The sequence below is a fragment of the Tachypleus tridentatus genome, chromosome 10, assembly GCF_004210375.1.
Source record: "Tachypleus tridentatus isolate NWPU-2018 chromosome 10, ASM421037v1, whole genome shotgun sequence".
Lineage (NCBI taxonomy): Eukaryota > Metazoa > Arthropoda > Merostomata > Xiphosura > Limulidae > Tachypleus > Tachypleus tridentatus.
Window position 1 is genome coordinate 116,419,700 of NC_134834.1, and position 545,624 is coordinate 116,965,323.

At 32.7% G+C, this 545,624-nt stretch overlaps 9 protein-coding genes and 1 long non-coding RNA gene across 13 annotated transcripts; 8 read left to right on the plus strand and 2 right to left on the minus strand.

Annotated features, from left to right (window-relative positions):
* The first annotated feature begins 7,544 nt into the window (after positions 1 to 7,544).
* On the plus strand, positions 7,545 to 20,238 carry LOC143230142 (high affinity copper uptake protein 1-like). Of its 2 annotated transcripts, none has more exons than XM_076463218.1 (5): positions 7,545 to 7,617; positions 11,156 to 11,220; positions 15,522 to 15,588; positions 17,569 to 17,692; positions 19,682 to 20,238. In XM_076463218.1, exons 2-5 carry the CDS (start codon positions 11,200 to 11,202, stop codon positions 19,881 to 19,883), a joined length of 414 nt encoding a protein of 137 aa, XP_076319333.1. In that variant the 5' UTR covers positions 7,545 to 7,617; positions 11,156 to 11,199; the 3' UTR covers positions 19,884 to 20,238. The 2 variants fall into 2 exon arrangements, with proteins under 2 accessions (XP_076319333.1, XP_076319332.1); XM_076463217.1 differs by lacking the exon at positions 7,545 to 7,617 and adding an exon at positions 10,450 to 10,669.
* Positions 20,239 to 29,291: 9,053 nt separating this feature from the next.
* LOC143230143 (uncharacterized) lies at positions 29,292 to 52,067 on the plus strand. Its single transcript, XM_076463219.1, has 5 exons — positions 29,292 to 29,512; positions 39,781 to 39,975; positions 40,545 to 40,734; positions 42,029 to 42,254; positions 51,546 to 52,067. Exons 3-5 carry the CDS (start codon positions 40,596 to 40,598, stop codon positions 51,820 to 51,822), a joined length of 642 nt encoding a protein of 213 aa, XP_076319334.1. The 5' UTR covers positions 29,292 to 29,512; positions 39,781 to 39,975; positions 40,545 to 40,595; the 3' UTR covers positions 51,823 to 52,067.
* A 12,284-nt stretch (positions 52,068 to 64,351) lies between these two features.
* LOC143228190 (protein obstructor-E-like) lies at positions 64,352 to 71,522 on the plus strand. The gene is made up of 5 exons (XM_076459496.1): positions 64,352 to 64,539; positions 66,141 to 66,338; positions 69,496 to 69,701; positions 70,530 to 70,585; positions 71,394 to 71,522. The coding sequence occupies exons 1-4, from the start codon at positions 64,491 to 64,493 to the stop codon at positions 70,554 to 70,556; spliced, it is 480 nt and encodes a 159-aa protein (XP_076315611.1). The 5' UTR covers positions 64,352 to 64,490; the 3' UTR covers positions 70,557 to 70,585; positions 71,394 to 71,522.
* A 7,907-nt stretch (positions 71,523 to 79,429) lies between these two features.
* Positions 79,430 to 100,579, plus strand: LOC143230144 (protein obstructor-E-like). Its single transcript, XM_076463220.1, has 5 exons — positions 79,430 to 79,586; positions 87,996 to 88,214; positions 92,454 to 92,642; positions 98,340 to 98,502; positions 99,724 to 100,579. Exons 1-5 carry the CDS (start codon positions 79,541 to 79,543, stop codon positions 99,866 to 99,868), a joined length of 762 nt encoding a protein of 253 aa, XP_076319335.1. The 5' UTR covers positions 79,430 to 79,540; the 3' UTR covers positions 99,869 to 100,579.
* An 8,000-nt stretch (positions 100,580 to 108,579) lies between these two features.
* On the plus strand, positions 108,580 to 115,130 carry LOC143230146 (xaa-Pro aminopeptidase 3-like). Its single transcript, XM_076463221.1, has 5 exons — positions 108,580 to 108,688; positions 109,793 to 110,761; positions 111,309 to 111,550; positions 114,322 to 114,442; positions 114,926 to 115,130. Exons 1-5 carry the CDS (start codon positions 108,616 to 108,618, stop codon positions 115,093 to 115,095), a joined length of 1,575 nt encoding a protein of 524 aa, XP_076319336.1. The 5' UTR covers positions 108,580 to 108,615; the 3' UTR covers positions 115,096 to 115,130.
* A 240-nt stretch (positions 115,131 to 115,370) lies between these two features.
* On the minus strand, positions 115,371 to 406,547 carry LOC143230147 (cytoplasmic dynein 2 heavy chain 1-like). The gene is given in 81 exon segments (XM_076463222.1): positions 115,371 to 116,658; positions 119,043 to 119,241; positions 124,164 to 124,363; positions 134,037 to 134,252; positions 135,826 to 136,047; positions 139,025 to 139,113; positions 139,116 to 139,163; positions 139,166 to 139,222; positions 140,576 to 140,657; positions 141,946 to 142,101; positions 142,532 to 142,642; positions 152,108 to 152,233; positions 159,051 to 159,214; positions 161,508 to 161,712; positions 162,644 to 162,754; positions 164,048 to 164,206; positions 165,926 to 166,069; positions 168,291 to 168,545; positions 171,866 to 172,029; positions 172,435 to 172,558; positions 176,356 to 176,454; positions 181,302 to 181,322; positions 182,585 to 182,836; positions 183,119 to 183,332; positions 183,585 to 183,706; positions 185,003 to 185,126; positions 189,266 to 189,410; positions 191,063 to 191,192; positions 193,854 to 193,991; positions 194,649 to 194,888; positions 204,001 to 204,143; positions 208,516 to 208,738; positions 215,129 to 215,361; positions 229,074 to 229,208; positions 230,541 to 230,771; positions 230,774 to 230,816; positions 235,190 to 235,334; positions 236,277 to 236,428; positions 239,272 to 239,518; positions 240,810 to 240,967; positions 241,976 to 242,074; positions 273,130 to 273,285; positions 274,183 to 274,309; positions 277,508 to 277,715; positions 277,824 to 277,911; positions 278,304 to 278,480; positions 292,572 to 292,786; positions 293,828 to 293,946; positions 297,017 to 297,240; positions 305,814 to 305,996; positions 310,068 to 310,186; positions 311,653 to 311,792; positions 312,340 to 312,608; positions 314,710 to 314,832; positions 315,535 to 315,765; positions 319,265 to 319,397; positions 324,649 to 324,872; positions 326,185 to 326,343; positions 336,018 to 336,185; positions 340,450 to 340,573; positions 341,719 to 341,874; positions 343,707 to 343,909; positions 348,571 to 348,720; positions 349,330 to 349,576; positions 351,665 to 351,792; positions 354,922 to 355,150; positions 363,129 to 363,268; positions 365,040 to 365,138; positions 366,401 to 366,530; positions 366,532 to 366,626; positions 370,081 to 370,273; positions 371,426 to 371,595; positions 375,117 to 375,264; positions 376,200 to 376,273; positions 376,942 to 377,190; positions 377,476 to 377,708; positions 393,388 to 393,654; positions 400,419 to 400,728; positions 403,409 to 403,717; positions 405,252 to 405,327; positions 406,321 to 406,547. Coding segments are annotated over 79 exon segments (12,894 nt in total). The 5' UTR covers positions 403,610 to 403,717; positions 405,252 to 405,327; positions 406,321 to 406,547; the 3' UTR covers positions 115,371 to 116,499.
* LOC143230148 (uncharacterized) lies at positions 124,173 to 135,985 on the plus strand. Of its 2 annotated transcripts, none has more exons than XR_013016268.1 (3): positions 124,173 to 124,305; positions 134,681 to 134,826; positions 135,847 to 135,985. It is a non-coding gene; the product is annotated as an uncharacterized LOC143230148 (long non-coding RNA). The 2 variants fall into 2 exon arrangements; XR_013016267.1 differs by having other exon boundaries at positions 134,722 to 134,826.
* A 5,098-nt stretch (positions 406,548 to 411,645) lies between the features above and the next one.
* Positions 411,646 to 427,697, plus strand: LOC143230149 (uncharacterized). 2 transcript variants are annotated; one of them, XM_076463225.1, is made up of 4 exons: positions 411,646 to 411,960; positions 413,761 to 413,842; positions 426,139 to 426,318; positions 427,413 to 427,697. In XM_076463225.1, the coding sequence occupies exons 2-4, from the start codon at positions 413,774 to 413,776 to the stop codon at positions 427,695 to 427,697; spliced, it is 534 nt and encodes a 177-aa protein (XP_076319340.1). In that variant the 5' UTR covers positions 411,646 to 411,960; positions 413,761 to 413,773. The 2 variants fall into 2 exon arrangements, with proteins under 2 accessions (XP_076319340.1, XP_076319339.1); XM_076463224.1 differs by having other exon boundaries at positions 411,650 to 411,960; positions 427,410 to 427,697.
* A 6,629-nt stretch (positions 427,698 to 434,326) lies between these two features.
* Positions 434,327 to 467,654, plus strand: LOC143230150 (glutamyl-tRNA(Gln) amidotransferase subunit B, mitochondrial-like). The gene is given in 13 exon segments (XM_076463226.1): positions 434,327 to 435,201; positions 435,956 to 436,115; positions 449,248 to 449,361; positions 452,074 to 452,146; positions 452,149 to 452,271; positions 455,279 to 455,401; positions 458,537 to 458,650; positions 459,851 to 459,935; positions 461,419 to 461,641; positions 462,635 to 462,768; positions 463,765 to 463,888; positions 467,283 to 467,372; positions 467,472 to 467,654. Coding segments are annotated over 13 exon segments (1,521 nt in total). The 5' UTR covers positions 434,327 to 435,178; the 3' UTR covers positions 467,607 to 467,654.
* Positions 467,655 to 470,354: 2,700 nt separating this feature from the next.
* Btk (tyrosine-protein kinase Btk29A) lies at positions 470,355 to 543,253 on the minus strand (the record flags this gene model as incomplete). Its single annotated transcript, XM_076463227.1, is given in 15 exon segments — positions 470,355 to 474,249; positions 478,834 to 478,991; positions 481,014 to 481,132; positions 481,895 to 482,093; positions 482,335 to 482,423; positions 483,993 to 484,099; positions 486,620 to 486,684; positions 489,240 to 489,439; positions 489,959 to 490,087; positions 492,127 to 492,192; positions 494,946 to 495,010; positions 495,280 to 495,366; positions 495,835 to 495,878; positions 540,999 to 541,178; positions 543,172 to 543,253. Coding segments are annotated over 15 exon segments (1,662 nt in total), but the record flags the coding sequence as incomplete, so codon positions are not given.
* Between the last annotated feature and the right edge of the window lie 2,371 nt (positions 543,254 to 545,624).

Below are 545,624 nucleotides of genomic sequence, written 5' to 3' on the forward strand. Positions count from 1 at the left end.
TATCCTATCGGTAACATACAGATATTAAAAATTGTGAGAAATTATGTAAATTAGTTAGTCACATAATATGTAATCTCGTGGTATAACCATAAATAAAAATATCCGATCTTAAACGAGTTAGTTTACGAGGTAAAGTTAAAAGAAATGATCGCTGATTTTCGCTCAATTTTGTTACTGATCTTGAAGTAGTTTAATTTGTTGTTATTTTTGCCCTCTTTAAATTCTTTTATTTATTGAAATTAATAACTTAGATATTTATGTTGTAATGTTTATTAATGTTTGTATCAAGTCGTGTCGGCATAGATTTACAAACAGTTTTTGTTCTTGTTTATAAATGTAAAAACGGCTGGTATGAATAAAGGAAGCTCTATGAGGAGCGAACAACGTTTCGAAGAATGTTCTCGTCATCACGGATTTTGTTCTTGTTGTTTATTTTGTAAATGATAACATTTGTTTTTCAAATTTTTTGAAACTTTTATTTTGGATTGTTGTGGTTATTGTTTAATATATTTGTTTTTTGTTTCACTCTTGTTGCAACGGGGTCTTCTCTTAAAACATAGTGATTATTTTCAAGAATTGTAAACTTTTATTTCTAAATTAATTTAACAAACTGAATTTTTTATCCTTATATATAATATAGGAAAATAAAATATAACCATAGATTTTGAGTTGACTTATTTCCAAAAGCCTAATTTCTTTATTTTATAACATTCGAAGTTTTCTAATAAACAGTGTCTTGAAAACCTATTTACCGCTATTAGTAAGGTCACATTATGATGAAATACAAATAACATTAATATTTTTTAAAGAATATGCTTTTATTCAAATCTCTAGTGATGAAACTTAACAATATTCTGTGCGAAAGAGAATGAACATCAGCTAAACCTTCAAAAAATATTTAATCAAAATTTACTGATTGCATAAGTATCAATCCCCATAAGTCAGTACCTCGTAAAAGCACATGGTAGAAAGTAATGCTATGAGACTTTTTGCATAGGTCTCTGCCAGTTTTGCGCAAAGGGATGATGTAATTCTTGTCCATTCTTTCTGATAAAATTGCTTTGATTCTGACAATTTTGTTGACTATTATTGATGGACTGCAATCTTAAAGTCTCGCCAAAATTTTTCTATTGAATTCAAGTCAGAACTATGACTCGATCACTCCTGGACATTCACTTTTTCTTTTAAAACTACTACATTATGGCTTTGACTTTGTGGTTTGGGTCAATGTCTTGCTGAAATGCGAATATTCGACCCAATTTCAGATTCTTGGCTGTTTCAAGCAGGATCTACTTTATGACTCGCCTGTATTTTGTACCATCCATTTCCCCTACATCCTGTCAAGCTTCTTAACCCCTGCTGTTGAGAATTATCCCAATAACATGATGCTGCTACCACCATACTTGATAGCTGGGATGGTGTTGATTGGGTAGCGTCTTATATTTGGCTTTGGCCCGACATAAGAGTTTGAATTTCGAAAAAAAAAAAATTTTGTCTTGTCAAGCCACAAAGCCTTCTATTATATATTTGTGGTATTATTTAGATGTTTCACAAATCCCATAGAAGTTTTCAGATGATTATTTTTTCAGTAATGGCTTTTTTCTTACACTCGCCTATAAAGTCCATCTTTATGTAGATACCAGGATATTGTCGATATATGGACATTGACTTCTATCTCAGACAAAGAACTTTACAAATCTTTTAAAGTCACTGTGGCTTTTACAGTGGGATCCTTAACCAGTTTCTTTCTTACCCAGCTGCTTAGTTTGAAAGAGCAACATGATCTTCTAGAAACTGGTTGGTATGAAACGCATTCCACTTCTTAATGATGGACTTCATCATATTCAAAACACAATCAACAACTTTGAAATTTTCTTGCAACTTTCACCTGATCTATGCTTCTCTATCAAGTTTATCCCTGACTTGTTTGGAGAGCTTCAGGGTTGATTCATCGTTTCAGTATGTGAGTTGTGCCTGGAATAAATATATCACTCTGAAGACGAGTTAAACCTCTTTCATTACACACAGAAAGATACTATTACAATAATTTTGGGATTTTCCAAACAAAGCTTTTGCATCTGAATTAATTCAAGGCTTCTACAGCAAAATAGTTAAATACGTATGTAGTTGAAAATATTCTAATTTTCTCTGTAAGTTAGATTTAAAGTAGACCGTGTAGATTTTATTATTGCAAACTCAGATGGTAGCAAAATTTCTTATCTTTGCATGGGAAGTGAATACTTCTGCAAGGAACTGTAGGTGATTTGTTTCCTTCCACTAAGTAATATAAATGAATAAATATTGTTACGAAATTTTTTGTTAGTGTTCATGTTTATGTCAAAACAATACAAGTGTGCAGTCATGTCGAGAAAACCCACTTGTAGAGAAATATATATGTAAAAACGGCTCGTTTGGGTTGAAAAAATATTTTACATAGAAGAGCGAACAACGTTTCGACCTTCTTTGGTCATCGTCAGGTTCACAAAGAAAGAGGTAACTGACCGGAAGCTGACCACATGTTTGAAAGGGGTTGTGTAACTGAGTGTCGGAATGTAGAGGGCGGTGTTAGATGTTTGAGTATATAATTTATTTATTTTATTATATTAATATAGGTATAAAGGCGTTCCTTTATATTGGTTTAATTTGGGTTTAAGATGTTGTATAAGTAAGGCTTCGTTAATTTTGCGTTTGTTTATGTTTGTTTCTTTGTTTAGTATTTGAGTCTTTTCTATGGTTATGTTGTGTTTATTTGACTTGCAGTGTTCGAAAACGTGTGAAGGTGACTTTTTATGTTCTTTGAATCTGGTTTCCATTTTTCTACTTGTTTCTCCAATATAGAAGTCGTGGCAGTTATCAGATTGTATTTTATAAATAATGTTGGTGTTGTGTTTGTCAGTGTAGTTTTTACATAGTATAGACCTCAGTTTTGTGTCTGGTTTTTGAATAAATTTGGTATTAACTGGAATGTCATATTTTGTTACTAGTTTTTGCCAAATGTTGGTTACTTGTCTGCTGATGTCAGGAATATATGGCATGCAGCAGTATATGGTTTCGTGATTTTTTGATTCTTGAGATATATTTACTTTTGTTGGTTGATTTTGCTTTCTGTCTAGGTGTGTGCGTATAATATTTTCTACGGTTTGTGGAGGAAACTTATTGATGTTGATGAAGTATTGTTTTATTTTGTCTAATTCATCGTTAATTTTATCTGGTGAGCATAGTTTTATGGCTGTGTTTATTTGGTTTCTTAGTATGTTGAGTTTTTGTTTTGTTTCATGTGCTGAGTCCGAAGGAATGTATAGTCCAGTATGGGTGATTTTTCGGTGGATTTCTGTTTTGAATTGTGTGTCAGTTCTTGTAATTTTGAGGTTAAGAAATGATATTTGATTGCTTTCTTCCTGTTCACATGTGAAGTTAATGTTGGGATGTATAGAGTTAATGTGATTGAAAAATTAAGTATGTGTTCTGTAGATTTGAATCCCGCAACCGTGTCATCTACATATCTGTACCAGTATAGTGGTGGATGTAATGCTGTGTTAATTGCTTGTGTTTCAACTTGTGTCATAAAAATATTGGCTAGAACTGGTGATACTGGGTTGCCCATGCTTAGGCCATTTGTTTGTATATAGTTGTGGTTGTTGAACATGAAGTTTGTCTTTATCGTGGTGAATTCTATGAGGGTTGCTAATTGGTTGCTTGGAATGTCTATAGTTGTGTTAGGGTCTCGGATATAGAGTTCTAAGGCTATCTTGCAGGCTTCAGTGGTTGGAACTTCTGTAAAGAGGGATATAACATCGAAACTGGCCATTAAGGCTTTATGATTAAGTTGATTTAGATTAGACTTGAAATTAAAAGAGTCTTTGATGAATGAGCTGGCTGATGTTACATATTTGGAGAATGCCCATGCTATGTATTTACCAAGATTGTAATTAAACGATTCATATGTGGACATTATTGGTCGTAATGGACAATCTGGTTTATGAGGTTTGGGGATGCCGTATATTTGTGGTGTGCGTGAGTCAGTTTTACGTAGGTAGGAATAAAGTGTTTGTGAAATTGTGTTGGCTTTTTTCATTTTTTAGTAGTATTTTGTTCAGTTGCGTCTCGTGTGTCTTTGTTGGATTTGTGTGTATTGGTTTAAATTTGTTCGTGTCTGATAGGATGTTCTTCATTTTTTTGATGTATTCATTCGTGTTCATTATGACTATAGCGTTACCTTTATCTGCTTTTAGAATTTTTATGTTTTTGTCTTGTTTTAGGTTTTTAATGGAATTAATGTCTCTTTTTGTAAGATTGTTTTTTAGTTTTCTGTTTTGTGAAATTATGTTAATGGTTTTGTGAGAAAATTCTTTGAAAAAATCGTTTAAGATGTTGTTTTTAGGTGTTTCTGGAAAATATAAATTTTTAATTTTACCTGGGAAGTTTGGCTGTTGGATGTCAATAAAATTATATAAGTTGTCTTTTTTCTGTTGGTTGTTTTTGGTTCTTTCCTTGTTTTTGTTCTCTGTAGAAAGTATCATAAGTCTCCTGGCTAGGTCTTCTAAACATGTTTTGATTTCTATGGTTGGAATGTACCTAGGTGCTATTGTGAAGTTGAGTCCTTTGTTAAGTAGTTGTTTCTCGTCTGTGTTTAATTGTTGGTCGGATCTGTTAATTATGAGGTTAGTCAACGGTTTGTCGTTTTGGTGTCGTTTCTGTTGTTTGCATCTTAGTTTTTCTAGTTTTTTGTTGTGGCAGATCTTTTTGTCTCTGTCGTTCTTAGTATTGATTTGGTTTATGTTTCGTTGTATAAGTCCGTAAATCTCTGTTTAATGCAGCATGCCAGTTGATGGTCTAGTTCTTCAAAGAACTGCATGACTTACAAAAACAAAAAATGAACCTAGACAAATAAGCAGACAAATAACCAACATTTGGCAAAAACTAGTAACAAAATATGACATTCCAGTTAATACCAAATTTATTCAAAAAACCAGACACAAAACTGAGGTCTATACTATGTAAAAACTACACTGACAAACACAACACCAACATTATTTATAAAATACAATCTGATAACTGCCACGACTTCTATATTGGAGAAACAAGTAGAAAAATGGAAACCAGATTCAAAGAACATAAAAAGTCACCTTCACACGTTTTCGAACACTGCAAGTCAAATAAACACAACATAACCATAGAAAAGACTCAAATACTAAACAAAGAAACAAACATAAACAAACGCAAAATTAAAGAAGCCTTACTTATACAACAACTTAAACCCAAAATAAACCAATATAAAGGAACGCCTTTATACCTATATTAATATAATAAAATAAATAAATTATATACTCAAACATCTAACACCGCCCTCTACATTCCGACACTCAGTTACACAACCCCTTCCAAACATGTGGTCAGCTTCCGGTCAGTTACCTCTTTCTTTGTGAACCTGACGATGACCAAAGAAGGTCGATACGTTGTTCGCTCTTCTATGTAAAATATTTTCTCAACCCAAACGTTTTTGCATATATAATACAAGTATGCGTGGATGTCAATAAGCGACATTCTTCTGCTTTTTTGTTAAGAAGAATTGGAGAGGATATGATTGAGAAGTTTAAAATTGTAAAGGGAATTGATAATATTGGTTTATAGCCTTTTTTTCGTATTTAATAATGAAAATGGTAAAACTAGAGATAAAATTAAATTTTGGCAGAAGGAACTTTCTTCAGTTAATGTAGCTTTATCTTTCTGCCATGATGGGGTGGTTCTCAGAACAAGCGCTTTATCTTTCTGCCATGATGGGGTGGTTCTCAGAACAAGTTATCTTCATACATGATAGATGCCGCTGATTTAAGAAAGTTTAGCAGGAAACGTGATAAATATTTGAATAATAAGAACTGGCTTTTAGCTGTTTTTATGTTTAGTTATGTTAATGCATGTTATTGGCCTTTAACGTTATATTTAAGATAAACCACGATAATATGGTTGCTTGTGACTGATTGTCATTTGCTTGTTGTTTTTGAGATTTAGATTTAAACCAAGATATTTTTGTATTTGTCAATGATAGCTGTGTGTTTTTACTAATATTCATATTTTAACGAAGACAATGTAATTTTTTGTTAATAAATGTACATATTTGCTGTTTTTGATATTCGTATTTAAACCAAGACCTTGGGGTTAGTGTCAATACGCTTCATTTGCCTTTTTTTTTTTTAGTTTGCATTTTTGAATTATTAAAGAATTGTGTTTGAAAACGAGCGTTATCTATTCGCGTTTTCGTTAATATTGAAATTCAAACCACATATTTTCGAGACAGCCGATATGAGTATTAGCGCTTTAATTAAAATAAAGTACAGAACAGAAAAAAAACAACAACCTAAAGATGACCTAACAACATTGTTTTGTACTTTATTTAAAGTACGGATACTTATACATCTTGAGAATACATTTTCACTTCAAGTGGGTTACTCATTATTACGTATATTCAAACCAGTGAGACTTTGTCATGATCGCCATCTATCTGCAATTTTTAGCTTGCTGAAGGAAAGACAATTAACGTCTGTTTTGTAAAATTCATGAATGGTAGGCAAAAGTTCATAGCGGTAGATTTGTTCAAAATGTTACCAAACATAGAAGCTTCTAGATCGGAATGTTTTTCTTTATTTTCACTTTCTTACAATTACGAGATGGAAAAAGTATGTGTGGAACAACAAAGTGTTCCTTTATTTATATGTCCAGAATTCACGTCAGACTATAGCCTGTAAGTTAAATCGAAGTACTACATGCCCTTTATTGTTGTTTTTCTTTTATTCACACAAGACAAAAACTTGGTGGGTGCTTTTTCTCTTTTCAGTGGTGCGAAACTGAGAATTGGATGTGAGTGCTGAAACAGCGAATATTATTTTTGTTTTATAGTCACAAAAGATTAATGTGGGTTCTTGAGTGTTAAAATAATGAGAGTTTTTGTTTTACAGTCAGACAAGTATATATCTTTTACTCGTTGAAAGTAGTCTATTGGCGAAGTTTTGATGTATAATGACCAGATGTTTAGAAAACATTTTGATGCCTCTTGAACTACTGACTAAGCCAGTTTTGGATGTCTGTCATTATGGAACACCTAAAGGAAATCAGGTGGATTTGAAATGACCTAGAAACTCTAGCACTTTGGAATGCTAGAGTGTGCTTCTTCAGGATTCGAAGGAGTGAATGTTTGAACAATGTATTGATGATACTAGCGTAATGATTATACGAAGTATCACAAACAATCAAAATTATGACGACTAAGTGGGTTCTGTTAATAATAATGCATGTCACAATCAGTCTTCAATGAATAAGTTAATTTGCAGAGGAATGGTAAATGACGTTATGATCATTAACGAATATTTCAGGAACAGATCTTGGCAACTGACTACTGTGCAGTAGTAGCTGTCTATTCAAGTCATATAACCTTGAACGGCGTGAACTGTTAACAATAAAGGGAATGAATGTTGTAATGTTGATCATTCAGTTTCTCACGTGCTAGGCAGATATACGGCAGTTTTCGTTATGATAACAAAGTTCACTTTTTCAGCACACAAGATATGACAAAACGACAAAAATTAACCATAAGAGAAAACATTGCTAAACGTTGCATGCAAGGTAATTTTGACTGCGATTTCTCATTTTTGGACGCAGTATACTTTCACGAGGTCTAAAACTTTGTTAGTAGTGTAAGATAATAATTTATTTGTATTTGTAAAATATCGGTTTTTCAATCATAATCAAATTGTTACTGACAAAATGAAAGGTTTTAGCTTGAAACGATTTCGGAAATAGATGTTCATTAGCGCAATGTATCTAATGATTACTGACCAGATGGCGTGCTTTAGGGGATACCAAGGAAGATAAAATGAATTAATTTCAAGTGATGTCATCCGAATTAAAAGAGGTGTGAGGCAACTATGTGTCTTTGAACTTCGTTTGTACAATTGTACAATGAGAAAATCCTGACAGAGATCGAGGATTTACAAGGACTAATCGTTAGCGGACAGGGTTTGAACAACTTACGTTTTACTGACAACACAGTTTTAATAGCTGATTCAGAAGAGCAACTGTATGAAAATTAGATAAAGTTGTTTGTGAAACGAGAAGAAAATAAGTATTAATTGTAGGAAAACAGAATACAAAGTAATTTATAAAAAGGAAGTCATTCCTGTATACAGTAACATAGATAAGACAGGTGAATACTTTGGAAGACTGGATAACATCAGATGGTAAATGTAGTCATAAAATAAACGGATAATGAAGATGGTAAAATACGTAATTCTGTAAATAAAAAATACAGAAAAATGGTAAAAATTTATATAGGAGCAAAGCTAAGTATTTTGGGCTCTTAAGTTGCACCAGTTCTCATGAATGTATCATAATCTTGGACAATATCGTCAATTATGGAAAAATGAATTGAAGAAATTATATTATGGTTCTTAAATCAGATCTTGAAGATATGTTAAATAAGTTACAACGTAAGTTAAGTTCTTTTGTTAAGAGTAAAACAGAAGATATGTTAGATAAGTTACACCGGAAGTTGAGTTGTTTTGTTAAAAGCATAAAAACAAAATATATTGGATAAGTTACACTGTAAGATAAGTTCTTTTGTTAAGAGCAAAACGAAGCAACAGACAATTATCATAAAACAATAGTTGGAGTTTCTAGAACATGTTATGAGGAAAGAAAAAATGAAAGTGTGGACACGACTGGAAAGACTGAAGAGAGGAGAGACCATGGAAGACATAGGTTGTCTTATGTGAAGAGTCTATCCAAATTAATGAATATATCGATATTATAAACTATACGATTATACTAATTATTACTGACCAACCAAATTTTTTAGCTCGTTGGTTTTACTTTAGAAAGGATGGTCTTTTACAATATAGTCACTAATTATTACTGACCAAACAAAATGTGTTAGCTCAGTGGTTTTATTTTAGGAAGGATGGTCTTTTAGAATATAGTCACTAATTATTACTGACCAAACAAAGTGTGTTAGCTCAGTGGTTTTATTTTAGGAAAGATGGTCTTTTACAATATAGACACTAATTATTACTGACCAAGCAAAATGTGTTAGCTCAGTGGTTTTATTTTAGGAAGGATGGTCTTTCAGAATATAGTCACTAATTATTACTGACCAACCAAATTTTTTAGCTCGTTGGTTTTACTTTAGAAAGGATGGTCTTTTACAATATAGTCACTAATTATTACTGACCAAACAAAATGTGTTAGCTCAGTGGTTTTATTTTAGGAAGGATGGTCTTTTTTAATATAATCACTAATTATTGCTGACCAAGCAAAATGTGTTAGCTCAGTGGTTTAATTTTAGGAAGGATGGTCTTTTACAATATAGTAACTAATTATTACTGACCAAACAAAATGTGTTAGCTCAGTGGTTTTATTTTAGGAAGGATGGTCTTTTTTAATATAATCACTAATTATTGCTGACCAAGCAAAATGTGTTAGCTCAGTGGTTTTATTTTAGGAAGGATGGTCTTTTTGAATATAGTCACTAATTATTACTGACAAAATAAAGTGTGTTAGCTTGATGGTTTTATTTTAGGAAGGATGGTCTATCAGTATATGGTGAATAATTATCACTGACCAAGCAAAATGTGTTCGCTCAGTGGTTTTATTTTAGGAAGGATGGTCTTTTAGAATATAGTCACTAATTACTACTGACCAAACGAAGCTTGGCGATTTTATTTTAGGAAGGATGGTCTTTTAGAATATGGTCACTAATTATTACCGACCATGTGAAATGTTTTAGCTTGAGATGATTTTATGGGAAATGTAGTTCCCTAATAGAGATCCACTAACTTTATCCATCATTTTTCAATGTACAATGAAAATTTAATAGCACTAGATAATTAACATCCAAATATCAAATCATTCTTGAACATGACTATAATTATAAGTTCCAGTTTAAGTATGTTAGTAGCTCCTAATCAGTAATGCAGCTTTTTTTTTTTTACAGCCATTTCTCACCTCTTAAGTTGTGTTAAATTAAGCAGTGAGGTTCTTAACGGCTGGTTCTCTTACAGCCATCTCTCGCTTTCAAAGTTCTGTTAGGCTTCATAATTCCTATCGTTCTATACAGTGGGATACTAAACGTTATCTACTTAGATACTGTTATCTTTATTACAAAGTAAGAGGAGCTGTTATACCTAATAGAACCTTCTTTTCAAACACTTTGTTGCTTGTGATAAGATAAGAGTATGCATTGTTTAAGTAGTTATAACAAAAGATGAACGTTCGCATTGTTTTGTTATAACAAAATTTTCGAACTTAATCTAAATTCCTAAACTGCTTCGTAAAACGACCTCTCGTTATCAATAAAGCAAACGACATTGAACCAATCAGAGTTTAATTGACAATGTTAAAGACAGTTAAGTATGTGTTCCAATTGTACCTTGTTACTATTAGTGCAAAATTCTTGAACTCGACCCCGGTACCAAAGTACCAACACAATGCTTTTAATCTATTTATAATTTTATGGTGGTAGTTGTTATTATGTTGATGAACTTAAACTGAATTTTATGTTAATTTTGATGCTATTGAGATGATATCATACAAAATTTTACATTAACGATACTACAAATATCGGCTGCTGTGACAAGTTACCTGCTACAAAGTTCTGTTACAACAGTAGAGTTTCGTAACGGTTAGTTATTTTTTAGTCTCATCTAACCTTTTACAAACTTCTGTTACAACATTGTAGATTCGTATTTGGCAGTTACTTCTCTATTGGAAGTCTTTGAACACAACACACCTGTTAAGTTCTTTTACAACAGTGAAGTTCGTAATGGATGGTTTTTTTAAAGCCATGCCTCATCCTCTCAGTCCTGTTACAACAGTGAACTTTGTATCTGCTTTTCTTTTTACAGCCATTTCTCACCTCTTAAGTTGTGTTAAATTAAACAGGGAGGTTCTTAACGGCTGGTTTTCTTACAGCCATCTCTCGCTTTCAAAGTTCTGTTAGGCTTCAGAATTCCTATCGTTCTATACAGTGGGATACTAAACGTTATCCCATAGTCTTACCAGTAAAAGGTTTCCACATTCTTTCACAGTCTTATATCTTTTAACTCAGCATTTTAGAGAAAAGAAAGTATTAAAAGTTCACATTCAATATTTTAAATTTCTATTCTAGATTGGGATTCCTACTGGAAGGAAACAGAAGTCTGAACAGCAGACATGAATATAATGATCATGCAAGTATGTATGTTTTATCACAATTCTTTACTAAAACTAAATACAACATTGGGAAGTAAACACACAATAATTTAAGTTTACCTAACTTATTATTGAGTCTCCCGCTGGGACAGCGGTAAGTCTACGAATTTACAACGCTAAAATCAATGGTTCGATTTCCTTCGGTTGACGCAGCAGATATCCCGATGTGGTTTTGTTATCCTAGTGTTTATATGGTGAACACGTTACAAAAAGAAGTGGTTTACTGAATTTAGTTTTCGAAATCTTTCTCAGTTAACCTAATTTGTTTAGCTGTTAGCAAGAACCAAGAAAATCACATCCAAATGTACAAACGTCTTGGGTCGTCTGACCAATTTTCAATATTTATTGTTGTTACTTATTACAGTATTATTTGTTTAGAATGAGCCAGTAACTTGTATACTTTCTAATAGAAATGTTTTCATGAATCCATCATTGAAAGCAGATCTCTAGCTTTATTAGACGTTGCATTATAATACTAAAAAATGGAATAAGTGATGTCTTAAAGGTCAAATTAAATATTATTACATGAGTGTGTGCTTTCTTATAGCAAAGCCACATAGGGCTATCTGCTGAGCCCAACGAGGGGGATCGAACCCCTGATTTTAGCGTCTTAAATCCGTGGATTTACCGCTGTACTAGCGGGAGACATTATTACATGAGAAACTCCAGGTAATTCTGCTCTAATAATTTGCATTCTGTTGTTCATATACACTGCTGGCCAAAATCTTAAGGCCAATGAACATAAAGAAAAAATATGCATTTTGCGATGTTAGACTCAACCACTTATTTGAGTAGAGCTTCGAAAGATAAAAATAATAAAAAGGAAAATAAAAATAAACTTTTTTAGCATTTAATAGGGGAAAGTGTGAACACTATGAAATTAGCCTAATTACTAGCTGGTCAAAAGTTTAAGACCATACCAAAAAAAGTTCTAAACAGAGTAAGAAATACCCAACAAAAGGTCTCAGTAGTGAGTTGCACGGTCGTCATTGCGAATAATTTCAGAGATTTACTTTGGCATGGTCGATATAAGCGTTTGCAGAAGGCTGAATGGAATGTTATTCCAAGTGGTGAAGATGGCTTCATGAAGATCATGCACTGTTTGGTATTGACGTCCATTTCTATAGACTTCCCTTGCCATCCACTCCCAAACATTTTAAATGGGGTTCAGTTCGGACGAACATGCTGGATGGTCCAAAAGAATCACGTTATTTGCCATAAAAAAGTTCTGTGGGCATTGTGGATTGCAGCATTGTCCTGCTGAAAGATCCAGTCATTTCCACACAATCAAGGGCCTTCAGTCAATAAGGATTCTCTCTCCAATATGCCAATGTAACCAGCTGCTGTTTGACACCCCTGTATAACCTAAAGCTCCATTGTTCCATGAAAGGAGAAAGCACCCCAGATCATGATGGAACCTCCTCCACTGTGTCGTGTAGAAAATTTCTCCGGTGGGATATTCTTATCGTGCCAGTAAAGTTGGAAGCCATCTAGACCATCCAGGTTAAATTTTTTCTCATCAGAGAACAAAACCTTCGTCCACTTTTCTACGTCCCATTTTTGGTGCTTCTCAGCAAAGTTTAACCGAGTTGTTTCGTGGTGTGGAAGGAAGCGTGGCCTTTGAAGACATTTACAGTTTTTAAAGTCTTTCTCTCGTAGATGCTGTCTTATTGTTCTTAAGCTGCATTCTGCGTCCATAAGGTCCTTAATCTGGTTCGACCATCGTCTGGTGTCTTGCCGGACAACCCGGCGAAATTTCCTTGGGCTGACCACTTGAAATTCTAGTTCCGTATCCCTCAGGGTCTTTTAAGAAATTTACATCAGCAGTTTTACTTCACCCAATCTCACCAGCGATGACACGTTGAAAGAGATCTTGCTTTTGCAGCTCGACAACACTGCCACGTTCAAACTTTGTCAACTTTTTAACCTTTGCCATGTTTTTACCCAATGTAACACAGGAGATGTCAGTGGGAGATGTTGACAACGCTAATGCTTGAACACAAATAACTAAATTTCGTTACGTGTTTACCTATTAACGCTTCGTTTCAGTATGGTCTTAAACTTTTGACCAGCTAGTATATAGGCTAATTTCATAGGTTCACATTTTCCCTATTAAATGCTAAAAAAGCTTTTTATTTTTATCTTCCCTTTTCTTATTTTCATATTTCGAAGCTCTACTCAAATAAGTGGTTGAGTCTAACAACGTAAAATGCATATTTTTTCTTTATCTTTATTGGCCTTAAGATTTTGACCAGCAGTGTATATAAACTCTATTGTGCACAGTCGAATGCTTTACGATATCTTTCTTTCGCTTTTTGTTTTGATATCATGACGGATCGTGTATTGTTCCTAAGGGCTTTGTGGGAATAACTTATTTCTCAAAACCATAACAAGTTCTGTGAAATGTTTAGTGTTTATCAAACGATCTCTTCTGTTTACACGATTTTTTGAAGTTTTCCACCCACATGTTCTTTACTGGTTATAAAACAGGCAACAGTATTGGCCACTTCATTCCCGACACATGATTACCTGGTTTAAATCAGGCGACAGTTCTCCATTCCCGATAAATGATTACCTGGTTAAATCAGGCGACAGTTCTGGCCACTCCATTCCCGATACATAAATACCTGGTTTAAATCAGGCGACAGTACTGACCACTTCATTCCCGATACATACTTACCTGGTTTCAATCAGGTGACAGTACTGGCCACTCCATTCCCGATACATAATTACCTGGTTTAAATCAGGCGACAGTACTGGCCACTCCATTCCCGATAAATAATTACCTGGTTTAAATCAGGCGACAGTACTGGCCACTCCATTTCCGATACATGATTACCTGGTTTAAATCAGGCGACAGTACTGGCCACTTCATTTCCGATATATGATTACCTGGTTTAAATCAGGCGACAGTTCTCCATTCCCGATAAATGATTACCTGGTTTAAATCAGGCGACAGTACTGGCCACTCCATTCCCGATACATGATTACCTGGTTTAAATCAGGCGACAGTACTGGCCACTCCATTCCCGATACATGATTACCTGGTTTAAATCAGGCGACAGTACTGGCCACTCCATTCCCGATACATGATTACCCGGTTTAAATCAGGCGACAGTTCTGGCCACTCCATTCCCGATACATGATTACCCTGTTGAAATCAGGCGACAGTACTGGCCACTCCATTCCCGATACATGGTTACCCGGTTTAAATCAGGCGACAGTACTGGCCACTCCATTCCCGATACATCATTACCTGGTTTAAATCAGGCGACAGTACTGGCCACTCCATTCCCGATACATGATTATCCGGTTTAAATCAGGCGACAGTACTGGCCACTCCATTCCCGATACATAATTACCCGGTTTAAATCAGGCGACAATTCTGGCCACTCCATTCCCGATACATGATTACCCGGTTTAAATCAGGCGACAGTACTGGCCACTCCATTCCCGATACATAATTACCCGGTTTAAAACAGGCGACAGTACTGGCCACTCCATTCCCGATACATGATTACCTGGTTTAACTCAGGTGAATAAAAAGAACACTCTATTTTCAATACATGATTTTCTGTGTTTGACTGTTGTGGCCTGATGGAATGGAATATTATTCACCGTTGTGAACGAGTTCTCTGTGTACTATTAATTAAATATTTTTCTCCTTTGGGATTGAATATTATTTATCTGGAATAAAGCATCTTGTGACGGTTTTAATAAAAGTTCTTCCTGACCAGAATAACTTAACATTCATTGAATCGTTTACAATAATGGAAAGGTCAAATTCTTTCACAGACCCGGAACTTCATGTCATAATAGACATTGGTTTCTTCATGGTGCCTAACGCAGATGCTCTCCTGTATGGTTAGACACACAAAGCATCTTCAATCGACATGTGTTCCACGGTAATCTTGTTATACACTGCATCTCTTTGTGAAACTAGGTTTATGTTGTGGTACTTATGACAATCCATTACACACATACATCTTTATGACAACGTAACAAGTAATATGTTAAAGGTCAATTCATGATTTATATTTCAACGAGTCTGTATCCATCTTGATTTGCAAATGACAACGTTTAATCATGAAATACGCTGGGAAAAATACTTACTTCCAAAACAAAACTCAAAAATTTAATATTCTACGTAGGATTGATTATCGTATGTAATAGATGAATTAAAAATGTCACAAACTGTTGCTGAAGTAACACAGTATTTAAAGTTATTTACATGTTTTGTTAACAGCAATTTTCTAAAACTTCGTTGTTTACTTTTAATACAGATGTTCTTTACGACTGATGTCGAAGTGACGATACTCTTCGAAGGGTGGAGAGTAAAGAATGCAGGAGGTGAATAAAAAGTGAAGAGTAGAATGTAGGTAGTCAGTAAATAATTGTAAGTTACAGGACATGTGAAGAGAAGAATGTAGGTAGTCAGTAAATAATTGTAAGTTACAGGACATGTGAAGAGTAGAATGTAGGTAGTCAGTAAATAATTGTAAGTTACAGGACATGTGAAGAGAAAAATGTAGGTAGTCAGTAAATAATTGTAAGTTACAGGACATGTGAAGAGAAGAATGTAGGTGGTGAGTAAATAATTGTAAGTTACAGGACACGTGAAGAGAAGAATGTAGGTGGTGAGTAAATAATTGTAAGTTACAGGATACGTGAAGAGAAGAATGTAGGTGGTGAGTAAATAATTGTAAGTTACAGGACACATGAAGAGAAGAATGTAGGTAGTCAGTAAATAATTGTAAGTTACAGGACACGTGAAGAGAAGAATGTAGGTGGTGAGTAAATAATTGCAAGTTACAGGACACATGAAGAGAAGAATGTAGGTAGTCAGTAAATAATTGTAAGTTACAGGACACGTGAAGAGAAGAATGTAGGTGGTCAGTAAATAATTGTAAGTTACAGGACATGTGAAGAGAAGAATGTAGGTGGTGAGTAAATAATTGTAAGTTACAGGACACATGAAGAGAAGAATGTAGGTGGTGAGTAAATAATTGTAAGTTACAGGACACGTGAAGAGAAGAATGTAGGTGGTGAGTAAATAATTGTAAGTTACAGGACATGTGAAGAGAAGAATGTAGGTGGTGAGTAAATAATTGTAAGTTACAGGACACATGAAGAGAAGAATGTAGGTAGTCAGTAAATAATTGTAAGTTACAGGACATGCGAAGAGAAGAATGTAGGTGGTGAGTAAATAATTGTAAGTTACAGGACACGTGAAGAGTAGAATATAGGTGGTGATTAAATAATTGTAAGTTACAGGACACGTGAAGGGTAGAATGTGGGTAGTTAGTAAATAATTTTAAGTTACATGACACGTGAAGAGTAGATTATAGTTGTGAGTAAATAATTGTAAGTTACAGGACACTTGAGGAGCACCATGTAGCTGGTAAATAAAATATTCTTGGTGGCAGGGCACTTGTAGAGTAAAATATAGGCAGTCAGTGAATAATTATAAGTTACAGGACATTGAAGAGTAGAATGTGGGTGGTGAGTAATTTTTTCCGATATCAACTCTTACGGTCCCCCATGATCAGGTGATTAAGGTACTCAGTTCGTAATATGAGGGTCGCGGGTGTGAATATCCGTCATACGAAATATGCTCGCCCTCTCAGCCCTGGGGATGTTATAATGTTATTGTAAATCCCACTGTTCCTTGGTAAAAGAGTAGCCCATGAATTGGCTGTGGGTGGTTATGTCTAACTGCCTTTCCTTTAGTCTTATAGTGATGAATTAGGGACGGCTAGCGCAGATAGTCCTCGTGTAGCTTTGTGAGAAATTAAAACCAAACACACAAACTATCTGCTCTTAAACTTTAGAGCGGTGTGTTTTAAACATTTTCTCTCTGGTGTAACTCAAACAAACCTTATGATTTAAAATGCTAGAACCGTCGGTTTTTGATTTCCGTGGGTGGTAACAACAGATAGCCCAATGTGGCTGTATTATAAAACATACTCACGTATTTAAAATGCTTGTCTACTTGAAAAGATGATCTGAAGATGAATACATTACAATAATCCAATCAGATATTTTAAAAGAAAATTACCAAATAAATGATAAAGTAAATATTGATAAAACAATGTACGCCTGGCTATCAAATACTCTGCATGTTCAGTGTAATCTGCTACTCCTTATTGTAGTTTTTTTTCCAAATACTCTGCATGTTCAGTGTAATCTGCTACTCCTTATTATAGTTTTTTTTCCCAAGTGTTTAGAAAATAAATTTATGTATTTTTGAAATATTTAACTAAATTTGATTCAGATTATGATGTTAGTTGAACCATCTACACAACCAGTAACATGTCACCTTTATTCCAGAACTAATTGGGTCAGCGATATTTGTTTTTCTTCTGGCTGCATTTTACGAATGGTTAAAGTACTTCCGAGAATACTTGTTCCGTAAAGACAATCCTGATGATCTGAATGAACAAAGACCTCTCATGTGAGTTGTACGGAATTTACATTGAAATATATACAAAATATATATTGCTTTGAGAACAGTATTAGCGATACAAAAAAAGCATGGTAAAATCTCCCAAGAAATTTATAGTAAACAAAACAAGTGAGTCAGACCTAAAAACATAACAAAGAAAGTCAAATCGAAGTAGTAAATATTACAACAGCACAATAAACAAGGAGCACGAGATAAAATTCGCATCAAAAATTGAATAATAAGTGGAGTTGTTTATAACCTGACAACGAATAATACATTTAGCAAAAGAATGAAAACATATTCAACAAAAGTCGGATGAAAGTATATTAACAACAAAATAGTTGTTGTACATTCTGTTGTTTGTGTCCTGTATTAACTGTGCAACAACCATAACCACCTTTACAATCTTCTCTCCTTGCCTTACGTAACTGTGGGCCCGGCATGGCCAAGCGCGTAAGGCGTGCGACTCATAATCTGAGGGTCGCGGGTTCGCATTCCCGTCGCGCCAAACATGCTCGCCCTCCCAGCCGTGGGGGCGTTATAATGTGACGGTCAATCCCACTATTCGTTGGTAAAAGAGTAGCCCAAGAGTTGGCGGTGGGTGGTGATGACTAGCTGCCTTCCCTCTAGTCTTACACTGCTAAATTAGGGACGGCTAGCACAGATAGCCCTCAAGTAGCTTTGTGCGAAATCCAAAAAAAACAAACAAAAACAAATACGTAACTGTGCAACAACCATAACAACCTTTACAATCTTCTCTCCTTGCCTTACGTAACTGTGCAACAACCAGCACATAATAACCACCTTTACAATCTTCTCTCCTTGCCTCACGTAACTGTGTCACAACCAGGACATAATAACAACCTTTACAATCTTCTCTCCTTGCCTCACGTAACTGTGTCACAACAAGGACATGATAACCATCTTTACAATCTTCTCTCCTTGCCTTACGTAACTGTGCCACAACCAGGACATAATAACCACATTTACAATCTTCTCTCCTGCCTTACGTAACTGTGTCACAACCAGCACATAATAACCACATTTACAATCTTCTCTCCTTGCCTTACGTAACTGTGTCACAACCAGCACATAATAACCACCTTTACAATCTTCTCTCCTTGCCTCACGTAACTGTGTCACAACAAGGACATGATAACCATCTTTACAATCTTCTCTCCTTGCCTTACGTAACTGTGCCACAACCAGGACATAATAACCACATTTACAATCTTCTCTCCCTGCCTTACGTAACTGTGTCACAACCAGCACATAATAACCACATTTACAATCTTCTCTCCTTGCCTTACGTAACTGTGTCACAACCAGCACATCCACCTTTACAATCTTCTCTCCTTGCCTCACGTAACTGTGTCACAACCAGGACATGATAACCATCTTTACAATCTTCTCTCCTTGCCTTACGTAACTGTGCCACAACCAGCACATAATAACCACCTTTAAAATCTCCTGTTTTAATTTTATAAAATTATCTAACAAGGTCATAATTTTTCTTCCCTTATTTTTTGTATTAACTCTGTTATAACCAGGATGTAATATTTGTACTTAAACAGTGTTGCATGAAACAACTATTATTTTTATTTCTAACCTTTATATTATTTCATCATTTTTCCAATACACTTGTAATCCTAACTCTTCTGGTAACTCACAGTTTCAAAATCAGATATTATCTTTCCTAATTTTGTTTGACAAATATTTGAATAACGAAAGATAGTTTTATTTAGTAATTTTGTTTTTGTGCTGATAAAACTTGTTAGGAGAAATCTTTAAAGTCACTAACGTTTATAATACTGTTATGTTTAACAGCAGTTACATTGCATAGCATAGTTACTTCCAGATATACTATGGAAGGTATAGCTAGTTGCCTTCTTGATTCCTAATTAGATATTTCTTTACGGTTTACTACTATCAGCTTATTTCAATGAACCTTCTTATTGTGCTGATTTAAACTGTTTTATCCGCGTTTCCTACTAACAGAAGCCAATTGACCAACGTGCGCCACGCAATCCAGACTGGGCTCCACATTGTCCAGGTCGTTATTAGCTATTTCCTGATGCTTATTTTCATGACGTACAATGTGTGGCTTTGTATCGCTGTTGCACTGGGAGCCGGTGTTGGTTTCTTCTTGTTTGGAGGGAAGAGAGCTGTTGCTGTACATTTCACAGAACACTGCCACTGATGAACTGCATTTCAAATCCTGACTAAGATTTGAAATGATATCAAAATAAAAGAAGACACAAAACGATTTCTAAACTGTGAAATGATCAGATCTAACAAAAATGATAAGGATGAGTCAACGTATAAAACCTGTAAAAAGTTCAAAATTAAGAATGTTTTTAAATTAAGGTTTTTCAAATATTACTCAGTAAAATAAACATCTAGAACAGTTTGAAAACCAAGGTTGTGCATGATATATAGTTATTGAACATTATATTGATTGATAAATTAAAAAACTTAAGATATTTTAAAAAATAAAACTGTCTAAATCAACTTACCAAAGATTGCTTAATAAACACCAGTTCTTAAAACTACAATTCTGTTAGTGGTTTTATAATTACCTTATATATTCTTCCTCTATACCTAGTCTGAACTACTTCGATTTGGCATACCTTCATGGTTTCTGTTGAATTTTGAAGGGGGTAACATGTTCGCCTGTCATTCCAGCAATACATTATATGACTTTTTTTTTTAATATGATAAGGTCCAGTTGTCCCTGCTACACGTCCTTCAAATGTAAGAATCAAATAGCAATGTGTACTAGTCCCAGTTTCTTACACTATATTAATCAAAGATATGCTATACAATTTTTATTCAATACAGTATTATCACCAATAGGATAGGATAACTTCATCCTCAATGATTTTAAGAGTAGGATATAAAATTTTGTTTATTGTGTGCTCTCTTGTAGCCCTTCAATGACAGCCTATTGGCCAAACTAGCTGGTGCCAACCATCACTAGTCACAAATAATAGCCTATTGGCCAAGGAGGTTGGTGATAAATCCCATACTGATTAAGCATGCTGATGCAAACAATCACCACCCACAACTGATAGCCTATCGGCAATGCATCTATACAGTAGAAGTTTAACTTGAATTAAGATTAGTTTAACACTGAGACCCACTGGTATGTTACCAAAAAGTAGTACCAATTGATCAAGGTCTGCCATTCGTGGTACAACAAGACATCTTATATTCTCAAGACGACTGGTATGGGTATTGAAACTTTAATTAAAATAGAGAAGAATGTTTCAACCAACAGTCTTGAGAGTACATTTTTGAATGTTTCAACCAACAGTCTTGAGAGTACATTTTTGAATGTTTCAACCTTCGTACCAACAGTCTTGAGAGTACATTTTTTAGTTCAAGTGGGTTTCTCGTCATCACGAATAGCACACCTTGTTTCTTGCCATGTGAGCGGGTACTTTGTTGTCTGCTACACTCGCCCAATGTCCACTCAGCATTCTCAGATACCAAAGCCATACGGTGACTTTGGAGTTTCACGTTAAAAGGTGAATGTATAGTTGGTTCTCTAATATATAATCCAGCACCTTCTTCAAACATTAACATGTTAAAGCTGTTCCAGATGACGTAAGATAGTGAAAAAACTTTTAAAACCTAGAAAGAATTGCCAGATGTTGGATTTGAGCTCTAAAATGACCATCACTCAGGGTCTTTCGGAAACACCAATTGCACCCTGATTGTTGTTATGAAATTTTTACTCTGTCTACAACAGCAAAGTAAAGTGCTGAAGGTAGCTAGAAAGTGTTCTAATCTCAGATATTGTCGCTACCAAAGTGTTCAAACTACGTTATTACCAACGTTAAAATTTTGTGATACATGAACCCAACCTGACTAACGACAACATTAATAACTCGACGCAATAGCTAGTTTCCCAATAAACATTTATTTAACGAGAGTAAACATGTTTTCTTTAAAAGTTAGAGGATTTATTATACTATAGAACAATCTATGTCACGTCCACAGTGCTAAGTTCAGTAAGCATCAATATATTATAAATGATATAATTACTTATTTAATGTCACAGGTAAGTTAACTATTCAACACATCCTTATATTTAAACACTTATAATTTCGTATGAAATTAGTTTATGATAAGAAAGTGAAATTCTTAAAATAATCATACACATATTTATGTTGCACATTAGCGTCATATGCTAATAGCCAGTGCCTTTCAAGATGTACAATATAATATATTAACTTTTTAATTTGTGTATTTCAGTAAAGTTATAATTGTTAAAGAATGATAACATTACGCATATTTTTCTTTTGGTGATGTCTCTGATATGCAATTCTGCAATAACTTGAGAAACTTATAAAATTTTAATTTAGGGTTCAATCCCCGCAACGAACACGGTACATATCTTATTGTAAAGTTTTGTTTGAAAAAAAATTAAACAAAATTTAGGTAAAAATATGACGAATATCACGTGCAGACAATAAACTTCTTAACAATATAAATCTGGTCAGTGTAAGTAAAAAGACAAGAACTAAAACGTAATTTCTGGGCAGTATAAATAAGACCAGAGTCAGATCTTAATATCTGGTTGGTATAGATCTGATCAAAACACTTCAGGTGCAAAATAAAAAGATGCAGAAAAACACCACTGAGTGTACGAATAAAGATAGGTAATCAAAACTGGAGGGCAAACTGGTGGCTACACTTATAGCATTAGTAAGAATTATACAAAAAATACTCACTCATTAGTTATATAGCCCTGCGGTTACGAGCTGAGTGGAATTACCCAGCTCGTGACCATAAAAGTATTCATGAGAGTAACTGTTATAATTTTTAATGACTTACACGAAATTTTACAACCTTTTACAGATTATTTATAAATATTACAAGAATTTTATGAGCAAAATCTTTTTAAATTAAGCATAAGAATCTCGTTATTAAATACTTTATCGCGATTATTTTCTCTTTCAGAATGTTGACCACCTAACATGCTAATTAATTTTGATTTTAATATTAAATATAATTTTCTTTATCTGAAATTTGTGAAGTTTCATATGCGTAATCTATATTCTTTCAGTTAATCACCAAACGTTTTTTGGACAAAACTTTATATCTAATCTGTTATTTCTATCAACTTAAGTCTGTATGGTATTGGTCAATTTGACCAACTTTGTAACCATCATAAAAATAAGGAAATAAATCTAAATTTTTCCACTTCTAGAAGAACTGCAAAATGCAACAGGAAATCATAAATGCTTATTCTAAATAGCTTAAATATTGTAACACTATATTTATTAATTTTTGTATTATTAACCTTTCACTAAAAGCATGCTGACACAAGTTCAAAATTACACAAACACGTGCAGCTCACGATACCAAAGTGAACAGTGTAACGCACAAGCTGTTCGCATGTATATCCCATGAAGAATTATAATGAAAGAAAAATAATCTTACCTAATAACTTTCTATTTTTATAACTTTTACTTATATAAAAATAAATAGTAAAATTAAAGAAGAATTAAAACACTCGTAACTAAATATTAAACATATTTATTTTAAATAAAGTTTGTATATATTTTTCTTTGCTGTAACATTATACTTTATTCTCCAGGTTATAAGTCAGTAATCAAAGTATAACGAAAATAAAGGTTGTAAGTGTAAAATAAAATATACATTTTTCATTTTTGATGACGAGAAACTCACTTGTAAAAGTGTATCTCAGAACGACTGGTATGGATGTTAACACCTTTACTGATAAGCAGAGAACAATGTTCAGACTTTCCTAGGTCATCTTCAGGTTAACAACTTATCAATAAGTATTAATACCCATGCCAGTCGTTCAGAGATATATACATCTTGATTAGTACTTATCAAAGTTCAAAGTACTTATGGTCAGAGTTTACATTTCAACTTTTAACACCTATTTTATTGCTAGCAGATTATTTAAAAACTAGAAGAAACAAAGTTCCAAATAAATCTCCGAGAGTTTCTTCTTATCCTTTTAAACCTATTACCTACGTTTATTCTACTGTTATCGAATGAAATAGAAACCTGCCGAATATAAAGTAATGAATCACCATTCCTGCTTAGGTTTTACCTTACTTAAACACCATCAATATGAAATAAGCTGTACAATTCCCAGTACTTCCCTGCTGTGAAAATACAGTGTGGTAGGATTTAACAACTTGTTAATAGTATGACAGTTGTCTAATGTGTTACAAAATATTTATGTAGAAAGTTCAAACCTATCCAAAAAGTGGAATTATCCTATAGAAACTAATCGGCTACGAGAACACGTTAGGGTAGAATTTGTTGGCTCCTTTACATTACAGTAGTTAGATGAAGAATTGTCTAAGGTACTGTATAAAAATAAAAGAAATTATTTATATGTACAAAGCTGTATCCGATCAAAAAAACCTGGAATTTAGTGGTAATATAGGTATTCTGTATTCTACTTTTTATTTTACAATACATGCACAGTAACCAATAAATGCATAATTTCAAACCTTTTGCAAGATATATATATATAATATTTTCAATTTCTAATTCTGCTGGATCAATAATGCTAATAACATTATTTATTTCAGAATAATTTAAACTAATTAACACTTTTTATATATTTTAAAATAGGTTGATTATTTTTATTATCCAAAAAGTATGTTTTTTATTATTAACACTTAAATATATTATTTTATTAAGTAAAATATTAAGTAATTTATTTAATAACATAGCAGATTGTTCGATGATTGTTCTTTTAGATAGGAAATAAATCTAAATTTAATTGAAGATTTATGTAGTTTGGGAATAGCATAAAGAAACAACAAATTGACATTAGAATTTGGTATCTTGGGATTGGTTAACAAGTTTAAAAAATTGTGTACTATTGATTTCTTTTATTACAATTAATTCATAAAACTTTTCACAAATGTTGTCAATATTACAGTCAGCCTTGTCAATGAGAAATATAACATATTTCTCTTGCAATTCTTGAATCTAAATTTCAACTGATGAAACGATAAATCTGAATGGTAATTCTTTACTTTTATATGGGATAATTTTATTTGTATTTTTTTAATATATACAAATTCCATTCCAGAAAACATCTAAACAGATAAGATGTAATATAGTTAAATTTTAAAATATATTAATCAATATTGTTTTCAATAGATTTTAGAATATTATTGTTAATACATTTTCCATTCCAGAAAATATCTAAACAGATAAGATGTAATATAGTTAAATTTTAAAATATATCAATCAATATTGTTTTCAATAGATTTTAGAATATTATTGTTCATACATATTCTTACTATTCTGTAGTTAGATCCTTGTACCTTGTCTTCTTTCTCTGAACGTTAAATAATAGTACTAGTGAGATGTATCAGGTGATTTGTACCTTGTCTTCTTTCTCTGAACGTTAAATAATAGTACTAGTAAGATGTATCAGGTGATTTGTACCTTGTCTTCTTTCTCTGAACGTTAAATAATAGTACTAGTAAGATGTATCAGGTGATTTGTACCTTGTCTTCTTTCTCTGAACGTTAAATAATAGTACTAGTAAGATGTATCAGGTGATTTGTACCTTGTCTTCTTTCTCTGAACGTTAAATAATAGTACTAGTAAGATGTATCAGGTGATTTGTACCTTGTCTTCTTTCTCTGAACGTTAAATAATAGTACTAGTGAGATGTATCAGGTGATTTGTACCTTGTCTTCTTTCTCTGAACGTTAAATAATAGTACTAGTAAGATGTATCAGGTGATTTGTACCTTGTCTTCTTTCTCTGAACGTTAAATAATAGTACTAGTAAGATGTATCAGGTGATTTGTACCTTGTCTTCTTTCTCTGAACGTTAAATAATAGTACTAGTAAGATGTATCAGGTGATTTGTAAAACTGGGTATGTTACATGTAAAACTGGGTATGTTATAAATAAAACTGTGTATGCTATATGTAAAACTTTGTATGTTATATATAAAACTGTGTATGTTATATGTAAAACTGTGTATGTTATATGTAAAACTGGATATGTTATATATAAAACTGTGTATGCTATATGTAAAACTTTGTATGTTATATATAAAACTGTGTATGTTATATGTAAAACTGTGTATGTTATATGTAAAACTGGATATGTTATATATAAAACTGTGTATGCTATATGTAAAACTTTGTATGTTGTATATAAAACTGTGTATGTTATATGTAAAACTGTGTATGTTATATGTAAATATGGGTATGTTATATATAAAACTGGGTATGTTATATATAAAATTGGGTATGTTATATATAGAACTGTGTATGTTTTATGTAAAACTGTGTACGTTATATGTAAAACTGGGTATGTTATATATAAAACTGGGTATGTTATATATAAAACTGGGTATGTTATATATAAAACTGGGTATGTTATATGTAAAACTGTGTATGTTATATGTAAAACTGGATATGTTATATATAAAACTGTGTATGCTATATGTAAAACTTTGTATGTTATATATAAAACTGTGTATGTTATATGTAAAACTGTGTATGTTATATGTAAAACTGGATATGTTATATATAAAACTGTGTATGCTATATGTAAAACTTTGTATGTTGTATATAAAACTGTGTATGTTATATGTAAAACTGTGTATGTTATATGTAAATATGGGTATGTTATATATAAAACTGGGTATGTTATATATAAAACTGGGTATGTTATATATAAAACTGGGTATGTTATATGTAAAACTGGGTACGTTATATCTTAAACTTGTTCTGTTATATGTAAAACTGTGTATGTTATATGTAAAACTAGGTATGTTATATATAAAACTGGTTATGTTATATGTAAGACTGGATATGTTATATATAAAACTGTGTATGTTATATGCAAAATTGTGTATGTTATATGTAAAACTGGATATGTTATATTTCAGGCATTTCTAATGGATTCCCCGTTGGGCAAATCTTCGGATTTACAAAGCTAAAATCAGGAGCTCGATTACCCTCGGTATACACAGCAGATAGCCTAGTTTGGTTTTGCTACCTCGGTAGACACAGCAGATAGATCAGTTTGGTATTGCTACCTCGGTAGACACAGCAGATAACCAAGTTTGGTGTTGCTACCTCGGTAGACACAGCAGATAGCCCAGTTTGGTGTTGCTACCTCGGTAGACACAGCAGATAACCGAGTTTGGTGTTGCTACCTCGGTAGACACAGCAGATAGTCCAGTTTGGTGTTGCTACCTCGGTAGACACAGCAGATAACCCAGTTTGGTGTTGCTACCTCGGTAGACACAGCAGATAACCCAGTTTGGTGTTGCTACCTCGGTAGACACAGCAGATAGTCCAGTTTGGTGTTCCTACCTCGGTAGACACAGCAGATAGTCCAGTTTGGTGTTGCTACCTCGGTAGACACAGCACATAGCCCAGTTTGGTGGTGCTATCTCGGTAGACACAGCAGATAACCCAGTTTGGTGTTGCTACCTCGGTAGACACAGCAGATAACCTAGTTTGGTGTTGCTACCTCGGTAGACACAGCAGATAACCCAGTTTGGTGTTGCTACCTCGGTAGACACAGCAGATAGCCCAGTTTGGTGTTGCTATCTCGGTAGACACAGCAGATAACCCAGTTTGGTGTTGCTATCTCGGTAGACACAGCAGATAGCCCAGTTTGGTGTTGCTATCTCGGTAGACACAGCAGATAACCCAGTTTGGTGTTCCTACCTCGGTAGACACAGCAGATAGTCCAGTTTGGTGTTGCTACCTCGGAAGACACAGCAGATAGCCCAGTTTGGTGTTGCTACCTCGGTAGACACAGCAGATAACCTAGTTTGGTGTTGCTACCTCGGTAGACACAGCAGATAACCCAGTTTGGTGTTGCTACCTCGGTAGACACAGCAGATAACCTAGTTTGGTGTTGCTACCTCGGTAGACACAGCAGATAACCCAGTTTGGTGTTGCTACCTCGGTAGACACAGCAGATAGCCCAGTTTGGTGTTCCTACCTCGGTAGACACAGCAGATAGTCCAGTTTGGTGTTGCTACCTCGGAAGACACAGCAGATAGCCCAGTTTGGTGTTGCTACCTCGGTAGACACAGCAGATAGTCCAGTTTGGTGTTGCTACCTCGGAAGACACATCAGATAGCCCAGTTTGGTGTTGCTACCTCGGTAGACACAGCAGATAACCCAGTTTGGTGTTGCTACCTCGGTAGACACAGCAGATAGTCCAGTTTGGTGTTGCTACCTCGGAAGACACAGCAGATAGCCCAGTTTGGTGTTGCTACCTCGGTAGACACAGCAGATAACCCAGTTTGGTGTTGCTACCTCGGTAGACACAGCAGATAACCCAGTTTGGTGTTGCTACCTCGGTAGACACAGCAGATAACCCAGTTTGGTGTTCCTACCTCGGTAGACACAGCAGATAGCCCAGTTTGGTGTTCCTACCTCGGTAGACACAGCAGATAGTCCAGTTTGGTGTTGCTACCTCGGAAGACACAGCAGATAGCCCAGTTTGGTGTTGCTACCTCGGTAGACACAGCAGATAACCCAGTTTGGTGTTGCTACCTCGGTAGACACAGCAGATAACCCAGTTTGGTGTTGCTACCTCGGTAGACACAGCAAATAACCCAGTTTGGTGTTGCTACCTCGGTAGACACAGCAGATAACCCAGTTTGATGTTGCTACCTCGGAAGACACAGCAGATAGCCCAGTTTGGTGTTGCTACCTCGGTAGACACAGCAGATAACCCAGTTTGGTGTTGCTACCTCGGTAGACACAGCAGATAACCCAGTTTGGTGTTGCTACCTCGGTAGACACAGCAGATAGCCAAGTTTGGTGTTGCTACCTCGGTAGACACAGAAGATAGCCCAGTTTGGTGTTGCTATCTCGGTAGACACAGCAGATAACCCAGTTTGGTGTTGCTATCTCGGTAGACACAGCAGATAACCCAGTTTGGTGTTGCTATTTCGGTAGACACAGCAGATAACCCAGTTTGGTGTTGCTATCTCGGTAGACCCAGCAGATAACCCAGTTTGGTGTTGTTATACTGAACACAAACACACACATTTCTTAATGAATTGCTTTGCAGTTTCACATTTGAAGTGAGAGTCCGTTAGAATAGATCCACTTGAGATACGTGTTAGTTTGAATTATCATGTGCCAAGCTACAGAAGGTGGAAAATCGATAAACTATCATTTCTGTTAATAACACATCACTTTTAATGCATCACTTTTACTAGAATCTTTAACGTTTGACAATTTTGTGTTGTTATGTTATTGTGGTTGTTCCTTCAGTCCATAGAACTTTTTACGCCGAAAATACAATATCACTAAAACAACTGATATAGGACTCCGAAAATACAATATCACTAAAATAACTGATATAGGACATATGGCTTATTACAAACCACTTTAGGCTTGAATTAAAACAAACGTCAATAAAATGTTTTAAAACAAAAGTTTCTTCAAACCTGAAAAAAATCAAACAGATAAAATGAATTGCTGTACTTACACTTTCTATTGAAATCAAGAAAGATAATTTACCTGTGTTGAACAGTTCCCAGCCTACTTTAAAACAAGTTACACAAACAGTAGTTGGCCCGTTTAGGCCAGTATGCCCTGCAGTCGGTGATCAAGTTGAAATACGGTCATGTGCGAGTTCAACCAATCACAAATTATATTGAACTTTCTAACGATGATCTATATTTTTTACGTGATCTGCTCGTGCTCTCAATAGTTTTCTAGTAGCTGCTTTCACCTTTTACAATATTTATTTCGGATAACAAAACTTCATACAATGAGACGTTTGTTTGCATTTATCCTCTTAGCTGTAGCTTTAAAAACAGGTAAGCAAATTTTGTTTTAAAAATATTTCAAATTATCATATTAGAAATAGTTGATAATATGATATAAAATACTTCATAATATCATATAAAAATATTCCGTAACATCACTTTATAAATATCTCAGTACATCAACTACAAATGTGATTCATGAAGATTAATCAAAGTTTTGTAGCAAAAATATTCTTAACATAACAAGTTAATCAGCGTTGTTGGATACCAGTATGTATTTGTCTAGGTCTCTTAACATAACAAGTTAATCAGCGTTGTTGGATACCAGTATGTATGTGTCTAGATATCTAAACATAACAAGTTAATAAACGTTGTTGGATACCAGTATGTATTTGTCTAGGTCTCTTAACATAACAAGTTAATCAACGTTGTTGGATACCAGTATGTATTTGTCTAGGTCTCTTAACATAACAAGTTAATAAACGTTGTTGGATACCAGTATGTATTTGTCTAGGTCTCTTAACATAACAAGTTAATAAACGTTGTTGGATACCAGTATGTATTTGTCTAGGTCTCTTAACATAACAAGTTAATCAACGTTGTTGGATGCCAGTATGTATTTGTCTAGGTCTCTTAACATAACAAGTTAATCAGCGTTGTTGGATACCAGTATGTATTTGTCTAGGTCTCTGAACATAACAAGTTAATCAACGTTGTTGGATATCAGTATGTATTTGTCTAGATCTCCTAACATAACAAGTTAATCAACGTTGTTGGATACCAGTATGTATTTGTCTAAGTCTCTTAACATAACAAGTTAATAAACGTTGTTGGATACCAGTATGTATTTGTCTAGGTCTCTTAACATAACAAGTTAATAAACGTTGTTGGATACCAGTACGTATATGTCTAGGTCTCTTAACATAAAAAGTTAATAAACGTTGTTGGATACCAGTATGTATTTGTCTAGGTCTCTTAACATAACAAGTTAATAAACGTTGTTGGATACCAGTATGCATTTGTCTAGGTCTCTTAACATAACAAGTTAATAAACGTTGTTGGATACCAGTATGTATTTGTCTAGGTCTCTTAACATAACAAGTTAATCAGCGTTGTTGGATACCAGTATGTATTTGTCTAGGTCTCTTAACATAACAAGTTAATCAACGTTGTTGGATATCAGTATGTATTTGTCTAGATCTCCTAACATAACAAGTTAATCAACGTTGTTGGATACCAGTATGTATTTGTCTAGGTCTCTTAACATAACAAGTTAATAAACGTTGTTGGATACCAGTATGTATTTGTCTAGGTCTCTTAACATAAAAAGTTAATAAACGTTGTTGGATACCAGTATGTATTTGTCTAGGTCTCTTAACATAACCAGTTAATAAACGTTGTTGGATACCAGTATGTATTTGTCTAGGTCTCTTAACATAACAAGTTAATAAACGTTGTTGGATACCAGTATGCATTTGTCTAGGTCTCTTAACATAACAAGTTAATAAACGTTGTTGGATACCAGTATGTATTTGTCTAGGTCTCTTAACATAACAAGTTAATAAACGTTGTTGGATACCAGTATGTATTTGTCTAGGTCTCTTAACATAACAAGTTAATAAACGTTGTTGGATACCAGTATGTATTTGTCTAGGTCTCTTAACATAACAAGTTAATAAACGTTGTTGGATACCAGTATGTATTTGTCTAGGTCTCTTAACATAACAAGTTAATCAACGTTGTTGAATACCAGTATGTATTTGTCTAGGTCTCTTAACATAACAAGTTAATAAACGTTGTTGGATACCAGTATGTATTTGACTATAAACATTTACATTACCACGATAAATATAAATATCTTCTACAACTCACTATGAAATAAGTGTTCCGGTGCACAGGACAAGGAATAAAGTAAACAGGAAAACAAGGAGTAAAATTCCCACCATTATTTGATTTCTATAGTTCATATTGGTGTATATTAATACAAACGACCTTATAAACACCAAAAATACTGTTTTTATGAAATTAGAAACTAAATATTTCATTTACATATTCGTCAAGAACGTTCAATAAAAATTGTAAAGTCAAGCCTTGAGTGTGATTAAGCAAAAACAACATTTTTCGTGTTATAAAGTCGTTTATTTCTAATATTATAATTTCCAAGTGTTTCCTACAAAATAATGGGAATTTTAACACAAGTTAGTGTTGGAAAATTACCAATCAATCAAACAAATAACTGCATTATTATTCCTCAGAAATGTGGAAGTCTAAAGACGCTAAAGGAAAGGTTGCTCCAAAATATTTGTCAACATTGTTAACGATGAAAAGTTTAGAAAAACGATCTTTATATAACACTTTTTAACTAACGTTGTGTATATTAACCATGATGAAGCTACAAGGCGAAACGTTGTTTTTTTTATTATACTTATCCGGAGTTTAAAGGTCGTTTTTTCTAAACTTTTTATCAAAATGTGCAAATCCTTCCAGTATGCAAAGTTTGAAAGACAACAAAACATCATTAACGGTTGTGTGTTTTTCTAATAGCTAAGACACAGCGGGCAATCTGCTCAGCCCACCGAGGGGAATCGAACCCCTAATTCTAACGTTGTAAATCCGAAGACATACTGCCGTACTAGCGGGGTGCTAACGGTTGTGTGAAAAAGCAATTCTTACAAAATGATATCCTGGTAAATGCTGGTAATGATGTTGGTAAATGTTGATCTTCCAAGGTTATGTAATGTCACCAGTTTAGTTGTTAAAACTTTACTGCCACATGTTATAACATTTAAACTTTCTCTAATAAGTAGGTTAAATATATTTCGTTAGGGATCAATAACCTCTAAGTGTGCAACTCGGCTGTTTTATAAAGGGTGTGGTTGTATAAAATCAGGAGACCGACATTACAAGCACGTATGTCTTGTATATTGGTCATGAATTAGGTCGGTGAAACTAAATCGACTAAATTATTTTTATATATAATAACAGTTATTGTTTAATCCGATACACTGTATAAAATTTGAGTTTAGAGTTCTATGTAAAGAATAATGAAACGTTTAATTATGTTCGTTTTGCTGGTAAAGTGCAACACACATTTGTGACTATAGAGGTAATCGTTATTACTACCGTAAGCCCAAACCATTAAATCATATGACTATACATATAACTGTTATTACTACCAAAAGCTGAGTGTTAAATCAAGTGACTATCATACCACAATGGAACTCTTGCTCATATGATACTAAAAACACTTTTTTATTTCGTAATGTGCAACCCCCAACTTCGCGAAATTTTTATCAGGTGCACATATAGATTTGCAATAGGGGTCACGATTTTCATTTTCTCTTCCGTTTCCCGTCATGGAGAACTTTATTTTTCTACATCCTCAGGGTGCAGATATGACGCCATTAATATGTTACACACGGATAGAATGCACTAGCGTCATCTATAGAAATATAATAGCACTTTCTGTTGTATGTCCATCTTAGTACTTCGCGGGATGTACATGGTTTGTTTTGTTTTGAATTTCATGCAAAGCTACATGAGGACTATCTGCGCTAGACATCCGTAATTTAGCAGTGTAAGACTAGAGGGAAAAAAGCTAGTCATCGCCACCCACCACCAACTCTTGGTCTACTCTTTTACCAATGAATAGATGGGATTGATCTAACATTATAATAGCCCTACGGCTAAAAGGGCGAACATGTTTTGTGGGACGGGGATTCGAAACCTCGACGCTCAGGTTATGAGTCGAGTGCCTTAATCACCTGGCCATGCCGGGCCATGAATGTTCATGGATATTCGCCAAAACTGATACGCAGGTTCATGGGAAAATACACAAACATTTTCAATTGCATATTTAGCGGATACCCCAACTAGTACATATAATTATTATTTCTGCCAAAGCCTTCAAATAACACGATAAACATTGTTATGTTACTAACAGATTTTATTAGGTTACGTGACTTCGCAATTGTTACTATTTCTACAGAATATAGTGACTAAATTATTTAACTATTAGAAATTATGGTTATGTTTTTATACGTAGTTACAGTTAGTCACTTAGAACCAGTCCTAAGTAAGATAAACTAGCTTTTCTTTATTTAAGCAACTAAAAGACTTTATTTATTTTCAGTAATTTTTCCCTTCTTATCGAACAAAGTAGAGTTTTATCTGTGATGACGAGAAACCCACTTGTTGAGAAATATATATGCAAAAACGGCTCGTTTGGGCTGAGAAAACACTTTACATAGAAGAGCGAACAACGTTTCGACCTTCTTCGGTCATCGTCAGGTTCACAAAGATGACCGAAGAAGGTCGAAACGTTGTTCGCTCTTCTATGTAAAGTGTTTTCTCAGCCCAAACGAGCCGTTTTTGCATATAGAGTTTTATCTGATTGTGTCAACAACATTGAAATCGGTTTTAGTTCCTGTCGACAGAGATATGCCACGTGAACTAGACTCTATTAAAGTTTGTTACTTCTACTTAGTTAAATTAACAATTATTAAATAAGCTGACAAGTACTTCTGTTTCGTTAACAACTGACCCTACTTGAATTACTGTTTTATGGATGAATAAGTTTGGTATTATATTGTACAATATCATTCAAATATTAGTATTACACATTAGTTAACTACTTAATTTGAAAGTGAATATTAAGAAAATATATTTTAGTCAAAATTACACATTTGTGATTTCGTAATACAAAGTCTATAATTTCTTACTAATTAAAAACTCAAATTACTGATATTGACAAGTTAGAATATAAAATAAAAACCTCTTATCATTTATATTTTCTGATATATTATTCTAAACCAACCTAGGTGACTCCACCCACCTCATTTCGCTCTTTGTCTTATGTATAACCAGTGGAAAGCTCAGAATATGTCCCACATTTCTCAGTCTCTGGAAAGTGTTTACGCGAAAAAACTTTATTTTTCATGGTAGAATCGAAGCTGAAAATTAAGAAGTTTTGGATTTCAATAAATCGCATATGTTTAGATTCAAATATAGCTTACTTATTAAGCGTGATGAATTATAGTGGATTTCAATGGTATTTTGATATAGTAGTTTATGACTTTTTGCTGTTTCAAAATGCATATATAAAACCTACGAAACCATTTTGTTTTACTTGCTAAATTTGACAAGGCTTACCAAGTTACAGCAAGCGGCAAACGAGTAGACTTTGTAAGTACGGGAGATCATTGTCCTCTATACTTGTCTATTTATTGTTCCATGTTCAAAGAAAAATAATTGAGATTTAAGAATTTATTTGTAAATAGTAATAATATATATGTGAAGTATTATACCCGACGTGTATCTGCATTATACATAATACTGGTTCACTATAACAAACCTGTGACAGATCACTTTCGACAGACCAGTTTTATGCTATTGGATATGGTAACACGAGAGACCGTACGCCGCGTCATCGCAACTTTTGCAGTGTTAGTTAAACAGAGCCAATTGGCCAAACAAATAAAAATAATCAATATATATAGATGTATAATGTCATGAGATTTATGCAATTTGAATTAAACATTTGTGATTTCGCGTTATAATCTGTAGTTATTTCAGAACGAAGAAGAACTTAATTTATATTTATTTTCTCATAATTTATGGTGATAACGAAGTCAGTTAAACAGAGCAAATCCACACATAAATAGAATAGTGAAAATAACAGTTAATATTTGTAGGTTTTTCTTTTGATAATTATCTAAAGGTTATAAAGATTCCTATGCGAAATTTTACAAGTTTTTGATGCAAAAACGTATTTTAATCTAAAACTGAAAATTAATTTGTGTCTTTGAAAAGGCACATGTACGAGGTAACCATTACTTAAAACTATTTAAACCTGATAAAAACTTGTATGAAAGTCTTGTAATGTTTGCTGATAACCAGCAAATATTCTTAAAGATATACCTACTGTATTAAAAGTTATAACATGAAAACTATAACAAGCACAGAATGGTTATGATGTCTGTCCCTGGGACTCAGCTAGTACTGAGATTTCATAGCCACGTCTCAACAGTAATATGTATTATATATGCAAAAACAGCTCGTTTGGGTTGAGAAAATATATTACGTAGAAGAGTGAACAAGATCGAACGTAGAAAAACGCACACACCTAGACAGAAAGCAAAATCAACCAACAAAAGTAAATATACCCCACGATTTAAAAAATCACGAAACCATATCCTGCTGCATACCATATATTCCCGACATCAGCAGCAAAATAACCAACATTTGGCAAAAAACTAGTAACAAAATATGACATTCCAGTTAATACCAAATTTATTCAAAAAACCAGGCACAAAACTGAGGTCTATACTATGTGAAAACTACACTGACAAACACAACACCAACATTATTTATAAAATACAATGTGATAACTGCCACGACTTCTATATTGGAGAAACAAGTAGAAAAATGGAAACCAGATTCAAAGAACATAAAAAGTCACATTCACACGTTTTCGAACACTGCAAGTCAAATAAACACAACATAACCATAGAAAACACTCAAATACTAAATAAAGAAACAAACATAAAAAACGCAAAATTAAAGAAGCCTTACTTATACAACAACTCAAACCCAAAATAAACCAATTTATAAGGAACACCTTTATACCTATATTAAAAATAATATAATAAATAATAACATTTGTTTGTTTTGGAATTTCGCACAAAGCTACTCGAGGGCTATCTCTGCTAGCCGTCCCTAATTTAGCAGTGTAAGACTAGAGGGAAGGCAGCTAGTCATCACCACCCACCACCAACTCTTGGGCTACTCTTGTACCAACGAATAGTTGCCAGGCCCAAATAATAATAAAAATATAAATGATATAAAATTATGTATTCAAACATCTAAGAACGCTCTCTACATTCCGTCACTTAGTAACACAACCTCTTTCAAACATGTGGTCAGCTTCCGGTCAGTTATCTCTTCCTTTCTTTGTGAACCTGAGGATGACCGTTGTTCGTTCCTCTACGTAAAAAATTTTCTCAACCCAAACCGTTCTAACATATATATTTTTCTCTACAAGTGGGCTTTCTCGACATCACTGATAACGTTAGTTATTGTTCTGTTGTTTCCTGTTAACACTGAAAGATAAATACTTTACTCACTTCTAATGCAACATTTCACTGACTTGTACTGATGTACTTATATTTACATATTAATAGAAATTACTAAGTTATTGATGTTATCATCATTCTAAACTTTCTAGGATTTATTTATTTAATTGAACTTAATGTCGTCCGCCATCTGGCTAACATCTAAATTAAAACATTGAAAATATAGTTTAGAACAGGGGTCACCGAACTACGGCCCTCGAGGTCATTTTGTCCGGCCCGCCAGCAGCTAGCCGCTTGGAAATAAAAAGTGACATTTCATCAAATGTCCGACTGTCACAACAAAATAAATCACACCGATAGTCGCTTTAAGCTGGCAAACAAAAGACGTTATGATAGAAAGAAACAAGGCTCTCACATGCATTTTTAACCAATAGGAAAATTCTTCTTTCACCCTTGCTGCCCGTTTATCCATATCGAGGCATGTATCTATGAAAGCATTAGGATTTTGAAAACAAGCACAGACTTAACCATCGTCCTATCGACTCATCTTGTAAATTCAGTGGCCTAGGGTTACCGCTTCAGCAAGCTTATATCTCTTAGTAGTTCGTAACTCGTTCTTAGGTAAGTGTCGTGGCAAACGTACGTTTCAATATATTTTGCTTGTGCATTCTTGGACCAGTACAATACTCTTCTCACAGCGTTCTGTGTTTTTCATTTTCAGATCCTGTTTTTCTTCACCCATCGTTATGACTGCTTTTAAAAGAAGAAAAGTGGACTCTGAGTTTCGTGCTTTCAATGAAGAATCGGGAGAAAAGTACTTCTTTGTGGAAACCAGAAAGATACTTGTGTGATATGCACCGAAAGTGTTGCCGTTTTGAAAGAATACAATCATCGGCGTCACTCTGAAACAAAACATCTATCAACATATTTGAAATTTTCAGAAAAGTTCCGTTCTGAGAAATTTGAATCCATAAAACGTGTTTTTGAATCTCAAAAGAATCTCTTCACAAGAAAGTTTGCTGAAAATGAATCTGTCACTCGTACAAGTTACAAAATAGTGCATAGGATGGCAGAGCGAGGAAAACCTTTTACTGACGACAACTTCATCAAAGAGTGTATGATGGAAGCAGCAAATGAGCTGTGTCCTGAAAAAGAAAATTTCTTTGAAAGTATCAGTCTTTCAGCAACTTTAGTTGTACGGAGAGCAGAAGAACTTGAAGAGAACATCGCATTACAGATACGCCAAAAAGCTAGAACCTTCCTATGGTATTCTCTAGCACTGGATGATTCTACTGATCTCTCGAGTACGTCACAACTTCTCGTGTTCATTCGTGGAGTTAATTTGGACTTTCGGATCACGGAAAAGTTAGCATCAGTTTGCAGTATGCACAGAAGAACAGCTGGAGAAGACATTTTCATGGAAGTGCATAACACTTTGCAAGACTATAACCTTCAGTGGAATCAGCTTAGAGGTGTAACAGTTGATGGAGGAAAAACATAACTGGAGTAAAAAAGGGTCTGGTGGGGCTGATCAGGAAACAGTTGGAAGATCTTCAACTCCCAAGCGCTCTGTTCATACACTGCATCATACATCAGCAAGCACTCTGTGGAAAAGACTTAGATATTTCTTGTGTACTAAAACCAGTCATTTCTGCAGTGAACTTCATTCGGGATCGTGCACTTAATCATCACCAGTTCAAGGCGTTTCTTGAAGAAATTGATTCGAATTTCTGTGACTTGTCTTATCACACGGCGGTAAGGTGGCTCAGCTGCGGTAAAGTCTTGTCTCGTTTTTATAAGCTGAGAAGAGAAATAGATATATTTCTTATCGACAAATAAGAGCCAATCCACTTCTGTCGGATCCAACCTGGTTGTCAAAGTTGTCATTTTTAGTTGACATCACATCCCACAGAAATGAATTGAACTTGAAACTTCAGGGGAAGAATAAGCGTGTCTGTGATCTCTATAGAATTATTAAAAGATTTCGGAGAAAGCTGTCATTGTTTGAAGCACATTTGGAAGGAGGAAACCTCTCTCATTTTAAGTGTTTCAGTGAGTTTAATGCTGGAATCACAGAAGATATCAACCTGGAGTTTCAGAGAAAGATTATTGGTAATTTAAATAAGTATTTTAAGAGAGATTTTCGGATCTCAACAGAATCGAAAGTGACATTGTCCTTTTTCAGAATCCTTTTAATTGTGTCATTGATGACGTGCCAGTGGAACTTCAGCTGGAGGTCATCGATTTGCAAGGAAATGACTTGTTGAAATCAAAACACAGAGAGGGGCAACTTATTGAATTTTACAGCTGCACACCTGAAGATGATTTTCCAAAGCTTAAGCAGTTCACATCTGGAATGGCATCAGTGTTCGGAACAACTTATGTCTGTGAAGAAGCATTTTCAAAAATGAAGTATGTGAAGTCGGTACATCGATCAAGGTTGACTGATGAACATTTGAAAGCAATTCTAATGATTGGATGCAGTAATTCAAAACCGAACATTGAAGATATTTTGAAAGCCAAATACCAGTTTCATAAATCTCACTAACTTTTTTGCGGCTTAGTGAAATTCATATATGTACTCATTATGTGCGATGTGACAATTGCATTTGCTAATGTCACCTTCTTTGATAACCTTTTGTTAAATAAAAATGTTGGTTGTATTTCTGTTTGTTTTTTATTATATGTATGTATTGCATGCTACTCCCACATGGCTAATGTGGCATCCTAAACTTAGTGTTAAGTCTTTTACAGAGAGCTTTCGTTCTAGCTTATGAGTATTGAACATAATGATCATGTGTCCCCGCTTCTCATTCCCCAAGTAATCTGGCCCCCCGTGAAAAAAGTTTGGTGACTCCTGGTTTAGAACAATACTATGGTGCAAGATTAGTTACGTTTAGTGTTTCAGATATTGCACTAGTCTCTAAACGAAATACGTTTATCTATAAATACAAATATTCTGTGCAAACAAATCTCACGGTAATTTGGTAATGGCGTGCTAGTGTTCAATCAGTATCTTTACTATTGTAATATCGTATTACATTGTATAGTTGTATTTTACCGTTATTTGTATATACGTTGAACTAGTGTCTTTTCCGTTTTTGTTTCTTTTTCTATAGTGTACATTTACGTATTACCAGGTGACGTGCTATGATTTATTGTCTTTCTAGTCGGGTATTACGCTGTTCAAGATTATTTACTTAAAATAAAATGTATAAAGTTTGAACATATTTTTTGCTTCCACAGCTAATGGTCAATGTCACGAAGCCAATGGTTTTTTTCCCCACCAACAGCAGTGTGACAGCTACTTTATCTGTAGGAACGGTACTCTGACAGAAGGACTATGTCCAGACGGCTTGGCCTTCAATGCTCGTGATTCGTACCTTTCTCCACGTTGTGACTCCATACGAGACGTAGACTGCAGCGACAGGCCGCAACTTCGTAAGTGTAGATTTTACAAAAAAAATATATAACAGATAATAAACTCAATGTAATATATTATATATTAACAAAGACAAGATGTACAAAAATTATTACTTGTTTACAATCAAGTATATACAAAACTTTTTATAACTTAATTTTGTAATTAGTTTTAAATGGAATATATAGAAATATCTTTTTTTTTTCTCAAATAAAAAGTAGAATATACAAAAACATTTACAGCCTTCCTATATTTAGTTCAATGCTAGAAATATTAAACTTTTGTTTATTCTATTTTTTTGATTAGTTAAATAAAATGATAATATAGACTTTTCCTCAAGTTTTATATAAACCATCGCAAGGAGATCGTTATCTGTGAACTATCTCACGTTGTTCTTCATCATCTGTAAACTACCTCTACGAGTTACTGTGAACTATTTCTAGGAAGTATTCGTTATCTGTAACCTATCTCAATGAGTTCTCTTTTCTTTAAGTAGATGAATTTATTAAGTTTGGTTTGATCTTTAAAGTCGATGTTGTTTTATTCGGATTATCAACCACAGCACTAATAAAACAAATACCTTCTCTAGAACAACCCCAACCCACAGATCGGTGTCCACGTCGCTGGGGCGAGTATCCTCATGAGAGTGACTGCACGCGCTTTTTTGAAGTGTGTGGATGGAAAAGCCTTTGAGTTCCCTTGTCCAGAAGGTCTAGCCTACAGTTACGAGAAAGGATATTGTGATTGGCCTGACCAGGTTCATGGTTGTGATAGTGAAGGTAACATAAGAAACCCACCTTCAATGCCAAGACTTATCACAATTTAGACTGGCACATTCTTATATTCCACATTGAACATTATTCGCATGGGTGTTAAAATTATAATGTGTAATATAATCTGAATTTTATTTTGAACATTAAACTGAATATTTTTAGTATGCATATAGGGAAAGACAGATGGCGTGATACTTTAAAGGTTAAATGATACGACATGAAGTTAAAATGGAACAAATAAAATGAATGAAAATGGTCGTGATGATTGGTGCCGGTAACCACAGTTTAATAAAGAGTTAAAGTGTGTTTAAGGGAAGAAAATACGTAAGAGAAAAATTAATTTAAAAAAGGGAAAATAAAGAGAAACTTCAATTATAGTAAAATAAATAATACATGATGAACAGGATCAAGAGATCCAACAACATAGATATTGTTAAATAATACACCATTTGTAAACACGAAACTTAGTATTGAATTTACCATTCATAAAGTATAAATATTTAAAGAATTGCACGAATTTGATAGTTTATTGTTCTTATGTTTCGTTTTTAATTTTTTAAATACAGTTTGATTGTTGATGACCCACCAGAGGTCTATAGTTTCATATGATTTGTATTTGACGGTTAAGTGAGTGTTTGTCGTTTGTTTTTACTACGTACGTTCAATCTCCATTTAATATTTAGAATTGATAATGAAACTTATTCAAGAATGTTAAGTTTCCTATGTATAAAATATAGAACTGACAATGTAGGCTAACCGAACTTATGAAGAAGCTTAATATGATTAATTACATTTTCGAAACAGTCTAAAGATGATCAAATTTGTACAATACTTTTCTCGATGTATATTAAAAGCTTTATAAATTAAAAGAAATGCACTCTTACGTTTAAGGTATCTTAACTCTTTTGTTATATTATAGTGAATTTTCTGATCATAAAATCTTAATATGATTCTTGAACTTCAGACATTTTCCTTTAGTTAAGGAAGTTTACAGTAAGAGCAAAATGCACGTTTATATATAAAACAACGAATTTTAAGTCGTTTTTCGAACATTTGGTGACCAAAGTCGGCTTGTTTATAGCCTTCCTTTTTGTTGTTTTTGAGTATATTAATTTCGATGGTAAATTCTTGTGTTTTAAAGCCATAAAATAAGTACACTAGGCTAAAGTTATTAACTTTGTAATTATAATTAATCACATTTGTTTCCAATTCACTAAGAATATAAAGATATTGCTAAAAAACTCTAAAATATAAAAAGCTACTGCTAAATTTCTCGCTCTTTTGTTTTGTGTGACTTCAGCCATTGTTGGCTTCACTTGCCCTGTCTCCACTTATGATGAAATCCAAAACTATGGAAACCCAAAATATCCTGACCCACACGACTGCAGAAGATACTTTGTCTGTGTTTCGACCTACGATGACCCTACGAGAGCAAAGATATTACCTCGTTTGCAAACATGTGAATATGGTCAAGTGTTTAATGAAGTGACCTTGAAGTGTGACTACTCTGTCAATGTTCCCGGCTGGTGAGTTTTGTGTTTTGTTGTTGAAAATAACATTAGCTTGTCCCCTTTACAAAGTTATTGATATTGTGAAATAGTTAGCAGAGATTAATCTATAGTTATCTGTGCATGTGAACATCAGAGGAAGACTAGAGTTAATGAACATGATAAATAACAAACAACATTAAAATGAGCACACAATTAAAACGTTTTTCATTAAGGACAATCAGTGGCCTCCAAAAAGTCGACCTTCGTTTAAAATGTTTTTAATTGTGTATCCATATTAATATTGAATGTTATATGAATCATGTACAATTGCCACTAAACAATGTTTAATTAATTATATGATCTTTTCATATTCTTTACAAACCAAACTCCAAACTGAAGGCTGGATTAACTTTATGATTGTTTCAGAGCGTTATCTTTGGACACTGCAATCCTTATTTCTCAATCTTTAATGATGGTTTTACACTGTTAAAAAATATACCATAAAATTTACTGTAAAATATTTACAGCCATTTCCTTTATATGTAAAACTCATAGATAATTTATTTTTCCATTACACATTTTACTTTGAATAGTATATTATCTTAAGACACACAGTAATGTGTCACACAGCTAAAACAACCTGATACAGGATGCTGTGTGCTGTTAAGAGGAGTGATAATTTAACAGTTCCTACCTTCTGTAGAATGAACTGTGGTAACCCAAACATTCTTCATGGATGTCTTCAACTAGACTCTTACTTCACGTATCAAATTTCAAGACAATTCATTAAAACATACCTGAGATATACCCAATTTTGCTTGAGTTTTTTCCCTTTTCTAAAAATTTGAACCAAAACTACAGAAACTTTTTCATAGAAAAGCATACTTAACTCTTATGGATTTTTATCAATCTTGGTACACTGATAGAGTAAACCTACAGTCATGAATCTCATTTGGTGTTAATATAAGCCACATGTGCAAAGTTATTCAAAGAAATCCTCTACAATTTGGCTAAAGTTTTGAGAATGCTTATGAAAAAAAATCATGTTAGCTATCTGGCTAATATTTTTACTACAGCTTTAGGTAGACTATCTATTTTGTTCATGTTAGCTATCTGGCTAATATTTTTACTACAGCTTTAGATAGGCCATGTATTTTGTTCATGTTAGCTATCTGGCTAATATTTTTACTACAGCTTTAGGTAGGCCATGTATTTTGTTCATGTTAGCTATCTGGCTAATATTTTTACTACAGCTTTAGGTAGACCATGTATTTTGTTCATGTTAGCTATCTGGCTAATATTTTTACTACAGCTTTAGGTAGACCATGTATTTTGTTCATGTTAGCTATCTGGCTAATATTTTACTACAGCTTTAGGTAGGCCATGTATTTTGTTCAAGTTAGCTATCTGGCTAATATTTTTACTACAGCTTTAGGTAGACCATGTATTTTGTTCATGTTAGCTATCTGGCTAATATTTTTACTACAGCTTTAGGTAGGCCATGTATTTTGTTCATGTTAGCTATCTGGCTAATATTTTACTACAGCTTTAGGTAGGCCATGTATTTTGTTCAAGTTAGCTATCTGGCTAATATTTTACTACAGCTTTAGGTAGACCATGTATTTTGTTCATGTTAGCTATCTGGCTAATATTTTTACTACAGCTTTAGGTAGACTATCTATTTTGGTCAAGTTAGCTATCTGGCTAATATTTTTACTACAGCTTTAGGTAGGCCATGTATTTTGTTCAAGTTAGCTATCTGACTAATATTTTTACTACAGCTTTAGGTAGGCCATGTATTTTCTTCATGTTAGCTATCTGGCTAATATTTTTACTACAGCTTTAGGTAGGCCATGTATTTTGTTCATGTTAGCTATCTGGCTAATATTTTTACTACAGCTTTAGGTAGGCCATGTATTTTGTTCATGTTAGCTATCTGGCTAATATTTTACTACAGCTTTAGGTATGCCATGTATTTTGTTCATCTTAGCTATCTGGCTAATATTTTTACTACAGCTTTAGGTAGGCCATGTATTTTGTTCAAGTTAGCTATCTGGCTAATATTTTTACTACAGCTTTAGGTAGGCCATGTATTTTGTTCATGTTAGCTATTTGGCTAATATTTTTACTACAGCTTTAGGTAGGCCATGTATTTTGTTCATGTTAGCTATCTGACTAATATTTTTACTACAGCTTTAGGTAGGCCATGTATTTTGTTCATGTTAGCTATCTGACTAAAATCGTTACTACAGCTTTAGGTAGGCTATGTATTTTGTTCAAGTTAGTTATCTGACTAATATTTTTACTACAGCTTTAGGTAGGCCATGTTTTTGTTCATGTTAGCTATCTGAATAATATTTTTACTGCAGCTTTAGGTAGGCCATGTATTTTGTTCATGTTAGTTATCTGACTAATATTTTTACTACAGCTTTAGGTAGGCCATGTATTTTGTTCATGTTAGCTATCTGGCTAATATTTTTACCACAGCTTTAGGTAGGCCATGTATTTTGTTCATGTTAGCTATCTGAATAATATTTTTACTACAGCTTTAGGTATGCCATGTATTTTGTCCATGTTAGCCATCTGACTAATATTTTTACTACAGCTTTAGGTAGGCCATGTATTTTGTTCATGTTAGCTATCTGACTAATATTTTTACTACAGCTTTAGGTAGGCCATGTATTTTGTTCATGTTAGCTATCTGAATAATATTTTTACTACAGCTTTAGGTAGGCCATGTATTTTGTCCATGTTAGCCATCTGACTAATGTTTTTACTACAGCTTTAGGTAGGCCATGTAGTTTGTTCAAGTTAGTTATTTGACTAATATTTTTACTACAGCTTTAGGTAGGCCATGTATTTTGTTCATGTTAGCTATCTGACTAATATTTTTACTACAGCTTTAGGTAGGCGATGTATTTTGTTCAAGTTAGCTATCTGGCTAATATTTTTACTACAGCTTTAGGTAGGCCATGTATTTTGTTCATGTTAGCTATCTGGCTAATATATTTACTACAGCTTTAGGTAGGCCATGTATTTTGTTCATGTTAGCTATCTGGCTAATATTTTTACTACAGCTTTAGGTAGACTATCTATTTTGGTCAAGTTAGCTATCTGGCTAATATTTTTACTACAGCTTTAGGTAGGCCATGTATTTTGTTCAAGTTAGCTATCTGACTAATATTTTTACTACAGCTTTAGGTAGGCCATGTATTTTCTTCATGTTAGCTATCTGGCTAATATTTTTACTACAGCTTTAGGTAGGCCATGTATTTTGTTCATGTTAGCTATCTGGCTAATATTTTTACTACAGCTTTAGGTAGGCCATGTATTTTGTTCATGTTAGCTATCTGGCTAATATTTTACTACAGCTTTAGGTATGCCATGTATTTTGTTCATCTTAGCTATCTGGCTAATATTTTTACTACAGCTTTAGGTAGGCCATGTATTTTGTTCATGTTAGCTATCTGGCTAATATTTTACTACAGCTTTAGGTATGCCATGTATTTTGTTCATCTTAGCTATCTGGCTAATATTTTTACTACAGCTTTAGGTAGGCCATGTATTTTGTTCAAGTTAGCTATCTGGCTAATATTTTTACTACAGCTTTAGGTAGGCCATGTATTTTGTTCATGTTAGCTATCTGGCTAATATTTTTACTACAGCTTTAGGTAGGCCATGTATTTTGTTCATGTTAGCTATCTGAATAATATTTTTACTACAGCTTTAGGTAGGCCATGTATTTTGTCCATGTTAGCCATCTGACTAATATTTTTACTACGGCTTTAGGTAGGCCATGTATTTTGTTCATGTTAGCTATCTGGCTAATATTTTTACTACAGCTTTAGGTATGCCATGTATTTTGTTCATCTTAGCTATCTGGCTAATATTTTTACTACAGCTTTAGGTAGGCCATGTATTTTGTTCAAGTTAGCTATCTGGCTAATATTTTTACTACAGCTTTAGGTAGGCCATGTATTTTGTTCATGTTAGCTATTTGGCTAATATTTTTACTACAGCTTTAGGTAGGCCATGTATTTTGTTCATGTTAGCTATCTGACTAATATTTTTACTACAGCTTTAGGTAGGCCATGTATTTTGTTCATGTTAGCTATCTGACTAATATCGTTACTACAGCTTTAGGTAGGCTATGTATTTTGTTCAAGTTAGTTATCTGACTAATATTTTTACTACAGCTTTAGGTAGGCCATGTATTTTGTTCATGTTAGCTATCTGAATAATATTTTTACTGCAGCTTTAGGTAGGCCATGTATTTTGTTCATGTTAGTTATCTGACTAATATTTTTACTACAGCTTTAGGTAGGCCATGTATTTTGTTCATGTTAGCTATCTGGCTAATATTTTTACTACAGCTTTAGGTAGGCCATGTATTTTGTTCATGTTAGCTATCTGAATAATATTTTTACTACAGCTTTAGGTAGGCCATGTATTTTGTCCATGTTAGCCATCTGACTAATATTTTTACTACAGCTTTAGGTAGGCCATGTATTTTGTTCATGTTAGCTATCTGACTAATATTTTTACTACAGCTTTAGGTAGGCCATGTATTTTGTTCATGTTAGCTATCTGAATAATATTTTTACTACAGCTTTAGGTAGGCCATGTATTTTGTCCATGTTAGCCATCTGACTAATATTTTTTACTACAGCTTTAGGTAGGCCATGTATTTTGTTCATGTTAGCTATCTGACTAATATTTTTACTACAGCTTTAGGTAGGCCATGTATTTTGTTCATGTTAGCTATCTGAATAATATTTTTACTACAGCTTTAGGTAGGCCATGTATTTTGTCCATGTTAGCCATCTGACTAATATTTTTACTACAGCTTTAGGTAGGCCATGTAGTTTGTTCAAGTTAGTTATTTGACTAATATTTTTACTACAGCTTTAGGTAGGCCATGTATTTTGTTCATGTTAGCTATCTGACTAATATTTTTACTACAGCTTTAGGTAGGCCATGTATTTTGTTCATGTTAGCTATCTGGCTAATATATTTACTACAGCTTTAGGTAGACTATCTATTTTGGTCAAGTTAGCTATTTGGCTAATATTTTTACTACAGCTTTAGGTAGGCGATGTATTTTGTTTAAGTTAGCTATCTGGCTAATATTTTTACTACAGCTTTAGGTAGGCCATGTATTTTGTTCAAGTTAGCTATCTGACTAATATTTTTACTACAGCTTTAGGTAGGCCATGTATTTTGTTCATGTTAGCTATCTGACTAATATTTTTACTACACTTTTAGGTAGGCCATCTATTTTGTTCAAGTTAGTTATCTAGCTAATATTTTTACTACAGCTTTAGGTAGGCCATGTATTTTGTTCATGTTAGCCATCTGGCTAATATTTTTACTACAGCTCTAGGTATGCCATGTATTTTGTTCATCATAGCTATCTGGCTAATATTTTTACTACAGCTTTAGGTAGGCCATGTATTTTGTTCAAGTTAGCTATCTGGCTAATATTTTTACTACAGCTTTAGGTAGGCCATGTATTTTGGTCAAGTTAGCTATCTGGCTAATATTTTTACTACAGCTTTAGGTAGGCCATGTGTTTTGTTCAAGTTAGCTATCTGGCTAATATTTTTACTACAGCTTTAGGTAGGCGATGTATTTAGTTTAAGTTAGCTATCTGGCTAATATTTTTACTACAACTTTAGGTAGGCCATGTATTTTGTTCAAGTTAGCTATCTGACTAATATTTTTACTACAGCTTTAGGTAGGCCATGTATTTTGTTCATGTTAGCTATCTGACTAATATTTTTACTACACTTTTAGGTAGGCCATATATTTTGTTCAAGTTAGCTATCTGGCTAATATTTTTACTACAGCTTTAGGTAGGCCATGTATTTTGTTCATGTTAGTTATCTGACTAATATTTTTACTACAGCTTTAGGTAGGCCATGTATTTTGTTCATGTTAGCTATCTGGCTAATATTTTTACTACAGCTTTAGGTAGGCCATGTATTTTGTTCATGTTAGCTATCTGACTAATATTTTTACTACAGCTTTAGGTAGGCCATGTATTTTGTTCATGTTAGCTATCTGACTAATATCGTTACTACAGCTTTAGGTAGGCCATGTATTTTGGTCAAGTTAGCTATCTGGCTAATATTTTTACTGCAGCTTTAGGTAGGCCATGTATTTTGTTCAAGTTAGCTATCTGGCTAATATTTTTACTACAGCTTTAGGTAGGCCATGTATTTTGTTCATGTTAGCTATCTGGCTAATATTTTTACTACAGCTTTAGGTAGACTATCTATTTTGGTCAAGTTAGCTATCTGGCTAATATTTTTACTACAGCTTTAGGTAGGCCATGTATTTTGTTCAAGTTAGTTATCTGGCTAATATTTTACTACAGCTTTAGGTAGACTATCTATTTTGGTCAAGTTAGCTATCTGGCTAATATTTTTACTACAGCTTTAGGTAGGCCATGTATTTTGTTCAAGTTAGTTATCTGGCTAATATTTTACTACAGCTTTAGGTAGGCCATGTATTTTGATTAATCATCATCACGCCCATGTTAAAAAGCCCAGTCCTTTTTTTGGACACCCCTTTTGTAACACCTAATGTGCTTTTGATTAGATTATTTTCAATATAACATTTATAGATAATTCACCAGGAGGCCATGTAGGTAGCTGTATCATTTTTATCAGTACATTTATGATAGACACCTTTTTAAATACTACACAGTAAGTGTTCTAAGAAAGTTTTGTGAATTCTGTTCATTATATAGTAGGGTTTGTGGGAAAGTAACATTACTGGGTGTTTAATGACTAGTGTGAATTCAGTGTCATTTGAAAATGTTTGTGGGAGGTAGCAGAATTTAAATTGGTTACAATAAACAATCCACCTTATCAGTCATATCAGTTTAAAACTTAAAACGTATTATTTGGAGTTACTTGTTGAATTAAATGTCCTCACACAATATAAATATTAAATGAATTGAGTTAAAACATATTTTAAATTTAATTAATATTCATTCATGTTCTAATATTACAACAACAATTAATGAAGAACATAATAAGAAGATATCTCAAAATAAGATATATAAAGGTAGAAAACATCTCTGTTACTGAATCTGCAGAACGTTGGAAGGATTGATGGCCAGTCTTATGTCATTGTGTGTTTTGCTAATCCTAATGAGGGATGGTTGTTTCTTGTTTGATAGAACCCTTGCTTTATACCAGAATGTTGTGGGTAGAAGTAAGCACACGACAAGTGATTTTTACTTTAAAGTCAGGCTTGATCCACTATGCAAACACTGAAGAGGTCTAGCAACTCCTGAGACAGACCAGGTGTTCCAGTCTGAATACCACCTTTCCAGCTTCATGATGTATTTTATGGTAGTTATTACAACTATGACACTGATTTCTATTTTACAGAATGGATGGACTTTATTATAAGCATTTTTCAAACTTAAATCAATAATGTGTTCTCACCAGCTTTAAAACCTTCCATCCTGCAGCATTGATCAATGTTTCTGTTCTCTCTGTAATAACAATAAAACCTTCCATCCTGCAGCATTGATCAATGTTTCTGTATTCTCTGTAATAACAATAAAACCTTCCATCCTGCAGCATTGATCAATGCTCCTGTTCTCTGTAATAACAATAAAACCTTCCATCCTGCAGCATTGATCAATGTTTCTGTATTCTCTGAGATAACAATAAAACCTTCCATCCTGCAGCATTGATCAATGTTTCTGTTCTCTCTGTGATAACAATAAAACCTTCCATCCTGCAACATTGATCAATGTTTCTGTTCTCTCTGTGATAACAGTTGTCAGAGTAGCAGTTGTTCAATCTGATATACAGTTCTAGCTATAGCTTCAGCTTGTCAATGATGTTTGGTAGGACAATGATTTAATAGCCTTTAATGTAAGAAAGGTCCTTCTTGGTGTTGGGTGAGGATTTGATAAAAACATCATTACAAATATCAGAGATGCAACTTGTTTCCCAGTTACATTGTTTACTCACCAGTAACTTCAACATGTTGATTTATATAAGCCCTTAAAGATGGAGATTTTTACCATCTGAACTCAGAGCTTCATCTTTAGATGTATTTATGGTCACATATTCCTCAGTAATGTTAAATTGTATTGTGAGTCTCTAGCATATGACTATCATCACTGGTTACTGTACAATGTATTGATCGTCTCTGTATTGAGTGGGACAGTCATCATGGCAAATAAATTATATTTCTAAGTTCTTGGTTTCCATCCCAGAAAAATTGCCTGGAATGCATGGGACTGCTTATATAATTGTGTGTTTTCTTATAACCTTACCTCATAAAGTAAGAGATATTAACCTTAGAACTAGAGTAAATGTTTTCCAGTGAAACATAATCTGTTTCTTTACTTATAATATTAGTGTGTGTATTTCATATTCTTACAAAACTGTTAGTAATATGTTTAAAGTTATATTAATTCTTCATTTCCACAGAGAATATTTTATGTAAATTTGTGTTGTTATTAATTACATTTCTTTTACTCTGCTGTCATCTATTCACCTGAGATTAATCTGTGCTAGTTTTATTTTACAGTATAATGTGGTATTAGTGTTCAAAATAGCTTTATACTATTGTTAATTGTTTCTCTTTACAATATTATAATCCATTTTATTTTAAATTATTCCCACAGTGACAGTTACCGTTGTTTAACCAAAATAACATGTTATCAAAATATAGCTACATATTGTATGAACTGTTACTTTTAATTCAATAGTGGCAGTAGCTGTAGTCCAGCTTTAATAACATGTTATCACAATGTAGCTACATATTGTATGAAGTGTTACTTTTAATTCAATAGTGGCAGTTACTATGGTCTAGTTGTAATAATATGTTATCACAATGTAGCTACATATTGTATGAAGTGTTACTTTTAATTCAATAGTGACAGCTATGGTACAGCTGTAATAACATGTTTTTGCAATGTAACTACATATTGTATCAAATATTAATTTTATTTTAATTGTGATAGTTACTATGGTACAGCTGTAATAACATGCTATCAAGATATAGCTACATATTGTATCAATTGTTACATTTACTCCCATAGTCACAGTTACTATGGTATAGCTGTAATATTATGTTATCCAAATATAGCTACATATTGTATGAAGTATTACTTTTATATCCATTGTGACAGCTACTGTGGTCCCATTGTAATAACATATTATCAAAATATAGCTACATATTGTATGAACTATTATTTTATTTCCATAGTAATAGTTACTGTGGTACAGGTTTAATAATATGTTATTACACCATAACTACATATTGTATGAACTATTACTTTTATTTCCATAGTGAGAGCTACTATGGTCCAGCTGCAAAATATGCTGTTCCAGTGAAATCACCACTAGTTGACCAATATGCTGTTCCAAAGACCCCTGTTCCTGGAGAGCATGGTGCTTTTGTAAAGACTCTAATACCTGGACAGTATGATGCCAATGTTGAGAACTCTGTAGCTGGTGAGTATGCTGCCCTTGTGAAGACCCCCATAGCCAGACAGTATGATGCATCTGTGAAGACTCCTGAAGCTGGCCAATATGATGCCTTTGTGAAGCCACTATTCTACAAATAATCTATAGCAGAAATAAATAATTTTATTCAGGGTTTTCATTGAAGACCTTCAAAGTAAGAATATTCCATGGCCTCTAACTTGGAAAATTACTATGGGATAAGTTATTGTTCTGGTATCTTTTTGTAATGTAATATTTGAATATTATCTGGACTTCCAAGCAGTGGTTTAATTCACGATGACATGAATTGTGATGTTGATTATAAATATGTATTTACAAAAGAAATTAAATTAGCATTAAAGCCTTACAGAGTGTCAGTCATAGTTCTTACTTTTACATGTTTCACAATATCCATCTCTCTGTTAGTGGAGCATCACTTCACTTATTTTTACATGTTTCACAATATCCATCTCTCTGTTAGTGGAGCACCACTTCACTTATTTTTACATGTTTCACAATATCCATCTCTCTGTTAGTGGAGCACCACTTCACTTATTTTTACATGTTTCACAATATCCATCTCTCTGTTAGTGGAGCATCACTTCACTTATTTTTACATGTTTCACAATATCCATCTCTCTGTTAGTGGAGCACCACTTCACTTATTTTTACATGTTTCACAATATCCATCTCTCTGTTAGTGGAGCACCACTTCACTTATTTTTACATGTTTCACAATATCCATCTCTCTGTTAGTGGAGCACCACTTCACTTATTTTTACATGTTTCACAATATCCACCTCTCTGTTAGTGGAGCATCACTTCACTTATTTTTACATGTTTCACAATATCCATCTCTCTGTTAGTGGAGCATCACTTCACTTATTTTTACATGTTTCACAATATCCATCTCTCTGTTAGTGGAGCATCACTTCACTTATTTTTACATGTTTCACAATATCCATCTCTCTGTTAGTGGAGCATCACTTCACTTATTTTTTACATGTTTCACAATATCCATCTCTCTGTTAGTGGAGCACCACTTCACTTATTTTTACATGTTTCACAATATCCATCTCTCTGTTAGTGGAGCATCACTTCACTTATTTTACATGTTTCACAATATCCATCTCTCTGTTAGTGGAGCACCACTTCACTTATTTTACATGTTTCACAATATCCATCTCTCTGTTAGTGGAGCATCACTTCACTTATTTTTTACATGTTTCACAATATCCATCTCTCTGTTGGTGGAGCACCACTTCACTTATTTTTACATGTTTCACAATATCCATCTCTCTGTTAGTGGAGCACCACTTCACTTATTTTTACATGTTTCACAATATCCATCTCTCTGTTAGTGGAGCACCACTTCACTTATTTTTACATGTTTCACAATATCCATCTCTCTGTTAGTGGAGCACCACTTCACTTATTTTTACATGTTTCACAATATCCATCTCTCTGTTAGTGGAGCATCACTTCACTTATTTTTACATGTTTCACAATATCCATCTCTCTGTTAGTGGAGCATCACTTCACTTATTTTTACATGTTTCACAATATCCATCTCTCTGTTAGTGGAGCACCACTTCACTTATTTTTACATGTTTCACAATATCCATCTCTCTGTTAGTGGAGCACCACTTCACTTATTTTTACATGTTTCACAATATCCATCTCTCTGTTAGTGGAGCATCACTTCACTTATTTTTACATGTTTCACAATATCCATCTCTCTGTTAGTGGAGCATCACTTCACTTATTTTTACATGTTTCACAATATCCATCTCTCTGTTAGTGGAGCACCACTTCACTTATTTTTACATGTTTCACAATATCCATCTCTCTGTTAGTGGAGCACCACTTCACTTATTTTTACATGTTTCACAATATCCATCTCTCTGTTAGTGGAGCACCACTTCACTTATTTTTACATGTTTCACAATATCCATCTCTCTGTTAGTGGAGCATCACTTCACTTATTTTTACATGTTTCACAATATCCATCTCTTTGTTAGTGGAGCACTTTTTCATAGTTTTAAAATATTTCGTAATGACAGAGATTGGTGCTCTACTGTATGATGTTGGATTAACCATTAGACTTTATAAAGTCGTGAACGTGAACGTATGTGTACACAAATTTTCTTTGCTAAAAATTTATTTTGGTTACATTTACAGTTTAAAATATTAATTAGAATTAGATTTAGTGTTAAGTTTTATGAGCAGTAATAGATGAACACAGATGTAATACACATGTTCAACATTACGAAAAAATCTTTTGCTTAAATATAGTAGATTAATACATTAGTAACAGATATGTTCAACATTACAGAGGGGAATTTTTTACTTAAATATTGTACATGAATACAGTAGAAACACACATGTTCAACATTACAGAGGGGAATGGTTTATTTGCACATATTCTTACAGTAGTTTCATTTTGAAAAGCATGGGTTACGTCCATTTTTCTACTTCAATACTATGAAAATATTTTTTTTTTTTATAATTCAAAGAAAAATACATGTTTTTGATTAAAAAGTAATTTTGTGTGAAATTTACCGAAACTTTTATTGTTTATAAAAACATGTAGTTTTAAGAGTTTTATTAAATATATATATATATATCTTCGAAAGCAAGAAAAAGGAAAAAGAACACACAATAAAAAGGCAGATAACTATAAAAATAGTAGTTTGTGTAAAAAGCCCTGATAATCTGTGTAAAAGGCCCAGACAGTATGTGTAAAAAGCCCTGATAATCTGCTAGATTTACGAATTTCGAATGAAAATTCTTCGTTTTTTTAGCCCGTTTATTAACTTTTTTCATTGACGTAAAATGGAAAACAGGAATTTTCACGACTAACGAAAGCTTAAAGATCGTGAATTTTGGTGGTTTAATTTTGAAACGCGTACGTAAAATATATCGTTCTACACCTTTAATATGAAACCAAAATTGTAATAAAATTTATGAAGAATATCAAATGTATAGCCTTGATATTTGTTATGAGAAAATAATTTTAAAAACACGCCAAATAGTTCGCAATTTAAAACAGTATTCATTGTCAAATGTCTAATATTCATTGTTTCTTAGAAAAATTCAAAATGGAACATCATATCTTTAATAAAGTATCGCTTTGGAAGAAAAACAAATTTAATTATCCAGAATAAAAGCAGGGTTAAAGATGGACTAAGTTTTTGGGGAAAAAAAACTGTAATAGCCTTCTAGATTTAAGACTTTGAAAATTTCTCGTTTTAAGTCACTTGTAGCTCCCCGCTATACAGCGGCAAGTCTACGGATCTACAACGCTAAAATCAGGGGTTCGATTCTCCTCGGTGGGCTCAGCAGATAGCCTGATGTGGCTTTGCTATAAGAAAAACACACACACAGTCACTTGTTGGAACAGCGGTAAGTCTTCGATGCTGAAGTCAGGATTGTATTCACTTCGGTGAACACTACAAAAACTCGATGTGGCTTTGTTATAAAAAAAAATCATGCTTTAATTTTCAAGCCCTTCCATTAACTTTCCTTTAATGAGGAATTCAAATTTCAAATTAAAAAGTAACCGTAATGTTCAGAACAAATATTGGGATTTTTGATAAAAGAAGTTGGATATGGAAAAAACACGTACATTAAATGATGGCCAGGAGGTTAAGGCACTCGTCTCGTAATTCGAGGGTCGTGAGATCGAATCCCTGTTACACCAAACATGCCCGCCCTTTCAGCCGTATGGGACGTTATAACGTGAATAGAAATCCCACTATTCGTTGGTAAAAGAGTAGCCCAAGAGTTGGCGGTGGATGCTGATGACTAGCTGCCTTTCCTCCTGTCTTACAATTCTAAATTAGGGACGGCTAGTACAGATAGCACTCAAGTATCTTTGCGCGAAATTTAAAACACAAATCCTACAATAATATAAAAATAAAATATTCGAAAAACATCAATAAAATATAAATAACCTAAGTACTGTTGAAAATAAAGTGATTTTTGAAACACGACTAAAAATTAAATTTTCGACAATCTTTCTTTCGCAAAAAAACTAGAATGAAGTCTTACGTCTTTAATGAAAAATATTGTATCACTTCGAAGCATAAAAATATTTATATTTTGTTTATTTATAATAAAGCAAAGTTATAAATGGACCAAACCTGGGAAGAAACCGCAATAATATTCTTGATTTATGAATAAAAATTTCTTATTTGAAGCCCTTGTATTAACTTTCTTTTATTGAAGAGTGTGGTAGATTACAAAATAACTGGAATTTTCCCAAGAAATCAAGGCTTAAATTTTGGTGAAAAAAATTCCATTTTGAAAAGCATATATCAAATGCATCTTTTCACTCAAATAATGTGTTTGGTGAAAAAATAATTATTTCAACAAACGTCTAAAAGTACACGATTTCAGGAATGAGGCCTTTTGAAAATCCCGATACAGCTTTTGTAAAACATTAAAATCTATTATACAAACCTTTATTCAAATAACCAAAGACCTTGTGTATTTTTACAGACAAAAATTTTGTTTAATGTCGAGATACACTACATGGTCCCGACATTATATGGACACCCGACCATCATACCCATACGTGCTTGTTGAACATCTCGTACCAAAACCATGAGCATTAACATGGAGTTGGTCCCTCCTGCGCTGCTATAACAGCCTCCAATTCCTCTGGGAAGGTTTTTCAATAAATTTTGGAGCATGGCTACAGAAATTCATTCCTATTCAGCCACAAGACCATCAGTGAGGTCGGGCACTGATATCGGGCGAGAAGGCCTGCCTCGCAGTCAGCGTTCCAATTCATCCCAAAGGTGTTCGATGGGATTAAGGTCAGGGCTCTGTGCAGGCCAGTCAAGTTCTTCCACACCAACCTCGGCAAACCATATCTTTATGGACCTCGCTTTGTGTACAGGTGCATTGTCATGCTGAAGCAAAATAGAACCTTCCCCAAACTGTTGCCACAAAGTTGGAAGCACACAATTCTCTAAAATATCATTGTATGCTGTAGCATTAAAATTTCCTTCTATTGCAACTAAAAATCCTTGCCAAAACCATTAGAAACAGCCCCAGACCATTATTCCTCCTCCACAAAACTTGGCACTGCATTCAGGCAGTTAGTGTTCTCTTGGCATTTGCCAAACCCAGATTTGTCCATCAGACTGCCAGATAGTGAAGTATGATTCATCACTCCAGAGAACGCGTTTCCACTACTCCATAGTCCAATGGCAGTATGCTTTACATCACTCCAGCCAACACTTGGCATTGTGCATGGTGATCTTAGGCTTGTGTGCGGCTGCTTGGCCATGGATACCCACTTCATGCAGCTCCTGATGAACAGTTCTTGTATTTACGTTGCTTTCAGAGGCAGTTTGGAACTCGGTAGTGAGTATTGCAGTTGTGAACAGACGATTTTTATGTGCTACGCGCTTCAGCACTTGGTGGCCCCATTCTGTGAGCTTGCGTGGCCTACCGCTTCGTGGCTGAGCTGTTGTTGCTCCTAGACGTTTTCACTTCACAATAACAGCAATAACACTTCACAATACAGTTGATCGGGGCAGCTCTAGCAGGGCATAAATTTGACGAACTGACTTGTTGGAAAGGTAGCATTTTATGACAGCGCCACGTTGAAAACCACTGAGCTCTTTAGGACAACCCAATTTACTGCCAATGTTTGTCTTTGGGAGTCATTGCATAGCTGTATGCTTAAGTTAATGCACCTGTTAGCAATTTGTGTGGTTGAAAAAGCGGCCCAGGGGGTCGCGAAGCCTTGGCAGGGGAGTCGCGAAGCCTTGTTAGAAGTAGCTTGGGATAACATTAATTTTATTTCATCAATTACATTTTCATGCTCTTACATTTTTTTGTTTCGGTGCAAAGCAAAACATGTGCTACGTTAGTTCAATGTCATTAGGTGCTATTATGGGTGTATGTATGCGTGCCTGTGAGTGAATGTGTATGTGTCTGCAACTGTATGTATGTGTCTACTAGTGAGTAGCGAGTATGTGAGTGCACGCGCATGTACGTATGCTTGTGTGTCTGTTTAGCTGTGATTAAGTGTGTGTGTGCTCGCTGTCGACACGTAAGTCACATGACCGTTGCTGATTGGTGGATGACGAATCGCGCGACTGGCCACTCTCCCTTCCCTCCCAATACTTACCCCATCATTACTCTACCTGCACCCCCCCACAAGTAGTCAGTGTAAGATCTACAGTTGCCAAAGCGTTCAATATTCAACATTTTTATTTTATTTTAACAAGGAGATAAGTAAGCAGTAGAGGTGAGTTGTGTCCATGGCTAAACGGCACAGATACTCAGAATGCTACCTCAACATTGGCTTCACCATTGTGCTCGCCAACAAAGGCATCAAGAAACCACAGTGTGTTTTGAAACATCCAGAACACGCAAAGAAGGGTTTGGATTTCTTCAAACGGCATGAACGGTGTCTTAAAAGCCAAAGAATCGATAGAAGTGGGTCGTTTCAGCAGCCGTAGTGGAAGCTTCATATGAGATTGCATTCGAAATTGCTAAACAAAAAAAGCCTCACACAATTGGAGAAACACTTCTTAAACCCTGCATGATGAAAGTAGTAAATCTTATTCTGGGAGAAGCCAGTGCAAAGAAGATGCAGCAAGTATCCCTGTCAAATAATACTATACAGAGGTGCATTTCTAAAATGTCTATGGATGTGAAGGAACAGGTTTTTGACTGAAATCAAGGGTTCCCCTTTGTTCTTCTTTTAGCTCGACGAGTCAACAGATGTAAGTTCATGTTCTCAGTTGCTTGTCTTCGTGAGATACATTAATTCAGGTGACATCGAAGATGAATTCTTATTCTGCAGTGCACTTGAAACCACAACAAAAGCTGATGATGTCATGGAAAAAGTTTCAACTTTTTTTCAAGACGAAGATCTTCAATGGGAAAACGTGTGTGGGGTTTGTACGGATGGGGCACCGGCTATGCTGGGATCGAAATTAGGATTCCAGTCGAGAGTGAAGAAGCTAGCACCTCAAGCAAAGGGCATCCACTGCATGATTCACCGATATGCTCTCGCCAGTAAGACTCTCCCTGCCTCTCTGCAGGAAGTGCTTGAATCTGTAATCAAAATTGTAAATTATGTAAAGACTCAAGCACTCAACACTCGCCTATTCAAAGAACTATGCAAAGACATGAATGCTGACCACGAAGTCCTTCTCTTCTACACAGCAGTACGTTGGTTGTCGAAAGGAAACGTTATTAATCGTGTCTTTGAAATGAAAGATGAAATAAAGCTATTCCTGGAGACTCAAGAAAGGAAAGATCTTGTAGCTCACTTCAAAGATGAAGCATGAAATAAAAGGGTTGCGTACCTAGCCGACATTTTTGACCAGCTGAACAAGCTCAATTTGAAGCTTCAAGGAAGGGAAACACATGTTCTCCTTTTTCAAGATAGTCTTCGGGCCTTTGTTTCCAAACTGCAGAACTGGCGTCGGAAAACCAATCTTGGAAACATCGCTATGTTTGAAAAACTTTGTGGAGTGACGGATGAGTCTCAGATCCAACTGGATCAGTTCCTCAAGGATGAGATTACCGAACATCTTCAGTCTCTAGAAAAGGAAGTCGAGCGTTACTTCCCTGAGCTATCACAGGAACAGGAGGCCCTGGTAAGGAACCCATTTTGTACTGAACTTGATGTATCCAGCATCCCAGATGATATCCAAGATGAATTTCTGGATCTAAGGAACGACTCTTCAGCTCACGATCTCTTCAAGGTGAAATCCGTGACTCAGTTCTGGTGCGCTATGTATCAGTCATACTCCAAAGTCAGCATGATAGCTTTACGTGTCCTTGTTCCATTTGCTTCTACCTACTTGTGTGAGGCAGGATTTTCCACTCTTGTCAATATAAAAACAAAGAATAGGAACAGATTGGATGTTGGAGATGACATGAGACTGGCTCTAACAAACGCTCGACCACAAATTTCAAAGCTTGCTGCTGAAATGCAACATCAGGCATCTCACTAGCTGGGTTGGATAGCTGTTCAAACCTATGTTAATATTATTTTAAGAAATATATGTTCTTTTTGTGAATTCAGGTTGAACCAATGTGATTTAATTTGCTAATAAATAATTACAGAATTTTTAAATATTTTTTTAGATGTTTCTCTCCCTCTCCTTCACAGAAAATAAAATAAAAATTAAGCTGCTGATAGTAAGCCCTGAGTAGGGGGTCACATGGGTTTCAAACTTTTAGGTAAGGGGTCGTGAGTGCCAAAAGGTTGGGAACCCCCTGAAATAGCCGAACCCACTAATTAGAAGGGGTGTTCGCATGTAGTGTAAGTCTGTGCTTTAGTGATGTTTAATTTCATAAGGCCAAAATGTTCCAGAAAAATAAAATTTTGAGCCCTGAGGTATAATGAAAACAATATTACCACATGGAGTGCATCTTTCTTTAAAACATAGAATACGCAAAATATGATAATAGTATAAGAAATAAACACAAAACTTTAATACCTATCAAATTGGGTAAGACACCATATTGCAATTTTCTAAAACTGTTTATCTCCTCACGAAATCAAAGGTGGGCAGATTTTTCATCAAATCAAAAAAGTATAAAAAAAGAAAAACATTAACAATTAATCGTTTTCCTAAAAGCCCATCTTGAATGCATAATTTCAGCCGAAGAAATCGAAAAACATGTGATACAATTATGTATTTCAAAAGACAAAGACCTTACATATATTCATAAAAAGAAACGAGTTTAAACACGAACTTTTATGTTATTTTTATAAAAAATAATTAAACGTGACGAGTTTTGAAGAAAAATTATACTTTTGAAAAGCCGATTTTGAATTCAAGTTTTCCGTAGAACATCAACAACAGCGATATAAACAATCTACAAAAAATTAAACATATTTTCTCCTAAACCCGAAGTCGAGTGCATCTTTCTGGAAAAAAAAATTGATCCAAGTAAAAGAAGATAACTTGTAAAAATAAACACAAAACTGTAATATAGGAGTATCATGTTAATTAAAAATATATTGTTCCTAAAAAATAAAGTTCCTAACAGTGTTTATCTTCTCTGGGAGAGCAAAACACTAGTGAAGATGAACACAGTTTTCATAAAATTATTCAGGCTAAAAACACTCATGATAACATTCTGCACTTATTGCAAAGTCAATATTAATTTATCTTAATGAAAACAAAAAACTATGATACAGAAATGTTTCTCCAAAATACAAAGGCATTATGTTATTCTGCAGAAGACGAAGTTTATTTGTTTTTAATGCAGACGTTAGTGGATGTACATAAATAATTAACCGTAGCGACTCTTGAGGAGTTTCTTTATTTTCTAAAATCTGTTTGTTTATTTGAAGTTAAACACAAAGCTATACAAAGCTGAACTCTATTCACAGTGGGTATCGAAGCCCGATTTCTAGCATTGTAAATATGTAAACATACCATTGTGTTACTAGTGGACCGAAAAATTCACTTCGAAGACATATTTTCCATAGAAGAGTATAAAAATAATTTTATTTTAGGACTTTAAATAGTTATCTAACTACATAATTCATAATAATAAATTAGTACAATTAAAGCTACATATTCTGGAATTTCCAAAATAAATATAGGATTATTATATGAGTAAAAGACATTTTAAAACACCATACGAGTAAACTTCTGTTTAAACTTTTTAGTGTGTTAGCTCTACAGCAGTAAATTTCTGAGTATTTGGTATCATTCGTGTTGGTTTTTTTTTTTTATGGTATTATATTGGTTGCTGATTCATAGACCAGCAAACGCGCTGTTCACCCAACGCCGCCTGTAATAATCGATGAGTTACCCATTGACGCTGCCAGCTTCATTCAACGATACAAGCTATAAGCGCATGCTTTTCCGGAACGCTCTCGACAAGGTACGCTTACTTCTTTTCACCTGTGATTCCCCGTAAAGCAACACTCATCTGTTTACAGTCTTTCTTAGAAACGTACACCAATCATTTACCATTGAAAATATTCTTCAATACCAGAAATAGAACAGCAGGAGCGGTCTACTGAAACGACCACAGCAAGATGAAAGAAAGACACACAAACACGACTGTTATACCAATTCACATCCGTAGATGCCTTACAACAAACCAGTCACCAGCAGGAACGTACTACCTTCCCGTCCGCTAAAGTAAAAATTTCCGGTTTATTCTGGTCAGACCCTACTACTGGTCACGTCGTATCCTTCGAACCTGTCTTCTCTTCATGTCCAAAACCTCTATTCCGCGACCTTTTCACCTGTACAGATTTAAAAACAACAACGCATAAATCTTAACGTAGGATCCACAAATTCCCTGCCGTCTTTAGTCCCACATTAGCTGATGATTTTGTGCTCTTGTGGTAAAAATCTGTCCTTGGATTTTTCGCCTTCGTTTGGTCGCACTAGTGAACCTTTATCTTATCCCCGGTGTTCAAAATTCACTCTCTCTTTATTATCATGATAATTTTTAACATTAATTCTACCAAGGTGCTTAAATCGCGTCTATGTCGAAAAGAAAGAAAATTTCTGATCGCCCCCAGTTATATCTACTCATGAACTTCGTCTTGGGGTCAAATAATGTTAAACCAGAATACGTACCACGTTTTCTGCTCTGCTCAAGTAAATTTCTGTTTAAGCCCTAAAGTTCTTTGACAGCTTATTTTACAAAGTTTTCTGTGAACTCAGACTTATTATCTGTATCGGTGTGAACGTATCCTGTAACAAACGTTACTGAAGAAAGTTAGGCCTTATGGTTATTTTATATGATAGTTTAAAAGAACCCGCCAAATGATAGAACAGGATATATTATTATGTATCGACAGCGATAAGATAACGAAGTATTAACACAATCGTATATTATTTAAACACATCATGTATCCACAACGTTCAGACAAAGAAATAACGACATAACTGTACTTATACAGTGCTGAGACTGTGAAGTAAGTAGTGGTAAAATGTGGTAAAAACACACACACACTAATCTTACTGATAAAACTAGGGTGTGTGTGATTTATTTTACTATAACTAAATATTAACAGATTTAATTTGTTTGTACTAAAGCACAAAGCTGCACAATGCGCTGTGTCAACCACGGGTATTGAAGCCCGATTTCTAACGGTATTACTCTGCAGATATATCGCTGTTTTAGAGGTAAAGAGAGAGGGCTCTAATTTATACTAATAATTTAGAAAACAAGTCGTAAAATATAATTAAAACATTTCTACTGCGTAAATAGTTTGTTAAAATAAAGAGCTAAAAAAACAATGTGGTCGTTCACTTATAAAAAAATTTAAGTTCTCTCGTCAAATTTACGATAAAACAACCTGTACTTAGCCACATAACTAGGTGGCGTCACTGTTGTTCTCAAACGGATCTAACTTGTGGTCTCCAACACATGAAAAGTTTCAAGGACGGTGACATACAGCATATAATTATTTTTATTGCAATTTCACTTGACTTAAAGCAAGGCCACATTCACAAGCTGATGTTTTAAAAATCATTTCTAATTGTGCAAATAATTTTTGTACTAGATGCTTTACTACAGTTTTTAAACTTCATCAGAGTTTACAGCTAACAAAATCAAAAAAATGCTAAATGAATTTAAACGATTGCATTTTCGGTTTTATTCACGACTTATTTACTAATTTTGAACATCAAAAAGTTCAACATCAAATAAAACGTGTTTCCTCGCCTTCCTCTATTTTTGTTGTATCGGGATAGCATTTCTTGTAAAGTGAAAGAAAAACAGATATTCCAAAAAACACTGGCTTTTAATACACTCAAACAATTTATCTTAAAGTCGAAAAAGTGTTTGTTTTTTCATTTGGTACTTATTAGTATCATATATGTGTTCTGAAGGGTAAGTAAAGTGTCCACTAATTATATAATTTGGTACTTATTAGTATCATATATGTGTTCTGAAGGGTAAGTAAAGTGTCCACTAATTATATAATTTGGTACTTATTAGTATCACGCACCTGTTTTGAAGTACAAAAGGCTTTTTAAATAGTAATTTTCACATTTTAGGCTTATATAATATGCTAGAATAATTTATTCTATCAGTAACCTAATTTAGGTTTTTTTTTTAACTCTCTAAGTGTATTTTTACACGGATGGTTGTCTTGCATTCATAGCCTGGTTTGCAAGTTTTTGGATACACGGGCTGTGAAGAAGTTATGAAAATAATATTAAACTTTGACCACCACAACAGGGCACTTCCTGGGTGCATAGAAGATGTCGTAGCTATGAAAATAGTTTGGAATTTCTGTTCTCTTACATTACAAATCCCGTGTTAAAGGGTAAAGTACTTTTCTAATTTATCTTATCTGAAAAGAATGATCATAGTTTCTTTAGTTCTTACATATTTGAGAAAAAGGAAAGTACGTAAACCTGGTGTTTATTCTTGTCACAACAAATATTGTACACTTTAATAAAGGCTTTACAGTTGAGTTTATTTTGTTTCTATAACTTTAATCTTAATAATACAGTAAAGTTATTGTAGTCTAACATGTTGTTCTTAGAGATTAAACAAAAGTGGGACAGACACGAAGTTTATTTTCATACCAGGATGTCTAAACTCGGTCAAAGTTCTAAGACTAGTTCTTCATGTCAGATAATTTCAGTATAACAGGTTTTTCTCCAATTTTCTGTCTTCACTATGAGAAACGGAAGATAAGTTTATTCGCCTGCGCACTGACCGAGTTTCCACAGGCACGTGCACATGAAAACGTATTCGATATTTCAAATCAGCTTCTGATCCAGACAACGGTGAAACATCTTAAAATTTCATACTAAATATGAGAATTGTCTCTGTCGGAGTTGTGGTCCTGCACTTGGCTATATTAAGTAAGTGTTGTTTGTGGGTAATAGAAGTACCACAGTGTGTTAGTTATTTTCGAGGTAGTCCGTATTTCTATTTGAATGTTACAGTATATATCCTCCTAGTTAAAGTCCAGTTCGAATTGCAATCTTTTATAAATGTATTAGGGTAATGACAACAATGCAGTACTTTTATAATTAGTGTATAATAATAACTCTTTAGTAACGCATCACCTGTGCAGACAATAATACGTTTTTGTAAGCATAGTAAATTACTACAGAGATGATTCATCACAGTTGCGTGTTAGCATCCATCAAAACTGAATGATACGATTACGGTAAGTTTTGTAAGGAAAATGCAAGCATGAACCATTTGGTTTTAGGATTTTTGTCCGAGAAATAGGACAAAAGATAGGTCACAGCTCTAGTTGTTTTCAGAGTTTTGGTTTTGAAAACACAAGTAGTTAATTAGTTCAGTTATTATCTTCCATACATCAGGGTATGCAATTAGCATCTAATGGGATAATTGGGGATTCAATAACCAGAGAAGGGAAACGTTATCTAACATCGTGTTTACACGGTTTTGCTTCCTTGGCGGGTTCCTTCAGCTAGTTTGTCAACCGTTGTACATAATGTACGTTCATTTCATTAAAAGCTGTGTATTGATCAGTTATCTGGTTGATTTTGATGATTAATAAAATATACTTACTCTGGTGACTTAATGGTGGTGTTTGTCTTGTCTGGTGACGTCGTGATGGTGTTCGTCTTGTCTGGTGACTTCGTGGTGGTATTCGTCCTATCTGATGACTTAATGTGCTGTATGTCTTGTCTGGTAACTTAGTGATGGGGTTCATCATCTCAGGTGAATTAATGTGGTGTTTGTCTTGTCTGGTGACTTAGTGGTGGTGTTTGTCATGTCTGGTAACTAAATGGTGGTGTTTGTCTTGTCTGGGGTCATAGTGGTGGTGTTCATCTTGTTTGGTGACTTAGTAGTGGTGTTTGTCTTGTGTGGTAACTTAGTGATGGGGTTCATCTTCTCAGGTGACTTAATGTGGTGTTTGTCTTGTCTGGTGACTTAGTGGTGGTGTTTGTCTTGTCTGGTAACTAAATGGTGGTGTTTGTCTTGTCTGGGGTCATAGTGGTGGTGTTCATCTTGTCTGGTGACTTAGTAGTGGTGTTTGTCTTGTGTGGTGTCTTAGTGGTGGTGTTTGTCTTGTCTGGTGACGTAGTGATGGTGTCATAAGCTCCAGACTTGCCACTGGGAGACAAATCACTAACACTGAAATTAGAAGTTTGTCTGCATTGCAAGACTGCTTTTGCTTTTGGACTTCATTTTCACCAAGCATAGTTTCGCAACAAAGAGAAACTAGTAACACATAGCATAATAATATGAGCTAAAAATACAGCGTTAGTAGGTATACCCTAACTGGAATATTGTTATTTTTTTCTAATTAACTGATAAACATCGAAAATAGATGTTAAATTTACTGCAAATTTTGTCTTTATTCCACATTTTTATAAAGTATGGATATAAAACAGTATATCTGCAACTATCTGTTTAAAACCATATTTTCTTTTAGGTTAATTATCATATCTGATAATCTTTGTACAATAATACCTCTCTTTAGCTGCAAGCCAGTTTCGGTGTCCCTACGGAAATGGATTTTTCCCTGATCTTTATCAATGTGATAAATATTACGAATGTCGGAATGGGAAACCAATCGAACACCTGTGTGATGATGGTTATGTGTTTCCAGTGAAGAACCCGCTTTATTCGAGGTGCGACTACCCGTTCAACGTGGAGTGTGGGGAACGGCTCGAACTACGTGAGTAATCTCTTAAACTGGCATAATTTATGTTACAATTCACACCCACCTTAAACTGTCATAGTCTATTTTAAAACTACCACCAAACGTAAACTGTCCTAATATATTTTAAAACTACCACCAAACTTAAACTGTCATAGTCTATTTTAAAACTACCACCAAACTTCAACTGTCCTAATATATTTTAATACGATCTCCAGCGGAAGACGTCATAGCAACTGAATATTGTTGGAACACTTTATCAAAATGAGCTTCTAACAATATTTCACCTTAACTATCTACGTAAAATATACATAATTAATAAAACCTAAAAACATTTCCTATGTAATTAATAAAATCTAACAATATTTCACTGTGGCTGTCTTCGTAAATTTATGTAACTGATAAAATTATGTGTTAATAACTATATTTTTCTTAATTTTCTACAAAATATAGCTAAGTAAATCACACGGCAGGAACTAGTTTTTTCAAATCTCTGAAAGTTTGTTTGTTTGATATAAAGAACGAAGAGGTACAATATGTGATGGATATTCAACCCACCTCGTGGTTCATAAGGCTAGTGACTTACCGGTAGGCCACCAGGGTCCCAGAAATAAAATACTCGTATTATATACTAATAATATAATCAGAAGATAATTTATTGTTTCGTACAAAATATTTGTTTACCTTGTACCACGCGCGTTTCATGAGATTTATTTATTTATTAAAGTTCTAACATGCTCCAGCTGTACTGCTTTTATTTAATTTACCCTAAAAATACAACTGTTTGATTCCTTTCCCTAAATATTCTTTAATCACGTATTGGAATATTACAATAACACATCGAAAGGAAACTTTGTTTAACCACATTGCGACTTCTTTTATTTTATGTCTGTGTTTGTATTATTTCCATATATTCTGTTTGTCCAGAAATTAGTCTCCAGATAATCATTCCATTTCAAAGTTTTTGTAATGAATTACATGACAATTAACACTCAGTCATTATGGTCTCAGACGTTAACATCAATAAAATCATTATTTATGGAAACGTATCTTAGGGTCTGATAACAGTTTATAACAAAAGTATATCAGAGTCCGATAACAGTTTAAACAAAAGTATAATAGAGTCTGAGGAAAGATTACAACAAAAGTATATCAAAGTCTGATAAAAGTTTACAACAAAAGTATATCAGAGTCTGATAACAGTTTACAACAAAAGTATATCAGAGTTTGATAACAGTTTACAACAAAAGTATATCAGAGTCTGATAACAGTTTACAACAAAAGTATATCAGAGTTTGATAACAGTTTACAACAAAAGTATATCAGAGTCCGATAACAGTTTAAACAAAAGTATATCAGAGTCTGAGGGAAGATTACAACAAAATTATATCAGAGTCTGATAACAGTTTACAACAAAAATTTATAATGGTTTGAGAACAGTTTACAACAAAAGTTTATTATGGTTTGAGAACAATTTACAAATTTTAATAATTAAAATATTTTTGTTTTGTTAAATTTTGTCGTTAGTTAATTTCGAAGTTATAACAACTTGACGTAACAATCAGAACATTACGTAACAATCAGAACATTCAAGGAACAGACGTTTCTAGTCAGGTGGTTCTATGACACATGGAATCCGAAAACGGATATTGATAGTGGACAGCTGGAATCCTATACTTTACAGTTAGTATCCTATGAATTTATAGCTGGAATCTTATAATTTACAGTTAAAATCCTGTGAGTTTACAGCTGGAATCTTATAATTTACAGTTAGAATCATATGACTTTACAGCGCGAATTTTATAATTTACAGTTAGAATCAAATGACTTTACAGCGCGAATTTTATAATTTACAGTTAGAATTCTATGAGTTTGCTGCTGGAATCTTATAATTAAAAATAAGAATCTTATTAGTTTCCAGCTAGAATCTTATAATTTACAGTTACAATTTTTTGAGTTTACAGCGGGAATCTTGTAATTTACAGTTAGAATCCCATGAGTTTACAGCAGAAATCTTATAATTTACAGTTAGAATCATATGACTTTACAGCGCGAATTTTATAATTTACAGTTAGAATCAAATGACTTTACAGCGAATTTTATAATTTACAGTTAGAATTTATGAGTTTGCTGCTGGAATCTTATAATTAAAAATAAGAATCTTATTAGTTTCCAGCTAGAATCTTATAATTTACAGTTACAATTTTTTGAGTTTACAGCGGGAATCTTGTAATTTACAGTTAGAATCCCATGAGTTTACAGCAGAAATCTTATAATTTACAGTTAGAATCCTATGAGTTTACAGCGGAAATCTTATAATTTACAGTTAGAATCCCATGAGTTTACAGCAGAAATCTTATAATTTGCAGTTAGAATCCTCTGAGTTTACAGCGGGAATCTTATAATTTGCAGTTAGAATCCCATGAGTTTACAGTTGGAATCTTATTATTTAGTTAGAATCCTATGAGTTTACAGTGGGAGTCTTATAATTTGCAGTTAGAATTTTATGAGTTTACAGCAGGAATCTTATAATTTGTAGTTAGAATCCTATGAGTTTACAGTGGAAATCTTATAATTTACAGTTAGAATCCCATGCGTTTACAGCAGAAATCTTATAATTTACAGTTAGAATCCTATGAGTTTACATTTGGAGTCTTATAATTTGCAGTTAGAATCCTATGAGTTTACAGCAGGAATCTTATAATTTGTAGTTAGAATCCTATGAGTTTACAGCGAAAATTTTATAATTTACAGTTAGAATCCCATGAGTTTACAGCAGAAATCTTATAATTTGCAGTTAGAATCCTATGAGTTTACAGCGGGAATCTTATAATTTGCAGCTAGAATCCTATGAGTTTACAGCGGGAATCTTGTAATTTACAGTTAGAATCCCATGAGTTTACAGTTGGAATCTTATAATTTAGTTAGAATCCTATGAGCTTACAGTGGGAATCTTATAATTTACAGTTAGAATCCCATGAGCTTGCAGCACGAATCTTTTAATTTACAATACAAAAGTTTGCCCACTGATATGGACTAAACATTTGTATTAATTTTATTAAATTTGTAATGTATTTCCACTAAGTTTCAGCACAGTGTTCGTCAGAGGCTAAACGTTTATACTATATCATTAGAGGATTTAGTGAATAAACGTATTATTATTATTTCTTATTAGAGCCAGCTGTGCCTTCAAAAAATTGTCCCAGGAAATTTGGAATATTCCCTCACGATACAAAATGTGATCATTTCTGGCAGTGTGTTGATGGAAAGGCCATTCTACAACGATGCAGCTCCTCTCTAGTGTTTGATCCAAACAGTGGAGAATGTTCGTGGCCGCAGAACGTTGCTGGTTGTGAATACTACCATATAAACAAGCTTACGGTAAGTTTACACATTAAATATTGTAGTAAGGAGCAGTTGTTACCACTATAAATAAACTGGTTGATTATGCTACCATATAAACAAGCTTACGGTAAGTTTACACATTAAATATTGTAGTAAGGAGCAGTTGTTACCACTATAAATAAACTGGTTGATTATACTACCATATAAACAAGCTTACGGTAAGTTTATTCATCAAATATTGTAGTAAGTAACAGTTGTAAACACTATAAATGAATTCTTTTATAATTCTACGATATAAATAGTGATGTGTTTATTTTGATGTTAACAAACTGAATAATAATACCATTGTATAAACTAACTGGTTGGTAAGAGTATTATATAAACTAACTACTTGATAATACGACAGTTTAAACTACTTTGTTGATAATAGAACTGCATAAATAAGTTTACTGTAATATTTTGTTTTGACAGCTATATTAAGATACAATTTTCCAAACGTTAAGCATCGACATGTTCATGGTTGTGGTCAGAATAACATTAAGTACTCAGGAGACGAATCTCGTCTTTTGTGTATTCTGTAATGAATTAAACTTATCAGATGGAAATATCTGTGTAATGGTGACCAAACTAACAGATGTGAATTATCTGTGTAATGGTGACCAAACTAACAGATGTAATCCAATGAATGTATAGTTAGTTTCTATTTTCAGTACCTACAAACACTAATTATGTGAACATTATCTTTATCTTAAAATATCAAAGTGGTGTCCTCTGACAACATATCCAATAAATATTGGAAAAACTTCTCTTCGGTATAATTACTTTGTGTTAAATAAAAGCTAATAATTATTCTTCTTATTCTAGGACCAGGATGGTGAAAATAGAACTTAATACACATGAAAACTACCATTGTGAAACAGGTAATAAAATAATTTATTTTACCACATATACACTAACTGAGAACTGTTCCAAATTTTAATATATAGTTACTGTGTGCTTTATTAGCAAATCAAATGAGTCTACCTTGTATAAACATGGTGCTCAGCTGTTATTTTACCTCATTATCAATTAATTATTTAAATATGATTGTCACCTGTTAATTTATCTTTCAACTGATTGTGTAATAAGATAATTAGTTGTTACTTCACATAATGCTTGGTTAATTATTTAAATATGGTAGTCAGCTGTTATTTTACCTCACTATCAGTTAATTATTTAAATATGGTAGTCAGCTGTTATTTTACCTCACTATCAGTTAATTATTTAAATATGGTAGTCAGCTGTTATTTTACCTCACTATCAGTTAATTATTTAAATATGGTACTTAGCTGTTATATTACCTCACTATCAGTTAATTATTTAAATATGGTACTAAGCTGTTATTTTACCTCACTATCAGTTAATTATTTAAATATGGTACTTAGCTGTTATTTTACCTCACTATCAGTTAATTATTTAAATATAATTGTTAGCTATTACATTACCTTATTATCAACTGGTTATGTGATATGATTGCTAATCTGAGAACTGGGTTTCAATACTCCTCGTGTGCAGAGCACAAACAAAAAGGCCCAAATCTAATTATAAACTTACGTTTGTGAACAAAGTGATTTTATTGCGTCTTAAGCTATACACGTGTAACAGATTTTAAAATTAGTAAACGTAGAATGTTTGAAACAAACACAAATCATTGAGAAATAATGAGTCTTACTGCTTTTTGTTTTTCAGAAACGAAGTTGTTCATGATGACATCGATGGGGAAAGAAAGAAAAACTCATAGGTTCATGTTTCTCAGTAAATATTACTTTTGTATTAGGTTTCGTATTTTAACTTTTCAATAAAACCATTTTATGACTAGATTGTCGATAAAAGTATTGTTTCTTAATATTATTTCATGCTCGACTAAGGATACAAAGGACAACGAAATAATAATAGTTAGACATTAATTTTAACAAACCACGTAACGTCCCGGATTTATATATTTAGCTGTCGGTAAGGTTAGTGGCAAATTATTTAAAAGCATATGAGTGTTACATTAATAGGAAACGATTAAATCATATCTAATATACAAATATTAATTCGGGACGCGGTAAATCCGTTTAAAATCACATGTGAATTCATACCAATGAGCTACATTATATGGCAGGTTAAGGCGGTTGTCTGATTTTACAGTTTCGAAGTTCCAGTAGGGTAACATTATGTCTTATTGGACGTCTTAGTTATCACGTGTGTATCTTTTAGTTAACCAACTGTTTAGAAGTAACTTATTCAAAGTAAATTGGTTCGACCAATGGAGTATTTTTCACTGGATGAGAAACAAAAAGTCCGTAGTTTTTCAAAATTAAGTGCAACATGAAATCGAAAACTGGGTTAATTTATTATTATTATTATTATTATTATGCTACCCAGGATAGAGAGTATTCCGAACCTTGTTGCTTGTTCGCAAACTGCAGATCTTCCACTTAGGTAAATACGAGTGACGTCTTATATCCTGGTACACAGTGAACCCAAATACCAAATAGTAGTTATCTAACTGTTGGGTAAATACGAGTGGCGTATTGCATCCTGGTACACAGTGAAACCAAATACCAAAGAGTACAGTTATCCAACTATTGGGTAAATACGAGTGGCGTCTTATATCCTGGTACACAGTGAACCCAAATACCAAATAGTAGTTATCTAACTGTTGGGTAAATACGAGTGGCGTATTGCATCCTGGTACACAGTGAAACCAAATACCAAAGAGTACAGTTATCCAACTGTTGGGTAAATACGATCGAGCTCTTAAACAGCTTCTTGAAAAGTAAAAAGGTCCAGATAATTGTGTTCATCCTCAAACATAATAATAAATGTGTTATATAACACGATTAAAAAAACTACCGTTAAAATCAAAATAGTTTTTCTCGATTATTGTAGACGCAATGCAATATTTTTCAAAAAAACTGATCAGTTGAGTTCGATATGTTACCATATATATCAACTGTATTACAGTTAATCCCTGACTGCTTGTGGGTGTATGTCACTCGTATTATTAATATTAGAGACAGTAATAGAGTTAATCCCTGGCTGCTTGTGTGTGTATGTCACTCGTATTATGAATATTAAAGACAGTAATACAGTTAATCCCTGACTGCTTGTGTGTGTATGTCACTCGTATTATGAATATTAGAGACAGTAATACAGTTAATCCCTGGCTGCTTGTGTGTGTATGTCACTCGTATTATGAATATTAAAGACAGTAATACAGTTAATCCCTGGCTGCTTGTGTGTGTATGTCACTCGTATTATGAATATTAAAGACAGTAATACACTTAATCCCTGGCTGCCTGTGTGTGTATGTCACTCGTATTATGAATATTAGAGACAGTAATACAGTTAATCCCTGGCTGCTTGTGTGTGTATGTCACTCGTATTATGAATATTAAAGACAGTAATACAGTTAATCCCTGGCTGCTTGTGTGTGTATGTCACTCGTATTATTAATATTAGAAACAGTAATACAGTTAATCCCTGACTGCTTGTGTGTGTATGTCACTCGTATTATAAATATTAAAGACAGTAATACAGTTAATCCCTGACTGCTTGTGTGTGTATGTCACTCGTATTATTAATATTAGAGACAGTAATACAGTTAATCCCTGGCTGCTTGTGTGTGTATGTCACTCGTATTATGAATATTAAAGACAGTAATACAGTTAATCCCTGACTGCTTGTGTGTGTATGTCACTCGTATTAGGAATATTAGAGACAGTAATACAGTTAATCCCTGGCTGCTTGTGTGTGTATGTCACTCGTATTATGAATATTAGAAACAGTAATACAGTTAATCCCTGACTGCTTGTGTGTGTATGTCACTCGTATTATGAATATTAGAGACAGTATTACAGTTAATCCCTGACTCGTGTTATATGTATGTTACTCATGTTGCGACTATTAAGAGCAGTATTACAATTAACCTCTGACTTCTGGTGTGTGTATGTCATTCATATAGTGAATATTGAAGATAGTATTACAGTTAGCCTCTGACTTCTGGTGTGTGTATGTCATTCATATAGTGAACATTGAAGATAGTATTACAGTTAACCTCTGACTTCTGGTGTGTGTATGTCATTCATATAGTGAACATTGAAGATAGTATTACAGTTAACCTCTGACTTCTGGTGTGTGTATGTCATTCATATAGTGAATATTGAAGATAGTATTACAGTTAACCTCTGACTTCTGGTGTGTGTATGTCATTCATATAGTGAATATTGAAGATAATATTACAGTTAACCTCTGACTTCTGGTGTGTGTATGTCATTCATATAGTGAATATTGAAGATAGTATTACAGTTAACCTCTGACTTCTGGTGTGTGTATGTCATTCATATAGTGAATATTGAAGATAATATTACAGTTAACCTCTAACTTCTGGTGTGTGTATGTCATTCATATAGTGAATATTGAAGATAGTATTACAGTTAACCTCTGACTTCTGGTGTGTGTATGTCATTCATATAGTGAATATTGAAGATAATATTACAGTTAACCTCTGACTTCTGGTGTTTGTATGTCATTCATATAGTGAATATTGAAGATAGTATTACAGTTAACTTCTAACAAGTGCTGTGTTTAAATCAGTCTCACTGTTAATATTACACATTTCAGGTAGAAATACTCAACAAAATATATTTTAATGGCTTATATAAAAACAAATGTCTCTGTTATTGTTTGTCTCTCCATAATTCAGAAAAACGTATGTAGTTTACAAACTTACATATTTTTTCTTTCCTAGAAATGTAGATTTGTCTTTATTATAAATACATCACAGAAAACGGCTGGGTTTATATATTTCAATAGAAATATTACTAAGTGCATAACTTGAAGAATATGTTGAAAGGAACTTCTGATGAACAACACGGATGACGTGATCACTTGATGCAGTCAGAGATAGAACGTGATCACGACCCACACGTATGACTTCAGCTTTCTGTGGTTTCAAACCTCGTCATAATGACAAGTTACATGATAATGTTTTTTTGTTACTGATTTGTTGAAGCTATAGTGGTATTTCACTTTTCCCTAAGATAATTCGTTATTACTAACTTGAGGGGTTTCCCTTATGTAAGAACATTCTTTTTGTCCTTCGTTAGATAATAAAACAGTACGACATAACATTTATTTAGAAGAACTGTATAAAAAATATACTTTAAGAATCTTTCTAATATTCCATTTCGAAGAATTTACTATCCAAAATCACGAGACACCACCGACTTAACGTGAGAGGTTCAAACAATAAAAAACAAATCTATAATATCCATCTACAATGAGGATGAAACTCATACATAAGTAAAGGTATCCTTCAATACTTTGAACTTATGTAACAGCTGTTCTTTCATACGAATACTGATTTTTATCAAATATAAATACATATCAGAAGAAACAGTTGGAGTAGGATCCGTTTACATTTCAATGCAAAGATTATTAAATACATAATTTTAAGAACACTGACCCATATTATGCAGCGAAATTACTAATGTACTGTCTCATATAGTAAAAATATTTCAATAATATACTGTGTCACCTTATGCAGTGAAATTAGTAATTTATTGTATCGTATAACAAACATATATCTCTAATTATCTGTATTACCTTATGTAGCAAAATTAGCATATATATAAAAGGTGACACAGTATATAAGTGAAACATTTTTTAAACGAGACAGTGAATTTCTAATCTCTCTACTTAAGGTGACACAATACATTAATGAAGTATTTTTATCTTACGAGACAGTAAATTACTAATCTCTATACATAAAGTGACACAGTATTTTAGTGAAATATTTTTAATGTACCAGACAGTGATTCACTAATTTCGTTACATAAGGTTAGACAGTATATTAGCGAAATATTTTTATTATACGAAACAGCAAATTACTAACTTTGCAACATAAGATTACACAGTATATTAAATAAATAATTTTATTATGCGAGACAGCAAATTACAAATCTCTCTACACAAGGTGACACGGTAGATTAGTGAAAATATTTTTATTATACGCGACAATAGCTTACTGATTTTGCTATATTAGGTGACACAGTATATTAGTAAAATATTTTTATTGTACGAAGAAGCAAATTACTAATGTCTCTACATAAAGTGACTCAGTATATTAATGAAATCTTTTTTATTATTCGAGACAGTAACTTACTAATCTCTCTACCTAAGGTGACACAGTATATTAGTTAAATATTTTAATTATACGAGACAGTGAATTACTAAACTCTCAACAAAAAGTGGCCTGGCATGGCCAAGCGTGATAAGGCGTGCGACTCGTAATCTGAGGGTCGCGGGTTCGCATCCCGGTCGCGCCAAACATCCTCGCCCTTTCAGCCGTGGGGGCGTTATAATGTGACGGTCAATCCCACTATTCGTTGATAAAAGAGTAGCCCAAGAGTTGGCTGTGGGTGATAATGACTAGCTGCCTTTCCTCTAGTCTTACACTGCTAAATTAGGGACGGCTAGTACAGATAGCCCTCGAGTAGCTTTGTGCGAAAATCCAAAACAAACAAACAAACTCAACAAAAAGTAACACAGGATATTAGAGAAATATTTTTATTATACGATACAATAAATTACAAATATCGCTACATAAGGTGACACAGTATATTATTTAAATATTTATTTTAAAGACAGTAATTTACTAATTTTTCGACATGAGGTGAAACAGTATATTAATTAAATATTTTCATCATACGAGACAGTAAATTACCAATCTGTCTACGTCTGGTGACACGGTATACTAATAAAATACTTTTATTTTACGACACAGTAACTTACTAATCTCTCTACCTGAGGTTACAGAGCATATTAGAGAGATATTTTTATTATACGATACAATAAATTACTAATTTCGCTACATAAGGTGACAGAGAATATTAGTGAAATATCTTCATTATACGAACACTGAATTACTAATCTGTTTAGTTAAGGTGACACACTATATTAGTGAAATATTTAAATCATACGAGACAATGAATTACTAATTTCGCTATATAGGGTAATACAGTATATTAATGAAATATTTTTATCGTACGAGAGAGTAAATTACTAATCTCTCTACATAAGGTGACACAGTGTATTAGAAAAATATTTTTATCATATGAGACAATAAATTACTAATTTTGCTACGTAAGATATATATAGATTAGTAATTTACTGATTCATAAGTTAAAATATTTCATTCATATACTGTTTCACTCTGTGTAGCAATTTTTTAATTTACTGTCTCGTATAATTAAAATATTTCACTAATATACTGTGTCACCTTATGTAGAGAGATTAGTAAATTACTCTGTCCTATGATGAAATATATTTCTCTAATACACTGTATCACCCCATATAGCGATATTAGTAAATTATTGTCTCATATAATAAAAAATATTTCTCCAATATACTCTCTGTTATCAACTACAGTGCGGTTTTAATTGTGTCCTATATCATTTTAATAGTGTGCCATATATCATATAAAGCATATCATTAGTCTATTGTGTTTAGTATATACAGTATATTAGTGAAATATTTTTATTATATGAGACAGTAAATTACTTATTTCTTTACATAAGATGACACAACATATAAAGCATATTACTGGTGGATATAAAGATATTACAATATTTTATAATGTAAATCATTTTAGAATTCTATTGTTTTAAAGTATTTAAAGTAATTTACTGTGTCATGTTATGTAAATAAATTACAAAGTCTTAATTTTGTAGGATTTCTAAATTAACATAGATTTATTTAATTTAACATGGAATATGACGAAAACGGAATCACTGATTTATAGAGATCGATAATACCAAACATTCCTTTAATATTTTCAGAAAACTAACGAGTGACACTGTCATACCTGTTTTCAAAACAATCAATGTTATATTACACAAATTATCTCTGTGTGATTGTTGCCTAAAGATTATGAAAATTAATAAAAAAAACAGTAAAAGAAACATTTTAATAATGATTATACAATTAATTTAAGTAACGTATTGTTATTAAAAAATTAAATTCAGTTGGCCTATACATCGTTGTTTAAAAAATTAAAACTAGGTTAACTAACTTATTGTTGTTTAAAAAATTAAAACTAGGTTAACTAACTTATCGTTGTTTAAAAAATTAAAACTAAGTTAACTAACTTATCGTTGTTAAAAAAAATTAAAACTAGGTTAACTAGCTTATCGTTGTTTAAAAATTAAAACTAAGTTAACTAGGCTATCGTTGTTTAAAAATTGAAACTAAGTTAACTAACCAATTGTTGTTTAAAAATGAAACGTCATTAACTTAATTATTAATATTCTGAGATACTTTATCAAGTGTTTTTTTATTTTTGAGTTTCGCGGAAAGCTACATGAGGGCTATGTGTGCTCGCCGTCCCTAATTTAGTAGTGTAAGACTAGAGGGAAGGAAGCTAGTCATTTCCACCGACCGCCTTCTCTTGGGCTATTCTTTTACCAACGAACAGTGGAATTGAGCGTCACCTTATAATGCCCCCACAGCTGAAAGGGCGAGCATGTTTTGTAGAATGGAGATTCGAACCCGCCACCCTCATATTATGAGTCTAATGCCTTAAACACCTTGCCATGCCGTGGGTAAGCTACAATGGGAAACATATTCATAAAATACATTAAACTAAGTTATATACTGTACAAACAATCTGTAAAAAATGTTATGTGACGATATTGACAGAATCGAGAAACCACTCACAGCAGTGTTAGCTCTCTACATACTAAAATAGTGTATATGTAGGCCAGACATGACGTTCATATAGACTCATAACAGTATTAACCATGTTTATATGTTGGTCAGACATGACGTTTATATAGACTCACATTGGTGTTAACCATGTGTATATGCTAGTTAAACATGACGTTCATATAGACTCATAATAGTATATCCATGTGTATTTCACGTATTTATATCAATGTTATTAAGTTTTAAGTCAATGTCAATATATGTTGCACAGTTTTATATCAGTGTCAGGAAGTATTACATCGTGTTATTAAGTGTTATATATTTTTAAGTAGGTGTGAATAAGTTATATAAATAGTCCATGATGTTGATATGTTTGTGGCTTTATGTTTATAGGTCTGGCTATTTCTTACAGTCACAATAATGAGTTTTTAGACAAAGCTGCACAAGGAGTTATCATCACATGTCCACTGCGGGGAACGAAGTCCTTGAGTTTTCCATTGCGCAACCATTTGGCGCCGAATATGAAGAAAGTTTGAGCAGTGCCAACTCCCCACGAATACGTCGTACTCGTAAAAAGAGTATACATAAGTTACAGACTGACAGTTTCTGAACCCCCCTTTTGTTTCTACTGTATCAATTCAGCGTCAACAGAACATTATTGGATCTCCAATAATTTTTCCCACAAACAATGTATCATGAAATGTTGTTTGATTATTCATACCTAAACTTTGTGTTACAGCTTCCACTAGGGTTTGAATTAGGTAATATGAATTTTTCCTTGTAATTCTTCCGAGAAGTGAAAACAAAGGCTTTGCTTACTGGAAGTGTTCCAATTCTATCTAATCAGAAAATGTCCGATGGAAGAACTAAAACTTACTAGGGTGGTCAGAAGACAGTTTCATATGGCAACCAATACTAAGTTTAAAACATTTAAAGTGAAGCCCTTCTGTGGCTCAGGAGGAGGCACAGGTAGCCCATTATGTATCTATATGCTTAAAAACACATAGTGGTGTTGCGTAACTATGAGGAAGAACCAATGAGAGGACGAGCCTCGTGAGTCAGCACCTGCAGTTAGCGGAAGACTCTTAAAAGATTGCTTCAAGGCTGGGAATCCAAAACTGATGAAGTAACGTTTGGACAGCATGGAGATAATACAGGCAGGACTTCTCCTCGTGCTAAGCGGACCGTGTAAGTTTTACCAGTCATATCTATCTAACTTGGAGAGCACACAACAAAATTAGGTATTCGTTCGCCATAGAAAGAGACACTTTCTGTAGGTCATTTTGATGTTTGTCATGGAGTACATTATTTTTATTATATTTCAGATGAAGTAACGTATTATAATATTTGTTTGTTTACTTCGAATGTCGCGCACAACTATACGAGGGCTATCTGCGCTGGCCGTCCCTAATTTATCAGTGAAAAACTAGAGGGAAGGCAGATAGTCATCACCACTCACGGCCAACTCTTGAGCTAATCTTTTACCAATGAATAGTGGGATTGATCGTACATTATAACGACCCCAAGGCTGAAAGGGCGAACATCTTTGGTAGTACTATTGTAGATACAACGTATTATTACGTATAATGTATTGTTACATATAAAGAGCATTGTTATATATAATGTATTACTACATATAATGTATTATTAGCATAATATATTGTTACATGTAACGTATTATTATATATAATATATTGTTACATGTAACGTATTATTATATATAATGTATTATTACATATAACTTATCTGTATATATAATGTATTATTACATATAAGCTATTATTATATATAATGTATTATTTCGTATAAGGTATTATTATATATAATGTATTATTAGATGTAAGGTGTTATTATATATAATGTATTATTACATGTAAGGTGTTATTATATATAATGTATTATTACATGTAAGGTATTATTATATATAATGTATTATTACATGTAAGGTGTTATTATATATAATGTATTATCACATGTAAGGTGATATTATATATAATGTATTATCACATGTAAGGTGTTATTATATATAATGTATTATCACATGTAAGGTATTATTATATATAATGTATTATCACATGTAAGGTATTATTATGTATAATGTATTATCACATGTAAGGTGTTATTATATATAATGTATTATCACATGTAAGGTGTTATTATATATAATGTATTATTACATGTAAGGTAATATTATATATAATGTATTATCACACGTAAGGTGTTATTATATATAATGTATTATCACACGTAAGGTGTTATTATATATAACGTATTATCACATGTAAGGCGTTATTATATATAACGTATTATCACACGTAAGGTGTTATTATATATAATGTATTATTACATGTAAAGGCATTATTATATATAATGTATTATCACATGTAAGGTGTTATTATATATAATGTATTATCACACGTAAGGTGTTATTACATATAACGTATTATTACATTATAAAGGTATTATTATTATATATAATGTATTATTACGTATAAGGTATTATTATATATAATGTATTATTTCGTCTAAGGTATTATTACATATAATGTATTATTTCGTCTAAGGTATTATTATATATAATGTATTATTACGTAGAAGCTATTATTATATATAATGTATTATTACATGTAAGGTATTATTATATATAATGTATTATCGCATGTAAGGTGTTATTATATATAATGTATTATTACATGTAAGGCATTATTATATATAATGTATTATTCTCGTATAAGGTATTATTATATATAATGTATTATCACGCATAAGGTAATATTATATATAATGTATTATCACACGTAAGGTGTTATTACATATAATGTATTATTACATTACACGGTATTATTATATATAACGTATTATTACGCATAAGCTATTATTATATATAATGTATTATCACGCATAAGCTATTATTATATATAATGTATTATTACGCATAAGCTATTATTATATATAATGTATTATCACACGTAAGGTGTTATTATATTATAATGTATTATTCTCGTATACAGGTATTATTATATATAACGTATTATCATACATGTAAGGTGTTATTATATATATAATGTATTATCACACGTAAGGCATTATTTTATATAACGTATTATTACACGTAAGGTATTATTATATATAATGCATTATCACGCATAAGGTATTATTATATATAACGCATCATCATACGTAAGGTGTTATTACATATAACGTATTATTACATATACACGGTATTATTATATATAATGTATTATTACGCATAAGCTCATTATTATATATAATGTATTATCACGCATAAGCTATTATTATATATAATGTATTATATTACGCATAAGCTATTATTATATATATAATGTATTATTACGCATATAAGCATTATTATATATATAATGTATTATCACACGTAAGGTGTTATTATATATAATGTATTATTTCGTATAAGGCATTATTATATATAATGTATTATTCATTATAAGGTATTATTATATATAATGTATTATTCTCGTATAAGACATTATTATATATAATGTATTATTATTATGTAAGGTGTTATTATATATAATGTATTATCACACGTAAGGTGTTATTATATATAATGTATTATTCCCTCGTATAAGCATTATTATATATAATGTATTATCACACGTAAGGCATTATTATATATAATGTATTATCACATGTAAGGTGTTATTATATATAATGTATTATTACGTATAAGCTATTATTATATATAATGTATTATCACATGTAAGGTGTTATTATATATAATGTATTATCACATGTAAGGTGTTATTATATATAATGTATTATCACATGTAAGGTGTTATTATATATAATCTATTATCACATGTAAGGTGTTATTATATATAATGTATTATTTCGTATAAGGTATTATTATATATAATGTATTATCACATGTAAGGTATTATTATATATAATGTATTATTACATGTAAGGTGTTATTATATATAATGTATTATTTCGTATAAGGTATTATTATATATAATGTATTATTACGTATAAGGTATTATTATATATAATGTATTATTACGTATAAGGTATTATTATATATAATGTATTATTACGTATAAGCTATTATTATATATAATGTATTATTACGTATAAGCTATTATTATATATAATGTATTATTACGTATAAGCTATTATTATATATAATGTATTATTACGTATAAGGTATTATTATATATAATATATAAACCAAACTAAGTATCAAAATATAAGAAAGCTTTCCTTGTTACAATGAAACTGCGTTTGTTGAAATATAAGTTAAGTGATCAGCGAGAAAAAAAGCAGAGATATGGCACGTGGAATGCGAGAGATGTTTTCTTTTGTTCTACTGACACTAAAACCAACATCGAATTTTGTTGTTCGAGGCCACGATGTTTGTTAAAACCCAATCTAAAACCGGTTCTAGAATTTAAGTCTTTGGAAGATATGCAGAAGGTCAGGGGTTAGCGTTTGGCATCTTAGTTTTCTCGACGAAAATTCAGTAATTATTTTTGTCCCACTTGGCGATTAGAGTACGTGCCTCAGAACTCCTGGTTGAACATTGAGGTAAGTAACGCCCCTTAGAACAGCGTGAAACTTGAGTGTGGAATAATATACTTAAGTACAAGTTCATTCAGCCAAACCGTATGAGAGTTAATTGGGGATGTTTCAGAGGTCCGGTGACCGCTCGAACCTTGAAGGTCTTGAATTTCTCTGAAGTAAAAATGATGTATAATGTGAAAGTGGGCTGTTATACTCTTAGGTTCTACTTAACCAACAACGATTAAACATTAATTAACGACCGAATAAAACAAACCACATCACAATCCAAACATAAGATAGAGAAAAACTCAATAATCTAAAATTAGTTATGGCAATCAGAAGCAGTGTTACTAAAAACTAGTACTGGAATTAACACCACAAAAATAATAAACTTTAATGAAATTAGAGAGAGCATCCAACAGTGAATAATTTATCTGGTGATAATAATGATTAATCAATGTCGAGAAAGTTAAATCACATTAGAGCTATTTTTGTATATACATTTTGAAATAAACGGTACTTCAGGTGTTTTTGATTTTAAAATAAAACTACCACAGGTAAGGTCATTTACCTCATACATATGTGACACACATTTATAGCTTCAGTTCAAAGGTGACTTTATTCTAATGACCCAAGATATGTCAGACCACCTAACTAGTTTTATTGCTGTCTTTCAAGTCATTGCATAGAACACTGACTTAAGAAAACACCAGGTGACTAGGTTAAAACATCAATACCAGATAAGTGAATTCAAACCCTTATACCAAATAACTGTATTTAAACCTCAAAACCAGATAACTGGATTCAAATTTCAATGCCAAATAATAGCATTCAGACCTTAATATCAGAAAACTAGATTCAAGACCCAAAACTAGATAACTGGATTCAAATCTCAGTTTAAAAAAAAAAAGGTAAAAAATGTTTATTTTCACTCATGATTTACAATAAGAGTAACATTTCGATTCAAAAATTAACAAATCTGGAGCCTGTAGTTTTGTTTTATCTTCCAATAACAAAGACGTTTGTTTGTTTTGTTTGTTTTTTTGGAATTTCGCACAAAGCTACTCGAGGGCTATCTGTGCTAGCCGTCCCTAATTTAGCAGTGTAAGACTAGAGGGAAGGCAGCTAGTCATCACCACCCACCGCCATATAACAAAGACATTTCTCATTTTTGAGTGTATTACTATTATACTCCAGAAACTAACACTGCTATATTTTGGGATATTTCCTCTAACTAGATTTAAATGTTTCTTTCTCAAGATGTAGGAACAAGTTTCAAACGAAAGAGGGAAAATAATGAAAAGGTTATCTTTGTATATTTATTTATAATCTTTAGGTTAACAGCATTCAGTAAAAAGTTGTATTTCAAGTAAGTAAACCATGTCAGTCTTTCTGAATAACATTCACTAGGTTATCTATAATGTCGTATAACTTGATATATCAGTAGAACGTGCTGAAAATATATAAGGAGTTGACTTTCATTACGTGATGTGAAGAATTTTAATCCAAACATGAATAACTCTATAAAAAACTTTCTTTATAACCTTGTCACTAGGATGCATTAATAACTTTGTCTGTTGTCCTCACTAGGATGTAATAATAACTTCACAACACTACCTTTGTTTGTTCTTCTCACTAGTATGTATTAATAACTTTATAACAGTAACTTTGTCTGTTTTTCTCACTAGGATGTATTAATAACTTTACAAAATTAACTTTGTCTGTTCTTCTCACTAGGATGTATTAATAACTTTATAACAGTAACTTTGTCTGTTCTTCTCACTAGGATGTATTAATAACTTTATAACAGTAACTTTGTCTGTTCTTCTCACCAGGATGTATTAATAACTTTATAACAGTAACTTTGTCTGTTCTTCTCAATAGGATGTATTAATAACTTTACAAAATTAATTTTGTCTGTTCTTCTCACTAGGATGTATTAATAACTATATAACAGTAACTTTGTCTGTTCTTCTCACTAGGATGTATTAATAACTATATAACAGTAACTTTGTCTGTTCTTCTCACTAGGATGTATTAATAACTTTATAACAGTAACTTTGTTTGTTCTTCTCACTAGGATGTATTAATAACTTTATAATAGTAACTTTGTCTGTTCTTCTCACTGGGATGTATTAATAACTTTATAACAGTAACTTTGACTGTTCTTCTCACTAGGATGTATTAATAACTTTATAACAGTAACTTTGTTCTTCTCACTAGGATGTATTAATAACTTTATAAGAGTAACTTTGTCTGTTCTTCTCACTAGGATGTATTAATAACTTTATAACAGTACCTTTGTTTGTTCTTCTCAATAGGATGTATTAATAACTTTACAAAATTAATTTTGTCTGTTCTTCTCACTAGGATGTATTAATAACTATATAACAGTAACTTTGTCTGTTCTTCTCACTAGGATGTATTGATAACTTTATAACAGTAACTTTGTCTGTTCTTCTCACTAGGATGTATTAATAATTTTACAAAATTAACTTTGTCTGTTCTTCTCACTAGGATGTATTAATAACTTTATAACAGTAACTTTGTCTGTTCTTCTCACTAGGATGTATTAATAACTTTATAACAGTAACTTTGTTCTTCTCACTAGGATGTATTAATAACTTTATAAGAGTAACTTTGTCTGTTCTTCTCACTAGGATGTATTAATAACTTTATAACAGTACCTTTGTTTGTTCTTCTCAATAGGATGTATTAATAACTTTACAAAATTAATTTTGTCTGTTCTTCTCACTAGGATGTATTAATAACTATATAACAGTAACTTTGTCTGTTCTTCTCACTAGGATGTATTGATAACTTTATAACAGTAACTTTGTCTGTTCTTCTCACTAGGATGTATTAATAATTTTACAAAATTAACTTTGTCTGTTCTTCTCACTAGGATGTATTAATAACTTTATAACAGTAACTTTGTCTGTTCTTCTCACTAGGATGTATTAATAACTTTATAACAGTAACTTTGTCTGTTCTTCTCACTAGGATGTATTAATAACATTATAACAGTAACTTTGTCTGTTCTTCTCACATGGATGTATTAATAACTTTATAACAGTAACTTTGTCTGTTCTTCTCACTAGGATGTATTAATAACTTTATAATAGTAACTTTGTCCGTTTTTCTCACTAGGATGTATTAATAACTTTATAACAGTAACTTTGTCTGTTCTTCTCACTAGGATGTATTAATAACTTTATAACAGTAACTTTGTCTGTTCTTCTCACTAGGATGTATTAATAACTTTATAACAGTAACTTTGTCTGTTCTTCTCACTAGGATGTATTAATAACTTTATAACAATAACTTTGTCTGTTCTTCTCACTAGGATGTATTAATAATTTTACAAAATTAACTTTGTCTGTTCTTCTCACAAGGATGTATTAATAACTTTATAACAGTAACTTTGTCTGTTCTTCTCACAAGGATGTATTAATAACTTTATAACAGTAACTTTGTCTGTTCTTCTCACAAGGATGTATTAATAACTTTATAACAGTAACTTTGTCTGTTCTTCTCACTAGGATGTATTAATAACTTTATAACAGTAACTTTGTCTGTTCTTCTCACTAGGATGTATTAATAACTTTATAACAGTAACTTTGTCTGTTCTTCTCACAAGGATGTATTAATAATTTTATAACAGTAACTTTGTCTGTTCTTCTCACTAGGATGTATTAATAACTTTATAACAGTAACTTTGTCTGTTCTTCTCACTAGGATGTATTAATAACTTTATAACAGTAACTTTGTCTGTTCTTCTCACAAGGATGTATTAGTAACTTTATAACAGTAACTTTGTCTGTTCTTCTCACTAGGATGTATTAATAACATTATAACAGTAACTTTGTCTGTTCTTCTCACTAGGATGTATTAATAACTTTATAACAGTAACTTTGTCTGTTCTTCTCACTAGGATGTATTAATAACTTTATAACAGTAACTTTGTCTGTTCTTCTCACTAGGATGTATTAATAACTTTATAACAGTAACTTCGTCTGTTCTTCTCACTAGGATGTATTAATAACTTTATAACAGTAACTTTGTCTGTTCTTCTCACTAGGATGTATTAATAATTTTACAACAGTAACTTTGTCTGTTCTTCTCACTAGGATGTATTAATAACTTTATAACAGTAACTTTGTCTGTTCTTCTCACTGGGATGTATTAATAACTTTATAACAGTAACTTTGTCTGTTCTTCTCACTAGAATGTATTAATAACTTTATAACAGTAACTTTGTCTGTTCTTCTCACTAGGATGTATTAGTAACTTTATAACAGTAACTTTGTCTGTTCTTCTCACTAGGATGTATTAATAACTTTATAACAGTAACTTTGTCTGTTCTTCTCACTAGGATGTATTAATAACTTTATAACAGTAACTTTGTCTGTTCTTCTCACTAGGATGTATTAATAACTTTATAACAGTGATTTCATTTAATCTTGTCCCTTGGATGTGTTAATAATTTTATGGTATTCACACCTCCTACTATGTTGTTAGTGGGATATAGTAATATCTTTATCACAGTCACTCCTCCTGTAATGTTGTCACTATTGTGTATGAATAACTCTATAGCAGTCATGTCCCATTATATTTTTACCAGTGTTTACTATTAACCTTATTAGGGTCTCTTTCTTTAATTCTGTCTTTGTGATGTAGTTATCACTTAACATTTGTTACCTTTTCATAAACACAGCGTGAAATATCCGATAAAAATGAAACGTGAGACAATAACTTCATTGAAAACAAGCTTTATGGTGTTTGTTGCGTATGGTCTATTTTAACTTAAATTATGTGAGAAAAATAGAGTTGGCAAGTGAAAACAATGAGTCCGACCAAAATAAAGTTACTTTTAATTTAACATAAAAGTTATATGTTTTTTAGTCACAAATAGTTTTGTAATATTTAACATGTGAGTAAGACAAGATATTTATTGAACCTGTGTCAAGTATCAAAACATGCAGCATTACTTTCTTTTTATATTATTATAATAATTCCATGCCCTAGTACTAAGAGCTGGACTTTTGTTTTTAGGTCTCGGACAGTTATCGAGAGATTTCTCTTGCCCTCAAGATTATGGACTTTTTCCTCATGGAGAGTACTGTGATTACTATTACGAGTGCATAGATGGCGTGGCGACCACAAGGCTCTGTCCTAACGGCTTGGTTTTCAGCGGTAGACGCCGAGGTGTTCTTAAGAACTGTGATTATCCAATAAATGTCGGTTGTCCAGACGGAAATCGCGTAATGGGGCGTAAGTGTTTTTTATACAAGAAAGTGTGGAAAAGAAACGCAGCGAGCTGTAACATCCGGGGAAAAACAATTATTGGATACATATTTAAAATGTTCTTTAAGTTGATTTAGCAATAAACCATTAAATACATTTATTTAATTCATATCAGTATTTTGTATCTCAGAATGGCTGGTATGGGTATTAACACTTACTGATAAGGAGAGAACAACGTTTCGACCTGCCTGGGTCATTTTTAGGTTAAGAAAGAGAGAGTTTACAAGTGACCGTTGCCAGACACTTTTCTTAAGGACAAGAGTATAAACGGGTACGGGATTGTAGGGGGTGTTGCAGGTGGATGCTATGTTATTAATTAGTATAGGTATAAAGGTATTCCTTATATAGGTTTAACTTTGGGTTAGTTGCAGTGAAAGTACGAGGGCTGTTCAAAAAATACGCGGATTGACGTCATAAAACAAAGTGTACTTTATTTAGAAGTTACAGGTCTGGGACCCCTTCAAAGTACTCTCCTCTCCAACGCACACACTTATCCCAACGGTGTTTCCACTTGTTGAAACAGTCCTGGTACGCTTCTTTTGTAATGTCCTCCAGCTCCTTCGTCACATTTGCCTTAATCTCGGGAATCATCTCAAATCTTCTTCCATTTAAGGGTCTTTTGATTTTGGGGAACAAGAAAAAATTGCAAGGAGCAAGGTCAGGTGAGTGGGGGGTGGGGGGGAAGAACAGTGATTGAGTGTTTGGCCAAAAACTCACGAGTTCTGAGGCACAAATTTCGCAGCAACGCGGTGCATCTTCAATTTTTCGGTCAAAATTTCGTAACAAGATCCAACTGATATCCCACACTCTTCAGCAAGCTCCCTGACAGTCAGACGTCGATTTGCCCGCACCAGAGTGTTGATGTTGTCGACGTGTGGGTCGTCAGTTGACGTGGAAGGACGTCCAGGACGCTCATCATCTTCAATGGACTGTCGACCATCCTTAAAACGTTCATGCCACTTGAAACATGCCGTACGATTCATAGCAACATCACCGTAAGCCGTGTTAAGCATAGCAAAGTTTCAGTCGCAGATTTTCCAAGTTTAACACAAAATTTCACAGCAAGTCGTTGCTCCTTCAGGTCATTCATTCTGAAATCCGCCAAACGAAAAAATCGCACTTGACTTAAAACCGCGTAGCTAATACACAAATGAAGATATCTGCAATCGGGAAATGGCGTCGTAATCAGCTGATCTGTGCAAACCTAGCGACACCAAGCGGATTCCGCTGGAACCAACTGGAGCCGCGCAATTCAAACAGTCCGCGTATTTTTTTTAACAGACCTCGTATGGCTTTGATTTTGCGTTTGTTTATATTTGTTTCCCTACTCAGTATCATAAAGTTTTTTATGGTTATGTTGTCTTTATTTGATTTGCAGTGTTCAAAAACGTGTGGTGTTTTGTGTTCTTTGAACCTAGTTTCCTTTTTTTTTTTGCTTGTTTCTCGAATATAGTATTTTGTCATATTAGGATTTACTGAGTAAACCAAACATTTGTTTTGTTCTGCTGAAAATGTATTCCAAAATCACTCTGTTGTCTGCTAAATGTCATGATCACATGATAAAAAATATATACAGTAAAACCTGTCTAAGGTGGAATCGCACGGGACCGAGTAAAATTTCCGGATTAGACATAGTGAACGTGCATTTCCTTAATTATATATAATTTTTGAACGGAACATTATACTTGCTTGACTCAAGGGAAGTAAGACGTTTTTGAATAAAGTTAGTATACTGTTTATGCTATATTTATTAGAATAAGAACAAAACACACATTCAAAATATACATAAGTGCACAAAATCTTAATCGAATTTATTCGAAGAAGTGTCCAGTTTCAACTGTTTCGTTTTTTTAATGGGATTTCTCACGTGGTTAAAAGAGAACACCAATTCTACAGTCTTTTCATGAAGTTCATTTTCCACTTCATTTTTCCATACAGTTTGATAGAGTTAATATAACTTAACACTTGCAATGAAGTAGGAATTTCTATTTCCTCACTATCTATTCCATTTTGTTCATCTTCTGAATCTCTCACACTGTTACCATCTTGAGATTCTATTATAGATTTTAAATCAATTTCATCAGTTTCTGTTAAAACATTCTTGTCAACGTTCACAAAAACTTTCTGCATTCACAGAATCATCAGCATCAATCTCTTCAATCAGAGTTTGGATTTCACTAGAATCGTCATAACAAACAACTTCTGCACAATCTCTTCCATTATCAAGAATAAATCCACAGTTTCGAAAGCACTTTATTACGCATTCATCTTTTGCGCATTTGATTGAATGACTTAAAAATGCAATTGCACCTAACACGTCAGTTTTTATGGTCATTTCATATGTTCTCTTACAGTCGTCCATGTTTGCAATAATATGCTAAAACGCCAGTTTTCTGTATTTTAATTTTATACACTGTATAATTCCATTATTTAGTGACTGTAGAACTGATGTTGTACATGGAAGTAGAAAGATTACACGAACATTTGAATGTTGAACTTTTGAGTGACAAGTTGCATTATCTAGGAAAATTCCTATTTAATTGTTCCATTCTTTTGTCTAATTTTTCCAAAAATTCCTCAAATAAAGCACTTGTCATCCATGCTTTATTATTCGTTTTCCATTCCACAGGAAGTTGATTCTTCCTTAACTTCTTGAAACAGGACGAATTTCACTTTTACCTTTTACCCATGGTTTCTTTAGTTTACCGGACCAGCATGGCCAGGTGGTTAAGGCACTCGACTCGTAATCCCAGGGTCGCGGGTTTGAATCCCCGTCGCACCAAACGTGCTCGCCCTTTCAAGTCTAGGGGTGTTATAATGTGCATATCAATCCCACTATTCGTTGGTAAAATGCAAAATTATGGACGGCTAGCGCAAATAGCCCTCGTGTAGCTTTGCGCGAAATTCAAAACAAACCTTTAGTTTTCCATAAGCAAATGCGACTCAAAGTACAGTCAATCGTTCTTTCGAACAGCGACCTCCGGAATAATGACGGCAGAAAAAATAACAGAATATATTTAAACAATACTTACTGTAACAAGATGTTCGATAATTTATTATTATTTAAATAAATTAATAATGAAATAAAAATTTATTGATATTTAATCAAAAACATTTTTCCGCCTTCCTCAGGTTCTAATCGTACTTGTTGATAGAGGTAGTAGGTGGAAGACAGTTTTCCTTCCGCGTTACGCAGGGATTGATTGTACAGTACTTATGCAGTTTCCTTCTTAGACAGGTTTTGCTCTATATATAAGAGTGTGTTCAGTGGAATACCTTTTGTAACGTAAATGCTTTAGTGTGTGAAATAGTAGTGTTTTAATCACTATTATGGGCTTTATTTGTGAGTTCGTTTAGTTTTTTTCCATCAAATTATGACGAAAAGATTACGCAGTGGCCTAAGATATTCTTTGATTAACTACTTCCGTTATAGCAGACCAGTGTCATTGATTTCATAGCGTATCGGCGTTGCTTGGAAGAATGAAACAAATAAACAAAGTAGGCCTAACATAGTACCAGTAGATTGTTTGGTTTAAACGCAAAATTCTTAACTCGTCAGTAATAGCTTAACATACTTCAGGTATTTCAATAACATGTAACTGAACCAACACAATTATTTTAAGTGTTTCGATAAATGTGACTATACCGTCACAATTAATTATTTATTAGTGATGTGTACAGAACTCTTCATATAAACCAATAGAGTGGCTTTTGTATCCCTGTTGCCCTAATGAGCTCTGGTATTTAACAAAATGCTTCGTTGGCACTGAATATAACTGACATAGTGTAGTTGAAATATTAACGCATTCTTCTTTTATTTTAGTTCATAAGACCACGATCGTTTCGAATGAAACCAATTTAAATTTGTATTTATTTAGACTAACCAATAGACAAAGACTCAGTGTGTATAAAAATACAGTAATTATGATTTTATTTTTCTGCTGCTTATTAACAAATAGAAAGAAACATAAAATAAATTACCATAATGAAAGTCCGTAAAAATTTCAATGATTAGGCTTCATCTTTTTTATATAATGAGAGGTTTGAATATTAGATTAATAATTTAGTTTTGGTATTAAGTAATTCTTCCACAAAGTAATATTTTGTACTTTAATAACGACACATAAAAATTTTTTTTTATTCTGCTTAATTAAAATATTGTTTCTTTACGTTTATAACAAGGAAATAACTCTCAATGTATTCCAGAATCTCCTATTTCAAGAGGACACTGTAAGTGGTTATGGGGTCGATTTTCTCACAATACTAGCTGCACGCGCTTCTGGGAGTGCTGGAACGGAACAGCGACATCTCACAGGTGTCCTTTCTCACTGTTGTACAACAATGAACTTGAAGCATGTGATTGGCCTTCTAATGTAGAAGGTTGCCAAAAGCATCGTGAGTATCAAAATAACTGTAAAAAACTAAAAACCTTTAGCCTTACATTCCAGAAAGATGAAATTTGGCTCATCACCAAATCCACAGCTTGTTGAACAACTTCTGCCTTCACACGAACTAAGTTCCCACCCCTCCATGATTGTACTACTAATTTCATAGTTGGTTATCAATATATATATATAAACCCGTGGAATGCCACAGTTATTTATAAGTGCTTACTGGCATATCGTAAACTTCATTATTTGATTGACATGTAGAATGAAAGTAATGCTAAATAATAACATGCAGATATTCTGTCGTTATAATATTTTATCATCTGACCTAGAACAACCTTAAACTTCGTTTATATATATATATATATATTATATATATATATAAATATTTGATAATGATACCTACTCTGGATGGGCAGAGAAATTAAATGCACGTGCTGTCGCTGTTTGATCTGGGAAGGAGCAAATTCCATAATTTATGGCACGTAATTGTCTGAATATATGGAAAGTGTTTGTTTATTCTATTAAAGTCATGATTAGCCATTAGTTTTCCATTTAAAAGCTTACCTTCTCGCATGCTTCAAGATGTAAAACGTGTACTTTACAGTTAGATTAAATATTTATTTATTATAATCGACATAGAACGAAAAATCATTCAATCTCAAACTACATTCTTGGTCATCGCTTCATCAGGCATCTCTCGCCATGGTCCAGTTTGTTAAGTAAGGTTTGTCTAAATAACTGTCTTGGGTTTCGGGTAACACCCAATACTATCAAGTCAGGGGCATCAGAGATAAGGAATCAACGGGTTTTTAAATAGTAGAACCTGTTTTTTCATATACTACACAGAATCAAATAGATAATGAAATAATTTTTCTTGGTTGTTTGTTCACTTGTGATGCGACCCACCAGTCATCACGTGGTCTCCTCCAAGATTAGGCTGTAGACTCGCCACTGCGTGCTGTCAGGACTGTTCAACATTGAAACCTAGAAACTTTCCATGAGGAAAGGGTAGATGGTATTGATTTATCTAGATCCTTGGTGGAAAACGTTTTCATACAACTTATCACCACAAAGGCTTGAAAGATCGGTTTTCACAAATAAGTATCAACCTCTGCCCAGTACATATTTCAGAACAAAAGTTAAAGTGATTTTCAGAGCTTGAACAATTATGAGTGTCTTTTCAACACAGGAATGGCTGCACATAGTTGTATATTAATATTCATTATAAGTTTTTTTTCCAGGCGTATGGTTTTGTACTTCTCATATCAACATATTTTCACTATCAACATTCAATACTATTACTTTTATGAAGTCAAACATGAATGATGTTATCAGAGCAATATTATTCAATATAACTGTTCTGGGGACAGTTTAGTTTTTGTATATGCTTGACAGGATATTAAATCTAATTCTGAAACCTTTCAAATTTGGACATGCTGTATGAAACCTGCTAGTAAAGTACTGCCGGTATTCTGATGAAGTCTCATACAAGGTAACAAAAAGCTCAAGGGCTGAGCAGAAAGAAAGGTTATATAAAATTCTCATGATCTCCTCATCTGTTATGCAGACTGAAGAATGGTACTTGTCCATCAACCTCATGACATTACAAAGATTGATCAATGGTACTTGTCCATCAACCTCATGACATTACAAAGATTGATCAATGGTATTTGTCCATCAACCTCATGACATTACAAAGATTGATTAATGGTACTTGTCCTCTTAACGTACAATGTTATACAGACTGAAGAATGATACAGGGCCATCAGTCAACCTCACAACATTACATATACAGATGAATGGCACTACTCCATTATCCTTGCAATATTACACAAACTGAGAAATGGTACTCTTCCATCAGAAGTACCTTTCAGGAAAATGGCTGTACTGAGGACTGTTTCTTCATTTTGAAAGTACAACTCGTTCAAATAAATTCATTCAGTCAGGCCTATCTTAGTAAAAGTTATTTGCTTAAAAGATCATTTTTATCATCCTATTTTACACAATGTTTAATAGGTCGACACAAAACTTCATTTTACAGTTTCCTCCTCAGGTTAAGAACTAGTAGTCTTCTATTAACATTTCCCTCATTAAATTTTACAGTTTCCTCCTCAGGTTAAGAACTAGTAGTCTTCTATTAACATTTCCCTCATTAAATTTTACAGTTTCCTCCTCAGGTTAAGAAATAGTAATCTTCTATTAACATTTTCCTCATTAAATTTTAGTTTCCTCCTCAGGTTAAGAACTAGTAATCTTCTATTGACATTTCCCTCATTAAATTTTACAGTTTCCTCGTCAGGTTAAGAACTAGTCGTGTTCTATTAACATTTTCCTCATTAAATTTTAGTTTCCTCCTCAGGTTAAGAACTAGTAGTCTTCTATTAACATTTTCCTCATTTAATTTTACAGTTTCCTCCTCAGGTTAAGAACTAGTAATCTTCTATTAACATTTCCCTCATTAAATTTTGCAGTTTCCTCCTCAGGTTAAGAACTAGTAATCTTCTATTAACATTTCCCTCATTAAATTTTACAGTTTCCTCGTCAGGTTAAGAACTAGTAGTCTTCTATTAACATTTTCCTCATTTAATTTTGCAGTTTCCTCCTCAGGTTAAGAACTAGTAATCTTCTATTAACATTTCCCTCATTAAATTTTACAGTTTCCTTGTCAGGTTAAGAACTAGTCGTGTTCTATTAACATTTTCCTCATTAAATTTTACAGTTTCCTCCTCAGGTTAAGAACTAGTAATCTTCTATTAACATTTTCCTCATTTAATTTTACAGTTTCCTCCTCAGGTTAAGAACTAGTAGTCTTCTATTAACATTTCCCTCATTAAATTTTACAGTTTCCTCCTCAGGTTAAGAACTAGTCATGTTCTATTAACATTTTCCTCATTAAATTTTACAGTTTCCTCCTCAGGTTAAGAACTAGTAGTCTTCTATTAACATTTCCCTCATTAAATTTTACAGTTTCCTCCTCAGGTTAAGAAATAGTAGTCTTCTATTAACATTTCCCTCATTAAATGTTAGTTTCCTCTCAGGTTAAGAACTAGTAGTCTTCTATTAACATTTTCCTCATTTAATTTTACAGTTTCCTCCTCAGGTTAAGAACTAGTCATGTTCTATTAACATTTTCCTCATTAAATTTTACAGTTTCCTCCTCAGGTTAAGAACTAGTAGTCTTCTATTAACATTTCCCTCATTAAATGTTAGTTTCCTCCTCAGGTTAAGAACTAGTAGTCTTCTATTAACATTTCCCTCATTAAATTTTACAGTTTCCTCCTCAGGTTAAGAACTAGTAGTCTTCTATTAACATTTTCCTCATTAAATTTTACAGTTTCCTCCTCAGGTTAAGAACTAGTAATCTTCTATTAACATTTCCCTCATTAAATTTTGCAGTTTCCTCCTCAGGTTAAGAACTAGTAATCTTCTATTAACATTTCCCTCATTAAATTTTACAGTTTCCTCGTCAGGTTAAGAACTAGTAGTCTTCTATTAACATTTTCCTCATTTAATTTTGCAGTTTCCTCCTCAGGTTAAGAACTAGTAATCTTCTATTAACATTTCCCTCATTAAATTTTACAGTTTCCTTGTCAGGTTAAGAACTAGTCGTGTTCTATTAACATTTTCCTCATTAAATTTTACAGTTTCCTCCTCAGGTTAAGAACTAGTAATCTTCTATTAACATTTTCCTCATTTAATTTTACAGTTTCCTCCTCAGGTTAAGAACTAGTAGTCTTCTATTAACATTTCCCTCATTAAATTTTACAGTTTCCTCCTCAGGTTAAGAACTAGTCATGTTCTATTAACATTTTCCTCATTAAATTTTACAGTTTCCTCCTCAGGTTAAGAACTAGTAGTCTTCTATTAACATTTCCCTCATTAAATTTTACAGTTTCCTCCTCAGGTTAAGAAATAGTAGTCTTCTATTAACATTTCCCTCATTAAATGTTAGTTTCCTCGTCAGGTTAAGAACTAGTAGTCTTCTATTAACATTTTCCTCATTTAATTTTACAGTTTCCTCCTCAGGTTAAGAACTAGTCATGTTCTATTAACATTTTCCTCATTAAATTTTACAGTTTCCTCCTCAGGTTAAGAACTAGTAGTCTTCTATTAACATTTCCCTCATTAAATGTTAGTTTCCTCCTCAGGTTAAGAACTAGTAGTCTTCTATTAACATTTCCCTCATTAAATTTTACAGTTTCCTCCTCAGGTTAAGAACTAGTAGTCTTCTATTAACATTTTCCTCATTAAATTTTACAGTTTCCTCCTCAGGTTAAGAACTAGTAATCTTCTATTAACATTTCCCTCATTAAATTTTGCAGTTTCCTCCTCAGGTTAAGAACTAGTAATCTTCTATTAACATTTCCCTCATTAAATTTTACAGTTTCCTCGTCAGGTTAAGAACTAGTAGTCTTCTATTAACATTTTCCTCATTTAATTTTGCAGTTTCCTCCTCAGGTTAAGAACTAGTAATCTTCTATTAACATTTCCCTCATTAAATTTTACAGTTTCCTTGTCAGGTTAAGAACTAGTCGTGTTCTATTAACATTTTCCTCATTAAATTTTACAGTTTCCTCCTCAGGTTAAGAACTAGTAATCTTCTATTAACATTTTCCTCATTTAATTTTACAGTTTCCTCCCTCAGGTTAAGAACTAGTAGTCTTCTATTAACATTTCCCTCATTAAATTTTACAGTTTCCTCCTCAGGTTAAGAACTAGTCATGTTCTATTAACATTTTCCTCATTAAATTTTACAGTTTCCTCCTCAGGTTAAGAACTAGTAGTCTTCTATTAACATTTCCCTCATTAAATTTTACAGTTTCCTCCTCAGGTTAAGAAATAGTAGTCTTCTATTAACATTTCCCTCATTAAATGTTAGTTTCCTCACAGGTTAAGAACTAGTAGTCTTCTATTAACATTTTCCTCATTTAATTTTACAGTTTCCTCCTCAGGTTAAGAACTAGTCATGTTCTATTAACATTTTCCTCATTAAATTTTACAGTTTCCTCCTCAGGTTAAGAACTAGTAGTCTTCTATTAACATTTCCCTCATTAAATGTTAGTTTCCTCCTCAGGTTAAGAACTAGTAGTCTTCTATTAACATTTCCCCATTAAATTTTACAGTTTCCTCCCTCAGGTTAAGAACTAGTAGTCTTCTATTAACATTTTCCTCATTAAATTTTACAGTTTCCTCCTCAGGTTAAGAACTAGTAATCTTCTATTAACATTTCCCTCATTAAATTTTACAGTTTCCTCCTCAGGTTAAGATCTAGTAGTCTTCTATTAACATTTCCCTCATTAAAATTTACAGTTTCCTCCTCAGGTTAAGAACTAGTAGTCTTCTATTAATATTTCACTCATTAAACTAATAATTAGTTATTTCCCTATTATGTTATTGGAAAGTGATAATCTTATGGTTTCCTTCCTTCAAGTAAGGATTAATCATTTCCTTGTTATGTTATTGGAAAGTGATAATCTTATGGTTTCCTTCCTTCAAGTAAGGATTAATCATTTCCTTGTTATGTTGTTTCAAAAAACATCTTTTACCTCGTTCTGGTAAATTTTGAATTCTGATTAATGTATGTTCAAATAAAACCTGTGTAAAACAAATCAGTCAACAATATATACAATATAAAGTACTAAGCAGGAGGAAGAAACCTTAGATTATAATATAAATAAAATGTAATTCTGTATGCTTCCAGCTATATGTAGGAAAGTACCTGATGGACGGATACCGATATCTTCTAGCTGTTTCATCTACTGGTACTGTAATAAAGGCTATCCACAACTACAACGTTGTCCCGCTGGCCTTGCTTTCTACAGTGAAACTCTGTCTTGTGAACTTGCTCAGAATGTTCCTGGTTGGTAAGTAGGTCTCACAGACAGTTTATTTATAAAACATTAACTGTTATCAGTGTGTTCCCAGCTGGTAAGTAGGTCCTGTAGACAGTTTAATTATAAAATATTAACTACAACCAGTATGTTCCTGGTTGGTAAGTAGGTCCTGTAGACAGTTTAATTATAAAATATTAACTACAACCAGTATGTTCCCAGCTGGTAAGCACGTCCTGTAGACAGTTTAATTATAAAATATTAACTACAGCCAGTATGTTCCTGGTTGGTAAGTAGGTCCTGTAGACAGTTTAATTATAAAATATTAACTACAACCAGTATGTTCCCAGCTGGTAAGCACGTCCTGTAGACAGTTTAATTATAAAATATTAACTACAGCCAGTATGTTCCTGGTTGGTAAGTAGGTCCTGTAGACAGTTTAATTATAAAATATTAACTACAACCAGTATGTTCCTGGTTGGTAAGTAGGTCCTGTAGACAGTTTAATTATAAAATATTAACTACAACCAGTATGTTCCCAGCTGGTAAGCACGTCCTGTAGACAGTTTAATTATAAAATATTAACTACAGCCAGTATGTTCCTGGTTGGTAAGTAGGTCCTGTAGACAGTTTAATTATAAAATATTAACTACAACCAGTATGTTCCCAGCTGGTAAGCACGCCCTGTAGACAGTTTAATTATAAAATATTAACTACAGCCAGTATGTTCCTGGTTGGTAAGTAGGTCCTGTAGACAGTTTAATTATAAAATATTAACTACAACCAGTATGTTCCCAGCTGGTAAGCACGTCCTGTAAACAGTTTAATTATAAAATATTAACTACAACCAGTATGTTCCCAGCTGGTAAGCAGGTCCTGTAGACAGTTTAATTATAAAATATTAACTACAACCAGTATGTTCCCAGCTGGTAAGCAGGTCCTGTAGACAGTTTAGTTATAAAACATTAACTGTAACCTCTATTCTCCCAGCTGTTAAGTTACGTAGGTACTGTACAGAGTTTAGTTATAATACATTAACTGTAACCACTATGTTCCAAGCTGTTAAGTTAAGGTATTTAGAATACATAGAATTCAGTTATGTCAGTCTAGCAAACAGTGTTTCTTTTACTATGATCTTTTTTTTATCATAATAAAATAACCACGAAACCTAAATAGTTATAAGGGGTGAAATAATATTTATTCTAAACTTCAGCACACGCTCATCAGCTTTCTTGAAATGTAACTATTTTATAGTGAACCAAGTACAACAACTCCAGCTCCTCAGGAAGATGAGAACATTAGAGGGCTGAACTACATTCAGCCCGACCCACAACCCCAGTCGTATCATCAACCAGGTCTTGTATCCATTGATGAGCAACCAAACACTGAAGATTTCTGAAGGAAGTCTAAGCCCAAACTTGGCTTTTACTTGACATATCTTTCTTTGGATGTTATATTGCTGTTTAGGTTATCACTCATACCTGTTTATTTTCTTATGTAGTTTATCCCTCATGCCTGTTTGTTTTCATATGTAGTTTATCACTCATACCTGTTTATTTTATGTAGTTTATCCCTCGTGCCTGTTTATTTTATGTAGTTTATCCCTCGTGCCTGTTTATTTTATGTAGTTTATCCCTCGTGCCTGTTTATTTTCTTATGTAGTTTATCCCTCGTGCCTGTTTATTTTCTTATGTAGTTTATCCCTCGTGCCTGTTTATTTTCTTATGTAGTTTATCCCTTATACCTGTTTGTTTTCTTACGTAGTTTATCCCTTATACCTGTTTATTTTCTTATGTAGTTTATCCCACGTGCCTGTTTATTTTATGTAGTTTACCCCTTATACCTGTTTATTTTATGTAGTTTACCCCTTATACCTGTTTATTTTCTTATGTAGTTTATCCCTCATACCTGTTTATTTTCTTATGTAGTTTATCCCTCATACCTGTTTATTTTCTTATGTAGTTTATCCCTCATACCTGTTTATGTACTTATCAGTGATAGCTGTAAACAAAGAAATATGTTACAGTGTTAATTTGTTATAATTTTCTTTAGTAGGGCTGTTTGGTTTCTTTGTTCATTATACATTTATAAAGGAAATTATAATGAAGTATTACCGTGTGTGTTACATATCAAATGGTGATTAGCTGTTATCAACTTTAAAGTTCGTAAAATATTAATTGTACATTTTTAATATATTATTTTTGAAATAAGAAAATCAAAAAATTATACGACACTGGGAAAAACTGTAAATCTTAATTTCACTACAGAATATTTTTATACATGAACATCAAATCATTCTTTTTGTGTAGCCATTTTGGTTCCCGAAATAACTTTACATACTTACAATGCTAAACTATGGGGCTTCATTCCCTGCAGGGAACATAGCATCTATACAAACATGGAGTTATTTCTAGTGGAATAAGTGTTTAATGTGTAACACCAAAACTTGCTTATCAATAAACTTATGAGAAAAATCCCTTAGTAAAAGCTAAGTCTTTCCATCAACTCATAAGGATACTTCATGAGTAAAATCTAAATCATTCCATCAACTCACAAGAAGAATCAATAAGTGAAAGCTGAGTCTTTCCATCAACTTGTAAGGATACTTCATAAGTAAAACCTAAATCATTCCATCAACTCACAAGGATAATCCATAAGTAAAACCTAAATCATTCCATCAACTCACAAGGATAATCCATAAGTAAAACCTAAATCATTCCATCAACTCACAAGGATAATCCATAAGTAAAAGCTGAGTCTTTCCATCAACTCACAAGAAGAATCCATAAGTAACAGCTTAGTTTTCATCAACTCATCAGGAGAATTCATAAGTAACAGCTTAGTTTTCATCAACTCATCAGGAGAATTCATAAGTCACAGCTAAGTCTTTCCATCAACTCATCAGGAGAATCCATAAGTAAAAGCTAAGTCTTTCCATCAACTCACAAAGAGAATCCATTAGGAAAAGCTAAATCTTTCCATCAACTCACAAAGAGAATCCATTAGGAAAAGCTAAATCTTTCCATCAACTCACAAAGAGAATCCATTAGGAAAAGCTAAATCTTTCCATCAACTCATCAGGAGAATCCATAAGTAAAAGCTAAGTCTTTCCATCAACTCACAAAGAGAATCCATAAGTAAAAGCTATATCTTTCCATCAACTCACAAGAGGATCTATAAGTTTAAGGTACATCTTTTCATCAACTCTCAAGGAGAATCCATAAGTACAATCTTAGTCTTTCTATCAACTCATAAGGAGAATCCATAAGTAATAGTTAAATCTTTCCATCAAGACATAAGAAGATTCATACATAAAAGCTAAATCTTTCCATCAACTCCTAAGGAGAATCCATTAGTAAAATATAAAATCTTTCCATCAGTGCATAGGGAGAATCCGTAAGTAAAAGCTAAGTCTTTCTATCAACTTATAAGTAGAAAACCTAAGCAAACTCAGAACGTCCCGATCAACTAAACAACTGACATTTGTAATCACATTTCTCTGTTGCGAGTCGTCTTTTAATGTCAGTATTAATAATGTAATATCAGCGAGTCGTGTTATTTTCATAAATATTAAAAACTATTATAAGTGAATGTAATTAGAAAATATTTCTGATTACAAATTTGAGTTCATATACTTGAAGATATGCCAATAGGAACAAAAATATAGTTTTTATAGAAGTGAAATCTCTCAGACTTCGATTAGTACAAAATAAAATTTGATTCACTAAATAATATATTTTTTCACCTTAACTGTGTTCAAAAGTTTTTCGAGAAGTCTTCCCTATATTTATACAGAAAGAATACAAGCAAATAAAATTAATTCTCTACTGCATTTTCTTTTCTTTGTTATTGTAGTTAAGAAAATACCGAATATAAAATTAAAGATACCGAGTCTCGTGGGCTTCGCTGGACTACAATAAAATATCATTAACGAAGGTAACTAATAAATATGTGGGTAATTTCACTGTGTAGTGTTTAGACGATAAAGTTAAAAGATTATTTTGTACAGTTGAAACACTGATTAAATGAGTACCAAGAAACCTTTTACAAATACATAAAGCAGATTATATATATATATATATACAAGATAGAAACAAAAGGTTAACAGTTGTTAATAGTTTTGCTGACTTCCTACACCCCTTTGGTAAATAATTCTGTTGAGATTGTTAGGCCTAACATAGTTGTTTAAATCAATGTGTCACGAACCAATACCAAAAGAGGTTATCCTTTTCGCCTCACTCTCATGTAATTTGTGGAAAATGTGTCGTGAATTTTATGTGTACAACAATACGTGCGATAACTCTGAGATTTCCAAACGTATCTTCTCGAAACCTGATAAGATTTAGTTAAGTATCACAACAACAAATAATGCATCATGTACGTGAACAATGTGGCTCTGAATGATCCAAATCATGGATACTCCTCGCAGTTCGCTGACGATGTGGCAATCTGGAAAAGTGCACCAACACCAACAATAACAGCCACAAATATACAACCACAATTAAATAGAATAAACGAATATTGTAAAAAATATAGAATCAAAATAACCACAACTAGTAGTGTTCACACAGTTAACTAATTACAAAAAAGCACAACCAGAGATCTGTACGAATGGAGCACTCCTTCAGACTGCTACATCTGGAAAATTCTTAGGACTAACATTCGACTCTAAATTAACATGGATAAACCACCTAACTAATATTAAAACAAAAATGTGGCGAAGAACAAACTATGCTAGGAATCTAACTGGTAAAAATAGTGGAGCAACAACAGACAATATTTTAAAAATATATAAAACATACGCTAGACCCGTAATTGACTATGCAGCCCATGCATGGATAAATGTAAGTTAAAAGACTAATACAAGCAAAACTACAAATACAATATACACTACTTACAACAACTTATAAAGTACCCAGAACTACGTCATCAGAATTCATGCTTGAATACGCACACAAAGCAACAACAGCAGATAGTCTCCTACATAGTACAATAAATTATTTTGACAAAAATTGGAGAGAAAATGAACTAGACAAAAACTTCATACATGATAAGGATAGTCCTAAATACCTTTCCCCAGTAAATATATATATTCAAATAAAACAAAAAGGCAACCTATAAACTAAACTCCACATTAGTTTAGGGATTAACGTTTGTTTTGGAATTTCGCACAAAGCTACTCGAGGGCTATCTGTGCTAGCCGTCCCTAATTTTGCAGTGTAAGACTAGAGGGAAGGCAGCTAGTCATCACCACCCACCGCCAACTCTTGGGCTACTCTTTTACCAACGAATAGTGGTATTGACATAACGACATTGATAATTATTTGTGTGAATGTTTTATGGTTATTACCTATCTAATGATAGTGCAAATAATTATGGAACTATAAAGAGAAATGATTCATTTGCACCAAGTGTACATGTAGACAGTGCATGGACATTGCCCTGATAAGAGGCCTGAGTAAGTGCGGATTACTCTGGCCCTCCTGTACAACGTATGAATACGAGGTCTGTTAAAAAAATACGCGGACTGACGTCATAAAACAAAATGTACTTTATTTAGAAGTTACAGGTCTGGGACCCCTTCAAAGTACTCTTCTCCCCAACGCACACACATATCCCAACGGTGTTTCCACTTGTTGAAACAGTCTTGGTACGCTTCTTTTGTAATGTCCTCCAGCTCCTTCGTCGCATTTGCCTTAATCTCGGGAATCGTCTCAAATCTTCTTCCTTTCAAGGGTCTTTTGATTTTGGGGAACAAGAAAAAATTGCAAGGAGTAAGGTCAGGTGAGTGGGGGTGGTGGGGGTGGGGAAGAACAGTGATCGAGTGTTTGGCCAAAAACGCACGAGTTCTGAGGCACAAATTTCGCAGCAACGCGGTGCATCTTCAATTTTTCTGTCAAAATCTCGTAACAGGATCCAACTGATATCCCACACTCTTCAGCAAGCTCCCTGACAGTCAGACGTCGATATGCCCGCACCAGGGTGTTGATTTTGTCGACGTGTGGGTCGTCAGTTGACGTGGAAGGACGTCCAGGACGCTCATCATCTTCAATGGACTGTCGACCATCCTTAAAACGTTCATGCCACTTGAAACATGCCGTACACTTCATAGCAACATCACCGTAAGCCGTGTTAAGCATAGCAAAAGTTTCAGTCGCAGATTTTCCAAGTTTAACACAAAATTTCACAGCAAGTCGTTGCTCCTTCAGGTCATTCATTCTGAAATCCGCCAAACGAAAAAATCGCACTTCACTTAAAACCGCGTAGCTAATACACAAATAAAGATATCTGCAATCGGGAAATGGCGTCGTAATCAGCTGATCTGTGCAAACCTAGCGACACCAAGCGGATTCCCCTGGAACCAACTGGAGCCGCGCAATGCAAACAGTCCGCGTATTTTTTGAACAGCCCTCGTACACTTGCCAGTTGCTAAAACAAAGGAAGGAAAAAGAGATCGACGACAGGAATGTAACCGTTAATACCCAAGTAACCATATGAGAGAGAGGAAGAAGAAGACACTTGACCCTCCCGTTCTAGAAAGACCAAATTATCGATAATGAAAAGTTCTTGTTGACGTATCGCCATAGGATTACTAACACTAATAACATACAGGATAATTTCATTACATTATACGAAAACATGCTGCAGTTACTTAGTCCTTGATAAGACAGGTCTTGGTTCTTGAAAACACGTACTTACGAAATTTTGTAGTATGGCAAACTTCTTACATTACTGATAAAATTAATAATGTCACCACCACAAAATAAAATAAAACTAACTTAATATTTGGGTAGCATCAATGCATAGGTTAATATCTGGATATGTTAGAAACTGCTGCCAAGTGTTAAAACTTACAATAAGGAACAGTAACACAAGTAGTTCATGTATAAATATTTTTGAAGATTGTCGGGTTTTTAAATAAACCAGTAACATTATATAAGAAGTCTTCAATTATTAATAAAAAATGAAAATTTCTTTGTTGTATTCATATCAGAAGATTATCCTTCAGATAAATCATCATTTCTATAAGAGTAAGGTTACTTATATTAGAATATTACAAATGATTAAAACAAACCAAATGTTAACATTTTCTTTATACTGTTTTTTCTTTCTCAATGAAGTAGTAATGAACTGAGTATGACCATAAAGTCTGGTACATTTATACCATATGACACTTATGTCCATATTTCTAGAGCTACCATACAAAATAAAACTTACCAAGTATTCTGCACAAAAACTAGCTTCCAGTTATTCATATTACTTGTTTGATTTTAAACTTCGCACAAAGCTACACGAGAATTAACTGCGCAAGCCGGCTCTAAGTTAACAATGCAAAACTAGAGGGAAGGCAGCTAGTCATCACCATCCACCGCCAACACTTGGGCTACTCTTTTGCCAACGAATAGTGGAATTGATCGTAACATTATAATACCCTCACGGCTAAAAGAGGCGAGAATGTTTGATGTGACGGGAAATTGAACCCACGGATTAAAAATCCTAGACACAACTTGCCGTCCCTAAATTTTAAGAGTGATCATATAAGATCACACGTTTTCTCAAGACACTTAAAAATAAAAATAATTAATTCTGAAACGACTTTTCATCAAACTGTCCCACAACCCCCGGATTATGTATTGCCCACTCAAGGTGCACAAAAGTATTATCCCCTTCGCCCTATTCTCTCTCAGCTGTAGGTATGAAACTCCAATTACTTCCTCTTAACATGGCCAGGTGGTTAAGGTACTCGACTTGTAATCCGCGGGTTCGAATCTCCGTCACACCAAACATGCTCTCTCTTTCAGCCTTGGAGGGCGTTATAAAGTGAGGGTCAATCCCACTATTCGTTGGTAAAAGAACACCGCCCAACAGTTGGCAGTGTGTGGTGATGATTAACTGCCTTCCCTCTAGCGTTATACTGCTAAATTAGGGACGGCTAGCGCAGATAGTTCTGAAGTAGCTTTGGCGAAATTCAAACCAAATCAAACCCTCTTTGAATAAATTTACCGTTACTGATTATTTTACCTTTGTATCTAAAATATTTGAAATTATCTTTGTTGATAAGTAGGTTGTGGCTAGCTTTGATACTGAAGCTAACATTATTATGGCTAGCTTTGATACTGAAGCTAATATTATTATGGCTAGCTTTGATACTGAAGCTAACATTATTATGGCTAGCTTTGATACTGAAGCTAATATTATTATGGCTAGCTTTGATACTGAAGCTAACATTATTAGGGCTAGCTTTGATACTGAAGCTAACATTATTATGGCTAGCTTTGATACTGAAGCTAACATTATTATGGCTAGCTTTGATACTGAAGCTAACATTATTATAGCTAACTTTGATACTGAAGCTAACATTATTAGGGCTAGCTTTGATATTAAATATTTGTATACTAACATTATAATGGATGAAACTTTAGATTTAATATTGAGCTTTCTCTTTTTCTTCTGGCACTATCTTGGTTTAACTCGAAACTTCTCACCCTTTCCCTGAAGTTAAACCATTTTCTCTTTAGTAACGTAACTTATGACTAGATATATGGAATCGTCCTGAGAATCCTGGCTTGGTCCAATGACAGCAAATAGCTTTCCACACTGTTACGAATGAACGTGGCTAGAAAACTGCCCGCGTGAATTAAAATTTATCCTTTACAAAAGTTTTAATGATGAAACTTTCTTGCTCTATCGACTATCAAACCATTTCTCTAAATTTGTTTTTAACTTTAGAAACTAACATTCAAATATTAAGTTTATCTACGAACTCGAATAAAACGAATCTTTACCATTTATACATTAAAATTATCAAAGAAGGCAAATACTTTTGTGTATCTGTTTATCGCAAAAGTACCGCCCAGGTGAGTTAAGGCGTTCGACTTGTAATCCGAGGGTCACGGGTTCGAATCCCCGTCGCATCAAGCATGCTCACCCTTTCAACCGTGGAGACGTTATAATGTTACGGTCAATCCAACTACTCATTGGTAAAAGAGTAGCTCAAGAGCTGGCGGTGGGCGATGGTGACTAGCTGCTTTTCCTGTAGTCTTACACTGCTAAATTAGGGAGTAGCTTTGCATGAAAATAATAAAAAAAGCAAAAGCACTTTTACAGGCATTTATATTAATTTTAAGAGTTTTATCCCCAATTTTTTCAAACGAAATCTAACCATACCGCTGTTAAATATAATTTTTATCCTATGCTCGAATAGCTTTATTTTATACTGAGAAATTACATTAGTGCACAAATACCTATTAAATAAAAGCTATCCGACTGCTTTCGCCCCCCGCTAGTAAAGCGGTATGTCTCCGGATTTACAATGCTAAAATCAGGGGTTCGATTCCCCTCGGTGGGCTCAGCAGATAGCCCAATGTGACTTTGCTAGAAGAAAATACAAACACTTACTGTGCACACTGTTCCCAAATTTCCTCACATTATTCGTTTTTCTCTTGTGAACTCACAGTATTTACAAATTCAAAACAGTTATTCTATTTCATAAAAATCTTCTACTATGAAATTCACTTCAGACTAATATACAGTTCAAGCCTCAGCATTGAAATCTTATTTTAATATAAAGCCCCAATATCCAAACATTTATGTTCATGGTTCTTGTATACGGGTGAAATAAAACACAACTTGAATACTAGAATCTGTACACATTTAGGAGTATTAAACCAGCCGTCCATTATTTAAACCCAGCTACTCACTCATTCGGGTACATGTAGAAACCACAGACACAACTTTTCATACAACGATTACAATAGGATCATTAGACCTAAAACCCTACATTAAGGAAAGTCTACTGATAACTAATAACCGCACTACTCTTAGTGATTATCAAACCTTTCTAGACGTAAAGTTATTCTAAATGTAAACCGTTAAATTCAGTAATTTCAAAATATTTTCTATAATGTAGTTTTCTTCTGTTTTTCACCCCGTTTACCATTTTACTCAATATATAAGTAAACTAATGATTCTATAGTGTTAGTTAATACGTATCCTTGTAACACAATGTTCAAGTTTTGCCGAAGATGGCATAAGTATATTCCTAAACGTTCTAAGTGAATAAAATGTTTTGTCAACTGTTTTGATCTTTGTTATAGCCTTCATTTACCGTCAAACGTAGAGGGCTCTTTAGGGGTAATATTCAACATGGCGCAAACCAGCATCATGAAATTTAGGTTCTTGAATTCTCACTTTATATTAAATTTTTCTCTTCGATATGGTAAGTTGTGTCGCTGGTTTTGGACTATATGATAAAAATAATGTCAAAGCCAGTCTATGTAACGGTGAATTACTTCTTTAGTAATATTTGCCACAGACTACAATGATTTCAGGGCTAACATACTTATAAACTCACTCGTGGACTCATTCGGCTTAGCGATTGATACAAACGCTTATTAACGCTGTTAATCAAACTCGTTAATTAATCATGGACTCACTGATTCGGATATCAATATTCTTGTGTTCTAACTGCACAAAATTTCATTACATCCTCGTGAAGACCTAAAGATGTACTTTTCCTAGCAAATCAACATCTGTATTTGCCAATATTATCTTTCTTCAAACTGTAGTGGCCAATCAACCTATGGAACAAAAGAAATTACTATATTGTAATGAGTAGCAATACATACTGTAGTACTAGTAAGAATGTGGTCAGTGAACGAGACTGTAAATCTGAGACTCACTGTTACAAAATGCAAAGTTAGGCTCTTCATGTTGGTGCTGTGTTGTAAGAGTGATGATCAAATCCCAAGTTACTACTTAGAGGAGAGTTGGTGACGAGTGCCTTCTGATTAGTCTGCCATTTCAAAACTAGGGATAGCTAGTGCAAATAGCCCTCGAGTAGACACAAAATTCAACAGAAAAGAACAATAGTAATGCTAGTATTTCATATATAGTTTTTATGTTATAGTAATAAAACCTATTAATTGTTTTACCGACAGTATAGTTATTGAACTTTGGGTACTAGTTTTGTATCCTTACATATGTGGAATATTTCAATATTTTTCAGTGAATGTGATTGTTTTAAAGCTACTATTCTGATATAGCAGACTTTGTGTTTGTTAAAGTAAGTCGTTATACATGTCACTAATTGATAAGACCCACTAGTCTTGACTTTGTAGTTTATCAGAATTAGATGTGAACAGTGATTTACTGAAATAACTGTTTGTGACATAAGCTAGACCTAACCTGTCACTTTAATTAAAATATGGATACATAAGTTTTGTTTTTATATATTCTGTAGCGTAACTGGTTAAATTGTATATATATGTACATATTTATCCTGTTTTAAACATAATAACATTTACCTGTATTTCTCCTTTAGGATGGAAGGACTGTTCTCGAGATATGTTTAAGAAAACCTTTTCACTTTGCCAGTTTTGTTCCACAGCAACATTGTCTCAAGAAAAACAAACTTTGTCACGCACCTATGGGCAGATAACATCAAAGACACATCCTGATATCATACAAGAAGGCCAAGTTACACCAGGTCTCACAAAAGTTGAGTTTCAAGACCGTCGTTTCAGACTTATGGAACTTATAATACAACACTTTCACAGACTGAAGAAAAATACTAAAAATCACCTCATTGTTATCCCTTCTGCTTCAAAGGTATTTATGTCTGATAAAATTCCATATCCGTTTCGACAGAATACAGAGTTTCTGTATCTCACAGGCTTTCAAGAACCTGATAGTGTTCTGTTGTTACAGAACACACCAGGTAAAGATCTGCCCGAACATATTTCGACTCTGTTTGTTCCAAGAAAAAACAACCACGTTGAAATGTGGGAAGGACCTCGTACGGGTACTGAAGGTGCAGTCGAGCTTCTGGGTGTGGACTGCGCTTACACTATGGATGAACTTGAACACTTTCTTCAAGTGTATGCTCAAAGCCACCATAATTTTGTTCTTTGGTACGATTTCCTTAATCCACCATTACCAAATGTTCATGAACTTGTACAAGGTTTTCTATCCAGTTTACATCATACAGAATTGGAATCTCCAGTTTCTTTTATTCAACAGCTTAGGTTAATGAAGTCCGAATCAGAAATCAAACTTATGCAACATTCAGCAGAAATAGCATGTGAATCATTGACAGAAGTTATGAGGTCGTCACATCCCGGAGTGAGTGAAGCTCAGTTATTTGCCAAAATGGACTTTGAGTGTAGAATACGGGGAGCAGAACGGCTAGCTTATCCACCTGTTGTGGCCGGAGGATCTCGAGCTAATGTCATCCACTATATTGCAAACAACCAAAGGATATTACCAGGAGAAATGGTACTGATGGATGCAGGTTAGAAGTTTGGTTTTGAACATTGAGTGAAGGTTTGAAGCTCGCATGGCTGTGTAATGTGTTTTGTAATAAGGTTTGAAGCTCGCATGGCTGTGTAATGTGTTTTGTAATAAGGTTTGAAGCTTGCATGGCTGTGTAATGTGTTTTGTAATAAGGTTTCACACACTGTATTTAAGATAATTAGATAAGGTCTAAATGTATAAAACATTTTGTTTGTTGTATAGTCATGATTTTAATATCATTTTCCTTGGCTTTTAAGAAAGGTTTGATTTAAATATTTATCATTGAATTCTTCATGAATATTTATAAATATACATTATCCTGGTTACAAAACCAAGCACTGAAGTAATCAAAATATGTAATACATTTATAAATAACTAAATAGCAGAATGATAATTTGAAAATAGCTGCTAAAGTCTTTTAAAACAACAGTCTGCCTACTGGAAATAAAAAATGGTACAACTGAATAGTTTTCTTTGCAATATTTTAAGTCCATTCTACATGTTAGATCTCCAGTTCTGATGTTCTGTCTTATCTGTTTCTAAAGGTTGCGAATACCACGGTTACGCTAGCGACCTGACTCGGACGTGGCCAATTAGTGGGAAGTTTACCTGTCCTCAGCGAGATCTGTACGAAGCAGTTTTGATAATTCAGAAAGAGCTAATTGAGTTATGTTGTGAAATGTCTAACCTTGATCAGTTGTTTCACACCATGTGCCAACTGATGGGAACAAAACTTCAAGAACTGGGTCTTGTTTCAGGAAAACTGGGGAAAATTGAACTTGCAAAGGTGAGGAGAATATTTGTGTAGATTAAAATAAAACAATTGTGTTATTACAAAATAGTAAATAGACATCAGGGTGATGTTAAGTAGAGGTAAGGAAGGTAATAAATGTATAAAGGTGGAATGTGATAGTAAAACAAAATGTATAAAGTAAGAGATATAGCCTGGCTAATTATATTTGCTGAGGATAATATATTCTACATCATATAGCTTGAAATATCTTTCTGTGGTATCGCTGGTTAATGGTAGTGTGACCGTTAAGCACCAACAGTTTAAGTAGTGTGATAGGTGCAAGGAGTGGGTTTTATTTGTGAAATCAAGGCTGACATGCATATTTAAAGAAAGAAGAGAAGGATAACTGTGAGAGGTAGCAGCAGAAAGTTATTCTTACGTGTTTGAAGGGTACGAGAGTAAGTCACTGGAATGTTTGAAGTCAGTCACTGGAATGTTTGAAGGGTAGTCAGTCACTGGAATGTTTGAAGGGTAAGTCAGTCACTGGAATGTTTGAAGGGTCAGTCACTGGAATGTTTGAAGGGTACAGTCAGTCACTGGAATGTTTGAAGGGTTCAGTCACTGGAATGTTTGAAGGGTTGAGTCAGTCACTGGAATGTTTGAAGGGTTCGAGAGTCAGTCACTGGAATGTTTGAAGGGTTCGAGAGTCAGTCACTGGAATGTTTGAAGGGTACGAGAGTCAGTCACTGGAATGTTTGAAGGGTTCGAGAGTCAGTCACTGGAAGCAGTAATAACAGAGCTGGTTGTGGCATGTTTAATTATAAAACCAGGCTCTGGTATAAAGAACAGATTTCAGCCATACAGGGACATAAATAATTAATATTAAAAGATGAAAGGTGTGGCTTCTGTTGAAGTTATCAATATTAAAACTAATAGCAGAGTGATGTCGAGAAAACCCACTTGTAGAAAAATATATATGCAAAAACGGCTCGTTTGGGTTGAGAAAATATTTTACATAGAAGAGCAAACAACGTTTTGACCTTCTTCGGTCATCGTCAGGTTCACAAAGAAAGAGGTAACTGACCGGAAGCTGACCACATGTTTGGAAGGTTTTGTGTAACTGAGTGTCGGAATGTAGAGGGCGGTGTTAGATGTTTGAATATATAATTTTATTTATTTTATTATATTAATATAGGTATAAAGGCATTCCTTTATATTGGGTTTAAGTTGTATAAGTAAGGCTTCTTTAATTTTGCATTTGTTTATGTTTGTTTCTTTATTTAGTATTTGAGTGTTTGCTAAGGTAATGTTGTGTTTATTTGATTTTCAGTGTTCGAAAACGTGTGAAGGTGACTTTTTGTGTTCTTTGAATCTGGTTTCCATTTTCTACTTGTTTCTCAGTATAGAAGTCGTGACAGTTATCATATTTTATGTAATATTGGTGTGGTGTTTGTCAGTGTAGTTTTACATAGTATAGACTTTAGTTTTGTGCTCTGGTTTTTGAATAAATTTGGTATTAACTGGAATGTCATATTTTGTTACTAGTTTTTTGCCAAATGTTGGTTATTTGTCTGCTAATGTCAGAATATATGGTATATATATGCAGCAGTATATGGTTTCATGATTTTTTGATTCGTGAGATATTTTTGCTTTCTGTCTAGGTGCGTGAGTATATTGTTTTATGTTGTCTAATTCATCGTTAATTTTATCTGGTGAGCATAGTTTTGTGGCTGTGTTTATTAATAGCAATAAAGTTGAATCCATCTGGGTTTCTATTAGTGGATATAAAATGGGAATTTATTACAGGTCACCAGATGGTGATGATGAAATTCAGATTTCAGGTGATTTTAAACATGTTGATTGAGAAGTGCTGGAGTCAAACCATGAGAATGAAAGGTTTTTGGAAACTGTTTAAGATGACTTTCTTCAGATGACCTTCTTCACCAACTGGTCAAGGACCAGAAAGATTACTAGTTTATATTTGTTATTAAATTATAACATATAGAAGGTTGATGGAAAATATGAAACTAGAATTATTTGGAGATACTGGTCAAATATGGATTTGTTTTTATTCAAGATAAACACGCTCCTTACAAAGGGTAGCTGCAAGTGAAAAAAACAGGTTTGATCACACAGGATTAAAGAAAACAGTCATTAATTTGAGAAGTTAAATTAATTTAATGATAGATCAAGAAGTTGGTAAAATTGAAAATAATTACTTGAAGAAACAATTAGCTAAAAGATGTCATCAAATATATTAAGGGTAAGCAGAAACTATGAACTTTGACACTGGAATGCTAATATCTGATGATTATGGGATGAATAGTTTGTTAAATTTAAGTCTGTATTTTTTACTGATGAAGATTTAGACAATATTCCACAACCTGAACAGCTGTCTTAACTCATTAAGAACAAATTGGGTAGTTTAAAACATGATGAAGCACTTCAGCCAGATAATATTTACCCAAGGGTTTTGAAAGAGGTTAATGATTAGATATGCAATATTATTTCTTGAATGGTGAGTAGGTGTCAGTTTGCAACTGTAACTTATCTTTTCAGTGGAGGTCATAAAAATTATCCATATATATCCATTACTCTCACATCAGTTGTGGGAAAAGTTGATAAAAGATGCTTTGCAAAGTTTGAAATGTTGTTGGATAGTCAACATAGTTTTACTAATAGAAAATCTAACAAATATTTTGAGATTCTTTGAAGTAGATCATGTTAGTCACTACCTAATAGTTGGTATCTGTGTAGTCATGTCTGTTAACTTGTTATGTTCATCACCATCTCAGAATATACATACACGTATTTAAATGTTTCAGGCAGCCTACAGTTTCTGTCCGCATCATGTTAGCCATTACCTTGGAATGGATGTACACGACACTAGAATTATTTCAAGAACAATGAAACTCAAACCTGGTATGGTTATCACTGTTGAACCAGGTAAGTAAATGGAGTGCTATAACCACATTTTCTTAGAGAATACTAGAAATAATTCATAACTGAATCATTTTTACCTAGTGTAGGTATCTTTTTCCATAGGTACGTTTCCTCTGTAGTATAAAACAATGAAGGTTCACTGGTATATTATTTCCAAAATCATAAACAGACTTCTTTGGAACATTGTTAATAACTAGTTTTTATTTGTGTATATTTTCTTTGGTTAGTTGAGACTCACATAAACTAGGTCTAACACACAGTTTTTATCATGCACACAGTCATTTAACTAAGCCTAACTTATCTTGTTGCTTAGGTACACTTCCTATCATACATTTTACTTAAGTTGTAGTATAAAACAAGCTTTGTAATAATAAACTAGTTAACTACTAATGAAAGGTCCTAATTCATATCAAATATCACTTGTTGTAATTGTTAAATAACTTTATTAGTACTTTGTAAGTTACTTTTTTCTTTCTTACTTATTAGGAATTTATATAACACCAGAGAATCGTCAAGTGCCAGCTCAGTATCGAGGAATGGGTATCAGGATTGAAGATGACGTTTTGATTACTGATGTAGGACCTGAAGTACTGACGTCACGTTGTCCCAAGACTGTTACTGACATCGAGAGGATTTTTGGAGTTAAAAAACTCTAATGTTTATATATTGTTTATCTGAGGTTTTAGAAGAGGTTTGTAAATTTATTAATACTCAGCTTTACGTACAAAAATAAATGTCTGTACAGTGTGAAGATTTCATAGTTGTTCATTTGTAACATGTTAAAATAATATTTCAAACACTAATAAAGAATTTATTTTACAGTTTGAACACATTGAAATGTTTTAGGGGAAAGCTGAATACTGTAGTGTTTATACTGCAAGTAAATTAGTGTGTTGCTTTGGTTGAAAAATATTTTCACACAGTCTTATTATCATAAGTAACTGATTTATTTGTAGATTCCCAGCAAGTAGCTGTTCTAACTCCTGCTGTTATTATTGAGTATGTTAGTGTCAATAAACATGTATTACATTCAGTATAACTGTATTACAGCTGCAGTGAGGTATTGGTACTACTAATAATTAGAAACATGTACATATAAAAATGAATTTATCTGGGAGAGTTGGCTAAGAAACATTTATATGTGGTAAAATGTTCAACTAATTTAGCACATTTTTCCCATGGTAAAACTTTAGGAGAAATAGTGTTTTACTTTGTTCTCAGAAGGCTTTGTTTACGGTGTTCCTGGGAAATGTTTCAGATTTTCTTTGAATAGTAAAAGTTTTTATAAATGAGAAAAATCACGGGACATTAATAGTTTATTCAACTACATAATTACATTTACTGTGATTTGAAAAACCTTAAATAAACTTGGCTGATGGTAAGTGATTGACTAGTCTGAACAACACACTCCAGTGAAGTGATATGTGTATATTACCTATCTAGTAATATACAACAAACAGATCAAATGTTTGTTATTATGACACCCACACTCAGAATTTCAAATCATCAATAGTTCCTAAAAACAACAATCACCTCAAATATAAGTTTATAAGAATTAATTTGTTTGTAATATTCATTAAATTAAAAACATTTATCAATTAGTTGAGTGTAGGTGTTATATCTAGTTGGATAAATATGAGAAGATAATGAATGGCTTAGGTATGTGAAACAATATTTATCTTGTGTAATAAGTAGTAATTGTTAGGTTTATTAACACTCCTTTAACTAAATATATCATGATTCATATGTCTCAAGCTATATTATACTTTCATATGACAAAAGTTGTGTAATACTCTTTACTGTTGAATTCATGTAATGAGAAACGTGTGTTTTAACACTCAACCTTTATATCTATGTTTAATATCTAAAATCATTGTGCCTCAAATCATGAAAGAATAAGTTAATCAAATATAATATTTTAGTGCCACTAACTGCTCAGACAAAAACAAACAAACTAGAGACCAGAACGTAATACTAGCTTGAATTATCACAGTTAAATATTTCACAAAACACAAGCTAGAGGCCCAAATGTAATACTAGCTTGAATTATCACAGTGAAATTAACTATTTTTCAGAAAAAATGCAGCTCCACACTGCAGCCAATGGTCAGTATTTCCACCACTAGGAATGTCCAGGGATGTGACAATACGATCTCTTTCTGACGTGAAGTACAGTGGAAGGGAAATAACTTCTGATTCTTTGTATGGAGGTTTTAGATCCTGTCACAAAAAAAGTTGGCTGAGTTCCTTTCAAATATTATAATAAAATTATGTGTATCATAAAGTCCATCATAAAAGTGACCAAATAAATATCCTTGAAATGTGTCAAAAGAGTAAAAAAAGAATCATTTATATTTCTTTAAAATATCATATTTAAAGAATTTAAAATTTATTTGGTTTCATTAAAAAATATGTATTCCATTTTATATGTTTAACATTAATTTCTGATTATTAATTATATTCCAAAAACATCATATATAACACTATGAGAATACATTGCCTTAACCTTTGGAATCCAAGCCATTGGACAAAGGAAAACTTAATTCCATAAGAGTGAACATTCTAACCTGTAGACTCCAGGCCCATATACAAAGAAAAATTTAATACCATGAAAATCAACTTTCTTAATTATAATCCAGACCAGAGTCATGAAGAAATTTAATACTACACGAATGAACTGTCCTAACCTTTGGAATCCAGGCCAGGGTACATGGAGAAATTTAATACTACACGAATGAACTGTCCTAACCTTTGGAATCCAGGCCAGGGTACATGGAGAAATTTAATACTACACGAATGAACTGTCCTAACCTTTGGAATCCAGGCCAGGGTACATGGAGAAATTTAATACAATATGAATGAACTGTCCTAACCTTTGGAATCCAGGCCAGGGTACATGGAGAAATTTAATACTATACGAATGAACTGTCCTAACCTTTGGAATCCAGGCCAGGGTACATGGAGAAATTTAATACTATATGAATGAACTGTCCTAACCTTTGGAATCCAGGCCAGGGTACATGGAGAAATTTAATACTATACGAATGAACTGTCCTAACCTTTGGAATCCAGGCCAGGGTACATGGAGAAATTTAATACTATATGAATGAACTGTCCTAACCTTTGGAATCCAGGCCAGGGTACATGGAGAAATTTAATACTATCTGAATGAACTGTCCTAACCTTTGGAATCCAGGCCAGGGTACATGGAGAAATTTAATACTATATGAATGAACTGTCCTAACCTTTGGAATCCAGGCCAGGGTACATGGAGAAATTTAATACTACACGAATGAACTGTCCTAACCTTTGGAATCCAGGCCAGGGTACATGGAGAAATTTAATACTATATGAATGAACTGTCCTAACCTTTGGAATCCAGGCCAGGGTACATGGAGAAATTTAATACTACACTGAATGAACTGTCCTAACCTTTGGAATCCAGGCCAGGGTACATGGAGAAATTTAATACTACACGAATGAACTGTCCTAACCTTTGGAATCCAGGCCAGGGTACATGGAGAAATTTAATACTATATGAATGAACTGTCCTAACCTTTGGAATCCAGGCCAGGGTACATGGAGAAATTTAATACTATATGAATGAACTGTCCTAACCTTTGGATCCAGGCCAGGGTACATGGAGAAATTTAATACTATATGAATGAACTGTCCTAACCTTTGGAATCCAGGCCAGGGTACATGGAGAAATTTAATACTATATGAATGAACTGTCCTAACCTTTGGAATCCAGGCCAGGGTACATGGAGAAATTTAATACTATATGAATGAACTGTCCTAACCTTTGGATCCAGGCCAGGGTACATGGAGAAATTTAATACTATACGAATGAACTGTCCTAACCTTTGGAATCCAGACCAGAGTCATGAAGAAATTTAATACTACACGAATGAACTGTCCTAACCTTTGGATCCAGGCCAGGGTACATGGAGAAATTTAATACTATACGAATGAACTGTCCTAACCTTTGGATCCAGGCCAGGGTACATGGAGAAATTTAATACTACACGAATGAACTGTCCTAACCTTTGGAATCCAGGCCAGGGTACATGGAGAAATTTAATACTATATGAATGAACTGTCCTAACCTTTGGAATCCAGGCCAGGGTACATGGAGAAATTTAATACTATATGAATGAACTGTCCTAACCTTTGGAATCCAGGCCAGGGTACATGGAGAAATTTAATACTACACGAATGAACTGTCCTAACCTTTGGAATCCAGGCCAGGGTACATGGAGAAATTTAATACTATATGAATGAACTGTCCTAACCTTTGGATCCAGGCCAGGGTACATGGAGAAATTTAATACTATACGAATGAACTGTCCTAACCTTTGGAATCCAGGCCAGGGTACATGGAGAAATTTAATACTATACGAATGAACTGTCCTAACCTTTGGAATCCAGGCCAGGGTACATGGAGAAATTTAATACTATACGAATGTACTGTCCTAACCTTTGGAATCCAGGCCAGAGTACATGGAGAAATTTAATACTATATGAATGAACTGTCCTAACCTTTGGAATCCAGGCCAGAGTACATGGAGAAATTTAATACTATACGAATGAACTCTCCTAACCTTTGGAATCCAGGCCAGGGTACATGGAGAAACTGAATATGTACTTGGGGAATCATGAACACAATCAATAAGATGGTCTCCATCAAAGATGCAGCCCTCCAGCTGTAGTCCACTGATTTTCACCACAAGTTTGGCTCCTGATATTCCACTTTTCCATGTGGTTACAAGTTTCAAGTTGTCCATTGGCTGTTGTAGTATTCTAAAAATGTTATGAAGATTTAGTATTCTAAAGATGGTATTATGATGAAGATTTAGTATTCTAAAGATGGTATCACAAAGATTAGTATTCTAAAGACAGTATCAAGAAGCTTTAGTATTCTAAAGATGGTATCAAGAAGAAGATTTAGTATTCTAAAGATGTTATCAAAAAGATTTAGTATTCTAAAGATGTTATCAAGAAGATTTAGTATTCTAAAGACGGTATCACAAAGATTAGTATTGTAAAGACGGTATCAAGAAGATTTAGTATTCTAAAGACGGTATCAAGAAGATTTAGTATTCTAAAGATGGTATCAAGAAGATTTAGTATTTTAAAGATGGTATCAAGAAGAATATTCAGTATTCTAAAGATGTTATCACAAAGATTAGTATTCTAAAGACGGTATCAAGAAGATTTAGTATTCTAAAGATGGTATCAAGAAGATTTAGTATTCTAAAGATGTTATCAAGAAGATTTAGTATTTTAAAGATGGTATCAAGAAGAAGATTTAGTATTCTAAAGATGTTATCACAAAGATTAGTATTCTAAAGACGGTATCAAGAAGATTTAGTATTCTAAAGATGGTATCAAGAAGATTTAGTATTCTAAAGATGGTATCAAGAAGATTTAGTATTCTAAAGATGGTATCAAGAACATTTAGTATTCTAAAGATGGTATCAAGAAGATTTAGTATTTTAAAGATGGTATCATGAAGATTTAGTATTCTAAAGATGGTATCAAGAACATTTAGTATTCTAAAGATGGTATCAAGAAGATTTAGTATTTTAAAGATGGTATCATGAAGAAGATTTAGTATTCTAAAGATGTTATCAAGAAGAATATTTAGTATTCTAAAGATGTTATCACAAAGATTAGTATTCTAAAGACGGTATCAAGAAGATTTAGTATTCTAAAGATGTTATCACAAAGATTAGTATTCTAAAGACGGTATCAAGAAGATTTAGTATTCTAAAGATGGTATCAAGAAGATTTAGTATTCTAAAGATGTTATCAAGAAGATTTAGTATTTTAAAGATGGTATCAAGAAGAAGATTTAGTATTCTAAAGATGTTATCACAAAGATTAGTATTCTAAAGACGGTATCAAGAAGATTTAGTATTCTAAAGATGGTATCAAGAAGATTTAGTATTCTAAAGATGGTATCAAGAAGATTTAGTATTCTAAAGATGGTATCAAGAACATTTAGTATTCTAAAGATGTTATCAAGAAGATTTAGTATTCTAAAGACGGTATCACAAAGATTAGTATTGTAAAGACGGTATCAAGAAGATTTAGTATTCTAAAGACGGTATCAAGAAGATTTAGTATTCTAAAGATGGTATCAAGAAGATTTAGTATTTTAAAGATGGTATCAAGAAGAATATTTAGTATTCTAAAGATGTTATCACAAAGATTAGTATTCTAAAGACGGTATCAAGAAGATTTAGTATTCTAAAGATGTTATCACAAAGATTAGTATTCTAAAGACGGTATCAAGAAGATTTAGTATTCTAAAGATGGTATCAAGAAGATTTAGTATTCTAAAGATGGTATCAAGAAGATTTAGTATTCTAAAGATGGTATCAAGAACATTTAGTATTCTAAAGATGGTATCAAGAAGATTTAGTATTCTAAAGATGGTATCAAGAAGATTTAGTATTCTAAAGATGGTATCAAGAACATTTAGTATTCTAAAGATGGTATCAAGAAGATTTAGTATTTTAAAGATGGTATCATGAAGAAGATTTAGTATTCTAAAGATGTTATCATGAAGAATGAAGAAGATTTAGTATTTAGTCATGTCTTGACTATATATTATGACTAAAGTTTATAATTCACAGACTAATCATACATATAAACTGGTCTCGAATATACTTTTACAGTTAATACTGAAGTGTCAGATACACACACAATAGAGAAGTTTTATTGTTGTCACACACTCTCTGTACTGAACATATAATCATAGTATTATATAATATACATAATGTATGACCATAACATAATATACATAATGTACAATCATAACATAATGTATATATATAACAATCATAACATAATGTATATATATAACAATCATAACATAATGTATATATATAACAATCATAACATAATATATATATATACAATCATAACATAATATATATATATATATAACAATCATAACATAATATATATATATATATAACAATCATAACATCATATATATATATATAACAATCATAACAACATATATATATATATATATAACATTATAATCATAACATCATAACATTATATATATATATATAACAATCATAACATAATATATATATATATAACAATCATAACATAATATATATATATAACAATCATAACATTATATATATATATATAACAATCATAACATAATATATATATATATATAACAATCATATATATATATACATATAACATGGCATATAACATAAATATATATAACAATCATATAACATATATATATATATAACAATCATAACATTATATATATATATAACAATCATAAATATTATATATATATATATAACAATCATAACATTATATATATATATATAACAATCATAACATTATATATATATATATATATAACAATCATAACATTATATATATATATATATATAACAATCATAACATTATATATATATATATATAACAATCATAACATTATATATATATATATAACAATCATAACATTATATATATATATAACAATCATAACATTATATATATATATATAACAATCATAACATTATATATATATATATAACAATCATAACATTATATATATATATATAATAATAACATCATAACATATATATATATATAACAATCATAACATTATATATATATATATATAAATACTTCTTATTAAGACCACATTACAATAAAATTATTTACTTTTTACTATTCCTAAAACTTTGTCTTGATGTCACTACTAATACATCAATCTTTGTACATACTGAATGGTTAATCACAGAGAAAACACATTAGTACAAACAGGACTTACTCTAGTGTAACAGTGATGTGTCTCTAGAATTACAACTCTAATATCTGGGATTCATTTTTCATAGTAGACAAACAAAGCCCAATGTGACTTTAATATTATAGTAAAACCATTGACAGAAATATTTCAAAGATAGGAGCAAGAACAGAAGAAAACTGTACAATGTTCAGAACATTGTTGTTGTTTAATTTATATATATTTTTGATGTCAATATTATATATTCATATATGATTTTATTTGTTGAATAAACTCACTAGAACTGAATATCTCCCCTTTAATATTTCTTAGTGTAATAAAGACAGAGGGCACTCGGTGGTAAACATCCCTGCAGCTACTGAGTAAACTGGAACATCCTTTTGAGCTGCATGAACTAACTGCATTGAAACTCAATTTTCCTAACAGTGCATTGTAGTGGGTCTGTCTCCTTTGCTTAAAAACAAATATCATGCCATTTGCTTTGTTGAAATAACACATGGTATAAGAAAATACCATTGTAGACAGCCGTCATCTTACATACAAGCTATAATAAAAGGCAGTGGCTTCACTGCACTTTTTTTTATCTATTTAGGAAATTTATTGTTGAAATGTATCAAGGGGCAACTACTACAGGGTGTTCTGAAAGTCACTGTGCACTTATATATTTATTAACAGACATGTTTCAATATAGAATACAGGAGTTAAATATGAATGACAATTATAAACAGTGTTGAAAGAGACCCCCGTTTACATCAATACAGGCCTGGATCCTTCTTATTTTGTTCCTAAACACTGCTATCAGTTGCTGGCTTGAAATAGACTGAATAAAATATGATTACAAAATTGCACAGTGACTTTCTGAACATCCTGTAATATATGATAAGACAAAATATTAGACTGAACAACTGTATGAAGCAGGAAGTACCTTTCATACGTCTGATCTGGTTTCATGTAATTGGTTGTCCATCCAACAGGGACACTTCAGGTCCAGTTTTATATACTGGTTATTATATATACTAGCAAATGCCCATTGAATTATTTCAATGGATATACAATGGTATTGTTCAGTGGGCCATTAACAACTGTATCATTCAATGTTATTTCAATAAGAAAAAAATCCATTGTATTTGTTGTTATAAGCAAAAGAGACTGACTGGAATACACTGTTGACAAATCTGTTTGGATTCATCCAGAACAATTAAAAATTCAATTCCTTAACTAGCTATAAGAATATTTTCTGTTGGATGTTACTGTTTCTTGTCAATTTACTGGGTACAAGAAAAGACCACTAATAAAGTAGTGCTTCCTGACAGTTCTTATTTCTACAAGAAGTGTTAAAAAGGAGTTCTTTTATTAAATCAATTTATTTGACTTGGTATAATAAAATGTAATACATGTATATAATAACAACATGAAAAATGTATAAACTGAATAACAACAAATATATGTTCCAGTTTTAATGGACTTGTTTACCTACTTTCTTGTATTTAAAAAATATTTCTTTACGTCAGAAGTTGGAATAAATCCCATTTTCCCCTGAAATTCCCTCAGAAAAAAACAAGGTTTTTAATAAGTTTTTCTCAGCTAAACTGTTCAGCCAAAAACAAAGATTGATGAACAAAGAAGTCTCAATAAATTTTAGGATGAATAATATTCCTGTAATGCATTCTTAAAAGTAAGCACTTTTATATAAAATTTTGTTTTCTATGAATAACTGTTCAGCAGACAGCGTGTGACAGATGAACATATATATAAATTTTCATACAGTTTGTTTTACACTGATCTTTAACTTTATGACACATTTACTACAGTTTGTTTGATTTTGATAAATTTTCCTGCATGCTCTACAGAATCTGTTGTATTAAGTTTGATATAAATCCTGCACTGTGGTGACAGTCCTGTAGAAAAGGTTTATGTTTGTAAGTACCGTGCAGATTGCTGACGAAGGGCATTTAAGAACGTGTCTGGGTGGAAAAGTTCTGACAGATCTAGAGTGTCTTGCAGAAGTGAGTCCGACTCAGTTTTCTGAAGCCACTTTTGGATGGCCAGTGCTCGACTCATGACACTACGTAAGTATTGTAGAGGATCATCCGATCCTTCCCACTTTTTCTGCCACTGAGTTGGAGTCTGTAAAAAAAAAAATTAACAAAGCAGAATTTTTGTTAAATTCTAAATAACTAATTATTTATTTTAAAACAGAATGTTAAATATGTCCAATGTAATAGAACATTAAAAACTTATCAGATATGTAGAAAATATTTGGTTTCTTATACTAATATGTGGATATACTTAATAATATTTCTATAGTTTAGTAACATTACACTATTATAAAAATTAAAGAAGTACAGTTATCTGTTTTAATAAAAAGTGACCAGTTATACATTTATTAGCTTATTTCAACTCACAAATACTTAATAAACTATTGTAAGATAACTAAAACTTTGTTTAACGAACATAAATATTTACTTTCTGTTACAGTAGAGATTAGCAATTTATTCTATCGTTTATATGCTATTATAATGGCTTTAATGGTCTTGTTTTGAAAATAATGACTTTATTGTTTGTCTTGGAATAGTCAAAGTGAAAAGCACTGATCATAATGAAACTATTTATAACTACAAAGTTGAAATACAAACTTAATATCACCTTACTTCTCCTAAACAATCACTTACTTCATAATTGTATCTACACGTCCTGTTTTTATAAACTTACTGAAACACAAACTCAGTTCTACAAAGTTGAACTACAAACTTAATATCACCTTACTTCTCCTAAACAATCACTTACTTCATAATTGTATCTATACGTCCTGTTTTTATAAACTTACTGAAACACAAACTCAGTTCTACAAAGTTCACCTACAAACTTAATATCACCTTACTTCTCCTAAACAATCACTTACTTCATAATTGTATCTATACGTCCTGTTTTTATAAACTTACTGAAACACAAACTCAGTTCTACAAAGTTCACCTACAAACTTAATATCACCTTACTTCTCCTAAACAATCACTTACTTCATAATTGTATCTACACGTCCTGTTTTTATAAACTTACTGAAACACAAACTCAGTTCTACAAAGTTGAAATACAAACTTAATATCACCTTACTTCTCCTAAACAATCACTTACTTCATAATTGTATCTATACGTCCTGTTTTTATAAACTTACTGAAACACAAACTCAGTTCTACAAAGTTCACCTACAAACTTAATATCACCTTACTTCTCCTAAACAATCACTTACTTCATAATTGTATCTATACGTCCTGTTTTTATAAACTTACTGAAACACAAACTCAGTTCTACAAAGTTGAAATACAAACTTAATATCACCTTCCGTCTCCTAAACAATCACTTACTTCATAATTGTATCGACACGTCCTGTTTTTATAAACTTACTGAAACACAAACTCAGTTCTACAAAGTTCACCTACAAACTTAATATCACCTTACTTCTCCTAAACAATCACTTACCTCATAATTGTATCTACACGTCCTGTTTTTATAAACTTACTGAAACACAAACTCAGTTCTACAAAGTTGAAATACAAACTTAATATCACCTTACTTCTCCTAAACAAACACTTACTTCATAATTGTATCTATACGTCCTGTTTTTATAAACTTACTGAAACACAAACTCAGTTCTACAAAGTTCACCTACAAACTTAATATCACCTTACTTCTCCTAAACAATCACTTACTTCATAATTGTATCTATACGTCCTGTTTTTATAAACTTACTGAAACACAAACTCAGTTCTACAAAGTTGAAATACAAACTTAATATCACCTTCCGTCTCCTAAACAATCACTTACTTCATAATTGTATCGACCGTCCTGTTTTATAAAACTTACTGAAACACAAACTCAGTTCTACAAAGTTCACCTACAAACTTAATATTACCTTACTTCTCCTAAACAATCACTTACTTCATAATTGTATCTACACGACCTGTTTTTATAAACTTACTGAAACACAAACTCAGTTCTACAAAGTTCACCTACAAACTTAATATTACCTTACTTCTCCTAAACAATCACTTACTTCATAATTGTATCTACACGTCCTGTTTTTATAAACTTACTGAAACACAAACTCAGTTCTACAAAGTTCACCTACAAACTTAATATGACCTTACTTCTCCTAAACAATCACTTACTTCATAATTGTATATACACGTCCTGTTTTTATAAACTTACTGACACACAAACTCAGTTCTACAAAGTTCACCTACAAACTTAATAATACCTTACTTCTCCTAAACAATCACTTACTTCATAATTGTATCTATACGTCCTGTTTTTATAAACTTACTGAAACACAAACTCAGTTCTACAAAGTTGAAATACAAACTTAATATCACCTTCCGTCTCCTAAACAATCACTTACTTCATAATTGTATCTACATCGTCCTGTTTTATAAACTTACTGAAACACAAACTCAGTTCTACAAAGTTCACCTACAAACTTAATATTACCTTACTTCTCCTAAACAATCACTTACTTCATAATTGTATCTACACGGCCTGTTTTTATAAACTTACTGAAACACAAACTCAGTTCTACAAAGTTCACCTACAAACTTAATATCACCTTACTTCTCCTAAACAATCACTTACCTCATAATTGTATATAAACTTACTGAAACACAAACTCAGTTCTACAAAGTTCACCTACAAACTTAATATCACCTTACTTCTCCTAAACAATCACTTACTTCATAATTGTATCTACGGCCTGTTTTATAAACTTACTGAAACACAAACTCAGTTCTACAAAGTTCACCTACAAACTTAATATTACCTTACTTCTCCTAAACAATCACTTACTTCATAATTGTATCTACACGGCCTGTTTTTATAAACTTACTGAAACACAAACTCAGTTCTACAAAGTTCACCTACAAACTTAATATCACCTTACTTCTCCTAAACAATCACTTACTTCATAATTGTATCTACACATCCTGTTTTTATAAACTTACTGAAACACAAACTCAGTTCTATAAAGTTCACCTACAAACTTAATATCACCTTACTTCTCCTAAACAATCACTTACTTCATAATTGTATCTACACATCCTGTTTTTTTAAACTTACTGAAACACAAACTCAGTTCTATAAAGTTCACCTACAAACTTAATATCACCTTACTTCTCCTAAACAATCACTTACTTCATAATTGTATCTACACATCCTGTTTTTATAAACTTACTGAAACACAAACTCAGTTCTACAAAGTTCACCTACAAACTTAATATCACCTTACTTCTCCTAAACAATCACTTACCTCATAATTGTATCTATACGTCCTGTTTTTATAAACTTACTGACACACAAACTCAGTTCTACAAAGTTCACCTACAAACTTAATATCACCTTACTTCTCCTAAACAATCACTTACCACATAATTGTATCTACACGTCCTGTTTTTATAAACTTACTGAAACACAAACTCAGTTCTATAAAGTTCACCTACAAACTTAATATCACCTTACTTCTCCTAAACAATCACTTACCACATAATTGTATCTACACGTCCTGTTTTTATAAACTTACTGAAACACAAACTCAGTTCTACAAAGTTGAAATACAAACTTAATATCACCTTACTTCTCCTAAACAATCACTTACTTCATAATTGTATCTATACGTCCTGTTTTATAAACTTACTGAAACACAAACTCAGTTCTACAAAGTTCACCTACAAACTTAATATCACCTTACTTCTCCTAAACAATCACTTACTTCATAATTGTATCTACACGTCCTGTTTTATAAACTTACTGAAACACAAACTCAGTTCTACAAAGTTCACCTACAAACTTAATATCACCTTACTTCTCCTAAACAATCACTTACTTCATAATTGTATCTACACGTCCTGTTTTTATAAACTTACTGAAACACAAACTCAGTTCTACAAAGTTCACCTACAAACTTAATATCACCTTACTTCTCCTAAACAATCACTTACTTCATAATTGTATCTACACGTCCTGTTTTATAAACTTACTGAAACACAAACTCAGTTCTACAAAGTTCACCTACAAACTTAATATCACCTTACTTCTCCTAAACAATCACTTACTTCATAATTGTATCTACACGCCTGTTTTATAAACTTACTGAAACACAAACTCAGTTCTACAAAGTTCACCTACAAACTTAATATCACCTTACTTCTCCTAAACAATCACTTACCTCATAATTGTATATAAACTTACTGAAACACAAACTCAGTTCTACAAAGTTCACCTACAAACTTAATATCACCTTACTTCTCCTAAACAATCACTTACCTCATAATTGTATCTACACGGCCTGTTTTTATAAACTTACTGAAACACAAACTCAGTTCTACAAAGTTCACCTACAAACTTAATATCACCTTACTTCTCCTAAACAATCACTTACTTCATAATTGTATCTACACGGCCTGTTTTTATAAACTTATTGAAACACAAACTCAGTTCTACAAAGTTCACCTACAAACTTAATATCACCTTACTTCTCCTAAACAATCACTTACTTCATAATTGTATCTACACATCCTGTTTTTATAAACTTACTGAAACACAAACTCAGTTCTATAAAGTTCACCTACAAACTTAATATCACCTTACTTCTCCTAAACAATCACTTACTTCATAATTGTATCTATACGTCCTGTTTTTATAAACTTACTGAAACACAAACTCAGTTCTATAAAGTTCACCTACAAACTTAATATCACCTTACTTCTCCTAAACAATCACTTACCTCATAATTGTATCTATACGTCCTGTTTTTATAAACTTACTGAAACACAAACTCAGTTCTATAAAGTTCACCTACAAACTTAATATCACCTTACTTCTCCTAAACAATCACTTACCTCATAATTGTATCTACACATCCTGTTTTTATAAACTTACTGAAACACAAACTCAGTTCTACAAAGTTCACCTACAAACTTAATATCACCTTACTTCTCCTAAACAATCACTTACCTCATAATTGTATCTATACGTCCTGTTTTTATAAACTTACTGACACACAAACTCAGTTCTACAAAGTTCACCTACAAACTTAATATCACCTTACTTCTCCTAAACAATCACTTACCACATAATTGTATCTACACGTCCTGTTTTTATAAACTTACTGAAACACAAACTCAGTTCTATAAAGTTCACCTACAAACTTAATATCACCTTACTTCTCCTAAACAATCACTTACCACATAATTGTATCTACACGTCCTGTTTTTATAAACTTACTGAAACACAAACTCAGTTCTACAAAGTTGAAATACAAACTTAATATCACCTTACTTCTCCTAAACAATCACTTACTTCATAATTGTATCTATACGTCCTGTTTTTATAAACTTACTGAAACACAAACTCAGTTCTACAAAGTTCACCTACAAACTTAATATCACCTTACTTCTCCTAAACAATCACTTACTTCATAATTGTATCTACACGTCCTGTTTTATAAACTTACTGAAACACAAACTCAGTTCTACAAAGTTCACCTACAAACTTAATATCACCTTACTTCTCCTAAACAATCACTTACTTCATAATTGTATCTACACGTCCTGTTTTATAAACTTACTGAAACACAAACTCAGTTCTACAAAGTTCACCTACAAACTTAATATCACCTTACTTCTCCTAAACAATCACTTACTTCATAATTGTATCTACACGTCCTGTTTTATAAACTTACTGAAACACAAACTCAGTTCTACAAAGTTCACCTACAAACTTAATATCACCTTACTTCTCCTAAACAATCACTTACTTCATAATTGTATCTACACGCCTGTTTTATAAACTTACTGAAACACAAACTCAGTTCTACAAAGTTCACCTACAAACTTAATATCACCTTACTTCTCCTAAACAATCACTTACCTCATAATTGTATATAAACTTACTGAAACACAAACTCAGTTCTACAAAGTTCACCTACAAACTTAATATCACCTTACTTCTCCTAAACAATCACTTACTTCATAATTGTATCTACACGGCCTGTTTTATAAACTTACTGAAACACAAACTCAGTTCTACAAAGTTCACCTACAAACTTAATATTACCTTACTTCTCCTAAACAATCACTTACTTCATAATTGTATCTACACGGCCTGTTTTTATAAACTTATTGAAACACAAACTCAGTTCTACAAAGTTCACCTACAAACTTAATATCACCTTACTTCTCCTAAACAATCACTTACTTCATAATTGTATCTACACATCCTGTTTTATAAACTTACTGAAACACAAACTCAGTTCTATAAAGTTCACCTACAAACTTAATATCACCTTACTTCTCCTAAACAATCACTTACTTCATAATTGTATCTACACATCCTGTTTTTTTAAACTTACTGAAACACAAACTCAGTTCTATAAAGTTCACCTACAAACTTAATATCACCTTACTTCTCCTAAACAATCACTTACTTCATAATTGTATCTACACATCCTGTTTTATAAACTTACTGAAACACAAACTCAGTTCTACAAAGTTCACCTACAAACTTAATATCACCTTACTTCTCCTAAACAATCACTTACCTCATAATTGTATCTATACGTCCTGTTTTATAAACTTACTGACACACAAACTCAGTTCTACAAAGTTCACCTACAAACTTAATATCACCTTACTTCTCCTAAACAATCACTTACCACATAATTGTATCTACATCGTCCTGTTTTATAAACTTACTGAAACACAAACTCAGTTCTATAAAGTTCACCTACAAACTTAATATCACCTTACTTCTCCTAAACAATCACTTACCACATAATTGTATCTACACGTCCTGTTTTATAAACTTACTGAAACACAAACTCAGTTCTACAAAGTTGAAATACAAACTTAATATCACCTTACTTCTCCTAAACAATCACTTACTTCATAATTGTATCTATACGTCCTGTTTTTATAAACTTACTGAAACACAAACTCAGTTCTACAAAGTTCACCTACAAACTTAATATCACCTTACTTCTCCTAAACAATCACTTACTTCATAATTGTATCTACACGTCCTGTTTTTATAAACTTACTGAAACACAAACTCAGTTCTACAAAGTTCACCTACAAACTTAATATCACCTTACTTCTCCTAAACAATCACTTACTTCATAATTGTATCTACACGTCCTGTTTTTATAAACTTACTGAAACACAAACTCAGTTCTACAAAGTTCACCTACAAACTTAATATCACCTTACTTCTCCTAAACAATCACTTACTTCATAATTGTATCTACACGTCCTGTTTTATAAACTTACTGAAACACAAACTCAGTTCTACAAAGTTCACCTACAAACTTAATATCACCTTACTTCTCCTAAACAATCACTTACTTCATAATTGTATCTACACGGCCTGTTTTTATAAACTTACTGAAACACAAACTCAGTTCTACAAAGTTCACCTACAAACTTAATATCACCTTACTTCTCCTAAACAATCACTTACCTCATAATTGTATATAAACTTACTGAAACACAAACTCAGTTCTACAAAGTTCACCTACAAACTTAATATCACCTTACTTCTCCTAAACAATCACTTACTTCATAATTGTATCTACACGGCCTGTTTTTATAAACTTACTGAAACACAAACTCAGTTCTACAAAGTTCACCTACAAACTTAATATCACCTTACTTCTCCTAAACAATCACTTACTTCATAATTGTATCTACACGGCCTGTTTTTATAAACTTATTGAAACACAAACTCAGTTCTACAAAGTTCACCTACAAACTTAATATCACCTTACTTCTCCTAAACAATCACTTACTTCATAATTGTATCTACACGTCCTGTTTTATAAACTTACTGAAACACAAACTCAGTTCTATAAAGTTCACCTACAAACTTAATATCACCTTACTTCTCCTAAACAATCACTTACTTCATAATTGTATCTATACATCCTGTTTTATAAACTTACTGAAACACAAACTCAGTTCTATAAAGTTCACCTACAAACTTAATATCACCTTACTTCTCCTAAACAATCACTTACCTCATAATTGTATCTACACATCCTGTTTTTATAAACTTACTGAAACACAAACTCAGTTCTATAAAGTTCACCTACAAACTTAATATCACCTTACTTCTCCTAAACAATCACTTACCTCATAATTGTATCTACACATCCTGTTTTTATAAACTTACTGAAACACAAACTCAGTTCTACAAAGTTCACCTACAAACTTAATATCACCTTACTTCTCCTAAACAATCACTTACCTCATAATTGTATCTATACGTCCTGTTTTTATAAACTTACTGACACACAAACTCAGTTCTATAAAGTTCACCTACAAACTTAATATCACCTTACTTCTCCTAAACAATCACTTACCACATAATTGTATCTACACGTCCTGTTTTTATAAACTTACTGAAACACAAACTCAGTTCTATAAAGTTCACCTACAAACTTAATATCACCTTACTTCTCCTAAACAATCACTTACCACATAATTGTATCTACACGTCCTGTTTTTATAAACTTACTGAAACACAAACTCAGTTCTACAAAGTTCACCTACAAACTTAATATCACCTTACTTCTCCTAAACAATCACTTACTTCATAATTGTATCTACACGTCCTGTTTTTATAAACTTACTGAAACACAAACTCAGTTCTACAAAGTTCACCTACAAACTTAATATCACCTTACTTCTCCTAAACAATCACTTACTTCATAATTGTATCTACACGTCCTGTTTTTATAAACTTACTGAAACACAAACTCAGTTCTACAAAGTTCACCTACAAACTTAATATCACCTTACTTCTCCTAAACAATCACTTACTTCATAATTGTATCTACACGCCCTGTTTTTTATAAACTTACTGAAACACAAACTCAGTTCTACAAAGTTCACCTACAAACTTAATATCACCTTACTTCTCCTAAACAATCACTTACTTCATAATTGTATCTACACGGCCTGTTTTTATAAACTTACTGAAACACAAACTCAGTTCTACAAAGTTCACCTACAAACTTAATATCACCTTACTTCTCCTAAACAATCACTTACTTCATAATTGTATATAAACTTACTGAAACACAAACTCAGTTCTACAAAGTTCACCTACAAACTTAATATCACCTTACTTCTCCTAAACAATCACTTACTTCATAATTGTATCTACACGGCCTGTTTTATAAACTTACTGAAACACAAACTCAGTTCTACAAAGTTCACCTACAAACTTAATATCACCTTACTTCTCCTAAACAATCACTTACTTCATAATTGTATATAAACTTACTGAAACACAAACTCAGTACTAACACAAAAGCAAACTGAAATAAATAACAGCCTGACACAAACACTTTGTTCTAAGGTGTAAAAAAACGTTTAGTAATTTCCCCAAAACTGAAAATGTGTCGTTTTTTTCTTTCAAAGGAAAATAACCTGCGTATTATTTTAGAAACTGAATACAACTTTAAGATACATATGGAGAAGTGAATTATATTCAAAAACTTACCAGAAATGGTAATAACTTTATCTAATACTTACATTCATTAATTATTTCTGATGCCAATGTATATAAAGCATTTAAGTACATGCTTCTTATAAAATATGTACAAGTTACAACAACTGATCATATACAGAGACATAGAAGTATATCATATATTGTTAGAAGGAATGAGTTTATATGACAGTTTCTTTATTCTCACAGTTTTATAGATTACATCTTAATTGATTAAACACACATAAATAGAGAAAGACTAGTTTACCTCATGTTGTAACAAGGAAGAAGCCAGTGTCCGAGTATCTTTATTTAGAAGGATAGTTCCACGGATTACTTTACTCACTGCAGCAAGAGATGCATGAATACTTTGTACGAGACGAATTCCATTGTAATGTTCCAAACGAACAAATGTCACCACTGGCAGCTCTGATCCTGCATTTTCTACAGGTGGAGCCACTTTCATTTGAATCAGCTGAGATCCCTATAGAGATTCATTATATAGCATGTCTTACACCATTTCTATCTACTAACAAAGTATCCTGGCTTTCTTTCACTGTTTATGAAAAATATTTTCACAGAAAATATTTCTGTTTTCTTTTATATCAAATTAAATCTAAATCTCAGAGGAAACAAAAACTCACAGAAAAAGACATCATTTTACATAATACAAAGAAAATATTCAGAGCAATTGTGGATTAATAATTCAAAAATGCATCAGGAACATCACAAAATAACTCTTTATAACATATATCTCATATTACATACAGTAAAACAGTCATAATATATGTATTATGTAAATAGTCTTGTAATTATACTAGTTTATATAGGGTGGTAAAAATGGATATTGGCTGTACACTGATTTATATATGGTTGTAAAGAAAGACTTTGGGTGTATACTGGTTTATATAGGATTGTAAGGAAGGATCCTGACTGCATACTGGTTTATATAGGGATGTGAAGAAGGATCCTGGCTGCATATTGGTTAAAACAATGTTGTAAAGAAGGATCCTGGCTGCATACTGAATCAAATAGGGTCATAAAGAAGGATCTTGGCTGTATGTTGATTTATGTAAATTACATATTGTGGATAATGCTCTTACCTTCATGGTTCTGTGTGTGTGTGAAGAATCTTCTTAACTATAAGGATCTGTGTATCTGTAAAGAATGTTATGGACAAAATGGTTCTGTGTGTGTAAAGAATGTTAAGGACTAATGGTTCTGTGTATCTGTAAAGAATGTTATGGACTAAATGGTTCTGTGTGTGTAAAGAATGTTATGGACTAAATGGTTCTGTGTGTGTAAAGAATGTTATGGACTAAATGGTTCTGTGTGTGTGTAAAAATGTTATGGACTAATGGTTCTCTGTGTGTAAAGAATGTTATGGACTAATGGTTCTCTGTGTGTAAAGAATGTTATGGACTAAATGGTTCTCTGTGTGTAAAGAATGTTATGGACTAATGGTTCTCTGTGTGTAAAGAATGTTACAGACTAAATGGTTCTGTGTGTGTAAAGAATGTTATGGACTAATGGTTCTATGTGTGTAAAGAATGTTATGGACTAATGGTTGTGTGTGTGTAAAGAATGTTATGGACTAAATGGTTCTGTGTGTGTAAAGAATGTTATGGACTAAATGGTTGTGTGTGTGTAAAGAATGTTATGGACTAAATGGTTCTGTGTGTGTAAAGAATGTTATGGACTAAATGGTTCTGTGTGTGTAAAGAATGTTATGGACTAAATGGTTCTGTGCATGTAAAGAATGTTATGGACTAATGGTTCTGTATGTGTAAAGAATGTTATGGACTAAATGGTTGTGTGTGTGTAAAGAATGTTATGGACTAAATGGTTCTGTGTGTGTAAAGAATGTTACAGACTAATGTTTCTGTGTGTGTAAAGAATGTTATGGACTAATGGTTCTGTATGTGTAAAGAATGTTATGGACTAAATGGTTCTGTGTGCATGAATTTTCTTGACAGTACTTCTAATACTTTATAAACATATCTACTTAGATATAAAGAACCCATGTATCTTATGATTATAAAAGGTATTTCACATACCTGATTCAATTTCTTCCACAGATTTAGAATTGGGGACAGTTCAGTACTCCAGCGATGGATATCAAATTTTGCAACTGCTTCAACAGAACGCATCAACAGCTTCAACTGGGATATCACCTGGCTGCTGATGATACGTTGTGCTGACCTCTCAATGTTGGCTGGTAGACCAAAATATGCAGGGTTATCCACATCTGGTAACTTGCGAATAATGTGAAGGTATTCCTGTAGCAAATAGATAACGGAATCAAATACACATCTAACTTAGTTCTTGATGAAGAGAAACCCACTTGAAATAAAAATGTATCTCAGAACAGCTAGTATAAGTATTAACACTTTTACTGATAAGGAGAGAACAATGTTTCATCTTCAGGTTAAGAAAGAGAGAGTGTTTGAATGTGACCATTGATGGACATGTCTTAGGGATGAGAGTATAAATGGGTACAGGATTGTAGGGGGCGTTGAATGTTAATACTAGGTTATTAATTAGTATAGGTATAAAGGTGTTCCTTTATATTGGTTTAATTTTAGTTTTAGTTGTTGTATAAGTAAGGCTTCTTTGAATTTGTGTTTGTTTCTATTTATTTCTGTACTTAGTATCTGGGTGTTATCCATGGTTATGTTGTAATTATTTTATTTGCAGTGTTCAAAAACATGTCAAGGTGACTTTTTGTGTTCTTTGAATCTGGTTTCCACTTTTCTGCTCGTTTCTCCATTATAGAAGTCGTGGCAGTTGTTGCATTGTATTTTGCAAATTATATTACTGTTGTGTTTGTCAGTGTAGTTTTTACATAGCATGGGCTTTAGTTTTGTAGAAAGTTTTTGAATAAATTTGGTATTTACTGGAATGTTGTGTTTTAAGTTTTTTTTCCAAATATTGGTTATTTTTTCACTGATGTCTGAAACATAGTATGCAGCAGTATAAGGTTTTGTAGTTTGTTGTGTCTTGTGATTTATTGTTGTTGGTCTAGGTGTGTACATAAAATGTTTTCCACGGTTTTTTGAGTAAATCTGTTGATGTTGATGAAGTGTTGTTTTATTTTGTTGATTTTGTGGTTAATTTTATGGGTGAGCACAGTGTTGTGGCTGTGTTTATTTGGTTTCTTGCTATGTTGAGTTTTTGTTTTGCTTCATGTGCTGAGTCCCAGGTAATGTATAATCCAGTATAGCTCCAACACTCCCTACAATTCTGTATTAGTTTATACTCTTGTCCCTAAGATGTGTGTCCAGCAACGGTCAATTGCAAACTCTGTTAATTAACCTGAAGATGACCTAGGAAGGTTGAAACATTCTTCTGTATTTTACTGGAATAAAAGTCTTAGTGCCCTTACCAGCTGTTCTGAGATACACTTCTAACTTACATCATATGGAGAGATATTTTGTGGCAAATAGTTTACAAAGTTGAATACAGTTCTAAATTACAAATATTTCTGTGGCAAATAACGAATAAAAACCCTATAACCTATTTTACCCATTTCTATTAAGATTTATTGAACCTACATGTTTTTCTAACATCCTGTCTGTAGCACACAATATAAGGAAAGATGTTCCTGTTGCAAATAGTTTACTGAGAAGAACACAATTCTAAATCATAAACTGTTTATTTAGGAGTTTCCATACTATATCTTCCCATACATTATCTTCACAAAAATTCTGCAAGCTTTCAGCAGTTATTAAGAGTCATTTATAGACAAAAAATCAGGAGTTTTAATAAAATATTTTCATGAAAAATTCTCTGTTGAATATATGCAGTTAAAGCATTGACTGCTCTGAGTGCTGAGTGATTTTTCACATGAAAACACACTTTTCTTTTAAACATCTCAAGTTTCATGTGCATAACCTCCTAAATAAACTTAAAACATTTTCTCAGTAAACCTTTATACCTTATCTCTTACTTTATCTACCCAAAATGAGTGTGGTAAATTTGATCACACATGTAACCATATAAGGAAATACAAAATAAACCTAAAGTACCCTTTCTGTTCAGTCAAGATCAATTTATATCTCAGAAATTTAGTTTTTTTTAATAAATCCTTATTTAAGTTAAAAGAAAATATTCACTTTGTCAGTGTTTGCTTAGACCAACTACCATTAAATCATAGAAGGCTGAGAACAAACTATCATAATAAAAAATTCAAACAGTGAAGGAAAGTAACTGATAATTATAATCATAAGAAATGTTATTTTTGTTTAGTAAACATACACTTATCTTTAGAGAAAAGCAGAACAATCACAGAAAAACTAAATTGTAATGATCACAAGTGAGACTTCACAGAATGACACAGAAATGAAGGTTTGAACTTTTCTTTTTCATTGTTCTTTCAAAATCAGATAAGTTTTACATTTGGGAAACTAGTTCCAACACAGGTGATGATGTGAAACTAAAGAGGAAACAAATATGCCAAAAATAGTTGATTAAATATCCACATTTCTGATAGATTTTCCTACTTACTGTAGTTTTTCATGAACACTACTACATATGGTGTTGTGTTTTCTTATGACAATGACAAAATATTAAAATATTTTTAAGTTAAAAGTGTTAAAAGATAATAATGATTATTATACTTAAATTTTGAAACTTTATACTTGAAAGTTCAAAGATTCTCATCTGTCTGGATAGGGTTAAAACTCTTAACAAAGAAAACTAAACAAGATCACATTATTACTGTAATGTTCAGTTTAAATTACAAAATGTTTAGCTTTCAACTAGAGCTAACAAAGTAATTCAAGGATAAAACTCGACTATTAATACATACAATCAAATAATATTTCTCTAAAAGGTTATAAGTACTATTCTTTGAATGTATTAAAAGTATATTATTTATTATAAATAACAAATCTCACCTTCTGTTTCGTGATAAAGTTTGGCAATATGTATTTTTACCTGGAGATAAGTTAATCACACTTTTAATTGTATTTGGGCACTAAGTCTCTGTAGTACAACACCTTTATTACTAAGAGCATCGAATTCATACATACATTAAGACCAATAAATATAAACCAAAAATAACTATTTAATACTTGAATACCTTTAAATTTTGGTGAATATTGATATAAACTAAAACTATTAAATAATTCATACCAATATATCTCACAGAAAGGTGATACTGTCAGGAAATAGTTAAAAACCAAAACCATTAAAGAAAACAGTTTCTCAAGATACAAGTTGGATTCTAACTAAGAACCGTTACAGAAGTTTTACTTTTATATCAGCGGACGTTGGTAGAATCACGTCCTTGGCCAAAGCTTGTTGACTGCGAGTTGTGCCAGAGATGACAGATGAGTCAAAAACTGCGGGTGTAATGAGTCAAGAACAGAAATATCAAAAGGATTATCCACTCGCCACCATAAATTGCATTGAGAAAGAGTCCATGAACAAAGTCCCATTGAATATCACGAGCTGTGGAAGTGAAACAAAGGTGTCTACATAAAACAAGCCAAGGAGCAAAGTTTTAATGAATTTCGTATTTGGTGAAGGAATATAATATTTATGTGAAACAACAGTCTTTCAACAAACTTCCACTAAATGCGTGAAATGAGGTAAAAAATTTATAATTTACATGAAATAAAAAAACAACAAAAAGTTTCACTGTCTCTCACATTCTATAAATTAAATATACATACATGAAACACAGTCTATTTAAAACATTTTAATACTCTGTAGTTCCCTCTAAACCAGCAATAACTTTATTACACTAAACTGTAGCTGTACGAAAACTAACACATGTTGGAACTCTAATTCTGTGTATATATCAAAATACTGTAAGATTCAAAGAATAATGAAAAGGTCTACTGAGAAACTATAGCTGTAGGTAAAATTACAATATGCTGGACCTTTAATTCAAGGTATAAGCTAAAAATACTGTAAGATTCTGGGAATAATGGAGAACTCTATTGATAAACTGTAACAGTAGGTAAAACTACTATATCCTTGAAATCTAATTGAATGTATAAAACAAACTACTGTAATATTCTAGTAATAATGAAGAGGTTTACTGAGAAACTGTAGCTGTAGGTAAAACTATGATATGCACAAACTCAATGTATAAAACAAACTACTGTAATATTCTAGGAATAATGGAGAGGTCTACTGAGAAACTGTAGCTATAGGTAAAACTATAATATGCACAAACTCAATGTATAAATTAAAATACTGTAATATTCTAGGAATAATGGAGAGTTAATATAAAAAACATCAAATCTATCATCTTTTATATAACAGGTTATACACGTAAATGTAATGAATTGGACATTGTAAAAAATGTAGAATTTAAGAAAGAATTATTTATTTTCATTAACATTATAAACAAAGGCAGTCATCTAAACTGTTTTGAGGTATTAAAGATACGGTGAGGAAAACTGGGAAAAACAGCAAATTGAAGAATACATTTATTTGTTTATTATATGAGACATCTTATTTTCAAATCTTTATATGAAAAGAAATCAAAGTATAGCTTATAAGGTTATAAGTACAGTGTAAGTTCACCTTTAGAAATGAAAACATTATAGTTTATGATAAATGTCATGAACGATTTTACTGGAGGTAAATAATTAAGTCAACAATCAATATTATACATCAGCATAATGAAATAAAGCTAGCCATATACAAACAAACCAGTGAGATCCATTACACTTATGTTTGACTCAACAATAACTCTGAGGGCTTATCATGTTAAAAAATGGGTTTTGATATTTGCAGTAGACACAAATAGCTATGTGCTTAATAACAAATGAATAATTTTAAAATACTTACTTGATGAACTGGTAACACGATCAATTACTTCTGTACTTGCTCGAAGGTCAGCAATATTGAATTCATAAAATTTAGTCCAGCCCTGAATCATATAACCAATGTGTTATTCATTATTAGATCCAAAGGAAGAAAACAAAAACAAAAGTTATGTTTAAACATAATAAAATCAAACAAGAGTAACTACTTATGGTCAATGATGAGAAGACATAAAAATATGGCTATTTATAAGAGAAATAACCTATTCACACCCACAATTCTCTGGAAATGTTAAAACAAATAATGAAAAATATGAAAACTTATGACATTTCTTTTATGATTACAGAAGTGAAGTTAGACAAATATATGTAGACAAAAAATTCTTGACATAAAAATATAGATATTGTATATTTAATGAAATGCTTAGCAAGAAAAGTGTTACTACTTAAAGAGTATAATATTCTTCTCTCACACCAGGTGGCCTACAACATTATTACAGTCAGACTTCAAAAGGAATCCTTCTAAAATCCAGAATGATCAGAAATCTAGATCACTTTCTATAGTGTAATGATCAACCTTAGTGTGCACATGAAAGCTGGTACAAAACTGATACCATTTTACAGAGTTACTAATCTAAAACCACAAAAATGTCCTGTTTACTCAGTATAAATAATGTCCTGTACTGGCTCCTTATCATGAGAAAAATTTTCATGTATGTTGGTCTATAAGTTTGAGACATGCAGGTGAAAACACAAAAAAACACACATACAAATGGACATAACTGAAAATCTCAAACATCCAGTACTAACTTTTAATTATTACTCTAAAATATCTTGATGTAAAACTTACTTCATAACACAGTCATTTCTATTGTACAATTTTTAATTTGTCTAATTAAAATTAAGTTAAAAGTTCTGGAGAGGAGTCACATAGAGAAAGATGTTATCATAAGTATCATGCTTATGTGTAATATATATAGACAGTGTATCCCCACTGCAATGTCAGTCCTACTTCTTCAGTCACCTCCAAAACCTAGGATACATTTTATAATTCCATGTTGTAGCTTCTACCCTAGGATCCTTTTTTGTTAAAAATGTGCACCATATTTAAAATAAAATTTCACATTAATGTGTTTAGGTGTATGGCTTGAAAATTTTATGGTTATAAAACACACACACGAATCACATATTAAAACGTTAAACATGGGGCAGTACTGATGTGACAAAAAATAGCTGTTTTTGTTGCAGCTGTCCATTAAGTTCTACTTTACTATACCAATAGAAATTAAGTGACCAGTTGAACTTGATACAATCATAATTGTTGTAAAACAAATGTCTTAATTTCATAAAAGTATGGTTTGTACAGTATAAATTGAAAAACAAATCAAAAGAAACCTGTGGAATATATGACCGACGTTCTTGAACAACTGCATGATACCAGGCCAAAGCAAAAAGAGCTTGAGAACGAACTATGTTTCCTCCTCTAGAGATAAAATCTGGTGTCCATGTCTCATAAGTTCTCAGAAGATTTTTTTTGATGCCTGGAGGAGACTAGAAAAAATAAGTCACAAATTTTATGTAAAAATTTTTACTTTTTATTTTATAAAAACTTTTGTTTTATAAACAAAACAGTAATGTACAAATATCTAATTACTAACAAAACAGTAATGTACAAATATCTAATTACTAACAAAACAGTAATGTACAAATATCTAATTACTAACAAAACAGTAATGTACAAATATCTAATTACTAACAAAACAGTAATGTATGAATATCTAAGTACTAACAAATCATGAAAGAAAATATTTTTAGTTTGGAAAGCTCTTTGTAAATTTGACTAATTATAAGTTAATTAGAAAGGAATCTGCTCAGTGTTAAAGGTTTTGAACATTTATGAAATAGCATGTGACATTAATACAAGAGTTAAAGTATTTGATATTTTATAACATGTTAGAATTCCAAGGACCGAGTAACTTACTTCATATGTGACTTTCAAGCACATCTGAAGAAGGATATGAGAAAATTCAGTACGGGCTTCTGAAGTGAGCCATAACCTAAATTTAGGGTGAGGTTGAAGAGAACTGATCTCCTGCAAATATCACAAGTGTATATATAGTCTTGAAACTTACAACCTTACAGAAACAATGCAAACCCTAGAAACACCTATTTTATCAATGCTTTCCTTTAAGAGATATAGAAGCTGTCTTCATTGAGTTAAAATAACATAATTCATTAGGAAACTAGAGTTGACTACTATTGTATCATTAAACAAAATGTTTAGTCACTGCCCAAGTTAACTAATCATAGAGGTGCCAATTAAACAATAAAAGTGACAATTAACAACAATGTATACTACACTACTAAACTAAACATGAAAGTAACAATTAACAACAATGTATACCACACTACTAAACTTAACATGAAAGTAACAATTAACAACAATGTATACCACACTACTAAACTTAACATGAAAGTAACAATTAACAACAATGTATACCACACTACTAAACTAAACATGAAAGTAACAATTAACAACAATGTATACCACACTACTAAACTTAACATGAAAGTAACAATTAACAACAATGTATACCACACTACTAAACTTAACATGAAAGTAACAATTAACAACAATGTATACCACACTACTAAACTTAACATGAAAGTAACAATTAACAACAATGTATGCCACACTACTAAACTTAACATGAAAGTAACAATTAACAACAATGTATACCACACTACTAAACTTAACATGAAAGTAACAATTAACAACAATGTATACCACACTACTAAACTTAACATGAAAGTAACAATTAACAACAATGTATGCCACACTACTAAACTTAACATGAAAGTAACAATTAACAACAATGTATACCACACTACTAAACTTAACATGAAAGTAACAATTAACAACAATGTATACCACACTACTAAACTTAACATGAAAGTAACAATTAACAACAATGTATACCACACTACTAAACTTAACATGAAAGTAACAATTAACAACAATGTATACCACACTACTAAACTTAACATGAAAGTAACAATTAACAACAATGTATACCACACTACTAAACTAAACATGAAAGTAACAATTAACAACAATGTATACCACACTACTAAACAACATGAAAGTAACAATTAACAACAATGTATACCACACTACTAAACTAAACATGAAAGTAACAATTAACAACAATGTATACCACACTACTAAACTTAACATGAAAGTAACAATTAACAACAATGTATACCACACTACTAAACTAAACATGAAAGTAACAATTAACAACAATGTATACCACACTACTAAACTTAACATGAAAGTAACAATTAACAACAATGTATACCACACTACTAAACTTAACATGAAAGTAACAATTAACAACAATGCATACCACACTACTAAACTTAACATGAAAGTAACAATTAACAACAATGTATACCACACTACTAAACTTAACATGAAAGTAACAATTAACAACAATGTATACCACACTACTAAACTTAACATGAAAGTAACAATTAACAACAATGTATACCACACTACTAAACTTAACATGAAAGTGAACAATTAACAACAATGTATATGCCACACTACTAAACTTAACATGAAAGTAACAATTAACAACAATGTATACCACACTACTAAACTTAACATGAAAGTAACAATTAACAACAATGTATACCACACTACTAAACTTAACATGAAAGTAACAATTAACAACAATGTATACCACACTACTAAACTTAACATGAAAGTAACAATTAACAACAATGTATACTACACTACTAAACTTAACATGAAAGTAACAATTAACAACAATGTATACCACACTACTAAACTTAACATGAAAGTAACAATTAACAACAATGTATACCACACTACTAAACTTAACATGAAAGTAACAATTAACAACAATGTTACTACACTACTAAACTTAACATGAAAGTAACAATTAACAACAATGTATACTACACTACTAAACTAAACATGAAAGTAACAATTAACAACAATGTATACTACACTACTAAACTTAACATGAAAGTAACAATTAACAACAATGTATACCACACTACTAAACTTAACATGAAAGTAACAATTAACAACAATGTATACCACACTACTAAACTTAACATGAAAGTAACAATTAACAACAATGTATACTACACTACTAAACTTAACATGAAAGTAACAATTAACAACAATGTATACCACACTACTAAACTTACATTGAAAGTAACAATTAACAACAATGTATACCACACTACTAAACTTAACATGAAAGTAACAATTAACAACAATGTATACCACACTACTAAACTTAACATGAAAGTAACAATTAACAACAATGTATACTACACTACTAAACGTAACATGAAAGTAACAATTAACAACAATGTATACCACACTATTAAACTAAACATGAAAGTAACAATTAACAACAATGTATACTACACTACTAAACTTAACATGAAAGTAACAATTAACAACAATGTATACTACACTACTAAACTTAACATGAAAGTAACAATTAACAACAATGTATACCACACTATTAAACTAAACATGAAAGTAACAATTAACAACAATGTATACTACACTACTAAACTTAACATGAAAGTAACAATTAACAACAATGTATACCACACTACTAAACTTAACATGAAAGTAACAATGAACAACAATGTATACTACACTACTAAACTAAACATGGAAGTAACAATTAACAACGTGTAATACACTACTGAAATGAACAGAAAAATAACAACTAATAAAAACACTATACACGTTTATTAAAGCTAACAAGAAAATCCCAATTAAGAAATGCTTACATTGTCCCCTTACTGAAAGTTTTAATTTTCCTGTACTGAAAATATATATCTGGTTAGGTACTTCACTGGAGAAACAAGATTAGTTAATACACATACATCGAACATTTACAGAAAAAACTACTGAAAGCCATGTTGAACATGAAATACAAAGAACTACATGCCTTACAGAAACAAAAAATGAACCTAGACTATTAAACCAGAGATTTATGGACTTATAAAAAGAAACATAAACCAAATCAACACAAGGAATGATAAGGACAAAAAGATCTGCTACAATAAAAAACAAGAAAAACTATGATACAAACAACAGAAAAGACACCAACCAAAAAACACCATTGACTAACCTCATAATTAACAGATCCGACTGACAATTAAACACAGACGAGATACATCTATTAACAAAGAACAATTGCACCTAGGTACCTCCTAAACTTGAAAATTAAAACATGTTTAGAAGACCTAGCCAGGAGACTTGTGATACTTTCCACAGAAAACAAAAACAACAAAAAACAACCAACAGAAAGAAAACAACTTTGACAATTCTATTGACATCCAACAGCCAAACTTCCCAGGTAAAATTAAAAATTAATATTTTCCAGAAACACCTAGAAACAACATCTTAAACGATTTTTTCAAAGAATTTTCTTAGAAAACCATCAACATAATTTCACAAAACAGAAAACTAAAAAATAACCTTACAAAAAGAGACATTAATTCCATTAAAAACATAAAACAAGACAAAAACATAAAAATTCTAAAAGCGGATAAAGGTAACGCGATAGTCATAACGAACACGAATGAATATATCCAAAAAATGAAGAACGTCCTATCAGACACTAACAAATTTAAAGCAATATACACAAAACACAAATGAACAAAATACTACTAAAAATGAAAAAACCAACACAATTTTAAAAACACTTTATTCCTACCTACACAACACCGACTCACACACTCCACAAATATACGACATCCCCAAACCTCATAAACCAGATTGTCCACTACAATCAATAATGTCCACATCCCTCTTTACAGAAGTCCCAACAACTGAAGCCTGCAAGATAGCCTTAAAACTCTATATCAGAGACCCTAACCCATCAATAGACCTTCCCAGCAACCCTCATAGAATTCATCACGATAAAGACAAACTTCATGTTCAACAACCAAAACTATATACAAACAAATGGTCTAAGCATGGGCAACCCAGTATCACCAGTTCTAGCCAATATTTTTATGACACAAGTTGAAACACAAGCAATTAATACAGCATTACATCCACCACTATACTGGTACAGATATATATACAGCATGATTGCGGAATTCACATCTACAGAAGACAGAATTATTTTTTTAATCACATTAACTCTATACATCCCAACATTAACTTCACATACTAAGAAAGCAAATAAACACAGCCATAAAACTATGCTCACCAGGTACAATTAACAACGAATTAGATAAAATAAAACAATACTTAAACCCTAAAACCATAGAAAATGTTATATGCACACACCTAGACAAAAAGCAAAATCAATTAACAAAAGAAAATATATCTCACGATTTAAAAAATCCCACAAAACCATATATTACCGACATCTGCATAGAACTAACCAAATTTGGCAAAAACTAGTAACAAAATATAACATTCCAGTTAATACTAAATTTATTCAAAAACCAGGCATAAAACTAAGGTCTATACTATGTAAAAACTACACTGACAAACACCACACCAACATTATTTATAAAATACAATGTGATAACTGCCACGACTTCTATATTGGAGAAACAAGTAGAAAAATGGAAACCAGATTCAAAGAACATAAAAAGTCACCTTCACACGTTTTCGAACACTGCAAATCAAATAAACAAAACATAACCATAGAAAACACCCAAATACTAAATAAAGAAACAAACATAAACAAATGCAAAATTAAAGAAGCCTTACTTATACAACAACTCAAGCCCAAAATAAAACAATATAAAGGAACATCTTTATACCTATATTAATAAATATATCCAACATCTAAGCATGCCCTCTACATTTCTAAACTCAATTACACAATGACCTTCAAACATGTGGTCAGTTACCTCTTTCTGTCTTTGTGAACTTGACGATGACCTAAGAAGGTTGAAATGTTGTTTGCTCCTCTATTAGTGCTTTCTCTACCCATACCATTCGTGTTTAAATATGTAAGCTTAGTTATTCTCATTCATCGCTGTCCCATATTTCTCATACTGTTTTATTACATATGCCACACCTTCCCTATTGAAATCAAGTGATCCCAGCATGTCTCTCATGTGACTTCCTCTATATACCTCTATTAACAATCAGTTTGAAGAATGGCAAACAATGGAAACACCAGAAGGAAGTGGAGGGAAAGACTGGGAACTGTTAGTGGAGGGAAGTACCTTTCGGAAATATATTTTCAGTACAGCAAGTTTATAACTTCTGATATGGTACTTCCCTTCTCTCACAAGATTAGCTAGAATCCCACGTTAATTAGGAGGAAAGACCAGTGCAAGGGACGAACATACAGATGAGAAAGTCAGTTACAAAGAGGGAAAACACACCACTTCTGATCCAGGTATACCTTCTGGCCAGGTGTGGAATGTTTAAAAATCAGGACTGAAGAGGAAAGAAGCACAAGAGGGAAAACACACCACTTCTGATCCAGGTATACATTCTGGCCAGGTGTGGAATGTTTAAAAATCAGGGCTGAAGAGGAAAGAAGCACAAGAGGGAAAACACACCACTTCTGATCCAGGTATACCTTCTGGCCAGGTGTGGAATGTTTAAAAATCAGGGCTGAAGAGGAAAGAAGCACAAGAGGGTAAACACACCATTTCTGATCCAGGTATACCTTCTGGCCAGGTGTGGAATGTCTAAAAATCAGGGCTGAAGAGGAAAGAAGCACAAGAGGGAAAACACACCACTTCTGATCCAGGTATACCTTCTGGCCAGGTGTGGAATGTTTAAAAATCAGGGCTGAAGAGGAAAGAAGCACATCCAAGTGGTAGAGAAAAATATTGTAACACAATCCCACAATAAGAATCATAACATGGATATGTGTGACACTGTAGAGTGTAGTGGACCATGCTCAGTAAGTGAACTGTATACAAAATCTCCTCAGGTTGGGGTGGATAACCAAAATATGCTCAAAGGTAAGATAAGAATCACACTGCCTCCACCTAAAACCCAAAAACTAAGAAATTGAGAACCATTCCAATTCCTGAATTATACACAGGAGTAGCTCTGACCTATTTGATCTAGGAATTTGATATGTGCTATGGAAAGGAAGTCTCTCAATCAAAGGAGTGAACTGTGTTTCAACTTCTCACTCTGTTGTATGGTTAATCAAAAATTGGAGGGTTACACCATCTATAAAAACAGAACATCACAATCCTACTCTGAACTTAATGGTTATAGCAATCTTATGTTAAACCCCTCCTGCAGTGTGCTTCCATAACTGACCACACCAGCAGCTTATCAGAACTGATAAGTGGCATGACTCCCATACTCCACTAGAAGATTAGGGAGAGTGTTATTGAGTTAGAGAAACTGAAGGAATGTCGACATCTTAGACAGTGAATTAAGTGATCATGGAACCCAATTTTGAAAAGCAGACCACACCTACTTATTCAAATGAGATATGACAGGGATGGGCAGCTATTCCATTCTGCTCTACCAATAAAGCACAAGGGCAGTATGATCAAGGATGGACCAATTTATAAAGCAAATATCACAAAGTTATTCATCTACATGTGATCCTGTAAAATACCCCATCTCAAAGATGTCATGCACAGCCAGGAAACTGAAAGCACTAGTCAATATGGTGTACAAAGAACAACTCATCACACAGTGAGACATATTTAATGATATAAAAAGTATTAATAAAGACTTACTCAGTGTCAGATTCACACTGACGTCTGAAGCACAGCCACAGGTGGAAGATGATATAAATAATGGGTGATGAATATGTTATGGTTGGCCCATGTACCCAACTGTAGGATTCTCTCCAAAGGCACATGAAGCAAGAGAAATGATGAGGTGTTGGATTTGATAAAAGGTAATACAGAACAAAGTACAGTGGGAAAGGGGTACTAGGGCAGGTGGACCAAATGACAAACTCAAGTGGTGGGGGTAAGAGGGGAGAGATCTCTGAATGAAGAGGAATGCCATGGGATAAAGAGAGAGAAACAGAAACCACAGAAGGAATTCGTGCTGGCAATATAACAATGAAGGGCATGCACAGGACACAGAAGTCTATCTATTGTGACAAAGGAAGGTATGAGAAATAAAGGGAAGAGAAACAGATGAATAGGAAAAATTGTTTTCATGAGCTGCTAAGATTTTGGGAAGGAAAGAATGATCTGAATATAGGATGTAGGTATGACAGTAAAGTGTGTGTGTGGCACTGATGTTGAACAAGTCAGATTGCATATGTCCACGGGTCAAAAGAAGAAAATATGCATTAAATGACAGGTGAAACAAAGAACATGAGGAAACAGGTTGAAATGGAAGTAATGTAAAGGAATGGACGACTACATTAATATCCCACTCCGAAAGAGCAGGTTACCAAGGAAGTCGATGAATCTGGAAAGAGCAGATTAACATGGTAAGGACAGGTGACAGAAAAACCCTGCAGTAATGGGAAAGATAAATGGTATGAGGTAAAGCTGCTTAATGACCCAAAATCAAGGAAACCATAAACTCCTAGTCAAAAAGCCATGTGAGAAATATGGAGACACCAACAACAGTATAACGTGCAGCAGAAAATCCATGTGTGAAAGACCTTCCACTTTACTAATACATTCTGTGGATGAAAAATAGAGGAACTAAGCCAAGTGATAATCTACATGACTGGAAAAACCAGATCTTCTTAACAACCAGACTATACAAAAGCCAGTGAAGAAGGAGGAAGATGTGAAATGTGGGATGCAGAGCTGGTGACTGGGGTTGAAGAAGGAAGTCAGGTAATAAGGGAATTAGTACAGGAGGGAATAACTGTAGTTAGGATAAATGAGAAAACCACAATTGAGCTGGTCAGTAAAGAGAAAACTGAAGGACCCAGCACAGAGTGGCATAGACAAGGGAAACTACCCGATGAAGCAATCGGATAGGAGGATAAACATATAGGAATTTGTGTGATTAATCCTGGCTGAAGGTATCCATAGACAAAGCCTGAGAAATAAAGTCCAACAAAACAAAGGTCAAATATAGTCTTCAGGTAAAGTGTGGGAAGGCACAGCAAATTCAGGAGGTGTAAACAGGTGATCAAAATCGTTTACAGTCTGTCCAGGTTCCACATTTTCATGAATAAAAGTGAAGCAATGTCAGGAGGTAAAGATTGACCCACATAACATTCAATAGGCAAATGTCCTAATGGATCATCAACACCTGAAACCCACGGTAAAACACCTGTCAAGCGTGAGACACCTGAAGTGGCGAATTAGCTTCAGAATTTGTGTTGTATCAGTCAAAAAAGCATTTGAAATAAGAAGAAAATATGACAATAGTGAGGCAAAGTGGACTTGAATTCTTTACAAAACAAACAAAATTAAAAAGAGAAGCAACAGTTTAATAAAGATGTATAGAGAGAGTCACATGTGAGTGTAAAGTGATATGATTATTTGTTGTATAGAGAGAGTCACATGTGAGTGTAAAGTGATATGATTATTTGTTGTATAGAGAGAGTCACATGTGAGTGTAAGAGAGAGTACATGTGAGTGTAAAAGTGATATGATTATTTGTTGTATAGAGAGAGTCACATGTGATGTAAAGTGATATGATTATTTGTTGTATAGAGAGAGTCACATGTGAGTGTAAAGTGATATGATTATTTGTTGTATAGAGAGTCACATGTGAGTGTAAAGTGATATGATTATTTGTTGTATAGAGAGAGTCACATGTGAGTGTAAAGTGATATGATTATTTGTTGTATAGAGAGAGTCACACGTGAGTTATTTGTTGTATAGAGAGAGTCACATGTGAGTGTAAAGTGATATGATTATTTGTTGTATAGAGAGAGTCACATGTGAGTGTAAAGTGATATGATTATTTGTTGTATAGAGAGAGTCACATGTGAGTGTAAAGTGATATGATTATTTGTTGTATAGAGAGAGTCACATGAGTGTAAAGTGTATGATTATTTGTTGTATAGAGAGAGTCACATGTGATGTAGAGAGTGTGAGTGTAAGTGATATGATGATTATTTGTTGTTGTATAGAGAGAGTCACATGTGAGTGTATGATATGATTATTTGTTGTATTTGTAAAGTGATATGATTATTTGTATAGAGAGAGTCACATGTGAGTGTAAAGTGATATGATTATTTGTTGTATAGAGAGAGTCACATGTGAGTGTAAAGTGATATGATTATTTGTTGTATAGAGAGAGTCACATGTGAGTGTAAAGTGATATGATTATTTGTTGTATAGAGAGAGTCACATGTGAGTGTATGATAAAGTGATATGATTATTTGTTGAGACAAACATTGGAATCAACAAGGGGGTGCAGAAAGCTTGTAGCATGCAGAAGGCAGCAATGAATACATATACTTAAACTTGTGTGATAAACATTTCAGAATTATTATGTAATTAACACAATTCCAGACTGCAGTAACCAAAAACATCCCAAATGACAAAATCTCCAATAATACTCTACTAGAGATAACATGAATGTAACAATTAACAAAATCTAAGATTGCACCTTTACTAAAGTTGCCAACCATGGAGTTACAAGATGGAGATTTTTTAAACACAACCAGTAACCATTTTGACTACAATCCTTCAGATACTGGATGGCTAAGTCCATCTGACCTTGGCCCATTGACACCTGGAACACAGATGTATATATAAAATGTTGTAAAAATAATAATATTACAAATGTTACACATTTTTACCCTTTCCTTAACAGATGTATATATAAAATGTTGTAAAAATAATAATATTACAAACGTTACACATTTTTACCCTTTCCTTAACAGATGTATATATAAAATGTTGTAAAAATAATAATATTACAAATGTTACACATTTTTACCCTTTCCTTAACACCGATAATTGGATGTTCAATAGATGTTCAATCAGACTACTTGCACAGTTTATTTTTTATATTACACAAAACAATGACAGAATCTTTCAGTAATATAAATTAAGATTAATGAAAAATTAACCACAACTATCTCATTAAAGTTCACCTGTTATATGTCTTCACTAAAGATACAACTTGGCAGAATAAGACATTCAGCAAACAGTAACTTTAATAAAACACAAACTACATTGATAAACATTTCACACCCATAATTAAAATGTGAATTGTAGTTATAGTTTGGAAAAACTATATGAACTCCTTCATAACCAAGAATCAATGTGTTTGAAATTGGTATATTGATTCTGATTTCACATTTAATATAATGTTAAGTTGATATCAGATAGGACTAAACAAATGTTTAGTTCATATTCTGTAGGACTTAACTAATGTGTTATTCATGTTCTGTAGGACTTAACTAATGTGTTATTCATATTCTGTAGGACTTAACTAATGTGTTATTCATGTTCCACAGACTTAAACAATGTGTTGTTGATGCCTAGTAGAACTTACAAAATATTTTGTCAATGTCTTCTATGACATAACCAATGTGTTATTCATGTTCCATAGAGTTAAACAACATGCTGTTAATATCAAGTAGGACTTAACCAATGTTTTGTCGATGTTCTATAGGACTTAACCAATGTTTTGTCGATGTTCTATAGGACTTAACTATTGTGTAGTTCAGGGTTCAGGGTCTTTAGGACAAAACAAATGTTTATGTTCTGTTAGGTGTAAGATAAAACATAGCTTCTATTAGCTTTACTTACAACAGTAGCTGAGTCTATAGATCTAAATAATATGGAAAGTTAGATTTTATGAAATCAAAAATATTACACTTGATTTATCTGTTCCAGTCAAAATACAGCCAGCTGTAAGGATTGTTCTTTATCTGTTCCAGTCAAAATACAACCAGCTGTAAGGATTGTTTCTTACAGTATCTTGACCCTTCCTATAAGTTTTGAGAAGTCTATCATCTGTTCTAAAGATTACTCTTGATATTGATGCACATGGTACATTGAAACTAGTCAGGTAATTACATTTACATTTGTTCTTCCTCATTTAATTTGTGCTAATAACATTGTTAATGTTTACAATGTTTGTAGGTAACATAAAGTGATACATAATTTGATTATAATTCTATCATTACTTATGGATTTTGTAGTACCCTGACACTTATTATTAATCACCTTACTTAATCCTCTAGTTTGGGTAACTCGGATTTTGTAGTACCCTGATACTTATTATTAATCACCTTACTTAATACTCTAGTTTTGGTAACTCGGATTTTGTAGTACCCTGACACTTATTATTAATCACCTTACTTAATACTCTAGTTTGGGTAACTCGGATTTTGTAGTACCCTGACACTTATTATTAATCACCTTACTTAATCCTCTAGTTTGGGTAACTCGGATTTTGTAGTACCCTGATACTTATTATTAATCACCTTACTTAATCCTCTAGTTTTGGTAACTCGGATTTTGTAGTACCCTGACACTTATTATTAATCACCTTACTTAATCCTCTAGTTTTGGTAACTCGGATTTTGTAGTACCCTGATACTTATTATTAATCACCTTACTTAATACTCTAGTTTGGGTAACTCGGATTTTGTAGTACCCTGATACTTATTATTAATCACCTAACTTAATACTCTAGTTTTGGTAACTCGGATTTTGTAGTATCCTGATACTTATTATTAATCACCTTACTTAATCCTCTAGTTTTGGTAACTCGGATTTTGTAGTACCCTGACACTTATTATTAATCACCTTACTTAATACTCTAGTTTGGGTAACTCGGATTTTGTAGTACCCTGACACTTATTATTAATCACCTTACTTAATCCTCTAGTTTTGGTAACTCGGATTTTGTAGTACCCCGATACTTATTATTAATGACCTTACTTAATACTCTAGTTTGGGTAACTCGGATTTTGTAGTACCCTGACACTTATTATTAATCACCTTACTTAATCCTCTAGTTTTGGTAACTCGGATTTTGTAGTACCCTGATACTTATTATTAATCACCTTACTTAATCCTCTAGTTTTGGTAACTCGGATTTTGTAGTACCCTGACACTTATTATTAATCACCTTACTTAATCCTCTAGTTTGGGTAACTCGGATTTTGTAGTACCCTGACACTTATTATTAATCACCTTACTTAATACTCTAGTTTGGGTAACTCAGATTTTGTAGTACCCTGATACTTATTATTAATCACCTTACTTAATCCTCTAGTTTTGGTAACTCGGATTTTGTAGTACCCTGATACTTATTATTAATCACCTTACTTAATCCTCTAGTTTTGGTAACTCGGATTTTGTAGTACCCTGATACTTATTATTAATCACCTTACTTAATCCTCTAGTTTTGGTAACTCGGATTTTGTAGTACCCTGACACTTATTATTAATCACCTTACTTAATCCTCTAGTTTTGGTAACTCGGATTTTGTAGTACCCTGACACTTATTATTAATCATCTTACTTAATCCTCTAGTTTTGGTAACTCAGATTTTGTAGTACCCTGACACTTATTATTAATCACCTTACTTAATCCTCTAGTTTTGGTAACTCGGATTTTGTAGTACCCTGACACTTATTATTAATCACCTTACTTAATCCTCTAGTTTTGGTAACTCGGATTTTGTAGTACCCTGATACTTATTATTAATCACCTTACTTAATCCTCTAGTTTGGGTAAATCGGATTTTGTAGTACCCTGACACTTATTATTAATCACCTTACTTAATCCTCTAGTTTTGGTAACTCGGATTTTGTAGTACCCTGACACTTATTATTAATCATCTTACTTAATCCTCTAGTTTTGGTAACTCCGATTTTGTAGTACCCTGACACTTATTATTAATCACCTTACTTAATCCTCTAGTTTTGGTAACTCGGATTTTGTAGTACCCTGACACTTATTATTAATCATCTTACTTAATCCTCTAGTTTGGGTAACTCGGATTTTGTAGTACCCTGATACTTATTATTAATCACCTTACTTAATCCTCTAGTTTTGGTAACTCGGATTTTGTAGTACCCTGACACTTATTATTAATCACCTTACTTAATCCCCTAGTTTGGGTAACTCGGATTTTGTAGTACCCTGACACTTATTATTAATCACCTTACTTAATACTCTAGTTTGGGTAACTCGGATTTTGTAGTACCCTGACACTTATTATTAATCACCTTACTTAATCCTCTAGTTTGGGTAACTCGGATTTTGTAGTACCCTGACACTTATTATTAATCACCTTACTTAATCCTCTAGTTTGGGTAACTCGGATTTTGTAGTACCCTGATACTTATTATTAATCACCTTACTTATTACTCTAGTTTGGGTAACTCGGATTTTGTAGTACCCTGACACTTATTATTAATCACCTTACTTAATCCTCTAGTTTGGGTAACTCGGATTTTGTAGTACCCTGACACTTATTATTAATCACCTTACTTAATCCTCTAGTTTGGGTAACTCGGATTTTGTAGTACCCTGACACTTATTATTAATCACCTTACTTAATCCTCTAGTTTGGGTAACTCGGATTTTGTAGTACCCTGATACTTATTATTAATCACCTTACTTAATACTCTAGTTTTGGTAACTCGGATTTTGTAGTACCCTGATACTTATTATTAATCACCTTACTTAATCCTCTAGTTTTGGTAACTCGGATTTTGTAGTACCCTGACACTTATTATTAATCACCTTACTTAATCCTCTAGTTTTGGTAACTCGGATTTTGTAGTACCCTGACACTTATTATTAATCACCTTACTTAATACTCTAGTTTTGGTAACTCAGATTTTGTAGTACCCTGATACTTATTATTAATCACCTTACTTAATACTCTAGTTTTGGTAACTCGGATTTTGTAGTACCCTGATACTTATTATTAATCACCTTACTTAATCCTCTAGTTTTGGTAACTCGGATTTTGTAGTACCCTGATACTTATTATTAATCACCTTACTTAATCCTCTAGTTTGGGTAACTCGGATTTTGTAGTACCCTGACACTTATTATTAATCACCTTACTTAATACTCTAGTTTGGGTAACTCGGATTTTGTAGTACCCTGACACTTATTATTAATCACCTTACTTAATCCTCTAGTTTGGGTAACTCGGATTTTGTAGTACCCTGACACTTATTATTAATCACCTTACATAATCCTCTAGTTTGGGTAACTCGGATTTTGTAGTACCCTGATACTTATTATTAATCACCTTACTTAATACTCTAGTTTGGGTAACTCGGATTTTGTAGTACCCTGACACTTATTATTAATCACCTTACTTAATCCTCTAGTTTTGGTAACTCGGATTTTGTAGTACCCTGACACTTATTATTAATCACCTTACTTAATCCTCTAGTTTGGGTAACTCGGATTTTGTAGTACCCTGACACTTATTATTAATCACCTTACTTAATCCTCTAGTTTGGGTAACTCGGATTTTGTAGTACCCTGATACTTATTATTAATCACCTTACTTAATCCTCTAGTTTGGGTAACTCGGATTTTGTAGTACCCTGACACTTATTATTAATCACCTTACTTAATCCTCTAGTTTGGGTAACTCGGATTTTGTAGTACCCTGATACTTATTATTAATCACCTTACTTAATACTCTAGTTTGGGTAACTCGAATTTTGTAGTACCCTGACACTTATTATTAATCACCTTACTTAATCCTCTAGTTTGGGTAACTCGGTTTTGTAGTACCCTGACACTTATTATTAATCACCTTACTTAATCCTCTAGTTTGGGTAACTCGGATTTTGTAGTACCCTGATACTTATTATTAATCACCTTACTTAATACTCTAGTTTGGGTAACTCGGATTTTGTAGTACCCTGACACTTATTATTAATCACCTTACTTAATCCTCTAGTTTGGGTAACTCGGATTTTGTAGTACCCTGACACTTATTATTAATCACCTTACTTAATCCTCTAGTTTTGGTAACTCGGATTTTGTAGTACCCCGATACTTATTATTAATCACCTTACTTAATACTCTAGTTTGGGTAACTCGGATTTTGTAGTACCCTGACACTTATTATTAATCACCTTACTTAATCCTCTAGTTTTGGTAACTCGGATTTTGTAGTACCCCGATACTTATTATTAATCACCTTACTTAATACTCTAGTTTGGGTAACTCGGATTTTGTAGTACCCTGACACTTATTATTAATCACCTTACTTAATCCTCTAGTTTTGGTAACTCGGATTTTGTAGTACCCCGATACTTATTATTAATCACCTTACTTAATACTCTAGTTTGGGTAACTCGGATTTTGTAGTACCCTGACACTTATTATTAATCACCTTACTTAATCCTCTAGTTTGGGTAACTCGGATTTTGTAGTACCCTGACACTTATTATTAATCACCTTACTTAATCCTCTAGTTTTGGTAACTCGGATTTTGTAGTACCCTGACACTTATTATTAATCATCTTACTTAATCCTCTAGTTTGGGTAACTCGGATTTTGTAGTACCCTGACACTTATTATTAATCACCTTACTTAATCCTCTAGTTTTGGTAACTCGGATTTTGTAGTACCCTGACACTTATTATTAATCACCTTACTTAATCCTCTAGTTTGGGTAACTCGGTTTTGTAGTACCCTGATACTTATTATTAATCACCTTACTTAATACTCTAGTTTGGGTAACTCGGATTTTGTAGTACCCTGACACTTATTATTAATCACCTTACTTAATACTCTAGTTTGGGTAACTCGGATTTTGTAGTACCCTGACACTTATTATTAATCACCTTACTTAATCCTCTAGTTTGGGTAACTCGGATTTTGTAGTACCCTGACACTTATTATTAATCACCTTACTTAATCCTCTAGTTTGGGTAACTCGGATTTTGTAGTACCCTGATACTTATTATTAATCACCTTACTTAATACTCTAGTTTTGGTAACTCGGATTTTGTAGTACCCTGATACTTATTATTAATCACCTTACTTAATACTCTAGTTTTGGTAACTCGGATTTTGTAGTACCCTGATACTTATTATTAATCACCTTACTTAATACTCTAGTTTGGGTAACTCGGATTTTGTAGTACCCTGACACTTATTATTAATCACCTTACTTAATCCTCTAGTTTGGGTAACTCGGATTTTGTAGTACCCTGATACTTATTATTAATCACCTTACTTAATCCTCTAGTTTGGGTAACTTGGATTTTGTAGTACCCTGACACTTATTATTAATCACCTTACTTAATCCTCTAGTTTTGGTAACTCGGATTTTGTAGTACCCTGACACTTATTATTAATCACCTTACTTAATACTCTAGTTTGGGTAACTCGGATTTTGTAGTACCCTGACACTTATTATTAATCACCTTACTTAATCCTCTAGTTTGGGTAACTCGGATTTTGTAGTACCCTGACACTTATTATTAATCATCTACAGCTATATAGCACTGGTTTAATCTAAAGATAACTCCATACACGTTAATTTATAAAGACCAATTTTCCCTAAGTTCTAAGTGATGAACAGTAAGTACGTTATGTACCTGAAAGTAATTTTCTGTTCCAACAACTTGGCTACTAACTTCTTGTAGCTCTTGGGAAGGATCTGCTCCTGGAGAAATAATGATGAGGACTGGTTCTGTTTCTTCAGTTTCGTTTTCATAAATCCTTCTCAAGTTAACTGCTAAAGGCGAGAGCTCTTTCAGGCCTAGATAAAGCAAAAATATTCACTTGTAACCAAATCTTTAAGAAGTGAAGAATGTAGGTCTACATCAGTCAAAACATGTATCTGTATCACGTATGAGAACTGAGATACTCATGTAATTAATAACCCTTTTCTACTTCAAACTCACTCAAAATACATTTGTATCATATAATAGCCACTAAACAATTACAATATCAAGGTTCTTATTTTAAAAGTTATATCTCATTTTGAAATGAGAATGATAGTTTTACCGATTTCTAACAGTGTAGTGTAGATATACTGATTGGGAAACAACATTTAACAGCAATATAATTTGTGTCTATCCTCAGGCCATTCCAAAAGTGAATGTTGACCTTTGCTTGCAAGTTCAGATTTTCAAATACTCTGCAGAAAGTGGTGGCTTTAAATGTGAGACAGACATCACCATTTACAGTATACACGAGAACTGAGCTACTTCTGGAAACATATGACCAACCTTATTCTAAACCTACATCAGTCAAAATATATCTATATCATATATATAAGAACTGAAATACTCATGGAATGAATACCCACTATTCTAAGTATACTTTAGAAAAGATCAGTAAATAGGTACACTTTTGGTAATACAAGTAAACCATATCCGTGTATAAATAATACCTGGCAGAGAAATAGAGATAAAGACCAGACAATAAGTACACTTTTGGTAATACAAGTAAACCATACCCACGTATAAATAATACCTGACAGAGAAATAGAGATAAAGACCAGACAATAAGTACACTTTTGGTAATACAAGTAAACCATACCCACGTATAAATAATACCTGACAGAGAAATAGAGATAAAGACCAGACAATAAGTACACTTTTGAAAATACAAGTAAACCATACCCACGTATAAATAATACTTGACACAGAGTAAAGACCAGAGGATAAGTACACGTTTGGTAATACAAGTAAACCATATCCATGTATAAATAATACTTGACACAGAGTAAAGACCAGAGGATAAGTACACGTTTGGTAATACAAGTAAACCATATCCATGTATAAATAATACCTGGCAGAGAAATAGAGATAAAGACCAGAGGATAAGTACACTTTTGGTAATACAAGTAAACCATATCCATGTATAAATAATACTTTACACAGAGTAAAGACCAGAGGATAAGTACACGTTTGGTAATACAAGTAAACCATATCCATGTATAAATAATACCTGGCAGAGAAATAGAGATAAAGACCAGAGGATAAGTACACTTTTGGTAATACAAGTAAACCATATCCATGTATAAATAATACTTTACACAGAGTAAAGACCAGAGGATAAGTACACGTTTGGTAATACAAGCAAACCATATCCACGTATAAATAATACCTGACAGAGAAATAGAGGTAAAGATCAGAGGATAAGCACATGTTTGAGAATATATGGTGTGGTAGTTACGTATAACTGATCATGTTGTGGTAATTAAGTACAACCAATCAGGGTGTGCTAGTTGTATTTAGTTCATTGTGAGTTTGACACTGATCTAAGCAAGTGGTTTATGACGTTTCAGACATACAGTGTTGTCAGAATATAAAATACATCTATTTTTATCTTCAGTTACTTCTGAGTTCATATTTAATATTCTAGTATAATGATACGTATGTTGTGATACCAGTATGTTGCCATGAAATCATTTTTCTGTTCCTTCCTCAACATATGACTTTACACTTGTAACCTTCACAAATACTTGTTACATACTCTGTAGAGCTTTTCAAAATTTGTTTTTTAAATAGTGACAGAAAGACCATTTAAATATTCCACAATCAGAAAAATATCACAGGAAGTTAGATGATTCATTGATAATTAGATACATGAAAAAATCCACAATCAGGAAAATATTACTGGAAGTTAGATGATTCATTGATAATTAGATACATGAAACAATCCACAATCAGGAAAATATTACTGGAAGTTAGATGATTCATTGATAATTAGATACATGAAACAATCCACAATCAGGAAAATATTACTGGAAGTTAGATAATTCATTGATGAATAGATACATGAAACAATCCACAATCAGGAAAATATTACAGGAAGTTAGATAATTCATTGATGAATAGATACATGAAACAATCCACAATCAGGAAAATATTACTGGAAGTTAGATAATTCATTGATGAATAGAGTAATAAGTTGTATTTTTAAAGTTCTAAAGTCACCACTTACACACAAAGATGGATATTTAATATATTGCAAATATACTATACACATCTTTAACAATGAATTTTGTTTTATATTCTGGTTAGTAAGTTGTAGCTTTTTACCTAGTACACGAGTTACAAACAATGTTAAAGCACTCTGAAGTCTATCTGGTCTTAAAGCTTGAATTAACAGAACTTGTTGAAAAGAAGAGAGCTGGCGAACTACAGTTGGAGGAATGTCCTGCTCACACTGACTGCTTGTAGAAAACTCTCGCCACATGGCAGCATCATCCAACTGAAGAGCTGATACCAAGTGGGGAAAGGTGATCTGTAGACAATGATCTGGTTACTATTAAAACTTACTAGTTGAAATTAAATAGCTTTATAAATTATATTACCTTAAATTTATCACATTATGTACATACCAAAATAAGGAAAACTAATAATAACAATGAGAGTTTCTTGTAATACATTAGGTTATTCCATAGACTACATCTGCCTTACAAGTTTAGGACAATGTCTCATTAGGTGAAACTGACTAAGTAGTGAAATATTGTTCAAACAGAGGTGTAAGTAACAGGTGTAAAAAAAGGATTTGAAGGAAGAAATGAAACACCAAAGAATGTAGCTGGAACAAAGTAACAGAAGTGACATCATCAGAAATTACACAGAGTTTTAGGATGGACTTGTTCATTGTATAGAAGAGTCCATATTGGACTGAAATCCATTCCTTAATTAGAGTTTGTGAAAGGCTGGTGGATTTTGATCGAGAAAGATTTTTTAAGTTTCCCAAGTTTTGGGTATTGTACAAGAACAATATAATTTTCTCTAACTAAATTTTCTTTTAACAAATACATTACAGGATTTCCTACCTGAACTCTCTCTTGACAAATACATGATAGTATTCTCTATTTAAATACCTTAAACAGGATGATGGTATTAGTAGGTACATGTCAATATTAAAACAATTTATTACAAATTGCACCTTTAACAGTAAGGTTTAACACTACTTCATCAAAACTTTGTAACTGTTCTAAAAATACCCCTTCTTACTGTAACATAATAATACTTGTAATCCATAACTTCTACCACTCTGATACTATTAAGACAATTTGCAGAAAGTAACTATGTTATCACACCATGAGGATGGATGTAGTAATTTATACCATTTTTAATGATGCTTAGTCCTAACGAGTTAGTACACTGTATGATTAGATCACCCGCTGTTCCCATCATAAGTTATCAGAAATGTTCCTTACTTTCAATAATGTTATTGCTAGAGCTCTTTCATCTGGAACCCACTTTGGTCGTGCAGCTTGCATTTCAAGTTTAATATCTGTTACCAGCAAGCCCACAAAAGCTTCCCATTCCTGTAAGTGAAATAACTCATTCTAAAACGTTACTACATGGTGATACTAACAGTAAAGTAACATACTGTAACATGTTACTATATAGTGACTCTGGAAGTAAAATAATAAACTTTTAGATGTCATTCAATGATGATCCTAGAAGTAACATAACACTGTAAGATGTTACTACATGGTGAACGTGGAAGTAAGATAACACACTGTAACATGTTATTGCATGGTGATCATGGAAGTAAATTAACACTAAGATGTTACTACATGGTGATCATGGAAATAAAATAACACTGCAAGATGTTACTACATGGTGATCATGGAAATAAAATAACACTGTAAGATGTTACTACATGGTGATCATGGGAATAAAATAACACTTTAAGATGTTGCTACATGGTGATTATGGAAGTAAAATAACACTGTAACATTACTACATGGTGATTATGGAAGTAAAATAACACTAAAATTATTACATGGTGATTATGGAAGTAAAATAACACTTTAAGATGTTACAACATGGTGATTATGGAAGTAAAATAACATTTTAAGATGTCTCTACATGGTGATTGTAGGAGTAAAATAACACTGTAAAATGTTACTACATGGTGATCATGGAAGTAAAATAACACTGCAAAATGTTACTACATAGTGATCATGGATGTAAAATAACACTTTAAGATGTTACAACATGGTGATTATGGAAGTAAAATAACATTTTAAGATGTCTCTACATGGTGATTGTAGGAGTAAAATAACACTAAGATGCTACAACATGGTGATTGTGGGAGTAAAATAACACTGTAAGATATTACAACATGGTGATTATGGAAGTAAAATAACACTGGAAAATGTTACTACATGGTGATCATGGAAGTAATATAACACAATGTAAGTTGTTACTATATGGTGATCCAAGAAGTGAAATAACACTGTAACATTGCTACATGGTGATCATGGAAGTAAAATAACACTGTATGATGTTGCTACATGGTGATCATGGAAGTTAAACAACACTGTATGATGTTGCTACATGGTGATCATGGAAGTTAAACAACACTGTATGATGTTGCTACATGGTGATCATGGAAGTTAAACAACACACTGTTAGATGTTACAACACAAAGATTTTGAAAGTAAAATAACACACTGTTTCTGACACTGAATAAAATAAACTGTTATGCTATAATTGAAATGAAACACATTCATCTAAGATATGGTTTGCCTTCAATTATAATAAGTTAAACACAAATCATTCATAATGTGTATTTTCTGTTTCATAAAATCTTAAAATATTCCACTTACATTATCTTGAAACATATGTGGATACATTCCATGAACTATGTGCATGGCAAATGTTAAGCGGTCAGCTTTAAATAAGGAGCGAGAAACATATTCATATAACAACAGCTGCAGTGCTTTAGTGAGCTCTTTTATCCTGTCATCAGTGTGGCCATCTTTCCCCTGTACCAGAATGACAAAGAACTTCAATGTACTTCATTCCAATACCAAACATCTTCTAAATACTTACTAGTGTAATATTAAAAGTACTTTAATCTCAGTTGCAAAGAAAATTAAATAACAATAAACAGTGAATTTGAAGGGTCATAATATGATTAATATTACAGTTGTTGTACACCTTTTACCTGTGTTAGAATATGTTAGTAAAAGGCATGCAGAAAACCCTAACAAGACACATGATTTACACTATGTAACAAAGTGTTTACTTTTTCTTGTTCCTGGGCATAAAGTGTTATTTCCCAATTGCTTATGTCTAAAGTAAATGGAAAAGACCAATTCTTCTCTTCAAACTTTGCTTTTAAAACCTGGGTAATGAAATTTTCAAATTTATCCATTTTCCAGAACATTCGAGGTAGATTCAGTGCTGAGTAGATGATTGAGAATTTCCTCAAACTTACAAGAATTTTCAAGAACTTTCTAGAATGTTGTAGAAATTAGGAGAATTTTCAAGAACGTTTTAGAATTTTCTAGAAATTTTCATGGAAATATATATACAGGGGCTCACCACTCACCACTTCAGTTTAGTGCTAGCTGCCTAAGTAAACACATAGACCTATCTGATTTTATCAGAAATGGCATAAAGAAGCTGAAAATTTTAGACCTTTTAAAATTTAAATATCTTTCACTTTAGTTTTTTTAAATTTCCAGCAGTATAGAAAAAATATCACATATAAAATATTTAGCATGAACCTCTTACACATTGGTTGTGGATGAAATACATTTATTCTTCATAATAACAATTTTATTTTGCTCTTTTGCAGGATGGTACAGAGGGGAAAAGAGAGCCATGAAGTTCCCTATTCCAAAAATTTGGCATGAACTCACTGACCACTCAAGCAACTGCTACTTCTGCATGGTAGACCCTTCCAAACACTGGGCTGGAAAGAATGCACCTGCTATCATGTATCCAAACCTTCCTTCACCCATCACTCCAGTGCCACACTGCCCTGAGCTCTCTGTACCCACTCAACCAGAGAGAAAGCAGCCATCCTCAGAAGAGAGCAACAAATCAGAAGAGGAGGTAGACGTTGAAGATCCAAATTACAATTTCAGAGATGCAGCTGGTGAGAGAAACCCATACTAACTCAACCAAGGACACCTCAATGACTTGATCAGAGATCTTGGTCTAACAAAGTCAAATGTCGAGACTATATCTGGGGGCTGATACGTGAAAGTGATTTACATTACAGTCGCAAATCTCGAAAAACTACTCACTTCTTAACATTTTCGTATAACTTTAGCATAAATACATGTAAATCTTGATTCATATGTTGTTTTATTCAGACCTTATTACACAGAAACCTTATTACCCTTTTAACCTTTAACCTTTAATAATAACCTTATTATTCAGACCTTATGTTAATGAAAATGTGCACATTTTCCCCCTTTTTTACACAGAAAATAGGTTAATTTCTAAATTTCATTATCCAGGTCACAAAAGTAAAGTTTGAAGGGAATAATGGCCATTTTCTGTGCTTTTACAACATAAGCAATTAAGAAATAACACATACTATCCAGGAACAAAATCTGTGTTACATAGTGCTATATTAGAAAATGTTGGCTATACTAAACAGAAAGCTCTTTAAAAAACTGTACACCTTTTATCTGTATTAAAATATGTTAGTAACAAAGTTTAAACTGTTCACATACAAAATTACTTACAGCCTTAGTCTGCAGAGCTCGATTAAACAAACTGAGGAATGACGATAAACTGAAGCGATACATGGTGTTTAGTTTAGTAAGTTCCACAATCAGAAAGTACAGATTGCTCCCAAACTGGGCAAGAGGCAGATACACTTTTCGTTCCTACAATACACAATACTGTTTGTTATTATAAAAGTATTATAAAAATTATTTAATTTTATAAGGACAAGTAGAAATTAATATATATGTAACCTAGTTACCTATAGTAATACAAAAAAGTTACAATGCTAGAAATCACATTGAAACAAGAAAGTCAAATCTAAATTATACCTATTTAAGGTCAGATTAATATGACTGCAGAGATCTGCCAAAGTAAGGATAAAATTTATTAAATTATAAATTTTTGTAGTTTTGACTTGCCTCAATACATTTTGTAGCATTAAAATTGTTTTATTACTATAGCTAACTAGGTTACATATTAATTACAAATTAATATTATTTATTAAATGTTTGTATTATAAAATTTAGTTATTATTCTCTGGTTGTATAATAAAGTTAACTGTTAAATGTCTGTATTATAGAACTTAGATAATATTCCCTAACTTATTATAAAGCAAATAGTTAAATATCTGTCTTACAGAATGTAGTTAATATTAGCTGGTTGTAATATAAAGCAAATAGTTAAATATCTGTCTTACAAAATTTAGTTAATATTAGCTGGTTGTATTATAAAGCTAATGGTTAAATATCTTTCTTACAGAATTTAGCTAATATTAGCTGGTTGTATAAGAAAGCTAATGGTTAAATATCTGTCTTACAGAATTTAGTTAATATTATCTGGTTGTATTAGAAAGTTAATGGTTAAATATCTGTCTTACAGAATTTAGTTAATATTATCTGGTTGTATTATAAAGCTAATGGTTAAATATCTGTCTTACAGAATTTAGTTAATATTATCTGGTTGTATTATAAAGCTAATGGTTAAATATCTGTCTTACAGAATTTAGTTAATATTATCTGGTTGTATTAAAAAGCTAATGGTTAAATATCTGCCTCACAGAATTTAGTTAATATTATCTGGTTATATTATAAAGCTAATAGTTAAATATCTGTCTTACAAAATTTAGTTAATATTAGCTGGTTGTATTATAAAGTTAATGGTTAAATATCTGTATTACAGAATTTAGTTAGTATTATCTGGTTGTATTATAAAGCTAATAGTTAAATATCTGTCTTACAAAATTTAGTTAATATTAGCTGGTTGTATTATAAAGTTAATGGTTAAATATCTGTCTTACAGAATTTAGTTAATATTATCTGGTTGTATTAGAAAGCTAATGGTTAAATTACTGTCTTACAGAATTTAGTTAATATTAGCTGGTTGTATTAGAAAGTTAATGGTTCAATGTCTGTGTTGAAGAATTTACTGAATACTTTCTTGCTGTATAATAAAGTTTCTTGTACATTAACTATATTATTAAATTTATTAACATTGTCCATGATACAAAATAAACACTTTTAGTGAAATATCCAGAATGCAGGATAATATCTATGAAATCTGAATTACTTTTCTCTGAGAATAGTGTTTAATTTTACTTTTTTATATCTTATTTGAATGCAGGATAATATCTATGAAATCTGAATTACTTTTCTCTGAGAATAGTGTTTAATTTTACTTTTTTATATCTTATTTGAATGCAGGATAATATCTATGAAATCTGAATTACTTTTCTCTAATAATAGTGTTTATTTTTACCTTTTTATAGCTTATTTTGTGTTCAATGTTAGATTTAAATGTTGTTTTTACAAATTTATTGTCTTTATGTTTTACGAGCAAATATCTAAATATTACAAGTGTGATAAGTTGTGTTGTGTGAGATTTCAACATCTTTTAACATAATACTGTAATAGAACTGTACACATTGGTATGTAATACAGATAATATTACAACTAACTGTTTAGAGAGCTCTTTTTAAAGGAAAGTTTAGAAAGACAGTGTAAAAATATCACTTAAACAGTCCTTTGGGTAGACTACAGCCTGTGACAAAAATTATCATAAACAGTTAGCATGATACACAATGTATTACACTGAGCTGTAGTTCCTCTGATTTATTATTTCAATAATCGTAATATGACCTCTACTTTGAAGTTCATTATACTAACCTTAATACCTTTATTCCTTCTAATAAATCTATGATACTTTTGGGTTTAATATAATTAATTTTATATCTAAAACTACAAATATTTATGACAATGAAAAACTAACAACATGCATGCATTAAATATATTTCTATGCTAAAATAAAAATTTATGATAGAAATTATACAGTTTCTGAATATAGCAACACTAATTTCCACACTTTCTGTTCTCTTCTAAATCTGACCTCATCTAAGGAAGCTTGTAGCTGATGTGACTCTTTCAAAGCAGCTGTAATGCTGGAACTGCTGGATTTCGTTTCGTTCAATGAAGCTATTAATTCTTTGTTTTCTAGGATGTTTCCTTGAGCCGAGGCAAGTTGCTCTAGAAGCGACTCCTCTAATTGGGTGAGCTGAAGTTTTTGTTCTTCCTCTTGTTTCAATACTTCACTTCTTCTTTCTTCTAGTTGAGGTTTCTCATGTTGTAGAACAGCTGCCAACAGCTGAAAGAGAAGACATCTTTCAGTACACCCAATCAATAAAATAATCAAACCATAACGTTAGAATATTTCAAAACTTATCAGTAGGTAGAAAATATCTAAGTACACCCAATCAATAAAATAATCAAACCATAATGTTAGAATATTTCAAAACTTATCAGTAGGTAGAAAATATCTAAGGATATCATGAAACTGGAGAAATTATAATACAACGTTAATAATCTTTATATATGCAAAAATGACTCGTTTGGGTTGAGAAAATATTTTACGTAGAAGAGCAAACAATGTTTTGACCTTCTTTGGTCATCGTCAGGTTATTAATCTTTGATACTATGCCACTAGTGAACATGTGCATATCATGTGACTACTTTCCATCAATAATAGTGCATGACCTATGTTGCTGAAACTAGCTCCCACTGATATTGTCACTCGATCCTGATTTTTTGACAATTGGCAGACTGAGAGAAGAACAACAGCAGTGTGGAGGCAGGGTAGGAAGTGTGAGAGAGGAGGTAAGCACATATTTCACTTCTCACAAAAAGTTAGAACAAACATCGCAAAAGTTGGGCATGTGTAGGCAATACACATTGAAACTGAGTGGAGAGCAGCCACTGAGAATGAAGGATAAAACTGAAACATAAATGTGGTACACTGCACTACATTTGGAACAAGGTATGCTCTTTGCCATTGAAACAGGAAATCGATCTGTAAGAAGTGTAAAAAAAATGTGTACAGTTGCAATTCAGTTGGATAGGTGCAAGCTATGATAAAACCAAAATTTGTCCAACTGGGAAATGGAAGGAGGAAAGCCAGCTTTGTCCCCTTGTCACTGAGTGGAAAATCATGAGTAGATATGGTAAATTAAAATTGACAACTCACACAGAAGGAAGCCTCCTTGGTCCATCACCCCAGTAAAGGAGAACTGGTAAGGACTCCCTTCTCCTACTGGAAGGTAAAAGGAGAGAAGTCCTGAGGAACAACTGTCTGCAAGTTCATATTCTGAAAAGCAGACCAACCCCAATTTATTCGACCAAAAGGTAGGTGTGGATGGACAGAAATCCCCTTTTGTTTTATTTTTTAAGTGATGGTTCACCATTGAATGAAACTTATTGACATAGAGTATTATGTGTATTTACCACTGTGTATGCCTACAGGAATCATTATAGCACAATCTGTAAACAGTGTGTGTTTGAGACAAAGTATACATGCCCATGCTAAACCTGCCACAGAATGTCTTCTCACTATCAGTGTTAGAGAAAAAGAAAAGATGGTCAAGGAAAACATAAATGAAAACAAGTGATAACAGATGAAGAGATGAGTGTAGAACTGTCAGAGGAAGGTGATGGTATCCACCTGAGGAAGATACAGCGAGCTCATGCAGATTATGAGCAATAAATGTATTGGGAGCAGTCCACATTCTTACCTGAATGATCTTGTTCAATAGTTGACTAATGTGAGCAGCCAAAACATGGTTAGACGATGAGCCTGATGAGAACAAAGGTTAAGGAAAGGGTAACCTTATACGGATAGGTTCAAACAAGGCTTAACTAGTTGACAAATCTAACCAGTGTGTGTTACACCAGAGAAAGCATGGGAAACAGATGAGTTCTCAGGAATTAAAACTCAATAATGTGGACTCTAAAAGAATATAAGAATCACATAACATCATAAGGAACAAATGGACAAAGAAGCCAATCAGGACTGGAATGGGAATATAGGTTGAAGATGAAGAGGTAAGAAAATGGATACTAAAGACAGTATGGGTCTTAGGAAGGAAGGACTAGTTGAGATATAGGATAATGGAAGAGGATTCAAATAACATTATTGATATAAATATCTAATCAATAACATACACAGCGAGGAGAAGAGGGAAATAGGTCTTGAGGAAGAGATGGTACACAGAATATGTAGACAAAGGTTCAAAAAGGACCATAATGATATCACAATCAGGCACAGCAAAGGAAGGTAAATGATGCATGGCTCATAAAGTAGAGAAAGGGAAGGAAATGACAGGAGAGGACAAAAACTTTCTGAAACTAGAAGAAATGAAAGTTGTTCAGTAAAGTGGCCTGATAGCTAGACATGGTCAAAGTGGACAAGCCTTTGTCAAACAACCAGGTGAAGTGGGAAAAATGAGGAATGGAAAGGCAGAAACCATGTAAAAAAAACCAAAGGCAGAAGAAGGACTATCACCTTTGCTTAATGGACACAGATGAAGGATTTTTTGTTGGAATAAGAAAGAAAGGATGCAATACGTAGAGTCAGATAATGGTGGAAGTTGATGGACCTGACAAAAACCATCCATAAAGATATAATATGGTGATATGTGGATGAATACTGTCTAATCTAGGCTGATAGAGTAATAGAGCCCAAGACAGAGGTAAGGATAGATAAGATTGTACAAGTAAAAGTTAGACCAGTGGGAACCAGGGTTGTGCTGACCAATGTGGAGCCACCAGTAGAACTAGACACAGAGTAGTTTGGATTAGAGACAGAAATATGAAGAGTATTTAAATAGGTAGGTAATCACAGACTTGAAGAACCTTCCAAACTGGAATAAATGCATCCATCTCCAGATTTAGTGGGTCTGGAACAAGAGACCAAAAGGATGGAAGACTGGTGTTCCAGTGAGTGATGAAGGCATATATGAGGTGTCCTCAGTTGGGAACACACCCACCAAATAACCCATAGGTTGAGGGACCACTTCATAGGGAAAATTGTTTTGGGGGAAAATACTCAATCTATAACCAGATTCAGGGCTTCAGGAATATGATAGGCTAAAAGAACACAATATGGTGACTGTGATCTTCAAGAAAGGAGATCCACAACCTGAAAGCACAGAGACCTGGAACAACTATGCTTGGTATTACATGAAACTATTGTTGAGTGTTCAAAGTTAACGATAACCACCCTCCCCTGCAGGAAAAGAAGAAAATGGAACAAAACTCAACATCTGCTATTAACTCGAGAATAATGATATGGAGAGAAAACTCCTTCATTGACCATAAACTAGAAACCTCTCTTGAATAAAGAAAAGCACCACAATTTTCTAAAGATGAGTCTGTAAATAGATGTAAACTTGGACAAGATGGAGGAAGCAACACCCCCTCCATGGTTTTGGCTTTGTCTAACCACCATGTTAGGTTGGCTATGATTAACAAACAAGAATAAATATATGGTCAAATGGATCTCACCTGTTCAGTCAAGCAAAACATAGTAGTAGTTATGTTGAGTTGTTAGAACTGTGTTGAATATATTATTCAAACTGTAAAGTTATATAAGGCTAATTGTTTTAAGGCCAAATGACCTAACATATATCTCACCTGTCCAGTCAACCCAGCCCTTGTAGTGGTGAAGTTAACAGTAGTTAAAATTGATGAGGCATGAGGAGGAAGTTCAACCAATGAGTTCTGAGTCGTCAAGAAAAGCCGAAAATTTTCATTATAGTCAATTAACTTTTCCCCAATCTGAATGACATAACGTGGTCCTGAATGTACAGTAAACAAGAATTGTTAAATAGATAAATCTGTAATTGTAATTTGATGAAAAAAATTAATTTAAAAGGAAAAATGCATTTATTAAAATTATTTTAATATGAAAAAACGTTTTAAAACACTATAATCATGAATTATTATAACAGTTTTACTTTGTATTAAACTGTCAATTCTATTAAAGAACTGAAAGATGAAATCTCTAATCAATTATTCTACATTACATAGAAATTTACAATTTTGAAATTGTTTTAATTCTATACAGAAGGCTAGCCCTTTAATTAAAAATAACTCAATAAATAATTATAGAGAAACTGATAAAATGATTAAACTACAAATTTACTTTTATCTATTAATGAATATAACTGAAACATATTTCAACTTTACATAACAGAAAGTACCTTGACTTGTAAGATCTCCCCTCAACACTGGGAACAGTATAGGTTCAACTGTATCTACATCTCGAACAAGTAAAGTTTTTCCAAATCTCACAGAAAGTTCTAGACTGGTCACAAAGTTGTGATCCTAGAGAACAATTTCACTAATTTATAACAGTAAATTGTTAACATAAAGACATATCAACAACCTAACATAAAAACATGTATCAACAACCTTAACATAAAAACATGTATCAACAACCTTAACACAAAAACATGTATCAACAACCTTAACACAAAAACATGTATCAACAAACCTAACACAAAAACATGTATCAACAACCTTAACACAAAAACATGTATCAACAACCTTAACACAAAAAAAATGTATCAACAACCTTAACATAAAAAACAAACAACCTTAACATAAAAACATGTATCAACAACCTTAACATAAAAACATGTATCAACAACCTTAACATAAAAAAACATGTATCAACAACCTTAAAGACATGTATCAAACCTTAACATAAAGACATGTATCAACAACCTTAACATAAAGACATGTATCAACAACCTTAACATAAAGACATGTATCAACAACCTTAACATAAAGACATATATCAACAACCTTAACATAAAGACATATATCAACAACCTTAACATAAAGACATATATCAACAACCTTAACATAAAGACATATATCAACAACCTTAACATAAAAACATATATCAACAACTTTAACATAAAAACATATATCAACAACCTTAACATAAAGACATATATCACCAACCTTAACATAAAGACATATATCAACAACCTTAACATAAAAACATATATCAACAACCTTAACATAAAAACATATATCAACAACTTTAACATAAAGACACATATCAACAACCTTAACATAAAGACACATATCAACAACTTTAACATAAAAACATATATCAACAACTTTAACATAAAAGCATATATCAACAACTTTAACATAAAAACATATATCAACAACTTTAACATAAAAACATGTATCAACAACCTTAACATAAAAACATCTATCAACAACTTTAACATAAAGACATATATCACCAACCTTAACATAAAAACATGTATCAACAACCCTAACATAAACACATGTATCAACAACCCTAACATAAACACATGTATCAACAACCCTAACATAAAAACATGTATCAACAACCTTAACATAAAAACATATATCAACAACTTTAACATAAAAGCATATATCAACAACTTTAACATAAAAGCATATATCAACAACTTTAACATAAAAACATATATCAACAACTTTAACATAAAAACATGTATCAACAACCTTAACATAAAAACATGTATCAACAACTTTAACATAAAAACATATATCAACAACCTTAACATAAAGACATGTATCAACAACCTTAACATAAAGACATGTATCAACAACCTTAACATAAAGACATGTATCAACAACCTTAACATAAAGACATGTATCAACAACCTTAACATAAAAACATGTATCAACAACCTTAACATAAAAACATGTATCAACAACCTTAACATAAAAACATGTATCAACAACCTTAACATAAAGACATGTATCAACAACCTTAACATAAAGACATATATCAACAACCTTAACATAAAGACATATATCAACAACCTTAACATAAAGACATATATCAACAACCTTAACATAAAAACATGTATCAACAACCTTAACATAAAAACATGTATCAACAACCTTAACATAAAGACATGTATCAACAACCCTAACATAAAGACATATATCAACAAACCTAACATAAAAACATGTATCAACAACCTTAACATAAAAACATGTATCAACAACCTTAACACAAAAACATGTATCAACAACCTTAACACAAAAACATGTATCAACAACCTTAACACAAAAACATGTATCAACAACCTTAACATAAAAACATGTATCAACAACCTTAACATAAAAACATGTATCAACAACCTTAACATAAAAACATGTATCAACAACCTTAACATAAAAACATGTATCAACAACCTTAACATAAAGACATGTATCAACAACCTTAACATAAAGACATATATCAACAACCTTAACATAAAGACATATATCAACAACCTTAACATAAAGACATATATCAACAACCTTAACATAAAGACATGTATCAACAACCTTAACATAAAGACATGTATCAACAACCCTAACATAAAGACATATATCAACAAACCTAACATAAAAACATGTATCAACAACCTTAACATAAAAACATGTATCAACAACCTTAACACAAAAACATGTATCAACAACCTTAACACAAAAACATGTATCAACAACCTTAACACAAAAACATGTATCAACAACCTTAACATAAAGACATGTATCAACAACCTTAACATAAAGACATGTATCAACAACCTTAACATAAAGACATGTATCAACAACCTTAACATAAAAACATGTATCAACAACCTTAACATAAAGACATGTATCAACAACCTTAACATAAAAACATGTATCAACAACCTTAACATAAAAACATGTATCAACAACCTTAACATAAAAACATGTATCAACAACCTTAACATAAAAACATGTATCAACAACCTTAACATAAAAACATATATCAACAACCTTAACATAAAGACATATATCAACAACCTTAACATAAAGACATGTATCAACAACCTTAACATAAAGACATGTATCAACAACCTTAACATAAAAACATATATCAACAACCTTAACATAAAGACATATATCAACAACCTTAACATAAAGACATGTATCAACAACCTTAACATAAAAACATGTATCAACAACCTTAACATAAAAACATGTATCAACAACCTTAACATAAAAACATAGTTTACAATTAATTTATACAAGTGTTAATTTCTTAATTTCAGGAGAAAATACTTAAATCAGTTCTCAATCTTCACTTATCTGAATCATAAGTTAACAATAAATTAAACACAATACATACCTTTCTAAGTAGATGTTGTTCTAAATGTTGATAATTCTTTTAGACAATTGTTAATGGATTATTTGTAACCATCAGGCAGAAAAGGTTTTGATTTTGTGAAATTAATACTTTGGAATAAACAGTTTGAACATTTTGTAATGTTTTACACTGATTGAAACAGTGCTCTATAAAACTTGTGCATTGCTTAACCAATCTCTAAACAAGTTCTTGTATATGCTCACAATTTAATTCTTTGTTTACTCAAAGTTGTTTCCAAAATAAATTATATGTATAGCTTGAAAGAGTGTAAAATAAACTATATGAAACATCTACTTGTTAATAATAATTGGTGCTTACTTGTTTACTGTAACATTATTTTTATATAGTGTTTGCAAGATGACATCCACTGGAGCTAGGCATGCTTGTCAGTAAGGTAATATCTACTGGAGTTAGGTATGTGTTTCAGTAAAATGATATCTACTGGAGCTAGGCATGCTTGTCAGTAAGGTAATATCTACTGGAGTTAGGTATGTGTTTCAGTAAAATGATATCCACTGGAGCTAGGCATGCTTGTCAGTAAGGTAATATCTACTGGAGTTAGGTATGTGTTTCAGTAAAATGATATCTACTGGAGCTAGGCATGCTTGTCAGTAAGGTAATATCTACTGGAGTTAGGTATGTGTTTCAGTAAAATGATATCTTCTGGAGCTAGGCATGCTTGTCAGTAAGGTAATATCTACTGGAGTTAGGTATGGTTGTAGGCAATAACATGCTATGTTATGAAGCTTGGCATCCTTCTATATAAAGATAATTATCATGTGTAGTTCTGTACTCAAAATCGTTATGTTCTTGCTTAAAATTATTTAATTAGAAATCACTACAAAACCTCTTCTAGTGTTCTGTTGCTATGACATCAACTGGAGCTAAACACTATAGTAAAACACTACAGTAAAATAAATTAGCTGAAAAAGCAAACTTCTCTCACCTGCTGGTTAACCTCTTCAAATTGAGAGTCTTTCAAGTGACACTTTAGCCAATCAACAGCTCGCAGAGATGGATCAATAAGAAAAGGACACAATGTGGTCTGTGAAGTGAAACAAATATTAGAATCAAGTGGTATTCACATGTAGTTACTAAACAGAGATGGATCAATAAGAAAAGAACACAGTGTGGTCTGTGAGATGAAACAAATGTTAGAATCAAGCGGTATTCAAAAGTAGTTACTAAACAGAGATGGATCAATAGGAAAAGGACACAGTGTGGTCTGTGAAATGAAACAAATGTTAGAATCAAGTTGTATTCACATGTAGTTACTAAACAGAGATGGATCAATAAGAAAAGGACACAGTGTGGTCTGTAAAATGAAACAAATGTTAGAATCGTGTGGTATTCACAAGTAGTTACTAAACAGAGATGGATCAATAAGAAAAGAACACAGTGTGGTATGTGAAATGAAACAAATGTTAGAATCAAGTAGTATTCACAAGTAGTTACTAAACAGAGATGGATCAATAAGAAATGGACACAGTGTGGTCTGTGAAATGAAACAAATGTCAGAATCAAGTGGTATTCACATGTAGTTACTAAACAGAGATGGATCAATAAGAAATGGACACAGTGTGGTCTGTGAAATGAAACAAATGTCAGAATCAAGTGGTATTCACATGTAGTTACTAAACAGAGATGGATCAATACGAAAAGAACAGTGTGGTCTGTGAAATGAAAGAAATGTTAGAATCAAGTGGTATTCACATGTAGTTACTAAACAGAGATGGATCAATAAGAAATGGACACAGTGTGGTCTGTGAAATGAAACAAATGTTAGAATCAAGTGGTATTCACAAGTAGTTACTAAACAGAGATGGATCAATAAGAAATGGACACAGTGTGGTCTGTGAAATGAAACAAATGTTAGAATCAAGTGGTATTCACATGTAAACAGAGATGGATCAATAAGAAAAGAACAGTGTGGTCTGTGAAATGAAACAAATGTTAGAATCAAGTGGTATTCATATGTAGTTACTAAACAGAGATGGATCAATAAGAAATGGACACAGTGTGGTCTGTGAAATGAAACAAATGTTAGAATCAAGTGGTATTCACAAGTAGTTACTAAACAGAGATGGATCAATAAGAAATGGACACAGTGTGGTCTGTGAAATGAAACAAATGTTAGAATCAAGTGGTATTCACAAGTAGTTACTAAACAGAGATGGATCAATAAGAAATGGACACAGTGTGGTCTGTGAAATGAAACAAATGTTAGAATCAAGTGGTATTCATATGTAGTTACTAAACAGAGATGGATCAATAAGAAAAGAACACAGTGTGGTCTGTGAAATGAAACAAATGTTAGAATCAAGTGGTATTCACATGTAGTTACTAAACAGAGATGGATCAATAAGAAATGGACACAGTGTGGTCTGTGAAATGAAACAAATGTTAGAATCAAGTGGTATTCACAAGTAGTTACTAAATAGAGATGGATCAATAAGAAAAGAACACAGTGTGGTCTGTAAAATGAAACAAATGTTAGAATCAAGCGGTATTCACATGTAGTTACTAAACAGAGATGGATCAATAATAAAAGAACAGTGTGGTATGTGAAATGAAACAAATGTTAGAATCAAGTAGTATTCACATGTAGTTATTAAACAGAGATGGATCAATAAAAAAAGAACACAGTGTGGTCTGTAAAATGAAACAAATGTTAGAATCAAGTGGTATTCATATGTAGTTACTAAAGTAAGTTTTGACTGTAAAATAACACATCCAAACTTGTGTGGTTAAAGTCATAGTGTGATGCTTAAAAACAAAGAAAGACATAAAAATGTATGATAACAAGTTTTCTTTTGGATAAAATGAATCCTCAAATGTATCCCGTAAATGATTCTAACTGGTTCTCAGTTAGCATGGTAGTCTTCAAACAAACATAATGTTTATTACAGAGATTAAAATATTGAAACCAGCTTCTAAAAGATGTTTGGTTCATTCATATGTTTATTGAAGGAGCACTACAACCAACTGGAAAGCTTCAGTGGAAAGCAATATTAGTGGGAAATAAAATATTTAATAAGTGATTAAAGCACCATCTATCAGTTTTAATATAAATATAGTTAAAAGAACTTATATCTTTGTTGAGGCTTCAAAACAAGAAGAAACATTATACTGATGCTTCCAGATGTGTCAGAATAATGGTCCACTTATACTATATGATCTCACTGTAGCACCATCTGTCAATTTTCATTTGAATTATAGTCACAGGAAGCTCTGTCATTGTTTAAACTTCAATATAACAAAAAACATCATCCAGATGTGTCACAAGAATGGTCCACTTATATTATAAAGCTGATTGTAGCACAATATATCAGTTTTAATATGAACTATAATTACATGAAGCTGCACCAATGTTTAATTCTCCAAAATGTTTCAGATGTAAACAAAACAAACATCTAATGATGTTACATACTAATCAAAGATGAGGAGAAAACCCACTTGTTGAGAAAATATACATGTAAAAATGGCTGGTTTGGGTTGAGTAAATTTTTCATGTAGAGGAGCGAACAATGCTTCAACCTTCTTTGGTTATTGTCAGGTTTACAAAGAAAGAAAGAGGTCACTGACCAGTAGCTGACCACATGTTTGAAGAGGATTGTGTAACTGAATGTAGGAATGCAGAAAGCGTGCTAAGATGTTTGATAATACTTATTAATATAGGTATAAAGGTGCTCCTTTGTATTGGTTTATTTTGGGCTTGAGTTGTTGTATAAGTAAGGCTTCTTTAATTTTGCATTTGTTTACATTTGTTTCTCTATTTAGTATTTGGGTGTTTTTTATGGTTATGTTGTGTTTATTTGACTTGCAGTGTTCGAAAACGTGTGAAGGTGACTTTTTGTGTTCTTTGAATCTGGTTTCCATTTTTCTATTTGTTTCTCCAATATAGAAGTTGGGGAGCTTATCACATTGTATTTTATAAATAATGTTGGTGTTGTGTTTGTCAGTGTAATTTTTACATAGTATAGACCTCAGTTTTGTGCTCTGGTTTTTGAATAAATTTGGTATTAACTGGAATGTCATATTTTGTTGCTAGTTTTTGCCAAATGTTGGTTATTTTGCTGCTGATGTCGGGAATATATGGTATGCAGCAATATATGGTTTCATGATTTTTTTAAATCGTGTGGTATATTTACTTTTGTTAGTTGATTTTGCTTTTTGTCTAGGTGTGTGTGTATAATGTTTTCTACAGTTTGTGAAGGAAACTTATTGATGTTGATGAAGTATTGTTTTATTTTGTCTAATTCATCATTAATTTTATCTGGTGAGCATAGTTTTATGGCTGTGTTTATTTGGTTTCTTAGTATGTTGAGATTTTGTTTTGTTTCATGTGCCGAGTCCCAAGGAATGTATAATCCAGTATGGGTTATTTTTCGGTGGATTTCTGTTTTGAATTGTGTATCAGTTCTTGTAATTTTGAGGTTAAGAAATGATATTTGATTGCTTTCTTCCTGTTCACATGTGAAGTTAATGTTGGGATGTATAGCGTTAATGTGATTGAAAAAATTAAGTTTGTGTTCTGTAGATGTGAATTCAGCAATTGTGTCGTCTACATACCTGTACCAGTATAGTGGTGGATGTAATGCTGTGCTAATTGCTTGTGTTTCAACTTGTGTCATAGAAATATTGGCTAGAACTGGTGATACTGGGTTGCCCATGCTTTGACCATTTGTTTGTGTATAGTTGTGGTTGTTGAACATGAAGTTTGTCTTCATCATGGTGAATTCTATTGACGGTTGCTAATTGGTTGCTGGGAATGTCTATTGATGGGTTAAGGTCTAGGATATAGAGTTTTAAGGCTATCTTGCAGGCTTCAACAGTAGGGAGATCTGTAAAGAGAGATATAACATCGAAACTGGCCATTAAGGCTTTATGGTTAAGTTGATTAAGATTAGACTTGAAATTAAAAGAGTCTTTGATGAATGAGCTGGCTGATGTTACGTATTTGGAGAATGCCCATGCTATGTATTTACCAAGATTGTAATTAAACGATTCATATGTGGACATTATTGGTCGTAATGAACAATCTGGTTTATGAGGTTTGGGGATGCCGTATATTTGTGGTTTGCATGAGTCGGTCTTGCGTAAGTAGGAATAAAGTGTTTGTGAAATTGTGTTAGCTTTTTTCATTTTTAGTAGTTGCGTTTTGTGTGTCTTTGTTGGATTTGTGTGTATTGGTTTAAATTTGTTAGTGTCTGATAGGATGCTCTTCATTTTTTGGATGTATTCATTCGTGTTCATTATGACTATAGCGTTACCTTTATCTGCTTTTAGAATTTTTATGTTTTTACATATAATGTTTCATTCTCCAATAATGTTTTAGATGTAAACAAAACAAACATCTAACAATGTTTCATTTTTCAGTAATGTTTCAGATATAAACAAAACAAAATCTAACAATGTTTCATTTTTCAGTAATGTTTCAGACATAAACAAAACAAAATCTAACAATGTTTAATTCTCCATAATGTTTCAGATGTAAATGAAACAAACATCTAACAAATGTTTAATTCTTCATAATGTTTCAGATGTAAACAAAACAAACATCTAACAAATGTTTAATTCTCCATAATGTTTCAGATATAAACAAAACAAACATCTAACAATGTTTCATTCTTCAGTAATATTTCAGATATAAACAAAACAAACATCTAATGATGTTTCATTCTTCAGTAATATTTCAGATATAAACAAAACAAACATCTAATGATGTTTCATTCTTCAATAATATTTCAGATATAAACAAAACAAACATCTAATGATGTTTCATTCTTCAGTAATATTTCAGATATAAACAAAACAAACATCTAATAATGTTTCATTCTTCAATAATGATTCAGATATAAAAAAGAAAGAAAGATTAAAGAATAATCTTACCCCAGCTTTCAATCCAGTGAGCTTATGACAAAAAATAAATAATGATGAGATAACATTGGAAGATTTTAAAATAAAACATTTCATCAATAAACCCATATAGAGCTTTTGATTATTAAAATATTTCTAACTGACTGCATTCTCCAGCACGAACCTTTTTAACATCTTATTTTTACACAATAGTTTATCAATACATAGTTTCAATATGAGTTTCACTAGAAATGTATCATATTGTACAAATATAATGAAATTACCCACACTCCAAGAATATATTACCTTTTGAAATGAACAGAAACTAAATCTTAAATTCTAATAAGGTTTCTAGCTTGATGTTTTTTGAACTTACAGGTTTTGCATTTCACCATGTACAAGTTCTAAAAATGTTATTACAGTTAACTTTCATCATATTCACTCAAAACAATCAGTGTTGGTACTCAGGTTAAACATTCCTACAACTTCAAGTGAATATAGACCATTATTTCTTCTCTATCTGTGTTAGTGATACATTGTACTTTAGTAATAAAAATCTCATTGTTACATAAGAGTTTGCTAGTTTCAACTGAAACATTTGTTTTTACAACAATTACGTGATTTAATATTGAAGAGGTAAGTATGTCACATTAATCTAATTTAAGAGCTTCATCACACTGTTTACAGTCCATGCTACCATGTCACATTCTGACAACTCTGCAGTATCTACTGTACTAGGATAACTGTTTCACAATAGTGTAACTCTGCAAAAAAAACTACTGGTATTGCATGTGGCAACTTAACCTGTATGTTTTCATAGACAATGATACAAATACCAATTTTATTCTCCAGCTACTTGAGAAATACAACAAATAACTTGTGTTGCTTACCATTACCTTACTTTAGATCTCTTATTGAATAGTCCTGGCACTCCAAGTTGATCCAGGTACTATTGTTTTCTGGTGACATTAAGTTCAAGAGATAACCCTCTCCTGTAAATTCTAAATTCCTACTTTGAAAACGTTTTTATGATCTGTGTGTAAACAAATGTTGCTTTGGAAAGGGCTGTTAAACATCTTTTCCAAAAGCAATCAATTTTTGGTGGCATCACACTCCATACAAAGAACTAAAAAATGTCGATGTTACAAGCTCCTCCACACCACAACTTTATATCAGCTGTGGTTATCATATGACTGGTTTTACTATGACACACTCAAAATTCTAAAGAACAAAGTGTTTAAGTTAGGTCTTTTGACATTTCTTTGGGATAAATGCTTGTAAAAGTTGCATACTTAGAATACAAACAACATTATTACCTGCATAATGATAATAGCATTTTCAACTGATAAAGGGTCAGAGGGTAATCCTTCACTCTTCCAAGTCAACTGCTCTTGTTCACTGCTCAGGAAGCGACAGAGATCAAAATTTACTAAGCCTAAAACCTCACACCACTGACTTAAGGTAGCTGTCCGAATGTCTTCTGGAGCCTCTGACAAATATGTGATAAAGGCAGCAGCTAACAATGATCGCAGAGGCAATTCTTCCAATTCTTGATCAATCTGACCTAACTATCAGGAAATAAGGAAACAATAATATGTTTTTAACATTATGTAAAATAAGCAAGGTTTTATTGATTAACAAAGAAGCAATATTACCAAGAAGAAAAAAGTCAGCTTCTACAAGAAATGACATTTACCTTGTCAAACAATATCATTCACCTGTTTTAAAGTGCAAGAAAGATACTCTAACATTGTATGGTTGTCATACAAGAGGATTGGCTGCTTTGTTTGATTTTATGTATATAACATAGGTCACATACCTACATTAAAGTTTTTACAAGTCTTACATACCTGTTCAGTCCACCTCTTGTATTCTCCTTCCAGCTGTTGTACAAGAGATTCAGCGGCCTCAATTGTTTCATTTGCTTTACGCAAGTTAATTTCAATTTCTGCAGCTTCTTTTGTAAATTTGTTGAGTCGATCTCTCAGATGAGAAACTTCCTGTTCCACATCCACTAAAGCAGTACTCAGCCTTGTGATTCGATGCTCAGCAGTTGCCAGGTTTCTACAAATGTTAAAATGCTACTTAAACCAATAGAAAAAACACAATGAAACCATCTCTTTAAAAGGTATAAAATCTTGGAATGATACTGTTTAAATGTTGATCAGATGAACTTTAACCAGATTAAAACTTACTAAGTGCATACATATTAGTCTCAAAGTATGAATATCCCAGTTCAATTTTACTTACTTAGACCATGTTTAATTAACAAGAACCAACAGCTAAGATTAAGATAACAAAACGCCCATTGCTTACTCTTGTAGTTTTGCCTGTTCCTTTTCAAGAGGTTTGATTTTTTCTAAGACCTTAGAATACTTGACGTTGGCTTTGACCCAGGCTGCAAGAGGGGCAGCTGCAGCAGAAGCACGTTTGGCATTCTATAAGTATTCAACAAAGAATGATTGGCATTCTACAAGTATTCAACAAAGAATGATTGGCATTCTATAAGTATTCAACAAAGAATGATTGGCATTCTTCAAGTATTCAACAAAGAATGATTGGCATTCTTCAAGTATTCAACAAAGAATGATTGGCATTCTTCAAGTATTCAACAAAGAATGATTGGCATTCTATAAGTATTCAACAAAGAATGATTGTATTTTAATAATGTTTATAAAAATAATGAGAATGAACCAAAACCTGTTTCATGATGTTGTGAAATATGTTTACTCCAAGGTTCAATTTCTGTGCTACTTATGTTTTAAATGAGCCATATAAAGATCTTACTAAATCCTCTGAAAATTCTAATATAAATTAAATCGTTTATATATTACAGAGCCAGTATATGATTGAAAGCCTAGAAAAAAGCAGCTAATTTTTGAAAAATGAACACAGCACCATGGTGGAAAGAACCAAGTATAGCAGGCAGGTCAATGATATGAATAACAAAGTACCTACAACAAGCAAAAGGGTCAAACAGTGATAAGTGTCCTTCTTTAATAAACAACAACAAAGGATATCCATGCAGGAAGACATTAAAGACTGACACAACTCAGCCATGATGAGTGTAGCTGTAACTGAGCTAAGAAATCTTATCTATAACAACATTTAGACAGTATCCTTTAACTAATCCAATAAACAACTTACCAATGATAAGTTGAAAGTAACTTAAACAGTTTAGCCATGATGAATGTAGTTAGTATCTGTAACTAAATTAAGTCTTCTTTCATTTAAAAGTCTAAGTTCAATCTACATTTTTGATAAATTATTAAGTTATACTTGTTTCATAAAATTCCACTTCTCATTAGTAGCCCTGACCACAAGTTAAGGAAACAGGGATAAACTGGACTTATATCATGGGAAAAAGTATCAAACATACTGTTGGTGTGAATGTGCTTTGTGGTCACTACAAGAAAAACCTATACACTGGACATGTGAAATAAAGGAAAAGTGTCACTGGCCACTATTCAGTTCTTCACATTATACAGTCACACAACAGCAGATATAATAAATAAACTTAGTCTTGTGAAAACTGTTTAATCTCACAGTCTAAGTTCAAGAGAGGTCTACTTCAATCTGTATTTTGAAGTGGAGTGGGATTCTACACAACTCAACAACACCCACTGATCAACATGTAAATTACAAAGTAGCTGGACAATATTAAATTGTCCAACTTAAATGAATATGTCATTTAATATGAAGTTCAAAGTAGTTTGCAGGAATCAGAGAAATACCTTTGGGTCAAATGACTCTCCATTTTTCTTCAACAAGCTTTCAACTCCATCTCTCATTTCTGGATTAATTCGTCGAGCATCAAATGCCAAAATTTCTTCTTTCACTCCTCGTTTTGATAGAAAACTGCAGAAAAGAAAATATTTAATATTACATTTTTTCCCCTCCATTTATGTTATGTTGAACATGCATTAGTTGATTATAATGTCATAATTTCACATGTTCAACATGCAATAGCTATTTATGATGTTGTGATGTCTTAGATCCAACATGTACGAGATTGTGATGCGATGGACTTGTCACATGTTCATAACTAAAAGTCTGACAGAATGACAACTGTAAAAAATAATCAAACATTTCTGATTAAAAACACAAATGCATCTTTGAATAATCGTCAAATCCCTAAAAAAACATTTAGCACTGTGTTAGTGAAAATATTTGCTCATTAGTGGGTGTTAAATCGTGTATTATCTGACATCACAATCCATATTAAAATACAAGTATAAACAAAATACACACATTGGTTTTGCTCACAATTAAAGAAATACAAATATGATATGAATACAACTATTATTTATTTGTCTAGCTGATCAAATATGTAGTTGATTATTTGTTCTGCAATACAAGTAAATATGTATTATACTTCTAGGATTGTAATTGTACCTGTGACAAAAGGACTATAGACAAATTAAATTGGAATTTCTTAATTGTTTTACTTACTAATAGCTACTAACCCTAAATTAAGAACTGCATCATCCTACTACAATTCACAAAACCAATACAATTAGTGCAACTCCTTTCTCTAAAATACAGATGTAGAAACAGAATACTTAATACAGCTATTTTAACTTTCAACATGCATTATACTTCTAGGATTGTAATTGTACCTGTGACAAAAGGACTATAGACAAATTAAATTGGAATTTCTTAATTGTTTTACTTACTAATAGCTACTAACCCTAAATTAAGAACTGCATCATCCTACTACAATTCACAAAACCAATACAATTAGTGCAACTCCTTTCTCTAAAATACAGGTGTAGAAACAGAATACTTAATACAGCTATTTTAACTTTCAACATGGCCAAAACTTAAATATTTCATTCACTTTCTACTAAAATAAATCTTGACACTTTATATTTATTTCATCCAGGCATTTCACACAAAGCTTTCCATGTCATTATTTTACATTCACACTTTTAACATATGAACACTGAACTTTATTACCAAACCCAGAATGATTTTGTTGGAAGTTACAAAAAAGAGAAAGTACAACTACATCACTACCACTTATCTCTTTATATTAACACAAGATATAAGAAAGTACAACTACATCACTACCACTTACCTCTTTATATTAACACAAGGTATAAGTACAACTACATCACTACCACTTACCTCTTTATATTAACACAAGATATAAGAAAGTACAACTACATCACTACCACTTACCTCTTTATATTAACACAAGGTATATGAAAGTACAACTACATCACTACCACTTACCTGTTTATATTAACACAAGATATAAGTAAGTACAACTACATCACTACCACTTACCTCTTTATATTAACACAAGATATAAGAAAGTACAACTACATCACTACCTCTTTATATTAACACAAGATATAAGTAAGTACAACTTATCACTACCACTTACCTTTTATATTAACACAAGATATAAGTAAGTACAACACATCAGTATAAGTAAGTACAACTACATCACTACCACTTACCTCTTTATATTAACACAAGATATAAGTAAGTACAACTACATCACTACCACTTACCTCTTTATATTAACACAAGATATAAGTAAGTACAACTACATCACTACCACTTACCTCTTTATATTAACACAAGATATAAGAAAGTACAACTACATCACTACCACTTACCTCTTTATATTAACACAAGATATAAGAAAGTACAACTACATCACTACCACTTACCTCTTTATATTAACACAAGGTATAAGAAAGTACAACTACATCACTACCACTTACCTCTTTATATTAACACAAGATATAAGAAAGTACAACTACATCACTACCACTTACCTCTTTATATTAACACAAGATATAAGAAAGTACAACTACATCACTACCACTTACCTCTTTATATTAACACAAGATATAAGAAAGTACAACTACATCACTACCACTTACCTCTTTATATTAACACAAGATATAAGAAAGTACAACTACATCACTACCACTTACCTCTTTATATTAACACAAGATATAAGAAAGTACAACTACATCACTACCACTTACCTCTTTATATTAACACAAGGTATAAGAAAGTACAACTACATCACTACCACTTACCTCTTTATATTAACACAAGATATAAGAAAGTACAACTACATCACTACCACTTACCTCTTTATATTAACACAAGATATAAGAAAGTACAACTACATCACTACCACTTACCTCTTTATATTAACACAAGATATAAGAAAGTACAACTACATCACTACCACTTACCTCTTTATATTAACACAAGATATAAGAAAGTACAACTACATCACTACCACTTACCTCTTTATATTAACACAAGGTATAAGAAAGTACAACTACATCACTACCACTTACCTCTTTATATTAACACAAGATATAAGAAAGTACAACTACATCACTACCACTTACCTCTTTATATTAACACAAGATATAAGTACAACTACATCACTACCACTTACCTCTTTATATTAACACAAGATATAAGAAAGTACAACTACATCACTACCACTTACCTCTTTATATTAACACAAGGTATAAGAAAGTACAACTACATCACTACCACTTACCTCTTTATATTAACACAAGGTATAAGAAAGTACAACTACATCACTACCACTTACCTCTTTATATTAACACAAGATATAAGAAAGTACAACTACATCACTACCACTTACCTCTTTATATTAACACAAGATATAAGAAAGTACAACTACATCACTACCACTTACCTCTTTATATTAACACAAGATATAAGTAAGTACAACTACATCACTACCACTTACCTCTTTATATTAACACAAGGTAAAAGAAAGTACAACTACATCACTACCACTTACCTCTTTATATTAACACAAGATATAAGAAAGTACAACTACATCACTACCACTTACCTCTTTATATTAACACAAGATATAAGAAAGTACAACTACATCACTACCACTTACCTTTTATATTAACACAAGATATAAGAAAGTACAACTACATCACTACCACTTACCTCTTTATATTAACACAAGATATAAGAAAGTACAACTACATCACTACCACTTACCTCTTTATATTAACACAAGGTATAAGAAAGTACAACTACATCACTACCACTTACCTCTTTATATTAACACAAGATATAAGAAAGTACAACTACATCACTACCACTTACCTCTTTATATTAACACAAGATATAAGAAAGTACAACTACATCACTACCACTTACCTCTTTATATTAACACAAGGTATAAGAACAACTACATCACTACCACTTACCTCTTTATATTAACACAAGGTATAAGAAAGTACAACTACATCACTACCACTTACCTCTTTATATTAACACAAGATATAAGAAAGTACAACTACATCACTACCACTTACCTCTTTATATTAACACAAGGTATAAGAAAGTACAACTACATCACTACCACTTACCTCTTTATATTAACACAAGATATAAGAAAGTACAACTACATCACTACCACTTACCTCTTTATATTAACACAAGATATAAGAAAGTACAACTACATCACTACCACTTACCTCTTTATATTAACACAAGATATAAGAAAGTACAACTACATCACTACCACTTACCTCTTTATATTAACACAAGATATAAGTAAGTACAACTACATCACTACCACTTACCTCTTTATATTAACACAAGATATAAGAAAGTACAACTACATCACTACCACTTACCTCTTTATATTAACACAAGATATAAGAAAGTACAACTACATCACTACCACTTACCTCTTTATATTAACACAAGATATAAGAAAGTACAACTACATCACTACCACTTACCTCTTTATATTAACACAAGATATAAGAAAGTACAACTACATCACTACCACTTACCTCTTTATATTAACACAAGATATAAGAAAGTACAACTACATCACTACCACTTACCTCTTCATACTAACCCAAGATACAAGAAAGTACAACTACATCACTACCACTTACCTCTTCATAAGAATTCAGGATATAAGAAAGTACTACTACATCACTACCACTTACCTCTTCATACTAACCCAAGATGTGTCAAGGATTCCCATAAGTCTCAGTACACCTTCCAGAATATCTCTTATGACATCTGGTGGAGCTCTTAGTGAACGTATTTCAGATAATGACTCGGGTTTAATGTTACCAACAGCTGCCTTGGCTACATGGGGTTAAAATTGTGAAGGTGTTTTCACACTTTATTTTAGTTCATCGTAACCAATAGTACTTTAAGACATATGAACAACAAAATTTTGTGAAAAATGTATATCAGCTTAAATGAAAAATAACAAAAATATTAAAAACGTTCATATAAAAATAAATACATGTATGTTTATTCCTAAATACCAGGAAATAAGAAAATGTTTAAATTTGTAATAGACTTTATTATTAACTTTGCATAAAAAATAGTTTAGGTGAGAGTGACACAAGTGCTGCAAAAGATGCGTATTAAAAATCTAGAATCATAAAATTATTATATGTGACTTTTACAAACTCATGTTACAAATCCATTTTCCTTCAGGATATACAAAAATTATAACAGTGTGTAAGAAAATAATTTCAACAACACTATAATTGTTATATGTTGCCCAGGACACATTTCACTTAATACAGAGGTTTTCAAATAAGGTGGAACACTATTTATGCAGGCAATTTGGTAGAACAGTAACTGTTATGGTTGAATGTCTTTAGAAGCTGGCAAGCCACAATATGAATAATCATATCTGTCATATGATATTACGTTAAGCTTATTAGGAACAAGATCTATACAAATAACTGTTGTGTGTACATCTGTTCCTTATACGTTTCCACATTTCTTAATCAATCAGCACCAAAAACTGACACGGTAATACGAGATGATACAAGTAAGGTCATGGATGATGGTGTTTGACAAAATAACTGTTGTGTGTACATCTGTTCCTTATACGTTTCCACATTTCTTAATCAATCAGCACCAAAAACTGACACGGTAATACGAGATGATACAAGTAAGGTCATGGATGATGGTGTTCGACAACCCTAAAATAGTTTCATACCCGAGATCTGCAGTAAACCTATGTTAGTACACTAAATATATTTTCCTCATTTATTGACCAATCAGCATCAAACTTGATACAATAATACAGAATAAGACAGATTTATAAAATAATTATTTACTTGGTCAACAATCTTGTGTAACACTCAGGTTAAGAATGAATTATGTAAACACAATTGTTAGAAATCTTCAACACAATGAATCTCTTATTTCATTATTAGTACATTTATTTATTTTATTACACTCTGATCTTCAATGTGTTTAGTGAAAATAGACACACAATTTACTACTTCTTGTTACAAATGAGCTTTTATTTCACCTGTCAAAAAGACAGGAACTCCAGCTAGTTAAGAAATAATAAACAGCTTGAAACAGCAAACTATACTTACAATATGTGTATCTATAAACATTAAGCAAACACTGACAATGTGTGTAGGGAGAAACACTGAACAAACACTGACAAAGTACACTTACAATGTGTGTAGGGAGAAACACTAAACAAACACTGACAAAGTACACTTACAATGTGTGTATATATAAACACTGAACAAACACTGACAAAGTACACTTACAATGTGTGTATGAAGAAACACTGAACAAATACTGACAAAGTACACTTACAATGTGTGTATGAAAAAACACTGACAAAGTACACTTACAACATGTGTATGTACAAACATTAAATAAACACTGATAAATTACAGTTACAATGTGTATATGGAGAAACACTGACAAAGTACACTTACAATATGTGTATGTATAAACATTAAATATTTTACCTTCTTTAATAAGAGGTTCAATTTCTTCCAATTCTTTATCTATGTCAATTTTACGTCTTGCAATTTTTTTATTTTCTTCTTCCATTCGAGCTTTTAATCCTTCCATTTCTGTTTTTTGGTCAGTTGTATTCTAAAATTAAAGTATGCTTTAAAAACTTTTGTAATAATAAAAACGTTTTAGTTTGTTTGTTGAAAAAAGAACTGTTATAATAGATTAGATATTATAAACTACAAAACTAATACAATGTTTACTTTTAAACAAATGACATACAAGATTAAAAATCCATTACACAAAAAAGTATTAACTAAGATAAGTAGGCTAAGGTGTACACAATATGAAAATAAAGCTAAGATGTACTTGGTAAGACAAGTAGGCTAAGGTGTACATAGAACGAAAATAAAGCTAAGATGTACTTGGCTAATCAAGCTTAACATGATGCCCTTGGTAACCCAAACAGCTCGAGAGCATTGTGTGCTATTCAGGTATGTCAAGGGTATTGATTGTTACCCATGCAAGTCAATAGAATTGTTTGTTACCTAAGTATGTTTAGAGAATTCTTTACCACCCAAGTGTGTCAAGTGAATTGTTTCTTACCCGAGTACATCAACAGTATTGTTTCTTACCTGAATATGTCAACAGTATTGTTCAATACCCACGTATGTCAATAGAACTGTTTGTTACCAAAGTAGGTCAAGAGTATTGTTTGTTACACAAGTATATCAAAAGTACTGTGTTTTAGCCATGTGAAGAGCATTGTTTGTTAAAAAAGTATGTCAAGAGAACTGTTTGTTACCAAAGTATGTCAAGAGTATTGTTTGTTACCAAAGTATGTGAAGAGTATTGTTTGTTACCAAAGTATGCCAAGAGAATTGTTTGTTACCAAAGTATGCCAAGAGAATTGTTTGCAACCAAAATATGTCAAGAGTATTGTTTGCTACCAAAGTATGTGAAGAGTACTGTTTGCTCCCAAAGTATGTCAAGAGTACTGTTTGTTACCAAAATATGTGAAGAGTACTGTTTGCTCCCAAAGTATGTCAAGAGTATTGTTTGTTACCAAAATATGTGAAAAGTAGTGTTTGCTCCCAAAGTATGTGAAGAGTAGTGTTTGCTCCCAAAGTATGTGAAGAGTACTGTTTGCTCCCAAAGTATGTCAAGAGTACTGTTTGTTACCAAAATATGTGAAGAGTACTGTTTGCTCCCAAAGTATGTCAAGAGTATTGTTTGTTACCAAAATATGTGAAAAGTAGTGTTTGCTCCCAAAGTATGTGAAGAGTAGTGTTTGCTCCCAAAGTATGTGAAGAGTACTGTTTGCTCCCAAAGTATGTGAAAAGTACTGTTTGCTACAAAAATATGTGAAGAGTATTGTTTACTACCAAAATATGCCAAGAGTACTGTTTGCTACAAAAATATGTGAAGAGTATTGTTTGCTACCAAAGTATGCCAAGAGTATTGTTTGTTACAAAAATATGTGAAGAGTACTGTTTACTACCAAAGTATGCCAAGAGTATTGTTTGTTACAAAAATATGTGAAGAGTACTGTTTACTACCAAAGTATGTCAAGAGTATTGTTTGTTACCAAAGTATGTGAAGAGTATTGTTTGTTACAAAAATATGTGAAGAGTACTGTTTACTACCAAAGTATGTCAAGAGTATTGTTTGTTACCAAAGTATGTGAAGAGTATTGTTTGTTACCAAAGTATGTGAAGAGTATTGTTTGTCACCAAAGTATGTGAAGAGTATTGTTTGTTACCAAAGTTTGTGAAAAGAATTGTTTTTTACTAAAGTATGCCAAGAGTATTGTTTGTTAAGAAAAAATGTGAAGAGTACTGTTTACTACCAAAGTATGCCAAGAGTATTGTTTGTTACAAAAAAATGTGAAGAGTACTGTTTACTACCAAAGTATGCCAAGAGTATTGTTTGTTACAAAAATATGTGAAGAGTACTGTTTGCTACCAAAATATGCCAAGAGTATTGTTTGTTACCAAAGTATGTGAAGAGTATTGTTTGCTACCAAAGTTTGTCAAGAGTACTGTTTGTTACCAAAGTATGTCAAGAGTATTGTTTGTTACCAAAGTATGTCAAGAGTATTGTTTGTTACCAAAGTATGTCAAGAGTATTGTTTGTTACCAAAGTATGTGAAGAGTATTGTTTGTTACCCAACTATGACAATAGAATTGTTTGTTACCTGAGTGGGTTAAGATTTGTTATATAGGGAAGGAAAGTGTTATTTACCACTCAAGAAAGTCAAATGATACAAAAAGTGCCCATCCTGCTGAAATACACTCATTTAATGGCATCTCTTATCATAGTCAAAGATATCACATGATCATTTGAAAGATATTTGTTATCTATTGGTAATACAATTACTTTCTAGTTAAAGAAGTACAGAACTTTGTGTCATACAGCATCCATCATGATGACTAAAGTGTCAAGTTACCTAACCCTGAGGAAAATTACATTTGAAAATAATGAGATAAAAAATATACTTGACAAAATAGTTGTTTTAGTACATGTTTTTAAATTAATAACTTTATTTAACAAAAACAGATTGAAAGTAAGCCATTATAAATCAATAATTATAAAAACAGACTATTAACTAGTTTACTTGATAAAGAAAAGTAAAATATAGTCATAACATAATAAATACGTGTTTAAAGTATTTCTTATAATATTACATGTTGTGCTCACAGTGTAAAATTATTTTTCTGAAACACAAAGAATTTATCATTAGAGGCAGGTAGTAATACAATTAAACTTGTCATATAACAACGAGCAGAATTCATTACATACAGTCATACTGGTCGTGATCTGTTGCAGAGCGTGGTCAGCTTCAGCCTGTTTCTCAGCTAGTAGCTTACTTTGTTCTCCAGCTTCTGATTTCAACTTGTCCACTAACGCTTTAGCTTCATTCAACTTGGATACACCGGCCTGAGAAGATAATCCAGATTTCAGATAGTACATTTTATTTAGGTATTAAATTATGTGTCACATTGTACCAAATCACACAACAATAATTTAATGAAATTAGTTAGGACATAACTCTGTGATATTTAATAACATTTATCAGCAAAATTTAAACTTGCAGATAATATTACCTAAATTTAAATAGCAGAGCTTTGTACAAAATAAAACCTCAGACTTTAATAACACAATTAAAAATTAGAGACTGTACGATGGATACACGTGAACAGTGACACAACTGTTTCAAGAACACATAAGAGAAGTACAGGTTACACTTACTGGTTTAGTTTACACATAAAGGACAGTCTCACACTGTGATATTTTAAAATAAACAAATTACAAGGATGAAGGGAACATAAATATTTCAGTTTCTGTTGGATGTTTAGGAAAAGTACCATACAACCAACAACATAAAAATATCATTATCTGGAACAGTTTCTGCTACATTTGTAAGTAACATACTCTCACTAAGCCATGTAACAACTTACAACACCTACACTGTAAACAGACAGAATTTACAACTTCATTCATTATCTGATGACTTTAAGAAAAGTTTTTGCAACTTGCAACTGACCTTGTTGTAAATACAATGAAAATAATTTCTGTGTGAAAATTTATATGTACCTGCAAATGTTGCTTTCTTTTCTCAATTCCAGTTTTCTTCCTAGTATAGACAGCTTGGTAATTGTGAACAAATGAAACATAGCAACGTGGAATGGACAGGTTACTCCTACAGTTCTCATGGATTCGAAGAAATCCATTTAACAAAGCATCTCCTCCTGCTATTGGCTGATCAGCACTTTTATTTCGACCAACAGAACTTCCTTCACCTTGAACAGCTTTCTTCAACAACATTGATGGTATCTAAAAATATTTTATTAAAATATATCTATAGCTGTCATGCTGCACATTATAAGCCACGAAACCAAATGCAGGGATTACTTTAATAAAACTACATCAGAGTTAATTCACACTTTGAAAGTTTTGCATTTAAGTACAGGATAATGTTTCTTTTAGTCTACACAACAAGTAAAAACAAGGTTTGAACGAAGGGTGTTTATCACAGAGATACAAATGTGTTTAATTTAGTGATGTGTTTCTTATACCTATAATCCACATTTGTACACATGTAACTTCAATAGCATCTTCAACCTGAAAGATTTTGTTCTACATTTAACTGCAAGATCAGAGATCCAGGTATGACCATCAATAAACTAGAAGATCAGAGATCCAGGTATGACCATCAATAAACTAGAAGATCAGAGATCTAGGTATGACCATCAATAAACTAGAAGATCAGAGATCCAGGTATGACCATCAATAAACTAGAAGATCAGAGATCCAGGTATGACCATCAATAAACTAGAAGATCAGAGATCCAGGTATGACCATCAATAATTTAGATGAGCTAATGATAAAGTCAGGAACAATTCATGCTGACATGACTACTGTTAATTAAACTGTGACATTAACACCACTACCAGCCTAAAGTGTCTCAATATCATCTACATATAATGGTTACAATGGACAAAACTACTGTTATTTTTAAAAGTGAAGAAATGTTAGAGGCTCATATTAAACACATTATGTCTTTGGCACATAGTACAAACACACACATATATAACCAAAATCAAGTTCAAACAAAGATAAAAAATACAAATTGCTGCACCAAATGAAAGGATCACAGGATACAGGCTATACTGTGGGTTACAGATTGTATCCTAGGTTTTGGAGGTTGGTTGGTTGATTGATTTGGTGTTTTCTAGCACAAAGCAGCCAGGCTATCTGTGTCAAACATCTGGTAAAAAGTTAAAATTAAAGTAAATTTAGTAAAATACATAAAAGAAAATTAAGGTAAAACAAAACAAAGTTTAAAAAAACATAAATAGTATAAAACCAATGTTTACATCTAGTTTACAATGTGAAGAGAAAAACTACAGTAATACAAGTTGCAAAGGACTTTCTGTAGTATAGCTGTAATAATTATAACTCACCAGGAACACTAACAGGTAAGTACAAAAACCACTGTCAGTCACCTGAAGTTGGACTTTCCAGTCCTGGTATTGAGTTATTTAATGTTATGGCCAATTTCTAATTTCAAATCGAACTAGATGAACTGTGATTTTTAAAAGGGAGCCACATTAAAAAGATGTAATGTATAAATTAAAAAACTTAAATAGCATTAAAAAGATTAATGGCCTTCAAAAAACTAAAAACATTACCAAGGTGGACAGTGTCACAACCACCAATAACACTGTCTAATGTTATGAACAAACCTTGGAACAAAACATGCTTAAAATGGTGCCGTCGTTGTGAATCGTAATGATGACAAGAAAGTAAAATGTGGCTTATTGTGATCTGACTGTTACACAAACTACACACTGGTGCATCAGTTCCAGATAAAAGAAAACGATGAGTTAAAAAACTGTGACCAATGTGTAGTCTAGTTAGAACAATTTCCTCTTACCAATCTTAAGGAAGAAAGACAGCCAAAGTCCAATATAGGGTTTTATTTGGAAAAACTTGTTTTCACATTGCTCACTTCAAGTCGACTGTCAGCTGGCACGGAGTCAAGCCTTGAATACAGGACCATAGTCCATGTATGGGACAGGTAAAGCGGTGACAGTGCCAGAGCAGATAGACTTTGGTAAAGTGTTGACGAGCTCCTTCCTGGGAATACCAACATGGCCTGGTGTCCAGACAAACTGGATAGAAGTAGATGTTAAAGAGAAATGGGCCAGTCAGTTTTGAATATCGGTGAGAACAGGGTGTGAACCAATGTGATGCAATTCTAGTGCCAGTAGAGAACTAAGCGAGTCAGTATAAATCGTGCAGTTTAAGTACTACTTAGCTTCTATGTGATACAGGGCAAGAAATATGGCATACAGTTCAGCAGTGAACACAGAAGCTGTAGAGGAGATTCTGCGCACAACCACCGAACCATAATAAACCATGGAAGAGCCCACACAGTCACCTAATTTCGAACCATCTGCATAAAGGGGAATAGAAGGATGGTTCGAAAGATGTTCAGCAAATAGCAGACAGTATTTCCAATCTACTTTTCTCAGATGACTTAAAGATAAGTCACAACTGGAGACTGTAAGAAGCCATGGTCGGATAGGCTAACCAGTGGATACAGCAATGTTATCCAAGGGCAGGCCCAATTTATCCAAATGCACCTGGATACAAGGGCCAAAAAAGCAATGGCAGACCATCTGGTCTGAAAAAGAATGGCTCATCAAAGGAAGGAAAACACAACCCCAGGTGGGATGCTTTGGTAAGGAATGAAATTTCAAAGCATAAAGTAAAGACAGTTGTAAACAGCAGAGGTGGAAAGAAGGTTCATGAGACTCTATGTATAAGCTCTGAACTGGGAGGTGCAGAAAGCACCAGTACAGAGCCAAAGTCCTTGATGATGAATAGGGTCCAGTATCTTTAAGGCCAAGGGTCTGGCAGAGCTATAGACCAGTGATCCATAGTCGAGTTTCGATTGAATAAGAGCATGATATATCTTTAGCACAGAACATCGATTCTCTCCCCAAGTGGTGGAAGCAAGGACATGGAGGATGTTCAGTACTCTTGTACACTTGACTCGTAGCTGCTTGATGTGTGGTATAAAGGTCAGCTTACAGTCAAAGATAAGCCACAAGAACTTATTCTCAGAGACCACAGGCAGCACAGCTTCACAGATACAGAGTTCAGGATCAAAGTGAATACCCCACTGGCTGTGAAAGTGCATGTAAACGGTTTTAAAATGAGAGAATGTAAAACCGTTTGCTGTGGTCCACATCAATAAACAATTGAGGGCAGTCTGTAGCTGCCGCTCAATATATCTCATGTTCAACGACTGACATGAGATGTGAAAGTCGTCGACATAGAGCCTATTTGCAACAGTAAGAGGGAGTTGTTCAGTGATAGCATTAATCTTTATACTGAAGAGTGTGACACTTAAAACACAGCCCTGAGGGACTCCAAGTTTCTGTAGAAAGGAATGGGAAAGTGTCGAAACCCACATGAACTCGGAATCTCCTGTCAATTAAAATTTTTAATAAAAATGGCCACGTAACCCATATATGCGGAGGTCTCGCAAAATGCCATACCTTCATGTTGTATCATAAGCCTTCTCAATGTCAAAGAATATTGATACAAGATGTTGTTTGAGAAAGGTTTCTCTGATTGACGTTTGAAGTCAAATCAGGTGGTTCCTGAAGGAGCGCTGTCATCGGAACCAAACCAAACGAGCATTAACCATCCTCTCTAAGGTCTTACAGAGACAGCTCCTGAAAGCAATTGGGCGGTAGTTTGAAGGAATCTTGGGATCTTTCCCAGGCTTGGAGAAAGGTATGACAATAGCCTGGCATCAGGCATCAGGAAAAACATTCTCCTGCCAAATCCAGTTAAAAAACAATCAGGAGGATAGGAAGATATATGGCACAGCATTTCATACTGTATATCATCAGGTTCAACCTATGTACTGCCAGAATGATGAAGGGCCAGTCTGAGTTTCACCAGTGTGTGGGATGATTATAGTCATAGAGACAATCAGCTCAAAAGGAAAGAGGTGATTGCTCTGCCTGAGTGTTGATGGCTAAGAAGGTGGAAAAAGAAGCAGAAGTGCTAGATACCCAGCAAAAACTTTCACCAAGAGTATCAGCAATGCTCAAGGTATCAGCTACTTTCTGGCCATTAGAGAGCAAGATTGAGAGGGGGACAGAGTTATATTGTCCACTGACCTTTCATATCTTGTCCCATATGACTTTGTAACTAGTGGTATAAGAAATGCTGGTTGTGAACTTAATCAATGATTCCTTTTGGCTTTGACATCTTACCCACCAAGCATGTGCATGGGCCCGCTGGAAAGCGATGTGGTTTGAGAGTGTGGGATAATTACGGAAAGTATCCCAGGCCTGTTTTTTGAGCCTTCCATGACATGTGGCAGGTAGGATTCCACCATGGACGTGGATATCGTGGGAAACATGTCAAGGTTTTAGGAATACACTGAGCAGCTGCTTGTATAATACAGTCAGTTACTGCTGCCACACAGTCGTCTATTGATGGCTTACAGACAATGGCAGAATCAAGTTCTGTGAGAGCAGTGAAAGAGGGCCAGTTTGCCTGATCCAGCTTCAATCAGTGCACATGGGTGGGGTGGTATCAACCATGGCCAGTCTCTCTAAAGATTATAGGAAATTGAGCACTGCCTCGTGGAGTATTGTGAACCCTCCATGAAAAATGGGAAAATAATGAAGAGGAACAAACTGAGAGATCAACAGCAGTAAAGGATTGACTAGGTGCATGGAAATAAGTAGAAGAACCAGTGTTGAAAAGAAAAAGGTTATGGTCAGAGTGACCCCTCCTATCAATATCAGCACTTATGATGTCCATTAAAGTCCCCCAGGATGAAAAAAGGAGACGATAACTGTTAAATGAGAGCATCAATGCCTGATTGATCATATGTCTCTCTAGGTGACAGGTAGAGAGAAAAAAAAGTAATGGTATGACCCAAAAAAACACGGATGGATATGGCCTCCAAGGATGTGTCGAGTGGCAAAGACAGAGTGGGCACATGCTGATAAATCAACAGTGCCACCCCTCCATGCACTTGTCCATCACACAGCCTGTTATTTCTGTATAAAGAAAACTGCTGAAAGGTGACTGTATTGGCAAGTTTCAGAAATGTTTCCTGTAAGGAAAGACAAACAGGATGGTTGGAAGCAATCAGTGTTTTGATGTCATCCAGATTAGAACGTAAACCTCGACAGTTCCATTGTATCAGGGTGGCCATTTTTATTTATGTGTAGGTGAATTGGGCAAAAACCCCCTTCTGTTTACGACTACATCTTTTTACTTTACTGTCTTTATTCGAGAGAGGTCTATCGACCTCCATGGATTATGCCCTGGGTCAACTGGGCAGGTCTTTGCTGTTGGAAGAGGATTCCAGCAAATGAGGACATGAACATATGATCGTTTTGCATCTTCAGGTGGGAGAAGAAGATGTATCCGAGGAAACGACTGTACACATACATGAAGGAAGTGAATCTTGAGGTTTGGTGGAATGTATATAAGGGACAGGTGTTGAAGTTGATTTATCAACTTCTTTAACCTTGGAGGTCAAAAGACTTTTCATTTGTTTGGAGAATGATTCTTTAGGAGGCACAGAGAGATCTGTCTGCACTCCCATAGTAGTTATAGAATGAAGTGCAGCAGCATAGGTCCAAGATGAGGTGAACAGTAACTTTCAAACCTCAAGATAAGTAATGTTATGAATCGTTTTCAAACGCTGCACCTCTTTTCCTTCCAACCATTTAGGGCAAGAACAAAAGTAGAACAAGTGAGAGCCATAGCAACTGATGCAATGAGGGTCCATTTCACACTTGTAGGCATCATGGTCCTTGCCACCACAACGAGCACATGCCAAGGACCCAGGACATGACGTCTTTGAGTGACCGAACTGTTGACACTGGAAACATCAGAGAGGGTTTAGAATGTATGGCCGTACTCTGCAATTAAGATAACCTGCCTTGATGGTGGCAAACAGATGTGGTGATGTAAATGTGAGAATGAGGACCCAAGGGGGACTACCCCAAGGCCTCCCGCCTGCAGGAATTGAAGGCCAAAGTGGTGTGTTAGGGTTAGACCCCTCAACCATCAGGAACCTCTCCTCCCATTCATGAGTTGACACGCATGGCAAGCACGTGGGTGGATGTTTAGATCCTGGAGGAGGTAACCTGAAAGAACAGAACCTTCCCTGGGAGGTGGGGCTACACCATCTATCAATCTTAACCTCTGTTTACCAGTCTCACATAAAGAAATAAAATAAAGGAATAGCAATAGAAATCAGGAGAATGAGATGTGGGTACTCAAGCCCACAACATCCCACATCTCTATCATCCTTCACTGCCTGCTGACAGTTGTGGGAAGGTGACTGATCTCCAAAGTAAAGAATATAAAATAATGAATAAATACAAATACGGTTCTAAGTAAGTTAAATAAACTTACCTGCTGAAGTTAGCATTCCAGCCCCCATTATGGTTGAAAAGAACTAAATTCTTAGCACAGTTAACAAATTATACTAGTATAGAGAGTTCCAACCAGCTATCTAAACTAACTAGTTTAACTCCAAACTGCTGCCAATTAAGCCTGCTGAAACTATCAACTTAACTCTAAAAACATAAAAGATATATTAATTTTCTGCATTTATAATAATTATATGTTTTTCAACAACCAGATTTAATAAGAGTTCCAATGGGAATTCACTATTCTACTTGGATAGTAAATTTATATCTTTATTATTAAGTAAACAGATCAACAGAAAACTAAATAAACCCAGATATTTTTGCTTTAACATACAGATATATAAATGATTTACTCAGTATAAATAATCCTGAAATAAATAATGTTATTAACACTATCTATCCAGTAGATTTAGAAATTAAAATAATTGATAAAGATATCAATATAAATATTTTTGATAAAAGAAGATATTTCACCTTTCCAATATATGGTTTACCTTTTTTTTAATAGCAATGGACCTTACTCCTCTGTTATAACTTCACAATTATTCAAAATTTGTAATAAATTACAATATTCTATCATTAATGTTAAAATATTGATACAAAAATTAATATTTAATGAATTTACTGCAGAAACTTGAAATAAAATTATTCAAATATTCTGTAATAAACACAAGAAGGCATTAAATAAATATAAAAATATAAATGTTAAAGAAATTTTACTGAAAAATCCCTGATAATTGTATTTATTTGTTAACAAGGCCATTTAACAATTTGCCACTATTTTATATGGATGAACACCTTACTGCATGTGAAGACTTGTCCAGAGTATGAATGTTAGTCACAAAAGACTTAATGAGTGGTAATTGAGAGTTATATTAGTTACTTTTCATAGTAGTACTATTCATTTACTTGGCTACTAATTTAGTGCCTTTCTACCATAATGGAGGCTGGAATGCTAACTTCAAGAGGTAAGTTTATTTAACTTACCCTCAAATGGTGGTACCTTATTCTTACTTTTATTTTTTCATTATTTTATCTTTTTCTTTACTTTGGAGAGCAATCACTTTTCCACAACTATCCACAGAGAGTGAAGTATGATAGATATTTCTATTATTTTTATTCATTTATTTCTTCACATGAGACTGAAAAATAGAAGTTAAGACTGATAGAAGGTGTATCTCCATCACAATGCGAGTCCTACTTTTTCAGTCAACTCTAAAACTTAGGGTACATTCTTTAACCCACAGTATAGCCTCTACCCTAGCTGTTGATATTGTAGGAATACTGATACAAAAATTAATAGTTAATAGATTTAATAAAGAAAATTTAAATAAAATTATTAAACTAATCTGTAACAAATATAAGAATGTATTAAATAAAATTATTAAACTATTCTGTAATAAATATTTGAATGTATTAAATAAAATTATTAAACTATTCTGTAACAAATATAAGAATGTTCTAAATAAAATTATTAAACTATTCTGTAACAGCTATAAGAATGTATTAAATAAAATTATTCAACTATTCTGTAATAAATATTTGAATGTATTAAATAAAATTATTAAACTTTTCTGTAATAAATATAAGAATGTATTAAATAAAATTATCAAACTATTCTGTAACAAATATAAGAATGTATTAAATAAAATTATCAAACTATTCTGTAACAAATATAATAATCTATTAAATAAAATTACCAAACTATTCTGTAACAAATATAATAATGTATTAAATAAAATTATCAAACAATTGTGTAACAAATATAACAATGCATTAAATAAAATCATTAAATTATTCTGTTATAAAATAAGAATGTATTAAATAAAATTAGCAAACAATTGTGTAACAAATATAAGAATGTATTAAATAAAATTACCAAACTATTCTGTAATAAATATAACAATGTATTAAATAAAATTATACTGTTATGTAATAAAAATGAAGAAAATAAGATTACTAATAATTATTTTTATTAAAAATAAGATCATTTAAGAACTTGGCACTACTTTATATGTATCTACACCTTGAGCTGTATATAAAAGCACTACACTCATAGTAAATTTAGTTCACTGATATGGTTCAATGTTGTGTTAATTAGTATTAGTCCCTTTACCATACTGATGGCAGGAATGCTAACATCAGAAAGTAAGTTCCATCTCACTTATCCCCAAATGGTAGTACCTTATTTTCTTATTTTTATTTTTTACCATTAACTTTTTCTTATTCTAACTTTGGAGAGCAGTCACCTTCCCACAATTGCCTACAGGCAGTAGAGGGTAAAACAGATACGAGACATTGTGGGCTTAAGCACCCACATCTTGCGCCCCTAATTGTTAGTCTAATTTAGTCTATTTATTATACAAGACAAGTGAACTGGAGGTTAAGACTGAAAGAAGTGTATCTCCACCACAATGTGGGTCCAACTTCTACAGTCACCTCCAAAACCTAGATATATTTTATAATCCCACATTGTAGCTTGTACCCCAGGATCTTTTTTAAAATGCAGTATATTTTGTTTAATTGTTTAAATTTTAATGTGTGTTTTTTTGGCTTTTAAAAATTATGGTTATTATATATATACACACACACACACATAATATCTATATAAAAGTTACTTCTACTTTGTTGAGTACATTGTTTGGATCTTCAAACACACATCTTCATATATTTAAAGTAACTTGGGAAATTGTGGGCTTCTTTGGAAGAATGTAACAACTTCATTTATATCTGTAATGAAATCATGTGTAAACTTTATACCATATTCAACTTTATAATACCAGAGATGTAAAAAGTATCCCAGTTTACTTACAGGTTTAAGCCATAAAAATCATTTGTACCATGTTTAAAAAAAAACTACCAAAACATTGACAGAAGTTTGAGATTTAAATGGTTCTTCTAAATTTAAAACAAATCTGCACACAAATTTCTCTTTCAGTATAATTTTTTTTTCACAACACCTGTCTCATACTGTCTCTACTCCACCCTGTCCACCACTGAACACTGCAACACTTGTAGAATGCTGGATTACTTTCACAATTAACAGTAAATGTTGGATCAGTAAAATTCATCACAAGAACAATATGGAGGTTTTGCTGTACCCCTGTAAGAAATAAAAATCATGGAGCTATAAGTCTGAGAATTCATCTTTAATTTGTACAATTTACAAAATGTTCCAATTTCTTTATTTTTACTGAAACTTTAAAACAGGGAAGGTAGACACTTACTTTACTAATACAGACTTCCTTAGTTTCACTTCAACACAATATTTTTAACTAATTTAAACTAAATAAAACATTGGTAAAGGCATTCAAGTATTATTAATAATAACACAGAGAAAATAAAAAAATGTAGAAAATGTTTAAGCTGAAAAAATATAACACACATTATTTAACTGTCTTGTAACTTTGGGCAAAACAAACTGGTTGAATTAAGATATGGTTATTTTAGTAATGTTTTATCATCTTATTATAAGTTTTAAAAATATAACATTTCATAAAATATTTGTTATTCCTTTGTTCAACCACCACACAAATGAATAAAATACAACATATAATATTAAAAGGGTTTCTGTGGTGTTCATGATAAACCAAAGTATTAGACAGAAGAAGGACAGAGAGTTACTATAAACCAAAATAATAGATACAAGCAGAACAGATAATAATTATAAACCAAAGTATTAGAACGAAGCAGGACAGAAAGTTGTTATAAACCAAATTATTAGATAGAAGCAGGATAGAGAGTTAATATAAACCAAAGTATTAGACAGAAGAAGGACAGAGAGTTACTATAAACCAAAATAATAGATACAAGCAGAACAGATAATAATTATAAACCAAAGTATTAGAACGAAGCAGGACAGAAAGTTGTTATAAACCAAAGTATTAGATAGAAGCAGGATAGAGAGTTAATATAAACCAAAGTATTAGACAGAAGAAGGACAGAGAGTTACTATAAACCAAAATAATAGATACAAGCAGAACAGATAATAATTATAAACCAAAGTATTAGAACGAAGCAGGACAGAAAGTTGTTATAAACCAAAGTATTAGATAGAAGCAGGATAGAGAGTTAATATAAACCAAAGTATTAGACAGAAGAAGGACAGAGAGTTACTATAAACCAAAATAATAGATACAAGCAGAACAGATAATAATTATAAACCAAAGTATTAGAACGAAGCAGGACAGAAAGTTGTTATAAACCAAAGTATTAGATAGAAGCAGGATAGAGAGTTAATATAAACCAAAGTATTAGACAGAAGAAGGACAGAGAGTTACTATAAACCAAAATAATAGATACAAGCAGAACAGATAATAATTATAAACCAAAGTATTAGAACAAAGCAGGACAGAAAGTTGTTATAAACCAAAGTATTAGATAGAAGCAGGATAGAGAGTTAATATAAACCAAAGTATTAGACAGAAGAAGGACAGAGAGTTACTATAAACCAAAATAATAGATACAAGCAGAACAGATAATAATTATAAACCAAAGTATTAGAACGAAGCAGGACAGAAAGTTGTTATAAACCAAAGTATTAGATAGAAGCAGGATAGAGAGTTAATATAAACCAAAGTATTAGACAGAAGAAGGACAGAGAGTTACTATAAACCAAAATAATAGATACAAGCAGAACAGATAATAATTATAAACCAAAGTATTAGAACGAAGCAGGACAGAAAGTTGTTATAAACCAAAGTATTAGATAGAAGCAGGATAGAGTTAATATAAACCAAAGTATTAGACAGAAGAAGGACAGAGAGTTACTATAAACCAAAATAATAGATACAAGCAGAACAGATAATAATTATAAACCAAAGTATTAGAACGAAGCAGGACAGAAAGTTGTTATAAACCAAAGTATTAGATAGAAGCAGGATAGAGAGTTAATATAAACCAAAGTATTAGACAGAAGAAGGACAGAGAGTTACTATAAACCAAAATAATAGATACAAGCAGAACAGATAATAATTATAAACCAAAGTATTAGAACGAAGCAGGACAGAAAGTTGTTATAAACCAAAGTATTAGATAGAAGCAGGATAGAGAGTTAATATAAACCAAAGTATTAGATAGAAGCAGGATAGAGAGTTAATATAAACCAAAGTATTAGAAAGAAGCAGGACAGAGAGTTATTATAAACTAGAGTATTAGACGAAAGCAGGACAGAGAATAATTATAAACCAAAGTAGAACAGAGAGAATTCTAAACTAAAGTACTATAAAGAGGCAAAATAGAGCATAATTATAAACCAAAGTACAAGAAAGATCAGGACAGAGAGTATTATAAACCAAAGTATGAGACAGAAGCAGAACAAATAATAATTATTAACAAAAATATTAGACAAAAGCAGGACAGATAAAGATTATAAACCAAATTATTAGACATAAGTCAGTGGCATCAGTGGTATAACATAAAATAAAGGATGTCATCTATTCAAAAGCTGCGACTCTACTGTTAGTGATATCATATAACATAAAGGATGTAAACTATTCATCAGCTGGGATTCTACTGTTAGTGATATCATATAACATAAAGGATGTAAACTATTCATCAGCTGGGACTATTCATCAATCTACTTTAGTATTTATGATATGAGTATTTATATGATATCACTAAAGATGTAAACTATTCATCAGCTGAAACCACTATGTTAGCTGGTGATAGTCATATAAAATAAAGGATGTGATATTCACTAACTGTAGACTCTACTGCTAGTGATATCACATATAAAATAACAGGATGTAAACTATTTTATAGCTGGGACTCTAACAGTAGAGTGATAGCATATAAATATAAAGGATGTGAACTAGTCATCAGCTAAGACTCTACTGTTAGTGATAGCTGGTGAATATTCAGTCCTTTATTTTATATGAATTCACTAACAGTAGAGTCCCAGCTGATGAATAGTTCACATCCTTTATTTTATATGATATCACTAACAGTAGAGTCTCAGCTGGTGAATAGTTTACATCCTTTATTTTATATGATATCACTAACAGTAGAGTCTCAGCTGGTGAATAGTCCATATCCTTTATTTTATATGATATCACTAACAGTAGAGTCCCAGCTGGTGAATAGTTCACATCCTTTATTTTATATGAAATCACTAACAGTAGAGTCCCAGCTGGTGAATAGTCCACATCCTTTATTTTATATGATATCACTAACAGTAGAGTCCCAGCTGGTGAATAGTTCACATCCTTTATTTTATATGATATCACTAACAGTAGAGTCCCAGCTGATGAATAGTTCACATCCTTTATTTTATATGAATTCACTAACAGTAGAGTCCCAGCTGGTGAATAGTTCACATCCTTTATTTTATATGAATTCACTAACAGTAGAGTCCCAGCTGATGAATAGTTCACATCCTTTATTTTATATGATATCACTAACAGAAGAGTCCCAGCTGGTGAATAGTTCACATCCTTTATTTTATATGATATCACTAACAGTAGAGTCCCAGCTGGTGAATAGTTCACATCCTTTATTTTATATGATATCACTAACAGTAGAGTCCCAGCTTTTGAATAGTTCACATCCTTTATTTTATATGATATCACTAACAGTAGAGTCCCAGCTGGTGAATAGTTCACATCCTTTATTTTATATGAATTCACTAACAGTAGAGTCCCAGCTGATGAATAGTTCACATCCTTTATTTTATACGATATCACTAACAGTAGAGTCCCAGCTGATGAATAGTTCACATCCTTTATTTTATATGAATCACTAACAGTAGAGTCCCAGCTGGTGAATAGTTTACATCCTTTATTTTATATGATATCACTAACAGTAGAGTCCCAGCTGGTGAATAGTTCACATCCTTTATTTTATATGAAATCACTAACAGTAGAGTCCCAGCTGGTGAATAGTCCACATCCTTTATTTTATATGAATTCACTAACAGTAGAGTCCCAGCTGATGAATAGTCCACATCCTTTATCCTCTACTGTTAGCGATATCATATAAAATAAAGAATGACAAAATTTCAGATTATGGATTTCTCGCTTCTTAATATATGCACTTTCTGTACTCAAGAATAGGATCATTTATTGGGAATCCAACATTTTGACTTAGATAATGTGAAAATAATCTACAAAGAGTTAACAGAAAGTATCTTGTTGTCCTGTACATTATTCTATCATATAGTCTTGAGAATATTTAGGTCTTTTAAGATGTTTCTAAACTGGTGAGAAGTTGATGGCTATTTGTTACAAGGTCTAAGCAAGCCACACAAAAAAGTGAAATACAGATATTGTAAATAATTTATTTAATCCGCTAATTACTGTGGAATTGTCTAATGTGTTGCACATAATGTGAATGATTTCATCCAATTAATTTGATTAGTGAACATTCTAGAAGTCATGATTTTAGGTTTAAGATGCAGATTTATATGAATTTTCTAGTGGTATAAAGAATTGTTATCTACCCATTATTTATAACTATGGAATGCCTTTAAATCTCACGTTTTGCAAAATAACTGTATATGGATCCACGGAATCCTTCTTGTGAAGATTTGTCTCTTAGAGGACCAAGGAGAGGTTCCATTTCTTCAGGAGCATAGAGTCCAGGGATTTCTCCAGCTGCCAAGATACTGTTCACCATCTCAAGAAACTGGGAGTCTATCAAATGGTGGTCTTCCAAGATCATCACAACTTCATGACCATCAATACCAGCCACCTGAAACAGCTGTTCAATTACAAAAGGTTAGTGTTTTAAAAAAACCTTCCATATATTTTTGAAATATTTGTTCTCCAGGTAAATCAGAATGATATGATAAACCTCAGTAAAATAGAGAAACAAATGTCAATAACATGGGTTTTTACACTTGTTGTCTAAGTAAATTAATATTACTTGATAAATCAAGCAAGAAACAAAATTATAATTTTCATACACTGAAAACGTACATCTGCTTCATCTGAAACAATACTTCAGGCTGGCAGTACTGATGGCCCAATAAGGGATTTACTAGCCTTAATGTTCAGGAGATTGAGTGTTCTATGGATATCCTTTGTTTTCCCAGTTTATCTTCTTCTCCTGTGCCTTTTGATCTTGGCCTTATTGACAAGGCTTCACTCCACAATAATTCCCAGAATCAACACTAGAATTGATATGCTATAGCAATCCAGACCTGGCCATCTGGCATCAAGTAAATGGATTCAACTTGTGGAAGGACTTATGTGGATTGGTTCACCCTAATCCAAAACTCCTTCATAAATAACCAACATCCCATGAGGATAGGGCGAGGACACCCAAATGAAGGGGTGAGCTCCATGTAACAGTTCCATTCAAGGAATTAAGAAAAGTGTAACAGTACCTGCAGGTTGACTGGTGCACTCTAATCCAAAACCTCCTCTATGGGGAACTGACATCCTGCAATAGTAGTAGAAGGATACCCAATATGTTTATGCAACACCAGTAGAAGTGCCATTTCTACATCAAGCAGAATACCACAAGCCCTACTCTTGACTGAAATGTTAACAGACTCGTTTAGTAGAACTCATTCAGGAGAAAACCTCCATGGCTCACAAGCTCAGCAGCTTGAAAGTGGAAAGTGGCAAGGACTCCTGTACTCCATGCAAGAAGGGGGTGGGAATAATGCATTGTGGAGTCCAAAGGACCATTTCTCACCGAAGACATTGTAATTGGTGACAATGAAGTTCTAGTCTGAAAAGCAGACCATACTGAGTTCTTCACTCAAGAATGATAGGGTTGGGCAGCTGTCTCCATCTACTTTACCCATTTTGTCCATAGTAGCATGATCCAGAATGGACATATTTATGAAGCAAATGTTGCAAAACACTGAGCATTTGAGTGATCTTGTCAAACACTCCATCTCTGCTGTAACTGTGCTGAGCCACTCAACATGGCATACAGTGCAGATTTTTTGTTAAAAAATACCACTTGCCACAGAGAAGGATCCAAGAAACATACAAAGCAAGAGCCCCTGTAAAAAAAGAAAGCATCAATAAACCCAATGTCATTGTTGCACCAAAGAGTGAAGTATAGCCACAGGTAGTAAGTGATACCTGAAGCATAAGGAAACTTTGATATTATGGAGATAATGAAAAATGAAGATTGGCATGATGGTCAACATGTCTGATCACATAATCTCCTTCAAAGGCTAACCTATAAAAGAACAAGAGAAAAGGTGAAGGGGATGATGAGAATTGATGTAAAATGGAAGATTGAAAAGTGACAAGAAGAAAAAAAACCCATGGAATGAAATGATGACCCTATTAAGAGGGGTAAAGGGAGAAAGAGTGTTGCCCATGAATATATAGCCAAGAACAGAAACTATTGAAAGGAATAGTGTGAGAAATAAAACAACCAGGGGCACATTCTGGTCATAAAATGAACACATTGTAACACTGAAAGATGGATGTACATGAGTACATACGTGTGTATACATTGTTATCTATTGTTCATTGTTTTACAATGCAAAATCACCAAATTGTGTTCAAAAAATCTTTCATTTCTCTCCCGCTGAGTTTACAGTAAGTTTAAGGACTTGCAATGCTCAAATTCAAGGCTTGACTTTCCATGGCTTACAGAGTGCAGGCAATCCATTGTGTACCTTTTCATTACAACAATGATATTTATTTTAAGGCAAAAGCACAAATAATAACATACTGTACCATAATACATGTATGTGAATGATGGTCACAGCAAATATAGAAGACACCATCAACAGGTCAAGAGGGGAAAGAATACACTTTAGGAGAAAGACGAAACAAAAGGGTACAAATGGAGGTAAAGTAATGGAATAGAGTACAACATGAATGTCCAATCTGGAGCATGAAACATAGAGGCAATCAATGTATTCAGAAAGAGCACAATAAAGGATAATAATAGGAAAAGACACTGTGGTAACTAAGATCAAATGGGATGAAAGAAACGAAACTGGATCCAATATGAAAACTGGACCACTCCACCAGGGACATGATAGTAGTCAGGTGTGAAGATGAAGGTAGGAAAATGTGGATGGAGAATCAGTGATTGTATTATAAGATGTGAAAAAAGAGAGGAGAATTAGCCAAAAATTGGAACAAGAGAATAAACTTCAGATAGGTGGGTCAGTGAATAGAAATCAGAAGCACTAATCACAAAGTGGTACAGAGGAGTAAGAAAATCAGACATAATCACAGGGAAACATGAAACAACATGAAAGGTTTGACCAAATTTGAATAAAGGCAGCCATAGCCAAATCCAAGGATAGGGAACAGGAGACCAAAGAAGGTAACTGGTGAAAGGAAGAGAAGGTAAATGTACCAATATGAAGAGCATATCACTGGATTCCAACTCACTGAAAAAAAAAAGGAATAATGGGATCACTCTTTTGGGTAAACCCATTTCAGTTGAGAAAAATGACCCACCTGAAGTCTGAAGACACACTGTATGCAACACATTATCAAATTAATTTGGTTATCATGAACCAAAAAGATCCAGGTGGAAAAAAAAAACACAAAGATCCTGACTGGATGCATGCTTGGAAAGAGATGTGAGCCACAGTTGTTAATTTGTCAGAGTGGATCATGACCTCTGGAGACAGAAAAAAAGGATCCAAAGCCCAGCTGACAGCAAGAAATTCTAGGACAGTGACAGAAATTTAACATAATACCTCAGACAAACAGACTGTGATTGACACATGCACCACAGCCCTGGAGGGATGCACCCACAAACAGATGGAAATTTAGCTGAAGAGAAAGAAGCATGACATCTGCAGAAGTATGAATCAGGTCTAACCATCAAAAGAGATTATTAATATGGTAGGAAAGAAGGGAATGGGAGAATCCAAATGATCCTGACCGCAGTTTCATTGGCCCTGGAGTATCCGTGAAATGGATTTCAGATGAGTTCAATCAAGGGTCCGGAGAGGAGTCAGCAATGACCATGCCCTCAAAGTAAGAGAATCTCATGACTAGAAAGTAAGGAAGTAGACAGGGTGTATTGAATGACCCATACTACAGAACAAAGTGTTAGAGGAGAAGGTTGGGCCTGACTTGGAACGGTGATAGAGAAAACATTCAAAGAACAATGTACAGGGTAGGATGTATGAAGGACTTCACCTAGCTGAAAAAACAACCTGCTTGAGCAGTGTCTAGAAAAAGTCAGTTGTCTAGGATGTACGAAGGACTTCACCTAGCTGAAAAATCAGCCTGTTTGAGCAGTGTCTAGAAGTAGTCAGTTGTCTAGGATGTAAGAAGGACTTCACCTAGCTGAATAAACAGCCTGCTTGAGCAGTGTCTAGAAGTAGTCAGTTGTCTAGAATGTAACAAGGACTTCACCTAGCTGAATAAACAGCCTGCTTGAGCAGTGTCTAGAAGTAGTCAGTTGTCTAGGATGTAACAAGGACTTCACCTAGCTGAATAAACAGCCTGCTTGAGCAGTGTCTAGAAGTAGTCAGTTGTCTAGGATGTGACAAGGACTTCACCTAGCTGAATAACCAGCCTGCTTGAGCAGTGTCTAGAAGTAGTCAGTTGTCTAGGATGTAACAAGGACTTCACCTAGCTGAATAAACAGCCTGCTTGAGCAGCGTCTAGAAGTAGTCAGTTGTCTAGGATGTGACAAGGACTTCACCTAGCTGAAAAAAACAGCCTGCTTGAGCAGTGTCTAGAAGTAGTCAGTTGTCTAGGATGTAGGAAGGACTTTACCTAGCTGAAACAACAGCCTGCTTGAGTAATGTCTAGAAGTAGTCAGTTGTCTAGGATGTAAGAAGGACTTCACCTAGCTGAATAAACAGCCTGCTTGAGCAGTGTCTAGAAGTAGTCAGTTGTCTTAGGGAAAGGGAAAGTGTAACCTCAGGTCATGAGGATTTAGAGTGAAGGCCCACACCAACCAACAAAGATAAAAGGTGCCAAAGTCAGACCAAAAGGTAAGATGCAAAATCAGTACACCAATCCACAATGAGGAAACCAAAAATAAGGACAAGAATGTTCTCAGATGGAAACGTATGTAGATATACACTGGAGAGGACCTTTTCATTCATCCAAAGACCTGAAGAAAAAAGCCTTCTGAAGGGAAGGCAGGAGATCTTGGTGAACTGTGTGGTGTGAATTAATGTAGTAAGATAGGATAGGTTGATGACCAGCCCCCTAATACCCAGTCTATTTGAAAACCCTAAGTAGGTGAGAGTAAACCCCCAAACTGTTTAGGGAGATCTAACAGCCTGTTGTGTGAAGAAGGATCAGCTGACTCATAAAGATGCTCACATGAACAGGGATCCTAAGGAGGAGGAAGGAAACAGACATGCTGAACCAAGGAGAAGTAAGAAGGGGATAAAAGAACCTACTAATGAGATATCATGACCCTTAGGCTTCACCACTGAACAAAGGTCAACAGAAGAGCTCCTACTGGACCCACCAGGTAGTCTTCAGAACCATTGTTGGTATGCCTTGCATTGTTAGGAAGAAAACAAACTACGGCTTAGGGGGAAGAAGGAAAAAAAAACAAGGATAGAGAAGGGTAGGTCTGAGGGACAGATAATGATAGCATACATGACATTGACAATGACAAATGTGTCACTGAAAAAGAAAGGGTGTAAAGTCAGTGAACTGAAGTAAACTTAGACTCCAAGGGCTCTGGAATCATGATAAACATGTAACATACCCAAATACTAGATACTTTTAAGTTTTATCAATTAGTATAGTATAAAATCTTACCTTATAATCCACATTTTATTTATATACAACTTCTTGACTTAACAAAGCAATATAAAAAAAATCCTGAATTTTCCATAGTGTGACCCATGTGACACTTTCTCTTGACCTCCTGTTTTCTCTACTTTACCCACCATCATCCCTTCAGAAAGTTTGAAATTAAATGTAAACTGCTCACCTAAACTCATAATTGCTGAGACAAACCATAATTTTTATAGCCTTCACTTTCATTCAGTTACAGAACTATCAAATAGTAAATCAGATTCTGACTGTCACACTTGCCACTCACAGCTTCTCTTTCAAACTTGTTGACAGCTCTCTCTCACTTTTAATTATACATTATATATAGCCAACAGAAAGTAAATCTATTAAATGACATATTGTAAAATGTTATATTCTGAACAGATTGTATTAATATCACTTAGAAATACAACTTTGGTTCCCACAAGAGCTAGCTTGGATGAATTTGTAATGGCTCTTGTTAGAAACCCAGACAAATTGCAATAGCTAAGGGAAATTGGCTGTTTTTTACATGTTATTATTTTACATTCTTTAGTGCATTATTTCATTAAATAAAAATTATTTAGTGCATTACTGCCATTAGTATAAAATAAGTCATCATGAGCAAAAAAAAAGTAGGCCCAGGTGAGTATTATATTTTTCTATTTATTATTATAAAAGTTACTAAAGTGTAAAAATAGGGATCTCTTTAAGTTAGTTAAGGTTATTTCAGGTAAAATAAATAATATAATGCAAATGTTTCACGAGGCACACGAGCGAACAGCTCACGGATAAGGTACGTAGAGTAACGTGAGGCGCATATTCCCCAAGAGATTTACAACCTATAATGGTGTGAAGAGTAGTTAGACAACAGAACAATAACATTTAATGATAAATAGATGTACACTGTTAGCTGCTTAAACTGGATAAACCAGTTTAGTTTCTTGTTACAATCTGAAGTCATTCTAGAAAAAGTGTAATTTAGATTTATTTCAATTATTTTTATGGTGGTGGTGGGTCCAAAGTCAGTCAAATTAACTGATCCTGCTTTGAGATAGGGTAGAGAAAATAACAGATAAAATATAAAGTTTTACTGAAAAAAACAATAAAAACATTTGAAATGTATTTAGGAGGCATCAAGTTTCTAATTAAATTGTACTCTATGTTTAATATGTTATCTATCTGTTCCTCATAATATATTCTAATTTCTTTGCTCCAACATGAAAATGAATTTTCTAAAATATGATGGTTGAGTAGGCATAATTAAAAAGATTATGTTTTGGATTTAATTTTTATACATTTTAAAAAATAAAACACTCACTTTCTGCAAAAATTGAGTGATAACTTTATAATGTGAAATGCTGATGCAGCTTTACAAATCATAATAAACTGAGCACTGTACTTTGTGTCACCTACTTACTGTCTTTAAGTCATTCTTGAACTGTTTAACACCATAATTACGACTAATTTTTGGAGAAAATAAAGTTGCTTGATGCATGTGAGCAACAACCGAAGCAGCAAGTCTTCGGCCAACACCACTGACACCTGCTAGTAGAAGTGACCCTCCTGGAGACGTAAGTACTCGGTCAACCTTAGCAATCTGGTCAAGCACTTCTCGAAACACTATGATATTTATATCTTGAACTTCATGGCCTGAAACAAATACAAGATGAAATTATATAGAAAGTATTTTCAAACAAGCCAAACCATAATCATTCCAAAAGGACCTTAAGTCACTTGTAAATAATGAAAAAAAACAACAACTCCATCTTGTATAACTTCACCTCAAAATTATCATACTGACACTTATTTTTACACTTTTCAATATTTCTGTACATATATTCACTTCATGGTTAGAAGATAAAAGAAATAATAAATTCTGTATTCAACTTTTCTACTACAAACATATGACTTCAAGTAACATTTCATAATAACTAGTGTGAGACTTCTTACCTTACATATATAAACACAATGGAGAAAAATTAATGCTCTAACTCAGCTGTAGATCCCAGTTTTATTTTTCAACTAAACTCTATATAAACAGTAACAAACATTACATTGTAACTCATATTCAAATACCTATGTTATGAGAGTATACTTAGCAATAAATATTTTATTTTTAACAAGTTATGATAAATCAAGCAATGTTTTTCTCCATTTATTTTCCCTAAAGTTAATCTAAAGAGCCTTCTATGTTTGTTTGTTTTTCTCCAGCTGATACTGACCCTGTAACATGAGTAAGCTGTTTAAAAATCATATATTTTTAGCTAGCTACTTTACCTAACCAGTCAATAATTAATTGAATGCACAGAAGAAAAAACATGATAGCATATATTTACAGTTTATTTACAAGTACTAAAACAAATTACTGTGATAAAAAAATTATAAAAAATAAATTAAAAAAACTGGAGTAGAAAAATAAACCTTATTTAAGTAAAACAAAAGTACATTTTAAATAAACTAACAAACTGATCTGAAACTCTGGATATTAATTGAAAATATGCTCCATTATCAGAACAAATGTTTTATCATTCAAGATAAAAACAAATGTCCATAAATATACTGCACCTGCTCTCATTATCCACATCCTCTCTGTAACCGACCAATCACAATAATGGATAACCAATATCCATAAATACCACTCTCTACTGTGACAGTCACACACATAAATATTACATTATAACTATCCCAACAAACAATATATAGCCTCAGTTACATGTACACATACGAAGACATGATACAACTATCACATGGAATAGTATGTAGTCTCAGCCACACAAACACACAAGATCACATTAAAACAAACCCATGGAATAGTAGATACCTTCAGTCACATGCATACATACAAGAATATCATACAACTATCCCATGGAATAGTAGATACCTTCAGTCACATGCATACATACAAGAATATCATACAACTATCCCATGGAATAGTAGATACCTTCAGTCACATGCATACATACAAGAATATCATACAACTATCCCATGGAATAGTAGAGAGCTTCAGTCACATGCATACATACAAGAATATCATACAACAATCCCATGGAATAGTAGATACCTTCAGTCACATGCATACACACAAGAATATTATACAACTATCCCATGGAATAATATATAGCCTCAGTCATACACACAAGGACACAATACAACTACACAATGAAATAGTAGATAGCTTCAGTCACACAAGTACATTAGGTCACAAAACAACTATCCAATAGAATAGTATATAGCTTCAGTCACATGTACAAGGATATAATACAACTATCCCATGGAATAGTACAGGGGTGGCCAAACTTGCTTAACGAAAGAGCCACATACAATAAACTTCAGATGTTTGAGAGCCACAAACATGAACAAATATTACTCATGTTTTTTTTTGTTATGTGCAAATTTTGTTACATAAATTTTATATAAATATTAAAAAATACATTATGTGATAATATTTATTCATGAATGTAGTTTGTAAACTGTTAATTTGTATTAGTTTCAATAATCACAAAGTACACACATATATATACCAAATGTTTTCAAAATCCTGGCTGATTATTGTTTTAACTATATTGATCGTATTTAATATGGCAATAAACTAGGAAAATATCTAAGAAAAATATACAAATTTGCATTTCATTAACATAAAATTAGACTGCAAAAAACAGAAATAAAAAGGGGTAATATTTTTAGTGATATTTAATTGTTTTAGTAAATATCTGGTCAAAACAAGGAGGAAAATATGTAAAACAATAAAATTAGAGTAATTTTAATCAAATACCACCTTACAAAATTTTAGTTCTATCATAATATTTTTCTGATACAATTATCAGGTTATTTGCTACTAGTAGAAGTCTTATGAGTTGTGAGTCATTGAAATTCCAGCTGATATGTTGTCTAGGTTGTATGAATTAACTCCATCAGGTGTTGATCTGTAAGGATTGCATGATGTGTTGACTTCACAAACTTCATTTCAGAGTACAGTAATTCACAGCAGTATGTTGTGCTGAAAATTGAAATAAGTTGCACACTGGTTTTCTTCAGTTCAGGATATTTTATTTCTGGAACTTGCTTCCAAAGCTCAATTGCAGAATAGGATTCATGGATCATCTTTAGACCCAAGTCCTCCCATAGTTCTATTAGTTCCATTTCCACAGCAGATGATTCTATAACCAGAGCTTTGAAAATTGGAGAACCATCACTTTTCACATCAACCATGAATGGATTTACAAGAAAGGTGAAGCAGGGCTTCAGCTTCTGCAAGTCCTCAAGCCTGTGTAGGAAATTATCAAGTAGTTCTTGTAATTTATCTCTGTATTATTCCAGTTTATGGTCTTTTATTTCAATATCAGGGAATTTATTTACTCTCCTTTTGAGATTGAGAAGTAACTGAAGCTTCTTGACAATATGTCTCTTTGAAAAGTCTTATTTTATTATGAAGGCTGACAAATGTCTGAGTAAGATCAGAAACAACCTTATCCTTACCCTGGAGTGCCAAGTTGAGAGTTTGTAGATGATTCATTATATCAGTAAGGAACATTAGATCTTGCATCAATTCATTATTTCCCAGTTGAAGATAGAATCTTTTATTTTCTTCAAAAAAGTAATAATAGGTTCCAACAGATCAACAAATCTATTTAAGACATTGCTGGTTGACAGCCACCTCACGATGCAGTAGAAAGAGACATCACTGGGTTTAACTTCAAGCTCCAGTTCTTCAATAAAATTTTTGAACTGTCAGTGGGTCTTCCCATTTGAACATATGAAATTGACAATTTCAAGAACAAAATTTGTAAAATCTTCATACTGGCTGTCAGGTGTTCATGATGAATAATGCATTGAACAGGGAGAAACTCTGGAAAGCTGGGATCACTTTTCATAAGTACAATTAATCCTGCATTTTTCCCCACTATTGCAGGTGCTCCTTCTGTTGCAACACTGACAAGTTCATCCAGTGTAACATCAGCATTTGTTAAGGCTCTGTCAAGCGAATTTTTAATGTCAACACCAAGAGTTGTTTCTTTTACTGCCAAAATCTCTTCTTTTACAGTTACATCACAGGAAACATAACGAACAAATACTGCCAGTTGTAGGTTATCTTGTATGTCTGTAGATTTGTCAAGGGCTAAGTTGAATGCAAGGGAATTCTTTAAATCATTTTGCATTTTGCCTGCAACATCAGCAATGATCTGGGAGATACATCTCTCTGTAGTGTGGCGTGAAGCTGGTATTTGTGCTATTAGTCACTGATGTTTTGTGTTATTTGGTTCTAGCACTGCAACAACTTCACCATCAGAATATGGCCATTTAGCACAAGCAGTTTTCCATGATATAACAAAACTAGCTTCAGTCATTGTATCAGCTTCCTTACTGAACATTGTCAACAGTCTCTACTGGTTATTTAGTGATGATTTTAACACAGTAAACTTGTTTTTCTGTAATTCTGATTTAGGTGGATAATCAGTCAAAAAAATTTTGTAATTTGTTTCATAGTGAAGTTTGCAGTTACTGGCTTTGTAATGACTGAGTAACACATTGCACATAAGACACAAAGGTTTACCTTCTTGTAATGACTGAGTAACACATTGCACATAAGACACAAAGGTTTACCTTCTTGTAATGACTGAGTAACACATTGCACATAAGACACAAAGGTTTACCTCCTTGTAATGACAGAGTAACACATTGCACATAAGACACAAAGGTTTACCTTCTTGTAATGACTAAGTAACACATTGCACATAAGACACAAAGGTTTACCTTCTTGTAATGACTGAGTAACACACTGCACGTAAGACACAAAGGTTTACCTTCTTGTAATGACTGAGTAACACATTGCACATAAGACACAAAGGTTTACCTTCTTGTAATGACTGAGTAACACATTGCACATAAGACACAAAGGTTTACCTTCTTGTAATGACTGAGTAACACATTGCACATAAGACACAAAGGTTTACCTTCTTGTAATGACTGAGTAACACATTGCACATAAGACACAAAGGTTTACCTTCTTGTAATGACTGAGTAACACATTGCACATAAGACACAAAGGTTTACCTCCTTGTAATGACAGAGTAACACATTGCACATAAGACACAAAGGTTTACCTTCTTGTAATGACTAAGTAACACATTGCACATAAGACACAAAGGTTTACCTTTCTGTAATGACTGAGTAACACATTGCACATAAGACACAAAGGTTTACCTCCTTTAACAGTGAATGCAAAATCTTCCTCCCACTCTGGTTTAAAATTTTTGTTTTCATCTTCATACTTTTCCTCCTTACAATTTGATGACGCCATCTTCCTTCACAAAATTTTCACAGACACTTTTAAAAAATTAAAGTGAAAAGAAACAATAAGCTCCAATATGTGCAATGCAACCAAACTATACAGTGCCCAGTATCATAGTAACATTCTACTAGTTTCATCGCCCACAACACATGCCACAATCATGTGATCTCAAGTCACACCCACTAAAACAAGCATTGTCAGCACCGGATTGTACGATTACTGATCCAACACAGTTCCTCTGTAATCCTTCTTTGTAGGATTACTGATCAAATACAGTTTCTCTGTAATCCTTGCTTGTAGGATTACTGATCGAACACAGTTCCTCTGTAATCCTTCTTTGTAGGATTACTGATCCAACACAGTTTCTCTGTAATCCTTGCTTGTAGGATTACTGATCGAACACAGTTCCTCTGTAATCCTTCTTTGTAGGATTACTGATCCAACACAGTTTCTCTGTAATCCTTGCTTGTAGGATTACTGATCCAACACAGTTCCTCTGTAATCCTTGCTTGTAGGATTACTGATCGAATACATTTCCTCTGTAATCCTTGCTTGCAGGATTACTGATCGAATACATTTCCTCTGTAATCCTTGCTTGTAGGATTACTGATCGAACACATTTCCTCTGTAATCCTTGCTTGTAGGATTACTGATCCAACACAGTTCCTCTGTAATCCTTGCTTGTAGGATTACTGATCCAACACAGTTCCTCTGTAATCCTTGCTTGTACGATTACTGATCCAACACAATTCCTCTGTAATCCTTGTTGATCTGAAATTTCAGTAACACATGAGAAAATACTCATGTTGTGTCATAAGCCTTCTCAATGTCAAAGAATATTGATACAAGATGTTGTCGTTTGAGAAAGGCTTCTCTGATTGATGTTTCAAGTCGAATTAGGTGGTCCGTGGTAGAGTGCTGTCATCGGAACCCACACTGGGTGGGCGAGAGGAGGTTGTTTGATTCGAGGAACCAAATAAGATGAGCATTGACCATCCTCTCTAAGGTCTTACAGAGACAGCTCATCAAGCAATTGGACGCTAGTTTGAAGGAATCTTGAGATCTTTCTCAGGCTAAGAGAAAGGTAAGATAATAGCCTGGCACCAGGCATTAGGAAAAACATTCTCCTGCCAGATTCAGTTAAAAACAATTAGAAGAATATCAAGAGATGCAGGAGAGAGATAGCGCAGCATGTCATAGTGTACATCATCAGGTCCAACAGATGTACTGCCAGACCAATGAAGGGCCATTTTCAGTTCCACCAGTGTAAAGGGACGATTATAGTCAAAGAGACAGTCAGTTTGAAAGGGAAGAGGTAAACGCTCTGCTCGAGTCTTGATGGCCATGAAGGTGGAGGAACAAGCAGAAGTGCTAGATACCCAACAAAAGCTTTCACCGAGAGTATCAGCGATGCTCCAGACATCAGCTACCTCTTGGCCATCATAGAGTAAGATTGAGAGGGGGGACAGAATTGTAGTGCCCACTGACCTTTTGAATCCTGTCCCATGTGACCTTGGTACTGGTGGTAGAAGATATGCTAGTTGTAAACTTAATCCAAGATTCCTTCTGGCTTTGACATCTTACCCAGCTAGCATGTGCATGGGCCCGCTGGAAAGCGATGCGGGTTGAAAGTGTGGGATATCTACAGAAGGCATATCAGGCCCACTTTTTGAGCCTTCTGTGCCATGTGGTAGGTAGGATTCCACCATGGATGAGAATATAGTGGAAAACGTGTTAAGGTTATAGGAATACACTGAGAGGCTGCTGGTATAATACAGTCAGTTACTGCTGCCATACAGTTGTCTATTGATGGCTGACAGACGATGGCAGGATCAAGTTCTGCGAGAGCAGTAAAAGTGGACCAGTCTGCCAGATCCAGCTTTCACCGAGGCATGCGGGTAGGGTGGCATCGACCACGGCCAGTATCTCTCAAAAAGTATAGGAAAATGATCACTGCCTCATGGATTATTGTCAACCCTCCATGAAAAATGGGAGAATAATGAAGGGGAGCAAACTGAGAGATCAATAGCAGTAAAGGACTGACTAGGTGCATGAAAGTAAGTAGAAGAACGAGTATTGAAAAGAAATAGATTGTGATCAGAGAGCATACATTCCACAGAGCAACCCCTCATATCAATATAAGCACTTCCCCAGAGGGGATGATGTCCATTAAAGTCCCCCAGGATTAGAAAGGGAGATGGCAACTGTTCAACAAAAGCATCCAGGCCTGATTGATCATATGTCTCTCCAGGTGACAGGCAGAGAGAACAAACAGTGGTGGTATGACCCAAGCAAACACAGATGGCTATGGCCTCCAAGGGTGTGTTGAGTGAAAAAGACAGGGTAGACACATACTGATCAACCCACAGTGCCACCCCTCCATGTACTCGGCTATCACACAGCCTGTCATTTCTATACAGAGAAAACTGCCAAAAGGTGACTGTATCGGCAGGTTTCAGAAATGTTTCTTGCAAGGAAAGACATACAGAATGGTAAAAAGCAATCAGTGTTTTGATGTCATCCAGATTAGAACATAAACCTTGACAGTTCCATTGCATCAAGGTGGCCATTTTTAATGATGGGCAGGTGAAGTGGTTGGAGAACCCTTCTGTTTATGACCACGTCTTTTTTCCTTACTGTCCTTATTCGAAGAAGGTCTATCGACCTCCATGGATTCTGCCCTGGGACGATTGGGCAAGTCTTTGTTGTTGGAAGGGGATTCCAGTGACTGAGGACGAAAACAAATGATTGTTTTGCATCTTGGGATGGGAGAAAAAGATGTATCTGAAGAAATGCCTGCATATGAAACCAAAGGATGTGGATTTTGGGGTTTGTTGGAATGTATGGAAGGAACAGAGATGGGTGTAGAAGTTGATTCATCAACCTTTTTAACCATAGAGGTCAAAAGGCTTTTCATTTGTTTTGAAAACGATTCTCTTGGAGGCACAGAGAGATCTGTCTGCACTCCCACTGTAGTTGTGGAATGAAGTGCAGCAGCATATGTCCGAGATGGAGTTGTGGACAGCAATTTCCGAGCCTCAGGATAACTAATGTTATGTTTTCAAACGCTGCACCTCTTTTTCCTCCAACCATTTTGAGCAAGAATGAAAGTAGGAAGGGTGAGAACCATTGCAGTTGACACAATGTGGGTCTGTGTCACACTCGTAGGCATTGTGGTCCTTGCCACCACAAGGAGCACATGTCAGGGAACCACGACATGACGTCTTTGAGTGGCCGAACCTCTGACATTGGAAACATCGGAGAGGGTTTGGAATGTACGGGCGTACCCTGCAATTTAGATAACCTGCCTTGATGGTAGCAGGTGCACGTGGTGATGTATATGCCAAAACGAGGACATTTGTCAGCAGTGTAAGTCCATCTTTGCGAGTGGAGATGCACCTCACTGCAGAAACTCCTTGAGTGGAGAAACCAGTGAGAATCTCCGACTCAGGAACATTCTTCAAATCCCTCTCAACAATAACTCCTCTTGATGAATTCAAGGTAGCAAGAGGGGTAACCTCAATAGGTACATCCCCAATTGCCTTTGAATTCAAGAGAAGTTCACTGTGTTGAGATGTGGATGTTTCAACCAATATGTCTCCAGATCAAAGCTTCTTTACTGAATTTGGAGAGCCAGCAAGTCTCTCTAGTCCCTTCTCAATAAAAACGGAGATATTTGCCCTAAAGGTTTTTCTGAAAGAGAATGTAATGTAAGAAAATGGGATACAGGTGTTACAGATGTTGAAGATTGCTGCTCAGAGTCATCAAGACGTGGTCGTTTACCTATTGACTGTTTTTTCACTATTTTATTTAAATTTTTCATAGGAGGATCCATAGGAAAAAAGGAAAATTTCGGTACGAACTGACCCCACCTACCATAGAGCCCTATAAGGGGATGCACTACAATGTCATGCAAGGACATTGCAGCAATGCCAGGGTTTCGTGAGCACTATATCCAAACACCAGCATCAGATACAATGTCCACAACACCCGTTGCGAACTTCCAACACTGGTACTTCGTTGATTCTAACCCGAGTGGACCAGCTGATTGACCCAAGGAAGGCCACCCAAAGGCCGCCCATCTACAGGAATTCAAGGCCAAAGTGGTGTGTTAGGGTTGGCCCCTCAATCACCAGGATCCTCTCATCCCCTCCATGGATCGCCATGCACAGCAAACATGTGAGTGGATGTTTAGATCCCAGAGGAGGTAAACTGAAAGAACAGAACCTTCCTTGGGAGGTCTCCTCACTACGTACAGGAATCCACACCAAGGGGTGCAAAAAGGAGCTCAACCAACATATTTTCGTGACCCACACATTATATGTCAAAGAGCTGCATGTGGCTTGCGAGCCACGGTTTGGCCACCTCTGGAATAGTACGTAGCCTCAGTCACACACACACACAAGGATATAATACAATTACACCATGGAATAGAACATAGCTTCAGTCACACAAACACACTAGGTCACATTTCAACTATACCATCGAATAATAGATAGCCCCAGTCACACACAAACACAAAGATACAATACAACTACACCATGGAATATTAGATAACTTCAGTGAGATACAAACACATATACAAGGATATAATTATACTATACCATGAAATAGCATACAGCCACAGTCTCTCTCTCTCTCTCACACACACACACACACACACATACATACATATATATATAAGGGCATGATAGTACAGAAAATGTATAGTCCAGTTTGTCTCCTACGCTGAGTCCCAGGGAATGTACAGTCCAAACTATATGATACTGGACTGTACATTCCCTGGAACTCAGAATTTGAAATAAAACAAAAACTCAACATATTAAGAAACCAAATAAATACAGCCACAAAAGTATGCTCATTTGATAAAATTAACCACGAAATCAACAAAATAAAACAACACTTCATTAACATCAACAAATTTCTTGGTCAAAAAAAACCATGGAAAAAATTATACACACGCACCTAGACCAACATCAAACAAACAACAATAAATCCCAAGATACAACAAACTACAAAACCTTATACTACTGCATACCATATGTTCCCGACATCAGCGAAAGAATAACCAACATTTGGCAAAAACTAGTAACAAAATATGACATTTCAGTTAATACCAAATTTAACCAAAAACCAGGTACACAACTAAAGTCCATACTATAGAAAAACTACACTGACAAACACAACACGAACATAATTTATAAAATACGATGCAAAAACTGCCATGGCTTCAGCGTTTGAGAAATGAGCAGAAAAGTGGAAACCAGATTCAAAAAACACCTTGACATGTTTTTTAACACTGCACATCAAATAAACACAACATAACCATAGAAAACACCCAGATACTAAGTAGGGAAACAAATATAAACAAACACAAAATCAAGGAAGCCTTACTTATACAACAACTAAAACTAAAATTAAACCAATATAAAGGAACACTTTTATACCTATACCAATTAATAGCCTAACATCCAACTTCAATGCCCCTACAATTCTGTACTCATTTATACTCTCTCGTCCCTATGATGTGTGTTCAGCAACAGTCACTTGCAAACTCTCTCTCTCTGTTAACCTGAAGATGACCTAAGAAGGTCGAAACGTTGTTCTGTACTTTATTTTAATAAACGTTTTAATGCCAATACCAGCTGTCTTGAGATAATTATTTGCTTCAAGTGGGTTTCTTGTCATCATAAACACAAGACTGTTGAGAAAACTGGATAGCATCTTTAAATATGAAAATATTCTGAATCGTCAATAAAGGTCTGAACATACATTGAAGGTGATCTTGGATAAAAACTGAGTTGATTATGGTGTTTAGCTTCCTCTTAAGATTTGTATGACCCTGTGTACAGTTGAATATCCATTACCTGTAACGTTGGAAATTCACCAAATCAGGAAAAATGAAGTTGTTGAAAGGTGTTACTCATAATAAAACAGATAAAGCTGTTTGAGAAGGAGTTAAGTTTTAAAAGAGAATTTAGTCTGAGCAACCTGTTAATCTGGCTAGACACTATGGAGTACTCGTTTCAGGGCTTGTTAATCTGGCTAGACACTATGGAGTACTAGTTTCAGGGCTTGTCAATCTGGCTAGATATTACGGAGTACTAGTTTCAGGGCTTGTTAATCTGGCTAAACACTATGGAGCACTAGTTTTAGGGCTTGTTAATCTAGCTAGACACAATGGAGCACATGTTTCAGGGCTTGTTAATCTGGCTAGACACTATGGAGTACTAGTTTCAGGGCTTGTTAATCTGGCTTGATACCACAAATAGGTTTGCAATATGTACCAATACCATGCCATCAGAACCCGTACAATATATATTGAAAACAATATCTGTTATCACACACCTTATTTTTGGAGTTTTGGCCAAATGCATCCTTTGATATTTTAACTTTGCTTTTCACATAGTTATAAATGTTTGATGTGGTAGCTTTAATTTCATACCTCAGTTAATAAGTAAATCAGCAAAAGCATGAAATATGAGAAACTGGTGATTTTCATGCTCTTGAAATGAATGTGATGGTGCCAATGTGACTGACTGCATATTTAGTAGGTGTATGAAGGATATATCCTTAGCATGTAGGCAGGTCAAACTATGCATAACATTTTGGTGAGTTACATTTAAAATTAATTAAACTACTAAATTATCATGGTATATGAGCAAACTTGATATAAAACCATAGATAATAAATCAAATTTTAGTAGTAAATAACTTTTAAAGTTCTTAAAAAAATATGTGAAAACAACATCAAATTCTCTTGTGTGAGAACTTGGATATATGTTCTTCTGACTTTTTTTGTTCACTTCTCTAGAAAACTACGATATGTAATATCCAAAATTTCTGTAAGTTCATCACTGATATTCTGATGATATATTTTTATATTCTGAAATCTTATGGAGCTAAAAGACAACCAAAGAAAATTCATGCCTACTCTAATTTACAACTTGCTATCAGAGTTTTCCAAAGCCAATTTCCAATAAATTACTGATCAGCAGAAAGCCTACATTTCAACTCATTCATTGCCATAATCATTATACCATATGGGCTTACAAATGAATGACGATTTGGTTTGAGGTGAAAAACCATTTTCCCACAAGAACACACTGAGAAGAATAGTTCACATCATTAGAGATGCTCCAGTACCAGCAACCTGGTACTCCCAGTACTACTGCAAACCATGCATCACAGTGTACTGGATTCAGGATTTGTCAACCAGCTAAACACCAACTTCAAGACTTGTTAAAATAGCTTATCACAACAGGGTACCAGATTCAGAACCTGATATTCTGGCTCAGTACCACAGAGCACCAGTTTCAGGACTTATTAATATGACTTGACACTACAGGGTACCAGATTCTGAACCTGATATTCTGGCTCAGTACCACAGAGCACCAGTTTCAGGACTTATTAATATGACTTGACACTACAGGGTGCCAGATTCAGAACCTGATATTCTGGCTCAGTACCACAGAGCACCAGTTTCAGGACTTATTAATATGACTTGACACTACAGGGTACCAGATTCTGAACCTGATATTCTGGCTCAGTACCACAGAGCACCAGTTTCAGGACTTATTAATATGACTTGACACTACAGGGTGCCAGATTCAGAACCTGATATTCTGGCTCAGTACCACAGAGCACCAGTTTCAGGACTTATTAATATGACTTGACACTACAGGGTACCAGATTCAAAACCTCCTAGTCTGGATCAGTACCATAAAGCACCAGTTTCAGGACTTGTTAGTCTATCACAGAGTATCAGTTTTAGAACCTATTAAAATGACTTGACATTACAGAGTACTAGACTCAGTACTTGCTAATCTGGCTTGAAGTAGGTTTTTGTTGTTTAATGAGTTTCCACTAGGTGACAAGACCACAGAGTAATGAAGTAACAAGTTTCCACTAGGTGACAGGGCCACAGAGTAATGAAGTAACAAGTTTCCACTAGGTGACAGGGCCACAGAGTAATGAAGTAACAAGTTTCCAATAGGTTACAAGACCACAGAGTAATGAAGTAATGAGTTTCTACAAGCAACAGGACCACAGAGTAATGAAGTAACAAGTTTCCACTAGGTGACAAGACCACAGAGTAATGAAGTAACAAGTTTCCACTAGGTGACAGGGCCACAGAGTAATGAAGTAACAAGTTTCCACTAGGTGACAGGGCCACAGAGTAATGAAGTAACAAGTTTCCAATAGGTGACAGGGCCACAGAGTAATGAAGTAACAAGTTTCCAATAGGTGACAGGGCCACAGAGTAATGAAATAACAAGTTTCCAATAGGTTACAAGACCACAGAGTAATGAAGTAACAAGTTTCCACTAGGTGACAGGACCACAGAGTAATGAAGTGACAAGTTTCCACTAGGTGACAGGACCACAGAGTAATGAAGTAATGAGTTTCTACAAGCAACAGGACCACAGAGTAATGAAGTAACAAGTTTCCACTAGGTGACAAGACCACAGAGTAATGAAGTAACAAGTTTCCACTAGGTGACAGGGCCACAGAGTAATGAAGTAACAAGTTTCCACTAGGTGACAGGGCCACAGAGTAATGAAGTAACAAGTTTCCACTAGGTGACAGGGCCACAGAGTAATGAAGTAACAAGTTTCCAATAGATTACAAGACCACAGAGTAATGAAGTAATGAGTTTCTACAAGCAACAGGACCACAGAGTAATGGAGCAACGAGTTTCCACTAGGCAACAGGACCACAGAGTAATGACGTAATGAGTTTCTACAAGGCAACAGGACCACAGAGTAATGATGTAATGAGTTTCTACAAGGCAACAGGACCACAGAGTAATGACGTAATGAGTTTCTATAAGGCAACAGGACCACAGAGTAATGAGTTTCCACTAGGCAACAAGACCACAGAGTAATGAAGTATTCATTTTCTTATATAACATCTTATGTTTGCAATAACTTCTCCCATTCTGAGAGTAAACAAATTTGAGATATAAAAATATACATGTTCCTACTTAGACAAACCATATTCACTTTGAAAAATATTTTTGATAATCAAACATTCTTATTCCAGACAAATTAAATATTTAAATACTTTCTTACTGAATGTCCTTATAGCTTTATCTACAGACGCTTCCCAGTCTGAGTAATTAAGTTTCCCAAGATGTTTTCCAAATGCTGGGAGAGGTCCATGTTCACTAGAAAATCCTGGACAACCCACTGTCACGTAGTAAATTCCTAGGTGTACAAAATTAAAACTGTAACATACTCAAAATAAGTCTTAAAGCCTTTTTCAACATAATATAATGCTTATCATATAAGCAACAACATTTTACTTTAATAAAATGCTTAACAATGCTAGAAATAACATCAGCACATAACAGTATAAACTTACTGAAAGGTTGTACTCTTCCAGTAAAGTTTGCTTCAAGCCATCTTCAACTATTACTTCACACATTACATTTAGTTTTGTTTAAACTAAATTATTGTAGTGATATAGCATTCCATTTTTCTTTAAAATTTTATTTTAAGACATCTGAGAATAAGAAATAGACTATTCAACTGTAAAAATATACCACTTTCAGAGAAAAAAAAAGATTGATAAATATTGTGTTTCCATATCTTAAAGTTGATTGTTGAAATTTCTAAGCAACAGTATGACCAGTTTTTAACAATAATCAACACAATTATGAACATACAGATTGTTTCCTGCTGTCCTGTTTTCTTCTCTAGTCTTGATGCAATATTTAAGGTTTTCTGTTCATCTTTCATCATGGAACAGAGTAATATAAAGGCTAATATTGTATTCTGATACATATGCATTTTTTTGTTTCAAAGTCACTTAAATTGTTATTAAACATATTTGCACATTCTTTTAAATGGTGTGGCACTTATCTTAAAAAACGACTATGCACACGACACTAGTTACTGTTGTCATGTAAAAACATAAAAGGTTTGAGGTGTGTTTAAAATGGCAAAACAATACAGACATCAGTTCTTATAAAGATAAGCATGAAGTACCCAAATTCCTATTTCCAAGGTCTAATGACAGACAGAAGATCCAGATCAAACTAATTACTTATGCAGCTGTATCAGTTATAATGATGTCACATATCAATCAAGGGGGTTACAACTTAGTTACAAATGTTGGGGGAGTCCACAGACAAACATACAACATGAACCAAAGTAAGCAACTACATGTGAACCAGTTACACATATAAAGAAACTAAAGAGCTGTATTGGTTATAATGATGTCACATATCATCCAAAGGGATTACAACTTAGAAGAAACCTTGTTCAGCTTTAAAAAAAAACCAAATAACATGTTACAAATCTAGACAGCAGTAACTGCTACAATGAAAACACAATCAGTCAAAGATCAGTTGCTAGGACGAATACACACAAAACAAAGGATTTGTTTAAAAGTTCATACTGTTCTACTGCTTTGTCTAAGAATTCAGTAAACATATTCCAGTCTGTGTAGTTCAAACTAAACATCAGTAACAATTCAGTAAATACCTTCTAGCATGTATAGCTCAAACTAAACATTAGTGTGAATTCAGTAAATACCTTCTAGCCTATCAAGAGCTTGCAAGCCCCAATCTCCTCGAATAATGTTGTTTAATATATCATCAAACCGGCAGCAAGCTTCTTGATCTGCTAAACGATCCCTGAATAGCCGACAAGCTTCATAAGACCATACTTCAAGAAGCCAATCTGGAGTTGAATTGGAAGAATCTTCTCCCTTGGCCATTTCATATCTCAAAAGACTGAGCACCCATTGTGTCAAGTTTTGTGGGTGAACTGGTAGTGACCATGGTCATCAGCACTAAACTTTGATCTCATCTATTGAAACATTAGATCCACATAAAAACTGAGTTCATATGTCACAAACAGTTCTGATAAACATATACTTTATATAGTTTATATCAAAACAAACCTTCTCAGGACCAGCTTCTCTGTCAATCCTAAACAAGATTAAGATATAATTCATTTTCCTCCAGAGATCCAAGAAAAACATTATAAAAATATCCACTAAACAATCTACATTATATCAAACTACTTTATAACTTTATCAACAAAACAATATATAGTTACTCCTTTCATTTCTAAGTGGTGAAATTACCAAGTACATATGGATGAATAATAAAGTATTTTTAGCTGTAAAGCTACCAAAATTGGTAAAACTACATGCATTTAGAATTACAAGCTAATTTGAGCTAACAGTCCACCCATGTATTGTATTTAATTACAACTAAAGGCTGATGTAAACCAACTAATACACTTGAGTCTTGTATTAAAGTACGGCTAAAAATTGATGTAAACCAATTAATATACTTGAGTCTTCAATCTGATGACAGATAAAACCTGATCTAAGCCAACTAATATACTTGAGTCTTGTATCCAATTACAGATAAAAACCTGATGTAAGCCAACTAATATACTCGAGTCTTGTATCCAATTACAGATAAAAACCTGATGTAAGCCAACTAATACCCTCAAGTCTTGTATCCGATTATAGATAAAAACCTGATGTAAGCCAACTAATACACTTGAGTCTTGTATCCAATTACAGATAAAAACCTGATGTAAGCCAACTAATACCCTCGAGTCTTGTATCCAATTACAGATAAAAACCTGATGTAAGCCAACTAATACCCTCGAGTCTTGTATCCAATTACAGATAAAAACCTGATGTAAGCCAACTAATACCCTTGAGTCTTGTATCCGATTACAGATAAAAACCTGATGTAAGCCAACTAATACCCTTGAGTCCTGTGTCCGATTACAGATAAAAACCTGATGTAAGCCAACTAATACCCTCGAGTCTTGTATCCAATTACAGATAAAAACCTGATGTAAGCCAACTAATACACTCGAGTCTTGTATCCAATTACAGATAAAAACCTGATGTAAGCCAACTAATACACTCGAGTCTTGTATCCGATTACAGATAAAACCTGATCTAAGCCAACTAATATACTTGAGTCTTGTATCCAATTACAGATAAAAACCTGATGTAAGCCAACTAATACCCTTGAGTCTTGTATCCGATTACAGATAAAAACTTGATGTAAGCCAACTATAACCCTCGAGTCTTGTATCCGATTACAGATAAAAACCTGATGTAAGCCAACTAATACCCTTGAGTCCTGTATCCGATTACAGATAAAAACCTGATGTAAGCCAACTAATACCCTCGAGTCTTGTATCCAATTACAGATAAAAACCTGATGTAAGCCAACTAATACACTCGAGTCTTGTATCCAATTACAGATAAAAACCTGATGTAAGCCAACTAATACACTCGAGTCTTGTATCCGATTACAGATAAAACCTGATCTAAGCCAACTAATATACTTGAGTCTTGTATCCAATTACAGATAAAAACCTGATGTAAGCCAACTAATATACTTGAGTCTTGTATCCAATTACATGTAAAAACCTGATGTAAGCCAACTAATACACTCGAGTCTTGTATCCGATTACAGATAAAACCTGATCTAAGCCAACTAATATACTTGAGTCTTGTATCCAATTGCAAATAAAAACCTGATGTAAGCCAATTAATATACTTGAGTCTTGTATCCAATTACAGGTAAAAGCTCATGTACACCAAATTATATACTTGACTCTTCTATGAGATTATATAGTCAAAACTACTTTAAAATTCTTCAAAACTTTTAAATTCTTGACTTTAAAAGAACAAGTTACACAATCTTTAGTAAAGAAAACCCTTCCATTTTCACCAGTTTAACACTAAAAGAACAACATCAAATGTTTGTGTTATTATCTTTTCATGTTGTGATTTATTCATATGTTTTAGCCTTTAATTTTTATTTCTAACACCATTACTAAACTTAGGGTGTGATGCACATTCTACAACTTATTTATCATTTAAATAAATGTTTTTCATAAATATTTTTTTATATCAAGTAGTTCATCTCTAACATCTGATGTTGTTTTTTCATTTCTTCAGTTACATCATTGTGAACTAACTTTCTGAGGTCTTAATACTGATCATGAAACAACTAAAGATATTAGAGTGGACATCATGACTGTATTGTTCAAACCTGGTACTGATTGATCTACAATCCAGTGTAAATAACAAGTTCCTATGTGACCTTACGCACAACTACCAGCAAACAATGATGCTTTAGGTATTCTTTATTTAGGTATTCCTTAGCAGTGATATATCAGGTACAATATTTAATTATTCCTGAGCAGTGATTTATCAAGCATATAACTCTTCCTCAGCACTGATATATAGGGTATGATATTTAACTGTTCATCAGTACTGATACATTAGGTATAACATTTAACTATTCCTCAGTGCTGATACATCAGGTATACCATTTAACTATTCCTCAGTACTGATATATAGGGTATGACATTTAACTGTTCATCAGTACTGATATATTAGGTGTAACATTTAACTATTCCTCAGTGCTGATACATCAGGTGTAACATTTAACTATTCCTCAGTGCTGATACATCAGGTATAACATTTAACTATTCCTCAGTGCTGATACATCAGGTATAACATTTAACTATTCATCAGTACAGATACATCAGGTATGACATTTAACTATTCCTCTGTACTGATATATAAGGTATGACATTTAACTATTCCTCAGTGCTGATATATATGGTATGACATTTAACTGTTCATCAGTACTGATATTTCATGTATAACATTTAACTATTCCTCAGTACTTATATTTCAGGTATAACATTTAACTCTTCCTCAGTGCTGATATATAAGGTATGACATTTAACTATTCCTCCATACTGATATATAAGGTATGACATTTAACTGTTCATCAGTACTGATATTTCAGGTATAACATTTAACTATTCCTCAGTGCTGATATTTCAGGTATAACATTTAACTATTCCTCAGTACTGATATATCAGGTATAACATTTAACTATTCCTCAGTATTGATATATCAGGTATAACATTTAACTATTCATTAGTGCTGATACATCAGGTATAACATTTAACTATTCCTCAGTACTGATACATCAGGTATAACATTTAACTATTCCTCAGTATTGACACATCAGATATAACATTTAACTATTCGTCAGTGCTCATAAATCAGGTATATCATTCAACTATTCCTCAGTGCCGATACATCAGGTATAACATTTAACTCTTCATCAGTACTGATATTTCAGGTATAACATTTAACTATTCATCGGTACTGATAGATCACGTATAACATTTAACTATTCATCAGTACTGATATATCAGGTATGACATTTAACTATTCCTCAGTGCTGATATATAGGGTATAACATTTAACTATTCATCAGTACTGATATTTCAGATATAACATTTAACTATTCCTCAGTACTGATACATCAGGTATAACATTTAACTATTCCTCAGTACTGATATATAAGGTATGACATTTAACTATTCCTCAGTACTGATATATAGGGTATGACATTTAACTATTCATCAGTACTGATACATTAGGTATAACATTTAACTATTCCTCAGTGCTGATACATCAGGTATAACATTTAACTATTCCTCAGTACTGATATATAAGGTATAACATTTAACTATTCCTCAGTACTGATATATAAGGTATGACATTTAACTATTCCTCAGTACTAATATATATGGTATGACATTTAACTGTTCATCAGTACTGATACATTAGGTATAACATTTAACTATTCCTCAGTGCTGATATTTCAGGTATAACATTTAACTATTCCTCAGTACTGATATTTCAGGTATAACATTTAACTATTCCTCAGTACTGATATATCAGGTATAACATTTAACTATTCCTCAGTGCTGATACATTAGATATAACATTTAACTATTCCTCAGTGCTGATACATCAGATATAACATTCAACTATTCCTCAGTACTGATATATAAAGTATGACATTTAACTATTCCTCAGTACTGATATATCAGGCAAAATGTTTAACTATTCCTCAGTACTGATATATCAGGCAAAATGTTTAACTATTGCTGAGTACTGATACCTCTGGTATTGTAATTTGATAAATGTTTAAATGTCAGTTAACCCTTCATCCTTCTACTTTTTGTACAAAAAATTAATATTTTATAATATTTTAATTTGTGAAAAATTAAACCATTGTGATTTATTTAACAAAAATCAATTATGATAAAAAATGTATATACTGTAAGAGGAATAACAAGTGTAATTAGTAATTTTCACAACCCACCTGTTCTAAGACCTGTACCATCGAACCAGCCAAGTGTTTGACCTTCCCAGGATTGCTCCAGATTTGATGATCACCCTGAATATGATTCAGCACAGGCTTCAAGTAACAAAAGTAAATACTTTGGAGTTCTTCTTTATCAGGATAGCTAATAGGTAAAAAAAATTGGATATCATAACTACAGAAAGGCTACAAACTTGACAATTAAAACCCCATAAAAATATCTTTGGTCCATTTCTTTGTTTAAAGAAAGATTGTAGTTTGTACATCAAAAATTTTGAGATAATCCATGAAAAGGAACTAAAATTTAGGAAAAGCAAACTTTTATTTTTTGATTAGTAATGTTATTTGTGTTACTGAGCTTTCTGTTTGGATGAGATGTACATACATTTTGTATGGTGTTCAACTAACCACGAATGGCTGTTAGTGGCTAACACAATACACTGAATACTGCTCAGCTAGTTGTAATATTTTTTTATTTTTAAAATGGGCACAATGTTTTGGTCATTGGTACAATCATTCAAAAGTACACAAAATTTAATGTTTAAAAACATTTAGTATTTAAATAAACATTTAACCAATGTAAAAGAATTGTAATATATATATATACACTTAATCAGTATATAAACTCAAAACAACACTGTTACCTAACATTTTACGTAATCAGTATATAAACTCAAAACAACACTGTTACCTAACATTTTACGTAATCAGTATATAAACTCAAAACAACACTGTTACCTAACATTCTACGTGATCAGTATATAAACTCAAAGCAAAACTGTTACCTAACATTCTACTTACTCAATGTATAAACTCAAAACAACACTGTTACCTAACATTCTACTTACTCAATGTATAAACTCAAAACTGTTTACCTGTATACACAATTATTTATGTGCTTAATATCTAGAAATATTTAACTTGTATACACAATCATTTGTGTACTTACCATCTAGAAATATTTAACTTGTACACACAATAATTTGTGTACTTACCATCTAGAAATATTTAACTTGTATACACTATCATTTATGTACTTAATATCTAGAAATATTTAACTTGTATACACAATCATTTATGTACTTACTCCATTGCACAAATACGAACAACGGAAGTAAACCTAGTTGATAATTTGTGACGTCCCAGCGAATTTCCACCACTGAGGCTCCCAACAATTTGGATACCTTCCAATCCAACCCACTCCAAATTTTCATCAAAAAAGCCATGATAACATACAACCTTGTACAAAAAATTATAACAAAATGTTTTATTTTCCTGATCAAACTAATTATTTAAATCAAAAACTGGTATCAATAGACTTTCTCTTAGTTAAAAAGAAAATTATGTATATAAGCTAGAAATTCCAAAAGTTAAATATGAGTCTAAAAATGTATTAAAATGTTCTAACTGGAATAGTGTAAAACAGTTAAAGAAATTCTTGACTATGATCGACACAGTATAAACCATAGTTGAAATATAATTCTTTTGGTAGAATAGCAGATATACATAGAATACAATCCAAATAAATTAGGCTTAGTCATGAGAACTTCTGCATGTCATGCAACAGATTATAACTGTTTCATAACATGTTAATTACATTCACTGTGAATTACACTATTTGAGAAGTAACACTTTCTTTCAATCACCTCCTCTTGTAGTGTTTTCAATCTTCTGGACAGTAGTATTTTTCAGTCAGTTAATCTGAAAAGTAATGTTTTTCAGTCAATTCCTCCGAGTAGTAGTTTTTCAGACACCTACTTCACAGAAGGAGTAATGTTTTTTTAATCAACTCCTCTGAGAAGAAGTTTTTCAGACACCTACTCCCCAGAAGGAGTAATGTCTTTTAGTCAACTCCTCTGAGTAGTTTTTCAGACACCCATTCCACAGAAGGAGTAATGTCTTTTAGTCAACTCCTCTGAGTAGTTTTTCAGACACCCATTCCACAGAAGGAGTAATGTTTTTTAGTCAACTCCTCTGAGTAGTTTTTCAGACACCTACCCACAGAAGGAGTAATGTTTTTTAGTCAACTCCTCTGAGTAGTTTTTCAGACACCTACTCCACAGGAGTAATGTTTTTTTAATCAACTCCTCTGAGAAGAAGTTTTTCAGACACCTACTCCCCAGAAGGAGTAATGTCTTTTAGTCAACTCCTCTGAGTAGTTTTTCAGACACCCATTCCACAGAAGGAGTAATGTTTTTTAGTCAACTCCTCTGAGTAGTTTTTTCAGACACCTACTCCCCAGAAGGAGTAATGTCTTTTAGTCAACTCCTCTGAGTAGTTTTTTCAGACACCTATTCCACAAAAGAAGTAATGTTTTTCAGTCAACTCCTCTGAGAAGTAGTTTTTCAGTCAACTGTACTGAGAAATGGTGTTTTTCAGTCAGTTCCTATTACAAGTGGTGTTTTTCAGTCAACTGTACTGAGAAATGGTGTTTTTCAGTCAGTTCCTATTAGAAGTGGTGTTTTTCATTCAAACCCTCAGTTGAAAGGTCACTTATCCCTAATACTGTAAATACAGCATTATACAGTTTATGAACCATTTAAATAGAATAGAAAATAATGTATGATAAATAACATTCTATAGAATGAGATACATGAAGAAAAGTGGGATATATAATACTGAATGTGACAAAAACATATTGGTGAAACTAAAATCATTTTTAAATATAGGTTAGAAAAACAATTAGGATATGTAAGAAACAACAGAAAACACTGTTCTTCAGCCAAAGTAAGATAATTATTAGTTATATATTAGAAAATCTCTAGAAATAAACATGTACAAATTATCCAACATTACTTTTATGGGAACAGACTACAGCCAAACTAACATAATTATTGCTTACATATTATATTACAGAACCTCTAGAAATAAGGTATTGAATGAAGATAACAGATCAGTTAACATTAACACGTGGCACAACTATTATGAACACACTGGTTGTACACATAATCAAGGGTATAATTAGAGTAACCTTGTAAGTTACTTCTGAATATGACACACCAGCTACATCAAAACATGTACAGCATTTAATAAAAACAACTCACCTGTTTACAAATGAGCCTGTGGTTTGTTTAACTAATGTTAACAACAATACCAAAGAGCAATAGTGATTTTATAAAATAATTCTAAATGTTCTTAACAGAGAACTACTTCCAAAACTGAAGTGTACTTTAACTATTTCCAGTTAGGTTTACAATACCTAAACTGAGATAAGATAAATATTTTGTTTTGTTTGGCACATTCACTGAAAACAGAACACAGATAAATGTATGCTATAGGAAAATGTTCATCATCATTGAAGTTTATTCAATTTTAATTTAAATGCACCTTAAACTTATGGTTGGGGATTAAAAGCTTCTGGTAATATAATATATATACAGCAAATTTGTTGACTTGAAGTATCAAATCATGTAAGATTTTCTCTGAATGATTATCCTCTGTTTATTTTTACTAAAACTGTGGTGGTAAACCAATCACACGGTGTACAGTGGGAGGAAGTCTATAATTTATTACAGGTGATAAAAACAAGTGTGGAATTACAGAATAAATACCATTTAAACAAAAACTAATTAACTGTTTTGAAGTAGTAGGATTGACAAAACTGTTTAACCAGGAAAAGTAACAGCTACCTCAGAGAGACAACAGAACCTAAAGACTTGAGAGAGAGAGAGTGGAATACAAAGACCTGAAAAACAGAGTGGAACATAACAACCTGAGAGAAACAATGAAACAAGAAAGAAACTGTCACGAGCATCTGGTCCTCTCAGGATAAACAAACTTAAACAAAACTCCAATCACAATTCATGGCAAACAATGAATGACTAAAAGTTCCTTACTAGAAGGTTGACCAGTCTGGTGCAAGAGATGTGAAAAGCTGAATACAGAGCTCAGAAATATCAGTAATAAACAATTTAGATATGGCTATGAACTCAATACTGAGAGATAAAATGTTACTTATTTTCCATCATAACAAGTATGTTAACATTATATGGCACAGATAAAGTAAGCACTTCAAATAAAGAAACTACAGTATTATTCACTAACACCATACAACAACAATGGAAAAGCAAAAATATTCCAACCTGTTGAAGCCAAGCAATCAACTGGCATGTTCCCCACTTGTCTGGCTTTGGAAGGTTCAGTTCCTTCAAGTAAAGCACGAGTCTTTCACAGTCTTTTGGTCGTAGCACTCTTCCAGAGTGGGAGTTCACTGATATGCAAACTTGAGCCAGCTTTTGAAGAACATGAAGAGGTGTAGTTTGGGCACTACAGTGGACCGTTGCCACTTGAACTGACCGTAAGTGTTGAAAGCAGTGTTGTAATAACAGGCTATAGAAAACATGTAAAAAATGACATTTGTAATTGCAGTTCCAAAAAAAATCATTTTAAATTAACTAAAAGAATACAAGTATAATCATTACAACTAAAAAGTACTTGACTCTTTATCAGTAACTTTATTTGATAAAGGCATAAACAGAAAATTAAAAACAAATCATTATAGTTTAAAAATGTTTTTATGTGAGCTATTAATAAATATCCTGGTCAGAAAAGCAACTAGTATTACATGTGATACATGAAATAAACATCCAGGTCAGAGAAGCCATTAGCATCACATGCAATACATGAAAAAAAAAATATCCCAGTCAAAGAAGCCACCAGCATCATATGCGATACAAGAAATAAGCATATAGGTTAAGAAACCCTCTAGTATCATGTATGATACATGAAATAAACATCCAGATTAAGAAACCCTCTGGTATCATGTGCGATACATGAAATAAACATCCAAGTCAGAGAAGCCACTAGCATCTTATGTGATACATGAAATAAACATCGAAGTCAGAAAAGCCACTGATATCATGTGTGATACATGAAATAAACATCCATGAAATATGATACCATATTAGCATATGAAAAGCAGGTTAACAACTTTTGAATTTCATGATACCACATTAGCATATAAAGAGTAGGGTAAAGAACTTTTGAATTTCATGAGACCACATTAGCATATTAAAAGCACATAAAGAACTGTTGAATATCATGATACCACATTAGCATATGAAGAGCAGGTAAAATTCTTTTGAATATCATGATACCACATTAGGATATGAAAAGCAAGTTAAGAACTGCCGAGTGTCGTGGTACTATAGTAGTATATGAAAAGCAAGTTAAGAACTGACGAGTGTCGTGGCACTATAGTAGTATATGAAAAGCAAGTTAAGAACTGCCGAGTGTCGTGGTACTATAGAGGTATATGAAAAGCAAGTGAAGAACTGCCGAGTGTCGTGGTACTATAGTAGTATATGAAAAGCAAGTTAAGAACTGCCGAGTGTCGTGGTACTATAGTAGTATATGAAAAGCAAGTTAAGAACTGCCGAGTGTCGTGGTACTATAGTAGTATATGAAAAGCAAGTTAAGAACACCGAGTGTCGTGGTACTATAGTAGTATATGAAAAGCAAGATAAAAACTGTTAATCTTTACATATTCATACAAAATATAACTTTCTTTGTATAAGTAGAGAAATATAACTCTAACTCATTAGTTTCAAGTTAATTATCTTTCTTGTAGACACAAGTTTAACATTTGAGTACTGAAACTGATAATAAAATTGTTGTCTACCCTTTTCCACAACCTTCAGGTCCCACAAGAAGAAATGGTTGAATTACATTAGACTGAAGCCAAGGCATTATATAGTCTCTTGTTCTCAAGACATTTGATGTCTGGATGACAGGTAGAACACTGCACTTGATTTCTTCAAGACTAACATCTTCATCAATCTGATAATAAAATATGTGAAAGTTGGAGTACTAATCCTCTGTATAGATGGAAGTTATGTAAATTCATGATTAATGAAAGGTTATCTTAGGACACAAAAAGCTGCTTCTTTTATATGTTGTTTCACAAAATCCATGTAAACACAAAGCGTGAAACTACAGATATGTATGTATATCCCAATGAACGTCATACAAAGTTGGTGAAAATCCATTTACAGTAGATAAAGTGGTAGTGCAAAATACAAAAAATGCTTATAAAAACCAGAAAATGCAAAACTGAAAATTTGTATATACTCCACATGGACCTAATGAACCTTCATACTAAATGTGGAAGAGGTCCATCCACACCCTGCAAAATAATTAAATAGACATACCACAGACAATACTATAATATTCATATAGACTAACTACAATGTGTGCTTTTTATACTTAAAATAGCATTCTGTAAGATTCATATTATCACATATTTAAATCATTTTGTGATAGAGAAGTTTCAGTGAACACGTCAAGAACACAGCTAATTTATTTTGACAATGACACATTTTGAATAACTAAATGGTACAGGTTGTCTTGACTATTAAATGAAATGCATTTGTACTTGTTTATTTTAGACCTGAACTTGCATTATATTAACACATCTTCTGTATTAACTGACTTTAGACCTGAACTTGCATTATATTAACACGCCCTGTATCAGTTGACTTTAGACCTGAAAGTGTATTATATTAACACATCTGTATCAGTTGACTTTAGACCTGAAAGTGTATTATATTAACACATCTGTATCAGTTGACTTTAGACATGAACTTGTCTCATATTAACATGCCCTGTATCAGTTGACTGTAGACCTGAAATTGTGTTACATCAACACATCTTCTGTATTAGTTTATTATAGATCTAACTTGTTTCAAACATTAGCATTTGTTGGTTGTATGGTCCAACTCTGAACCTTATTCATTTTAAACACCACAGTTGTTACAGTAATATCAATACTCAAACCTGAAAACTTACTCCAGCTTTGTAGCTGTCCAGCCTATCTCTTTCACTGTTGTAGTAAGTGTTTAGCGGATAACTTGGATCAGGTGCAACTTCTCCAATCCAAGAAAACAACTGAAACATCACACATCATATTAAATATTCATAATGTTTGAAATGTTTTCCTAATTCTTTATTTTGAAACTAAAAGTATATATTATAAAAAATATTAACACATCCTTTTCTTTTGTACAGTAATTTCAACTGTTAACTGAAAATATGAAAAAATGTTCTTAGCATCTAAATCTGTATTACTTCAACTTAAGCTACTCACTGATATGATACAAGCACATCTAAATCTTTGTTACTTCAACCTAAGCAACTCACTGATATGATACAAGCACATCTAAATCTGTATTACTTCAACTTAAGCTATTCACTTCTATGATACAAGCACATCTAAATCTGTATTACTTCAACTTAAGCTACTCACTGCTATGATACAAGTACATCTAAATCTTTGTTACTTCAAGTTAAGCTATTCACTCCTATGATACAAATACATCTAAGTCTTTGTTACTTCAACCTAAGCTACTCACTGATATGATACAAGTACATCTAATTCTGTATTACTTCAACTTAAGCTACTCACTGATATGATACAAGCACATCTAAATCTGTATTACTTCAACTTAAGCTACTCACTGCTATGATACAAGTACATCTAAATCTGTATTACTTCAACTTAAGCTACTCACTCCTATGATACATCTAAATCTGTATTACTTCAACTTAAGCTACTCACTCCTATGATACAAGTACATCTAAATCTGTATTACTTCAACTTAAGCTACTCACTGCTATGATACAAGTACATCTAAATCTGTATTACTTCAACTTAAGCTACTCACTGCTATGATACAAGTACATCTAAATCTTTGTTACTACAACTTAAGCTACTCACTGCTATGATACAAGTACATCTAAATCTGTATTACTTCAACTTAAGCTACTCACTGCTATGATACAAGTACATCTAAATCTGTATTACTACAACTTAAGCTACTCACTGCTATGATACAAGTACATCTAAATCTGTATTACTTCAACTTAAGCTACTCACTGCTATGATACAAGTACATCTAAATCTTTGTTACTACAACTTAAGCTACTCACTGCTATGATACAAGTACATCTAAATCTGTATTACTTCAACTTAAGCTACTCACTGCTATGATACAAGTACATCTAAATCTGTATTACTTCAACTTAAGCTACTCACTTCTATGATACAAGTACATCTTAATCTGTATTACTACAACTTAAGCTACTCACTGCTATGATACAAGTACATCTAAATCTGTATTACTTCAACTTAAGCTACTCACTGATATGATACAAGCACATCTAAATCTTTGTTACTTCAACTTAAGCTACTCACTGCTATGATACAAGTACATCTAAATCTGTATTACTTCAACTTAAGCTACTCACTGCTATGATACAAGTACATCTAAATCTGTATTACTTCAACTTAAGCTACTCACTGCTATGATACAAGTACATCTAATTCTGTATTACTTCAACTTAAGCTACTCACTCCTATGATACAAGCACATCTAAATCTGTATTACTTCAACTTAAGCTATTCACTCCTATGATACAAGCACATCTAAATCTGTATTACTTCAACTTAAGCTACTCACTGATATGATACAAGCACATCTAAATCTTTGTTACTACAACTTAAGCTACTCACTGCTATGATACAAGTACATCTAAATCTGTATTACTTCAACTTAAGCTACTCACTGCTATGATACAAGTACATCTAAATCTGTATTACTTCAACTTAAGCTACTCACTTCTATGATACAAGTACATCTAAATCTTTGTTACTTCAACTTAAGCTACTCACTGCTATGATACAAGTACATCTAAATCTGTATTACTTCAACTTAAGCTACTCACTGCTATGATACAAGTACATCTAAATCTGTATTACTTCAACTTAAGCTACTCACTGCTATGATACAAGTACATCTAAATCTGTATTACTTCAACTTAAGCTACTCACTGCTATGATACAAGTACATCTAAATCTGTATTACTTCAACTTAAGCTACTCACAGCTATGATACAAGTACATCTAAATCTGTATTACTTCAACTTAAGCTACTCACAGCTATGATACAAGTACATCTAAATCTGTATTACTTCAACTTAAGCTACTCACTGATATGATACAAGTACATCTAAATCTGTATTACTTCAACTTAAGCTACTCACAGCTATGATACAAGTACATCTAAATCTGTATTACTTCAACTTAAGCTACTCACTGATATGATACAAGCACATCTAAATCTGTATTACTACAACTTAAGCTACTCACTGCTATGATACAAGTACATCTTAATCTTTGTTACTTCAACTTAAGCTACTCACTCCTATGATACAAGTACATCTAAATCTGTATTACTTCAACTTAAGCTATTCACTCCTATGATACAAGTACATCTAAATCTTTGTTATTACAACTTAAGCTACTCACTGATATGATACAAGTACATCTAAATCTGTATTACTTCAACTTAAGCTACTCACTGCTATGATACAAGTACATCTAAATCTGTATTACTTCAACTTAAGCTACTCACTGCTATGATACAAGTACATCTAAATCTGTATTACTTCAACTTAAGCTACTCACTGCTATGATACAAGTACATCTAAATCTGTATTACTTCAACTTAAGCTACTCACTGCTATGATACAAGTACATCTAAATCTGTATTACTTCAACTTAAGCTACTCACTCCTATGATACATCTAAATCTTTGTTACTACAACTTAAGCTACTCACTGCTATGATACAAGTACATCTAAATCTGTATTACTTCAACTTAAGCTACTCACAGCTATGATACAAGTACATCTAAATCTGTATTACTTCAACTTAAGCTACTCACTCCTATGATACAAGTACATCTAAATCTGTATTACTTCAACTTAAGCTACTCACTCCAATGATACAAGTACATCTAAATCTGTATTACTTCAACTTAAGCTACTCACTGCTAGGATACAAGTACATCTAAATCTGTATTACTTCAACTTAAGCTACTCACTGCTATGATACAAGTACATCTAAATCTTTGTTACTTCAACTTAAGCTACTCACTGCTATGATACAAGTACATCTAAATCTGTATTACTTCAACTTAAGCTACTCACTGCTATGATACAAGTACATCTAAATCTTTGTTACTTCAACTTAAGCTACTCACTGCTATGATACAAGTACATCTTAATCTTTGTTACTTCAACTTAAGCTACTCACTCCTATGATACAAGTACATCTAAATCTGTATTACTTCAACTTAAGCTATTCACTCCTATGATACAAGTACATCTAAATCTTTGTTATTACAACTTAAGCTACTCACTGATATGATACAAGTACATCTAAATCTGTATTACTTCAACTTAAGCTACTCACTGCTATGATACAGGTACATCTTAATCTTTGTTACTTCAACTTAAGCTACTCACTCCTATGATACAAGTACATCTAAATCTGTATTACTTCAACTTAAGCTATTCACGCCTATGATACAAGTACATCTAAATCTTTGTTATTACAACTTAAGCTACTCACTGATATGATACAAGTACATCTAAATCTGTATTACTTCAACTTAAGCTACTCACTGCTATGATACAAGTACATCTAAATCTGTATTACTTCAACTTAAGCTACTCACTCCTATGATACATCTAAATCTTTGTTACTACAACTTAAGCTACCCACTGATATGATACAAGTACATCTAAATCTGTATTACTTCAACTTAAGCTACTCACTGCTATGATACAAGTACATCTAAATCTGTATTACTTCAACTTAAGCTACTCACTCCTATGATACATCTAAATCTTTGTTACTACAACTTAAGCTACTCACTGATATGATACAAGTACATCCAAATCTGTATTACTTCAACTTAAGCTACTCACTCCTATGATACAAGTACATCTAAATCTTTGTTACTACAACTTAAGCTACTCACTGATATGATACAAGTACATCCAAATCTGTATTACTTCAACTTAAGCTACTCACTCCTATGATACAAGTACATCTAAATCTGTATTACTTCAACTTAAGCTACTCACTGCTATGATACAAGTACATCTAAATCTGTATTACTTCAACTTAAGCTACTCACTCCTATGATACAAGTACATCTAAATCTTTGTTACTACAACTTAAGCTACTCACTGCTATGATACAAGTACATCTAAATCTGTATTACTTCAACTTAAGCTACTCACTGATATGATACAAGTACATCCAAATCTGTATTACTTCAACTTAAGCTACTCACTCCTATGATACAAGTACATCTAAATCTGTATTACTTCAACTTAAGCTACTCACTGCTATGATACAAGTACATCTAAATCTGTATTACTTCAACTTAAGCTACTCACTCCTATGATACAAGTACATCTAAATCTTTGTTACTACAACTTAAGCTACTCACTGCTATGATACAAGTACATCTAAATCTTTGTTACTACAACTTAAGCTACTCACTGCTATGATACAAGCACATCTAAATCTTTGTTACTACAACTTAAGCTACTCACTGCTATGATACAAGTACATCTAAATCTTTGTTACTACAACTTAAGCTACTCACTGCTATGATACAAGTACATCTAAATCTTTGTTACTACAACTTAAGCTACTCACTGCTATGATACAAGCACATCTAAATCTTTGTTACTACAACTTAAGCTACTCACTGCTATGATACAAGCACATCTAAATCTTTGTTACTACAACTTAAGCTACTCACTGCTATGATACAAGTACATCCAAATCTGTATTACTTCAACTTAAGCTACTCACTCCTATGATACAAGTACATCTAAATCTTTGTTACTACAACTTAAGCTACTCACTGCTATGATACAAGTACATCTAAATCTTTGTTACTACAACTTAAGCTACTCACTGCTATGATACAAGCACATCTAAATCTTTGTTACTACAACTTAAGCTACTCACTGCTATGATACAAGCACATCTAAATCTTTGTTACTACAACTTAAGCTACTCACTGCTATGATACAAGTACATCCAAATCTGTATTACTTCAACTTAAGCTACTCACTCCTATGATACAAGTACATCTAAATCTGTATTACTTCAACTTAAGCTACTCACTGCTATGATACAAGTACATCTAAATCTGTATTACTTCAACTTAAGCTACTCACTCCTATGATACAAGCACATCTAAATCTTTGTTACTACAACTTAAGCTACTCACTGCTATGATACAAGTACATCTAAATCTGTATTACTTCAACTTAAGCTACTCACTCCTATGATACAAGTACATCTAAATCTGTATTACTTCAACTTAAGCTATTCACTCCTATGATACAAGCACATCTAAATCTGTATTACTTCAACTTAAGCTACTCACTGATATGATACAAGCACATCTAAATCTTTGTTACTTCAACCTAAGCTACTCACTGATATGATACAAGCACATCTAAATCTGTATTACTTCAACTTAAGCTATTCACTTCTATGATACAAGCACATCTAAATCTGTATTACTTCAACTTAAGCTACTCACTGCTATGATACAAGTACATCTAAATCTTTGTTACTTCAAGTTAAGCTATTCACTCCTATGATACAAATACATCTAAGTCTTTGTTACTTCAACCTAAGCTACTCACTGATATGATACAAGTACATCTAATTCTGTATTACTTCAACTTAAGCTACTCACTGATATGATACAAGTACATCTAAATCTGTATTACTTCAACTTAAGCTACTCACTGCTATGATACAAGCACATCTAAATCTTTGTTACTTCAACTTAAGCTACTCACTCCTATGATACAAGCACATCTAAATCTGTATTACTTCAACTTAAGCTATTCACTCCTATGATACAAGCACATCTAAATCTGTATTACTTCAACTTAAGCTACTCACTGATATGATACAAGCACATCTAAATCTGTATTACTTCAACTTAAGCTATTCACTCCTATGATACAAGCACATCTAAATCTGTATTACTTCAACTTAAGCTACTCACTCCTATGATACAAGCACATCTAAATCTGTATTACTTCAACTTAAGCTACTCACTCCTATGATACATCTAAATCTTTGTTACTACAACTTAAGCTACTCACTGCTATGATACAAGTACATCTAAATCTGTATTACTTCAACTTAAGCTACTCACTGCTATGATACAAGTACATCTAAATCTGTATTACTTCAACTTAAGCTACTCACTCCTATGATACAAGTACATCTAAATCTGTATTACTTCAACTTAAGCTACTCACTGCTATGATACAAGTACATCTAAATCTGTATTACTTCAACTTAAGCTATTCACTCCTATGATACAAGTACATCTAAATCTTTGTTATTACAACTTAAGCTACTCACTGATATGATACAAGTACATCTAAATCTGTATTACTTCAACTTAAGCTACTCACTGCTATGATACAAGTACATCTTAATCTTTGTTACTTCAACTTAAGCTACTCACTCCTATGATACAAGTACATCTAAATCTGTATTACTTCAACTTAAGCTATTCACGCCTATGATACAAGTACATCTAAATCTTTGTTATTACAACTTAAGCTACTCACTGATATGATACAAGTACATCTAAATCTGTATTACTTCAACTTAAGCTACTCACTGCTATGATACAAGTACATCTAAATCTGTATTACTTCAACTTAAGCTACTCACTCCTATGATACATCTAAATCTTTGTTACTACAACTTAAGCTACCCACTGATATGATACAAGTACATCTAAATCTGTATTACTTCAACTTAAGCTACTCACTCCTATGATACAAGTACATCTAAATCTTTGTTACTACAACTTAAGCTACCCACTGATATGATACAAGTACATCTAAATCTGTATTACTTCAACTTAAGCTACTCACTCCTATGATACAAGTACATCTAAATCTTTGTTACTTCAACTTAAGCTACTCACTCCTATGATACAAGTACATCTAAATCTGTATTACTTCAACTTAAGCTATTCACGCCTATGATACAAGTACATCTAAATCTTTGTTATTACAACTTAAGCTACTCACTGATATGATACAAGTACATCTAAATCTGTATTACTTCAACTTAAGCTACTCACTGCTATGATACAAGTACATCTAAATCTGTATTACTTCAACTTAAGCTACTCACTCCTATGATACATCTAAATCTTTGTTACTACAACTTAAGCTACCCACTGATATGATACAAGTACATCTAAATCTGTATTACTTCAACTTAAGCTACTCACTCCTATGATACAAGTACATCTAAATCTTTGTTACTACAACTTAAGCTACTCACTGCTATGATACAAGTACATCTAAATCTGTATTACTTCAACTTAAGCTATTCACTCCTATGATACAAGTACATCTAAATCTTTGTTACTACAACTTAAGCTACTCACTGCTATGATACAAGTACATCCAAATCTGTATTACTTCAACTTAAGCTACTCACTGCTATGATACAAGTACATCTAAATCTGTATTACTTCAACTTAAGCTACTCACTGCTATGATACAAGTACATCTAAATCTGTATTACTTCAACTTAAGCTACTCACTCCTATGATACAAGCACATCTAAATCGGTATTACTTCAACTTAAGCTATTCACTCCAATGATACAAGCACATCTAAATCTGTATTACTTCAACTTAAGCTACTCACTGATATGATACAAGCACATCTAAATCTTTGTTACTTCAACCTAAGCTACTCACTGATATGATACAAGCACATCTAAATCTGTATTACTTCAACTTAAGCTATTCACTTCTATGATACAAGCACATCTAAATCTGTATTACTTCAACTTAAGCTACTCACTGCTATGATACAAGTACATCTAAATCTTTGTTACTTCAACCTAAGCTACTCACTGATATGATACAAGTACATCTAATTCTGTATTACTTCAACTTAAGCTACTCACTGATATGATACAAGCACATCTAAATCTTTGTTACTACAACTTAAGCTACTCACTGATATGATACAAGTACATCTAAATCTTTGTTATTACAACTTAAGCTACTCACTGCTATGATACAAGTACATCTAAATCTTTGTTACTACAACTTAAGCTACTCACTGCTATGATACAAGTACATCTAAATCTTTGTTATTACAACTTAAGCTACTCACTGCTATGATACAAGTACATCTAATTCTGTATTACTTCAACTTAAGCTACTCACTCCTATGATACAAGTACATCTAAATCTTTGTTACTTCAACTTAAGCTACTCACTGCTATGATACAAGTACATCTAAATCTGTATTACTTCAACTTAAGCTACTCACTCCTATGATACAAGCACATCTAAATCTGTATTACTTCAACTTAAGCTACTCACTGCTATGATACAAGTACATCTAAATCTGTATTACTTCAACTTAAGCTACTCACTCCTATGATACAAGTACATCTAAATCTGTATTACTTCAACTTAAGCTACTCACTCCTATGATACAAGTACATCTAAATCTGTATTACTTCAACTTAAGCTACTCACTGTTATGATACAAGTACATCTAAATCTGTATTACTTCAACTTAAGCTACTCACTGCTATGATACAAGTACATCTTAATCTTTGTTACTTCAACTTAAGCTACTCACTCCTATGATACAAGTACATCTAAATCTGTATTACTTCAACTTAAGCTATTCACTCCTATGATACAAGTACATCTAAATCTTTGTTATTACAACTTAAGCTACTCACTGATATGATACAAGTACATCTAAATCTGTATTACTTCAACTTAAGCTACTCACTGCTATGATACAAGTACATCTAAATCTGTATTACTTCAACTTAAGCTACTCACTCCTATGATACATCTAAATCTTTGTTACTACAACTTAAGCTACTCACTGCTATGATACAAGTACATCTAAATCTGTATTACTTCAACTTAAGCTACTCACTCCTATGATACATCTAAATCTTTGTTATTACAACTTAAGCTACTCACTGCTATGATACAAGTACATCTAAATCTTTGTTACTACAACTTAAGCTACTCACTGCTATGATACAAGTACATCTAAATCTGTATTACTTCAACTTAAGCTACTCACTGCTATGATACAAGTACATCTAAATCTGTATTACTTCAACTTAAGCTACTCACTGCTATGATACAAGTACATCTAAATCTGTATTACTTCAACTTAAGCTACTCACTCCTATGATACATCTAAATCTTTGTTACTACAACTTAAGCTACTCACTGCTATGATACAAGTACATCTAAATCTGTATTACTTCAACTTAAGCTACTCACTGCTATGATACAAGTACATCTAAATCTTTGTTATTACAACTTAAGCTACTCACTCCTATGATACAAGTACATCTAAATCTGTATTACTTCAACTTAAGCTACTCACTGCTATGATACAAGTACATCTAAATCTGTATTACTTCAACTTAAGCTACTCACTGCTATGATACAAGTACATCTAAATCTTTGTTACTACAACTTAAGCTACTCACCCTATGATACAAGTACATCTAAATCTGTATTACTTCAACTTAAGCTACTCACTGCTATGATACAAGTACATCTAAATCTGTATTACTTCAACTTAAGCTACTCACTGCTATGATACAAGTACATCTAAATCTGTATTACTTCAACTTAAGCTATTCACTCCTATGATACAAGTACATCTAAATCTGTATTACTTCAACTTAAGCTATTCACTCCTATGATACAAGTACATCTTAATCTTTGTTACTTCAACTTAAGCTACTCACTCCTATGATACAAGTACATCTAAATCTGTATTACTTCAACTTAAGCTACTCACTGCTATGATACAAGTACATCTTAATCTTTGTTACTTCAACTTAAGCTACTCACTCCTATGATACAAGTACATCTAAATCTGTATTACTTCAACTTAAGCTATTCACTCCTATGATACAAGTACATCTAAATCTTTGTTATTACAACTTAACCTACTCACTGATATGATACAAGTACATCTAAATCTGTATTACTTCAACTTAAGCTACTCACTGCTATGATACAAGTACATCTTAATCTTTGTTACTTCAACTTAAGCTACTGACTCCTATGATACAAGTACATCTAAATCTGTATTACTTCAACTTAAGCTATTCACGCCTATGATACAAGTACATCTAAATCTTTGTTATTACAACTTAAGCTACTCACTGATATGATACAAGTACATCTAAATCTGTATTACTTCAACTTAAGCTACTCACTCCTATGATACATCTAAATCTTTGTTACTACAACTTAAGCTACCCACTGATATGATACAAGTACATCCAAATCTGTATTACTTCAACTTAAGCTACTCAGTCCTATGATACAAGTACAACTAAATCTTTGTTACTACAACTTAAGCTACTCACTGATATGATACAAGTACATCTAAATCTGTATTACTTCAACTTAAGCTACTCACTGCTATGATACAAGTACATCCAAATCTGTATTACTTCAACTTAAGCTACTCACTCCTATGATACAAGTACATCTAAATCTGTATTACTTCAACTTAAGCTACTCACTGCTATGATACAAGTACATCTAAATCTGTATTACTTCAACTTAAGCTACTCACTGCTATGATACAAGTACATCTAAATCTGTATTACTTCAACTTAAGCTACTCACTGCTATGATACAAGTACATCTAAATCTGTATTACTTCAACTTAAGCTACTCACTGCTATGACACAAGTACATCTAAATCTGTATTACTTCAACTTAAGCTACTCACTGCTATGATACAAGTACATCTTAATCTTTGTTACTTCAACTTAAGCTACTCACTCCTATGATACAAGTACATCTAAATCTGTATTACTTCAACTTAAGCTACTCACTGCTATGATACAAGTACATCTTAATCTTTGTTACTTCAACTTAAGCTACTCACTCCTATGATACAAGTACATCTAAATACGTATTACTTCAACTTAGGTTACTCACTCCTATGATACAAGTACATCTAAATCTTTGTTACTTCAAGTTAAGCTATTCACTCCTATGATACAAGTACATCTAAATCTGTATTACTTCAACTTAAGCTACTCACTGCTATGATACAAGTACATCTAAATCTGTATTACTTCAACTTAAGCTACTCACTGATATGATACAAGTACATCTAAATCTTTGTTACTTCAACTTAAGCTACTCACTCCTATGATACAAGTACATCTAAATCTTTGTTACTACAACTTAAGCTACTCACTCCTATGATACAAGTACATCTAAATCTGTATTACTTCAACTTAAGCTACTCACTGCTATGATACAAGTACATCTAAATCTGTATTACTTCAACTTAAGCTACTCACTGCTATGATACAAGTACATCTAAATCTGTATTACTTCAACTTAAGCTATTCACTCCTATGATACAAGTACATCTAAATCTGTATTACTTCAACTTAAGCTATTCACTCCTATGATACAAGTACATCTTAATCTTTGTTACTTCAACTTAAGCTACTCACTGCTATGATACAAGTACATCTAAATCTGTATTACTTCAACTTAAGCTACTCACTGCTATGATACAAGTACATCTAAATCTGTGTTACTTCAACTTAAGCTACTCACTCCTATGATACAAGTACATCTAAATCTGTATTACTTCAACTTAAGCTATTCACTCCTATGATACAAGTACATCTAAATCTTGTTATTACAACTTAAGCTACTCACTGATATGATACAAGTACATCTAAATCTGTATTACTTCAACTTAAGCTACTCACTGCTATGATACAAGTACATCTTAATCTTGTTACTTCAACTTAAGCTACTCACCCTATGATACAAGTACATCTAAATCTGTATTACTTCAACTTAAGCTATTCACGCCTATGATACAAGTACATCTAAATCTTTGTTACTACAACTTAAGCTACTCACTGATATGATACAAGTACATCTAAATCTGTATTACTTCAACTTAAGCTACTCACTGCTATGATACAAGTACATCTAAATCTGTATTACTTCAACTTAAGCTACTCACTCCTATGATACATCTAAATCTTTGTTACTACAACTTAAGCTACCCACTGATATGATACAAGTACATCCAAATCTGTATTACTTCAACTTAAGCTACTCAGTCCTATGATACAAGTACATCTAAATCTGTATTACTTCAACTTAAGCTACTCACTGCTATGATACAAGTACATCTAAATCTGTATTACTTCAACTTAAGCTACTCACTCCTATGATACATCTAAATCTTTGTTACTACAACTTAAGCTACCCACTGATATGATACAAGTACATCCAAATCTGTATTACTTCAACTTAAGCTACTCACTGCTATGATACAAGTACATCTAAATCTGTATTACTTCAACTTAAGCTACTCACTCCTATGATACAAGTACATCTAAATCTGTATTACTTCAACTTAAGCTACTCACTGCTATGATACAAGTACATCTAAATCTGTATTACTTCAACTTAAGCTACTCACTGCTATGATACAAGTACATCTAAATCTGTATTACTTCAACTTAAGCTACTCACTCCTATGATACAAGTACATCTAAATCTGTATTACTTCAACTTAAGCTACTCACTGCTATGACACAAGTACATCTAAATCTGTATTACTTCAACTTAAGCTACTCACTGCTATGATACAAGTACATCTAAATCTTTGTTACTTCAACTTAAGCTACTCACTCCTATGATACAAGTACATCTAAATCTGTATTACTTCAACTTAAGCTATTCACTCCTATGATACAAGTACATCTAAATCTTTGTTATTACAACTTAAGCTACTCACTGATATGATACAAGTACATCTAAATCTGTATTACTCAACTTAAGCTACTCACTGCTATGATACAAGTACATCTAAATCTGTATTACTTCAACTTGCTACTCACCCTATGATACAAGTACATCTAAATCTGTATTACTCAACTTAAGCTACTCACTGCTATGATACAAGTACATCTAAATCTTTGTTACTACAACTTAAGCTACTCACTGCTATGATACAAGTACATCTAAATCTGTATTACTTCAACTTAAGCTACTCACTGATATGATACAAGTACATCTAAATCTTTGTTACTTCAACTTAAGCTACTCACTGCTATGATACAAGTACATCTAAATCTGTATTACTTCAACTTAAGATACTCACTGCTATGATACAAGTACATCTAAATCTGTTACTTCAACTTAAGCTACTCACTGCTATGATACAAGTACATCTAAATCTGTATTACTTCAACTTAAGCTACTCACTGCTATGATACAAGTACATCTAAATCTGTATTACTTCAACTTAAGCTACTCACTGCTATGATACAAGTACATCTAAATCTGTATTACTTCAACTTAAGCTACTCACTCCTATGGTACAAGCACATCTAAATATGTATTACTTCAACTTAAGCTATTCACTCCTATGATACAAGTACAACTAAATCTTTGTTACTACAACTTAAGCTACTCACTGATATGATACAAGTACATCCAAATCTGTATTACTTCAACTTAAGCTACTCACTCCTATGATACAAGTACATCTAAATCTGTATTACTTCAACTTAAGCTACTCACTGCTATGACACAAGTACATCTAAATCTGTATTACTTCAACTTAAGCTACTCACTCCTATGATACAAGTACATCTAAATCTGTATTACTTCAACTTAAGCTACTCACTGCTATGATACAAGTACATCTAAATCTGTATTACTTCAACTTAAACTATTCAATGCTATGATACAAGTACATCCAAATCTGTATTACTTCAACTTAAGCTACTCACTCCTATGATACAAGTACATCTAAATCTTTGTTACTACAACTTAAGCTACTCACTGCTATGATACAAGTACATCTAAATCTGTATTACTTCAACTTAAGCTACTCACCCTATGATACAAGTACATCTAAATCTTTGTTACTCAACTTAAGCTACCACTGCTATGATACAAGTACATCTAAATCTGTATTACTTCAACTTAAGCTACTCACTCCTATGATACAAGTACATCTAAATCTTTGTTACTTCAACTTAAGCTACTCACTCCTATGATACAAGTACATCTAAATCTGTATTACTTCAACTTAAGCTATTCAATTCCTATGATACAAGTACATCTAAATCTTTATTATTACAACTTAAGCTACTCACTGATATGATACAAGTACATCTAAATCTGTATTACTTCAACTTAAGCTACTCACCTATGATACAAGTACATCTAAATCTGTATTACTTCAACTTAAGCTACTCACTTATGATACAAGTACATCTAAATCTTTGTTATTACAACTTAAGCTACTCACTGATATGATACAAGTACATCTAAATCTGTATTACTTCAACTTAAGCTACTCACTCCTATGATACAAGTACATCTAAATCTGTATTACTTCAACTTAAGCTACCACTGCTATGATACAAGTACATCTAAATCTGTATTACTCAACTTAAGCTATTCACCCTATGATACAAGTACATCTAAATCTCTATTACTTCAACTTAAGCTACTCACTGATATGATACAAGCACATCTAAATCTGTATTACTTCAACTTAAGCTATTCACTTCTATGATACAAGCACATCTAAATCTGTATTACTTCAACTTAAGCTACTCACTGCTATGATACAAGCACATCTAAATCTGTATTACTTCAACTTAAGCTACTCACTGCTATGATACAAGTACATCTAAATCTGTATTACTCAACTTAAGCTACTCACTGCTATGATACAAGTACATCTAAATCTTTGTTACTTCAACTTAAGCTACTCACTCCTATGATACAAGTACATCTAAATCTGTATTACTTCAACTTAAGCTACTCACTGATATGATACAAGTACATCTAAATCTTTGTTACTTCAACTTAAGCTACTCACTGATATGATACAAGTACATCTAAATCTGTATTACTTCAACTTAAGCTACTCACTCCTATGATACAAGTACATCTAAATCTGTATTACTTCAACTTAAGCTATTCACTCCTATGATACAAGTACATCTAAATCTGTATTACTTCAACTTAAGCTACTCACCCTATGATACAAGTACATCTAAATCTGTATTACTTCAACTTAAGCTATTCACTCCTATGATACAAGTACATCTAAATCTCTATTACTTCAACTTAAGCTACTCACTGATATGATACAAGCACATCTAAATCTGTATTACTTCAACTTAAGCTATTCACTTCTATGATACAAGCACATCTAAATCTGTATTACTTCAACTTAAGCTACTCACTGCTATGATACAAGTACATCTAAATCTTTGTTACTTCAACTTGCTACAACTCCCTATGATACAAATACATCTAAATCTTTGTTACTTCAACCTAAGCTACTCACTGATATGATACAAGTACATCTAATTCTGTATTACTTCAACTTAAGCTACTCACTGATATGATACAAGTACATCTAAATCTGTATTACTTCAACTTAAGCTACTCACTGCTATGATACAAGTACATCTAAATCTGTATTACTTCAACTTAAGCTACTCACTGCTATGATACAAGTACATCTAAATCTGTATTACTTCAACTTAAGCTACTCACTGCTTTGATACAAGTACATCTAATTCTGTATTACATCAACTTAAGCTACTCACTCCTATGATACAAGCACATCTAAATCTGTATTACTTCAACTTAAGCTATTCACTCCTATGATACAAGCACATCTAAATCTGTATTACTTCAACTTAAGCTACTCACTGATATGATACAAGCACATCTAAATCTGTATTACTTCAACTTAAGCTATTCACTCCTATGATACAAGCACATCTAAATCTGTATTACTTCAACTTAAGCTACTCACTGATATGATACAAGTACATCTAAATCTGTATTACTTCAACTTAAGCTACTCACTGCTATGATACAAGTACATCTAAATCTGTATTACTTCAACTTAAGCTACTCACTGCTTTGATACAAGTACATCTAATTCTGTATTACATCAACTTAAGCTACTCACTCCTATGATACAAGTACATCTAAATCTTTGTTACTACAACTTAAGCTACTCACTGCTATAATACAAGTACATCTAAATCTGTATTACTTCAACTTAAGCTATTCACTCCTATGATACAAGCACATCTAAATCTGTATTACTTCAACTTAAGCTACTCACTGCTATGATACAAGTACATCCAAATCTGTATTACTTCAACTTAAGCTACTCACTGCTATGATACAAGTACATCTAAATCTGTATTACTTCAACTTAAGCTACTCACTGCTATGATACAAGTACATCTAAATCTGTATTACTTCAACTTAAGCTACTCACTGCTATGATACAAGTACATCTAAATCTGTATTACTTCAACTTAAGCTACTCACCCTATGATAAGCACATCTAAATCTGTATTACTTCAACTTAAGCTATTCACTTCTATGATACAAGTACATCTAAATCTGTATTACTTCAACTTAAGCTACTCACTCCTATGATACAAGCACATCTAAATCTGTATTACTTCAACTTAAGCTACTCACTGCTATGATACAAGTACATCTAAATCTGTATTACTTCAACTTAAGCTACTCACTCCTATGATACAAGCACATCTAAATCTGTATTACTTCAACTTAAGCTATTCACTTCTATGATACAAGTACATCTAAATCTGTATTACATCAACTTAAGCTACTCACTCCTATGATACAAGCACATCTAAATCTGTATTACTTCAACTTAAGCTATTCACTCCTATGATACAAGCACATCTAAATCTGTATTACTTCAACTTAAGCTACTCACTGCTATGATACAAGTACATCCAAATCTGTATTACTTCAACTTAAGCTACTCACTGCTATGATACAAGTACATCTAAATCTGTATTACTTCAACTTAAGCTACTCACTGCTATGATACAAGTACATCTAAATCTGTATTACTTCAACTTAAGCTACTCACTGCTATGATACAAGTACATCTAAATCTGTATTACTTCAACTTAAGCTACTCACTCCTATGATACAAGTACATCTAAATCTGTATTACTTCAACTTAAGCTACTCACTGCTATGATACAAGTACATCTAAATCTGTATTACTTCAACTTAAGCTACTCACTGCTATGATACAAGTACATCTAAATCTGTATTACTTCAACTTAAGCTACTCACTCCTATGATACAAGCACATCTAAATCTGTATTACATCAACTTAAGCTATTCACTCCTATGATACAAATACATCTAAATCTTTGTTACTACAACTTAAGCTACTCACTGCTATAATACAAGTACATCTAAATCTGTATTACTTCAACTTAAGCTATTCACTTCTATGATACAAGCACATCTAAATCTGTATTACTTCAACTTAAGCTACTCACTCCTATGATACAAGTACATCTAAATCTGTATTACTTCAACTTAAGCTATTCACTTCTATGATACAAGCACATCTAAATCTGTATTACTTCAACTTAAGCTACTCACTGCTATGATACAAGTACATCTAAATCTGTATTACTTCAACTTAAGCTATTCACTTCTATGATACAAGTACATCTAAATCTTTGTTACTACAACTTAAGCTACTCACTGATATGATACAAGTACATCCAAATGTGTATTACTTCAACTTAAGCTACTCACTCCTATGATACAAGCACATCCAAATCTGTATTACTTCAACTTAAGCTACTCACTGCTATGATACAAGTACATCTAAATCTGTATTACTTCAACTTAAGCTATTCACTGCTATGATACAAGTACATCTAAATCTGTATTACTTCAACTTAAGCTACTCACTGCTATGATACAAGTACATCTAAATCTATATTACTTCAAGTTAAGCTATTCACTCCTATGATACAAGTACATCCAAATCTGTATTACTTCAACTTAAGCTACTCACTCCTATGATACAAGTACATCCAAATCTGTATTACTTCAACTTAAGCTACTCACTGCTATGATACAAGTACATCTAAATCTGTATTACTTCAACTTAAGCTATTCACTGCTATGATACAAGTACATCTAAATCTGTATTACTTCAACTTAAGCTACTCACTGATATGATACAAGCACATCTAAATCTGTATTACTTCAACTTAAACTACTCACTGCTATGATACAAGTACATCTAAATCTGTATTACTTCAACTTAAGCTACTCACCCTATGATACAAGCACATCCAAATCTGTATTACTTCAACTTAAGCTACTCACTGATATGATACAAGCACATCTAAATCTGTATTACTTCAACTTAAACTACTCACTGCTATGATACAAGTACATCTAAATCTGTATTACTTCAACTTAAGCTACTCACTCCTATGATACAAGCACATCTAAATCTGTATTACTTCAACTTAAGCTATTCACTGCTATGATACAAGTACATCCAAATCTGTATTACTTCAACTTAAGCTACTCACTGATATGATACAAGCACATCTAAATCTGTATTACTTCAACTTAAACTACTCACTGCTATGATACAAGTACATCTAAATCTGTATTACTTCAACTTAAGCTACTCACTCCTATGATACAAGCACATCTAAATCTGTATTACTTCAACTTAAGCTATTCACTGCTATGATACAAGTACATCTAAATCTGTATTACTTCAACTTAAGCTACTCACTGCTATGATACAAGCACATCTAAATCTGTATTACTTCAACTTAAGCTACTCACTGCTATGATACAAGTACATCTAAATCTGTATTACTTCAACTTAAGCTACTCACTGATATGATACAAGCACATCTAAATCTGTATTACTTCAACTTAAGCTACTCACTGCTATGATACAAGTACATCTAAATCTGTATTACTTCAACTTAAGCTACTCACTCCTATGATACAAGCACATCCAAATCTGTATTACTTCAACTTAAGCTACTCACTGATATGATACAAGCACATCTAAATCTGTATTACTTCAACTTAAACTACTCACTGCTATGATACAAGTACATCTAAATCTGTATTACTTCAACTTAAGCTACTCACTCCTATGATACAAGCACATCTAAATCTGTATTACTTCAACTTAAGCTATTCACTGCTATGATACAAGTACATCTAAATCTGTATTACTTCAACTTAAGCTACTCACTGATATGATACAAGCACATCTAAATCTGTATTACTTCAACTTAAACTACTCACTGCTATGATACAAGTACATCTAAATCTGTATTACTTCAACTTAAGCTACTCACTCCTATGATACAAGTACATCTAAATCTGTATTACTTCAACTTAAGCTATTCACTGCTATGATACAAGTACATCCAAATCTGTATTACTTCAACTTAAGCTACTCACTGATATGATACAAGCACATCTAAATCTGTATTACTTCAACTTAAACTACTCACTGCTATGATACAAGTACATCTAAATCTGTATTACTTCAACTTAAGCTACTCACTCCTATGATACAAGCACATCTAAATCTGTATTACTTCAACTTAAGCTACTCACTCCTATGATACAAGCACATCTAAATCTGTATTACTTCAACTTAAACTACTCACTGCTATGATACAAGTACATCTAAATCTGTATTACTTCAACTTAAGCTACTCACTCCTATGATACAAGCACATCTAAATCTGTATTACTTCAACTTAAGCTATTCACTGCTATGATACAAGTACATCCAAATCTGTATTACTTCAACTTAAGCTACTCACTGATATGATACAAGCACATCTAAATCTGTATTACTTCAACTTAAACTACTCACTGCTATGATACAAGTACATCTAAATCTGTATTACTTCAACTTAAGCTACTCACTCCTATGATACAAGCACATCTAAATCTGTATTACTTCAACTTAAGCTACTCACTCCTATGATACAAGCACATCTAAATCTGTATTACTTCAACTTAAGCTACTCACTGCTATGATACAAGTACATCTAAATCTGTATTACTTCAACTTAAGCTACTCACTCCTATGATACAAGCACATCTAAATCTGTATTACTTCAACTTAAGCTACTCACTGCTATGATACAAGTACATCTAAATCTGTATTACTTCAACTTAAGCTACTCACTGATATGATACAAGCACATCTAAATCTGTATTCCTTCAACTTAAACTACTCACTGCTATGATACAAGTACATCTAAATCTGTATTACTTCAACTTAAGCTACTCACCCCTATGATACAAGCACATCTAAATCTGTATTACTTCAACTTAAGCTACTCACTGCTATGATACAAGTACATCTAAATCTGTATTACTTCAACTTAAGCTACTCACTGCTATGATACAAGTACATCTAAATCTGTATTACTTCAACTTAAGCTACTCACTGCTATGATACAAGTACATCTAAATCTGTATTACTCAACTTAAGCTACTCACTGCTATGATACAAGTACATCTAAATCTGTATTACTTCAACTTAAGCTACTCACTCCTATGATACAAGTACATCTAAATCTGTATTACTTCAACTTAAGCTACTCACTCCTATGATACAAGCACATCTAAATCTGTATTACTTCAACTTAAGCTATTCACTCCTATGATACAAGCACATCTAAATCTGTATTACTTCAACTTAAGCTACTCACTGCTATGATACAAGTACATCTAAATCTGTATTACTTCAACTTAAGCTACTCACTCCTATGATACAAGTACATCTAATTCTGTATTACTTCAACTTAAGCTACTCACTCCTATGATACAAGTACATCTAAATCTGTATTACTTCAACTTAAGCTATTCACTCCTATGATACAAGCACATCTAAATCTGTATTACTTCAACTTAAGCTACTCACTGCTATGATACAAGTACATCTAAATCTGTATTACTTCAACTTAAGCTACTCACTCCTATGATACAAGTACATCTAAATCTGTATTACTTCAACTTAAGCTACTCACTGCTATGATACAAGTACATCTAAATCTGTATTACTTCAACTTAAGCTACTCACTCCTATGATACAAGTACATCTAAATCTGTATTACTTCAACTTAAGCTACTCACTGCTATGATACAAGTACATCTAAATCTGTATTACTTCAACTTAAGCTACTCACTCCTATGATACAAGTACATCTAAATCTGTATTACTTCAACTTAAGCTATTCACTCCTATGATACAAGTACATCTAAATCTTTGTTACTACAACTTAAGCTATTCACTGCTATGATACAAGTACATCTAAATCTTTGTTACTTCAACTTAAGCTACTCACTGCTATGATACAAGTACATCTAAATCTTTGTTACTTCAACTTAAGCTATTCACTCCTATGATACAAGTACATCTAAATCTGTATTACTTCAACTTAAGCTACTCACTGCTATGATACAAGTACATCTAAATCTTTGTTACTTCAACTTAAGCTATTCACTCCTATGATACAAGTACATCTAAATCTGTATTACTTCAACTTAAGCTACTCACTGCTATGATACAAGTAAATCTAAATCTGTATTACTTCAACTTAAGCTACTCACTGCTATGATACAAGTACATCTTAATCTTTGTTACTTCAACTTAAACTACTCACTCCTATGATACAAGTACATCTAAATCTGTATTACTTCAACTTAAGCTACTCACTGCTATGATACAAGTACATCTAAATCTTTGTTACTTCAACTTAAGCTACTCACTGCTATGATACAAGTACATCTAAATCTGTATTACTTCAACTTAAGCTACTCACTGCTATGATACAAGTACATCTAAATCTGTATTACTTCAACTTAAGCTACTCACTGCTATGATACAAGTACATCTAAATCTTTGTTACTACAACTTAAGCTACTCACTGATATGATACAAGTACATCCAAATCTGTATTACTTCAACTTAAGCTACTCACTCCTATGATACAAGTACATCTAAATCTTTGTTACTACAACTTAAGCTACTCACTGATATGATACAAGTACATCCAAATCTGTATTACTTCAACTTAAGCTACTCACTCCTATGATACAAGCACATCCAAATCTGTATTACTTCAACTTCAGCTACTCACTGCTATGATACAAGTACATCTAAATCTGTATTACTTCAACTTAAGCTACTCACTGCTATGATACAAGTACATCTAAATCTGTATTACTTCAAGTTAAGCTATTCACTCCTATGATACAAGTACATCCAAATCTGTATTACTTCAACTTAAGCTACTCACTCCTATGATACAAGCACATCTAAATCTGTATTACTTCAACTTAAGCTATTCACTCCTATGATACAAGCACATCCAAATCTGTATTACTTCAACTTAAGCTACTCACTGCTATGATACAAGTACATCTAAATCTCTATTACTTCAACTTAAGCTACTCACTGCTATGATACAAGTACATCCAAATCTGTATTACTTCAACTTAAGCTACTCACTCCTATGATACAAGCACATCTAAATCTGTATTACTTCAACTTAAGCTACTCACTGCTATGATACAAGTACATCTAAATCTGTATTACTTCAACTTAAGCTACTCACTGCTATGATACAAGTACATCTAATTCTGTATTACTTCAACTTAAGCTACTCACTCCTATGATACAAGCACATCTAAATCTGTATTACTTCAACTTAAGCTATTCACTCCCATGATACAAGTACATCTAATCTGTATTACTTCAACTTAAGCTACTCACTCCTACGATACAAGTACATCTAAATCTGTATTACTTCAACTTAAGCTACTCACTGCTATGATACAAGTACATCTTAATCTTTGTTACTTCAACTTAAGCTACTCACTCCTATGATACAAGTACATCTAAATCTGTATTACTTCAACTTAAGCTACTCACTGCTATGATACAAGTACATCTTAATCTTTGTTACTTCAACTTAAGCTACTCACTCCTATGATACAAGTACATCTAAATCTGTATTACTTCAACTTAAGCTACTCACTGCTATGATACAAGTACATCTTAATCTTTGTTACTTCAACTTAAGCTACTCACTCCTATGATACAAGTACATCTAAATCTGTATTACTTCAACTTAAGCTATTCACTCCTATGATACAAGTACATCTAAATCTTTGTTACTACAACTTAAGCTACTCACTGATATGATACAAGTACATCTAAATCTGTATTACTTCAACTTAAGCTACTCACTGCTATGATACAAGTACATCTAAATCTGTATTACTTCAACTTAAGCTACTCACTCCTATGATACAAGTACATCTAAATCTTTGTTACTACAACTTAAGCTACTCACTGCTATGATAAAAGTACATCTAAATCTGTATTACTTCAACTTAAGCTATTCACTGCTATGATACAAGTACATCCAAATCTGTATTACTTCAACTTAAGCTACTCACTCCTATGATACAAGTACATCTAAATCTGTATTACTTCAACTTAAGCTACTCACTGCTATGATACAAGTACATCTAAATCTCTATTACTTTAACTTAAGCTACTCACTGCTATGATACAAGTACATCTAAATCTGTATTACTTCAACTTAAGCTACTCACTCCTATGATACAAGTACATCTAAATCTTTGTTACTACAACTTAAGCTACTCACTGATATGATACAAGTACATCTAAATCTGTATTACTTCAACTTAAGCTACTCACTGCTATGATACAAGTACATCTAAATCTGTATTACTTCAACTTAAGCTACTCACTCCTATGATACAAGTACATCTAAATCTTTGTTACTACAACTTAAGCTACTCACTCCTATGATACAAGTACATCTAAATCTGTATTACTTCAACTTAAGCTACTCACTCCTATGATACAAGTACATCTAAATCTGTATTACTTCAACTTAAGCTACTCACTCCTATGATACAAGTACATCTAAATCTCTATTACTTCAACTTAAGCTACTCACTCCTATGATACAAGTACATCTAAATCTCTATTACTTCAACTTAAGCTACTCACTGATATGATACAAGTACATCTAAATCTGTATTACTTCAACTTAAGCTATTCACTCCTATGATACAAGCACATCTAAATCTGTATTACTTCAACTTAAGCTACTCACTCCTATGATACAAGCACATCTAAATCTGTATTACTTCAACTTAAGCTACTCACTCCTATGATACAAATACATCTAAATCTGTATTACTTCAACTTAAGCTATTCACTCCTATGATACAAGCACATCTAAATCTGTATTACTTCAACTTAAGCTACTCACTCCTATGATACAAGCACATCTAAATCTGTATTACTTCAACTTAAGCTACTCACTCCTATGATACAAATACATCTAAATCTGTATTACTTCAACTTAAGCTACTCACTCCTATGATACAAGTACATCCAAATCTGTATTATTTCAACTTAAGCTACTCACTCCTATGATACAAGTACATCTAAGTCTTTGTTACTTCAACTTAAGCTACTCACTCCTATGATACAATACATCTAAATCTGTATTACTTCAACTTAAGCTACTCACTCCTATGATACAAGCACATCTAAATCTGTATTACTTCAACTTAAGCTACTCACTGATATGATACAAGCACATCTAAATCTGTATTACTTCAACTTAAGCTACTCACTGATATGATACAAGTACATCTAAATCTGTATTACTTCAACTTAAGCTACTCACTGCTATGATACAAGTACATCTAAATCTGTATTACTTCAACTTAAGCTACTCACTGATATGATACAAGTACATCTAAATCTGTATTACTTCAACTTAAGCTACTCACTGCTATGATACAAGTACATCTAAATCTGTATTACTTCAACTTAAGCTACTCACTCCTATGATACAAGTACATCTAAATCTTTGTTACTTCAACTTAAGCTATTCACTTCTATGATACAAGTACATCTAAATCTTTGTTACTACAACTTAAGCTACTCACTGCTATGATACAAGTACATCCAAATCTGTATTACTTCAACTTAAGCTACTCACTCCTATGATACAAGTACATCTAAATCTTTGTTACTACAACTTAAGCTACTCACTGATATGATACAAGTACATCCAAATCTGTATTACTTCAACTTAAGCTACTCACTCCTATGATACAAGCACATCTAAATCTGTATTACTTCAACTTAAGCTATTCACTTCTATGATACAAGTACATCTAAATCTGTATTACTTCAACTTAAGCTACTCACTCCTATGATACAAGTACATCTAAATCTTTGTTACTTCAACTTAAGCTACTCACTGCTATGATACAAGCACATCTAAATCTGTATTACTTCAACTTAAGCTACTCACTCCTATGATACAAGTACATCTAAATCTTTGTTACTTCAACTTAAGCTACTCACTGCTATGATACAAGCACATCTAAATCTGTATTACTTCAACTTAAGCTATTCACTCCTATGATACAAGTACATCCAAATCTGTATTACTACAACTTCAGCTACTCACTGCTATGATACAAGTACATCTAAATCTGTATTACTTCAACTTAAGCTACTCACTGCTATGATACAAGTACATCTAAATCTGTATTACTTCAAGTTAAGCTACTCACTCCTATGATACAAGTACATCCAAATCTGTATTACTTCAAGTTAAGCTATTCACTCCTATGATACAAGTACATCTAAATCTGTATTACTTCAACTTAAGCTACTCACTCCTATGATACAAGTACATCTAAATCTGTATTACTTCAACTTAAGCTACTCACTGCTATGATACAAGTACATCTAAATCTGTATTACTTCAACTTAAGCTACTCACTGCTATGATACAAGTACATCTAAATCTGTATTACTTGAACTTAAGCTACTCACTCCTATGATACAAGTACATCTAAATCTTTGTTACTTCAACTTAAGCTACTCACTCCTATGATACAAGTACATCTAAATCTGTATTACTTCAACTTAAGCTACTCACTGCTATGATACAAGTACATCTAAATCTGTATTACTTCAACTTAAGCTACTCACTGCTATGATACAAGTACATCTAAATCTGTATTACTTCAACTTAAGCTACTCACTGCTATGATACAAGTACATCTTAATCTTTGTTACTTCAACTTAAGCTACTCACTCCTATGATACAAGTACATCTAAATCTGTATTACTTCAACTTAAGCTATTCACTCCTATGATACAAGTACATCTAAATCTGTATTACTTCAACTTAAGCTACTCACTGCTATGATACAAGTACATCTAAATCTGTATTACTTCAACTTAAGCTACTCACTGCTATGATACAAGTACATCTTAATCTTTGTTACTTCAACTTAAGCTACTCACTCCTATGATACAAGTACATCTAAATCTGTATTACTTCAACTTAAGCTATTCACTCCTATGATACAAGTACATCTAAATCTTTGTTACTACAACTTAAGCTACTCACTGATATGATACAAGTACATCTAAATCTGTATTACTTCAACTTAAGCTACTCACTCCTATGATACAAGTACATCTAAATCTTTGTTACTACAACTTAAGCTACTCACTGCTATGATAAAAGTACATCTAAATCTGTATTACTTCAACTTAAGCTATTCACTGCTATGATACAAGTACATCCAAATCTGTATTACTTCAACTTAAGCTACTCACTCCTATGATACAAGTACATCTAAATCTGTATTACTTCAACTTAAGCTACTCACTGCTATGATACAAGTACATCTAAATCTCTATTACTTTAACTTAAGCTACTCACTGCTATGATACAAGTACATCTAAATCTGTATTACTTCAACTTAAGCTACTCACTCCTATGATACAAGTACATCTAAATCTTTGTTACTACAACTTAAGCTACTAACTGATATGATACAAGTACATCTAAATCTGTATTACTTCAACTTAAGCTACTCACTGCTATGATACAAGTACATCTAAATCTTTGTTACTTCAACTTAAGCTACTCACTGCTATGATACAAGTACATCTAAATCTTTGTTACTACAACTTAAGCTACTCACTCCTATGATACAAGTACATCTAAATCTGTATTACTTCAACTTAAGCTATTCACTCCTATGATACAAGCACATCTAAATCTGTATTACTTCAACTTAAGCTACTCACTCCTACGATACAAGTACATCTAAATCTGTATTACTTCAACTTAAGCTATTCACTCCTATGATACAAGTACATCTAAATCTTTGTTACTTCAACTTAAGCTACTCACTGATATGATACAAGTACATCTAAATCTGTATTACTTCAACTTAAGCTACTCACTGCTATGATACAAGTACATCTTAATCTGTATTACTTCAACTTAAGCTACTCACTCCTATGATACAAGTACATCTAAATCTTTGTTACTTCAACTTAAGCTACTCACTCCTACGATACAAGTACATCTAAATCTGTATTACTTCAACTTAAGCTATTCACTCCTATGATACAAGTACATCTAAATCTTTGTTACTTCAACTTAAGCTACTCACTGATATGATACAAGTACATCTAAATCTGTATTACTTCAACTTAAGCTACTCACTGCTATGATACAAGTACATCTAAATCTCTATTACTTCAACTTAAGCTACTCACTGATATGATACAAGTACATCTAAATCTTTGTTACTACAACTTAAGCTACTCACTCCTATGATACAAGTACATCTAAATCTGTATTACTTCAACTTAAGCTACTCACTCCTATGATACAAGTACATCTAAATCTGTATTACTTCAACTTAAGCTACTCACTGCTATGATACAAGTACATCTAAATCTTTGTTACTACAACTTAAGCTACTCACTGATATGATACAAGTACATCTAAATCTGTATTACTTCAACCTAAGCTATTCACTGCTATGATACAAGTACATCTAAATCTGTATTACTTCAACTTAAGCTACTCAGTGCTATGATACAAGTACATCTAAATCTGTATTACTTCAAGTTAAGCTATTCACTCCTATGATACAAGTACATCCAAATCTGTATTACTTCAACTTAAGCTACTCACTCCTATGATACAAGCACATTCAAATCTGTATTACTTCAACTTAAGGTACTCACTGCTATGATACTAGTACATCTAAATCTGTATTACTTCAACTTAAGCTATTCACTGCTATGATACAAGTACATCCAAATCTGTATTACTTCAACTTAAGCTACTCACTGATATGATACAAGTACATCTAAATCTGTATTACTTCAACTTAAGCTACTCACTGCTATGATACAAGTACATCTAAATCTGTATTACTTCAACTTAAGCTACTCACTGCTATGATACAAGTACATCTAAATCTGTATTACTTCAACTTAAGCTACTCACTCCTATGATACAAGTACATCTAAATCTTTGTTACTACAACTTAAGCTACTCACTCCTATGATACAAGTACATCTAAATCTGTATTACTTCAGCTTAAGCTACTCACTGCTATGATTACAAGTGCATCTAAATCTGTATTACTTCAACTTAAGCTACTCACTCCTATGATTACAAGCACATCTAAATCTGTATTACTTCAACTTAAGCTATTCACTGCTATGATACAAGTACATCTAAATCTGTATTACTTCAACTTAAGCTACTCACTGCTATGATACAAGTACATCTAAATCTGTATTACTTCAACTTAAGCTATTCACTCCTATGATACAAGCACATCTAAATATGTATTACTTCAACTTAAGCTACTCACTGCTATGATACAAGCACATCTAAATCTGTATTACTTCAACTTAAGCTACTCACTGCTATGATACAAGTACATCTAAATCTGTATTACTTCAACTTAAGCTACTCACTGCTATGATACAAGTACATCCAAATCTGTATTACTTCAACTTAAGCTACTCACTGATATGATACAAGTACATCTAAATCTGTATTACTTCAACTTAAGCTACTCACTGCTATGATACAAGTACATCTAAATCTGTATTACTTCAACTTAAGCTACTCACTGCTATGATACAAGTACATCTAAATCTTTGTTACTACAACTTAAGCTACTCACTGCTATGATACAAGTACATCTAAATCTGTATTACTTCAACTTAAGCTACTCACTCCTATGATACAAGTACATCTAAATCTTTGTTACTACAACTTAAGCTACTCACTCCTATGATACAAGTACATCTAAATCTGTATTACTTCAACTTAAGCTACTCACTGCTATGATACAAGTACATCTAAATCTGTATTACTTCAACTTAAGCTACTCACTCCTATGATACAAGTACATCTAAATCTGTATTACTTTAACTTAAGCTACTCACTCCTATGATACAAGTACATCTAAATCTCTATTACTTCAACTTAAGCTACTCACTGATATGATACAAGTACATCTAAATCTGTATTACTTCAACTTAAGCTACTCACTCCTATGATACAAACTTAAGCTACTCACTCCTATGATACAAGTACAACTAAATCTGTATTACTTCAACTTAAGCTACTCACTGCTATGATACAAGTACATCTAAATCTGTATTACTTCAACTTAAGCTATTCACTCCTATGATACAAGCACATCTAAATCTGTATTACTTCAAATTAAGCTACTCACTCCTATGATACAAATACATCTAAATCTGTATTACTTCAACTTAAGCTACTCACTGCTATGATACAAGTACATCCAAATCTGTATTACTTCAACTTAAGCTACTCACTCCTATGATACAAGTACATCTAAATCTTTGTTACTACAACTTAAGCTACTCACTGCTATGATACAAGTACATCTAAATCTTTGTTACTTCAACTTAAGCTACTCACTCCTATGATACAAGTACATCTAAATCTTTGTTACTACAACTTAAGCTACTCACTGCTATGATACAAGTACATCTAAATCTTTGTTACTTCAACTTAAGCTACTCACTCCTATGATACAAGTACATCTAAATCTTTGTTGCTACAACTTAAGCTACTCACTGCTATGATACAAGTACATCTAAATCTTTGTTACTTCAACTTAAGCTACTCACTCCTATGATACAAGTACATCTAAATCTTTGTTACTACAACTTAAGCTACTCACTCCTATGATACAAGTACATCTTAATCTTTGTTACTACAACTTAAGCTATTCACTGCTATGATACAAGTACATCTAAATCTGTATTACTTCAACTTAAGCTACTCACTGCTATGATACAAGTACATCTTAATCTTTGTTACTACAACTTAAGCTACTCACTCCTATGATACAAGTACATCTAAATCTGTATTACTTCAACTTAAGCTACTCACTGCTATGATACAAGTACATCTAAATCTTTGTTACTTCAACTTAAGCTACTCACTCCTATGATACAAGTACATCTAAATCTGTATTACTTCAACTTAAGCTACTCACTGCTATGATACAAGTACATCTAAATCTGTATTACTTCAACTTAAGCTACTCACTCCTATGATACAAGTACATCTAAATCTTTGTTACTACAACTTAAGCTACTCACTCCTATGATACAAGTACATCTAAATCTGTATTACTTCAACTTAAGCTACTCACTCCTATGATACAAGTACATCTAAATCTGTATTACTTCAACTTAAGCTACTCACTGCTATGATACAAGTACATTCACCTTTTACTTAACATATAAATTCCTGTATTTTAGAAGCATTATCATATAAGTAATAATAATTCTTCAACTATTTTCTATCTAATAAATATCATTTCACAGAAATTACTTAACATTTAGGTCAGTATTTAGTTTGTAATTTACATTACAAGTGTCATGCCCTCAATGTTAAAAAACAGGGCAGACTGGTTTAAACTCTATCCATTCATCCAAGTTTAAGGTGTTTCATAAACACAGTTTGCACTTGTTTTTAGTCACTGCTGAAATAATTTTATTAACTCTACAATTACAAGCACAAAATAATAGCCCAAACAGCTTTTTAACAATCACAAGTTAAAACCTTACCATCTCTAAAGTATCTTGATATTTGTTTGATGAAATACCCTGCTCTAACTTAATCACTGTTATAATGTTCAATCGTAGTGAAACACTTTATTTACCTCTTTTGCAAAGGTTTCCTTTGAAATGTTGGAAAGATTACTTCCTAAGCCTCTCAATAATCCAACAGCAAATTGAAGTTTGTTGTGAACCTCAACCAAATGAGAGAGACCATTCATAACAACCCCAACTAATGTAGTATCGACCACAAAGTCATTCTGAAATAAAACTCTTTCACAATATGAAACAGCTTAAGTACACAAGTTAAAGATTTTAAAGAGACATTTACAGTGATTAAGAAATCAGATAATACAAGTACTTGACATTCAAATTAAGTTAATGAGATACAATGTATGGTAAAACTTACTGTAACTGTTGAATAATCATAACAGCTTATAATTAAAAAATTAGCTTCACACACAAAATATAAAAATTATAAACCTTTTCATCATCAATTTTAAGATCTTCAGTTTGAAATAAACACCCTACATCCTTTCATCATTTTATTCCTAAAAGTTATTAATTCTTACATATTGCATAGCTTTGTTTGACATTTCTACAACTTAGCCATCATGTGTTCAGCAAACATGTGTTTCAGAAAAACAGATGGTAATAAGGTTTTTTCATATTAATTACAGTTTAATTTGGAAAAACTCTTCTACTGCAAACAAACCATATTACTTGGATTTAGGTTGTTCGACTGTCACATTCTTCTTTACAACAAGTATATGACTTGGATTTAGATATAAACAGTGTTTATCAAATTTTCAACACAATAGACACTTTTTTGAAGTCAACCTTTCATTTCTAAATTCAAACATTTCAGATCAGTTATACAACAAAGTTTAACTTTAAATCTCATCAGATTCAATATAATTTATTCATGGTTTATAGAACATGAATTCAATCTTATTTTCCACAAACAAGTTTTTTCCCCTACAATTTTAATTTACTAAGAAATAAGTCTGACATTCAACATTATACAGTCTTTATCTCCCTTAAGCTTAGGTTAAGTTTCAAAGTCTGACTGATCTATTAACAATAATAGTTTTACCTCACTGAAAGTACACTGTTGTCACACTTAAAATTAACTTACATACATAAATATGTGTTACCTGTTTTAAAATCCATTCCAAAGCTTTGTAGAAATAATCCTCAATAAAAGTTTCGAGATGATGACCATCATCAGGTTGTTGTTGTAACCAGGAACTAATCACAGCCTTAATGTCTGTATCTTCATCACTAGAATCAGGAATAATGCTTGTCTTCATCAATGGAAAGTGATGCTCAAAATGAATTAGCTTTCAAATTACCAACTCTTTATACCAGATCATAGCACTTGTAGATTTACATTTTAAATGTTACTGAACTACTATTTACGTCAGAGTTTGGTATCAAACTGTTGATAATAATTTAAATTTTAGTATTATGCACTAGTTAATTTAAAAATAAAATCCTAAATGTTGAATGTAGCACTGGTAAAAATTAGATGTTTGTGATGTCAAAATACTAAATACATAGTTTCATACAAACTAGGAACTCAATCACTGATATTGAGAAGCTAGAATACAAAATTAGAGCCTCCTATATTTTATATTTCTGATACTAAATACATAGTTTCATACAAACTAGGAACTCAATCACTGATATTGAGAAGCTAGAATACAAAATTAGAGCCTCCTATATTTTATATTTCTGATACTAAATACATAGTTTCATACAAACTAGGAACTCAATCACTGATATTGAGAAGCTAGAATACAAAATTAGAGCCTCCTATATTTTATATTTCTGATACTAAATACATAGTTTCATACAAACTAGGAACTCAATCACTGATATTGAGAAGCTAGAATACAAAATTAGAGCCTCCTATATTTTATATTTCTGATACTAAATACATAGTTTCATACAAACTAGGAACTCAATCACTGATATTGAGAAGCTAGAATACAAAATTAGAGCCTCCTATATTTTATATTTCTGATACTAAATACATAGTTTCATACAAACTAGGAACTCAATCACTGATATTGAGAAGCTAGAATACAAAATTAGAGCCTCCTATATTTTATATTTCTGGAGATATTATATATTTATTGAATCAACTAAGGTGGCCATGCCTATTTCTTTAATTTTTGAAAATACTTGCCCATATACATCTATTTTGCCCAGTGATATGTGTATAACCAGCAGAAAGCCAAGAATATCCCCCTAATTTTATCTCAACCTCTGCATAGTATATTCAAGGTAAATCTTCTTTTCTCATGCTAGATTCCAAAAAGTAAGGTAAGACATTAGTGTGTTTAAACTTACATATTTTTTAGATCCAAATACAGCTTACTTGCTAAGCTTGATAAATTATTATGAAATTCTTTGGTATTTTTTGTAAAGTAATTTATGAGTTTTGGTTGTTTCCAAATAAATATATACACCCTAAAAACATTATTTTGTTTCTCATCCTCCATGTGCAAAATTTGATAAGGCTTAACAACCAACAGTAAGCAGCAAATGACAAAAAAGTTCATACTACAAGAGATAATTGTTTGCTGTACTTCTTATTTACTGTTCTATGTTTTAAGAAAAATAATTTTGAGAAATTATTTGTAAATAACAATAATGTACAAATATATACAATGTATAATAAATGAAATGTGACTGCATTTTACAGAAATTATTTGTAAGTAATAATAATGTATAAATATATACAATGTATATTAACTGAAATGTGACTCCATTTCACCCATTGCAAGTCCACTAAAATACAGCCAAGACAAGTCACTTTCAATAGACTAAAGGCCAGTTTTATATTTTTGGATATGGTAACATAAGTGCACATGTGCCATATCATTACAACTTCTGTAAAGTTAACCAGGCATGGCTAAGAGGTCAATATAAATAAATATATGCAGATGTGTAATTTTATGACATTTAAGCTATTTAGACTGAACATTTGTGTTTTTGCATTATTACATGTAATCATTTTAAAACAAAAAAATATAATTTATATTTATTTCCTAATTTCATATATTAGTTAAAAGGTTGGTCAAACCAACCAAACCCATAAAAAGATCCGACAGTGCACATAACAGGTTTTTTCCTTAACCATATCACTACAGGTATCCTTTACTTGAGAAAAGAAAGTGTACCTTACTCTCTGTGAGCTTGTCATTGTTCAGACAAACCACATTTTGTATAGTCTTTAATTTTGTTTGGTAAAAGAGCTATCAAGTAGATAATCAGACCCTCCCTTGTTTGGTAAAAGAGCTATCAAGTAGATAATCAGACCCTCCCTTGTTTGGTAAAAGAGCTATCAAGTAGATAATCAGACCCTCCCTTGTTTGGTAAAGAGCTATCAAGTAGATAATCAGACCCTCCCTTGTTTGGTAAAAAAGCTATCAAGTAGATAATCAGACCCTCCCTTGTTTGGTAAAGAGCTATCAAGTAGATAATCAGACCCTCCCTTGTTTGGTAAAAGAGCTATCAAGTAGATAATCAGACCCTCCCTTGTTTGGTAAAGAGCTATCAAGTAGATAATCAGACCCTCCCTTGTTTGGTAAAAGAGCTATCAAGTAGATAATCAGACCCTCCCTTGTTTGGTAAAAGAGCTATCAAGTAGATAATCAGACCCTCCCTTGTTTGGTAAAAGAGCTATCAAGTAGATAATCAGACCCTCCCTTGTTTGGTAAAAGAGCTATCAAGTAGATAATCAGACCCTCCCTTTCTTTCAGAATCTTTAATAGTTTTCTCTTATCTTTAATTATACATTACCTATAACCAGTAGAAAGTCAAGTGTTTTATCTAGTAAATAACATATTGTTAACATTATTTTCTGAATGGTTAAATGTCAATTTCAAGAGCACACACATCGTTTGATTAGAAAGTTAACAGCTAACTTAATTGAATTTTCAGAGGTATGGGAATGTGTCTACTCTTTGCATGTTATTGGTCTATATTGTTTGGTGCATTATTTACTTAAATACAAATTATTAAGTGCAAACCTGTCCAATCCCATAATGCCAAACACCATCAGACAGTGGTATTCCAATAACCAATAATACAGCCATATTATCAAACCTGTCCAATCCAACAAGGCCAAGCACTATCAGACAACCAAATTACTACATCCAATCATTCTTAAAATACAAGAATTCCATCATGGACACGCTGCCAAAACTTCATTATTACTAAAACATCACAGTCCATTATCAAACTTTTTCAAAGACTTATCACGACTGTATTATTTAAACCTCAACATTCACTTAAAATTAAGCATCAAGCACAAACATCAAAGAATACATCTAATGTGTTTACTTTGTAATGTTGTTTTCACACTTAATGTGTCTATAATAATTACAAATAATAATGCTGTGCCTATAGTACTATATAAGAGCTGTTAAATCTTCAAAATTTTAAGAACTATTGTGGCTTTATCATTACCTTAAAAAGATCATCCCCATTCGAGAGATTGTGGCTGGAGAAGCACAACTCAGGTCATGTGTTTCAAACAGGAAGTTAACATTAGGTCCAAACTGAATTCGTTCTCCTGAAGGCATGGTTAACAAGCGGTTATCATCGAGAACCGAGTTTAGTGATTCAATCCATTCAGGATCAATATCTCCATCACAAATTATCCACGAGTGGACATCTGATAAAAATACAAAGAGGAGATTTGAAACCTGAATTTTAAACAATGTTTACTTCATCAGACATAACTGTTTTTAGTCACTGTAATACTTTAAGCAAATTTACCAACCTTGTGGTTCTTTCACAACCTGTCTGGCACTTATAGTCAGCACTCCATCATGCCATTCCCTGGTGTCTATGTCAATATGTCCGAGCAGCTGTAAAGACAAGACAACTATTTTTAAAACGTTTGGACATACAGAGATGGACCCTATACTATATTATTATACATCTGCCCCTCTATCAGTAATAAAAACATTTCACAATAATGTCCTAAATAATTTAATCTATTAGTGTATAAAAAACATGTACAATAACAACATTTAAAAATAACAGGTGTACAATGCTCTTGTTTACTTAAACAATAAACTTTACAAAATATGACATTCAAGATAAAAATAAAAACTGGTACATTTTATACCACAAAGGTTTGGAAACTTTACATTATTGTACCTGAAGTCTAAATACAATGGTTCCTCTGGCTTTTTACATTTGTCCCTACGTTTTGTGCTCATCAGATGGTACATGGAAAAATACAAAATAAACTAACCTGAACTCGGGGAATAGCTTTTGGGTTCATCAGATGATACTTGATGGTGTGGTTCATGCTTGTCAATGACTGTAGCAGGACTCTCCATAAAGTTGACTTACCAGAGCCGCTAGGCCCAACAATAACAACTCCCATTCTCTGTTGAAGCTGCTCATACAGTTCAAGAATCTTTTTTACCTGAATAAAAAACAACTGTATGTACCACCATACATAATGTTATTGAAATCTGTCATTATTCAAGATAATAAAAAATAGCTGTATGTACCATCATACATAATGTTATTGAAATCTGTCATTATTCAAGATAATAAAAAATAGCTGTATGTACCGTCATACATAATGTTATTGAAATCTGTCATTATTCAAGATAATAAAAAACAACTGTATGTACCGTCATACATAATGTTACTGAAACCTCTCATTATTCAAGATAATAAAAACAAACTGTATGTACCGTCATACATAATGTTATTGAAACCTCTCATTATTCAAGATAATAAAAAACAACTGTATGTACCATCATACATAATGTTATTGAAATCTGTCATTATTCAAGATAATATAAAACAAACTGTATGTACCATCATGTATAATGTTATTGAAATCTGTCATTATTCAAGATAATATAAAACAACTGTATGTACCGTCATACATAATGTTATTGAAATCTGTCATTATTCAAGATAATAAAAAACAACTGTATGTACCATCATGTATAATGTTATTGAAATCTGTCATTATTCAAGATAATAAAAAACAACTGTATGTACCGTTATATATAATGTTATTGAAATCTGTCATTATTCAAGATAATAAAAAACAACTGTATGTACCGTCATATATAATGTTATTGAAATCTGTCATTATTCAAGATAATAAAAAACAACTGTATGTACCGTCATATATAATGTTATTGAAATCTGTCATTATTCAAGATAATAAATAAACTGTATGTACCATCATACATAATGTTATTGAAATCTGTCATTATTCAAGATAATATAAAACAACTGTATGTACCATCATGTATAATGTTATTTAAATCTGCTATTATTCAAGATAATAAAAACAAACTGTATGTACCGTCATACATAATGTTATTTAAATCTGCTATTATTCAAGATAATAAAAACAAACTGTATGTACCGTCATACATAATGTTATTGAAATCTGTCATTATTCAAGATAATAAAAAACAACTGTATGTACCGTTATATATAATGTTATTGAAATCTGTCATTATTCAAGATAATATAAAACAACTGTATGTACCGTCATATATAATGTTATTGAAATCTGTCATTATTCAAGATAATAAAAAACAACTGTATGTACCGTCATATATAATGTTATTGAAATCTGTCATTATTCAAGATAATAAAAAACAACTGTATGTACCGTCATACATAATGTTATTGAAATCTGTCATTATTCAAGATAATAAAAAACAACTGTATGTACCGTCATACATAATGTTATTGAAATCTGTCATTATTCAAAATAATAAAAACAAACTGTATGTACCGTCATATATAATGTTATTGAAATCTGTCATTATTCAAGATAATAAAAACAAACTGTATGTACTGTCATATATACACACCAAGTATTGGCACTTCGTGACATTTCACAGTTCTTCCCTACCCACATGACTTACTTTAAGTATCATTATTATCATTATTACTTTTGTAATGCACAAACACTAAACATGTGCAGGGTCGAAGGGAAACAAAAGTTTTTTAGCATCCCAGATTGTTTTGCCAGCCCGTTTGGAGGCTGCAAAATTTAAAACCTAAATTGCCATGGCTTTATATGTAAAATGTGAATTGTATCCTGTCTTAGTTACAGGTATTAAAAGATAACAGCAATGAGATTGAATCCATTTGGGTTTCTTTTAGTGGACATAAAGGGAAAAGACTTTTTATGGAAATGTCTTACTGACCACCAAATAATATTGAGGAAATTAGTGAGAAACTTAATAGTTAGATTGAGATTTCAGCTGTTAATGAAGTCATAATTATTGGTGATTTTAATTTCAGGCATAGAGATTAGGAAGTGCTTGAGTCAAACCATGAAGGAGAAAGGCTTTTGAAAACTGACTTTCTAAATCAATTAGTCGAGGAACTTACTAGAAGCAATGCTATTTTAGGTTTATTGTTAACTTTAAATATAGAAATGATTGAAAGGACAGTAACTGTGGAAGATCTTGTTGCAAGTGATCATTGATCTATTAGGTTTGATGTTTTGTTCCTTATGGATATAAAGGATAATAATATTTTGGTTACAAGTTTTGAAGAGGTACAACAAGAATTAGTTGTTTTGAATTGGGTGGCTGACTTACTTGGAGACACTGACCAAATCTTTAAACATTCAAAGTAAATATATTCCTGACTCTAAGTACAAAACCAGGTTTTAGCACAAAGAGTTTAAGATATTATATTAAACCATGAAATATTTAAGAAATTTAAACTGACTGCTATGACATAAATTAGTGATTTTAATTAATTAAAATTAAATCCCAGTAATTATTGGACCATTAGTATTACATCATTCGTGAAAAGACTGTTAAGAGATGCTTTCAAAAGCCATTTAGCAAAGTTTAGAATTTTATTAGATAGTCAATAAGGTTTCATTAAGGGAAAATCTTGTCTTACAAACCTTGTGACAATCATTGAAAAGGTTACTGTTTATGTAGATGAGGATAAAAATGTAGATTTTTATTTGGATTTTCAGAAAGTATCTGACAAGGTGTCACATAAAAGAAAAAAAAAAGTCTCTACAGGTGTGAGGGATAAGTTAACTAATTGGATAGAAGAGTGGCTAGATGGAGGAATGCAAAGGGTTGTTATAAATAGAGTTCAGTCAAACCGAATTAATGTTACAAGTGGTGTACCTCAGTCGTAGGACCTTTGTTCTTTTTGATTTACAACAATGACATAAAGGAAGGAATAGTCAATAAATTACTTAAATTTACTCAAGGTCTTCAGTGTTGCTGACAACAAATTCAGATACTTTTGTAAGTTGGTAAAATGAATGTCAGATTGGTTTTAATTGTGACAAATGCAAGATAATGTATGTGAGCTATCATAATTTGAATTATACATATAATTTGGATGAAAATAACGTTAACAGTGTCATGAAAGAAAGGGATCGTGGTGTGACGGTCGATCAGTCTCTTAAGTCATCCAAGCAGTGTGCTTTTATTAGCAGCAAGGCAAATAGGATTTTAAGTTGTAGCTACAGAAATGTTCAATATTTAAGTCTAAATATATTGTAATCTATTTGTACTGGTCACTGGTTAAACCACATTTAGAATACTGTGTTTCTTACATTGGAAAATACAATGAATTGTTGGAAAGGGTTCAGAGTAGGGTTACTATAACGATACCCAAAATGAAGGGGTCGTCCTACGAAGAGAGGCTGAAATCTTTCAAATTGTTTTCTCTTGAAACAAGATGAATAAAAGTGAGTTTGACTGAGGTGTTTAAGATTGTAAAGGAAACTGATAGTGTTGATGCATCATATTTAATAGTGAGAATATTCTGACTAAGAGAAACAACTATAAAGTTTGGGAGTGTAGGAGTCAGCTTCAGATAAGACAGTTTTATTTTTCTAACAGGGTGGTTGGCTTTTGAAATGGGTTGCCTGCAAACGTTCTAGAGGCAGTAAATTTAAATGAGTTTAAGAAAAGCTTCATAAGTATTTGAATGATAAGAGCTGGCTTTAAATGCTTTTAAGTTAATTTAGTATAGAGTGTGGAACAACCAAAATGGAAGAGGTTCCATAAGTATTTGAATGATAAGGGCTGGGTTTAAATGTTTTTAAGTTAATTTAGTATAGAGTGTGGAACAACCAAAATGGAAGAGGTTCCATAAGTATTTGAATGATAAGGGCTGGGTTTAAATGCTTTTAAGTTAATTTAGTATAGAGTGTGGAACAACCAAAATGGAAGAGGTTCCATAAGTATTTGAATGATAAGAGCTGGCTTTAAATGCTTTTAAGTTAATTTAGTATAGAGTGTGGAACAACCAAAATGGAAGAGGTTCCATAAGTATTTGAATGATAAGAGCTGGCTTTAAATGCTTTTAAGTTAATTTAGTATAGAGTGTGGAACAACCAAAATGGAAGAGGTTCCATAAGTATTTGAATGATAAGAGCTGGCTTTAAATGTTTTTAAGTTAATTTAGTATAGTGTGTGGAACAACCAAAATGGAAGAGGTTTTATAAGTATTTCAATGATAAGGGCTGGCTTTAAATGTTTTTAAGTTAATTTAGTATAGAGTGTGGAACAACCAAAATGGAAGAGGTTCCATAAGTATTTGAATGATAAGGGCTGGATTTAAATGTTTTTAAGTTAAATTAGTATAGAGTGTGGAACAACTAAAATGGAAGAGGTTCCATAAGTATTTGAATGATAAGGGCTGGCTTTAAATGTTTTTAAGTTAATTTAGTATAGAGTGTGGAACAACGAAAATGGAAGAGGTTCCATAAGTATTTGAATGATAAGGGCTGGCTTTAAATGTTTTAAGTTAATTTAGTATAGAGTGTGGAACAACCAAAATGGAAGAGGTTCCATAAGTATTTGAATGATAAGGGCTGGCTTTAAATGTTTTTAAGTTAATTTAGTATAGAGTGTGGAACAACCAAAATGGAAGAGGTTCCATAAGTATTTGAATGATAAGGGCTGGCTTTAAATGTTTTTAAGTTAATTTAGTATAGAGTGTGGAACAACCAAAATGGAAGAGGTTCCATAAGTATTTGAATGATAAGGGCTGGCTTTAAATGTTTTTAAGTTAATTTAGTGTTGAGTGTGGAACAACCAAAATGGAAGAGGTTCCATAAGTATTTGAATGATAAGGGCTGGCTTTAAATGTTTTAAGTTAATTTAGTGTTGAGTGTGGAACAACCAAAATGGAAGAGGTTCCATAAGTATTTGAATGATAAGGGCTGGCTTTAAATGTTTTTAAGTTAATTTAGTATAGAGTGTGGAACAACCAAAATGGAAGAGGTTCCATAAGTATTTGAATGATAAGGGCTGGCTTTAAATGTTTTTAAGTTAATTTAGTATAGAGTGTGGAACAACCAAAATGGAAGAGGTTCCATAAGTATTTGAATGATAAGAGCTGGCTTTAAATGTTTTAAGTTAATTTAGTATAGAGTGTGGAACAACCAAAATGGAAGAGGTTCCATAAGTATTTGAATGATAAGGGCTGGCTTTAAATGTTTTTAAGTTAATTTAGTATAGAGTGTGGAACAACCAAAATGGAAGAGGTTCTATAAGTATTTGAATGATAAGGGCTGGCTTTAAATGTTTTTAAGTTAATTTAGTATAGAGTGTGGAACAACCAAAATGGAAGAGGTTCCATAAGTATTTGAATGATAAGAGCTGGCTTTAAATGTTTTAAGTTAATTTAGTATAGAGTGTGGAACAACCAAAATGGAAGAGGTTCCATAAGTATTTGAATGATAAGGGCTGGCTTTAAATGTTTTTAAGTTAATTTAGTGTTGAGTGTGGAATAACCAAAATGGAAGAGGTTCCATAAGTATTTGAATGATAAGGGCTGGCTTTAAATGTTTTTAAGTTAATTTAGTGTTGAGTGTGGAACAACCAAAATGGAAGAGGTTTTATAAGTATTTCAATGATAAGGGCTGGCTTTAAATGTTTTTAAGTTAATTTAGTATAGAGTGTGGAATAACCAAAATGGAAGAGGTTCCATAAGTATTTGAATGATAAGGGCTGGCTTTAAATGTTTTTAAGTTAATTTAGTGTTGAGTGTGGAACAACCAAAATGGAAGAGGTTCCATAAGTATTTGAATGATAAGGGCTGGCTTTAAATGTTTTTAAGTTAATTTAGTGTTGAGTGTGGAACAACCAAAATGGAAGAGGTTCCACAAGTATTTCAATGATAAGGGCTGGCTTTAAATGTTTTTAAGTTAATTTAGTATAGAGTGTGGAACAACCAAAATGGAAGAGGTTCCATAAGTATTTGAATGATAAGGGCTGGCTTTAAATGTTTTTAAGTTAATTTAGTATAGAGTGTGGAACAACCAAAATGGAAGAGGTTCCACAAGTATTTGAATGATAAGGGCTGGCTTTAAATGTTTTTAAGTTAATTTAGTATAGAGTGTGGAACAACCAAAATGGAAGAGGTTCCATAAGTATTTGAATGATAAGGGCTGGCTTTAAATGTTTTTAAGTTAATTTAGTATAGAGTGTGGAACAACCAAAATGGAAGAGGTTCCATAAGTATTTGAATGATAAGGGCTGGCTTTAAATGTTTTTAAGTTAATTTAGTATAGAGTGTGGAACAACCAAAATGGAAGAGGTTCCATAAGTATTTGAATGATAAGGGCTGGCTTTAAATGTTTTTAAGTTAATTTAGTGTTGAGTGTGGAACAACCAAAATGGAAGAGGTTCCATAAGTATTTGAATGATAAGGGCTGGCTTTAAATGTTTTTAAGTTAATTTAGTATAGAGTGTGGAACAACCAAAATGGAAGAGGTTCCATAAGTATTTGAATGATAAGGGCTGGCTTTAAATGTTTTTAAGTTAATTTAGTGTTGAGTGTGGAACAACCAAAATGGAAGAGGTTCCATAAGTATTTGAATGATAAGGGCTGGCTTTAAATGTTTTTAAGTTAATTTAGTGTTGAGTGTGGAACAACCAAAATGGAAGAGGTTCCATAAGTATTTGAATGATAAGAGCTGGCTTTAAATGTTTTTAAGTTAATTTAGTATAGAGTGTGGAACAACCAAAATGGAAGAGGTTCCATAAGTATTTGAATGATAAGGGCTGGCTTTAAATGTTTTTAAGTTAATTTAGTATAGAGTGTGGAACAACCAAAATGGAAGAGGTTTTATAAGTATTTCAATGATAAGGGCTGGCTTTAAATGTTTTTAAGTTAATTTAGTGTTGGGTGTGGAACAACCAAAATGGAAGAGGTTCCATAAGTATTTGAATGATAAGGGCTGGCTTTAAATGTTTTTAAGTTAATTTAGTATAGAGTGTGGAACAACCAAAATGGAAGAGGTTTTATAAGTATTTCAATGATAAGGGCTGGCTTTAAATGTTTTTAAGTTAATTTAGTATAGTGTGTGGAACAACCAAAATGGAAGAGGTTCCATAAGTATTTGAATGATAAGGGCTGGCTTTAAATGTTTTTAAGTTAATTTAGTGTTGAGTGTGGAACAACCAAAATGGAAGAGGTTCCATAAGTATTTGAATGATAAGGGCTGGCTTTAAATGTTTTTAAGTTAATTTAGTATAGAGTGTGGAACAACCAAAATGGAAGAGGTTTTATAAGTATTTCAATGATAAGGGCTGGCTTTAAATGTTTTTAAGTTAATTTAGTATAGAGTGTGGAACAACCAAAATGGAAGAGGTTCCATAAGTATTTGAATGATAAGGGCTGGCTTTAAATGTTTTTAAGTTAATTTAGTGTTGAGTGTGGAACAACCAAAATGGAAGAGGTTCCATAAGTATTTGAATGATAAGGGCTGGCTTTAAATGTTTTTAAGTTAATTTAGTGTTGAGTGTGGAACAACCAAAATGGAAGAGGTTCCACAAGTATTTGAATGATAAGGGCTGGCTTTAAATGTTTTAAGTTAATTTAGTGTTGAGTGTGGAACAACCAAAATGGAAGAGGTTCCACAAGTATTTGAATGATAAGGGCTGGCTTTAAATGTTTTTAAGTTAATTTAGTGTTGAGTGTGGAACAACCAAAATGGAAGAGGTTCCACAAGTATTTGAATGATAAGGGCTGGCTTTAAATGTTTTTAAGTTAATTTAGTGTTGAGTGTGGAACAACCAAAATGGAAGAGGTTCCACAAGTATTTGAATGATAAGGGCTGGCTTTAAATGTTTTTAAGTTAATTTAGTGTTGAGTGTGGAACAACCAAAATGGAAGAGGTTCCATAAGTATTTGAATGATAAGGGCTGGCTTTAAATGTTTTAAGTTAATTTAGTGTTGAGTGTGGAACAACCAAAATGGAAGAGGTTCCATAAGTATTTGAATGATAAGGGCTGGCTTTAAATGTTTTAAGTTAATTTAGTATAGAGTGTGGAACAACCAAAATGGAAGAGGTTCCATAAGTATTTGAATGATAAGGGCTGGCTTTAAATGTTTTAAGTTAATTTAGTGTTGAGTGTGGAACAACCAAAATGGAAGAGGTTCCATAAGTATTTGAATGATAAGGGCTGGCTTTAAATGTTTTAAGTTAATTTAGTATAGAGTGTGGAACAACCAAAATGGAAGAGGTTCCATAAGTATTTGAATGATAAAGGCTGGCTTTAAATGTTTTAAGTTAATTTAGTATAGAGTGTGGAACAACCAAAATGGAAGAGGTTCCATAAGTATTTGAATGATAAGGGCTGGCTTTAAATGTTTTAAGTTAATTTAGTATAGAGTGTGGAACAACCAAAATGGAAGAGGTTCCATAAGTATTTGAATGATAAGGGCTGGCTTTAAATGTTTTAAGTTAATTTAGTGTTGAGTGTGGAACAACCAAAATGGAAGAGGTTCCATAAGTATTTGAATGATAAGGGCTGGCTTTAAATGTTTTTTAAGTTAATTTAGTATAGAGTGTGGAACAACCAAAATGGAAGAGGTTCCATAAGTATTTGAATGATAAGAGCTGGCTTTAAATGTTTTTAAGTTAATTTAGTATAGAGTGTGGAACAACCAAAATGGAAGAGGTTCCATAAGTATTTGAATGATAAGGGCTGGCTTTAAATGTTTTTAAGTTAATTTAGTATAGAGTGTGGAACAACCAAAATGGAAGAGGTTCTATAAGTATTTGAATGATAAGGGCTGGCTTTAAATGTTTTTAAGTTAATTTAGTATAGAGTGTGGAACAACCAAAATGGAAGAGGTTTTATAAGTATTTCAATGATAAGGGCTGGCTTTAAATGTTTTTAAGTTAATTTAGTGTTGGGTGTGGAACAACCAAAATGGAAGAGGTTCCATAAGTATTTGAATGATAAGAGCTGGCTTTAAATGTTTTTAAGTTAATTTAGTATAGAGTGTGGAACAACCAAAATGGAAGAGGTTCCATAAGTATTTGAATGATAAGGGCTGGCTTTAAATGTTTTTAAGTTAATTTAGTGTTGAGTGTGGAATAACCAAAATGGAAGAGGTTCCATAAGTATTTGAATGATAAGGGCTGGCTTTAAATGTTTTTAAGTTAATTTAGTGTTGAGTGTGGAATAACCAAAATGGAAGAGGTTCCATAAGTATTTGAATGATAAGGGCTGGCTTTAAATGTTTTAAGTTAATTTAGTGTTGAGTGTGGAATAACCAAAATGGAAGAGGTTCCATAAGTATTTGAATGATAAGGGCTGGCTTTAAATGTTTTTAAGTTAATTTAGTGTTGAGTGTGGAACAACCAAAATGGAAGAGGTTTTATAAGTATTTCAATGATAAGGGCTGGCTTTAAATGTTTTTAAGTTAATTTAGTATAGAGTGTGGAATAACCAAAATGGAAGAGGTTCCATAAGTATTTGAATGATAAGGGCTGGCTTTAAATGTTTTAAGTTAATTTAGTGTTGAGTGTGGAACAACCAAAATGGAAGAGGTTCCATAAGTATTTGAATGATAAGGGCTGGCTTTAAATGTTTTTAAGTTAATTTAGTGTTGAGTGTGGAACAACCAAAATGGAAGAGGTTCCATAAGTATTTGAATGATAAGAGCTGGCTTTAAATGTTTTTAAGTTAATTTAGTATAGAGTGTGGAACAACCAAAATGGAAGAGGTTCCATAAGTATTTGAATGATAAGGGCTGGCTTTAAATGTTTTTAAGTTAATTTAGTATAGAGTGTGGAACAACCAAAATGGAAGAGGTTCCATAAGTATTTGAATGATAAGAGCTGGCTTTAAATGTTTTTAAGTTAATTTAGTGTTGAGTGTGGAACAACCAAAATGGAAGAGGTTCCATAAGTATTTGAATGATAAGAGCTGGCTTTAAATGTTTTTAAGTTAATTTAGTATAGAGTGTGGAACAACCAAAATGGAAGAGGTTCCATAAGTATTTGAATGATAAGGGCTGGCTTTAAATGTTTTTAAGTTAATTTAGTATAGAGTGTGGAACAACCAAAATGGAAGAGGTTTTATAAGTATTTCAATGATAAGGGCTGGCTTTAAATGTTTTTAAGTTAATTTAGTGTTGGGTGTGGAACAACCAAAATGGAAGAGGTTCCATAAGTATTTGAATGATAAGGGCTGGCTTTAAATGTTTTAAGTTAATTTAGTATAGAGTGTGGAACAACCAAAATGGAAGAGGTTTTATAAGTATTTCAATGATAAGGGCTGGCTTTAAATGTTTTTAAGTTAATTTAGTATAGTGTGTGGAACAACCAAAATGGAAGAGGTTCCATAAGTATTTGAATGATAAGGGCTGGCTTTAAATGTTTTTAAGTTAATTTAGTGTTGAGTGTGGAACAACCAAAATGGAAGAGGTTCCATAAGTATTTGAATGATAAGGGCTGGCTTTAAATGTTTTTAAGTTAATTTAGTATAGAGTGTGGAACAACCAAAATGGAAGAGGTTTTATAAGTATTTCAATGATAAGGGCTGGCTTTAAATGTTTTTAAGTTAATTTAGTATAGAGTGTGGAACAACCAAAATGGAAGAGGTTCCATAAGTATTTGAATGATAAGGGCTGGCTTTAAATGTTTTAAGTTAATTTAGTGTTGAGTGTGGAACAACCAAAATGGAAGAGGTTCCATAAGTATTTGAATGATAAGGGCTGGCTTTAAATGTTTTAAGTTAATTTAGTGTTGAGTGTGGAACAACCAAAATGGAAGAGGTTCCACAAGTATTTGAATGATAAGGGCTGGCTTTAAATGTTTTAAGTTAATTTAGTGTTGAGTGTGGAACAACCAAAATGGAAGAGGTTCCACAAGTATTTGAATGATAAGGGCTGGCTTTAAATGTTTTAAGTTAATTTAGTGTTGAGTGTGGAACAACCAAAATGGAAGAGGTTCCACAAGTATTTGAATGATAAGGGCTGGCTTTAAATGTTTTAAGTTAATTTAGTGTTGAGTGTGGAACAACCAAAATGGAAGAGGTTCCATAAGTATTTGAATGATAAGGGCTGGCTTTAAATGTTTTTAAGTTAATTTAGTATAGAGTGTGGAACAACCAAAATGGAAGAGGTTCCACAAGTATTTGAATGATAAGGGCTGGCTTTAAATGTTTTTAAGTTAATTTAGTGTTGAGTGTGGAACAACCAAAATGGAAGAGGTTCCATAAGTATTTGAATGATAAGGGCTGGCTTTAAATGTTTTTAAGTTAATTTAGTGTTGAGTGTGGAACAACCAAAATGGAAGAGGTTCCATAAGTATTTGAATGATAAGGGCTGGCTTTAAATGTTTTTAAGTTAATTTAGTGTTGAGTGTGGAACAACCAAAATGGAAGAGGTTCCATAAGTATTTGAATGATAAGGGCTGGCTTTAAATGTTTTTAAGTTAATTTAGTATAGAGTGTGGAACAACCAAAATGGAAGAGGTTCCATAAGTATTTGAATGATAAAGGCTGGCTTTAAATGTTTTTAAGTTAATTTAGTATAGAGTGTGGAACAACCAAAATGGAAGAGGTTCCATAAGTATTTGAATGATAAGGGCTGGCTTTAAATGTTTTTAAGTTAATTTAGTGTTGAGTGTGGAACAACCAAAATGGAAGAGGTTCCATAAGTATTTGAATGATAAGGGCTGGCTTTAAATGTTTTTAAGTTAATTTAGTATAGAGTGTGGAACAACCAAAATGGAAGAGGTTCCATAAGTATTTGAATGATAAGGGCTGGCTTTAAATGTTTTTAAGTTAATTTAGTATAGAGTGTGGAACAACCAAAATGGAAGAGGTTCCACAAGTATTTGAATGATAAGGGCTGGCTTTAAATGTTTTAAGTTAATTTAGTATAGAGTGTGGAACAACCAAAATGGAAGAGGTTCCATAAGTATTTGAATGATAAGGGCTGGCTTTAAATGTTTTAAGTTAATTTAGTGTTGAGTGTGGAACAACCAAAATGGAAGAGGTTCCATAAGTATTTGAATGATAAGGGCTGGCTTTAAATGTTTTTAAGTTAATTTAGTATAGAGTGTGGAACAACCAAAATGGAAGAGGTTCCATAAGTATTTGAATGATAAGGGCTGGCTTTAAATGTTTTTAAGTTAATTTAGTGTTGAGTGTGGAACAACCAAAATGGAAGAGGTTCCATAAGTATTTGAATGATAAGGGCTGGCTTTAAATGTTTTAAGTTAATTTAGTGTTGAGTGTGGAACAACCAAAATGGAAGAGGTTCCACAAGTATTTGAATGATAAGGGCTGGCTTTAAATGTTTTAAGTTAATTTAGTGTTGAGTGTGGAACAACCAAAATGGAAGAGGTTCCATAAGTATTTGAATGATAAGGGCTGGCTTTAAATGTTTTAAGTTAATTTAGTGTTGAGTGTGGAACAACCAAAATGGAAGAGGTTCCACAAGTATTTGAATGATAAGGGCTGGCTTTAAATGTTTTAAGTTAATTTAGTATAGAGTGTGGAACAACCAAAATGGAAGAGGTTCCACAAGTATTTGAATGATAAGAGCTGGCTTTAAATGTTTTTAAGTTAATTTAGTATAGAGTGTGGAACAACCAAAATGGAAGAGGTTCCATAAGTATTTGAATGATAAGGGCTGGCTTTAAATGTTTTTAAGTTAATTTAGTATAGAGTGTGGAACAACCAAAATGGAAGAGGTTCCATAAGTATTTGAATGATAAGGGCTGGCTTTAAATGTTTTTAAGTTAATTTAGTGTTGAGTGTGGAACAACCAAAATGGAAGAGGTTCCATAAGTATTTGAATGATAAGGGCTGGCTTTAAATGTTTTTAAGTTAATTTAGTATAGAGTGTGGAACAACCAAAATGGAAGAGGTTCCATAAGTATTTGAATGATAAGGGCTGGCTTTAAATGTTTTAAGTTAATTTAGTATAGAGTGTGTAACAACCAAAATGGAAGAGGTTTTATAAGTATTTCAATGATAAGGGCTGGCTTTAAATGTTTTTAAGTTAATTTAGTATAGAGTGTGGAACAACAAAAATGGAAGAGGTTTTATAAGTATTTCAATGATAAGGGCTGGCTTTAAATGTTTTTAAGTTAATTTAGTATAGAGTGTGGAACAACCAAAATGGAAGAGGTTCCATAAGTATTTGAATGATAAGGGCTGGCTTTAAATGTTTTTAAGTTAATTTAGTATAGAGTGTGTAACAACCAAAATGGAAGAGGTTTTATAAGTATTTCAATGATAAGGGCTGGCTTTAAATGTTTTTAAGTTAATTTAGTATAGAGTGTGGAACAACAAAAATGGAAGAGGTTCCATAAGTATTTGAATGATAAGGGCTGGCTTTAAATGTTTTTAAGTTAATTTAGTATAGAGTGTGGAACAACCAAAATGGAAGAGGTTCCAAGTTGTCCCAGAACGGTTCTTCACTCCCTTTGTGTTTTGAGACTCATAATCAGGGTTGTACAAAAAATAGAATTTCAGACATCTTCAAGTTGCTGCCATGCTTTTTGTTCAATACCAGAACTAATCAATTGGACTGGACAATGAGATAGAAAATACTGTATGAAAAACTATCTATATACGTTTTCACAGTTAAAGTTTAAAAAGCCTGTGAACTACTGGAAACTAATAGACCTAAATATTGTTATAAAAGTCAAATTATCCAATGTGGCTCAAATTCAGAGATGTTTGAAAACATAATTTTAAATATTTTATTTCTAAGAAGCTGGCATGACTTAAAACAATTTGTGTTAGAACATTATAGTACAAGTACTATTACTTTCTTAAGCACAGGTACTGCTTTTTAATACTGATTACAACAAATGCACATAATGAATTGTACCTATAACTTGCAAATATCAATTAACTGAAGTGTAGATTTATTTACCAAAGTGCACAATATACATTTTATTTACTTCAAATCATACAAAGAAAAGAAAATGTTTGGTTATCAACAGAGAAACAAAACAGTCACCGCTATAACATAAATGGTATAAAGATGCAAGACTTTTGGAAAAGTCATCCTCTACGTTTTTTTGTTGTTTTTTTTTGTAGGCAGTTTCTATCCATTCCAGTTGACTCACTACAACAACTCTAGCTAAACAATCTTTCAAATACTTAACTATTTTATCATTTTAACTGTTCTACCACCTTTATATAATAAGACATGAAACACAATATCACTCTACAATAAATTTTTATTCCGTTTAAACAACAATAAAAATTCTACCTACCTGCATCTCATTCATTGTAAGTTTTTGTTCAGCAAACGTCTGTCGAACAGCCTCTGCTAGGCTTTCATATCCAACACCCTTAAAGACTATCCTAGGAAACACGTCTTGAACTAGTCCATCAAATCTTTGAGAGTCTGCAAACGTTAGTTTTGATAGTGTGTTGACCCTGAGGGCTTGTACCACCAGCTGACTCTCAAATGAGTCATTTATATTGACTGAAAAAGGTGAAGGTTACATATGGTTTAATGTGCAATTACACTTGTAACAACATCATAATATAGTACAAGTAATGTCACTTTTACAATACCAGTTGAGTGATCTGTACTGACTGAAAGAAACTAAAGTGTTTTATGTGATATATCAATTAATATAATAAAATGGAAAAGACATAAAAACTGGAAATATGGGTTTAGGATCACTAGAAATTTAAGAGAACCTTTCAAAATAAACATAAAAACTGAATCACAACAATGTAACTTCCAATTAATTTTATCGTTACAACCACTCAGTACAGTAAACACATGTACTGTTACAATAACATTATTTGTTAATTTTCTACTACATTAATGAGATTCATCATCACACAAGTAAGCCTAACTCACTCAAGAATTGTAAAAATAAATTACATACTTCTTGAACTACAAAATATATACTTTGGAGATACATATTTTAAATTATTTTGAAAACAGAAATCAAAATATTTTTCAAACCTTTAGGATAAAATAGATGTTAATTTCACAAAAAAAGAACCCTTTTCCAAAGTACCTTAATTACAAGTACAATTCAGAATAGATAATGCTAAGAAAACAACCATGTGTAAATATATCTATACCAATGAAAGTATGTTTATTTTAAGGATACACAATGGACTATGGTGCTCTGCTCACTATAGCCTTCAAACTTACCATGAGACATTAACTACAGTTTTGTATTATAAATAAAATATTTAAAATCATACTGCTAGATGAAACACTTTATTTTTTCCATTTTTTATAAGATACACAACATCTGTGAGATGTAATCTGACTACGAAAGAGTTTAATAGTTTGTTTTCAAATACCTCATACAAAACATTGTTCTGAATATGAACAACAGAAAGTCAGCAGTATTGAATATGCTGAAAATCATGGAATAACTGCTCACCAAATGTGACATGTTTTACTTTCCATTGAACAATAAATGCTATAACTAACATATTATTACTTGGCAATACTAACAAACATCCTAACATTTTAATTACAAGACTTTTTTCTAACCTTTCTCATCATCGGATAAATTTCTTTTCGCCTCTTGAAGAAGTCTTCCACATCCCTGAAGCACTGTCTTTAGTGCTCTAAGTCCCCAGTCATAGTGTTGTTTTGGAGTAAGGAGCTCTCTATATAAATATATTAAAAACAGCATATAACACAATCAAGTATGTTACCATACAACTTGAAAAACAGTGAAATATCTTACCATACAGCATGTAACACAATCAAGTATGTTACCATACAACATGAAAAAGAGTGAAGTATCTTACCACACAGCATGTAATACAATCAAGTATGTTACCATACAACATGAAAAACAGTGAAATATCTTACCACACAGCATGTATAATCAATAAAATATGTTACCACACAGCATGTACAACAATAAAATGTTACCACACAGCATGTACAACAGTAAATTAGTTACCACACAGTATACACAACAGTAAAATATGTTACTAAAACTTGTAAAATTGTAAAGATATCACACACAATACAAAACTAATAAAACATAAATAAAAACTATAAAAATAGTTAACGCAATATAAAAACTACAAAAGATATGTGGTGCATCATAAAAGCCTATAATAGGTAGCTCAAACAGTGTCATTTTTTTATGTTGTAATAAATAACTATGCATATTTCAGTTGTGCTGAAGGTATATGTAATGAATTATTCTACATTACCTGAAATATTCTATGGTGAAAAAGGTATATGAGAGGATGAAACTATGAACTATTTTTGTACTGATGATGAAATTTTCAGAATATTGTAAAACAAGTACAATTCATTTCTCGTTAATAATCTGTTTAATTATTCAAAGTTCATGCTGTAAACTCTCCAAATGAAATTTGTGTATTGTACTAAAGTTCCTTCTGGCAAGATAGAAATGCAAAATATTTATGTTTTTGAAATTAAATTTAATAAATTTTTGGTGTAAGAAGAAATCAATCCGGTACTAAGTAAGGAGAATTTAATACATCAATTTTTCAGTTCTTACATACAATGTTTTAAATACAGTATATAGTGAGGGGACCACTCAAAGAGAAATTTATCACAAGCAGTTAGGAATGAACATTCGGCTTATTTTCACTTGCTCTCATAACAATAAATTTTTAATGGTGTAGAAGTAATGGAAACAAGTAATAGAAAAGAACAACATAAAAATACAATATGGTTATTCTTGTCCTGTAATCGAGAATCAAGTATATTCCAATCTTAGTGAACTGCTTTGTACTTATAGAATTATTCTACGTTGAATGAGAAGGGTAACCTAGGAATGTTTCTTATGTTTTATAAGAGAAACAAACACAACAGCAATGAGAAAGTTTTACAGAAAAAACAAAATCCAAAAACTAAATTATAAGATTGTCTACACAACAACAAACACATCATAACTGAGGGAGATCTGCAGAAACTGGAAGGGGTTTTACACATTACAAAGTGAAATATGGGAAACACAAACACATCATACTGAGGGAGATCTGCAGAAACTGGAAGGGGTTTTACACATTACAAAGTGAAATAAGGGAAACACAAACACATCATACTGAGGGAGATCTGCAGAAACTGGAAGGGGTTTTACACATTACAAAGTGAAATAAGGGAAACACAAACACATCATACTGAGGGAGATCTGCAGAAACTGGAAGGGGTTTTACACATTACAAAGTGAAATAAGGGAAACACAAACACATCATAACTGAGGGAGATCTGCAGAAACTGGAAGGGGTTTTACACATTACAAAGTGAAATAAGGGAAACACAAACACATCATAACTGAGGGAGATCTGCAGAAACTGGAAGGGTTTACACATTACAAAGTGAAATAAGGGAAACACAAACACATCATACTGAGGGAGATCTGCAGAAACTGGAAGGGGTTTACACATTACAAAGTGAAATAAGGGAAACACAAACACATCATACTGAGGGAGATCTGCAGAAACTGGAAGGGGTTTACACATTACAAAGTGAAATATGGGAAACACAAACACATCATACTGAGGGAGATCTGCAGAAACTGGAAGGGGTTTTACACATTACAAAGTGAAATAAGGGAAACACAAACACATCATACTGAGGGAGATCTGCAGAAACTGGAAGGGGTTTTACACATTACAAAGTGAAATAAGGGAAACACAAACACATCATACTGAGGGAGATCTGCAGAAACTGGAAGGGTTTACACATTACAAAGTGAAATAAGGGAAACACAAACACATCATAACTGAGGGAGATCTGCAAAAACTGGAAGGGTTTTACACATTACAAAGTGAAATAAGGGAAACACAAACACATCATAACTGAGGGAGATCTGCAGAAACTGGAAGGGGTTTTACACATTACAAAGTGAAATAAGGGAAACACAAACACATCATTACTGAGGGAGATCTGCAGAAACTGGAAGGGGTTTTACACATTACAAAGTGAAATAAGGGAAACACAAACACATCATAACTGAGGGAGATCTGCAGAAACTGGAAGGGGTTTTACACATTACAAAGTGAAATAAGGGAAACACAAACACATCATAACTGAGGGAGATCTGCAGAAACTGGAAGGAGTTTTACACATTACAAAGTGAAATAAGGGAAACACAAACACATCATAACTGAGGGAGATCTGCAGAAACTGGAAGGAGTTTTACACATTACAAAGTGAAATAAGGGAAACACAAACACATCATTACTGAGGGAGATCTGCAGAAACTGGAAGGGGTTTTACACATTACAAAGTGAAATAAGGGAAACACAAACACATCAGAAGAGAAGGAAATATAAAGAAACACAAACACATCAGAAGAGAAGGAAATATAAAGAAACACAAACACATCAGAAGAGAAGGAAATATAAAGAAACACAAACACATCAGAAGTGAAGGAGATATAAAGAAACAAACACATCAGAAGTGAAGGAGACCTAAAGAAACATAGGAAAATGGAAACAAAAACCTATAGAATGTGCTAACAAAAGGTAAATAGATAAAACATAAAGTACAAAAAAAGAGTAAACAACTCAATAATAAAATTTGGCATTCTAACTAAAATAAACACAAATCAATATCCATTGTAAACTTACTACATCACCAAATGTCTTATTAAGAATAAGAATTATTGTAGATAAGTTACTAGATTTAGAATGAGTTTATCTTGATTGAAAGTTAATTTTATAAACACATAACAAAATAAGATACTTTGCCAAAGTGAAGATGGCTACAAGTTTTGGTCCAAGACTTTTAGAAGACTTGAAACCTTCAGAGAAAAGCAGAACTTCAGCAATTAGTTCATTGTCTGGCCTAGACATCGCTACAGGACGAAACAGTTGCTTGAGATTATCTGGCAGCTTTTGTCGTCCACCATATCCCTTGCCAGCAGGATTCAACGTGATAAATATTCCTGAATTTGGATCAATATCCACCTGAAGAGTCAATAAAAACTTCATCTTATCATCGTAAAAACTGATTACCTAAAACTGTGCATTTAGAAGACCTAGGTCACAACTTGAAGTTTCCCGTATCTGACTTATATTGATAGCATTATATTTCATAATTAAACACAAGCATATTAAGACAGACTTTTAGTATTTATTACAGCTTTAATTAAAGTATCATTTACTGCAGACATTGTATACACATTTGGATAATATATATTTGAGTGTGTCACACTTCATTTATAGATGTATCCACCACTCAGTTGATAGCTGTTCAATAAATGTTTCTTGTCTACAGAATATCATGAAGTTGCATTGTTGTGTGGATTTTTGAAAACAAAGCTTACTCTCTCAGTTTCCTATTCCATATTTCAATAGTTAAAAAATACTTCATGAATTTATGAAACAAATAACCTTAAGTTCAATATTTGAAAATAAACTATGAACCTGTTTTAAACCAGAATTTCTTTTGAACAGTATTTTATCTGGCAAGAAATTAAATAAGCCCTTATGGAGAATATTTAAATTATCATGTATGTGAAACTGTTCTAACAAACATTATAAGCCCAACTATAATCCCATCAACCCTTCTCAAATATTAAAATTTCAAACATAAAGGTGTGTAATATTATATTTAATTTGCTTCAGTACAAATTTAACATATTTTTATCAAGTCACATTGATGTACGAAATACATTACAAACAAAATACAGTATTATACTTTATAAGCTATCAAAAGAAAAATCCACTGCCATGTGTCAAATCACCAAGAGAAAAAAGAAAAACACATTTGTTGACTTCATTTTATTTTATTTTACACAATAACTATTTCAGTGCAATACCTCATTTCTTCTCATAGTCTGTTTCATAGTAAACATCATAATTCTTTTTATAAGGCTAACTCTAATATTTGTTTTCTCACATACAACATTTAATTCTATATATATCTATCTTGTGAGTAAGGTTAAATATATTATGTGTTAGTACATTTATAGTTAATAGTAAGCAAATACATCTATGATACTGTATTTTGCATTACAATGTTAACTCAAACTTACCAAAAAATGTTAAGGTGAAAAATTAATTTCCATAATGTATATATTAATGATAAAAATTCCATCTTTCTCATGTGGAAGATACATAATATATAAACAAAAAAATGTTAAGATGTAAAATTAATGATAAAAATGTATATATTAAGGATTAAATTACCTATTTGGCTGGTGCAATATACATTATATACTAACAAAAAAAATGTTACAGTGGAAAATCAATTTGAATAAGGTATATATTAATGATAAAATCATCTGTTTCACTTGTAGAAGATACATCATACATCAACAAAAAAGTTAAGGTGTAATATAAACATTATTACTGTATATATTAATCTTAAAATTATCTGTTTCGCTAGTAGAAGATACATCATATATCAATAAAAAAAATGTTAACGTGTAAAATTAATATGAATAATGTATATATTAATGATAAAATTATGTGTCTGGATAGTAAAAAATACATCACATATCAAAAAAAAAAGTTATTGTGTAAAATTAACATGAATAATGTAGATTTTAATGATTGAATATCTGTTTTGCTAGCGGAAGGTACATCATATATCAACAAAGAAAAAGGTTAGTATGTAAAATTCAAATCAATAATGTATATATTAATAATAAAATTACCTGCTTTCTTAAAGATAGGTAGGTATTCAATGTTTATTGGCACAAAGCTACAAGGCTATCTGTGCCAGACAAGATGTGGTACAGTATAGGTATAGGGCAATTAAGGTAAAAAATAAAATATGTGAAATTAGGAACTACCAGGAAGACTGAAACAAGAAGTACACCCTTACTGACAGTCACCTGAAGTTGGCCTTTCCACTTCTGGGTTCAGTTCAGAAGAAAACTAAAAATGTGTAAAATTAAGACATGCCAGGAAGACTGAAGCATCGAGATCGAATTTGCAGTCAGTCACCTGAAGTTGGCCCTTTCAGTCCTGGGTTCAAGTCAAAGTAACAATTGAAATGTGTAAAAGAAATCATGTTAAAACATTAAAATGTGTAAAAGAAATCATGCTAAAACACTATATATTCTGATAAAAAACCTTAAATTAAGTGTAAAATACCAATGGCTCTTAAAAATGTAAAAACATGAGTAGATGGGCAATATCACCTATAACATGGGCCAAAGTCAAGGGCAAACCTGCCTTAAACATATCTTTAAAATGGTGTCGTCGTTCTAGGTTGTAATGACGGCATGATAATAAATTGTGGATGATTGTGATCTGAGTGCCACATAGACCACACACTGGTGCAGCAGTACCAGATAAAAATAAGTGGTGGGTTGAAAAACTGTGACCAATGCATAGCCTTGCCAAAACAACCTCCTCTCTTTGATCCTTACAGAAGCAATAGGGCCAAAGACCTAGAGAAGGCTTGATTTGAAAAAGCTTGTTATTGTGTTGCTCATTCCAGGTTGCCTGCTATCTGGTGTACAGTCTGGATTTGATAACTGGACCATAGTCCATATATGGAATGGATACTGTTCTGTCGGGCAGCTCATTCCCACAAATACCAACATGAGACAGATAAGAGAGAAAGTTGGGCCAGTTTGTTTTCGATATTAATGAGAGGAGAGTGGTGACTATCATGGAATGATTCCAGGGCCAATAGACAGTTGAGTGAATCCGTATATATTGTACAGTTTGTATACTGCATTGGTTCAGTATGATTTAGGGCAAGAGAGATGGCACACAATTTGATCGTGAAAACAGAAACTGTAGGGGGAGTCTGTGTGCCACAATAAAACTGTCACAAACCATGGTAGAGCCCACTCAGTCACCCAATTTGAAACCATCTGTATATATAGGAATGGATAAATCATATGAAAGATGTTCGGCAAAGAAAGAGCAATATTTCAAATTGGTGTATCTGTTTTCCTCAGATGACTCAAAGATAGGTTACAATTGGGGACAGTAATTTGCCATGATGGAATAGGCTGATTTGAAGAAACTGCAATGTTATTCAAGGATAAATCCAATTCTTCTAATTGTGCCTGGATATGGAGACTAAAAGGAACAATGGTAGATTTTCTGTTATTAAAAAGTGTGGTCCATTGTGGTTGGAAAACACAAAACCAGGTAGAATGCTGTAGTAAGGATTGAAGTTTGGAAGCATACATTAGAAACAGTTGCAAATGGCGAATATATAGAGGGGGTTCATGAGATTCCACATACAGACTTTGCAATGAAGAAGTATGAAAAGCTCCAATGCAAAGCTGAAGCCCCTAATGATGGACAGGATCCAACATTTTCAGTGCTGAGGTTCTGGAAGAATCATAAACCACAGACTCATAGTCAAGCTTGGATCGGACAAGAGCACGATAAATTTTGAGCATGGAGTATCGATCTGCTCCCCAAGAAATAGAAGAGAGGACACGGAGAATGTTTAATGCTTTTAAACATTTGATACAAAGTTGCTTGATGTGCAATATAAAATTTGATGACTGGCATGAGATGTGAAAGTCATCAACAAAAAGACCGTTTGCAATTGTAGGGGGTAGCTGTTCACTGATGACATTGATCTTTATAATGAAAAGTGTGACACTCAGAATACATCCCTGAGGGACTCCAAGTTCCTGTGGGGAAAAAAATGAGAAAATGTTGAGTCCACACAGACTTGGAATTGGCACTTCATTGAGAATTGCTGGATGAAAAGAGGAAAGTTGCCACACAATCCATACGAGTTAAGGTCTCGTAAGATGCCATATCTCCATATTGTGTCATAAGCTTTTTCTAAATAAATAAATAAAACAAAACAAGACGTTGTCGTCTTAAAAAGGCTTCTCTGATTGATGTTTCAAGGCGAATTAAATGGTCTATTGTAGAGCGTTGTCTTCAGAACCCACACTGAGTAGATGAGAGGAGGTTGTTTGATTCAAGAAACCAAATGAGGCAGGCATTGATTATCCTCTCTAAGATCTTACTGAGACAACTTGTCAAAGCAATTGGATGGTAATTCGAAGAAATTGTTGGATCCTTCTCAGGTTTCAGAATAGAGAGTATGATAGCTTGTCACCACGCATCAGGATAGACATTTTCCTGCCATATCCGATTAAAGGCAGCTAGAAGAATAGTAAGAGAGTTCTGGGATAGGTAGCATAACATCTCATAATGTATATTATCAGGTCCGACCGATGAATTGCAAGTTTGAGTTCCATCAGTATAAGAGGGTGATTGTAGTCATAGGAATGGACAGTTGAAAATGAAAGAGGCAGATGCTCCACCTATGTTTTGATGGCTAAAAAGGTAGGGGATGAGTTCGAAAAGCTAGATGCATGACAAAAGAAGTCCCCAAGAGTATTGGCAATGCTCTGTACATCTGCAACTTAGTGACCATCAGATATTAAGATAGAGAGGGCAGAAGTATATCTTCCACTCACCTTCTGCACCTTATCCCATATAACTTTTGTGCTGGTGGTTGAAGAAATGCTGGAGGTGTATTTAATCCAAGATTCCTTCTTGCTTTCACGTCTAACTTGCCAAGCGTGTGCACGTGCTTGCTGAAATGCAATGCAGCTTGAGAGCATGGGGTATCTTCGAAATTTATCCCAAGCACGCTTCCGAGTTTTTCGCCTTATAGAACAGGCAGAATTCCACCAAGAGTGGGGATGCCGTGGGGAAAATGTCAAGGTTTTAGGGATGCATCGAGTAGCAGCTTGTTTAATACTGTTGGTTACTGCTGCTATACAATCATCTATGGATGATTCACATAAGATGGCAGGTTCAAGTTCCGAGAGAGTAGTGAAAGAAAGCCAGTTGGCCTGGACCAACTTCCACCGAGGTACATGGGTCAAGTAGTACTGATCACGAGTAATCTCTCATAAGATGATGGGAAGATGATCACTACCTCATGGATTGATGTCAACCTCCCAGGAAAAGTGAGTGAGTAGTGAAGGGGAAGAGACAGAAAGATCTATAGCTGTAAATGACTGACTAGGTGCATGAAAATATGTGTAAGAGCCAGGTTGTGGTTCAGAAGCATATGCTCTATGGTGCACCCTCTCATATCAATACTGGAGCCACCCCAGAGGGGATTATGCCCATTGAAATCTCCCAAGATTAAAAAGGGGGTTGGCAGTTGCTCAATCAGGGTATCGAGGTCTGATTGATTATAATGCATTTCAGTTGTAAAGTATAGAGAGCAAATAGTGATGGTACAACCCAAGGAGACATGGATGACTACAGCCTCCAAGGGTGTAGTCAATGACAGGGACCAGGTGGGAACATGCTGATCAACCAGCAATGCAACTCCCCCATATCCCCGTCCTACACACAGCCTGTCGTTCTGGTATAATGAATAGTGTCGGATAGTAACTGTATTTGTAGGCTGTAGAAATGTTTCCTGCAAAGAAAGACACATGGGATGATAAAAGTCAATCAGATCTTTGATGTCAGTGACATTTTATTGGAAACCTCGACAGTTCCATTGGAAGAGTCCTTCTACTTACGACCGTATTTTTTTTTCTTTATTGGATGTGGGTCTATCGCCCTCTATGGATCCTGCTCTAGCTCAAATGGTCGGGTCTGAATTTATCGGTACATGTACTAATGATTGAGGGTGCAGATGAGTGGTTTAATTTATGGGGTATCAAGAGAGGGAAGCCCCATGGAAACATCTTGAAGAAGGTGAAGTTCGGCAATGACTGGAAGGTGTGGTCAGGACAGAGATGGAAGGAGACACTGATTCATGAACTGTGTGGATTTTGGGAAGTGTTTCATTAAGATATGCTGGTGAAGATTGTGTAGGGGATAGGATAAGGTCTGTTTGGACTCCTACTGTAGTAGTAGAATGGGTTACAGCAGCATAATTTCTGGACAGAATAGGTAATAATAACTTTCGAGCCTCTGTGTAAGTGAGATTGTTAACTGTCTTGAGACATTGTACTTCTTTTTCTTCTACCCATTTAGAGCAAGAGATAAAATAAGAAGGATGCGTACCATTACAGTTTATACAATGTGGTTTGAGTTAGCATTCGGTGGCATTATGGTCTTTACCACCACAATAAGCACAGGTTAAGGAACCACGGCAAGATTATTTTGAATGACCAAATCATTGGCAATGGAAACATTATACAGGATTTGGAATATAAGGTCACACTTTACAATTCAGATATCCTGCTTTTATTGTGATGGGTGGACGTGGTGCAGTAAATGTTAGTATTAGAACATTTGTTGGTTCCAGAATTCCATCTTTCCGAGTGAAGATTCGGCATGCTACTGTGACACCTTGGCTGGTGAGACCTGCGAGGATCTCCGATTCAGGGACAGTCCTTAAATTTCTTTCAACTATGACTCCTCTGGAAGTATTCAAACTGGAATGAGGAGTAACTTCAATGGGTATGTCCCCCAAGGCTTTTGATGTCAGGAGGAGTTTGGAATGCTGTGATGAAGATGTTTCCACTATGATGTCTCCTGAACGTAGCTTTTTACCGATTTAGAAAAGCCAGCAAGCCCTTCTGAATAAAAAATGGGGACATCTGCCCTAGAGGTTTGTCACTTAAGGAATGCAAAATTAGGAACCATGAGGCAGATTCAGGTGGTCAGTCAGGCCGTACAGATTCATCAACGTGTGGTCGTTTTCCAGTATTCAGGTTTTTCTCAATGGTTTCAAGTTGTGTGTTTGTTTTGTCTTAGGAGTATCCACAATAGATAGAAAATTTTTTGGTGCCCACTGACCTCACCCACCATGGAACCCTACAAGGGGACACACTACAGTGCCTTAAGGGTACTGCAGCGATGCCAGGGTTATGTGAGCACTATACCTGAACACTAGTGTCAGACACAATGTCCACAATGCCCGTTGTAAACGTCCTATGCTAGTGCTCAGTTGACCCTGGCCCAAATGGACTAGTTGACTGATCCTGGGAGGGCCACCTCAAGACCGCCCATTTTCAGGAATTCAAGGCCAAAGTGGTGTGTTGAAGTTGGACCCCTTAACCACCAGGATTCTCTCCTCCCCTTCACGAATTACCACGCAGGTGGATGTTTAGATCCCAGAGGAGATAAATTGTAAGAACAGAACCTTCTCTGAAAGGTCACCTCACCGCGTACAGGAATCCACATCAAGGGGTTTCTTAAAGGAAGACAGATGACATATGAACAAAAAAATTTAAGGTGATAAATTAATATGAAAATATATATACATTTATGATAAAATTATTTGTTTAGCTAGTGGAAGATAAACTGATATATCAATAAAAAATTTAAGGTGTAAAATTAATATGAACAAGATATATATTAATGATAAAATTATCTGACTCATAAAAGATACATCACATATCAAGAGAAATATTAATGTATAAAATTAACATTAATAATGTATATAAGAATGATAAAATTATCTGTTTTGCTAGTGAAAGATACATAATATATCCAAAAAACAAATGTTAAGGTATAAAAATTCATTTGAATAATGTATATATTAATGATAAAATTATGTGTTTGGCTAGTTGAAGATAGATGATATATCAACAAAAACATTGTTAATTTGCACACCTTCATACAAGGGAAGTGTGACTTGTGCATTAACTGTGGAAGAAAAACAAACTAGCAGGCAATTAAACAGAGATTTATATATATATATATATAACCTCAATCATCTAACAAACTAACTGTTAATCAATTGGTGTAAAAACCTTGTCCCAAATGAAACCTATTTTTAATGACTCAAAGCATTTATGATGTATTAGCTACATCCAGGTAAATACTTCTTAAATATATAAAAAAAAATGCTGATTTTGAATATCTTCATTAATAACAAATTTTAGCTGTGACTTACACTTTGATCATCTCTCAACAATAAATTTAAACCCACTGATACAAGTTCTCTTGTAGGCTTAAAGTTTTCCATCAATTAATATTATTTTAAGCTTAACTTAGCAATTTATTCAAAATTACAAAATACTGAAAGTAAGAAATGATGGTACCATCCATGTTTGATATGCTGCTATTGGGCATAAGGTTTTGTCATTACTTGATTTGACAGACACAGCACTGTTGACATTTAAGGCATTGTTTTTTGATTTCATGTATACATTCTTAGAATTACCTGATGTATATCATGAGAAGTCATTATCACAAACAATAAAACATTTCATGACTGGTATCCTTTCATTCATATTCTTTAAGTGTTTATGTTCTAATATGTTAAGATGACATACACTGTTTTTAACTATCTATTCTGTACTGTTATCTCTTAAAAATTAATTACTATAGTTTCTCTGCCTAGTTATTCACTGTTATAATAGTCAATGTAATTGAATATCTACTACTGTCTAATCCTAAAAGGATCTAATGGATAAAATATACTGTATAAATATGAGTAGATCATTTGATGTCACATTTAATTCTTTGCTCTATTTGATTGTTTTTCAAACACTTTGGTCTGAAATTTCAAGGATCTTGTATGTTGACACAAAAGATCAAATCCATAACAGTCAATAATAGTTACATAAGAAAACTAGTATTAGATTAATATTAGAATTTACTCCATTAAAACTTACGTTCCTTCCCAACAGTTCAATCTCTGGAACCTTCTTCTTCAAGGCAGATTGGATGGTTTGTATTTGTACCGAAAGAGCTGAAAGCACGGCTTCCTCCAGTCGATTAAATTCATCAAAACAGCCCCAAGCTCCACATTTCACCAGTCCCACAAAAATTCGATTCATAGACTTCACATCAATACCCTGCACACATTAAAAAAACGGATATCTTGAAGAAAACAGATTAGAAGATAAAATATTTACTAAAAACACATTACTAGCTAGTTCTCACTTAACAAACCAATTTTAAGAAATTGCCGAAAAAAGAGTGGCTAGAAAAAGAAGTATCAAAACATCATTCTTACTTCGTGTTAAAACAATCAAAACATCATTCTTACTTCGTGTTAAAACAATCAAAACATCATTCTTACTTCGTGTTAAAACAATCAAAACATCATTCTTACTTCGTGTTAAAACAATTGTTAAACATCATTCTTACTTCGTGTTAAAACAATCAAAACATCATTCTTACTTCGTGTTATAAAACAATCAAAACATCATTCTTACTTCGTGTTAAAACAATCAAAACATCATTCTTACTTCGTGTTAAAACAATCAAAACATCATTCTTACTTCGTGTTATAAAACAATCAAAACATCATTCTTACTTCGTGTTAAAACAAACAAAACATCATTCTTACTTCATATTAAAACAATCAAAACATCATTCTTACTTCGTGTTAAAACAATCAAAACATCATTCTTACTTCGTGTTAAAACAATCAAAACATCATTCTTACTTCGTGTTAAAACAATCAAAACATCATTCTTACTTAGGTGTTAAAACAATTGTTAAACATCATTCTTACTTAGTGTTAAAACAATCAAAACATCATTCTTACTTCGTGTTATAAAACAATCAAAACATCATTCTTACTTCGTGTTAAAACAATCAAAACATCATTCTTACTTCGTGTTATAAAACAATCAAAACATCATTCTTACTTCGTGTTAAAACAATCAAAACATCATTCTTACTTCGTGTTAAAACAATCAAAACATCATTCTTACTTCGTGTTAAAACAATCAAAACATCATTCTTACTTGTGTTAAAACAATCAAAACATCATTCTTACTTGTGTTAAAACAATCAAAACATCATTCTTACTTCGTGTAAAACAATCAAAACATCATTCTTACTTCGTGTTAAAACAATCAAAACATCATTCTTACTTCGTGTTAAAACAATCAAAACATCATTCTTACTTCGTGTTAAAACAATCAAAACATCATTCTTACTTCGTGTTAAAACAATCAAAACATCATTCTTACTTCGTGTTAAAACAATCAAAACATCATTCTTACTTCGTGTTATAAAACAATCAAAACATCATTCTTACTTCGTGTTAAAACAATCAAAACATCATTCTTACTTCGTGTTATAAAACAATCAAAACATCATTCTTACTTCGTGTTAAAACAATCAAAACATCATTCTTACTTCGTGTTATAAAACAATCAAAACATCATTCTTACTTCAGTTAAAAACAATCAAAACATCATTCTTACTTCGTGTTAAAACAATCAAAACATCATTCTTACTTCGTGTTAAAACAATCAAAACATCATTCTTACTTCGTGTTAAAACAATTGTTAAACATCATTCTTACTTCGTGTTAAAACAATCAAAACATCATTCTTACTTCGTGTTAAAACAATCAAAACATCATTCTTACTTCGTATTATAAAACAATCAAAACATCATTCTTACTTCGTATTATAAAACAATCAAAACATCATTCTTACTTCGTATTATAAAACAATCAAAACATCATTCTTACTTCGTATTATAAAACAAACAAAACATCATTCTTACTTCGTATTATAAAACAATCAAAACATCATTCTTACTTCGTATTATAAAACAATCAAAACATCATTCTTACTTCGTATTATAAAACAATCAAAACATCATTCTTACTTCGTGTTAAAACAATTGTTAAACACCATTCTTACTTCGTATTAAAACAATCAAAACATCATTCTTACTTCGTGTTAAAACAATTGTTAAACACCATTCTTACTTCGTGTTATAAAACAATCAAAACATCATTCTTACTTCGTGTTAAAACAATCAAAACACCATTCTTACTTCGTGTTATAAAACAATCAAAACGTCATTCTTACTTCGTGTTATAAAACAATCAAAACATCATTCTTACTTCGTGTTAAAACAATTGTTAAACACCATTCTTACTTCGTATTATAAAACAATCAAAACATCATTCTTACTTCGTATTATAAAACAATCAAAACATCATTCTTACTTCGTGTTAAAACAATTGTTAAACACCATTCTTACTTCGTATTATAAAACAATCAAAACATCATTCTTACGTGTTAAAACAATCAAAACATCATTCTTACTTCATTATTATAAAACAATCAAAACATCATTCTTACTTTGTGTTAATACAATCAAAACATCATTCTTACTTCAGTATATAAAACAATCAAAACATCATTCTTACTTAGTGTTAAAACAATTGTTAAACACCATTCTTACTTCGTATTATAAAACAATCAAAACATCATTCTTCGTGTTAAAACAATCAAAACATCATTCTTACTTCGTGTTAAAACAATCAAAACATCATTCTTACTTCGTATTAAAACAATCAAAACATCATTCTTACTTCGTGTTAAAACAATTGTTAAACACCATTCTTACTTCAGTTATAAAACAATCAAAACATCATTCTTACTTCGTGTTAAAACAATCAAAACACCATTCTTACTTCGTGTTAAAACAATCAAAACATCATTCTTACTTCATTATTAAAACAATCAAAACATCATTCTTACTTCGTGTTAAAACAATCAAAACATCATTCTTACTTCGTGTTAAAACAATCAAAACATCATTCTTACTTCGTGTTAAAACAATCAAAACATCATTCTTACTTCATATTAAAACAATCAAAACATCATTCTTACTTCGTGTTAAAACAATTGTTAAACACCATTCTTACTTCGTATTATAAAACAATCAAAACATCATTCTTACTTCGTGTTAAAACAATCAAAACACCATTCTTACTTCGTGTTATAAAACAATCAAAACACCATTCTTACTTCGTGTTATAAAACAATCAAAACATCATTCTTACTTCGTGTTATAAAACAATCAAAACATCATTCTTACTTCGTGTTAAAACAATCAAAACGTCATTCTTACTTCATGTTAAAACAATCAAAACATCATTCTTACTTCGTGTTAAAACAATTGTTAAACACCATTCTTACTTCGTATTATAAAACAATCAAAACATCATTCTTACTTCGTGTTAAAACAATCAAAACATCATTCTTACTTCGTATTATAAAACAATCAAAACATCATTCTTACTTCGTGTTAAAACAATTGTTAAACACCATTCTTACTTCGTATTATAAAACAATCAAAACATCATTCTTACTTCGTGTTAAAACAATCAAAACACCATTCTTACTTCGTGTTAAAACAATCAAAACATCATTCTTACTTCGTATTAAAACAATCAAAACATCATTCTTACTTCGTGTTAAAACAATCAAAACATCATTCTTACTTCGTGTTAAAACAATCAAAACATCATTCTTACTTCATATTAAAACAATCAAAACATCATTCTTACTTCGTGTTAAAACAATTGTTAAACACCATTCTTACTTCGTATTATAAAACAATCAAAACATCATTCTTACTTCGTGTTAAAACAATCAAAACACCATTCTTACTTCGTGTTATAAAACAATCAAAACACCATTCTTACTTCGTGTTATAAAACAATCAAAACATCATTCTTACTTCGTGTTATAAAACAATCAAAACATCATTCTTACTTCGTGTTAAAACAATCAAAACGTCATTCTTACTTCATGTTAAAACAATCAAAACATCATTCTTACTTCGTGTTAAAACAATTGTTAAACACCATTCTTACTTCGTATTATAAAACAATCAAAACATCATTCTTACTTCGTGTTAAAACAATCAAAACATCATTCTTACTTCGTATTATAAAACAATCAAAACATCATTCTTACTTCGTGTTAAAACAATTGTTAAACACCATTCTTACTTCGTATTATAAAACAATCAAAACATCATTCTTACTTCGTGTTAAAACAATTGTTAAACACCATTCTTACTTCGTATTATAAAACAATCAAAACATCATTCTTACTTCGTATTATAAAACAATTATTGTTAAACACCATTTGAGTTCTTACCTCATCACAGTTAAAAACCAAAACCTGTCGTCCAACAAGCCCACCTAAAGCTTTAACAGACTCGGTCTTTCCTGTACCAGCAGGCCCATAAGGGTTTCCACCCATACCCATGTACATCCCTAAAAAGTAAAATTCACTATCTGGTGAAAGTTTCTTTATATAAATAAAACAATTAGAAACTAAAAAGCACTGATTACACTACAAATTTCAAGCTTTCTGTTCCATAATAACAGGTTCTCAAAATTAAATCATGGTATGCATAAAAAATTATTTTGTATTTACATGACAAACTTGGCAATATTAACCTACCACATAATACATTATTAAACATTTATAACAATATGGCAGAACTAAACTACCACATAATACATTATTAAACATTTATAACAATATGGCAGAACTAAACTACCACATAATACATTATTAAACATTTATAACAATATGGCAGAACTAAACTACCACATAATACATTATTAAACATTTATAACAATATGGCAGAACTAAACTACCACATAATACATTATTAAACATTTATAACAATATGGCAGAACTAAGTTACCACACAATAGATTATTAAACATTTATAACAATATGGCAGAACTAAACTACCACAGAGTGAATAAATGATTCTGTACTTCTAAAGAAAACAGAAAGCAATATTAACCTAACATGTAATAAATTATTATATATCTGTAAGAAAAAAATAGTAATATTACCATACCACATGATAAAAATTATTATATTTACATATAAAAGTATGGTAGTATTGGCTCATTATGTAAAGAATAACTATTTATAAGTTTTTATCTGAACCAAGACAGTTGTAGACAGTTTCAAGATTTTACATGAACCAGGAGAGTTAGACATTGTGTACAAGTTTTTATCTGAACCAGGACAGTTAGTGATTGTGTACAAATTTTTACATAAACCAGGAGATAGGCATTGTGTACAAGGTTTTTATGAACCAGGACAGTGAGGGACTGTATACACATTTTCACATAAACCAGGAGATAGGCATTGTGTACAAGGTTTTTATGAACCAGGACAGTTACGGATTGTGTAGAAACCTTGAGAAATGTAGATGTAATAAATAAAAAAGCCATGCTATCAGTTGATATTTTCACTCCACGTTAGTGAAGTAACAATGTTAAACATTTTACATTTGATATCTTCATACGAATGAATGCTATACAAACAAAATATTAGTTTATGAATTAATTTACGGAAAGACTGTCTGTTTACATGATTATCAACTGAATCAAAGTTTAGACCAAGCAACACTTCTCAATCTGTTGTCAATAAACAAGAAGGATTTGAAAACCATTGAGCTAAAACATCAGATCTGCTGAAAACTGTGGTACGTCAAAATATACAACATTTGTAAAACTGGAATAAATTCAGTAAATGGAGAAATAGGATTAATATATTCTGCTCTAACATGCAACAAGTTTATCTTATCATAATGCTAATATAAAAACTATAAGCAAAACAATTTTAATAACACTTGTACTACTACATGTTTCTTAACAACCAAGATTCCTTTATACAATTTCAGTGTAGGGCACAAAATTATATTGATTCTTACCCTGAGTTAGTGTGAGATAGCACTTGTCAGTCAAGGGTGTGTGAACCAATTTTTGAGCATTTCCTTGGTATTCAAAAGTGTAATCAAACTCTGCATCTACCATCCTCACAACAGCAACACCATCTTCTCTCATGTAAAATCTAAAACGTATTTTACTTAGATATATAATTAATTTTATGAAAGAGTAGCCACTTCTTTATTTCTCATCATGTTATTTACAAACAAATACAAAAGTTTCATATTAAAACAGTTAATACAGCTGAATGTAATGGTTTCAAGAACTTCTAGTCCGAAATACACTAGCACAGGTTAAGATAAAATCAGGATATAATTGTTCATGTTAAATGCAACTATCACTTCCAGAATACGTCCTCTTAACTAAAAACAAACAAAATGCCAACTTTTACAAACAAATGTTGACCAAAATCTCTGTGACTTTGATATATGTGCGAGAATAATGGTGGAAGATGAAACGTGAAAGGTTCACAGTCACAGAAGAACTCTGTGACTTTGGTGTATATATGAGTATACACATGGAAGTGGAAATGTAAAATGTTAACAAAACACCACTACATGTAAAACATGTATTTTCAATGTTAATATTTCCTTTATTTAAATTTATTAATGCTACTTTGATGACAACTTAAGACATAAAATTAAGTTACAGCTAAATAAATCTATACTGACCTCAACTGTTTCTGCCAATGCCAATTACTAAGGCTATCCACATGGTTAGCAATCAGCTGTTCAACCACATCTATAGCATGAATGGTGTCTAGAATTAAAGCCTTTAACTTCAGTTCTAACACTTCTGTTTCTGACTCTCCACCCAAGTCTACATTTGTATAAGAGTCTAATTGAGCATTCATTTCCTTCAAGAAAGAAGGTAAAACACCACCTTTAATAGCTGCTTCACAGCGTTCCGTGAATAGAACCTGTTCTGTTAAACAGAGGATCTGAAAGGAAAATTTTCAATTCGTGACAGCTCTACTCTAAGTCTGATCTTCTATTTATTTTGCTGTTGACATTCTAAACAACAATTTTATTTTAAACTTTTTCCTATATCACATTTTCAATTCTACTGCTTTTTAAATTAATTGTTACAGTGAACAATTTTTAAAACAAAACAATTTTTTAAGTCAAAACTTGAAAAACTGTGCTAATAATATTTGAAACTGTAGTTCTTAACTACAGTTTGTTACCTAATGTTTTTATGTCAACATATGTAAACTAACTAATACTAGTTGAAACTGTACAGATTTTGTTACCTAATGTTTTTATGTCAACATATGTAAACTATACTAATACTAGTTGAAACTGTACAGATTTTGTTACCTAATGTTTTTATGTCAACATATGTAAACTATACTAATACTAGTTGAAACTGTACAGATTTTGTTACCTAATGTTTTTATGTCAATATATGTAAACTATACTAATACTACTTGACACTGTACAGATTTTGTTACCTAATGTTTTTATGTCAACATATGTAAACTAACTAATACTACTTGAAACTGTACAGATTTTGTTACCTCATGTTTTTATGTCAACATATGTAAACTAACTAATACTACTTGAAACTGTACAGATTTTGTTACCTAACGTGTTCATGTCAACATATGCAAACTAACTAATACTACTTGAAACTGTACAGATTTTGTTACCTAACGTGTTCATGTCAACATATGTAAACTAACTAATACTACTTGAAACTGTACAGATTTTGTTACCTAATGTTTTTATGTCAATATATGTAAACTATACTAATACTACTTGAAACTGTACAGATTTTGTTACCTAACGTGTTCATGTCAACATATGTAAACTATACTAATACTAGTTGAAACTGTACAGATTTTGTTACCTAATGTTTTTATGTCAACATATGTAAACTATACTAATACTACTTGAAACTGTACAGATTTTGTTACCTAATGTTTTTATGTCAACATATGTAAACTAACTAATACTACTTGAAACTGTACAGATTTTGTTACCTAATGTTTTTATGTCAACATATGTAAACTAACTAATACTACTTGAAACTGTACAGATTTTGTTACCTAATGTTTTTATGTCAACATATGTAAACTATACTAATACTACTTGAAACTGTACAGATTTTGTTACCTAATGTTTTTATGTCAACATATGTAAACTATACTAATACTACTTGAAACTGTACAGATTTTGTTACCTAATGTTTTTATGTCAACATATGTAAACTATACTAATACTAGTTGAAACTGTACAGATTTTGTTACCTAATGTTTTTAAGTCAACATATGTAAACTATACTAATACTACTTGAAACTGTACAGATTTTGTTACCTAACGTGTTCATGTCAACATATGTAAACTAACTAATACTAGTTGAAACTGTACAGATTTTGTTACCTAATGTTTTTAAGTCAACATATGTAAACTATACTAATACTACTTGAAACTGTACAGATTTTGTTACCTAACGTGTTCATGTCAACATATGTAAACTAACTAATACTACTTGAAACTGTACAGATTTTGTTACCTAATGTTTTTATGTCAATATATGTAAACTATACTAATACTACTTGAAACTGTACAGATTTTGTTACCTAATGTTTTTATGTCAACATATGTAAACTAACTAATACTAGTTGAAACTGTACAGATTTTGTTACCTGATGTTTTTATGTCAACATATGTAAACTATACTAATACTAGTTGAAACTGTAGAGATTTTGTTACCTAATGTTTTTATGTCAACATATGTAAACTATACTGATACTACTTGAAACTGTACAGATTTTGTTACCTAATGTTTTTATGTCAATATATGTAAACTATACTAATACTACTTGACACTGTACAGATTTTGTTACCTAACGTTTTCATGTCAACATATGAAAGACTATACTAATACTGTTTGAACCTGTAGTTCTTGGTTTTAAAACATTCTTGACCAGTGAAGAAAACAATGAAGGATAAAGACCTCATGGTCTTTGTGAATATTCTGAGTAATACAAAATAGAAAACATCCTGTTCTAAAGTATTAATTCAAGAATTCTTAACCTGTGAAGGAAACAATGATGGGTTGAGACCACCTGGCCCATGTGAACGACTTAATTGTAAGCACTGCTTCAAAAGGGTTTTTAATGTGTTTTTCATTTCTTTGGCTAACTCTCCCAACCATACCTATTATGTAAAAGAAGTGGATTTTAAATTTTAAAATATTCATAGTTATTGAACATAAAGTCAAATTAACAACACATTAATGACGACCTTTTAATAAACATTAGTTTAACATTATTAAAATTCTAACATTCCTAATAGTTTGAAATAATGTTTTACAACAACAGTTAACACTAATGAATTTGAACTCTTTCTCTTTACCTTAATGATACTTATAACTGAACCTTTTAAAGGCTATTATTAACTCTTTACCTTCAGTATATTTCTAACTAATACATACAATTTCTTATTATGCATCTTTTTCTAAAATGTATAACTACTTTTCACTTTTATACCACAAATAAAACATATTGAAAACAAATCTAACAGAACTGTTTATTTCATTACTTTTGAAATGTGTCTCTTTGATACATGTTCAATAGAAATAGATAATTAATAAACTTTAGATATTCATTAAAATAAATGAATATTTAGTTTCATTATGTAGGTATCAAGATAAGTAATGTCTTTGAACAAAATGAGATAAAAACATTCTAAGTGAACTCTAACTTTATTAATTAGCTACACTGTACTTGAATGTTGCACGTTTTACAATTTTTTTTATAAGTACACTTAGCTGACACCATCAAGATGGTGTATATATTTTCAGGTATTGCAGTTAACATGTAATTTTCAAAGTATATGTAATAGCCACATGATACTAGCCTCTACTTGAGGTGAAATTTTGACTTTATTTTCCAGACTGACAACTTCCCCCTCCAGGGACCTCATGGCTGTAATACAGGTTTCTACATCATCAAAGTCTACCTGGTATATGCCACCAAAAAGTTTCTTCAAGTGAGCCTGTATAATATTTGGTCTTGTGGCCTGACCTAGAATCTCCAGCAGATCTTCATCGCCCAAAAAGTAAAACCGTGGAAACAGAGAACGTTTCATCTAACACACAAAGAAACACCTCAGTTTATGACTTTTTTTTTTATTCCACAGATGACTAAAGACCAACAATAAAGTAGTTAAACAGAACGTTCCAATTTCACATTAACAAATAAGTTAATAAAATTCTTGATTTTAACTTCAGATTACATAAGTAGGAATCAAATGAAACTACACAATAAATCAATATGTAAATGAATCATCTAAAATTATAAATGCATATTTCAGGTGAAACCAGAATAAAAATCAATACATATATCCAACATTTATGGTTACAAATGTAGATTGCAAGTTAAACCACAAGATAAATCTAAATATACATATATCCATCATTTAGGGTTACAAGTGAAAGTTTCAAGTGAAAGCAAAAGAAAAATCAAGATATACACATATCCATCATTTAGGGTTACATATGCAAAATGTCCTAATCTCAGTTGTACAACATCACATAAAAACGTCCTAATCTCAGTTATAAAACATCACACAAAAACGTCTTAATCTCAGTTGTAAAACATCACATTAAACGTACTAATCTCAGTTGTAAAACATCACATTAAACGTTCTAATCTCAGTTGTAAAACATCACATAAAAACATCCTGATCTCAGTTGTAAAACATCACATAAAAACATCCTGATCTCAGTTATAAAACATCACATAAAAACATCCTGATCTCAGTTGTAAAACATCACATAAAAACATCCTAATCTCAGTTGTAAAACATCACATAAAACATCCTGATCTCAGTTGTAAAACATCACATAAAACATCCTGATCTCAGTTGTAAAACATCACATAAAACATCCTGATCTCAGTTGTAAAACATCACATAAAAACATCCTGATCTCAGTTGTAAAACATCACATAAAAACATCCTAATCTCAGTTATAAAACATCACATAAAAATATCCTAATCTCAGTTGTAAAACATCACATAAAAACATCCTAATCTTAGTTGTAAAACATCACATAAAACATCCTGATCTCAGTTGTAAAACATCACATAAAATGTCCTAATCTCAGTTGTAAAACATCACATAAAAACATCCTAATCTCAGTTGTAAAACATCACATAAAACATCCTAATCTCAGTTGTAAAACATCACATAAAACATCCTGATCTCAGTTGTAAAACATCACATAAAACATCCTGATCTCAGTTGTAAAACATCACATAAAACATCCTGATCTCAGTTGTAAAACATCACATAAAACATCCTGATCTCAGTTGTAAAACATCACATAAAACATCCTAATCTCAGTTATAAAACATCACATAAAACATCCTAATCTCAGTTATAAAACATCACATAAAATATCCTAATCTCAGTTGTAAAACATCACATAAAACATCCTAATCTCACTTGTAAAACATCACATAAAAACATCCTAATCTTAGTTGTAAAACATCACATAAAACATCCTGATCTCAGTTGTAAAACATCACATAAAATGTCCTAATCTCAGTTGTAAAACATCACATAAAAACATCCTAATCTCAGTTGTAAAACATCACATAAAAACATCCTAATCTCACTTGTAAAACATCACATAAAAACATCCTAATCTCAGTTGTAAAACATCACATGAAAACATCCTAATCTCAGTTGTAAAACATCACATAAAAACATCCTAATCTTAGTTGTAAAACATCACATAAAACATCCTGATCTCAGTTGTAAAACATCACACAAAATGTCCTAATCTCAGTTGTAAAACATCACATAAAAACATCCTAATCTCACTTGTAAAACATCACATAAAAACATCCTAATCTCACTTGTAAAACATCACATAAAAACATCCTAATCTCAGTTGTAAAACAACACATAAAAACATCCTAATCTCAGTTGTAAAACATCACATAAAAACATCCTAATCTTAGTTGTAAAACATCACATAAAACATCCTGATCTCAGTTGTAAAACATCACATAAAATGTCCTAATCTCAGTTGTAAAACATCACATAAAAACATCCTAATCTCACTTGTAAAACATCACATAAAAACATCCTAATCTCACTTGTAAAACATCACATAAAAACATCCTAATCTCAGTTGTAAAACAACACATAAAAACATCCTAATCTCAGTTGTAAAACATCACATAAAAACATCCTAATCTCAGTTGTAAAACATCACATGAAAACATCCTAATCTCAGTTGTAAAACATCACATAAAAACATCCTAATCTTAGTTGTAAAACATCACATAAAACATCCTGATCTCAGTTGTAAAACATCACACAAAATGTCCTAATCTCAGTTGTAAAACATCACATAAAACATCCTAATCTCACTTGTAAAACATCACATAAAAACATCCTAATCTCACTTGTAAAACATCACATAAAAACATCCTAATCTCAGTTGTAAAACAACACATAAAAACATCCTAATCTCAGTTGTAAAACATCACATAAAAACATCCTAATCTTAGTTGTAAAACATCACATAAAACATCCTGATCTCAGTTGTAAAACATCACATAAAATGTCCTAATCTCAGTTGTAAAACATCACATAAAAACATCCTAATCTCACTTGTAAAACATCACATAAAAACATCCTAATCTCACTTGTAAAACATCACATAAAAACATCCTAATCTCAGTTGTAAAACAACACATAAAAACATCCTAATCTCAGTTGTAAAACATCACATAAAAACATCCTAATCTCAGTTGTAAAACATCACATAAAAACATCCTAATCTCAGTTGTAACATCACATAAAAACATCCTAATCTCAACTGTAAAACATCACATAAAATACCTTACATTCACTGTACTTATTTAATACATAGATGCAACCATCATGAGCCTGATCTGAGTTCTTGTTCTAACAATTAGATAAATGAATCTTAACACTTACAGTTAACTACAGAGAACCACTCTTAGATCATTATATACTTTAGCAAAAGAAGAAACCCAAGTGATTAAAATAACTTTTCATGTTTGCCTTATGGAAAGTTACTACCGTGTTTCTCCGATAATAAGACCTACCCATAAAATAAGACCTAGTGTGATTTTTGGGGATAGTTTTAATATAAGCCCTACCCTTAATATAAGCCCTAGTTAAGAGTGGCAGGAAGAGGAAAGAAATAAAAAAAAATTAATTTATTAATTAGTTTAATAGTTAGTTAATTAGTTTGTTTAAGTATTGATCAAATTGAGTTTCTGAATGTTTTTCGTAATTTCTATTTATTTAGAGGTCTTATAATTTTTACTTTGTAACTTCATTTTTTTAATATATCAAAATAAGACATCCCCCGAAAATAAGCCCTAGTGTCATATTTTGGAGTGAAAATTAATATAAGCCCTGTCTTATTTTCGGAGAAACATGGTATTAAAAGTTTAAAAAAAAAAAATCTCAATATCAAATCATTTCCTAGCGAATGGTTAGTGACTTATGGTTTCCATTCACTTCACTGTACAATTAATATAACTGTATTTATACATTCATATCTACTGAAAAAATAAAGGATATATAGCCTATTCTTACCTCCAAAAACTGATTTAAAGCTTTTTGACAACGATGTAGTTGGTCAACAAGGTTTCCCAATGTTGAGTTGAGTCCTGATATATTTGTAAACGAAATCACCCTGTCATCTCTTGTCAAGTTCTGCATAATACCCCTTGAATAATAATTAAACAAAATGCAGATTACTTCACCTAGGCAGCACGTTATCCTAGATTGAAGATTACTTCATCCAGCCAGAATGTTATCTTAGATTGAAGGTTACTTCATCTAGCCAAAACAATTTCTTAGACTGAAGGTTACTTCATCTAGCCAGAACGTTATCTTAGATTGAAGGTTACTTCATCTAGTGTGTATAAAAGAGAGGTACAGTGTGTTGATATTTTAGTGTGTATAAAAGACAGTTACAGTGTGTTGATATTTTGGTGTGTATAAAAGACAGGTACAGTGTGTTGATATTTTAGTGTGTATAAAAACAAGGTACAGTGTGTTAATATTTTAGTGTATATAAAAGAAAGGTACAGTATTTTTGTATCCAGGTGTGTATAAAAGACAGGTACAGTATTTTTTGTATCCAGGTGTATATAAAAGACAGGTACAGTATTTTTTGTATCCAAGTGTGTATAAAAGACAGGTACAGTACTTTTGTATCTAAGTGTGTATATAAAAGACAGGTACGGTATTTTTTGTATCCAGGTGTATATAAAAGACAGGTACAGTATTTTTTGTATCCAGGTGTATATAAAAGACAGGTACAGTATTTTTTGTATCTTAGTGTGTATAAAAGACAGGTACAGTATTTTTTGTATCAAAGTGTGTATAAAGGACAGGTACAGTATTTTTTGTATCCAGGTGTGTATAAAAGACAGGTACAGTATTTTTTGTATCCAGGTGTGTATAAAAGACAGGTACAGTATTTTTTGTATCCAGGTGTGTATAAAAGACATGCAGTATTTTTTGTATCCAGGTGTGTATAAAAGACATGCAGTATTTTTTGTATCCAGGTGTATATAAAAGACAGGTACAGTATTTTTTTAATCTAAGTGTGTATATAAAAGACAGGTACAGTATTTTTTGAATCTAAGTGTGTATATAAAAGACAGGTACAGTATTTTTTGTATCTAAGTGTGTATATAAAAGACAGGTACAGTATTTTTTGAATCTAAGTGTGTATATAAAAGACAGGTACAGTATTTTTTGTATCTAAGTGTGTATATAAAGGACAGGTACAGTATTTTTTGTATCCAAGTGTATATAAAAGAAAGGTACAGTATTTTTGTATCCAGGTGTGTATAAAAGACAGGTACAGTATTTTTTGTATCCAGGTGTGTATAAAAGACAGGTACAGTATTTTTTGTATCCAAGTGTGTATAAAAGACAGGTACAGTATTTTTGTATCTAAGTGTGTATATAAAAGACAGGTACGGTATTTTTTGTATCCAGGTGTATATAAAAGACAGGTACAGTATTTTTTGTATCCAGGTGTATATAAAAGACAGGTACAGTATTTTTTGTATCTTAGTGTGTATAAAAGACAGGTACAGTATTTTTTGTATCAAAGTGTGTATAAAGGACAGGTACAGTATTTTTTGTATCCAGGTGTGTATAAAAGACAGGTACAGTATTTTTTGTATCCAGGTGTGTATAAAAGACAGGTACAGTATTTTTTGTATCCAGGTGTATATAAAGACATACAGTATTTTTGTATCCAGGTGTGTATAAAAGACATGCAGTATTTTTTGTATCCAGGTGTATATAAAAGACAGGTACAGTATTTTTTTCTAAGTGTGTATATAAAGACAGGTACAGTATTTTTTGAATCTAAGTGTGTATATAAAGACAGGTACAGTATTTTTTGTATCTAAGTGTGTATATAAAAGACAGGTACAGTATTTTTTGAATCTAAGTGTGTATATAAAAGACAGGTACAGTATTTTTTGTATCTAAGTGTGTATATAAAGGACAGGTACAGTATTTTTTGTATCCAAGTGTGTATAAAAGACAGGTACAGTATTTTTTGTATCTAAGTGTATATAAAAGACAGGTACAGTATTTTTTGTATCCAGGTCTATATAAAAGACAGGTACAGTATTTTTTGAATCTAAGTGTGTATATAAAAGACAGGTACAGTATTTTTTTGTATCTAAGTGTGTATATAAAAGACAGGTACAGTATTTTTTGTATCCAGGTCTATATAAAAGACAGGTACAGTATTTTTTGTATCCAGGTCTATATAAAAGACAGGTACAGTATTTTTTGTATCTAAGTGTGTATATAAAGGACAGGTACAGTATTTTTTGTATCCAAGTGTGTATAAAAGACAGGTACAGTATTTTTTGTATCTAAGTGTATATAAAAGACAGGTACAGTATTTTTTGTATCCAGGTCTATATAAAAGACAGGTACAGTATTTTTTGTATCTAAGTGTGTATATAAAAGACAGGTACAGTATTTTTTGTATCCAGGTCTATATAAAAGACAGGTACAGTATTTTTTGTATCTAAGTGTGTATATAAAGGACAGGTACAGTATTTTTTGTATCTAAGTGTGTATAAAAGACAGGTACAGTATTTTTTGTATCTAAGTGTGTATAAAAGACAGGTACAGTATTTTTTGTATCTAAGTGTGTATATAAAGGACAGGTACAGTATTTTTTGTATCTCAGTGTGTATATAAAGGACAGGTACAGTATTTTTTGTATCTAAGTGTGTATAAAAGACAGGTACAGTATTTTTTGTATCTAAGTGTGGATATAAAAGATAGGTACAGTATTTTTTGTATCTAAGTGTGTATATAAAGGACAGGTACAGTATTTTTTGTATCTCAGTGTGTATAAAAGACAGGTACAGTATTTTTTGTATCTAAGTGTGTATAAAGGACAGGTACAGTATTTTTTGTATCTAAGTGTGTATAAAGGGCAGGTACAGTATTTTTTGTATCTAAGTGTGTATAAAGGACAGGTACAGTATTTTTTTGTATCTAAGTGTGTATATAAAGACAGGTACAGTATTTTTTGTATCTAAGTGTGTATAAAAGACAGGTACAGTATTTTTTATATCTAAGTGTGTATAAAGGACAGGTACAGTATTTTTTGTATCCAGGTGTATATAAAAGACAGGTACAGTATTTTTTGTATCTAAGTGTGTATATAAAAGACAGGTACAGTATTTTTTGTATCTAAGTGTGTATAAAGGACCGGTACAGTATTTTTTGTATCTAAGTGTGTATAAAAGACAGGTACAATATTTTTTATATCTAAGTGTGTATATAAAAGACAGGTACAGTATTTTTTGTATCTAAGTGTGTATATAAAGGACAGGTACAGTATTTTTTGTATCCAGATGTATATAAAAGACAGGTACAGTATTTTTTGTATCCAGATGTATATAAAAGACAGGTACAGTATTTTTTGTATCTAAGTGTGTATATAAAAGACAGGTACAGTATTTTTTGTATCTAAGTGTGTATAAAGGACAGATACAGTATTTTTTGTATCTAAGTGTGTATATAAAAGACAGGTACAGTATTTTTTGTATCTAAGTGTGTATAAAGGACCGGTACAGTATTTTTTGTATCTAAGTGTGTATAAAGGACAGATACAGTATTTTTTGTATCTAAGTGTGTATATAAAAGACAGGTACAGTATTTTTTGTATCTAAGTGTGTATAAAAGACAAATACAGTATTTTTTGTATCTAAGTGTGTATAAAGGACAGGTACAGTATTTTTTGTATCTAAGTGTGTATAAAGGACAGATACAGTATTTTTTGTATCTAAGTGTGTATAAAGGACAGATACAGTATTTTTTGTATCTAAGTGTGTATAAAAGACAGATACAGTATTTTTTGTATCTAAGTGTGTATAAAAGACAGGTACAGTATTTTTTGTATCTAAGTGTGTATAAAAGACAGGTACAGTATTTTTTGTATCTAAGTGTGTATAAAGGACCGGTACAATATTTTTTATATCTAAGTGTGTATAAAGGACAGGTACAGTATTTTTTGTATCCAGGTGTATATAAAAGACAGGTACAGTATTTTTTGTATCTAAGTGTGTATATAAAAGACAGGTACAGTATTTTTTGTATCTAAGTGTGTATAAAGGACCGGTACAGTATTTTTTGTATCTAAGTGTGTATAAAGGACAGGTACAGTATTTTTTGTATCCAGGTGTATATAAAAGACAGGTACAGTATTTTTTGTATCTAAGTGTGTATATAAAAAACAGGTACAGTATTTTTTGTATCTAAGTGTGTATAAAGGACCGTTACAGTATTTTTTTGTATCTAAGTGTGTATAAAAGACAAATACAGTATTTTTTGTATCTAAGTGTGTATAAAGGACCGGTACAGTATTTTTTGTATCTAAGTGTGTATAAAGGACCGGTACAGTATTTTTTGTATCTAAGTGTGTATAAAGGACAGGTACAATATTTTTTGTATCTAAGTGTGTATAAAAGACAGGTACAGTATTTTTTTGTATCTAAGTGTATATAAGGACAGGTACAGTATTTTTTTGTATCTAAGTGTATATAAAAGACAGGTACAGTATTTTTTGTATCTAAGTGTATATAAAAAGACAGGTACAGTATTTTTTGTATCTAAGTGTGTATAAAGGACAGGTACAGTATTTTTTGTATCTAAGTGTATATAAAAGACAGGTACAGTATTTTTTGTATCTAAGTGTATATAAAAGACAGGTACAGTATTTTTTGTATCTAAGTGTGTATAAAAGACAGGTACAGTATTTTTTGTATCTAAGTGTGTATAAAAGACAGGTACAGTATTTTTTGTATCTAAGTGTGTATAAAAGACAGGTACAGTATTTTTTGTATCTAAGTGTGTATAAAAGACAGGTACAGTATTTTTTGTATCTAAGTGTATATAAAAGACAGGTACAGTATTTTTTGTATCTAAGTGTGTATATAAAAGACAGGTACAGTATTTTTTGTATCTAAGTGTGTATAAAGGACCGGTACAGTATTTTTTGTATCTAAGTGTATATAAAAGACAGGTACAGTATTTTTTGTATCTAAGTGTGTACAAAAGACAGGTACAGTATTTTTTGTATCTAAGTGTGTATAAAAAATACAAAAATATGAATAATTAAATAGTTAAACAATCTTTTGTATATTATTAGATGCATATAATAATTATTTTTTAGTTTTCTTCATCAGAATAGGTGAAAACAGACATTATGAAGGGAGAGATTTTAACACAATTGTAAATTACTACAATACAGTGGAGTAAAAATTAATTTAATTTAAAATGTAAACTACAAGGAGTTGACCAACACATTACCTAAAGTAGACCAACACATTACCTGAAGTAAACCAACACATTACCTAAAGTAAACCAACACATTACCTAAAGTAAACCAACATATTACCTAAAGTAAACCAACATATTACCTAAAGTCGTTACTAACAGCCTGAAAGCGAGATTCTTCAGATGGCAGTGCACCTCGGCTAAAAATTGGTTCCAAGTAGACCCACTTTCTCTGTATTAAATTAAGCTGTTGTAGACAGATATCTAAAGTAGACAGGCGTGTTTCCCAAATAGAAGTTCTGTCTGCAAAGTTCTTATAATATGGAGAATCTTTGAGGGACTGGATCAAACACTGGTTATCACCAACCTATTTTCAATTAAAATATTTCATATATTGTGCACATAACCATTGCAACTTTCACCAAACTAAAGTCCTACAAATGATGTTCTTGTAAACAACAAATCTGTAAAGTAGTCATTAAGTAATGTATAACAACAACTTGTTTGGTAGGTCATTATTTAGTCTGTAAAATACTGTAGCTTGGAAAACCATAATTATACATATGTATCAATACAGGTCAACCTTCCATCAACCTCAAGGTAAAGTTGGCTGTATAGGAATTGAGCCTAATAAACTGTAATGTTGAAGGATGTCTTCATTATACCATCAATAACATAGAGTTTTAGAGTTTATACCACAAAGGCGATGCAAGATCAACAATAACTTACTGTATAATCAGCATGTTTACAATAATTAAGACAACTGACTTCATGAAACTTTGTGTTCAAGGTATATAACTGGACTACTGGGTTACTACATGTTCTTGCAGTGATAGTGTCAAGTCAACATTTGTTAGCCACAAAACACTATTCAACAGGATGTATATGTATTCCATGTATTTTGCAGTTATCAAGTATCAAGCCAGTATCAGTTAGCTATAATGTATAATCCATAATCTCATCTTTAACACTTTACTAACACAAATATAAACATTACAGTTTTACCAACATGAATGTAATCTCATATTTACTAACATAATCTCATCTTTGACACTTTACTAACACAAATATAAACATTACAGTTTTACCAACATGAATGTAATCTCATATTTACTAACATAATCTCATCTTTAACACTTTACTAACACAAATATAAACATTACAGTTTTACCAACAGGAATGTAATCTCATATTTACTAACATAATCTCATCTTTACCCTATTATTAGCATGAATATAATATTTACCACTTTACTAACACACATAACCTCATATTTACGGTTTTACTAACTATAACCTCATATTTACCATCTTACTAAAACAAATATAATATCATATCTACCACTTTATTAACATCTTCACCACTTTACTGAATATAACCTATTCTTTACCATTTTATTAACATAAATATAACCTCTACTTTACCATTTTTTAACATAAATACAACCTTATACTTGCAGATCATATTAACATGAATATAACCTCTACTTTACCATCATATTAACATGACAATAACCTCATACTTACCATCATATTAACATGAACATAACCTCTACTTTACCATCATATTAACATGAATATAACCTCATATTTACCATCAGTAATTTGCATGTCACCTCTTCTTTATTGTATTCTTATTATAGTGCACACTTTTTTTTTTATTAGCATAAATTCTGATACCTTATTTAGTACATCCCTCCAGTCTTTTATCAGCATAACTTTGTTTCCATGAGTATCTTCATGCTCAGTCAAAGAAAATCTTTCTCTGGCTCCCCAGAGATCCAGCTCATTCAAAGCCTCTCTAATAGTTACCTCCCCTTGGGCTCTGCTGTTTAATTCCTTCATTATTCAGACAACAAACAACATTTAAGCTACTTAAATGTTACAAAAGCTTAAAGGTAAGATGTATCAATATACATTAATATGCTTTCAGTATCACCTCTATAGCTAAATCTTCAAAAACGAAAAACATCAAGTTAATAACTAAATGAAAAGTATGCAGCACTTCCACATACAAGTGGTGTAAGTTATACACAACAGCACTTTTTAAACATACCACTTCTCATGGAGTACTTACTACCATTTTAACAATTGTTTTAAAACAGCCTTCAGCAAGAGAATTATTTATAACTTGGGTTCTACATTAAGACAGTCTGTTCTTCATCAGATGTTGTAAGAATAATGTATTTTATAGGCCTTCACTTCTCAACAGAACATAACAATGAGATTCATGATGCAATATAAATAATAAAGCTTTTAGAATAATGTATTCTATGAGCCTTCACTTCTTAACAGAACATTACAATGGCATTGATGATGCAGTATTTATAATAAAGCTTTTAGAATAATGTATTCTATGGGCCTTCACTTCTCAACAGAACATAACAATCGCATTCATGATGCAGTATTTATAATAAAGCTTTTAGAATAATGTATTCTATGAGCCTTCACTTCTTAACAGAACATTACAATGGCATTGATGATGCAGTATTTATAATAAAGCTTTTAGAATAATGTATTCTATGAGCCTTCACTTATCAACAGAACATTACAATGGCATTGATGATGCAGTATTTATAATAAAGCTTTTAGAATAATGTATTCTATGGGCCTTCACTTCTCAACAGAACATAACAATGGCATTCATGATGCAGTATTTACAATAAAGCTTTTAGAATAATGTATTCTATGAGCCTTCACTTCTTAACAGAACATTACAATGGCATTGATGATGCAGTATTTATAATAAAGCTTTTAGAATAATGTATTCTATGGGCCTTCACTTCTCAACAGAACATAACAATGGCATTCATGATGCAGTATTTATAATAAAGCTTTTAGAATAATGTATTCTATGAGCCTTCACTTCTTAACAGAACATTACAATGGCATTGATGATGCAGTATTTATAATAAAGCTTTTAGAATAATGTATTCAATGAGCCTTCACTTATCAACAGAACATTACAATGGCATTGATGATGCAGTATTTATAATAAAGCTTTAAGAATAATGTATTCTATGGGCCTTCACTTCTTAACAGAACATAACAATGGCATTCATGATGCAGTATTTATAATAAAGCTTTTAGAATAATCTATTCTATGGGCCTTCACTTCTCAACAGAACATAACAATGGCATTCATGATGCAGTATTTATAATAAAGCTTTTAGAATAATGTATTCTATGAGCCTTCACTTCTTAACAGAACATTACAATGGCATTGATGATGCAGTATTTATAATAAAGCTTTTACAATAATGTATTCTATGGGCCTTCACTTCTCAACAGAACATAACAATGGCATTCATGATGCAGTATTTATAATAAAGCTTTTAGAATAATGTATTCTATGAGCCTTCACTTCTCAACAGAACATTACAATGGTATTGATGATGCAGTATTTATAATAAAGCTTTTAGAATAATGTATTCTATGAGCCTTCACTTCTTAACAGAACATTACAATGGCATTGATGATGCAGTATTTATAATAAAGCTTTTAGAATAATGTATTCTATGGGCCTTCACTTCTCAACAGAACATAACAATGACATTTATGATGCAGTATTTATAATAAAGCTTTTAGAATAATGTATTCTATGGGCCTTCACTTCTCAACAGAACATTACAATGGCATTGATGATGCAGTATTTATAATAAAGCTTTTAGAATAATGTATTCTATGGGCCTTCACTTCTCAACAGAACATAACAATGGCATTCATGATGCAGTATTTATAATAAAACTTTTAGAATAATGTATTCTACGAGCCTTCACTTCTCAACAGAACATAACAATGGCATTTATGATGCAGTATTTATAATAAAGCTTTTAGAATAATGTATTCTATGGGCCTTCACTTCTTAACAGAACAGAACAATGGCATTCATGATGCAGTATTTATAATAAAGCTTTTAGAATAATGTATTCTATGAGCCTTCACTTCTCAACAGAACATAACAATGGCATTCATGATGCAGTATTTATAATAAAGCTTTTAGAATAATGTATTCTATGAGTCTTCACTTCTCAACAGAACATAACAATGGCATTTATGATGCAGTATTTATAATAAAGCTTTTAGAATAATGTATTCTATGGGCCTTCACTTCTCAACAGAACATAACAATGGCATTCATGATGCAGTATTTATAATAAAGCTTTTAGAATAATGTATTCTATGAGCCTTCACTTCTCAACAGAACATAATAATGGCATTCATGATGCAGTATTTATAATAAAGCTTTTCGAACAATGTATTCTATGAGCCTTCACTTCTCAACAGAACATAACAATGGCATTCATGATGCAGTATTTATAATAAAGCTTTTAGAATAATGTATTCTATGGGCCTTCACTTCTCAACAGAACATAACAATGGCATTCATGATGCAGTATTTATAATAAAGCTTTTAGAATAATGTATTCTATGAGCCTTCACTTCTCAACAGAACATAACAATGGCTTTTATGATGCAGTATTTATAATAAAGCTTTTAGAATAATGTATTCTATGAGCCTTCACTTCTCAACAGAACATAACAATGGCATTTATGATGCAGTATTTATAATAAAGCTTTTAGAATAATGTATTCTATGGGCCTTCACTTCTCAACAGAACATAACAATGGCATTCATGATGCAGTATTTATAATAAAGCTTTTAGAATAATGTATTCTATGAGCCTTCACTTCTTAACAGAACATTACAATGGCATTGATGATGCAGTATTTATAATAAAGCTTTTAGAATAATGTATTCTATGAGCCTTCACTTCTTAACAGAACATTACAATGGCATTGATGATGCAGTATTTATAATAAAGCTTTCAGAATAATGTATTCTATGGGCCTTCACTTCTCAACAGAACATAACAATGGCATTCATGATGCAGTATTTATAATAAAGCTTTTAGAATAATGTATTCTATGAGCCTTCACTTCTTAACAGAACATTACAATGGCATTGATGATGCAGTATTTATAATAAAGCTTTTAGAATAATGTATTCTATGAGCCTTCACTTCTCAACAGAACATTACAATGGCATTGATGATGCAGTATTTATAACAAAGCTTTTAGAATAATGTATTCTATGGGCCTTCACTTCTTAACAGAACATAACAATGGCATTCATGATGCAGTATTTATAATAAAGCTTTTAGAATAATGTATTCTATGAGCCTTCACTTCTCAACAGAACATAACAATGGCATTGATGATGCAGTATTTATAATAAAGCTTTTAGAATAATGTATTCTATGAGCCTTCACTTCTCAACAGAACATAACAATGGCATTGATGATGCAGTATTTATAATAAAGCTTTTAGAATAATGTATTCTATGGGCCTTCACTTCTCAACAGAACATAACAATGGCATTCATGATGCAGTATTTATAATAAAGCTTTTAGAATAATGTATTCTATGAGACTTCACTTCTCAACAGAACATAACAATGGCATTTATGATGCAGTATTTATAATAAAGCTTTTAGAATAATGTATTCTATGGGCCTTCACTTCTCAACAGAACATAACAATGGCATTCATGATGCAGTATTTATAATAAAGCTTTTAGAATAATGTATTCTATGGGCCTTCACTTCTCAACAGAACATAACAATGGCATTCATGATGCAGTATTTATAATAAAGCTTTTAGAATAATGTATTCTATGAGCCTTCACTTCTCAACAGAACATAACAATGGCATTTATGATGCAGTATTTATAATAAAGCTTTTAGAATAATGTATTCTATGAGCCTTCACTTCTCAACAGAACATAACAATGGCATTCATGATGCAGTATTTATAATAAAGCTTTTAGAATAATGTATTCTATGGGCCTTCACTTCTCAACAGAACATAACAATGGCATTCATGATGCAGTATTTATAATAAAGCTTTTAGAATAATGTATTCTATGGGCCTTCACTTCTCAACAGAACATAACAATGGTATTCATGATGCAGTATTTATAATAAAGCTTTCAGAATAATGTATTCTATGAGCCTTCACTTCTTAACAGAACATTACAATGGCATTGATGATGCAGTATTTATAATAAAGCTTTTAGAATAATGTATTCTATGAGCCTTCACTTCTTAACAGAACATTACAATGGCATTGATGATGCAGTATTTATAATAAAGCTTTTAGAATAATGTATTCTATGAGCCTTCACTTCTCAACAGAACATAACAATGGCATTCATGATGCAGTATTTATAATAAAGCTTTTAGAATAATGTATTCTATGAGCCTTCACTTCTCAACAGAACATAACAATGGCATTCATGATGCAGTATTTATAATAAAGCTTTTAGAATAATGTATTCTATGGGCCTTCACTTCTTAACGGAACATAACAATGGCATTCATGATGCAGTATTTATAATAAAGCTTTTAGAATAATGTATTCTATGAGCCTTCACTTCTTAACAGAACATTACAATGGCATTGATGATGCAGTATTTATAATAAAGCTTTCAGAATAATGTATTCTATGAGCCTTCACTTCTCAACAGAACATTACAATGGCATTGATGATGCAGTATTTATAATAAAGCTTTTAGAATAATGTATTCTATGAGCCTTCACTTCTTAACAGAACATAACAATGGCATTCATGATGCAGTATTTATAATAAAGCTTTTAGAATAATGTATTCTATGGGCCTTCACTTCTCAACAGAACATAACAATGGCATTCATGATGCAGTATTTATAATAAAGCTTTTAGAATAATGTATTCTATGGGCCTTCACTTCTCAACAGAACATAACAATGGCATTCATGATGTAGTATTTATAATAAAGCTTTTAGAATAATGTATTCTATGAGCCTTCACTTCTTAACAGAACATTACAATGGCATTGATGATGCAGTATTTATAATAAAGCTTTTAGAATAATGTATTCTATGGGCCTTCACTTCTCAACAGAACATAACAATGGCATTCATGATGCAGTATTTATAATAAAGCTTTTAGAATAATGTATTCTATGGGCCTTCACTTCTTAACAGAACATAACAATGGCATTCATGATGCAGTATTTATAATAAAGCTTTTAGAATAATGTATTCTATGAGCCTTCACTTCTTAACAGAACATAACAATGGCATTCATGATGCAGTATTTATAATAAAGCTTTTAGAATAATGTATTCTATGGGCCTTCACTTCTTAACAGAACATAACAATGGCATTCATGATGCAGTATTTATAATAAAGCTTTTAGAATAATGTATTCTATGAGCCTTCACTTCTTAACAGAACATAACAATGGCATTCATGATGCAGTATTTATAATAAAGCTTTTAGAATAATGTATTCTATGGGCCTTCACTTCTCAACAGAACATAACAATGGCATTCATGATGCAGTATTTATAATAAAGCTTTTAGAATAATGTATTCTATGGGCCTTCACTTCTCAACAGAACATATCAATGGCATTCATGATGTAGTATTTATAATAAAGCTTTTAGAATAATGTATTCTATGAGCCTTCACTTCTTAACAGAACATTACAATGGCATTGATGATGCAGTATTTATAATAAAGCTTTTAGAATAATGTATTCTATGGGCCTTCACTTCTCAACAGAACATAACAATGGCATTCATGGTGCAGTATTTATAATAAAGCTTTTAGAATAATGTATTCTATGAGCCTTCACTTCTTAACAGAACATTACAATGGCATTGATGATGCAGTATTTATAATAAAGCTTTTAGAATAATGTATTCTATGGGCCTTCACTTCTCAACAGAACATAACAATGGCATTTATGATGCAGTATTTATAATAAAGCTTTTAGAATAATGTATTCTATGGGCCTTCACTTCTCAACAGAACATTACAATGGCATTGATGATGCAGTATTTATAATAAAGCTTTTAGAATAATGTATTCTATGGGCCTTCACTTCTCAACAGAACATAACAATGGCATTCATGATGCAGTATTTATAATAAAGCTTTTAGAATAATGTATTCTATGAGCCTTCACTTCTCAACAGAACATAACAATGGCATTTATGATGCAGTATTTATAATAAAGCTTTTAGAATAATGTATTCTATGGGCCTTCACTTCTCAACAGAACATAACAATGGCATTCATGATGCAGTATTTATAATAAAGCTTTTAGAATAATGTATTCTATGAGCCTTCACTTCTCAACAGAACATAATAATGGCATTCATGATGCAGTATTTATAATAAAGCTTTTAGAACAATGTATTCTATGAGCCTTCACTTCTCAACAGAACATAACAATGGCATTCATGATGCAGTATTTATAATAAAGCTTTTAGAATAATGTATTCTACTGATACACAAAACTTCTCAGGAACTATATTTGTTATCTCAATCTGAATACCTATATAAGCTACCTACTGAGGCATGGAACTTCTCATGAACTATATTTTTTATCTAGATCTGAATACCTTTATCAGCTACCCACTGGTTCACAAAACTTCTCATGAACTATATTTGATGTCTAGATTTAAATACCTATATAAACTAGCTACTGGTACACAGAACCTCTGATAAGCTATATTTGTTATCTAGATTTGAATACCTATGTAAGCTAATAACTGGTACACAGACCTTCTCACAAACTATATTTGTTATCTAGATCTGAATACCTATATAAGCTACCTACTGGTACACAGAACTTCTCATGAACTATATTTGTTATCTAGATTTAAATACTTCTATAAGCTAATAACTGGTACACATAACTTCTCATGATTTATATTTGTTATCTAGATTTCAACAGTTATATAAGTTAGCTACTGGTTAACACAACTTCTCATGAACTATATTTGTTATCTAGATTTCAACAGTTATATAAGTTAGCTACTGGTTAACACAACTTCTCATGAACTATATTTGTTATCTAGATTTCAACAGTTATATAAGTTAGCTACTGGTTAACACAACTTCTCATGAACTATATTTGTTATCTAGATTTCAACAGTTATATAAGTTAGCTACTGGTTAACACAACTTCTCATGAACTATATTTGTTATCTAGATTTCAACAGTTATATAAGTTAGCTACTGGTTAACACGACTTCTCATGAACTATATTTGTTATCTAGATTTCAACAGTTATATAAGTTAGCTACTGGTTAACACGACTTCTCATGAACTATATTTGTTATCTAGATTTCAACAGTTATATAAGTTAGCTACTGGTTAACACGACTTCTCATGAACTATATTTGTTATCTAGATTTCAACAGTTATATAAGTTAGCTACTGGTTAACACAACTTCTCATGAACTATATTTGTTATCTAGATTTCAACAGTTATATAAGTTAGCTACTGGTTAACACGACTTCTCATGAACTATATTTGTTATCTAGATTTCAACAGTTATATAAGTTAGCTACTGGTTAACACAACTTCTCATGAACTATATTTGTTATCTAGATTTCAACAGTTATATAAGTTAGCTACTGGTTAACACAACTTCTCATGAACTATATTTGTTATCTAGATTTCAACAGTTATATAAGTTAGCTACTGGTTAACACGACTTCTCATGAACTATATTTGTTATCTAGATTTCAACAGTTATATAAGTTAGCTACTGGTTAACACAACTTCTCATGAACTATATTTGTTATCTAGATTTCAACAGTTATATAAGTTAGCTACTGGTTAACACGACTTCTCATGAACTATATTTGTTATCTAGATTTCAATAGTTATATAAGTTAGCTACTGGTTAACACAACTTCTCATGAACTATATTTGTTATCTAGATTTCAACAGTTATATAAGTTAGCTACTGGTTAACACAACTTCTCATGAACTATATTTGTTATCTAGATTTCAACAGTTATATAAGTTAGCTACTGGTTAACACAACTTCTCATGAACTATATTTGTTATCTAGATTTCAACAGTTATATAAGTTAGCTACTGGTTAACACGACTTCTCATGAACTATATTTGTTATCTAGATTTCAACAGTTATATAAGTTAGCTACTGGTTAACACGACTTCTCATGAACTATATTTGTTATCTAGATTTCAACAGTTATATAAGTTAGCTACTGGTTAACACGACTTCTCATGAACTATATTTGTTATCTAGATTTCAACAGTTATATAAGTTAGCTACTGGTTAACACAACTTCTCATGAACTATATTTGTTATCTAGATTTCAACAGTTATATAAGTTAGCTACTGGTTAACACGACTTCTCATGAACTATATTTGTTATCTAGATTTCAACAGTTATATAAGTTAGCTACTGGTTAACACAACTTCTCATGAACTATATTTGTTATCTAGATTTCAACAGTTATATAAGTTAGCTACTGGTTAACACAACTTCTCATGAACTATATTTGTTATCTAGATTTCAACAGTTATATAAGTTAGCTACTGGTTAACACGACTTCTCATGAACTATATTTGTTATCTAGATTTCAACAGTTATATAAGTTAGCTACTGGTTAACACAACTTCTCATGAACTATATTTGTTATCTAGATTTCAACAGTTATATAAGTTAGCTACTGGTTAACACAACTTCTCATGAACTATATTTGTTATCTAGATTTCAACAGTTATATAAGCTAGCTACTGGTTAACACAACTTCTCATGAACTATATTTGTTATCTAGATTTCAACAGTTATATAAGTTAGCTACTGGTTAACACAACTTCTCATGAACTATATTTGTTATCTAGATTTCAACAGTTATATAAGCTAGCTACTGGTTAACACAACTTCTCATGAACTATATTTGTTATCTAGATTTCAACAGTTATATAAGTTAGCTACTGGTTAACACAACTTCTCATGAACTATATTTGTTATCTAGATTTCAACAGTTATATAAGCTAGCTACTGGTTAACACAACTTCTCATGAACTATATTTGTTATCTAGATTTCAACAGTTATATAAGTTAGCTACTGGTTAACACGACTTCTCATGAACTATATTTGTTATCTAGATTTCAACAGTTATATAAGTTAGCTACTGGTTAACACAACTTCTCATGAACTATATTTGTTATCTAGATTTCAACAGTTATATAAGTTAGCTACTGGTTAACACGACTTCTCATGAACTATATTTGTTATCTAGATTTCAACAGTTATATAAGTTAGCTACTGGTTAACACAACTTCTCATGAACTATATTTGTTATCTAGATTTCAACAGTTATATAAGTTAGCTACTGGTTAACACAACTTCTCATGAACTATATTTGTTATCTAGATTTCAACAGTTATATAAGTTAGCTACTGGTTAACACAACTTCTCATGAACTATATTTGTTATCTAGATTTCAACAGTTATATAAGTTAGCTACTGGTTAACACGACTTCTCATGAACTATATTTGTCATCGACATCTGAATTCATTAAAATAAGTTTAACCACAGCTATTAATAAATTACTTATCCTGTGATTTTTAAAGCTTCTTGTATTGTTTGGCAGTACTATAAAACTGAAGATCAGTAAAAGTTTGTGTTACCTTCAATACATCAGCATTTTTCACAATCATATCTTTCACTCGTAGAAAATCACCAAACACCAACTTCTCAACTGGTGTGTTTGGCATCTCAATAGCACGAAAAATTTCAGCCCAGTGCTGTGCTGAAAACATATCACCTCTGCAGTATTTAAGAACAGGTAAAACATCCTATTAAAATAAAAACACGGAGTTTTAACATATACATTTACAACAAAAATCTTTTCACTCTCTCTGAAATATAAAGAACTGAGATCACACTAAATCTTACTAAACATTTTAATTTCTATTTACCAATTAAGTATAATACAAAATCAGTTTTAACACATGCTGCAAGTTCTTAACATTCTTAAATATTACTATATTCTATTTACCAGTTAAGTATAATACAAAATCAGTTTTAACACATGCTGCAAGTTCTTAATATTCTTAAATATTACTATATTCTGTTTACCAGTTAAGTATAATACAAAATTAGTTTTAACACATGCTGCAAGTTCTTAACATTCTTAAATATTACTATATTCTGTTTACCAGTTAAGTATAATACAAAATAAGTTTTAATATATTCTGCATGTTATTAATATTCTTAAATATTATTATATTCTTTTTACCAGTTAAGTATAATACAAAATCAGTTTTAACACATGCTGCAAGTTCTTAATATTCTTAAATATTACTATATTCTGTTTACCAGTTAAGTATAATACAAAATTAGTTTTAACACATGCTGCAAGTTCTTAACATTCTTAAATATTACTATATTCTGTTTACCAGTTAAGTATAATACAAAATAAGTTTTAATATATTCTGCATGTTATTAATATTCTTAAATATTATTATATTCTTTTTACCAGTTAAGTATAATACAAAATCAGTTTTAATATAATCTTCAAGTTCTTAATGTTCTTAATTATTATTATATTCTATTTACCAGTTAAGTATAATACAAAATCAGTTTTAACACATGCTGCATGTTATTAATGTTCTTAATTATTATTATATTCTATTTACCAGTTAAGTATAATACAAAATTAGTTTTAATATATGCTGCAAGTTCTTAATGTTCTTAATTATTATTATATTCTATTTACCAGTTAAGTATAATACAAAATTAGTTTTAATATATGCTGCAAGTTCTTAATGTTCTTAATTATTATTATATTCTATTTACCAGTTAAGTATAATACAAAATTAGTTTTAATATATGCTGCAAGTTCTTAATATTCTTAAATATTATTATATTCTTTTTACCAGTTAAGTATAATACAAAATCAGTTTTAATATAATCTTCAAGTTCTTAATGTTCTTAATTATTATTATATTCTATTTACCAGTTACGTATAATACAAAATTAGTTTTAATATATTCTGCATGTTATTAATATTCTTAAATATTATTATATTCTTTTTACCAGTTAAGTATAATACAAAATCAGTTTTAATATAATCTTCAAGTTCTTAATGTTCTTAATTATTATTATATTCTATTTACCAGTTAAGTATAATACAAAATCAGTTTTAACACATGCTGCAAGTTCTTAATGTTCTTAATTATTATTATATTCTATTTACCAGTTAAGTATAATACAAAATCAGTTTTAACACATGCTGCAAGTTCTTAATATTCTTAAATATTACTATATTCTGTTTACCAGTTAAGTATAATACAAAATTAGTTTTAATATATGCTGCAAGTTCTTAATGTTCTTAATTATTATTATATTCTATTTACCAGTTAAGTATAATACAAAATTAGTTTTAATATATGCTGCAAGTTCTTAATGTTCTTAATTATTATTATATTCTATTTACCAGTTAAGTATAATACAAAATCAGTTTTAATATATGCTGCAAGTTCTTAATATTCTTAAATATTATTATATTCTTTTTACCAGTTAAGTATAATACAAAATCAGTTTTAATATAATCTTCAAGTTCTTAATGTTCTTAATTATTATTATATTCTATTTACCAGTTACGTATAATACAAAATTAGTTTTAATATATTCTGCATGTTATTAATATTCTTAAATATTATTATATTCTTTTTACCAGTTAAGTATAATACAAAATCAGTTTTAATATAATCTTCAAGTTCTTAATGTTCTTAAATATTATTATATTCTATTTACCAGTTAAGTATAATACAAAATCAGTTTTAACACATGCTGCAAGTTCTTAATATTCTTAAATATTACTATATTCTGTTTACCAGTTAAGTATAATACAAAATTAGTTTTAATATACGCTGCAAGTTCTTAATGTTCTTAATTATTATTATATTCTATTTACCAGTTAAGTATAATACAAAATCAGTTTTAATATAATCTTCAAGTTCTTAATGTTCTTAATTATTATTATATTCTATTTACCAGTTAAGTATAATACAAAATCAGTTTTAATATAATCTTCAAGTTCTTAATGTTCTTAAATATTATTATATTCTATTTACCAGTTAAGTATAATACAAAATTAGTTTTAATATAATCTTCAAGTTCTTAATGTTCTTAATTATTATTATATTCTATTTACCAGTTAAGTATAATACAAAATTAGTTTTAATATATGCTGCAAGTTCTTAATGTTCTTAATTATTATTATATTCTATTTACCAGTTACGTATAATACAAAATTAGTTTTAATATAATCTTCAAGTTCTTAATGTTCTTAAATATTATTATATTCTATTTACCAGTTAAGTATAATACAAAATCAGTTTTAATATATTCTGCATGTTATTAATATTCTTAAATATTATTATATTCTTTTTACCAGTTAAGTATAATACAAAATCAGTTTTAATATAATCTTCAAGTTCTTAATGTTCTTAAATATTATTATATTCTATTTACCAGTTAAGTATAATACAAAATCAGTTTTAACACATGCTGCAAGTTCTTAATATTCTTAAATATTACTATATTCTATTTACCAGTTAAGTATAATACAAAATCAGTTTTAACACATGCTGCAAGTTCTTAATATTCTTAAATATTACTATATTCTGTTTACCAGTTAAGTATAATACAAAATTAGTTTTAATATATGCTGCAAGTTCTTAATGTTCTTAATTATTATTATATTCTATTTACCAGTTAAGTATAATACAAAATTAGTTTTAATATATGCTGCAAGTTCTTAATGTTCTTAATTATTATTATATTCTATTTACCAGTTAAGTATAATACAAAATTAGTTTTAATATAATCTTCAAGTTCTTAATGTTCTTAATTATTATTATATTCTATTTACCAGTTAAGTATAATACAAAATCAGTTTTAATATAATCTTCACGTTCTTAATATTCTTAATTATTATTATATTCTATTTACCAGTTAAGTATAATACAAAATCAGTTTTAATATAATCTTCAATTTCTTAATGTTCTTAATTATTATTATATTCTATTTACCAGTTAAGTATAATACAATATCAGTTTTAATATAATCTTCAAGTTCTTAATGTTCTTAATTATTATTATATTCTATTTACCAGTTAAGTATAATACAAAATTAGTTTTAATATATGCTGCAAGTTCTTAATGTTCTTAATTATTATTATATTCTATTTACCAGTTAAGTATAATACAAAATTAGTTTTAATATACTCTGCATGTTATTAATGTTCTTAATTATTATTATATTCTATTTACCAGTTAAGTATAATACAAAATTAGTTTTAATATACTCTGCATGTTATTAATGTTCTTAATTATTATTATATTCTATTTACCAGTTAAGTATAATACAAAATTAGTTTTAATATAATCTTCAAGTTCTTAATGTTCTTAATTATTATTATATTCTATTTACCAGTTAAGTATAATACAAAATTAGTTTTAATATATGCTGCAAGTTCTTAATGTTCTTAATTATTATTATATTCTATTTACCAGTTAAGTATAATACAAAATTAGTTTTAATATACTCTGCATGTTATTAATGTTCTTAATTATTATTATATTCTATTTACCAGTTAAGTATAATACAAAATTAGTTTTAATATACTCTGCATGTTATTAATGTTCTTAATTATTATTATATTCTATTTACCAGTTAAGTATAATACAAAATTAGTTTTAATATAATCTTCAAGTTCTTAATGTTCTTAATTATTATTATATTCTATTTACCAGTTAGGTATAATACAAAATTAGTTTTAATATATGCTGCAAGTTCTTAATGTTCTTAATTATTATTATATTCTATTTACCAGTTACGTATAATACAAAATTAGTTTTAATATATGCTGCAAGTTCTTAATATTCTTAAATATTATTATATTCTTTTTACCAGTTAAGCAGAACAAAAAATCAGTTTTAATATCTTCTGCAAGTTCTTTATATTCTTAAAAGAAAGAGCAAAGTATAGTTTTAATGTAATCTACACACCATCACCACAAGTTCAAAACAATTAAAGAAACTGAATACAAACTCTATATTTGTCAATCTCTTTCTGAAGTCGAAGTGTTACAGTGGTTGGCTCTCCAGCTGGCCCTCCAGACTTTAATTTTTCATACCAGTCTCCAAGAAAGCTCTCAAATGTGTGAACTTTGTTTCTGAAATACCATTAATTTCTTTAATATCCTTGTTCTAGAGAAAACTCTCACAAGAGTAGACTATGTTCCTAAAAAACAAATATTCTGCTTATTACCTACCTCCATTCTCAAGAAAAATCTCAAAAGTACTAATACTTGTTTTTGAAACATACACCTTCCATTTCTTACCCCAGCTCAAAAGAACAAAACAATTATGTTTCTGAAATATAATCTTTCCAATCATAACACCACTTCCTAAACACTTAAAATGTTATTGCTATTTCCAAAACACAAGCTACTAACAGTCACATCACAAGTTTTAAGTTTGAAAGGCTTGTTTATAGAACAAACTTTTAGTCTATTTCCAAAGAAAACGTGTGAACTAAATGTATGAATTCTAAGAAATGTTTAGAAAAATCAGATTAAATTCAAAATAAGACAAAGTCAGCAGTGAAACATTATATCCACAAAGATAAGACAAAGCAAATAGAAGCAACACACCTCAATATTAATTAGTTAGGTTTAATCCTTTTCAAACCAGAGATCTGTCATTGGTATTTTTTCATTTTCTTTCCATCATGAAAGTGCTTAACCAACTGATACAGAACTTAGAACAAAGTTACTAAATAGTATCTACTTCAGTAAGGAAGCACATTATACTAATATAAATAAATTGACAAACAATGATTTATAAGCATACTGAAGTGTTTTGTTGCTCAGGGAACATACCATGTTTTAACAAAAGACTGGCCTGTCTTCTTCAGCTACTAACTATAGGTGCTCACTGGTTAAATTGAGACATGATTTTAAAAACAAACAAAGAATAATCAAGAATCATTCTGTTTGTTACTCTTCACTATTTATAGTTAACAAAAAGTAATTTCCCCAAAAAGAAATAATCATCAGTAAGTATACAAATCTTCCTTGAGAACTGCAATTATAAATAAATTCAAATAATTATTTCAGCTTTTATTACTAGAAATGGAAGTGAAAGGGGATCTTTTAAGGCACTAAAAAGTACATCAAAATCAATGCTACTAAATTTGAAACATTAATAACTCAACAGTTTACATTAAGTAATACACCTGTGGATTTAAGAAAACTGTCCATCCAGACACTCGAGATGTTTACTTTATGCCTGCTACAAAACCAAGGATGCCAAATACCTGAATACAATCCACTCTTCCTGTGCCATCTCTTGTAAACCACTGTTAAACTCTTCAAACAAGAACCATATCTGTTCTTGTTTAACAAGATCTACTTCCAGCTCATCTATAACAGACATGTCAAACTCTGGGAGATCAAAGTGTTCTCTGTCCTTTCTAATAAATACAAGAATAAAACACATCTTCACTGATTAAAATACTCATACTTGAACTATAATTTTTCCATTTTATAAAATATGAAGTAGAAATTTAATGAAGTTTAGAGTTCACCGTCACATAGTTCTAATTAAAAATGTCATCACAATTTATAGAGATTCAAGAATTAAACAACTGAGAAAACATCTAAACATGATAGACAGTAAACCTAGTAAAGACAAACCCTATATAGAAAAATATATAATAACACCAGTTACTACAAAACAGTAAATCCAATGCTAATGAGCTACTAATAAACATAATAAAGAGCACCAAAGACAACTAAATATTTACAAACTTTCCAGAGATAACAAAGTTTATTATTTATATTCTTAAAACAACCTTCCATCATAAGTCAGTTAAGACCAGCAAACTTCCCGTATATGGTGAAATTAAATGTACCAAAAACAAGATGAAAATAATTAACATGTTTGGAATATTTCTACTTCTAAATATAACAAACATTAAATGTAAGCTATTAAAGCAGGTTGAGTTTATGACAATGTATCTGTAGTATTAATAATTACCAGGAAACATTAAATGTAAGCTATTAAAGTAGGTTGAGTTTATAACACTGTATCTGTAGTATTAATAATCACCAGGAAACATTAAATGTAAGCTATTAAAGCAGGTTGAGTTTATAACAATGTATCTGTAGTATTAATAATCACCAGGAAACATTAAATGTGAACTATTAAAGTAAATTGAGTTTATAACACTGTATCTGTAGTATTAATAATCATCAGGAAACATTAAATGTAAACTATTAAAGCAGGTCGAGTTTATAACACTGTATCTGTGGTATTAATAATCACCAGGAAACATTAAATGTAAACTATTAAAGTAGGCTGAGTTTATAACACTGTATCTGTAGTATTAATAATCACCAGGAAACAATAAACGTAAACTATTAAAACAGGTTGAGTTTATAACACTGTATCTGTGGTATTAATAATCACCAGGAAACATTAAATGTAAATTATTAAAACAGGTTGAGTTTATAACACTGTATCTGTAGTATTAACAATCACCAGGAAACATTAAAGGTAAACTATTAAAGTAGGCTGAGTTTATGACATTTTATCTGTGGTATTAATAACTATTTAGGCTCAAATGACTAGTAATTTCAAGTAGTCCTCATTTTACTTAAAACAATCCTCCAACTTTTGTTTATTTCACATTTAAAATAATTTCAATCTTTGCTATATTTTCATATTCCTTTACTTCATACCTGTAACTATTTGTTATATCATATTCATTCAGTCAGTTATCAGTATTAAAAAAAAATATATGAAAGCTAATAACTATCTAGATTTTTCATCATGGTACACTTGTTTTTTGAAGGATTGGTTACTTTTTTTTACCACAACAAAATAAACATACAGACTTCTAGAGATAAACAACTATCAAATAGCATGAAATTTCAATTTTGTTTAAACCAGTAGTAAAAGTTCTTGTGTCATACTCCAGTTTATCAATGTTGAAATGAAATTAATATATATTAATCAGATTGTTAAGATATACTTCATATCAATTCTATTACTGACATAAATGTTTAAAATTCTATTTTCTAAAGTCTTCTCTTTGTAATGGATAGAAGAATGACTTTATCCAACTGATGTATATTCAATACCAAAATACTGTGAAAATATTACTATTAGTAAGATTCTAGGTTTCATTACTGCTTAGTACAACTTATTGTGTAGTTAAAATTACATTAATTGTACTAATACAGAAGTTAATGGGTAACCTAATGTCCTGTTCTAATTCATTTGAACAGTTTACATCCTTACAAGAGTTTCTGTTTTGTTTCCAACAAGACATCAAACTCAACTCTCATGTCCTTCATGATATCAATAGCACGCTCCACCTGGCTCGTGTCTCCTTCCAAGAACTCATCCCGAGGCTTGAGCTGGTTCCAACGAGCAGAATACCTGTCAATATGTTTGTAGAAGTTCTGAAGCTCTGACAGAGCACTAGCCTTGAGCATGTTCACCTGTAAACCAAAATTTATCAAATTAATGTCACATCAATTACTTCAGCATACTTTAATTAAAAAACTGAAAACATATCAAAAGTTTTATACTTTTAATGTAAACCTGTGATAAAGGCTTACAAATAGAAGTTGTCTTCTATCACTTTGAGAAAGTGAACTCATACCCACAAACAAGATAGCTATCAATATCAGTACTCCTACACTGAGTTGAAATCAAGGTGAACTCATACTCACAAACAAGATAGCTATCAATATCAGTACTCCTACACTGAGTTGAAGTCAAGGTGAACTCATACAAACAAGATAGCTATCAATATCGGTACTCCTACACTGAGTTGAAGTCAAGGTGAACTCATACTCACAAACAAGATAGCTGTCAATATCAGTACTCCTACACTGAGTTGAAGTCAAGGTGAACTCATACAAACAAGATAGCTATCAATATCAGTACTCCTACACTGAGTTGAAGTCAAGGTGAACTCATACAAACAAGATAGCTATCAATATCAGTACTCCTACACTGAGTTGAAGTCAAGGTGAACTCATACAAACAAAATAGCTATCAATATCGGTACTCCTACACTGAGTTGAAGTCAAGGTGAACTCATACAAACAAGATAGCTATCAATATCAGTACTCCTACACTGAGTTGAAGTCAAGGTGAACTCATACTCACAAACAAGATAGCTATCAATATCAGTACTCCTACACTGAGTTGAAGTCAAGGTGAACTCATACAAACAAGATAGCTATCAATATCGGTACTCCTACACTGAGTTGAAGTCAAGGTGAACTCATACTCACAAACAAGATAGCTATCAATATCAGTACTCCTACACTGAGTTGAAGTCAAGGTGAACTCATACAAACAAGATAGCTATCAATATCAGTACTCCTACACTGAGTTGAAGTCAAGGTGAACTCATACAAACAAGATAGCTATCAATATCAGTACTCCTACACTGAGTTGAAGTCAAGGTGAACTCATACAAACAAGATAGCTATCAATATCAGTACTCCTACACTGAGTTGAAGTCAAGGTGAGCTCATACTCACAAACAAGATAGCTATCAATATCGGTACTCCTACACTGAGTTGAAGTCAAGGTGAACTCATACAAACAAGATAGCTATCAATATCAGTACTCCTACACTGAGTTGAAGTCAAGGTGAACTCATACAAACAAGATAGCTATCAATATCAGTACTCCTACACTGAGTTGAAGTCAAGGTGAACTCATACAAACAAGATAGCTATCAATATCAGTACTCCTACACTGAGTTGAAGTCAAGGTGAACTCATACAAACAAGATAGCTATCAATATCAGTACTCCTACACTGAGTTGAAGTCAAGGTGAGCTCATACTCACAAACAAGATAGCTATCAATATCGGTACTCCTACACTGAGTTGAAGTCAAGGTGAACTCATACAAACAAGATAGCTATCAATATCAGTACTCCTACACTGAGTTGAAGTCAAGGTGAACTCATACAAACAAGATAGCTATCAATATCAGTACTCTACACTGAGTTGAAGTCAAGGTGAACTCATACAAACAAGATAGCTATCAATATCAGTACTCCTACACTGAGTTGAAGTCAAGGTGAACTCATACTCACAAACAAGATAGCTATCAATATCGGTACTCCTACACTGAGTTGAAGTCAAGGTGAACTCATACTCACAAACAAGATAGCTATCAATATCAGTACTCCTACACTGAGTTGAAGTCAAGGTGAGCTCATACTCACAAACAAGATAGCTATCAATATCGGTACTCCTACACTGAGTTGAAGTCAAGGTGAACTCATACAAACAAGATAGCTATCAATATCAGTACTCCTACACTGAGTTATGGTCAAGGTGAACTCATACTCACAAACAAGATAGCTATCAATATCAGTACTCCTACACTGAGTTGAAGTCAAGGTGAGCTCATACTCACAAACAAGATAGCTATCAATATCAGTACTCCTACACTGAGTTGAAGTCAAGGTGAGCTCATACTCACAAACAAGATAGCTATCAATATCGGTACTCCTACACTGAGTTGAAGTCAAGGTGAACTCATACTCACAAACAAGATAGCTATCAATATCGGTACTCCTACACTGAGTTGAAGTCAAGGTGAACTCATACAAACAAGATAGCTATCAATATCAGTACTCCTACACTGAGATGAAGTCAAGGTGAACTCATACAAACAAGATAGCTATCAATATCAGTACTCCTACACTGAGTTGAAGTCAAGGTGAACTCATACAAACAAGATAGCTATCAATATCAGTACTCCTACACTGAGTTGAAGTCAAGGTGAACTCATACTCACAAACAAGATAGCTATCAATATCAGTACTCCTACACTGAGTTGAAGTCAAGGTGAGCTCATACTCACAAACAAGATAGCTATCAATATCGGTACTCCTACACTGAGTTGAAGTCAAGGTGAACTCATACAAACAAGATAGCTATCAATATCAGTACTCCTACACTGAGTTGAAGTCAAGGTGAACTCATACAAACAAGATAACTATCAATATCAGTACTCCTACACTGAGTTGAAGTCAAGGTGAACTCATACTCACAAACAAGATAGCTATCAATATCAGTACTCCTATACTGAGTTGAAGTCAAGGTGAACTCATACAAACAAGATAGCTATCAATATCAGTACTCCTACACTGAGTTGAAGTCAGGGTGAACTCATACAAACAAGATAGCTATCAATATCAGTACTCCTACACTGAGTTGAAGTCAAGGTGAGCTCATACAAACAAGATAGCTATCAATATCAGTACTCCTACACTGAGTTGAAGTCAAGGTGAACTCATACAAACAAGATAGCTATCAATATCAGTACTCCTACACTGAGTTGAAGTCAAGGTGAACTCATACAAACAAGATAGCTATCAATATCAGTACTCCTACACTGAGTTGAAGTCAAGGTGAACTCATACTCACAAACAAGATAGCTATCAATATCAGTACTCCTACACTGAGTTGAAGTCAAGGTGAACTCATACTCACAAACAAGATAGCTATCAATATCAGTACTCCTACACTGAGTTGAAGTCAAGGTGAACTCATACTCACAAACAAGATAGCTATCAATATCAGTACTCCTACACTGAGATGAAGTCAAGGTGAACTCATACTCACAAACAAGATAGCTATCAATATCGGTACTCCTACACTGAGTTGAAGTCAAGGTGAGCTCATACTCACAAACAAGATAGCTATCAATATCAGTACTCCTACACTGAGTTGAAGTCAAGGTGAACTCATACTCACAAACAAGATAGCTATCAATATCGGTACTCCTACACTGAGTTGAAGTCAAGGTGAGCTCATACTCACAAACAAGATAGCTATCAATATCAGTACTCCTACACTGAGTTGAAGTCAAGGTGAACTCATACTCACAAACAAGATAGCTATCAATATCAGTACTCCTACACTGAGATGAAGTCAAGGTGAACTCATACTCACAAACAAGATAGCTATCAATATCAGTACTCCTACACTGAGTTGAAGTCAAGGTGAACTCATACTCACAAACAAGATAGCTATCAATATCAGTACTCCTACACTGAGATGAAGTCAAGGTGAACTCATACTCACAAACAAGATAGCTATCAATATCGGTACTCCTACACTGAGATGAAGTCAAGGTGAACTCATACTCACAAACAAGATAGCTATCAATATCGGTACTCCTACACTGAGATGAAGTCAAGGTGAACTCATACTCACAAACAAGATAGCTATCAATATCAGTACTCCTACACTGAGTTGAAGTCAAGGTGAACTCATACAAACAAGATAGCTATCAATATCAGTACTCCTACACTGAGTTGAAGTCAAGGTGAACTCATACTCACAAACAAGATAGCTATCAATATCGGTACTCCTACACTGAGTTGAAGTCAGGGTGAACTCATACAAACAAGATAGCTATCAATATCGGTACTCCTACACTGAGTTGAAGTCAAGGTGAACTCATACAAACAAGATAGCTATCAATATCAGTACTCCTACACTGAGTTGAAGTCAAGGTGAACTCATACTCACAAACAAGATAGCTATCAATATCGGTACTCCTACACTGAGTTGAAGTCAAGGTGAACTCATACAAACAAGATAGCTATCAATATCGGTACTCTTACACTGCATTGAAGTCACAGAATTATCAATATTGGTAGCCCTACAAACACTATAGCAATGACTTCAGTAATATTATATTAGTTTTGTCACTTATCAAGTTAAAGTTGATAAATATCAGACATTGTAGCAATGGCTTCATTGACATTATATTAATTCCACCACTTATTAAGTCTAAGTTGATAAATATTAACCAAACTCTGTAGCAAAGAAGTTGTTTCAGTAACACTGTTTTAGTTTCACAATTTAACAAACACAAGTTGATAAATATTAAACACTGCAGCAAAGCAGTGGTTTCAATAACACTGTTTTAGTTTCATGATTTAACAAACACTAGTTGATAAATATTAAACACTGCAGCAAAGCAGTGGTTTCAGTAACACTGTTTTAGTTTCACGATTTAACAAACACAAGTTAATAAATATTAAACAAATTGCTTGAGTAATTTTGAATTCCTTTTGTAACTTAGTGAGCTTAAGCTAGGACAACTTGTTTTACCTGTTGTGATATCAATTCTGTATGATCTTCCATTATCCGGTCCAGTGTATCCCACTGTCCCCTTATGTTACTTGTATCAACCATTGCTCGTCGAGACCATTTTCCCAAAAACTCATTTTTGGCCTCAGCATCCCGGTACAGCTGTTTCATCTTTAGTTCAGGAATATAAGAAACTATTAAATATTTATTTACATTTACGGATAATAATGATACATTCTAATAAAAGTCTGCTTTGAAAATATCACTTCAACATTTAAATTGCAGATAATAACCGAAATACTGAGAACTATCCAGTGTGTTCAGTTTTATGAGGTCTGTATTGTGTTGTCATAACAATCGTGCACACTAGCTAATAAATGTTAATCTGATTCACTTTACACAAATTAAAATATTTAATACTGAAGTTAAGAGAATATTAATCTTTTAAATAATTAAAAAGCATGTAATTCTTTCAAATATTTCTTCTCTTCAGAAAGCACTTGTTAGATGACGAACAATTTTAGTTTTTCAATCTTAATAGATTCTTCATTATATATCAAGTAGAAACTGCATCATTAACAAGTAATTAAAGCAACGTTACATCCAAAATTGAATGATTATTAACTTAAAATGAGAATTGTAATTATTAATAAACTCAAAAGTCTGATGTACCAGCTCATATAAGTTTAAATTATAAATATTCTTCCTGTAAAGTAAATTCTGACCAGATGTTGATTGCTGTTAATTCAGAATAATAAAAAAGTTTTTCTTTCTTTCTACCTCATCTTTCCTTTCCTGGAGTTCTTTGTGTTTTGAGTTAGCTTCAGTGATTTCATCCACCGACTGAGGGGGACGAGATAAAGTAGAAGTTGCTTCAGTTAAAAATCTTTGAACAGAAGCCATATCTGACTGGATAGACCGTTGAAGGCAGCGTACCATTGTGGCATCTAACTCAGAGATCAGATAATCTATGAAAGCTCTAACTGGTGCATAACTGATGGTAATGCAGTCCAGCTTTTCTTCTTCACTTCAAAAAATATAAAATTAAATAAACTTCTTGCAGATTAATAATACAGTTTGCACAACATTACAAAGAAATCCTCTGCAACTCTAACCTTTCATTTACAAAAATAATAAATGTACATAGACCACAACTTTCATGTCTGTTTCCTGTATAAATAGTGTTAGCACTGAACAAACTCTGTGATCAAGACTTTCTGAACAACTTACTTATTTCACAAAACATTCTAGACACTTGAAATGTTCTAAACAAAAATTTATTCCTGCAATAATTATTTTTAGATTTGTGGTAGTTGCAAATATACTTTATACCAGTTGTATTAAATAAGCCTACTAACTGAAAACAAAATGATACATTGAACATAACCACTATGCTTTCACTGATATCTTAGGCAATGGACTGACTTGACCAACCAGTTAACCACTACATTTTAAGTTAAATCATACGGCAGATTTAATGACACTACCACCAAGTTACAACCAGATACTTTAGGTGATATCTTAATTAACCAACACATGTACTGACACTAACACCATGTTAACCACTATACTTTAGATGATATCTTAATTAACCAACAGATGTACTGACACTAACACCATGTTAACCACTATACTTTAGATATCTTAATTAACCAACAGATGTACTGACACTAACACCATGTTAACCACTATACTTTAGATGATATTGTAGTTAACCACAACAATTTAGATGTTATCTTAAGTACCAAACAAATGCATTGATAGTACTAACTTGAAGTTTATAGAAATATCCTAAAGACTTAGAATAAATAAAGACCTATAACTTGAAGTGTATATGAATATTCTAACAACTTATAATAAAAAAAGAACTATAACTTGTGTTTATATGAATATCTTAACAACTTAGAATAAACAAAGAACTAGAACTTGAAGTGTATATGTTTATTCTAAGTTGTTAGAATGTTCAAAGAACTATAACTTGTGTTTATATGAATATCTTAACAACTTAGAATAAACAAAGAACTACAACTTGAAGTGAATATGTTTATTCTGACAATTTAAATTAAACAAAGAACTATAACCTGTTTATATGAATATCTTAACAACTTACAATAATGAAAGACCCAGAACGTATGTTTATACGAATATCTTAACAACTTACAAAAAATAAAGAACTCTAACTTGAAGTTCATATGAATATTCTAACAACTTAGAATAAACAAAGAGCTGGAACTTGAAGTTTATACGAATATTTAGATGAACACAGTCTTTTAAGTACCAATAAAGATGAAGGTAATTTCACTTTTAAGTTGTGCATATAGAAATTTCATTTCCTTTATTTTATGTTGTTCATTATACTTTTGTAATTACTTGTGTACCATGATTCTACATCATAATAAGTACAGGAAACAATACATGTCTTTAATCAGTGATGACGAGAAAACAAATTGTAGAGAAATATATATATATATAGAAATAGCTGGTTTGGGTTAAGAAAAGTTTTATGTAGAGGAGCAAACAACGTTTCAACCTTCGGTCATCGTCAGGTTCACAGAGAAAGAAAGAATTAACTGACAGATAGATGACCACATGTTTGAAGGGGGTTGTGTAACTGAATGTAGGAATGTAGAGAGCATGCTTAGATGTTTGATTATATTTATTAATATAGATATAAAAGTGTTCCTTTGTATTGGTTTATTTTGGGCTTGAGTTGTTGTATGAGTAAGGCTTCTTTAATTTTGCATTTGTTTATGTTTGTTTCTTTATTTAGTATTAGGGTGTTTTCTATGGTTGTGTATATTATTTTGCAGTGTTCAAAATGTGTGAAGGTGAAGAAGGTTGAAGCATTGTTTGCTCCTTTACATAACACTTTTCTCAACCCAAACCAGCTATTTCTACATATGTATTTTTCAATACATTTCTTTCACTTGAGTTAACCATGAAATCAACAATTTTCTCTAAAAGTTTCATCTATTTTATTTGCACTGTAAAATGAGAGATTTGTTTAAAAAGACTTATTTCACTTACAGTATAAAACAACTGATATGTATAAATTTAGACTATTTTACTAAGAGAATAAAATCACTGAATTTCACAAAAATAAGGTTTTACTTACACAGTAAAACGACTGAATTCTTGACTCTTTGCTTTGATTACCTTGAAATTATTCTTCCAATCATCTGGAGTTTTACAGTGTTCAATAACAAATTCTTCTAGATTCACTGATCCCAGCACCACCCAGTTCTGTAAAATTGTTTTTAATACTTTATACCAGTTCTTCACAGTGAGATGGATATACTAAAATTTTAAAATCAGCTGCTTTTTGACAAAAATCCACATACATTTAGAGCTTATCTGTTGAATTTTGAGACACTGATCAAAACTGTTAGATTTTCACATGTGAATAATTAAAAAGTTGCAAACTCCTATTATTTGGGTGTAAAACACAAACACTTTTAGAGACATTTGATTTTTACGTGGATATATAATTTTTATTTTTAAACTTATAAGATTTTGAGTGATCAAAATTAATACTATGATAATAACAGATGAGGTTACTATCTACACCATTTTATAACAGAACGAATCAGGGTAGCTTACAATAAAATGGTGTGGACTGATGTTTTACTGCATCATAATTAGCTACCTATTATAGCTTCTTTACTTTTCTTGCACTTCCTATAAACATAAAACTATTATCGTAGATGAAATTGGGGGAAGCATCTCTTTCTAGTTCAAATATTAAATTTACAGATGAATAAAAAAAAAGAATAATAATACTGGTTTTTGTAATTTGTAAAGCTAATATATTATAGAGCAAAAAATGCACTTTCAATTTGAGAACATAATAAAATATAGAGCAAAAAATGCACTTTGAAATTGAGAACTTAATAAAATATAGAGCAAAAAATTTACTTTTAAATTTGTGAATTTAGTAGAATACGAAGCAACAAAACTAACTCTTCAGTTTGTGAATTTAATAAATGATAAAGCAACAAAACTGACTCTTCAATTTGTGAATTTAATAAATGATAAAGCAACAAAACTGACTCTTCAACTTGTGAATTTAATAAATGATAAGACAACAAAACTGACTCTTCAATTTGTGAATTTAATAAATGATAAAGCAACAAAACTGACTCTTCAACTTGTGAATTTAATAAATGATAAGACAACAAAACTGACTCTTCAATTTGTGAATTTAATAAATGATAAAACAACAAAACTGACTCTTCAATTTGTGAATTTAATAAATGATAAAGCAACAAAACTGACTCTTCAACTTGTGAATTTAATAAATGATAAGACAACAAAACTGACTCTTCAATTTGTGAATTTAATAAATGATAAAACAACAAAACTGACTCTTCCATTTTTGAATTTAATAAATGATAAAGCAACAAAACTGACTCTTCAGTTTCTGAAACTAATAAATGATAAAGCAACAAAACTGACTCTTCAGTTTCTGAAACTAATAAATGATAAAGCAACAAAACTGACTCTTCAGTTTCTGAAACTAATAAATGATAAAGCAACAAAACTGACTCTTCAGTTTATGAAATTAATAAATGATAAAGCAACAAAACTGACTCTTCAACTTGTGAATTTAATAAATGATAAGACAACAAAACTGACTCTTCAATTTGTGAAATTAATAAATGATAAAGCAACAAAACTGACTCTTCAGTTTGTGAATTTAATAAATGATAAAGCAACAAAACTGACTCTTCAATTTATGAAGTTAAGAAATGATAAAGCAACAAAACTGACTCTTCAGTTTATGAAATTAATAAATGATAAAGCAGCAAAACTGACTCTTCAACTTGTGAATTTAATAAATGATAAGACAACAAAACTGACTCTTCAATTTGTGAAATTAATAAATGATAAAGCAACAAAACTGACTCTTCAGTTTATGAAATTAATAAATGATAAAGCAACAAAACTGACTCTTCAGTTTGTGAATTTAATAAATGATAAAGCAACAAAACTGACTCTTCAGTTTGTGAAATTAATAAATGATAAAGCAACAAAACTGACTATTCAATTTGTGAATTTAATAAATGATAAAGCAACAAAACTGACTCTTCAGTTTGTGAATTTAATAAATGATAAAGCAACAAAACTGACTCTTCAGTTTGTGAAATTAATAAATGATAAAGCAACAAAACTGACTCTTCAGTTTGTGAAATTAATAAATGATAAAGCAACAAAACTGACTCTTCAGTTTGTGAAATTAATAAATGACAAAGCAACAAAACTATTTCTTCAACTTGTGAATTTAATAAATTATAAAGCAACAAAACTGACTCTTCAGTTTGTGAAATTAATAAATAATAAAGCAACAAAACTGACTCTTCAGTTTGTGAAATTATTAAATGATAAAGCAACAAAACTGACTTCAATTTGTGAATTTAATAAATGATAAAGCAACAAAACTGACTCTTCAATTTGTGAATTTAATAAATGATAAAGCAACAAAACTGACTCTTCAATTTGTGAATTTAATAAATGATAAAGCAACAAAACTGACTCTTCAATTTGTGAATTTAATAAATGATAAAGCAACAAAACTATTTCTTCAGTTTGTGAAATTAATAAACGATAAAGCATCAAAACTGACTCTTCAACTTGTGAAATTAATAAATGATAAAGCATCAAAACTGACTCTTCAGTTTGTGAAATTAATAAATAAGAGCAACAAAACTGACTTTTCAGTTTGTGAATTTAGTAGATGTAAAGCAACAAAACTGACTCTTCAGTTTGTGAATTTAGTAGATGTAAAGCAACAAAACTGACTCTTCAATTTATGAAGTTAAGAAATGATAAAGCAACAAAACTGACTCTTCAATTTGTGAATTTAAGAAATGATAAAGCAACAAAACTGACTCTTCAATTTGTGAAATTAATAAATGATAAAGCAACACAACTGACTCTTCAATTTATGAAGTTAAGAAATGATAAAGCAACAAAACTGACTCTTCAATTTGTGAACTTAGTAGAATACAGAACTACAAAACTGACTCCAGAACTTGTGAATTTACAAGAATAACCGCTGTAATCTTTAAGTTTATCAATCGAGTAGGCAATAAAGTAACCATACATAATTTTAAAATGTGCAAATTTAATAAAAGGAGTTACAATATTGTTGTTTAACATGTTTCTCAACAAACAACCATATAGAGTAATATACTGATTATAAACCTTCTAGACTAAATTCAATAGAGGGCAGGAATAATAATTTAAAAATTTCTAAATTTAATTCATGATAAAGCAACAAAGAAAATGATTTAATAATTTGTGAACTTAATACAAGATACAGTAACAATACTGATTTTAAAATAATATTTAAAGTCTTATTGAATCACTTACTTTGAATCTTTCTTTCACATTGTTAACTCTTTGAAACAAGTCCTCTGCCTTTTTATATACAGTTATAAAAAGGTTGGCATTCCGATCCACAATAATGGGAAATATTAGGTTTTCTGCTACATCATTAACACCTTTAAATAGCATGGGAATAGACATGAACTTCTTGAGCTGGACATAATATTTGGCTCTCACTTCCTCAATAGGAGGTCTAAACTGCAGGACACAGTTTCTAAAGTAGAAGTAGCAGCATCAAAAGTTAAATCAATATCACTAGAAATGTACTATAGGGCACAGTTTATAAAATAATAGTATTGACGTCATAAGTTAAATCAATATAGTAATATCACTAGAAATGTACTATAGGGCACAGTTTATAAAATAATAGTATTGACGTCATAAGTTAAATCAATATAGTAATATCACTAGAAATGTACTATAGGGCACAGTTTATAAAATAATAGTATTGACGTCATAAGTTAAATCAATATAGTAATATCACTAGAAATGTACTATAGGGCACAGTTTATAAAATAATAGTATTGACGTCATAAGTTAAATCATAAACAATATTGTAAGATCACTAGAAATATACTGCAGGACACAGTTTATAAGATAATAGTACTGATTTCATAGGTTAAATCAAACAACACTGTAAGTTGGTTGGTTGGCTGATTTGGTGTTTTATGACACAAAGCAGCTAGGTTATCTGTGTCAAACATCCAGTAAAAAGTTAAAATTAAATTTAGTGAAATTCATAAAAGGAAATTAAGGTAAAACAAAACAAAGTTTAAAAAACATAAATGCAAGAAAATCCAATGTTTACATCTAGTCTACAACATCAAGAAAAACTACAGTAATTCAAGTTGTAAAGGACTTTCTGCAGTGTAATTATAATTATCATAACTCACCAGAAAGACTAACAGGTAAGTACAAAAACCACCATCAGTCACCTGAAGATGGCTTTTCCAGTCTTGATTCTGAGTTATTTGACATTATGGCCATTTCCAAAGAGTAATAAAAGTTTTAAAAGACTTCCAGCAAAATTTTAATAATAACTCCCCAGGATGACTAATGGGTAGTTTAAACAGCAGCATCAGTCACCTGAAGTTGGCCTTTCCAGTCCTGGTTTCGAGTTATTTGATGTTATGGCCATTTTCTAATTTCAAATCGAACTAGATGGACTGTGATTCTTAAAAGGGAATCACATTAAAAAAGGTCTAATGTATAAATTAAAAACCTAAATGGCATTAAAAACATTAATGGCCTTTAAAAAACTAAAAACATTTTCAAGATGGAAACTGTCACTATCACCAATAACACTGTCTAATGTTATGGACAAGCCTTGGGACAAAACATGTTTAAAATAGTGCCGTCGTTGTAAGTTATTACGACATTAAGAAAATAAAATGTGACTTATTGTGACCTGAGTGTTACACAGACTACACATTGGTGCATCAGTTCCAGATAAAAGAAAATGATGAGTTAAAAAACTGTGACCAATGTGTAGTCTAGTTAGAACAATTTCCTCTTACCAATCTTTAAGGAAGAAAGCCAAAGTCCAATATAGGGTTTTATTTGGAAAAGCTTGTATTCGTGTTGCTCACTCCAAGTCAACTGCCAGCTGGCACAGAGCTGAGCCTTAAATACAGGACCATAGTTCACGTATGGAACAGGCACAGCAGTGATAGTGCCAGAGCAGATAGATTTAGCTGCAATGTTGGCGAGCTTGTTCCTGCAAGTACCAACATGGCCGGTATCCAAAAAACTGGTTAGAAGTAGATGTTAAAGAGAAAATGGGCCAGTTACTTTTAAATGTCGGCAAGAACAGAGTGTGAACCATGAAGCGATTCCAGGGGGGCCAGTAGAGTACTAAGAAATTCAGTATAAATAGTGCAGTTTGAGTACTGCTTAGCTTCTATGTGATCCAGGGCAAGAGAAATGACGTACAGTTCAGCAGTGAACACAGAAGCTGTAGAGATGATTCTGCGTGCAACCACCAAACCACAACAAACCATGGCAGAGCCCACACAGTCACCTGATTCAGAACCATGTGTATAAATAGGAATGGAAAGATGGTTCGAAAGATGTTCACCAAATAACAGATAGTATTTCCAATCAGGTGTGTCTGCTTCTCTCAGATGACTTATAAATAGGACACATTTGGGTCTGTAAGAGGCCATGGTGGGATGGGCTGACCAGTGGATAAAGCAATGTTATCCAAGGACAGACACAATTTATCCAACAGTGCCGAGATATAAAGGCCGAAAGGAGCAATGGAAGATCATCTGTTCTAAAAAAGTATGGTCCATTGAGAAAGGAAAACACAACCCCATTAGGATGCTTTGGTAAGGAACAAAGTTTCAAAGCATATAGTAAAGACAGTTGCAAATGGTGGAGGTGCAAAGAAGGTTCATGAGACTCTGTGTATAACCTCTGAACTGGGAAAGTGCGGAAAGCCCCAGTGTATGCCGAAGTCCTTGATGATGAAAAGGGTCCAACATCTTGAAAGACGAGGTTCTGGCAGAGCCAGATATTAGTGATCCATAGTTAAGTTTCAATTGAATACAGTCTCAATCTCAATCTTTAATCTCAATTTCAACAATACTGAGAGATTAAAGGAATATAACTAAACAATTAAAACTGAAGAAAAGACTTTTCAAGATCTTCTGTAAATGTAATTCTACAAAAATGCATATTCTAAATGAGGAAAAAGTTAGGACACCCCCACATTTATTCCCACTTAAAATGGCTCAATTCACACACAGGTGTATCACACCAAGTGTACATGATTAGAAGATCGTTACTCAGCATTTCGAATGAGGCTTGCCCTATTAAAACCTCAGACATTTAGTTTGGTGTGCTCCTGACTGTTGAAGTGAGAGTGAGCACCATGGTGTGAGCAAAAGAGATGTCTGAGGCCTTCAGAAAGAAAATTGTAGCAGCTTTTGAATCTGGTAAGGGATTCAAAAAGATCCCAAAAGATTTTGAAATCAGCCATTCCACTGTCTGGAAAATAGTCAACAAGTGGAGGGCTTTCAAAACAACTGCCAACATGCCCAGGTCTGGTCGTCCAAGCAAGTTCGTCCCGAGAGCAGATCGCAAGATGCTACAAGAAGTCTCCAAACACCCTAACATGTCATCACAGGACCTGCAGCAGGCACTGGCTACTGTTGACGTGAAAGTGCATGCCTTTACAATCAGAAAGAGACTGCACAAGTTTAACTTGCATGGGAGGTGTGCAAAGAGGAAACCTTTGCTCTCTAAAAGAAACATCAAGGCCAGACTGAAGTTTGCCTTAGAGAATGTAGACAAAGACCAGGACTTCTGGAATAATGTTCTTTGGACCTGGACAGCTCACAATCATAGAATCCACCATGAATTCTACTGTGTATCAGAGGGTGCTTGAGGATCATGTGAGACCATCTGTACGAAAATTAAAGCTGAAGCGGAACTGGACCCTGCAACACGACAATAACCCACAACATACCAGTAAATCCACCAAGGACTCCTTGAAAACTAGGAAATGGAGAGTCGTGGAAGTGCCGAGTCAAAGCCCAGATCTTAATCCTATTGAGATGCTGTGGGGTGACTTGAAATGGGCTGTACATACAAGAAACCCCTCAAATATGTCACAGCTGAAAGAATTCTGCATTGAGGAGTGGGGCAAACTTTTTTTCAGACCGATGTCAAAGACTGGTAGATGGCTACAAGAAGCGTCTCATTGCAGTTATTTCAGCCAAAGGGGGTAACACTAGCTATTAGGAGGTAGGGTGTCCTAACTTTTTCCTCAGTTAAAATATGCATTTTTGTAGAATTACATTTACAGAAGATCTTGAAAAGTCTTTTCTTCAGTTTTAATTGTTTAGTTATATTCATATAATCTCTCAGTATTATTAAAATTGAGAAATATCTATATATCCAAAAAATGTTACACAAATACACAGGCTTTCACAGGGTGTCCTAACATTTTCACATGACTGTATATCTTTAGCATAGAACATCGATTTGCTCCCCAAGTGGTGGAAGAGAGGACATGCAGGATGTTTAGTGCTCTTGTACATTTGACCTGTAGCTGCTTGATGTGTGGTATGAAGGTCAGCATATGGTCAAAGATAAGCCACAAGAACTTTGTCTCAGGGACTATAGACAGCACAATGTCACCAATACAGAGTTCAGGATCAGGATGAATACCCCATTGGTGGCAAAAGTGTATGCAAACGGTTTTTGAGAGAGAGAAGTTAAAGCTGGTTGCTGTGGTTCACTTCAGTAAATGGTTGAGAGCAGTCTGTGCCTAACACTCAATATACCTCATGTTCAACGACTGACACGAGATGTGAATGTTATCAACATAGAGTGTGTTTGTAACAGTGAGAGGGAGTTGTTCAGTGATGACATTAATCTTTATACTGAAAAGTGTGACCCTCAAAATACAGCTATGAGGGACTCCAAGTTCCTGAAGAAAAGAATGGGAAAGTGTCGAACCCACACAAACTTGGAATCTTCTGTCCATTAAAAGATTTTCAATAAAAATGGACAAATGGCCACATAACCAATATACATGGAGGTCTCGTAACATTCCATACCTCAATGTTGTATCATAAGACTTTTCAACATCAAAGAATATTGATAGAAGATGTTGTTTGAGAAAGGTTTCTCTGATTGACATTTCAAGTCAAATCAAGTGGTCCACGGTGGAGCTCTGTTTTCAGAACACACACTGAGTGAGCGAGAGGAGGTTGTTTGTTTAGAGGAACCAAACAAGATGAGCATTAACCATCCTTTCTAAGGTTTTACAGAGACAACTCGTCGAAACAATTGGATGGTAGTTTGAAGGATTTTGGAATCCTTCCCAGAGTTAGAGAAAGGTAGGACAATAGACTGGCACCAAGCATCAGGAAAACATTTTCCTGTAGTATCCGTTAAAAACAATCAGAAGAATAGCAAGAGAAGCAGAAGATAGATGGTGCAGCATTTCATAGTGAACATCATCAGGTCCAACAAATGTACTACCATACCAATGAAGAGCCAGTTTGAGTTCCACCAGTGTAAAGGGACGATTACAGTCGTAGAGACAATCAGCTAGAAAGGAAAGAGGTGATTACTCTGCCCGAATCTTGATGGTAAAGAAGGTGGAGGAATAAGCAAAAGTGCTAGATACCTGGCAAAAGCTTTCACCTAGAGTATCGGCGATGCTCTGGGTATCAGCTACTTCCTGGCAATTAGAGAGCAAGAGTGAGAGCGGGACAGAATTATGTTGCCCACTGACCTTTTGAATCTTGTCACATGTGACTTTGAAACTGGTGGTAGAAGATAGGCTGGTTGTAAACTTAATCCAAGATTCCTTCAGGCTTTGACGTCTTACCCAAAGCATATGCACAGGCCTGCTGGAAAGCAATGTGGTTCGAGAGTGTGGAATCCCATGACAGTTTTTGAGCCATCCATGCCATGTGGCAGGCAGGATTCCACCACAGATGAGGATATCGTGGGAGACGTCTCAAGGTTTTAGGAATACATTGAGCAGCTGCTTGTATAATACAGTCAATTACTGCTGCCACACAGTTGTCTATTGATGACTTACAAATGATGGTAGGATCAAGTTCTGTGAGAGCAGTAAAAGAGAGCCAGTTTACCTGATCCAGCTGAAAATGTGAGAATAGTGAAGGGGAGCAAATTGAGAGATCAATAGCAGTAAAGGACTGACTAGGTGCATGAAAATAAGTAGAAGAACCAGTATTGAAAAGAGAAAGGTTGTGATCAGAGAGCATATGCTCTACAAAGTGACCCATTAAAGTCCCCCAGGATTAAAAAGGGAGACAGCAACTGTTCAATGAGAACATCAAGGTTTGATTGATCATATGTCTCTCCAGATGACAGGTAGAGAGAACTGTGATGGTACAACCCAAGGAAACACCAATGGCTACAGCCTCAAAGGGTGTGTCAAGTGTCAAAGACAGGGTGGGCACACGCTGATCAACCAACAGTGCCACCCCTCCATGCACTCGTCCATCACACAGCCTGTCATTTCTGTATAAAGAAAACTGCCAAAAGGTGACTGTAGAGGCAGGTTTCCTGTAAGGAAAGGCATACAAAATGGTAGGAAGGAATCAGTGTTTTGATATTATCCAGATTAGAATGTAAACCTTGACAGTTCCATTGTATCAAGGTAGCCACTTTTATTTATGTGTAAGCGAATTGGGTGGAGAACCCTTCTGTTTAAGACCACGTCTTTTTACTTTACTGTCTTTATTCAAGGGAGGTCCATCAACCTCCATGGATCCTGCCCTGGGTCAACTGGGCAGGTCTTTGCTGTTGGAAGAGGATTCTAGCAAATGAGGATGTGAACAGATGATCATTTTGCATCTTCAGGTGGGAGAAGAAGATGTATCCGAGGAAATGTCTGTACACATAACTGAAGGAAGTGGATCTTGGGATTTGTTGGAATGTATGTAAGGGACAGAGATGGGTGTTGAAGTTGATTCACAAACTATTTTAACCATAGAGGTCATAAGACTTTTCATTTCTTTTGAGAATGATTATTTTGGAGGCACAGAGAGATCCATCTGCACTCCCACTGTAAGAGTGGAAGGAAGTGCAGCAGCATACGCCTGAGATGTAGTGGTGGACAGCAACTTTCAAGCATCAGGGTAAGTAATGTTATGAATTGTTTTCAAATGCTGCACCTCTTTTTCTTCCAATCATTTAGGGCAAGAACGAAAGTAGGATGAGGGAGAGCCATTGGAATTGACACAATGAGGGTCTGTTTCACACTCGTAGGCTTCATGGTCCTTGCCACCTCGACAAGAACACGTTAAGGAACCACGACATGACGTCTTTGAGTGACTGAATCTCTGACACTGGAAACATTGGAGAGGGTTTGAAATGTATCGCCTTACCCTGCAATTAAGATAACCTGCCTTGATGGTGGCAGGTAGATGTGGTGATGTAAATGTCAGAATGAGGATATTGGTCGGCAGCAAAATTCCATCTTTGCAAGTGGAGATATGCCTCACTGCAGAAACTCCTTGAATGGAGAAACCAGGGAAAATCTCTGACTCTGGGATGTTCTTCAAATCCCTCTCAACAATAAATGATGAATTCAAAGTAGCATGAGGTGTAACCTCAATAGGTATATCCCCAATTGTCTTTCGATACATAAGGAGTTCACTGTGTTGAGATGTGGATGTTTCTACCAATATGTTACCAGATCGAAGCTTCTTTACTGACTTTGAGTGCCAGCAAGTCCCTCTAGTCCCTTCTGAATAAAAAATGGAGATATTTGCCCTAAAGGTTTTTCTGAAAGAGAATATAGGATGAGAAAATGAGGTATAATTGGTGTTACAGATGTTGAAGATTGCTGCTCAGTCTTCAAGATGTGGTCGTTTACCTATTGACTGTTTTTTCACTATTTTATTTAAACTTTTATTTGGAGGATCCATAGGAAAAAAGGAAATTTTGGTGCCCACTGACCCCACCCACCACAGAGCCCTATGAGGGGATGCACTACAATATCAAGCAAGGACACTGTAGCAACACCAGGGTTTCGTGAGCACTATACCCAAATACAAGCATCAGACACAATGTCCACAACACCTGCTAAGAACTTCCAACACTGGTGCTTGGTTGACCCTAGCCCAAGTGGACCAGCAACTGACCCAAGGAGGGCCACCCCAAAGCTGCCCGTTTCAGGAATTCAAGGTCAAAGTGGTGTGTTAGAGTTGGACCCCTCAACCAAAGGATCCTCTCATCCCTCCACAGCTTGCCTTGCACGGCAAACATGTGGGTGGATGTTTAGATCCCAGAGGAGGTAAACTGAAAGAACAGAACCTTCCCTGGAAGGTCTCCTCACTATGTACAGGAATCCACACCAAGGGGAACACTGTACAATCACTGCAGGACACAGTTTATAAAATAATAGTGTGAATGTCACAAGTTAAATCGTAAACAATATTATAAGGTCACAGAAACACTGCAGGACATAGTTTATAAGATAGTAGTATGAGTGTCATAAGTTAAATCGTAAAGAATATTGTAAGATCACTAAAAATATACTGCAGGAAACAGTTTATAAGATAATAGTATAAATATCATAAGTTAAATAAACAACACTGTAAGATCACTAGAAATATACTATAGAACACAGTTTCATTGTTTTCATATTTTATTCACATAATGAAGACACAAGTAACATAAAATGATGAATGAGTAACCTGTAAACAAGGTCAACTTTTATTTCTGGCAGATGTTCATTTAGGGTTTCAAGACCAAGTTGGTATTGATATTCTAGTGCCTTGTATAACTGACGATCCCAGTGTGCACGCCATGGTCGCATGTATTCTACAGCAAAGCCCTAGAAATGAAAGTCAATGTATGTTATTTACTTTGGTATAAAATACTTTTAATTTTTTAATATTGTTGTGACAAAGAGAACATAAAACAAAATTCCTTTAAATTAGTTTACTACAAAAATTACAGTGAGGTTCTTTATGATATAATTTTTAAAACAAAAGATAAGGCTGGTAAAAGAAACAAGTCTCATTGTAAAAATCACTAGAAATCCAATGTAATACTATTATACCTAAACTTTGGTCTGATATTTCAAACATCACTAAAGCCTGATACATGAAATATGATAATACGTAAAAATCACTAGAAATCATCTCTAATTGTACTATATTGGGACTTGGTTAATTTCAGTTGTAGACCTCCAATTTATGCTTTCCATGGAACATGGAGAAGGAATTGCTCAAGATATCATGAATACACATACCTTGCTTATCAGTGGTAATTAATATGCCCATGATTAGCAAGTGGTAATTAGCATACACAAGATTAGCAAGTGATAATTAATATACACAAGATTAGCAAGTGACAATTAACATACACAAGATTAGCAAGTGATAATTAACATACACAAGATTAGCAAGTGATAATTAACATACACAAGATTAGCAAGTGATAATTAACATACACAAGATTAGCAAGTGATAATTAACATACACAAGATCAGTAAGTGATAATTAACATACACAAGATTAGCAAGTGCTAATTAACATACACAAGATCAGTTAGTGCTAATTAACATACACAAGATTAGCAAGTGGTAATTAACATACACAAGATCAGTAAGTGATAATTAACATACACAAGATTAGCAAGTGGTAATTAACATAGATCAGTAAGTAATAATTAACATACACAAGATTAGCAAGTGGTAATTAACATAGATCAGTAAGTAATAATTAACATACACAAGATCAGTAAGTAATAATTAACATACACAAGATCAGTTAGTGCTAATTAACATACACAAGATCAGTTAGTGCTAATTAACATACACAAGATTAGCAAGTGGTAATTAACATACACAAGATCAGTAAGTGATAATTAACATACACAAGATCAGTAAGTGATAATTAACATACACAAGATCAGTAAGTGATAATTAACATACACAAGATCAGTAAGTGATAATTAACATACACAAGATCAGTAAGTGATAATTAACATACACAAGATTAACAAGTGATAATTAACATACACAAGATTAGCAAGTGATAATTAACATACACAAGATCAGTAAGTGATAATTAACATACACAAGATTAGCAAGTGGTAATTAACATAGATCAGTAAGTAATAATTAACATACACAAGATCAGTTAGTGCTAATTAACATACACAAGATCAGTTAGTGCTAATTAACATACACAAGATTAGCAAGTGGTAATTAACATACACAAGATCAGTAAGTAATAATTAACATACACAAGATCAGTTAGTGCTAATTAACATACACAAGATTAGCAAGTGGTAATTAACATACACAAGATCAGTAAGTGATAATTAACATACACAAGATCAGTAAGTGATAATTAACATACACAAGATCAGTAAGTGATAATTAACATACACAAGATCAGTAAGTGATAATTAACATACACAAGATCAGTAAGTGATAATTAACATACACAAGATCAGTAAGTAATAATTAACATACACAAGATCAGTAAGTGATAATTAACATACACAAGATCAGTAAGTGATAATTAACATACACAAGATCAAAAATGATAATTAATGAATAAAATATAATTTCTTTGGTTCTGTAGAATACCCACCTGCTCCAGAAGTCTAGTCATTATGCTCCTAATATCATTCAGAATATCCTTCCACTTCTGCTGTTGGCGTAACAGGTCAGTATTTATCAAGATCAGTACCTGTTAAGTACTACATTTATCAGTAAGTACTTAAGAGTTGGTGTATTTTTTTAAAAAGTATATCGTAACTTTTACTGCATGTATTAAGATACACATTTATATGACTGTAGTGCACACAACAGTCTTGTATATTGTAGCTTTTAATAAATGTATTACATAGGATGCACGTATTGATACCATCATAATGCCGAATGCAGCCTTGTATATGGTAACATTTAATACATGTATTGGTCTTCTCATTATAGATGTGTCAAAGAGTGCATGTCAAGACATTTGGACAACTATTTTAAAAATTAATTAAACAATTTTGTTATTGTATGTCAATCAAATTGGTATGAAAATGGACTTTATAATTCAACTTCTAATGTTATATACGTTTTAATTTAATAACTTCAAAGAAAATATTAAAATGCAAAATATCTTTTTTTTGTACATTACAATATATCCTTTTGTCTTATGGGACAGTTTATATTACATTACATCTGCCATACAACTTCTGTAATGGTTAACAAATTAGAAACTCAGACTTCAGACACCAACAAGCTCAAACATAAAACAAAAACTCACACTCTTTTCATTTCCTGCAATATCAATATATTTAGAAAACCTACCAGAGTATCCCCCCTTATATCATCATATGAAAACATCCTGTATGTTCACACCTATTTCCTTTAAGTTCATGCTTATAACCAATAAAAAAACACATTTCATGTTACATAAATCTTAAAGTTTTTTTGTAACTGACTTAAAAGGGAAAGCTACAGTTTTACTGGAAATGTTGTACTACGTTGACTCAGTCTTTGCTCTCAACAGAAATGAGATATTGTAATTTAATAATTTTTGGGTTCTCAAAGTTCAAGTTTGAAATCTACAAAAATTAATGTCTTCTGAAGACAAAATGTGAAGACTTTTGAAGCCTCATGACCTACACTTGTGTTTCTACAACAGGTAGTTGTCATACATTCAACCAAATTTCATAATATTAAACGTTATGGTACGGAAACTCTCAAGGTTATGAGGCCAATGTTATCCACGAGTGCAGCAGTAAAAGAGTTAACACTGGAACACTGGTAATTGCTATCTTTATTGGGCCAAATATTAGAAAACTAGAATTTAACATATCAAGAATCTTTCATTTTCTTTATCAAGTATTAATGTCTATATTTATGATGCAAGGTTTGATGTCCAAAAACAGCTTTTTAAAACAATTATATACACCCAAGTGAATGTTGTACCGATGAGAAAGTGAAATAAAAACTTACTTTTTCCAAAACACTGAAATGTTGCTTGCGCAACATTCTGTTCTGTCGCGACAGTTGCTCCACAGCTCCTTGTAGAGTACTTATATATGACTTTAAGGCATCAACGTCATCCCAGGGTATAGAATTTTCTCTGTGACAAGCGGGTAAATGCACGAGCTGCCTCCAACATCATTGGTTGCTGACTGGTAATCATGTGATCAGCAATTGTTTTGTAAAAGTTTACTACCTATAAGTGGGTAACAAAATAGTCTTTATATATTCAAGCAGTTACGATGATCTAATTAAACTCAATTATTATTTTTATCATGGGATTTCACTCTTTGTCATGGAAACTTAGAGAGAAGAGAAACCTAAGTGTTTGATATTGTTTTCATTATGTCAGTTTCTATTTTCTTTTATGTAAAACCTTGGAATGTTAAACTATTTAGAAGAATGGTTTTCCTTCTATCAGTTAATACTTTTTAATTTATGATTTAAAGCAACTCATAAGGAAAGACATCAGCAGCCTTTCAATTTTTTATACTCGTGATAAAATTTAGTTGAACATATGGCAACTGTCAGTTGTAGAAACACAAGTATAGAGTAGGACGTTACGTAAGTCTTGTGTCTTTCATCTTCAGAAATCTGACTACAAAAGGCAGAAGACTTTTGAAACATCACTTGTGTTTCTACAACATATAGTTACCACACATTCAACTAAATTTCATCATGAATACTGTCTAACAGACAATACGACATCTTATTTATAACAAACTAGTTACTATAGTCTAACAGACAATACGACATCTTATTTATAACAAACTAGTTACTATAGTCTAACAGACAATAATGACATCTTATTTATAACAAACTAGTTACTATAGTCTAACAGACAATACGACATCTTATTTATAACAAACTAGTTACTATAGTCTAACAGACAATACGACATCTTATTTATAACAAACTAGTTACTATAGTCTAACAGACAATACGACATGTTATTTATAACAAACTAGTTACTATAGTCTAACAGACAATACAACATCTTATTTATAACAAACTAGTTACCATAGTCTAACAGACAATACGACATCTTATTTATAACAAACTAGTTACCATAGTCTAACAGACAATACGACATCTTATTTATAACAAACTAGTTACTATAGTCTAACAGACAATACGACATCTTATTTAAAACAAACTAGTTACTATAGTCTAACAGACAATACGACATGTTATTTATAACAAACTAGTTACCATAGTCTAACAGACAATACGACATCTTATTTATAACAAACTAGTTACCATAGTCTAACAGACAATACGACATCTTATTTATGACAAACTAGTTACTATAGTCTAACAGACAATACGACATCTTATTTATAACAAACTAGTTACTATAGTCTAACAGACAATACATCTTATTTATAACAAACTAGTTACTATAGACTAACAGACAATACGACATCTTATTTATGACAAACTAGTTACTATAGTCTAACAGACAATACATCTTATTTATAACAAACTAGTTACTATAGACTAACAGACAATACGACATCTTATTTATAACAAACTAGTTACTATAGTCTAACAGACAATACATCTTATTTATAACAAACTAGTTACTATAGACTAACAGACAATACGACATCTTATTTATGACAAACTAGTTACTATAGTCTAACAGACAATACATCTTATTTATAACAAACTAGTTACTATAGTCTAACAGACAATACGACATCTTATTTATGACAAACTAGTTACTATAGTCTAACAGACAATACGACATCTTATTTATGACAAACTAGTTACTATAGTCTAACAGACAATACATCTTATTTATAACAAACTAGTTACTATAGACTAACAGACAATACGACATCTTATTTATGACAAACTAGTTACTATAGTCTAACAGACAATACATCTTATTTATGACAAACTAGTTACTATAGTCTAACAGACAATACGACATCTTATTTATAACAAACTAGTTACTATAGTCTAACAGACAATACATCTTATTTATAACAAACTAGTTACTATAGACTAACAGACAATACGACATCTTATTTATAACAAACTAGTTACTATAGTCTAACAGACAATACATCTTATTTATAACAAACTAGTTACTATAGTCTAACAGACAATACGACATCTTATTTATGACAAACTAGTTACTATAGTCTAACAGACAATACAACATCTTATTTATAACAAACTAGTTACTATAGTCTAACAGACAATACATCTTATTTATAACAAACTAGTTACTATAGACTAACAGACAATACAACATCTTATTTATAACAAACTAGTTACTATAGTCTAACAGACAATACGACATCTTATTTATAACAAACTAGTTACTATAGTCTAACAGACAATACGACATCTTATTTATAACAAACTAGTTACTATAGTCTAACAGACAATACATGACATCTTATTTATAACAAACTAGTTACTATAGTCTAACAGACAATACAACATCTTTATTTATAACAAACTAGTTACTATAGTCTAACAGACAATACGACATCTTATTTATAACAAACTAGTTACTATAGTCTAACAGACAATACAACATCTTATTTATAACAAACTAGTTACTATAGTCTAACAGACAATACAACATCTTATTTATAACAAACTAGTTACTATAGTCTAACAGACAATACAACATTTTATTTATAACAAACTAGTTACTATAGTCTAACAGACAATACGACATCTTATTTATAACAAACTAGTTACTATAGTCTAACAGACAATACGACATCTTATTTATAACAAACTAGTTACTACTGTCTAACAGACAATACGACATCTTATTTATAACAAACTAGTTACTATAGTCTAACAGACAATACATCTTATTTATAACAAACTAGTTACTATAGTCTAACAGACAATACAACATCTTATTTATAACAAACTAGTTACTATAGTCTAACAGACAATACGACATCTTATTTATAACAAACTAGTTACTATAGTCTAACAGACAATACATCTTATTTATAACAAACTAGTTACTATAGTCTAACAGACAATACGACATCTTATTTATAACAAACTAGTTACTATAGTCTAACAGACAATACGACATCTTATTTATAACAAACTAGTTACTATAGTCTAACAGACAATACGACATCTTATTTATAACAAACTAGTTACTATAGTCTAACAGACAATACGACATCTTATTTATAACAAACTAGTTACTATAGTCTAACAGACAATACGACATCTTATTTATAACAAACTAGTTACTATAGTCTAACAGACAATACATCTTATTTATAACAAACTAGTTACTATAGTCTAACAGACAATACGACATCTTATTTATAACAAACTAGTTACTATAGTCTAACAGACAATACGACATCTTATTTATAACAAACTAGTTACTATAGTCTAACAGACAATACAACATCTTATTTATAACAAACTAGTTACCATAGTCTAACAGACAATACAACATCTTATTTATAACAAACTAGTTACTATAGTCTAACAGACAATACGACATCTTATTTATAACAAACTAGTTACTATAGTCTAACAGACAATACGACATCTTATTTATAACAAACTAGTTACTATAGTCTAACAGACAATACAACATATTATTTATAACAAACTAGTTACTATAGCTCAAAGATAATAATTACTTGTTGTAATTCTTTTGCTTGGCGATAATATTTTTTAGATTTTTCATCCAACTCCTGAATTTTGTTTGGTATGTTATAACCAAGAACCCTCAACTGTCTTACTTCTCGTATTAAAGATACCAAACGAGGGCTGTAATTCACTCGAGGTTGACCATTGTTGTCAAGTGATAGTACAGGCTGATCAGTCTCTAGACTAGAACAAAATCAATATTTTACAAAAATAACTATAAGACATCATTCCTACCAATGTTAAATATAGAAGTAAACAATATGTATTATAAAAAGGAAAGAACTTTATATGCATAACAATTGAAGGACGAAGTCACAACATATATTACATACAAAACACATATTAGTCAAAACATATTACATACAAAACATATATTATAGTCAAAACATATTACATACAAAACATATATTACAGTCGAAACATATATTACATACGAAACATATATTACAGTTGAAACATATATTACAGTCGAAACATATATCACAACACATTACATACAAAACACATATTAGTCAAAACATATTACATACAAAACATATATTATAGTCAAAACATATTACATACAAAACATATATTACATACAAAACATATATTACAGTCGAAACATATATTACATACGAAACATATATTACAGTCGAAACATATATTACAGTCGAAACATATATTACAGTCGAAACATATATTACAGTCGAAACATATATTACAGTCGAAACATATTACATACAAAACATATATTACAGTCGAAACACATTACATACAAAATAGATATTACAGTCAAAACACATATTACATACGAAACATATACTACATACGAAACATATATTACAGTCAAAACACATATTACATACGAAACATATATTACATACGAAACATATATTACAGTCGAAACACATTACATACAAAACAGATATTACAGTCGAAACACATTACATACAAAACAGATATTACAGTCAAAACACATATTACATACAAAACATATATTACATAGAAAATCCAAATATGATGCTGAAATAATTTAGTTTTTTAAAGGACAAAACCTTTTATCTTCAAACATATCTATGAATTTATTAATGAATATTATTAAAATTAAATAATTTAATATACTCCAGAAATTATTGTTAAAAAGTTACTTACTGATTAATTTAATTAATAATATCTCTTTTCAAAGTTTACTTCTGTTAAATTTAATTACTCATAACATCTAACGTCAAACCAGTCATTACAATCAGTATGACGAAACTCAAATATATAAACACACATACATATATGAGTCCAAAACTCAGCTTCCAAAACAAAATACTGTGATGACAATTCAACGTAGATAAAATATCCTACCCTAAGGATCTTTCTTTGATTCCTGACTGGATTTCTCTACACCAGTTGTCAAATTGGTCCTTATGGTAATCCTGAAACTCATCCAGTGCCACCTGAACTTCTGATGTTAACCCTTGGCTACCAGACACATCACCAAGCAACATATGGCATATCCTTCCGACTTCTTTCACCTTTAATGTAAATGTTTCAAACCATACTTGTTATGCATGTGTAAAGGTAAAGGCAAGAGCTGAAAACATTAATGTTTCAAAATACAATAAACACATGCAGGACTTAATATCCTATAGAAGAAAACCATATACTAAAACGTATTTAAGGAATATAAACAGTAAACACACATGCACTTGTATGCTCAAACATACACATTCACATGTAGTAAACAACTGTACAAAAATGTGTGTCAAAATAACCAAAGAACTTTTAAGCCTTATCAACTACAAAAATAGAAATAATGCTTTTAATTGAGGGGATTTTTGCCAATTTATTCTGCTGTAGTTGTTAAGCTAATGAAAGTTTCTTCACATTAAGTAATACGTAAGCACCTATTTTTACATATATATATCTTTGTGTTTTGGTTGTTATCAATACAATAAAAATAACATTAAACATCATGTTGGTTTAACATCCAAAGATCTTTTAAGATATATTTGAAACAACTTCAACACTAACATACCCAAATACATTCTTTTTCAATACATATTTACAAAACAATCTGCTGTGTTCTCTTTCTCATCATAACTGAACTTAAAGTTGGGGGTTTACTTAACGAAAGTATAAAAACATAACAACAATAATGTTTGAGAACAAAAGACAAACTTATGCACATGGCACTTTTAGTTTGTCTTTTAAGAACCTATACTTATACAAGGTTTAGACAACATCTTATGCAACTAATGTATTTTTCCAATTATTCTGTGAATAAGTTGTTTAAGATAATAAAAATAAATGTCAAAGTCAGTCTGTTACTCGATTCACAACTTCTCACTCAGTTATATACTAAGTCTATACTGGTTTTGTAAAAATTTACATCACAACAGTAACCTGAAATAGGACAAATAAGAATTACACTAGGCTTCCATTATGATGGTTTACAAGATGTAACTATAAGGTATAATGCACTGTACTTAACCCTTCCATAACCCAGATGGGCTGAAGTAGTGTTAAAAATAAAATAGAGATCCAGCTATTGAAATTTAATAAAAATTCAAGTCTAAACATCTTCTTCTCTTTCTTAAAAAACAAAAGGTATACAATCCTTATAAACAAACAAAACACACATTTGCATGTTAATATCCACCTCACTATAAACAAACAATTATTTTATGGTAACTTCACAATATCAACATGTTAATATCCACATTCAAGCGTATCTCCTAACTGTAAACAAATAATAATTTTATGGTAACTACACAACATCACTATGTTAATATCCACCTTCCAGTGTATCACCTCACTGTAAACAATTATTTTATGGTGACTACACAACATCAACACGTTAATATCCACCTTCCCGTGTATCACCTCACTGTAAACAAATAATAATTTTATATACGTAAAAACGGCTGGTTTGGGTTGAGAAAATTCTATGTAGAGGAGCGAACAACATTTCGAACTTCTTCGGTCATCGTCAGGTTCACAAAGAAAGAAAGAGGTAACTGACCGGAAGCTGACCACATGTTTGAAGGGGGTTGTGTAATTGAGTGTAGGAATGTAGAGGGCGTGCTTAGATGTTTGATTATATATTAATATAGGTATAAAGGTGTTCCTTTGTATTGGTTTATTTTGGGCTTGAGTTGTTGTATAAGTAAGGCTTCTTTAATTTTGCGTTTGTTTATGTTTGTTTCTTTATTTAGTATTTGGTGTTTTCTATGGTTATGTTGTGTTTATTTGATTTGCAGCATTTGAAAACATGTAAAGGTGACTTTTTGTGTTCTTTGAAAATGGTTTCCATTTTTCTACTTGTTTCTCTAATATAGAAGTCGTGGCAGTTATCACATTGTATTTTATAAATAATGTTGGTGTGGTGTTTGTCAGTGTAGTTTTTACATAGTATAGACCTCAGTTATGTGCTCTGGTTTTTGGATAAATTTGGTATTAACTGGAATGTCATATTTTGTTACTAGTTTTTGCCAAATGTTGGTTATTTGTCTGCTGATGTCGGGAATATATGGTATGCAGCAGTATATGGTTTCATGATTTTTTGATTCGTGAGATATATTTACTTTTGTTGGTTGATTTTGCTTTCTGTCTAGGTGTGTGCGTATAATGCTTTCTACGGTTTATGGAGGAAACTTAATGATGTTGATGAAGTATTGTTTTATTTTGTCTAATTCATCGTTAATTTTATCTGGTGAGCATAGTTTTATGGCTGTGTTATTTGGTTTCTTAGTATGTTGAGTTTTTATTTCGTTTCATGTGTTGAGTTCCAAGGAATGTATAGTCCAGTATGGGTGATTTTTCGGTGGATTTCTGTTTTAAATTGTGTATCGGTTCTTGTAATTTTGAGGTGAAGAAATGGTACTTGATTGCAATTACATATATATTTTTCTCTACAAGTGGGTTTTCTCGTCATCACTGATCACCAAGTAATAATTTTACGGTAACTACACTACATCAGAATGTTAGTATGAAATACTAAACTACCAGTGTATCACCATACTGTAAAAAAATAATATGAACACCACCGATATAGTGTACAACCTTACTCTCTAAATAGGACTTTGTAATAACTAGAAAATACCTGTTTAGTATATCTATCACTTGAAGGTAGAGTTTCTGGTTTTAGAACTGTATCTTATTATTTATACAATGATATGTGATATTACTATTATCAAACTGTTTAATAATAACTAGATACATTCTACATGTGTAATAACACATGATCTGTTTATGAATAAGTAAACTCACATCAGAATTCAGTTACCTCTCCCAACATGAACTCAGTCTATATGACAGACTGTGTGACTTTTTTGTCTTCATTTAGTCTTTATAGATTTAATACTTCCAAGATAGTGTTCATATCACCACAACATTCAGCATTATTTCACTTAATATTACAAGTCTCTAACATGTAGTGATGTATTTTTAATAAACTAATAAGATCTGTTTTGAAGATACTGAGCATTTGTTTTGAATAATTCTTATGCAAAGTAATTTTCATGTTAAAATTAAAAATACTTTTCCTTATCTCAAATTCCTTTGTGTAGTCCCTAAGACCTCCTAAATATATTTCAAACTTTTTTCAGCAAAAGTTCTACAAGGTAAGTTTTTATCCTATTCTTACATACTACTATAATATGGATTATTAGCTAAGATTTTATCCTATTCTAATTAGTGTAATATAAACAGAAGGTAGTTTAATAAACCTTTTATTATAAGACACTGAAGCTTCATGTCATGTGCAGCAAAGGATACCAAGGGTGATAGGGTTCAAATAAAACTTATGAAAGAAACATTGTACACCCAATGATTAGGAATCATAGATAAATACCTGAAGTCAGAAATATCTTCCAGTATTAAACATATCAAACTTGAGACAAGGACAAAGTCAATTAGTCTGAGCATCATATATAAAAATTTAAAAAGTCCTAAGTTGTACATAAACAAAGACCTAAAGAGTTTTCAAATATTACTGAACATTTATGAAAACATTTTGATGAATATAATTGTTTGATAAAAATAAAAAGCACACCTTAGCTTCCAACTGTCGAACCCACAGAATATTACTAATAATCTCTGGCATATTGGCCAGCCTCAGTGGGTTTCCTTCTCCCGTATACACAGAAAATTCTTTTCTCACAGTTTTAACATATTCTGAAAGTTGACCAAGAAGAATTTCCCTAATACAACATAAAGAAACATTGATAACAAACTCAATAACTTAATGAAGTAACACACAAAGTGTATTAAGTATGTTAAATACCAGCAATAAAAGACAATGGAATTCACAGCATCCTACACAGCAATACAAAAAAACATTTGATATACATTAGAAAACTTACCACAACAAAGAATCAATACTAGAAGAAAAACACAATGAATCTCAGTATTCATTATAAAATAACAAAACCTGATCTGTCCACAAATACATAATTAATGGTTTATATTACTATGATTGAAAATGTTCTGAATTAAATGGTATTTAATTGGTCTAAATTACACCACTCTGGAACTCAGTATTTGCCACAACCACAGTATGTTTAAAGTTCTTCTAATCTCAATAACATAATAACATATTCACTTATTAAGCAAATACAGTATCTCAAGCCCATGAAGTCATGGATAAATTGAAAGAATTTCTCTTGGAGAAGGGATAACAAAGAGACTTCAAGTTTGTTTGGTTCCATTTCTGCTTCCAAAAATTTTTCACAATTGAGTTAATAACATACTTCATTCATTTGTTTCTATAGTAAATTAGCAAATACTTGGTTAAAGTAAGAATGCAAACAGTTTTATGCATAATTAATAACTTCAATCATCATTAGGAACATTTACAATTCCAGTTGAGAGTTCATTGTACACAAAAGAAAATTGTTATACATAAGAATAACAGCTGGATGTATCGGTCAGCTAATTCAAGTCTGTAATCACCTTAATATGAACTGTGTATTGTTACACAAGAATTACAGCTGGATGTACTGGTCAGTTACCTTTAAGGGTCAGTTCATTTCATGCACTTATACATAATTATCTTTCAGGGTTGAGCTCATTTTCATGTACTTAGAGATAGTTACCTTTCAGGGCCAGCTCATTTCATGTACTTCAACATAATTACCTTTCAGGGGTGAGCTCATTTCTTATACTGGAACGTTTCACAAGCTCTTCATATCTTTTGAATTCCTGCATAAGCTGAAATACACAAAATGTATGTTTTGTTCTCATGCCTTATGTAAGTTACCAACATCAGAAATCTTATAAACCACTAAAAATAGTCTTTCTATAAATAAACTGCCTATGATATATTAACAACAGTATAAGCTTTACATAAAGTAATTCACCAAATGTTATTAATCTCTTGATTTACAAACAAGTAGCAGAAGTCTTTTTTACATTTTACTATTTTTCCTGTATACAAAATGAACGGTTAAGCATATCAAAGCTACAATTACTACTCATAGACTTCTATTGCATGTGTAAGTACACCAATATTACACCTGTTACATGTAGCCTTCTATTGCATGTGTAAATACACCAATATTACATCTGTTACATGTAGCCTTCTATTGCATGTGTAAGTACACCAATATTACATCTGTTACATGTAGCCTTCTATTGCATGTGTAAGTACACCAATATTACATCTGTTACATGTAGCCTTCTAATGCATATGTAATCATTGTAATTGTTAGATCCAAGTTTATAATGTGAATGTAATTACATCATTAATGCAATTCTTCCATATTATTGGAGCACATGTAAATAAATAGCTACTACAACAATTGGTTCCAGACATATTGTACACATAATTAAATCACTGCTACAACTGTTCCTTATAGACCAAAGATAATTTTAACAACCTGAAGTGCATTGTTCTGTATGGTCTGAAGATGAGACCTAAGTTTTTCAGCAACTCTGTGTTCAGCTGTTCCCAGTTCTCGTTCATGCTGTGCAACAACCGTCTTCCAAAGAATGTCAGTGTATGGATTGTATTGAAGGGGGTTAACCTGCTGAAAACCTTTGAAGGCATTTTCCATATTCAACTCTTGTTGCTCGTCAATGCTTAGAAGCTTTGACAGCTGACTGTGAACCTTTCTCAGGGTCAGAATCTGAAAAATGTTAAATATCCGTGTCAGAAAAACAACAACACTTTTTTATAATCACATAAAATATATGCAAAAGTCAAAGTAAAAAACATTTCAAAATATTTCAGATTTAGTCTTAAGATTTCAACAAGTGTACTGTAGATTGACAACATCCACCACTTGTACATTAAAAAAAAACTATCTACACACAACACTTATTTATGTATAGTTTTCAAACATGTCACACGTTGTAACTCCATAAAAATACAGTATGTTATTATATAAAGTCCACATGAACTGTTTACCAACCTCTTGCAATCTTTCTCCAAACCTCACAAGGTAGGTGGGAATAAAAGGTCCCCCATTCCATGGATGAGGAGAAAAATTAGGCCAGAAAAGAGTGGTGAGTTTTTGACATATATCCTGCCAGGTATCACAGATGTCAATACCAGACTGAATGTGCTCTACAACTTCTACAAATGGCTGTGTCCAAAGATCTAACTTACTCAGTTGTTTCTGGATATAAAGACTAAGTGAATTCCCTTTCAGAACAAAAAATATAAAGATTAGCAAAAATTAATATTGTCATCTATAACACCAGTATGGAAATATTTCACATCAACACAGACACTTTATAACACCAACACAGTAATCATTAACACCAATACAAACATCTATAACACCAACATGATAATCATTAACACTACTACAAACATCTATAACACCAACATGATAATCATTAACACTACTACAAACATCTATAACACCAACATAGTAATCATTAACACTACTATAAACGTCTATAACACCAACATGGTAATCATTAACACCAATACAAACATCTATAACACCAACACGGTAATTATTAACACCAATACAAACATCTATAACACCAACACGGTAATCACTAACACTAATACTAACTCATATTATCTATATATTCACCATTAACACCAATATAGACATCTGTGACACAAACATCCTGGTTCATACTAGTTTCAAAAGTAATGGAACAAAAAAAAAACTAAAATTAATGTGAAAAGTTAAGTTTGAAATAATTTAATGAGTTATTGAAATTAAAACTTATACATGAAAACAGTGGAACAAACCAACCCGAAGATTTAAACTTCATCAGTACACATTAAAATACCCACCTTTCAGTACACCTGGGGTCCATATGGACTCTGTATATATTTAATGATGATGATGTTGAAGCTGTAATTTAGATATTTAAAAGTTAAAATACTGGCTTTTCATAGTATTGTGCAGATAAACTGTAAGAAAGACTGAGCTCTACAAGTACATCATATGTGATTTATTATTACAAAATATGAAACTCACTTATATCCATTTTCTCTTATTTAGACAAAACATTGTCATCATTGACATATATCTCAATAACATACAGCCACTTCTCCCCTAACTGACATCTCATGATTAAAACTAATAAAATACTGAATGAAGAAACAGAGTTCTCAAGTTCGTAACAAAAAACACCAAATTGTACGAAAACGTGCTTGGGTTCCGAAAAGACCCAAGGTGGTTGAACTTTGTTTCAGAGCTAAACTAATGACACATTTTGGACACCAAGTAAGCAAACCTTATTCTGAGTGAACATGAAGTGTTTCCCTTATCTTTTACCAGTCATTTTACAAACAGTCATCACACCGTACACTGGGTGTGGAGTGATCAGCACAGACATGGTCTCCACATGCTGTACAGGTATGACAGACTTTTCTGTCCATGATTCTTGGACAAAGATAACATCATTTTTTTGTTTCCGGAACACCTTGGCCTGCATGCTGTCTTGTGTGAAGCAACCCTGGATCTACAAAGGCAGATAAAATGCCCTTCTGCATTGCACAGAGATTCTGGAGATGTCTCTAAAGTAGGTTGTGAACATTACTTCACTTCAGGAGACATATAAATACATAATCACTGTTTATCACAATGGATAGCCTCTATGGACTCACTGTGTCTTCACCAGAGTTACAAATCTGTATATTACTTTGGGTCCTCATGGACCCCATGAAACAGTTTATTCACAAAAAGTATTCAATTGTAAAATATTGAAAGTTTAACTAATGTTGTGTCAGAGAATGATAAAGTGACAATATGGACCCAAGGTGTACTGATGAGGGTTAACTTTTACTGAATAAGAACAATTTGAAATAAAAACCCACTTCACTATCATGAGTATTCAAGTGTATGGCTTATGAAAGTTACTTTCCAAATATGGCTTTATAAGTGGTTAAAAAATCTGTCATGTACATTTGTAAATATGAGATATGAAATGTTTGAGTCCACATTACATAAAAAATAACCATAAAGACCAGTAGAGATCTAGAAAGTATCATATGTGATCCATTTGAATATCAACAATAAAATACAGCCTGCTTCAGTTTATCATACACTAAAGTCAGTGAAACAACATTTGAAAGAAATTACCAAATGAAAAGCCATAAGCCACTGTAACAATTAAGAAAAGATTAAACTAGGTCTTTATTTTTATATAACTGTAACAATTAAGAAAAGGTTAAACTAGGTCTTTATTTTTATATAACTGTAACAATTAAGAAAAGGTTAAACTTGGTCTTTATTTTTATATAACTGTAACAATTGAGAAAAGGTTAAACTTGGTCTTTATTTTTATATAACTGTAACAATTAAGAAAAGGTTAAACTAGGTCTTTATTTTTATATAAGTGTAACAATTAAGAAAAGGTTAAACTAGGTCTTTATTTTTATATAACTAACAATTGAGAAAAGGTTAATCTAGGTCTTTATTTTTATATAACTGTAACAATTAAGAAAAGGTTAAACTGGGTCTTTATTTTTATATAACTGAAACAATTGAGAAAAGGTTAATCTAGGTCTTTATTTTTATATAACTGTAACAATTAAGAAAAGGTTAAACTGGGTCTTTATTTTTATATAACTGAAACAATTGAGAAAAGGTTAATCTAGGTCTTTATTTTTATATAACTGTAACAATTGAGAAAAGGTTAATCTAGGTCTTTATTTTTATATAACTGTAACAATTAAGAAAAGGTTAATCTAGGTCTTTATTTTTATATAACTGTAACAATTGAGAAAAGGTTAATCTGGATCTTTATTTTTATATAACTGTAACAACTGGGAAAAAGGAAAACAAATATTGATAGAATCACACACATTGTACATGAAAAAATTTACATTCACAAAACATTACATTTCTTCAGTGAACTGCATCAAAAAAATTCAAACAACTTCTATGTTAAAGAGTCTAACACTTATAAAAACATGTATCAATGTTACAGGGCATGACACACATAGAACACACAATAATCTCAGAGGACCTGACATGTACAGAACACAAACTAATCGTACAGGACATAACACGTACAGAACACAAACTAATCTTACAGAACCTGACTCATACAGAACACAAACTAATCTTACAGAACTTGACTCATACAGAACACAAACTAATCCTACAGGACCTGACTCATACAGAACACAAACTAATCTTACAGAACCTGACTCATACAGAACACAAACTAATCTTACAGAACCTGACTCATACAGAACACAAACTAATCCTACAGGACCTGACTCATACAGAACACAAACTAATCCTACAGGACCTGACTCATACAGAACACAAACTAATCCTACAGGACCTGACTCATACAGAACACAAACTAATCCTACAGGACATAACATGTACAGAACACAAACTAATCCTACAGGACCTGACTCATACAGAACACAAACTAATCCTACAGGACATAACACGTACAGAACACAAACTAATCCTACAGGACATAACACGTACAGAACACAAACTAATCCTACAGGACATAACATGTACAGAACACAAACTAATCCTACAGGACCTGACTCATACAGAACACAAACTAATGCTACAGGACATAACATGTACAGAACACAAACTAATGTTACAGAACCTGACACGCACAGAACACAAACTAATGTTACAGAACCTGACTCATACAGAACACAAACTAATCCTACAGGACATAACACGTACAGAACACAAACTAATCCTACAGGACATAACACGTACAGAACACAAACTAATCCTACAGGACATAACACGTACAGAACACAAACTAATCCTACAGGACATAACAGGTACAGAACACAAACTAATCCTACAGGACATAACACGCATACAGAACACAAACTAATCCTACAGGACATAACAATACAGAACACAAACTAATCCTACAGGACCTGACTCATACAGAACACAAACTAATCCTACAGGACATAACATGTACAGAACACAAACTAATGTTACAGAACATAACAATTACAGAACACAAACTAATCTTACAGGACATAACATGTACAGAACACAAACTAATCTTACAGAACCTGACACACACAGAACACAAACTAATCTTACAGAACCTGACTCATACAGAACACAAACTAATCCTACAGGACATAACACGTACAGAACACAAACTAATCTTACAGAACCTGACTCATACAGAACACAAACTAATCCTACAGGACATAACATGTACAGAACACAAACTAATCTTACAGGACATAACACGTACAGAACACAAACTAATCTTACAGGACATAACATGTACAGAACACAAACTAATCTTACAGAACCTGACTCATACAGAACACAAACTAATCTTACAGAACCTGACTCATACAGAACACAAACTAATCCTACAGGACATAACACGTACAGAACACAAACTAATCCTACAGGACATAACATGTACAGAACACAAACTAATCCTACAGGACATAACACGTACAGAACACAAACTAATCCTACAGGACATAACACGTACAGAACACAAACTAATGTTACAGAACATAACACGTACAGAACACAAACTAATCTTACAGGACATAACATGTACAGAACACAAACTAATCCTACAGGACCTGACTCATACAGAACACAAACTAATCCTACAGGACATAACATGTACAGAACACAAACTAATCCTACAGGACCTGACTCATACAGAACACAAACTAATGCTACAGGACATAACATGTACAGAACACAAACTAATGTTACAGAACCTGACACGCACAGAACACAAACTAATGTTACAGAACCTGACTCATACAGAACACAAACTAATCCTACAGGACATAACACGTACAGAACACAAACTAATCCTACAGGACATAACACGTACAGAACACAAACTAATCCTACAGGACATAACACGTACAGAACACAAACTAATCCTACAGGACATAACAGGTACAGAACACAAACTAATCCTACAGGACATAACATGCATACAGAACACAAACTAATCCTACAGGACATAACACGTACAGAACACAAACTAATCCTACAGGACCTGACTCATACAGAACACAAACTAATCCTACAGGACATAACATGTACAGAACACAAACTAATCTTACAGAACCTGACACACACAGAACACAAACTAATCTTACAGGACATAACACGTACAGAACACAAACTAATCTTACAGAACCTGACTCATACAGAACACAAACTAATCCTACAGGACATAACATGTACAGAACACAAACTAATCTTACAGGACATAACACGTACAGAACACAAATTAATCTTACAGGACATAACATGTACAGAACACAAACTAATCTTACAGAACCTGACTCATACAGAACACAAACTAATCTTACAGAACCTGACTCATACAGAACACAAACTAATCTTACAGAACCTGACACGCACAGAACACAAACTAATCTTACGGAACCTGACTCATACAGAACACAAACTAATCTTACAGAACCTGACACACACAGATCACAAACTAATCTTACAGAACCTGACTCATACAGAACACAAACTAATCTTACAGAACCTGACTCATACAGAACACAAACTAATCCTACAGGACATAACATGTACAGAACACAAACTAATCTTACAGAACATAACACACACAGAACACAAACTAATCTTACAGAACCTGACTCATACAGAACACAAACTAATCTTACAGAACCTGACTCATACAGAACACAAACTAATCTTACAGAACCTGACTCATACAGAACACAAACTAATCTTACAGAACCTGACACACACAGAACACAAACTAATCTTACAGAACCTGAGTCATACAGAACACAAACTAATCCTACAGGACATAACATGTACAGAACACAAACTAATCTTACAGAACCTGACTCATACAGAACACAAACTAATCGTACAGGACATAACACGTACAGAACACAAACTAATCCTACAGGACATAACACATACAGAACACAATCTAATCTTACAGAACCTGACTCATACAGAACACAAGCTGATCTTACAGAACCTGACTCATACAGAACACAAGCTAATCTTACAGGACCTGACTCATACAGAACACAAGCTAATCTTACAGAACCTGACTCATACAGAACACAAGCTAATCTTACAGGACCTGACTCATACAGAACACAAGCTAATCTTACAGGACCTGACTCATACAGAACACAAACTAATCTCACAGGACATAACACGTACAGAACACAAACTAATCCTACAGGACATAACATGTACAGAACACAAACTACTCCTACAGGACATAACACATACAGAACACAAACTAATCCTACAGGACCTGACTCATACAGAACACAAACTAATCCTACAGGACATAACACGTACAGAACACAAACTAATCCTACAGGACATAACATGTACAGAACACAAACTAATCCTACAGGACCTGACTCATACAGAACACAAACTAATGCTACAGGACATAACATGTACAGAACACAAACTAATGTTACAGAACCTGACACGCACAGAACACAAACTAATGTTACAGAACCTGACTCATACAGAACACAAACTAATCCTACAGGACATAACACGTACAGAACACAAACTAATCCTACAGGACCTGACTCATACAGAACACAAACTAATCCTACAGGACATAACATGTACAGAACACAAACTAATGTTACAGAACATAACACGTACAGAACACAAACTAATCTTACAGGACATAACATGTACAGAACACAAACTAATCTTACAGAACCTGACACACACAGAACACAAACTAATCTTACAGAACCTGACTCATACAGAACACAAACTAATCTTACAGAACCTGACTCATACAGAACACAAACTAATCCTACAGGACATAACATGTACAGAACACAAACTAATCTTACAGGACATAACACGTACAGAACACAAACTAATCTTACAGGACATAACATGTTCAAAACACAAACTAATCTTACAGAACCTGACTCATACAGAACACAAACTAATCTTACAGAACCTGACTCATACAGAACACAAACTAATCTTACAGAACCTGACACGCACAGAACACAAACTAATCTTACAGGACCTGACTCATACAGAACACAAACTAATCTTACAGAACCTGACACACACAGATCACAAACTAATCTTACAGAACCTGACTCATACAGAACACAAACTAATCTTACAGAAACTGACTCATACAGAACACAAACTAATCCTACAGGACATAACATGTACAGAACACAAACTAATCTTACAGAACATAACACACACAGAACACAAACTAATCTTACAGAACCTGACTCATACAGAACACAAACTAATCCTACAGGACATAACACATACAGAACACAAACTAATCTTACAGAACCTGACTCATACAGAACACAAACTAATCTTACAGAACCTGACTCATACAGAACACAAACTAATCTTACAGAACCTGACACACACAGAACACAAACTAATCTTACAGAACCTGACTCATACAGAACACAAACTAATCCTACAGGACATAACATGTACAGAACACAAACTAATGTTACAGAACCTGACACGCACAGAACACAAACTAATGTTACAGAACCTGACTCATACAGAACACAAACTAATCCTACAGGACATAACACGTACAGAACACAAACTAATCCTACAGAACCTGACTCATACAGAACACAAACTAATCTTACAGAACCTGACTCATACAGAACACATACTAATCTTACAGAACCTGACACACACAGAACACAAACTAATCTTACAGAACCTGACTCATACAGAACACAAACTAATCCTACAGGACATAACACGTACAGAACACAAACTAATCTTACAGAACCTGACTCATACAGAACCTGACTCATACAGAACACAAACTAATCCTACAGGACATAACACGTACAGAACACAAACTAATCTTACAGGACATAACATGTACAGAACACAAACTAATCCTACAGGACCTGACTCATACAGAACACAAACTAATCCTACAGGACATAACATGTACAGAACACAAACTAATCCTACAGGACCTGACTCATAAAGAACACAAACTAATGCTACAGGACATAACATGTACAGAACACAAACTAATGTTACAGAACCTGACACGCACAGAACACAAACTAATGTTACAGAACCTGACTCATACAGAACACAAACTAATCCTACAGGACATAACACGTACAGAACACAAACTAATCCTACAGGACATAACACGTACAGAACACAAACTAATCCTACAGGACATAACACGTACAGAACACAAACTAATCCTACAGGACATAACACGTACAGAACACAAACTAATCCTACAGGACATAACACGTACAGAACACAAACTAATCCTACAGGACCTGACTCATACAGAACACAAACTAATCCTACAGGACATAACATGTACAGAACACAAACTAATGTTACAGAACATAACACGTACAGAACACAAACTAATCTTACAGGACATAACATGTACAGAACACAAACTAATCTTACAGAACCTGACACACACAGAACACAAACTAATCTTACAGAACCTGACTCATACAGAACACAAACTAATCTTACAGAACCTGACTCATACAGAACACAAACTAATCCTACAGGACATAACATGTACAGAACACAAACTAATCTTACAGGACATAACACGTACAGAACACAAACTAATCTTACAGGACATAACATGTACAAAACACAAACTAATCTTACAGAACCTGACTCATACAGAACACAAACTAATCTTACAGAACCTGACTCATACAGAACACAAACTAATCTTACAGAACCTGACACGCACAGAACACAAACTAATCTTACGGAACCTGACTCATACAGAACACAAACTAATCTTACAGAACCTGACACACACAGATCACAAACAAATCTTACAGAACCTGACTCATACAGAACACAAACTAATCTTACAGAAACTGACTCATACAGAACACAAACTAATCCTACAGGACATAACATGTACAGAACACAAACTAATCTTACAGAACATAACACACACAGAACACAAACTAATCTTACAGAACCTGACTCATACAGAACACAAACTAATCCTACAGGACATAACACATACAGAACACAAACTAATCTTACAGAACCTGACTCATACAGAACACAAACTAATCTTACAGAACCTGACTCATACAGAACACAAACTAATCTTACAGAACCTGACACACACAGAACACAAACTAATCTTACAGAACCTGACTCATACAGAACACAAACTAATCCTACAGGACATAACACGTACAGAACACAAACTAATCTTACAGAACCTGACTCATACAGAACACAAACTAATCCTACAGGACATAACATGTACAGAACACAAACTAATCTTACAGGACATAACACGTACAGAACACAAACTAATCTTACAGGACATAACATGTACAGAACACAAACTAATCTTACAGAACCTGACTCATACAGAACACAAACTAATCTTACAGAACCTGACTCATACAGAACACAAACTAATCTTACAGAACCTGACACGCACAGAACACAAACTAATCTTACGGAACCTGACTCATACAGAACACAAACTAATCTTACAGAACCTGACACACACAGATCACAAACTAATCTTACAGAACCTGACTCATACAGAACACAAACTAATCTTACAGAACCTGACTCATACAGAACACAAACTAATCCTACAGGACATAACATGTACAGAACACAAACTAATCTTACAGAACATAACACACACAGAACACAAACTAATCTTACAGAACCTGACTCATACAGAACACAAACTAATCTTACAGAACCTGACTCATACAGAACACAAACTAATCTTACAGAACCTGACTCATACAGAACACAAACTAATTTTACAGAACCTGACACACACACAGAACACAAACAAATCTTACAGAACCTGAGTCATACAGAACACAAACTAATCCTACAGGACATAACACGTACAGAACACAAACTAATCTTACAGAACCTGACTCATACAGAACACAAACTAATCCTACAGGACATAACACGTACAGAACACAAACTAATCCTACAGGACATAACACATAGAGAACACAATCTAATCTTACAGAACCTGACTCATACAGAACACAAGCTGATCTTACAGAACCTGACTCATACAGAACACAAGCTAATCTTACAGGACCTGACTCATACAGAACACAAGCTAATCTTACAGAACCTGACTCATACAGAACACAAGCTAATCTTACAGAACCTGACTCATACAGAACACAAGCTAATCTTACAGGACCTGACTCATACAGAACACAAGCTAATCTTACAGGACCTGACTCATACAGAACACAAACTAATCTCACAGGACATAACACGTACAGAACACAAACTAATCCTACAGGACATAACATGTACAGAACACAAACTACTCCTACAGGACATAACACATACAGAACACAAACTAATCCTACAGGACCTGACTCATACAGAACACAAACTAATCCTACAGGACATAACACGTACAGAACACAAACTAATCCTACAGGACATAACATGTACAGAACACAAACTAATCCTACAGGACATAACACGTACAGAACACAAACTAATCCTACAGGACATAACACGTACAGAACACAAACTAATGTTACAGAACATAACACGTACAGAACACAAACTAATCTTACAGGACATAACATGTACAGAACACAAACTAATCCTACAGGACCTGACTCATACAGAACACAAACTAATCCTACAGGACATAACATGTACAGAACACAAACTAATCCTACAGGACCTGACTCATACAGAACACAAACTAATGCTACAGGACATAACATGTACAGAACACAAACTAATGTTACAGAACCTGACACGCACAGAACACAAACTAATGTTACAGAACCTGACTCATACAGAACACAAACTAATCCTACAGGACATAACACGTACAGAACACAAACTAATCCTACAGGACATAACACGTACAGAACACAAACTAATCCTACAGGACATAACACGTACAGAACACAAACTAATCCTACAGGACATAACATGTACAGAACACAAACTAATCCTACAGGACCTGACTCATACAGAACACAAACTAATCCTACAGGACATAACATGTACAGAACACAAACTAATCCTACAGGACCTGACTCATACAGAACACAAACTAATGCTACAGGACATAACATGTACAGAACACAAACTAATGTTACAGAACCTGACACGCACAGAACACAAACTAATGTTACAGAACCTGACTCATACAGAACACAAACTAATCCTACAGGACATAACACGTACAGAACACAAACTAATCCTACAGGACATAACACGTACAGAACACAAACTAATCCTACAGGACATAACACGTACAGAACACAAACTAATCCTACAGGACCTGACTCATACAGAACACAAACTAATCCTACAGGACATAACACGTACAGAACACAAACTAATCCTACAGGACATAACACGTACAGAACACAAACTAATCTTACAGGACATAACATGTACAGAACACAAACTAATCTTACAGAACCTGACACACACAGAACACAAACTAATCTTACAGAACCTGACTCATACAGAACACAAACTAATCTTACAGAACCTGACTCATACAGAACACAAACTAATCCTACAGGACATAACATGTACAGAACACAAACTAATCTTACAGGACATAACACGTACAGAACACAAACTAATCTTACAGGACATAACATGTACAAAACACAAACTAATCTTACAGAACCTGACTCATACAGAACACAAACTAATCTTACAGAACCTGACTCATACAGAACACAAACTAATCTTACAGAACCTGACACGCACAGAACACAAACTAATCTTACGGAACCTGACTCATACAGAACACAAACTAATCTTACAGAACCTGACTCATACAGAACACAAACTAATCCTACAGGACATAACATGTACAGAACACAAACTAATCTTACAGAACATAACACACACAGAACACAAACTAATCTTACAGAACCTGACTCATACAGAACACAAACTAATCCTACAGGACATAACACATACAGAACACAAACTAATCTTACAGAACCTGACTCATACAGAACACAAACTAATCTTACAGAACCTGACTCATACAGAACACAAACTAATCTTACAGAACCTGACACACACAGAACACAAACTAATCTTACAGAACCTGACTCATACAGAACACAAACTAATCCTACAGGACATAACATGTACAGAACACAAACTAATGTTACAGAACCTGACACGCACAGAACACAAACTAATGTTACAGAACCTGACTCATACAGAACACAAACTAATCCTACAGGACATAACACGTACAGAACACAAACTAATCCTACAGGACATAACACATACAGAACACAAACTAATCTTACAGAACCTGACTCATACAGAACACAAACTAATCTTACAGAACCTGACTCATACAGAACACAAACTAATCTTACAGAACCTGACACACACAGAACACAAACTAATCTTACAGAACCTGACTCATACAGAACACAAACTAATCCTACAGGACATAACACGTACAGAACACAAACTAATCTTACAGAACCTGACTCATACAGAACCTGACTCATACAGAACACAAACTAATCCTACAGGACATAACACATACAGAACACAATCTAATCTTACAGAACCTGACTCATACAGAACACAAGCTAATCTTACAGAACCTGACTCATACAGAACACAAGCTAATCTTACAGGACCTGACTCATACAGAACACAAGCTAATCTTACAGAACCTGACTCATACAGAACACAAGCTAATCTTACAGGACCTGACTCATACAGAACACAAGCTAATCTTACAGGACCTGACTCATACAGAACACAAGCTAATCTTACAGGACCTGACTCATACAGAACACAAACTAATCTTACAGGACATAACACGTACAGAACACAAACTAATCCTACAGGACATAACATGTACAGAACACAAACTACTCCTACAGGACATAACACATACAGAACACAAACTAATCCTACAGGACCTGACTCATACAGAACACAAACTAATCCTACAGGACATAACACGTACAGAACACAAACTAATCCTACAGGACATAACATGTACAGAACACAAACTAATCCTACAGGACATAACACGTACAGAACACAAACTAATCCTACAGGACATAACACGTACAGAACACAAACTAATGTTACAGAACATAACACGTACAGAACACAAACTAATCTTACAGGACATAACATGTACAGAACACAAACTAATCCTACAGGACCTGACTCATACAGAACACAAACTAATCCTACAGGACATAACATGTACAGAACACAAACTAATCCTACAGGACCTGACTCATACAGAACACAAACTAATGCTACAGGACATAACATGTACAGAACACAAACTAATGTTACAGAACCTGACACGCACAGAACACAAACTAATGTTACAGAACCTGACTCATACAGAACACAAACTAATCCTACAGGACATAACACGTACAGAACACAAACTAATCCTACAGGACATAACACGTACAGAACACAAACTAATCCTACAGGACATAACACGTACAGAACACAAACTAATCCTACAGGACATAACATGTACAGAACACAAACTAATCCTACAGGACATAACACGTACAGAACACAAACTAATCCTACAGGACATAACACGTACAGAACACAAACTAATCCTACAGGACATAACACGTACAGAACACAAACTAATCCTACAGGACCTGACTCATACAGAACACAAACTAATCCTACAGGACATAACATGTACAGAACACAAACTAATGTAACAGAACATAACACGTACAGAACACAAACTAATCTTACAGGACATAACATGTACAGAACACAAACTAATCTTACAGAACCTGACACACACAGAACACAAACTAATCTTACAGAACCTGACTCATACAGAACACAAACTAATCTTACAGAACCTGACTCATACAGAACACAAACTAATCCTACAGGACATAACATGTACAGAACACAAACTAATCTTACAGGACATAACACGTACAGAACACAAACTAATCTTACAGGACATAACATGTACAAAACACAAACTAATCTTACAGAACCTGACTCATACAGAACACAAACTAATCTTACAGAACCTGACTCATACAGAACACAAACTAATCTTACAGAACCTGACACGCACAGAACACAAACTAATCTTACGGAACCTGACTCATACAGAACACAAACTAATCTTACAGAACCTGACACACACAGATCACAAACAAATCTTACAGAACCTGACTCATACAGAACACAAACTAATCTTACAGAAACTGACTCATACAGAACACAAACTAATCCTACAGGACATAACATGTACAGAACACAAACTAATCTTACAGAACATAACACACACAGAACACAAACTAATCTTACAGAACCTGACTCATACAGAACACAAACTAATCCTACAGGACATAACACATACAGAACACAAACTAATCTTACAAAACCTGACTCATACAGAACACAAACTAATCTTACAGAACCTGACTCATACAGAACACAAACTAATCTTACAGAACCTGACACACACAGAACACAAACTAATCTTACAGAACCTGACTCATACAGAACACAAACTAATCCTACAGGACATAACACATACAGAACACAAACTAATCTTACAGAACCTGACTCATACAGAACACAAACTAATCTTACAGAACCTGACTCATACAGAACACAAACTAATCTTACAGAACCTGACACACACAGAACACAAACTAATCTTACAGAACCTGACTCATACAGAACACAAACTAATCCTACAGGACATAACATGTACAGAACACAAACTAATGTTACAGAACCTGACACGCACAGAACACAAACTAATGTTACAGAACCTGACTCATACAGAACACAAACTAATCCTACAGGACATAACACGTACAGAACACAAACTAATCCTACAGGACATAACACATACAGAACACAAACTAATCTTACAGAACCTGACTCATACAGAACACAAACTAATCTTACAGAACCTGACTCATACAGAACACAAACTAATCTTACAGAACCTGACACACACAGAACACAAACTAATCTTACAGAACCTGACTCATACAGAACACAAACTAATCCTACAGGACATAACACGTACAGAACACAAACTAATCTTACAGAACCTGACTCATACAGAACCTGACTCATACAGAACACAAACTAATCCTACAGGACATAACACGTACAGAACACAAACTAATCCTACAGGACATAACACATACAGAACACAATCTAATCTTACAGAACCTGACTCATACAGAACACAAGCTAATCTTACAGAACCTGACTCATACAGAACACAAGCTAATCTTACAGGACCTGACTCATACAGAACACAAGCTAATCTTACAGAACCTGACTCATACAGAACACAAGCTAATCTTACAGGACCTGACTCATACAGAACACAAGCTAATCTTACAGGACCTGACTCATACAGAACACAAGCTAATCTTACAGGACCTGACTCATACAGAACACAAACTAATCTTACAGGACATAACACGTACAGAACACAAACTAATCCTACAGGACCTGCCTCATACAGAACACAAACTAATCTTACAGAACCTGACTCATACAGAACACAAGCTAATCCTACAGGACATAACATGTACAGAGCACAAAATAATCTTACAGAACCTGACTCATACAGAACAAACACCAATATTAGAATGCCTAACAATTACAAAAAAGCATTCCAAATGAATGTTGCAATTAACTCTTACATCATTTGATTAACCAATGGTGCTTTATTTACCAATAATATCCATTAAATGTCTGGTATAAATGTCTGGGTGTCCTAACTATTTCCTCAGTTAGAATATGCATTAACTCTTACATCATTTGATTAACCAATAGTGCTTTATTTACCAATAATATCCATTAAATGACTCATTCTACTTTGTTGAAAAGCTGGGGTGTATTCTTCTTGTTTCCAAACATCATCCAAAACACTGAAGGCCAACTCTAGGATGTCTAAACATTCCACCAAAGGAACTGTTTCCAGAGTTTCAAAACTTTTTTGCAGTGGTTCAAACAAGCTTTGGAAATATGCAGCCCTTTCTTTTTCTGCTCGATCAGGAGCTAGCCGTGCCCGATCACTCCAGAAAGTGAACTCATCATTCGGAGATAGAATACCTGAAAATATAACACAAGTAAAGGCTTCCCAAATAGTATTAAAACATGAACAATACACAGTTCAAATACCATGCATTTTGAAGTTTCAAGTATCTACATGTCAAACCTATAAAAGGATGGAATTATCTTGCAATCAGTGTTTGAAAGTGGTGTTCATACATTCCAGCTGAAGGAGTAAATGTTTTATTGGAGGATATATTTTCTTAAAATAAATCTTTCATACGATGGAATATTAAAAAAATGGACACTTCAAAGTGTGTAGGTTTAAAAGACTAGAAGACAGATAAATATCATTTGCAACTCTTGACAAACTGGTTTTATGTGTAAACCAAACTGTGAGGTTTTAGAACATTACTGTAATCAAAAGTTTCATATTTTAATAAATTTACTTAGCTCAGTTACATAAGATTATACAAACAATTCTTTACAAGTCACAATGGAGTAGTTTTAAATTGTGACCATGGTTTGTTATAGATTCTAAACGTCTATTAATTATGGCATAAGGGTCTGGCATTTGGGAGTTCTAGTCAAATTTTAAAAAACAAACCATGACAAAAATATTCCTTCTTCCAATCTTAATTGATCTATAATTCATAAAAAGAGAACTATGTGATGGATTGTTATCTTTCTATTCTTTACATTTCAGCATTTTTCAAAATAATATTGTATAACAAGCAGTCTGGAGAGAAATACTAACAATCCTAATGTTCATACTAAAGACCCAGCTCCCAAGACTTCATTTATGTCACTGAAAGTGTCCTCTGTATAGATTAAACTATAGATACAAAGGATATGACAGCACATCAATAGTTATTGTAATATTTCATCTCAAACATAGTTACTGTCTCTCCAACAACCACTACAAGTCCTGATTTATGGTTGTTCCAAATACAAATAACCAACTCTGAAGTATTATTGGCTCACAATAAACCAGAAGCTAACCATAATACATTATACATGTACCACAATAACTGACAATCTAACCATTATACATGTACCATAATAACTGACAAGCTAACTGTAAGACATTATACACGTACCACAATAACTGACAATCTAACCATTATACATTATACATGCACCATAATAACTGACAAGCTATCTGTGAGACATTATACATGTACCATAAGAACTGACAAGCTATCTGTGAGACATTATACATGTACCATAAGAACTGACAAGCTAACTGTAACACATCATATATGTACCATAAGAACTGACAAGCTAACTGTAACACATCATATATGTACCATAATAACTGACAAGCTAACTGTAACACATTATACACGTACCATAATAACTGACAAGCTAACTGTAACACATTATACACGTACCATAAGAACTGACAAGCTAACTGTACGACATTATACACATACCATAATAACTGACAAGCTAACTGTAAGACGTTATACACGTACCATAATAACTGACAAGCTAACTGTAAGACGTTATACACGTACCATAATAACTGACAAGCTAACTGTAAGACGTTATACACGTACCATAATAACTGACATGCGAACTGTAACACATTATATACATAACATAACAACTGACAAGCTAACTGTAACACATTATATACATAACATAACAACTGACAAGCTAACTGTAACACATTATACACGTACCATAATAACTGACAAGCTAACCATAATACATTATACACGTACCATAATAACTGACAAGCTAACCATAATACATTATACACGTACCATAATAACTGACAAGCTAACCATAATACATTATACACGTACCATAACAACTGACAAGTTAACCATAATACATTATACACGTACCATAACAACTGACAAGCTAACTGTAACACATTATACACGTACCATAACAACTGACAAGCTAACCATAATACATTATACACGTACCATAACAACTGACAAGCTAACCATAATACATTATACACGTACCATAATAACCGACAAGCTAACTGTAACACATTATGCACGTACCATAATAACCGACAATCTAGCTGTAACACATTATGCACGTACCATAATAACTGACAATCTAGCTGTAACACATTATGCACGTACCATAATAACTGACAATCTAGCTGTAACACATTATATATGTACCATAAGAACCGACAAGCTAACTGTAACACATTATACACGTACCATAACAACTGACAAGCTAACCATAATACATTATACACGTACCATAATAACCGACAAGCTAACTGTAAAACATTATGCACGTACCATAATAACCGACAATCTAGCTGTAACACATTATGCACGTACCATAATAACTGACAATCTAGCTGTAACACATTATGCACGTACCATAATAACTGACAATCTAGCTGTAACACATTATACACGTACCATAAGAACCGACAAGCTAACTGTACGACATTATGCACGTACCATAATAACTGACAAGCTAACTGTAACACATTATACACGTACCATAACAACTGACAAGCTAACTGTAACACATTATACACGTACCATAACAACTGACAAGCTAACTGTAACACATTATACACGTACCATAACAACTGACAAGCTAACTGTAACACATTATACACGTACCATAACAACTGACAAGCTAACTGTAACACATTATACACGTACCATAACAACTGACAAGCTAACTGTAACACATTATATACATAACATAACTGACAAGCTAACTGTAACACATTATATACATAACATAACTGACAAGCTAACTGTAACACATTATATACATAACATAACAACTGACAAGCTAACTGTAACACATTATATACATAACATAACAACTGACAAGCTAACTGTAACACATTATATACATAACATAACAACTGACAAGCTAACTGTAACACATTATATACATAACATAACAACTGACAAGCTAACTGTAACACATTATATACATAACACAACTGACAAGCTAACTGTAACACATTATATACATAACCCAACTGACAAGCTAACTGTAACACATTATATACATAACAACTGACAAGCTAACTGTAACACATTATATACATAACATAACAACTGACAAGCTAACTGTAACACATTATATACATAACATAACTGACAAGCTAACTGTAACACATTATATACATAACATAACTGACAAGCTAACTGTAACACATTATATACATAACATAACTGACAAGCTAACTGTAACACATTATATACATAACATAACTGACAAGCTAACTGTAACACTATATACATAACATAACTGACAAGCTAACTGTAACACGTTATATACATAACATAACTGACAAGCTAACTGTAACACATTATATACATAACATAACTGACAAGCTAACTGTAACACATTATATACAAAACCCAACTGACAAGCTAACTGTAACACATTATATACATAACATAACAACTGACAAGCTAACTGTAACACATTATATACATAACATAACAACTGACAAGCTAACTGTAACACATTATATACATAACATAACAACTGACAAGCTAACTGTAACACATTATATACATAACATAACAACTGACAAGCTAACTGTAACACATTATATACATAACATAACAACTGACAAGCTAACTGTAACACATTATATACATAACATAACAACTGACAAGCTAACTGTAACACATTATATACATAACATAACTGACAAGCTAACTGTAACACATTATATACATAACATAACTGACAAGCTAACTGTAACACATTATATACATAACATAACTGACAAGCTAACTGTAACACATTATATACATAACACAACTGACAAGCTAACTGTAACACATTATATACATAACACAACTGACAAGCTAACTGTAACACATTATATACATAACACAACTGACAAGCTAACTGTAACACATTATATACATAACACAACTGACAAGCTAACTGTAACACATTATATACATAACATAACTGACAAGCTAACTGTAACACATTATATACATAACCCAACTGACAAGCTAACTGTAACACATTATATACATAACATAACTGACAAGCTAACTGTAACACATTATATACATAACATAACTGACAAGCTAACTGTAACACATTATATACATAACACAACTGACAAGCTAACTGTAACACATTATATACATAACATAACTGACAAGCTAACTGTAACACATTATATACATAACACAACTGACAAGCTAACTGTAACACATTATATACATAACATAACTGACAAGCTAACTGTAACACATTATATACATAACATAACAACTGACAAGCTAACTGTAACACATTATATACATAACATAACTGACAAGCTAACTGTAACACATTATATACATAACATAACAACTGACAAGCTAACTGTAACACATTATATACATAACACAACTGACAAGCTAACTGTAACACATTATATACATAACATAACTGACAAGCTAACTGTAACACATTATATACATAACACAACTGACAAGCTAACTGTAACACATTATATACATAACATAACTGACAAGCTAACTGTAACACATTATATACATAACATAACTGACAAGCTAACTGTAACACATTATACACGTACCATAACAACTGACAAGCTAACTGTAACACATTATATACATAACATAACTGACAAGCTAACTGTAACACATTATATACATAACACAACTGACAAGCTAACTGTAACACATTATATACATAACATAACTGACAAGCTAACTGTAACACATTATATACATAACACAACTGACAAGCTAACTGTAACACATTATATAACATAACATAACAACTGACAAGCTAACTGTAACACATTATATACATAACATAACAACTGACAAGCTAACTGTAACACATTATATACATAACATAACTGACAAGCTAACTGTAACACATTATATACATAACATAACTGACAAGCTAACTGTAACACATTATATACATAACATAACTGACAATCTAACTGTAACACATTATATACATAACATAACAACTGACAAGCTAACTGTAACACATTATATACATAACATAACAACTGACAAGCTAACTGTAACACATTATATACATAACATAACTGACAAGCTAACTGTAACACATTATATACATAACATAACTGACAAGCTAACTGTAACACATTATATACATAACATAACAACTGACAAGCTAACTGTAACACATTATATACATAACATAACAACTGACAATCTAACTGTAACACATTATATACATAACATAACTGACAAGCTAACTGTAACACATTATATACATGACACAACTGACAAGCTAACTGTAACACATTATATACATAACACAACTGACAAGCTAACTGTAACACATTATATACATAACACAACTGACAAGCTAACTGTAACACATTATATACATAACATAACAACTGACAAGCTAACTGTAACACATTATATACATAACATAACAACTGACAAGCTAACTGTAACACATTATATACATAACATAACTGACAAGCTAACTGTAACACATTATATACATAACATAACTGACAAGCTAACTGTAACACATTATATACATAACATAACTGACAAGCTAACTGTAACACATTATATACATAACATAACTGACAAGCTAACTGTAACACATTATATACATAACATAACTGACAAGCTAACTGTAACACATTATATACATAACATAACTGACAAGCTAACTGTAACACATTATATACATAACCCAACTGACAAGCTAACTGTAACACATTATATACATAACATAACAACTGACAAGCTAACTGTAACACATTATATACATAACATAACAACTGACAAGCTAACTGTAACACATTATATACATAACATAACAACTGACAAGCTAACTGTAACACATTATATACATAACATAACAACTGACAAGCTAACTGTAACACATTATATACATAACATAACAACTGACAAGCTAACTGTAACACATTATATACATAACATAACAACTGACAAGCTAACTGTAACTCATTATATACATAACATAACAACTGACAAGCTAACTGTAACACATTATATACATAACACAACTGACAAGCTAACTGTAACACATTATATACATAACATAACTGACAAGCTAACTGTAACACATTATATACATAACACAACAACTGACAAGCTAACTGTAACACATTATATACATAACATAACAACTGACAAGCTAACTGTAACACATTATATACATAACACAACTGACAAGCTAACTGTAACACATTATATACATAACAACTGACAAGCTAACTGTAACACATTATATAACATAACATAACAACTGACAAGCTAACTGTAACACATTATATACATAACAACTGACAAGCTAACTGTAACACATTATATACATAACATAATAACTGACAAGCTAACTAACACATTATATACATAACATAACTGACAAGCTAACTGTAACACATTATATACATAACATAACTGACAAGCTAACTGTAACACATTATATACATAACATAACTGACAAGCTAACTGTAACACATTATATACATAACATAACTGACAAGCTAACTGTAACACATTATATACATAACATAACTGACAAGCTAACTGTAACACATTATATACATAACATAACTGACAAGCTAACTGTAACACATTATATACATAACATAACAACTGACAAGCTAACTGTAACACATTATATACATAACATAACTGACAAGCTAACTGTAACACATTATACATTCCGATACTCATTGAATACAAGATTTATAATTTTCCTCAAACACACATTTTCCTTAATATATCTACTTAATTCATTGCTTTATGTGAAACTAATGCAAACAAAACAAGTCATATTTAACAACAGACAGAAACAAGTACCTGCCAATCTATTTTCTTCCATTTCTTCTACTTCAAGTTCACCTTTGTCACTCTTTCTTACCATACTGCCAAGACCTGCTTCGAGTTCACCAAGCAGACTTTGGAGTTTGGGATTGAAAGTCAGACTCCAGCGTTCATTCTTCAAAAGTACAGGGGCAAATATTTTCTGGACTGAGTGATAAAGAGCCTTTATGGGAGAGTCTATCATTGAAGTGATGAAAATATTGGAATGTAAGTTGTCTGGTGTAATCACATCTGGTCGGATTTTGAAGAATATTAATATTCTATCATCTGTTCCTTTAGGTTCAACCTGAATCAGAAAGAAAAGTTCCTTCGTAATACACATACATTTGGAACACACACACATCTATCAACCAAAACCAAGTTGTGAGAGTAATCAATTATTCAAAAACACACTACGTAATTTAAAATTTACCAAACAAATAAAGGTGTTACATATATCTATTATCTCTATATTTGACTATAAAATCCCAGTTACAAGTAATCTACAATAAATTGCATGAAATACACCCATATTTTATTAGCAGCAAATCTGCAGTATGTACTTAACGGACAGATTTATAATTTCAGAGCTCTACAGTTGACAAATAACCTGAGAGTTTCATAGTCACATAACTAATACTTTCATTGTGGAAGGTACTCTGTATGATAGTTGTATAGCTCATGGAATGGACTAACAGTTTATGAAATATAACTGAAGAATGTAGCAAATATCACAGTTGTATAGCTGAAGGAATGGACTAACAGTTTCTATGATGTAACTGAAGAATACAGTGAGTATCATAGTTATATGGCTGACAGAATGGACTAACAAATTCAGAGATGTAACTGAAGAATACAGTGAGTATCATAGTTGTATAGCTGAGGAAGTGGAGTAACAGTTTCTGAAATATAACTGAGGAATGTAGAAACTGTCATAGTTCTAGAGCTGATGGAATGGACTAACAGTTTCTAAGTTTTTAACAAAGAACTGTATTGAGTATTATAGTTGTAGAGCTGAGGAGATAGACCAAGAGTTTCAGAAATATAACTGTGGAATGTAGTGAGTATCATAGCTGAGGGAATGCACTAACAGTTTCAGAGATGTAACTGAGGAATGTAGAGAGTATCATAGTTATATAGCTAAGGAAATGGACTAATAGTTTCTAAGATGTAACTGAGAAATATAGTTAGTATCATAGATGCATAGCTGAGAGAAAGGACTAACAGTTTCAGAGATGCAAGTGAGCAATGTTGTGAGTATCACAGTTATATACAATCATGTGAAAAGTTAGGACACCCTATGAAAGCCTGTGTATTTGTGTAACATTTTTGGATATATAGATATTTAATCTTAGTTTCAACAATACTGAGAGATTATAGGAATATAACTAAACAATTAAAACTGAAGAAAAGACTTTTCAAGATCTTCTGTAAATGTAATTCTACAAAAATGCATATTCTAACTGAGGAAAAAGTTAGGACACCCTACCTCCTAATAGCTAGTGTTACCCCCTTTGGCTTAAATAACTGCAGTGAGATGCTTCTTGTAGCCATCTACCAGTCTCTGACATTGGTCTGAAGAAAGTTTGCCCCACTCCTCATTGCAGAATTTTTTCAGCTGTGAGATGTTTGAGGGGTTTCTTGCATGTACAGCCCATTTCAAGTCACCCCACAGCATCTCAATAGGATTAAGATCTGGGCTTTGACTCGGCCATTCCACGACTCTCCATTTCTTAGTTTTTAAGGAGTCCTTGGTGGATTTACTGGTAATGCTGTGGGTTATTGTCGTGTTGCAGGGTCCAGTTCCTTCAGCTTTAATTTTTGTACAGATGGTCTCACATGATCCTCAAGCACCCTCTGATACACAGTAGAATTCATGGTGGATTATATGATTGTGAGCTGTCCAGGTCCTGCTGCAGCAAAGCAGCCCCAAACCATGACACTTCCACCTCCATGCTTCATAGTTGGTATGAGGTTCTTTTCCTGCAATGCTGTATTTGGTTTATGCCAAACCTGTCCTCTGTTCTGGTGTCCAAATAATTCAAATTTAGACTCATCTGTCCAAAGAACATTATTCCAGAAGTCCTGGTCTTTGTCTACATTCTCTCTGGCAAACTTCAGTCTGGCCTTGATGTTTCTTTTAGAGAGCAAAGGTTCCCTCCTTGCACACCTCCCATGCAAGTTAAACTTGTGCAGTCTCTTTCTGATTGTAGAGGCATGTACTTTCATATCAACAGTAGCCAGAGCCTGCTGTAGGTCCTGTAATGACATGTTAGGGTGTTTGGAGACCTCTTGTGGCATCTTGCAATCTGCTCTCGGGAAGAACTTGCTTGGACCTGGGCATGTTTGAAGTTGTCTTGAAAGCCTTCCACATGTTGACTGTTTTCCGGACAGTGGAATGACTGATTTCAAAATCTTTGGGACCTTTTATATCCTTTACCAGACTCATAAGCTGCTACAATTTTCTTTCTGAAGGCCTCAGACAGCTCTTCTGCTCTCACCATGGTGCTCACTCTCACTTCAACAGTCAGGAGCACACCAAACTAAATGTCTGAGGTTTAAATAGGGCAAGCCTCATTCACAATGCTGAGTAACGATCTTCTAATCACACGCACCTGGTGTGATACACCTGTTTGAGTTAAGCCACTTTATGTGGGTATAAATGTCTGGGTGTCCTAACTATTTCCTCAGTTAAAATATGCATTTTTGTCAAATTACATTTTACAGAAGATCTTGAAAAGTCTTTTCTTCAGTTTTAATTGTTCAGTTATATCCCTATAATCTCTCAGTATTGTTGAAATTGAGATTAAATATCCATATATCCAAAATGTTACAAAATACACAGGCTTTCATTGGGTGTCCTAACTTTTTCACATGACTGTATTTTCAAGTGTAAACAAAGGTCAAAATCTAATGTCTTACATCTATACTAAGACTGTCAAAAATTTCTGATAACAGCTGAAGATAAAACTAAATATTCTTCTCACCTTATTCATGAAATGTATTTCTTTTTCCTCATTCTGTCCCTCTAGTTGTGTACTTAAAATATGGCAGTCTTGTTCATCTAAGAAACTATTCAACTCTTTGGCATTAAAAAGTTGATTTGATGTGTTTTCATCTATCGACAGTGAGAAATAATCCCCTATAGATGTTAAAATAAAATCTTTCCTGCTATCTCCACTCAGCATATTTCTTTGTGGTAGTAAATGGACGGATTATAACAAAACTCTGGTTTACTGCTTTTTGTTTCCGTTATTAGCTAACATGTAGAAGATTACCAGTTTCTTCATCTATAGCTGAAAAAAGAAAGTCTACAATAAGTGAAAATTTATTTCATTATTTACATAATTATTACAAAAACCACTTTGAAATTAATAGAAAAATATTTCAGTTATAAATTTTCGATTTTAATGTACGGTTTCTGTGTGGATAAAAATATTTTTGTAAGATTGAGAAAAATTCAGTGTTGAGATTTAAAAAAAAACATAACCCATACAAAGTGGTAAATATTCATAATTATTAAGACTCTCAAACAAAACTATGTTTATCCATAGCCATTTACATTTGTATTCTAATTTTAGAGCCACATTGAAAATTTCTAATTGACTTTTGAGTAACCTAAAATTCATGCAATTGACTGGCTTGTTTTATACTAATACAATCATTATCAGATGCAGGAATTTCTAGTATTAGAAATTAAATATCAGTGAAATGATAAAAAAGTTTATATCTCATGCTAAATCTTAAATGATAACAATGCATATCTCTGTTTAATATCTGAGTAACATATAAACTACTGCTGAGGTATCACATAAAGTAGTATCATCATTGTGCAAAGCTACACGAGGGCTATATGCACTAGCCACCCCTAATTTAGCAGTGTAAGACTAGTGGGTATGCAACCAGTCCTCACCACCTATCAACAACTCATGGGCTACTCTTTTACCAACATATAGTAGGATTGACCATCACATCATAACACCCCATGGCTGAAAGAGTGAGCATTTATGGTGCAACAAAGATTCAAACCTGTTACCCTCAGATTTTAAGCCAAGCACCCTAACCACTTGGCCAAACCCGGCGTACCAATTGAAATGAACGGACAATTCATGAATTATACTATCTTCTAACTCAGGCGGACTCTTGGAATGGCAGTGTTCATGTCTGTTTCTAATCGCTACATAGATGATGTGTTGTGTCTTTCACTGACAACATAACAACTTGAAGACTATGTGAAGAAGGATAGACTGGAGTCACTGAACATGATATATAGTGTTCAAAACACTAAAAACAGGATTATATTAGCCTTTTACTTTCACATCTCTTGGACCCAGGAAAATGTCTCACCTCCACGATTACTCTCTAAATTTTGATATGGAAATCCAGTTCATAAATACAGTTTTGCAAAAATTTGACATTACCTTGATAAAGTATAAGATTCATACTTTGTGAAAAATTATGACTTGAATGAGGTAATCAAATGAAGCTGACCATTAGAATTTCTCTAATTTCTATAAATATTCAAAAAGTTTATTGAACAATGCTTCAATTGTGGGCAATTGCTCTATGTTCTTCTTTACATGAATTGTCATATTTATTTTATGCTCAGACAAAATTGTTTTTTTATATAAGTACGTCTTTCATGTTTTCCAATTGTTTTGAAACTTTTAGTCTCTTACATTCAACTGAAAATTTATTTGACAATTGTTTTATTGAATACAGCCATTTCTTTCTAACAAGACACCAACTTTATGCAACATGGCAAATTTTTGCAACAATGTGTAATTTCTCATCTTAAAAAATACAAGCTATAATTACCAAATTACCTACCTAATTACTCTTGCTTCAAAACAAACACTCTTTTGAAGTAATTTTCCTTACACAAAGTTTTCACCTGGAAACAAACCTAAAATTGAAACAAACTTTCAAGACGCCTTTAAAATAAATAAAAAGGTAGACAATATACAAATAATATGAGTGAGACATTTTATATATCCCACATCTCCCACCCCCAAGTGCAGTTTCAGGATACTTTAAACTGATGTGAACCCTCCATTCCCTAAAAAACCTAAAATGTTCAATACAGCACTCCCTTGAAAGAATACAGAAAACACACCTAATACTGCTAATCATTAGTGTGAATAACCAAGTGATATGAAATTTACCATTTATGTGTTAAATAACTGTTCCATATAGACAAATATATGCTGGCTGGGCATGTTACTGTTTCTGCTATTATGGAAAAACTATAATAGTTAAGGAAATAAATTTATCTGATTATTACAGAGAAGAGTTGTAGTAGTTAAATGACATGCAACATTTAGCACTACTTCAGTACACCATCCAGGCAAAGTCTGCTTGTGTGGAGAGATTCTTGATATTACAGAAAATCTGTAACAGACTTGGAAATAATCTACTCTAATTATTGAATGTTATTTTAGCACCATAATTATGTCACACGTTCATGTAGCTTTCACACAATCCCTCCCATTAAATGTCAAAAACCTAGGACCTGGATAACAGTATTTCTATTATTCTTTTAATTTCAGTATTTAATTTCGAAGTGAAATAACTTAGCCAAATGTGAAGATTTTGCTAAGTATAAGCTTTAAGTTACGATATAGCACAAAATTAAGACTGGTTTGTGTTTTTTAGCATGACTAAGAAAATGGCCATAACCAGCCACTAAACTTCGAGTTAACTTTCACACATTATTTACTTGCATTGCTTATTAAATTACAATATTAAAACATGATTACTAAGGCATGTTTTATGAAGTATTATAAATCTTTACAGTGCCACAACTTGTATTATAAAATTAAGTTACAACGTAAAATTAGTTCACAACTTTGGATTTTACATCTTACAAATTAATAATAATACCAACGGTAATGCTTACGGTGATAACATATAATCAACACTAAATAGTACTAGCACGAGCAATGTTACTATTTACTAATATAAATAATGTCATTGTCTCAATAACGCATAAGATTTCTTGTTCAATTATACTATTGATATTACTTTTTACACAAACATAATGGAATTTAGTTTAATTGTTGGAATAATATCGTATAAATTACAATTTCTTTAGTTTACGACTGCATAGCACTGACTGTCATTCAAATCCAGTGAGAATGAAATACATATAATTTTTCTGAATGGAATCTGAAACTAAACACTTAAAAAGCGCATGCGTTAAATTTTGTTTATAAGATGGTATACCACCTTCCTTTTCAAACGTATGTCAGCAAATATTTTAAAAAGAATCACTTAAAAGTTAGAGTTAGTAGGAATAAAGGCAATATTTCTATATTATAATGCTAGCCAAAGAATCCTAAGATTTAATCATCACTAATAATTTTTCGCCATATTATGATCCAAGCAAACGTTGTTCGCTCCTCTACGTAAAAAATATTTTCTCAACCCTAACGAGCCGTTTTTACATATATAGGGCCCGGCATGGCCAAGCGTGTTAAGGCGTGCGACTCGTAATCTGAGGGTCGCGGGTTCGCATCCCCGTCGCGCCAAACATGTTTGCCCTTTCAGGCGTGGAAGCGTTGTAATGTAACGGTCAATCCCACTATTCGTTGGTAAAAGAGTAGCCCAAGAGTTGGCGGTGGGTGGTGATGACTAGCTTCCTTCCCTCTAGTCTTGCACTGCTAAATTAGGGAAGGTTAGCACAGATAGTCCTCGAGTAGCTTTGTGCGAAATTCCAAAAACAAACAAAACAAACAATTTACATATATAATGCCAAATTTCTATAGTGAACACAAACCATAGTTTTCATCGTTTCAAAAATCGTTCTAAATAATATACAACAAAATATATAAACAAAGTTGTCTTTGTTTTCGATTTTTTTTTTACCAGAAGAGGCACGAGAATTATTTGATTTGGCAAGGACCTGGCATGAAAAAGAGTTAGTGTGCGTGTGTTTTTATATAGCAAAGCCACATCGAGCTATCTACTGAGTCCACCGAGGAGAATCGAATCCCTGATTTTAGCGTTGTAAATCCGTAGATTTACTAGTGTACTAGCGCGATGCCCAGGGGTTAGAGTGCCTGTACTTAGGTCATGATTTGTTGCCACAAAACGCGCTCCTCACTTTGGAGTGAAATATGTTTTATAACTTGTTATTGCTGTTGTTAAACACAAAATGGATGAACAATGGATTAACTGTGCTGCTCCCACCGCGAATATCGAAACTCGATTTTCTCAGTATAAACTCATAGACGTACTAAAACGTGGCCTGGCATGGCCGAGCGCGTAAGGCGTGCGACTCGTAATCCGAGGGTCGCGGGTTCGCGCCCGCGTCGCGCTAAACATGCTCGCCCTCCCAGCCGTGGGGGTGTATAATGTGACGGTCAATCCCACTATTCGTTGGTAAAAGAGTAGCCCAAGAGTTGGCGGTGGGTGGTGATGACTAGCTGCCTTCCCTCTAGTCTTACACTGCTAAATTAGGGACGGCTAGCACAGATAGCCCTCGAGTAGCTTTGTGCGAAATTCCAAAACAAACAAACAAACAAACAAACGTACTAAAACGTATCACCTATGTAAAACTGGTGGGAAATGTTATAAGAGTTAACACTGAAGTCCTACTATTCAGTCAGACAGAAGTAGCACAAAAGTTTGCAAAGGGTGTGGTTGACTAGCTTCGTTACCTATATAATACCACTTTAAAATTATTGAATGCAAGCTGATTTGATGATGGATCAATGATGAACGTTATAGAACCAGGAAATGTACTGATAACATAAACATTCTCTAAAATAGAGCTTGAGATCCAGTAGAGCTATATGGAGAACCTTGCTGTTCTGAAACCTGGGATTAGGACTTACCACTCATCAGAGATCCAGAGCTCTGAAAGACCTTGCCATGATGTGTAAGTAGAATTAAAGTCAGATCATGGCTTGAAAGTCGGGAAGCAAAGCAAAACAGATCATTTCATCAACATTTATAAGCACACAAAAAGAGATTTGAAACATTTTCTGAAGCCTGCTATAGAATGGCTGAACTCCAAAACAGGCATTGCAATGTCTGGTTTTGAGATTAGACAATTTGGTCCCAAACGCCATTGAGTTTGAATTAAGAGCAGTTACGGAATTGCAAGACACTCATTACAAAATATTACCAAATGGTGTTTTGAGGTTTTACATAATTGAAAGCATAGCAATCCATCCAGCTCGAAATAAGAGTACCACTGAAATAAAACCACCAAAAACTTTACCACTTCTGTGAATGTTTTGCATCAGTTGTGTAGTAAAACTTGCTCTACAACGGCTTCAGAAGATCATAAAGATACCATTGCTGATGCCGCATCACCTATGTATGGAAGATCTTCCCTCCTTTACTGACGCAGTTTCTTTCATGATATATACGAAGTGATAACTTCACTTCAAGCCAGTTCCAACAGATGGATAACCAATAGCCGCAGCTGCAGTGACTCTGTCAGGACATCATCCATAAATACGATCTCAGTGAAACCAACTACTCAGGAAGAAAACCGACGACATCTAATACACCAAAATAATTAGTTAATGTACTTTTCCCATGGATAATTGACCTTTATGAGAGTGGAACACTGTTTAAAAATCATCATGTACGAATGGCATCCGAAAAATTTGACAGTACTTGAAGAGATCTTAACAGGCCAATACCAGCCAGAATAGTTGTACCTTAGCTTTAATTGAACCTTCACAATAATATAAAAAGATTGGATGCTTCTATACAGCTGTGAAGACACTGGGTGCAAAGTAAAACATAGGAAAATAGTGGCTGTCCATGAGATAAAAGATATACTGTTGATGTAAAAGTGATCCATCGAAGAGTGTGGGATTTATACACAAAGTAACAAGTACATTTTGTTGCTTTTCATTCTCACTTCTGGCTGCTCCACCACTCAGAACATTGGGGCACTTCTGTGATGCAGTCCTAATGCTGTTGAGAAATTTTCAATCAGGTAATAATTAGAAGAGCAGCATTTAGAAATTTACGTGATGACGAGAAACCCACTTGAAGTAAAATATATTCTCAAGACAGCTGGTATGGGTATTAACACGTTAATTATAATAAAGTACAGAATAACGTTTCGACCTTCTTAGGCCATATTTAGATTAACATGCATAAGTTTTGTTTGTAGGATCCTCATGATAAATCACTCTCTGACAGTTACGCTCACACTGGTGGAAGACAAGCACTAGTTTATGAAGCACTTCAGGCAGATCATTGCTTGAAATAACTGGACTCCCGAATAGACGGCTCAACTGCTGGCTCTGAATTTGGGTGATCTATCTCTGGACTTGACTAAGTAACATTAAACTTGCGAGAAGTTGAAAACTGTTGCATCAAAGATTTGACCTGATGTAGGATAGAGCGACCTATTGAGTTAGATCGAAATTTGAAAGAAGGTATTCAGGAAAAGCTTGACAGCTTATGTGGAAGATATGTGCCATATGTATGATAAGACTTTTCATGTGATGGCCTCAGTGAATTGTGAACACATTCTTGCTAACAACTTCATGAAAATACTCCTGGTGAAACAGTATGGTATCATCTGGGTGTGAAATACCTTCTCATTCATACAGACACGGTTTCTGTCACAATTAGATTCAAAGTTGTAATTTTGAGTCAGAGACAGGAGTGGAAGGAACTTGTAGCAACAGATGCAGTGACTTCAACCTGTACCATTCTATCCAAGGTAGAAACCAACGGCGTGTCCATTCACAGCTTGTAAATACTGGCACTACAATACAATCATAATTTTCTTAGTGAACAAGCAAGATCACATGGGTGAAGTACATGATTTTCTTAGTGAACAAGCAAGATCACATGGGTGAAGTACATGATTTTCTTGTAAGGTGTTAGTTGTTTTTTGGTATTTAAGGTCAAGTTTTTAACTGAAATGGCTGTCTAATTTTCAACAAACTAGGAATTTATATTAATAGAAGTGGCCTATCCGTCAACACCATTACATTTCAAAGCTTAAAACTATCTTTCCAATGTGTAGATATTACAAATCTCACTTTCTGTTCATGGAACAAACACTTTTCCTTAGTGACTCGATTCAGCTTACTTACTGTCGTCTATTTATTTGTTTTTCTTAGTGAATCGTGATACGTTAGATCCAGTATTTTGTTTTTCTTAATGAATCAGGTTACATCTGATCTAGTACTTTGGTTTTTCTTGGTGATACAGGTTCGGCTTAGTCTAGTGATTTGTTTTTCTTTGTGAATCGGGCTGGGTTTGGTCGAGTGGTTTGATTTTCTTAATGAATCGGTCCGGATTTAGTTTATGTTTATACTCTTGTTTTATTTCAATGATATATTTCTGTTCATTTTAGTTCATGAAATAAAGCTTGACTTAATCTATGACCATTTTTTTTAATTACATCCATGTTCATTTTAGTTGATGAACTAGCATTTGACTCATAAAAACATCACACTTGTTACAGAGAAATGGAAAACAAAGGTAGACGCTAAACTCAAATTAGATGTAGATCAGTTTAATGTTTTTCTGAATGAAAGCGTAGTTTCAATATTTTCTGATTTATGTTGAAACAAAAATATAAATAACTCTGTTCAGTGTTCTTCCACACCCGGGGAATGTTGATCTCAGAGTTCATGGTTCGCATCACGCTACCGCTGATACGCGCTTTCAGTTTGGGAGTGTGGGTACGTTATGACACTAGCAGTGATATCCTGCTGATCGGCAAGAAAAGAGTGGACTAAGTGTTGACAACGGGTGCTGTTAAGTGTCAACTTTTCCTGTAGTTTATCTGCTGTTAAATAGCAGCTTTCTCTGCAGTTTATCTGCTGTTGAGTAGCAGGTTTGTCTGTAGTTTATCTGCTATTAAGTATCAATTTTCCATGTCGTTTATCTGCTGTTAAGTATCAACTTTCCCTGTATAGTATCTGCTGTTAAGTTTAAACTTTCCTGTAGTTTATCCATTGTTGAGTAGCTTCTTTCCCTATCGTTTATCTGCTGTTACGTAGCAGCGTTTCCTTTAGGTTATCATATATCACTTTGGTTATCTTTACGTGAAATATTAAAACAAGCATATTGATAATGACACCACCTGGTAGTTTCTTATTGAGACTCTTACTACCGACCTAATTAAATACCCCAGCTTTATGCGTTTTAGAGAATATCTGGAGCAAGCTTTGATCACAATTGATGTTTATAAAGTAACTATGTAAATATTCTTTCAAGGATGTGTTTACGTTTTTCTAAAAGCTAATAACGTCTTTCTAAGTCACACCGTTACTGTGTAGAGGTGCACATAGAAGGTCGTAAGATATGTTCTTTATAAACAGTGTTCCGTCATCATATTGTCTTTTGCTGGCCAAGTGGCTGTAGAGAAAAATTCGCAAAATACAGTCAGCGTCTTTATCGCAGTCTCCGCGCTGTTTCTTGTTGTTATGGCAACTTCGTGAGTAGGTAGCAGATTAAAATGATATTGTATCGTTGTGAATGTGTGTGTTCGAACTTGTTCTTTCTTCGATGACGACAAAAGAGGAACCCACACTGCAGAGTGAAAAGGGTAAAACAGGCTTTTTTATGTGTGTGAGTGTTTCAATTAATAATTATTCTGAAATCTAGCGATATCTAGAAAGTTATGTGTTTTTTTTTTTATGGGGAAACCTTTAACGGTTTTCTACGTAAAGCATTTTTATGGTCATGGTCGGTATTTCCTCCTGTCACAATAGATATAAATAACATAATAGGTGCTGCTTTACTTCTCTATGTGTTCTACTAGGTACTGGTTCTTTAAAATGTTTTTAAATATTATTATAGATAGCGCTTTTGGTCTACAAAAGGAATTTGCTCACTCTATGCCCCAAGAGGAAATATGTACCTATTAAAAGTGAATGAATTTCGTATTACAAGACTTGTGATTAGTTCAAAGCGTCTTGGATTATTAATTCCAGAGAGAAACTGGCTTAACATGATTTGTTTGAAACGAATAGAGTTTCCATATTCTAGAACTGTTTTAAGTTTAGACAATTCCAGAAGACATCCGTCACACAGTTTCTCCTGAAACGGTTCAATATACTGGACATTTCCTAATAGTTCGAGCGAGTCTAATGCGCTTTGGTTCAAGTTTTTTTAGCAATAGTTTAAACAGAAGTAAAATCTTTAGAAAAAAATTCATAAATAACATTACGTCTGCACAAGTGAATAACACACCAACATTTTTTTTAATATCAGGAAAGAAGCAAAGACAGACGTAAATATCATCTACACGAGAATCTAAAAGGAATAAAGAAATTCTCTATTTTACCAATTTAATCACAATTTTAGAGAAATTTTGTTAATCTTGAACCAAAGAAATCATTTTGACCACCATAATCCAGGTTAATTTAATACAGGCAATACTGTAGTAAATATCGAACGGTTATTACTACTATAGTTAAATTTTTTTAAGATAGACAATTAAGGTTGCAGCAGTTGTCAACTAGGTTTCAAAATCATAGTCCACGTTGATTCAATATAGACGATTAAGGTTGGTATGAAATAGAGACATGGTTCTGATTACAGAAACAAATTAAGGAAAGTAAAGCTATAGTTCTGATTACAGAAACAAGATAACGAAAGTAAAGCTTCGTTCAATTACAGAAACAAAATAAGGAAAGTAAAGCTTGGTTATGATTACGGAAACAGAATAAGGAAAGTAAACTTATGATTCTGTTTAGGGAAACAAAATAAGGAAAGTAAAGCTATGGTTCTGATAACAGATACAAAATAAGGAAAGAAAATAAAGCTATGGGTCTTATTACAGGAACAAAATAAGGAAAGTAAAGCTATGGCTCTAATTACAGAAACAAAATAAGGAAAGTAAAGCAATGACTTTGATTACAGAAACATATAAAAGGAAAGTAAAACTTAGTTATGATTACAGATACAAAATAAGGAAAGAAAGTAAATCTATGTCTCTGATTATAGAAAGAAAATAAGGAAAGTAAAGCCATGGCTCTGATTACAGAAACAAAATAAGAAAAGTAAAGCTATGGTTATGATTGCAGAAACAAAATAAGGAGAGTAAAGCTATGACTAATTAGAGAAACAAAATAATTAAAGCTATAATTCTGATCCAATAATCAAATATAACAAACAGGTTATTAGGTAAACGTGGGAAGTTTGTAATTTCTGATGTTCTTGTAAAACTATACTATGAGCATTATATTTCCATGTTGACTATCATGTTCTCTGTGTTCATTCAGAAGCCTTAGAAGTAGAAGGGTTCTAATGAAGACTGGTGTAGACTCAACAGCTAAACAAATACAGGTTACTGTTGGCAGGTGTGAAAAGATAGTTAGGTTTTAGTGTTTCTTTTACGTAGGTAATCCAGTGGCATGCAAGGACCAGTGGGTTCGGGTAGCATGGATGGAAATGGGATTGATCAAGCTGCATCAGTTATAGAGGTGAGGCCAAGACTGATAGCATGACAAAAAGACAATTCTATCTCTTTATGCTTTTATGTCTTTCTCTCTCTCCCTGACTAGGTTTTTGAAAACATTTATAAATTATTTCCTAACAATAGATAGAATCCAACAGAATAAAACTTAATAGTGACAAAATCTTACACTTACATAAATTATTTATGTAAAGCAGTAGTCACAAAGTACCACAGATATATAAATTGGTAGTCATTAAATACCACAGCTATATAAATCAGTAAACACAAAATACCACAGCTATATAAATCAGGAATCACAAAATACCACAGCTATATATTTCAGTAGATTGAAAATACTACAGCTATGTAAATCAGTAATCACAAAATACCACAGATATATAAATCAGGAATCACAAAATACCATTGTTATATAAATCAGGAATTACAAAATACCACAGATATATAAATCAGGATTCACAAAATACCATTGTTATATAAATCAGGAATCACAAAATACCACAGTTTATAAATCAGGAATCACAAAATTCTAGAGCTATATATATCAGGAATAACAAAATACAACAGATATATATATATATCAGTAGTTAGAAAATACTACAGATATATAAATCAGTAGTCACAAAGTACCACAGATCTAAAATTCAGTAGTCACAAAATACCACTGCTACACACATCAGGAATACCAAAATACCACAGATATATAAATCAGGAATCACAAAATACCACAGTTATATACGTCAGGAATCACAAAATAACAGTTACATAAATCAGGAATCACAAAATATCACAGGTATATATATATATAAGTAGTTAGAAAATACTACAGCTATATAAATCAGGAGTCACAAAATACCACAGTTATATATTTCAGTAGTTAGAAAATATTACAACTATATAAATCAGGAATAACAAGATACCACAAATATATATATATATATCAGTTGTTATAAAATACTACAGCTATATAAGTCAATAATCGCAAAATACCACAGCTACATAAATCTGGAATAACAAAATACCACAGATATATAAATCAGGAATCACAAAATACCACAGTTATATGAATCTGGAATAACAAAGTACCACAGATATATAAATCAAGAATCACAAAATACCACATTTATATAAATCACGAATCACTAAATTCTACAGCTATATGTATCAAGAAACACAATATACTACAGTTATATAAATCAGGAATCACAAAATTCTTGAGCTATATATATAAGGAATCACAAAATACGACAGATATATACACTGTGGTATCGTGTGATTCCTGATTTATGTGGCTGTAATATTTTCTAACCACTGAAATATATATCTGTGGTATTTTGTGACTCCTCATTTATATAGCTGTAGTACTTTCTAACTGCTGATATACACTGCTGGCCAAAATCTTAAGGCCAATTAACATAAAGAAAAAATATGCATTATGCGCTCTTAGACTCAATCACTTATTTGAGTAGAGCTTCAAAAGATGAAAATAAGAAAAGGGAAAATAAAAATAAAATCTTTTTAGCATTTAATGGGGAAAATGTGAACACTATGAAATTAGCCTAAACTGGTCAAAAGTTTAAGGCCATACCAAAAAGAAGACCTAAACAGGGTAGGAAATGCCCAATAAGAGGTCTCAGTAGTGAGTTGCATGGCCGTCATTGCGAATAACTTCAAATATTCACTCTGGCATGGTCGATATAAGCGTTTGCAGGTGGCTGGCTGGAATATTATTTCAAGTGGTGAAGATGGCTTCACGAAGATCATGCACTGTTTGGAATTGACGTCCATTTCTATAGACTTCCCTTGCCATCCACCTCCAAACATTTTCAATAAGGTTCAGTTCGGGCGAACACGCTGGATGGCCCAAAAGAATCACGTTATTCGCCATGAAAACTTCCTTCGTTTTTCGGGCATTGTGGATTGCAGCGTTGTCCTGCTGAAAGAACCAGTCATTTTCACACAAGCGAGAGCCTTCATTCAATAAGGATGCTTTCTCCAACATGCCAATGTCGCCAGCTGCTGTGTGACGCCCATGTATAACCTGAAGTTCCATTGTTCCATGGAAGGAGAAAGCACCCCAGATCATGATAGAACCTCCTCCACTGTGTCGTGTAGAAAATGTCTCCGGTGGGATATCCTTATCGTGCCAGTAACGCTGAAAGCCATCTGGACCATTCAGGTTAATTTTTTTCTCATCAGGGAACAAAACCTTCGTCCACTTTTCTACGTCCCATGTTTGGTGCTTCTCAGCAAAGTTTAACCGAGCTGTTTGGTGGTGTGGAAGGAGGCGTGGCCTTTAAAGACGTTTACGTTTTTTAAAGCCTTTCTCTCACAGATGCTGTCTTATTGTTCTTGAGCTGCATTCTGCATCCGTAAGGCCTTAATGTGGTTCGACGATCGTCTGGTGTCTTTCCGGACAACCCGTCGAATCCTCCTGCTCAACGCCGGCGAAATTTTCTTGAGCCGACCACTTGAAATTATAGTTATGTGTCCCTTAGGGTCTTTTAACAAATTTGCAACAACAGTTTTACTCCGCCCAATCTTACCAGCGATGGCACGTTGAGAGAAACCTTGCTTTTGCAGCTCCACAATTCTGCCACGTTCAAACTCTGTCAACTTTTTAGCCTTTGCCATGTTTTAACCCAATGTAACACATGAGATGTCAGTGGGAGATGTTGACAACGTTAATGCTTGAACACAAATGACTAAATTTCGTTACGTATTTACCGATGAACGCTTCCTTTCAGTATGGTCTCAAACTTTTGACCAGCTGGTATTTAGGCTAATTTCATAGTATTCACATTTTCCCAAATAAATGTTAAAATATTTTTTCCTCTTCTTACTTTTATCTTTCGAAGCTTTACTCAAATAAGTGGTTCAGTCTAGCAATGCAAAATACATATTTTTATTTATGTTCATTGACCTTAAGATTTTGCTAGCAGGGTATATCAGTAGTTAGAAAATACTACACCTATATAAATCAGGATTCACAAAATACCACAGATATATTTTTCAGTAGCTAGAAAATAATACATCTATATAAATCGGGAATCACAATATACTACAGTTATATAAATCAGGCATCATAAAATTCTAGAGCTATGTATATCAGGAATTAAAAATACCACAGTTATATAAATCAAGAATCACAAAATACCACAGTTACATAAATCAAGAATCACAAAATACCACAGTTACATAAATCAAGAATCATGAATCATGAAACATCCAAGTTATATAATTCGGGAACAACAAACTACCACAACTCTATAAATCAGTAATCACAAAACATCACAGCTACATAAATCAGAAATCACAAAATGTCACTGTTATATAAATCAGGAATTAGAGAATACTATACATATATATGTATCAGTTGTTCCAACATACCACAGTTAAATAAATCAAGAATCACAAAATACCACAGTTATATAAACCAGGAATTACAAAATACCAGAGTTATAGAATTCAGAAATCAGAAAATGCCACAGCTATATAAATAAGGAATCACGAAATATCAGTAGTTAGAAAATACTACAGCTATGTAGATCAGGAATCATGAAATACCACAGCTACATAAATCAGAAATCTTAAAATGTCACTGTTATATAAATCAGGAATTAGAAAATACTATATACATATGTGTCAGTTGTTTTAAAATACCATAGCTATAGAAATCAAGGATCAGATACTACCATAGTTATATAAATGAATAATCACAAAATACCTTAGGTATATGAATCAGAATTCAGAAAATACCCAAGCTATATAAATTAGGTTTCACAAAATACCTCTGTTATATAAATGAAGAATTACAAAATTCCAGATATAGATATCAGTAGTTTCAAAATATTACAGCTATATAAATCTGGAATAACAAATAGCACAGTTATATAAATCAGGAATCACAAAATACGACAGGTATGTGAATGAGGAATCAACAAATACCGGGGCTATATAAATCAGGTATTATAAAATACCACAGATATATATATCAGTAGTTACAAAATACTACAGCTATAAAGACCAGAAATTACTAAATATCATAGCTATATTAATCAGTAATCACAAAATACCATTGTTGTATAACTCAGAAATCACAAAATTCTAGAGCTATGTATATCAGGAATCACAAAATACCACAGTTATATAATTCAAGAATCAAAAATACCAGAGCGATATAAATCAGGAATCACAAAATATCACAGCTACATAAATCTGGAAGCACTAAATACCAAAGTTATATAAATCAGATATCACAGAAAGACAATGTAATATACATCAGGAATCACAAAATACTACAGATATAAATAGCAGTAGTTACAAAATACCACAGCTAAATAAATCAGGAATCAGAAAATACTACAGTTGTATAAATCAGGATATATAAAATGCCACAGTTGTATAAATCAGTTATCCCAAAATGCCACAGATATAAATATCAGTAGTTAGAAATTACTACGTCAACAGAAAATCAGGAATCACAATACACCACCACTATATAAATCAGGAATGAAAAAATACTACAGATATACATATATATCAGTAGTTACAAAATACCACAGCCATATAAATCTGGAATAACAAATAGCACAGTTATATAAATGAGGAATCAAAAAATACCATGGATATATACATGTAAAGTTAGAAAATACCACAGCGAAATAAATAAGATATCACAAAATACCACTGTTCTATAAATCAGAAAGCACAAAATATCACTGGTATATAAATCAGGAATTACAAAACAGACAACTACATAAGTTAGGAATCACAAAACACCACAGACATATAAATCAGGAATCACAAAATACAGAGTTTTATAAATGATCATACACAAAGTACAACAAATATATATGAGAGTAGCTACAAAATTCCACAGCTATATAAACCAGGAAACACAAAATACCAGAGTTATGGAATTCAAGAATCAAAAAATGCCACAGCTGCATAAATCAGCAATCAGAAAATGCCACAGATATAGATATCAGTAGTTAGAAAATACTACAACTATGCAAATTAGGAATGACAATATACGAGAGATAGACAAATCAATAACCACAAAATGCCACAGTTATATAAATCTGGAAACACAAAATACCATACCTATAAAAACCAGGAATCACAAAATACTACAGGTATATGAATCAGAAATCCTAAAATGCCACAACTATATATTTAAGGAATCACAAAATACCACAGTTTTATAAATGAGGAATCACAAAATATGACGAATATATATATCAGTAGTTAGGAAGTACCACAGCTTTGTAAATCAGTAATCACAAAACACCACAGTCATATGAATGTGAAGTCTCAAAATACCACAACTGTAGGAATCAAAAATCACAAAATACCACAGATATACAAATCAGTAGTTAGAAAACAGTAAAATTATAGAAATCAGGAATCAAAATACCACATCTACATAAATCATGAATCACAAAATACCAGATATATATATATATACTCTTCAAAAAAAGAAACGCAAAAGGCAAAATTTGAGACAAATTGTTAACAAGTTTATTCCGGGTAGTTCTGTATGACATGTCTGAAACTTTGCACACTGCTGAACATCCAAAGTCTGCAAAGGCGAAGTCCACGTTCACTAGTTGAAGTTTAACGTCACTCAACGTCAATAATGAGTATGCCCCCCGTGCGCGTCAATAACTGTTTGGCATCTCCTGCCCATGAATCACATCATGTGGAATGGCTGTCCACTCAGCCTGAAAAATTGCTGCAAGCTGAGGTAGAGTCTGCGGTTGAGGTTGTCGCCATCGCAGACGTCGGTCCAACTCGTCCCAAAGATGTTTGATGGGGTTTAAATCTGGTGATTAGGAGGGCCAGGGAAGAACGTTGATGTTGTGGTGTCTCAAAAAGACAGTGGTGAGTCGGGCTGTGTGAGGACGGGCGTTGTCATGTTGAAAAACGTCGTTGACGTTCACCATGATGGGTTGCACATGGGGCCTAAGAATCTCGTCGACGGTTGCGTACGGTCTGATCGGAAATCCTACGCAGTCCTGGTATGGGTGAGGCAGTAGACGTCGCAGTGGTGGTCCTATCCCAAAGGTGACGTAACCGGATGTAGCGATCTTGTGCAGGCGTGGTCACACGAGGTCTGCCAGATCGTGGACGGTCACGAGTTGATCCATGTTGTTGGTGACGATTCCATAGCCTTGTGATGGTGCTTCGGTGGACATTCACAGCTCTGGCAACATCTGATCGAGATTCGCCTGCTTCAAAGCGACCAATGGCGTTGTTGCGTTGTGATAACGTCAGTCTTGGCGTAACTGTATTGCGTGTCGGTGGCTTAACACTGAGCTATGGAAACCGAGAACCCGTCACTTTTATAGGGATTTTGCACATGTTGCACTTGCAGAACATGCAGATCTCTCAAAAAACTTTATTGGACATGCATGCGAAAAATCCGATGTTTTTCTCCGTTTTCAAAGTGCACAACTTTTATTGTCATTTTGGTCTGACAATCAGTGCCTTAACACGTGTAACATCACATACTCTGAGCTTGTAACGTTGTTACATATATTTCTCTTTAAAATGAAAAAATATCTCTTTTGCGTTTCTTTTTTTGAAGAGTATATATATATATATATATATATATATATATGTATAACAGTAGTCAGAAAGTACTTCATAAATATAAATGAGGAATCACAAAATCCCACTGTTATATAAATTAGGAATCACAAAATGCCAAAGTTTTATAAATGAGGAATCACAAAATATCATAACTATATAAATCCGTAATCGCAAAATACGACAGATACATGTATCAGTAGTTGGAAAATATTACAGCTATATAAATCAGAAATCACAAAACTACCATAGCTATAGAAATCAGGAATCAGAAAATACCACAATTATATAAATGAATAATCACAAAATACCTCAGGTATATGAATCAGAATTAAGAAAATACCCCAGCTATATAAATTAGGTATCACAAAATAACTCTGTTATATAAATGAGGAATTACAAAATACCAGATATATATATATCATTAGTTTCAAAATACTGCAACTATATAAGTCAGAAATCACAAAATACCACAGCTGTATAAATCAGGTATCACAAAATATCACAGGTATATGAATCTGGAATCACAAAATACCACAGATATACATATGAGTAGTTACAAAATACTACAGCTATATAAACTAGGAATCATAAAATACCACAGCTATATAAATCAGTTATCATAAAATACCACAGATATATAAATCAGTTATCATAAAATACCACAGCTATATGAATCAGGATTCACAAAATATCACAGTTATATAAATCAGGAATCACAAAATACCACAGCTGTATAAATCAGGTATCACAAAATATCACAGGTATATGAATCTGGAATCACAAAATACCACAGATATACATATGAGTAGTTACAAAATACTTCAGCTGTATAAATCAATAATTAGAAAACACCACAGATATATGAATCAGGAATCACAAAATACCACAATTATATGAATCAACTGTAACCAAATAACACAGATTCAGAAATCAGTTGTCACAAAATATCCTAGTTATATTAATAAGTATTCGCCAAAGGTGCAAAGGTGAGTATAATCACAATTTTAAAGACCAGTTTAATATACAAAGATCACAGTTATAAATATTAGTGTAGTTATGAAATATTACAATTATAAACTTCAATACTTACAAAAGATCTAACCTGTAAATACCGCGAGTTACAAATCACTGTAATCAATTGTATGTATTTTTTGTTCCTTTATCAGGCTGCAGGTTACTTTATTTATGTTCGCAACATTTGGATTAATATAATTTTATCACTTTTTGGTATTTGTTTCTGTTGTCAAATATTACAACTGGTTTAAACTGCATCATGTAAAAAGTTAAGAATCGCTAGAGACTAGAATTTGCAGCATTTATGATTTTTTTGGATGTACAGTTGTCTGTATTTAAAGTTTTCTCAATTGAAAGTTGAAATTTGAGATGTATATAAAAGAAGTTGGGGATAGATGTTTCTGTCCATCTGTGTCAAAACTTCACAGTTAAATTTTGAAAATGAATGTGTCCTAGCTCTCAAAACTCATAACATCTATGCTTTGTCTTCATAAAGTATCTTTAAATTATAGAGAAGGGGATCTAGCTAATTGAAATAAATGTAGTCCCAAGTTCTTGGAAAAACAAAACGTAACATATTGGGAATTGTAACCAGCTGGCAGTGAAGATATTGGCCAACTGGCAGTTGAGATGTTGACCAACTAATAGTTGAGATATTGACTAATTGGTACTGTAGATGTTGACCAACAAACAGTGGAGATGTTGATCAACTGGTAGTGGAGATGTTGATCAACTGGTTGTGGAGATGTTGACTAACTGGTACATAATATGTTGATGAACTGGTACTGGAGATGTTGACCAACTAACAGTAGCAATGTTGACTAACTGGTACATAATATGTTGATGAACTGGTACTGGAGATGTTGACCAACTAACAGTAGCAATGTTAACTTACTGGTACACGAAATGTTGATGAACTGGTACTGGAGATGTTGACCAACTAACAGTAGCAATGTTAACTTACTGGTACACGAAATGTTGATGAACTGGTACTGGAGATGTTGACCAACTAACAGTAGCAATGTTGACTAACTGGTACACGAAATGTTGATGAACTGGTACTGGAGATGTTGACCAACTAACAGTAGCAATGTTGACTAACTGGTACACGAAATGTTGATGAACTGGTACTGGAGATGTTGGTCAACTAGTACTAGAAGTTTCTAACCATGTAATTTGGTATGTTAAACCCTGGAACTCATAGCCTGCTCTCGACACTGTGTGGTGCTGGTTTCAGAGAAAGCCAAGAACAGAAATGTAATGTGAAAAGGTGGAAAGCTTACTTTACACTGAAAACGTTAAATTGACCCATTTCAAACCACAATCACAAGTTAGAGGGTTTCCTTATGTTGGGGCCATTGATTAAGAGCCAAAAAATAACCACTTATAGGAGTTGCATCAGAGTTTGGTGATGTGGATTGTTTTCAGGTTCCTTTAAAATTTCTTTATATAAAAAAGAGACAAATATGGCAAGTTTCATTAAATTAAAAATTGTTAATGAACAGTTGGGCCGATGATAATGAAGTAGTGGGGAGTCAATAATATACTTGAAGGGTGATGATAATGAATGAATATTCCTTTCAACTTATGTCTTAGTGCTATGGAAATGTTTCAAGACAATAAAATAAAACTTTAAAAAAATAATTACTGTCTTTTGTGACAATATTATTCTGATTCTGACCGTATTAATAACTGTACTCAGGCTATAAATGCTCTGGAAGAAAGTGTATATTTCTCGTGAGACTGTCTTTCTGAACAGAACATCTGATGAAATTTTTGCTGTTTGATATTGAAAACTACAGTTTTCACCAGTTTTATGGACAACATGTCAGTCACGTGACTGTTATGCTTGTTCGTTAGTCTTCATGGTTTTTAAGAAATTGCAAATGTTTGTTAAGTAAAAAACACGGGTATGATATATTGTTCCTACAAATAAGGGTTTGAAGATATTACTGTGCCAGTTGCTAAAACCAAACAAATCTTGATTTGAACAAATAAAGGAATAAGTTGCAACAGAAAACTCGATATTTATTTGCCCATTATTTAATGAAAACAAAGAGCTTAGCAAAACGTTTAAACAATGCTGGAGTATTTAACGGGCCTGGCATGGTCAGGTCCTCATGGCGCTCGACTAGTAATACGAGAGTTGCGGATTCGAATCCCTGTCACTCGAACCTTGGTAGCCCTTTCGGCCATGGGGCGTTATAATGTTATGGCCAAACCCACTATTCGTTGGTAAGAGAGTAGCCCAATAGTTGGCGGTGAGTGATGATGACTAGCTGCGTACTCTCTAGTCTTGCGTTGCTAAATATGCCTTATCACAGTTAGGGGTCTGCTGACATCATGGCGCGATGATGTGTGTGCTATTTGCAGCGAGCGCGCGTGTTTCCAGGATGTACGGGCAAACAAACGGGTTGTTTGACTGACAGAATGGCACATGCAGGATCGTTTTTGAGAATAAAATTGTTGGGAGAGGATGTTCCAGGATCAAAGTTTTGTTATGAAGATGTAGATTAACTTTTAAATACTCAGCTGAAAAGATGGTTGTGATATCGTCGGCTCCCAGTCACGGGAAATTGCGCGATTTTGTTAGAAAGGTAAGGCGGCTTTATCAATGTTTTTTATTTATTTTTTTATTCACACGAGTTAATTTCATTTTTTTTATCATTCTATGTAACGTTAAAAACATATTCCCAATGTAAAGAAAGTAGTCTGTTTTCATGTGATTATATACCCATATATATATTATACACAGGTATAAGTAAGTGAATTGTACGGAATTGTGTTAGCTCGCATTTGTAGCTGTTTCACAATAGAATTTCCGTCCTTTAGGCCCAAACTCACTGTTAATTTCGGAAATTGTTTCGTATACTAGTACATTGTATATTCAAAACCCATTTCTCTTGAAAGAATGAATGTAATTACTGGGATATCATTTGATATCATAAAACACTGAACAATAAAAATACATTAGTTCATCTACGCTTATCTTTTTAATTCCTACCTAGTATAGTGGGTTGTACACGATGAGAACTAAGATTTTCCTCATTGATAAAAGGCTAGATGACAGAGAAACACGGGCTATAAATGGATCCGTAGTTTTCATAGACGATATTTGATTAGGGAGTGTTTCACCGTGTGGGTATTTGGGTATTCATGTTCAATACCCAGGAGGGTCAGGTACATTAGACCTCTTCTTTACGGGTCTTTTTTTTGCTGTCGATGTCAAGATGAAACTTGATTAGGGAGTATGAAACCCAACTATGTTTTTGAATCTCCCACTGTTGTTACTGGGAAAGTTTGCCCGGTTTTTTCCGGTTTCTATTCACGCATGTGCACTGGTGCACTACATCATGATCTAAAAATAGCATAAATCCACAACCTTGATAAAGTCTGTTAGCCTTCGTGTAGCTTTGTGCGAAATTAAAAAAAAACGTATATTAACGTACGCAGACAGGAGAAAAATACAAAAATATATATATATATATGAAAATACAAAAAAAAATTAAATGAAGAAAAAAAACAAGAGAAATAATAAAATGAAGAAAAAAAAACAAAAAAACTTCTTGTTCGTCCATGCATGGACTGAGCCCTGAAATGGGCCTGAGTATGATGTTATACTTTTACTCTGGCCCAAAGCTTAAAAAAAAAAACCCTAAAGACAGACGCTATAATCGTTCGGGAGGGAGGAAGAGGTCAAATGTACCTGACCCTCCTGGGTATTTAACATCAATACCCAAATACCGACACAGTGGAACGTCCGTAGACAGGAGGAAGAGGTCGCGTGCACCTGACCCTAATGGGTATTCAAAGATTAACCTACCCAAATACCCACACAGAAGAAGCGAAGCGTAGATAGACACGGCATAAAACAAATATTCTAGTACGCTGACTTAAAATATGTAGAAACCTTGTGTAAAATTACTTTTATAAGGTACTGATATCAAGATATTGACGAAATGTCTATACACGACGTAAAATTCCTTTCTAAAATGCTGACATCAAAGAATGTAGACGCAAGATATACAATTACTTTTACAAAATATTGGTATTAAAGTACATAGACACTCGATTAAAATTATTCTAAAATACTGATGTTAAAGTATGTAGACACAACATATACAATTACTTTTATAAAATATTGACATTAAGACATATAGACACACGATTAAAATTACTAAAATACTGACATTAAAATGGTATAAACACAAGATATACAATTACTTTTACAAATTGTTGGCATTAAGACATATAGACACACGATTAAAATTACTTTCTAAGATGTTGATTTTTTTTAAATATAACATCATATTTCTGATACTGATATCAAAATTGGTATAGTGACGTTACGATACTAATTTTAATCAAGTTTTGTGTAGCGACGTCACTAAATTAATATTTTTCCAGACTTGAGTGGCGACGTTACGAAACTAATCATTCCAATGTTTTATAACGGTATTAAAAGGTTCTGTTAGACATCGTCGTAGTGTTTTATAAAGTAAAAGACGTTATTTAAAAGGTTCTTTTTGGCATAATTCCAGCGTCTTATAATGTAAATAATCTTAATAAGAAAGTCGTTTTGGCATCATTCTTGTGTTTTATTCGGTAAATAATATTATTACGATGTTCCTTTTTGGTATCATTCTAGTGTACTTTGAAATTCCATACTTATGATTGTCCTGTTTTGTACAGAAGAATCAGATAGCAGAAGTACATTTGATTCACCAACTTTATCAAAAGCTTTATGGCCTGGACAGGAATCTCCAACAGCAACAGAAGGAGTTGGATGCGATTCGTCAACAGCTACTGGGCTCTGGGGCTCATCAGCATCCAATTGTTCAGGAGTTGTTTCAACAAATTTATGTTTCCAAGGTTACTTTGTTATTAACTTTCAGTTTGTTTCAGCATGGAACTGACTCAACGTATTCTTTGTTTTACAAAATATTAAGTGGGCTCTAACTTAAAAATTCTATATAAAGCCAATTATTTCTGCTTCTAATATTATAATTAATAATATGCACTGTTTCATAGTCCAGTCGTTTTTCTTTTCCATGTAATTTTCTGCTAGGAAAATTGTGCATGCTTAAATTCAGGTAACTTAATGGACAAATATAGAGATCCCAATAAGTTGCTGTTAGATTCATGGTTAAATTGAAGTAAGTAAGGGGCAAATCCACCTGTCCTGAATAAAGTGTCGCTAGATAAACTAATGACATGGGTATCCCTGAAAATTCTAAAGAAAACTCACTACATACAAGATAAACTAATGACATGGGTATCCCTGAAAATTCTAAAGGAAACTCACTACATACAAGATAAACTAATGACATAGGTATCCCTGAAAATTCTAAAGAAAACTCACTACATACAAGATAAACTAATGACATGGGTATCCCTGAAAATTCTAAAGGAAACTCACTACATACAAGATAAACTAATGACATGGGTATCCCTGAAAATTCTAAAGGAGACCCACTACATACAAGATAAACTAATGACATGGGTATCCCTGAAAATTCTAAAGGAAACTCACTACATACAAGATAAACTAATGACATGGGTCTCCCTGAAAATTCTAAAGGAGACCCACTACATACAAGAGTGAATTGTTTTACATTATAATGTAAGAACAAAATGGCATTGTTTTGTTAAATACAAATAACTCAAATGTTTTTACATATTTGTGTTGGAACTACTTTTATAAACTATAGGATTAATTTCCACAAATGGAACTACCTGAGTATGGGAGTTCTCAGATGGAGTAACAGTAGGTTGAGAATAACTTAAATTTGATAAATTTTCATCAAGTAATTCCTATATCTTGAAATTCAGTTCATGTGTTATTATTAACATAAGTTTTTAGCTGGTCTGATGTCAAGAAGTTCACAATGGTTTGCTGAATGTTTGTACACTATTTCTCTATATTATTTGCCCCTATATTCAAATTGTATTTCCTTTTCTAGCAGCAAGTTAACCAACAGAGCCAAGAACTAAGGAAGATAAGAACTGAGCTACAAACTAAACTAGAAATCATTCAAATGAAGTGGTCCAGTAGCCTTCGAGAACTGTTTCATTACGGTCTATCTAGAAGCGATTGTGATCTCTCAGAAACTGGAATCACTAGAACTCCATCCTGCTTTTCCAAGTTTACTCAAAGTGACAGCATAGGGTATGAGTTGTTTGTCCAATCACAGTTTTCTTCTGATCAAGAAATCTGTGGGGCAGTAATATTTCCTTTCCCCAGGTACTAAGTAATGTGACTGTAAACTGTGACCAACCTACAAACCTGGAACAAGGTCCCATTTACCATTCTGCAGAAAAGCAGCAGTCTTTTCCAAGCACGACAGATTACCACTCAAATAGCTCAGAAGTATCTCAATTTTCATCTCACACCTTCTGTTCCATGTATCTTCCAAGAAGCCAGGATCAGCATCCATTTCTGTTGCAGCCATCCAGTACATGTGACCCACAGGAACTCAGCCAGCTTCCTGTAGGCTACCTGTTGGATGACAGTTCCCAGTCTCCTGATAGTCTTTTCACACATTCTAGTTTGTACACTGGAGAATTTGCCAGTAATTGTTGAAATTACTTTTAGGTTGATTGAATGACAGATAACTTTGATAAGTGGTTTTGAATGAGTTACAGTGTTAAAATCTCATATAATTTATACTATGTTTTCAAGAAACTGTTTCAGTTTCCATCTCTCTTTTTTTGTCACCTAACATTATGACTTACAAACTTTTCATTTGTTACTTCAGCTGCTGTTGGATTAATTGTATAAAACAAGTTAATATTTAAACATTTATAGCATTAAATATAAGTAATATATTGTTTTAAAATCCATAAAAACAGTTTTATTGCTTGTTACATGACAACTGTTGTTAAAATAATGATATTTAATATGGAATTAAACAAGTGTTATGTACAGTTTATACTGTATTGGGTTCTATATACTAATACTGTGTTATATAGTACTGTATTATGTGATGTATCTTGGAAGTGTACTATTTGTACTGTATTGGGTACCATATACTAATACTGTGTTACATAGTGATGTATTATGTGATGTATCTTGGAAGTGTACTATTTGTACTGTATTGGGTACTATATACTAATACTGTGTTATATAGTACTCTATTGTGTGATGTATCTTGGAAGTGTACAATTTGTACTGTACTGGGTTCTATATACTAATACTGTGTTATATAGTGATGTATCTTGGAAGTGTACAATTTGTACTGTACTGGGTTCTATATACTAATACTGTGTTATATAGTACTCTATTGTGTGATGTATCTTGGAAGTGTACAATTTGTACTGTATTGGGTACTATATACTACTACTGTATTATATAGTGATGTATCTTGGAAGTGTACTATTTGTACTGTATTGGGTACTATATATTACTACTGTGTTATATAGTAATGTATATAGTGATGTATCTTGGAAGTGTGCAGGTTTATTGTATTAATACTGTATTTCATCATATACTGTATTTTTAAGAGTTTCAAGTTTGTTACATTGAGAGTTGTTTTTTATTCACTCCATGTGTTACTGTGACTGACTGACTTCACAGTAATAGTGAATACTTAAATACATGTACCTGCATTTAGTATTTGTATTGATCAAATTACAGTAGCAAATGTAACTAGAAAATAAAATGAATAAGCTGGGGTTCTGTACTCTATAGATTTGTATATCTTTGTGTTCATTAGTCTATATTATATTTTTATAATATAAGCAAGTCCAAACATGCTCTCTGAAGGCTGATATTTTCTACAATGTGTTGCAGTGTACAAATAAACTAACTCATTAAATCAAAATAGAAATAAACATGAAAATGTTGTCATCATTCTTATTAATTATATTTACAGAATTACATTACATTTAGTTTAGATTTATGTGACACACAATATATTTAAAACATGTTATTTCCTCTTCTGCAGAAGCTTGTGTTGCACAGTAATTTTTTTTTGTTTTCCCTGTAATATGACTGATGTAAATTACAGGCAAGAATTTCATAATGCCAGGTTTATATGTTGTGGTTATACAACTTTCTTTAAAATAAATTAACATCATGGTTACACAGAATAAATGTTAAATTACATTAATGAAGAACCTTCACCAATTTGACTTATACATATTTCCCAGTTGTTTACAGAATGTATATATACTATACTAACTGTTGTTTACAAAACCTGTATGTACTATACTAACTGTTGTTTACAAAACCTGTATGTACTATACTAACTGTTGTTTACAGAACCTGTATGTACTATACTAACTGTTGTTTACAAAACCTGTATGTACTATACTAACTGTTGTTTACAAAACCTGTATGTACTATACTAACTGTTGTTTACAGAACCTGTATGTACTATACTAACTGTTGTTTACAAAACCTGTATGTACTATACTAACTGTTGTTTCCAGAACCTGTATGTACTATACTAACTGTTGTTTACAGAACCTGTATGTACTATACTAACTGTTGTTTCCAGAACCTGTATGTACTATACTAACTGTTGTTTACAAAACCTGTATGTACTATACTAACTGTTGTTTACAGAACCTGTATGTACTATACTAACTGTTGTTTACAAAACTTGTATATATTATACTAACTGTTGTTTACAAAACCTGCATATACTATACTAACTGTTGTTTACAAAACCTGCATATACTATACTAACTGTTGTTTACAAAACCTGTATATACTATACTAACTGTTGTTTACAAAACCTGTATGTACTATACTAACTGTTGTTTACAGAACCTGTATGTACTATACTAACTGTTGTTTACAGAACCTGTATGTACCATACTAACTGTTGTTTACAGAACCTGTATGTACCATACTAACTGTTGTTTACAGAACCTCTGTGTACTATACTAACTGTTGTTTACAAAACCTGTATGTACTATACTAACTGTTGTTTACAAAACTGTATGTACAATACTAACTGTTGTTTACAGAACCTGTATATACTATACTAACTGTTGTTTACAAAACCTGTGTGTACTATACTAACTGTTGTTAATTATTATTAATCTGCCTAATTAATTTGTTGCAGATCTAGGAGGTTGATCCATTTCTTTTTTTTTCTGGATTTGAAGCTATATTCCAGGGTTGAAGTTCTGAAGAAATATATACCAAGAAGATTACAGTAGTAACACTATAGATTCAACTGTAAAACACTATAGAGTCCAGTGTAAAACACTGTAGAGTCCATTGTAAAACACCATGGAGTCCACTGTAAAACACTATGGAGGCCACTGTAAAACACTATAGAGTCCATTGTAAAACACTATGGAGTTCACTGTAAAACACTATAGATTCCAGTGATAGAGTGTTTCCTAAAATAAAATAAAATCACCTTTTTTATGTTCAGTTAATATGAACATAGATTAGCAAACAGTGCATCTGAAAACATATTCAGAAGAGTAATTAATACATTTGTATCACAAACACATGAAATATGTATCCATTCATGTCTTTATACTGATTTTAAAGAAGGGTAGAAGCAATACTAAAAACAGAACACAAGTATATAACACCAAACATTAAGTTATCTCAATACGCAGTTAGTGGACATTGTAATAACAGTATAAGAGTACATTTAGATACGTGAAACGGTAATACATATCACTACACAGATAGTGGACATTGTAATAACAGTTTAAGAGTACATTTAGATATGTGAAATGGTAATACATCTCACTACACAGATAGTGGACATTGTAATAACAGTATAAGAGTACATTTAGTAACTTGAAATGGTAATACATCTCACTACACAGATAGTGGACATTGTAATAACAGTATAAGAGTACATTTAGTAACGTAAAATTGTAATACATCTCACTACACAGATAGTGGACATTGTAATAACAGTATAAGAGTACATTTAGTAACGTAAAATTGTAATACATCTCACTACACAGATAGTGGACATTGTAATAACAGTATAAGAGTACATTTAGTAACTTGAAATGGTAATATATCTCACTACACAGATAGTGGACATTGTAATAACAGTATAAGAGTACATTTAGTAACTTGAAATGGTAATACATCTCACTACACAGATAGTGGACATTGTAATAACAGTATAAGAGTACATTTAGTAACGTAAAATTGTAATACATCTCACTACACAGATAGTGGACATTGTAATAACAGTATAAGAGTACATTTAGTAACTTGAAATGGTAATACATCTCACTACACAGATAGTGGACATTGTAATAACAGTATAAGAGTACATTTAGTAACGTAAAATTGTAATACATCTCACTACACAGATAGTGGACATTGTAATAACAGTATAAGAGTACATTTAGTAACGTGAAATGGTAATACATCTCACTACACAGATAGTGGACATTGTAATAACAGTATAAGAGACATAGTATAAGAGACACAGTATAAGATAGTGGACATTGCTATAAGAGAAACATACACACAATATATCTTTTAAATCTTCTCTTTAGTTCCTTTCTCTTACGTCTTTTAACTTTCTATACTTCTATTCTTGGCCTTTTTTTCTTTTTTTTTCTTCATCCTTTAATTTTTATCTTTTCCGTGTTGACTCTTTTAATTGCTGTGTTATATACATTAAAGTTTCGATTTCAAGCTGTGATTGTGTTGTTATTTGGAAACTTTAGTAAAAGTTCTGTTTTATTTTCACGAACATAAACTCACTTCTGACGTAAGTGTTGTATCATAGTAACTATTTTATCATTGGGTGGGTCCTTTGAATTATTTAGTAAAATGATTGCTATGTCCATGCTAAGTAATGATAACGAATTAAAATATATTTCGTCAAGAAGTTTAAGTGATGTTTGGCACAAGTTAGATTTCTTTGTAGGCCTAACTTCAAAAGAGTTCAATTTTCGATTAATGTTAACAAGAACTTGTGGAAACCAACTTGTTTAGCTTACGTAATTTCTGTCACAAAAACACTAATCCTTATCATTTAACTCCAACTAGCACTTATCTAACTCAGTTAATAACCCACAGCTTTATTTTATTAAACAAATAATTCGCTAATTGATGTTTATATTATTACTTTCGTACTTAGTAAAGGAGGATTTTAGATCATGATACAATGACTAGCTCTTTCTGGCATAAAATTAAAATATATCTTAAAATGAAATTAACTTTTTTTCTCGAACATGTTTTATGAGAAACCTGCATATATACAGAACAAATTGTAATTTAAAAATAAACACTATAATATTATGAAAAGTTAGAAACGTTAGTATATTTAAATAACAATTTTAACGTTATATCCTTACGATAGTTGTTGATGTATAATTTCAAAGTGAACAACACATGTATTTTCATAACAATATTGTGAGCGGTTTTTAACTTTTTTCTTTCGTGTCTCATTCAGGGATGGATACAGAGGGGAGATGGGGGGATGCATCCCTTCATTGGCCATACCAAAATTGTGTAGGTTAATGGAAAATAAGAAATATAAAGTACTGATCATCTCAATTAAAATATTTTTGTTGTATGTTTACTTGTATCATGTTATTTAGGAATATATGAAAGTTCATTGTCACATGCACTATGCTGTGTGATTCAGTACAGTGCTGTACGATTACTTGTAACTTGATATTTCAGAATAAAATCAATAAATGAGACTTCATAGTCATATATGTTTCTTTTCTTTGTTTCTAAATTAATTCCATGAAACTTACGTTGCAGTAGCAAGGAAAAGTTTACTTGGGGTCGGGTTTAAGTCACTGTTACTTAGTCGATCACCCCCCAAAAAAAAAAAAAAAAAAAAATCCTGTATCCACCACTGGTCTCATTCATTCTTATATCTTGATAATTTTATTTTACTAACAAGGTGGTTCACCTTTGGAATAGGTTGCCTTCAGGTGTTGTACTGGCAGTAAATTTAAATGAGTTTAAGAAAAAAGCTTGATACTAATATGTGTGATAATTGCTGGCTTTAAATTTCATAAGTTAATTTAGTTTAGAATCTCAAACAGCCGAAACTGACCAATGGATCCCATATTGTCCCACCACTTATGTTATCATTGACGTCATTGCATAGAGTTTTGTTTGTTTTGAATTTTGCGCAAAGCTACTCGAGGGCTATCTGCGCTAGCCGTCCCACCGCCAACTCTTGGGCTACTCTTTTACCAACGAATAGTGAGATTGACCGTAACATTATAACGCTCCCACGGCTGAAAGGGCGATCATGTTTGGTGCGACCGGGATTCGAACCCGCGACCTTCGAATTACGAGTCGAACGCCTTAATCTACCTGGCCATGCCAGGCCTTCACTGCACAGAGAAGGGTTATAAATTTTTACAAATTAATGACAAAAATTACTAGTATACAAGAAAGGATGATTTATAGAGTGATGTTTAATAATTACAGTATTTTATAAGAATTTGAATATGAAGTTACTTACTCTAAGAAATTTCTTTTCTTGCACTTTTCTTCGTTTAATATTTGAACATATATTTGAATGACACTTATACAGTTTTTATTTACATTGTTGCTTACTTAGTTATTGACATCCGCCGCTAGAACAGCGGTAAGTCTACGGATTTACAATGCTAAAATCAGGGGTTCAATTCCCCTCGGTGGACTTAGTAGATAGTCTGATGTGGCTTTGCTATAAGGAAAACACACAGGCTGAGTTATTGACTTTTATTGGAATATCTTTCATGATCTTAAATTGTTATGAAAATGTTGGTTTAACTCTCACAAGTCTTTGAAAATTGTATTTTCCGTGTGCTCTACTTCGTACAATTCACGTTTTTCATAATAAAATAGTAATAACCATCCTTTTTATTTTACGTAATATGAACAGTATGTATAAAGGAATAGCTCGAAACGCTTTCGCGTTTTCGTGTTGTGAATATGGCGGTTTTCATAAGTCAACAATGTTTATGCAACTTCTGCAGTAGACAAGCTATTAAATATGTAAATTATTCAGGGATTTTCAAAAACAATTCGGATCGTAAACTGCACGTCTCTTCATATTTCAGCACAGGGTTGTGTTTTCTTTCTTTCTAGTTTATAGATTATTTTGGGTCTGCCTAACAACTACAGTAGTACGATATACAAAATAGAATATATTTTAAGTTAAAATTTAACTGATGATTCTGTGATTCAAATCTGTAATTTATGAGATTATACGAACATAACTGCAATTATTAAACCCTAGTTACTTATAATGGCTGTTAACGTTTACCGTTTTCAGGTACAAAATTTCAAACGAAATTAAAATTTAATCTGCAAACTAGTCATTTTAGCAGCAACTATAAAAATAAAGGAATTCACCAGTCACCATTATATATTTTATACATTAAGGATCAATATGATTATAGTATATTTTTTACACATCGTATACTGAATATCTTTTATAATTCTCATGACTTATTTTTTTCACATTAGTGAATGTAGTCAGAACACAGCCATGGTTAATTCTGAAGCCAACAGAACTATCCAAACTGTGTAAACGTTTAAAGCCTTACTTTTAATTAAAGAATGAGTAATAGCTGGGCAAGAAATCCATTGGAAATTGTATGTTGCTTGTTCCAATTTTGTTCTGGAATTTGATTGATATATAAAGATATTTGGTATTCAGTGGAGTACTTCCTGTCATCTTAATTTCGACAGTAATTATGACAACATTTTTGTCTGTTAAGTAGTGGTGTACATGGTATCTTATGACATGAATGCCAGAAAAAGTCACAAACCATGAGTGACAGTGAAACTATCAGGTAAATGTTCAGGAAGCTATGGTGTGTAGTTCTAGTTTATTTCTGTTGAAGTACTGTAGCCTGACTATATCTTCACCATGAAACTAATACATGGCAAGTTTTTATTGTTACATGATTTTGTGTGTGTGTATTATAATATCATGCAGAACATGAAGTAAGCCAACAACAAAACAGACGTGTATCATTGTGGCATAGTTGTGTGTTCTGGTTTTTGAGGTTATTTATTTTTTCATGTACTACATAATATTACATTTAATTATTTTAGTTTTAAGGCTATAGGTGGTCAGTTAGAGAATTTACTAATTGATTAATTCTTGGGTCCATCAATTAATTATTCTCATGTGAAACTTGGATAGATTGAATAATTAAAAATATTAATAACTAGAAACACTAATTTTGATCATTTAATTGTTTATGTGAATAATGGCATTGCTAACATAAAGTAAATCTCAAGTGGATTAAATGTACTGATAAATGATATGCAGTAGCTAAGTACCTGTTTGGACTGCTGGATATTTATTACCTGAAAGATAGTTTCATGCTTTCAGGTGTCTAGTGACTTTCTTAAAAATAATGATAATATTATTATTACATGAACAGTTGCAAATTAATGTTTAGAAACAGCTTGGTGTGCAACGAAGACAATTTTGTTGAAAGGAACTTAATATTTTATATTAATTGTTGTGACATAATAACATCATTAAATTTCACTAGGAAGAGACTTCACACATTTGATGAGGCTGTTTTATTGTAGGAGACAAGCAAAATGGTGTTGGGAGAGTGTTGTTGGACTGGAAATCCATGCCCAAATTAATTCTGAAGCAAAAATGTTTTCTGGTGCCGGTACCCAGTTTACAGCAGCACCGAATACCCAAGTGTCATTGTTTGATGCTGCTTTACCAGGAACTCTGCCTGTAAGTGTCTGTTTTCAAAGTCTTTAGTATATTATAAATTATTAAAGAAAAATCTATAAAACAGTTTGAAACATATACAGGTTGTTTCTGATGGTGAAGGGTGTAGACAGTGGCTAAAGTGGAGATTTTTATAATAGTTGTCAGTTCTGGAATGTAAGGTCCAGTTGTGCATGTCACTTTAGCCAGAATAGATGGTTCTTCTAAGGAAGTAGTAGTGTCATATGTAAGATTATATCTTTTATGAAGTTGAATGAAGTTTCAGGAAGATGAACATACTGACAATATTTCTGGTGAAAGGTTTTATAACTGTCTGATTGGTTAGTTTTTTTTATATATTATGATTGATGAGATTTGTTTGAATGAAGGATACATCTGTTAATGAGGTTTACTTCTTTTATTACTATTTGATGTTCTTCTGAAGGTGATCCACAAGGCATCTTATTTTACTTATTTACCTACAGAAGAATATGGGTACAGACTGAAAATACCCGGTAATACAAAAGTTCATTCAGGGATACAGGCTGTGGAAACAACCAGTAATACATAAGTTACATTCTGGAATACAGGCTGTGGAAACAACTAGTAATACACAAGTTACATTCTGGGATACAGGCTGTGGAAACAACCAGTAATACACAAGTTACATTGTGGAATACAGGCTGTGGAAACAAGTAGTAATACACAAGTTACATTTTGGAATACAGGCTGTGGAAACAACCAGTAATACACAAGTTACATTTTGGAATACAGGCTGTGGAAACAACCAGTAATACACAAGTTACATTTTGGAATACAGGCTGTGGAAACAACCAGTAATACACAAGTTACATTTTGGAATACAGGCTGTGGAAACAACCAGTAATACACAAGTTACATTGTGGAATACAGGCTGTGGAAACAAGTAGTAATACATAAGTTACATTCTGGAATACAGGCTGTGGAAACAACTAGTAATACACAAGTTACATTCTGGGATACAGGCTGTGGAAACAACCAGTAATACACAAGTTACATTGTGGAATACAGGCTGTGGAAACAAGTAGTAATACACAAGTTACATTCTGGGATACAGGCTGTGGAAACAACCAGTAATACACAAGTTACATTGTGGAATACAGGCTGTGGAAACAAGTAGTAATACATAAGTTACATTCTGGAATACAGGCTGTGGAAACAACTAGTAATACACAAGTTACATTCTGGGATACAGGCTGTGGAAACAACCAGTAATACACAAGTTACATTGTGGAATACAGGCTGTGGAAACAAGTAGTAATACACAAGTTACATTTTGGAATACAGGCTGTGGAAACAACCAGTAATACACAAGTTACATTTTGGAATACAGGCTGTGGAAACAACCAGTAATACACAAGTTACATTTTGGAATACAGGCTGTGGAAACAACCAGTAATACACAAGTTACATTTTGAATACAGGCTGTGGAAACAACCAGTAATACACAAGTTACATTTTGGAATACAGGCTGTGGAAACAACCAGTAATACACAAGTTACATTTTGGAATACAGGCTGTGGAAACAACCAGTAATACATAAGTTACATTCTGGAATACAGGCTGTGGAAACAACTGGTAATACACAAGTTACATTCTGGGATACAGGCTGTGGAAACAACCAGTAATATACAAGTTATTAGGTTGAGGAATAATTCGTGAGCGTTTTTAAATAATTTCATTCAAGCATTACATGCAAGACTATACAATACTTCAATGCATGAACACATTACACCCAAAACATTTATTATGATACTTTATTTCATGTAATACCTAGATATATAGTATGCATTGTTTTAAACGAAATTGCAAGAAATTAAATGCGAAAAGCAGATGGTGTCGAAAATGCTCGATTTTGTCCACTTGACAGTCCATTTAATGAGATGAAAATGAAAGCAAAAATTAAAGACATATAAAAATCAAACACACCATCTATTAGAGCAAAAAATTATCTACCAAATGACATGAAATATTTTGCGAAAGCGTTTAATTTATGAATATATTTTGTTAACTTGAAAAAACGCTCACAAATTATTCCTCAACCCAATACATTCTGGAATACAGGCTGTGGAAACAACTAGTAATACACAAGTTACATTCTGAAATACAGGCTGTGGAAACAACTAGTAATACACAGGTTATATTCTGGAATACAGGCTGTGGAAACAACTAGTAATACACAAGTTACATTCTGGAATACAGGCTGTGGAAACAACTAGTAATACACAAGTTACATTTTGGAATACAGGCTGTGGAAATGACTAGTAATACACAAGTTACATTTTGGAATACAGGCTGTGGAAATGACTAGTAATACACAAGTTACATTTTGGGATACAGGCTGTGGAAACAAGTAGTAATACACAAGTTACATTCTGGAATACAGGCTGTGGAAATGACTAGTAATACACAAGTTACATTTTGGAATACAGGCTGTGGAAATGACTAGTAATACACAAGTTACATTTTGGGATACAGGCTGTGGAAACAAGTAGTAATACACAAGTTACATTCTGGAATACAGGCTGTGGAAACAACCAGTAATACACAAGTTACATTCTGGAATAAAAACTGTGGAAACCAGTAATACACAAGTTACATTTTAGAATACAGGCTGTGGAAATGACTAGTAATACACAAGTTACATTTTGGAATACAGGCTGTGGAAATGACTAGTAATACACAAGTTACATTTTGGGATACAGGCTGTGGAAACAAGTAGTAATACACAAGTTACATTCTGGAATACAGGCTGTGGAAACAACCAGTAATACACAAGTTACATTCTGGAATAAAAACTGTGGAAACCAGTAATACACAAGTTACATTTTGGAATACAGGCTGTGGAAACAACTAGTAATGCACAAGTTACATTTTGGAATACAGGCTGTGGAAACAACCAGTAATACATAAGTTACATTCTGGAATACAGGCTGTGGAAACAACTAGTAATACACAAGTTACATTTTGGAATACAGGCTGTGGAAACAAGTAATAATACACAAGTTACATTTTGGAATACAGGCTGTAGAAACAAGTAGTAATACACAAGTTACATTCTGGGATACAGGCTGTGGAAACAAGCAGTAATACACAAGTTACATTCTGGGATACAGGCTGTGGAAACAAGCAGTAATACACAAGTTACATTCTGGAATACAGGCTGTGGAAACAAGCAGTAATACACAAGTTACATTCTGAGATACAGGCTGTGGAAACAAGCAGTAATACACAAGTTACATTCTGAGATACAGGCTGTGGAAACAAGCAGTAATACACAAGTTACATTCTGGAATAAAGGCTGTGGAGACAAGCAGTAATACACAAGTTACATTCTGAGATACAGGCTGTGGAAACAAGTAGTAATACACAAGTTACATTCTGAGATACAGGCTGTGGAAACAAGTAGTAATACACAAGTTACATTCTGGAATACAGGCTGTGGAAACAAGCAGTAATACACAAGTTACATTCTGGAATACAGGCTGTGGAAACAAGCAGTAATACACAAGTTACATTCTGAGATACAGGCTGTGGAAACAAGCAGTAATACACAAGTTACATTCTGGGATACAGGCTGTGGAAACAAGCAGTAATACACAAGTTACATTCTGGGATACAGGCTGTGGAAACAAGCAGTAATACACAAGTTACATTCTGAGATACAGGCTGTGGAAACAAGCAGTAATACACAAGTTACATTCTGAGATACAGGCTGTGGAAACAAGCAGTAATACACAAGTTACATTCTGGAATAAAGGCTGTGGAGACAAGCAGTAATACACAAGTTACATTCTGAGATACAGGCTGTGGAAACAAGTAGTAATACACAAGTTACATTCTGAGATACAGGCTGTGGAAACAAGTAGTAATACACAAGTTACATTCTGGAATACAGGCTGTGGAAACAAGTAGTAATACACAAGTTACATTCTGGAATAAAGGCTGTGGAAACAAGCAGTAATACACAAGTTACATTCTGGAATAAAGGCTGTGGAAACAAGCAGTAATACACAAGTTACATTCTGAGATACAGGCTGTGGAAACAAGTAGTAATACACAAGTTACATTCTGGAATACAGGCTGTGGAAACAAGTAGTAATACACAAGTTACATTCTGGAATAAAGGCTGTGGAAACAAGCAGTAATACACAAGTTACATTCTGGAATAAAGGCTGTGGAAACAAGCAGTAATACACAAGTTACATTCTGAGATACAGGCTGTGGAAACAAGTAGTAATACACAAGTTACATTCTGGAATACAGGCTGTGGAAACAAGCAGTAATACACAAGCTACATTCTGAGATACAGGTTTCTTGATGATGAGAAACCCACTTGAAATAAAAATGTATCTCAGAGCAGCTAGTGTGGGTATTAACACTTTAACTGATAAGGAGAGAACAATGTTTTGACTTTCCTAAGTCATCTTCAGGTTAAGAAAGAGAGAGTGTTTGAATGTGACTGTTGACAGACATGTCTCAGGGAAGAGAGTATAAATGGGCACCAGACTGTAGGTGGCATTGCAGGTGGATGTTTGGTTATTAATTTGTATAAAGGTGTTCCTTAATATTGTGTTAATTTTGGTTTTAGTTGCTGTATAAGTAGGGATTCTTTGATTTTGCATTTACTTATATTTGTTTCTCTACCAAGTATCTGGGTGTTTTCTGTGGTTATGTTGTGTTGTTTTTGTATTCCCAATGTCAAAAATGTGTGAAGATGTTTTTTTGTATCCTTTGAATCCAGTTTCCATTTTTCTGCTCGTTTCTCCAATATAGAAGTTGTGGCAGTTGTTGCATTGTATTTTATGAATTATTTTGGTGTTGTGTTTGTCAGTGTAGTTTTTACATAGTATTGACTTTAGTTTTGTTCATGGTTTTTGAATACATTTGATGTTTACTGGAATGTTGTGTTTTGTTGTAAGTTTTTTCCAAATATTGGTTATTTTTTTACTGATGTCTGAAACATGGTATGCAGCAGTATAAGGTTTTGTAGTTTGTTGTGTCTTGTGATTTATTGTTGTTGGTCTAGGTGTGTACAAGTAATTTTTTCCACGGTTTTTTGAGAAAATTTGTTGATATTGATGAAGTGTTGTTTTATTTTGTTGATTTCATCATTAATTTTATCTAGTGAGTAGAGTTTTATGGCTGTGTTTATTTGGTTTCTTAATATGTTGAGTTTTTGTTTTGTTTCATGTGGTGAATTTTAGGGAATGTATAATCCAGTATGGGTGATTTTTCTGTGGATTTCTGTTTTGAATTGTGTATCAGTTCTAGTGATCTGGAGGTTAATAAATGCTATTTGGTGAGTTTTTTCCTGTTCACAGGTGAACTTAATGTTGGGGTGTATAGAGTTAACATGGTTGAAATAAGTGTGTGTTCTGTAGATGTGAATGTATCATCAACATATCTGTACCAGTACAGTGGTGGGTGTAAGGTTGAATTGATCGCTTCTGATTCAATCTGTGTCAGAAAAATGTTGGCTAGAACTGGTGACATGGGATTCCTCATAGTTATGCCATTTATTTGTAGGTAGTTTTGGTTATTGAACATAAAGTTAGTTTTGGTGGTAGTGAATTATATAAGAATTGCTAATTGGTTGCTGGGGATGTGTATCAATGGGTTGGGGTCTTGGATATAAAGTTCTAAAGCTATCTTGCAGGCTTCAGTTGTGGGGACTTCTGTGAAGAGGGAGATTACATCAAAATTGGCCATTAAAGCTTTATGATTTAGTTGATTAAAAATATATTTAAAATTGAAAGAGTCTCTGGAAAACGAGCCAGCTTATGTTACATATTTAGAAAATGTCCAAGTTGTATATTTACCAAGGTTGTACTTAAACATACCCTTCCTTCTACAACATTAACGTAATGTTAACATACCCTTCTTTCTACATCACCAGCTTATGTTACATATTTAGAAAATGTCCAAGTTGTATATTTACCAAGGTTGTACTTAAACATACCCTTCCTTCTACAACATTAACGTAATGTTAACATACCCTTCTTTCTACATCACCAGCTTATGTTACATATTTAGAAAATGTCCAAGTTGTATATTTACCAAGGTTGTACTTAAACATACCCTTCCTTCTACAACATTAACGTAATGTTAACATACCCTTCTTTCTACATCACCAGCTTATGTTACATATTTAGAAAATGTCCAAGTTGTATATTTACCAAGGTTGTAGTTAAACATACCCTTCCTTCTACAACATTAACGTAATGTTAACATACCCTTCTTTCTACATCACCAGCTTATGTTACATATTTAGAAAATGTCCAAGTTGTATATTTACCAAGGTTGTAGTTAAACATACCCTTCCTTCTACAACATTAACGTAATGTTAACATACCCTTCTTTCTACATCACCAGCTTATGTTACATATTTAGAAAATGTCCAAGTTGTATATTTACCAAGGTTGTAGTTAAACATACCCTTCCTTCTACAACATTAACGTAATGTTAACATACCCTTCTTTCTACATCACCAGCTTATGTTACATATTTAGAAAATGTCCAAGTTGTATATTTACCAAGGTTGTACTTAAACATACCCTTCCTTCTACAACATTAACGTAATGTTAACATACCCTTCTTTCTACATCACCAGCTTATGTTACATATTTAGAAAATGTCCAAGTTGTATATTTACCAAGGTTGTACTTAAACATACCCTTCCTTCTACAACATTAACGTAATGTTAACATACCCTTCTTTCTACATCACCAGCTTATGTTACATATTTAGAAAATGTCCAAGTTGTATATTTACCAAGGTTGTAGTTAAACATACCCTTCCTTCTACAACATTAACGTAATGTTAACATACCCTTCTTTCTACATCACCAGCTTATGTTACATATTTAGAAAATGTCCAAGTTGTATATTTACCAAGGTTGTACTTAAACATACCCTTCCTTCTACAACATTAACGTAATGTTAACATACCCTTCTTTCTACATCACCAGCTTATGTTACATATTTAGAAAATGTCCATGTTGTATATTTACCAAGGTTGTACTTAAACATACCCTTCCTTCTACAACATTAACGTAATGTTAACATACCCTTCTTTCTACATCACCAGCTTATGTTACATATTTAGAAAATGTCCATGTTGTATATTTACCAAGGTTGTACTTAAACATACCCTTCCTTCTACAACATTAACGTAATGTTAACATACCCTTCTTTCTACATCACCAGCTTATGTTACATATTTAGAAAATGTCCAAGTTGTATATTTACCAAGGTTGTAGTTAAACATACCCTTCCTTCTACAACATTAACGTAATGTTAACATACCCTTCTTTCTACATCACCAGCTTATGTTACATATTTAGAAAATGTCCAAGTTGTATATTTACCAAGGTTGTACTTAAACATACCCTTCCTTCTACAACATTAACGTGAATGTTAACATACCCTTCTTTCTACATCACCAGCTTATGTTACATATTTAGAAAATGTCCATGTTGTATATTTACCAAGGTTGTAGTTAAACATACCCTTCCTTCTACAACATTAACGTAATGTTAACATACCCTTCTTTCTACATCACCAGCTTATGTTACATATTTAGAAAATGTCCAAGTTGTATATTTACCAAGGTTGTACTTAAACATACCCTTCCTTCTACAACATTAACGTAATGTTAACATACCCTTCTTTCTACATCACCAGCTTATGTTACATATTTAGAAAATGTCCAAGTTGTATATTTACCAAGGTTGTACTTAAACATACCCTTCCTTCTACAACATTAACGTAATGTTAACATACCCTTCTTTCTACATCACCAGCTTATGTTACATATTTAGAAAATGTCCAAGTTGTATATTTACCAAGGTTGTACTTAAACATACCCTTCCTTCTACAACATTAACGTAATGTTAACATACCCTTCTTTCTACATCACCAGCTTATGTTACATATTTAGAAAATGTCCAAGTTGTATATTTACCAAGGTTGTACTTAAACATACCCTTCCTTCTACAACATTAACGTAATGTTAACATACCCTTCTTTCTACATCACCAGCTTATGTTACATATTTAGAAAATGTCCAAGTTGTATATTTACCAAGGTTGTACTTAAACATACCCTTCCTTCTACAACATTAACGTAATGTTAACATACCCTTCTTTCTACATCACCAGCTTATGTTACATATTTAGAAAATGTCCAAGTTGTATATTTACCAAGGTTGTACTTAAACATACCCTTCCTTCTACAACATTAACGTGAATGTTAACATACCCTTCTTTCTACATCACCAGCTTATGTTACATATTTAGAAAATGTCCAAGTTGTATATTTACCAAGGTTGTACTTTAACATACCCTTCCTTCTACAACATTAACGTAATGTTAACATACCCTTCTTTCTACATCACCAGCTTATGTTACATATTTAGAAAATGTCCAAGTTGTATATTTACCAAGGTTGTACTTTAAACATACCCTTCCTTCTACAACATTAACGTAATGTTAACATACCCTTCTTTCTACATCACCAGCTTATGTTACATATTTAGAAAATGTCCAAGTTGTATATTTACCAAGGTTGTACTTAAACATACCCTTCTTTCTACATCACCAGCTTATGTTACATATTTAGAAAATGTCCATGTTGTATATTTACCAAGGTTGTAATTTAAACATACCCTTCCTTCTACAACATTAACGTAATGTTAACATACCCTTCTTTCTACATCACCAGCTTATGTTACATATTTAGAAAATGTCCATGTTGTATATTTACCAAGGTTGTACTTAAACATACCCTTCCTTCTACAACATTAACGTAATGTTAACATACCCTTCTTTCTACATCACCAGCTTATGTTACATATTTAGAAAATGTCCAAGTTGTATATTTACCAAGGTTGTACTTAAACATACCCTTCCTTCTACAACATTAACGTAATGTTAACATACCCTTCTTTCTACATCACCAGCTTATGTTACATATTTAGAAAATGTCCAAGTTGTATATTTACCAAGGTTGTACTTAAACATACCCTTCCTTCTACAACATTAACGTAATGTTAACATACCCTTCTTTCTACATCACCAGCTTATGTTACATATTTAGAAAATGTCCATGTTGTATATTTACCAAGGTTGTAGTTAAACATACCCTTCCTTCTACAACATTAACGTAATGTTAACATACCCTTCTTTCTACATCACCAGCTTATGTTACATATTTAGAAAATGTCCAAGTTGTATATTTACCAAGGTTGTACTTAAACATACCCTTCCTTCTACAACATTAACGTAATGTTAACATACCCTTCTTTCTACATCACCAGCTTATGTTACATATTTAGAAAATGTCCAAGTTGTATATTTACCAAGGTTGTACTTAAACATACCCTTCCTTCTACAACATTAACGTAATGTTAACATACCCTTCTTTCTACATCACCAGCTTATGTTACATATTTAGAAAATGTCCAAGTTGTATATTTACCAAGGTTGTAGCTTAAACATACCCTTCCTTCTACAACATTAACGTAATGTTAACATACCCTTCTTTCTACATCACCAGCTTATGTTACATATTTAGAAAATGTCCAAGTTGTATATTTACCAAGGTTGTACTTAAACATACCCTTCCTTCTACAACATTAACGTAATGTTAACATACCCTTCTTTCTACATCACCAGCTTATGTTACATATTTAGAAAATGTCCAAGTTGTATATTTACCAAGGTTGTACTTAAACATACCCTTCCTTCTACAACATTAACGTAATGTTAACATACCCTTCTTTCTACATCACCAGCTTATGTTACATATTTAGAAAATGTCCAAGTTGTATATTTACCAAGGTTGTACTTAAACATACCCTTCCTTCTACAACATTAACGTAATGTTAACATACCCTTCTTTCTACATCACCAGCTTATGTTACATATTTAGAAAATGTCCAAGTTGTATATTTACCAAGGTTGTACTTAAACATACCCTTCCTTCTACAACATTAACGTAATGTTAACATACCCTTCTTTCTACATCACCAGCTTATGTTACATATTTAGAAAATGTCCAAGTTGTATATTTACCAAGGTTGTAGTTAAACATACCCTTCCTTCTACAACATTAACGTAATGTTAACATACCCTTCTTTCTACATCACCAGCTTATGTTACATATTTAGAAAATGTCCAAGTTGTATATTTACCAAGGTTGTACTTAAACATACCCTTCTTTCTACATCACCAGCTTATGTTACATATTTAGAAAATGTCCATGTTGTATATTTACCAAGGTTGTACTTAAACATACCCTTCCTTCTACAACATTAACGTAATGTTAACATACCCTTCTTTCTACATCACCAGCTTATGTTACATATTTAGAAAATGTCCATGTTGTATATTTACCAAGGTTGTACTTAAACATACCCTTCCTTCTACAACATTAACGTAATGTTAACATACCCTTCTTTCTACATCACCAGCTTATGTTACATATTTAGAAAATGTCCAAGTTGTATATTTACCAAGGTTGTACTTAAACATACCCTTCCTTCTACAACATTAACGTAATGTTAACATACCCTTCTTTCTACATCACCAGCTTATGTTACATATTTAGAAAATGTCCAAGTTGTATATTTACCAAGGTTGTAGTTAAACATACCCTTCTTTCTACATCACCAGCTTATGTTACATATTTAGAAAATGTCCATGTTGTATATTTACCAAGGTTGTAGTTAAACATACCCTTCTTTCTACATCACCAGCTTATGTTACATATTTAGAAAATGTCCAAGTTGTATATTTACCAAGGTTGTAGTTAAACATACCCTTCTTTCTACATCACCAGCTTATGTTACATATTTAGAAAATGTCCATGTTGTATATTTACCAAGGTTGTAGTTAAACATACCCTTCTTTCTACATCACCAGCTTATGTTACATATTTAGAAAATGTCCATGTTGTATATTTACCAAGGTTCTAGTTAAATGATTCATAGGTCGACATTATGGGTTATAGTAGACAATTAGGTTTGTGATGTTTGGAGTGCCGTATAGTTGTGGTGGGCGTGAGTCGGTCTTTCATAGGTAAGAATAATGTTTTTCTGAGATTGTGTTGTTTTTTTTTTCATTTGTAGTAGTATTTTGTTTAACTGGTTTTTATGTGTTTTTGTTGAATTTGTGTTTTGTAGTTTAAATTTGTTTGTGTCTGACAAGATGTTGTTCATTTTTTAAATCTGTTCATTTGTTTTCATTATAACTATAGCATTGCCTTTATCTGCTTTTAGAATTTTGATGTTGTCTCGTTTTAAGTTGTTTATAGAATATCTTTTTGTGTGAGGTTGTTTTTTAGATTTCTTTGAAATTATGTTGATAGTTTTGTGTGAAAATTCTTTGAAAAATTTGTTCAAGATACTGTTTTGAGATGTTTCAGGGAAACAGATGTTTTCAGTTCTACCTGGAAAGATAGGTTGTTGGTTGTAGAACTGAAAACATCTATTTCTCTGACACACTTCAAAACAGTATCTTAAACAACAGGCTGTGGAAGCAACTAGTAATACACAAGTTACACATCAAGTTTGCTAAGATATAAATACCTTTATATCTTTTTTCTATGTTTTTCTCTCATTTTCTTCTTGCATTTGAAGCATATTATTCAATCATGCATCCTTGTCAGATGAAAATGTTTGTAAACAACAGACACCACATTATGTATTGTACAATAATCCTAAAACTCGTTTATTTAGTTAAGGACAATAGTGTGCAAGAAAAGCTTTATGTATTGAGTGTTTTCATAATTCCAAGCAGTAGATGAATTTTTCAATTTATTTGTAGCTTAGTTAAAATTTCAGATATATTACAAAAGTTTTGGAACATTTTATTCTGGTATCTGATATTTTTTTTTTGGTTTTAAAGTTACATATTTGAAAACTACATGAATTACCTTTGGTCACCTAACACAGTGATTATAAAAAAAGTAGGGTTACAAAGTCAACCATCTGAGTGCAAATGGTTCATTCCTAAAGCAAGTACTAAATGTTTTTTTATGTGTATGAACTGAAATAAGGTAACAAGACTTCCATAAAATTTAATTTGATGAAGAAACTAGAAAAGCTTTTGGAGTTAGTGTAACTCTGACCTGATAATTTGTTTACTCTAAGTTGTGCTGGCAACATTGTGCTTTTCACCTAGAAACAAGGTGCAAAGTTTGTTAATAAAATAAAAATAAATATGAAAACACTGAGGCTGTTAGGATGAATAATTTTGTCTGTTTCATTATGCAGTCACTCTACATAGGAATGTGTTACTGCTTGTATTTAATATTTTTTAACTTCACATTTCACTCTACATTAGGGATCACTGTTGTTAGGGCTAGGATAGAGAAAATATGAGGTAAGACGTGTGGAAAGAAATTTATATCGGAGGTTCTAGAAGTCATTTAAATAAAACATGAAAACTGTAACACAGAAAGAAGTAATTGTAACATTATGAAAATGAGCGCTGACTCAGACTGACTCTTCTTATACTTTTAGATGAATGTTTAATTGAAATAGTTTACTTATAAAAATCTTTTTTTGTAGGTAACTTATTTATGATGTTTACTAAAAGCTTGTCTTATCTTTGGTATTTACACTTAGTGAACTCAGAATTATGTATGTAGTTTTGCATTTTTAAGGTGGCTGGAAGACACCCACTTTCTATGAAAAGAGTTAACTTATTAACTAGTAAAACTCTGCTAACATCTCATTATTGGTGTTGAAAAGAATCAATGCATTTATTTGAATTTATTATTATTTTTACTTTGTTGCATGTAAACAATGTGTGCAAAGCATTACATGTAAATATCTTGTTTGAATTACATGTTTTGAAATAACTTGAGTATATTTTTACATGTAAGTATTTCGTGTATGTTGTTACATGTAAACATCCTGTTTTGAGTTACACATTTTGAAAAATTCTATTCTTCGTCATGTTTGTAAGAAATTGTGATAAAGCTGCAGTCTTGACTGCTTTTCCTCTGATCAGTACAGTTCACAAGGTTGTAATGTTCTAGTTCATTTTCACTTCAGTGAATCGTTACAGATGAATATCTTGACTTGAATTACATTTTGAAATCTTCTGCAGGTCTTGAACAGACGTTGTGTTGAAGCTGGAGTTTTGACTGCTTTAGCTCTGAACTGTACAGTTCATAAAGTGTCGATGTTTGATCGGAAACATTACTTTTACGCTGATCTACCAGTAAGTGTTTTTTAGCAACTTTTATTTAAATGATAAACATTTTACTAAATATATATTGAACAGATTTCATTTTTCATTTATATAACAGATATTAAGTATAGCATATCTACTGAAAGATAATTCTTTATAAACTGAGTGTTCTTTTGTACTCCATTATTTATTTTGCTATGGACCACTACAGCTATGGAAACAATAAGAAATCATTATTTCTTCATATGTGATCTTTAGTTGATGTCTGCAGACACAAACGTGTACTTTGGAAACATAGTACTGATTTATTAATGGGTGTGATATGGAACATGGTAAAGTTAGGGGTGTGATATCGTACGTGGTTTAGTTAAGGGTGCAGTATCTTACATGGTTAAGTTAGGGGTGCAATATCTTACTTGGTGTAGTTAAGGGTTTGATATCTTATGTGGTTAAGTTATGGGTGTGATATCTTACATAGAAAATTTAAGATTTTCCTTTTAGAAATAAATTTAAATTTACAAAAAAATTTATGATGTAAACTTAAGGAGCATTGCAATAGTTCATTAACTCACCACTGTGTAGTACACCAGCTGAGAAGTATTTTAATGGTTAATTAACTCACAACTGTGTAGTACACCAACTCAGAAGTGTTTTAATGGTTCATTAACTAACAACTGTGTAGTACACCAGGTGAGAAGTGTTTTATTGGTTCATTAACTCACCACTGTGTAGTACACCAGCTGAGAAGTATTTTAATGGTTCATTAATTAACCACTGTGTGGAACACCAGGTGAGAAGTGTTTTATTGGTTTATTAACTCACCACTGTGTAGTACACCAGCTGAGAAGTATTTTAATGGTTCATTAATTAACCACTGTGTGGAACACCAGGTGAGAAGTGTTTTATTGGTTCATTAACTCACCACTGTGTAGTACACCAGGTGAGAAGTGTTTTATTGGTTCATTAACTCACCACTGTGTAGTACACCAGGTGAGAAGTATTTTAATGGTTCATTAATTAACCACTGTGTGGAACACCAGGTGAGAAGTATTTTAATGGTTCATTAACTTACCACTGTGTAGTACACCAGGTAAGAAGTGTTTTAATGGTTCATTAACTAACCACTGTGTGGTACACCAGGTAAGAAGTGTTTTAATGGTTCATTAATTAACCACTGTGTAGTACACCAGCTGAGAAGTATTTTAATGGTTCATTAATTAACCACTGTGTGGAACACCAGGTGAGAAGTGTTTTATTGGTTTATTAACTCACCACTGTGTAGTACACCAGCTGAGAAGTATTTTAATGGTTCATTAATTAACCACTGTGTAGTACACCAGCTGAGAAGTATTTTAATGGTTCATTAACTAACCACTGTGTATTACACCAGGTGAGAAGTGTTTTAATGGTTTATTAACTAACCACTGTGTAGTACACCAGCTGAGAAGTGTTTTATTGGTTCATTAACTAACCACTGTGTAGTACACCAGTTGAGAAGTATTTTAATGGTTCATTAACTTACCACTGTGTAGTACACCAGTTGAGAAGTATTTTAATGGTTCATTAACTTACCACTGTGTAGTACACCAGGTAAGAAGTGTTTTAATGGTTCATTAACTAACCACTGTGTGGTACACCAGGTAAGAAGTGTTTTAATGGTTCATTAATTAACCACTGTGCAGTACACCAGGTGAGAAGTATTTTAATGGTTCATTAACTAACCACTGTGTAGTACACCAGCTGAGAAGTGTTTTAATGGTTCATTAACTAACCACTGTGTGGTACACCAGGTGAGAAGTATTTTAATGGTTCATTAACTTACCACTGTGCAGCACACCAGGTGAGAAGTGTTTTAATGGTTCATTAACTAACCACTGTGTAGTACACCAGGTGAGAAGTATTTTAATGGTTCATTAACTTACCACTGTGTGGTACACCAGGTGAGAAGTATTTTAATGGCTCATTAACTAACCACTGAGCAGTACACCAGGTGAGAAGTATTTTAATGGTTCATTAACTAACCACTGTGTAGTACACCAGCTGAGAAGTGTTTTAATGGTTCATTAACTAACCATTGTGTAGTACACCAGCTGAGAAGTGTTTTAATGGTTCATTAACTTATCACTGTGTGGTACACCAGGTGAGAAGTATTTTAATGGTTCATTAACTCACCACTGTGTAGTACACCAGCTGAGAAGTGTTTTAATGGTTCATTAACTTATCACTGTGTGGTACACCAGGTGAGAAGTATTTTAATGGTTCATTAACTCACCACTGTGTAGTACACCAGCTGAGAAGTGTTTTAATGGTTCATTATCTAACCACTGTGTAGTACACCAGGTGAGAAGTGTTTTATTGGTTCATTAACTTATCATTGTGTAGTACACCAGGTGAGAAGTATTTTAATGGCTCTTTAACCCACCACTGTGTATGACCCCACATAAGAACTGTTTCAAGTTTCAGTAATTTTTCACTGTGTATGACCCTAAGTGAGAAGAGTTTCAAGGGTTCATTAATATGTGAGAACCAAAGGTGTCAGAAATTTTCACTATCCAGCTGTTGGAAATTCCTTTTGTTTTTCTTCTGGATTTATTTTATTACTTGTGGTAAAATATATTCTACCTCTGGATTAACTCTAATATTATATTTTTATATAAATTATCTTTATAAAACAAAAGTTTCACGCTATTTCTGGAATTTGTTAGTCTCATGTAGTATTTATAGACTTTACTTAACATACAGGCTGGCTATCAGATCACACAACAGAGGATGCCTCTAGCAACGAATGGATTTTTGAGTTTTGTAGTATTTAATCCGTTGTCCACAAAAGACCATACAAGAAAACTGTTGGATTGCTACAACTTCAGTTGGAGCAGGATAGTGGTAAATCTCTTCATGATGTGGACGAAGGAAGAACATTAATAGATCTGAACAGAGCTGGTAAAATAATACTTCATTTTAATTATTGTTTTATTGTGTTTTATGTTTGTTTATATGAGCTGTTTATCCACAGCTTCAATGGATTGATTACCCAGAAAGATTAGATCATTTATAAATGTATCAAGTTATCTGAACATCAGTTTAAAAACAGCTTTGTAGAATCTTTAATGTTGGAAACCTTCCTTGTGGTTAAGAATTGTTTAGTTATTTAGAATCTGTATAATTAGTGATTATGTTAGGGTTAGTAAACTTCTCTATAATGATAAAAACTAAGGTGTATAACTAGACTAACCCATTGTATAGCTTTGTGTTTGACTACAAATAATAAAAACTAAGGTGTATAACTAGACTAACCCATTGTATAGCTGTGTGTTTGACTACAAATAATAAAAAACTAAGGTATATAACAAGAGAAGCCCATTGTGTAGCTTTGTGTTTGACTACAAATAACAAAAACTAAGGTGTATAACTAGACTAACCCATTGTGTAGTTTAGTGCTTTACTACAAATAACAAAAACTAAGGTGTATAACTAGACTAACCCATTGTGTAGTTTAGTGCTTTACTACAAATAATAAAATCTAAGGTGTATAACTAGACTAACCCATTGTGTAGTTTAGTGCTTTACTACAAATAATAAAAACTAAGGTGTATAACTAGACTAACCCATTGTGTAGTTTAGTGCTTTACTACAAATAATAAAAACTAAGGTGTATAACTAGACTAACCCATTGTGTAGTTTAGTGCTTTACTACAAATAATAAAAACTAAGGTGTATAACAAGAGTAGCCCATTGTGTAGCTTTGTGTTTGACTACAATTGATAAAAACTAAGGTGTATAACTAGACTAACCCATTGTGTAGCTTTGTGCTTTACTACAAATAATAAAAACTAAGGTGTATAACAAGAGTAGCCCATTGTGTAGCTTTGTGTTTGACTACAATTGATAAAAACTAAGGTGTATAACTAGACTAACCCATTGTGTAGCTTCGTGTTTGACTACAATTGATAAAAACTAAGGTGTATAACTAGACTAACCCATTGTGTAGCTTTGTGTTTGACTACAATTGATACAAACTAAGGTGTATAACAAGAGAAGCCCATTGTGTAGCTTTGTGTTTGACTACAAATAATAAAAACTAAGGTGTATAACTAGACTACCCCATTGTGTAGCTTAGTGCTTTACTACAAATAATAAAAACTAAGGTGTATAACTAGACTAACCCATTGTGTAGCTTAGTGCTTTACTACAAATAATAAAAACTAAGGTGTATAACTAGACTAACCCATTGTGTAGCTTTGTGCTTTACTACAAATAATAAAAACTAAGGTGTATAACAAGAGTAGCCCATTGTGTAGCTTTGTGTTTGACTACAATTGATAAAAACTAAGGTGTATAACTAGACTAACCCATTGTGTAGCTTTGTGTTTGACTACAATTGATAAAAACTAAGGTGTATAACTAGACTAACCCATTGTGTAGCTTTGTGTTTGACTACAATTGATAAAAACTAAGGTGTATAACTAGACTAACCCATTGTGTAGTTTTGTGTTTGACTTCAAATAATACAAACTCCAGTGTATAAGTAGAGTAGCCCATTGTGTAGCTTTGTGCTTGACTACAGATGATAAAAACTAAGGTGTATAACTAGACTAACCCATTGTGTAGTTTAGTGCTTTACTACAAATAATAAAAACTAAGGTGTATAACTAGACTAACCCATTGTATAGCTTTGTGCTTGACTACAAATAATAAAAACTAAGGTATATAACAAGAGAAGCCCATTGTGTAGCTTTGTGTTTGACTACAAATAATACACACTCCAGTGTATAACTAGACTAACCCATTGTGTAGCTTTGTGTTTGACTACAGTTGATAAAAACTAAGGTGTAAAACTAGAGTAGCCCATTGTGTAGCTTTGTTTTTGACTACAGTTGATAAAAACTAAGGTGTAAAACTAGAGTAGCCCATTGTGTAGCTTTGTTTTTGACTACAGTTGATAAAAACTAAGGTGTAAAACTAGAGTAGCCCATTGTGTAGCTTTGTTTTTGACTACAGTTGATAAAAACTAAGGTGTATAACTAGAGTAGCCCATTGTGTAGTTTTGTGCTTGACTACAGATGATAAAACTCCAGTGTAAAACTAGAGCAGCCCATTGTGTAGCTTGGTGTTTGACTACAATTGATGAAGACTAAGTTGTATAACTAGAGTAGCTCATTGTGTAGCTTTGTGTTTGACTAAAATTGATAAAAACTAAGGTGTATAACTGTACTAACCCATTGTGTAGCTTAGTGCTTTACTACAAATAATAAAAACTAAGGTGTATAACTAGACTAACCCATTGTTTAGCTTAGTGCTTTACTACAAATGAGCTGAATGATAAAAACTAAAATGTATAACTATAATTCGAGCATTTTAAATTAGGATTTACTTTACTGTAACTTCTTAGTTCTCACAAAAATAAGTACAGATTGTATCATTAAGTGTCAGACATCAAAGACCTGAGTACATTATGTGTCAGGAATTAGAAAATGTTGTGTATCAGGTATTAGGTATTAGAAAACTAGGTGTGTGAGGTGTTAGGTTTTAGAAAACTAGGTGTATGAGGTGTTAGGTTTTAGAAAACTAGGTATATCAGGTGTTAGGTATTAGAAAACTAGGTGTATCAGGTATTAGGTGTTAGAAAACGTGGTGCATTACATGCCACACATAAGAAAATTGTATATTTCCTACTGTGTGAAATCCACGGATTAAATATCATCACTCAACATTAGGAAGAGTATCACAGAATTTAAATATTGCGTGTCTTATACATGTGGCATTTGCTTACGAAATTATACCTGTGAATTATAAGGCACTTTTCGGTATAAACTGCGCTGAGTTTTATGTGAAATAGTAAGGCATGGAGTGGTTCATAACACAAAGCATTGAGAAATCCATAAGATGTTGCCTCTTAGTTGACCCTTGTGTAACTTATTGTTTGTGTGATTTTATTTTTACCCACCAGGTGTTCCTTTGATGGAGTTGGTTTTTGAGGCAACATTAAAAGATGGGGAAGAAGCAGCAGCTCTTGTGAAAGAATTGCAGTTAATTTTCAAAAGACTTGGAACTTGTACAAGTAAAATGGAAGGTTTGTGGTGTAGGATTTGTTTATAATGTACAAGTAAAATGGAAGGTTTGTGGTGTAGGATTTGTTTATAATGTACAAGTAAAATGGAAGGTTTGTGGTGTAGGATTTGTTTATAATGTACAAGTAAAATGGAAGGTTTGTGGTGTAGGATTTGTTTATAATGTACAAGTAAAATGGACAGTTTGTGGTGTAGGATTTGTTTATAATGTACAAGCAAAATGGAAGGTTTGTGGTGTAGGATTTGTTTATAATGTACAAGTAAAATGGAAGGTTTGTGGTGTAGGATTTGTTTATAATGTACAAGTAAAATGGACAGTTTGTGGTGTAGGATTTATTTATAATGTACAAGCAAAATGGAAGGTTTGTGGTGTAGGATTTGTTTATAATGTACAAGTAAAATGGAAGGTTTGTGGTGTAGGATTTGTTTATAATGTACAAGCAAAATGGAAGGTTTGTGGTGTAGGATTTGTTTATAATGTACAAGTAAAATGGAAGGTTTGTGGTGTAGGATTTGTTTATAATGTACAAGCAAAATGGAAGGTTTGTGGTGTAGGATTTGTTTATAATGTACAAGTAAAACGGACAGTTTGTGGTGTAGGATCTGTTTATAATGTACAAGCAAAATGGAAGGTTTGTGGTGCAGGATCTATTTATAATGTACAAGTAAAATGGAAGGTTTGTGGTGCAGGATCTGTTTATAATGTACAAGTAAAATGGACAGTTTGTGGTGTAGGATTTGTTTATAATGTACAAGTAAAATGGAAGGTTTGTGGTGTAGGATTTGTTTATAATGTACAAGTAAAATGGAAGGTTTGTGGTGTAGGATTTGTTTATAATGTACAAGTAAAATGGAAGGTTTGTGGTGTAGGATTTGTTTATAATGTACAAGTAAAATGGAAGGTTTGTGGTGTAGGATTTGTTTATAATGTACAAGTAAAATGGAAGGTTTGTGGTGTAGGATTTGTTTATAATGTACAAGTAAAATGGAAGGTTTGTGGTGTAGGATTTGTTTATAATGTACAAATAAAGAGGAAGGTTTGTGAATTCTGATAAAGTCTTACATGTGATTTAGATTTCAAAGTTTAAATTTGGTAGGTGATGCCTATATTCTGTTAAACTTGTGATCACTGCTTGCACAAGAGTTTGTACTTTGTTCAATTATCATATTTTACAAGAAATTACTGTATGAAAATTGACAGTATTAACATTAGGTAGAGTAAATAGCAGTAGTAATATTACTCAGTGTAAATACTAGTAATGAAATTAGACCGAATATATAATTGTTTTTGCTCATTATTTGTTGTAAACAAGAATAATTGTTCTACATTGATGTAAACTGTTTTGTATATTGGAATGTGATATAAAATTAAATTCCAAATCCTACTTACCATCTGTTGACACTACAGCTATTTCTAGATCTCCAATGTTTCCATTTTTGCCAATGTAAGCATTGAAAATGCTTGCTCCAGTGTTTTATACCCTAGTTAAATGCCTTAGGGAAATTTTTCCACCAACTTCTGTGTTCCCTCTTTTTAAATATTGTATATAAGTACCTCATTATTATAATTTAATCTGTTTTTCTCGACAAAGTATTTGGCACAGGTTTCTATCAGCAGGAGTGTTTTGTTTTTTTAATATTTACAATGTACATTTGAATGAAGTTGATGTTTATATAGTTATCTTTATATTTATAATTATACATTAGTTAAGAAGAAAAAAACAACTTGTAGATGGATATGAATTCCTAAATTGATGTTTTTGCTACTGAAGTCAACCTGACCTTTCTTCTTCCACCTCTGTTATCTAGTGATTGTTAACAACCAGAGGAGGGGCACTTTCAGTCGAGGCTTTTTATGATATTATCCACTGCAAGATGGAGACGTGTGCAGACTGAGGGTGTCTCTCCAGGGTTTTTAAAGTAACTTTTACAAATAACCCAGGGATGACTGGCAGGAATTTAGTCTTAGTCTTATTGGCTCCTATTTTTATTATTATTATTATTTTATTAGGTCCTTCTCTTTGATCAGTATTGGTTTAGTATATTGGCCATGAAAGGTGGTCCATTATCTCATAATTTTGAATGCAAAATGGTCCAATCCTAGGTTTTTGGTTGAGCACAGGTCCCATGTCCTCCATAATTCCAGGGCAAGTGGGATATTCCTTCTCTGCTTAGTTGGGGAGTGAAGCTGAATGTTCATAATTTCAGATCAGATGAGTTCTTTTCCTTAGTTGAGTGTGGTATACATGGTACCACAGTTTCGAGCCCAGGGTGTTGACTTTTGGACTTCTTCAGGTTGAGGAGAAATACTGTTCTCTAAAGTGTCACTTGCTTTCTCAGCATGATTCTAGTGGTGTGAAATGCATCACACTATAGCTACAGGTTGGAATACAATCACAGTATGTATGTATATTATATAAAACATTGTGGTCCACTAGCCCTGGCTACCAACATGGGATGTAGGTACCATGATCCCTTAATACCAACCCCAAGATGTTAAACTTCAACTATCTTGCTGTAGCTGGCCTGTAATGATGATGACTCATTTTCTATTCAACCTTTGATATAGGAATTCAATTCCTGGTGAAGAGCATACCTGTTTTGGAGGTAGTGTGGTTCTCCCACTTGTACCACTTCTGTCTTGGTGCACTCCTGTTTTCTACACGTTTTCTGTACAGATCATACTTGTACAAGCCACTGCACCTTCTCAATGTTAGAGTTTAACCATATTGTCAGTGGAGGTAAGTATGTGTTGGAAGTTAATATTTTCCTGAACTGAAAATAATTTTCAATAATACTAACCTCCACTGACACTCACTCTCTTGCCTTACTTAACCATTAAAAGGTGGGTTGCATTACTGGGATGTGATGCTTATGTACAGTACCTAGATAGAGGGTGCATTGAAGTTGGTGGAGAAATTTCCAAATTATAACTTTGACTAAGGCATTTGAGTGGGGTGTAAGGGACTGGAGCAATCATTCTCAGGTAGTCAAAGAGTGGTAACTCTAAAGATTGAGCGATAGCTTTAATGTCAGCTGTGGTAAGTATTATTGCCAATACATTTTTAGTTTAGAAACATATTAACTTTTAGACAATAGGCTGTAACTCTTAGTGAAATAATTAAATTTTGTTATAGAGGGTGCTCTGAGAGTAGATGCTAATGTATCAGTAAACCAACCAGGAGAGCCATGGGGTACAAGGACAGAAGTGAAAAATATAAACAGTGTAATGCTAGTGGCTAAAGCAGTTGGTCAGTTCTATCATAGTTTTTGTTAAGATGGCATAATCTGTGATGATGAGAAAACCCACTTATAGAGAAATTATATATGTAAAAAGGCTGGTATGGATAGAGAAAGCACTACGAGAGGAATGAACAACATTTTGACCTTTTTGTGAACTTGACGATAACTGAAGAATGTCAAAACACTGTTCGCTCCTCTACTAGTGCTTTCTCCCATACCAGCCATTTTTACATATATAATTTAAGATAGTGTAGTTCTAAGGAATTTTTTGTTTGTTTGCTAATCATTAAATGTCTTTTATCCTAATCTTTCTTAATAAAAAACATTCTGTTAAATCATATAAGTTATAAAATTGTTTCAAGACAAAAGTATGAACTTCTGTTACTAGAGAACACGAGAAACTTTGAAGGGTAAACTGGGCAAATATTAATACTGGGGTAATTAATATTAGGCAAATGTTGGATCATTTTTGTTTTTCTGCAGTTTTCCCAAGATGATGAAGGATCCATTTTTCTAAAGTTCTCAATGTCTACATTACTTTATGAGAAAGAATATATTGTCATTTTTATTTGTAGCTAATCCTATTAAATTGTTGTTATGTTGAGCATTGCATTTAAAATTATGAAGGGCAGTTTGTACAGTTAACTTGTATATGGACTTGTGACTAACTTAAATGTAAGTTGGCTAGACTGAGTAATTGAAATTATTTTGGAAAATTCTACTTATAGTAAAGACGTCAAACTGATGATTCCATAGTTTCTAAATGTTAGATTCTTGTTTTCTATAACAATAACTACTTATAACCAGTTCATTTTAACATGCATATCGTTACCCTAAAGTCTTCCTACAATTTCTGGAAGCAGGGTCTAGTTTGAATTTTCACAAATATTAGGTCTTCTTTCAAGACGTGTAACATTTGTCTTTAGGGGTGTTCACATTTCTAACTTCAAGAATTGTAACATTTGTAGTTTTTTAAAAGTACTATAACAACATTGTAGCTTTCATTTAAGTACTTTGAAACTGAGCTTTTTAAGTGTTGCAATATTTACTTCTAAAGGTGTTAGTATTTTTGGCATTTCTTAAATACTGTAATATTTACTTCTTATGTTGTTAACACTTCAGACTTTTATTAATATTGTTATGTTCAATTCTAAGTAGTAAACATAATTCTCAGTGATGAAGGGATTAATATTTATTTTTCTTATTAGATTTTGAAATAAAAAGACAGATTGGAGAGTTGGAAGCTGGGTTCAAGATTATAAATGAAACAAGAATGTTTGATGCACAAGCCAAGTATATTTTACTTTTTTTAAAATATGGCATCAATTTTAAATAATTACAAATTTTTTATAACAACTACACACAGTTTTAATCATAAGTTGTGTTTGGGTAAGATTAATACTTGTTATGGAATCTCCAGATTAATTCTTTTGGTTCATTAGTATGACATTAATATCACTATGAAGGAATCTCAAGATTGATTGTTTTGGTTTATTAGTATGACATTAACATCACTATGAAGGAATCTCCAGATTGATTGTTTTGGCTTATTAGTATGACATTAACATCACTATGATGGAATCTCCAGATTGATTGTTTTGGTTTATTAGTATGACACTAACATCACTATGAAGGAATCTCCAGCTTGAGGGCTTTGGTTTATTAGGTTGGCACTAAAAGTCTTTCAAAGGAATAACTAAAATGAGTTGTGTATTGAATGTTGCTGGATTATAGTCATTAGCTTTTGATTAACAGAATTGTGCATCATTACAGTGTGAACTGCTGACTGAAGTAACATATACTGTTCATAGTTTTATAAAATAATAACTTTAAGAAAATATCCTTGTGCATTTATGGATGAGGAAATTTTTGTTTCCATAACCTTTTCAAAACAAAACATTTATTTCATTTGAAACATTACTAAATATTATGTATCCATAACTTAATTTTCAGTGTAAATATGGTAGGTTTTATTTTAATTTGTGGAGTTAGTGGAGTTTTTTGTTAATTTGTACAGTGAGAACATGGTTTTACATTAGTTTGTAGAGTGAGAACGTGGTTTTACATTAGTTTGTAGAGTAAGAACGTGGTTTTACATTAGTTTGTAGAGTGAGAACGTGGTTTTACATTAGTTTGTAGAGTGAGAACGTGGTTTTACATTAGTTTGTAGAGTGAGAACGTGGTTTTACATTAGTTTGTAGAGTAAGAACGTGGTTTTACATTAGTTTGTAGAGTGAGAACGTGGTTTTACATTAGTTTGTAGAGTAAGAACGTGGTTTTACATTAGTTTGTAGAGTAAGAACGTGGTTTTACATTAGTTTGTAGAGTAAGAACGTGGTTTTACATTAGTTTGTAGAGTGAGAACGTGGTTTTACATTAGTTTGTAGAGTAAGAACGTGGTTTTACATTAGTTTGTAGAGTAAGAACGTGGTTTTACATTAGTTTGTAGAGTGAGAACACATTGTTGGGTAAAAAGTTTTTCTGTGTTAGTATGTACAGTATGAAATTTCTGTGATTCAGCCTCTGAAGTGAGTTCCTTATTATTATGTGAGTTACTCTTACAGCTGTGTGAATGTGGTTCTATGTTACAAAAGTATAGCTATGTAGAATTTATAAAAACCTTAAATCTAGATTATCTGTAGTTTTATAAATAAAATAATAATGTGACATGTTGAGTGAATAATGTAAGAGTGAAATATTCCTAATGTTTTAAGCACCACTATTAGTTTGATTAAAAGAAGCAGTGCACAATACATTTTTGTACAAATTATTGTAGACAGACTGTGCCGATGAGAGACAAGGAAGTTTTTCAAGATTATAGGTACATGCCTGAACCCAACCTTCCACCTTTAAGGCTCTCAGATTCAAAAGATGGTAAGTCTACACATCTTGTTAGTATAACTGACCTGCAGGATAACCTCTGTGAACTTCCTGGACAAGCTCGTCAACGACTCATTGAGAGTTATGGAATTTCATTACAACAAGCCATGGTGATTGTGGTGAGTTATTTTAATTAATTATGTTATGAGACTTGTGCAAATACACTTTTCATTATATTGACACCTATAACTTTAAAGAATGCTGAGTTATTATTTGTAACAGTTATTTTTATAAGTTTTAAAGTTACTAGGTTCTTTGATGGTTGGTAGAGGAATACACCTGTTATAAGATCTAGGAATTCTCAAGACTTTAAGTAAAGCTGCTTGTTTCGGTATTAGTTTTATCTCTTTTTAAAGTTTATTGAAGTTGATCTAATACAATAACCAGAGTGAATTATAAACATATACATACTCCTGGGTTAACTTGTGTGATAATTTGTTAGTGCTAATGAATGCTTTTAAGTATATTATAAACATATACATACTTCTGGGTTAACTTGTGATAATTTGTTAGTGCTAATGAATGCTTTTAAGTATATTATAAACATATACATACTCCTGGGTTAACTTGTGTGATAATTTATTAGTGCTAATGAATGCTTTTAAGTATATTATAAACATATACATACTCCTGGGTTAACTTGTCTTTGTGTTGTTTATGGTCAGATACGTTTAAATTAAACCATTATTTAAGTGGTAATGTGAGTACTTAAGCAGTCCACAAAATTGTTAATCATTAGTTTATCAACAATGAATTATTATATGTTAACAATGAATACATAATTATTATATGTTAACAATGAAATAAGAACTGAACAGTTACTTTTAGTTATTCATAATTTTATATTATCTGAAATATTTCTTAAATAGTAAATATCTTAGTAGGTTTAACTTTGATAAAACTCATTAATCAGGTGTCTGATCATCTTCATACATTGTTAGAAATGAGATTTTACCTTTTATCTGTCGAGTGAAACTTAGCAAGATTCCCGATCATCTTCATACATTGTTAGAAACTATTTTTTACTTTCTATTTCTATAGAGTGAAACTTAGCAAGATACTCGATCATCTTCATACATTGGTAGAAACTAGATTTTACTTTTTATCTCTAGAGTGAAACTGGTCTTGAAGAGTTTTATTGTGCTGTTCTGAATGATCGGAAGAGAAATGTAAAAATAGCAACTAACTTTATTCTGAGTGAAGTGATGTCTCAACTGAATGATAAAGGTTTAACCTTTGGAGAAAGGTAACATTATATTATCTTGTAAACTAGTTGAACATCTTGAACTAAATCAGTTTAAGTAATGTTCTAAGTTTTAAATGCTGTGTAGTTGATTAATTTGTTTTTAATATTTTTGGATGTAGTTTCTAAGTTGTACTTTTTAGTTTTCTCTAATATCTTAGAAGCATTATTGCAGAAATTAAAAGGAAATAATGTATTACTTTTATATGTTGATATAAACAAATTTGTTTTCTGAGGGAAAGAAAAAGACAAAACAGTTGTTGTTTATCTGTTGTGTTTACCTCCAGACAACTGCTGTGTTTATCTTCTAACAGTTGTTTGTTATTGATATGGAAGATTAAGAATGTAACTTTTTCACAAACATTTGATCTCCACTGATTTTTGGAACACTGAATCAAGGTTGTAAGGCTACATTAAATTATTGTTATGGATAAGCACCAAGATTTAATGGGTTTGGTTGATTACCTCATGCACCTAATCATTATCACATTGATATCTTACTCTGTCATTGTAACTCTCAGTGATAATTGTTAAAATACATCCATGAGCAGTCACCTGAAATTCATGTTTCAGTATTGTATTCTAACTCATAGTGATCATGTTTTTTAATGTATATCCTTAAACAGTCACCCTGAAATCCATGTCTCAATTTTGTAATGCAACATAACAGTCATATGTTCCAAAGCTATGAGAAATGTTTTCCAACCTGAAGTAGTATATAATATTTAATAATAGTAATAACATTTGCTTAAGCAGCATTAATTTTTGCATGATGGTAAAAATTTATTGTAAAAACTTGTGTTTCCTAAGTACCATAATTCCTCATTTTCTAGTAATTAAAACAAAATTGTATAGTTGATGAAATAAACTGTATTTTAAAAGTATTTCTATTTTGTAGAACTATTGATGTTTCTTGTTGTGTCTCGCTGTTTTCCATTTCTTATTAAGTGTGTTTCACTGTATTCTATTTTTTATTAAATGTGTCTTACTATTTTCAAGTCCTGTTAGTCCACAGAAGATTGGAGATTTACTTGATATGTTAGAATCAAAATTTATCAGTTTGGCCACAGCTCAGGATGTGCTGAAACATTTGTTTGAAGACCATGCAAAATCTCCTCAAGAGGTACATATCAAGGTTATTTTTATTGCTATTTATTTGTGAATTGGGTTATGTATTGCTTATGTGAAGCAGTATAAATAACTTAATAATCAATTCTTTAAATACATTGTCTTAAAAAAAGAGGAATTGGATGGGATCTGGTTGAGGTGTTTAAGATTGTAAAGGAAACTGATAGTGTTGATGCATCATATTTAATAGTGAGAATATTCTAACTAAGAGACAACTATAAAGTTTGGCAGTGTAGGAGTCAGCTTCAGATAAGACAGTTTTATTTTTCTAACAGGGTGGTTGGGTTTTGAAATGGGTTGCCAGCAAATGTTGCAGGAGTAACAAATTTGAGTGGCAAGGAGTACTTTTAATTCTTTTTATTTTTCAAAATTAATTTAATAATTTTAGCTCAGTTTCAATGAAGGGACAGCCAGTAGGTCCATAAACATTGTTAAGTGTGTATTTGTATAAGCACCTTGTTAATTATTTCTATAAATGTGTATGTGTTCAAACAGAACAAGTTTGTACATCAATGTATGTAAATCTTGTGGATGACTACTGTTAGACCACAGGTGTATATAACATTACATAATGTTTAGGGACAACAGTGGACCTATTGGTTCATCTCAGCTGTTCCATCCTCTAAGCCAAACTAAAAAAAAATTTAAAGCCAGTCTTTATCATTCATATATCTATTAAGATTCTTTTCTAAACACACTCAAATTTACTACCTCCAGAACATCTGAAGGCAATTCATTCTATATGCCAACCACCCTCTTTGATAAATGAAATTGTTTTAGCTAAAGATGGCTTCTATCCTAATTAAATCTGTATTTATGTCCATAGTTCTATAATTCTCACTGTCAAGTATGAAACATGTTGATGCATCAACATTATCAGTTCCTCATACAACCTTAAACACTTCACTATCCCCTGTAAACATTATCAGTTCCTCATACAACCTTAAACACTTCACTATCCCCTGTAAACATTATCAGTTCCTCATACAACCTTAAACACTTCACTATCCCCTGTAAACATTATCAGTTCCTCATACAACCAGAACACTTCACTATCCCCTGTAAACATTATCAGTTCCTCATACAACCTTAAACACTTCACTATCCCCTGTAAACATTATCAGTTCTCATACAACCTTAAACACTTCACTATCCCCTGTAAATATTATCAGTTCCTCATACAACCTTAAACACTTCACTATCCCCTGTAAACATTATCAGTTCCTCATACAACCTTAAATACTTCACTATCCCCTGTAAACATTATCAGTTCCTCATACAACCAGAACACTTCACTATCCCCTGTAAACATTATCAGTTCCTCATACAACTGTGAACACTTCACTATCCCTGTAAACATTATCAGTTCCTCATACAACCTTAAACACTTCACTATCCCTGTAAACATTATCAGTTCCTCATACAACCTTAAACACTTCACTATCCTCTGTGAACAATTTCAAAGATCTTAACCTCTCCTCATATGACAACCCCCCATCTCAGATACCATTTTAGTTCTCTTCTGAACACTTTCAAAAAATATAATGTCTTTCCCAAGGTAAGGAGCCTGAGACTGAACACATTATTCTATGTGGCCTATTCAGTCACCTGTACAATGAAATTATAGCCTATCTAAACTTATATTCAATATTTCTGTAGATAGAACCCCAAATCCTGTTGCCATACACTGTACACTGTTTCAATGGCTTTATAAACTGATTGACTGTTACACCAAGATCCTTTTCTTTCACAACACTTTTAAGGTTATTCCTATTAAAATTATAACACACATCTGACATTTATTTTCCAAAGTCAGTAAGTGATCTGAGTACTGTTGTAAGCCAGCAACATCCTCTTCACAGCTACCAATGGTCAGTATCATTAACCACTCCTTCATTTATGTTATTGATGCAAATCAAAAAGAGGCCTTAAGACTGATGAGCCCTGATGTACATCATTTACAACATTAATCTAGTTTGATGGTGTACGCATCAGGCCATCCCATAAGTAATGTCTGAACATTTAATACAGAAAGTGTATCATTATTTCTGTCTTTGTAGAAGGCTTTAATAACTAAAATATGTAGTAGGACGTGTATAAAAATGTTCAGACAAATAAAAAAACTAACCCAACTCCACCTATTCAGATCATTAATCAAATAAACCCTTATAAAGATGGATATGTCTGAGGAGCACATTAGACATACAATGCTTTATGAGTTTAAAAAAGGCAATAGTGCAGCATAAACTACACAAAACATTCAAAGTGTTTATGGTGTGGAGTCTGTCAATGAAAGAAAATGTCAAAGGTTGTATCAGAAGTTCAGATCAGGTGACTACAGCTTAAGTGATGTGCCACATTCAGGTTGTTCTGTTGAGTTTAATGATGACTTACTGTTGGCTGCACTTGATGAAGATTGTGCTGTAACAGTTGAAGAACTAGAACAGAAGCTTAATACAACCCATTCAACAGTTCACCGTCATCTGCAACAGCTTGGAAAGGTGTCAAAACTTGGAAAATAGGTCCCCCATGACTTGACGGAAGCCAACTTTAGATCCAGAGTAGACACTTGCATTTCTCTGCACTCTTGTGATCATAACTCACCTTATTTGGACAGGTCAGTGACTGGAGTTGAAAAATAGATATCTTATAAAAGTGTCAAGCACCACAGACAATAGCTCAGTGCAGATAAACTGGCTAAATTACAGGCAAAAATGGACCTCCATCTTAGGAAAGTCTTGTTAAGTGTTTGGTGTGGGATATTGTTGGTTTTTGAGTTCCTGCCACTCAATGCAACGATTACATCAGACTTCTACTGTCAACAGTTAGAGCACTTGAATGTTGCAGTGAAAGAAAAGAGGCCTGCTTTGATCAGCCGTAAAAGTGTCGTGTTACATCAGGATAATGCATGGCTCCATACAACAAGGATCACATCTGCAAAGATTGAAGAGCTAGACTGGGAACAACTTCCACATCTTCCTTATTCTCCAGACCTTGCTTCATCATATTATCATCTATTCCAAAGTTTGCAGAACTATCTTGATGGAAAAAGAGCTTAGAATGCATGTAGATGTCAAAACTACCCTCTCTACCTTCTTTTCATCCAAACCTCAAGAACTTTATAGAAGTGACATTCAGAAGCTTGCAAATCATTGGCAGGAGGTAATTAATAATAATGAAACATACATCATTGATTAACTAACATTCTCCTATTCTGAAACTAAAATTGCACATTACTTAAAAGGATGACCTGATGCAAGTAGATCTTAGGTGTTACCTTTATAGAAGAATAGTTATATGTACTAAAGATGTCATAATAGAACACAAACCCCATTTTTGGAAATCTGTAGAAACATGACTTAATAGGTATTAAAATAATTTAAACATAGGTTGTGAGAGAGTACGGGTGGAGCCAAATCTGTGATGAGAAGATGCTGGAAGCTATTTGTGAGAAAGTTATTGAACAATACCCACAGAAGGTATGTTTAACATTTCCTAAGAAGCTTGTGTTATGTTTGTATGTAAAGTTGATCTGACTTTTTATATATTTTCTGAAATATATTTTACTTTTTGTCTAGGTGAAGCAGTTCAAGAAAGGGAAGGAAAGAGCCTTGAATCCCTTACTGGCCGAGGTCAGGGTCAGTAGTTTGAACAGAGCTGATATGGCCAAAGCAAAGAAAATCATAATTAAATTACTGAAAGAAAGAAACTAAACTATATAAATATGTAAACAACTAATAAAAATATTGTTTGTTTAGAAAGAGCCAAGACTATTTACTGGTATCCAGGGTTGCCCCGTAGTTCTGAATAGTCATGATATTGTGGTATTTTACTGTGGAAATATCTCTTAGGATCAAAAAAACAAATCATCAATCCTATAATTATATGTAGGTTTTTGACGTTACGTTAAGAGAATTTCCTAGAACAAAAGTTTCAATGACACTCCACATGTACACTCGTGGTAATGACATCCAAGAACTGACCTGCTCTGTATGCATTATGTTGACAAAAGTTTCAATGACACACCACATGTACACTCGTGGTACGACATCCAAGAACTGACCTGCTCTGTATGCATTATGTTGACAAAAGTTTCAATGACACACCACATGTACACTCGTGGTACGACATCCAAGAACTGACCTGCTTTTGTTTTGTACAATAGTCATATTTCAATTGTTCTAGTTGTTGTACATTATTACTATATGTAAATAAGCACAGCAAACATTTATTCTAGTTACAACTCTTGTATTGGGTTGCTAAGCCTTAAGAAATTTTGCTTGGGGAAGATGTGAAATGAAATATTTTTAGGTTGTATATATACATTATAATTAACCAAAAAACAAACCATATGTTACATCAGCAATACTATAGAATTCCATAATAATTTATCAAGTTTAATAACCAAGCTGCATTTGGTTCTAAAAATATAGACATTTCAAACAGACTAAAGAGTGAATTTGCCAGGCTGAAGGTTTGTCTCAAAGCAGAGAGTTGACATTGTTATATTTGAAAATGGCTTAGAAATTCATTAGCAGCGTACATAAGAGACCGTTGAACAGGGCTGGTGTGTTTGATTTGGGATATAGAAGTGTACGTAAGAGACTGTTGAACAGGGCAGCTGTGTTTGATTTGGGATATAGAAGTGTAATGTAAGAGACTGCTGAACAGGGCCGCTGTGTTTGATTTGGGATATAGAAGTGTACGTAAGAGACTGTTGAACAGGGCCGCTGTGTTTGATTTGGGATATAGAAGTGTACGTAAGAGACTGTTGAACAGGGCCGCTGTGTTTGATTTGGGATATAGAAGTGTACGTAAGAGACTGTTGAACAGGGCCGCTGTGTTTGATTTGGGATATAGAAGTGCACGTAAGAGACTGCTGAACAGGGCCGCTGTGTTTGATTTGGGATATAGAAGTGTACGTGAAGAGACTGCTGAACAGGGCCGCTGTGTTTGATTTGGGATATAGAAGTGTACGTAAGAGACTGCTGAACAGGGCCGCTGTGTTTGATTTGGGATATAGAAGTGCACGTAAGAGACTGCTGAACAGGGCCGCTGTGTTTTGATTTGGGATATAGAAGTGTACGTAAGAGACTGTTGAACAGGGCGCTGTGTTTGATTTGGGATATAGAAGTGCACGTAAGAGACTGCTGAACAGGGCCGCTGTGTTTTGATTTGGGATATAGAAGTGCAACGTAAGAGACTGCTGAACAGGGCGCTGTGTTTGATTTGGGATATAGAAGTGTAATGCACGTAGAGACTGCTGAACAGGGCCGCTGTGTTTGATTTGGGATATAGAAGTGCACGTAAGAGACTGTTGAACAGGGCGCTGTGTTTGATTTGGGATATAGAAGTGCACGTAAGAGACTGCTGAACAGGGCCGCTGTGTTTGATTTGGGATATAGAAGTGCAACGTAAGAGACTGCTGAACAGGGCCACTGTGTTTGATTTGGGATATAGAAGTGTAACGTAAGAGACTGCTGAACAGGGCTGCTGTGTTTGATTTGGTGATATAGAAGTGCACGTAAGAGACTGCTGAACAGGGCCACTGTGTTTGATTTGGGATATAGAAGTGCACGTAAGAGACTGTTGAACAGGGCTGCTGTGTTTGATTTGTGATATAGAAGTGTACGTAAGAGACTGTTGAACAGGGCTGCTGTGTTTGATTTGTGATATAGAAGTGTACGTAAGAGACTGTTGAACAGGGCCGCTGTGTTTGATTTGGGATATAGAAGTGTACGTAAGAGACTGTTGAACAGGGCTGCTGTGTTTGATTTGTGATATAGAAGTGTAATAAGAGACTGTTGAACAGGGCTGCTGTGTTTGATTTGGGATATAGAAGTGTACGTAAGAGACTGTTGAACAGGGCTGCTGTGTTTGATTTGTGATATAGAAGTGTACGTAAGAGACTGTTGAACAGGGCCGCTGTGTTTGATTTGGGATATAGAAGTGTACGTAAGAGACTGTTGAACAGGGCCACTGTGTTTGATTTGGGATATAGAAGTGTACGTAAGAGACTGTTGAACAGGGCCGCTGTGTTTGATTTGGTACATAAGCTTATTAACTTGAATTTGTAATTCATACAAAACTATAGACTTTGTATTTAGACATTACAAACATCTAATTTAAACTGGTGCTGTATTTAACATACCAAGTGATATTCAGGTGTGTTCTTTTAATATTTACATTTAATTTCTTAATGTATAATATGAAAATTTCAATTACAATCTACATTTCACTACCAAACTGTGATATAAATTCATAAAATAGTAGTTCAATGACCTGGCCTTTAACTTGTGTGGAAAGGGTTAAATCAGAAAATTAATGCAACTTTCCTTTTAGCTATCCATGACTGTGTCTGGTCACTGTGTGTGATATGCAGTACCAAGATGTTTGTGAGTTAATTTACTGATAGCCTTGTCACAAATTGATTAAACTATGACCCAAATAAAGACAAAATACAAAACATCACAAAATTTATTGATTTCTTCTGTCACAACACCACAAATGAAGAATACCAAACTGATTTATTATTAACATAGAAAATATCTTGAAAGTACGATTTTTTTTCATTTTAGAATTAATATAAAACGGTGATACTAGAAGTCACACTCTGGCACAGTGAGTTGTGTCTTCAATTATTAAAAACACTTTCAGAGATACTGATATAATGCCAGACTAACCTATACATTTGATAATCACAAACTAACTTCCTGGTGGGGGGTATATTATAATAAAGGAAGTATCACAACTAACTTTCTGGGGGGTATGTTATAATAAAGGAAGTAACATATAAGTTATGATATGATCTTTAAGCTCTTGCATAGACTAACAGTCACATCTCTATAGGGCATAATTCCTTTCAAAAGCTGTGTAAAAGTAATGTATTAAACACCCATACAAAGTCAGTCACAAACAGTATACTTCAAGTCTTTTGATTAAGTCGATATCATTGTGGAGACTAAAATAGTCATATTAATAACTATATAATAGTTGTTCTAAGTGATTACTGTAAACCACTACAATACAGTTACTCTGTCCTGACATGAACATATGTAATTATTTAAGATGAGTGGTTAATCTATGTGAATATTTTGATTTTTTTAAAACCAAACACATCCTAGAAAGTGTTTTAATTTAGTGTAAATTATCCAAACAATAGCACAGTTTCATACCTCAACGTGCAAAGATCCCAAAGTTTAACACTTCTTGTCTGAAGATGTTATTTTAAAATACATTATTCTGTACATATGGTATAAAAAGATAAGTGTTTGTTATTGTGATATACACATAACCTGTGTTTTGTCAGTTCTTATATAAAAATATAATGGTTTATTAAACTCATTCTTCCTTGGTTTCCAGAGAGACTAAACTAGTTATTTCTCATCATGACGTTTATGTAAAAACACTAACACTATGTGAAAAACACACACCATCAACTGGTTAACAGCTGAGAAAGTTACAACCAACACAAAATATGGAAGACTTAGAGTTGGAAACACTTTCTTTTTTACTTTATCTGCAATTATCAAAAAGGCTACACCTTATTAGTGGAAAAACAAAGATTTCTACTGAACAAGAGTTTAGTTCCTAAACTACGAAATGTCACACAGATACAGTAAGAAACATTAATGTGATGATACATGGACCTGCCTTACCTTGTTCCATATCAGTCACACAGACATTATGAAAACAACATTAACCTTTTAACAGAAGTGGATTCAAAACATTGTTTATAAATCAATGTTAATACAGGGTTTAAGTTCTCATTTAAAAAAAAATCCTTAAAGTATGAGAACTGAGATTATTTTTTATGTTTTCACACTATGTAATTCTCAAAGACAAAGAATTAGTTTAATAAATACTAATTTAATAATACTAGATAAAAGCCAGCATGTCACTCCATGCTTGATTTCTCAAAATGGGAGTCATAAAAACCAAAATGCATTTATATCTAGATTGAATAGTTTGATTACTGTATGCCAATTACAATCTTAGTGATGTGGGTCCATGATACCTTATAAGTGCAGTGAATGTTGATATAATAAGTCTAAAGACGCATCATCTAGCCTAGAACCCTGTGCATGAAACTTATGTAGTGTGGATCATCTAGCCTAGAACCCTGTGCATGTAACTTATCATGAAAGTAAAAATATACACTGATTTAGTCTAAACTAAGCTATTTTCTATTATTTTACCTATGTTTTTAATAAAATATATACCTTGTTAACCAACAAAATTAAGGATCAATAAGTTTTGTTGTTTATACATTTCATTTTATATTTTCAGCACATAGACCAACAACAATATTAGGTTATAGTTTTGTTCATAAACAACATGACATAAAAGCCATTGTTGAAATGTAGTGTTACTAAACTGCAATGGCTTTTCTATATATTATAAATTGTTAAACTAACACACATAATAATTCTTGGTAACTATCAATATGCTACAAATTCACTTCATAAATGATCTTAATTTCGATTGCCTCACAAAGGAATTTACTGATGTTTGACCAGCTGAACTACACTTTTTCAGCATCTCTATTGGTCAAGTTTCATTTTGTAAAATTTATTTCAGTTAGGAACTGTAAGGTTAGGGATGGGTGTGGTAGTATTTGGTCTGTCATTTTTGACTGTCTATAAGGAACTTCATTATATTATAGATAATACTAAGCCAAAACAACTTTTATGTCTTCGTTACATACATAAGCTAGAAAACCAGAAATCACATGTGGTGTCTGATACAATTTGTAGATATTTTAGTAAGAAAAAAACAGTAATTTAGATTTACTTACTAATTTTGTATGGTGGTTACAAGGTTGGTCAAATCAACTGAGCGTATACATAGTTATGATATTGAAACTAACAAATAAAATACTACATTTTGCGGAAACAACAACAACGAACAAACCCTAATATTTAGTCAGGAGGTTAGAGAGATTACAAACAAACCCTAATATTTAGTCAGGATGTTTGAGAGATTACAAAACAAACCCTAATATTTAGTCAGGAGGTTAGAGAGATTACAAAACAAACCCTAATATTTAGTCAGGAGGTTAGAGAGATTACAAAACAAACCCTAATATTTAGTCAGGAGGTTAGAGAGATTACAAAACAAACCCTAATATTTAGTCAGGATGTTTGAGAGATTACAAAACAAATCCTAATATTTAATCAAGATGTTTGAGAGATTACAAACAAACCCTAATATTTAGTCAGGAGGTTAGAGAGATTACAAAACAAATCCTAATATTTAGTCAGGAGGTTTGAGAGATTAAACAAATGAAATTTGTGGATTTTCAGAGGAATGAAGGTATTTTTAATCTTGATATGAAAATTGTGCTTGAAACAGCCAACATTCTACTCCATATATTTATGGACATATTTTTAGTAAACATGCCTAACTGAAAACTTATCAGATTTCGTGAAGATACACATGGTTTCTTAATGGTTACAAGGTTGTGTAAAATGCACGACTCCATTGCAAAAAGTATAATGTAGTAATACAGGTGTTTGGATTATCTGGTACCACATCAGTCACATGGATATAATGGAAACGTTAATGTGGTAATATACTCGCTTTATGTTACCTTGTACTGTATCAGTCACACAGTAGTAGAAATATTAATTTGATAATACACGTGCTTGACTTACTACTATATGAGTCACACAAATGTAGTGGAAACATTAAGGTGACAATACACTTACTTGCCTTATTTAGTACTGTACCAGTCACATGGACACAGTACAAACAATGATGTCATAATGCACTTACTTGCCTTATTTAGTACTGTACCAGTCACATTAATATGATAATATACTTGCTTGCTTTATCTCGTACTATATGGCCACACAAATATAATGGAAACATTAATTTGACAATACATTTACTTGTCTTACCTAGTACTATACCAGTCACACAGACATAGTGGAAATGCAACTATACATGGCTGGGTATATAGTGAACAATAGCAGTCACACAAACACAATGGAAACATGTTAATAACTATAAAGAGAAATATGTTTGTTAGATTTTTCTTGGAGATTAGCAGCTCAGAAGAGGGTTACGAAAGTCACAATACATGACGAAACTTGATAGGCACTCTTAAAAACCAGAAGCACTTAATACATCATTAAGTTCTTTTATGCAAAACACTGTGCACCATAAATTAACAAGTTGACAAAGCTTCACTGCTACCTATATGTTACAACTGATCCTGAAACACTGTCCAGCTTGTTGGTCAGATATATATATATATAACACACACAAAAGAGTGGTTTATCACACATCTTCTTCTAGGATCTTCTCTAATTGATGCTTGAGCACATGGAAAGCTGGTCGATCTTCAGGATGCTGCCAATAGAGTAACAAACATACATAATGATTTTGTTCCACACATTTCACTCAGTGTTTTCACTTTTAATTAACAGAAACAGGATATAAAGACAAGCTTTACACCTTTCATACACTCGAAGTTTTACGTTTCTTAACATTTTCACCAGAAACCCATTATTCAACTCCTACACTGGCTTTCATAGGAAACTTTACGGCAAAGGTCAGTTAAATAAAATAACAACTGAAACTACATTTAAACAACATACAAAACACATAATTAGTGGCATCAATCATAACAGCTATCCACAATAAAACATCACACTGAAGCCCTGAAGATAATGGTATTTATCAGAAACCACAAATATACAAAATAAAACATCACACTGAAACCCTGAAGATAATGGTATTTATCAGAAACCACAAATATACAAAATAAAACATCACACTGAAACCCTGAAGATAATGGTATTTATCAGAAACCACAAATATACAAAATAAAACATCACACTGAAGCCCTGAAGATAATGGTATTTATCAGAAACCACAAATATACAAAATAAAACATCACACTGAAACCCTGAAGATAATGGTATTTATCAGAAACCACAAATATACAAAATAAAACATCACACTGAAACCCTGAAGATAATGGTATTTATCAGAAACCACAAATATACAAAATAAAACATCACACTGAAGCCCTGAAGATAATGGTATTTATCAGAAACCACAAATATACAAAATAAAACATCACACTGAAACCCTGAAGATAATGGTATTTATCAGAAACCACAAATATACAAAATAAAACATCACACTGAAACCCTGAAGATAATGGTATTTATCAGAAACCACAAATATACAAAATAAAACATCACACTGAAACCCTGAAGATAATGGTATTTATCAGAAACCACAAATATACAAAATAAAACATCTCACTGAAACCCTGAAAATAATGGTATTTATAAGAAACCACAAATATACAAAATAAAACATCACACTGAAACCCTGAAGATAATGGTATTTATCAGAAACCACAAATATACAAAATAAAACATCTCACTGAAACCCTGAAAATAATGGTATTTATAAGAAACCACAAATATACAAAATAAAACATCACACTGAAACCCTGAAGATAATGGTATTTATAAGAAACCACAACTTAACAGATATACAAAATAAAACATCACACTGAAGTGAAGAGGTTAAAGAAACCACACGTCACACCAGAACTCAGCAGATTTCCAAAACAAACCAAGTAACACTAAAAGCCAGTCAACCTTAAGTTGTGTGTAATGTGAGCACTTATGATGACTGTTTCTATTTAGAACAGGTTAGTTTATGCTTAACTTTATCACAGATCAATCAAATGTTTGTCTAAGCTTGTAGATGTAAATATGAGAAAAACTAGTTGCATAATATAAACACAAACAGCCACAGGCTAAATAAAGATAATTAATTATAGAACATGCATGATATTACAAAACTCAAAGGTTCAAGAAGTCTTGATAGAAATGAATAAAACCTTACAACCTGACTGATATATATAGTACCCTTCTTCTTCAGGGGCAATTTGGGAACGGTAGTGTAATCAAGTGAGTAATACATCTGAATAAATAAAGGGTGTCTCGTGACATCATAAAGATCATCCAGTTTTCCAGGAAATGTTTACTTCTCCGTGTACTGTTTTCTTATTTCCAGTACAAAATAGCCGATGGCGAGAACGTTTGTGAAATGGTGTTGGGGAAATTTATTTTAAAAGGTTAAATATACATTTATTGAAACTAAACTTAAGTGTTTAAATGAAATGGAGGTGACACCTGCATAATGATTGATAAAGATATGTTACAGTAACCAATTTACAAAAACAGGTATGGAAAATTATATTAAACAAATAGTAACTTTTATAAAGTTCAGCTTTCTTATTACATGACAAAATAAGCAAAGAATAACAATTGAGACCACTGATTCCAGGAACAAGATTACTTCTGAAAGGTTGAACAGTGTTCAGATAACCAATCACATAATAATCTTTTATAGGGTTAAAGGGTATTTATTCATTAATGGTGGAATATACACATACACACATAAACATTGAAATATCATAAACAGATAGTGATGAAACACATATACATGTATAATATGCACACACAAGCATCAAGACATTACATACAAACAGTACAGGTAAGCAGTGAAACATGTAAATATATATATACACACACAAGCATCAAGACATTACATACAAACAGTACAGGTAAGTGGTGAAACATGTAAATATATATATATACACACACACACACAAGCATCAAGACATTACATACAAACAGTACAGGTAAGTGGTGAGACATGTAAATATATATATACACACACACACACAAGCATCAAGACATTACATACATAACAGTACAGGTAAGTGGTGAAACATGTAAATATATATATATATACACACACACACATACACACACAAGCATCAAGACATTACATACAAACAGTACAGGTAAGTGGTGAAACATGTAAATATATATATATACACACACACACACACAAGCATCAAGACATTACATACAAACAGTACAGGTAAGTGGTGAAACATGTAAATATATACACACACACACACACAAGCATCAAGACATTACATACAAACAGTACAGGTAAGTGGTGAAACATGTAAATATATACACACACACAAGCATCAAGACATTACATACAAACAGTACAGGTAAGTGGTGAAACATGTAAATATATATATATATATATACACACACACAAACATCAAGACATTACATACAAACAGTACAGGTAAGTGGTGAAACATGTAAATATATATATACACACACACACACACACACAACACAAGCATCAAGACATTACATACAAACAGTACAGGTAAGTGGTGAAACATGTAAATATATATATACACACACACACACACACACAAGCATCAAGACATTACATACAAACAGTACAGGTAAGTGGTGAAACATGTAAATATATACACACACACACACAAACATCAAGACATTACATACAAACAGTACAGGTAAGTGGTGAAACATGTAAATATATATATACACACACACACAATAACACAAAGCATCAAGACATTACATACAAACAGTACAGGTAAGTGGTGAAACATGTAAATATATATATATATACACACACACACAAAACATCAAGACATTACGTACAAACAGTACAGGTAAGTGGTGAAACATGTAAATATATACACACACACACACACAAAACATCAAGACATTACATACAAACAGTACAGGTAAGTGGTGAAACATGTAAATATATATATACACACACACACACACAAGCATCAAGACATTACATACAAACAGTACAGGTAAGTGGTGAAACATGTAAATATATATATACACACAAGCATCAAGACATTACATACAAACAGTACAGGTAAGTGGTGAAACATGTAAATATATATATACACACACACACAAGCATCAAGACATTACATACAAACAGTACAGGTAAGTGGTAAAACATGTAAATATATACACACACACACACACACACATGTAAATATATATAGCATCAAGACATTACATACAAACAGTACAGGTAAGTGGTGAAACATGTAAATATATATATACACACACACACACACAAGCATCAAGACATTACATACACACAGTACAGGTAAGTGGTGAAACATGTAAATATATATATACACACACATCACAATACATAAGTGGTGAAACAAGCATCAAGACATTACATACAAACAGTACAGGTAAGTGGTGAAACATGTAAATATATATATACACACACACACACACACACAAGCATCAAGACATTACATACACACAGTACAGGTAAGTGGTGAAACATGTAAATATATATATACATACATCACACATCATCAAAGCATCAAGACAAGACATACAAACAGTACAGGTAAGTGGTGAAACATGTAAATATATATATACACACACACACACACAAGCATCAAGACACAAACAGTACAGGTAAGTGGTGAAACATGTAAATATATATATACACACACACACACACACAAGCATCAAGACATTACATACAAACAGTACAGGTAAGTGGTGAAACATGTAAATATATATATACACACAAACATCAAGACATTACATACACACAGTACAGGTAAGTGGTGAAACATGTAAATATATACACACACACAAGCATCAAGACATTACATACAAACAGTACAGGTAAGTGGTGAAACATGTAAATATATATATACACACACACACACACACACACACAAGCATCAAGACATTACATACAAACAGTACAGGTAAGTGGTGAAACATGTAAATATATACACACACACACACACACAAGCATCAAGACATTACATACAAACAGTACAGGTAAGTGGTGAAACATGTAAATATATATATATATACACAAGCATCAAGACTACACAGAAACAGCATACGTAAACAATGGACATTCATACATATATGTAGACACACACATTTCAACCAGATGTCACATATGAATGCATACAATGTTAGTGATGTATATGTCAGAGGGAGAAGTCTTTCGATTTCTTACAAATGTAGACATTTAACCTGCATAATATTGACTTACTTTTTCCCAGCATGATCTCATCACAACATAACCTTCTCTTGGACAAGCTCTGGGCCTCTCTAGACGCTGACCTCTTTGGACCTGTTCTACTACTTCAGCATTTGTTGCTCTTCCATAAGGCATTTTACCACAGGTAAACACTTCCCACATTAATACCCCTGTAAACATAAACAATAAGCTACATGAAATGTTTCTATTCAAGTATAGTTTAGAAAGTCATTAATAGAAAGTCATTAATAGAAATTTAGTGCATGCTGGAAGGATTTAAAAATGTTGACAATGAAGTTAAATGAGAATGAGGAAACGTTTGTATTTCAGTCAACATCTGACCTCTGAAGTTATATTAGGGTTAGCTGTACAACTTGAGTGTTTCATAGGGAGTCTGCTACACTATAGGGAAAGCACATCAGGTGTGCTTGTTTGAACTGTCTGGTCACGCAAACTTCTTTAAATGACTGGCTGAACTATTTACAATAAGGTTGGGTAAAGAAACTCTGATGTACCTGTTTTATGCAAACCTATATTACCTGCTGCATCAACAATTGATACAAGTCAATACAATAAACTTATATTGTTAAAATCATAATTAACATTTAAGACAGACATTTTTGAACTCAAGAGTTGCTGGGTTATCAACTGATACAAGTTAAGGCATTAAAGTTGTGTTGTTAAAATTGTAAATAACAATTAAAAAAAACGTTATGATCTAATAATGTACAGTATCTGTTAAAGGTTCTGTCAGTGTACAGTTTCCGTTGAAGGTTCTGTAAGTGTACAGTTTCTGTTAGTGTACAGTTTCCATTGAAAGTTCTGTTAGTGTACAGTTTTCATTGAAAGTTCTGTTAGTGTACAGTTTCCATTGAAGGTTCTGTTAGTGTACAGTTCCATTGAAGGTTCTGTAAGTGTACAGTTTCCATTGAAGTTCTGTAAGTGTACAGTTTCCATTGAAGGTTCTGTAAGTGTACAGTTTCCATTACAGGTTCTGACAGTGTACAGTTACCGTTACAGGTTCTGACAGTGTACAGTTTCCATTGAAGGTTCTGTAAGTGTACAGTTTCCATTGAAGGTTCTGTAAGTGTACAGTTACCATTACAGGTTCTGACAGTGTACAGTTACCATTACAGGTTCTGACAGTGTACAGTTACCATTACAGGTTCTGACAGTGTACACTATCTGTCAAAGGTTCTGTTAATGTACAGTAGGTTCTGACAGTGTACAGTTTCCATTGAAAGTTCTGACAGTGTACAGTTACCATTACAGGTTCTGACAGTGTACAGTTTCCATTGAAAGTTCTGTCAGTGTACAGTTACCATTACAGGTTCTGACAGTGTACAGTTACCATTACAGGTTCTGACAGTGTACAGTTTCCATTACAGGTTCTGACAGTGTACAGTTACCATTACAGGTTCTGACAGTGTACAGTTACCATTACAGGTTCTGACAGTGTACAGTTTCCATTACAGGTTCTGACAGTGTACAGTTTCCATTGAAAGTTCTGTCAGTGTACAGTTTCCATTACAGGTTCTGACAGTGTACAGTTACCATTGAAAGTTCTGTCAGTGTACAGTTACCATTACAGGTTCTGACAGTGTACAGTTTCCATTGAAAGTTCTGACAGTGTACAGTTTCCATTACAGGTTCTGACAGTGTACAGTTACCATTACAGGTTCTGACAGTGTACAGTTTCCATTGAAAGTTCTGCCAGTGTACAGTTTCCATTACAGGTTCTGACAGTGTACAGTTACCATTACAGGTTCTGACAGTGTACACTATCTGTCAAAGGTTCTGCCAATGTACAGTAGGTTCTGACAGTGTACACTATCTGTCAACATGTTATCTAAATCAACATATACTTTTTAAAACAAATTCTGCAGTGTACATTTTCTACTGCAGGTTATGCAAATAACTGGTGCTGTTGGAGGTCTCATAACATTTAATATTAACTTGAAAACAGAATTAAATATTATTATTTAAGTTGGTACAGAGGTCTTTCTATCTAATTATTGATACATAATAATTATACAACACTAAACACAACACAACTCAGAACATTAGAAGAGTATTTGGTTAGCAACTTACTGTAAGGTCTATCTCTGACACCTTCCAGAAATGGAAAATTAAATACAGAAATTAATATTTAAAAACATAGTGTAAGTCAAGAGTGCCAATATGAAACTTACCATAAGCCCAAACATCTGACTTGCTGCTAAACCTTGTGTATCCCAGCACTTCAGGAGGAGCCCATTTGATAGGGAACTTTGTACCACCAGAACTTGTATATTCATCATCTATGACGTACCTGAAGAACAAAACTAACCATGTAATTACTATGTTTGTTGATTACAGCCTATTTAATGGGGAACTTTGTACCACCAGATCTTGTATATTCATCACATATCACATACCTGAAGAACATAACTAACCATGTAATTACTATGTTTGTTGATTACAGCGCATTTAATTGGGAACTTTGTACCACCAGAACTTGAATATTCATCACATATCACATACCTGAAGTACATAACCTAATCATGTAATTACTATGTTATGATATAAGAAGGACAACTACATGATTAATAAATGTTTACTGTCAGAAGGTAGACTGTAAATAAGACAGGATTTAACCATAAATGACAGGAATTATTGGTTAATAATGCAGTATATCATTGTTAGACAGTAGGGTTAACATTTTAAACAGCCATGAAAACACCATGGAAGAACACTAGACAAAAATAAAGTACCCATGTTTAGCATTAGTCCGTATTTGATTTTTCTTGCCTCATAGGTTTGATTTCCCCATAGAAATGGGGACTCACTCAGGGAACACTGATCTAATTACAGTACCACTGAAAGATAACAAGTATCGACAAAATGAATATTTCTTACCAAAACATGTTCAGAGAAAGAACTGAAAAGGACTGAAAGAGACCAGTTCAGTCAGTCAGGAAGACACATCATCTGACAAGCTTGGAGCACAAACAGAAATATTTTACATTTTTTAATAAGCTACAAATAAAATCATCATCTAGAAATAGTTATAGAAGACCAAACAATACATTACCTGGTTAAACCAAAATCTGCAACTTTCACAACATTACCATCGCCAACTAGACAGTTGCGAGCAGCTAAATCTCTATGAATATAATTGTGCTCTTCCAAATGTGCCATGCCACTACACACCTGAAGACAGATATCTAGCAAAACAGATGGTTTCTGGAGCAGCCTCTGGTCAGTTTTTCGCAGATAACTTAACAAGGATCCTTAAAAAGACAAGAAATTAAACAAGTGTATATAAATCAAAATTTGTTACTACAGAAAACACTAAGTTAATACATACAGTAAACATCTAAACTTGTTACTACAGAAAACACAAAGTTAATACATACAGTATACTTTAGGATTTCAATAAAACACACTAATCATGCCTCATAAATACTGTAACAATGATTAAAACATCTTATGTTTCATGTATTCAGCAAAAATGAGAATAAACACATTTACCATGCTTCATGTATTCAGTAACAATGAAAATAGGTCTATGTTTGCTGCACACTCCATAGAGTTGCACTAAGTTTGGATGCTGTAGTTTGCTGCAAATAAGACAGAAGGTTGTAATTAAATGAAATATAACAGTGGAAAAGAGATTAGTTAGACAAAAATATAGATATCTACAATGTAAAATAGTTCTCTACTTTCTATACTTTGTTCACTTTCTTGTCCTTTACATAGATGAATGTATATTAGTTCTCTACTTTCTATACTTTGTTCACTTTCTTGTTCTTTACACAGCTGAATGTAAAATAGTTCCTTACTTTCTATAATTTGTTCACTTTCTTGTTCTTTACATAGCTGAATGTAAAATAGTTCTCTACTTTTTATACTTTGTTCACTTTCTTGTTCTTTACATAGTTGAATGTAAAATAGTTCTCTACTTTCTATACTTTGTTCACTTTCTTGTTCTTTACATAGCTGAATGTAAAATAGTTCTCTACTTTCTATACTTTGTTCACTTTCTTGTTCTTTACATAGTTGAATGTAAAATAGTTCTCTACTTTTTATACTTTGTTCACTTTCTTGTTCTTTACATAGCTGAATGTAAAATAGTTCTCCACTTTCTATACTTTATTCACTGTCTTGTTCTTTACATAGCTGAATGTAAAATAGTTCTCTACTTTCTATACTTTGTTCACTTTCTTGTTCTTTACATAGCTGAATGTAAAATAGTTCTCTACTTTTTATACTTTGTTCACTTTCTTGTTCTTTACATAGCTGGATGTAAAATAGTTCTCCACTTTCTATACTTTATTCACTTTCTTGTTCTTTACATAGCTGAATGTAAAATAGTTCTCTACTTTCTATACTTTGTTCACTTTCTTGTTCTTTACATAGCTGAATGTAAAATAGTTCTCTACTTTTAATACTTTGTTCACTTTCTTGTTTTTTACATAGCTAAATGTAAAATAGTTCTCTACTTTCTATACTTTGTTCACTTTCTTGTTCTTTACATAGCTGAATGTAAAATAGTTCTCTACTTTCTATACTTTGTTCACTTTCTTGTTCTTTACATAGCTGAAGGTAAAATAGTTCTCTACTTTCTATACTTTGTTCACTTTCTTGTTCTTTACATAGCTGAATGTAAAATAGTTCTCTACTTTCTATACTTTGTTCACTTTCGTGTTCTTTACATAGTTGAATGTAAAATAGTACTCTACTTTCTATACTTTGTTCACTTTCTTGTTCTTTACATAGCTGAATGTAAAATAGTTCTCTACTTTTTATACTTTGTTCACTTTCTTGTTCTTTACATAGCTGAATGTAAAATAGTTCTCCACTTCTATACTTTATTCACTTTCTTGTTCTTTACATAGTTGAATGTAAAATAGTTCTCTACTTTCCATACTTTGTTCACTTTCGTGTTCTTTACATAGCTGAATGTAAAATAGTTCTCTTCTTTCTATACTTTGTTCACTTTGTTGTTCTTTACATAGCTGAATGTAAAATAGTTCTCTACTTCCTATACTTTGTTCACTGAGTTTATGGTTCTTTATGTAGCTCAATCTAAAATAGTTCTTTATTTTATATACTTTGTTCACTGAGTTTCTTGTTTTTTACACAGGTGAAAGTAAATTATTTCTCTACTTTCCATACTAAATACTTACGTCATTACTTTAGCTTCATCAATAAAGTCATCTTCAGACATGCTTCCTTCTTTCATCATCTTCACAGCTACATCAAAGCTGCCTCGCCACTTCCCTCTTCTCACAACCTAAAATAAAAGAGAACAAATATCTTTTAAATTTTCTGCGATTTCATCATTTGAAATTGTAATCATAACACCAGATAACTCGAACAGGCTTAAGATAAAACAGCATCACAGTTACTATGCATTTGTTCATATTTGTTTCTTTATTTTCGAACACTGCAAATCAAATAAACACAACATAACCACAGAAAATACCCAAATACTATATAAAGAAACAAACATAAATGCAAAATCAAAGAAACCTTACTTATACAACAACTCAAGCTCAAAATAAACCAATACAAAGAAACACCTTTCTACCTATATTAATATATAATCAAATGTATAGGAATTCGCTCTACATTCCTACACTCAGTTACACAACCCCCTTCAAACATGTGGTCCGCTATCAGTCAGTTATCTCTTTCTTTGTGAATTCGACAATGACTGAAAACGGTCGAAATGTTGTTCGCTCCTCTACATAAAATTTTTCTCAACCCAAACTAGCCATTTTTTTTTATATAATTACAACAGAAAGTGTTCGTACCCATACATCTCAAGTGGTTTTTTGCTCATAACTTAAAAAGTATCACAATTAGGCTAACAGAAGTATAACTTATTATAAATATTATACTAACACACATCTACATAATTTTTTATGTAAATTAAATGAGAAATAAACTATTTATAAACAAATGACCAAAAATATAAGGAGCAGAAAGGCAGAAAGTGTTTGTACAGTTCAGAACGTGTGAAAAAACTGATATTCCCGTAAAAATTTTGTTTAGTTTGGCGAATAAACTACATTATACCATTCCAGAACTAGACACTGGGTTCATAATTATTGGAATTTAGTCAGCAAAAAAATGTACTTCTGGCAATTTAGCACCGTCTCCGTCATTATTTGCTTGGTTATCATGGCGAACAGGAAACAACTGTCCAGTGATTTAAAAATCTAAATTATTGTAAAATACAAGTCTTGTGTGTCTCTTTCCGGTATTGCTACACAACTTAATGTGCTGAAATCTACCATTCAAAGCAGCTTACAGGATCAACTGCTAACCTCCCTTGTTCTGGATGCCCAACTAAAATTTCAGAGAGAACCAAGAGGAAGGTTCTCAGAGAAGTTAGTAGGATCCCTCGTTTAACACGTAATGACATACAGAAACTGGTAAGGGAAACTGGGGTTGAAGTAAGCACCTCTACAGTTACGAACATGTTATGCTCTTCTGGATTCAAAGCATGCTGTCCTCGTGGAACTCCATATTTAAAGCCTGTTCATTTAGAAGCACAATTGAGGTATGCAAGCAAGCATGTAGATAAACTCTTTACCTATTGGAAGAGTATTCTTTAGTCAGACGAGACTAAAATGGAGCTTTCTGGACACAATGATGTTTGCTATATTTTCCGTAAGAAGGGGTAACGAAATCTTCCAAAGAACACTGTCCCTACAGTTAAACATGGAGGTGGCTCAATCATGCTATGAGGTTCCTTCAGCTCTTCTGGTGTTGGCAGCCTTCACCACGTCAACAGAATCATGAAAAAAGAAGAGTACGTTGATATATTAGGCACTCATATCAAGAATGATACTCGGAACTTGCGGTCATTGAATCTTCCAGCACAACAATGACCCTAAGCACATATCAAAATATGTGCAATCCTGGTTTCAGAGGAATCATACAAGCCTTCTGGAGTGGCCATTGCAGTCACCTGATCTCAACCCAATTGAAAACGTTTGGCATGAGTTGCAGACCAGGGTTCATCAGCTTCATCCGAAAAACTTACAAGAGTTGGAGGCCTTCTGTAAAGAAGAATGGAAGAAAATACCAGGCAAGTACTTTCAAACAATCATGGAGGGCTTTGAGGAAAGATTGCACCAAGTAATTCACCTGAAAAGCTACACAACTGAACATTAACATAAATGCACGAACACTTTCTGTCCCTCCTATGTTTGGCTATTTGTTTAAAAACAGTTTATTTGTTGTTCAAATCTTGTACAATCTTATAAGATAACATTTATACAAACACTAACTCCAAACTATCAAGTCATCATTATATCAAGAGCGATTAATATACAACAGTAAACAAATGCTTACTCCAAACTATCAAGTCTTTATTATATCAACAGTGATTAATATACAACAGTAAACAAATGCTTACTACGAACTATCAAGTCTTTATTATATCAACAGTGATTAATATACAACAGTAAACAAATGCTTACTCCAAACTATCAAGTCTTTATTATATCAACAGTGATTAATATACAACAGTAAACAAACACTTACTCCAAACTATCAAGTCCTTATTACATCAACAGGGATTAATATACAACAGTTAACAAACACTTCCTTCAAACTAACAAGTCCTTATCATATCAACAGTGATTAATACACAACAGTAAACAAACACTTACTCCAAACTATCAAGTCCTTATTACATCAACAGGGATTAATATGCAACAGTAAACAAACACCCTCTCCAAACTATCAATTCTTTATTATATCAACAGTGATTAATATGCAACAGTAAACAAACACTTACTCCAAACTGCCCGCTGCCAAGTTCTTCCAATAAAGTAAGCTCAGATGAATCTATTTCCCACTTATCTGGAAAAATATACAATTATGTTAGTTGTAAAGAAATTGGAAAAGACTGTACTAAGAAATTAAATAAGTAGGAAAATAAATAAGTTATATTGTCTTAAAGCCAGGAACTAACTATATTGAAATGATGTGTTGATGTTTTGCACAAAAGTGATAAGTAGGAAAAGTATATACGACAAATCAGTCATACAGAACCAAAGTTATGTGGTAAGTCTGTCAAAAACAACAAAAGTGTGAAGTGTCACCAAGATACCAGTAATAAAGAACCAAAGTTATGTGGTAAGTCTGTCAAAAACAACAAAGTGTGAAGCGTCACCAAGATACTAGTAAGACTGAATCAAAGTTATGTGGTAAGTCTGTCAAAAACAACAAAGTGTGAAGTGTCACCAAGATACTAGTAAGACTGAACCAAAGTTATGTGGTAAGTCTGTCAAAAACAACAAAAGTGTGAAGTGTCACCAAGATAGCAGTAATACAGAATCAAAGTTATGTGGTAAGTCTGTCAAAAACAACAAAAGTGTGAAGTGTCACCGAGATACTAGTAATACAGAACCAAAGTTATGTGGTAAGTCTGTCAAAAACAACAAAAGTGTTAAGTGTCACCAAGATACCAGTAATACAGAACCAAAGTTATGTGGTAAGTCTGTCAAAAACAACAAAAGTGTGAAGTGTCACCGAGATACTAGTAATACAGAACCAAAGTTATGTGGTAAGTCTGTCAAAAACAACAAAAGTGTGAAGTGTCACCAAGATACTAGTAATACAGAACCAAAGTTATGTGGTAAGTCTGTCAAAAACAAAAAAAGTGTGAAGTGTCACCAATATACCAGTAATACAGAACTAAAGTTATGTGGTAAGTCTGTCAAAAACAACAAAAGTGTGAAGTGTCACCGAGATACTAGTAATACAGAACCAAAGTTATGTGGTAAGTCTGTCAAAAACAACAAAAGTGTGAAGTGTCACCAATATACTAGTAAGACTGAAGCAAAGTTATGTGGTAACGCTGTCAAAAACAACAAAAGTGTGAAGTGTCACCAAGATACCAGTATGACTGAATCAAAGTTATGTGGTAAGTCTGTCAAAAACAACAAAGTGTGAAGTGTCACCAAGATACTAGTAAGACTGAACCAAAGTTATGTGGTAAGTCTGTCAAAAACAACCAAAGTGTGAAGTGTCAACAAGATAGCAGTAATACAGAATCAAAGTTATGTGGTAAGTCTGTCAAAAACAACAAAAGTGTGAAGTGTCACCGAGATACTAGTAATACAGAACTAAAGTTATGTGGTAAGTCTGTCAAAAACAACAAAAGTGTGAAGTGTCACCAAGATACTAGTAATACAGAACCAAAGTTATGTGGTAAGTCTGTCAAAAACAACAAAAGTGTGAAGTGTCACCAAGATACTAGTAATACAGAACTAAAGTTATGTGGTAAGTCTGTCAAAAACAACAAAAGTGTGAAGTGTCACCAATATACTAGTAAGACTGAACCAAAGTTATGTGGTAACGCTGTCAAAAACAACAAAAGTGTGAAGTGTCACCAAGATACCAGTAATACAGAACAAAAGTTATGTGGTAAGTCTGTCAAAAACAACAAAAGTGTGAAGTGTCACCAAGATACTAGTAATACAGAACCAAAGTTATGTGGTAAGTCTGTCAAAAACAACAAAAGTGTTAAGTGTCACCAAGATACCAGTAATACAGAACCAAAGTTATGTGGTAAGTCTGTCAAAAACAACAAAAGTGTGAAGTGTCACCGAGATACTAGTAATACAGAACCAAAGTTATGTGGTAAGTCTGTCAAAAACAACAAAAGTGTGAAGTGTCGCCAAGATACTGGTAAGACTGAATCAAAGTTATGTGGTAAGTCTGTCAAAAACAACAAAACTGTGAAGTGTCACCAATATACTAGTAAGACTGAACCAAAGTTATGTAATAACGCTGTCAAAAACAACAAAAGTGTGAAGTGTCACCAAGATACTAGTAATACAGAACCAAAGTTATGTGGTAAGTCTGTCAAAAACAACAAAAGTGTGAAGTGTCACCGAGATACTAGTAATACAGAATCAAAGCCATATGGTAAGTCTGTCAAAACAACAAAAGTGTGAAGTGTCAGTGAGACAATTGTAAGACTGAATTAAAAGTGAGTTGTAATTTTGGCAAAATGAAAGTAGAGATCAGAAGACATTAAAGCCAGGTATTCATTTTGTACAATGTCAGCCAAGAACTATCATAAACATTAAATGCAGATATAATTCTGTTGGCATGAAAGTCAAGTCTTTGTGAACCATTAAAGCCATACAGTTATTCTGTTTATATGAAAGTCACGTACTCATGAGATACTAAAGCTGGAAATAATTCTTTCAACATGAAAGTGTTCAGGAATCATTAAACCTGTCAACACAACACTAAAGCACTTTTGAGACATTAAAACCAGGGAGTAACTGTGACAAAGTTAAAGTGTTCATAAGAAACTAAAGCTGAGATATTAAAGCCCTGTAGCAAATCATAAACACAAAAAATAAGTGTTTTTGTTAAAAACAACACAAAATAAAACTTGCCATGACTTAGGCCAGCAGTTGTGGGTGTGGCACGTGTTGGACTACTTGGAGGTTGTTTTAGTCTAGTTGCTAAACCAGCACTGTTGTGTTTATGATAAAATATAAGGTCACTGATGGTTGGAAAAAAATGTTTTTCTGATAAGCAGTATTCTCCTGATGGTTTTCCCTTGATATGATAGTGTTTTACTTGTGGGGCGGGCCTGTAAGAGTACAAAATGTTTTGATATAAAAACACAAAGTTTAATTGCACAATTTCATCCACCTACCTTAAGAGCTTAAGTTGACTGCATATATTATCATCATAATGAAATATTTCTGTTTTAAGTATTGTTGCATGTTATAATTTCTAGCTTAGGGAAGAAAAACAGTCTGTATACAAGAATGACTTTTCCAGAAAAGTTAAGATTTTTGTTAATATTAATAACAAATGTTTCAGGACAAGTCTCTAAACCTGATTGTACCAAAAATTGTTATAAAAAGTAAACAAATTGAAAATAAAGTTTACCACATTTTTATCTACTGTAACAATTTTCCAAATCATGGTTTTGAAATATGATAGATCTACAACTATCTTATTAGTTGTTACATATTGTCAGAAGACGAGTCATATTATCACATTTTATGGTAATTTAAAACAATTTCAAACTAACGTAAAAATTAGAAAACTGAAAAGAAACTTCTTTAAAGTGTATGAATAACTTAAAATAATTAACACTTACATTTTCGTAAACAGTGACAAAGTCAACATCCCTTTCTTAGAAGAGTTCCTCACCACAAAGGTTCCCTCTTTTCCTTCATTTCTAAGTATCATTTCACATCTCTGCCTAGAGATATCACCAGCATACCAACTGTAAACATACAAACTAATCAGCAGGATACATACAAATACAACTATTTTGAGTTTCACATTTTGCAACTGGATCTAGTGTTTTACATTTATTCAATTTTCTAACTCATATATTTGTTTAAATCTAAAATTTTAACAGACAGATTTAAGAAATGTCAGCCCCTATTAATCGATCTTATCATAACGTGTCAGCCCCTATTAATTTTTGATATTGTAATGTGACAGCCCTTATTAATCGTTGTTATTGTAATGTCTTTTGTTATTAACCGTTGTTATAATGTCAGTTCTTATAAACCGTTGTTATAATGTCAGTTCTTATAAACCGTTGTTATAATGTAAGTTATTAGTAACCATTGTTATGTCAGTTCTTATTAACCATCACAATCATAATGTTTCAGCCCTTATTAACCATTATTATGTGTCAGCCTTTTTTAACCATCATTATAATGTTTCAGCCTTTATTAAGCATCATCTAAATGCGTCAGCCTTTATTAAGCATCATCTAAATGCGTCAGCCTTTATTAACCATCATCTAAATGCGTCAGCCTTTATTAACCATCATCTAAATGCGTCAGCCTTTATTAAACATCTAAATGCGCCAGTCCTTATTAACCATCATCAAAATGTGTCAGCCTTTATTAATCATCATCAAAATGCGTCAGCCTTTATTAACCATCATCTAAATGCGTCAGCCTTTATTAACCATCATCTAAATGCGTCAGCCCTTATTAACCATCATCTAAATGTGCCAGCCCTTATTAACCATCATCTAAATGTGCCAGCCTTTATTAACCATCATCTAAATGCGCCAGCCCTTATAAACCATTATTATTATGTGTCAGCCTTTATTAACCATCATTATAATGTTTCAGCCTTTATTAAGCATCATCTAAATGTGTCAGCCTTTATTAAGCATCATCTAAATGTGTCAGCCTTTATTAAGCATCATCTAAATGTGTCAGCCCTTATTAACCATCATCTAAATGCGCCAGTCCTTATTAACCATTATTATTATGTGTCAGCCTTTATTAACCATCATCAAAATGTGTCAGCCTTTATTAATCATCTAAATGCGCCAGCCTTTATTAACCATCATCTAAATGTGTCAGCCTTTATTAACCATCATCTAAATGTGTCAGCCTTTATTAACCATCATCTAAATGTGTCAGTCTTTATTAAGCATCATCTAAATGTGTCAGCCCTTATTAACCATCATCTAAATGTGCCAGCCTTTATTAACCATCACCTAAATGTGTCAGCCTTTATTAACCATCACCTAAATGTGTCAGCCTTTATTAAGCATCATCTAAATGCCAGCCCTTATTAACCATCATCTAAATGTGTCAGCCTTTATTAAGCATCATCTAAATGTGTCAGCCTTTATTAAGCATCATCTAAATGTGTCAGCCCTTATTAACCATCATCTAAATGTGTCAGCCTTTATTAACCATCATCTAAATGTGTCAGTCTTTATTAAGCATCATCTAAATGTGTCAGCCCTTATTAACCATCATCTAAATGTGCCAGCCTTTATTAACCATCACCTAAATGTGTCAGCCTTTATTAACCATCACCTAAATGTGTCAGCCTTTATTAAGCATCATCTAAATGCGCCAGCCCTTATTAACCATCATCTAAATGTGTCAGCCTTTATTAAGCATCATCTAAATGTGTCAGCCTTTATTAAGCATCATCTAAATGTGTCAGCCTTTATTAAGCATCATCTAAATGTGTCAGCCTTTATTAAGCATCATCTAAATGTGTCAGCCCTTATTAACCATCATCTAAATGTGTCAGCCCTTATTAACCATCCTACAGAAACAATAACATACAGTAGTACACTTTGAAGTTTGGTTAGTGTAAGTACTAGATCCTACAGAAACAATAACATACAGTAGTACACTCTCACGTTTGGTTAGTGTAAGTACTAGATCCTACAGAAACAATAACATACAGTAGTTACATGAAATAAATTCACTATTAAAGTATTTTACCACAAAAATTTAACATAATTTTTTAATTATTTAAAAATGTACTTACTCAAACTGTCTGAGTCCAACTGAGGCCTTTTCTTCCACATAATTACTGGGAATAAAACCTATTTGTCTAAGAAATATGGCACACATTAATACAGATATATTATCCAATTTTTAATACCTTGAAAGCTTCTTGTAATCATCATATGATTAACACGTATTCACATGAGATTATTATTTTATTTTATTGATTAAACAAATTACTGTCATTATGGATAAATAACTAGAAATAAATAACTACACACAATAATAATTCGTGTGTTAAACCCTACAGAGAGTAACTGGAATATACATAATTGGACATTTTTATTTGAAAATAATTGGTACTTACAGTTAACTAAACATCTAATGGAATTATTTTTATAATAATGGAAGCCGAATGATAATAATAGTACATCGAACTCCAAACGGAATTACTTTGTGGACATGTAAGTTTGTTTTTTTCTGTGGACGTGTTTGTTTTTGTTTTGTTTTTTTGTGGACACGTAGGTTTGTTCTTCTTCAAAAGAAAGCTTTCTTCAGTTCTAATCAGGATTAAGTATTATAATATCCTTTGCAATACAAATGAATGAGTAAAGACAAGCTTGGTGAGCTATTAAAACTCCATGTTTATTAAATTTGCTGGTCACAGATAGTCTTTACAGAAAACTAACCATTAGCCTTAAGACTCTTTTTGTGTAATAACCAGATTGGTCTTGATGCACAAAATTTGTACCCGATACATCAGTACAATTAATCACTTGACTCGAACAAAAGGTGTGATAAATTTTATAAAGTGCTTGATGTGGAAATGTTTCCTTAATACTATGTCATACTATATGCTATCATAGCAAGTGTTTTGGAAGTTATTTCTATTTGTTTATTCCATTTGTCTGTTCTGAATAATAACTCCAAGAATCCTAACTGCATAAACCATGAATGAAGCATATTCATTCAGTTTCAAATTGACATTCAATTGTTCTCTTTAAATATTCACATACAATTTAAAACTTAAGTCAAGTGGTGACAGGAAGAAATTCACCACTCACTATTTTGTACCACTTTGCAAGAGAATCTGCTTCTAACAAGTCATATCATTAATATACAGATATTAAATCATTAACATAAATAACAGATGGCCAATAAATGAGCCTTGACGAACTCCATAATGAATATTAAATTTTGTTCCACTAATTGCAGTAAAACATCAGGTTAATTTAATTAACAGATTCACTAAAATTAGTAGAACATTGAGGGGTATAACTTACCAGTTTAACCCTTTTGAAACAACTCATAGAGTCAAAGACCATGTCATCTCATTTGTACACTTGCATTCAAATTTTTATTGAACTACTATTTTATGGATTTAGCTCTATGTTTGGTATCAAAATGTGGATTATAATCCAAATGTTTATATTATACTTGTTTTTTTAACTTAAAAGTAAATGTGAAACAAACACACCTAAACATCTATTTTTGTGTTATGTGGTATGTTGAATATAGCACTGGTTCAAATTCGATGTTTGTAATGTCAAAATACAAAGTCTATAATTTTGTATGAATTACCCATATTGAAAATCTAGAATGTAAAATAAAAACCTTTTATCCTTTCTATCTGCTGAGCTATTACTGTATTTTGTGAATCAGACACAGTGGCTCACTGCTCATCTCTTTCAATCAGACACAGTGGCTCCCTGCTCATCTCTTTTAATCAGACAGTGGCTCCCTCCTCATCTCTTTCAATATTTGTAAATGGGCCCTTATATACATTTACTTCTATATACGACATGTGAATAACTAATCGAAAGCTCAGGATGTCCCCTTAATGATTTTCCCAGACGCTTTAATAACATCCACTCTTTTTATCATATATAAAACCTATAAAATATTATTTTGTTTCATATCCTCCATGTACAAATTTCACGAGGCTTAGCAAATTAAGACAAGCAAAAACAAGTACAAAGGTCATTACTAGAAGAGATAATTGTGTAATTCTTTATTTACTATTCTATGTTTTAAAAATAACTTTGAAAAATTGTTTGTAAACAATAATAATCTGTGTACATATATAATGCATAATAATTCAAATATGACTGTATTTGACCAAATACTAGTGCAACACAAAAGCCAAAACAGGAACACTTTGCAAAAACTAAAGCTCAGTTTTATATTAATGGAAATGGTCATGAGTACATGTGTACCGTGTCATTGTAACTTCTTCACTGTTAGCCAGGCATGAGTAAAAGGTCAATATTATAAAAATAGTAACTATATATAAATGTATAATGTTACAAAACTTAAGCTATATAGTTCAAACATTTATGTTTTTCTATTATAATCTCTTGTCACTCAAGACTGAAAAAGGCATAATTTATATATATTAATTTTGTAATTCTATACTTTGGTTACAAGATAGGTCAAAGTGACTGATCTTATACAGATTTGTTAGTAGAAATAACAAAATGTAGAGTTTAACTTAAGATATATTTGATAAAATTATCTAGGCATTATAAAGATTTTGCATAAGAAATCTGATAAATTTTTAATGCATAAAAATATTTTGAGCTTAAAATGAAAGCTACATTGCAAGTTAGATAGGCAACATGCAAACATAAAGTGCATGAGAAACCATTTCTCAACAAACCTTAAAACTTAATAAAAAAAACTCACATATTTTGCATATGAAATCCTTGTAATTTTTACCAATAATCTGCCAAATTTTGTGAACATGTGCTTACTAGGTTAAAAGTAACAGAATAAAACTATTACAAACATAAAAAGGTTACAAGGTTGATCCCAGAAAATGAACCCACACAAAAAGAATAAAGATGACAAATATCTCACCCAAACTTGTCTTTCACTTGCCACCAATGCTCTCTGGAATCATCAATAACTTCATATTCTTCCCCCTATAATTAAATTTTAAATACAAACCATCTGTAAGGTATGTTACTTTCAAGAACAATATCAGTATTTGTCCAACTGGCACTGTACTAGGAAGGTAAATATACAAATATCACAACAAGCCTAGTACAACAACTAACTATTAACACAGTGTTTATTATTAACTACTAACATTTCCAACACATATGTCACCTTCTTCTATGGTCTTACTTTTTATAACAAACCTAGTACAACAACTGACTATTAATAGGGATGTTTTTTGTTAATTACTAACCTTTTCAAGAGATATGTCACCTTCTTCTATGGCCTGGAATGGATAAAGAGCAACAACCATCTTTGGCTCAGATGGAGGCTTTACTAGCTGGAAGTACAAAGGTTATATATTACTTGACCTGCACAGTGTCATGCAATATGTAATGACAGAGTGAGTCATAACATACTGAACTTTAATGTAACACTGATATATACAGGCAGAGTAATATCTGGATCTATAGAAAATCTAACTTTTGGATTCAGAATACATAAATACATTAAATTATTAAATCTGTCAGTGCTGGCTGTGTATAAAGAACATAATACACATGTAAGTAATCATAGTTGTTTTCTATTATGAATATTTTATCTTGCTCAAAACACTGACAGAATGTACCAACAAATGAGTATTAGTTTTAAATGACTATCAAGACATGTTTTATCAGATAGATTTGAAATAAAATACACTGTAATGCACTATCTACAACATTCTAAAGGTGTTCTCCAATATGGAATCCATGATAAGTTTTATTTATATTAGTTAACAAAAACAAACACTGTATAAACCACAACTTACCCCTGTCTTTGTGTTAACAGGAGGAGTATTGTTTTTTATGTTGCCTATAAAACAAAGAAAACTATTACAATAAACCCCAAACTATTTTAAATTAAACTAGTTTGAAATACTTCCTACGTGCGAGTACATAAGTAAAGACAGAGCCATCAAATAAATTTTACTTTTTCTAACTCAAATATATCAAAACTGTTACTTACACATTAGGAAATATTACCACTTTATCACAACCTTATTTTATCCACTTTTGTTTTCAAAGTAAAACATTTAAGACATATTACCACTTTATCACAACCTTGTTTTATCTAGTTTTGCTTTCAAAGTAAAACATTTAAGACATATTACCACTTTACCACAACACGTTTTATTCAGTTTTGTTTTTAATAAAAAGTATTTAAGACACATTACCACTTTACCACAAGCTGTTTTATTCAGTTTTGTTTTTAATAAAAAGTATTTAAGACACATTACCACTTTACCACAACCTGTTTTATTCATTTTGTTTTTAATAAAAAGTATTTAAGACACATTACCACTTTACCACAACACGTTTTATTCATTTTGTTTTTAATAAAAAGTATTTAAGACACATTACCACTTTACCACAAGCTGTTTTATTCAGTTTTGTTTTTAATAAAAAGTATTTAAGACATATTACCACTTTACCACAACACGTTTTATTCAGTTTTGTTTTTAATAAAAAGTATTTAAGACACATTACCACTTTACCACAAGCTGTTTTATTCAGTTTTGTTTTTAATAAAAAGTATTTAAGACACATTACCACTTTACCACAACACGTTTTATTCAGTTTTGTTTTTTAATAATAAAAGTATTTAAGACACATTACCACTTTACCACAAGCTGTTTTATTCATTTTGTTTTAATAAAAAAGTATTTAAGACACATTACCACTTTACCACAAGCTGTTTTATTCAGTTTTGTTTTTAATAAAAAGTATTTAAGACACATTACCACAAGCTGTTTTATTCATTTTGTTTTTAATAAAAAGTATTTAAGACACATTACCACTTTACCACAAGCTGTTTTATTCAGTTTTGTTTTTAATAAAAAGTATTTAAGACATATTACCACTTTACCACAACCTGTTTTATTCATTTTGTTTTTAATAAAAAGTATTTAAGACACATTACCACTTTACCACAACACGTTTTATTCAGTTTTGTTTTTAATAAAAAGTATTTAAGACACATTACCACTTTACCACAAGCTGTTTTATTCATTTTGTTTTTAATAAAAAGTATTTAAGACACATTACCACTTTACCACAAGCTGTTTTATTCATTTTGTTTTTAATAAAAAGTATTTAAGACATTACCACAACATGTTTTATTCAGTTTTGTTACTAATAAAAAGTAGTTAAGACATATTACCACTTTACCACAACATGTTTTATTCAGTTTTGTTTTTAATAAAAAGTATTTAAGACACATTACCACTTTACCACAAGCTGTTTTATTCATTTTGTTTTTAATAAAAAGTATTTAAGACACATTACCACTTTACCACAACACGTTTTATTCATTTTGTTTTTAATAAAAAGTATTTAAGACACATTACCACTTTACCACAACACGTTTTATTCAGTTTTGTTTTTAATAAAAAGTATTTAAGACACATTACCACTTTACCACAACACGTTTTATTCAGTTTTGTTTTTAATAAAAAGTATTTAAGACACATTACCACTTTACCACAAGCTGTTTTATTCATTTTGTTTTTAATAAAAAGTATTTAAGACACATTACCACTTTACCACAAGCTGTTTTATTCAGTTTTGTTTTTAATAAAAAGTATTTAAGACACATTACCACTTTACCACAAGCTGTTTTATTCATTTTGTTTTTAATAAAAAGTATTTAAGACACATTACCACTTTACCACAAGCTGTTTTATTCATTTTGTTTTTAATAAAAAGTATTTAAGACATTACCACATGTTTTATTCAGTTTTGTTACTAATAAAAAGTAGTTAAGACATATTACCACTTTACCACAACCTGTTTTGTTTTTAATAAAAAGTATTTAAGACATATTATCACTTTACCCCAACCTTGTTTTATTCAGTTTTAAATACTAGTACAGAAATATCATAGTTGTTATGTAATAAACTGCGTTTTGACTTGCACGAATTACATTTACCATTACAAACGAGGTTATCGACCTGTATATTCAAGTTAGGTTTATCTTAACTAGTGACACCTACATGCTCACAGTGCAACCACCACCTGTAAGTAGAACAACGTTAAGTACAGAAGACAACAAATATATGTAACATGGTTGTTCAGACAGAAGAAAACAGTAATTTAAAAATATATGAATAAAACAAATGTTAGAGGTGATTAGAGTCTTAACGAAACAACACTTGGCTTAGGGGCGTTACTACCCATTGTAATAAAAACTTGTAGTTTTAAAGAAAACATTAATCAGTGATGTCGAGAAACCCACTTGTTGAGAAATTTATATGCAAAAATGGCTCGTTTGGGTTGAGAAAATATTTTACATAGAAGAGCGAACAACGTTTCGACCTTCTTCGGTCATCGTCAGGTTCACAAACCTGTTGTGACCGAAGAAGGTCGAAACGTTGTTCGCTCTTCTATGTAAAATATTTTCTCAACCCAAACGAGCCGTTTTTGCATATAAAGAAAACATTGTTTACGTTTACTGCTACCAAGACCAACCAAAAAAATGAACTGAACATTGTTTGCAAATTATTAAGTCCGTCATCAAAAATAAAGTTGTATTGGAAGCTAAGTGACGAGAGAGAGAGAGAGAACAAAGTACCGGTAGTAATACTAATAACGTTTAGATATTCTGTAATAAAAGGTTTTAAATCGTTTCTAAGATACATACTTACTCGAAGTTCGAACCATCATTACGAAAGAAATGTAACTACCACTACAACCCTGAAGTGTAAAACACTATGGAACAACCACTGAGTCCATAACGGTACCACGTGATGTTCAACCTAAGGAATACACGAAACTTCCACTGTCGCGTTCATACAACCACACAGAAATCACTTCCTTGTGGCAGTTAGAAACATTGTGGAGTCAACAAATAAACTAACGGAACAGTATATAGATTGTCACGATTTCTGCTAAGTTACTTGTTCATTGCTAGTGGTTATCAGAACCAACATTATACTGAGAAAAATAAGTGTTAAAACCGGTTCCACTATGGATGTAGCACACACAGTTTTATACAGATCTCTAACCTGTTGCAATGGAAACCTGAATATATCATTTTCTACAAGCTCTATCTTAAATACTGTACTAAATTAGCTCTGTAATAAGGAAGTTACTTTTAACAACTGTATTCTGATTACACTGTTTACTATTTATGTTTTTTACTCACACTTGTCACTTAACAAGATTGACCACTAAACTACCAAGGGAAATAGAAGTTTGTTATTATTGCTTACGAGTTTGACTTTAAAACTACCTGGTAAAACATGGTTTATTATTATTGTTCACACGTTTCATTTCAAGACTACAAGACAAAGCAGGGGTTTGTTTTTACTGTTCACAGATAAGACTACAAGACAAAGCAGGGGTTTGTTGTTACTGTTCACAGATAAGACTACAAGACAAAGCAGGGGTTTATTATTATTGTTCACAGATAAGACTGCAAGACAAAGCAGGGGTTTGTTGTTACTGTTCACAGATAAGACTACAAGACAAAGCAGGGGTTTGTTGTTACTGTTCACAGATAAGACTACAAGACAAAGCAGGGTTTGTTGTTACTGTTCACAGATAAGACTACAAGACAAAGCAGGGGTTTGTTTTACTGTTCACAGATAAGACTACAAGACAAAGCAGGGTTTGTTGTTACTGTTCACAGATAAGACTACAAGACAAAGCAGGGGTTTATTATTATTGTTCACAGATAAGACTGCAAGACAAAGCAGGGGTTTGTTGTTACTGTTCACAGATAAGACTACAAGACAAAGCAGGGGTTTGTTGTTACTGTTCACAGATAAGACTACAAGACAAAGCAGGGTTTATTGTTACTGTTCACAGATAAGACTACAAGACAAAGCAGGGATTTATTATTACTGTTCACAGATAAGACTACAAGACAAAGCAGGGGTTTGTTGTTACTGTTCACAGATAAGACTACAAGACAAAGCAGGGGTTTGTTGTTACTGTTCACAGATAAGACTACAAGACAAAGCAGGGGTTTATTATTACTGTTCACAGATAAGACTACAAGACAAAGCAGGGGTTTGTTGTTACTGTTCACAGATAAGACTACAAGACAAAGCAGGGGTTTGTTGTTACTGTTCACAGATAAAACTACAAGACAAAGCAGGGGTTTGTTGTTACTGTTCACAGATAAGACTACAAGACAAAGCAGGGGTTTGTTGTTACTGTTCACAGATAAGACTACAAGAAAAAACAGGGGTTTGTTGTTACTGTTCACAGATAAGACTACAAGACAAAGCAGGGGTTTGTTGTTACTGTTCACAGATAAGACTACAAGACAAAGCAGGTTTGTTATTATTGTTCACAGATTTGACTTCAAAACTACAAGACAAAACAGGTTTGTTATTACTTTTCACAAGTTTCACTTCAAGACTAAGAAATAACAGGGGTTTGTTGTTATTCTTCAAAAGTTTCACTTCAAGACTACCAGGAAAACCACATGTTTGTTACTACTGTTCATACGTTTTCATTCCAAACTAACAGAGAGAACGGGTTTACTACTGTTTACATTTCTAAGTGTACGACACACAACAAAACGGGTTGATTGGTTGACCTCAATACTACCAGAAAAGTAGAAGTTGATAACAGTTAAAATATTATAAAAACAATACAAAACAATAACAGGCTTCATAATTTAAAAATATGATCATCTGATGCAGTAGAAGTTATATTTTATTATATAAATTCATCTAGGAATAGTTCACAAACTTTACGACATTTTACTTCATCCCTAACAACATTTCTATCTCCACATAATTAAACATTGGGAATTTGATTAGTGTAAATACTACATCCTATAGAAACAATACCACATAGTATTACACTCTGACGTTTGGTTAGCGTAAGTACTAGATCCTACAGAAACTAACAGTATTACACTCTGACGTTTGGTTAGCGTAAGTACTAGATCCTACAGAAACTAACATAGTAGTACACTCTGACGTTTGGTTACTGTAAGTACTAGATCCTACAGAAACTAACATAGTAGTACACTCTGACGTTTGGTTAGTGTAAGTACTAGATCCTACAGAAACAATAACATACAGTAGTACACTCTGACGTTTGGTTAGTGTAAGTACTAGATCCTACAGAAACAATAACATACAGTAGTACACTCTGACGTTTGGTTAGTATAAGTACTAGATCCTACAGAAACAATAACATATAGTAGTACACTTTGACGTTTGGTTAGTATAAGTACTAGATCCTACAGAAACAATAACATACAGCAGTACACTCTGACGTTTGGTTAGTGTAAGTACTAGATCCTACAGAAACAATAACATAGTAGTACACTCTCACGTTTGGTTAGTATAAGTACTAGATCCTACAGAAACAATAACATAGTAGTACACTCTGACGTTTGGTTAGTGTAAGCACGATATCCTACAAAAACTAACATAGTATTACACTCTCACGTTTGGTTAGTGTAAGTACTAGATCCTACAGAAACTAACATAGTATTACACTCTGACGTTTGGTTAGTGTAAGCACGATATCCTACAAAAACTAACATAGTGGTACACTCTGACGTTTGGTTAGTGTAAGTACTAGATCCTACAGAAACTAACATAGTATTACACTCTGACGTTTGGTTAGTGTAAGCACGATATCCTACAGAAACTAACATAGTATTACACTCTGACGTTTGGTTAGTGTAAGCACGATATCCTACAGAAACTAACATAGTATTACACTCTGACGTTTGGTTAGTGTAAGCACGATATCCTACAAAAACTAACATTGTGGTACACTCTGACGTTTGGTTAGTGTAAGCACGATATCCTACAGAAACTAACATAGTGGTACACTCTGACGTTTGGTTAGTGTAAGCACGATATCCTACAGAAACTAACATAGTATTACACTCTGACGTTTGGTTAGTGTAAGCACGATATCCTACAGAAACTAACATAGTATTACACTCTGACGTTTGGTTAGTGTAAGCACGATATCCTACAGAAACTAACATAGTATTACACTCTGACGTTTGGTTAGTGTAAGCACGATATCCTACAAAAACTAACATTGTGGTACACTCTGACGTTTGGTTAGTGTAAGCACGATATCCTACAGAAACTAACATAGTGGTACACTCTGACGTTTGGTTAGTGTAAGCACGATATCCTACAGAAACTAACATAGTATTACACTCTGACGTTTGGTTAGTGTAAGCACGATATCCTACAAAAACTAACATTGTGGTACACTCTGACGTTTGGTTAGTGTAAGCACGATATCCTACAGAAACTAACATAGTGGTACACTCTGACGTTTGGTTAGTGTAAGTACTAGATCCTACAGAAACAATAGTATATAGTGCTACATTAGTGATGTCGAGAAAACCCATTTGTAGAAAAATATATATGTAAAAACAGCTCGTTTAGGTTGAGAAAATTTTTTACGTAGAGGAGTGAACAACGTTTCGACCTTCTTCGGTCGTCTTCAGGTTTACAGGTTTCTACGTAAAAAAAATTTCTCAACCCAAGCGAGCCGTTTTTACATATATAGTACCACATTGTTAAGTTTGATTAGTGTAAAAACGACATCCTACAGAAACATTAACATATAGTACTACAATTTGAAGTATCTTTCCTGATAGACACTTTGTTTTTTTTTTACATCAGATTATAATAAATATGGAAAAAACGAGAGTCAACAAGCAAACTGTGAGATAACAAAATTCGACTCAAGCCTCCATGGAAACCACTGCATGTCGTTAACAGTACACAGTATCAAAACTCGCAGCTTGTACCTAAGTTTTAGAATTGCGCACACACATGACAATACTGGTTAAAACCTGTATATTTTAGGTTATGGTCTCACTGAAATGCTGAACTCGAAATTTAGACATCAAAATGAGTTCTAAAACATGTTAATTTTACCAATCAAGAATTATCAAAGTTTGACAATACACACCAAACGTAAGAAAAAATTTGATCTCACTTTCATTATCACAAAAGAATACGTGGTGTGTCAGTTAGTATTCTTTTGTGTCTAACTAATTGACACACTGCGTATTCTTTTTGATAATCAACTAATTAACACACTAGGTATTCTTTTATATCCATCTAATTGATATTTAATATTTGAAGTATATAAATAAACAAACATAAACAAAATTAAAGAAGCCTTACTTGTACAACAACTCAAGCCCAAAATAAACCAATACAAAGGAACACCTTTATACCTATATTAATAAATATAATTAAACATCTAAGCACACCCTCTACATTTATAAACTCAATTACACAACCACCTTCAAACATGTGGTCAGCTATCGGTCAGTTACCTCTTTCTTTCTTTGTCCAAAAGTTGTTCGCTCCACTACATAAAATTTTCTCAACCGAAACCAGTCATTTTTACGTATATATATATATATTTTTTTTTTTCTTTCTACAAGTAGGTTTTCTAATCATCACGGAATAAAAGAATACGTAGTGGGTCAATTAGTTGTATACAAGGGAATACGTAGTGTGTCAATTAGGTGCATACAAGAGAATACGTAGTGTGTCAATTAGTTGTATACAATACGTAGTGTGTCAATCAGGTGCATACAAGATAATACGTAGTGTGTTAATTAGTTGTATACAAGAGAATACGTAGTGCGTCAATTAGTTGTATACAAGAGAAAACACGTCTTGTGTCAATTAGGTGCATACAAGAGAATACGTAGTGTGTCAATTAGGTGCATACAAGAGAATACGTAGTGTGTCAATTAGTTGTATACAATACGTAGGTGTCAATTAGGTGCATACTTTTCTATATGTAACATTAATTGCACATATTCTCACATAAAAATATAATGATCGAAGTAATAAGTTAATTGTATTCTTCCAATCTACTAAATATTACGTTTATTCTTCAAACAGAAGATACGGAAAAGGTATTCTTCAATCTGTAGAAATAACGTTCATTCCATAAAGAGAACTTGACAAGTTTTATCTTTAATCTGAACAGATTTAATTTATTCTCACAAATTTCCAGTGTAGAAACACATGACAATTACAACTGTACCAATATAGCATGAAACACAGTAACCAAGAGCATGACATGAACCACGTGTACAAACACTACATAATAACTACACCAATATAGCACGAAACACAGTAACCAAGAGCATGACATGAACCACGTGTACAAACACTACATAATAACTACACCGACATAGAACGAAGTGCAATACTCAACGGTACGACAGAAACCACGTGTATAAACACTACATAATAACTATACCAATATAGCACGAAACACAGTAACCAAGAGCATGACATGAACCACGTGTACAAACACTACATAATAACTACACCAATATAGAACGAAGTGCAATAATCAACGGTATGACAGAAACCACGTGTATAAACACTACATAATAACTATACCAAAATAGCATGAAACACAGTAACCAAGAGCATGACATGAACCACGTGTACGAACACTACATAATACCTACACCAATATAGCATGAAACATTGTAACCAAGAGCATGACATGAACCACGTGTACAAACACTACATAATAACTACACCAATATAGCATGAAACACAGTAACCAAGAGCATGACATGAACCACGTGTACAAACACTACATAATAACTATACCAATATCGCATGAAACACAGTAACCAAGAGCATGACATGAACCACGTGTACAAACACTACATAATAACTATACCAATATAGCATGAAACATTGTAACCAAGAGCATGACATGAACCACGTGTACAAACATTACATAATAACTACACCAATATAGCATGAAACATTGTAACCAAGAGCATGACATGAACCACGTATACAAACACTACATAATAACTATACCAGTAGAGCACGAAACACAGTAACCAAGAGCATGACATGAACCACGTGTACAAACACTACATAATAACTATACCAATATAGCATGAAACATTGTAACCAAGAGCATGACATGAACCACGTGTACAAACATTACATAATAACTACACCAATATAGCATGAAACATTGTAACCAAGAGCATGACATGAACCACGTGTACAAACACTACATAATAACTATACCAATATAGCATGAAACACAGTAACCAAGAGCATGACATGAACCACGTGTACAAACACTACATAATAACTACACGAATACAGCATGAAACACAGTAACCAAGAGGCATGACATGAACCACGTGTATAAACACTACATAATAACTACACCAATATAGCACGAAACACAGTAACCAAGAGCATGACATGAACCACGTGTACAAACACTACATAATACCTATACCAATATAGCACGAAACACAGTAACCAAGAGCATGACATGAACCACGTGTACAAACACTACATAATAACTACACCAATATAGCACGAAACACAGAAACCAAGAGCATGACATGAACCACGTGTACAAACACTACATAATAACTACACCGACATAGAACGAAGTGCAATACTCAACGGTACGACAGAAACCACGTGTATAAACACTACATAATAACTATAGAGACATAGAATGAAGAACAATAATCACTGGTATGACATAAACCACGTGTACAAACACTACATAATAACTATACCAATATAGCATGAAACACAGTAACCAAGAGCATGACATGAACCACGTGTACAAACACTACATAATAACTACACCGACATACAACGAAGTGCAATAATCAACGGTATGACAGAAACCACGTGTATAAACACTACATAATAACTATACCAATATAGCACGAAACACAGTAACCAAGAGCATGACATGAACCACGTGTACAAACACTACATAATAACTACACCAATATAGCATGAAACATTGTAACCAAGAGCATGACATGAACCACGTGTACAAACATTACATAATAACTACACCAATATAGCATGAAACATTGTAACCAAGAGCATGACATGAACCACGTGTACAAACACTACATAATAACTACACCAATATAGCACGAAACACAGTAACCAAGAGCATGACATGAACCACGTATACAAACACTACATAATAACTATACCAATATAGCACGAAACACAGTAACCAAGAGCATGACATGAACCACGTGTACAAACACTACATAATACCTACACCGACATACAACGAAGTGCAATAATCAACGGTATGACAGAAACCACGTGTATAAACACTACATAATAACTATACCAATATAGCACGAAACACAGTAACCAAGAGCATGACATGAACCACGCGTACAAACACTACATAATAACTACACCAATATAGCATGAAACATTGTAACCAAGAGCATGACATGAACCACGTGTACAAACACTACATAATAACTATACCAATATAGCACGAAACACAGTAACCAAGAGCATGACATAAACCACGTGTACAAACACTACATAATAACTATACCAGTAGAGCACGAAACACAGTAACCAAGAGCATGACATGAACCACGTGTACAAACACTACATAATAACTATACCAATATAGCATGAAACATTGTAACCAAGAGCATGACATGAACCACGTGTACAAACATTACATAATAACTACACCAATATAGCATGAAACATTGTAACCAAGAGCATGACATGAACCACGTGTACAAACACTACATAATAACTATACCAATATAGCATGAAACACAGTAACCAAGAGCATGACATGAACCACGTGTACAAACACTACATAATAACTACACGAATACAGCATGAAACACAGTAACCACGAGCATGACATGAACCACGTGTATAAACACTACATAATAACTACACCAATATAGCACGAAACACAGTAACCAAGAGCATGACATGAACCACGTGTACAAACACTACATAATACCTATACCAATATAGCACGAAACACAGTAACCAAGAGCATGACATGAACCACGTGTACAAACACTACATAATAACTACACCAATATAGCACGAAACACAGAAACCAAGAGCATGACATGAACCACGTGTACAAACACTACATAATAACTACACCGACATAGAACGAAGTGCAATACTCAACGGTACGACAGAAACCACGTGTATAAACACTACATAATAACTATAGAGACATAGAATGAAGAACAATAATCACTGGTATGACATAAACCACGTGTACAAACACTACATAATAACTATACCAATATAGCATGAAACACAGTAACCAAGAGCATGACATGAACCACGTGTACAAACACTACATAATAACTACACCGACATACAACGAAGTGCAATAATCAACGGTATGACAGAAACCACGTGTATAAACACTACATAATAACTATACCAATATAGCACGAAACACAGTAACCAAGAGCATGACATGAACCACGTGTACAAACACTACATAATAACTACACCAATATAGCATGAAACATTGTAACCAAGAGCATGACATGAACCACGTGTACAAACATTACATAATAACTACACCAATATAGCATGAAACATTGTAACCAAGAGCATGACATGAACCACGTGTACAAACACTACATAATAACTACACCAATATAGCACGAAACACAGTAACCAAGAGCATGACATGAACCACGTTATACAAACACTACATAATAACTATACCAATATAGCACGAAACACAGTAACCAAGAGCATGACATGAACCACGTTATACAAACACTACATAATACCTACACCGGACATACAACGAGTTAAATGATAATCAACGGTATGACAGAAACCACGTGTATAAACACTACATAATAACTATACCAATATAGCACGAAACACAGTAACCAAGAGCATGACATGAACCACGCGTACAAACACAACATAATAACTACACCAATATAGCATGAAACATTGTAACCAAGAGCATGACATGAACCACGTGTACAAACACTACATAATAACTATACCAATATAGCACGAAACACAGTAACCAAGAGCATGACATAAACCACGTGTACAAACACTACATAATAACTACACGAATACAGCATGAAACACAGTAACCAAGAGCATGACATGAACCACGTGTACAAACACTACATAATAACTATACCAATATAGCACGAAACACAGTAACCAAGAGCATGACATAAACCACGTGTACAAACACTACATAATAACTACACGAATACAGCATGAAACACAGTAACCAAGAGCATGACATGAACCACGTGTATAAACACTACATAATAACTACACCAATATAGCACGAAACACAGTAACCAAGAGCATGACATGAACCACGTGTACAAACACTACATAATAACTATACCAATACAGCATGAAACACAGTAACCAAGAGCATGACATGAACCACGTGTACAAACACTACATAATAACTACACCAATATAGCATGAAACACAGTAACCAAAGAGCATGACATGAACCACGTGTACAAACACTACATAATAACTATACCAATATAGCATGAAACATTGTAACCAAGAGCATGACATGAACCACGTGTACAAACACTACATAATAACTATACCAATACAGCATGAAACACAGTAACCAAGAGCATGACATGAACCACGTGTACAAACACTACATAATAACTCCACGAATACAGCATGAAACACAGTAACCAAGAGCATGACATGAACCACGTGTACAAACACTACATAATAACTACACCAATATAGCACGAAACACAGTAACCAAGAGCATGACATGAACCACGTGTACAAACACTATATAATAACTACACCAATATAGCATGAAACATTGTAACCAAGAGCATGACATGAACCACGTGTACAAACACTACATAATAACTACACCAATATAGCACGAAACAGTAACCAAGAGCATGACATGAACCACGTGTACAAACACAACATAATACCTATACCAATATAGCACGAAACACAGTAACCAAGAGCATGACATGAACCACGTGTACAAACACTGCACAATAACTATACCAATATAGCATGAAACACAGTAACCAAGAGCATGACATAAACCACGTGTAGAAACACTACATAATAACTATAGCGACATAGAATGAAGTACAATAATCAACGGTATGACATAAACCACGTGAATAAACACTACATAATAACTATAGAGACATAGAATGAAGTACAATAATCAACGGTATGACATAAACCACGTGTATAAACACTACATAATAACTATAGCGACATAGAATGAAGTACAATAATCAACGGAATGACATAAACCACGTGTATAAACAGTACATAATAACTATACCAATATAGCATGAAACACAGTAACCAAGAGCATGACATGAACCACGTGTACGAACACTACATAATAACTACACGAATACAGCATGAAACACAGTAACCACGAGCATGACATGAACCACGTGTATAAACACTACATAATAACTACACCGACATACAACGAAGTGCAATAATCAACGGTATGACAGAAACCACGTGTATAAACACTACATAATAACTATACCAATATAGCACGAAACACAGTAACCAAGAGCATGACATGAACCACGTGTACAAACACTACATAATAACTATACCAATATAGCACGAAACACAGTAACCAAGAGCATGACATGAACCACGCGTACAAACACTACATAATAACTACACCAATATAGCATGAAACATTGTAACCAAGAGCATGACATGAACCACGTGTACAAACACTACATAATAACTATACCAATATAGCACGAAACACAGTAACCAAGAGCATGACATGAACCACGTGTACAAACACTACATAATAACTACACCGACATAGAACGAAGTGCAATACTCAACGGTACGACAGAAACCACGTGTATAAACACTACATAATAACTATACCAATATAGCATGAAACACAGTAACCAAGAGCATGACATAAACCACGTGTACAAACACTACATAATAACTACACGAATACAGCATGAAACACAGTAACCAAGAGCATGACATGAACCACGTGTATAAACACTACATAATAACTACACCAATATAGTACGAAACACAGTAACCAAGAGCATGACATGAACCACGTGTACAAACACTACATAATAACTACACGAATACAGCATGAAACACAGTAACCACGAGCATGACATGAACCACGTGTATAAACACTACATAATAACTACACCAATATAGCACGAAACACAGTAACCAAGAGCATGACATGAACCACGTGTACAAACACTACATAATAACTATACCAATATAGCACGAAACACAGTAACCAAGAGCATGACATGAACCACGTGTACAAACGCTATATAATAACTATACCAATACAGCATGAAACACAGTAACCAAGAGCATGACATGAACCACGTGTACAAACACTACACAATATCTATACCAATATAGCATGAAACACAGTAACCAAGAGCATGACATGAACCACGTGTACAAACACTACATAATAACTATACCAATATAGCATGAAACACAGTAACCAAGAGCATGACATGAACCACGTGTATAAACACTACATAATAACTACACCAATACAGCATGAAACACAGTAACCAAGAGCATGACATGAACCACGTGTACAAACACTACATAATAACTATACCAATATAGCATGAAACATTGTAACCAAGAGCATGACATGAACCACGTGTACAAACACTACATAATAACTACACCAATATAGCACGAAACATAGTAACCAAGAGCATGACATGAACCACGTGTACAAACACTACATAATAACTATACCAATACAGCATGAAACACAGTAACCAAGAGCATGACATGAACCACGTGTACAAACACTACATAATAACTATACCAATATAGCATGAAACACAGTAACCAAGAGCATGACATGAACCACGTGTACAAACACTACATAATAACTATAGAGACATAGAATGAAGAACAATAATCACTGGTATGACATAAACCACGTGTATAAACACTACATAATAACTATACCAATATAGCATGAAACACAGTAACCAAGAGCATGACATGAACCACGTGTACAAACACTACATAATAACTATAGAGACATAGAATGAAGAACAATAATCACTGGTATGACATGAACCACGTGTACAAACACTACATAATAACTACACCGACATTGAATGAAGAACAATAATCACTGGTATGACATAAACCACGTGTATAAACACTACATAATAACTATAGCGACATTGAATGAAGAACAATAATCACTGGTATGACATAAACCACGTGTATAAACACTACATAATAACTATAGCGACATAGAATGAAGTACAATAATCAACGGTATGACATAAACCACGTGAATAAACACTATATAATAACTACACCAATATAGCATGAAACATTGTAACCAAGAGCATGACATGAACCACGTGTACAAACACTACATAATAACTATACCAGTATAGCACGAAACACAGTAACCAAGAGCATGACATGAACCACGTGTACAAACACTACATAATAACTATACCAATATAGCATGAAACATTGTAACCAAGAGCATGACATGAACCACGTGTACAAATATTACATAATAACTACACCAATATAGCATGAAACATTGTAACCAAGAGCATGACATGAACCACGTGTACAAACACTACATAATAACTATACCAGTATAGCACGAAACACAGTAACCAAGAGCATGACATGAACCACGTGTACAAACACTACATAATAACTATACCAATATAGCATGAAACATTGTAACCAAGAACATGACATGAACCACGTGTACAAACACTACATAATAACTACACGAATACAGCATGAAACACAGTAACCACGAGCATGACATGAACCACGTGTATAAACACTACATAATAACTACACCAATATAGCACGAAACAGTAACCAAGAGCATGACATGAACCACGTGTACAAACACTACATAATACCTATACCAATATAGCACAGAACACAGTAACCAAGGCATGACATGAACCACGTGTACAAACACTGCACAATAACTATACCAATATAGCATGAAACACAGTAACCAAGAGCATGACATAAGCCACGTGTATAAACACTACATAATGACTACACCGACACAGAATGAAAAACAATAATCACTGGTATGACATAAACCACGTGTATAAACACTACATAATAACTATAGCGACATAGAATGAAGTACAATAATCAACGGTATGACATAAACCACGTGAATAAACACTACATAATAACTATAGAGACATAGAATGAAGTACAATAATCAACGGTATGACATAAACCACGTGTATAAACACTACATAATGACTACACCGACATTGAATGAAGAACAATAATCACTGGTATGACATAAACCACGTGTATAAACACTACATAATAACTATAGCGACATAGAATGAAGTACAATAATCAACGGAATGACATAAACCACGTGTATAAACACTACATAATAACTATAGAGACATAGAATGAAGAACAATAATCACTGGTATGACATAAACCACGTGTACAAACACTACATAATAACTATACCAATATAGCATGAAACACAGTAACCAAGAGCATGACATGAACCACGTGTACAAACACTACATAATACCTACACCAATATAGCATGAAACATTGTAACCAAGGCATGACATGAACCACGTGTACAAACACTACATAATAACTAACCGATACAACGAAGTGCAATAATCAACGGTATGACAGAAACCACGTGTATAAACACTACATAATAACTATACCAATATAGCACGAAACACAGTAACCAAGAGCATGACATGAACCACGTGTACAAACACTACATAATAACTATACCAATATAGCACGAAACACAGTAACCAAGGCATGACATGAACCACGTGTACAAACACTACATAATAACTACACCAATATAGCATGAAACATTGTAACCAAGAGCATGACATGAACCACGTGTACAAACACTACATAATAACTATACCAATATAGCATGAAACACAGTAACCAAGAGCATGACATAAACCACGTGTACAAACACTACATAATAACTACACCAATACAGCATGAAACACAGTAACCAAGGACATGACATGAACCACGTGTATAAACACTACATAATAACTACACCAATATAGTGCGAAACACAGTAACCAAGAGCATGACATGAACCACGTGTACAAACACTACATAATAACTACACGAATACAGCATGAAACACAGTAACCAAGAGCATGACATGAACCACGTGTATAAACACTACATAATAACTACACCAATATAGCACGAAACACAGTAACCAAGAGCATGACATGAACCACGTGTACAAACACTACATAATAACTATACCAATATAGCACGAAACACAGTAACCAAGGCATGACATGAACCACGTGTACAAACGCTATATAATAACTATACCAATACAGCATGAAACACAGTAACCAAGAGCATGACATGAACCAAGTGTACAAACACTACACAATATCTATACCAATATAGCATGAAACACAGTAACCAAGGCATGACGATGAACCACGTGTACAAACACTACATAATAACTATACCAATATAGCATGAAACACAGTAACCAAGAGCATGACATGAACCACGTGTATAAACACTACATAATAACTACACCAATACAGCATGAAACACAGTAACCAAGAGCATGACATGAACCACGTGTACAAACACTACATAATAACTATACCAATATAGCATGAAACATTGTAACCAAGAGCATGACATGAACCACGTGTACAAACACTACATAATAACTACACCAATATAGCACGAAACATAGTAACCAAGAGCATGACATGAACCACGTGTACAAACACTACATAATAACTATACCAATACAGCATGAAACACAGTAACCAAGAGCATGACATGAACCACGTGTACAAACACTACATAATAACTATACCAATATAGCACGAAACACAGTAACCAAGAGCATGACATGAGCCACGTGTACAAACGCTACATAATAACTATACCAATACAGCATGAAACACAGTAACCAAGAGCATGACATGAACCACGTGTACAAATGCTACATAATAACTATACCAATATAGCATGAAACACAGTAAACAAGAGCATGACATGAACCACGTGTACAAACACTACATAATAACTATAGAGACATAGAATGAAGAACAATAATCACTGGTATGACATAAACCACGTGTATAAACACTACATAATAACTACACCGACATTGAATGAAGAACAATAATCACTGGTATGACATAAACCACGTGTATAAACACTACATAATAACTATAGCGACATTGAATGAAGAACAATAATCACTGGTATGACATAAACCACGTGTATAAACACTACATAATAACTATAGCGACATAGAATGAAGTACAATAATCAACGGTATGACATAAACCACGTGAATAAACACTACATAATAACTATAGCGACATAGAATGAAGAAAAATAATAAACGGTATGACATAAACCACGTGTATAAACACTACATAATAACTATAGAGACATAGAATGAAGTACAATAATCAACGGTATGACATAAACCACGTGAATAAACACTACATAATAACTATAGCGACAAAGAATGAAGAAAAATAATAAACGGTATGACATAAACCACGTGTATAAACACTACATAATAACTATAGAGACATAGAATGAAGTACAATAATCAACGGTATGACATAAACCACGTGTATAAACACTACATAATGACTACACCGACATTGAATGAAGAACAATAATCACTCGTATGACATAAACCACGTGTATAAACACTACATAATAACTAGGGCGATATAGAATGAAGAACAATAATCACTGGTATGACATAAACCACGTGTATAAACACTACATAATAACTATAGAGACATAGAATGAAGAACAATAATCACTGGTATGACATAAACCACGTGTATAAACACTACATAATAACTAGAGCGATATAGAATGAAGAACAATAATCACTGGTATGACATAAACCACGTGTATAAACACTACATAATAACTATAGAGACATAGAATGAAGAACAATAATCACTGGTATGACATAAACCACGTGTATAAACACTACATAATAACTATAGAGACATAGAATGAAGAACAATAATCACTGGTATGACATAAACCACGTGTATAAACACTACATAATAACTAGAGCGATATAGAATGAAGAACAATAATCACTGGTATGACATAAACCACGTGTATAAACACTACATAATAACTAGAGCGATATAGAATGAAGAACAATAATCACTGGTATGACATAAACCACGTGTATAAACACTACATAATAACTATAGAGACATAGAATGAAGTACAATAATGAACGATATGACATAAACCACGTGTATAAACACTACATAATAACTATAGAGACATAGAATGAAGTACAATAATCAACGGTATGACATAAACCACGTGTATAAACACTACATAATGACTACACCGACATTGAATGAAGAACAATAATCACTGGTATGACATAAACCACGTGTATAAACACTACATAATAATTATAGCGACATAGAATGAAGTACAATAATCAACGGAATGACATAAACCACGTGTATAAACACTACATAATAACTATAGCGACATAGAATGAAGAACAATAATCACTTGTATGACATAAACCACGTGTACAAACACTACATAATAACTATACCAATATAGCATGAAACACAGTAACCAAGAGCATGACATGAACCACGTGTACAAACACTACATAATAACTACACCAATATAGCATGAAACACAGTAACCAAAAGCATGACATGAACCACGTGTACAAACACTACATAATAACTACACCGACATACAACGAAGTGCAATAATCAACGGTATGACAGAAACCACGTGTATAAACACTACATAATAACTATACCAATATAGCACGAAACACAGTAACCAAGAGCATGACATGAACCACGTGTACAAACACTACATAATAACTACACCAATATAGCATGAAACATTGTAACCAAGAGCATGACATGAACCACGTGTACAAACACTACATAATAACTACACCAATATAGCACGAAACACAGTAACCAAGAGCATGACATGAACCACGTATACAAACACTACATAATAACTATACCAATATAGCACGAAACACAGTAACCAAGAGCATGACATGAACCACGTGTACAAACACTACATAATAACTATACCGACATACAACGAAGTTACAATAATCAACGGTATGACATGAAACCACGTGTATAAACACTACATAATAACTATACCAATATAGCACGAAACACAGTAACCAAGAGCATGACATGAACCACGTGTACAAACACTACATAATAACTATACCAATATAGCACGAAACACAGTAACCAAGAGCATGACATGAACCACGCGTACAAACACTACATAATAACTACACCAATATAGCATGAAACATTGTAACCAAGAGCATGACATGAACCACGTGTACAAACACTACATAATAACTATACCAATATAGCACGAAACACAGTAACCAAGAGCATGACATGAACCACGTGTACAAACACTACATAATAACTACACGAATACAGCATGAAACACAGTAACCACGAGCATGACATGAACCACGTGTATAAACACTACATAATAACTACACCAATATAGTACGAAACACAGTAACCAAGAGCATGACATGAACCACGTGTACAAACACTACATAATAACTACACGAATACAGCATGAAACACAGTAACCACGAGCATGACATGAACCACGTGTATAAACACTACATAATAACTACACCAATATAGCACGAAACACAGTAACCAAGAGCATGACATGAACCACGTGTACAAACACTACATAATAACTATACCAATATAGCACGAAACACAGTAACCAAGAGCATGACATGAACCACGTGTACAAACGCTACATAATAACTATACCAATACAGCATGAAACACAGTAACCAAGAGCATGACATGAACCACGTGTACAAACACTACACAATAACTATACCAATATAGCATGAAACACAGTAACCAAGAGCATGACATGAACCACGTGTATAAACACTACATAATAACTACACCAATACAGCATGAAACACAGTAACCAAGAGCATGACATGAACCACGTGTACAAACACTACATAATAACTATACCAATATAGCATGAAACATTGTAACCAAGAGCATGACATGAACCACGTGTACAAACACTACATAATAACTACACCAATATAGTACGAAACACAGTAACCAAGAGCATGACATGAACCACGTGTACAAACACTACATAATAACTACACGAATACAGCATGAAACACAGTAACCACGAGCATGACATGAACCACGTGTATAAACACTACATAATAACTACACCAATATAGCACGAAACACAGTAACCAAGAGCATGACATGAACCACGTGTACAAACACTACATAATAACTATACCAATATAGCACGAAACACAGTAACCAAGGCATGACATGAACCACGTGTACAAACGCTATATAATAACTATACCAATACAGCATGAAACACAGTAACCAAGAGCATGACATGAACCACGTGTACAAACACTACATAATAACTATACCAATATAGCACGAAACACAGTAACCAAGAGCATGACATGAACCACGTGTACAAACGCTATATAATAACTATACCAATACAGCATGAAACACAGTAACCAAGAGCATGACATGAACCACGTGTACAAACACTACATAATAACTATACCAATATAGCATGAAACACAGTAACCAAGAGCATGACATGAACCACGTGTACAAACACTACATAATAACTATACCAATATAGCATGAAACACAGTAACCAAGAGCATGACATGAACCACGTGTATAAACACTACATAATAACTACACCAATACAGCATGAAACACAGTAACCAAGAGCATGACATGAACCACGTGTACAAACACTACATAATAACTATACCAATATAGCATGAAACATTGTAACCAAGAGCATGACATGAACCACGTGTACAAACACTACATAATAACTACACCAATATAGCACGAAACATAGTAACCAAGAGCATGACATGAACCACGTGTACAAACACTACATAATAACTATACCAATACAGCATGAAACACAGTAACCAAGAGCATGACATGAACCACGTGTACAAACACTACATAATAACTATACCAATATAGCACGAAACACAGTAACCAAGAGCATGACATGAGCCACGTGTACAAACGCTACATAATAACTATACCAATCCAGCATGAAACACAGTAACCAAGAGCATGACATGAACCACGTGTACAAATGCTACATAATAACTATACCAATATAGCATGAAACACAGTAAACAAGAGCATGACATGAACCACGTGTACAAACACTACATAATAACTATAGAGACATAGAATGAAGAACAATAATCACTGGTATGACATAAACCACGTGTATAAACACTACATAATAACTATACCAATATAGCATGAAACACAGTAACCAAGAGCATGACATGAACCACGTGTACAAACACTACATAATAACTACACCGACATTGAATGAAGAACAATAATCACTGGTATGACATAAACCACGTGTATAAACACTACATAATAACTACACCGACATTGAATGAAGAACAATAATCACTGGTATGACATAAACCACGTGTATAAACACTACATAATAACTACACCGACATTGAATGAAGAACAATAATCACTGGTATGACATAAACCACGTGTATAAACACTACATAATAACTATAGCGACATAGAATGAAGTACAATAATCAACGGTATGACATAAACCACGTGTATAAACACTACATAATAACTACACCGACATTGAATGAAGAACAATAATCACTGGTATGACATAAACCACGTGTATAAACACTACATAATAACTATAGCGACATTGAATGAAGAACAATAATCACTGGTATGACATAAACCACGTGTATAAACACTACATAATAACTATAGCGACATAGAATGAAGTACAATAATCAACGGTATGACATAAACCACGTGAATAAACACTACATAATAACTATAGCGACATAGAATGAAGAAAAATAATAAACGGTATGACATAAACCACGTGTATAAACACTACATAATAACTATAGAGACATAGAATGAAGTACAATAATCAACGGTATGACATAAACCACGTGAATAAACACTACATAATAACTATAGCGACAAAGAATGAAGAAAAATAATAAACGGTATGACATAAACCACGTGTATAAACACTACATAATAACTATAGAGACATAGAATGAAGTACAATAATCAACGGTATGACATAAACCACGTGTATAAACACTACATAATGACTACACCGACATTGAATGAAGAACAATAATCACTCGTATGACATAAACCACGTGTATAAACACTACATAATAACTAGAGCGATATAGAATGAAGAACAATAATCACTGGTATGACATAAACCACGTGTATAAACACTACATAATAACTATAGAGACATAGAATGAAGAACAATAATCACTGGTATGACATAAACCACGTGTATAAACACTACATAATAACTAGAGCGATATAGAATGAAGAACAATAATCACTGGTATGACATAAACCACGTGTATAAACACTACATAATAACTATAGAGACATAGAATGAAGAACAATAATCACTGGTATGACATAAACCACGTGTATAAACACTACATAATAACTATAGAGACATAGAATGAAGAACAATAATCACTGGTATGACATAAACCACGTGTATAAACACTACATAATAACTAGAGCGATATAGAATGAAGAACAATAATCACTGGTATGACATGAACCACGTGTATAAACACTACATAATAACTAGAGCGATATAGAATGAAGAACAATAATCACTGGTATGACATAAACCACGTGTATAAACACTACATAATAACTATAGAGACATAGAATGAAGTACAATAATGAACGATATGACATAAACCACGTGTATAAACACTACATAATAACTATAGAGACATAGAATGAAGTACAATAATCAACGGTATGACATAAACCACGTGTATAAACACTACATAATGACTACACCGACATTGAATGAAGAACAATAATCACTGGTATGACATAAACCACGTGTATAAACACTACATAATAATTATAGCGACATAGAATGAAGTACAATAATCAACGGAATGACATAAACCACGTGTATAAACACTACATAATAACTATAGCGACATAGAATGAAGAACAATAATCACTTGTATGACATAAACCACGTGTATAAACACTACATAATAACTATAGAGACATAGAATGAAGAACAATAATCACTGGTATGACATAAACCACGTGTACAAACACTACATAATAACTATACCAATATAGCATGAAACACAGTAACCAAGAGCATGACATGAACCACGTGTACGAACACTACATAATACCTACACCAATATAGCATGAAACACAGTAACCAAGAGCATGACATGAACCACGTGTACAAACACTACATAATAACTACACCGACATACAACGAAGTGCAATAATCAACGGTATGACAGAAACCACGTGTATAAACACTACATAATAACTATACCAATATAGCACGAAACACAGTAACCAAGAGCATGACATGAACCACGTGTACAAACACTACATAATAACTACACCAATATAGCATGAAACATTGTAACCAAGAGCATGACATGAACCACGTGTATAAACATTACATAATAACTACACCAATATAGCATGAAACATTGTAACCAAGGCATGACATGAACCACGTGTACAAACACTACATAATAACTATACCAATATAGCATGAAACACAGTAACCAAGAGCATGACATGAACCACGTGTACAAACACTACATAATAACTACACCAATATAGCACGAAACACAGTAACCAAGAGCATGACATGAACCACGTATACAAACACTACATAATAACTATACCAATATAGCACGAAACACAGTAACCAAGAGCATGACATGAACCACGTGTACAAACACTACATAGTACCTACACCGACATACAACGAAGTGCAATAATCAACGGTATGACAGAAACCACGTGTATAAACACTACATAATAACTATACCAATATAGCACGAAACACAGTAACCAAGAGCATGACATGAACCACGTGTACAAACACTACATAATAACTATACCAATATAGCATGAAACACAGTAACCAAGGCATGACATGAACCACGCGTTACAAACACTACATAATAACTACACCAATATAGCATGAAACATTGTAACCAAGGCATGACATGAACCACGTGTACAAACACTACATAATAACTATACCAATATAGCACGAAACACAGTAACCAAGAGCATGACATGAACCACGTGTACAAACACTACATAATAACTACACGAATACAGCATGAAACACAGTAACCACGAGCATGACATGAACCACGTGTATAAACACTACATAATAACTACACCAATATGGTACAGAAACACAGTAACCAAGAGCATGACATGAACCACGTGTACAAACACTACATAATAACTACACGAATACAGCATGAAACACAGTAAACCACGAGGCATGACATGAACCACGTGTATAAACACTACATAATAACTACACCAATATAGCACGAAACACAGTAACCAAGGCATGACATGAACCACGTGTACAAACACTACATAATAACTATACCAATATAGCACGAAACACAGTAACCAAGAGCATGACATGAACCACGTGTACAAACGCTATATAATAACTATACCAATACAGCATGAAACACAGTAACCAAGAGCATGACATGAACCACGTGTACAAACACTACACAATATCTATACCAATATAGCATGAAACACAGTAACCAAGAGCATGACATGAACCACGTGTATAAACACTACATAATAACTACACCAATACAGCATGAAACAGTAACCAAGAGCATGACATGAACCACGTGTACAAACACTACATAATAACTATACCAATATAGCATGAAACATTGTAACCAAGAGCATGACATGAACCACGTGTACAAACACTACATAATAACTATACCAATACAGCATGAAACACAGTAACCAAGAGCATGACATGAACCACGTGTACAAACACTACATAATAACTCCACGAGATACAGCATGAAACACAGTAACCAAGGCATGACATGAACCACGTGTACAAACACTACATAATAACTACACCAATAAAGCACGAAACACAGTAACCAAGAGCATGACATGAACCACGTGTACAAACACTACATAATAACTATACCAATACAGCATGAAACATAGTAACCAAGAGCATGACATGAACCACGTGTACAAACACTACATAATAACTACACCAATATAGCATGAAACACAGTAACCAAGAGCATGACACGAACCACGTGTACAAACACTACATAATAACTATACCAATATAGCACAAAACACAGTAACCAAGAGCATGACATCAACCACGTGTACAAACACTACATAATAACTATACCAATATAGCATGAAACACAGTAACCAAGAGCATGACATTAACCACGTGTACAAACACTACATAATAACTATACCAATATAGCACGAAACACAGTAACCAAGAGCATGACATGAGCCACGTGTACAAACGCTACATAATAACTATACCAATACAGCATGAAACACAGTAACCAAGAGCATGACATGAACCACGTGTACAAATGCTACATAATAACTATACCAATATAGCATGAAACACAGTAACCAAGAGCATGACATGAACCACGTGTACAAACACTACATAATAACTATAGAGACATAGAATGAAGAACAATAATCACTGGTATGACATAAACCACGTGTATAAACACTACATAATAACTATACCAATATAGCATGAAACACAGTAACCAAGAGCATGACATGAACCACGTGTACAAACACTACATAATAACTACACCGACATTGAATGAAGAACAATAATCACTGGTATGACATAAACCACGTGTACAAACACTACATAATAACTATAGAGACATAGAATGAAGAACAATAATCACTGGTATGACATAAACCACGTGTATAAACACTACATAATAACTAGAGCGATATAGAATGAAGAACAATAATCACTGGTATGACATAAACCACGTGTATAAACACCACATAATAACTATAGAGACATAGAATGAAGAACAATAATCACTGGTATGACATAAACCACGTGTATAAACACTACATAATAACTAGAGCGATATAGAATGAAGAACAATAATCACTGGTATGACATAAACCACGTGTATAAACACTACATAATAACTATAGAGACATAGAATGAAGAACAATAATCACTGGTATGACATAAACCACGTGTATAAACACTACATAATAACTATAGAGACATAGAATGAAGTACAATAATCACTGGTATGACATAAACCATGTGTATAAACTCTACATAATAAGTATAGCGACATAGAATGAAGTACAATAATCAACGGTATGACATAAACCACGTGTATAAACACTACATAATAACTATAGCGACATAGAATGAAGTGCAATAATCAACGGTATGACATAAACCACGTGTATAAACACTGCATAATAACTATAGCGACATAGAATGAAGTACAATAATCAACGGTATGACAAGAATCACGAATACAAACATAACACAATAGATTGTGGAATGTATTCCATATAAAACGTTTAGACAGAAAATCACAGAATCCATTTCAAATAAAGTTTTAAACAGAAGTTTCGTAACATTTTACAAATATTTGTAAACTAACGTAGAAACCTCCTACCTAACCACGTAAATACCACATTCATGTTCTTCCCACTTTAGACAGAAAGTTCTCTTTACACGATAAGAAGATATATATTGGGACGAAGGACAACTCCTGACAGTAACACAGAGTGAAGATGAACTCATCACCATGGTAATTACATCATCGCATGATCACGCGAGAACGTCAATCAGTCTCGCCAACTGAGTAGTTACGCTAGCTAGTGCCGCAGTAAAATCAAAAGTTGGAACATTGTTTAAGAATATTGTGACATCAGCACACGTTTTGTTTTGTACTTTAGTAACTGGGCCAGTGAAACTGACAAGAAATGTTTCGTACGATATACGTTCTAACTATCTACAGTGCTTCAGACTATATGTTAAATCTGTCAACCATATGTCATGATTATAACAATTATAAGAAGATCCAACCGTGAAAGACGGATTTTTCCATACTCGAACAAACATGTAGAAAGTAACGTCCATTACATTAAACTTCCAAGTAAATTATACAGACCCATTCAACATAATTCAGTCAACTAAAAACAATCATAGATCTTAAGGGAAATATCTTTACAACCTTCACGTGTTTGTCAACATGTAACTTTAGATACTGTAAAAAACACTCCTCCAATTAAACCGTACAAAGTTCTCATTGAACACTACTGAAGTTATATCTGATTGACATTCACCGAACACTACTGAAGTTATACCTCATTGACCTTCATAGAACACTACTGAAGTTATATCTGATTGACCTGCACTGAACACTACTGAAGTTATATCTGATTGACATTCACTAAACACTACTGAAGTTATACCTCATTGACCTTCATAGAACACTACTGAAGTTATACCTGACAAACCTTCACTGAACACTACTGAAGTTATACCTGACTGACCTTCATAGAACACTACTGAAGTTATACCTGACTGACCTTCATAGAACACTACTGAAGTTATATCTAATTCACCTTCATAGAACACTACTGAAGTTATATCTGACTGACCTTCACTGAACACTTCTGAAGTTATATCTGACTAACCTTCACTGAACACTACTGAAGTTATACCTGACTAACCTTCACTGAACACTACTGAAGTTATACCTAATTGACCTTCATAGAACACTACTGAAGTTATATCTAATTCACCTTCATAGAACACTACTGAAGTTATACCTGACTGACCTGCACTGAACACTACTGAAGTTATACCTAATTGACCTTCATAGAACACTACTGAAGTTATATCTAATTCACCTTCAAAGAACACTACTGAAGTTATATCTGACTGACCTTCACTGAACACTACTGAAGTTATACCTGACTGACCTGCACTGAACACTACTGAAGTTATACCTGACTGACCTGCACTGAACACTACTGAAGTTATACCTCATTGACCTTCATAGAACACTACTGAAGTTATATTTGATTAACCTTCATAGAACACTACTGAAGTTATACCTGACTGACCTTCACTAAGCATCACTCAAGTTATACCTGACTGACCTTCACTAAGCATCACTCAAGTTATACCTGACTGACCTTCACTCAGCATTACTCAAGTTATACCTGACTGACCTTCACTAAGCATTACTCAAGTTATACCTGACTGACCTTCACTAAGCATTACTCAAATTATACCTGACTGACCTTCACTAAGCATTACTCAAGTTATACCTGACTGACCTTCACTAAGCATTAAAGTTATACCTGACTGACCTTCTCTCAGCATTACTCAAGTTATACCTGACTGACCTTCTCTCAGCATTACTCAAGTTATACCTGACTGACCTTCACTAAGCATTACTCAAGTTATACCTGACTGACCTTCACTCAGCATTGCTCAAGTTATACCTGACTGACCTTCTCTCAGCATTGCTCAAGTTATACCTGACTGACCTTCTCTCAGCATTACTCAAGTTATACCTGACTAACCTTCTCTCAGCATTACTCAAGTTATACCTGACTGACCTTCTCTCAGCATTACTCAAGTTATACCTGACTGACCTTCTCTCAGCATTACTCAAGTTATACCTGACTGACCTTCTCTCAGCATTACTCAAGTTATACCTGACTGACCTTCACTAAGCATTACTCAAGTTATACCTGACTGACCTTCACTAAGCATTACTCAAGTTATACCTGACTGACCTTCACTCAGCATTACTCAAGTTATACCTGACTGACCTTCACTCAGCATTACTCAAGTTATACCTGACTGACCTTCACTAAGCATTACTCAAGGTATACCTGACTGACCTTCACTAAGCATTACTCAGGTTATACCTGACTGACCTTCACTCAGCATTACTCAAGTTATACCTGACTGACCTTCACTAAGCATTACTCAAGTTATACCTGACTGACCTTCACTCAGCATTACTCATATTATACCTGACTGACCTTCTCTCAGCATTACTCATATTATACCTGACTGACCTTCTCTCAGCATTACTCATATTATACCTGACTGACCTTCACTCAGCATTACTCATATTATACCTGACTGACCTTCACTCAGCATTACTCAAGTTATACCTGACTGACCTTCACTCAGCATTACTCAAGTTATACCTGACTGACCTTCACTCAGCATTACTCAAGTTATACCTGACTGACCTTCACTAAGCATTACTCAAGGTATACCTGACTGACCTTCACTAAGCATTACTCAAGTTATACCTGACTGACCTTCACTAAGCATTACTCAAGTTATACCTGACTGACCTTCACTAAGCATTACTCAAGTTATACCTGACTGACCTTCACTCAGCATTACTCATATTATACCTGACTGACCTTCACTCAGCATTACTCATATTATACCTGACTGACCTTCACTCAGCATTACTCATATTATACCTGACTGACCTTCACTCAGCATTACTCAAGTTATACCTGACTGACCTTCACTAAGCATTACTCAAGTTATACCTGACTGACCTTCACTCAGCATTACTCAAGTTATACCTGACTGACCTTCACTCAGCATTACTCAAGTTATACCTGACTGACCTTCACTAAGCATTACTCAAGTTATACCTGACTGACCTTCACTCAACATTACTCATCTGACACCTGCACGAACTTCACACCACCTTACTCATCTTACTCCTGTAGGACCTTCACATAACATTACTCAGGGAACACCTGTGGGACTTTCACATAACATTATTCATGTAACATCTGTAGACCCTTCACAAAACACTACTCAGGTAACACTTGTGCAACTGTCACTGAACATTACTCGGATAACATCTGACTTACCTTCAATGAACATAATTCAAGTTATACCTGACTAACCTTTTCTGAATATTAGTCAACTTATAAGTGACTGACTTCCCTGAACATTTCTCAAGTTATATCTAACTGACCTTCACTGAGTATTACTCAAATTAGACCTGACTGACCTTTACTGAGCATTACTCAAGTTGTACCTAACATTTACTGAGCACACTCAAGTAACACTTGGAGGACATTCACATAACGTTACTCATGTAACACCTGTATGACCTTCACTGAGCATTACTCAAGTTATACCTGACTGACCTTTACTGAGCATTGCTAAAGTTATACCTGAATGACCTTTAGTGAGTATTACTCAAGTTATCCCTCACAGACCTTCACTGAGCATTACTACGGTAATACCTGACTGACCTTCATTGAGCATTACTTGGATTACACCAGTAGGGCCAAAGAATAATACATGGATGATGCTTGTAGGATATTCACTGAACAATACTGAAGTTACACTCAAGTAACATTTGAAGACATTACTTGGGCCACACCTATAGGACCTTCACAGAACATTACTCATGTAATACTTACAGGACCTTCATGTAACATTACTCATGCAACACCAGTATGACCTTCACAGAATACAGTATGAAACAACTTGGAAAACCAGTAAAAGGCTTAGAACAACAAGAATAACTGTGGTTGGCAAGACTAGAGCTTGGTATGTAGTAGTTTTTGCAAATCAAATAATGTACAGTAAAAGAACAAAACTAACTTTAGAATGTTTTTAAACTATTATGTTATTCCAACATGGTGTTAAGACTGTTTCAGTTTTCCAAAGTAGCTTTCAAATTACCTTTGATTTTATGTGACAGACATTATTTGAACATTACTAGAAGCATTTTGTGAAAAAAAAACATTTTTTGTTTGGAATTTCAATTTTGCCAGAAATTGTTTTTAAATATAATCTGGATATTTTCAGTTTGGTGAAAGAATTGTTAATTTCGACTAAGTTCCATCCATTATATTTGATCACATCTCTTCTTGTTTTGTGAAGACAATAAAAATCTCCTTTCATAAACACTGGGATTAAATAATATAAACAGTAAAACCAAACATCAACAAGATAACTATTAAACCTGAAACAATCTCCAGTCTTGTTTCATACTCTATTTGGTAATCTCCAGTGTTGTTTCATACTATATTTAATAATCTCCAGTCTTGTTTCATACTATATTTAATAATCTCCAGTCTTGTTTCATACTACATTTAGTAATCTCTAGTCTTGTTTCATACTACACTTAGTAATCTCCAGTCTTGTTTCATACTACACTTAGTAATCTCCAGTCTTGTTTCATACATTTTATAATCTCCAGTCTTGTTTCATTCTATATTTAATAATCTCCACCCTTGTTTCATTCTATATTTAATAATCTCCACCCTTGTTTCATTCTATATTTAATAATCTCCACCCTTGTTTCATTCTATATTTAATAATCTCCAGTCTTGTTTCACACTATATTTAGTAATCTACAGTTTTGTTTCATTCTATATTTAATAATCTCCAGTCTTGTTTCATACTATTTAGTAATCTCCAGTATTGTTTCATTCTATATTTAATAATCTCCAGTCTTGTTTCATACTATATTTAATAATCTCCAGTCTTGTTTCATACTATATTTAATAATCTCCAGTCTTGTTTCATTCTATATTTAATAATCTCTAGTCTTGTTTCATTCTATATTTAATAGTCTCCAGTCTTGTTTCATTCTATATTTAATAATCTCCAGTCTTGTTTCATACTATATTTAGTAATCTCGTCTTGTTTCATTCTATATTCAATACTCTCCAGTCTTGTTTCATACTATATTTAACTATCTCCAGTGTTGTTTCATACTACATATAGTAATCTCCAGTCTTGTTTCATACTATACGAGGGCTGTTAAAAAAATATGCGGACTGACGTCATAAAACAAAATGTACTTTATTTAGGAGTTACAGGTCTGGGACCCCTTCAAAGTACTCTAATCCCCAACGCACACACTTATCCCAATGGTGTTTCCACTTGTTGAAACAGTCCTGGTATGCTTCTTTTGTAATGTCCTCCAGCTCCTTCCGTCGCATTTGCCTTAATCTCGGGAATCATCTCAAATCTTCTTCCTTTCAAGGGTCTTTTGAGTTTGGGGAACAAGAAAAAATCGCAAGGAGCAAGGTCAGGTGAGTAGGGGGTGGGGGGTGGGGAAGAACAGTGATCGAGTGTTTGGCCAGAAAATCACGAGTTCTGAGGCACAAATTTCGCAGCAATGCGGTGCATCTTCAATTTTTCGGTCAAAATCTCGTAACAAGATCCAACTGATATCCCACACTCTTCAGCAAGCTCCCTGACAGTCAGGCGTCGATTTGCCCAAGCACCAGGGTGTTGATTTTGTCGACGTGTGTGTCGACAGTTGACGTGGAAGGACGTCCAGGACGCTCATCATCTTCAATGGACTGTCGACCATCCTTAAAACGTTCATGTCACTTGAAACATGCCGTACGTCGCTTCAAAGCAACATCACCGTAAGCCGTGTTAAGCATAGCAAACGTTTCAGTCGCAGATTTTCCAAGTTTAACACAAAATTTCACAGCAAGTTGTTGCTTCTTCAGGTCATTCATTCTGAAATCCGTCAAACGAAAAAATCGCACTTCACTTAAAACCGCGTAGCTAATACACAAATGAAAATATCTGCAATCAGGAAATGGTGTCGTAATCAACTTATCTGTGCAAACCTAGCGACACCAAGCGGATTCCCCTGGAACCAACTGGAGCCGTGCAATTCAAACAGTCCGTGTATTTTTTGAACAGACCTCGTATATAGTAATCTCCAGTCTTGTTTCATACTATATTTAATAATCTCCAGTCTTGTTTCATTCTATATTTAATAATCTCCAGTCTTGTTTCATTCTATATTTAATAATCTCCAGTCTTGTTTCATTCTATATTTAATAATCTCCAGTCTTGTTTCATTCTATATTTAATAATCTCCAGTCTTGTTTCATTCTATATTTAATAATCTCCAGTCTTGTTTCATTCTATATTTAATAATCTCCAGTCTTGTTTCATTCTATATTTAATAATCTTCAGTCTTGTTTCATACTATATTTAGTAATCTCCAGTCTTGTTTCATTCTATATTTAATAATCTCCAGTCTTGTTTCATTCTATATATTGTCATCTCCAGTCTTGTTTCATACTATATATTGTCATCTCCAGTCTTGTTTCATACTATATATTGTCATCTCCAGTCTTGTTTCATTCTATATTTAATAGTCTCCAGTCTTGTTTCATACTAGATATAGTCATCTCCAGTCTTGTTTCATTCTATATTTAATAGTCTCCAGTCTTGTTTCATTCTATATTTAATAATCTCCAGTCTTGTTTCATTCTATATTTAGTAATCTCCAGTCTTGTTTCATTCTATATTTAATAATCTCCAGTCTGGTTTCATACTATATTTAGTAATCTCCAGTCTTGTTTCATTCTATATTTAATAATCTCCAGTCTTGTTTCATACTATATTTAGTAATCTCCAGTCTTGTTTCATTCTATATTTAATAATCTCCAGTCTTGTTTCATTCTATATTTAATAATCTCCAGTCTTGTTTCATACTATATTTAGTAATCTCCAGTCTTGTTTCATACTATATTTCTGTAACTAAATAAATTGCTTGATCCACACGATGACAAATTCTACAAACATTAAACATTTGTTGCTGTTAAACTTTTAATAGTTTTCTTTTTTACCTATTCAACCTACCTCAACTGTACAAGCTAACTTTATCTCATGTTATTTGATATATTCTCATTTAAGGTAATTCCTACAGCTTTCAAACAGATGTAATTCAGTACACAAATACTTTCACAATTCATAACAAAAGGAACATTTAAAGAAACTACAAAGAAATATTGATTTCAACTTTCTTTAGACATGTTTGATCAGTAAATAATTAAACCAAGATCTGTACAAATACTAAGGTAAACATATGAAAATCAAGAAATGGGTAATACATATTAAAGAGGCCATAAGTTCTTTGGAGAAAGTAATTCTTTGAGATGCACAGAAAAATTCCAAATAATTAAAAGTGGGCTTTTTATTTACAGGTAAATCACTTGCAGATGAGCATAAACAAAAATATGAACTTTGTTTTTAAACAGTCATACAACTTGCATTTTAGACACTAACATAATGACAAATGTATATTTCATGACTGTTTGGAAAACAATAACAAAAATCAATTTTTAACATCTGTGGAGTTTTGAGTTTATTTTACATCACCATGTAGTAAAAACAGAGTTTATAGCAAATCATATAATGTATTAGGTGAAATAGGAATCTTTAATGTTTTAGGTGAGATAGAAATCTTTAATGTATACATGTTTTGAATATTGGTGAGAATCAATATGAACCGATTCCAGGGCAAGAAAAATGGCATACAGTATGGTAGTGAACACAGAAACTGCAGAGGAGATTCTGTTTGCAATCACGAAACCACAACAAACCATGGCAGAACCCACAGAGTCATCTGATTTCAAATCAACCCTCCATTTTCCATCAGTATAAAAGGGAATGGAGGGATGATTTAAAAGATGTTCAGCAAATTAAAAGATGGTACTTCCAATCGGGTGTATCCGCTTTTCTCAGATGACTTAAAGAAATGACACATTTGGGATGATAATAAGCCATAGTGGAATGGGCTGACCAATGTATATAGCAATGTTATCCAAGGACAGACCAAATTCATCCAACTACACCTGGATACAAAGGGCAAAAGGAACAATGAAAGATCGTCTGTTCTGAAAAAGCATGACCTACTGAGGAAGGAGTACACATCATCAAGTGGGGCTGTGGTAGGAATTGAAGTTTTGAACCATGCAGTAAAGACAGTTGCAAATGGTGAAGGTGAAGAGGAGGATCATGAGACTCTGTGCACAAGTTATCGGCTAAAGCAATGTGAAAGCCTCAGGCTGATGTCCTGGGAGAGCCATAGACCAGTTTCAGTTAAATGAGATTACAACATATCTTTAGCACAGAACATCAATACACTCCCAAGTGGTGGAAGAGAGCCCATGGAGGATGTTCAGTGCTCTTGTACATTTGATTCATTACTGCTTGATGTGTGGTATAAATGTCAGCTTATGGTCAAAGATAAGTCCCAATGGGAAACACAACTTCACCAACATAGAGTTCAAGATTAGGGTGAATATTCCGTTGGCAGCAAAGTGCATTCAAATGATTTTAGAGAGATAGAAGTTAAAACCATTTGCTGTGATCAGCTTCAGTAAATGATTAAGAGCAGTCTGTAGCTGCAGCTTAATAAACCTCACATCTTGTGTCAGTCATCGACATAGAACCCGTCAGCAACAGTAAGAGGGAGTTGTTCAGTGACAGCATTAATCTATATACTGAAAAGTGTGACACTCAGAACACACCCCTGTGGGACTCCAAGTTCCTGTAGAAAAGAACAGGAAAGTGTCAAACTCACACAAACATGAATCTTCTGTCAATTAAATTTTTTTGAAATAAAAATGGGCAAATGGACACGTAACCCATATAAATGGAGGTCTCGCAAAATGTCATACCTACATGTTGTATTGTAAGCCTTCTCAAGGTCAAAAAATATTGATACAAGATGTTGTCATTTGAGAAAGGCTTCTCTGATTGACATTGAGTCAAATCCATGATGGAGCTGTGTCACCAGAACCCATACTAGGTGGCAAGAGAAGGTTGTTTGATTTGAGGAACTAAACAAGACGAACATTAACCATCCTATCTAAAGTCTAACAGACAGCTTGTCAAAACAAGTGACTGGTAGTTTGAAGAAATCTTGGGATTCTTCACAGGCTTAGACAAAAAAAGGACAATTACCTGATGCCATGCACCAGAAAAAAAACATTTTCCTGCCAGATCAGGTGAAAAACAATCACGAAAATAGCAAGAGAAGCAGGAGATAGATGGTGCAGCATCTCACAGTGTATATCAGCAGGTTCATCCAATGTACTGTCAGACCAATCAAGGGCCAGTTTGAGTTCCACCAACATAAAGGAGGAGATCATAGTCATATAGATAATCAGCCCAAAAGGAAAGAGGTGATCACTTGGCCTGAGTCTTGATGGCTAGGAAGGTGGAGGATGAAGCAGAAGTGCTAGATACCAAGCAAAAGCTTTCAACAACAGTATCAGAGATGCTCCAGGCATTGGCTACTTCCTGGCAATCAGAGAACAAGATTGAGAGGGGGCCAAAATTACACTGCCCACTGACCTTTCAACTCTTATCCCATAAGACTTTGAAACTTGTTGTAGAAGAGATGCTGATTGTGAATTTAATCCAAGATTTCTTCTCCTCTGACGTCTTACCTCGTGAGCATGAGCACAAGCCTGCTGAAAAGTGATGCAGTCCAAGGTGTGGGATACCTACAAAGGTATCCTAGGTCCATTTTGAGCCTACCATGCCATGTGGCAGACAGGATTCCATCATAGATGAAGGTATCATGGATAACGTGTAGATATTTTAGGAATACACTGAGCAGCTGCTTGGACAATACAGTCAGTCACTGCTGCTATGCAGTCATCTACTGATGGCTTACAGATGATGGCAGGATCAAGTTCTATGAGACCAGTGAAAGTGGACCAGTTGGCTTGATCCAGCTTCCTCCAGGGTACGTGATCAGGTGGCATCAACCATGGCCAATATCTCTCTCAAACTGATAGGAAAATAATCTAGTTAGTTACTATCAACCCTCTGAAGAAAGTAGGGAAATAGTGAAGGAGAGCAAACTGAGAGATCAACAGCAGTAAAAGATTGACTAGGTGCATGACAATAAGTATAAGAACCAGTATTGAAGAGATAAAGGTTGTGATCTAAGAGCATATACTCTAGGGAACGACCCCCTCCCATCAATATCAGCTACTCCTCAAAAGAAATTATGTACATTTAAGTCCCCCAGGATTAAAAAGGGAGACAGCAACTGTTCAACGACAGCATCAAGGTCTAATTGATCATAGGTCTCTTCACAAGACAGATAGAAAGAACAAACAGTGATGGTATGATTCAAGGAAACACGGATGCCTACAGCCTCCAAGGGTGTGTCAGTGGTAAAGACAGGGTGGGCACATGCTGATTGACCAACAATGCCACCCCTCCATGCACTTGTCCACCACACAACCTGTCACTTCTGTACAAAGTAAACTGCCAAAAGGTGACTATTTACAGGTTTCAGAAATGTTTCCTCAAAGGAAAGACATACAGGATGGTAAGAATCAATCAGTGCTTCGATGTCATCTAGATTAGAATGTAAACCTCGACAGTTCCACTGTACCAAAGTGGCCATTTTTATTTATGCTAAGGTGAATTGGGTGTAGAGTTCTTCTGTTTTCAACTACGCCTTTTATCTTTAATTGAGGGAGGTCTACTGACTTCCATGAATCCTGTCTTGGGTCGATTAGACAGGTCTCTCTCATTGGAAGAAGATTCCAGCAACTGAGGGCATGAACAAATGATCAATTTGTATCTTGGGGCCTGAGATGAAAATGCACCTGAGGAAATGCCCATACCTAGAACCAAAGGAAGTGGATCTAGGGGTCTGCTGGAATGAATGGTAGGGACAGAGATGGGTGTTGACATTGATTCAACTTTCTTAACCATGGAGGTCAAAAGCCTTTTCACATGGTTTGAGAATGATTACTCCATAGGCATGGAGAGATACATGTTCACTCCCACTATAGCAGTGGAACAAAGTGCAGAAGCATATGTCCAAGGTGAAGTGGTGGACAGCAACTTTTGAGCCTCAGGGTAAGAAATGTTTTGAATCATTTTCAAATGCTGTACCTCTTTTTCTTTCACCCACTTAGGGCAAGAATAAAATATATATCAGGTGAGAGCCATTACTATTAATGCAGTGAGGGTATGTTTTACATATATAGGTATTGTGGTCCTAAGCACCTGCAACAAATACATGTCAAGGTCCCATGATACAATGCTTTTGAGTGATCGTACTGCTAACATTGGAAACATCTAAAAGGGTTCAGAATATATGGCCATGCCCTGCAATTAAGTTAACCTGCCTTGATGGTGACAGGTGAACATGGTGATGCAAAAGTCAAAATTAGGACACTGGTCAGTATCATAATTCCATCTTTGCATCTAGAGATATGCCTCACTGCAGAAACTCCTTCAGTAGAGAAACCACCAAGGACCTCTGACTCAGGGATGTTCTTCAAATCCCTCTCAAAAATAACTCCGTGTGATGAATTCAAAGTAGCATGGGGAGTAACCTCAATAGGTATATCCCCAATGGCTTTCAAATGCAAAAGGACTTGGCTGTGTTTAGGGTGGATGTTTCCACCAATATCCATCATTGACCAGAGCAAAGCTTTTTGACTGACTTAGGAGAGCCAATAAGTCCCTTTAGTTCCTTCTGAATAAAAGAGGGAGACATTTACTCCTAAGATTTATGTGAAAGAGAATGTAGTATAAGAAAATAAGGTACAGGTGTTACACAGGTTGAAGATTCCTACTCAGAATCTTCAAGAAGTGGTCGTTTACCTATGAACTGTTTTTTCACTATTTTATCTAAATTTTTTAGTTAGTAGATCCATAATAAAGAAAGAATATTTTGCTGCCCACTGACCCCACCCACCATGAAGCCCTATGAGGGGACGCACTGCAGTGACAAACAAGGTCACTGCAGCAAAGCCAAGGTTTTTTGAGCACTATACCCAAACACCAGCATCAGATACAATGTTCACAACACCCATTGAGAACATCCAACACTGGTACTTGGTAGCCCAAGTGGACTAGCTGAGTGACCGTGGGGGCAGGACCCCAAGGCTGCATGTCTACAGGAATTCAAGGCCAAAGTGGTGTGTTAGGATCGGACCCCTCAACCATCAGGATTCTCTCCCCTCGTTCATGTGCCACAATGCACGGCAAACCTGGGTGGATGTCTAGATCCCAGAGGATGTTAACTGAAGGAACAGAACCTTCTCTGGGAGGTCCCCTCACCACGTACATGAATTCACACAGAGGGGTAGGTGCTGAGGCCTTATCTGGAATACTGTAGACTACAGCTGTACTGTTTGAAGTAAATCATATATTTTTCCATTAGATGCTATATAACAGTGTAGTGACATGTGGCTGTTTTTTTTTTTAAACAAATAAGCAGATGGGGTTTGATCCACCTAATATTAACCCCCTACTTTCACACTTTCTAATACAATATTAAATTCCAGAGGTTGTAATATCCATGTCCCTCTCCACAGACACTTGTGCATCATTATGGTTATTAAATTTTGAAGTGAATGAGTAGAGGAAGATTTGCCCCCTTGGACCACTCCCCTAAATTTGAGTTGAGGAAGATTTGCCCCCTTGGACCACTCCTCTAGGTTTATTTCTGCTCATACAACATTAAAGTTGTTAATTAACAAAATATACGAGGAGTGTTTAAACCATTTGGAACTTTCCCTTGGATCAGAGCCTGTTTATACAGCATTAAACAATACATTTACATAATCATAAGTTAGATGCAATGTAAATATACACTTAAGTAGCCAGAAAGCCTCATAGTTTCATTTCATTGCTATTACCATTAAATGAAACTATGAGGCAACCCCACCCCTTATGTAGCTTTGTGCTTAACAAGTTGGATAGCTGGGTAATCAAAACAGTTAATAACTGAAAACCCTAACATGAAGCAGTTGATTTATGTTGTGACAATTTCAGTTAATTGATACTTTATGAAACAATAATCAATGTAATTGTTACTCACAGATAATCAATTATATCATACAGATATATTAAAGAAATGAAGACAACACTTAATGAGATATTCCAAAACCAGACTATCAATCCAAAAAATGATGCAGTAAGACATTGAAATGTGAGTGTACAACATTGTTCCCAATCTTACAGTAAAACAATGTTTATTATATTCTAACCCTGGAAACAGTCTCATTTATAAATACTTACCAATATTAAACATTGGCTATTTTAATACACATTGTCCTAATCTTATATAAATTAAATCACCTAGCCAAACCCAAAATAAATAATGTTTTGAGTCTCAGAAATGAACATTACAGCAGCCATAACACCGGGAGAAACAATCACTTCTCCAACAAATGATTTCAGTTTCAGAACAAAAAATACTTATAGTAGCCATAACACAGTAGCAACAAATGCCTGTTCAGACAACAACAGAGTTCAGTCTCCAAACAAGACGACTATTTACTGCAGCTCAATATATTTAAATAAGGTATTAGTGTACAAGTATCTACAAATGATATGTGGTAAGTGAAAATTCAAATGCCAAGTTAAGCAGGATATTAGTATACAAGCACCTGGAACTAAAGAATGGTAGTTTTAGTATCTTACATCAAAAATTTTATTCAACTAATTTATGTTATACCAATTACAACAGCATAAAATCATGGTTAATAATCCATATCTTAATAGTACACAAGCTTTTTAATTTTACAAAACAGTATTTAAATAACATCCTGAATTCCCCCAGTGTAACTCATTTTCTATAGGCATTGTCTTCTCTAGTTATCCACCACCCATTCAATATGTATACAATTAAGCATAAGTTCCTTCCAATAAAATTGTCATTGCTCAGACAAACAAAAATTTTTATAGCCTTCAATTTTGGTTTCAGAACTACCAATAACAAAATCAGATGCCTTCAATTTTGGTTTCAGAACTACCAATAACAAAATCAGATGCCTTCAATTTTGGTTTCAGAACTACCAATAACAAAATCAGATGCCTTCAATTTTGGTTTCAGAACTACCAATAACAAAATCAGATGCCTCCTACTTCACCCACCCGTCACATCCTCACTTTCAGGATTGGTTAATAGTTCTATTTTACATTTAATTATACATTTCCTATAATCAACAGAAAGTAATTGTTTTCATTTATCAAGTAATGTATTGCATAATGTTCTGTTCTGAACAGATAACTGTCAATTTCACTCAGAATACGAACTTAGTTCGCATGAGAAATATGACAGGCTTGGATGAATTTGAAATGGCTCTAGTCATACAGCTAGAAAGTCTGAAAAATGTGAGGGTTAGGGAAAACTGTCTACTTTTTAGATTTCATTGGTCTATGTTCTTTGGTGCATTGTTTAACAATATACACATTTAGTGCATTACTACGATAAGTGTAAGAATATAGGCCTAAGTGTCCTTCCCAATAGCAAGAAAAAAGGATATTGGGTAAGTACTTGTATTTCATGTTTATTATTCATTTATTAAGGTATAAAAATAGGAATCTGTTTAGATTACTTAAGCTTAAATTAGGTAAAACAACTAATAATAATAATAATAATAATACATTGAAAATGTTTCACGAGGCAAGCTTGTGGACAGCACATAGCAGCTTGCAGCTAATGTAATTTGATAGTGTAACATGAGCTGTACATGTCATGAGTGATTTATAACTTAAAATAGTGCAGAATGTTGTCTGATAACATTCAAAGGGCAATAAAACTAAAATTTAGTTAAGTTGAATACTATTACATGAAAATCAATAACTAAGGAATGGTAAATGACATATTACTTGGGATATTAGTGTTAAGTATCTAAATCTAGAGTGGTACATGAGAATTCCAGTGACATGTTAAGTAGGATATTAGAATAGTCTGTTAAAATCATCATAAGAATGAATAAGGGTCAGACTTCACAACAAACTTGTTACCCCATAAATTTGATATATTATAAAATATCTCACCTTAAAAATCACATCTCTCATAACAAACTTGTTACTCCCTAAACCTGTGTTATAAAATATCACACACGTTCAAAATCACACCTAATAACAAACTTGTTACTCCATAAACCTGATGTGTTATAAAATATCACACACATTCAAAAATCACACCTAATAACAAACTTGTTACTCACTAAACCTGATGTGTTATAAAATATCACACATGTTCAAAATCACACCTAATAACAAACTTGTTACTCCATAAACCTGATGTGTTATAAAATATCACACACATTCAAAATCACACCTAATAACAAACTTGTTACTCCATAAACCTGATGTGTTATAAAATATCACACACATTCAAAATCACACCTAATAACAAACTTTTTACTCCATAAACCTGATGTGTTATAAAATATCATACACGTTCAAAATCACACCTAATAACAAACTTGTTACTCACTAAACCTGATCTAATATAAAATATAACACACGTTAAAAATTACACCTAATAACAAACTTGTTACTCACTAAACCTGATCTAATATAAAATATAACACACGTTAAAAATCACACCTAATAACAAACTTGTTACTCACTGAACCTGATGTGTTATAAAATATCACACACGTTCAAAATCACACCTAATAACAAACTTTTTACTCCATAAACCTGATGTGTTATAAAATATCATACACGTTCAAAATCACACCTAATAACAAACTTGTTACTCACTAAACCTGATGTAATATAAAATATAACACACGTTAAAAATTACACCTAATAACAAACTTGTTACTCACTAAACCTGATCTAATATAAAATATAACACACGTTAAAAATCACACCTAATAACAAACTTGTTACTCCCTAAACCTGTGTTATAAAATATCACACACGTTAAAAATCACACCTAATAACAAACTTGTTACTCCCTAAACCTGTGTTATAAAATATCACACACGTTAAAAATCATATCTAATAAGATACTTGGTACTCACTAAACCTGATCTAATATAAAATATCTCACATGTTAAAAATCACACCAAATAACAAACTTGTTACTCCATAAATATGACCTAATATATTATAAAATATCCTGCATGTAAAACTCACACCTAATAACAAACTTGTTACTTTATAAACCCGATCTAACGTAACATATCCCATGTTAAAAATCACACTTAATGATAAACTTGCTACCCACAAACCTGATTTCATAATAAATGTTTTACCTTCTTGAGAGCTGAGCAGCCAGAAGTGAAATATTTAGAGCTTCAAGTAAGCAATATTTAGCTACATATATGATAAAGTTAAAATTTGGCCATGAAATTTATGACAAATCTTTCCATAATGACAACAGTTTGAAAGCATACCTTAGACCTGAATAATTTCTCATTACTTATTCTGTCAACACATAACACTTCTCCCAGTCATCACTGCCTAACAACGTGTAGTACTTGACAATCATGCAGGTCGTCACTTCCTAACAATGTGTAATACTTGACAATCATGCAGGTCGTCACTTATTAGTAAAGTACTTTCTACAAAGGATACTTAAATAAAGACAATCTCACAGATTATATTCCATGTACATAGAAACAAACCTTCTAAAAAATTTAGTGAACAAATGTGTAAACAAATTCTGTAGTCTGACACAGGTGCATACTTCACTTCTATCTCAATCACTAATGTACTTAGTATTTCTATGCAGTTACAGAAATACTGACCAGTTTCAGTATATAAAATACCTTTAGATTCACACTTACTACCATTCCCTCGCCATAGTAAGATGATAACAAATGACTAATCCTATAGTCTGAGCACCTTGCGAAAGCTCTCAATGTTACCAGGATTCTTGTCAATGTTATTTCATATCCTTCTAACAGTCAGGTTAACATGCACTCGTATGTTTCTTTCATTAAAAACAAATTATTTAAACTTAATTCCAAATATTTCACTTGCTTTTAACAACAACTAATGCACTGATTTTAACTGTGATTTTTCTAAAGATATGTATATAATCAAACCATTTCAAAGAAATAAACATGCCTTATTTTATTTAGTTTGAACTAAATATTTATTAAAGGAAAAATTGAATTGGAATGTACAAACTTGATTCAAATGGCATTTTCATCCACCCACACAATATAAACTATGCTCACGTCCACCCACACAATTCAAATCAAATTTACATTCAACCACAGAATTCAATAACTCCATTCTGACAGAATCTCTCAGTGTAAATGCTCTACAGTTGTGGAAAACTATCTGGTATTCTGCAATATATGAATAATTACAAAGACGTTTTTCTCAAAAATTGATTTTTCCTATTGAAACTATCTTAAAAGTATAACATAATAATACAACAAACAGGTTTAAAAAGTTAATAAAGGAGTTCCATTGCTTACCTAAAGTTACTGCTAGCTGTTCAGGAACTAACTTATCTATAGGAGTCTCAGTTTTACTAGGTTTCCATGCTGTGTAGCATCCTTGAGAGTACTTGGTTGTAAGACCACAGCAAGTCCAACGCCCATTCAACCACACACCAGCATGGTACTTGTCAAGAAGGGTTTTGTTCTCAGAACACACTAAGATGTGTGAAAGCATAGACACTATTGTGAACTACAACATAAAATTAGTAACTATTTTCTAACATTAATTATCTGTATGTAATACTGTTTCTCACAGCTTGTACCTTTTACAATATCTTACAAAGTTTGAAAGATACTTGTTATAATATTACACTTTGAGATATGTCAGTTTTTGGATACTAAGCCCAATTTATGAACCTTATACTTTACAATCATCTGTAAATTACCTCCCACTACCCCCTTTACATCAGAGGTTCCTAACCTAACTTATCTTACTAAAATGTCATTTTTAAGTATAAACGTTTACTAAAGTGTCATTCTGTAGTATAACCATCTACTGAGGTATCATTCTTTAGTATAACCAACTACTGAAGTGTCATTCTTTTGTATAACCATTTACTAAAGTGTCATTCTTTAGTATAACCAACTACTGAAGTGTCATTCTTTAGTATAACCATTTACTAAAGTGTCATTCTTTAGTATAACCATTTACTAAAGTGTCATTCTTTAGTATAACCATTTACTAAAGTGTCATTCTTAAGTATAACCATTTATTAAAGTGTCATTCTTTAGTATAACCATTTACTAAAGTGTCATTCTTTAGTATAACCATTTACTAAAGTGTCATTCTTTAGTATAACCATTTACTAAAGTGTCACTCTTAAGTATAACCATTTATTAAAGTGTTAATCTTAAGTATAACCATTTACTAAAGTGTCATTCTTAAGTATAACCATTTATTAAAGTGTTAATCTTAAGTATAACCATTTTGCCAAGTCTCTTATTTCCTCCCCCACTGAATAGCATTGACAAAACAATGGGTTATTTCAATAACTGTTCTTATACACCCTTCTTTCAGTTATATGGTGCCCCAAAGGGTGTTGTTCCAAAAGTTGAGTTTGTTTTCAGATATTCATGCAAAGTGACTTAAAGTTACTAACTATCACTAATTTTTAACTGATGAATTAAAGAGAAGGCTACTAGTCAATAACACCCACTATCAACTTTTGGATTACTCTGATCTAATAGTGAGATTTGACTGCTACTCTCATAACACTACCAAAATGTGAAGAGTGATTTCTCTTTTTATCAATAATGGAAATTAATCCTTGAATATCCAGTTTGGCCCACTGACTAATAAGCTATACTTGGCTCATCACTGGTTTAATGTATGTTATTTCCTCACAATTGTAACTAGTCATGACTGAAATAAACTACATTTCTCTAAGAACAGAAACAATGTTTGAAGTTTTTGTGTTTAATTATTCCTTTAAATAAAAAACATTGGAAAGTACAAAGTGCATGAGTTTTCTTGTGATTAAATAACTTTTAAAACAAAACATTTTTTAGCACGAGCAAAAAACATGATGACGAGAAACCCATTCAAAGTAAAAATGTGTTCAAAAATGGCTGGTATGAGTATTAAAACTGTAATTAAAATAGAGTATACAACAACATTTCAAATACATTTTTATAACACCTTATCGAGCAATCACTAATTGTAAATGATTTTGATACTATCTCAGAAAACAAAATAGTATGAAACAGTGATACGTATATTATGTTTAATGCCTGTAAAAACTTATCTTTTCAAGAATGTGTTATTTGTTTAAACTTTTAGATTTGTTTTTTGTAATTTATATTATGTAAAAGCTCTTGTGTTTTTAAGTTTTATTAGAAACACTGAAATTATTTCTACTAACATCAACATGGGTACAAACTTGAGAAACATTTCTTCACTAAAACTGACATTAACCAGCTCAACCTACATTTGTTTCCTACATTTAGTTGTAAAGCTGATCATGTATTACTAAAGATTCTATGTAATGCAGTATGCCATACAACAGAGGTAAACTGTTGATGCACTGTTCATGTTATAATTGGAAATGCCTTCATAATGTTTTACATAAAACCCATTTATTTTTGTACAAAAATAGTAACTAGTTCATTAAAAAATACAATATTTCATTAATGAAAGTATATTCCTTACATTTTCTCAGAGAATCAATCCACTCTCTCCTTTGTTCCTCTGAGGATGCTATTATATACAGCCAGTAATCCTTATGACCAACCTAGAGATAAACAGTTAAATTATATTGTGAAAACAACTGGCATTTATTGAACAGGCAAAAATAACCATTCTTTATTTATCAGTTTTGACATTTCATTTTTTCTAGTTATAAGTCTAGATAATTTTTACTTAACGTGTTAGTTACGAGTGTCACTCTGTAAAAGCAGCTCACTGAAGGTTCACCAAAAAGTCTACCATAACAGTCAGCAGGTTACAGCCTAAAATTTATTATTGAGCTAGTTCTTCAAGTATCAAGTGCTAACCTGAATTCATTCAAGTACTCTTTATATACAGCAAAAGGAGCCCTGTTTTAAATGAAAGAACACAATGTTAAGCCTTAAAGATGGTTGTTCAGACATCTGTAAATATGTAAAAAAACACTCTTTACAAACAGAAATTAAATGTACAGATGAATAATATTAATCTATCAAAAACAATACAAACAAGATTGTATTGTTAACATTTGCACCATCTTTACACAACTGCCATCCCCACTATCTTGTTTGTGAAGGATCGACATCAGCCATCCATATATTTACTTATTTTTTACAAAGCTTTCTCTTTACTTTCTTTTAATGCAGTGTTTCAATAGACATATGAAAGTTATATTTTAACCAAGTTCTAAATACAATGAGATTCCAAATGCAATATTTATTATCTATAACTGGATGGAAATTCCTGTTTCACCCTGTACTTAATATTTTATCAGGAACACCAAATTCCTATAAAAAAAACTACCTTCAAGGGGTAATGCTAAAATTTTAAACTAGAATTATGAGTTTTGTTTTAATTACTGCTAGTTATTAATAATACTTATGAAAGTGGATACTCCATTTGAAACAATGTCACCTCAGTGAAAGTTGCTCACACCATTGTTTTGAGTTATATAACAAAATCAAAAGGTTTCAAAACTTCATTAACTCTACATTTACAGAAGGGTACCCAAGTAGCCTCTCATAAGACCAACAAAACAACACAATTATAAAATTACTTTTTCCAGCTTATAGGCTTCAAATTTCATTTGCATAACCTCTAAAACCTCTTAGGTGAATATCATGTGTTTTGAATTTAAATTAAACGTTTATATATATTTCATTTTCTCTACAATATTAGTAACTGTAGCTACTATTGTCAACTTATACTACATAGTTTATTGTATAGTACAATGAAATGATTCAAATTAATACAGAGGAAAAATGTGCATACCTTTTAATATTTCATGAGATTATCTTAAACCGCCTTCTTTATTAATTTCTTTACATTTCACATACAATCTATTTTAATAATTTATTATATTTTTATATCCTTGAAAACTGTTATTTGTTGTAACACGTTATCGGGTGTCCAGAGCCAATATTACCATATTGAAGAGAAGCCTTGTGAATCCATGAAATGTTGGCTTGATATAAAAAAAAATATGCCTTTCAAATATGCAAATATGTTGAAACAAATAAGATATAATAAAGTAAAATATGTTTGTTTTTTGGAATTTCGCACAAAGCTACTCGAGGGCTATCTGTGCTAGCCGTCCCTAATTTAGCAGTGTAAGACTAGAGGGAAGGCAGCTAGTCATCACCACCCACCGCCAACTCTTGGGCTACTTTTACCAACTAATAGTGGGATTGACCGTCACATTATATGCCCCACGGCTGGGAGGCAAGGCATGTTTAAGCGACTGGAGCGCTAACCCGCGACTCTCGATTACGAAGTCGCATCGCTTTACGCTTGGCCATGAAATTAAAATCTAAATACAATAAAATTGTATCTAATTAATGTGCTTCAAATTAAGAAATAACACTAAAGTACCTGGAGGAAACAGAAAACACCTAACTAAATTCTTCTGACATACAGAAAAAAAAACCAATAACAAAGGAGTTAATCCATGTAAAAATAAAATTAACAGTATTGAAGTATGAACAATGTCACCACATTCATGAGGGTGGGAGGTGAAGACAGATAAAAATAAAATTAACAGTATTGAAGTATGAACAATGTCACCACATTCATGAGGGAGGGAGGTGAAGACAGATAAAAATAAAATTAACAGTATTGAAGTATGAACAATGTCACCACATTCATGAGGGTGGGAGGTGAAGACAGATAAAAATAAAATTAACAGTATTGAAGTATGAACAATGTCACCACATTCATGAGGGTGGGAGGTGAAGACAGATAAAAATAAAATTAACAGTATTGAAGTATGAACAATGTCACCACATTCATGAGGGAGGGAGGTGAAGACAGATAAAAATAAAATTAACAGTATTGAAGTATGAACAATGTCACCACATTCATGAGGGTGGGAGGTAAGACAGATAAAAATAAAATTAATTAGTATTGAAGTATGAACAATGTCACCACATTCATGAGGG

Bases quoted from the DNA above. Each gene is read 5' to 3' on its own strand.
- LOC143230142 (XM_076463218.1), top strand. From the start codon at position 11,200: ATGAATATAATGATCATGCAA. The intron at 11,221-15,521 runs GTATGTATGTTT...CTTTTAATACAG, and splicing joins TGAATATAATGATCATGCAA to ATGTTCTTTACGACTGATGT. The intron at 17,693-19,681 runs GTGAGTTGTACG...TCCTACTAACAG, and splicing joins AATGAACAAAGACCTCTCAT to AAGCCAATTGACCAACGTGC.
- LOC143230146 (XM_076463221.1), top strand. From the start codon at position 108,616: ATGGCGCAAACCAGCATCATGAAATTTAGGTTCTTGAATTCTCACTTT. The intron at 111,551-114,321 runs GTGAGGAGAATA...TAAATGTTTCAG, and splicing joins GGAAAATTGAACTTGCAAAG to GCAGCCTACAGTTTCTGTCC. The intron at 114,443-114,925 runs GTAAGTAAATGG...CTTACTTATTAG, and splicing joins GGTTATCACTGTTGAACCAG to GAATTTATATAACACCAGAG.
- LOC143228190 (XM_076459496.1), top strand. From the start codon at position 64,491: ATGAGAATTGTCTCTGTCGGAGTTGTGGTCCTGCACTTGGCTATATTA. The intron at 64,540-66,140 runs GTAAGTGTTGTT...ACCTCTCTTTAG, and splicing joins CCTGCACTTGGCTATATTAA to CTGCAAGCCAGTTTCGGTGT. The intron at 69,702-70,529 runs GTAAGTTTACAC...TTCTTATTCTAG, and splicing joins ACCATATAAACAAGCTTACG to GACCAGGATGGTGAAAATAG.
- LOC143230144 (XM_076463220.1), top strand. From the start codon at position 79,541: ATGGAGATAATACAGGCAGGACTTCTCCTCGTGCTAAGCGGACCGT. The intron at 79,587-87,995 runs GTAAGTTTTACC...TTTTGTTTTTAG, and splicing joins CCTCGTGCTAAGCGGACCGT to GTCTCGGACAGTTATCGAGA. The intron at 92,643-98,339 runs GTGAGTATCAAA...GTATGCTTCCAG, and splicing joins AGAAGGTTGCCAAAAGCATC to CTATATGTAGGAAAGTACCT.
- LOC143230149 (XM_076463224.1), top strand. From the start codon at position 413,774: ATGCAAGGACCAGTGGGTTCGGGTAGCATGGATGGAAATGGGATTGAT. The intron at 413,843-426,138 runs GTGAGGCCAAGA...TGTTTTGTACAG, and splicing joins AAGCTGCATCAGTTATAGAG to AAGAATCAGATAGCAGAAGT. The intron at 426,319-427,409 runs GTTACTTTGTTA...TTCCTTTTCTAG, and splicing joins AACAAATTTATGTTTCCAAG to CAGCAAGTTAACCAACAGAG.
- LOC143230143 (XM_076463219.1), top strand. From the start codon at position 40,596: ATGAGAGTGACTGCACGCGCTTTTTTGAAGTGTGTGGATGGAAAAGCC. The intron at 40,735-42,028 runs GTAACATAAGAA...GTGTGACTTCAG, and splicing joins TCATGGTTGTGATAGTGAAG to CCATTGTTGGCTTCACTTGC. The intron at 42,255-51,545 runs GTGAGTTTTGTG...TTATTTCCATAG, and splicing joins TCTGTCAATGTTCCCGGCTG to TGAGAGCTACTATGGTCCAG.